The following is a 575,160-nucleotide window of genomic DNA, read 5'->3' as shown; positions in this document are numbered from 1 at the left end:
CTCTTCAATTGTGCTTTGTGGAGTATCGTTTTCATTTTTGGTAGGGTAAATATTGATGTAGCCCATACCAGTGATGGCGAACCTTTTAGAGACAGAGTACCCAAACTGCAACCCAAAACCCACTTATGCATTGTCGGGTGCTGGGTGTGGCCCATTGAGTGCGTGTAGCCCATTGGGTGGGCATGGCTGTGGTGGCAACAGCAGACTGGATGGGACTAAAGAGTTCAATCAATCAATTCCAACTTTGCAAGATCTTTTTTTTTTCCCCGCAAGAAGTTGAATTTGACCGATTGAACCTTTTTTTTTTTTTTTTTTGTACACGGCGGCAGAGGCCTAAAGCAAAAAGGTTTTATAAAACCCAGCTGAAGGCCTAGGACTGGGGCAATGGTGTGTGTGCCCACAGAGAGGGCTCTGAGTGCCGCCTCTGGCACCCGTGCCATAGGTTCGCCGCCACTGGCCCATACAAACAATAGCTCTTTGGAGTTCCTCCATTGTCTAAAAATGCCAAAGAGCTTAACAAAAAGTTTCAGAAACCCAGTATGCCTTTCACGATGATCGGCTCTTTTGCAGCAGTGTCAAAAACTTGCAAGTCTTCTTGATGCTCCCTGCTCTTCATGAATTTGGAATGCAGACAGACAAATAAGCGAAGAATTTTAAGTAAATAGAAGAGTAAATAGTAAACTCCTGAGCAAGGAGCTTGTTGTTTGCTCCTACAATGCTTTTTTCTTACCCTGAGACTTCAAATGTAATGGTGGGAATATTAGAAAATGTGGCCCAGTCCCCTTTCATCTTACAAATGCACTTAGCTGAAGAATGTAAACCTTAACTATTTGTGGCTTAATGGATGAAGCTTTCTTTTTTAAAGGTCCGTTTAGAATGTCGGCCGTTTTGAGGGCAGTTGTGAGTTTTATGCTTGCAAAAGAAACCGAGCCAAACGCGTTACGTTTGCGTTGCTCAGTACAAACAACATTAACGCTCAGAACAAAACGGGCCCTTTATTGTATGTTGCATTGCTACAATACAGAAATCCGACAGAGCTCAGAGCTTGTTAGGAGAAGATTAAAAAAAAAAGGTTAATTTCAAAGTTGGACTTGGCGACTTCCTTTATAAAAAAATAACCATTAATAAAGAGGGGGGGGAAAGCTTTGCAACAATTTTTTCTGCGCATTTCTGAAGTCTCCCCTCCCGCCTCCGCGGATGGTCTTGGCATGAGACGACACCCGCAGAATCGCCCGCTTCTTTTTGTTTCTCGTGCGTCGCCCTCCCGCTCCTTTTCCTCCCGCCGCGATGGCTTTTGTTCGCCCGCTCTCCTTTCTGCCCCCCGCCCCTCCCTTCGACTCAGGGAAAGATGAGGGCGCCGCCGAGCTTCACTCGCCTCCGCGCGCATGCTCCCTCAAAGGAAACGGAGGGGGGGAAAGAAAGCGTCTGGGTGACGTGTGTCGGCGGCGGCTGTTCGCGAGGACGGCGCAGGGGGGGACAGGGAGGGGGGGGAAGAGGGAGCGCGCGCGGACGAGGGAGAAGGCCGCGCGCGCTCCCGCCCGCCTGCCGTTTCCTAGCCCGAGCCTGTGATTGGTGCAGGCCTCGGACCTGGCGGACCTCGAATGCCAGGCCCGGAAAACTGGCAGCCGAGGCGGCCGAGTGTCCTCCGGCCTCCACCCCCGCTCGGGCCCGAGCCCGCCCAGCGAAGGTGAGGAGGTGGGGGGAATGGGGGCACCCAGCCGCCGGTCGCAACCGGGCGAGGCAGCGAAGGAAGCGCCTCAGAGAAACGGAGAGGCGCGGCGGCAGCGGGAGGGACGGGCGCCAGGCCGCTTAGGCCCCGGCGCAGGCCGCAACCTGAGGCCTACTCCGGGCCTCATTCGCGGCCGGCTCCTTTCTCTTCTTCCAAAGCCGGATTCCTTTTTACCTCAGCCCGGGCGTCGCTCGGGCCCCCGGCAGCCCCCGGAGGGGTTAGGGGCGCCTCCGCCGCCGCCTTGGCCGGCCGCGGCTTCAGAGCGGGCCAGAAAATGGCGGCGCCTAAAATGGCGGCCGACCCCGACCGCAGCCATTCCCTCCCCCAAGCATCGCCGGCACCTTCCCCACTGCCGCCGCCGCCGCCCCGCCTCTCCCGGCTCCAGAAAAGCCCCTCACCCCCCCTTTTGCGCCGCCCCCCAACTATCTCCCCCCCCCTTTGCGCCCCCATCCCTCTCCCCCAGACAGGCGGGGGGGGGAACCCGCCCGAGCCTCCCCGCAGCGCCGCCGCCGCCTGGGAGCGGGAGGGGAGTCGAGCCGGCGCCGCCGCCGCCGCCGCGGCTTCCCGGGGAGCGCCCGTCTGGCTCCGGGCCCCGCGCGCCGCTTCCTTTCCTTCCTGGCTCCCTTGCCCTCCTCCCTCGGCCGCGCCACCACCGCCCCGGGGAAGGATGGGTACAACCCCACCCCTTTTGCCCGACTCGGGCTGCAAAGCGCCGCTTTTTTGTTTGCTCATGACGGGCGCTGATTGGAAGCGAGGGGAAGAGGAGGAGGAGGGGGGCGGCGGCGGCGGCTGCGCGGGGCGCGCGCCCAACGGCTCTCGCGCGCTTCTTCCTCTCCCGCCCTCCGTCCCTCCCTCCCTCTCCGCCTTGCGCGCGCTCGCTCGCCGGCTGCGTGAGAGAGAGAGAGAGCGCGCTTTGAGCGCGCAAGGGGGGAGGGAGGGGGGCCGCATGACGCACGCGCGGTCCCGAATGCTCTTTGTATCGCCAGCCCAGCCCGTTTCCTCCCTCCTGTCCCCCCTCCCGCACAGATCGCAGCCAGACGGATCGGAGCTTCTGCGGAGCAGCGGCACGTCTGGTCTCTCCCACTGCGGGCTTGCAATGCGCCTTTTCCCCTGGGGAGGGGGGGCTTCTTCTCCCCCCCGCAGTTGGCTGGCTGTTTCAGTCTCTTCCTAGATGGGGACATAGCCCTGCGTGGCTTAAGGCTTCGTCTGCATCCCTCGTCTGGTCTGTCTTCAAGCAGTCGATCAAATAAGAGTGGAAGGGACCTTTGGAGGTCTTCTAGCCCAGGTGTCCCCAACCCCCGTGGACCAGTACTGGACCAGCAACTGGTCCACACAAACAAGCAAAGCCCCACCCGCAAGATGCAGACAACGCACAAAACCACACACTCTCCGGTTCTCTCCATGGAATCGGTCCCTGGTGCCCAAAAGGTTGGGGGGCTCTGTTCTAGCCCCCACTCCCTGCTCAAGCGGGAGGTTATACAATTTGAGACAAGTGGCTGTCCGGTCTCTTTTCAAAATAAGTCATGAGCATCCACAACTGGAGAGCAGGTTGTTCCACTGGTTGATTGTTCTAACTGTTGGGAAAGTTTCTTAGTTCGAGGTTGCTTCTCTCCTGGATTAGTTGCCATCCGTTGCTTCTTGTTGCTTCCTTCAGTTGCTTTGGTAAATAACTCGACCCTCAACCTCTCAAATGCTGGAATACTGCTATTGTGTCCCCACCTAGTCCTTCTTTTCTCTAGGAAGGCAGCTGCTTGAAGTGGCAAAGCATTGAGTCAGGATGGTAGTTGCAAGGAAGGCTGGTTCCTTGGCTCCAGTTTCCCTGGGGGGGGGGGGGGATGACTGTGGTGATTCTCCATCATCCAGGTCATGGTTATCCCAAAAGTGCTTTTTCCAAAAGCAACTGGACTTTCTTGGGATTTTTCTCTTTCTCCCTTGAAAACTTTCGCTTCTCATCCAAGAAGCTTCTTTGGTTTTAATTCCAGTTCTTCAGTTAGAACTGAAGAAGCTTCTTGGATGAGAAGCGGAACATTTTTTCAAAGGAAAAAAAAAAAAGAAACCAAGAAACTCTGCTTGCCTTTTGGAAAAAGCACCTTTGGGATCCTCCAAGCCAGGGGAATAAATCCTAATTGACAGGTAGGGGTATCTTGGGCTAAATTGTTCCACTTATTTTTCAGGATGTGTTTTGGAGTATTTACACTATTTCTTTGTTAAAAAAATTTGGAGCAGTGGTTTAGGGTGTTTATCAAGAGTGGGCAAAGAGGACCTCTATGGCAATTCCATGATGATCAGACCCGACTTAGTGGCCCATTGGGAGGAACCTTATCTAGTTACCCCCATTTTTAAAGATTCTACAATGAGAAGAGTCAGAAAATAGTCACAGATGCAATAGTCCTTTTGAAAATCCAGAGCTCTAACTGTGGGGATGCTGTCTTACCCAGTTATGCAGTCCATATACTTTATAGATACTTGTCCCGCCTTTCAGTAAATTATGTCCATTATAAAATTTTAATACCTTGTACGGAGAAATTTTGCCTATTTTGACTCTGAATATTATTTGCAAATGTATATTCCTGATTGAATTTGTATGCATGTTCAGTCAAGATCTAGACTAAAATAAATCCACGTGCATTTTTTGTTCCAAAGAAAACATTTCAAGAATTCTTGCTTTGAACTGATAAACAATCCAGTCCTCCAAAATCTCATTCCTTTTGGTGCAGTGCTGTGCTGTGCTATCCTAGAATAACTTAACTAACAGTCCACAGTTTTGCAGTTAACCATAAACATGCATTGGAAGATTTGGGAAGAAATTAGTATGTACTGCAAGATAGAATATAAACAGATGTATTTATGTTACAGCTTAAAACTGTTTATGTAAAACCATGTATATATACCAAAGTTTTACATCTCGGATAAGATTTGGTCTAATGCAGGGGTCTTCAAACTTGGCCCTTTTATGATTTGTGGACTTTCAACTTGCTGGCTGAGGAATTCTGAGAGTTGAAGTCCACAAGTCTTAAAAAGTTCCCAAGGTTGAGGACCCCTGATTTACCCCCATAGTTTCAGAGCTTTCTCAGAAAAAAAGGATGGCTGAGGAATTCTGGGAGTTGAAGTCCACAAGTCATAAAAGGGCCAAGTTTGAAGACCTCTGGACTAATATTTAAGGCACCAGAAACTGGGAGATTGTGCATTCTAGTCCTGCCTTAGCCGTGAAAGCTGGCTGGGTGACCTTGGGCCAGAAACTCTTGCAGCCCAAATCAACTCACAGAGTTGTTGTGGGAAAATAGGAAGAGGAAGGTGTGTTGGATATGGTCACTGCCTTGATTATTTGTAAAAATAATAAAGGTGAATAGAAATTAATGAAGAAAAGCTTGAAGTGATTGTAGTGAGATGTGTGTTGTACTTTTTCTTCAAGACTGTTTCTTAGAAATTTATTGAAGCATGCTAGTATATTTTACCAGGTTTTTGATGATCACAGCTATAAAAGAATATTGTGAACTTATCTTAAGGATTTTAATTATATAACAACTTGTCTTTATATATCTATAAACTGTGAAAACTCATGTTTGATATTTTGTAATCGTAAATTGGGCAAAATGGTATATCATAGGGCAACAATTTTTTGAGTCAACATGCCTCAAATGGGCTAATTTACAGAATCTGTTCAAATTCAGGAACTATGACTCCTGTGGGATTAAACTTGGCAAAGTTGTGGCTGCTTCAGGGCTACCATGCCACTATGCTGTTGTGATTAGCTATGGTCATGTGATCATCACTTCCAACATTTCCTGTTAGCTTCCTAGAACGGAAGTCAATGGGGAAGCCAGTAGGAAGTTGGAAATAGCTCCTGCTCCCACAGCTTTTTTACCCACCAGTAACCCTCCTTTAGGTAAGGAAGTTTCTCTGAAATGATGACCCAGTGAATCATGGGTTATCTAGTACCACCCTGTTTACCTAGACATATAGAGCAAGTTTGGCACTGACAAATAGTCATGAGACCCAGGAAGTAAATTCCTACATATGCCAGTATGCCTCAGTAATCAAAAAGAGATCGTTGGCTGTTCTGGGAAAAAAAAAACAGAATTTGGGGTTAAATTTTCAGTTTGGATAACAGTTATTATCTAAGAATCTTTTAACATGTACAGAAATGTCAATTGCTCTAGGCTTCAATCTCATGTTCGCTTAACTGGAAATAAGCCCCTTTATTTTTAGGATTTAATTATAAATCATTTCACGACATATTAGTACATATCTTGAATAAATTGCCTAATTTCAAATAATTTAATTTAAATAGCAGCTGGATCTACTGTGATATCCTTTCATTGTTCTGCTAATTTTCACTTCTGATTTAGACTTTTTGGTAACTATGGAGAACATACCATTCCTTCAATGTGTTTACATTACATTTGCACAGAACAAGACAATTTAATAAGACATTTCATGTGGTGGTAATACAAAGAGTAATTTCTATATAATTATTCCCTTTTCAGTTTGTGAATGAGCCTCAATGATTATGGATCCAGGTGGTGGAAGTCTTGGTTTGCAGACACAGGAATCCAAAATGCCTCACACTATGATTATGCAGGATTTTGGTAAAAACCATACTATACTCAAACGCAAAATTATTACTAGCTAAAGTATTTGCTTATCAGAAGCATTGTATTTGTAAATGAATAATCTGCAGCATGGGTGCCAAAATTGGTATGGGGATATGAATTTGGTTTATTTTTGGACAGGCTCATGGGGCTGACTTCTTGTTGTCTCTCCATTGCCTCACTCTGGTTAGCTGCATGCTTCAGTCAGTTACAAAGAAAACCACTTTTGGGTGTGGAGAGCGTATAGTGCCCACTAAAGAAATCCTTCCTCTGAATTTGATAATAAGGTGACCAAATACTTATTTTAAATAATACCATTGTATTTAATTTCTGAAATCAGGTGAATTGGAATACACTTGGCACTAGAAGACAGCTAACACAAATATTTAAAATTTTCAGTCTATCCTGCAGACCTGGTATTTCCTAGTAGACTCATTGAGTCCCAACAGTTATGTAATATTTCCATCCCAGCTGTAGAATTCTGTTATTACGTTGATGATAAATATCTGGAAGGCTGGGGACCATTTCTGATAGGTGTACAGGTAGTCCTCAACTTATGACCACAATTGAGCCCAAAATTTATGTTGCCAAGTGAGAAATTTGTTAAATGAGTCTTGCCCCATTGTACAACTTTTCTCGCCGCGTTTGTTAATCACTGCAGTTGTTAAATTAATAACAAGGTTGTCAAGTGAATCTGACTTCCCCATTGACTTCATTCGTCATGATCACATGACTCTGGGATACTGCAAGTGTCATAAATATGAATCATTTGTCAAGCACCCAAATGTAAATCATTTGACCATGGTGATGCTGCAAACCATCATAAATCCCTTTTTTCAGTGCTGCTTTAGCTTCAAACAGTCATTATTGTAAGTTGAGGATTACCTGTATGGTATTTCATTACCTCCTTAGGAATATATTATTTTTCAACCTGAAAACAAGTGTTAATATGCTTCCTCATTCGTTGTTTCATAGTGGCTGGAATGGCTGGTACCGCTCATATTGATGGAGATCACATTGTGGTGTCAGTCCCTGAAGCTGTGCTGGTTTCAGATGTTGTCACAGATGATGGGATCACCCTTGATCATGGCTTGGCAGCTGAAGTTGTCCAAGGACCTGATATCATAACCGAAACGGACGTTGTGACCGAAGGAGTGATTGTTCCTGAATCTGTATTGGAAGCTGACGTTGCTATTGAAGAAGCATTAGATACCAGTGATCACGTTTTAACTTCCGATTTAATCACCGAAACTGTTAGAGTGCCTGATCAAGTTTTTGTGGCTGATCTTGTTACTGGTCCTGATGGACACTTGGAACACGTGGTACAAGATTCGGTATCGGGACCTGATTCCCCCACAATGGTATCCGAAGAAGTTCTTGTGACAAATTCAGATACCGAAACTGTGATTCAAGCTGCCGGCACTGTTCCTGGATCCACCGTTACCATCAAGACTGAGGATGACGACGATAGCAAGAGCACATCTGAAGACTATTTAATGATATCTTGTAAGTGAAGTAAAGGTATATATAACATTATCTACTCAGACTAGAAGTGACTTAGCAGTGAGAGATATAATTGTGGAGAAGTACTGTGTCTGGCTATTTCATAATTAAGGGCGACATTGTAAATAAGTTAACAGAAACTACCTAGTGAAGGAAATTGAAAACATTTAGGCTTTAAAACTTGTAAGCTTGCAGACATTGCCTCAGCTGAGAAAAATGGGTGTAGCTTGTCCGACTGAGAGTTTGTATCAGCTTTGACTTGAATTTCTCTTTTTCAGTCCTTAACTCTGGTTTACAAGTAGGTTAAGCTTGTAGTATTACAACAACAGAAAGTATGGTTGAAAGTTGGCAATAAAAGTAACTGCGGTTGACATTAAAATAGCTAAATATGTTTCATGCTAAAATGGGAAGAAGAGGGTTATAGAGGCCAAAAGGGAAGAAAGATGAGAAAAGGTCCATCAAATCTCTTTACCATGGTTAAAATCAACATGGAATTTATTTCTGTATGATTGCTTAACCATTTTAAGGTTAAACATGATCTACAAACGGAAGTATTTCTGTATTAAAGAATGAAAATTGTGACAAATTCGAGGGACATTCCACAAAATATTTCTGCTTAAGTGCAGTCTATCAACAATACATATTTAATTGTTTAGTATTTTATAGAAATAGCTATTTTGCATTTTTCATAGAAATTACTTTTCTCCCCAAAAGTGAAGTGTTGTAAATAGTTAATTTGTCACACTGATGAAGATGTCTTTGTAACTTCAGTCAAAAGAGTTCATGGTAAGGACATAACATTCTTCACACCCATGAAACAGTGAAAGTTCTGTACAATCGCATCCTGACCCAATCTGGTTGGTTTTGAAGGAAACAAAATAGTTTTCCAAATAAAACCAACCTATTTGAAAAGGAAGGTCCGTGTTTAAAAGACTACATTTTCCAAACTCATCCTTCCCAGCGCTGCCATTTCACAGTTTTATGAGCTAGCATTTATAGTGACCCATGGCAAGAATTCATGAAAAATAGAGATTTAGTGTTTGGGGGGGGGTGGGAAAGTCACACAAAACATAAAACGACCTCCTTTGTTTTTTTGTTTTTCAGGTTTGTGATGTTCAGACACCCACAATGGATTGCTAGCTTTTGAGCCATAGGATGATACTGCATGCACATGCTGGTGATCCTATACCCAGAGCCACCCTGGAGCTGTCCTTTAGGGATAAGGTAATATTCCACTGCCCCCTCCTTTTAAGAATCTGTTATAGTACAGTATAGCAGGGGTGGGCAACGTTTCCTTGGCAATCAGCCATTTCCCCTCTTGCATGCACCCAATTGGATCCCACTGCCTTCAATCATGTTAGTCGGGCAAGGTGGTGGAGTATTTTGCTACCAGTCCAGGGCACAGAGCCACAATGCGGCTTATGGCCACATACACTCAGCTCAGAAATGGGCCATAAAATGAACGGTTGGACTACATTTGACACGTTGGCCAAAAGTTATTCACCCCTGCAATACAGCATTGCACAGTCTGCTACAACTATAAGTAAAATCCTATTCTCTTCCCTTCTGAGAAAACAGTTAGGAAAGTCAGATTTTTTTAAAAAAAAAATTGCACAGCTGTAAATTTTGGCATGTATCTCATGGTTTTATGGTGGGTGTGATAGCACCAGCATTGTGCATGCTGAGACATCACATGAATTGGGAGCTGGCAATCCACAGTGAATCTGAACATCTCATACCTGGAAACAGCTAAGAAAGGTAAGTTAGAGGTGGTTAAGACTTCCTTATAATTATTCTTTGTCAATGGATATCCCTTCCTATCTCTGCAGAAAATTATTCCTTTCAATTGCCTTGGTAACCATAATAATAGAACATTAATAATCTAAGGAAATAATTGGGTATTTTTTCCCTTTTTGTTCAGGTTTATGTGTGATCAGAAAATAATATTCTGGAATTATAATTTGAAATCTTTGGTAAGAATGAATGTGGAGTTAAATAATTTTTTTGACTTGTCCTATAGGTTCACAATTATTATGTTGAAGTCTAAATTGCCTTTTGTTTTTTCTTTAATAGAAAGTTTTGTTAAATCAAGGTGGGAAAATGCATTGATGTATGAGTTGTGGGTGCAGCAGTCTAGCTTGCATGCATTTAAATTCTGGAGTCCCTTGAATAAATGGTGCATAAATGTTAATAAGGAATAAATAAAAATAGAATATGTAGTTAACATTTAATAGATACCGAGCTAGAGCTTAAAGATAGAGTGCATTACAGTATTCATTTGCTAAAACAATATTGACACATGCAATATGTTTCTAATGATTTGTAATCATTTTTATTTGCAGCTTTTCCCCCAGTACTATACCATATATTCCAATATATTTTTCCAACATTCCAGCGTTACGTTCCTGTTGTATTGAGACCTTTCAATGTTAAAAAAAATTATGTAGCAAGTATTGTTCAGTGCAAGGCGCACCTGAAAATTTGAAATGTTAATATTACCCATTGCAATATTTTTTCTGCTGCCGTTTGGGCATGACATTAATGATATTTAACCAATAAGTTTTGGAAAAATGTATTTTAGGAGGTAAGATTTTATTCATGTATTACGTACTGCAGTTTATACTAATGTATGTTATAGCTGCAGTTTTTATTTTGGTTGGAAATTGTTAGGGTCTTTATTAACCTAAGGATTATTCATTCTAATAAGCCAGCATTTGAAACTAAGGTTTATAATTAGTGTATGGATCTTAACTTGTCAAAATAATTGCAAGTGAGAATTCAGATAGAGTTGCAATGTTAATTTTTCCGATTCTTTTCAGTTTAATTAATATGGTAAATAAAAGACTCCGAGGACTTTATTTTAGTGTTTTTACAGTCATTGGTATATCTTACAAATCTTAAAAAAAACCTTGTTCTCTGTTATTTTTATGAATGGAATTAAACAGTGATTATGAATGAATTTGTACAATTCATTTTTTATTATTCAAATATTAAAAAACCAGCTTGAAACCTTGGAAGAAGGAAACTACCACAATACAATAGACAAATCACTTCCATTACCTTCATAGGTTTATGTATATTATTTCTCTTTCGTATTTTTTTTTTTACTACATCTTCATGAATCTAGTAAATGCTTCACTGTTTGGTCTGGAATCCTTTTTATTAGGCCAGCAGCATTTGCACATTTCTATTTAATGTTGCATAGAATTGTTGCAAATTTCTAAGTGTTTCTCTGCACTCTAATCTTTAAAGGAAAATAAATAAAAATGTAACATTTCAAAGGCAAGAAGTTACTCCATAAAAAAGAGTGTTTTGTAGCAATCCATTCTTAAATATGTTTAAATGGGCAGTTCAGAAAGAACTGCTTAAAACTTTGTGATGTCTATCTCCCACTCTTATATATATAATCTGCTCTGTGCTAGCAATATAAACCCTTACATCTGTCTGCATATACCGACACATCCCAAAAGCGATCACTGCTCCTACTTGTCAATTAGCTCTTCTATTAAAATAACAGGTTTGTTATCTATATATAAATCTACCAGTCCAGCATCTCCCTACAATCTCAGCATGCAACCTATTTGTGTTCTTAATGTTGTCTATCTGCAAACCGATGGGAAGAAAGGAAGGAAGGAAGATTTGTTGGCCTCTGTGAGATAACCTTTTATAAATTCAAATACATAGGTTGCATGGGCTTGAATTTTATTTGCTTTTTTCCCCTAAAATTCATTAATAAACACCAGCAACACTGAGTTCAGTCATATAAGCTTAGTTTTGTAATGGTTAACAATAGCGATACTGATAAAAAAATCTTTTTAAAAAGTTAAGTGATTAGCTTTTTTATTTCTATTTAGTTCTGTTTTCAGTAGCTCCAGCCTTGTTCTGACCAGTTCACAGCCTTCTGAAACACAAGTTCATCAGTGACACCCAAAACTGCAGCAGTTTTAGCAGGTATCATTAAATGACATCTAGCACAGGCAATATGGGCACACATAAAGCAAAGATGCACTGTTAACATTTGTGTAAAATTTGTATAAAAGCAAGAAATTGTATTTGATTTTTGCTTGCTTCCATGAAAGAACTAACATCTGAGAAGCAGCTGAGCATCTAGCTGACTATCGCCAGGAAGTGCAACCTTAAACAATTCCTTTCCAGCTTCCAGCAAAGTAAATTATACTAAATTTGCTTAAGATAACTCGGGGGGGGGGTGTCTTGTGATACGGTTAATAGTGCTAAAAAGAAACTCTGCTGTTGACTGTGATCATGGAACAGTCTAATATAGTCCACCAGTGAAGAGCAGGCCCAGTGCATGCTTCTATTCTCCAATATCAACCTATTCTCCCCCCCCCCAACAGTTTACTTCGGTACCTTCAGTTTTATTTCTGGATCATTTTGAAACAAGAGACCCTATTGGGAATTGATTAGCAAGCTTTGATGGAGAAAGAACTCCAAAAATCTCTGTCCATAAATTAAAATTAGTGTGGTACAAACCAAACTCTGATTAAGGAAAGGATTTTCATGCAAGCAAGAAATGTTGAAGAGATTGGGTAAATAATTGCTTTCTGATTCCCCCCCCCCCTTGCCCACCCCACCCCCATAAAAATATACCTGTCATTCACTCACAGTTTCACTATTCTACATCAGTCATAATTTCATCTTGTAGAGAGTACCTTCTACAAAAGGAAGGAATGAATGTCTGTCTGAATAAATGCTAACACTTTGTTGGAAATTTTGAAAGTCTTTCAAAGATCAAACCAAGATGAATTTCCTTTTTTTAAAAAAAAAACACAAAAATGATAATATGGGTATTCCTCACCTTGTATGTGTTCTAAAATGTAAAAAAGGCCAATTAAATGCAAAATACCTTTGCCTTATTTAATTGCTCAATCAGACATGATATTAATGATATATTTCTATAGCATACTTGCTGATTCTTTCTGATAGTGAAATTAATTATTTTGATTTACTAAAGTAATATATTACCAAATTACAGTGGATATATTTATACCATACACAATCTTCAGAAATTAAACAAGTACAGAGAGATTGGTGTGCATGCCAGCATCTAATGCAGCCAAGATGGTATTTGCATAAGTGAGCTAAGATTCTCAGAACATATTGTTTTGCTTCATATTCTACTTCAAACTTAACTGCAGTTCTCATTTGTTTTTTAATTTTTTAGTGGATGATGTTGGGGAAAAATTAGACCACATTGGAAACACCCCCTTAAAAATCAGCACTGAGGTTGCACATGGTGACGTGTCTAAAGATGATGGATTTGGTTCTGAAGTTATTAAAGTTTACATATTTAAAGCTGAAGCTGAGGATGATGTTGAAATAGGTATGTATCTTAAACTTAGGTTTATGAATCAGTCCATAAATATTAAATAAAATCTGTCTGCCAATTTTCATAAACTAAATCTTTCTTTGTAATGATTCCAGTTTAATTAAAGTTTCCATCAAACCAGTTTAAAGTAGGCAGACACTAAATCAGGGGTCTTCAAACTTGGCCCTTTTATGACTTGTGGACTTCAACTCCCAGAATTCCTTAACCAGGCATGCTGGGAGCTGTAGTCCACAAGTCATAAAAGGGCCAAATTGGAAGACCCCTATTCTAGAGTCTTACAGTCTTCCCAAGCCTTGAATGGCTATCTTTATTTATTCTTCCTGTCGTGTGTTTAAATTTGTCGTACTGCTTACAGATTAAGGCCATCCTGTTGTATTATCTGTTGTCCCTAAAACTGGGTTGACTTCTGTTATACCCCAAGCACAGAAGAAAAATAGCAAACGTTTACTCTTCCTGTTAAATTCTACCATGTGGATATTATTTTTTCTGTTCAAGGGGGAACAGAGATTGTAACAGAGAGTGACTTTCATAATGGACACTCTGTAGCTGGAGTTCTAGAGCAAGGCAGTGTTGGCAGAGTTCAGCGAGAGAAGATGGTTTATATGGCTGTTAAGGATTCTTCCCAAGAGGATGAAGATATTAGTAAGGACAACTTTTTTTTTTGTATCGTTAAGTTTGTAATTTCTAGAAGAATCTCTTACTAAATGATTGTTCTAAGTTACAGAAGATTAACAAGTATGCAAGTCCCATCTCTGTAATTACCCAGGTCACAAATTTTGCATTGTAGAAAGAGTTATGTACACAAGCTTTAATCCAAGCAATTGCAAAAGCCATTTTGGCAAAATTGTGGTCTAACATTATGTCGCCTCATTGCTGACTTTGATCTGCTTTGCATATGTGAATGGCAAAACATAATATATTTCTTGATATTTACACAAAACTGTGACAATGCCAGATACATTTTGCAAAATGTCTAAAGATAAGTATGTAGTTCCACATGTACCCAGTGATAATACTTTTATGAATGCTTCCCCAGTTGTCTATATTCACTGTTTTCATTTTGCTTTTCTAATTTATATAAAGCTATGTTAATGTCTAAATATCAATAATTAGTGACAAGAGTTTGCATATAATAATAATAATAATAACTTTCATTTCCTTTAAAAATTACCACCCATTTTTAAAATTAAATATCTAAACCTTATTATTGTTTCCATTACAGATTTTATTTTAGCCATGTACTTACTAAATAGATAAGCTAGCCAATAGCCGAATTATTGGCTTACATTACAGTATTGAAGATGTAGATTAGATAATAACGGGTGGAAACTAATCAAGGAGAGAAGCAACCTAGAACTAAGGAGAAACTTCCTGACAGTGAGAACAATTAATCAGTGGAACAACCTGCCTCCAGAAGCAGTAAATGCTCCAACACTGGAAGTTTTTAAGAAGAGACTGGACAGCCATTTGTCCGAAATGGTGTAGGGTTTCCTGCCCGAGCAGGGGGTTGGACTAGATGACCTCCAAGGTCCCTTCCAACTTTACTACTATTATTATTATTATTATAATGAACTGCTTTGAATATATTAAGTGCTATAAAAATAATATTTTTGAAATGCATAATTTAACTAATTATATGATTGTGAGTGAATGAAAAATCGCTTTATTAAGGTGCTTTTCTACTTAGGAATTATGCTTAACTTCTCTGCAATATAAAAGCACAGTGTAATTTTAAGCAGATTTGTTTAAAAGTATTTTTGGTGGGGGTTTCCCCCCCCCTCTTAAAGTTCATATGCGTACAGCAGAAGCCTTAATAATAGAGAAGAAGTTGATTCAGAACAATTTTGTATTCTGATCTATTCCATACAAATCCAGATAGTGGGTTTAGTGGATGTTAATTGAGCAAGGATAAATTAGTTACATAAATAGAATAATTAATTTAGCTTCCTTTCACATCAATTCTAGGCTGTGCTGAAATAGCAGATGAAGTTTACATGGAGGTAATTGTTGGAGAAGAGGAAGCCTCCTCACTTCCCGATGCACAGCTTGAAGACTCTGGTGTGAATAAAACTTTTGTTCCAGTTGCCTGGGCTGCTGCTTATGGTAAGAAGCTACTTCTTTTTTAACTCAGTCCCTTCTCCTCACTGCAGTTACTACTTCTATAGACTTGCTCGTGTCATGGAAAGTTTCCCCCCCCCCATCTCTTTCTACCTGAAGTCAAGTCTCCTTCAAGTCAAACTTGATCTTTGGTGACTGAGAAGATTTCTGAAATGACATCTTCCGGTTTACTACTTAGTGTTAAAAAATAAGACCCTCTGATTTTGTTCAAACTACACATTTTGTTATGCATATTTACATTTTCTAAATATAACTTCAGAAAGCGATTAATTCCCCTATTTCTCTTGAATAGTGGGATTTCCTTTTTTTCTCTTTTCAGGTCAGATAATAAAAGCAATTGACCTTATCTGCTACAATTACAGGGTTATATAAGTAGTAGTAGTAGTAGTAGTAGTAGTAGTAGTAGTAGTAGTAGTAGTAGTAGTAGTAGTAGTAGTAAAGTTGGGAGAAACCTTGGAGGTCATCTAGTCCAACCCCCTGCTCAGGCAGGAAACCTTATACCATTTCAGACAAATGGCTGTCCAGTCTCTTCTTAAAAACTTCCAGTATTGGAGTATTCACTGCTTCTGGAGGCAGGTTGTTCCATTGGTTAATTGTTCTAACTGTCAGGAAGTTTCTCCTTAGTTCTAGGTTGCTTCTCTCCTTGATTAGTAAGTAAAGTAAAGAGGTTTGGAATGCAGAATGTTGCCTATTAAACAATCAAACAGTATTGTCAGCTATCCTGGGAGCCCTGTCAGAGTCCATGATACTGGTTGTGTGTTTGTGTGTGTGTACCTGTGTATACACTCTTTACGAAAGAGAGGCTGGTGGTTGCTAGGCAGGTTTGTTTAGTTCATGCACTGACTTCTATTTACATAACAAGTATTTTTCATGATAGTATAAATAGAATATCTGAAGGCCGATTGTTGCTGTTTCGTCTGCCCAATATAATTATATTCATAGCATAAAAATGGGCTCTTGGACACCAAAGTGTATTTGTAATTTTTTTCTTGGAAGCAACAGACAGCAACCTTGTTATTATCTATAAGATATATGATTACGTTTTGATTTTGCTCGGCACTCTTTGGAATCCTTACAAAGAAAGTTTTGGCAATTAAGTACTCATCCTTTTCTCTTATTTTACAGTAGCAGTGCACAAACTAATTGTTGGCTGTGTGCAAAACCTATTATTTTTCTTCTGGATCAAAGAGATCCAATCAACCATTGCAAGGACAGTCTTCTGAACTGGAGGGGCTGATGGTGTTCTCATTAAAGCAGGCCCAATTTGGGGGGTTGGCCTCCATCCAGAGCACCAGGAATGGCTTCTGGTTCCCCCTCCCCAAACATTAGCTGGGGGAACATGCTCCAGAAGAGAAACATAATATAATGAAGTTCTTTCTAATGTTCTGTTCCCAAAACGATAGATGTTGCACATATCTTCTGTTTCTGAATTAAATCACTAAACTGCTTATTTCTCTAGGGGATGATAGAAGACTTCCTAGGAAATATGAAGACTGTCAAGCACCAGGTGAGAAGATGAAAAAATTGTTCCATGCTTACTGTAAATATTGCTCCCTCTGCGATATAGCAAAGAGCAGTCTGTGTTTTTTAGAATAATTCATAATTAAATTCGAAAAGGGGAAAAAGAATATTAATACATAGAGATGTTACTTGAATGTAGCAACCAATGAGTTGCAACCATGGGTGCCACTATATCGGGTAATAAAATATGAGAACAAGGAATAACTACTTATTTTCCTTCATCGGAGAAAACTCTGAAACACAATGCAAATATAAACAGTAATAAACTATTGCTTTCTATGTGATGCACTAAAGAGAAGTTTGAAGTGATTCTGGGGTTCTAGCATCATAAAATAGAACCCTTTCACACATCAGAGGCTCTATAAATGCATTCAGCTTTAGTTTTGTAAATCAGGTATTCTAAAGCTCTCGTTTGCAATATACTGATGTTATCAATTTCATTGCAGGAACAAACTTAGATGCAAGATTAGAAAACAAGAATGGTAACACAACTCAGTATCTCCAAATCTGTGATAGCATCAATACGAACAGATTGCTTAAGCAGAAGACCAAGAAAAGGAGAAGAGGCGAAGCACGCCAATGGCAAACAGGTGAAACAAACTTTCTATAAAGTTGTTATCCAATTAAATGTAGCTTTTAAGATAGCTAACTTCTATCTGTTTTTTTTTTAAAAAAAATGAGTACTTTTTGTACAGTCTCTTTATTGCTTCCTATTATCTTCTTCCCAGCAAGTTTTGAAATTATTTGGTGTAACCTACCACAAATTGCTTTGGGTAAAAGCAAGTTTTCACACTGTGAGACTCTCCTATCCATCTCTTTGAGGATATAACCTATTAATTAACATGTGTGCTTTGATTACAGGCCAGGTTTTTCTCTTTCATGTTTTTCCCCTCGACTTGAAAGGATACAATCTTTATCAATTTTATTGGCCAGACAAAAGCGTTGTTTCAAAATGGTCTTTGAATTTAAGTCAGAGGTGATTTCCATATAATACTTTTTCACTTGGCAAGCCTGTAACAGCTGCTAGAAGCCTGATAAGTTAAAATAGGAGAAAGTTTTTGGAAGTGACAAAGAGGCAATTCATTTGTCTTTTCCTGTTTTATACATGCAAAGTCTCCTTTGTGGAGATCCCCAATTGAGTTAACAATTTTGTATGTCAGATTTGTGTATGTGTGTGTGTTTGTGTTTGTGTGTGTGTATGTGTATGTAAATACAATGTGTCCATTGTAGAATTGGAAACGAGTGTAAAATAACCATTTGGTTGTAGAAAATGAACTTGATTAAAGAAGATAGATAAATTAATATGTTTTGGGAAAACTTGAAAATTAATTACTGATTTGAAATATTAATAGATCTTGATTCTTTAAATTTTGCTTTTTAAAAGTTTGTTCTGTAATATAAACTATGGATTGCTTTAGACCAGGGGTAGGCAACCTCGGCTCTTTTAGGACTCATGAACTTCAACTCCCAGAATTCCTGAGTCAGCTATGTTGACTCAGGAATTCTGGGAGTTGAAGTCCATGAATCCTAAAAGAGCCGAGGTTGCCTACCCCTGCCTTAGACAGAGGTTTAGAACTGGGAATATGCTGAATTGTTTAGTGGAATGGGTTCCTAGGTACATTCGCAATATGTATAGCTATATAGAACTATAATTTAAAAAGTGACTTTACTCTTAAGAGTATCGTCAGTTTTAATAAGGATTTTGATCATCACTTTTTGCAGTCTAATACATATTTTTCCTGGAAGTAAAGTCTCATTTAACTCTACAGCATATTTACCTCTGAGTAGTTTAGAGTAGTGTGTTGGTTTGCATTGTTAGCTGTTGAAAGATTTGCTTTCTTTCATGTTGATATTGCATTCTGTATAGCTTCAGAATAACTGTTGCGTAATTCATGCCATAATTCTTTCTGTTTATTTGACCCAGCTGTTATAATAGGTCCTGACGGACAGCCCTTAACCGTCTACCCGTGTCACATATGTGGGAAGAAATTTAAGTCCAGGGGATTCTTGAAAAGGCATATGAAGAACCACCCAGATCACATGATTAAGAAGAAGTACCAGTGCACTGACTGTGACTTCACAACGAACAAAAAAGTCAGCTTTCACAATCACCTGGAAAGCCATAAGCTGATCAACAAAGGTGACAAGGTGCACGAATTCACCGAGTACACCAGGCGCTACCGAGAAGCCAGCCCGTTGAGTTCCAACAAACTCATCTTACGGGATAAAGAACCGAAAGTGCACAAGTGCAAATATTGTGACTACGAAAGCGCGGAGCAAGGCCTGCTGAACAGGCACCTGCTCGCCGTTCACAGCAAGAACTTCCCCCACGTTTGTGTCGAGTGCGGGAAAGGCTTCCGCCACCCTTCGGAGCTGAAAAAACACATGAGGACCCACACGGGGGAGAAGCCTTACCAATGCCAGCATTGCGTCTTCCGCTGCGCGGATCAGTCCAACCTGAAGACGCACATCAAAACCAAGCACGGGACTGACCTGCCCTTCAAATGCGAACACTGCCCGCAGGCCTTCCCCGACGAGAAGGAGCTGCAGCAGCACACCGAACTCTTTCAGGGCCACAAGACTCACCAGTGCCCGCACTGCGACCACAAGAGCACCAACTCCAGTGACCTCAAGCGGCACATCATCTCCGTTCACACGAAAGATTTCCCTCACAAGTGCGAGGTCTGCGAGAAAGGCTTCCACCGTCCCTCGGAGCTCAAGAAGCACAGCGAGACCCACAAAGGGAAGAAGATCCACCAGTGTCGGCACTGCGACTTTAAGACTTCCGATCCGTTTGTACTCAGCGGGCACATCCTCTCCGTTCACACCAAGGACCTGCCTTTTAAGTGCAAACGGTGCAAGAGGGGATTCCGGCAGCAGCTGGAACTGAAGAAGCACATGAAGACCCACAGCGGGAGGAAAGTCTACCAGTGTCAGTATTGCGAATACAGCACGACAGACGCCTCGGGCTTCAAGAGGCACGTCATATCCATCCACACGAAAGACTACCCTCACAGGTGCGAGTATTGTAAAAAGGGCTTCCGAAGGCCTTCGGAGAAGAACCAACATATCATGAGGCATCACAAAGAGGCCCTCATGTAGTTCTGGGCGCCGCGGAAGACCCCGTGTTAGGGGAAGGAAACTCTCATGAACTGTTTCTCCTGGTTTCAAAGCTTGATCTTAAATCATAACTTTGCATTCTTTGTATTAAAGCAGGGGGTCTTCGAACCTGGCCCTTTTAGGACTTGGAGACTTCCAACTCCCAGAATTCCTCAGCCAGCATGGCTGGCTGAGGAATTCTGGGAGTTGGAAGTCCCCAAGTCCTAAAAGGGCCAGGTTTGAAGACCCCTATATTAAAGAGTCTTAAAGTGAAGTGTTAGGATTGACTGGGTATCTCATAGCCCTACGATTGTTGCTTATAGGAACCTAACGAGCACTCTAAACGCGGAGAGGTGAATGTTTGAGAAGCTGCAGAAAGAGACCTTGAATGTCTTCTGTTATAATAAAGCGTTACACGTTATTAAGCTAAATATTAAGTCCATTCCCATAGCTCTTTATGTCAATAACGCCACTGGTCACCTTACGGAAAACCAGAACAGAAGTTCTTTCAATGTGTTTTGGCTAGAATGAATATACCACATGCAGTTTTCGAATAGTGAAGCTAGGTAGAAGTCACATAGTCCTTACATTTTTTTTTTTTTAAAGAAAATTGTGCTGGGACATAGTATTCAAGAAACGGATCGAATTTTAAGATCTGTCCTTCCCCCCCGCCCCATTTTAAAGCAAACATGACATTTCATCCGTAAACCTCGTTTTTTTCTCCCTGTGTTGAATGAGCAATTTCCAAAGTTTCCTTTCAGAGCTGCTAACCTATTTTTTACTACAGGATACCGTGTTGAAAATACAGCATTATGTTTTCCGAGATCAAAAGTTTGGTGCTAGGGGACCGAGACATGTATGTACATAATTTCCCTTTTTATCTGAAACTACAAGTTGAATGTTTAATACGGCACATATTCACGATGACAAGTAACTTTTGATCGATATTTTTTAAAAAAAAAAGAAGAAGAAAAAAAATGATAGATGCAGTTATGGGGCACTGTTTTGTTTTTTTTCCCCTTGTAACTTCACAACTGTCCTTACGAGAGAGAATATCAAGGTATAGAAAGACGCCAGCCGTTGGAAAATCCTAGAGAATCTTTCAAAAGCAGTGTTTCTGGCAAGTCAGGATCCATGGCCCTGACTTGCCATTAATCTTTTATTTTTTTTAAAAAAAAAATCCGTATAGAAAGAAAAATTGCACCTTTTAAAGAATTCATACAAAACATATACCATACTATAAACTTGCATTCTCAATCTGTATGGAAATTATGTATGCAGTATTTAACCCGAACAGTAAACTGCCACAAGGGGGCAGACATGGATTTTCAGTTTACAGTGTATACATTTGAAATACGCATCCCTTTAAACAATGCTTTGTGTTAGCATGCTGCAAAAAACGCCGCTTAATATAACAAGCTGGTCTAGGGCTATTTAATAATTTTAAAAAAAACCTTCATAAATGTTATACATGTGTCATTTTTCTTAAAAAAAAAACAACCTTACATTTTAAGTTGCTTCATGTTTGCACACAGCTGTTCACATGATAACTTGTAACTTTAATTCATTCATGCTACTATATTGTGGTTTTGTGTTTCAGATAATGTTCATACTTAGTTTTTGCACCAGATGAGAATCAGTTCCTTGAGAATAATTTTTATATATATATATATATATTTCCAACCTTCGGAAAGTTAACTTTGGGAAACCATAGGAAACTACTTGTGTTTTATGTGGCTGTAAAAATGATGTACACGCTGTAAAATAAGATTGTCACTGTTATGTGGGATTATTATTTTAAAATGTGTTACTCATTGTAATGAGCATACAATAAAATGCATCTCTTGCACTCCAAACTCAAGAACCTTTATATTCCTTTCTGCTGCCAATCAAGTGACATACCTTCCTAATTTATGTACTTAAATTTATTGCTGTGATTATTACACTGTCTTCGATTTTCTTCCCAATGCAAAAAGTTCATTTAATTTCAGTATCGTGAAACAATTATTTCTTACATCTGCTGTAATTTAGAAAAGTTGCAACAGTGATATTTATTTTAAAATGACTAAAAAACACCAGTACAAAGGTCTAGTCGAAAAAAATCCAAGCATTTGACGTGTATTTTAAAGTTCAGTGTGTTGCTATACAGGAAGTCCTTGACTTCGTACCACAATTGAGCCCAAACATTACAATGCTAAATGAAACATTTGTTAAGTGGTTTTTGCTCCTTTTTACGACTTTTCTTGCCACTGTTGTTAAGTGAATTATTGCAACTGTTAAGTTAGTAACACAAATGTTAAGTGAGTCTGGCTTCCCCACTGACTTTGTCAGAAGGTTGCAAAAAATCACATAACCCCAGGACACTGCAACCGTCATAAATATGAATCCGTTGCCAAACATCTGAATTTCAGTCATAAGTGTGAAAAACAGTTAAGTCACTTTTTTCAGTGCCGTTGTAACTTTAAAGGTCACTAACTGTAAGTCAAGAACTGTCCCTGTTCTGACCTAACAATAAAGGCGATTTTTCAACATCTCTCTTATAGGACTTGTTTGATAAGAGAAGCCCATTTCAAGGTTGCATTTTAACAGATTTGATTCATGTGAGATGGTAGCATTAAATCTTGCATGGCTTCTTCTAGCGCTGGAGTGGAGGGTGGGATGCAGAATGCCAAATATTCTAATCATGAGGCCCATTTGGCAGATCACGTGCAAAATTGGGAAACATTGATTTTGTCACAAAACTTAAAAGGACATTTGATTTAAACTGATTTGGCAGTTCAAGTTTACATTGTCACTTAAGCATGATAGATAACCTAAAATATGCTTTGGGATTTGTAAAATTTATGGTTTTTTCAGCACTCTTCGCAGTCTGGAAATTCCCGAATGACTTGATTTCCCCTCCCATGTTTATTATGCACACACACAAGCACCCACTCCACACACAAACCACACACACACACTGAGGAAAGAGACTGTCTTGAAAGTAAATCTGGTTTATTAAATTGCTGTTAGTTCACAGGATGCATTACCAAGAATTGTGCGGCTTGTCACATACATTTGACCAAAACATTAACACTTAGGCTCTTATAAATGATTTGTATAGCTCAGCTACGAAATGTGGACTGTAGATCTTCAAAAAGGGCCATCAAAATTTATATGTGCGAGGTTGTGTAGCTCTAATTACAACATTTAAAAACAGCTAAAAAGTTAAAGAGTCAATGAGAAATTGAAATCACACCTCTAAAAGCATGTCATGTTTTAAATGGAAAATGATGCTCCCCAGGTTTGTGCTTTTTTTTAAAAAAACAGGCTATTCTACTAGCTTATATACTTACTTTGGAAATTTACAAGGCCACGAATTCTACAAGGACACCTGTGTGCATAAGATGAACAGTTAATGTCCAGTTTTATTTACGTAGCAGCAGTCTAAAGAAACATGAGATCTAAACCATCAAGCTTAGAAATGTATTTTTTTATTTAACCAAGAGAGTCAGTGGTATTCTGGTACATTATCACAGATTTATTCAAGACTGTCCATGTCAATTCCAAAAATATCTTCACCCGGTGGAAGAAACGGGGATAAGCATCACCATAGCCACAAAACAGAGCTTGACAAGAAAACTCGCTGGCATTTTATAATTTGCAAAACGGCTCTTAAAATTTAAAACATTTTAAACCTTAACATTTTCCTCCTGTGGGCTATTGAGAAATGGTTGAAGATTATGTTGAGAACGGCCAAATAGGCTCAACTAATTTTCATCCATTTCAAAATCAAATTTGCCCTTTTGTGTGTACAGCTAGTCCTCAACAATTCATTTAGCAACCCGTTCAAAGTTACGGTCACCCTGAAAACAATGACCTACGACTTTTTTTTTTCACATGTGTGACCATTGCAGCCTACCCCATGGTCACGTAATCAAAATTTGAAGGCTTGGCAACTGGTTCATACTTATGACGGTCACAGTGTCCCAGGGTCACGTGATCCCCTCTTGCAACTTTCTGACAAGCAAAGTCAGTGAGGGAAGCCAGATTCACTTAACAACTGGGTTACCAATTTGACTACAGTGATTCACTTATCAACTGTGGCAAGAAAGATTGTAAAATGGGGACAAGACTCACTTAACTATCTCGCTTAGCCACAGAAAGTTTGGGCTCAGTTGTCGTAAGTTGAGGACTACTTGTATTTGGTTGACTCTTCAACTTTCAGCAATACTATAGATCAGGGGTAGGCAACCTTGGCTCTTTTATGACTCGTGGACTTCAACTCCCAGAATTCCTGAGCCAACTTAGCTCAGCTTGGAAACCTCTCCCTTTCCCCTCAGCGTGGCTGGCTCAGGAATTCTGGGAGTTGAAGTCCACAAGTCATAAAAGAGCCAAGTTTGAAGACCCATGCTCTTAATCTTCGTCCTAGGATAGGGGTAGGCAACCTTGGCTCTTTTATGACTCGTGGACTTCAACTCCCAGAATTTCTGAGCCAGCTATGCTGAGGGAAAGGGAGAGGCTTCCATGCTGAGCCATGCCGGCTCAGGAATTCTGGGAGTTGAAGTCCACAAGTCATAAAAGAGCCAAGGTTGCCTATCCCTGATATAGATCAAGGAATCCAGAGAGAGATGTGATTCTCAACACATTTACTCCGACAAATCAGAAAATATGATAAAATTCCAAGTCCTATCAAATAAAGAGTTTTCTGTTACACTGAGGTTTGTCTATACATTTCTCTTTAAATGGGCCCTGCAACAGTTATGGCTACTCAAGACATATATATATACAGTACATAGATTTGATTGCTTACGAATAAACAGTCCATATGAGAGCTGATTTGAGTTGTTTTATTTATTAAATTTATACGCCACCCATCTTGTTATCCAGAGCAACTCTGGGCGGTTATAATTGTGAGTAATAACTGAACCACATTCTCCATATTCCTTTGAAATCACAACATTAACAGAGGCCCAGAGTTTATTTTCCATTTCCTCAAAGCTGTCTCTAAAAATGCATCTTGTATCTAGGAGCTTGACCCGACTTGAAATTTAAATCTTAATCGGGATTATTTCTAGGGAAGTTGGCACAGAACTGTGACCTTCAAACAGTGGGCTGAAGTTTTAGATTATCTGTTTATTGTTATTGTTTATAATTATTTTGTATTTTAAATCTGGGTGTGTGTGTGCGTACGTTTAAAGAACATTACTGAACAAAAGGCAAATGTTTTTCAAGTCAAAAGATGACACATGAAATAAATCTCTTGTCAAAACAGGAAATGGAGTGACATCAGAAGCTGACTCATGCATCTAAAAGCCATCATTGGTAAAGACATTCAATAATTGTTTAGAATAAGCTTATTCCTGAGAAATCTTTTGTCTTGAGAGACTATAGTATAAAGAATACAGCCTCGTAGCTATTCAGCAATTCCTCTGCCTAAAAGTCTAACATAGCTAATACAAGCCAGAAGTAGGAATTTATTTCCATATTTAGGGGGTTAATCAGGCTTTGTAGATCTGTGCAACAAAAATGGAAGTAAAGAATAGTTTTCATATTTTTTCTCTGCCACCTACTATTCTACAGAGGTTCTGCATTCTGTAGCCCCATGCCTGTCAATCTTGAACAAGGTTAAACAGTTACGTCAATAGGTTAATTGCACCATCAATGTGGCAGCACAAAATAGAATGCTCCCTTGTGTTGACTAGTAACTGCACGCTCTTCAACTTCAAATCTAAGGCCAATTTTGAGATTGTGTCACATCTTTCTATGACCCCCTATGTTATTTTCATTTATAAAGTTAGTTGACTCAGAGTTCTTTGGTGCTCTCTGAGCTTGCAGACGTCCTTGCAGACATTTACAAACTAGGTAACATCATCAGGGCTAGAAGGGAGTGAGGCTTGCTCTCTGCTTACGTACAAGATGCAGTTACACACCCCACTCCTTCCAGCCCCGATGGTGATGCCTAGTTTGGTAATGAAACATCTGCAACAAAAGAACCAAGTTCAGAGAACATCAAGGCACCCTCATTTCAACCCTGACCTGCAAATAGTTTCCTTTATCAGTTAGTTGACTCTATAAGCCACCAAGAATAAGCAAGCACGCCGCATTTATGCATGGCAGAATCTAAGACAGTGTTTCTCAACCTTGACAATTTTAAGGCATGTGGACTTCAACTCCCAGAATTCCACAGCCAGCAATGCTGGCTGTGGAATTCTGGGAGTTGAAGTCCACATGCCTTAAAATTGTCAAGGTTGAGAAATACTGATCTAAGACTCTCTCCTGCAAAGACGTTATCTACTCTCCATCTCTCCTTGTCTTTCTGAGTGGGAGGTGCTGTCTTCCCCAGCACTAGATGGAAGGCAGTGCAGTACAAGTTCAACTAACTTTGCTTGTGATGATATGAATCCACCATCATATCCATCTCTGCACTCATACAAGCACAATTTTCCAATCTCAAAATCAATTTTCAGCTTCATGGTGAAGCAGTCCATAAACATTATCTAATTTTCTCTGTTTTCTCTGAACAACACACAAATCTTAACCAACTGCACTAGCAAAATTGCTTTCTAATCAATTCTCTTTCCATTCCTCCTTCTCTACATCTTGGATTTTAGCTTCATGACACAAATCAAAGGATAGAACAACAAATTACCATTTTTAAGTCCAAACATGTCTGTTCAAGATTTGACCCACCACATCACAGAGTAACTACAACAATATCAAAAAACTAACCCTACACCCAAGTACTACCAATTAAGTACTTTAACTAAGGTTACTAACTCCGTCTTGTTCCAAAAGAACAGAAAACTGCTGATGAGAAAATACATATTAAAGAAAAGTATACTTGTCAAATAACTCTCGACTGCTTTTATTAACAGGCTGTGTTGGAAGCAGCATTCCTAGATATAATATTGGTACTAGACTGAATGTTCCCAATAAAGAAAAAACATTTATTCAGCAATTATTGATCTCTGCATCTCTAAACTGAAGCATCAGGTAGGTATTGGATATAGTTTCTCAGATCTTTGGAGTAAAAAAGGGAGAAGACAGAAGCTTGGCCAGCACACATGTGTTTTCTGAATTCCCCAGCCCAGATCCCTTGCTGACCCACATATCCATACATTTCTTCAGTTGACCAGTTAAGCTTGAAAGTAAAAACCAACTGGTGCGAAGAACGTCTTCAAATGCTGCATTTGGTAGTGTGTGCTTTTAACAATTCCTTCCAACCCTGATTGATCCAGTTATCTCAAGACTTCCAGCATTACATGAAGGTGCAAGCAAAACGATAACGCAACAATATTTATTTGGACGCAGACTCATCTGATCAGCCACAACTTGTTCAGCAGACCTGCCTGAAAGACGCCAGCAGGTCTTTAATCAGAAGTAAACGATTCCTGTTGGAAAAGAAACAGGACATGTTATTCATCTCCACCTCTTCGCTAGGATATGTGTCAAGAGATAAATCACTATTTATCCCAAACTCTTTGGGTTTTGTTTGGCTAATGCAAAGAGTTGGCCTTCAAGACCAAACAGCAATTACTCAAAAATTTTAAGGTTTCCTGGCTAACCTGTAATATGCTATTCCGCCATTGCCTTAGGCCAGGGGTAGGCAGCCTTGGCTCTTTTATGACTCGTGGACTTCAACTCCCAGAATTCCTGAGCCAGCCATGCTGAGGGGAAAGGGAGAAGTTTCCAAGCTGAGCCATGCTGGCTCAGGAATTCTGGGAATTGAAGTCCACGAGTCATAAAAGAGCCAAGGTGGCCTACCCCTGCCTTAGGCTGTATGAGTTTGCGAACCAAATGTTCCATAGCATTTTCTGCACAAATACAGGTAGTCCTTATGACCACAACCGAGTTCAACATTTCCATAACTAAGCAAGACAGCTATTAACAGAGTTTAGCCCCATTTCACAGCTTTTCTCGAATCACTGCCCTGATAAAGTTAGTAGCACGACTGTTGAGTGAATCCAACTTCCCCATTGAATTTGCTCATCAAACGGTCACAAAAGATAGACTATATGTCATAAATATGAGCCACTGGCCAAGAAGCCAAATTTAGATCAGGCGACCCTGCGGATGCTGCAAAAGTTGTGTGAAAAAAGGTCACTTTTTTCCAGTGTCGTTGTAACTCTGAACAGTCACAAAGTGTCACAAAAAGTCAAGGACTTTTCTCAGTTGGGAAATACACCACGGGAGGTTGAAGACGATAAATTCTTCCAACAGATACCTTGAAATGTTCAACGCACGTTAGCTTTCTGAGCTCTGTGATGGAGCTACAGAGGTAGCAAACACCTCACCTTGCTATGGATTTCAAATAGCGTGATGTTCCGTTTTCCAGGCTGTCACCATCACAAATGGGCGTTAAGTCAAAAACTACCTGTAGTTTTAATTGGGTTACTCTCCCACTACCTCCCATCTTTTAAAATCCTAAGGCTCAGATCCTAAAGCTCCCGCACATCTAATTGAATGTGGAAGACATTTCTGTCGGGGAGTTACCTTCCACGTTTCTCCAGTTTTTTCAATCACGATGGTCTGCGTTTCCCCACCAGGTGATGTGGCTTTGTAGTCATCGGATAAGAGGCCAAGAATGGGGTAATGGTTCCTGTATCTGGTGGTGAAAAGTGGCGAAAAGCAAAACATCAGCCCTGATGCTCAATTCGATCTCAGATGCCATTGTTCCGTTCTTCCAAGCAGGGCAGGATTATAATCTGTCTCTTGCAACAATTGCCACAACTAGGTTGAAAGCCAGTTAGGGTTAGTAGTTTGGGCATCAGGCTTGAAACTGGGAGACTGTGAATTCTAGTCCCACCTTAGGCATGAAAACCAGCTGGATGACTTTGGGCCAGTCACTCTCTCTCAGCCCTAGGAAGCAGGCAATAGTAAACCATTTCCCAAATCTTTGCCAAGAATGCTGTGACTTGTCATAGACCGAGTCAAACACACACACAAAAGATTCTAGGCCATCCTATTTTAAAAACTTCCAACTGTTCCAGTTGAGTTATGCCTGATGAAATATAATTTTATCATCTACATTTAGAAGAAATGGGAGGATACACATGGCACAAAAATTCCTGCACTGTATCTGTTAATTTTTTCCTTTTGGTTTTTTTCCCCGTCTTTTCTTTTATAATTTGGATTTTCACCAGTTGTCTGGGAGACCAAATTTAATGTTAACTGTGATAAAAGCAATGAAATGTTTTCTATTTCAATCTCTCCTATGGAATAGTTTTGTGAATCTTAGCTAAATTAAACCCTGCCAGGGAAGATTACTGTGGTTTTCAACTACATTCCAAAAGAAGACATTCTGTATATTTTATTCTAAGTCTATTTTTTTTCAATAAGATTTAGTTTCTGCTGTTGTGTTATGGCCTAGTGTCAGTTTGTATTTGTTTTTAAGTTTGCTGGCAAAAAGAGCAATATACCCCCCCAAAAAAACCCAAATACACTAGTACATTTCATAAACAGAAACCATCAGTTGCTCGCAATAGCATTACTTTTTTGTGATGATGGTCTTTGTGATTCCTTGAGATGGATTGATGGCTAATTTTTCTTGCCTCAATCTGAAGATTTCCTAAAAGATAAAAAAAAGAAAAGAAACCATTTCAGGCAAAAAGACACCATCCCATATAGACTATTCAACATTTCATATCCTGCTGTTTCTTTGGCCGTTCAGAATCTTCCCAATACTGATTAAGTTTGCTGAAAATAGGTCCCTAGGAAAGGAGACGTGAATTAAAGAGTGACTAGGATGAAATTCTACTCATGGACACCATCCCAGGACCCAGACGGACAGCTAGGAGCAATCTGAGATTGACGGTTGAGTTCTTGGTACTTTCCTGATCTTGTTTTCCTGTAGACGTTTCCTTACCAAGCTAGGCAACATCATCAGTGCAAGGGGGAGTGACATTTTGCTGACTTTTATATACAGGAGCTCGCCTTGCTAGTCTTAATTGGGGTGTGGCTTCTTCCTTGAGGGCTCCTTGATTAGGGACTGAGCCAAGAATCTGCTCAACTCTCCGTGCGCCACTACGTACCTCCTCCTGCCGTTTGATGCAGGCCTCTCTCTCCTCCAGCTTGAGAATCAAGTCTTGCAGTCTTATCTGCAGGTCAGTGTCAGTCCCTTGCTTTCTTGAGAAATCCTTCTGGAATTCGGACAACGTGCACTACACGGCAACAACAACAACAACAACAACAAAGCTCATATTGATAAGTGCTCAAGAGGCAGCTTTTCCATACCTATATACGGGCAGTCCTGGACTTAACGACCACAACCAAATTTCTGTTGCTTGAGCGAGACGTTTGTTGAGTTTCGTCCCGTTCTACAAGCTTTCTCACCACCGTTAAGTTGGAAGCAGGGCTGTTAAGGGAATCTGATTTCCCCATTGGCTTTGCTCGTCAAAAGGTCGCAAAAAGTGGTCACATGACCACGGGCTGCTGCGACCGTCCTAAATATAATCCAGTTGCTAAGCATCTGAATTTTGAGCACCTGACTATGGGGATGCTGCAACGGTTGTAAAGGTGAAAAATGGTCATTAGTCACTTATTCCAGTGCCATAACTTTGAATGATCACTACACAAATGGCAGTCAAAGACCATCTGGGTGCCTCTGAGTGAAGTTGAATCCGATGGATGTCACTATGCAATTGTCAGGGTAACAGGGTAGAAACCGTTTGTCGCTACCTTCTTCTGGAATGGATGCTAACCTCCCAGGCTAGTCTGTACTCTTTGGGATGTCCATGTGGCCCTCTGTTTAACAATCTCCACCCAACCCAGGTTCCAGGTCAGACAAAGCCAGCCAGGTATTAAGTCCTGTCGAAGCCCCACCTTTGCAAAATGGGAATGGCTTAAAAGAGAGCCCAGCAATATGGCATCTTTGATAAGGAAGTCAACTTACCCGCAGAGTGCGGATCTCCCGGTCTTTATCATCTCTGAGTTGGTTGATCATCTCTACGTAGCGGCTGGACAGTTCATCTGTGGTGGTCTGGCCCAGAGGATTGGTGGAAGTCTGAGCAAAGGAAAAATTTTAGTTTCTGCAGTTAAAAGAAACCACTAACAGTTCTTTAAAGCACATAATGAGAGATTTATCCTATGGAACAATCTTTCTTTCTCTTTCTTTCTTTCTTTCTTTTCTTCCTTCCTTCCTTCCTTCCTTCCTGTCTTTCTCTTTTCCTTTCTTTTCTTTCCACCTTCTTCCTTTTCTTTCTCTTTCTTTTTCTTTCCTTCTTTCTTTCATTCCTTCCTCTTTCTTTCTTTTTCCTTCCTTTCCACCTTCTTCCTTCTCTTTCTTTCTCTTTTTTCTCTCTTCCTTCCCCACTGCAGTTTCCATTAACTAATAGCCATTGTCCAAAATCTTTGCTAATCTATATTTTGAAAAAATCCAATGTATTGAATCACGATTCAAATTAAATGTACTTAAACAGATGTTTGTGTGTTTTCCATCCCCATCTTGCTTTCTCACAGCCCAGCCTCCAAAGCGCAACTTCCTGCAAACGAGTGGCCACCGTATCTAATTTCCCATGACAATTCTGCTTCTGGATCCAAGAGAGATGTAGAAAGAAAAGAAAGTGTTGACCTCAAGGGGCAGAGGCTGCTGTCCGCTCACCGGACCTCCCCTCCCCCCCTTTTTTTTTTACTGTGGTCCTCCTTCTCTTTTCAAGGCTAGTCCTTGGAATTCCAAGCATCAGCTGACCACTGACCAACGGAAAGACAGGAAGATGGTTTACCTGGAGTCTCAAGTTCTGAATTTCCTGCTCCAAGGCCCGTTTGCTGTATTCCAGGTCTTTCAGCCGGAATTCCCGCTCGCTGTCGTTGTGACGGAGAGACAGCAGCTGTTCTTCCAGGGAACGACACTTCAGGGTGTATTCACGGAGAGCTTGCTGCAAAACCCACCCCAGCCGAAAAGAAACAGTCTTAAGTGACTTTGCCAGCTGGGAGAACCTAATTCCTTAAGGCTTAGCTTAATGTAGTTGCATCTGTATACTTTCACAATTCTCTGCTACCATGTTGGGCCACTGTTCCTACGTGCTGGTCAACCTTGCAATATTTCTGATTGACCATCCTATCAAACATGGACTTTGAATAAGCAAGATAGAAAGAATAATGAAGCTTTGGAACTCTTGAGAATTCCAAGAACCACCTAGAAATCCAATGGATCATTGAACCAATCAACCCAGAGCTGAGGGTGCCTAGGTGCTCTCTGAGCTTGACAGTTTTCTTGCAGCTGTTTCATTGCCAAACTGGGTTGCTCTCAATCCCATTCCTTACTAGCACTGATGATGTTATCCAGTTTGGGTAATGAAACATCTGCAAGAAAACAGCCAAGCTCAGAGAGCACCAAGGACCCCTCATTTCAACGTTGAGCTACAAATATTATCCTTTATTGGCAACCCATAGTTCTCGCTTGAAGTACCAATGTTCTGATTCAGGCTATCCTACACTGCACACAAAGTAGGAGAATGCTAGGAAAGAGAAGAAGTGGACAACTAATAACAAGGAAAATGGGACTCTATTACAGTGATGATGGGAGCACCATTGGAAGATCTGAGGGCCTAAGTCAGGGCCAGATCCTCTTGGAGAAAATCTATGTAGTTGCTAAGAGTCAATGCCATCCTGATGGCATATAACCAGCATTGTACATGTTGTTCGTACATCACTCTTAGTCATCTTTCACTGTGGTTATTGCCTAAGAATCTAGACATACACTGAAGCTACAAAGCAAGACATGATGGTTTACCTCTGTACAACATCGCAATATTCAAGATATGAGATTTTTTTTCCCTCTCCTCTTGTAACAGGAATAGGAAATGTTTATCTAGCCTAAACTAATCTGCTGATTGTGTTTTTCTATCCTTCTCCCCGCCAACCTTTTCTGTTTTCACAGGATTTGGTGTTCTCCCCCTGCCAAGGTTCTTTTGGTAACAGAACTTTTTGGGATTAGATCAACTGATAGGTCAACACAAAAACCAACTGCTGGACAAGAACAGTTTAAATCAGGAGCCAACATTTGGTACCACAAGGTGTGCCCCTCACCTGCTGTTGACGATTATTCTCACGCACAGATGCCAAAAGCATCTCATATTCTTTTACTTGAGCTTCTTTGAAAGACAGATCTTTCTCAAGCAGCATCTTGTCCATTTCCAGTTTCTGTAAAAGTCAAAGACAGGCTGTTCAAAACATTCTATTTGTGTTACAAACAGATCTGGCTGGCTGTTTGCCTCACAATTTACAAAAAATCATATATTAAAAAAGTCCTATATGCTATATCCCTTCCTTCCTTCCTTCCTTCCTTCCTTCCTTCCTTCCTTCCTTCCTTCCTTCCTTCCTTCCTTCTCTCCCTCCCTCCTCCCTTCCTCTTTCTTTCTTTCTTTCTTTCTTTCTTTCTTTCTTTCTTTCTTTCTTTCTTTCTTTCTTTCTTTCTTTCTTGTTTTGTGACACACTAAGACTCACAGCTGCACTTATACTTCTGAAGAGGGGCAGAAATTAATGGATTAAAAGCCAGTAACCTGCTGAACAATAAGCGTGAGGGAAACGAACAAAGGGATCAGTCAGAGTTTCCAATGAATCTGCAAACAATGCAAAATATCTCTAATTAAAAACGTCCCAAGTTCATAATGGTTCGTAACTACTAAGTCACCTATTATCCATGGTTCGGTCCCAAAAGATTGTTGCAATTGTTCCAAGAGAAAAGTAACTGCATTGCAATCTTTGTGACTGACACAGCTTTGATTTCCACCATCCAAGAAAGAATCAGAAATATCTACCCAGAATTTGTATGCATGTCACTCAAAATCAGGGGGACTCTCAAAAGCAAGAAGAGGATCTTGAAAATCTGAAACTGCTTTATGAATCCTGGCTCTAGATCACAAGTGCCATCTGGGTGCTGCTTTCCCTATCCTGGCCTCCCCCAGATGTGTCAGAAATGTAAATTCCAACCAGCAGGTCCTAACACATCTGGAAAACAGCAGTTCAGGGAGGGCTATTCAACGCACTTCAACACATTCCAAGCAACACAACTACGCACCCCTAAGTCATCCTGCAGATGGACGAGCTCTTCCCGAAGATTGCTGAAGGTGGTAAGGACAAGCCTCATGGACTTATCAGCTGTTGCTCTCATCTAGGAAAGGTGGACAGCAAAACATTGTTTAGGATGGTTTTGGAGCCGACAGATTTCAATACAAAATCAAACATTAGTTTCAAGCATGTAACGAGCTGGAGACTGGCAAGACAATTCAAATCTTCAATCATTCCAATGTCCTGTTGGTAAGAACTGGCTAGGTGAAAATCTGGGGAAAATAGCATTCCTTGGTTTCCCATCATATGATTATCCTTAATAGTGTCCATGCTACCATAAGGAATAGGAAACAAGATAGATCATGTCTGAGCTCAGAATACATTTATACCAAACCTAACACTACTATTCCAATATTTTAGGCCGAACACTGAGTCGTGTTATTTGCTCCAACACAGATTCTAGAAAGAGTACAGGGAAGAGCAACAAAGATGATTAGGGGACTGGAGGCTAAAACATATAAGGAACAGTTGCTAGAATTGGGTATGTCTAGTTTAACGAAGAAAAGGACAAAGGGGGACACGATAGCAGTATTCCAATATCTCAGGGGCTGCCATAAAGAAGAGGGAACCAAGCTATTTTCCAAAGCCCCTGAAGGCAGGACAAGAAGCAACAGGTGGAAACTAATCAAGGAGAGAAGTAACCTAGAACTAAGGAGAAACCTCCTGACAGTGAGAACAATTAATCAGTGGAACAGCCTGCCTCCAGAAGCAGTAAATGCTCCAACACTGGAAGTTTTTAAGAAGAGACTGGACAGCCATTTGTCCGAAATGCAGTGTAGGGTTTCCTGCCTGAGCAGGGAGGTTGGACTAGATGTACCTCCAAGGTCCCTTCCAAATATTATTATTATTATTATTATTATTATTATTATTATTATTATTATTATTATTATTATTATTTTGAGATTTTATTTCATTTATCTTTGTTGCTTTTAATGCCTCCGATCATGAATATGACTTACTGCATATTTCCTAATTATGTTGCATGAGGGGTGGTGAAATGGTACTTTCCCAAGAAGAAGGGAGCATTGTCTAAGGAGGTGGGTCAGACAAGAGGCAGCCCAGCCCAGAACTGGATTGGAGGTCAAGAAAGACAGCAAAGGCAGCAATTCCATGGACTCTCCCAGGGAATATCCAATTGCTGTAACAGTAATAATGGTTTACTCTCACAAGTGTCTGTCCGTTGTGTGTAAGCAAATAAAGAACTGAACTCCGGCTGGATTGTTCCGTGTCACTCTTGGGCTGACATATAGTGGTTATTCGTCAACACAGGATCCATCATAGGAAGGACAGTAAGTAAGTATGCAAAATGCATCAGTACTGTGTGTTAGGGTTTGGGCAAAAATGGCTTCACAACATGAAATTAAACACAATTTCCACAGATTTCCACAAATTTCTCCATAACCCCTTACCTCCAGAAGATAACGTATCTGCTGTTTTGTCGACTCCGAAAGCCCTTTAGGAATCAAACTCTCAATATCCTCTGCCTATTGGAAACAAAACAAGAAATAAAATACATATTATCCAGGAGTGCCGTTACAAATTAATCAAACATTGGGTTCAACTTCACATCTAAATCCTATTGCATTGGACATTAAAGACAGCTAGTCACTGTTTGCTTATTAATGCATAAAACTCGGATATTTCTATAAATTCTTGGCACTTACATCATTCAGGGATTCCAGATCGCATCTTCTGTAAGAGAAACACGAGAAAATATTAGCATTGTCATTTCTCTATCCACCGAGTACATTATAATTGTCACCACCGTTGTTATGGTAAGTCTTTCATTCTGACTTAATTGAGAAAAGCATATCCTAAATTACCTTTAATAAAACTATGCTTTGCTTCCGGAACATCACGTGTAAATATTTAGATATAACACACCTATCCACAAATAAGCACATCCCTGTAATGGAGTCCAACTGGTGGCACTCAGGATCGGAAGAGCGATGACTCTTCTTTTTTAATGGCTAGGTCAATTGCACAAACCCGGGCAACTGTGATTTATTGTGCAAACTATGACCACGTTATGGTTTAGCATGACTTGGGAGATCAGTATGTAGCAATTATATACAGGTGGACTTTGTTTCCCAGTTTCCTGCCAGTTTCCCACAAAATCAATGGGGAAGCCAGTAGGAAGTCGGAAGGTCCTCTTTTAACAATGGTAACTGGAGACTGCTGCAATTGCCATTGCTAAGATTTCATTTTACAACCACATTACTTAATGACAGTATTTCCCGTATTAACTGAGGACCATCTGTAACTTAAAAACTAAGAATGTTGTGACAACACTCATACATAATACGAGGGTTGGAGTTACTGTATGTGTTCTATTTCGACCCCTCCCCCCCCCCCCCCCCCCTGTTTCTCAGGATTGCTGCAAACAAACAGAACTGCAGCCTGCTGTTCAGGCAAGCAGTTCTGCTTCCTTTCCAAGAAGGGCTGCCAAACATTCTCCAAATTCCAAGCATGCTACTGCTGGGGATGGGACCTCTACCTTCCGCCCAGCTTCTCAACATGCTGGAGCAAACAGCTGTGCAGGTCGTTGCTCTTGCGGTGCAGCTCTGCTAGGAGCTCCCCAAAGTATCGGCAGTCCAGCTGGTCAGTTGTCTCCTGGATGCACTTCACCTGAAAGGAGATCATAAAGGACACCTGTTAGAAAGCCCCATTCCTTGAGCAGAAAGCAACCTTCAACCCTTAGCAGGCAAGTGGCTGATTTAAAGCTCTCCTCCATTCTTGATTGCACACTGCATTGGCCTCCTTTCTGCACTCATTCTCCCCTTGGGGTGCCTTTCAAATATTTCTAGCTTGATTCATTATGTCTTCAATGTCCGTATTTCCTACACAAGGCATCAATAAAATGCAGAATGTCCTGCAGTGGTGACATTCTTCTTGCCACCAGCAATCCAAGATGGAACTTGGTTTGCAGGATCCAATCTGGGTCAGTCACCAGGACCAGAGGTTTAGTCCTCCAAGCTTTTGGATTTGTGCTGGAGCCCATCCTCAAGGAACTTCTCTCTCACCAGATTGTGTCGAAAGAAAGAAGTTCCCCAAGGATGGGCTCCACCATGAATGCAAAAGCTCGGAAGAATAAAACTTGGATCCCAGTGACTGACCCAGACTGGATCCTGCGACATTATCCTGGGACACATACATTTTCTTTCATTCGTAACTTGGTTTGCCGGCTTTTGAGTTAATGTGTTCTACCAAGCCAGTCGATGGGGTGGATAAACCGTGATTAATGGTGTATGGTACAAAACCAAACCTAATTTTTCAATGAAGCATTTAAACTTTGGGGGGGAAATAAGTGTAAAAAGAAAAGGCAAACGCTTTAAAAACTCAAATGCTTTGGAAAAAAAGGTTTGGTACTTTGCAGCATAATATACAGTTTAAAACTTCATTGCTGCAGTTAAAACAGCACAAAGCAATTTATGTTATTTCTGCTTTCTACTTTTTTTTATTAATATTATTTGTTCTTCACAAAGGAGGAAGGTTTGGGGGAAAAAACACAGCTTTTTCCTGGTTTCCCACGATGCCTTTTCAGCCTCTCAAGGCACCACAAGGCAGACGTGGCTGCTATTTGCCTAATTAGAATTCAACCTTCTCCTTTTTCCCAAGCACTCCACCTACATTTATTTTGTTTCATAACTTGTGGCGAACCTGGAATGAATTGTCTTGTGGAGGCTTCTGCAGAATTACCTGCCTAGTTGCTAGAGGCAAACACCGCACACTTTTGATTTAACTCCCTGATAATTTCAGTGCAGAAACTGAGATCAACAGCATCCTTTCCCGCCAGGCTGGGTGTGGGCCATTTTTGCAACATGAGCAAAATGGTTCAGAAATTAGATTTGATCTGATTGTGTCGTAAACTGACAGCCACTTTATCTGCAAAGAGTGGCTCTTTGTGCATCTAAGAGCACTCTTCCATGCATGAGACTTCAGAGCTAGACATCTGAGTCCTTTTTGGACCAGAAAACATCCACTTAAAATGTTGTTTCTCAATGTAGACAACTTTAAGACGTGTGGATTTCAATTTCTAAAATTCCCCAGCTAGCTTGTCTGGCTAAGGCAGTGGTTCTCAACCTTTTTAATGCCGTGACCCTCAACCGGTCGTAAGTCGAGGACTACTCAACTGGTGCAGCACCGTTTGCAGGATGGGACTTTTTGCGGGCTCAGCAGGGCAGAGACAGCCTGGACAAGGTTGAGAACCACTGGGCTAAGGAATTCTGGGAGTTGATGTCCACACGTCTTAGTGACCAAATGTTGGAAATGTAAAGAATCACTAGGGCCCTACTATCTATGTGGTGGGAATGTTCAAATGTACAAAAATTTTGGCATTTGATAAAACAGTGGCTAGAAGAGATACTAATGCAGAACATTGAACTAAAACCAGAGCTCTTTCTGTTGGGTATCACTAAGGATAGATACAATAAAGGATCTCTATACCTATTACTACACATGCTAACAGCAGCAAGATTAGCCTTTGCACAGAGATGGAAGGATAATGAGACACCCTCAGAAGAAGAGGTAATAAATAAGATTTTATTCTGTGCGGAAATGGATAGGTTGACATTAGAACTTAAGGATAAGAGTGAAACAGATTATTATGAAATCTGGAATAAATTGTACAATTGGTTGGGGGAAAATAGATGGAAAAACTCTCTGATTCATATTGAAAATATTAAATGAAAATTTAGAATATAGATGACGGGGCCCACCAGAGAGAATATTTAAGAGAAAAAGAGACATTTGTTTGAATATGTGGATTACGAATTATAGAAATCAATTGTTAACCATCTTTCATTACAAATGTAAACTAAGCAAACACACTGTTAACCGACTATTATGTGATTTATGTTTTAAAAACCAATACAATTTATTAAAAAAAAGTGACCAAAGTTGAGAAACACGTATTGATTGGTTAAAGGCTTACCGGTTCACATGTCTGTATGATAACTTTATTAATGCTGCTCTTTCCAGCATCGTTGACATAGACAGGAGTAGAGTTACAGGCATTGGTTGTGCGTTGGCCTTGCTGAATCACCTGGACTCGTTCCACTGGCTGACTGACTTGGCATTGGTCAGTCTGGCTTTGCTGCAGGTACTGGTACTGCTTCTCCTAAGACAAAAAGAGAATCCCTTGAAAGCTCACGTCTCTTGCGCAAACCCTTCGTCTTAAGAACTCAGTTCGTGTTAGGCAACAGGACACTTAAATACAGATGCGGGAGATGGGGGTTAAAAAGAAGAGAAGCTGGAAGACCTTCCCCTTTTCATGGATGTCATGATACAGGTAAAAGCAGGTGGGGTTCCAGAGTGGCATGGCCATCCTGAACTTTTTTGACCACCTAGTGAACACCCTGGGGTTTAAATAATAACATTCAAGTCAAAATGATACAAATAACAATCTAGAATCGTTTGAATTCAAATTCAAATAACTTTATGGTGGTCGTTAACCAACAGGACCAGCTGAAGTGTAGACTTACCTCTTAATCCTCAACTCCTAAAGCAGGGGTTCTCAACTTTGGCAACTTTAAGACTTGTGGACTTCAATTCCCAGAATTCCTCAGCCAGCAAAGCTGGCTGAGGAATTCTGGAAGTTGAAGTCCACAAGTCTTAAAGTTGCCAAGGTTGAGAACCCCTGTTCTAAAGGTTGGCACAAGTTTCAATAAGTTTGGCCCTGAAAATCCTTTAGAACAATATTTCTCAACCTTGAAGAGGTGTGGATTTCCAATTCCTAGAATCCCCCGGCTGGGGAACCATTTGAGCTGAAGTCCACCCATCTTCTAGGTGTCAAGCTTGAGATACACCACAGAATAGAATGAAGACAGATAGAAGCCTTCCTCCAGAATTCCCTATCAAGCAATGTTTCTTCAAACATAAAGTCTACCTCTAGGTTTTACGGGGGATGCTCTGGGAGATTATGGTCTCAAGGACGCCCAGTTTAGGGTAGTCCAACAGCTTGTGGACATAGATTTGCAATATTTAAGATCCAGAGCCAACAAAACCTGCTCCCCTTTGATCTTCAGCCATTCTAATAATTATGGATTGAGGATGGCTTCATATTTCTATACTCTAACCATCCCCAAGTATAGAAGAGTCTTCTCCCTAGCCCGTTTCAATGTCTTGCCCTCAGCACTACTCGACGGGCGATTCAAGAGGTTCCCGTTTAGTGAGCGACTATGCCCGTGATAGGGCTGAAGCTGAAACTGTGGAGCATGTCTTATCATACTGCCCTATGTATAACACAGCCAGAATTAAATTACTGTCTCTCCTTGGAATTGATCCCTCTGGTTCTAAAGTTAGTAATTTGGTCTTATGTTGTCTAGGGGATGGCTCCCCCTATATTACTTCTCAAGATTTTTAAATTTCTTTTAAGAGCTGTAACTATTAGAGGAGAACGTTGTAATTCCCCCTAGCCAAGGCTTCTGGTGTTAACTGTTTGTGATTGTATTTTTCTTGTGTTTTCTTTTGTTGCACTCGCATTTTGGTCTGTGACTGTAAAATAAAAATTATTATTATAAAGTCTACTGTGTGTGATGAACCAGCTCTGAATTTGACTTTGACCTTATTGCTATGTTTTGTTTACACACTGAGCTTGCTTGTCTACTGTGATTTGTGAGCCAGCTTAGGGACACACAGCTAATGGCGGACTGTGCCATACGTGAATCCAGCCAACAATGGCTTATTGTGCAGTGGACTCCATGTGTGAACTCATGGCAGACTATGCCAGACACAACTTCATAGAAAAGAAGTTTTTTTCATAAGGAACCTATTTCCAAACTGAGCTCCATAGTCAAATCTCCATTTGGCTTTATTTCCAGGAATTCTGATTCCTTCCTGTTTCTTTTTACACCTGGTTGGGGAAAAAAAAAAAGACCTTCTGCTTTGCAGGTTATTGTAATACAGGCCATTGGTTTGCAAACCTCTGAGATTTGTCTTGCAAAGGAGCACGTGTGAACTGGAAAATGTCCACCAAGGGCCATTTTAGTAGGCTGTGCAGTGATCCACATTCAGAAGGGAAGTCCAGATTTAGAGCACAAGGAGGTAGACGCATAGTCCCTGCAGAGAACTCTAAAAACCAAACCCATCTTGACCAGGATCACACTGTAGCTGTGAAACACAACTATACAAATTCCAGGAAATTACCCAGTTGCTCTCAGCTATTCCGGAGAGGAGCTGCAGTGTACCCACACAAGTCCAATCACATTTTGCATTTTGAATATTTAGATTTGTCCATTATAAAATTGCTCATTGTCTTCCCTTTGGGGTTTTCGCATGGATTCCCCTGAAATTGCATCCATGAAGCTAAGCTTTGATGCCAAAGAATAACAGAACAATGGAGCTAGAACAGATCGCCAGGGTCAACCCTCTGCAATACGCAATAAATCATTTTTGAGAGGTGAGTGTTCCAGCCTCTTTTTCAAAGCTCCAGAAGGTTTGTAATCAACCCAGATGCAACTTTTTTTCCCCAGCTCTGTAGTGACAGGAACAACCTGGTGGTCAAAGAATCCGTGGCTGAACACCAGTCCCTACAGCTCAGTGTTTCTCAACCTTGACAATTTTAAGGCATGTGGACTTCAACTCCCAGAATTCCACAGCCAGCAATGCTGGCTGTGGAATTCTGGGAGTTGAAGTCCACATGCCTTAAAATTGTCAAGGTTGAGAAACACTGCTCCAGCTGAACGTTGTTGGTCCTGTTTATTTTAATGGCCAACTGTGTCCTGCTTCAGAAAGTGCCCCTAAGAAATTCCACCGGGCTTCGTACCAGATATTGAACTCCACAAATTGCTCATTGAGGTGTCTACCTGTGCTTCAAAAAAATTGTCTAGCTTTCCATCTGGATCAGCTTCCTCAAAAGAACCTTGGGCAGTCTCTTTGTCTCAACTGAGATTTTCTTGGTAGGCAGTCACTAGGATGTTTCCAACTCAACTGTGGAGTCCTTGGTGCTCTCTGAGCTTTCTTGCAGATGTTTCAATACCCACCTAGCTAACATCATCAGTGCTAGAAGGAAGTGGGGTTTACTCTCTGTATACAAAGGGTAAGTATAGAAACAGAGAGCACTTCCCTTCTAGCACTGATGATATTACACAGTTGGGTAATGAAAACGTCTGCATAAAACAGCCATTCTCAGAAAGCACCAAAGGCTTCACACGGATGTTTGGTTTTCACACAAGCTGATGCTTCGGGCATCCTAGTTCACCTGTTCTCCCCTCCTCCTTGCAATTCCTCAACACACCGATTTCTAAACCGGTCTTAAAATAACTTTCTAGTTCACCTGAGACTCTGAAAAGGGAACACCTTGGAACTTTATACCCATGGAGAAGAAAGGGCAAGGTGAAACAACGCACTATTCATTTGTTTCAAAAGGGAAGGGTGCCTATTGAATAGGCGCTTTGCCAGGACAGCCTCCAGCTTTTTGTGCATTGGGCAAAGTTGTTTTCATTTGCCCCAGAGATCGAATAACGACAGGTGTTTGGGTCCAAAGGTGCAAGCCTCCACAGAGATATAAAACCCACTAAGAGCTCAGACAACTGAAAGATGATTCTGTCCACTTTAGGTCTTGAACTCCACCACAGAGCAGTCAAATTAAAAAGTCAGAAGGCCGGTTTCTCTAGGAAGGAAGGAAGGAAGGAAGGAAGGAAGGAAGGAAGGAAGGAAGGAAGGGAGGGAGGGAGGGAGGGAGGGAGGGAGGGAGGGAGGAGGGAGGAAGGGAGGGAGGGAGAAAGGAAGAAAGGAAGGGAAGGAAGGGGGAGGGAGGGAGGGAGGGAGGGAGGGAGGGAGGAGAGGATGAGTGGATGGGAGGGAGGGAGGAAGGAAGGAAGGAAGGAAAGAAAGAAGGGAGGGAGGGAGGGAGGGAGGGAGGGAGGGAGGGATGGGGCGGGAGAATCTCTTACCTCCTCTGGATTTAGCAGCTCATATTTCCTTATTGTCTTTTCATAGATCACATTATTTCCTCCTCTGAGAAGTGGAGACAGAGGCTCCTGTAAGTAACAAAACAATCCCCTATTTATACACAGACTCTCACAGACTGCAAAGCATCCGACTTTACAAAATGAGGTTGGCTGAAGCCCAGAATGGCAAGAGAAGAAGGGGCTAAATTTCAGATGGCTGAAAAAAAATGGCAAGCACGGACTGTCTGTTCCTACTGGACCCACAAACACTTCAACCCTCCCAGGGGTTCTGGTGGATAAACAGCCGGAAGGAGATAAAGAGCAAAGGGTATCACTTTCTTCAACCTAAAAGCCACATTCCCCCAAAAAAACCCCAGCCAGGATCAGGTCAAGAATGTAGTTAAGTAAATATTAGGATTAAATCCCCCCCCCCCAACCATCCATCTTCAAACTCTCCTCTCCCCAGTGTTTAAATTGTTTGTTTCCTGTTTACTCTCCAGGCTTCTTTGGAAAGAAGAATCCAAAGGCCACACGGAAGACAAGGAGATCGAAATGTCCCATTTGCTATGGACTTTTGATGCTGTCTTTTATATTCTTCCTGGCTAAATCTCAGCCTATGAAATAAAGATTCAATAGACTAGGATCCAGGATCCGCCCACAACAAAATAACAGAATAAAAGAGTTGGAAGGGGGCCTTGCAGGTCTTCTAGTCCAACCCCCTGCTCAGGTTCCAGGCAAGCATCGCTTAGATCTCACTGCTTTTGGGTTGAAGAAACCAACGAGCCTGCAACGTAGTCCCAACACATGAGGACCAGCCAGAATTAAGTCTAGTGGCATAGGGGATCTTCCAAAAGTCTTCTGCTTGTAACAGTTTTGGGAGAAATGTTCTGATTCAGGATTTTCTAGAAAACCCACAATGCTTTCAGCTGCCATGGCTCAAGAAGAATGAATGGGAAGATCAAGTCTTGCACAAGTTTGAAATAATCCTGCTGTTCTTCCAGATGTGTGGATGTGTGTGTGCAATTGTACACTTCTATGTGCAAGTTACTCAAATAACTTTATTACAATAGAGGAAAACACCTGTAGCTCAGGGTTGAGCTGTGGAGTCCTTGTTGCTCTCTGAAGATGGTTGCTCGCGTGCAGATGTTTTATTACCCAACTATGTAACAACATCAGCGCAACAATAATGTTACTAGCTGGATAATAAAACATCTGCAAGCAACACATGAAGCTCAGACAGCACAAAGAACTCCACAGTTTTATTTAGAGCCCAAAGGCCAGGTGGGGGAAAAGTATACAGGTAGTTCTTGACTTACAACCAGAAGTGAGTCTAACATTTCTGTGGCTAAATGAGACCGTTCTTAAGTGAGTTTTGCCCCTTTTACAACCATCCTTGCCAGAGTTGTTAAGTGAATCACTGCAGGCTGACTTAGTCACATGGTTGTTAAGTGAATCGGGCTTCTCCCCCATTGACTTTGCTCATTAAAATGTCGCAAAAGGGGATCACGTGACCATGGGACATTACAACCGTCACAAATATGAAGCATCTGAATTTTGACTGCATGACAATAGGGACGCTGTAATGGTCGCAGTCACTAAACGAATGGCCGTAAGTCGAGAACTACTTGTATACGCATAGAGATCCATTGATACTTTAACATGCAGGCACAAGTACTTAAATCTACTTCCAACATCCGATGCCCCGATGCCATTGTGACCACACAGTTATTGTAGAAGTTCTTCCAGAATGTAAGTTGTAATCTGGACCCATCTCATAGGTAAAAGGATAATGGATTTCCCCATTCTACGTAAATCTTACATGCTGTTACGGAGCTCCTAGCCTCATGGCTAGGATTCATGGTGAGAGATCATAAAAATCTGGCACGTAACAGGATATCTGGTAATAAACCACAAGACCCTCCCAGTGGCCAATTAGAACACGGATATAACCATGTAACAACTAAACTACATTTCCCAGAAGGCTAACCTCAAGGGGGTAGCACTTTAACCCTTAAAATGCTACTTGCTCTACACATAATTTACTAAGCTAGCTATACACTCTGACCAGATGGCTACCTACTGGTCCAGCACAACCACAGTAAAACTTTGCTACCTTCTCAGGATTCTCCAAGATAATCCTTCGCACGCTGCCCTGGGAATAAGGAGACAATTTCAAGGCTGGAGACGGCACTTCCTGCAAGAAAGTAAATGTATAATTGGCATTGTTTAAGGAGGAAATCTCTAAATTAAACAGAATGATGGGATAATCTGAAAATAGTTAAGAATTTGGAAGTCTCATTTTGCCAGATGGACTAGGCAGAAATTGTAGTATGTAGTACATCTACCTTTTAGAGTAGCTATTGTTTTATTAGAGAAGAAAATAAAAACAGAAGCAAAGAAAATAAACCACTAGGAAATTACAAACTACACTCAGCAGAAATGGTTAGCCAGACTTCGTGGCTATCTAGCTATTGCTGAACTACATCTCCCAAACCCTTCTCTAGTGATCACGGATGGCTGGGGCTCTTGGGAATTATGGTTCAGTCTTTGTAGACAGAGGTGTCCTGTCAACATTGGACTTCTGATTAGACCCTGGACAACTAAGTATGCAGAAGACTACCTTATTCAATCTGATGTACTGGATTCAATTCCCTAGATCCCCTAAGGTCCATGCTGGCTGGGAGATTGTGGGAGATGAAGTCCTACACAACTGGAGAGGAATACATAAGTAGGTAACAGGCTATGTAAATAGTCTAACTCTAACAAGTCTGATATTGAATTGCTGGTACAAAGATTTGCCCTTTAGCAAATGAATGCATTAAGCAGACTCTTTAAAACATTACCATATTGAATTACCATAATTCGATTGGAGCCAGACCAAAATCATCGGCCACGCTACCACCCACTATGCTTGGGAGTTCATCAAAGGCTGGCATTCCACAAGCAATTCTATCAACAGACACCATTGACCTACAACCAGCCTATGAATCCCTCAGAATCCAAATCAACCACACAGCCAACCAGAGACAGCGGCGACCCTCAATCGACCCATAGAAGCCCCCCCCCCACCAGCACACCTTCCTATGATCCTCACCTGATGTAACCTCCCCATCACAAGACCTATCACAAGACTTTCACTTGACACACCCATTACAAAACCCTCACTTGACACACCCACACTTGATCCATCACAAGATCTTCACTTGACACACCCACTTGACCCATGACAAGACCCTCACTTGACACACCCACACTTGATCCATGACAAGACCCTCACTTGACACACCCACCCTTGACCCATGACAAGACCCTCACTTGACCCATGACAAGACCCTCACTTGACACACCCACCCTTGACCCATCACAAGACCCTCACTTGATCCATCACAAGATCCTCATTTGACACACCGACCCTTGACCCATCACAAGACCCTCACTTGACCCATCACAAGATCCTCATTTGACACACCCACACCTGACCCATCACAAGACCCTCACTTGACACACCCACTTGATCCATCAAAGACCCTCACTTGACACACCCACACCTGACCCATCACAAGACCCACCGACCACACGAAGCCCTTATAAGCAGAACACTGATGTCCCCTAAGCTCCACTGATGATGTTACCTAGCCTGATAATGAAATGTTTGCAAACCAACCCCAGAAGCTCGGAGAACGAACCTTCACCCTCATCTTTCATATCTCCCTGGTGTATGCAGCCTTTTCTGGCCTAGCAGGGGAAAGCGATGAAAATCTGTTGACATAACCAGAAAATGGGAACTGCATTCCCAAAGCAAATTATAAGACTTGTTAAGACAAAGTTGCAGATCATGTGGTTTTTAAGTGGCGTTGACTTCATGACTGAAAATGTTTGGAGCTTAGCTGGCTGATGAGATTGATAACACAACTGGACCACAGGGGACTTTCTGACAGACAACCAGTCTCAAGGCTACTGTTTCTGGGGAAGTATTACATCCATTCCACGTGGGGAATCTTTCACTGGAAAGAAGTCTATTATTAACCATTCCATGGAAAAACTGGAACTGTGTTAATGTACTAGAGCAGTGATGGCAAACCTTTTAGAGACCGAGTGCCCAAACTGCAACCCAAAGCCCACTTATGCATCGTCGGGTGCTGGGTGGGTGTGGCCCATTGGGTGGGTGTGGCCTGTTGGGTGGGCGTGGTTGTGGTGGTAACGGCAGACTGGGTGGGACTAAAAAGTTTAATCAATCAATTCCAACTTTGCAAGATCTTTTTTTTTTCCCCGTGAGAAGTTGAAATTGACTCTGATTGAATTTTTTTTTTTTTTTTTGCACACGGCGGCGGAGGCCTAAAGCGAAAAGGTTTTATAAACCCAGCTGAAGGCCTAGGACTGGGGCGACGGCGTGCGTGCCCATAGAGAGGGCTCTGAGTGCCGCCTCTGGCACCCGTGCCATAGGTTCGCCACCACTGCCCTAGAGTAAAATCAGGGATCAGTGTTAAGCATTTGCTTGTTCTGAAGATGCTTTCTCCAAAAGGCAGCTGGACTTTCCTAGTTTTTTCCTTTGAAAACATTTTGCTTCTCATTCAAGAACTTCTTCATTTCAGAACTGAAGAAGAAGCTGGATGGGAAGCAAGATGTTTTCAAAGAAAAAAAAAAGTCCAGTTGCCTTTTGGAAAATGCACTTTTGGGACAATCGAAGGACGTGAATGACTGAGAATCTCGGTAGACATAAGTATTTGCTTATTTTGCAGAGATGCAAAGAATGTTAATGCCTTGGAGATTATTCCCAGGGATGACAAAGAATCAACTAAAAGGAAGGCACCCTCAACAGAAGACCGAGTGTGCAGGAATTTATTTCTTTAAAAAATGCATATGGCCGCCCATCTTTTTTTTTTTATTGAAAATTTTATGAACTTTTTACAATAAAATACTTCCCCCCCTCCCACCCCCCCATGACCCTCCCCCCTCCTTCCCAGAGCTGAATACAGGGTTAAAAAAACAAAAAAAAAACATACAGGTTAAATGAACATCAATCAACTATACATACATCCCAAAAATTTAAAGTACTTTAACTCCAATACATAGAAACAACAAGTCCAACCATAACATAACAATAAAAAGAAAAAAGAAAAATACCCACTTTAAACTATAAATTATTCAAAAGCTAAATAATACTTTCTAATCCCATATTTATTCTGTACAAAATTTACCCATCTTTTCCACACCGAGATATATCTCTCTTGTGAATGGTCTTTCAGATAAGCTGAAATTTTTGCCATTTCTGATAAATAAGAAACTTTAAAAAACCATTCTTCTATAGTAGGCAAGGAATCTTTCTTCCAATATTGCCCAATCAATAACCTTGCCGCCGTGATAAAATTCAACATTAAAATATGGCCGCCCATCTTAACCACCCCAACAAAACCAATATATAAAGCAATCCTAGAAGGTAAAAAAAATAATAAAACAAAAACCTTGCACCTGAACCTTCCCTTGAGATGCCCTATGGCAAGCTCCGGCTGTGATAAACTCCAACACACGTTGCCTTTAATAACACTTTGGGATAAATAATATTTCATTGTCGCTATTCATTTTGCCCTTCAAAGCGTTTTTTTTAAACAAGCCAACCGTTGTTGATTTATTGCTTATATATTATGGGTGGAAGAAAGGAGCCCTCTGTTAGGTAAAAAAGGAATTCAAATGAGGTCAATGGATTTCACATAAGCAAAATGCCTGGAGGAGCTTCTCATGCTACTTGCAAAAACTAGATGAGCCAGGGGGAAAAGACTAGCTATAGAACAGACACCCTCTGTCAACGTCAATTATTATACGTTAGAAAACCTCAGCGTTGCAAGTGGCGCTGCTGAATTGACACATAGCAATGCAGATATCTTCCTTTTACCTCCCACAGTGTGTTCAATTGTGATAATAAAAGCTATTATTAATCTAAGGGGGGGCGGAAACAGGAAGAGGACGCCAGAGGAGACGTCTACAGAAGACAAGGTTGTTCAGGCTTTCTAACTTTGCTGTTTTCACTTCAAAGGATGAGGTTTCAAAGGATGGAAAAGATCTGGAGAATATGGATAACACAGAACACAGATCATAGAATCAGGTCTGAGAGGGATCTCGGAGGTCTAATCCAATCCCCTGCTCAGTGCAGGAGACCTTATTCCAACCCAATCAAATGGCTGACCAGTCTATTTTTTTGAAAACATCCAGTGATGGAGCAGCCCAACTGTGGAAGGCAAGCTGTCCCACTGGTTCATTCTTCTCACCGTCAGAAAATCTTTCTTTACTTCTAAGCTGGATTTCTTTTTAACAAACTTCCACTCATTGCTTTTGTATGGTATATGACATAGATGATGTTCTATGAGAAGCCACGGAAGAGTAGATGATCTAAGCTGCCGTGAATAAATCAGTTTTCTGAATTACTTATTTGAAAGCACCCTTCACTCTGAACTGACTCTTTAGCATGCAAAATAAGTAATTTGATGTCCTCAGATATTTTAGACTCAACACCCATTAGCCACATCAAGCATAGTTTATGACAGTGGTTCTCAACCTTTCTAATGCCGCAACCCCATAATACAGTTCCCCATGTTGTGGTGACCCCCAACCACTTATACATCACCGGGTGCCAGGGGTGTGGCCAAAGAAAAGGGGAAAAAATGGCGGACAGCCTTGTTTGGCGACCCCCGTGAAATGGTCGTTCGACCCCAAATGGGGTCCCGACCCACAGGTTGAGAACCACTGGTTTATGACAAGGTGCTAAGCTCCAAGTTTCTGGTGGACATCAAATTGTTTACTCCTGACCTAAGGAATCCATCCCAATTCCTGCTTTAGAAGTAGATAATCGTGCCCAGCTAAAAATCATTAGCCTGATTGTCCATTTATGTACCGTGGTTTTTCTTTAATTGAAAGATGGCAGCATTTGTGTTAGCAGAATAAACTGTGTCTCTACATCAATTTCTCTGAATTTACTGCCAAAGTTAACAACACAAACTAATGAATGAGATGGGTCAATGAATGGACAAAATGGTTGGATGCTAGCAGCCAGAATCCTAGCTAAACTTAAACTTATTTGACCATTGCTTATCCCATTATTCCTTCTACTCACTGGCATGTAAAATTAGATATAGCAATAGCAATTAAGCTCATATACCGTCCCATAGCACTTTTACCCCCCTCTCTGAGAGGTTTACAGAGTCAGCCTGTTGCCCCCAACAATCTGGCTCTCATTTTACCGACCTCAGAAGGATGGAAGGCTGAGTCAACCTTGAGCCAGTCAAGATCGAACTCCCGACTGTGGGCAGAGTTTGCCTGCAATACTGCCCTTTAACTACTGTGCCACCAGGGCTCCTAGTGGATATAATTTAAGTTCACAAGAATAGCATTCCATAGAAAAACGATTCAATTCAGCCCCTGGTTTAAAGTACAGGTAGTTTTCAACTTATGACAACAACTGAGTCCAACATTTCCATTGCTATGCAAGGCAGCTGTGAAGTGAGTTGTGCCATCCACTTCTTTGCGTTGGTGATGAACAAATGAATGGAGCTCATCTGCAGAAGGTCACCCTTTATTCTCTGATTCCTCATCCATGCAGACAGCTGCAGCTGACAAGGAACTTCAGTCGGTGGACAATATTGGGAAGGAAACAATGGGCCTTCAAATGAAAGAAGGCACAGAAGGGTTTTTACTACAAACATCTCCTCAAATCTGGTAGCATCACTCATTGGCTGTTTAGCCGGTAGAGGGATAACAGAAGAACAGTTGGTCTTCTAGTCCAACCCCTGCTCAAGCAGGAGACCCTACACCATTTCAGACAAGTGGCTGTCCAGTCTCTTTTTAAAAGCCTCCAGTGATGGAGCACCCACCACCTCTGAAGGCAAGCCATTCCACTGGTTGATTGTTCTCACTGTCAGGAAATTTCTCCTTCTTTCTAGGTTGGTTTTCTCCTTGATTCGTTTCCATCCATTGCTTTTTGTTTTGCCTTCTGACGCTTTGGATCAGTGGTTCTTAACCTGGGCGATATTGCCCCCCAGGGGGCGATTTCATTTTTCAGGGGGGCAATGGAACAAAAAGGGGCGATATGGGGGCGATGGAGCGAGAAGTTTGGGGGACACTTTTGAGACTTTTTCATACAATGAATTGCTGTATATCTGTCGTACAAAAACATCAGATTGCTCGCTATTAGTCGATTGAATTGTGTTTTCAAATGTTCCTCCAGCTAGCTTCAGTACAGAACGCCGTACATATGTGCATACGCATCGCTTATCTTTGTGCGCGTTGCGCAGCAGCCTCTACCCATACAGTGGCACACCATTGGCCAGAATATGGGAGATATGGGGAAAAGACTGGAAATAAATTATTTGCATCGATATGTCCTGAGGACAATTTTAAAGAAAACAAAAAAAAGGGGTTGCATAAATTGAAGAATTATTTCCTATGTTGTGATTGAGAGGTTATGTTGGGGGAGGGGGGCGATGACAACTTCCTCATTGGCTCAAGGGGGCGATTCGTTCAAAAAGGTTAAGAACCACTGCTTTGGATAATAGGTTGACCCCCTCTTCTTTGTGGCAGCCCCTCAATATTAGAAGACTGGATCTCAAACTGGGGAGATATTTCTTCGGGTTTAGGACAATCGATTAGTCAAGGGGGGGGGAAGCAATATCAATCTTTCCTATTCTGTTCCAAGCTGACTACATTTCCAACAGCCATCTGAGAATCTGGTAGGATCAGAAAAGAAGAATCTTCCTTTATCTTCTCAAGGCGAATAGTCTCCAGCAGTTCCTCATAAACTTGTCTAAACCACACCCTGCAGCCTCAGGGGCCTGGAACACACATAACTCATCTGTGTATTTCCCAGTTTAAGCACAGTAAGCTAAAAATAAATAAATAAATAAATTGGCCTGCTGTTCCTGGCCTACGAACTCATATTATTGCTGACAGTGAAAAAGAAAGGATGAAGCAAAATCAAAGACCGATCTTTCGAGACTTATTAGGGATGGTTTTCCTAATCCTGCAGAGAATAAGATGCTGAAAAAAACCCCACGGGTATTATTTTTAACTAGGATGGTTATTGGTTGGTGCAAGTAAGGCGGCACAGATTCTGCCAAATTGGCTAAGCCTGCGGTCCCAGGTGGGGCAGAGATCCAGGTTTCTTTTACCATAATTGGCACGTGTCACAACACATCAACGCAACCCGTCACGTTAATGAAATCAGAAGCAATAGTGCAGCCACACACATCTAAAAAATTTTTTCCTGAAAATTAGCATGTGCTATTTCTTTGATATTTTTGATGTGATTGGGAGCTGATTAGAGAGTAAGGAATGTAATTCATATTTCTGTTGGAAAATACAAGACTCCAATCTCACATTTTTAGACACAGAAAGGGCAAAATCACAAAATAAGTATGACCTCTGCTGCCCAGACATATATCAATAAGGCCACAAAAAACAGCTGGCTAAGAACCACGCCAACATACAACACATGAACATCCATGAACTGTGGACATTCCAATGGAAAGCCAAGTCTTTCTTGAGTAAAGCTCAGCTCCTGATGACTACATGGACACACCCATGCATTTCCTTGGAAATACTCTAGAAGAGGCTTGCTATTGCCTTCTTTGTGTGCTTTTTATTCGTACTTTCCAGGGCAGCTTTCAGCATTAAGACTTCTTCTTTCCACGTATTAACCAAGTTAACCTGCTCCATCTCTGGAGGTGTTCAAGCAGAGATTGGACAACCATTTGTCTGAAATACGTAGGGTCTTCTGCTTGAAGTTGGACTAGAAGACCTCCAAGGTCCCTTCCAACTTTATTGTTGTGTTAATTAAAAAACCAAGGAAAGTTTGTTTCCTCAACATTAGACAAGGTCAGCTAAGCTGTCATCTATGACTGGTCTGCTATTGCTCCTTTCACAAGGTCGATTCTGATCATGATTTTACTTCCTAGCCTAGATTGTAGTTCCAGAATTTGTTTTTTGGACTCCTCTCCAAGCACACAAGCCAAGATCAGCTCAATCTCACCACCCACATAAGATTCCAAGCCTAGGTTATTTTTTGGGTCTTGCAGAAATATCACCAAATCATCAGCAAAGGCCTTCAATTTATAAACTTCCTTCTTAACATTTATACCTTTTATTTTCTCGCCTTGCCTGATATCTCTCTTCAGGACTTCTTCCAGCACCAAGATAAACCACAGTGGAGACAGTGGACATCCTTGTCTTTTTTTTTTTTTTCAAAGATAATTTTTATTAAATTTTTGACATTTTACAAAAAACAAAACAATCTTCCCCCCAACCTCCCCAACCCTCCCATTCCCTCCCCCGACCTTCCCAGAGCTGGATATAGGCTTAATTAAAATTTCATCAAAAAATCTTAAAAAAAGATATAAACCATAAATAAATCTAACATTAGTTAAAAATCTAAATACATTAATTAGAAAAATTATAAAATAATTAACAATAGTATATATATAAAGAAAACATGAATACAAAAAATAAATGTTTAGAAAAGAAAAGAATGAAAAAAGGGAAAAAAGAAGAACAAAAAAAAGAAAAAAAAACAAAATATTCCATTTTAAATATAAATTGTTAAAAAACTAAATAATATTTTTTTATATCTAACTTATGTTGTATAAAATCTATCCATTTTTTCCATACCGCAACATACTTCTCTTGCGATTGATCCTTCAAAAAAGCTGAAATCTTTGCCATTTCCGCCAAATAAGAAACTTTAAGAAACCACTCTTGCAAAGTAGGCAAAGATTCCTTCTTCCAATATTGCCCTACTAACAACCTTGCGGCTGTAATTAAATTTAACATCAGTGTAGTCTCCTTAGTATCACAATCAATAACGATACCTAACAAAACTGGACATCCTTGTCTTGTACCCTTCCGAATTTCACATGAGTTAATTAGATCGCCATTAATAACAATTTTTGCTGGCTATGATGAATAAACAGCTTTGACCCCCTTGAATAAAACTCCCCCCAAAGTCCATTTCTAAAATAGAAAAAAAAATAGAAAAAAATTAAAACAAATAAACAAATAAAGATGCCAACCCTAGGAGACAAATGATGGAGACTGTAAGAAGCAATGCAATATAATGCTACACAACTTTAACTGAAATGTTTTATTATGAAAACATTGTGAAAACATCTGGGGGGGGGGAACATTATTCTCTTGGGAACGAATTATTTCAAATGCAGAAGCAATTCAAAAAAGGCTGACTGGAGAGATCTAACCTCTTTCTTTTTTAGTATTTTAAAAAAAGCTTCCTTTTTTTAAAAAAAAAACCCCACCTTTATCTTTCATAGCTATTAATAATGTTGCTTTTCAACGTAGGTTTTACATAGAGACCTGGCTGCACAGCAGTTTAAGATGTTCAAATGCATAAGTGGAAAATGTAAAATCCGGGCAAACCAAATGTAAATTTGGAATAAACTTCCCAAGCTACGAAAACATTCGTAAGGCACTTCGAGATGTTTCTAGGTTGGACTTCCTGGAATGCAAAGATTTTTGAGAAAGGATGGACGCATTATGGCTCTGTTCAATTCCAATACAAAGTTCAAACTTCATAGAGAATTTATCAACCTGCCAAAAGCCTGTTTAGCAAGAAAATACACACTCCCTTGAGTCAAACCTGACCCATGGTTATTTTTTGGCAACAATTCAGGTGCAGTTTAGCTTTGGGAATATCCTTCACCTTCTCAATTAACAACTTTGATACTCCTTGGTGAATTTCCATTGAAATATTAACCCTATCCAACACTGCTTAGGGCTTCTGAGTCAGCCAGGTGTTCCCACCTGGTGGAGGGAGCGATATCAAAGAAAAGTGCCTCGTCTGTGGTCTTCAGCTTCACCTACTATCTCAACTTCAGTCCTATTCAGGTTAATTCGAAACAGCAAATATTCTTTTCCAGTTCCACTGTAAAATGTCTCGGTGTAAAATAATCCAAAAGTAGAAAAAGTAGATCAAAATATCTAACTTTGCCCTGTTTTTCTAAGTTGCAGAAACTATAAAGCAGTGACATGTGATTGTTCCACCTTTTAATGCCAACTTACTTACTTGGAACAGTGGATCAATCACAAATTGCAAAAACGCCCCCTCAGCCAGCCTCAAAACAGGTTGATCTTTGCAAGCCAAAACCTGTAACCTTCCCAGAATCCAGAAGGATGTTACTTCAGCAAGAAGATGGGGAATTAGTTTATTCCACACAATATTTCTTTTTTAAGCCACCCCTAAAAGCTCCGCTAAAACAACAATAATAATAAACACCATCCATAAGTCCTTCTTTCTTTCTTTCTTTCTTTCTTTCTTTCTTTCTTTCTTTCTTTCTTTCTTTCTTTCTTTCTTTCTTTCTTTCTTTTTTTCTTGACAGGTCTACTATCTGCTTGGGAAAAGTTGAACCCAGGAAATATGGAGCTTTCTTTTTCTTTTTTTAATAAAAATTTTTATTATTTTTTTTCATCAACATATGTTAATTTTTCCAATCAACAAGTTGTCTGGAATTGCTATGCTAATACATGTTCAATTCCTAATCCTTCATTCTCTTCTCTAACCAAGAATAAAATAAATTCCAAATTTGATAGTGGTCGGTATCTTCTTTATCTTTCAACCTCATAGTTAATCTGTCCATCTCTGCACATTCCAATATCTTCCTGATTATTTCTTCCTCTCATGGCAATCCTTCATTCTTAAATATGGAGCTTTCTGCTCACTTTCCTAACAGAATACTATTCAAACCTTGCTGTAAGATAACTCCAAATCCATAAAAACTCTAAACAGTTAACACAGGCATTCCCTGGATGAAGAACGTTCAATTTAGAACTTGTACCTGTGGAATGGCTTGCCTATTACTAAAAATGTTCTCCTTTCTCAAGCCAACAAATTGCCAATCTAACAAGGCGAATAGGTGGACTCAATTGTGATCGTAAGTCAAGGACTACTTGTATACCATTTACATTTAAAACCCAACTCCCAAATTCTAAAATTGCTCCACAGGTTTTTTTTTTTTTAATGTACTACTTGCAGCCAAAACATTCATGATTCTATTGTTTTCATTTTCAGTGCATTTATTTACTTTCCTTTAATTTCCACTGTGAAAACAATCTTGCCCTTTCATTGCTTTTGGCATTTTTCTCCCAATTTGGCTTTTTTTACAGTGCCAAACTGATCAGTAGCCTTGGGGCTGCTGTAGCAAAACTTTTGGATTTAACCCCTTAATAAATCAATCATTAATTAATTAATATGAACATTCTCTGGCAGTCTACCTGGTAAAGAAGGGCTGATTCAAAGGAAATAATTCCTTTGGGGTTTGTTTTAAGCAAAAGTCTGCACTGAACATTTAAAAAAAAAAAACCTCTGAAAAAAAAACTTAAAAGGATGAAAGGAGGGGAAAAAAGATAACAAATGAAAAGAAAAGAAGATCTTAACTTGGAGATTCATTATAAAGTTTGCCATTTTGTTAAAGCTCATTGTCTGGCATTAATTCTAACAACCACTAGATTAACATGCAATTATATAACTTCCAAAAATAATTTCAATGACTCAGAACAATGGGTGTAGTGGCTACTGAATTTAGTAGTAGGCTTGCTAAGAAGCCACAACAGCGGTTAAGGAGAACATTGTGCTCTCATTCGATGAAATAACAGAACTGACAACTCATTCTCTGTACCTTTTGTGTGTGCCCAACCTCACAACAATTCTATGTATCAGACTCTTTTATTTATTTGGTCTAGGCACACTCTACTTGTCTTCGAATTTCATTTCCACCTGGCCCGACCAGGTGAGTCAAGTACTAACAAAGCCACACGCCCCAAATCACTCGGTGAAATCTAATGCTGACCAAAAGATTTGAATCAAGACCTCCTTCATTTTATCCAATTCTCGTTTCTATGGCTGAAATTCTGCACAAAGTTGTGCAGAGTGGTAGAATTTGTTTCTGAGTTGGCACCTATAGGATTACGGCTTGTGACCTTCTCAACACCATAAAGCCACATTCCTTTGACCAGAGAGCACTTTAAGGGAACAGGAATGTGGAGCAATCAATAATCAGAAAGAGATGGGCCGGTTTGGAATTTCAAGCATGTAGAAAACAAATTAACATTTACTGCTACCCAAGGGAGAGGGTCTGACTCCTAAAATCTTTATGTTGTCAGGAACGGGTTCATCTTTAAGGTACTACAAAATGTTCTGGCTGGATCTAAATTGAAACAGAATTCTGTCTTGCTTTTTTTCAAAGTGGGAACCAAATCAGGAAACCTTTCTAACAGTCAGAGTTTATCTGAAACAGTTAGCAATTGGTCACCACAATGTAAAAAAGATGTTGAGACTCTAGAAAGAGTGCAGAGAAGAGCAACAAAGATGATCAGGGGACTGGAGGCTAAAACATATAAGGAACGGTTGCTGGAATTGGGGATGTCCAGTTTAACAAAGAGAAGGATGAGGGGGGATAGTATAGCAGAGTTCCAATGTCTCAGGGGTTGCCCCAAAGAAGAGGGAGTCAAGCTATTCTCCAAAGCACCTGAAGGCAGGACAAGAAGCAACGGGTGGAAACTCATCAAGGAGAGAAGCAACTTAGAACTAAGGAGAAACTTCCTGACAGTGAGAACAATTAATCAGTGGAACAGCCTGCCTCCAGAAGCAGTAAATGCTCCAACACGGGAAGTTTTTAAGAAGAGACTGGACAGCCATTTGTCCGAAATGGTGTAGGGTTTCCTGCCTGAGCAGGGGGTTGGACTAGATGACCTCCAAGGTCCCTTCCAACTTTACTACTATTACTATTTATCTATTACTACACCTGGAGCAAGATAACATATAAAAGTCACTTCCTGAACTTCAACTCCCAGAATTCTCCAGCCAACATGGCTGCTTGAGGAATTCTGAAAGGTGAATCCAGAAGTCTTTTAATTGCCAAATTTGGAGATGCCTGGCTTAGTCCGGTTCCTACCGGGTGTGAAAAAGAAACAGACATAAAACAGTTTGTTCACTTGCCTTATTTTTACAGCTTTTAGTTTGATAAGTTCACGTAATAGAAACAGAAAACAATGCCGCAATGGTAGTCTAATAAAAAACGAGCAATGATAAACTGAAATAAGAGGAAGGAATGAGAAGGTCCCTGTAGAAATAATTAATATTTAAGGCTTTAGTGATAGATTAAAATTTGTGATCTAGACTGAATAGCAGGTTAAAAGCTGAGCTGGCTCCTGTACACATGGGGTGGGGGAGGGTGACAAAACCCGATGTGGCAACATCATAACACAACCATGAGAGAGGTGGAATTTGCAACCTTTAGCGTTTTGACAAAAGCCTTTGATCTCGCAGACGCCTCTGTAGACTAATATGTTTTAATTGGGCCACAGTTAAGTTTCTTCACAGTTACAGTTTCTTCACTGAGGCTGCGAAACTCTAACTCAGTTTATTAAGGAGCTAAAAACTGGATTATTTTTTGCTCTGACTACTAAAAATTTAGAAAACCTAAGGAATGTAACAGGGGCGATAACAAGAATTAAGGCAATGCCTGTTTCGATGACAAACCCCAGCTGCAACTCTCAAAAAACAGACTATAAGGGAGCCCCTCCTCTTTTCAGTGCAACCTACAATTGAATCCACCCACAAAAACTCCCCATGGGTCAAAAATGTATTGTAGAGCACCACCGGCAAAGGACACCTTACCCAGGTTCATATCACCTGTGATGCCTAAAACAAACCACATCACGGCTTAAGGCAGCCCATCAACCTAGTGTAACATTGCAAAATAGGAAAGCGGTGAAATTTTTAAAATGCGCCCAGAATCATGAATTTGAGGCTGGAGGGAAGACAAATGCAAAGAAACAAATAAATAAAGTGTTGCTTATTGTCAGGCTTCTTTTTTTTCTGGCTCGCCAATAACTGCTACAAAAAGCTTCTGGAATATTAAGATTGTTGAATAAGTTAAGATTGCTGCTGACAATTCCACTCCCAACTGCAGAAGATGGTAATTAGTCCAACCTTCCATAATTAAACTCTCAGTCCTTTAACGGGATAGAAAATATGCAACTCTAGCGATTTAAGGGCCAGGGATAAAAAAAAAACTAGAGTCAGCAATTTGATTTTCTGTTAAGTTCTGCTCTTTGATGGGTGGAGTGATGGGTGGAGTTTGGGAAGGGGAGAGAAACAGAAGCATTTCAAGTTCATAAATATTGTTTGGAAATCATGAGGAATGTCCTAAGAGCATACTTGAAATATGTAAAATCAAGCCTACAGGCAGAATTTCATATCATGGTTGCACCGGAACACAGAACTGTATAGGATGGATGGGATGGATGGAGGGACAGATGAATGATGGATGGACGGACGGATTGGTAGATAGAGATAAATATATCCTTTCTAGAACTAAGTGTCAAAGGTTTGTCCAGTGCCTCTGGCAAGTAACTTGTAGGTTACAAACCCATTTCTCACCATTAATATATAGGTAGTATATAGGTAAGTCCTTGACTTACGACAAGAACTGGGTCCAGAATTTCCATTACTAGCAAGGTGGCTGTTAATTGAATCAGCTGCCTCAAATGATCCCAGAATTACATAAGAATGTCAACAATAATAATCCACCCTCTAAAAAACAAAGGAAAATGGAAATTCTTCTTTTACTAACTGTTTGAAATTTCTTCAACAACTATTTGAGATCTTTTTTCATTGCTTATAAGAATCGGGTGCTTCTGCCAGTTGTTTGTTACTATTCTGTGCTCATACTATCGCTGCCACGGTTTCTCCTCCCATCTTAGGAAAACATAGTTTTGCTTTCATTTTATTCCACTCAACAGTTGAACTCCTGTATTTATTCAGTCTGCAATTCTGTACAATAGGGTAGTCATAGAAGCAGAGCCAGAAAGATGAAACATTGTATTTGCAAACCCACATTCGCCCTACTTGGGCTATGGTCAATCACAGTAGCCACAACCATGCCATCAATTTTTTTACATGCTTCAGTTGGATAGCTGGGATTGCCATGCCATGTTTGGTTTTTTTTTACTCCCAGCTCTATCAGTGGCACTTCAGCATGTCTGGTTCCATATTCATCTATACTGTAATAGCCCAGCTTTCCCATTGATCATGTATTTCTTTCAACCAGCCTACCTCACAGGGTTATTCTGGGGGAAAACAGGAGAGAATACTCTGTATATCTCCTGAGCCTCTGAAACGAAATGCAGGATATAAACCTAATAACCCAATGCTCCAAAAGGTATAATTTCCCATATCATTGAAAAGCAGAACTGTAGCAAGCAAGAAGAAGACAAGTCCCAACATCTACTCTCTATCTCAAACTTGGCAACTTTAAGATTTACAGACTTCAACTCCCAGAATTTCCCAGCCAGCTATGGGAATTCTGGGAGTTGAAGTCCACAAGTCTTAAAAGTTGCCAAGTTTGGAGATACCAGCTCTATCAGTTCAGCCATAGTTTTTGAAATTAGCTATATGCCCACGGCTAAGAAGACTCTTTTCAACCCAAGCATGCATTTAAGCTAATATAAAAGCAGTTCTCTACAATTTGCTATTTCCATTATTCCAATTCTTGATGTACTTCGTTTTGACTAGCTGGTTTTTAAATTGGCATAAAACCAGTTCATGATTTTCTTCTGTTAATTTGGAACTGCAAACTGATGTTGGAGGAGAAAATTCTATGAAAAGATGACTAAGAATTGTAAAACAATTACAATCTCTTTCACTCACACACACACACTGCTTCCTTTCACAACATTGTATCTCCTCTTCAAAAACAACACAAATCCATCATCAACAAAATCAGACCACATTCTGTGAAAAAAACCCAAAACATTTAGAAAGGTGTATTTTTCAGTATACAGTATTTGTTTGTTTTGTAAACTTCTAGCCCTAATAACATTGTATCTTTCTGTTTCATCTAATTAATGTTAGTCAGAATGAAGGCAACTTGGTGCATGATTTCTATACCCAATTTGTGTTGTGTGTGCAATGAGTCAATTGAGATTAGAATATAAGAGTCAGTATCTCAGGGGTGGCCACAAAGAAGAGGGAGTTAAACTATTCTCCAAGGCAGAACAAGAAGCAACGGATGGAAACTAATCAAGGAGAGAAGAAACCTAGAACTAGGCAGCTATTTCCTGACAGTTGGATCAACTCATCAGTGGAACAATCTGCCTCCAGAAGTTGTGAATGCTCCAACACTGAAAGTTTTTAAGAAGATACTGGACAGCCATGGTATAGGGTTTCCTGCCTGAGCAGGTGGTTGGACTAGAAGACCTCCAAAGTCCATTCCAATTCTATTCTATTCTATTCTATTCTACTCTAGTGTAGTCTAGTCTAGTCTAGTCTATTCCATTCCATTCCATTCCATATTTTCTATTCCTATTCTATTGTATTGTATTCTATTCTATTCTATTCTATTCGGCTAGACTAGACTAGACTAGACTAGACTAGACTCAGTTGAGATTATAATATCAGGGCAATAAATAAAAAGAAAATAAAGAAAATTAAATCAATATTCAGGACAAGGGAGCATACGTTACAGATGTATACACAGAGAAATGCCATCAAATACGGGAAGAATGTGGACTTTGGAAAGGAAGAGACGACAACTTTTAAGGAACTAAGGACACAGTGTTAGCCAAACAGGGCTGTTAAGAGAGCTTGCAAAAGAGTTACGTGGATAAAGGCCATTTCTCATTGTTCCTGGCCCCAAATGATTCTGTAATCGGAATGCTTTCTCAGCACACCCAGTTAGTTGTGTTTGCTAAAGGTGATATGGAAACAAAACCATAACTGAATTGAATACTGCTTGGGAATATTTGCAAGCTGGATCCAGTCCCAAAATTCGGCGGGAAGGTGGCAAGGGCCTTTCTGCTTTGAAAGAAGATGCTCAGCGCTCCCCACCCTTACGACCCTTACCACCCCTGAACTTTGAGAGAGAAAGAGATTAATGCTCACTCCAGCGCCCTCCACATCCCTGCCCAATCGAGGCGCCCTAGATAGAGAGCTAGGACCCACCCCTTCTTCCCGGGGGGGGGAGAGGGCTATCTACCCTTGACACGGGTCGGTCTCTCCGCGTAACGTGTGAAAAGGGCGCTCTCCTTCAGGTCAGCGCAAGGAGGAACCGAATCGGCGGGATGGGGATGATGCGGAGTGTGGGGGGAGAGAGATGCCGTTACCTGCAAGGGGGGGTCGCTGCTCCAGATCACGTGCTGGTACCCCGGACTGGCCTCGAAGGGCGAGAGCGCCCGGGGGGAGCAACCGTTGGGCGCGTCCAGCAGTTGCACCCGCGTCCCGCCGGGGCTGCTGTAGGTGCGGACGCGCTCGTAGACCACGCTGCCGCCCCCGTTGCAGCTCTCCTGCGGCGGGAAGGGCTCCGGGCACGGCTGGACCTGCAGGGGCAGCGGGGCGGGCCGGCTCTGGCGGGCGCGGGGCAGCGTGGCGGGCAGCGAGGGCGGCGGCGCCGGGCAGGACTCGAACCAGGGCCGCGAGGGCGCCGGCGGCGGGGGCACCGGGCAGTAGCCGCGGGGCGGAGAGGGGGCGGCCGGCTGCGAGCGGGAGCTCCAGGGCGGCGGCGGAGGCAGCGACGTCGGCTGGACCTGCTGCTGGACGCCGAACATGCTGCGGGCGCTGCGCTGGGGACTCGCGCGGGGCTGGCAACCGGACTCGCGCGGGGCTGGCACTGGCCGGGCGGCTGCGCCGGGCGGGAGGTTAGGCAGCCGGGATGCCCGCCCTCCCCGCCGGGGCCACGCCCGCCGGGGCCCAGCGCTCACCTGCCGCCGCCGCCGCCGGAGACTCGGGAAAGCCGCGGCCGGGCGGGGCTGCGACGCTGCGGGCGACCTCCAAGCAGAGGGGCGGTAGCTCAACCTCTCTCTTATGGGGGGGGGAGAGGTGGGGGGGGATGTCCAACCTTGCAAACTTTTCAGACTTCTGGACTGGGGCGTGGCTGGCTGTGGGAATTCTGGAGTTGAAGTCCACAGGGCTTCAAGATGCCCAAGTTGGACACCCCTGTCTATTCTATTCTATTCTATTCTATTCTATTCTATTCTATTCTATTCTATTCTATTCTATTCTATTCTATTCTTTCTCCTATTCCATTCTATTCTATTCTTCATTCCATTATTCTATTCTATTCTTTCTCCTATTCCATTCTATTCTATTCTATTCTATTCTATTCTATTCTTCATTCCATTATTCTATTCTATTCTATTCTATTTTTCATTCCATTATTCTATTCTTCATTCCATTATTCTATTCTATTCTATTCTATTCTATTCTATTCTATTCTATTCTATTCTATTCTATTCTATTCTATTCCATTCCATTATATTCTATTCTTCATTCCATTATTCTATTCTATTCTATTCTTTCTCCTATTCTATTCTATTCTATTCTATTCTATTCTATATTCCATTATTCTATTCTATTCTATTCTATTCTATTCTATTTTTCATTCCATTATTCTATTCTTCATTCCATTATTCTATTCTATTCTATTCTATTCTATTCCATTCCATTATATTCTATTCTTCATTCCATTATTCTATTCTATTCTATTCTATTCTATTCTATTCTATTCTATTCTATTCTTTCTCCTATTCTATTCTATTCTATTCTATTCTATTCTATTCTATTCTATTCTATTCTATTCTATTCTTCATTCCATTATTCTATTCTATTCTATTCTATTCTATTCTATTCTATTCTATTCTATTTTTCATTCCATTATTCTATTCTTCATTCCATTATTCTATTCTATTCTATTCTATTCTATTCTATTCTATTCTATTCTATTCTATTCTATTCTATTCTTCATTCCATTATTCTATTCTATTCTTATTCTGTTCTATTCTATTATTCTATATTCTATTCTATTCTATTCTATTCTATTCTATTCTATTCTATTCTATTCTATTCTATTCTATTCTATTCCATTCCATCAAATCATAGGATTAGAAGGGACCTTGGAGGTCCTCTGGCCCAACTCCTCTACTCAAGCAGGAGATCCTATACCACATGGGGCAAATGGCTGTCCAGTTTCTTCTTGAAAACCTGCAGTGATGGATACAACCCTGATACAACCCAAAGGTTCTTCGCAACACGCCTGGACTGGAGGCTCTCCTCACTTGGGCTAGACAGATCTCGGTCGGACTCCAGGAAAAAAAAAAAGTCCATGCATGCAACTCCCCGGCAGAAGCGAAACACGGTTTATTCGAGCGCAGGGACAGCGCTTGCAGCACCAGAGAGAATTTCGTTGGCCCAACCCTGGTTGATGAAGCCAAGCTGGCTTCAGAGGGTGAGCAGAGAAGCTGAAGTCCAGCCGCCCCAAGCTCGCTTCTTCATCCCAACATTTTCAGCCAGATTTTTGTTGCCATTTTAAGAAGAGCCCCTTCACTCACCTTTTCCTACAAGGACCAATAATTATCACTACCTTATTCTACCAGTCGGATTTACCTTGAGGGTATCCCTGTTTTAAATAAACTGTCCTTCCGCTGTTTAGGATGCCTTGATGCCTTCCAGGGATTGAAATCTCTCTTTAAACATTTTTATAGTGTGTGTATGTGTGTGTGAAAGTCAAAATCAAACAGTGCGAGGGCATCCCACACCAGAGAATGGGGATTTTCCATTGTTTCCCTATGTTTTGGTATAGGGTTTTGAAGAAGTCTCTGCAAACTTCATCAAACCTGTTTAGTACTCTACTAGAGTTTGGCCAACGTCTGATATATGATGTTGTGTTAAATGGGCCTTTGAGCCAAAGATGAAATATTATAGTGGTATTGTGGTATTCCATCATCCTGTTGCATCTACTCACCCTGTCATCTTCAGGCTAAAATGTAATCTTCAGAGGTCTGAAAGTTTCACTTCCTTCATCTGCTTCCTTGCTGGGTTAGGTATTAGCCCAGTGTTTCTCAATTTTGGCAATTTTTAAGATGTGTAGGCGTCATCTTCCAGAATTCCCCAGCCAGCATACTGACTGGGGGATTCTGGGAATTGAAGTCCACACATCTTACCGTTGCCCAGGTTGAAAAACACTGCGCCATAAGCCTAATGAAGAATTTAGGAGACCCTGGAATCTTGCAGTCTCTTGTGGCATTTTATTTTTTAGAAGTTGTGAGTTTTTTCTTCTCTTTTTCCCGCCTCTCTCTTAAGGGCCAGGACTAACTAGTCTGTATGTGGAAGCCTCTCATCTTTTCTTTAAAGACAGAACTGCACAAGCTGAGGCAGGTGCCAACACAGCTGCTGTAAGGATTGTCACCAGGGGAGGAAAACTATTACTTCAATGAGTAATTCAGTCTTAAGGCTGTTTGGAATTGAAGTTAAACATAACTAAGTTATTTGATTTTTTTTTTTAAAGCCCAACTTCACCCACTTCCTTTTCCTAATCACACTGCCATTCCAACTCAAGGTCTGCGGGGGGGGGAGGCTCTTTTACCACCCTAAAATAGGGCATTCCTAGTTGTGCATTCTGCACGTTCTTTGAAGTCCTTCCCCCCCTCAAAAAAAATGGCTGCATTTTTGGAGTACTTCCAGTTGCAGAAGTTAATGAGTCTGTACAATGGTAAATCTAATTACTAACTCCACTGTGAAGTGGGTGAGGCTGAGAGAGCGATTGGCCCAAGCTTAGCCAGCTGGCTTTCATGCCTAAGATTGGACTAGAACTCACCGTCTCCTGGGGATTGGCCCAAAGTCACCCAGTCAACTTTCATCGCTAAGGCAGGACTAGAACTCATGGTCACTTAGTGATTGGCCCAAAGTCACCCAGTCAACTTTCATTGCTAAGGCAGGACTAGAACTCACGGTCACCTGGTGATTGGCCCAAAGTCACTCAGCCAGCTTTCATGGCTACAGCTGGATTAGAACTCACATTCTCCGACTTTCTAGCCTACTGCCTTAACCTCTTGAGCAGTGGTTCTCAACCTGTGGGTCGGGACCCCATTTGGGGTCGAATGACCATTTCACGGGGGTCACCAAACAACGCAGTCCGCCATTTTTTCCCCCCTTTTCCTCTTGAATAGAGTCTAATTCTATTGGCTTTCAAAAGCCAATAGGAATTGTCCAGGCTGTCTCTGCCCTGCTGAGCCCGCCAAAAGTCCCATTCTGCAAACGGTGCTGCACCAGTTGAGCAGTCCTTGACTTACGACTGGTTGAGTAGTCCTCAACTTATGACCGGTTGGGGGTCGCAGCATTAAAAAGATTGAGAACCACTGCTCTAGACCAAACTGGTTCTCTATAGTATAAGAGGTATCATATTGTATAACTGTATAAAACGAAGATGGTTCTAAATTCCCCAACAGCTTATCAACATCTCAGTTTTCTAATCCTTATATACTTCCTGGGACTTTGCAAATTCTTTATTTTTACAGCTAGGGGTAATATATGAACTTATAATAACAGTCCAGACATCCTACACTGATGTTACAAATGAAGCTACAGGGATGGTTATTCAGGAACTTAACTAGCAACTTTAAACTCTGCCACGAGATGCGAACTGACTGGTCTTCAAGAAGGTGAGCGAAGAGGTTAGAATAGAAAGAGATTAGAATTAGACTGATCCAGAGTCACCCAGCTGGCTTGCATGCCTAAGGCAGGACTAGAACTACAGGCTCCTGTTTTCTAGCTAGATGCCTTAGATCAAAGTGGCGCCGGTGTAGGCATGTTTCTAAAATCGGGTGAACAACTCGACATCCTAAGGATGGACAGACTTCCAGGAGTGTCCCCAAGTCAAAACAGCAGCCAAGAGGGTGTGATCAAAGCTCCGTTTGGTTTTTGCGTGAACTGATATTCCTTGACTTGCTTAAGGACTATTTATGTTTACATCTGTGAAACACCCCCTTCCCTAGCCATCACAAATGGTCACACTGCCCCCCCCCCATGGTCATGTGATCTTTACAACAGGTTGCAGCAATCCATAGTCGTGGGTCGTCACTTTCTGGCAAAAAATCCACCCACTCAAATTAATAGATTCACACATACAACTGCCACATTTTGTTTAAGAACCGCCACACAAGAAGCTGTCAAATCATTTCTGTTCCTGTGCGCGCCTCGACATATGACGGTGATGACTTAGCGACCAGATTTCCCATCCAAATACCCATCATAAGTCAAGGACTGCCTGTATTGCATACATGGAGACCCTTGCAAGCATTCCTGGAGCCTTCCAGAGCCCGCTTACAAATAACCACAAATGGGCAATTTAACTGTGACCAAAGAAGTCAGCTCTTTAATCCATAGGGATTAATGTTAGAGTATTCAGTTAACTACCTAATTTGGTTAATTTAAGACCAGAAGGATTTCTTTGTTGTTCTGAGGTTGAGAATTAATTTAAATTAAATGCTCCGAAGGCCAAAGACTGCAAGGAGATTTCCAGAGCCCTGTTAAAAGTTGCCACCGATTCATAATTTAAGATGAGGCAGAAGAGAAACACGATGAAACATATTATAGGGAGTAGCCCTATTGTGTTTAATTAATTGCTGAAATACAGTTTGAATAAGAGAAACTCAACTTTTGTTTGTTTGTCCTGGCCCCAGGAATTTCTTTGCCCTGGCTTCTTGGTTGGAAATTCCATCTATACATACATATAATGTACACATAGTGCTCGATTTACAACAGTTCCTTTAGTGACCATTCAAAGTCACAATGGAAAAAAGTGACTTAGGACCATTTTTCACACTTACGACCATTGCAACACCTCTATGGTCACATGATCAAAAGTCAGACGCTTGGCAACTGACTCATACCTACGACGGTCGCCGTGTCCCGGGGTCATGTGACCCCCTTTTGCGACCTTCTGACAAGCAAAGTCAGTGGGGAACCCAAGATTCGCTTAACGACGGTGTTACTCATTTAACAACTGCAGTGATTCACTTAACAACCATCACGGGAAAGATTATAAAACGAGGCAAAACTGACTTAACAAATGTCTCACTTAGCCATAGAAATGTTGGGCTCCACTGTGGTCGTAAGTCAAGGACTTCTAGGCAACGTTAGGCAATGCTTCTTAATAGTAACATTTCAACAATGGAATGAAACGCTGAAGGGAGTTGTAAACTCTTTTTGTTGTGCTCTGGCAAATGCGGATATCTATCTATTATGGATGTTCTCGTTTGGATTCAGGTGCTGAACAAGGGTTGGCCTTCCTGACAAAGGGTGTATATCAAGCTAGTGATCAGTTAAAGTGATCATTACCCAAATGTACATGCCTGAATGCTAAAGTCATACTCTCGGACTTAAAAGTGTTGGTTATTGCTCCATCTGGCCTACTTGTTGTTGGTATCAATAGCTTCGCCAGGTGCCAGGCAAGCAGGTGAGGATTTGGCACCTTCTTCCTGTGAAGCAAAGTCTTTAACCCTTGTGCTGTGTATCTCTCCTTCATCTTGAGAACATCAGCAGTTCTAATCAAATTTAATCTAGTCTAGTCTAACAAAGACAAGGACGAGGGGGGACGTGATAGCAGTGTTCCAATATTTGAGGGGTTGCCCCAAACAAGAGGGAGTCAAGCTATTCTCCAAAGCATCTGAGGGCAGGACAAGAAGCAACGGATGGAGACTAATTGAGGAGAGAAGCAACCTAGAACTAAGGAGAAATTTCCTGACAGTGAAGACAATCAGTGGAACAGCTTGCCTTCAAAGTTGCGGGTGCTCCAACACTGGAGTTTTTAAAAAAGAGATTGGACAACCATTTGTTTGAAATGGTATAGGGCAGTGGTTCTCAACCTTGCTAATGCCGCGACCCCATAATACAGTTCCCCATGTTGTGGTGACCCCCAACCACTTATACATCACCGGGTGCCAGGGGCGTGGCCAAAGAAAAGGGAGAAAAAATGGCGGACAGCCTTGTTTGGCGACCCCTGTGAAATGGTCGTTCGACCCCAAATGGGGTCCCGACCCACAGGTTGAGAACCACTGGTATAGGGTCTCCTGCTTGAGCAGGGGGTTGGACTAGAAGACCTCCAAGGTCCCTTCCAACTCTGTTATTCTGTTATTCTGAATTAATAATAATAAGATATCTTCTTTGATCTGCATTAAGCCTATGACATACTCAAAGTGCTGAAGATTTTAAGTTGCTTCATTTGGTTCTTCTTTTGCGAATTTATTTGTAATCAGCAAAGTTAACAGTTAAATTATACACATCCAATCAATGCAATAAAATAAAACTTTTTACCACTAGGAGAAAACTTTAATTGAAATGGAAGCCACACACTTTCTTTTGAGGAGCCCTTTGTGATTGTACAGCAGGATTGTGTAGCAGGAGGTGAAGGAGCCAACATTTCGTGGCCTTTCCTGATTAACATACCCATGGTCTTATATTTACTTCAATAAGAAAAAAGATGATTTCGAATAAATGGAAGATTTTAGTTAAAGTCTTTGAAAGCAGAATGTAACAGAAAGGGATGTAACTTATATTTAATATACGAATCAAACCAAACCAAAATTTGGTGTGCACAAATGTGTATTTATGAAATTACTAAGTACAGATTTTTGGTCTAACAAGCTGTGCAAACAGGGCCAGTTGTGAAGTTGTTTAAATGGAATCACTCATTGCTCTCAGCCGTAAATTTCTTAACAATGACTTACTGGCGATGCCACCATTTGCTATCTTCACATAGCATGCTAAATCCATAAACAAATGAACCATGTTATGATTCCCAGTGACGTGGGAGTTTATTAAGCCTTTCACTGAATCATAGAATATAGAATCATAGGACTGGAAGTGACCTCAGAGCCCAACCCTCTTCTCAAGACAGGAGCCTTACACCACCAAATGGTTGTCTAGTCTATTTTGGAAAATCTCCAGGGATAAAGCACCACAACTCTGGAAGGCAAGATATTCCATTCATTAATTGTTTTCACTGTCAGAACAGTTCTCCTTCTAAGTTGGATTTCCCTTTAAGAAGCTTCTACCCATTTCTTCTTGTCGTGTCCTCTGGTGCTTTGGAGAACAGGGTCAACCCCCTCTTCCTTGTGACACTCTCTCAAGTATTGAAAGACAGTTATCATGTCCCCCTTAATCCTTCTCGTCAACAGACTAGATAGACCTAGCTCCCTCCTTTATATCTATGTACACGTGAAGCCATCACTCAACATTCTTTAAGAGTCCAGAAACAGAAGACCAAACCCAAGTAAACTATGGCAGTCCATAAGTAGCCCACGGCGTGGAATTTGTATATAACTTTATGATTTCTTCTTTGAGAACGTGTCCTTCATGTTAGCTGACAAAATACTTGATGGTGGGCTTAGTCAAAGCATAACAGAACAATATTGTATTCTTGCTGGACTTCCCGAAAGATGTTGAATGAAATAGATGTTGAATTAGCAGTGTGATCTGATCTATCAGAGGCGTTCCTTCAAAATACCGTAGTTGTTTTGTGACAGTGAGGAGATACCTGGCTTGGGTGGTTGACATGTATCATTGTAGGTTTCAAATGTATCAGAAGAACTGTCTGGCTGTTGAAGAATGAAATTCCTTTCAAAACCAAGTTTGACAACTCTCTTCTCCCTACCCACCAGTGCAAGAGAAAGGCGTTTTTAAAAATGCGATGGAGCAAGAGAGAAAAGATGAGGATAAACTGGTCAGGGTGACAAGCTCAAGAGATTAATTCTTCAAAGTTACTGTTTGGTGACCTCACCACCTGTGGATTGTGATTTACAAGTCAGCCATGCCAAAAGCTGGAACAAATAGTTTCTCTTTAAACATGCAAAAAAATTTAAAAAAAAAATTAAAAGGGGGGGAGCATAAAGAAATAGGATGGATTTATCGAATGCATATAATCCCCACTGCTTCAGTTGATAGTTTATTCAATTGCAGCTCTCAGGAAGTCAGTCTTGTAGAACATCGTTTGTCAAAGATCTCCGCTATTGTCCCATTTGAGGACGGGGATAAACACACGTATTTCCCAGAAGGGAAAAACGGCACAAGGAAAAAGATTAAGCAATCTGGACTTTGAGCTACAACTCTCTTCTTGGTTCGCACAGCCCACTAAACCCAGATTGGTTTGTGTGATTGTTGCCTGGTTGTAAAACCAGCTTTATAGCACAGCTATAAAGGTGGTGGTTGTCACCTTCAAAGCCCTACATGACCTGGGGCTACATTATTTGAAGGGTTGTCTTTTCCCAGCTATATCTACCCGACTCACCAGAGTTATGCCATAGGTTCTCTCACTTAAGGAAGTCCATCTGATGGGACAAAGAATGGCCTTCTCCATTGTGGCTCCCTCTCTGTGGAACATCATCCCTGTGGAGATAAGATTGGCCTCCACCTTGATACTCTTTCAAAAGGCCCTGAAGACATGATTTTGCCAGTGGGCCTGGGGACCACAGGGTGATATGGAGCTCATCAAGTGGATGGTTTGATTGTTGTCAACATAGGGGTGTGGATTTAGGGCATTTTGTATTGGGATTTTAGTTCTGTAAGCCACCCAGAGTCACCATGACTGGTTTGGGCGGCCATATAAATTTCCTTAATCAATAAATAAAATAAATATCATCTGATCACAGCTAATTGCAATTTCAAAAAATCGTGGTTAAACAAGCCGTAGCTTAACATAATCACCGGTATAAGGCAACTGAGTATATGCTTAAGCTAAAAGAGAGGTAATAGCATCACAGCTGAGGAACCAAAGGCTAGCTTCACACCCCATGCGATATTAACCATCATTGTTTAATGCCCCAAACTTGACAAGGGATCCAAAGAGTTCGTTCTAGAATTTGCATATCCCACAATTTTAGGCAGCTACTGTACCTTATTTGATTCTCAGCAAGAGAGCAAGAGCTGCAGGACACCTAAAGAAATAATTGTATAATTGGGAGTCAAACTGGTTCCACAGAAAATCCACCCACCTGGGATCAAAGAAAACCATGCACCCGCATAGACAGGCCTACACCTATTGTATAAAGAACGCGTGTTGATTTCGACCTTGTAAAATAAATTGCCTTAAATCCCCCGATGATAGGGTACTTAAGCAGCATCCAGAGGCAGCCTAATTTGTTTTGCTGCCACCATAATGGGTAGTCATTGCTTTGACAAAGCTACTGCTACCGCTTCTGCACTGGGTTACCCATCAAAAGCAATTTCATCATCTCATCCAGGACGTTTTCAAAGGATGGGCAGGTTTTTGTTGGCTTTGCACAGGTGCCTCTACCTGTTTGCTAGGCAGAGAGGTGTGTGCAGTCTGGGAGAGGAAGCAGTGTGCTCCTCAGGCGCAGAGGACAACCATCTGCTGATGGGAGTGGGAGGATGGGAAAAGCCTAAGACCGGTATTCATAAATCACACTGACAACTATAGTTGGTCTGGGTTGGGCTCAGCGTCACATGCAGTTTAAGGCTTATCGTTGTGTGAACCAGGCTGTCTTTCAAAACTAGCACTCGGTGTGATGTGTTAAACCAAAGATAATTTGGAGATGTATCCTTTTTTAAAGAGCAGAACCGGTTTGTTCTGTATGGTAAGTCGGTGTGTTGGAGAAGACTCTTGAGAATATTATGAATAGCCAAGAAAAGGCACCCAAGGATTCATTGAATAAATCAATCCAAAGTCTTCATGCAAGGCACACAGACCACACTCATCATCCTTCAGATACATCATGCAAAGACCCAGTTCCCTGGGGAAACCTTTAAAGCTGGGACAAGTGGAAGGAAAGAGAAGAAGAGGGCAACCAGCAGCAGGGCGTCTGGACTCGATTATTGTAGCAAGGAATGCACTGTTGGAAGATCTAAAGGGACACGTCATTCTGGAGAAGATCTATCTGCAGTTGCTAAGTGTCAACGCCTCATAGCACATAATCAGTCAACCAATCAGTCAATCAAACATTCAAGTACAGGTAGTCCTCAATTTACAAGCATTTATTTAGTGACCATTCTAAGTTATAATGGCACCGAAAAAAGTGACTTCTGAGCAGTTTTGCAGTCCTTGCAGCAACTCTATAGCTTGTTGTTGTTGTTGTTGTTAATTGTGAAGTCGTGTCTGACCCATCGCGAACCCATGGACAATATTCCTCCAGGCCTTCCTGTCCTCTACCATCTTCTGGAGTCCATTTAAGCTCACGCCTCGTGCTTCAGGGACTCCATCCAGCCACCTCTGCTATAGCTAACAGGATCCAAATTCAGGGATTTGGCAACTGGCCGGTATTTATGACAGTTGCACTGCTCTGGGATCACGTGATCACTATTTGTAACCTCCCCAGCTGGCTTCTGACACGCAAAGTCAATGGGGAAGCTGGATTCACTTAACGACTGCACGGTTCACTAAACAACTGCAGGGATTTAGCAACAGCAATAGCACTTGGATATATATATACCACCCTAAAGTGCTTTACAACAGTCTCTGAGCTGCTTAGAGTTGGCATCCTGCTCCCCCAACAATCTGAGTCCTCATTTTACCGACCTCGGAAGGATGGAAGGCCGAATCAAGCTTGAGCTGGTTAGGATTGAACTGCTGGCAGTGGGAATGCAGAGTAAGCCTGCAATACAGCATTCTAACCACTGTGCCACCAGGGCTCTTAAGAAAATAGTTGCTTAACAAATAGGGGGGAGAAAGGTCAAAATCAGACACAATTCACTCAATAACTGCCTTGCTTAGCAACGGAAACTTTGGACTCAGATGTGATTGTAAGTCAAGGATTACCTGTACTGGAAAAGGGCTACACGATCATCTTTATCCCAACTTTCTCACAATTGCCTTTTATTTCTGCATGTTCTGAATTATCTCCATTGCTCTCCTGCGAACTGTCCCGCTCTGCTTGAAAGTTTATGGAACTATGATAATATTAATACTCCTGTCTCCCGTATTCCTCTTTCATGAAAACAAAGTCTTCTCAAATTACTTAAAATAATGTGATGTAAGACTTGCAATCACAGGCTTATGCGATTCTGTTTATTTTATTAGTATTAGATTTTTTTTTTCCAAGTGTAAAATGTTGCCAAGCTCAACATCTTTTTTGTGCACACACAAACACGCGCACACACAAAGAGCCATTACAAATTGCATTTCAGGAATGATCTTCTGGGGACTTTAGTTCTCAGTGAGATCAATTTTTGGTCACCCTCCCCGGCATCATCTTGCTTTAGTGTCGAAAAGACAACATTTGAGACAATAGTAATTATATTATTGCTGCACAAATTATATTATCCTCCACTTAAAACCAACCTAGCATTTCAATTACAGGCGTAGTTATTGCTGCCTTCTCTTTTAGTTTGCACTGTAATAATTGAATTTTAAAAATTACATGATGTCGAAAAAGTAAACGAACCAAAAATAATAACCATTTGATATAAAAGCAACATAGCAGAAAATGTGCAAAAAGGAGGAAAAAAATAACCACTTAATCCAAATAAAATATGGCGCGGGATAATATAATTGGGAAATTTCAATTTAATTTTGCACTTGAAATCTTTTAGCACCAAATTAAATGGCTTTTCCCTGCTTCTGATTTTCAGCAAAAATAAAAAGGTATAGATTAGCACTTAATTAGTGAAGGCCCTGTAAAAGACACTCAGATGCCATCATGTGTCCACCTCTGTAAAGGTCAGAGTAATACAGACACAGAGGTTTTCCCTGTGAACCTCTGTGGAAACAAAGATCAGATCGGAGTGCTGTGCAAATCCAGAAAATTGGTTTGAAATAATCACAGAGAATGGACCTTGAAGAAGCAGGATAGAAAGAATATTGCCACTCTTGAAGTTGGATTTTGGAAAAGACTCATAAGAAGCAGGGGTCTCCAACCTTGGCAACTGTAAAACCTGAGGACTTCAACTTCCAGAATTTCTCAGCCTGTCAACTGTAAGACTTGTGGACTTCAGCTCCCATAATTCCTCAGCCAGCCATGCTTCAATTCCACAAGTCTTCAAGTTTTCAAGTCCACAAGTCTTCAATTCCACAAATCTTCAATTCCACAAGTCTTCAATTCCATGCTGGCTGAGAAATTCTGGGAGCTGAAGTCCACAAGTCTTCAATTCCACAAATCTTCAAGTTTTCAAGTCCACAAGTCTTCAATTCCATGCTGGCTGAGAAATTCTGGGAGCTGAAGTCCACAAGTCTTCAATTCCACAAGTCTTCAATTCCACAAGTCTTCAATTCCATGCTGGCTGAGAAATTCTGGGAGCTGAAGTCCACAAGTCTTCAATTCCACAAGTCTTCAATTCCACAAGTCTTCAATTCCATGCTGGCTGAGAAATTCTGGGAGCTGAAGTCCACAAGTCTTCAATTCCACAAATCTTCAAGTTTTCAAGTCCACAAGTCTTCAATTCTATGCTGGCTGAGAAATTCTGGGAGCTGAAGTCCACAAGTTTTCAATTCCACAAGTCTTCAATTCCATGCTGGCTGAGAAATTCTGGGAGCTGAAGTTCACAAGTCTTCAATTCCATGCTGGCTGAGAAATTCTGGGAGCTGAAGTCCACAAGTCTTCAATTCCACAAGTTTTCAATTCCACAAGTCTTCAATTCCATGCTGGCTGAGGAATTCTGGGAGCTGAAGTCCACAAGTCTTAAGGTTGCCAAGGTTGGAGAGCCCTTGCTATAGAGAAGAAAGAAAACAAACAAAGGGATCATTGACATTCTGGTGTCTCACTTGAGGCACACACGACCAGGTTCAGATTAATAGAACTTTGGACACCTGATGTGAAGACCTAGCTTCACTGAGAAATTCACCATGCTGAGAAAAATGGAAGGAAAGAGCATCAAAAATAGCCGGACCGGATTATAACAGGGACGGGTGCAAAGTTGGAAGCTCTCAAGGACAAGGTTAAGGACAGATCATGCTAAATATCTTTGTGGTTGATCGTCATAGATATCCCATCTATGTAGATGCTAAAAGTTGACACAACCTTGATGGCACATCAACAGCCACCAATCAATATTTTTTAAAAAAAAAAAATTGGTAATGCGATATTGGCCATGCAGCATTCCTCTCTGATGAAACCAAGTTTAAGGCAGACCTGAACTTAACATACAAAGTAAATTACCTTCTTCTCCCTTGAATCACTCTTGGATTTACCCATCACCTTTTTCACTTCCTGCTCCTGCCTGTCGATCAGGAATGGAGAAAACATCCAATGACCTAACCGTGCAATACTTTTACAACATGGGACAATCCGTCCTGTTGCCACAATTAGAAGAGACTTTGATACTGTTTGGGACAGTCAAGAACAAAGAGGCTACCTTGTTCATTGATTAAAATCCTACTTAACAAATTCTCCTAACTCATGGTCTCAGAATGTCTGTTACCTTCTCGTACTCTTTTAGCTTTAAGGGACCATTGTTATTATTATTCATTGGTATTCTCCAGTCTCGAGAGACTATAGTATTGTGCTCTGGAAAGAGGTCCTAAGGCAGCATCTGGTGTGGCTAAAAAGGCCAATTTGAGAGTGACAGTCCCTTCCACACTGAGGGCAGATACAATCTGTCCCCTGTCCAGCCCCCAGATTTCGCTGGTTCCGGGACTGCCTCTTTGTCTCAGCCTGCCGCACAAGTGTTTCTTCGAATTGGAGAAGGCCATGCTGCGTCTTTAGCTTCCAGGCTGAATGATCAGAGGTCAAGGATTCCCAGGTGTTAATGTCCATTCCCAAGGCCTTTAGGTCCCTCTTGCAGATATCCTTATATCGCAGCTCAGGTCTCCCTCCGGGGCGCTTTCCCTGCATTAGTTCTCCATACAGGAGATCTTTCAGAATCCGACCGTCAGCCATTCTCACGACATGCCCAAGCCAGCATAGACGTCGCTGTTTCAATAGTGTATACATGCTAGAGATTCTGGCACATTCCAGGACTGCGCTATTTGGGACTTTGTCATGCCAGGTGATGCCGAGAATACGTCGGAGGCAGCGCATATGAAAGGTATTCAGCTTTCTCTCCTGCCGTACGTAAAGGGTCCAAGACTCACTGCAATACAAGAGTGTGCTCAAGACGCAGGCTCTATAGACCTGGATCTTTGTATGGTCTGTCAACTTCTTATTAAGCCATACTCTCTTTGTAAGTCTGGAAAATGTGGTGGCTGCTTTACCAATACGTTTATTCAGGTCAGTATCTAAAGACAGAGTGTCAGAGATAGTTGAGCCGAGATACACAAAGTCACGGACAACCTCCAGTTCCTGGGCAGAGATTGTAATACAGGGAGGTGAATCCACATCCTGACCCATGACGTGTTTTTTTCAGGCTAATTGTTAGACCTATTATTATTATTATCATCATCATCATCATTATCATCATCATCATCATCATATAGCATTGTTACATTAGCCAGGAGACTACAATGCAATTACAGAGTAGTAGTTTGGCTGCTTGTTTACCAGCTCTGTCAGGTACACCCTTGTGTGTTTCCCAAGATGCACCACAGGAGAGGGCCTGGCTTTGCGAGAAAGACAAGTGGCTCTTCCTGCAGACCACCCAAGCCCCCCCTTCCCAGAGCTGCCTCACAAGCGGGTACAACTGGAAAGGTTCAGAGCCAGCAAGAATCTGACTGCCTGCACAGAGCGCCAGCTCGTCTCCTCACCACTGAAGTGGTACCTATTTATCTACTTGCATAAAAACGTTTTCAAATTGTTAGGGGAACAGAAGCTGACGGGAGCTCACCCTGACACACAATGCTAGGATTTTTAACTGCTGGAGCAGGAACCATTTCCAGTGTCATTAAGCCATTGAGCCACTGTGTCTCTCTAAGTGGCCATTTAGGCATTACGAAGGAACTGGAAATGCACCACTGTAAGAAAGAGGCAAGGTATGATACAAATTAGTGCATTAATTTATATGTATAAGTGTTAATTTATAAAAACAATACTTCACACCATAACATAATACATGACCTTGAGTCAGGCTATTTACAGCTCTTCCTACTTCCTACATTTTTTCCCTACATTGTTTGCTCATCGGTGGGGCAATTTTTCCATGTCTTGCAAAAGTTCACATCAGCAACTAATTTGACTTGCTTTGCGATAAAGACTATCTTATGAAACAAAATTGCCACTGATGTTTGAAGCCACCCACCTCCATATGAGAGTTTAGGAGAATATGCAAAACAAATTTGTTTGATGCTCCTGTTTTGGCTCTGGGGTTTTATCTGTTTTTTAATAGACATTCATTTTCTTACTGCACCTATTTTACTCAGCAGAACGTGAGTAAATATATTAATGTATACACCCAACGATTTATGTTGTATGTGCTAACGTGAAGTAAATCCTATTCGGTTTGATGGAACATGCTCAGTTGTAAATACAAACAGAATTCCTGCCTGTTTTTTAAGTTTAAAAAGAGTAAAAAAAAACCTGAAGAAAAAATAATTCCTTGAGTTATATAGAAAAAATATATATTCAAAAACAGGCACAAAACATACAGAGTGCATATTCATGGACACACACACACACACACACACACACATGCCACTAATGTTTCATTATAATTGTCCCTGATAATTCTCCATTGATGAATAATGTATATATCACTAATAACATCAACTCTCTAGACCACTTATTGCTATCATGTTATTCTCCCCATGCTCAAAACTCTTTTAGCTCCAAAATTAAGCACAGAGAATCCATTTTCTTTGTCCAGATGTTAATTTCCATGTTAACAGAATATAGTTCAAAGAAGAACATGAAAATGTGAGAATACTAAATCTTATCTCATAGTGGAGTAAATACATCTGATCATTTCCCCAGTTATAGGACACTGAACCAACAACCATATGCTTACATGAACCATTCATTTCATTCCTCTCCAACAAAATGAGAATTTATTCAAGTCATTCCTGTATAAGTGTAATGACGTCCAATAGAGCTGAGATATATTTTTTCATTGAATAGACATAATTCAAACTTTAAAGAAAAAAGTTGGTATTGATACTAGCATCTCTTCTTAGTGCATAGCATTGCAAGCTTTAATCAACTGAGATGTTTTAACCTAAAGCTAGATAAGATCATTGCCTTGGGACAATATACATTTAAGCCAACTATTCATTACCTTAACCATAGTTTATTGCCAGTGGTTCTGGCAACATACAAGCACCATAACTCGGTCAAGAACCACTATTTCGACCAGTCCTCTTGAGTAACCCACTAAATCCCTACTCTATGAGAATTCTTTATGTCAGTGGTCCTTTGCCATTGGTTATGTAATCAGCAGTGAGCATGATTTGAGCACTGCAGCTAATTGTGGGAAGTATATTCTACAGGGGACCAATCTTGAGATCATCATGGTGTGCTTTCTATTTTTCTCTTTTGCTTCCTTGAAGGACCACTTGTCACAGTTCACTAAAAGTTGGAATTCACACCGGACAGCTGATTGGCAAAGGGTGTGGTGGACCCACCTGTTGAAGGAGAGGAGGCCTGATTGCTGGTGGTGGTTGAAAGTCATTCTAGCTTAGAATCCATTCAGAGGAGAAAACGCTTGAGGTCACACCCTTAGGTCTGTATCTGCTGTTTCCCAAGAGAAGGCAGACAGTTTAGTGGGATTCTTACAAATGGGTCATCAACAACAAAGAAACCTATTTGACCCATCCGCGGAGCTGTTGCTTACTGTTGATAGAGGGCTATCCAATTGATTACAGCTCTGGTCAAGCTATGACTTCAAATTGGCCCTCCCCTGTTATGGTTCTATCACAGTGGTTCTCAACCGGTCGTAAGTCGAGGACTACTCAACCAGTCGTAAGTCGAGGACTACTCAACTGGTGCAGCACCGTTTGCAGAATGGGACTTTTGGCGGGCTCAGCAGGGCAGAGCAGCCTGGACAATTCCTATTGGCTTTGGAAAGCCAATAGAATTAGACTCTATTCAAGAATAAAAGAGAGTAGCACAGCTAAGGAAAAGGGGAAAAAACGGCGGACTGCGTTGTTTGGCGACCCCCGTGAAATGGTCGTTCGACCCCAGATGGGGTCCCGACCCACAGGTTGAGAACCACTGTTCTACCAGATTGAGTCTCTTCATATAGTGTGCCACAAACACGTTGTTGACACAGGTATATTGTGTGAATGCTGTAAATATTTAGATCTATACTGGAATGGACAAGTTGACATGAAGTGGAAAGACCTTTGAATCTCAGGTGGATTGAGTATCACCCAAGGGTGCCCAACCAATTTTCAGTCCCCCTTAATTGGTGGATTCAGGCTTTCTGTTTCCTCCCACGCCTATTAAGCAGCGTATGCTGTGCTCTGAGAAAAGGACCAGAATTATTTCTGCCTGATACTGTGTACTGTTTCTCACACTTCGCCAGCGCTAGGTAGTTGACAAATCTGGGTTGTTCTTGGAACGGTGCCTATAGAAACTCAAGAGCAATGTGTTTGCAAGATATGTATATAATTAGGCGCATGTTGCAACTGATCCTCGGCTTTTGAAGAGCATCTTGCCCTATCAAAACTTCACATATGCATAAATTAGACCTGGTCTTAGTCACTTCATCCGAGCTTTACCCCCAAATCTTTGAGAATCACCCTGAAATACAAGATTAGAAAAAAGATAGAATAGAGGAGGGAGAAGAGAGAAGTTGCTCATGACGTCGCTAAACCATCCTCTTCCCAGCCTTTTCCAGCTTCTCCAATCCCCAAGTGTCGCATAGAGGGGATCCATACTGCTTAATAAGTGAGAATACAGGTAGTCCTTGACTTACAAAAATGTGTTTAATAGTAGTAGTAGTAGTAATAACAATAACAACAACAACAACAACAACAACAATAATAATAATAATAATAAAGTTGGAAGGGACCTTGGAGGTCATCTAGTCATCAGGAAGGAAACTCTATACCATTTCAAATGGCTGTCCAGTCTCTTCTTAAAAACTTCCAGTGTTGGAGCATTCATTGCTTCAGGAGGCAGGTTGTTCCACTGGTTAATTGTTCTCACTGTCAGGAAATTTCTCCTTAGTACTAGGTTGCTTCTCTCCTTGATTAGTTTCCACCCGTTGCTTCTTGTCCTGCCTTCAGGTGTTTGGAGAATAGCTTGACTCCCTCTTCTTTGGGGCAGCCCCTGAGATACTGGAACACTGCTATCATGTCCCCCCTCATCCGTCTCTTCATTAAACTAGACATACCCAATTCCAGCAGCCGTTCCTTATATGCTTTAGCCTCCAGTCCCCTAATCAACTTTGTTGCTCTTCTCTGCACTCTTTCTAGAGTCTCAACATCTTTTTTACATCATGGCGACCAAAACTGGATGCAGTATTCCAAGTGTGGCCTTAACCAAGGCCTTGTAAAGTGGTATTAACACTTCACGTGATCTTGATTTTATGCCTCTGTTAATGCAGCCGTTTGTTAGTGACCGTTTGAAGCTACAATGGCACTAAGAAAAAGTGACTTAAGATGATTTTTAACCCTTATGACCACTGTAGTATCCCCATGGTCATGTGATCAAAATTATCACATCAAAAGTATGACGGCTGCAGCGTCCCAGGGTCAAGTGATCGCCTTTGGCGACCTTCTGATGAGCAAAGTCAATGGGGAAGCCCGGTTCACTCAACAAGTGTTGCTAACTTAACTGCAGTGATTCTCTTAACAATTGTGGCAAAAAATTGACTAAGAGTGGAATAGATCACTAGAAGAGTTGCATTTATATGAATCCTCTAACACTGTAAGTTTTTAAGAAGACATTAGACAACCATTTGTCTGAAATGATATAGGCTTTCCTGCCTGAGCAGCAGGTTGGACTAGAAGACCTCCAAGGTCCGTTCCAACTCATTCTATTCTATTCTATTCTATTCTATTCTATTCTATTCTATTCTATTCCATTCCATTCTTCATTCCATTATTCTATTCTATTCTATTCTGTTCTGTTCTATTCTTCTATTCTATTCTATTCTTCATTCCATTATTCTATTCTATTCTATTCTATTCTATTCTATTCTATTCTATTCTATTCTATTCTATTCTATTCTATTCTTCATTCCATTATTCTATTCTATTCTGTTCTGATCTGTTCTGTTCTGTTCTATTCTTCTATTCTTATTCTTATTCTGTTCTATTCTATTATTCTATTCTATTCTAGTATCCTATCCTATCCTATCCTATCCTATCCTATTCTATATATTATGCTTAGCCAAGTTTCATTTAACAAACCATAATTTTCTAGGCTCATACAAATTCCTGAGTAGTAAAACCAAACTAAACTAAAAATGAAGAAACTACATGAAATCTTAGCACAAGAAATTGCCCCAGATACTACTTTTTTCAATTATCCTTTTCCATTCTCAGGAAAAATCCATCCATAAAAGAATGGTTAGAGACAACAATCTTGACAAAGTTTGTTAACCTCAAGCAACCGTCCTATTTATTAGAAGGAGTGGACCACAGTTCCCATAAATTACAACTCCATTAACCAATGTTGCTGCCATTTTGAAATTTAAATTGAATTTGAATGGAGAGCCACCTAGGACTCATCAAACAAACCCCACAGACATAAATATAATAAAGATGGATAATTGGACAAGGTTTCGGTGCTTGCAACTCACCACTGGCCATTTTATGGCTCATGGCATGTTATAATTCAGAATTCATGTGAATGTCTACAAAATTTATTTCTGCTTTTTTCCCACCCATGTTCCCTGGGATGATGAGCAATATCCAAATAATTATAATTAAGCCTTTTAAAAAAAATCCTAAAGGGGAGAGAATTCAAAACCAACTTACAATTAATTGAAACTAATTCGCAGGTGGATTGTAAAAGGGTTGAAAACCATACAAAATGTACAGTGAACTAAATCTGGTTTGCAAATCCTGCAGACTATAAATATCTTTTGCAGATCCTTTATACTTCTAAAATATTGACCAAAAAAAAAAAAAAAGACAGAATAAGGTTAATGTCTCACCAGCGGATACTGTTCAGATTTGAAACTTTAGTTGGTTCTTTGTGTGCAAACTGTGGAAATATTTTTTTAAGAAAACCTGGAAGCAACATGGACATGTTTAAATTAAATAAAAATAGAGGCTCATTAGTCGTACTTGGATGCAAAAACCTCAACTGACACTACCCAGAGTGGAGGAATGGTTGATGAAGATGATGGAGCTTGCTGAGACTGTTAAATTTACCTCTTCGATCAAAGAAAAAAAAATGAATCAAAATGTATATTTATGGGTGACTGGAAACCCCTGACAGACTTTTTGCATGAAATGACGAAAAATGCATATCTGCAACCATCCTTCACATGCATTAGTCTCCAGGCCTTTAATCATCTTTGTTGCTCTTCATCTTCAACTCCATCAGGACTCAAGGAGAACCGGTGCCAAGTGGCATGGGCAAAGAGACATGTATGTTCAGCAGGTTCTAAGGCCCAGGGTGAGGCTGGATCATGCTGATACTTCATCTAAGGCATCCACGTTTCTGGAGCAAGGATTGCTGGGAATCTCACTTGCTCAGGTGCCATACTCTCTGTGTAAATGTGTGACTCAGAGCCCTCACTTGGCTTCCTCTAAGAACACAAATCAAAGGATGAAGTTAAGATACATTCTTAGGCAAGTTTCAGCTTATTATACCCTTTGATCTTTAAAGGCTGGTGCTGAGAATAATATATACAAATGTTTTTCCTTTTTAAAAGATAGTCTGTGGAGACATTTCTCAGCCTTTTTTTCCAGGAGATCTCTCATTCCTGGGAATCGTTCCTTCTGCAACAAATCAACATGTATGTATGTGTTGGGCACAGAACATCTTAATTGTTTAAATTAATTTCAACTTATTATTGTTTTTATAACTCATCCTCAGGGAGATGTAAAAGAAAACAGGAAAACAACAACAACATAAAGCAGTGATGGCAAACCTTTTAGAGACCGAGTGCCCAAACTGCAACCCAAAACCCACTTATGCATCGTCGGGTGCCGGGTGGGTGTGGCCCATTGGCTGGGTGTGGCCAATTGGGTAGGTATGGCCCATTGGGTGGGCGTGGCTGCGGTGGTAACGGCAGACTGGGTGGGATTAAAAAGTTCAATCAATCAATTCAACTTTGCAAGATCTTTTTTTTTCCCCTGGCAAGAAGTTGAAATTGACTGATTGAACCTTTTTTTTTTTCTTTTTTTTTGCACATGGCGGCGGAGGCCTAAAATGAAAAGGTTTTATAAACCCAGCTGAAGGCCTAGGACTGGGGCGATGGCGCGCGTGCCCACAGAGAGGGCTCTGAGTGCTGCCTCTGGCACCCGTGCCATAGGTTCGTCACCACTGTCCTAACGGATCTTTCTTTCATCAGTCTGGAATATAAAACTGATTTCCTTCTCTGGCATGTTCACAGGAATAAGCCACTAATATTTGTTAATCTATCTGACAGGGAAGAACTTCCACGCAGTAAGTATTGTAGAGAAACAGCCAGCACACAATTAATAATAATAATAATAATAAAGTTGGAAGGGACCTTGGAGGTCATCTAGTCCAACCCCTTGCTCAGGCAGGAACCCTACACTCTTTCAGACAAATGGCTGTCCAGTCTCTTCTTAAAAACTTCCAGTGTTGGAGCTTTTGAAGCTTCTTGAAACTAACGGAGTCATCAAAATGAGGCTTGGGAGAATTCAGCCTCTTTCCGACTTGCTCAAGACACAAAGTGCTGATTGGGTCCTTCAGGCTAATATTTGCCCATCCCTGTATTACATCAGAAATTGCCCATTTGTTTTAGTTGATAAGGTCTACATTTCATGTAGGAAACAGTTGAGGGATAGAATGGACCAAAACTTGAATAGGTAGTCATGTTACATACCTGAGTGTTCAATATTTATTTCCTTCCTTCCTTCCTTCCTTCCTTCCTTCCTTCCTTCCTTCCTTCCTTCCTTCCTTTCCCTTTCTCCTCCCTCCCTCCCTCCCTCCCTCCCTCCCTCCCTTCCTTCCTTCCTTCCTTCTTCTCCCTCCCTCCCTTTCCATTCAAGGGAGGGAAGGACAATTGATTTATGGCAGATATGTCAGTTGTGTTTTCAGAAAAACATGCTGCAAATCTTTAACAAGAATGGAGAAGGAATGTTCTAGGGGGTAGAAAGGCAGAGTGTTTCATATTGCTGAACCCTGCCCTGAAAGTTATATTAGTTAAGTTTTAATCTAGGTGCTAATTTTTGCTTCTTCCCGACAATATTCTGCTTTAATTAGCTTTCCCAGATCTCATGTCGTCTGGCTGGGGGTCTGATACTGTAGTTAAGCAAGATGCTCTGCATTTGCCAAGAGCCAGTCCCCCCCCCCTTTTTTTTGGCAGCTCAGCATGCATGGAAAGGGCTACAGGGTGTGTTTCATGAAAATGAGGGCTAGCTGGGAGAACAACAAGCTAAACATCTGTGTGAATCAAACAACTATGGGATCAGAAGAAAAGGCAGACCCAAATAGGAGAAAACATCCCAGTAGTTGGTATGGTAGCTGAGCTAGAGGTCACGGAAATTTGTTATTCCCTTTTAAAAAAAAAAATTAAAAAAATTACTTTAATTTTTTTTGTAACATATCAGCTTCCTTTGTGGGTTGGGTTTTAACTTCAGTTCTTTTGTAAAGTTTTATAAAACTTGTATAAAGTGAGAGCCAGCCTGGTGTAGTGCAGGGGTTCCCAACCAGGGGGGCTTGCACCAAGACAATATTCCACGGGGGGGGGGCGAAAACTTGGATTTTCAAAATTGTAGTGCATATGCATAATTCACTGCCGTTATTTCAAACTTTTGTAAGGGGTGCAAGAACATAGAAAAGCGTTCTAGGGGTGCAAAGTATAGAAAAGGTTAGGAACTCCTGGTCTAGTGGTTAAAGCTCCCAGCTAGAAACCAACAGAACATGAGTCCTGTTTCCTGCCATAGCTATGAAGCCAGCTGTGATCTTGGGCCAGTCATTCTCTCTCAGCCTTAGGAAGAAGGGAACGGCAAATGTCGTTTGAAATTGTGTCAATAAAACTGCAGGAACTTGCCCAGACAGCTGCCAGGAGTCACCCCCCCACACACACTTTTATAGACCAGTTATCTTTTCAAAACTGCATTTAAAAGTGTGTGAGTGTGCCACATATATGTTCCAGTTGACTGTGCATCTCTTAAAAGTAGAACAAGATCCCTTAATTTTAACTCTCGGAATTACAACTCAGATTTCCTCAGTCGCAAAAACATCTGTCTGGGTTTAAGTTGGGTTCCCCAATCTGATGCCCTCCTGCGTATAACAACTTTCAAATTAGCACTTGCTTAATCTTCTAAAATGAAGAATATACAAGTCGCAATCACTTGGGGAGGGCTAAAAAGCACTATTCATAATGGAAAGTTATGCTTTGAATATAACACCGATGGTGTTCCTAAGAGTAAATTAAAAATGGGAAGGATGCACAATCCTCCCGTTTAATACAACCTAGTTTTTACAGTTGGAAACAATAATTTGTGTAAACAGGATTAAAAGTGTCTGAAAAGTAGGAGAACAGCGCCCTCTCCTGGAGAATTTCTTTGCTTTTAAAAGATCCTTTCTAGATTATCATTATTATTTTTTTAATGGGACTTAAGATCCATTGAGAAGGAAGGATTCACTGGAGAAGAGCCTAATGCTGGGAAAGATTGAGGGCAATAGAAGAAGGGGAAGACAGAGAATGAGATGGCTGGATGGAGTCGCTGAAGCAGTAGGTGTGAATTTAAATGGACTCCAGAAGATGGTAGACAGGAAGACCTGGAGGAACGTTGTCCATGGGGTCGCGATGGGTCGGACACGACTTCGCAATTAACAACAACAAAGATCCATGTCTTTGTTTTCCAACCATTTCTTACCAATAACTCCATATCTCATCCAGTAAAATCTTTCCCAACTGGTCATCTTTCTGGGTTACAGTTAGTGTGACTTCTGGTGACCACGTGGACAAATATCTACCTTACAGCTAGGTAACTTTAAGACTCGTGGACTTCAACTCCCAGAATTCCTAAACATCCTATTCTGGATCCTTATCTTCATTCCTCTATTTTCCATCTTATCAACAAGGGGGACTCAATCAGGAGCTCCTGCTAGGACTACACTCAGAATCGCTGAAGCTCCTGAACCCTTCCTTCATGCTAAAAGAATTATTAGGTTTTTATCCCACCTTTTTTTTTTTAAATCAAGATGGCAAAAATACCTTTTGCTTCCTATTTTCTCCTGTGAGATGGTTGGGCTGAGAGACAAGGGCAGGTCCAAAGAGCATCTACCAAAAAGTTGTCTCCAGAAGAATTTGTATGTTCTGTATTAAGTATCCATTTAATTTATTTAATGCCTTTGTTTAGCTGAGATCATTTTAATTGAACTGGAATGGAACTCTCAACACCACCTCTCAATCAGTAGCTCTCAGTTGAAAGTTCTCTTCTTTTCTTTTGTTTAATTGAGATGCACACAATTAAGACAATCTTCAATCTTAAAAAGAAAATTAAAAAATGAAATATAAACTAAAAAACACAAGCTAAGAAAGAAAAAGCTAAAAAAAATCTGCTTTATATGTTATCAACAGTCACTGGCATTTGGTTCACTCCCATATAATATGAACAGTACAAAATATTATTGCAAGATATCACGAAATCTCAGCCAGAGTAACACACATTGCTGTGTCTGTTGGCTAGCAAAACACATTGCTTTTTCCTAAAATAGAGCAATCACACATTTCCAACAACCCTTCCTTGACAGTACTGTGTTTATACTACCGGTAGTAGCAAAAGTAATATTTATGTAAATGTGTCGTTCAAAGTAAAAACCCGGGAAGATTCTATTCTATTTACCAAAGCTCATCAGATTTTTCCGGTTGATTCAGACACTAAATTCTATCAGAAGACCCGATTAAAGTTTAGAATGGAAGTTTTGGTACAGCCTGAATTCACGGGATTAAAAAATTTTTAAAAAAGGAAGACCTCTTTTAAAATTTTCCCAGCAGGGGTCACTATAAAGCAATAGTGGTTTGATTTCAAACAGACACCCACATTCAAAGCTTGGAATGGGAAAGAGGAAATAAATTTGAAGAGAGTTGAGAGAAAGTGCAATGTAAGGGATTGCTACCAAGGATATTTTGATTTCTTTTTTTTTTTTCAAAGAGGCTTTGTTTGAAAAAAAGTTTGGAAAATGAGATTATCTGATGCTAAACCAAGATAATCAGGTGCTTCTCTCCCCAGCTTTAGGAAGTCACCTTTACTTCCATTTGGTTACAGAGCCAACATGTGTGGGGGGCTGCCAGAGTGCATGATGGGAATCTCCCTCTCCCAGCTGTCATAGCCCTGCCTGTCAGGACTAAGGATGGATGGTCTTCAGTGAATGAGGCAGCTATTCAATAGTTCTTTTCATCTTCATCTGTTGGCGTGCAGTCTCCACGCCTTATCATCCACTCCTGGCCCTGGCTGCAGAACCATTCATTTCCTTGCTGCTTTTTGAAGGAGACATCTCCCTTGCATTAATGAGTTTCCCCCTTGTGCGGATGAATGCTGATTGAAGCCACGGTTGGCCGATGCAGAGGCTGAGAGTCTGGAAACAATATTTGAAATCTGGGGGATTTCAACGTGGGCAAAAAGTGAGTTGGGTCCAGGAGCAAGGTCCTCTTTTGAAAATGTGTCCCATAGTTCCATTCTTGGCTGCTTGTCTAGATTGAGGATCTCTAAACTTGGCATCTTTAAGACTTGTGGACGTGAGTTCCCAGAATTCCCCAGCTGAAGTCCACAAGTCTTAAACCTGCCAAGTTTGTAGACCCTTTGGTCTAGAAGCGTGGATGAAAACAACCAAGAAGCTGATTTTAGGTGAACGATCCTCTAATAGAAGAGCTGTTTTGGAGTGCTATAGATCAGTGGTTCTCAACCTGTGGGTCGGGACCTCATCTGGGGTCGAACGACCATTTCACGGGGGTCACCAAACAATGCAGTCCACCATTTTTCCCCCCTTTTCCTTAGCTGTGCTACTCCCTTTTATTCTATTGGCTTTCGAAAGCCAATAGAATAGACTCTCTTGAATAGAGTCTAATTCTATTGGCTTTCAAAAGCCAATAGGAATTGTCCAGGCTGTCTCTGCCCTGCTGAGCCCGCCAAAAGTCCCATTCTGCAAACGGTGCTGCACCAGTTGAGTAGTCCTCGACTTACGACCGGTTGAGTAGTCCTCGACTTACGACCGGTTGGGGGTCGCGGCATTAAAAAGGTTGAGAACCACTGCTATAGATGATATTTGAAGACAACAGGGTCCTTCCCATTGGAGATCTCCAATTAGAAGTTGAAGGTTCATGATAATTTTACTTTTCCACATTTATTCATTTCATCTTTTATACCTTTCTTTAACTTCTCATAATTTATCTTTAATTCTTGAATATTTGGGGGGGGGATGTCAATACCTAAATATTTGATACCATCTACTATTTTTAATTTATATTTTTCTTTAATACATCTTTAATTATTTACTATAATTATATAACATCATTTCTGATTTTTCCCAATTTATTTGCAATCCACTATATTTCCCAAATTCATTCAAATGTGAATATACCTTCTATTCTATTCTATTCTATTCTATTCTATTCTATTCTATTCTATTCTATTCTATTCTATTCTATTCTGTTCTACTCTATTCATTCTATAAAAATCCGACTCTATTCTCAATATTCTATTCTATTCTATTCTATTCTATAAAAATCTGACTCTATTCTCAATATTCTATTCTATTCTATTCTATTCTATTGTTCTGTTCTGTTCTATTCTGTTCTATTCTATTCTGTTCTGTTCTATTCTATTCTAAAAATCTGACTCTATTCTCAATAAAGATTCTATTCTATTCTATTCTATTCTATTCTATTCTATTCTTTCTCCTATTCCATTCTATTCTATTCTACTCTTCATTCCATTATTCTATTCTATTCTATTCTATTCTATTCTATTCTATTCTATTCTATTCTATTCTTTCTCCTATTCCATTCTATTCTATTCTATTCTTCATTCCATTATTCTATTCTATTCTATTCTATTCTATTCTATTCTATTCTATTCTATTCTATGAGGCAGCAGTGAAGGTTAGGAGACTATAGAAAAATCACTGAAGCTTATTTTTAGTTGGTGATCTTCAACCTTTTAAGCCCACATGTAGTTCACCAAGCCTCGGCAATCACTGAATTCTAATTTTTAATAAGACCTGATGAGAGATGTTTAAATATCGTGGAACTAATCATATGAATCTACAGTTAATGTTTTTCATGCATTTCAATTAACGGAATCAATTTCTTTTTCTTTTGTCCTGATCTCAACCCATTTTGATAATGGAAGTGTATCATCAAAGCTCTCAGCCTGGGGAAAGTTTTAGCCTCTGTATCTTCTCCCCTTCTCAACAAGGGAACGTTCACAGTTAATTGTAAAACAGGAATGGCAACTGTTTCGTTTCTTCCATCATGATAAAAAGAAAAAAAGTCTTGATGTTCTGAGCATGTGCTTGCACAGTTCTCTCCGTACATTGCACATTAACCATCTCCTGCCAATGGATTTTCTCTTGCAAAGGTCATTTTCCATTGGGGGGGAAAAGTGTCCATCCCTGAAAGAGAAGAAGATCCTCCAGAATAGGCAACCTTACAACCACCATCTTGAAGAACACAACATCTTGGTTTCTCTTGAGTTCAAAATAGTTTAAAAAATCAGATCAACCCAACTGAGGCCACATTCCATCCAGAGCTCCCATCGTTGGGTGAAAAAGCTGGTGGTGACTTTCTCAATTTGATTGAGAAGCTTTGCAAACCATCCGTGGGGATGGGAGATCTACATGAGTAAAAATCTTGATGAATGAAGGCCTCAGAAGCCGAGACAAAAATGAAGAAAGCCACAAACTCGTAAATCATCTTGATATTTACGTTAATGCTGAAAGGACATTTCTGCATCTCTGGGGTGGCTTTCCCCCTTTCTATTCTTCCTTCATTCTGCTGACTGCAGGACAGGTGACAGAGAATCCTTCCATTTTTGCTGCTGACACAAGAGGATGACTGCAAATGCGTTGGAGTTTTGATGCTGAGAAAGCAAGCTTTGGTAGAGAGAAGGAACGCAGCTGTCAGGATCCATCCTTTATTTTGGTTTCTAAATTATGACTTTGAAGGGCTGCAGCCTTCAGCGAAAATCTGGGTTTGGGTTGAAGGAAGCTCCACAGAGTTCAGTTTTAAACAGGCATCTACTCAACTGCATGGAAAGCCTGACTAATCTTGACCAGACAGCTGTTTAAAAGGAGACTGTAGGAACATTTGTTCTTGGATTTCCCAAAAGTTTTTGCAAAGAGATTTTTCCTCCGTTTCATTTTCAACTTAATTCAAATTCCTTCCTTCCTTCCTTCCTTCCTTCCTTCCTTCCTTCCTTCCTTCCTTCCTCCCTCCCTCCCTCCCTCCCCCCTCCCTTTCCTTTCTCTCTTTTCCTTTCCATGTGCACATGTGTATGTATATGTATGCATATGTGTGTGCATGCATATGTGTAGATGTGTGTATATATAATATATATGCATACATATGTGTGAGAAATTTCTTTTAGAATAAGAGCAGAGTGGTAAAAGAAAGCAGACAACGCTTTTTCATATGATAGAACTAGGAAATTGATATAATCCCTTAAAAGAAAGCCTAGCTTTGAGTTGTATGCTCTTTTTTTTATTGCTGCCTCCCTTTGTAGTTATTATTGCCTCATTATACAGTCATTTGTACAATGTTTTGGCAGAGCCTCACTATTGCATAAATTAAAGTCACTGCACCTAATTTGTGCCTACAGGTTGCTGATGAAAATGCCAGGAACATTTTTATTTGAATGTCAAAGTTTGTCAACCATTAAACTGATTGATTTTTCATTATATAATTCAATAGGAGAGGCACTCTTCAGCTTGTAAGCCACATTACACGGACAGATATCCTCGTCTCTGGAACAGGAGAAAGGGTAAAAGGAAAAATATCTATCTTGCTTTTGCCTTAAAAAAGTGATCTTCGCCAGTATGCAAAGTTCATTTTTTTTTAAGGCAGAAGCAGGAAAGATGTGTACTGGCATATGGTCTGGGAATAGGCAATAGAAATGACTAGGCAAAACATTCAATACAAATCGGAAATATTACTGTTAGGAATACTAGAGAAAAATGTAAATAAAAAGGACACATTTAATTATCCCAGCAAGGATACTATTTGCTCAAAAGTGGAAAGCAATGGAAGTACCGAGTGGGGAAGCACTAATAAAGAAAATCATGTATTGTGCAGAACTAGATAGGATAACTAAAAGATTAAAAAATCAGGAAGAAACAGAATGTTATCGAATATGGAATAAATTTTATAGATGGAGGGGAAAAAATGGGTCACAGTAAAGAGATAAACTGAGATAGAGACTAGAAATGTATAGTTGTATATAGGTATATTATATGTAATTAATGTACCGTAAATGCCGGCGTACAAGGCGACCCGGCGTATAAGACGACCCCCGTCTTTATAGCCGGGCCGCATTCCTAGAACGTCGTCTTATACGCCGGAAACTACCAGTATTTCTGGAGTATAAGACAACTCGGCGTATAAGACGACCCCCGTCTTTGGCGCCGATTTCAGCGCTCGCGGAAGTCGTCTTATACGCCGGCATTTACGGTACAATATGGACTGAGATGTCAGTCAAAGACGATTTACCATGTTCAATGTTTTTAATCCTTTCTTTTCTTTGTACTTAATAAAAAAAAAATTTTAAAAGTGATCTTCCTAGCCCAGAGAAGTCACATGTTCCTAAGTCATTGTGTACACGAACTATTTTGTTAATATGCCTGTGACAGGTATACTGCCACGGTTCCATTTGCAGGCAAACAGAGGGAAAGACATAAAGTGGATTTTTGCAGACCCTTTTAACAACTTTTTGATGGGCTTCGGAAATCACTGAGGGTTGCTGGAAACGACAAGGGAAGCAATGAGCGTGTGTGCGCGCTTGGAATTGCACGTGCGTGCATTAAGAGCGGCGTGCGTGCAAATGGAGAAGCTGCTGCTTCCTCCAATTTCCTGTGAAATGCAGTGTAAAATTTAGATTATCGATACGTGATTATTTATTACATTGGCAGGCCGCCGTGTCATCCTGATTCCCTGAGGCTTGCGACAAAATAAAGGACGGAGGATATTCACGCTTACGAATTTATGGCTGTCAGGAGCTGCTTCAAAAAAAAAGCACAGTTCCTCTTCGGAAATGCATCAATTCAGGAAATGCATAAATCATTTCATCTGCGAGTTATGCAGATGGACAGACACTCCTCGACTTACATCCATGATGGAGACTCTGTCATAAAGTTAAGCAGTCATTAAAATGAACCTGTAGTTTGCTAGGGGCGCAGTTTTGCTGCAAACCTGAAGGAGATGCCGGGTTTTGGCAAAACCATCATTAAAAACGAGGTCACGTGGCTGTGGGGATGCTGCAAATCGCCGTGTGTCCCAGTTGCACAAAGCCCCAAGTTGGGTCACGTGACTGCAGGGGAGGGGAATTTGGAATCCAGGTTATAAACAGGTAGTTGCTGTTGAACAGTTGCTAGGTGACTGGCTGTAAGTCAAGGACTATTTGGATGAAGTTATTTGACTATTGCATTGACTTATATTCACCCACTGAGGTTCCATACCTTTACTTTCCAAGCAAGGAGATGTGTACATTTCTGAATAGGCTTCTGGAATGGAAGACGGTCAATTGAGGGAAGGTGAGACCAAGACCCCTTTCCACCAATCCTTCTTTAATAGTGTCTCCCATCTCTTTTTTTCTCACCCCCTTTGTATTTCTCCTCACTGTTGACTTCTCTTTTCTTCCTATCCCTTTCTCTATCTACAGCCCATCTCGGGGGGGGGGGGATGCTAAGCTAAATGCAGATCATGTTGCAAAAGACGAGTGGTTTACCTGCAGACCTGGAAAACTAGGGAAAGGCAGCTTTGGGACAATCAGAGCAAATGAAGGTTGCATCTCAAAAGTGCTTTTTCCAAAGGCAACTGGATTGTTTAAGAAGTTGTTTCGTGTCTCATCCAAGAAGCTTTCATCGGTTCTGGCAGGACGGTGAGGGCGATGCAAGGATTAGCTTTGGCTGGATGGGAGAGGGCGGGGCGTTGGAAGGATCCTATTTCTTTGCAGTCATCTGGACCTTAGTACTCTGCCTGAGATCTCTCGAAGCCACTTGGGGGGTTTAATTTGTGTCCTCAGGGTCACCCGTATCAAAATGCCAACAGGAGGTGGCCAATCTTTTGGGAACTGCTGAAAGGACTGTGCTGTAGACCGGGGATAGCTGGTATCTTATCCCTTCCCGTGCTCAATGTTGACATAAATAGCTTCTTTTACCCTTCTTTCAAACCAATGGTCCTCTCCAGCCAGAATGTGGACTTTGAAAGAGTGACCTCTTTCTTTCAAATGCAGATGGGACTGCTGAACCTTGTCCGGATGGATTTGCTCTTCTATGTTGCGCCCTGCATTTGTAGAAGTGGTTGTTTTGTTTCACCAACGTACAAGAAAGGTTGCATCTCTTTTGCCTTCTTCTGCCTCGGCCCCAAAGATGGCGGTAACCACAGGTGGTGTCACCGCCTCCCTCAGCCGAGGTGTGTGCAGGCCCTCCTCAAGACGTTTGCTCATAAATACGGCTTTTATTTTAGAAATATTGCTCAAGAGGATTCACTGTCGACCGGATCACTTCAGCAGCGGGGGAATAAAAAGGTGTGAATATTGAATGAACTTCAACGGGCTTCAAGGATAACACCGCCACTCGTTAAAAAATGCAATTAACCTTATCTTTCTTAAACATGATTAATTATCCTACCGATAAATGACTCCTTTGGAGGGAAAAAAAAGTATCATCTTTTGAGCCATACCTGTCTAATGTGCTTTGCTTGTCCTCCTTTCTTTTGCCATACCATGTTGTCCTTTTAAAGCACATTTGTATGTATGCAATTCAGAAAGGGGGGGGGGAATCCACAATGAGTTTCTAGAACGTTCTTTTTTTGGAACAGTTCAAAAATTGGCCCATGGCAAATTCAATACACAGGTGTTTAAATGTTTAAAAACGCGATCAGCTCACCCTTTCCAAGAAAGCTTTATTATGCAATTTTACTGAGTTTAAGACAGTGAGTTTTAAAGCCACTTCAGATATTATTCTGTACAGCAAGCCAAACGGAACCGTGTAATATTTGAAAGGTGTTCCTTTCAAGAAGAATTGGTGCCGTAACTGAAGACATATGTTCCCAACGAGAGGGGATTGGGAATCAGTTTGCCCGTCTTTTGAAAACAAGCCAAATGACATATGGAGCTACTGTTGACTTTGGCCAACTGGCCTAATCGGTTGAAAGCCTTATTTACAAGATATTAACATGGATTTTGAGGAGAAATGAGTTGAGCATGTAATACTTTTTAACCCATGAACTGGAAGGCCCTTCATATTCCCCGTTCAATTCAGTCTGTTCACCAGCTCCGCAAAGGTCCCACCCAAAATTCCTGGAGTTACACATGACGCATGACAAGTGTTGGAACTTTGCTCAGGGTCTGAAGACACGAGGCTGCGGTTCTGGCCTTGTCGCTGCCTCATTCCTCAGGTGGTTCTTCTTTAAGGCTCTTCTCTGGCACCTTCTCTGCCTGGCCTTCGGGTGGGTTGCTGAATCCAGGATCTTCTGGCTGGGTCCCATCTCCATCGTAGATGATGTCTTCTGGATTCGGAGGTGGGGGGCAGAATTCTTCACTGGGGAACATTTCTTGAAAGATGATTTCAGCCTGTCAGAAAACCAATATATTGTTTTGGAAGCCTTTTTGGCAATCTGTGTAATATGGTTATTTTATCAAATCACAAATAGTTTGTTAAACCTATTTATCAAACAGATGGTGGCCAATGCAATTTAGCAGCTAGATGCTTTGACCCAGTTCTTTCTCTTTCCCTTCCTTCCTTCCTTCCTTCCTTCCTTCCTTCCTTCCTTCCCTCCCTCACTCACTCACTCACTCACTCACTCACTCACTCACTCACTCACTCACTCACTCTTCCCTCCTAGCCTGCCAAGCTCCCAGGATAGTTTTTAACTGAACACACTGTCAGCAGAAGACTTTGAAGGGAGTTACTTATAGACCCTGAGCTATAAGAAACTCCCCTCTGTGTTAAAAAGACAGGGAACAACGTAAAGAAGTATGAACACAGTGCCATGGGCTTTAAATTCAATTGATATCAAAAGAAAGAGAGTCCAAAGGAACCCATACCATACCATGGGTAGTTTTTAATCTAGAAATTGGCTCAGAACATATAAATATGCTTGACGCTTCGTTAATAAGTGGCTCTGTATGAGCAAACAAGTCAAGTTTTCAAGGACTGAAACCACGAAGAATCTAGTCGCCATTCATTCTTAAATGACGTAGGCAAGAAGGGAAAATACACGCAAGACGTTTTAAATTAGTATTCAGTTCCCCCCCCCCAAAGAAAATACCTGATATATATTTGGCCTGAGAGAAGTTGCTTGCTTTACTCACCTGTATTTCTACGTTACCCAGAAAAGTGAACGATTTACCTGTTTCACGGCACAATCATTCCCCAGTGCACCGTCTGGCCCAGAACAAACATACACGTTGGAGGGCAAATTTTCATACGAAGACCTGTCAACACTGGAGGAATCCCTCATGTTGAAATACACGGACCAGAGAACTTGAGGTTTGATTCCTTCCCCTTCATCTTCCCCATCTGAAACCACAAGATGACTGTCTTAGCGTTCAGCTTTCAGGGGAACTGAAACTTTTAAGGATTCAGCAAAACCCGAAAGACGAAGCACTGGGGCTTAGGGCAGTGGTCCTCAACCTTTCAACCTCTGCAGAATGGCGATGGGGGGGGGAGAGATGTTTTTCCCACACATGCCCGCCATTTGGGCAAATGTAGCTTTGCACGTTCACACGCTTGCCTGCTGCTTATGCGTCCTGGTTCCCAACAGGCCACCATCCGGATTGGAGACTGGGGTCCTCTGCTTTATGGGACAGATGAAGATTTAAAGAGCCCTCACATAAAAACTGGCAGCCCTGAAGGGTCTCCTAGCAGTGGGCAGAGACAGTTTGAGAAGACAAGCTAACTATTGTAGTCCACTAACGTTTTCTAACATCTCAGGAGGAACTTTGCCTACTGGAGACAGTTTCTTTGTTTCACAACAACTCAGATTCCTAACTTTTTTTATTATTATTATTGATCATCGCACAGTCAGCCAGATGTTCAGACTGGATTTGGCATTTTGTCTACCTACCGAGTCCTTACCCAGGACCTGGGATAGGCAGATGTGGATGTTTGATGGTATTACAGGTATCATCGCAGGATGGAAGCAGTTCCTAATAAGGCCGCCTTTTGCAATTGACTAATAGCGAATTTGTCAATGCCAATGGTGTTCAAGTGGTGCTCCAGTTGTTTTGGGATTGCACCCAAGGCGCCTATGACTATTGGTACTACCCTTGCTTGCTTTTGCCACAGTCTTTCTAGTTCTATTTGTAGGTCTTTGTATTTTGTGACCTTCTCCAGTTCTTTCTCGTCTATTCTGCTGTCTCCAGGCACTGCCACATCCACTATCCAGACTTTTTTGTCTTTCTTATCGATAATTGTTAAGTCTGGGGTGTTATGTTGCAAGTGCTTGTCTGTTTGAATTCTGAAGTCCCAGAGCAGTTTAATTTAATCATTTTCTATGACTTTCTCTATTTTATGATCCCACCAGTTGTTGTTGTTGTTATTATTATTATTATTATGGTTTGTCGCACTGTCAGCCAGGTGTTCAGACTGGATTTACATACCTATCGAGTCCTTCCTGAGGACCAGGAAGAGGCAGATATTGTTGTTTGATGGTGTTAAAAAGTATTGTTGCAGGATGCAAACTGTTCAGAGCAGAACTGCCTTTTGCAACTGACTGATGGTGATTTTGTCACTAGCAATCGCAATAGCACTTAGACTTATATACCACTTCACAGTGCTTTGCAGCCCTCCTAAGCGGTTTTACAGAGTCAGCCTCTTGCCCCCAACAATCTGGGTCCTCATTTTATCCACCTCGGAAGGATGGAAGCCCGAGTCAACCTTGAGCCAGTGAGACTTAAACACCTGGCAGCCAAGAGTCAGCAGAATTAGCTGGCAGTGCTGCATTCTAACCACTGCGCCACCACTGCCACCACAACAATGCCGATGGGGTTCAAATGGTGCTCCAGTTTTTTGGGGACTGCACCAAAAGCACCTATTACAATGACGATGATGATGGTTGATGATGGCGATGGTTGGCCCCACTGTCATTCAGATCTTTAGACCAGATTTGGCGCTGTTATCCACCTATCCACCCTTCACGTTCTTCTCAAGGACAATTAACCAGTGGAACCACCTGCCTCCAGAAGCGGTGAATGCTCCAACACTGGAAGTTTTTAAGAAGAGACTGGACAGCCATTTGTCTGAAATGGTATAGGGTTTCCTGCCTGAGCAGGGGGCTGGACTAGATGACCTCCAAGGTCCCTTCCAACATCATCATCATTATTATTATGAGACTGGTTGTCTGATGATATTACAAGTCTTTATTATTTAGTAATAATAAAATGTATTATTATTATTATTAGTTTTAGTTTTTCTTTTTTTTAAAAAAAGAGGCAGATGGGGGTAGAGCATCTATAGCAGGCAACAAGGAAAATTATCCACACACTTATTTGTGCCTGTGAACAAAATGTTGCCCAGCAATGATGATGTTACCCAGGGCTTTTTTTTGTCATAGAATGCCCAGAACGGAGTTCCGGCACCTTTTTTGGATGGTACCTTGTAGGGTAGGCAAGGTGGGTTTTATGATATGTGTGAGAGTTCCGGCACCTTTTTTATTTTTTTACAAAAAAAGCACTGATGTTACCTAGTGAGGGTAACGAAACGTGTGCAAGAAAACGAGCACGCTCAATGAGCAGCACCAAGGAGCCCTCAAAATGCTGCCTGCACTCTTCAAATGACTGTTCCCCAAAATAATAGTTCATTTCTTCTCGCACTGTTTAGGAGGGACCATCTGCCAGGGGTGAATGGAGCCTTTTCTGGAATATTATTAAAAGTTCCTACTACTCCTGTTTTTTTTAAAAAAAGTTACTTCTTCCTAATTTAGACAGGAAAATGAATAAAGTCCTCTTCCTTTAGGTGACTTTGCTTCCCTGACCTGCCATGGCCCAGTGCTCGCTTTATCTGGTGATTCATTTTCAATAACTCCGACAGTATTTGTTCTGACATTTTAATTAAAATACGACCACTACCTCATCTTGATGATAAAAAGGCCTATGTGTCAGTGAAAACTACCTTCTCAGTGCCTCAGTGCATCTGAGGACTCTTCTGATCCGAGGCTTCCTCTGAACGAACTCCGGGTAGCTTTTAAACAATACATCACTTCAAAACTAGACCATTCCAAACATTAAGATTAATGCTAAGGAAGAAATGGGAGGGGGAGCCGGGAGGAGAGGGGAGGGGAGGCAATGTGCAAAGGCCTTTTTATTCTGTTTGGGCTCTGCCGGTTCTTGATCGCAGCACAGGACAGAAAATTAAGTTGCAGAAGCTCCAGTTTGAAGCGAAGGATCCACCCGTATTTATTTCGACTCTCTCTGCTAGTGAGAACAGAGTAGAGCAGCGGTGGCGAACCACGTGTGCCAGAGGCGGCACTCAGAGCCCTCTCTGTTGGCACGCATGCCACCGCCACCACCAGCAGGTCCATCAGGCCACCACCGCTACCTGGAGCAGGAGCCCCGCCCAGCACAAAGGAGGCGAAGCGGCCGACTAACAAGCTCGAGTAGAAGTGGTAGAGCAGAGGTCACCAACCATTGTCAATTGACAATGGAAGAAAAGTGAGGGGGAAGCATTTTACATGCGTGCATGCGCGCATGGGGCCGCAAGCAAGCACCTGCTGCAAATGGGGCGGGGCTAGTGCCTGCGTGATACTCACTAGCCCTGCCCTGTTCTTACGTGGTGCAGCGCCTTGTATCTGCACCCTGCGGCGGCGGCCATTTTTGCGCCTTGCAGCACGGTGGCCCATTTTTGTGCCCCCAGTTTTTGCGTGCCAGATGTGGTCGTACATCAAGGACTTACCCAGGGGTAGGCAACCGTGGCTCTTTTATGACTAGTGGACTTCAATTCCCAGAATTCCTGAGCCAGCATGGCTCAGCTTGGACACCTCTCCCTTTCCCCTCAGCATGGCTGGCTCAGGAATTCTGGGAGTTGAAGTCCACGAGTCATAAAAGCGCCAAGGTTGCCTACCCGAGCCAGATGGGTATCAGGCACCTTGAATGGGAAGAAAAATAGCAAATCTTCATTTTTGTTTAACCTTAAACTACCCCCCTACCCCGCCCCCCACTTCACCTGTTTCTGCAACACTGAACAACTGCTCCACCACATGCGTCAAGTCTTCTTTAGCACTTTGAACGGAAGGACAGGTCAAATGAACCAGATCTGTCGAAAGAATGGCAGAGCAAAGTGGTTATTCAATGCGTTGATTCATGCACTCAATTTATATCCTGTCTTGCTATTGGTAATGAAAACTCAAGGTGACTAGCAACGATACAAAAGGACCCAAAACCACACTAAAAAAAAAAACCAAAAATTGACAAGAAGGTTTGAACAGCAACCGTTGAGGATTAAAGGCCCGGTGAAAGAAATGGATCTTGGTTGAGGCAGAGCAAAGAATGTATTGATCCGTGAATTGATTGATTTCAATTATTTGTGTGTTGATGACTCAGAATGATTCAAGTGGAAGCATGGCGTGCTTGGAAGCAATACAAGTGAAAATGACAGGTGGCATATAAAACTAGGTGATCTTCCATAAGGCAGGTTCCTTGTGATTGAGGCAGAGTCAGTATACTTTGTGTCTTGAAGGTTTCCCAGCAATATTTTAACTTCTGCTCTCCAAAGCAATGGCAACCTGGATGATGATTCATAATCCAGCATTCAAAACTGAACATTTTTTCTTAAAGAGTTTGAAGAAGGAGAGAATGTCTATTGAGATTCTTAGTCATCCAGGTCATAGTTATGCCAAAGATGCTTTTTCATGAGGCAACTGGCTTTCTTGTTGTTCTCTGAAGACATTTCCCCACCATCCAGTCAGAGCTGAAGAAGCTTCTTGAAGGAGAAGTGAAACGTCTTCAAAGAAAAACAAGAAAGTCCAGTTGCCTTGTGAAAAAGCATCTTTGGGATAGGAAGGGGAGGAGGAAGAGGAGGAAGGAAGGAAGGAAGGAAGGAAGGAAGGAAGGAAGGAAGGAAGGAAGGAAGGAAGGAAGGAAGGAAGGAAGGAAGGAAGGGGAGGATGGAGGCAGAGAGGGGGGAAGGAAGGAAGGAGGGAGAGAAGGAAGGAAAGGAAGGAAGGAGGAAAGAAAGGGAAGGATGAAGGACCTTTCTTGAAAGTTATTTCATCCTATCTGACTGAAATTCAAAAGTAGTCTATTGATTGGAGATCTAATTACCTGGCCACTGACTCGCATTTACGACGGTTGCCAGGTCCCGGAGGGGTGGTGGTCCCGTGATCCTCTTTTGCGACCTTCTAACAAGCCAAGTCAACAGGGGAATCCGGATTCACTTAACAACCGTGTCATTAACTTTAACAGTTGCAGGGATGCACTTAATAACTGTGGCAAGTTTGTGGGGCAAAGCTCATTTAACGGCTCACTTAGCAACCAAAATTTTGGGCTCAATTGTGGTCATAAATCAAGGACTACCGGTAAATTATTTTTTTTTTTCATCCTGGGCTGGAGCACCTTCAGCCTACGCTGAGCTTAGAGTCCAACCAGCCATGCTGAGTCAAGCACCTGAGAATTTCTGCCTGCGCCCTTCGTTTGGCAGCGGAGATATTAAGCCAGAAAACCAGACCTGAGTGTGAAATGCTTTCAGACTGGCATCTTTTTATCTAGTTGAAAAAATTAAGATAACCATCTGTCATTTTAATGAATGAGCATTAACAGTCCCGTTGACCTGAAGTGTAAATACATAATTAGAGCCTTTTCTCCAAAGCTTATTATAATGATTTTAATAATAGGGGGGGGGGGGAGAAATAGGTAGAGATGCAAGCCCAGGTAAGTAATGAGGTGAACTACGTCTTCCGCTAAAGCAGAATTTCCCATTATGATGTCGGTGGCAAAAGGAGGTGTGTGTGTGTGTGTGTGTGTGTGTGTGTGTTCTACCAAGTTTCTAATCCAAAAACTGGCAGCATTTTGGGGGTGGGTGGGAGGGGGAAGGGCCTCCCCTGTGGGACCTCACTGAAAACTGACGGCAACAAATTTTTATCTGCAGCATGTAAGTAAACTACTATCCCCACAAGTATGAAAGCAGGGGAAAACCGGGAAAGTATTTCTATTTCTTTTCGAAACAGTTTCCAGTCCTTACGACAATGCAGTTTTAAGTGTGGTGTTTCTGATCCTTACGGGTTTTTGATTGTGACTGAACTGAGCGCAGTCCAATGGATAAAAACAAGAAAAGAGTGAAGGTTTAACAAAGAATACTGGGAACCCAAGGTTGTTTTTTTTTTTTTTTACAGAGGAGTTAAAAGTGAACTAGCCATTTTACGCACTAAACTCCTTTCTTTAAATCCAAGGGTGTCCAATCTTGATAGTTTTTAAGACTTGTGGGCTTTAACGCCCAGATTTCCCCAGCCAGCATGGCTTAAAGTTGCTAAAGTTGAACACTCCTGATTTAATCCAAAGGATCCATTTTATAGAAGAGGCGTGACTTCATCCTATCCGTCCCTTATATTAAATTTCAATACACGTATGAATTAATCTAATCAGCAAGGTTAACCTAATCAACTGCCTTGATTGGTATAGTCTATTGTATAACTAACGAGAATCTGTGACTGAAATGTAACCTATCAAATAAAAGGATGATTTTGCATCCATCTGTAAAAGCGGCTTCTAATCCTATCTCTTTTTTAAGCTCCTTCTCTTCCATCTCTGGTACCGATCCTATCAATAAACCAATTTGTGCTGCCCTGTAATTGTGTCTGATCTACAGTTCAGATGTACCCCTGGGAAAACTGGGTCTACTCACATGTATTTTTCATACAGGTCATGGCTGAAGAACACAATTCCACAAGGCAAACAGCTGGCTGGCCTGCCTCCTGAGGTGGGACAGTCAAGATGGAAATCTGGAATGGAAACAAAAGACCTCAACCAAAGGACACGCCTCACTTAAAAATAAAATAAATGAGCTCTGCTAACTTTTGCACACAAAAACCCTTATATTTCCCAATTTTAAACCAATACTGTATCTGTGACAAACTAAAGTTCTAAGCCAGACTGAGATGAGGGTGTGGGTGTCCTTAATTATTCATGGGAGGTAATATATAATAGAATGACGGAATAACAGTCTTGGAAGGGACCTCATTTTCTAGACCAACCCCTTGCTCAAGCAGGAGACCATGTACCATTTTGGCCAAATAACTATCCAATCTCTTCTTGAGAACCTCCAGTGATGGAGCACCCACAACCTCTGGAGGCAAGCCATTCCATTGATTCCAACCATCAGGAAATTTCTCCTTAGTTCTAGGTTAGTTCTCTCCTTGATTACTTTCCTTCATTATTACGTGTCCTGCCTCTCTCTGTATACACACACACACACACACACACACAGAGAGAGAGAGAGAGAGAGAGAGAGAGAGAGATACAAACATACATGTATACACACATATTATATTTACCTTGAGTGTTTTTTGATGCACCCTGTTGCCCCAAATATGGGAGAAAGAAATTTTCTTTCTTTTTTTTTTTCTTTCTCTTTTGCCTGTATCAGCTCAATCTAGAGCCATCCACAGGCAGCAGTCGCCAACTGCGACATCATTTACATACACATTTTAGATTGCCAACAAAGAATAAAGGGAGAATGGGAATAGCCATTTCGAGCTTCTTAACTCTCTTCAGCCAGACATACCCTTCTGAGATTCAAACCTGGGCTGTTGCACACAGGTTTGAATCTCAGAAGGGTATGTCTGGCTGAAGAGAGTTAAGAAGCTCGAAACATACCTCCATGCATGAAACTCAAGTGAATGGGAGAGATTAGAAAGATTCAATTTCAGCAAAGCTCCACCACAACTGAGATTTCCCCAGTTTTGGAGCCATCATTTGTCCAGTTAGCATGGTGCAAAAGCCAGGAAGAAATTCTTTCTTTAACTTACATCAACTTCAGGTCCCACTCAACTTCAGTTCTACATGCATTTTTTTCTAATCGACTTTGAGATCTACGAGTAACTTTTTAAAAATTTCAATAGGATCAAAGCAGTGGTGGGATTCAGCCAGTTCGGACCACTTCGGCAGAACCGGTAGCTAATTTTGTGTTGCCCGGGCCCAGAATGGATTTCCGGAAGCGGCATCCACACAGAGAACCGGTTGTTCACATATTTGAATCCCACCGCTGGATCAAAGGTATGGCTACCTTAATTTGAATCCATGTTTTTTTTTACTTTTAATGAACATTTCACCAAACATTTACTAATATTTCCAAAATTTGAATTCTAGGACATGAGGCCTTCTTATTAACTAGGAACCCAGAGGTGGCAGAGCCAAGTCTGTTTTTACAAAACATTTTAAATAACTAGACAAAATTAATCCAGGATGTGAGATGGTCAGAAGGCAAGGGGAAAAGAGCGAGAACTGGTGGGCTGACCTGCTGATCAGAGCTCTCGTTATTCTGTATGGGTTGATCCGTTAAGAGAACAGCTCTGGAGATCTGCCTGCCAGAGAATAAACAAAACTCCGTCATCAAGCATAATAATCATTAAAAAAAAAACAACACACAGAGCCATATGGACCCACATTTCATTTTCATTAAAAACAACACGCAACACAAGTAACGTTCTACACTCGGTAGTCTGAACATGGTTAATGACATTTTCACATATGGCCTGCTTAAGTTAAGAAATTAATAATGACTCCAGTCAGGCTTATATAAAGGTTACAGTTCTTGCTTAATCACCATCAAAATGGAATGAAGGCATTGAGGACTCCGTACGGAATGGAATGTTCAGCCATCTTGAAGTTATTTCAAACGGCAAACCGTTGAGCAGAGAGCTAAGGTGCCAACCGTGGCCAACCGTTACTGTAACGCAGAGTCGTGCCAATGCTGAAATTCCAAGGCCAATCAGAAGTCATCATAACGTGCCTATGATTAGAGCTCCCTCAAAGATCCCAGCTGCCTCCTCCTGGCTTTGTGCAAGCCGCTTTTGAGAACTAAAGAGATCATCAAGAATGCTGTGGCAGCAGGAAACATTTAGAAGACGCCCCCGTGTGAGCAGGTGGATGCCTTCCAGATGGTTAGACTATCCACTTCAATGACCAGCGAGAGCAGTAGGATTATCTCCTTCTGCCCCAGGTCTAATTGACGACCTGAGCTCGCCAGAAAGAGCTATCTGGATTTCAACCGCCATCAGTCTGAAAACAGTCTTCTCTTTTTATTAATAGAACATGCAATAATAGAGCTGAAGGGATCTTGGAGGTCTTCTAGTCCAGCCCCCTGCTCAAGCAGAAGACCCTATACCAGAGGCCCCCAACCTTTTGGGCACCAGGAATCAGTTCTGTGGAGAGAGTTTTTTTCCGTGGACCGGAGGGACCGTGGTTTTGTGTTCTGCCTGCATCTCAGGGATGGGCTTTGCTTGTTTGTGTGGACCGGTTGCTGGCATGCTGTGGCCAGCTACTGGTCCAAGGACCAGGGGTTGGGAGCACCTGCCCTGTACCATTCTGGACAAATGGGCTGTCCAGTTTCTTCTTGAAAACCTCAAGTGATGGAGCACCCACAACTCCAGCAGGAAAGCTATTCCTTTGGGTTGCAATGTACCTCTTCATGGTACACCCCACACTACGTGACTTTGTCATGGCCAAACAGTCTATGCATTCTGGCTGCTGGATCTCACAAGGATCTTCCCAGCAAGAAGCAGCAGCATGTGAACCAAAAATACAAACAATGGTTAATGCTGTGTTCTGTTATGCCAGGGGTGTCATCCAGAAGCCGCGCCCACCCCATTGCTGGCAATGGCAAAACCGTCCCGATACGTTGCGCAACATCACGAGTTTGACATGTCTGTGTTATGCCATACGAAATAAATAGGTACAAAAGCTCTTCCGTTCGTTAATTTTTCTCAGTGTCAGAAAAATTCTCTCTACTTCTAGATTGGATCCCTCATTAACAAACTTATATTCATTATTTCTCGTTCTACCCTCTAGTTGCTTTGGAGAATAAGTCAGTCCCCTCTTCTCTATGTCAACCTCTCAAGTATTAGAAGGCAGGTATCATGATTAAGATCAACTTAGTCTTAGTCAAACCCCTGCTCACTGCAGGATCCATTTGAATAGCAGTTCTCAAAGTTGGCAAGATTAGGACAGCTGGACCTCCGCTCCAAAAATACTCCAGCCAGTTTTACGGATTTGCTTATAGATATGGGATGAAATATGAGGAGAAGAAACATTTATTCAACCTTACAGGGGGTGAAGATTTGTCAAGTAGGAAAATACAATATGAGAATTTAAGGCAGCCTATCATTGTCTCATCTATGTCATATTTATCTGAACTCCAGCCTTTAATCTCTGACCAGGATTGTGCCTATATCTGCATGCATCCATGACCCTAAAGAAATAGGTAGGTCATCCATATGCAAGGAGGGGGAAATAATAATTAATATTTTATCAGACTTTTTTCAGATTGATTTTCAAAATAAAGGCTAATTTTGAACCCAGGGTGTCCCCCCAGGGCATAAAACTGAATGATTTCTACAAGGGTTGATATACTAAATATGTGCAAGTCACACACGAGTAACAAGGTGGAGGATGCAAGAGGAAATTGGTCTACATAGACTTTTTTCTGCATTAATTTCACAGTAATCCAGGGAACCAGATAAAATTCATTGTTGAGATTGACATGGATGTCCACAAATGGTATGGCTAAATGTGATGAGTTTTACTTCTGAGTCAGCATGCCCTTTTAGTTATTCTCATGTTAATATTTACCTGTAAGATACATTTTTGCATATTTTTTCTGAAAGGTAACTATCCTCCACAACAAAATAACTTGCATTTATTCTTTGACCGAAATGATCGATAACCGCTTTACACCTGTTGGAAAACAAGGGGGAAAAGTTTTAAAAAGCAAAACAGTTTGTGCCATTGTTAGTTAGATTGAGGAACATAAAACATTTATAGACTATAATAATAAAAAAAAAGTCCCAACCAACTTGTTTTCTTTCATTTGAGCTTTTAGCATAGTTAAAGAGTTTTGTCTGCCTATTTTTAGGTCTGCATTGTTTTATCCGCTCTTGGTTTTATTACGTGAAACTCAATGACGATTATTTTCAACATGGTTTACACAAATTTGTCTGGATTTTTTTTTTAAAAAAAAAATTAATTTGACCAAAAAGAAAAGAAAGTTAGCAACATTTTTGTAATGATTTAGGAGGCTTTTGACATTTAACCATCTCTAGAACCTTTCCCAGAACATTAACTTCTTTTGCCTGTTATTCTTTCTGTACCAGCGGAGATGTTTCCCCAGATTACAGATCTGAAGAATCTGAAACAATCCATCTATAGCCCTATGTCAGTGGCGGCGAACCTATGGCACGGGTGCCAGAGGCGGCACTCAGAGCCCTCTCTGTGGGCACGCACGCCATCGCCCCAGTCCTAGGTCTTCAGCCGGTTTTATAAAACCTTTTTGCTTTAGGCCTCCTCCACCGTGTGCAAAAAAAAAAAAAAAAGATGCAATCAATGAGTCAATTTCAACTTCTCGCGGGAAAAAAAAGATCTTGCAAAGTTGGAATTGATTGATTGAACTTTTTAGTCCCACCCAGTCTGCCGTTACCACCGCAGCCACGCCCACCCATTGGGCCACACCCACTCAATGGGCCACACCCACCCGGCACCCAACGATGCATAAGTGGGTTTTGGGTTGCAGTTTGAGCACTCGGTCTCTAAAAGGTTCGCCATCACTGCCTTATGTCTATATATCGCTCTGCTCTTCCCTCCCTCCTTTCTTTTAAGATTATTTTTGAGTGTTAAATGGGTTTAGTAGACTTTGGAAACAGCTTTTAGACTTTGTGCACAAGACAGAAGAAAATGAAATACTAACCATGGGATTTGCCGATTAAATTAGTCTACCTTATAGAAATGGCTCGTATTTACTAAGTATGTAAAAGTAAAATGTTGAGGTTGTAATTTTACTTCATGTTCTACTGTGTTGAAAAAAGCTGTAAGTCAATGCTTTTTTTCTTTCCCTTTTTTACTCTATCCTTTCTTTCCCTTTCCCATTTCCCTATTATTTTTACTCTAATTTGTACTTCATATCATGATAATCTTAATAATTTTTTTTAAAATGTCTTTACTAGACGTCATCATACAAGGCAGTAAGCTCTGGTCTTTTTAATTATAGTTAATTAAATGAATCACATCTGGCTAGACTTGCAGAACATCCCAATGTCTGAATCATGGCTTATAAACCAGGGTTAGAATCTTTAATTAAAACCATGCAAAACATATTTTAGATAAATTTAGCTGCAGAAAAATAAATGAAATATTGATTTGCTGAAAGTCACAGCATTTCTTTCATTGCCCCCCCCCCCCCACCTCCACTGTCTTCTCTTCTTCTCACCCAACAGAACAGCTTCCCAAGGCCAGGAAGATCCCAACTTAAGAGATTCCCCCCCCCCAAAAAAAAAGTACTGAAAAAATTGTTTGCAATCTTTCCTATACTTCTAAGCCTACTAACATCTCCCTTTTATGAGATGATGACTAGTCAAAAAGAGGCAATGATAAATGAATCACATGAACTGAATTAGAGAAACACAGAGGAATTTATTCTGCTCGTGACAGTTAAGGGTTTTTTTTTTAAAAAAAAAAAAATAGGGCCCAAATTTGTTTTGCTATCTATTTACTGAATACTGCCAGGAATGCAAGCCAGAATGCTGGAATCAAACCATTTAAATCAAAGTGAATTCTTTGCTACTGTCTGTGAAGCTGTTTTGTACATTCTTGTGTGGGCGAAGATAGGAGGGGCAGGGTGAATTAAATGTCACATTACAGGACCCCACAGAAAGAAAGAAAAAAGATATAAATAATTCTTTCTTCTCTTCCTGCTTCATCATTCAACAGCGGCTAATGCCAGAGATTTGTTCACGAGCAGAGAAAAAGAATGCAACGTCCCTCTTAAAACTGATCTTCAGGTTTTTTTTTTTTTTAAAAAAAGGAAGATCAGCAGAAGAATTTTTTTCAAGTGCCAGGCTCAAATAAGGAAGCCACTTAGACAATGACATTATCAGGTCTCTCTGTCATCTGATATCTGTTCAGACAATGAATCATACAGAACCTCCATTGACCTTCTTCAATGTGTCTAGATAAAAGGGAGAAAATTAGAATCCATCTCCTTGCCAAGTGCCACCAGTTATAAATGTACTTTATAGGGCTCATTATCCAAACTAATGGACTAAGGGCGACACCCTTGAAATGGACTTACCAGCACTGACAAAGCCAGCAAGCAATAATTCAGGAAAGATATGTAAATGACCATGTTTGCTATTATTATTATTTTTAATTATTAGTATGAAAAGATAAATTTACATTTGTCAGTTCTCTTAGAGGCCAGCGGCTTCTTCGGAAAACGCGCTGCAAACTGTGCTTGAAGCAAAACAGGGATGGTGTTTTTAAATTGTAGATCACAAAACCCACAAATACAAATGAAAACATTTTTAAACCTTGTGGAAATGAAACTCCATAAACAATATCTATGTACCATGAAAAAAACCACCCTGAAAGGTTAAATTAAAAAGGGGGGGGAAGGAAATGCAGTGTTCAGCCCCCTAAAGCAGGGGTCCTCAACCTTGGCAATTTTAAGACTTTAAGAATTCTAGGAGTTGAAGACCACAAGTCTTAAAGTTGGCAAGGTTGAGGACCCCTGCCATAAAGGCAAAAAAAAAAAAAAAACCAACAACAACTCCAAACTCAATCATTTCCAAACAGGCAACAAATCTGATTGGCCTTTGGTTACATTAGCAAAAATACAATTCTTGGTTTAATTAGGACTGACTGTAGATGTAAATACTTTATTCCTCCACTCCTTCTCTTTTGCATTACTTTAAGATATAAATGCAGACACCCACACTTCTGGGGACACAGGCCTTATCTGCAGTAATTGAGACTGTAGTCTTGGAAGGACAAATGTTAAGTTTGGGGATAGCCAAGTTTATTCATCCAATTCTGTGGGGAAAAATGCACGCGCAGCAAACTGCCATGCTTTCCCCCCCACAAACCTCATAACCTTTTGATACCCTTTGTCCCAATGAAGCAGCCAGAAGGTCATCCCCTTTTGACTTAATGCCTCACCTACTTAAATAGATAATATGCTTAAGTTACTTCCTATCTCTTCCTGCCTTTGTCAGTTCTTTCTCCTTTTGATCTATTGTATTTGTTTTTACCTGGTCTTTGAACAGGTAATATGTTACTAGAAAATAGTTGCTTACATGAAGACATTTTCCAATGAAGAAACCTTTGTCAACATTTAATGGTAAAGCCTATGTATGTAACAATATATAAGAAGCAATAAACTCAGAGTTTGTCAAGCTGTGCCCTGCAGCTTCAAACCTCTGCTCAAGACATGCCTGTGTCTTTTTCTTAGCGTCTTACACAATTCCATCACTTGGTTCAACCGTTCCTTTGGACCAAGAGACCTGCCAAACAGAAAGCTGAAGGATACAAAGATGGAACATTTGTATCACCCAGAACACGAAGCTCTGTGGGCAACTTTCCAGATCTTCTTAGGCAAATTAGTGCCAAATGGGAAAAATCAGAACCAGACCTTAAGTTCTAGTTAAGCTGATGTATTGCCTATACAGAACTAACAGTCAGCACTATATTGGCACTAGATAAAAGTCAATGGAATTCAGGAGGGGATGGACGTAAACCGCTTGTGAGAACATAATGATTCTAGGCTGATTACTCTATTGACTCCGCCACCAGGCTCTACCTGTCCTTCTCCTAGTTTGAAGACCCCTGGGGTAGAGGATGGCTACATTCCCTATTCTTTGGGTCCCAGTTCTGTTCTGCATAGGAGGTAATGAAAACATTGATGGGAGTATTAGTCCACTAAAGGAGCCCTTTCTGAAGCTACTCCATTCTCCTAATTCAGGGATCTCCAATCTTAGCAACTTTAAGACTTGTGGACTTCAGCTCCCAGAATTCCTCAGTCAATTCTGAGAGTTCGAGTCCACAAGACTTAAAGTTGCCAAGTTTGGAAACCCCTGCCCTGGTTCTATACCTAGAAACCAAAAATGAAAATTAGGCCTAGATCCATTCCCTGTCTTGTTTATCATATGATACTTAAGTAACCCAACTTCTGGTTAAGGCATTCTAAAACATAACATTTAGTTTATAAAATTAAGTGCAGATGTCATGCTAAACCTAACCACCCAATGCTTTAGCACAGAGGTGCCCAAAAGGTTGGGGACCAGTTCTATGAAGAGAGGTTTTTCCACGACCCAGAGAGGGCATGGTTTTGTGTGCTGCCTCCATCCTGTGGATGGGGCTTTCCTTGTTTGTGCGGACCCGTTGCTGGCATGATGTGGTCCGGTACTACTCCACGGACCGGGGGATGGGACCCCTGCTTTAGCACACTGAACAAGCTGCTCATCTTTTGGTGCTTTGCACCATCCTATTGGTATAAATCTTGCAGCCCCCCAAACATCAGTTGATTTGGTTCCAACTTTAAAAAAAAAAAAAGTTGCTCCAAAGCCCAATACTGGTGGAAAAATAATTCATTCTAGGCTAAGAGGGCAGCCTAGTTTATGACAACAATCTACCTCAAAACTCATTAAAGCCTTTTCTCTTAGAGTGACATGCATTATCAGCAAAGATTAATCTGATGAATCTTTAGGAGAGCTTCATTTTTAAAAATGCAATAACAGAGGGCTCTGTTGTCATCTGATGAAAATCAATTAGAGTAGGTAAGGCCACAAGGAAAACTAACATCACTCATCACCAGACCCCCGGCAACTGAAATAATCTGTCTTCCAAGCTTGGGTGATCAGGAGGCTGCAGTAATATCAGAGGGAAATTAATTTAGTTTCTTTATTCTAAACCCACTTTCCTAGATCTGGAGGACCTATACACAAATTATTTTTAATCAAGGTTGATGTGTCATTAATACCAAGGAAGATCTTTGAAGAATCGTTTTTTTAAAAAACGAAGACCCTGGCATTTTTCATCTCGGGGTTGCGTTTATATAAAAAAAGAGAGACGGTTACCTCTTTGAAGACTTACCTTCTAAGTTCTTTGTCTACCACAAGACACTTTATGGAATGCCGGAGGCAATAGATCCCACCAAATACTGCACACATCCTAAAGGAACGTCAGAAATTAAGAAAACAAGGCATCAGGTTTAGAGTGTTTTTAGGTCTATATTTTTTTTTCTAAAAACAAGAATGTTCACCTTGATTTATTTAAAACACTTAGTGAAATAGGAAGCATTGAAACAAGATGCTAATTCTATACAAATGTTTTAGGAATAATCTCCTGGGCATATTTGCATATTACGTGAAGGGAAAACAGGGTAGAGTCTGAGCAAATAATCTTGGTTTAGAGCTGGTTTGCCATCTTGACTTATTTGGGTCCATTTAACAATAATTGTGGACTTGTACATAACAAGAAGTTATCCTTGATGGTTTGGTTGGCTGCTCTCAAGGAAAGAGGAATGCTTTGCAAGCAAACCTTGTTTGTTCACATCATGATTTACTAAGCTAGGATTCCTAGAATACAGTGTGATGCAAAAAAAAAAAAAAAAACCCAAACCAAATATGGCGAGGTTTATTTAAGGAAAACTTGTATAGGATGTCGAAAAACTTAAATATATGCCATCTGAATTCTTGGGAGGTTAAAAAGCAGCAAAAAAAAATAAAGGCTAAGTAACCATTAAAACTTTGTATAATCACAAATAATATTTCATTCAAAACTTGGCTTGGGGAATACTGAAATTTAGTTTCTTTCCTGAAGATCATGGTGAATATAACTGAGAGTCAACTTTGAATTATTTCAGTTCTAAGTGAACAAGTGAAAGAAACAATGACAAGATGGGCGAAAAACTTTGGCTATAATATAGAATTAGAAAAATGGCAAATGTTATGGGAGAGAAACTACAAATTAACAATGTCAACTTCATATAAAGAAAATCTGTATAAAATGTTTTATAGATGGCACCTGCCAGCAGCAAGATGCATATGTGGTTAGAAAAAATATTGGGTGAACAAGTTGATTTTAAATCTGAACTTTTTTTTACTAGGTGTTATGCCTGAAAAGACTAATAAGCAGCAATTATATTTAATCTTACACATCACCACAGCAGCGAGAATAATTTTTGCACAATACTGGAAGAATGAAGGATTGCCACCAGAAGAAGAAATAACCAGGAAAATATTGGAATGTGCAGAGATGGAAGATTAACTATGAGGTTGAAAGATAAAGAAGATACAGACTATTATCAAACTTGGGACCTATTTTATTGTTGGCTAGAGGAAAGAATGAAGGATTAGGAATTGAACATGTATTAGCATAGCAAACTCCAGATAACTCGTTGATTGGAAAAATTAATATGTTTATGAAAAAAAAACTAATAAAATCTTTATTTTAAAAAAAGAATTATTTCATTTCTCCTCCCTAGGGCAAATTCTATATTTTTACCTTAATCAGTTTAAAAATTTGCCAGCAGAGCTGTTAACGATAGTCAGCATTAACTAGAGCAGGGATCTTCAAGGCATGCTGACTGAGGAGTTCTGAGAGTTGAAATCCACAAGTCATAAAAGGGCCAAGTTTGAAGACCCTGATCAATGATCAGAACCCACTTGAAATGACTCTTTCAGGTGGAGGTAGCAGCAACGCAATGAACATGGGCTACCAAGTATCTCTAGAAAGCTTTTAATAAAAATGTAGGAAGAGCAAACCGGATCAAACCTATCATACTTGCAGTCTATCATACTTGACTGTATGAATTAATGCATTCAACTAGAACAGGGATAGGCAACCTTGGCTCTTTTATGACTCGTGGACTTCAACTCCCAGAATTCCTGAGCCAGCCATTTTTCATCTGTTCTGAAGTCTCTCAACTTGATTGACCATGGTTCGTTCAGACATAGCTTACTGGATAAATCTGATTTCACACAATGCGGCTATAAACCACACATGAAGCCAAATCCAAAGCTATCAGATTACCCCTAATGTGAAATGTCTATGTGCTTACATGGGTGCAAATGGGGTAGATGATGAAATGTTGTGTCATGACCGCGTGGTGCAAATGCTTTGACTTACAGACTTGTGCCCAAAATCGTTAACAGTTATGGCATTATTTACATGTTGATGTATTAACACGTTTTGACTTCCTTGAAGTTTGTTACATTAACAGACACAGCTGATTAGGCATTGCAAATGTCTGTGTCTCAGTAATGGCTACTAGTGGCTTTAGATCAGGGGTGTCAAACTGCTGGCCCACGGGCCGGACGCATTACGACAAAACCACCCCCCGCCCCATTGTTGGCAATGGGGAAAAAGCTCCAATACGTCGTGCGACGTCACGTGACGTCGCGAGTTTGACATGTCTGCTTTAGATTAAAAAAAGCACCAACCTGCTCTCAGTTAATAAAGCCTGGTGGTTCCACCTCCCACTGCAAAACTCTACTGATTCACCAGCCTGCTCTTAAAATAGCCTCTTGGACTATATAGATTGTCACCCCAGATCCCTGGCTGGAGAACAATAATCAAGATCAAGTGACAAATGATATGGCAGATGCTGGAACAATGCCTTGACTTCAATAAAGGTCCCTCTCTCAATTAAAAGAAAGGTCACCAAATGCAAAAAAAAAAAAAAAAAAAAAAAGAGTGACTTAGCAGCTGAACACAAAGAGAGGCAAATACTACAGATGGCAACACCACATAAAGAAGTTGGACCTTTTTTTCCCTATAAAATATAAAAATAAGTATTTACAAAAGTGAAATAATCAGGTTTGTTTCTCACATAATAGGAGGCAGGGACTTTGGCAATTCGACACAGCAAACTAAACCTATGTGTTTGTTAAGAGAAACATCTGCTGAAAGTAATAAAACGAGCAACTTATAGCAAGTTACAATAACAGCAAAAGCACTTAGTAATTTTCCCCCCAGTTAAATCGCTGCTTCTTTTTTTCTGCCACATCCAGCTGAATCAACAAGTTGAAAAGCTGAACCCCCAGGATTATTTTCATATTTTGAAGATAAAGTAATAAAAGAGCCTTAAAAGCCTATGGTTTCTGTTCCTGATTGGCCTGCCGCTGAAAATAAGCCCAAAATGTTCTTCTCTTGCCTACTTAGCCAGGACAGAAGACTGAACTTGTGTTCATCAGTTACTCATGTTTTACAAACCAGATTTCCTCTACTCCATGAAGCTTAAATGGGATGGACCTCAACTCCCAGAATCCCCAAACCAGTAAGACTGTTGGGAGAAGAGCCTAGCTGGGGGGGAAAAAACCTATAAAATTGACAATCTCTACTCTGAAACTTCCCCCCATTCCTTGTTCTGAGCGTAGGATGGAATGGATGAATGAACGCCACCAGTGGCGAACGCCATCCATGGATGAACATTATGCACACACCAAAAGCATACACTATAATCCCAAAGGTGCTTTATCAAAAGACAACTGGACTTTTTTTCCTTGAAGAATGTTTCATTTCTCAACAAGTTCTGACTGAAAGGTGGAGGATGGAAGGATTTATTATTCCTTGCAGTCACCTGGTCATTAGTATTTATTTATTTATTTATTTATTTATGAGACTTATATACCGCTTTAAGTGCAAGCACTCTCTAAGCGGTGTACACCAGTAAGCAATGTATATATATATTTACATTGCCCCCAACAATCTGGGTCCTCATTTTACCTACCCGGAAGGATGGAAGGCTGAGTCAACCTTGAGCCGGTGAGATTTGAACCGCTGACCTGCTGAACACAGTTAGCTAAAGTGGCCTGCAGTACTGCACTCTAACTGCTGCGCCACCTCGGCTCTTCCTGAGAGTCGTTGAGGCCACTTGGAGGTTTATCTGTGCCCTCAGGGACACCTGAATAGTGCAAATGGGTGTGGAACCGTCTTGAAACTGCTAAAAGGACTGTGTTGTAAACAGGAGATAGGTGGTGAGAGAGGGCTATGTGTGACTGCGAATCTCCAGAGACATACACTAAACGTCCCATGATGTAGACACAAAGTGACTTTAGCCAATTGCATCCTTGGATGATCTTCCTCTAGGAAGGATTAACCAGCAACACATGAAGAATTTTCCCAATTATTCTCCATGAATTGGGCTAGGACGAGAACGAATCGATGAGCGTCATGTTTGCTGACTAGAACCTCATTAAGTAACAAGATGATTCAGTTCACACATTTCACAGTCCGTACTTTGTTAAAGAAGCCTCAATAGATTGAGTTGACATAGGTTAAGGCAGAAATCTTGATTTCCAAAGTCCAATGTTGGGTTCACGCATCCTGAAAAAAAAAACATATCCCCATTCTGGCTTGGGGTACAATGAACTAAGATTACATGTACCCTAACCAACCCCCTTTTCTTTGCTTTTTGTATCGGACTTCTTTTGATGAAATGTCGACAGCTTAAAAATAGCTAGTGTTCGAGTTATAACAGTTAGTGACCGTTCAGAGTTACAACGGCACTGAAAAAAAGCAACTTATGAGCATTTTTCACATTTACGTCCTTTGCAGCATCCTTGTGATTGGAATGCTTGACAATTGGTTCATACTTACGACGGCTGCAGTGTCCTGGGGGGGATCACGTGATCCCCTTTTGTGACCTTCGGACAAGCAACGTGAATAGGGAAACCAGTTTCACTTAACAACCGTGTTACTAACTTAACAACTGTGAGGATTTGGTCGTAAAACAGGGCAAAACTCAACAAATGTCTCACTTAGCAACAGAAATCTGGGGCTTTTGTATATCATCTCGAGGGCTTCTGTCAGGAAACACAGAAAGGGGGTAGGAGTTGGGATTTGTCATTAATATGCTCTTCTTCAAAAAAATTGGAAAAATTGAAATCTACTGTGACAACTAAACTCATTATCGTATCAATGGTTCCCCCCCCCCTTCCTTTATTTAAAGTAGACTTAACTCACAGGCTGATTTGGCTGGATCCCAAGTACAAAGGACTTCTGATTACTATTAACCCTAAATAGACATTTAAACTGATATTCTTCTAATTAACTGGCTACTGTCTCTGCCAATAATTCCACCTCTGTTGAAAGATCACGCCTGCTGTGCACTCCACTTCAACTCTGCCCTGTTGACATCAAACCACATTACAGCTAAATTAACAGTTGTGAAAATTTTTTGCCCTGCTAGTCGCTTCTCTGCTCCCCTGGCCCTCTCCCCCCCCCCAGCCTTCAAATGCCATTTCAATTTCTATCGCGGCAAAAAAAAAAGAAAAAAGAAAAAAATGAAATAAAACCAGCCACTGCAATTTCTAATACAACAGCACAACAATGGGGCCCATTAATAGCTGAACCTCTGACAGCACATTGCCATGATTTATGAGTTTGTGTATAATTTGATTATTCTATTAATTCTGCTGATTACTGCCAGAGCTAATCCAGTGAAGGTCACTCCCTAAAATAAATCTTCATTACTCTTCTGCAGAAAATAACTGCCTCTAACGGGTTGTTTTCTTTAATTAAAACATGAATGTTACAAGAAGCTTCAGGCTTGGCGTGTCTGGTGCTGGGCGGGAGGTTGTCACCGCAGCCTGGAGAGTCTCTTTGGATCAGAACATTTGGAAGAAGGCAATAAAGACAATTAAAATACTTCCTTATCAGATACCTTCAAGTTCAGCACAGGTAATCCTCGGCTTACAACGGTTTGCTTAGGGACCGTTCAAAGACACAACGGCACGGGAAAAAAAAGGGACTTGGGACCGTTTTCCACGCTTGCGACCACTTTCATAAGTGTGAAAAATGGTCATAGGTCACTTTTTTCAGTGCCGTTATAACTTCAAACCATCACTAAATGAACTGTTGTAATTTGAGGACTACCTGTATCCAACAAGAAACTATTTAACCAAAACAAAAACAAAAACACCTCAAAGTATTCTGAATGGCATTTTCTAAGTAACATTTCCCTCACAACAGATTGTGAAGTGGCACTCTCACAAAGGCCTCTGTGTGCTCAGGAGGCATGTTTCAACACAAAGGTTGTTTTCAAATTAAAAGGCCTGTTCTGTCAAAACTTGAGAAATAATATGGGCAAGGACAACAAAAGCATTCCATAGCTTTATTAACGACAGCGCTCACTGATCTGTGAATAACCAAGAGAAAAAAAGTGAAGATTATTGAGTTACTTTACCAATCTATCCATCCATCACTGGAGAGCAGGTCTCAGACGTGATGGATTGTCTCACTTCACTGATATTTGTCCCAAACTAAGATTTGCTCCAAGAAAGGAAGGAAGGAAGGAAGGAAGGAAGGAAGGAAGGAAGGAAGGAAGGAAGGAAGGAAGGAAGGAAGGAAGGAAGGAAAGTTTTAGCTTCCTGGGGACTGCAGCCAAGAAATTAAAAGACGCTTGCTCCTGGGGAGGAAAGCTATGGCAAATCTAGACAGCATACTAAAAAGCAGAGACATCACCCTGCCAACAAAAGTACGTTGAGTCAAGGCCATGGTTTTTCCAGTTGCAATGTATGGCTGTGAAAGTTGGACCACAAGAAAGGCTGAGCGCCAAAGAATTGAAGCCTGTGAACTATGGTGCTGGAGAAGACTCCTGTGAGTCCCCTGGACTGCAAGGCGATCAAACCGGTCAGTCCCAGAGGAGATCAACCCCGACTGCTCTTTAGAAGGCCAGATCCTGAAGTTGAAACTCAAGTGCTTTGGCCACCTAATGAGAAGGACTCACTGGAGAAGAGCCTAATGCTGGGAAAGATGGAGGGCAATAGAAGAAGGGACGACAGAGAATGAGGTGGCTGGATGGAGTCACTGAAGCAGGAGGCGTGAGTTTAAATGGGCTCCAGAAGATGGTAGCGGACAGGAAGGCCTGGAGGAATGTTGTCCATGGGGTGGTGATGGGTCGGACACGACTTCGCAACTAACAACAGTTTAGATACCATTCAAAGTTACAGTGGCACTGAAAAAAAGTGAGTCGCAACCAGTCCTTGCACTGACTGTGCATCTGTCACAACATTCCCATGGTCATGGGATCAAAATGAGGTGCTTGGCAACAAAGACGTTCCTGTCCCACCCACTAAGTTTCTTCTTTCTGCAGCTCCATGTGAGGCTACCACTCTGCTCTCCCCTCTACCTTCCGCCGTGAGATGCACACAGAATGCAAATTGGCTCTTTAAAACTGGTGATGAAGATTTTCATCATGCTTGAAATTGGGTGCCATTTATTATTAAATTGCCAATTAACACCTCTGCATATCTGTAAAGTCAAGAATACACCAGACGGGGAGGTCTTATGTTTGTAGACGGATAGAACTAACACATTAAAACATGCGGGCTCGTGATTAAATCAGCCTTAATGAACTTTGGATCTTCAAATAGGTGGTGGCAGGGCCAGGATTGTCTGGGGTAATGGGAAGAAGTCTAGCATGGCTGGAGAAGACTGGATTAAAAGATTTATTTGGACTAAGAAACCAAGTTAGCTAAGATTCTCTACTTTTCGCTAGCTATCTTTGGGGCCTGAGTTATGTACAGTGGTCAAACAATAAAAAAAAAAACAGAGAGGTGAGCATCACTCTGACATACCTTTGCTGGGACTTATTTTTCAGCTGTGAAGAACGCAGTGCATTGGGGGTGCTTGGTGTTCTCTGAGCTTGGTTCTTTTGCGGCAGACATTTCATTACCTATTATCAGCTAGCACCAATGATGTTTCCTAGTTGGATCATGAAATGTCTGCAACAAAACAACCAAGCTCAGAGAGCACCAAGGACCCCAAGTCGTCGTCGTCGTCCTCCTCCTCCTCTTCCTCCCTCCAACCTCCCTGCCTTCTAGCATTGATGATGTTCCCTAGTTGGGTAATGAAACAACTTCATGAAACAACCAAGCTCAGAGAGCACCAAGGACCTCAAGTCGTCGTCGTCGTCCTCCTCCTCCTCCTCTTCCTCCTCCCTGCAACCTCCCTGCCTTCTAGCATTGATGATGTTCCCTAGTTGGGTAATGAAACAACTTCATGAAACAACCAAGCTCAGAGAGCACCAAGGAAGCCACAGTTCAACCCCGAGTTTCTAATCACAACCATCTGATCTTAACTGTGCTCGGGCTAAACCTTGCGAATCAGCATTGTGTTATTATTCTTTAGAATACTTCCGTGACAGATAAGTGATTCAGAGACTTTTCTCTAAGCATCAAGTCCTTTCTTTTGTACTCTAGAAACATGCAAATATCCTTTTGTGTGGTTTTGGGGACAAATAGGGCAGGAGACAAGAAAAACAGCCTCCAGGAAGAAAAATAGTTGATTGTCCCTCTTTTGGAACAATGGAATGCTTTCATTTTTATTGCCAAATGTATCTTGAACCCCACCATAAAGTTGTCAGAAGTCCCCACCTTCCACTGAAGGGAGACTCGTTCCATCAAAGGAAAGGAATCCAAGGATCCAATTCACTCAGACATGAAAAAGAAACCCATTCATCAGGAAGAAACTACGTATTGGTTAGATCTGCAACCAGGAATGAACGGCAGAGGTGAAGAAACAGTGACTGTCAGGGCATAAATTCCATTCTGATGAGCTCTACATCTAAAAATGGGCACCTTTGTTTGTGGAAGTTACAGAGCAATATGTCTATGGAGATTCATCCAGGTCCTGGTTGTCCCAAAGGTGCCTTTTTAAGAAGCAACTGGACTTCCTCGTTTGACTTTGAAAACGTTTTGCTTCTCATTCATAAAGCTTCTTCTGACTGGTTGGTGGGGAATGGAAGGATTTACAGTAGTGGCCAAAATTGTGGAAACCTTTTGGGAAAAGTGTATTTTTGAGGTTTGATGGCTAATAGCGCCACTTTTATTTTAGAGTAGTACCATAAAATTATACATCAATGAAAAGATAATTTAATCAAGAAGATAATGCAACATAGCTTGTTCAATTATCTGTACTGTATTCTATGAAAAGTGATAGCCAAATAACCAGAAAAAGGAAACACAACTTGCTTAGGTTGATATCAGGTAGCTTTCCTTCATCTGATTGTAGCCAATGAGCATGAGCATTTAGAGAGCCAATCAGGTGCCATCTTGTTTTGGCAATGAGCCAATCAGATCACAGTAGGATTCAGTTATCGATGTCCTGTATTGAAGCTGAGAGGAGGACATGTGTCAGTGTGTTATGCGATCGCTCTCAAGTTGGTTGGGATTTTTTTTTTGCATTCTTTCATTTAGTCAGCTTGTAAAATGTAATAAAATTAAAGTAATGATGCAAAGAGTTGACTGGTCGCCCAGAAAGCGATGTAAAATATTATTATTAAGTGAACAAGGCTACAGTTATAAAAAAAAAACTAGAAGAAAAATGGGTCGAAACTTAGCCAAAGGTGGCATTTCTACTGTACACTTTTCCCAAAAGGTTTCCACAGTCTTGGTCATTACTGTATATTCAAATGCAAATGGCCAGCATTTGGAATATAAATCCTTCCATTCCCCGCCCTCCAGTCAGAGCTGAAGAAGCTTCTTGGATGAGAAGCGAAATGTCTTCAAAGAAAATTTAAAAAAAGTCCAGTTGCCTCGTGAAAAAAAGCACCTTTGGGGATTACAGAGCAATAAAAAAGGAGACGTCGTTTGGCTCACAACTGCTTCAGAATAACTGCTGATTTTACATGACCCTTCAGGGACCAACACAGTTCTCCAGAACATGGCAGAGTTGATACCCAGCTCATTCGGAATGCAAGGATGTGACTTACAGATGTCTTTGAACCGTTCACATAAATATGCATGTGTGCCATTTATAACGGTAGCCTTGATGAGAACACCCAGGATAACTTGAGTGCAAGGAACGGGGAAGAGGGTTACATTAAAACAGAATATGAAGAGGCGGTTAGAAATCACAGGGCAAGTGACACCTTATTCCAATAACTTGGCGATAAAAAAAGGGGAGGCTGTGATGTATTAATACCACTTTACAAGGCCTTGGTAAGGCCACACTTGGAATACTGCATCCAGTTTTGGTCACCACAATGTAAAAAAGATGTTGAGACTCTAGAAAGAGTACAGAGAAGAGCAACAAAGAAGATTAGGGGACTGGAGGCTAAAACATATGAGGAACAGTTGCTGGAATTGGGTATGTCTAGTTTAACAAAGAGAAGGACGAGGGGGGACATGATAACAGTCTTCCAGTATCTCAGGGGCTGCCCCAAAGAAGAGGGAGTCAAGCTATTCTCCAAAGCGCCTGAGGGCAAGACAAGAAGCAACGGATGGAAACTAATCAAGGAGAGAAGCAACCTAGTACTAAGGAGAAACTTCCTGACAGTTAGAACAATTAACCAGTGGAACGACCTGCCTCCAGAAGTGGTAAATGCTCCAACACTGGAAGTTTTTAAGAAGAGACTGGAGAGTCATTTGTCTGAAATGGTATAGGATTTCCTGCCTGAGCAGGGGGTTGGACTAGATGACCTCCAAGGTCCCTTCCAACTTTATTATTATTATTATTATTATTATTAGTAGTAGTAGTAGTAGTAGTAGTAGTAGTAGTAGTAATAGTAGTAGTAGTAGTAGTAGTAGTAGTAGTATATTATTATATAATGTACAGGCAAAAAAACGTTGCCCCTTGGTAGACTGGTTGAACGGCCATGCCTGGGAATCTTACGGACCGTGCTGAGCTGGGAAACACCCACCAGGGTGCAGGCTGTCCTCGATTTAACAACCACAACCGAGCCCCAAAATTTCCGTCGCTAAGCGAGACATTTGTTAAATGAATTCGGCTCAACTTGGCAACCTTCCTTGCCACGCTGTTAAGTGAATCCCTGCAGTTGTTCAGTTTGTCACATGGTTGTTAAGTGAATCTGGCTTCCCCCGTTGACTTCGCTTGAGGTCGTAAAAGGAGATCATGGCCAGGTTGCGATATTTCGTAATTTTTTTCCAGTTCTTTTTCTTCGACTCTGGCATCTCCTGGTACAGCGATATCCATCAGCTATACACTTCGGTTCTCTACAACTGTGATATCTGGCGTGTTGTGTTCCAAAGGGCGATCTGTCTGTATTCCAAAGTCCCACAAGACCTTCACCTTCTCATTCTCAACAACTTTTTCCACCCTATGATCCCACGACTTTTCGGACACAGATTAATTTAGCAACTCGGTCATGTCTAGCTTTGTATTCAATTTGCACGATTTTGCTGCACTCACAGATTAGACGTGAAACAGTTTCAACTTTGTCATTGCAAAGTCGGCAATTTGGATTGTCAGTGGATTTTTGTATCTTCGCTTTCATGGCATTAGTTTCCAGTGCTTCTTCTTGAGCAGCCAGTATTAAGCCTTCCGTTTCTTTCTTGATTATTATTATTATTATTTGTCGGTCTGCTGCCAATGGCCCATGGTACCAATGCTGTTCTCTACTTGTTCTACCGAAGTTTACTAGGTGACACTATAACATGTGAAGATGTATGCTAAGCCATGGTTTGCTTTAATCACAATGTGCTAAATAAGCCACAACAACCAGGTTTACATGGCTGAGGAATTCTGGGAGTTGAAGTCCAGACAGCTTGAAGTTGCCAAGGTTTGGGAACCATGCTCTAAAGTATCAAAGGTTGGCCAACTAAGAGCCACTTTCTCAACTTCTACCCAAAGCAACAAAAGGCCAACCAGCAGATGCATATTTTCCATTCAAACCCTTAAAGATGTGTCAAAAGGAAAATGATAAAGACCTTTTTTTAAAAAAAAATGTACTAGAGTGGCTCAAAAGAGAGAGAGAGAGAGAGAGAGGAGATACACTTACCGACAAAAACACTGAGGGATTTCTCCTTGACCATACAAAGGAAACAAGAAGGGGGTGTTGCCGTAGCGCCCGAGGCATTGCAGAAATTTTTGAGTGGCCTTCAGACCGTCTATGGTGCAACAATCAGCCTCCGAGACCATTGCAATGGAATGCAGAATGAAATGCTGCAGGTTGGGAGTTAACTTCTGGGTTTTTAAATAATCAGCAAACTTGCCATCCTTCTGAGCTGTCTCAGGGGAAGGGAAGGGAACAGAACAGAACAGAAGAAGGTAGGGGAGGGAGGGAAAGAGAACAGAAGAGGAGTAATTTCAGTATGACCATCTTTATGTATGTCAAGAAAACACAAGGTGCTCAGTTACAGGTAGTCCTTTACTTCCAACTGATTGCTTAGCAACCATTCTGTGTTAACTTATTCCAAGGTACCAAGATCATCACTTCAGATCTAGGGTTGGCCAACAGGAATGCCAATGTCCAGACTGAGCTCAAGAGTTGTCAATAGGTCTCCACCATCATCATGAATGGTCAGAACACCTCCACAAAAGCCACCCAACAATGTAAAACTCTTGGGAACTCCAGCCACCTGGGGCTTCCTTACCTGCTCCCGTGATACAAAGGGTCAAGAGGTTTTCGGAGAGGTTCCATTCACTGAAAAAAATAAGGAGACAAAAGGATTTCACCGTTCAACGAAAGACACTAACCTTGGTATTCATCAGGGCGCTGTTCAAAATCCAGGCAGAAGGTCAGAAATTTCATCAGCATTCTTTTTTCCACCATCGTCAGCTGTTTGTTATTGAAAATGTCAGCTCTGGAACACGGAACCTGAAACAAGAGTTTGGGTCATCTTCCCTTTTCCACTTGGCTCAAGCAAAGCGATAGCAACGACAGAATTCCTGCACGGAGGGACCACAGAACCACGAGGGTGGCTTGTGCCTTGATAGCCACGCCTGTAATAATCCAACATTAAATGGCCATTTTAAGATTTTTTTCCCCTTTTGATTTTTAATTGTCATGGTTCTATTTTTTTTTTAAATCCTAATTTAATTTTAAATTTTAATCTTTATACGTTGCTTTATTTATCGGTTGCATTATATTGCATTCCGCCCAAGGAAGATGGGCGGAAGATGGGCGGTTAAGAAATAATAAATAAACAAATAAATAAATACTGAAGGAGATGGAAGAGGAGGGAATAATCAGAATCAGATTCGTGGAAATAGCAGTAGCTTATAGACTTATATACTGCTTTATGGTGCTTTCGCAGCCCCTCTCTAAGCGGTTTACACAGTCAGCGTATTGTCCCCAACAATCTGGGTCCTCATTTTATCGAACTCGGAAGGATGGAAGGCTGAGTCAATCGTGAGCCGGTCAGGATCAAAGTCTTGGCAGTGGGCAGAGTCAGCCTGCAACATTGAGTTCTAACCATTGTGCCGCCAGGGCTCAGAAACGCTGACATAATTAAGAAAATACCGGCATGGCCCATTGGCTGGGTGTGGGTGTGGTGGTAATGGCAGACTGGGTGAGACTAAAAAGTTCAATCAATCAATTCCAACTTTGCAAGATCTTTTTTTTCCCGCGAGAAGTTGAAATTGACTGATTGAACCTTTTTTTTTTTTGCACATGGCTGCGGAGGCCTAAAGCGAAAAGGTTTTATAAAACCCAGCTGAAGGCCTAGGACTGGGGCGACGGCGTGCGTGCCCACAGAGAGGGCTCTGAGTGCTACATCTGAAACCCGTGCCATAGGTTCTCCACCACTGTCTTACACTGTTATGGAAAGATATGTTGTGTATTTTATGACTAGCTCTCACTGCTATATGTTATCCAGCTAAGACCCAGACAACACATTGTTTATTAAGCACTTATTAACTCTAAACATACATACATACATACATACATACATACATACATACATACATACATAAAAAAAGCTTTCCAATCAGTCAATTTTGAAATTTGACTGATTAGCGTTACCTCTTCCACTCTGCCATCTTTCAACATAAGAATACGAGTCACATTTTTGAACTCGGCATATCGGCTGACATTTGACTTAATGAGGAGGTCAATCAGCAATCCCCGGGAATAGAGGAGCTGTGGGGGGAAAAAAAGAAACAACAACCAAAAAAGAACATTTACAAATTCTTCCCAAGAAAATGCGACCGCTCTTTAAATAAAACTTTTCTTCCTCGCCAAGGAAAAACGCTAGGCCAAGAACGCAAGGCATTTTTGTAAATCAAAAGTGGAATCTTCTGGCTGAGGAACTGGATGGAAAAGAAAAGAGAAGGCAAACAGTCTTCAAAGATAAATAATGACCTTTTGAAAAGTAGCAGTAAATATTCTCCCCCTATCCCACCGCCCCACACAGCTGGGGGAAATAACCTCGAAGGCTGAAAGGACAGTACCGAAGTCATATTTTTCTGCCAAGCAATATTATTCCACTAGGAAAAGAACTGGAAAGACACTCTTAGAATTCAGAGAAACTACAGGTAAGTCCAGGGTAGGCAACCTTGGCTCTTTTATGACTCGTGGACTTCAACTCCCAGAATTCCTGAGCCAGCCATGCTGAGGGGAAAGGGAGAGGTTTCCAAGCTGAGCCAGGCTGGCTCAGGAACTCTAGGAGTTGAAGTTCACGAGTCATAAAAGAGCCAAGGTTGCCTACCCCTGACCTAGATGATAGATAGATAGATAGATAGATAGATAGATAGATAGATAGATAGATAGACAGACAGACAGACAGACAGACAGACCTAGACCAGGTGTAGGCAACCTTGGCTCTTTTATGACTCGTGGACTTCAACTCCCAGAATTCCTGAGCCAGCCATGCTGAGGGGAAAGGGAGAGGTTTCCAAGCTGAGCCAGGCTGGCTCAGGAACTCTAGGAGTTGAAGTTCACGAGTCATAAAAGAGCCAAGGTTGCCTACCCCTGACCTAGATGATAGATAGATAGATAGATAGATAGATAGATAGATAGATAGATAGATAGATAGATAGATAGATAGATGGATGGATGGATGGATGGATGGATGGATGGATGGATGGATGGATGGATGGATGGATGGATGGATGGATAGACAGACAGACAGACAGACAGACCTAGACCAGGTGTAGGCAACCTTGGCTCTTTGATAACTCGTGGACTTCAACTCCCAGAATTCCTGAGCCAGCCATGTTGAGGGGAAAGGGAGAGGTTTCCAAGCTGAGCCAGGCTGGCTCAGGAACTCTAGAAGTTGAAGTTCACGAGTCATAAAAGAGCCAAGGTTGCCTACCCCTGACCTAGATGATAGACAGATAGATAGATAGATAGATAGATAGATAGATAGATAGATAGATAGATAGATAGATAGATAGATAGATAGATGGATAGACAGACAGACAGACCTAGACCAGGTGTAGGCAACCTTGGCTCTTTGATGACTCGTGGACTTCAACTCCCAGAATTCCTGAGCCAGCCATGCTGAGGGGAAAGAGAGAGGTTTCCAAGCTGAGCCAGGCTGGCTCAGGAACTCTAGGAGTTGAAGTTCACGAGTCATAAAAGAGCCAAGGTTGCCTACCCCTGAGTAAGTCCTTGATATACGACCATAATTTCCAAAATTTCTGTTGCTAAGCGAGACAGTTAAGTACGTTTCGCCCCATTTTACGACTTTTCTTGCCACAGGGGTTAAGTGAATCACTGCAGTTAAGTGAGTAATCCAGTCGTTAAGTGAATCTGGCTTCCCCATTGACTTTGCTTATCAGAAGGTCGCAAAAGGGGATCACGTGACCCCGGGACACCGCGACCGTCATAACTATGAGTCAGTTGCCAAGCGTCTGACTTTTGATCATGTGAGCGTAAGGATGCTGCAACACTCCTAAGTGTGAAAAACGGTCATAAGTTGCTTTTTTCAGCGACGTTCGAACGGTCAACAAATGAACTCTTTGTTGTAAGTCAAGGATTATTTGCACTTGGAACTAATCAAATCAAAAAATATCTGGAAATAAATTAAAAAGATTCTTCCTGGAGATATTTGAGACACTCATACACCTCTTCAAATCATAAAAAAAAAAATCTAGATATGTATTCTGGAAGAATATATTTGATCAGACTTTCAGGGGTTTTAATCCTCTTTCTAATATTCCACATCTCCTTTCTACCCCATCTCTCCTGATTTTTGCATTTGGGTTCCAAACTTAACAGCTGCCTTTATTTCTTCAACAACCAAGCAAGCCTGCAAGGGGTTACAAGTTGAAACCATAAAACTTAATCTTCTAATATCTTTGCTCGCTTTGTATAAGCTGCAAATTTATTATACATTCTTGGAAGGACAATGAATGTAAAAAACCTGCGCACAAGATGGATGACCTAACTTTGAAAAGGCAATGCTCCACTGGAGAATGTTAGTTACCACAGGCCATCATTCTCAAAGTAGTCAGAATCACAAGGAGACAACTTTGAAAGGCCAGAGAGATAGAGCGGAATTCACTTCCCAAACCCACCCTGTGCCTTGTCCGGATCTTGGGCAGAAGATCATGGATGGCAACAGGCCAACACAGGACCATGGAGGGAGCTCTGAGTAAATTGTGGCTTGATGGGGTTAGTTAAATCGAGATTAGATTCCATACTCATCCAGTTAAACATTATATGCTTTAGCCTCCAGTCCCCTAATCATCTTTGTTGCTCTTCTCTGTACTCTTTCTAGAGTCTCAACATCTTTTTTACATCGTGGTGACCAAAACTGGATGCAGTATTCCAAGTGTGGCCTTACCAAGGCATTGTAAAGCGGTACTAACGGTTCACATGATCTTGATTCTATCCCTCTGTTAATGCAGCCCAGCACTGAGTTGGCTTTTTTGGCAGCTGCAGCACACTGCTGGCTCCTATTTAAGTGACTGTCCACTAGGACTCTGAGGTCCCTCTCACAGTTACTACTATTGAGCAATGTACCCCCTATACTATACCTGTACATTTGGTTTTTCTTGCCTAAATGTAGAACCTTCCTTTTTTCACCATTGAATTTCATTTTGTTATTCTGTTACAAACCCAGAAATCCTACCTAGGAAGTAAGACCTATTGTGAGATTAATTTAGGATTAGGACCTGAAGACCTGGCTCTGCCAGTTGACTTGGGACCCCAAGGAGGATGTGTCGCTCTGGAGATGCCTATCGGATTAAGAGAAGATAATGTCTCTCTCCCTGCTCCCTTCCTCCCCATCTTTTAATTGTAAATTTTTTGTTCATCACAGTTAACCGGGTGTTCAGACTGGATCTGGCGTTTTTACCCACCTAGAGAGGAGTCTTTCCCGAGGATGTGGGATAGGCAGATGGGAATGTTTGAGAGTGCTCAATTATTATTATTTATTGCGTAATGTTTTACTGGCTTTTAATGTTTGTAAGCCTCCCACAGTTGCCTCTAGGCAAAATGAGAGGCACACAAGTCAAACAAAGAAACAAACAAACAAAGGAAGGTAGGATTGAAATAATGTTGCATGGGATTGCGCTATTTATGAGTACAGTTTGTATGCCTGATAAAGAATTGTTACCACTTTCTTGAGTGGGAGGTTATTTTATAGTACATACACACACACACCACTAATTTTGGAAAGTCCCATGAAGTTTGAAGTCTCCTTAGGCTCAGCGTTATGAGAAGTGTGGGATAGAGCAGCTGCTGTTTGGAAACTAGTCTTTGTTTCCTGGAAGCCACAATCAAAATACGATGTTGGCTTTTCTTCCTGTGAGAACCTTTGTGTGTGGGTGAGATTGAGCCCTTCTTTAAAATTGCCAAACGTTCTTTTATAAAGTTACTTACGCTCCTTAATAATGGGATCCTAATATTACTGTTACACTCTTAGCCCTTCAAAGTTCTCAGTGAACACACGGAGTCCTTGGCTTAAGAACAGCTTGTTTAGTGACCGTTCAAAGTTACAATGGCATTGAAAAGAGCGACTTAGGACCGTTTTTCACACTTACAGCATCCCCCTTTGCAGCATCCCCGTGGTCAAGTGATCAAAATTCAGACGCTTGGCAACTGACCCACATTGATGACGGTTCCAGTGTCCTGTGGTCCGGTGATCCCCTTCTGCGACCTTCGGACCAGCAAAGCCGATGAGGAAGCCAGATTCACTTAACAACCGTGTGACTAGCTCAACAACTGCAGCAATTCTCTGGACAACTGTAGTAAGAAAGGTCGTAAAGCGGGACACATTCCCTGAACAAATGTCTCGGGCAGTAACAGAAATTTTGGGCTCAGTTGCAGTTCGTAAGTCGAGAACTATGTAGCAGGAGCGACTTCTTCTTCTTCTTTTTTTTTAAAGAATAGAAAAATATAGTAAAGTCCCTTACCTTAGAAATTAAATCGATATTAAACCGCCTCCCTTCTTTTACAATTTGGGGATAGGTGATTTTCCTTGGTTCAGCTGGAGCTTCAGGAATTGGCTCAGATTTATTGTCTACGATGCTGTCAGAGGAGTTTACTTCCAGAGAAGTCGCTTCTGCATCCCCCGTTTTGTCACTGGTACCTTGTGGGTCACTTCCTGCATCACTTTGAGGGCAGCTTTCTTCACTCTTGGCCCCACCATCTGAAGACACGCATCCCTTCTCAATCTCAGTGGCCGCAGAGGTTTCCTCTGAATCCTCACTCAAGGCAGAAGTGCTTGAGGCAGAGGGTCTTGGTAGAGCACCAGCTTCTTCAACATCTTCGGCTGAGCCCTGGCTGGAGTGTTGTTGTTTTTTTTCCCCCAAAGACAGAAAGAAAAATCAGTTCCCCAATAGCCCTGATTGGCAACTGTCCAGTGCAAGTAGATGTTTCACTAACTTAGTCAATGCAACAAGAGCTATGCAACGATCATCCAAGCCTTGCTGGTCCCAAAGGTGCTTTTCAAAAGGCAAGCAGACTTTTTTTGTTTTTCTGTTTTTTTCCCTTGGAAACATTTTGCTTCTCATCCTAAAAGCAAACTTCTTCAGAACTGGAGAAGCTTCTTGGATGAGAAGCAAAATGTTTTCAAGGAGAAAACAACAACACCCAAGTCCAGTTGCCTTTTGAAAAGCACCTGTGGGACCACGAGAGCTACGCCTTTTTGTTTTGATCAATTTTCACTGGAGTTATAATAATCTGAAATTGAAACCTGGATGCTACTATAGAAAACCACATCCTGAACTGTGGCAAAAGATACAGTAGATCGGGGTAGTCAACCTTGGCTCTTTTATGACTCGTGGACTTCAACTCCCAGAATTCCTGAGCCAGCACAGCTCAGAAACCTCTGAGCTTTGCTGGCTCAGGAATTCTGGGAGTTGAAGTCCACGAGTCATAAAAGAGCCAAGGTTGACCACGAGTCATAAAAGAGCCAAGGTTGACTATCCCTGCAGTAGATGAACGGTGATAAAAAATGGGCAGAGGCATTTTATACCTGAATTGGGACAGGATTGTAATTCTCCTCCCACCTCCCAAGTTTGTATGTGTGTGTAGGCACAGCACAGGTAGTCCTCGACTTACAACAGTTCATTTAGTGGCCGTTCAGTTACAACATTTCTATTTATTTTAAATGGATTAAAAATTCTTTCTTTTAAACATCTGCCCCTGTGGACTCTGCTATCAAATGTACCGGAGTAAGACAAATACAACACTGGCCGTTTTTAAGAAGAGACTGGACAGCCATTTGTCCAAAATGGTATAGTGCTTCCTGCCTGACCAGGACTAGATGACCTCCAAGATCCCTTCCAACTTTATTATAATAATAATAATAATAATTATTATTTTTGATCACCACACAGTCAGCCAGAGGTTCAGACTGGATTTGGCATTTTTGTCTACCTATCGAGTTCTTACCAAGGACCTGGGACAGGCAGATGTAGATGTTTGATGGTATTACAGATATTGTTGCAGGATGGAAGCAATTCCTAGTAAGGCCGCCTTTTGCAATTGACTAATGGCGAATTTGTCAGTGCCGATGATGGTGTTGAAATGGTGCTCCAGTTGTTTTGGGATTGCACCCAAGGCCCCTATCACTACTGGTACTACCCTTGTTTGCTTCTGCCACAGTCTTTCTATTTCTATGTCTTTGTATTTTGTGATCTTCTCCAGGCACTGCCACGTCTGCTATCCAAACTTTTTTGTCTTTCTTATCGACAATTGTTAAGTCTGGGGTGTTATGTTGCAGGTGCTTGTGACTTATGACCGTTTTTCACACAAATGACAACTGCAGCATCCCCATGATCATGTGATCAAAATTCAGACACTTGGCAACCGATTCATATTTTATGACCCTTGCAGTGTCCTGGGATCATGTGATCCACCTTTATGACCTTCCAACGTGCAAAGTCAAGGGGGAGGTCAGATTCACTGAACAACCATGCGACTATTTTAACAACTGCCGTGATTCACTCAACAACTGTGGCAAGAAAGGTTGTAAAAATGGGGCAAAACTCACTGGACGTCTCACTTAGCGACATAAATTTTCGGGCTCCGTTGCGGTCGCAAGCCGAGGACTAACTTGCCGGTGGGTTCCAAATGGAGTCAATCCAATCAACTTTGTCTGCAGAGAGCTGAAAAAAATCGCTCCCTGCCAGCCTCCAACTAAACAGAAACCTCCATCTCATAGTCCCGCAACAACAACAATGAATTAAAAAGCAACTGCTCCCTTGAAATCTAGAGCGCAAATCTGAAATTTATAATCACCGTCCCGGATATTTTTCACCTAAGAACATCATTTTCAAACAGAATAGATGCGGCAATAAAAACTGAAGCAGGGGAAAAAAATGTTCACATTTAAATCTTTGTACAGGTCTGGGGGGGGTGGGGGGGGGAATATCCCACCGCTCGCTCCTTTTTCGGTAACACTATCTCCCAAAAAGGGATACATCTGCAGCACCAATTGTGGTGTAAATTCTGAACATTATCTAGCCTCATTCATTAATTAATGGTACCAACAAAGGAATCTCTCAAAGCCAATGTGTCTTATTAATGCTTCGCCATAGTCACCCTTCCGATAGGTCAAAAGAAAAACTGCTAACCAGCTGGTTAATTTATGCAGCACAGGTGTTCACTATTTATTTTTCAGTCGCTTCCCTTTTTATATATATATATATATATAATTCCTTTTCTCTCTCCCACTAGTTGCAGAAATGGTATTCTCTTCCTTTGATGGATGCACTTTATTTGGCGGCCCGCTCCAGTTCAGCTTTGTATGTTCTATTGCCGCTGCTACCCAGCTGTTTTATTCTTTCAAAATTAATGTTTAATGGCAACTTCATAGGAGTTCAGGCAAGTTAAAGAAGGGGGTTAAAAAGGGTTTAAAAAAGGACCCTGAAGCACAGGTGTCGATCAACTGTTCCTGGAGCATTAAATCACATGCAAGGATTTGGGTTTGGGTTTAAACAGCTTTTCTTTTTTAAATGGGCTCACTTTAAAAAAAAATATCCAAAGCAAAGAGCTGGTGCAGATGCAATAACCGATCAAGAGCTGCAAGCAAAAGAAAAGATGTAAACCACTACCACCCCAAAATAGTCAAGGGTTGGGAGCAACTCACTCCCTTATAGGAAAGAGTTGCAAATGTTTGGAGCTGTTTAATACGGAGAAAAAGGAGACCGGAAACGATAGAAGTTAATAAATGTTATAGACTGAGAAGAAAGCAACAAGCAATTCTTCTTCTTCTTTATTCATAATACTTCATAAATCATTAAGATATGATATATCTATCGTTCATCATAATTCCGGTCACCTGATGAAACCAATTAATAGACAAAAGGAAATATTTATTCTGCAATGTATGGTTGTGAAAGTTGGACCATAAGAAAGGCTGAGCGCCAAAGAATTGAGGCTTTTGAACTATGGTGCTGGAGAAGACTCCTGCGAGTCCCCTGGACTGCAAGGCGATCAAACCGGTCAGTCCTAGAGGAGATCAACCCTGACTGCTCTTTAGAAGGCCAGATCTTGAAGTTGAAACTCAAATACTTTGGCCACCTAATGAGAAGGAAGGACTCCCTGGAGAAGGGCCTAATGCTGGGAAAGATGGAGGGCAAGAGAAGAAGGGGACGACAGAGAGTGAGATGGCTGGATGGAGTCACTGAAGCAGTAGGCGTGAGCTTAAATGGACTCCAGAAGATGGTAGAGGACAGGAAGGCCTGGAGGAATGTTGTCCTTGGGATCGCGATGGGTCGGACACGACTTCACAACTAACAACAACAAATAAATTGTTTATACTGAAAAACAAAAAGTAGGATATACACTGAATAAGCTATAAATAAATAAGATACCCAAGGGGGTTGGCTATCAAAAGCTTTGGCTATCAAAAGCTACAGACGTGAGTGGGTTAGAAACAGATAAAATGTTCGTTGAGAATATGGCTACTATTCTCCATGTTTAAGGACAATTTGTTTTTCCCAATTATGCTCAAATCAAGGAAGCTTGGTCAAGCTTTTTGTAACAGGGGTCTTCAAACTTGGCCCTTTTATGATTTGTGGACTTCAACTCCCAAAATTCCTCAGGCAGACATGTTGAGGTCCACAAGTCACAAAAGGGCCAAGTTTGAAGACCCCTGTTTTATAATACATGAAAGCACAGCTATTTCCCATTGCCCAAAATATATCTGTGTATTTCCACAAGCCACACAGGAAGACTCATGACATCTTATAATGAGAGTGAAACTGCTGCATTAATAGGGTAGGATGGTTTCAGTAAGTAGACAATTTTTTTTTCATCACAAGTTTTCAAGTTTAGTACAGAGAAGGATGGGTTAGATTTCTGAAGACTTAGACTTTCATAATCCTTGAAGTGGGAAGCAGCTCCAAACATCTCCTCTACAAGGTTGAGGATTTTACTTTTCGTTATCCCCTTCCAAATTACCACCAGGATTGAAGTTACACACTGGATTATATCAATCTGGGACCCTCCACCCACTAAATTGTGGCTAATTGAATAATTCATAGTTTAAAAACAGGACTTAGTAGAATATGCAAACACATCTATTAAATTGTATCCATACCACCTTGTACTCACCTAACGTAGCAGAAATAATCTACATTCTGGATAGTTTGATCTTCCTTGTTAAGAGGAATTGCTTCCTCATTTTCAAGAATTAGTTCTTGCCAAGTTGTACTTTCTTCACATGGATCAGCCTGCTCCTTGTAATGATAGGAACAAAGAAAATAAAGTTTATATTAGAAAAGACAGGAGGGGGGGGAACCAAATAGCACGGTAATATTTTGTAATCATTTCAAATTAGGAGGTGGGAACAGAACGTGTCGCCTTATCTCCCCCACCTATGTAAGAATTCTCAACTCCGGCTCCCAAAAAGGGAAGACAGGCCTGGAAGACTTATATTTAAATTAAAACTAATCCTTCAACAAAAAAATTAGTTGTTTGAGATAAAACAATAACGCTGCTCCTTACTTGGTTTTCTTTTATCCAGGACAATAATCCCGAGAAGCTAAAACTGGCCCAGTTTCCTCCATAGTAATTTCTCCTGTAGCAACAGAGGGGAGAAGGAAAGGAAGAGGAGAAGAAGAGAAAAAATCAGCCATTTCCTTATTGCAAGGATTCTGCTATTATCGACAGAGAAAAGTGCCCCAGAAAGGAGACTTTCACGGGCCTCTATGAATAAAGAGAATAACAAGTATACAAACCGATTCCAATAAGCAAAAAATCCCTCTTCCCTTTTGCATTTAAAAGTAGAACATAATTTTTTGTAGGCGTGCCCTGCATCCACCGACCAAAGTTTTGATTGCTCAGGATCGTAGATCATACGTATTTGTTTGTCGGGCTTCTGGTTATCATCCTGACCACATTCCAAAACTCATCAAGGTTGAGGAGGCTCCTGCTTATCGCCTTCAGCAATAGATCTCCACCAAGCTTCGGGTTTCAGAGCCAAAGGAGATCTTCATAAATGTCAGGCTTTTTACAAAGTGTCGCTGACACAAATGCAAGAGCAGAATTTGCAGAGGGAAATTTTTGCCGGGTATTTTTTGCCCTGAATGTCAGTTAGGGAAGCCGTCTCCTTCAATACGGCGGCCGCCCTGGGAGGCAAAATGAATCAAAGGCTGAGAAAAAGCTGATGCCTGGTGATTTCTCCAGAGACCTGCTTGCATGTGTCTTCCTCTATTTGATCTCTTCCTGGAGGGAGAAGGAAGGGGAAGAGGAGGAGGGTCCGGCTGTCATCCGAATTGAGTTCTCTCTTAACTAGCCAACGTCCTCCTGCCTCCGCGTTAAAAGCAATCTGTATCAAATCCTAGAAGTTCCAACTAATTGTCTTGATGAAGCTGCTAGTACAGGGTTAGTTTTGCTCATCACCAACCCTCTAACTCAGACAGGTCAAACGCAAGGCCTGGGGACCGGATGCGGCCCGCGAAGTGGTTTCATGTGGCCCGCGAAGCCATCCTGGAAACAGTGAGGGAACGGCCCCCGCTGCCTTGGCCCAGGCCCAGGCCAGCTGGGAGCCAATGTACAATTTTGTGGTGGCCATCTATGCTGAAACGCATTCAGTCTTAGCTTCATAAGGCCCCCCCGCCCTGCATGGCCTGAGAGGAACAGGGAGGCTCCTCCAGTGGACCATGCCTTGGTGCGTGCCCTGGTCCCACCCCCTTCTGCCAGAGACCCTCAGATCTGTCCCACTCCTGGCCAGGCCCCCACAGGCACCGTTGACGCGAACGATGTAGAGCTGGCCACGCCCACCCAATAGGCCGCACCCGCCCTGTCCACACCCATCCGGCCCCCTGAGGTCAACCTCAATGTTGATGCGGCCCTCAATGAAATTGAGATTGACACCCCTGCTGTAACCTCATCCCAAAGGTATGAGAATCAGGCATTTTGCTTCTCCCCTCCCACCCCACCCCACCCTGATTCCTTTCTGGCTTTCAGAAATGCAAGATTGGCCAATTGGATCAGGTTTTAATTTGAAAATTACGAGTGCTTCATTATCACGGGGTGACTGGATCCACTAAGGACAAGACTGTCGCATTTGGTGACAGCGAAATGCGTTGGTCAACGAAGGAGAAGGTTCGTTCTCGGAGCTTGTGGGTTGGTTTTCGAGTATTTCCTGTACAGTTCTAAAACCGTACAGCAACAGTTTACACCAAGGCTACTATTATCAAACGCAGTATGGGGAGTTCAAACATTTTCACGTGCAGGCAGAATAGAAGTGTGGAGAAATATCAAGTAAGGGGACACGTTCCCTTCCAGTTAGTTTCTGATCCTGACAACAAATTCCTCCAGAATGTGCCCCGAGATGATCAGGGCTTTGGTAGGGAGGAGACAGGGATGAGAAGAAAAAAAAAAAATAATTTCAATGCCCTTACTGTAATGGCATGGCTTTATTGACCATTTGGATCCCAATCCAAATTCATTGGGTGGAGGCAGAGATAATTCCAAGATATAAAAGATTTCTGCTTTTAACAAGCCATGTCAGGCAAATCCATCCACATTTATTTCGTAAACAATGATTAAATGGCTTAGCATAATACAGGAAATGAGCCATTCATTCCCAATCGCTAACTGCAATGCCTTACTTCAATAGGAACAAGATAGATTAAAAACCAAACCAAATTTCTCCTTCCATAATAACCAGCTAAGTTCTGCTTAAGCCTTACCAATAATACTTCCATTATAGCTCTACCAAGTTCTCTGAAGTGCCTGAGCTTTGATCAATTAACTGAAAATCGATTGAAAAATGATGCCTGGTTGACAAACTATTGAAGAACAAACCTAATTTTATTGCTAAAATAGAAGTTGGGGAAGCTAAAGAAATTAATTGCTCTCCCGTTTTCTTTTTTCCTGCCCTCAACGCAAGCTAACCTACAGATAAGCCAGGGCAGTGTCCCATCAAAAAAAAAAGAATTTCTGCAAAGACAGGAGAGAGGTGACGGGGGAAGAAAACCTTCATGCATACACAATTTGCTTCCACCAACGAAATTTCCATTCAAACTTTTGCAACTTCAAGTTTAAACTCAATGCCAAGCGGCGTATTCTGAATTGCAAATGACTTTTCTAAATCACTTAGCATCCATCCTTGAAATTTCACATGTCAACAGCTCATTAATACCTACAGCACATGTAGCTCTCTGAAAAAGAACCAACGGGATATATATATATATATATATATATATATATATATATATATATATATATATATATATATATATATATTTTCAACGTTTTATTGAGACAGATAGCTAAAGAAAGCCTCCTTCAATTACGATTTGGCAGAAGCTAACTTTGGTTTTAAAACACGATTATAGGAATTTATGATCGGGCTGCAATGGAAGTGACTATTTTGAATATGATTAGCGGTCCGGAGAAGGAGACGCTCGGACAGTGTTTATAAATCAACAGTGGTTTATAATGGTTCACTTCAGACCATCCACCATCATCACCTAAGTGGCAGATTATGATAAACACAAAACAGGGGGGGGGGAGATTAAAAGTGATAAGGCACACTCAGGGTAATGAATCCAAGCAGCATTGGCAGCCAAAAGTAGATCAAAACTTTCCTCCGACTTTCCGTTTCTTCCCCCCAGCCACATAGGTTTTCCTTCAAGAAGTACAGGTAGGCCTCAGCTTACAACCGTTCATTTAGTGACCGTTCAAAGTTACAAGGGTACTGAAAAAAGCCACCTATGACCGTTTTTCACCCTTGTGACCGTTATCCCTATGGTCACGTGATCAAAATGTCAAGGCTTGGCAACTGGTCTGCACTTATGACAGTTGCAGTGTTCAAGAGTCACGTGATCCTCTTTTTGCGACCTTCTGACGAGTAAAGTCAATGGGGAAGCCAGAGTCACTTAACAACCGTGTTACTAGCTGAACAGCTGCAGTGATTCGCTTAACAACTGTGGCAGGATAGGTCGTAAAATGGGGCAAAAGTCACTTAATAAATGTCTCACTGAGCAGCAGAAATTTTGGACCCAATTGTGATCTTAAGTCAAGGACTACCTAAAGTTTACCCAGCATGAATAAACAGCAGATTTTTTTGTCGTTGTTAGTTGCTAAGTCGTGTCCGACCAATCGCGAGCCCAAGGACAACGTTCCTCCAGGTCTTCCTGTCCTCTACCATCTTCTGGAGCCCATTTAAGCTCACGCCTCCTGCTTCCGTGATTCCATCCAGCCACATTCTCTGTTGTCCTCTTCTTCTCTTGCCCTCCATCTTTCCCAGCATCAGGCTCTTCTCCAGTGAGTCCTTCCTTCTCATTAGGTGGCCAAAGAACTTGAGTTTCAACTTCAAGATCTGGCCTTCTAAAGAGCAATCAGGGTTGATCTCCTCCAGGACTGACCGGTTTGATCGCCTTGCAGTCCAGGGGACTCACAGGAGTCTTCTCCAGCACCATAGTTCAAAGGCCCCAATTCTTTGGCGCTCAGCCTTTGTTACGGTCCAACTTTCACAGCCATACATTGCAACTGAGAAAACCAGATTTTTAAGGTTGGCCAATATTCCGATTTTCCATCTCATATGATACTTGCCTAAGAAAACCATGCAAAATTGATGGACTTGTAATTTTGAGAAGTAAATCGGATAGCAGTTGCTACCTTTTTAACTAACTTTTAGCTGCATTCACTTCTCTTGGAGTTGTGTTTCTGAAAGGGGAGAGGGATTAATTCTGACTCTGGAAATGCTTGGAGAAGGAACAACCGCGGCCTTGTGGGTTAAATGAAAACAAGAACTTTTTTTTTCTCATTGAGCTTATATGTATAACTGTTATAACAGGGGAATAAGGGAGTGAGCAACCTTTATATAAATATTGCAGATAAATCTGTTAACACAGAAAAGTGAACTGTTAAGATGTTGCTTAACGCCATTTAATGCTTAACACTTTTTCTTTCTAAGCCTGGAAAAAAAAGTGTTAGGAATTATACTTCCCCCCCCCCTCAAGTTTAGAAACATATGTACAGAGCTGTCAAATCAACAAATTATTAGTTTTGCAATAATGGAGAGTGTTAACATCCAATTGTTATCTCCTTTCCTGCTACTGGACCCCATCAAAATCCACCCTGGTTAATATAAGAAGAGATTTGGAATAGTTTTCAGAGAGTTATATTCTCCAGACATCTCAACCCCCAGAAGATACAAATGAAGCAAGAAAGCTGTATTTTTGTTGAAGAATCGACAAACCCATTCATATACGGGTTTTACATGAAAAGCCTATGGACTCAGGGTGGAAGTCAATGGGTAAGGGCAGCATCATAATTTAAAAGCACACATTGGCTGGATTGATCGCATAAAAACATCATGGAGTTTGCTCACTTTGGGTGTGCCACGCTGTACGAACCTAGCCATCATGGTTTCTAGATGTTTGTTGGTTTGGCCTGTTCCCAATATTATGGTTGGCATTGCCTTAGCATCAGCCCTGAGCACAGTTATGCAATATCTCATATGCTATTTCATGTGATAAAATAATTTACATTTATTGGATAGATTTTTTTTTATCCCCCTTTTCATTCAGGAATCCATGACACTGTCCATCCCCCTCCCTCCATTTTTGCTCCCTAGAAATAATCCTATCAAGTAGGTTGGGATGAGAGATGGTTCCGACAGAAGAGAATATCTGTAGCTCACCGTTGAACTGTGGGGTCCTTGGTGCTCTCTGAGCTGAGTGGTTTTCTTGTAGACGTTTCTTTACCCTACTAGATGGCATCATCAGTGCTAGCTGATGACAGAGTGTTACTGGTCATCTAGGAAGCTGCTGTGATGGAGGCAGGGACTGGAACTAGAACTTCCCTGCTTGTAGTTCAACCACTAAATCAGATGGACTTTCAGCGGTAACAGGACCACAAACAGATAGTGAACATGTTGTGGTGGTTTGTTAGTACATCTAGCATGTACTGTATTACATTTGCCTAAGTTACAACGCAAAATTTAGGTTGGTTCGATGATCCCTGAAAACGACTGCATTTGTGAAACTCCTGCCTATGTGATGATTTGCTGCGAATGAGAAGGTTGCTGGCAGACACCCTTCAGTTGTTCCGGCCTGCTTCTTAGGCCAGCAGAAAAGATGGAACAAACCACAAAACGCTCTTTCTGTGGATCATTTAATCTACCACGCCAAAGGGTCATTCTAGCTTGTTCTGACCCGATAAGATGAAGTTGTGATCTGTAACTTGGCTTTCAATGTTTCAATGTTCTTTCTTTCTTTTTCTTTCTTTCTTTCTTTCTTTCTTTCTTTCTTTCTTTCTTTCTTTCTTTCTTTCTTTCTTTCTTTCTTTCTTTCCTTCCTTCTTTCCTTCCTTCCTTCCTTCCTCCCTCCCTCCCTCTCCTTCCTTCCTTCCTTCCTTCCTTCCTTCCTTCCTTCTTTCTTTCTTTCTTTCTTTCTTTTCTTTTCTTTTCTTTTCTTCGAGGAATCAAGTCAGGACCTCCTCCATTAAGCCAGCCTTTTGTCTGGTGTCATTGGCTGTTAGGACCTATAAAAGCATTTCCCAAGCTTGAGAAACTTTAAGAAGTTTCGACTTAAAACTTCAACTTCCGGGAGTTAAAATCCACGCATCGTAAAGTTCCCAAGCTTGGGAAACACTGACCGAGAGCTACAATGTACACTGATGGAAGGACTTACGAATCCACGTGAAGAACCCGCTGGCCGCTCCTTGCGCAGGCTGCTGCAATGATAGACTCAGGTAAGCCTATAAAAGAGACAAGGTTTCAATTAAATCGGTTATGATGAAACATTGTAAAGATCCATGCATTTTGAAGAAAGACCGTTTTCCAAAAAAAAAAAGTGAGCATTATTTTATGCTTTGATGTCAAGCACCAGGAAAATTAGGAGAGTCAGGCCGTTCAAATGAGTATAAAGTTTTATTGCAAGCTTAAGTTCTCTACAAGAATCTGACCAACTGGCCGTTAAGGGAACAGAGCGGGAGATAAGAGAAGCATTCAAAGAGGGCTGGTCTTAGATCTCTTGTGGGCACTCAGGGATTCGTGACTTATGACATGTTTGATCCCTCCCTCCAGCTCAGCCTGCTCACATCCTGCATTCTCTGACACTAACAGAGGTAGATTTCTGTCCAGATTAGTTACGTCTATTCTCCCTTCTGTTACTTTCTATGACAGATTCCTTTCCAAAATCCTATCAAATAGGATATCAAATCCCTAAAAGGAATCTGTGCAGTTCTTACTTCCTTGATCTTGCTCAGACATGTAGGATTTCTCTCTCATCAGACTGCTAGAATTCCTGATTTGAGTTTCTCATGTCTGAGTATTCATTTTTATATCTCAAAATGGAGGTGTAACAGATAAGTGAATCGTAATTTGGGTATTGATTCCTGTCCTTTCTCAGTATCATTATTAGGAGCTTTGATCTAAATCAGTGTTTCTCAATATTAGCCATTTTAAGATGTGTGGACTTGAAGTCCCAGAATTCCACAGCCAGCATTCCCGGGCTGGCTGGGGAATTGTGGGAGTTAAATTCCACCTGTCTTAAAATAACCAAGGCTGAGAAATACTGCTTTAGAAGATGGGCTTAGGGTATATTAGTGTTATACATTTTGAAGGGCAAATATATATATGCCAAAATTTAAAAAAAAAATCAATCGATAGATCCATCAATAGCAAATAAATAAAAAAGCAGATCTGCAAGCCTAAAACCTTGCCAGCTTTGTTTTAACAAACTGGGATTCTGATCAACTAAATGGCAGTAAGCTGTCCTTAATCCTTTTACCTGGGAGAGGCTACAACTTCAAATGACTCATACATTAGAATTCAACATCTAAAATATCACCTGAAGCAATAAAAAGCAGCATAAGGGATACTGCTGGAGGCAATAAAAGGAAAGTGCTTCACAGTAAAAAAAAAAAAAAAAAGACATTGATCAGAGGCAGATAGACATCAAGTTGTAGAAGGTAGTTTGTAACTAGAATTTCAAAGATTACCAGCCTTAGTATAAATAAATTACTGGGAGAAAGAGAGAGGCAGAAGAGAGAGAGTGATAGAACCTAAATAGTAAGAGAGAGGAACCAGTTATCTAGTTCAATATGTGTGAGCTCCAAAACTGAGCGATCTATATTTACAAAACTGCATAAAAATCTATTCAAAAGTATATCTTGGCTACTGAAGAACCTGCTTTTGCTAACCTAGCCTTCCTCAATATAGCTGGAAGGCAGCAGATTGCAGAAAAATGAAACCACTAGGAATCACACTATTTTCAGTCGATTATAAAGGATTTCCTTGGATTACTTCCAAATGATTCTTTTCTTTTTTTTTAATTTTTTTATATACATTTTTATTAATACAAAATTAAAAACACATTGGACATAGATATGACGTCACTGGATCCATACATCTTCTGACATTTTACAGTAGTATTAGTACTTCCAAATGATTCAAGGAAGGAAGTTTGGTACACAACCATTGTGGTTTGTATGCTCTGAATTCTGGTTTAGGACAGTGGTTCTCAACTGGTGGTCCGTGGACCCCTGAGGGGGCACATTGTCATTACAGGAGGTCTGTGAAGGCTAGAAAAAAAATGGTATGATTTAAATCTTAAGTCTTGGGGTCTGCGGTCATGGTCCGTGACCACAAAAGCTATATAAAGGGGGTCCATGGTGAAGAAAAGGTTGAGAACCACTGGTTTAGGATGCTGTGCAAACTCAGCCAAAGGTAGCTACATCAACAAATCACAAGCAAACGACCTATGAGTAAGACCAATGTGCAAACATAGGCACCAAGTCCCCTTCATTCAACTTGAATGAAGACTGAATCTGCTATAAAGTGAAATGAATGTACATGCGTGGTTGCAGCTAACAACTTGCGTGTTTGAGTGTCTACTTAACTCACCTGTCAAAAATGACCAAGAGAAATTGGGAGGGTGCTAGAAAGCACCCTTGCAGACTACAAAGGAATCAAGGACCAGTTTATTTTTATTTTTTTAGTATCTTCTTTGCAGATGGATACATCTTCTTGTGAGGATACCAACGAAAACCCTCCAAACTCCAAATGTGTTTACATTGTCAAAAATAGCATTTATCCTCACATTAAAAAAAGTCTACACAGAAAAGCTTCTGGACAACTTATACCCATTGCTTAATGTTTGGGGAGTCGCAGACATTGTGGTTATTCAATTGCCTATAGTTAAATCAAATTTGTTATCCAGTGTGATGTGCAAACGGAAAGAAGGGATGGGCGACATGCTATATTCTCCCCTACTATAACCGGCTTATCACAAAAGCCTGAAAGTGGTTTATAAAGTGGCTGTTGTGTGTTATATTTATTGCAAAAATAAAGATTGCTGATTAAAATGCCAAAGGAAATCTACTGGACGCTTGGAGATGTTGTAGGAAAGTTTTAATTCCCAACCAAGCCTGAATAGCAGCAGGAAGTTGCATGCATGGAACTATCCAAGGTGCTGGAATTCCACCTCCACTAAATGCATTTTAGTCCTATAGTACAACAGAGGTCTCCAACTTTCGGAACTTTAAGACTTGTGGACTTCAACTCCCAGAATTCCTCAGCCAGCATATTTTGTGGGGAATTCTGGGAGTTGAAGTCCACAAGTCTTAAAGCAGTCGAAGTTGGAGACCCCTGTTCTACAGTATCTTATGGGCACGTTGTCAGGACAGGACTGGTGTCCACCTTGTGCTAGAAATCTTCTTTTGCTGAAAAAGATTACATGCAACGCCCCAGACTCGAGTCCATGTCATACTGCTGCCCCAGGGAATCCTAAATATTGTTATTTTACACTACAAGAAGAAACTGCAATGGGCTTTCTGTTGTGAATGTTAACACCAAGAAAAGGTGTGAATGTTACATCCTGGGGCAATGCTATCAAAACAATGCAGAGAGAGTACTGTAACAGCTGCTGGGCACAGGGCTTTTGTCCAGATTTAGTCACTGGCTAGAAAACTCCTGAAAATGATCAGCGTTTAATTCATAATTCAATAAAGGCCCAATTTAGTATTAAACACTGGAACATAAAATATCAAAGAACTGGCAAAAGATTACACCTCAAAACATTCAAAGCAATTAAACTAGGCAGAGGGTTAAAAACCAGCTTTCCTGATGCTCCAGGGCCTCTAATATTTGGCTAGTGTGCCATGATACATTTTAAAAATTGTATTAGTATTTGGAATTGATTTTTCTTAACATTATACTTACATAAGATAAACATAAAGTACCACCACCACCATTCCTGGCATATCGACCAATAAATAACAGCTTCCTCTGACAGGACTCTGATGACTGGGCGAAGCCCAAACGCTTTCAGCCAAAATCACAGGGAGCTATAAATCACGCTTTATTTTATAGAATATTTCAAAATGGATTCCTGCCTTCTACCTTGAAAGTCATTTCATGTGTTATTTATAACTAGCGAGGATCAGAAAGAGAAAGAAGGGAAAAATTGCATGGAACCAGAAAATTTACAGTGGCTGAGCTTTGGGTTTTTTTTTTTTAATATATAAAACTACTTTTTAGAGGGGGAAAACAGAGAGAAGAGACTGTGCCTGACATACAGTCAGAAACCACAAACACCTTTCAGGTGGGAACAAAGTACAGGTTATAAGTTAAACAACAGCTAAGTAGCACAATGATATCCCAGTTAGGATGAAGAAAGTGAGGTATACTGTGATGAAAATACAGAATCAAATTTGGTCCCAATCCCAAGTCCATGGTATTTCAAAACAACATTGTCTGGCTCTGAGATTTATAATGGTACCTCAGTACTCCTTGTTAATCGGTTCTGGGCGGGGCAATGAGTACCAATGCCTGGCTGAGGAATTCTGGGAGTTGAAGTCCACAAGTCATAAAAGGGCCAAGTTTGAAGACCCCTGGTCTAGAAGACTGTGTGAACCAGCTCTCCATTACAGCCTCAAAAACATAATCATAAACTGGCCTTCATTAAAAAAAGACCATCACCATAAATTGGCACAATTTAAATATATTTGGCATACTTTGGCCATTGTTTAAGACATACTGAATATACATACAAACAATCATATAGGCTGGGTATATATATATATATATATATATATATATATATATATATATACACACACACACACACACACACACACACACACCAATATACATATATATTGGGTTAAACCACAGTATGTATTTCTTATTGCATCTTACTTAAAGCATTAGTTATCATGGTTTATACACATAAACCCAGCCAATTGAGACTAAAGAAACAATAGTTAAAGAAAACAATGTATGAACCCCATGACAGTCGTTCATGGTACTTTTACGATGGCAATATAATAATAACAACTTTATTGTCACTTTGAATGTACACCAATCAGCATACATCAAAATGAAATTTTGTTGCATACAGCTCTCAAAGGGTCACCACCTCCGATATATATACTCCTTGTTTGTGGCCAGCTCAAGTTTCAGATCATTCATTTTAGTCTCTAGGGAACGAACAATGGCAAACAGGACAGATGGAAATGGAGCTCTATGTGGATTAGCCCTCAAATTAGCTTGTATTCCTGCACAACAATCTCGCCTCCTTTCCTTTTTCTGATCCTGACTGAATAATGTTCATGTATGACAGATCCTACAGATTTCTCATTTTTATTAGTCATGCAGTGAAAATAGATATGTAAATCAGCACTAGCACTTCAGAAATAACCAAGTACATAAAGAAAAGGGGGGGAAAGGGAAGAATAAATTCCTAGGAATGGATGGATAGACAGACAGACAGACAGAGGGAACAGTGAACAAAACATCCCAGTTTAACTCATGATTTACTAAAGTTTGAATGAACTGTAATTATCTGTATTCACAAAGCATGTAAACCCAAAATGTTTTTTAGTTGGTTTTAGTGAAGCATACTGCATAACCTCAGGCAAGCGTGGTTTACTCAATAACATTTGGTTAAACAAACCATAGGTTAATGTGTTAGACAGTCTTTGTCAGGCACTCTTTACCCAGAGCTTTTCTATAGGTAGCTACTGATAATAGCATTATTCATCTGGATGATATGCCTGGGTTCTGTTAATGTCTGCAAAGAACTATGTGCTCAGTACTCTACAAAGTAGAGATCCAATTTTTTTTTAAAAAAATGTGAGGACAGATAAATAATTGGAATTGCAAATAATTTATTTTATTTTTAAAACAGCTTTATTTCACTTTACTGCATGAATGTTACGGATTCATTGTAACCTGGCTTGAAATCCTGAAAACATTTGTCATCCATATTAACTATGTTAAAACAAAAGTCAAAGGAATTTTTATCTGTAGTACTTTCAGACCCAACATGAAAAGTAATTAGAGCAAATGAACTAAATGCAGTTACAGAAAGAAAAGGCATATTTTCCAGAAACTGACAAGACAACTGAGGACTCTGAATTGTGTGAGGTTTTGTATGATCCATCCAATACACCCATCCGATTTTTCATTAGGACCCAGTAAATACCCAAAAGATTAACTCTATTACTCCCCTCAGCAAACACAAACCCAGTCACCTATCCCGAGGTTTCTTTTGCCTAAGATAGCCAGTTTGATATGGTAGTTATGGTCCCAGGCTAGAAACCAGAAGACCTTGAGTTCTAGTCTTGCCTTGGGCGCAAATCCAGTTGGGTGACTTTGAGCCGGTCACCTCTAGAAGACGATAGCAAAACACTTCCAAAAAAGTTATCAAGAAAACTGCGGAGACTACTCCAGCCAGTCACCAGAGGTCAAGACTGACTTGAAAGCAAGGAGAGCCAGTTTGGTACAACAGTTAAAGCAGGGCTCTTCAAACTTGGCCCTTTTGTGACTCATGGACTTCAACTCCCAGAATCTCTCAGCCAGGCATGCCTGGCTGAGGAATTCTGGGAGTTGAAGTCCATGAGTCATAAAAGGGCCAAGTTTGAAGACCTCTGAGTTAAAGAGACCATAAGTTCTAGTCCTGCCATAGACATGACGCCTATTGACGAACTTTGGACCAGTCTCTCCATCTCAGCTCCAGGAAAGCAATGGAAATGGATGAAGGCTATGGCAAACCACTTCTCTTGGAGGGCCTGTTTGGTGTAGTGGTAAATTAACAAACTAATAATCCAGAGACCATGAATTCTAATCCTGCCTTAGACACAAGCCAGTTGGGTCTGTCTGTCTGTCTCTGTCTCTCTCTCTCTCTTTCCCAGCACAGCCAACAGCAATGAAAAAAGGCAAGCCATTTCCACTGGAAAGGCAACTTGGTGCTGTGGTTAAAAGACACCATTATGAGTTCTTAGACACATGCCTCAGACATGAAACCAGCTGGGTGACCTTGGACCAGTCCCTCTCTCTCAGCCCTAGGAAGGAGGCAATGGCAAACCACTTCTTGTCCAGAAACCTGCAGGCCCTTGCCAGGAGTTGACACAGAGATAGACAGAGAAATTTCATTGAAGCTGCTTCTATTCTGATACAGTTAGAACTGTCCTAATAAGAATAACATTAGGAAGACAGCTACTAAGGGATTCTCAAATGTGCCTGCCATTTGTCAGAAACAGAAATCAGTGTGGTTCATTGACAGCGAAAGACTAGAACTGAAGTCACCCTTTTTCAGCCTGGACTGCTGTAAAAAAAAAAAATAGAAGAAAAGGGTGCAATGTAGAACAGTACAAGCACCTAGATCATAAACGTTTAACAATATTATATAATTTATAGTGCAGCAACTTGCCTCCAGAAGTTGTGGGCGCTCCATCACTGGAGGTTTTTAAGAAGAGACTGGACAACCGTTAGTCTGGAATGCTATAGGGTCTCCTGCTTGAGCAGGGGGTTGGACTAGATGACCTCCAAGGTCCCTTCCTACTCTGTTGTTTCGTATTATACACACACACAATATAGGGCTCAAGACAATTCCTCCTCAACGTGACCCAGGCAAGCCAAAAGATTGAACACGCCTGGACCTAGAGTAAAGGCAGCACATAAATCTACAAAAAAATAATAATTGTGTTGTTCGTCCCAGGCAAGCCAAAAGATTGAACACGCCTGAACCGAGTAAAGGCAGCACATAAATCTACAAAAAAACAATAATAATGAACCCAAGATCCACCAGCACCCGCCGCCCCCTTTTCTCTCAACGATGCAGCGACCACTCTTAGCCTGGCATCGTCTCCCCTTCCGGCCTGGACTGGCTGGGGACGATGGTAATTGTAGTCCACCCTCTACAAGGGGTTGCACCTGATCCAGGAAAGGACGCGGGTTCATTTCCAAAGCTGCTTCCTCTCTCTCTCTCTCCCCTTGACGTCCAAAATCCTGGCCAATCGCGCCCTGATCCAACCTCGGCAGCATCGCCTTCTCGGCTCAGACACGCTTCCCTACCCCGCCAGCCATTCGCACGTTACATTCACGCGAGGTCCCTCACCCGTGCCTATGACCACCACGTCAAACTCGGAAGGCAGGCGGTCCGCCATCTTGGGAGGGGAAATTCGCCCGCGGTCACGTGACGCCTCGGCCGACGGCTGGCGGAAGCGAGTCGAAGCGGAGAGGCGGCCGGAAGCTTCTTCGCGGGGCATTGTGGGGAGTGTAGTTCGTTTTTCGAACTTGCCGCCCGCGGTGTTATTCTGCCTTTTATTATTTTTTTACAAATAACACGGCAAACGTATCCAACGCATCTTCCTCCTGTTTTCCTCACCACAACAACCCTGGGAGGTGGGTTGGACTGAGAGAGGGACTGGCCCAAAATCATCCCAGCCAGCTTTTTATGGCTAAGGAAGGATTTGAAGCCACCATCTCTCCTTTTCTAGCCCAGTGCCTTAAGCACTAGACTAGACCAAACCAACTCTTGTTTTGTTTGCCATGTTTGTGAAATGCCTTTTCTGTCAACCCCAAATGGTGGCAGCTAGTCCAGATTTGACAACCTAACAAGACTTGAGTAAGCCTCTAAATCTGATTATGGAGCCACAATTCCTAGGAGTGTAACTACTACATAGAGATGTGCCCATCAACCTGTCCCCTTATCCATCATGCAAACAGCTTCAGAGTCTAACCCAGGGGTCTTCAAACTTGGCCCTTTTATGACTTGTGGATTTCAATTCCCAGAATTCCTCAGCCAGGCATGGGGATTTGAAGTCCTCAGCCAGGCATGGGGATTTCAAATTCTGGGATTTGAAGTCCACAAGTCATAAAAGGGCCAAGTTTGAAGACCCCTGGTCTAACCTGAAGCTCATACATTGTACAAAGCTATCAAATGCTCAGGGTTCTGCCTTAATGTGTGTTTTATAAGTTATAATGTAAATTTATATTTAAAGCAAGCCAATTATACGATGGCCAAAGAGCCCATATTACTACGATGGTGCAAAGCAAGCTAGATTGGATAGTATAGGATCTCCTGCTTGAGCAGGGGGCTGGACTAGAAGACCTCCAAGAAGACTATTCTGTTCACTTTAATGACCACCGCAAAAGAGACTAAAAACGGGTGGTGATAGTGATTCCCATTTGATTACCTTGAGCAACTGCCATCTTCCTAAAAAAATAAAAAAAAGGTTATGAGTTTTTGTTGAACAACCAATATGCAACCAACAAGAAAGGTTATTTCACTAGTCTGCAAGTCCCAGCTTACAGAGGACCCAGGTGGGCAGAGAGAGAGGAAGAAGAGGTGCTGAGCTTGATTGTTTTCTTGCAGACATTTCATTACCCAACTAGGTAACATCATCAGTGCTAGTGATGATAATGTTACCTAGTTTGGGTCATGAAACATCTGCAAGAAAACAACCAGGCACAGAGAGCACCAACAATCCGTCATTTCAAGTCTGACCTACAAATATTCTCCTTTACTAGAGTAGAAGACTTCCAAATCTTCCAACTCTTTGAGTATTTCTCTAGATAGAACAACCAACTTTCCTTAGGTCCCGTTATATTTATCCATAAAACTACCATCAAGGCAATTTCATTTCATCCTGAAAGTCATTCTTCAATGAGCTGGAAAAAAGCTGTTTTCAGGAGCAGCCGGGTTGGCTAAAGGGACACTCAAGTTTCTTTTCTGCAGGATTTGGTGTTTTTCCTCCTGTGGGAAGTCAGCTCCCCAGAGAAGGAAATATTGGAAAGAGAGGAAAATATATTTCCTCAAAGGATCTTGAAGAGACAGAGGGGCATGCCCAGTTTTCCTTGGTGGCCTCGGGTCTCCTTCCCCCGGGCGGGGGCCAGCTCTGTGTAGATGCAGATGTGGACTGTCAGGAAGGTTGAAGCTAGGAGATTGGGAAGACGAAGACGCCTGGAATCTGCATGCCTTGGGACGGGGTTTGTGCCGCAGGAACAGGAAACGGCTCGAGGCGGAGGGCTCTGGAGGGTATGGAAACCCACTCCCTACATGTGCTCAGCCCTTTTCTTTTTTTTCTGCCACAGCCATCTTCCTGTCTGGCTCTCTTCTTCAATAAACTACAACCTTCTTTCTAAAGCAGTTGCCATGTTGTTTATCCCCGCCTTGGACTGAACCATGATGAAGACTTTTCTTCTCACACTGCTTTGCCAGAATATTTGCTTCCCACACTCCCATCCCTGGATAAAAATCTCAAGGAGGAGAAGAATGAGGGAGGGTGGGTGGAAAAACACAGATATGAGTAACTTTTATAGCTATGGCATGGCCCATTAGAAAAATGTCTTACAGTCTCCCCACCACCACCACCCCTTTAGCTATTTAATTGCAGTGTCATAGTAACAGAAAAGGAGCATACTCAATTCTGCATGGACGAATAAGCACATTCAATAAAAAAGATTTAACAGAGTCAGTCAAACACTGGATTAAACATTTTCTGCATAACCGACCGCAAAATGACATTCGTTTTACCAATAGATCCTATGCATTGGAAACAAACATAAAGGCCGAGCGTTGTAATTAGACGGCATATTCAAAAACACGAGTGAAAATTTTCCTTATACTACACTGAACAAGCTCCTGTGTGGATTACAATAGCCTAAACCTATACAAGAAGGAGCAAGATTACAATGGGGGGGGGGAGTAGCCCTTTGCATTCATTCAATTACCTTACAGTTGCTTTCTTTCCTATCTTTATCTTTTATCAATACACCTTTGGATGCATTTGTAATCTAGGGATATCCTTCGAATAAACAAGTGCAGTTAATTAGTATGTGCGGAGTGATCAACAACGTGCAACAATAAGACGTGCAAAATTGGATTTAGGGTTCTGTTTTTTTAAAAAAAAAAAAACTCTTCTCCCTGTAACTTTCAGATGCTTCTCTCTTTAAAAGTAATTTTCCATTATTATATGGCAATTGTTTTACATAAAATACAGTTTTGTGGAGGGAGCGAGGAAATCAGGAAGGGTGTTTTTGTTGTGTGTTTAAGTTGAACCACTGATAAATGTTTAGTATCGTTGCTATCGAAATAGTAACGTTCAGCCTTAGGAAGTTTCATCACTCTAATAAGTATTTTGGTCTCCATCTCATTCAGAAAGGGGCAAAGTTATGCCAGTAATTCCACAACTAGTGGCATTATTGTCCTCTCGGAAAAGAAGGAGTCAAATTTGTCGTTACACCCTAATCATGGCAAACATAGATTTGCCTATTTTGCCTATTTGGCTGTTAAACCTGGATTTTACCATATCGACTATGATTTATTCGGAAGTAAGATTTGGATTTGGTGAAGCTTAACATTGCCACCTCAGTCACACTACAAGGTGTAAACCCAGCTATCAAAAACAACAAATACGCTGCACATATTATGGCAGGTTCAATCATGTTGGTGAGTTGAGGATCACACCGTGTACAGAGAGTCCTTGACGTACGATGGTTGATTTAGTGACCGTTCAAGGTTACAACGGCACTGGAAAATGTGCCTTATGACCGTTTTTCACATTTACGACCGTTACAGCATCCCCAGGGTCACGTGATCAAAATTAGGACACTTGGCACGTATTTACGATGGTCGCAGTATCCGGGGTCATGTGATCCCTTCTTGTGACTTCCGGACAAGTAAAGTCAATGGGGATGTCGGACTCACTTAACAATTAAATGTTATTAATTTAACGACTGCAGTGATTCACATCACAACGGTGGCAAAAAAAAGCTCGTAAAATGGGTAGTGAAACATTTGCAAGAAAACAACCTAGTTTCAGAGAGAGCATCCAGGACTCCACAGTTCAACGCAGAGTGACAGATATTCTCCTCTATTGGAAACACAAACGCCTCTCAGCCTGAACCATGATTTACCACGATTAAATGCAGGTAGTCCTCAACTTATAACCAAAACTGAGCCCAAAATTTGCATTGTTAAGTGAGACATTGGTTAAGTGAATTTTGCCCCATTTTATGACTTTTCTTGCTGCTGTTAAGTGAATCACTGCACTTGGTAAGTTAGTAACCCAGTTGTTAAGTGAATCTGGTTTCCCCATTGGCTTGTCAAAAAGTTGCAAAAGGGGATCACATGACCTTGGGACATAGCAAATGGTCACCACGATGTAAAAAAGATGTGGAGACTCTAGAAAGAGTGCAGAGAAGAGCAACAAAGATGATTAGGGAACTGGAGGCTAAAACATATAAGGAACAGTTGATGGAATTGGGGATGTCTAGTTTAATGAAGAGAAGGACGAGGGGGGACAGGATAGCAGTCTTCCAGTATCTCAGGGGCTGCCCCAAAGAAGAGGCAGTCAAGCTATTCTCCAAAGCACCTGAAGGCAGGAGAAGACACAATGGATAGAAATTAACCAAAGAGAGAAGCAACCTAGAACTAAGGAGAAACTTCCTGTCAGTTAGAACAATAACCAGTGGAACAACCTGCCTCCAGAAGTGGTGAATGCTCCAACACTGGAAGTTTTTAAGAAGAGACTGGACAGCCATTTGTCCGAAATGGTATAGGGTTTCCTGCCTGAGCAGGGGGTTGGACTAGATGATCTCCAAGGCCCCTTCCAATTTTATTATTATTATTATTTAATGTCATAAATATGAAGCAGTTGCCAAGCATCTCAACTTTGCTCGTGTGATTCTGGGGATGCTGCAAAGGTCGTAAGTATGAAAAATGGCCGCAAATCAAATTTTTCAATGCCGTTGTAACTTTGAACAGTCCCTCAACAAACTGTTGTTAACTCGCGGACTCCTTGTACAGTGTGTGAGTCGGGACTAGATTCGCAAACAAACAAGCCAGAATTAAATAAACAACATTACGACTTAGCATGGACTGGGAGTTAGCTGTGGTGTGATCTGAAAGGTACCCAGAAAATTGTGAAAGCTGTTTCCTCCTTCTTAATAAACTGATAACAAACTGGGCTGTACTGTGTCCTCCCGGTCACCTTATACACATATTACTATTCTGTGCCATCTTTTCAGCACCAAGTCGGTGTGTTTTTTAATGACATTTCTTTCAGAAATGGCAAGCAAGGAAGCCACGGATAGCAAATGGAATTGCCTAAGAAATGCGACGTTCTTTAGTGAGGATGGAAAAGCCGAGCTGTAAATCACGGTTTGTGAACGGGGATAATTCACCAACCTTGATTTATAAGTGCAAGTGTTATTGCTCTATTAATAAGTATCACTCTGCTATGTTATTGCCTCTGCACCAACAGATTGAAATATTTAGAAGGGTCCAAATTGGCTGTACTGCACAGACAGGAACTGCAACATTTCTCCTGATTTGGGTGGGGTTTTTTTTTCCTTTTTCTTTGAACCAAGAGAATTTGCTTTGCAGTTTCTTTCAGAAGAGAAGAGAATTTTGGCAAACTACTTAAAACTAAAGCATAGTGTTTTAATTTACGATGGCGTAAGGAGGCTGAAGATTCCCCCCCCCCAATCTATTACACATATATGACCATTGCATTACACATAAAAAACAGCACTATCATCCCAACTTTTTTTTTATATCATTTTCTCTAGATAGTTAAGCAAAGTCAGCGTGGGAAGCTGAATTCGCTTAATGGCTGTTTGTTTACTTAACCACCTTTGGAAAAAAGTTAATAAAATTGGGTGAAGCTCGCTTAACCATTGCCTGACTTAGCCACAGAGATCCTGGTCCCAGCTGTGCTTGTGAATCAAGGACTATCTGTATTTTAGCCAAGAATCTGCATCCAGTGAGAAATTTTTCCAAGTGCATATTTTAAACTGTCAGACGATAGAGACTCTTCTTGGGACATCACAAACTGCATCCATTTACTGTTCGTAAATTGTCAGGGAGGCAATAAAACATTAATTATATTTCACTTAGAAAATCGTCATCTCGAGATCTCCTCATCTTTTTTTTTTTTTTTTACTTATGAAATAGTTTAAAAGCTCCATCGGAACATACATACCACTAAGAAGATTTGAAGGAGATCCATAGAGGCAAGTGAAAATGAGGTTTCACTATTTTTAACTGCACAAGAGAAACCATAAACATAAAGCTGTAAAGACAGGCAAAGAAGTGCAAAGAAATCTCTCTTGAACCACAGCTAATGGTTTTGTACAGATACAGCCAGCTGAAAATGCTGATCTATCACACAGGCAGAATCTGAATAGCACATCTGACCTGCTTCTCTGCAAAAGGTGGGTTGCCTACCCCCAGCTTGCTTAACCGTAGTTTGCTTACTTGGCATCTACGGAGATTCTCGGTCTTTCTGTTCAAGGTTGTCCCAAAGGGGCTTTTTCAAAAGGCAGCTGGCCTTTGTTTTTCCTTGAAGACGTTTTGCTTCTCCACCAAGAAGCTTCTTCGGTTCTTCTTCAGAATTGAAGAAGCTTCTTAGATGAGAAGCGAAACGTCTTCAAGGAAAAATGAAGTTCAGTTGCCTTTTGGAAAAAAAGCACTTTGGAGGCTTGCTCGCTTGCTCGTTCATTCATTCATTCATTCATTCATTCCTCACCTGTATCTAGCCACCTATCTCACAAGCATGACTCTGGGCAGTGTACAATACAGGTAGTCCTCTACTTATGAACACCACGAAGCCCAAAATTTCTGTTGCTAAGTGAGACAGTTGTTAAGTGAGTTTTGCCCCATTTTGCAAACTTTCCTGCTACAGTCCTTAAGTGAATCACTGCACTTGTTAGTAGTTAGTAGCTGGTTGTTAAGTGAATCTGGCTTCCCCATTGACTTTGCTTGTCAGAAAGTCACAAATGGTTGATTACATGACCCTGGGACACTGCAATTCTCATAGGTGCTAAGCACCTGGATTTTGATCACGTAACCATGGAGATGCTGTGATGGTCATCAGCGCGAGCCTAAGTCGTAAGTGCCGTTGTAACTTTTAACAATCTCTAAAGAAATGCTTGTAAGCCGAGGACTACTTACATTTCATGTTTTTCAACCATTTCTATGGCATGATGACTCCTAAGAAAACCTCACTATTCAACAGGATTTAAAATTCTATATTCACTTGCCTGGGAGTAAAATCCACTGAAATGAATATGATTTGCTTTGAAAAAAACACACCCCCAAGCTTGTAGCCTGAACAAATGTGATTATCACAGGAGCCACTTTGAGATCTCGGTGTGCATTCAAAACCAGGTCTAAACCACACATAGAAATCAAGTCAGAAAATGTTATTTTTTTACAAAAGAAAAAAAAAACCCAAACCCTGTCCCTTCCCTTCTTTCTTTCCAAAACAGGTTTAAAGATGACAGCTGCATGTTGAAAAGTTTAGGCACTTAAGAATGCAGGTAAACGCTTTGAGCACGATGGCACGAGAGAAAGATTAAAATGACATTGGGAGTCTTTTCTTTTTTTAAGGCTTACAAAATAATAATAATAATTATGATGATTAACTTGATGACATTGTCAATTATAATCATCTCCAAATAATACACTCCCTTTGCTTTGGCACAAATTAAGATTTTCCTTTTTGAAGAGGGGGTTTGCATTAAGCATTTACCCTCCAGTTTTTTTTTTCTTTTCTTTTTAGGAAAAGGCGCTGTCTTTGCAGTGCTGTAAAGTTTAATCTATTCCCTTCGCTCTACAAGCACCCACAAGCATGTTTATCCAGAAAAACAGATTTACCAAATTTAAAGGAGTTTGCTGCTGAGCGAATAGCCATATATTGGTATTCCCCTTATATTAAAGGTGTTTAATTAAAAGTGTTTGGCCATTAGCCTGTATATATGCTGGCTGCAGCCTGAGACCCTATTTGTAACTTTCCCAAGCCGGTTTCCAACAAAGTCAATGGGAGGGGGTAGATTCGCTTAATGATTTGTGATTCGCTTAATAACTGCAGTGATTTCTTTAACAATCTGGGTCCTCATTTTACCAACCTCGGACGGATGGAAGGAAGACTGAGTCAACCTTGAGCCATGAGAATCGAACTGGTGACAGCCAGCAGAGTTAGCCAGCAGTACCTCATTCTTATCACTGCATCACCACAACTCTTCTGTTGTATGTTGAGGGCTATCTGAATTTGACAGTAGAAGTGGCATTGTCTGGGTACATTGTCTGAACAGGCAAATATGGTTTGAGTTTAGCTTGAGAATACAACTGTGGTTTATTTAACAAAATCAAGGTTAAATAAATCATGGATTAACCTGATGAGCATATTTAACCAACAGGCTGCTTCTTTTATCAGAAGCATAACTAGAGAACTGGCTGAGTTTGAACTAAAAATCAGTTGCCAATATGTGTAATTTCATTCATTTCATGTCTTGTGAACTTTACGCAAGAAATCATGGTTTAGTGCAACAGGGGGATCAAACTGGAAGATTATACGATGAAACTTCCTACTTCGTACTCTTCACAGATTTTTGTTTTATAGTTCCAGGGGTTCTCATTCGTTTGCAACAATGAATGCTGCCTAAATGAACACAGGGAGTAAATGAATGCAGACAGCACGTGCTACACCCTGTTTGTTTTGCTCGGTGTTGTCTGCCGTGGCAGAATGCTGACCAAACAATTCCTCCTTGCACAAATGTCAGGGAACTGCATACAGCTCCAGGCGGTGAGTTTTGTCGAGCTACTGAAGTGGAAAGCCGCAATTGCTTTCTCACATCACTAGGTGGCAGGACTTTTGGATCAGGGTTTGACACTAACCACCAGGGAGGAATGGTTGATGAAGATGGTGGAACTTGCGGACATGGTTAAATTGACTTTCTCGATTTCAGAAAACATAAGAGCTACTTTTCTGGCTGACTGGGAATGCCTTATAGATATTTTGCATGGAATGGATAAAAAAATGCACTTATAATTTGTGATGGGGGGGGGTTAGAAAAAAATTGATAAAAGAAAAAAAGTGGTGTTTTCTTTTTGTAATCGTAGAGTAAGGGATAATTTTGGAACGGAGCTTATGTTTGCTGCAAAGGAAATCAGATGCTTCTGTTTTTTATTCTTTCTTTCCGCAGCTTTGCTTTCTTCTTCTTCTTCTTTTTTGCTCTTTGTAATTTTTATTAGTTTCGGCTTGTTTTCATGTTTTTTAAAAACCTATTTTACTTTTTATGGATTTATTTATAAAAAATTATATGCCACTCATTTTACTATCCAAAGCGAAACTTTTAATAATATGTGTTTGTGTGTGTGTATGAAAGTGTCTGTTGTCTAGAACACAGCTCTGTCCATTCAAAGTTATGTGTTCAGGTTTCCCCCAACTACAGTTAATCAACCTTACACATTGTTATGGACTTACATAGCTTCCCTCATTGCTATTTAGCTTTGCCACTGTTTTAACCTACACATGATTAGGCTATTAACTGGTTGTGTTTTGTGAACCTAGCTTTTGGGTTTTCCCATGTAGAGATATTATTTATCAGAAACGTAGATAGTTTGCAAGGAGTCCATACCCTCAAATTTTAAATTAACTAAACAATAACAACAATCCAGAAAAAAAAACTGTTCAAGATTGAGGTCACTAATCACATCAAGATACATTGTTTGGAGTTAGTGCATCTCTGAACTGTGTCAGACTCGAAGGATCGGGACCACACATTAAGTTCCAGTTAAGCTAATTTATTGTTTATGCCTATTCTTAAGAATCTAGTCAACTAAAGATCAGTACCAAATTGGCACTTGATAAGAGTCAATGGAATTCAAGAGGGGTTTGACTTAAACCACTTGTGGGAACGTAGCGACTCCAGGCTGATTCCTCTCTTGAAATCCACCCCAGACTCTGCCTATCCTTCTCCTACGCATTGCCATTTATGGGATGGGAAATATGGCCGCGATCAACCTTTTTGGTTCGGTTAAATCTCCTGTGATTGGGTGCACTGTGAACCATCAGTGGATTTATGTATTAAATTAATATGCCGCCTGCCTCACTGTTTCGAGTGACTCAGCTTTAAAAATGAAGTTTAACAATTAAATAAATGTATAAATGAAGTAAACAGATTCCAGTCCCAGATCAAATTGCCACTTGTTGCACGCAGAGGCCTTGTCTTTTAACAAAGTTGTGGCTTGTTTAACTGTCATTTTTCTAACAAAACACAATGAATCAAGTACGACCAGCAAACTGAGCCAAACCAGAAAAGGGATAGCCCTCTACTTAAACCGATTTCCCACTGCTAAGAGAGACAGTTAAGTGAATTTGGCCCCATTTTACAATCTTTCTTGCCACAATTGTAAAAAGAATCACTGCCGTTGATAAGTTAGTAACCCAGTTGTGAGGTTGTGATCACAAAAGGGGATGACGTGACCCCGGGGCAAGGCAACCATCATAAAGACATGCCAGTTGCCAAGTTTTGATCACATGACCACGGGGATGCTGCAGTAGTCACAAGTGTGAAAAATGGTCATAAATATGTCACATTTTTCAGGGTTGTTCTAATCCAGTGGTTCTCAACCTTTTTAATGCCGTGACCCCCTACCGGTCGTAAGTCGAGGACTACTCAACCGGTCGTAAGTCGAGGACTACTCAACTGGTGCAGCACCGTTTGCAGAATGGGACTTTTGGCGGGCTCAGCAGGGCAGAGACAGCCTGGACAATTCCTATTGGCTTTTGAAAGCCAATAGAATTAGACTCTATTCAAGAGAGTCTATTCTATTGGCTTTCAAAAACCAATAGAATAAAAGGGAGTAGCACAGCTAAGGGAAAAAAATGGCAGACTGCATTGTTTGGCGACCCCCGTGAAATGGTCGTTCGACCCCAAATGGGGTCCCGACCCACAGGTTGAGAACCACTGTTCTAATCTGAAATGGTTACTAAACAAATGGTTCTAAATCGAGGACTACCTGTACATTATTGTTTCTGGGGTGCGTAAAATTAGTCACTGTTTTAGGGGGATGTGTGAATCCTTCGCTCGTTCAAGTTGATATTGGGAATAAGACGTGGGCTTCGATCCTATCAGTTGATCAGAGTCTTTTGCAAGATTGCAAGCGATGTTGGCCTTCAGAAGGTGGAACGTCAATCAGCGTTTGTTACCTGTTTTGCATGCAAATCCTATTTTCTCTGGCTTCCCCCCACCTCCAACTTGTGCCTGTTCAGCAGAGCTGCCAATCACAGGAACAAAGAAGCCATACCTAATACTTAATAAGGAATATCACATCTTCAAGACATTAGAAACCAGATGTCACTTTGTTTCTTCACTGCTGATGTATGTAGCAGAAATGACACTCTAATTAATTTAATGCAGTATAAAAGTACTGATTATTTATCATGGCTGACAATAAAATTAAGAAAACATTCAATTACAATCAGGAGTAATTCATTATTTATTGATTTTGCCTTATGCACATATTAATACAATGCATTTAATTACAGGAAAGGATATCGTTGCTCTGTTGAAAGTCAAGCCTCTGAAATCCATTTAATTAGGCTTGTGTGCTTTCATGCCGTGTTTCTGCAGTGTGCTTTTATATATTAGCAATGCTATTAGGGGATCCACCTTATGTGCAAACTGTCAAATCCAATGAGCGTGTGTCCATGATACAAGGCTTCGGTGTGATTCATGCGACATTTTAAACTGAAGTCTGGGGTTTCTTTAAGGCAGTGGTTCTCAACCTTTTTAATGCCGCGACCCCCAACTGGTCGTAAGTCGAGGACTAAACCGATTGTAAGTCGAGGACTACCCAACCGGTTGTAAGTCGAGGACTTTCCCTGCCCAGGAGCGCCACGCATGCGTGGTGCCGCCCCCTGCGCCGGCCGAGGCGTAGCTGGCAAGCGGCAGAGATGGAGCAGGCCAACCACCGGCTGGGCCACCAGCTGGCCCAGCCCAAGGGAGGTAAGGCACCCGCTGGAAAAGGGGGAAAAAATGGTGGACAGCCTTGCTTGGTGACCCCCGTGAAATGGTCGATCGACCCCAAATGGGGTCGCGACCCATAGGTTGAGAACCACTGCTTTATGTTAGATCCATAGTGTGACCCTTACCACCACCGCTGAGCCCAAAAATTCTGTTGCTAAGCGAAAACATTGGCTAAATGAATCACCACAATTGTTAAGTTAGTTGCACGATTGTTAAGTGAATCTTGCTTCCCCATTGCCTTTGCTTGTCCAAAGGTCACAAAAGAGGATCACATGACCCCGGGACACTGCAACCGTCATAAATATGAGTCAGTTGCCAAGCATCTGAATTTTGATCACAGGGCCATGGGGAGGCTGCAACGTTATTAAGGATGAAAAACGATTGTAAGTCACATTTTTCAGTGCCATTGTACCTTTCAGTGCTCACTAAATGAACTGTTGTAAGTTGAGGACAACCAGTAACTAATTCCATTGTCCGACTCCAGTTCATGCTCTGGGCATGACAGCTGGAGATTCTGAACATCTTGAAAGCTGAGATTCAAAAGGGTGAGGTCTGCAGGTGACCTGCTCACCTGCTGATTTGGCAAACTGCCACTTGTGGACACCTCTTGAACAAAGAAACCTTCATTTTCTATTCCTCCAAATATTTATTATTGGAAACTGGAATGAGTTCTGTAGCTTTGGAATTCTCGTTCTCTCTCTGCACAGACCCAGTTCTCATGGTGCACTGAACCGTAGGTCATATGATTGTCTTGGTTGTGTTATAAGCCATGATTCAGAGTCTGACTCTGACTAGGAATCTGACCATGTTGCTCCAGCTGGACCTGGGCTTCAGGGTAGTCAACCTCAGGAATGAGGAAGTCAACATTCAATGGTGGCTGATCAGCCACAAGTATCTTCTGTTCAACTGGAGCAGTGAGAAGATGAGGCTCAGTTCCCAAGTCTGAGGTTTAGACCAGGGGTCTTCAAACTTGGCTCTTTTGTGACTTGTGGACTTCAACTCCCAGAATTCGTCAGCCAGACCCCTGGTTTAGACAAATGCAGAGGCGAGCAGAGCAACGTTTTCCAATGAGGCTCCCCGCCAAGCATGGCCTCTTGACTACCTGATTTAACATTCTGTGACTTTTGGAACCATATTGGGATTATGCTACTGTTTCTTGGGCTGTATTTGGTTCTCTTCAGGCAAGCTCTCTTGCTAGGCATTTGACTTTCATTGCTGGCCTCTGTCTAAAATTGTAGCAAATCTGTTAGATCTGAATACTTTCTTTGGGTGTTTATCAACAACCTTGAAAAGAACAAGTTGGGTTTAGAGAAAATAACAAGTTGTGTGAACCCAGCTGTTCCCGTTTGTAATGGTAAACTACTATATCGTATGGTAACAACACGTGTGTTCAGCTAATAGTGACTTTGTGAATCAACATTTTGCACCGTATTATTTTTACTGAATTTGCTCAGATATGCGATACGTGGAACCAAAATACAGGTAGTCCTTGACTTATGACCATAATTCCAGTGGCCTTATCATTTGAACGGTCACTAAGTGAACTGCATAAGTTGAGGACTACATGTAGGGAACCCCACCGTCCTAACCTGGGAGAAATAATTTACTAAGGCTTGTCCTTGTGAAATAGATGCCAATAGACTTTCCCAAATTTTGAAAGAACCCACGCACTTTGCAAAGTCACAAATTAAGTTTTTCCTCTCCCTCTTTTGTCCCGCACTTCTCCAACTGCTCTGTTCTCCAACCCCCCCCCCCTTGTTTATTTTCTCCCATTTTATCTTTGCCTCGGATCTGTCCATCAGCTTTGATATGTAATGAGAATGCCCTGATATTTTTCCCTGGTTGCCAAGACCAAACAACAGGGTTAAGAAGTTAGTTTTCTAAAGCTGAAACTGATAAATATTTTAGTGTTAGAATATCTTGCCGAAACCAAAAGGGAATTGCGTGATGGATATACATATATGTGTAATTTCTGAATTCAGGCTTGCTTGCTGTTTCCAAAGAAGCTTAATGAAGTAACAGGAAAACCAGTTGGCAAGGGACCTTGGAGGTCTTCTAGTCCAACCCCCTGCTCAAGCACTAATAGTTTTCACTGTCAGGAAATTTCTTCTTGATTCTAGCTTTGATCTCTCTTTAATGATCTTCCACATGTTATTTCTTATCCTGCCCCTCTCCTGCAATGTGCAGGATGAACCTGGACACTCGTATCTTGTTTTTCCCTTTCCTTTAAAGAACTGGATTATTATTATGAATTGTGAGTAAGCAAAACATAGATTAAAGCAGTGAGGCTCAGCAACTTTAAGAGGTGTGGTCTTCAACTCCCAGAATTCTGAAACACCTTAAAGTTCCAGAAAGATTGGAAAGATGAGATGGAGGAAGTAACCCCTTCCAAAAATAATAATTTCCAGCAAGTTGGTCAAATCTTTAATGTTAGTTATGGCTCATAGATACCATGTGATGCCTCCTTTACACTAATACTTTCTCATTTTCTTATACCAAGTTATTGTTGCTTTATATTTGATATCTGATCAACAGTTGTACACTTATTTTTCCCCCCTGAAAATGGTGTTGGGCCGTAAACGATCATTTTTAAAAGAGGAAGCCTTGTGGATTCATATAGTAGGTGATCCCTGCAGTTGACACTGACTATCCTATACTTAGCTTCATGTTCAAACTCAATTTCTTCTGAATTCTTTAGTTACTGGTTAGGAGGAAGTTTTTTGGAGAATATGGGTGTTGGAAGGGAACACCACTGTAAAACTAGGGTTAGCCTGTGCAACTAAATGGTGGGTTAATTAAGGGAAAAAAACAGGTAAAAGCTTGGCTTACAAATCATTTGTTTAGTGACCGTTTGAAGCGACAATGTCACTGAAAAAAGAGACTTATCACTGTCTTTCACTTATGACCGTTGCAGCATCCCCAGGGTCACGTGATCAAAATTCAGACTGGTAGTTATGACGGTCACAGTGACTGACTGGTAGTTATGACGGTCGCAGTGTCCTGGGGTCACGTGATTAGCCCCTTTTGCGAACTTCTGACAAGCAAAGTCACTGGGGGAAGGCGGATTCACTTAACAACCCTGTTCCTAACATAAGAGCTACAGTGATTCACTTAACAACTGTGGCAAGACAGGTCATAAAACGGGGCAAAACTCACTTAACACGTGTCTCGCTTAGCAATAGAAATTTTGGGCTCAGTTGTGATTGTAAGAAGAGAACTACCTGTAACAAACCTTTAGGGACCATTTTAATTGATGCTTAATTGAACTGCTTCGGGTGCCTTGTTTTTATTAGTTGCTGCTTTAAGTTGTAACCTTCTTTCAATGTTGATTTCTCTCTGATGTCTTATTGTGATTGACGCTGTCAGATTCACCTCTCTAAGCCAGTTCTTTCAGAAAAGGAATATTCTATCTAGATTTGTAAAGCAGGCATACTCCTGAATTAGTCCATGAATTCACTTTTTGGGTTCGTAGGGGTGCGCTGAGTCATCGTAAAGGCTAAATTCATTTAATATGTTTACATTAAAGTGTAACTGGCTAGTTCAGTGTATTTATGCAAACCCAGTCAACTTTTTATATAGTCTATAAAAAAAATCGACATACATTCAAGCCATTTATTTTTTCAGCAGCCAGGAGGATTCAGTTTCCAGATTCCTGAGAGGAAAGCAAGGCCTGGACCACCCAAAATTATAATTGAGAGAATTAGCCCCAATTTTTTTTTTAACATCCTGTCCACTTTTAAGGTCAGAATCTTTAACTCTAAACAACTAGACCCCTGCAAAATCTTCAGAAAGGAAATATAAAATCTAATTTATAGGTTTTGCACTGTTGTTTTCCTTCATTCCCTTTCAAGGAATTTTGTCCCCCCCCTCCCCGCCCAGACTATCAAATTTCTTGCTTTGGAATGTCCCCCCCCCCAATTTTAATGTCTTCCATAAGCTAAATAGATTTCTAAATAAGGATGAGTTTTTGCAAGGCCATCGGAAGCCTTGAACATCAATTCCTCTTCGTGTCAAGAGTGGCATGAAGCAATATAAAATCATAAAGGCTGTAGCAAAAACAGTACCCTTGAGAAGCAACTATCCGTGGAAAGAGAACTGCACTTCTCCTGCTTAGGAAATGCTCATGGTTTGTAAATTAATTCCAGGTGATGGCCCAGCTCACCTGTTCGTACAGCAGCGCTCTCCAACCTTTTGGGCATCAGGGACCGGTTCCATGGAGTTTTTTTCGTGGACCGGAGGGGGTATGTTTTCACGTGCCGCCTGCATCCCATGGATGGAGTTTTTCTTATTTGCGTGGCCCAATTTCTGGCATGCCGTTGTCTCGGTGCTGGTCCATGGACCGAGGTCTGGGACCCGTTGTAGAGGACCTGACACCTTACCTTGTGGCATCAGTTTGCAATTCTGCAGAGAAAAAGGCGTCGGAGACAGGTTACAAAATAATGCAGGCTTGAAATCGTAAAGGTGCTTTCCACTTTTCAGGTAAAACCATGTTTAGAAACAGCTTATCTCTGACTCTAATTGCAATCACTGGGAGAGGCTGCTATCTTCATCTTGGGATGTCTGATACAAGCATCTAGTTCAGGGGTCCCCAATCCCCGATCCGTGGACCAGTACCTGGCTGTGGCATGCTAGCAGCCGGTTCACACAAACAAGCAAAGCCCCATCTGTGGGATGCAGGCAGCACACAAAACCACGCCCCCTCCCGTCTGCGGAAAAACCTCTCTCCATGGAACTGGTCCCTGGTGCCCCAAAGGTTGGGGACCTCTGATCTAGTTGATCCACCGGAAAGTAGATTCAATCTGCCTGTCGCTGGACCTGCAAGGCGATGGTTGTAGTGCTACCTCGGTCTGTTTCACAACAAATTAGCCAACTGTAATTGGGCTTCGCTTTTGCAAACCACTTAGGGAGAACATTTTTTTAAAAAAACCTGATTTAAGTTGGTGCAAGTAAGGTACCGTGTAACCATATTATTGAAACTCCCTCTGTGGTTTAATTCTTCATCTGGGCTACACAAATTCACAGCAGGCAGTTGCACTGGCTCAAAGCGTGGGAAGCGTTGTGATCTACAGACTGAAATTTGATTGGATAGGATAGGATAGGATAGGATAGCTTTATTGACAAAGTGTGATTAGACACACAAAAATTTGTCTCTGGTGCCTATGCTTTCAGTGTACATGCAAAACAACAAAGTGATAATAAATCAACACAGGATAATAATTATAATAATATTTAAGAATTAATTATTTAAAGGTGGGCCTTGACTTATAAGCATTTTTGAAGTTACAACCATGCTGAAAAAAAGGGACTCGTGGCCCGTTCTTGCAGTTATGACTGTTGCAGCATCCTAGTGGTTGTGTGATCAAAAGCTGGGTGCTTTTGGCCAACTGATTGTGTGCAGTTAACTTTTTGAGCCTTGTCTGCTTTCAAACTACGTTTTACACCTTAACAATCTGAGTGAATCAAACTAACAATGGTTGCTTCCATGTAAGTTATCAGATCTAGATTGCAAAACAGTGTATCTTCTGCATTATTTCTGCTGCCATCCGACAGTTATCCAGAGTTTTGCAACCCCACTCCTGACAGCCCCAAAGCAGCTGAACAATCCTGCTTGGTGTCTGGACTACAGCGCTAGTAGGCATTTGAGCAACCTTCTTCAGTCTTCTGAAACTAAAGTCTTGCTTGCTTGATGCTGCTGTATGGCTGAAAAATAGTTATTGCCTATATTTGCAACAGCAAACCATAGCACGGTAAGCTTAGTTTTAGCTTCGTTGTGTGAATGCAGCCACTCTGGTTAGGAGTTTTTCAGCTATGCAGGCACAGTGAAGCCAAGATGAGAGTTTCCACTTTCAACTGGCCAAGAAGCAAAAAGGACCAAATGTAGTAGTAGCAGTAGTAACAATAACTATAATAATAATGATGTCCAAAAACTTTGCAAAATATATCAAGAAACTGCAGCTTCCTGCAATAACTCCAGCAATGTTATATTTTAAGGAGGTACCTGGTTGACATCTAGGATACTGGTAGCAACCCGTGTCAAGCATCAGCACCAGCCAATTTGAATGTTCAGTTGACTGAGGTTCATGTTTAATGAATAAAAGATAATAAAAATATAACAACAACAACAACAACAACAACAACGTCGATAAGAAAGACAAAAAAGTCTGGACAGTGGATGTGGCAGTGCCTGGAGACAGAAGAATAGAAGAGAAAGAGCTGGAGAAGATAACAAAATACAAAGACCTACAAATAGAAATAGAAAGACTGTGGCAAAAGCAAGCAAGGGTAGTACCAATAGTAATAGGCGCCTTGGGTGCAATCCCAAAACAACTGGAGCACCACTTGAACACCATTGGCATTGACAAATTCGCTATTAGTCAATTGCAAAAGGCGGCCTTACTAGGAACTGCTTCCATCCTGCGACGATATCTGTAATACCATCAAACATCCACATCTGCCTATCCCAGGTCCTGGGTAAGGACTGATAGGTAGACAAAATGCCAAATCCAGTCTGAACATCTGGCTGACTGTGCGATGATCAATAATAATAATAATAATACAAAAATGCCAAACCCAGTTTGAACATCTGGCTGACTGTGCGATGATCAATAATAATAATAAAAGTAGTAGTAGTAGTAGTAGTAGTAGTAGTAGTAGTAGTAGTATTGATATGGTGCGACAAGAGAACGATGCCGGTCTTGGCTCATTCAAGACTAGCAATCTCGGTCTGCCTCTACCCCAATCTCTCTTTACAGACACCCAAGTCCCAACACCTTTCCACAAGTTTGCAAGCAAGCGTCCCCCGCCGGCTTCTCTCCAGCTCTTCCTCTCCCCGCGGCCCCCGCAGGCGACCCTCCAAGCTTTTTGCAAGCGGGCTGCCCCTACACCCCCCCCCACCCACACAAAGGGCTCCCACGCCAGGCGGTCCGACCCCAGAGACACGTGCACGCCCAGCCCTGGGAAGGCAGAGCGAGGGCGGGGGAGGGCATCAGCGGCTCCTGGCGCCCTTCCCCAGCAGCCCCACCCACTTGCCTAAGCTACTTGGCCGGCGGCTCGACCGCCAACCGGGCGCCCGCAGCACGGAGAGCGCGACTCCCTCCGACCCCCCCCCCCGCTCCACCTCGGGCTGGGACCGGCGCCCCCCGGGTGGGCGGGGCCAAGGCGGACCCCTCCCACAAGCCCTCGACAGCTTGGTCCCGGGGCGGGGGGGGGGCGGGGCGAGAGAGGCGGCGCCTGGACTGACCAGCGGGCGGGCGGGCGCTGCTGCAGCCGCCGCCGCTTCCCGGGCCAGGGGGCGTGGCCCGGCCCGGGGAGGAGGCGTGTCCGTGGCGGGGTCCCTCCCCCGCCTGGCCGCGCTCGCCGGCTGCCTTCGCCTCCTTTCCTCGAGGAGCGCGAACAGTTTGGAGGAAAAAGTGGAGCCGGCCGGGTTGGATGCGGCTGCCGACGGCGACGCCGAGCCAGGCGGCCGGGGCGGAGTAGAGAGCATGGCCGTCTCTTCCCCCCCGAGCATTCCCGCAACTTCCAGCGGCGGCGGCGGCGGCGGCGGAGGCAGCAGCAGCAGCAGCAGCAGCGCCGGGGGCGGCGGCGGCGGGAGCAACAACAGCAGCGGCGGCGGCGGGAGCAGCGCGGGGGGCTCGGCCGGCTTGTTCCGGGCGGTGGACCCGCTTTATTCCTCCAGCCCCTCCGAGTCCCCGCGGCTGGCCGGCGGCGGCGGCGGCGGCGGCGGCAGCCTCATCCACGGCTTCCTCTCCTGCAGCGCGGCGCCCGCGGGCATCGTCGTCGGCGGGGCGGCGGGGGCAGCCGGCGGGGCCTCGTCCTCGCTGCCGGTGGCGGGGGGCAACGAGTGCAAGATGGTCGACCTGCACGGGGTGAAGGTGGCCTCCTTCGTGGTGGACGGGCAGGAGCTGATCTGCCTGCCGCAGGTCTTCGACCTCTTCCTCAAGCACCTGGTCGGCGGGCTGCACACCGTCTACACCAAGCTGAAGCGGCTGGACATCGCGCCCGTGGTCTGCACCGTGGAGCAAGTGCGCATCCTGCGCGGGCTGGGCGCCATCCAGCCGGGCGTCAACCGCTGCAAGCTCATCACCCGCCGGGACTTCGAAACTTTGTACGGCGACTGCACCAACGCCAGGTGAGCGCGGGTCCCGGTGTGTGTCTGTGTGTGTGCGCGCGTGTGTTTGGGGGGGGGGAGTTGGGTGAGGGCAAAGGAGACAAGACCGGTCATTTGGGGCGGGGGGGAAGGAAGAAGTAGAGAAGGGAGGGAGGAAGCATCCCTTTCGGACGCCTGGAGTAGAGGGGGGGGGGAGAAACCCCGCCTTGGCGAGCGAATTCGCTTCGGAACGTGTGAACGGGGTTACGGGCGCGCGGGGTGCGAGAGAGGTCGCGCTTAGTGGCCTGGGTCTCTTAACGGGGGCTTTTGTGGTTCCCCCACCGCCCGCTCCGGCTTGTGGTTAAAAAGGAGTCCAGCTTAGCGGCTCTTTTGCGTTCAGAAAGTGAGATGCACACAATATAATAGTAAACAAATGAAGGAAGGAAGGGAGGGAAGAAAGAGAGAGAGGGAAGGCCAGGATCTCTACCTCCTCTGGCATCTGGGACCTTTTTTTTTTTTTTTTTTAAGAAACCGGAGCGAGTCCGAGAAGAAACCTTTTTTTTGGGGGGGGGGAGTTTGCTGTCTGGGATAGTGGGGACAACTTGCAAACGGGGATTGGGGAACTTAAGGAGTGGGGGACAGCTTTTGACCCCTCTTGCCTGCCTGCCTGCCTCAATTGGGGGGGGGGTGTTCATTCAGATAAAAATATATATATATTGGGAGGAATTCCGGGTCTTTCCAAATGACTTTGTCTGGGACTGTTGAGATTTGAACCCAAAACTTTGGGGCTGAAAATGAGGGGCCTTTGGAAGGCAAAGGGGAGGGAGTCGAGAGAGGGGAGGAGAGAGGGGGTGCCATGGTCCAACTTTTAAGCAAGGTTCTGGGGAATTGGCTCCATCCTGCCGTAAAAGAAGTAGGCTCTTTGAGATGGGGAGCTAAGTTGCAAAAACAACTTTACTGTTGTCAAGGAACAAGGAACACACCATGAGATTTGACCACAGTGATGCCAGCCTCTTATTAAGTCCCCATGCGGACAATGTGGAGTTAAGCTCATGCTTTAAAATAGGAGGCATTTGATTTCAGGGGTGTTGCAGGACAGAAGGCTTTTGCACCCTTGCCCCCAAGCAAGTGGGAGTGGGCACAGACTTTGGGATTTAAGGCCAGGTTGCACATTATGCTTTAAAATAAGTTCCACTTTTTTTTAAAAAAGGTGCTTCTGGGTGCTCTTAATTTTGGCTTGGGGAAAAACAAGGGTCTCCTTTGGAACAGGAAGAATTTTTTTTTTCATTAGGACGCTGTTGAATTCCACTTCAGTTTCCATATCCAGTTCAGAGTTATATGAAGTTTAATCTTCTTTAAAAGATGCACCCTTTGGAGGGAATGTTGACTATTGAATAGAGAAACGATTTGGAAGAAAGAGCTTCCGAGGTTGCATTTAACAGGAACGTCTTAAAACAGTTTAACCTAGAGACAACTTCTTCTGACTCGACAAGGATAAGTTGAAGAAGTAAAAGAGGACCATTTCAATTTCCTTTAACCCTTTTCTCTGAATTTTGCATATTGTATCTGCTCTAATAGAAAAAATCTCTTTGGGATAGAAGCTGCTTAGAAGCTGGTTTTTCCTTGAGTTTTAAGTTTCAGGATGCTGGGATAAAGGGGTGCTGGACATCTTAAATAGTCACATCTTAGTAGTGGTAGATCCAAAGATCCTCAGATCTTTGCTGGGTTCACATGTGGCAAGACAGACTGGGTTGCAATTTGAAGATCCTTCCATAAGGAAAAGATCCAAGCAAGGTTTATGCAGACCACCATCTGCTCTCTGCAGTCCTTGCCTGTAAACCCCAGAAATGGGACAAACCTTTATTGCATGCTGGTTCCCCAGAGGGGAGTTGTGGTTGAATGAGATTATGTAAACAAAGCAGGGAAAAAAGCCTGGAGCAAATTTTCTTAAAAGAAAGATGATCATATAATAATATTGGAAATAATTTGGTTTAATGTCCTTATTGCAAAAATCTTTGCAATATTCATATGAGAGATACGTGAGTCTGTCTGCTCAGTCAAAATACAACCAAGGAAACATGTTTTTATATATACATAGATAATCAGATTAATTCAAGGTTTTGACAATTGTTTTTTGTGTTTGTTAATACAAATGAAAATCTGCACTTCTTTCATTAAGATACCAAAACTATGCTTGGTCTTCGAATTTTACGTATGTGAGACTATCCCCAGTCCCTTTGTTATGAAACTTTAAAACTTCGTATTTCCTTAAATTCTTGGAATTATACTTTGCAATACACAAAGAGGATGTCACCTTGCAGATTACTTGAAGACATTAGGAGTCGTGTAAGCGCAGAACTGAATGTCCACTTAGGAACTGTTCCTTAGTAAAGCAACATAAAGGAATATTCTCAAAAGTAGTATTTGCCCTACAGTCTCCCGAGTTATTGAAATACTTAAGAGTCAGAAAGTGGCTCTCAGTTTCTCCAAATAGTATAGTTCTTTTATCTCAGACTGTAAAACAATATGTAGAAAAGTTTTCTCCATATTGTAAGCATACAAGAACGTTCAGAGCAGAGGAAGATTTCCGTGGGAATAAGATTAGGGAGGGAAAAAAAAATCCCAATTCTGATCAAAATGACCAAACTTTCTTAATTTTTAAGAAACTAAGCTTCCTCAAAGCTGATTGTCTTGTTAATGTGCCTGCTGAGATCCTAGAATGAATACAAAGCTTGCAGACTTTCGCTTCTACTCATTGTTTATTATTAGATCATTGTTTATTATTGAAAACATTTTATACTCTGTTATCTTTTCTTATTTTTGTTTAGTTTAAAAGGAACACACCAAGCAGTTGGATTGAGCTGAAGGGCAACTACTTGGCAAATCTGATAGAAGTTTTTCTCTCAAGTTGAAGGTTATTTTTTTGGGGGGGGGTTGTACATGTTCCCCCTTAGAACTTGCTGCCTGTATAAAAACCTGCTTTATTTTATTTACACTCTCTGCATTATCACTTCCAGTGGCTATGCCCCAATTCTAGAGGGCTAGAAACCCCAAATAATTCCATTCTACAAATTTCTAAAATTCTAAAAAAAAATTCTTCCTACAAATTTCTTTCCCTCTACTCCACATGTGTCAATCAAAGTCTTGAGTAGCGTATAAGTAGCGTTTTAGCCTGACTGTCCCAAAGGTGCTTTTTCCAAAAGGCAACTGGACTTCGTTTTTTCTTTTGTTTGAAAACATTTCGCTTCCCATCTATGAAGCTTCTTCAGAACTGAACTTCAGAACTAAAGAAGCTTCTTTTCAAAGGGGAAAAAAAACAACAACAACCAAGAAAGTCCAGTTGCCTTTGGAAAAGCACCTTTGGGATAACCACGATCTCTGGAGAATCTCCACAGACTTACTCTCACTTTTTGGTGTCTTGTGTGCAGTGTTGATTTCTCCCTTTTAAAAACACTAGCTTTTCTGGTGCATTTAGGCTTCTTGCAGGATAAAATAATTTCTACTTTAAGGTCTCTCGCCGCTTGGTATTCAAATAAGATGGGGAACAGATGGCTAAGGCGGTTCCTTCATTTCAAAGAGGACGATCATGTCTTTAGCTTGTGCTCGCTCTGTGAAGTTGCTGTCTTTAAACCATGTCAAGTTAAAATGATGTGGGCGGGTTGGAGAAAATGTATAATAAGCCCCTTCCGTCCCCTAATTATTTAAACCAAATTGAAACAGAGATGGCTACTTCCTAAAGCCACTTGTATCTGGAGAGACATGAGTTATATTAGTTCAAGGGCAATGACATCAAATAAAAATCAAATCTTGGTGCCCGAGCTTTGGGGCATCTCTTAAAAGGAGTTTTGCTAGATCCACTTGGCAGTCTGGGAAAATAGGCAGAATCAATGAAACTTTGCAGAAGTCTTAAGTAAAGTCTTGACTGGTATTTTGTGCAGACTAATTTAGTAAAATATTACGGCATTGTGTGCAGAGAGACTTACTGCTTCTTGAAGCTTTATAAAATCCAGCCAGGAGATGGTATGAAATTTTAATTGGGGAGCAACTGCATGGTAATCTCCAGATCGACAGAAATCATGAAACAGAGCAGATTTTTTAACAAGGAGATGTCTAATTAAAAAACAGGAAGCTTTAAAAGAAGCAAGTAAGGGAAGACGTGGTTTGGCTGTTCCTTGTTTTGTCATCCTGTATAATCTCCTTGGAAATTAATCCCATTAATATAGTGAGACTTCCTTCTAAATATGCTGTTAATAATTGTAGCACATCCATCCAATCCTACAATTCTGGATCCCTTTTTTCTCTTTGACTTCATGCTTTGGTGATGAAGGACGTGAAATAACTTTCTCTTTGGGAAATGACAAACAGCTGTCCTTTTGATTACAATAAAAAAAAAGGCCCGTGCGATATTTATCTTGGGTGTTCCCGTAATTGACAGCTGTAACTGTTCCTATACATTGCAGCATGGAACAGGACAGAACATATAGAAACTGGGTTGCAGACCTATGAAAGGAGAATGAATATAAGAGGTCTGGGTCCTCTCTTTTTCTTATGTCAACATTTCTTAATTAATCTTAAGTATATGACTTTGAATTCAACAGTGCATTCTGACATGGTAACCCGTAAGTCAGCTTCTGCACCTGGCATGTGAAATTGTCAAGAGACTTTGGATGTCTTTGTGCAGCTGGGATGTGACTTTGCGTTGGTCCCCTGAATGTTATTTGACCATTACAATCTACATTCTTCTTCCTTTTTTGCCTCCTGCCCCCCCTTCCTCTCCTCTTCCTCCATCACCATCCCTTCTACTTCTGGAAGCACATAAGTTTTTTTTTAAAAATGCCATGCTTCTGAAAGTTTTTTTTATAGTACACAACATCTTTAAACAATAGTAGTTTCTGTTAAGTTGAGAACACCGCTTGCGTCCTGAAGTTTTCATCTGAACCGTTGTCTGAAGTTTTGTGGAACGAGGGAATGTGTTTCTGTTGTTGAATTCTTTCCCATCATAGCCTTTTTTTAAATTGTATTTTAGTTTTGGGTAGAGGGACCGGTTTAGTAAATCTCCTTATTCAGTATTATATATGTGAGTTCATTGATGACTCACGTGGGAATGTCAATAATAGCTTTATACACCTATTTTATAGATTGCTGTGGAAATTCAGGCAAGGAATTAATTCTGGCCTTTTTATCACTTAGGATTCTGTGGATAATGTTAGGCATATACCTAAAAATCATTTATGTACCCATATTTGCTTAGCTGGAGGGTAAGGCCATTAATTTGACTTCTGAATATAAATGCTTAGGACAAAGCCATTAAGAAAATCTTACTTTAAATCCTGAGGTTGGAACCAAAACATTTGCGGAACGATGTCAAGCATGCATAGTTATGGAAATCAGGAATCTCAAGCAAGTTTTAAGAGGTCTTCGGAAAAAGAGGGAATTAATAAATGAGCTAGTAAAACTTTTATTTTATTTTTAAAAAAATGATTTATTTAAAACGTGATCTATCCTCCCTAAAAACGGTGCATGTTTTAAAACAAGAACACCAACCCAATGCTGAATTTGGGCCTTGCTTTTGTGACATAATTCTTTCTGCTTGTAGCATCTGTTTGGAAGAGAATCCCATCAATCTTGCAGTTGCTGCATTCAAAGCAGACAATCCAAAAGTTACAGTCTTTGTCACATCACAGTTTTGAATGCCCACAATAATCTTCGCATAAACAACACCATTTTGGGAATGTGTCAAGTGGTTCGCATGAATTCAGACATGTCCAGAGTGGTTAGTCAATGAGTTGACAGATGCGCTTGATATTTTTAAAAAGAGAAATATTTATTAACTTGCCAGCTTGTAGACGGGTGTGAATTTTGAAGTGCTCTGCTTACTGATGTGTAGTTTGGTGGCAAGACGTGTGAGCTGGAAAATCTTGGGTTTAACTTTAGACTTAATCCAGCTGCTTCTTTTGTAGGTTTTGAACAACCCCTTTCTTTCACTTTTCATCCCTTGTCTGCAGAATGAGTAGAGTAACAGTTAAGCATTGTATAATTGTGTTTTCCTTTAATTGTGAGCAAAAAGCATGTAAGAGCTAGTCATAAAATACACAACATATCTTTCCATAACAGTGTAAGAGGTAATCCAGCTGAAGAAGGACAAACTCTAGTATACTCTCTTGTTTAAAAGGCATTGACTTATTCATATATTGAGTAAGCCATATTGGTTTACAATTAGTCCTTGATTTACGACCACAATTGACCCCAACGTTTATGTTGCTAAGTGAAACATCTGTTAAGTGAGTTTGTCCCATTTTATGACTTTTCTTGCCAGAGTTGTTAAATAAATCATTGCATTTGTTAAGTTACTAACCCAGTTGTGAAGTGAATCTGGCTTCCCCATTGATTTTGCTTGTCAGAAAGTTGCAAAAGGGGATCACGTGATCCCGGGACACTGCGACCGTCATAAGTATGAATCAGTTGCCAAGCTTCCGAAATTTGATCATGTGACCCTGTGGGAATGCTGCAGCGGTCGTAAGTGTGAAAAATGGTGATAAGTCACTTTTTTGGGGTGCCGTTGTAACTTTGAACAGTCATTAACTGGACTGTTGTAAGTCGAGGATTCCCTGTATTTGTAGTTTTTAAAGAAAGTACGAATTGACTGGTTTTGAACAACATAACAGACCTGGGAAAAGTCAACCAGAAAGACTATTCCCCAAGATATGTGAAAGCAAACAAACTGGTGCCAATGCACGACTTCCAGAATTTCTGGAGATGTTGTGTAAACTTCTTTCAGAATTGGGCGGTACGTATGGCTTAGCAATATCTTTGCGGGCAGCGAAATACTTTCTAGAACTTTAGAGAACTTGGGTGTGGGTGCATAAGAATAGTTAATTCTCTTGTGAGTTCCGTTATAGCAAGACCTATTGTGAAGGAGTCGGTGATTTTTATCTCCCTGTTCCTGATTACCCAGGAATTTTAGTTTTTCCCAAAACATTTGTGCATTTGTGTAACACATTTGAACATGGTAGACCGATACTTTGCTTACTCCTCGATACTTTGCTTACTCCTCGTCTCCCCTACCTGTTGTCCTGAATCTACTCCAGCTCTACCCCTTGAGCTGAAGCCAAATCATTTGGACGATGATATTCTTGATGGGTATTCACAAAGATGTTTGGGAACTGTTTTGCTCTCCTTTAACACTGCCTGGGTGTGTGGAAGGAGCCTTCAACGCCACTTGATCAGAGTGTGCGCACTTTTAAACTCATTGGGTTCCAGCTAGGCGAAATAAAACAATGAGCCTGTTTGTGCAACTGCATGTAAATTATGTGTCAATTTATCTGTTTTCTTTCTTTCTTTTTCTTTTTTCTTTCATTTGAATTGATCTCGCATTAATTGTGCCAATGCGGGGCCTCTGCGAGGCTCTGCATTTAATAAATCAATGAGACAGATCCGAGTGAATCACCTCAGATGGATTCTTTGCTGGGTTTGATGTCTAGATGTTATTCTTAGCTTGTTATCGTGACAGATGCATTAATGTTCTCGTACCTGGCAGTGTCAGAGAGATTGAAGTTTTTAAAGTAGCCTATCCTTTCTGACTTTTTCTCTTCCAGTTTCTCTCTTCACGTTTTCTGAGTGGGGAGAAAAATATTTTTATTTCTCCAAAATCAACATTATATTTTTAGGAAGAGTGAGGAATTCAGAAAAATATAGTAAGACTTTTCAAATTTAGGGGACGTTAAGGTTCATTGGGACAGATGCATTAATGTTCTCACATGGCAATGTCAGAAAGATTGAAGCTTTTAAAATAGCCATATCCTCCCTTCCTCCCTGTGTGTGTGTGTGTGTGTGTGTTTCTCTCTCTGTCTCTCTCTCTCTCTCTCTCTCTCCAGGTTTTCTGGGGGGCGGAAGAAGAAAAGCAATTATTTCTCTAAAATCAAAATTAGGCTTTTTTTGAAAAGCGAAAATTAAAGTCCTAAAACCTTTCAGAGTTAGTGGATATAACTTCAACATGGAATTTTATTCTGAATGATTAATTATCCCACCACAATGGAACATATCGATATATTTGTATCAGTATATAAAAAAACCTAAATATAACCCAAGACCCTTTTAATAACGTAACTATTTCCTCAACGTTAATACAAGTAGTTGCTTCCAACCACAGTTGAGCCCAGATTTATGTTGCTAAGTGAGACATTTATTAATTGAGTTTTACCCGTTTTACAATCTTTCTTGTCACAGTTAAGTGTACCACTGCAGTTGCTAAGTTAGTAACCTGGTTGTTAAGTGAATCCGGCTCCCCCCCACTGATGTCGCAAAAAGGGATCGCGTGACCCCCGGGACAATGCAGCCGTCATAAATGTGAACCAGTTGCCAAGCATTTGAATTTTGATCACCTGACCCTGGGGACGCTGCAACGGTCGTGTGAAAAACAGTCCTAAGTCGCTTTTTTCATTGCTGTTGTAACTTTGAACAGTCACTAAACAAGCTGTTGTAAGTCAAGGACTACCTGTATTTCATTTCCCTTTTCCACCAGAAATAAACCAACATCCAAAGACGGTAGAGTGAGCGTTATGGGTTATATGTGTCATTTCAGACAATGCAAAATTAATTGTGGGAATAGAAGCATATCTTGTTTGGGAAGACATCAGTTTAACTGGACTCAGTGTTTCTATTTTGCTTTGTGTTTTGAATCTATCAAATACACATATTTGCTAAAATAAGAAGACACCGTAATAACACTTGGGGACACGGACCCAAAATGGTTGACTGGCACCTCCAGATAAACTTTTCTACTCCTGGAGTGGATCATTTTAAGTTAACCTTTTTGCCTTTTAAATTGTTTTAAGTTAGAGGCACATTGAACTAGGAACAAAATGCCTTGTCCCCTTTAGCATATAACCTTCCATTTATTAATATTAGCAATATTTTAATGGCCTCCCTGCATATTTCTCCCCACGTGGCCCTGATGAAGATACTTACTGTGGCATCCATTTCTGTCAATAGCAAGAGATGGGAAGTGAGCCAAATAAAGTGAAAAAAACCTTGAGATTTCAAGGGCTTAAATGGAAGATAATTGAATATTCAAGGAGAGAATAGCAATATTTTATGTTTGGCTGGTTATCTCCTAAATTTTCATTGGTACACCTAGCAGAACAATCTTCCTGGAAGTAAGTAACTGATGACTTCAGTAGGTTTTATTATCAAGTAGGTCTTCAAAGAATTGGGGATCTTGCTCATTTATTTGTTTGTTTGTTCATTTATCAATTTTATCGGCCACCCATCTTACCTTTGGGCGACTGTACAGTCAGAAAAGACAAAAACCATATAAGCTAAAAGCCATAAATAAGTTAATACAAAAAGACAATGCCTACATATACTGTAGGTGGATAATTAAAAGATGGGTAGGGTGGGAGTAGGAGGGGGGCCATCTGTTGTTTAATCTATCAACTATTTATATATACAATAGTTGGTAGTATTTATTAGAAAAAAGGTTAAACATGACAAGCCCCAAAATTTCAACAATCCTCTACTTTCAATGGGACATCAGTATAGGTGGAGAATTAAGGCAATAAACTGTCTGGACTGGTGAATTCTTTGAAGAAGAGGTGGTCTGCAGCTAATTGCTGTTTTGTTAATGATCAGCTCGGTCAGTGTGAGAATAATTCCTAATTGTTCTTCATATTGACCAGTTATTTGCTTATGAAGAGCAAGCACGTGGCTGTGGGTCTCCTTTTTCTGCTTCTTGACATAATTTGCCAATGAAGGAAAAACTCACGGTTGAAATGAGGGGTCCTTGGTGGTCTCTGAGCTTGGTGCTTTTCTTGCAGACATTTCATTACCCAACTAGGTAACATCATCAGTGCTAGAAGGGAGTAGAGTTTGTGTGGTGATGGTGGTGGTGGTGGTGGTGGTGGTGGAGGAGGAGGAGGAGGAGGAGGAGGAGGAAGAGGAGGAGGATTGTGCGGTCCTTGATCCTCTCTGAGCTTGTGCTTTCTTGCAGACGTTTCGTTACACAACTAGGTAACATCATCAATGTTAGAAGGGAGTAGAGAGTTTGTGTGGTGATGATGGTGGTGGTGGTGGTGGAGGAGGAGGAGGAGGATGACAACGACTGTGTGGTCATTGATGCTCTCTGAGCTTGATGCTTTCTTGCAGACGTTTCATTACTCAAACTATGCAACTTCTTCAGTGCTAGAAGGGAGTAGAGTTTGTGTGGTGGTGGTGGTGGTGGTGGTGGAGGAGGAGGAGGAGGAGGAGGAGGAGGAAGAGGGAGGAGGACGACGACTGTGTGGATCCTCTCTGAGCTTGGTCCTTTCTTGCAGACGTTTCATTACCCAACTAGGTAACATCCTCAGTGCTAGAAGGGAGTAGAGAGTTTGTGTGGTGGTGGCGGCGGCGGCGGCGGTGGTGGTGGTGGTGGAGGAGGAGGAGGAGGAGGAGGAGGAGGATGACAACGACTGTGTGGTCATTGATGCTCTCTGAGCTTGATGCTTTCTTGCAGACATTTCATTACTCAAACTATGCAACTTCTTCAGTGCTAGAAGGGAGTAGAGTTGTGTGGTGGTGGTGGTGGTGGTGGTGGTGGAGGAGGAGGAGGAGGAGGAGGAGGAGGAGAAAGAGGGAGGATGACGACTGTGTGGATCCTCTCTGAGCTTGGTCCTTTCTTGCAGACGTTTCATTACCCAACTAGGTAACATCATCAGTGCTTTGTCTAGTGCTAGTCTTAGCACTGACGATGTTACCTAGTTTGGGTAACGAAACGTCCACAAGAAATCCACCAAGCTCAGAGAGCAGCAAGGACGCCCCCCCCCCAGCACAATTTATTATTGCCAATATCTTAAGGCAAGATATTTATTTTGCATACTGCCATCCCAAGTTTGAATCAATCAGGCATTGATTCTCTTTAGGATATGGCTTTTCTTCTTTCCCCCAGCTTTTCCTGTTGTCTCCCCCAGCAGATAGTTAGAATTCTAGATCTGTTCTAGATGTAGTCAGTAATATCGACAGAAATATCAAGGACTATTAGGTAAGCAAAAAAGGGCTGAAACATTTTTTAAGTCCTTCGAAATGAGATAATTTTGAAGCAGCACCGGTAGACACCTTCTAAAGTCACTTAATTCAGGGGGACGTGGCGTAAAGCACAAATAACTTGCAAGTTTCTCTTACTATAGCCTGTCTCAATAAAGATAATTTTTAGCTTTTCTAAAGCTGAAAAGCTAGAAATTGATTTTCTGGTCTGATCAGCCTGGTGGGGTTGACAAGCAAGCATGTTTATTCCTTGTTGAACTGTTTCTTGGTGTCTCTACCTTTGGATTCTGAAGCATTCTGCAATCCTTGGAAGTTTTCTAAGAGGGCTGATCCTTACAGTATTTCCTGTGGGTTGATCTGGGCGTTTGCAATGGGAATGAAGGGCAGATAATGAGAACTGCGTGAAGATGTTGTCATACAAATGTTGCAACTGACATATGTGCATGATATATCAAGATACAAATACATAATGGTTGCATTTAGAAAATGAAACCACTGCATTCATCATTTTGACATCGTCATGATTTAGTGAAATATGCGAAACAGATTTTTTTTTTTTGTTCTGCATACGTGACGTTCTGTGGTTAAAAATGCATTTGCAATCATTCTCAGCGTGTATGCAGATAAAGCACAGGTGGGCTGTATTTGTTTTTCTTATTTCATGATTTTAATTTCTTTGGTTTACTATTTTTGTACTTTTGGGGGCCCTTCGCATAACCTTGCTCACCCTGAAAACGGATAGCATGATGAATGTATGCCTGTGTAATTTAACATGGAGGCTTCTGTTAGTTGTCCTGGTTAACAACTACGTGTGTGTGTGCGCGCGCGTGTGTATCTTAAAAACATTTCAGTTGCTTTCCTGATCCACGAAATTGATCCAAAGTGCTTACTCTGCAAAATTCCAGTATGTGTAGTTCATGATACAGCTACAAGTAGCTTCATGTCCTTTTTCCACATGGACTTCTCGGTTGATTGTCCACTATGAATGTTAGATGATTGCATTTATTTATTTATTTATGAGACTTATATACCGCTTTAAGTGCAAGCACTCTCTAAGCGGTGTACACCAGTAAGCAATGTATATATATATTTACATTGCCCCCAACAATCTGGGTCCTCATTTTACCTACCCCGGAAGGATGGAAGGCTGAGTCAACCCTGAGCCGGTGAGATTTGAACCGCTGACCTGTTGAACACAGTCAGCTAAAGTGGCCTGTAGTACTGCACTCTAACTGTTCTGTTCTGCTTCTTTTGATGCTTTGTGCATCTCTAGTTTTATCTTTAAAAGCTCTTCTTGAGAAACTCAAATTATACTAGTCTATAATGGACTTTCTCTCCTCTCCTCCCCTCTCCTCCCCTCTCCCCCTTCTCCCTCTCCCCTCCCCCTTCTCTCTCCCCTCCCTCTCCCCTCCCCTTCTCTCCATCCTCCCCTCTCCCCTCTCCCCTCTCCCCCTTCTCCCTCTCCCCTCCCCCTTCTCTCTCCCCTCCCTCTTCCCTCCCCTTCTCTCCATCCTCCCCTCTCCCCTCTCCCCCTTCTCCCTCTCCCCTCCCCCTTCTCTCTCCCCTCCCCCTCCCCTTCTCTCCATCCTCCCCTCTCCCCTCTCCCCCTTCTCCCTCTCCCCTCCCCCTTCTCTCTCCCCTCCCTCTTCCCTCCCCTTCTCTCCATCCTCCCCTCTCCCCCTTCTCCCTCTCCACTCCTCCTTCTCCTTCTCCCTCTCCCTCTCCCCTCCCCTTTCTTTCCCTTCTGTCCACTCTCCCCCTCCCCTCTCCCCCTTCTCCCTCTCTCCTCCCCTTCCCTTCCGTTCCCTTCCCTTCTCTCCATCCTCCCCCCCTCCCCTCTCCTCTCCCCCTTCTCCCCTCCCCTTCCCTTCTCTCCATCCTCCCCTCCTCTCCCGCCCATCAGGATTTTCACACGGCTTGCAAAACATTTCAAAAAGTTTTTCCGGAAAGATTTCAATGGCTCCTTTTGGGTGCAGCAGTTGCATCGGTTGTTTGAGAGGAGGCTCTCAGCAAGAGCATTAAACTGCATTTAGAGACGATGTGCTATTTATGTGCTGGGTTAAAAAGGAAAAGAGTAATATTGATCGGTCCCGTGGATTAAAGTTTTTCCCCTCCCTCCCTCCTTCCCCTTGTTTTAATCGGCAACAGCTTGAACACAAAAGGTTTTTCTGTCTCTCCCTCCCTCCCTCCCCTCCAATCCCCTTTTATGATTTCTCAAGCTTGCCATTGATCTACTGGTTTTATTGCATTCATTATTTATTAAAAGAATTTGCAAGCTAAACATAATGCTAAGCTAGTTTGCACAGAGGGACCGCACTTAGGAAATTGAATGGAGATTGCATTAGAAATGAACATCTGTGCTACATATATATATATATATATATATATATATATATATATATATATATGTATATATATATATATATATATATATATATATATATATATATATATATATTTCTCCTATTGGTCTGTTTATTGGTTTGTGTAAAAGGTGTGTTGGATTAACAGTTACACCTGTGATGGAGTGAGGCTTCCCTCTCTAACTCTTGGCTGTTCTTTGGAAGATTATTTACGTTGGGTTCTTTTAATATTAGTGTGATCTCGAATTATCCTTATTCCTTAAAAAGATATCTGTCCCTGTTGAGGGATGAAATACAAGTTGGGATTTTATACAATGCAAGTGATAAATTTCTTACTTAACTCACCTGGCACGCAGTCAAAGTTGGCAAGATTCTCTTAGGGTAGCCCGTCTCGATAAAAACAGCTTTGGTCTTCCTGGGAAGTTAATTTCCTAATCTGGTCTTCCTGGTGGGCTGATCTACACTGAGCTTCTTCATCTGAGGTTGGATGTAAATCTGGAGCTCCTCAGCTCTAACTCAGCACCTATGTCAGGCATTAGGCCACACAGAATTGTCATTGTGGTGTGCAGGCCAGTGTAGTATTTTCCAAGAGAGCTCATTCTGGTTTTCTCCCAAACTAAGTTTGCAGTTGGGTAGAACGGGCAGTCTTCTCTGGTTCTCAGTAGTGGTCAGTTCTTTTTGGATAACCGCAGAGACTTTCTTTCCCATTTTTCTCCCAGCTTCTTGTAAAGATCTGTGAATTCTGAAGTTCCACCAATATTTTGTCCCTCCAGTCAGGGGTAGGGGAACCTTGGCTCTTTTATGATTTGTGGACGTCAACTCCTAGAATTCTTGGGCCAGCGTGGCTCTATCTATCTATCTATCTATCTATCTATCTATCTATCTATCTATCTATCTATCTATCTATCATCTATCTATCTATCTATCTATGTATCTATCTATCTATCTATCTATGTATCTATCTATCTATCTATCTATCATCTATTTGGCTATCTAGCTATCTAGCTATCAATCTCTATTTAGCTATCTAGCTAGCTCGTTATATCTATCTATCTATCTATCTATCTATCTATCTATCTATCTATCTATCTATCTATCTATCTATCAATCTATATCTCTATCTATCTCTATCTACCTACGTACCTACCTACCAACCACCATCTATGTATCTATCTATATCTGTGTGTCTGTGTGATGTATATTCATCTACATGTATCCATCTACATCTGTCTGTCTGTCTGTCTGTCTAATATATTTTTAACACAATTCCTGGTTTGATCCCCTCAGACCTCTCCAGATTTCTAGCTGAGAGTGGCCGTGATAATTCCTCATTTTCTTTGGCTGGAATTTTTGCCCTCCTGTGTCACTTAGACTTAGTGACACATGTCCCCAACCCGCCGCCTAATGGCCTGTCTGCAGATGAGCTGTTATTTATTACAGTCGTGTAGAATAAAATTGATTGTCTTCTGAAATTAATCTTTCGTTTGCCTCCAGCTCTGTTAATATGGGGCATGCAGTTGCTTGCTTTTCAGAAATACTGTTTAATCACATTAGAATCTCGCCTTCTCTTTCCTCTCTTCTCTTCACCAAACTATCCTTCTCTTCCCCCCCCCCCCTTGCCCAAACAACCCTGTCTCTTTGCTGGAAAAGATTATTGTCCAAACGAACAGAGAAGGCAGTGTCTTTCACTTCTCTTTATGATTAAATTATGCAAATGATTTATCTCTTGCCCTTCCACACACTAATCATCTAATTAGGAATGTTGTGTCAAAGGATAGTTTGAATAGGGAGAAGGAGGAGGAAGTGGACCAGAAGGATAATGGGTAGGGGGAGATGAAGGATTTAAAAGTTGCTATGTTTTATATATATACATATATATATACATATATATACATATACATACATACATATATATATAGAACACAGCCAAGCTCCTACCCAATCATACGTACGTACGTACATACATACATACATACATACATACATACATACATATATATATATATGTTTTCTGAGGTTTTCGTGAGTGTTTGTATGTAGGTCTTTGGTTGTTCGGGTTTTCTCCCGCGTAAAATTTATTTATTTATTTATGAGACTTATATACCGCTGTAAGTGCAAGCACTCTCTAAGCGGTGTACACCAGTAAGCAATGTATATATATATTTACATTGCCCCCAACAATCTGGGTCCTCATTTTACCTACCTCGGAAGGATGGAAGGCTGAGTCCACCTTGAGCCGGTGAGATTTGAACCGCTGACCTGCTGAACACAGTCAGCTAAAGTGGCCTGCAGTACTGCACTCTAACTGCTGTGCCACCTCGGCTCCTCGAAGCACGAAGCTGAGAACACCAACCTGAAGATAACGAATGGGACTTCGTCGAAATGTCGCCAAGACACTTCCAATTTTACGCGGGAGAAAACCCGAACAACCAAAGACCTATATATATTTTCTGAGGTTTTTGTGGATGTTTGTATGTAGGTCTTTGGTTATTCGGGTTTTCTCCCGCGTAAAATTGGAAGTGCCTTGGTGACGTTTCAACGAAGTCCCATTCGTCATCTTCAGGCTGGTGCTTTCAGCTTCGTGCTTCGAGGAGCAATGTGTGGACTTAGCTGTTTCTTCCTTTTAACTGCCAGTGGGGGTATGAACTGATTGGGTGGGAGCTTGGCTGTGTTCTATGTATGTATGTATGTATGTATGTATGTATGTATGTATGTATGTATGCAGTTTTTACTCAAAGACGGAGTGGGATGCTCGTAAGACAGGTGTTTCCTGATGGGGAAAGCATCAGAGGAGGAGGAGGAGGATAATAAGGTTGGTGAAGGGTTCGGAAACCAAGACTTTTGAGGTGGAAGGGAAAAAGCTGGAGAGGCTCAGCGTGAAGAAGACACAGAGAAGGAAAGATCCCAAGGTGGTTTACAGCTCTTGCAAAGATTGATGGCCCCAGAATGGGTGCATTTTCTAGAATAGCCTGATGTTCTCAGGCTTAACTTCATTATTTATTTCCTACCATTCCTCCAGGAAGGCAGGGCATGGCACTCTACTTGCTTTTTCCCTCACCAGCCAGATAGGGTACATAAACAGAGAGCAACTCCATTGATGATGTTCCTTAATTGGGTAATAAAACATTTGCAAGAAAACAAGTTCAGAGAGCACCAAGGACCTTACAATCTTCCTCCTCCTCCTCCTCCTCCTCCTCCTCCTCCTCCTCCTCCTCCTCCTCCTCATTCTATTTCTCCTCCACTCCTCATACCCCATTCCCTTCTAACACTGATGATGTTACTTAGTTGGATAATGAAACATCTGCAAAGAAACAACCCCGCTTAGAGATCACCAAGGACCTTACAAAAATCCTCCTCCTCCTCCTCCTCCTCCTCCTCCTCCTCCTCCTCCTCCTCCTCCTCCTCCTCCTCTTCTTCTTCTTCTTCTTCTTCTTCCTCCTCCTCTTCCTCCCTCTTCCTCTTCCTCCTCCTCCTTCTCCTCCTTCTTCTCCTTTTCCTCCTCCTTTTCCTCCTCCTCCTCCTCCTCCTCCTCCTCCTCCTCCTCTTCTTCTTCTTCTTCTTCTTCTTCTTCTTCTTCTTCTTCTTCTTCTTCTTCTTCCTCTTCCTCTTCTTCCTCTTCCTCCTCCTCCTCCTCTTCTTCTTCTCCTCCTCCTCCTCCTCCTCCTCCTCCTCATTCTATTTCTCCTCCACTCCTCATACCCCATTCCCTTCTAACACTGATGATGTTACTTAGTTGGATAATGAAACATCTGCAAAGAAACAACCCCGCTTAGAGATCACCAAGGACCTTACAAAAATCCTCCTCCTCCTCCTCCTCCTCCTCCTCCTCCTCCTCCTCCTCCTCCTCCTCCTCCTCCTCTTCTTCTTCTTCTTCTTCTTCTTCCTCCTCCTCTTCCTCCCTCTTCCTCTTCCTCCTCCTCCTTCTCCTCCTTCTTCTCCTTTTCCTCCTCCTTTTCCTCCTCCTCCTCCTCCTCCTCCTCCTCCTCCTCCTCTTCTTCTTCTTCTTCTTCTTCTTCTTCTTCTTCTTCTTCTTCTTCTTCTTCCTCTTCCTCTTCTTCCTCTTCCTCCTCCTCCTCCTCTTCTTCTTCTCCTCCTCCTCCTCCTCCTCCTCCTCCTCCTCCTCCTCCTCCTCCTCGCAATGGGAGGATTTGCAACCTTAAATTTGACAAGTAAAGGCAGTGGGGAAGCTGGCAGGGAAATTGGCAAGACCTGGTCTCACTTAGTAGCCATATCTCTTAATGGTAATTTTTTCTATTGCTTATTGTCGTAAGTTGAGAATTACCTGTAAATTGCCAAGTCAGCTACAAATTGCTAATTCCCCCCCACCCCTTCTCTCTGGATGAGATCTGGAATAAGGTACTGAATCCCCGTTGCTTAGACCATTAAACACATATACACATGCACACACACTCTTCTAACTTGATAATCTTCGCTTGTGTACCTTTGTCCTGAAATCTTCCCCTTCACGCTGTGACAATGGGGCCTGGGGGGGGGGGTGAACGTTAATGAAAGGATGGGTAGGTTAGCCCCCAGAGCAGTAATTTTCTGATAATTGCTTAGGTAAGAAGAAGCAGGAGTTCCTGTAAAGCTGTCCCACCGAACACCTCCTCCGCCTTTGATTATTTGCTACTTGATCGTGTAGAGCAAAATTGCCCTGTAACTCTGTAGAAAATGACTCGGATCATAATCTTAATGAACCCGCTGGCTTTTGAATGGTCCCCAAACCGTCCAGTGGCCTATGCACCGGCTGACGCCAGAGCAGCTGGTCTCCGTGAATAGGGAGCTGCTACGGAGAGGCCCTTTCCGCTTCTCCAAATCAGCAGAGCTGCCTTGCTCTCTTACTCCCTCTCTGCTCTTAGTTTTTGCTTAGGAGTAGAAGTGAGAAGGAAGGACTCACTGGAGAAGAGCCTAATGCTGGGAAAGATTGAGGTCAATAGAAGAAGGGGACGACAGAGAATGAGGTGGCTGGATGGAGTCAGTGAAGCAGTAGGTGTGAGCTTAAATGGACTCCAGAAGATGCTAGAGGACAGGAAGGCCTGGAGGAACGTTGCCCATGGGGTCGCGATGGGTCAGACAGGACTCTGCAACTAACAAGTACAGAATAACAGAATTGGAAGGGACCTTAGAGGCCTTCCAGTCCAGCCCCCTGCTGAAGCAGGAGACCCTAGAACAGTGGTCTCCAACCTTTCAGGCATCCGTGGAGGAAGGTTTTTCTGTGGATGGGAGGGGGCGTGGTTTTGCGTGCTGCCTGCATCCCGCGGATGGGGCTTCACTTGTTTGCATAGCCCGGTGTCTGACATGTCGTGGACCTGTGCTGGTCCACAGACCAGGACTTGTGGACCCCTGCCCAGGCCTAGGCCATTCCAGACAAGTGGCTGTCTGAAGGAAGCTGGTGTGACTGAGTCATCAAAACCAAGTTGCCAGCTTGGTGGGTTAGGAAAGACTTAAACCCAGAAGTCATCACGAACAAGGTCTTTTTGTCGGTGCTGCTACAATCACCTGAGTTGGCTGGGTTACAGTTCCGGAGCTGTGTTGAGGCCAAACCAAAATCCCAGGTAGTCCTCAATGGGGGAAACTGGATTCGCTTTAATGACTGCATGGTTCCCTTAACCGTGATTTGCTTAATCATGGCCAAACATGTGGCAAACTCAGGCATGACTCACTTAAGAGCCACCTTGCTTAGCAGCAGAGATCCTGGTTCCAGTTGTGGTTGTAACTCAAGGACTACCTCCCTCTACTGCATCTTTGTGGTGTTTTTAACGAGAGGCTATCACAACTGTTCCACCCTACCCTGTTTTTTTTTTGCAGCGGAAACGTTGAGCCACAGATTGGTGAAACTCCAAAGCCCACATCAGTTAGCTCAGTGCTTGTTAAAAATGTTCTGAAGATAAAAGGATGAAATAAATTTTAACTTGCAAATAATGACATTTCCTTCCCGGAGAAGGGCTTGCTGACATACCAATTGTTCCTATTTATTAGCTGTGATTTATTTGCCGAATTCCAGCAGGGAACCCTTACAAAGGTCTCGAAGTTGCAGGCTGAGATAAATTGTGTATTTTGAAATGTTATTTAGCTAATTAAAATGGAAACCACATTAAAAATATATTAAAAAGGAAGCAGGGTAATTCTTCAGTGGTTTGAAAGTTATTTACTTTCATTGACTGCGACTGTTTACCCCCAGTGCTTTGGTGAGGAATAACTTCGACCTCTGCACCTGTGCTCAGGAGCCAGGTACTGTGTGCTGTGTTCAAGGAAATCAGCGTGTTTTAGGTCTTAATTCTCATGCACACGATCAGAAGCACCAGATATATGTTGATTGATTATTTAGTATCCTATGGCTCTCGCTTATGATTATGATGAATGTATTTTATGATGATTATGATCTTAATTTATCACTTGTGGCTTGTATGTACACTGAGACTTTATGTACCGGAGACAAAATTGCTTGTGTGTCCAGTCACACTTGGCCAATAAAGAATTCTATTCTGTTCTGTTCTGTTCTGTTCTGTTCTACCCTACCCTACCCTACTCTGTTCCTTATTCTATTCTATTCTATTCTATTCTATTCTATTCTACTCTACTCTACTCTACTCTACTCTACTCTACTCTACTCTACTCTACTCTACTCTACTCTACTCTACTCCATTCCATTCCATATTTCCTATCCTATCCTATCCTATCCTATCCCTATTCCTGTCCTATCCTATCCTATCTTATTCCTATTCCTATTCCTTATTCCTATTCCTATTCCTATTCCTGTCCTCTCCTGTCCTATCCTATCCTATCCTATCCTATCCTATCCATTCCTATCCTATTCTATTCTATTGGGTTTTATTTCCTTTTAAAAACTATTTGCTACTTGCGAGGAACTTATGGCTGCTGTGATCCTCCAATACTGCTGAAAAACAACTCTGCAATTCTCAATGTTAACAATAGCTCGTCCTATTGAGGTTTGCAGTCCAGCAATACTGGTAGACATCCTTGACTTATAACCATTCGTTATTTCAGAGCCGATTCTTTAGTTAGTTAATATCGGTTGCTTTTATTCCCCACCCGTAAAAACCCACTTGCATTGGTTGCAGAAAACACTTGGCACTTCCTATTCCTGCACGCATCCTGTAGACGCTTAATTGAAATAGCTAATTAAATCACCTTGTGCCTGAAGTCAGCAGCTAATCGAAAGCCAAACAAGGCTGAAAGGTTGCTTGCCGACACATGTACATGTTTTGGTTCTCGACTTTTTCTAGAAAAATAAAGGCGTAAACTCCCATGGGGAATGAGTGTCTGTAAAGGATATTTCTTGGTGTGATGATCTGGAGAACTTAAGGGCATGGAATTTTGGCTTTTACGAGGAAGGGTTCACATTGGCACGTCTGGATTTTGATCACGTGACCATGAGGCTGTTGCAATGGATGTTAAGTGTGAAAATCGGTCATAGGTCACCTTTTTTCAGTGCCGTTGTGACTTCCAGTGGTCACTAAAGCAATGTTTGTAAATTGAAAACTACCTGTATGCTTCTTCTGGAAAATATTCAAGGATTGTTATAAACAATGGACTGCGTTCATTATACTTCAGCATATTGGTTTTGAGCATTTAATTGAAAACGAGATTGGATTTACTGTACTATTTTAATTACATTGATTTTTCTATAGTGTTTTCTGTGTCAATTGTGTAAGTCACCTAGATTCTGGTTGACTTCAGACAAATCTCATATACAAACATACGAATCTGTGTACTGCATGATTCACCTTATTAGCAAGCTATTATCCAGAAAAGAGAAAAGAATTTGGAATTTTCTGACTGTGAGACTGGCCTTATTACCAAATTCACAAGCAAAAGAAAAGAAGACACACATAAAAAAAATGTGGATCCTTATGCATGTAAGATTTGGTATTAACCCCCCAGGTTTAATTGCATTTTAAGATGCAAACAGTGCGTTATAAAATGCAGATGTTAGCAAGTTGACCTACAAAGAAACCAGTGACTAGCAGAAGTGACTAACTTCTATTGAAGAATGCTGTTGCTTTATTTCAGAATTCACTCTCTGAATAATTTCTTAGACATCTGCATAAGAAGAGGGCTTGAATTTTACTATTCTATTCTTTCACATGCTACTACACTTGGCTGCAATTCCTTTACAGTTTCATAAATTACAGTAAACCCTACATTACCAGATAAATGGGGGGAAAGGGACATTCATTACTTAAATCTCAAGGTCTGTTCACCCCTGTTTAACATGCTCTACTATGTAATGGCAGCATGTGTGCAAAGTGCATCATTTGTGTAATGATGATGTTACACAGTTGATATAAATTGACACAGGTGACATAGATGTAATTAAATACATCTAAGTGTTGCAGTCTGGATGATCTTAGACTTGGGAAGATAATTTTTGTTGCTTGCATCCAAAATCTGTTAATGGGGACCGTGTGAAATTCAATTTTTATTGCTTTTGGGGGCCAGGTGTTAGACCAGTGGTTCTCAACCTGTGGGTCGGGACCCCATTTGGGGTCGAACGACCATTTCACGGGGGTCGCCAAACAACGCAGTCCGCCATTTTTTCCCCCTTTTCCTTAGCTGTGCTACTTCCATTTATTCTATTGGCTTTTGAAAGCCAATAGAATAGACTCTCTTGAATAGAATTGTCCAGGCTGTCTCTGCCCTGCTGAGCCCGCCAAAAGTCCCATTCTGCAAACAGTGCTGCACCAGTTGAGTAGTCCTCGACTTACGACCAGTTGAGTAGTCCTCGACTCATGACCGGTTGGGGGTCGCGGCATTAAAAAGGTTGAGAACCACTGTGTTAGACATTGTTCCCAAGAACGAACAAAAATCAGAACATCTCATGTGAAGTGGGCATCTTTGCATCCAAATCACCAGCCACCTTTTTACGTTGGGGGGGGGGGGAAGGATTTTATCCTTGTTCTGGTTGCTTTCTGTTATAGCAGCCCAGTTTCGCCATTTTAACATCTAAAACGCAAGTATTTTGTCAGACCATCCTGAAGAAGAGGTCTCTGCTTGAAATCACCCATAAATAAACTTTCTTTTTCCTTGCTGCAAAGAGTAAAAGGGGTAAGGGGATCTGTTGCTCTGATGTTTTGCGCCTTAAAACCCCATGTTTATTGCAGCCATCCGTCTTCAAAGACCTGCCCCACAATGGGACTTGGTGAAGCCATTACAAAGTGCTGTCCCGGTTCCATTTGCCTACAGTAAATAGAATGTCAAAAGTGTCAGAGGGAAATAAATATCGGGCTGGTTAAAAGGGAGCCGAGATGGCTCAAAGCATCATTGAAAAGGATTGATTTATCTGGCATGCTGTAATGACTGCAGATGTGGATCTGTTATTCTAGATGAGCAATGAATTTGATGAGCTGATAACAGGAGGCCGGCAAGGCCTGGTTTTAATTACTGATGAGGCATTTATTTGTGTAGGGCTGTGATTTACAAAGGGTGGGTTCAGTTATTGACAGGTGACCTTGGGGTAGTTCTTTTTTCTTTTCTTTTTTTTTAAGATGAAGACTAGCAATAGCAAATATATATAGACCCATACACACAAACACACACAAACACACATATCTGTTTATATCTATCTCTGTATCTATCTATCTCTGTATCTATCTATCTATCTATCTATCTATCTATCTATCTATCTATCTATCTATCTTTAGTATTTATCATCTATCATTTATCACCTATCTATCTAATTTATCATTTATCACCTATCTTTCTTTCTGTCTATCTATCTATCTATCTATCTATCTATCTATCTATCTATCTATCTATAGTATTTATCATCTATCATTTATCGTCTGTCTATCTATCTATCTATCTATCTATCTATCTATCTATCTATCTATCTATCTATAGTATTTATCACCTATCATTTATCACCTGTCTATCTATCTACCTACCTACCTACCTACCTATCTATCATATATTTATATATCTATATATATCTTTATATCTCTATCTTTCTCTTTCTTCCTGTCTGTCTGTCTGTCTGTCTGTCTACCTATCTACCTACCTACCTACCTACCTACCTACCTACCTACCTACCTACCTATCTTTCTATCATCTATCTATCCTTCTCTGCTTTGCTCCCAAAGGATTTGCAGCATGGATTATACGTACCGAAATGGATGGGCTGCTGTCGACTTCTAAAAGTTGCATCCATCTAGATTTACAGTATTTATTTTTTTGTTCCATTTTATTTCCAAGTCGTTTGCCTGGAGATGCCTTCTCTCCTCTTTGGGGGTCGCCACGGCCAACTCATTGCAGGACAACTCGCTCTGGGACAAGGGTTAACGCTAATTTCAAAGAAATGGTGGAATAGAATCATTAATGGGGCTTTTGCCCCATTTTATGACCTTTCCTGCCACAGTTCTCAAGTGAATGACTGCCGTTGTTAAGTGAATTTGGCTTCCCCATTGACCTGGCTTCTCCATTGAGGTGAAAAAAGGGGATCAGATGACTTTGGGACACTGCATCGGTCATAAATGTGAGTCAGTTGCCAAGCGTCTGAATGTTGACCACAGGACCAGGGCTATGCTGCTACGGTCGTAAGTGTGAAGAACAGTAATTGGTCACTTTTTTCAGTGCTGTTGTAACTTCGAACAGTCACTAAACAAACTGTTGTAACTCAAGTACTACCTGTGGTTCAGTCTTTATATTAGGCCTTCCTGTTGCTTTGCCTTTCTTTTTTAAAGTAGCCTGTGATTGTTACTTGTGCAGTTATTATTGCTTTACTGTCTTTGAATGAAACCTTCTCCACTAGTCTTTGGATTTTTAAAAAAAGGCACATAATCCACCAAAGAAGCTTAGAAACGCCATGTTCAACATGCCACCTTTGGACAGGAAATCCTGCCCTACTCTGTTGCGGTATTGACTCACCCCTAGATTTGGATTAATCATAGTTATTTCTCACCGTACTGCTCCAGAGGTAGCTGCAGATATTATAGACCGACGTTTTGGTTTTCTAGTTAAAACCGACTGCTGTGAAAGAGCTCTTCAGAGTCACTTAATGGGAAGTCATCTGGAAGAATTTCTTCCTACCTACCTACCCAGAGACGGGCTTCGGTTCTTACGTTCTCTCAGGTGGAGTGAACTGGAAGAAAGATTTGAATCTCTGGGGTTGTACGCTCCATTGCTTGTCCTTGTTTGGGAAGGCAGGGCCATGTCATTTATCCCATCACCAATTTTTCACAGCGCTTCGGGTATCAAAGCATCTTAAGCACCAGCCTTCTCCAGATGTGGCAGACTCCAGATGTGTTGGGATTGCAATTCCCATTCCTTTCCAGCCAGCATGTGACAAAACACCTTGGGGAATTTTTTTTATTATTGGCAATGCATCTGGCTTCGTGCATATTTCATTCCAGGCAGAGCAGTTCCAGATAACGGCATTTTTTTTTTGGTACCGTTAGCCATTTTTAAGGGTCTCTCCCCTTCTCAAACCCCCCCCCCAATCTGCAAATAAAATTGGGGAATGCAATGCTGTTTTTAGATAGCATCTTCGCGGATAAATTACAGTCTCTGGAATTAAGGAGAAACTTTAAGGAGAACAATGAGCTTAGTGGAAGTTGTGGGCGCTTCCACTAAGCCTTCGGAAGTTGTGAGCGCTTCATCAACTGGAGGTTTTTAAGAGACTGGACAGCCATTTATCTGAAACGGTTTAGGATCTCCTCCTTGAGCAAAGGAGTTGGACTAGAAGACCTCCAAGGTCCCTTCCAGCTCTGTCTGATTGATTGATTGATTGAAAGTCTGTGTTCTTGGAAAGAAGGAGAAAGGAGAAACGGAAGAAAAAATAATGTAAATAGAGGCAGCTAATAGAAGAACCCAGTAAGCTAGGCTCTTCAGACCAGTGGTTCTCAACCTTTTTAATGCCGCGACCCCCAACCGGTCGTAAGTCGAGGACTACTCAACCGGTCGTAAGTCGAGGACTACTCAACTGGTGCAGCACCGTTTGCAGAATGGGACTTTTGGCGGGCTCAGCAGGGCAGAGACAGCCTGGACAATTCCTATTGGCTTTTGAAAGCCAATAGAATTAGACTCTATTCAAGAGAGTCTATTCTATTGGCTTTCAAAAGCCAATAGAATAAAAGGGAGTAGCACAGCTAAGGAAAAGGGGGGAAAAATGGCGGACTGCGTTGTTTGGCGACCCCCGTGAAATGGTCGTTTGACTCCAAATGGGGTCCCGACCCACAGGTTGAGAACCACTGCTTTAGACTGTTAAGCTAGCAGATGATGTGTTCCTTGAGGTTTGAAAGCTGGGATACCATCCCAGCTCCATTTTATATATTTTGTAGTCTGAGGAAATGTGTGCAAACAGAATTAATTGCCAAGTCAGAGAAGTTCATTTAGTGAAGTGATGTCATTATTGTCTCAGATCTGGTGAGCTTTCTCCTTTGCAAGGCAGAGATGCTACCCCTCCGTAAAGAGTGCTGACTTTATTATCAAAATACACAATGTTTGGCTTCAGGGACCATGTTGTAATTAAGCATCTCTTGGATAGTTTTAGACTCTATTTGTGGCTGAACTCTTGCCTTTAAGCAAATGTAATTTAAAAGGCTATTAGATAATATGCCTTCGGAGGGCGAAGCCTGTCAGAACCTTGACAGAGCATTCAGCAAAAAGTAGCAGATCTGAAAAGTGGAGAAAAACCGGTGCGAGCAGTGGAGTTTTGTACACTGGACCAGAAAGTTTTGTTACTCGCTTGAAGATGATACCTCAAGCTTTTTATAAACGATGCCTACCTGAGAATATTTGTGGTGATGGGGCAATTAATTTTTTTTTTTTTTTTTGCTTAAGTACATTTGAATAGTAGCGTGGTGTTTTGCGGAAATGCAGAAGGTAGCATACTGTCCGCGTTTATTCAGCTTGCAGTTAGCAAGTTCCCATTTGCACCACAGCATTAGAGTGCTTATGTCTTTTATGGGCTTCTGCCAATTTCTACTGGACTCTTGGGAGTTCGAAGCCCCTGAACAAAGTCATTACTGCCTGTCTATTTTTTTCCTAGCAGTGTTGATTTTGAACATCCTAGTGGGAGAATATATATATTTTAAAAAAAGTCCCTGGAAAGGAAAACGGTGGTGTATCTTTCAACTTAGAGGCTGAGGTCTTCTAAGGAAGATCAATAGCTAAGGAACAGAGGAAGCAATAAGATTGCTGTCGAGAAAGCTGGGTGGTTCGTAAGCTGGTTTCATTGAGAGCCAATAGCAGCAACAATTCTTTGAAAGCCTCTGTAGAAAGGGACTAACTTTAATGGTTCCCAGTTGGAAGCGAACAGTACAATTGCCAAATTTGGAGCCATTAGACTTGGTAGGAAGTTGTGCTTTCCTAATTCTAATGTTCGACTCCTAGCTCCTGTTTTCAGCCAATAGCTGAGGTGAAGAAGGACATGAAACTTTGGAAAGAGTGCAGAGAAGAGCAACAAAGATGATTAGCAGGCTGGAAGCTAAAACACATGAAGAACAATTGCAGGAGTTGGGTCTGTTTAATTTAAGGAAAAGAAGGACTAGGGCAGTGGTTCTCAACCTGTGGGTCGGGACCCCATTTGGGGTCAAACGACCATTTCACGGGGGTCGCCAAACAAGGCTGTCCGCCATTTTTTCCCCCTTTTCTTTGGCCATGCCCCGGCACCCAGTGATGTATAAGTGGTTGGCGGTCACCACAACATGGGGAACTGTATTATGGGGTCGCGGCATTAGAAAGGTTGAGAACCACTGGACTAGGGTGTGTGTGTGTGACATGATAGCAGTGTTCTGAAACTTGAGGGGATGCCCCAAAGAAGAGAAAGGTCAACCTATTTTCTAAAGCACCAGAGAGCAGGACAAGAAGAAATGGATAGAAACTAATCAAGGAGAGGAGCAACCTAGAACTAAGGAGAAATTTCCTGACAACCAATCAGTGGAACAACTCATCTTCAGAAGCTGTGGCTGCTCCATCACTGGAGGCTTTTAAGAAGAACCTGGACAGCCATTTGTCTAAAATGGTATAGGCTCTCCAGCTTGAGCAGGGGTGGGCTAGAAAACCTCCAAGATCCCTTCCAATCTGTTATTCTGTTCTGTGCTGTTCAATGCAGCCAAGACATCTGCACTATATCTCTGAAACTCCATTGCAGGGATCAGTACTAGAGAAAGTGCTGTTGCATTGACACCCAACATTTTGGATCTCCCCCCCTCCCATATGATGGTTCACTGCAATAAGTGCAATGTTGGACTTGACCTTTGGTAGATTCAGGTGCTCTGCTGTGTAAAGAGCAGAATTATTTTTTTGTACGGTCCTCCTTCCATGGAAATAAAGAGAACCATCTCTACCAGGAAGGCAGCAATTCAGTGTGGAGTCGTTCTCAATCTTTTTTTCACTACAGAGCTCCTTTAAATACCTTTCATGGCCACAGACCCCAAGACTTAAGATTTAAATCATAGCATTTCTTCAAGTCTTCACGGACCCCCCCTCCCCCATGACGACATTGCTGTTTGCTCAAGGGTCCACGGACCACAGGTTGAGAACCACAGCAATACGGAATAATATCCTATACCGTGGATGCTTGGTGGAGAACTTTGAATTGGAATCCACGGGAATTAAGCTGCGATGTTGGTCTGAAGGTGATTGGGGGGGGGGGAATATCCTAGAATTCTCTCTGTCCTAGCCAATGTACGGAAGGTTTACGTGAGTGGAAAGCGGACAAAAATAATGCCTTGCCTTATAATAGTCTAGGAATTTTTTTCTTATTTGTTTTGAAACGGATAATGTCAAATTAGAACGCTGGTAAATGTTTAAACAATTTAGAGCGGCCTGCTGTAACGTTGATAATGTCAAACTTTCCATCACCTTTTGTTTTCTGGTAACAATGGCTTGATGAGAAAATGTAGCTTCTAATTCTGTCACAGACCGAATTGCAACTACAGATGTTAGACGTTCCCCTGTTTGGATCCGTAATTGCTGCCCCTTGTAAATTACTTGTCGCCTGTGGATTGTAAAGCGCTACAACACCACATTTTCTTCAGGCACCCCCATCCCACCAATCCTTAAGTACGATTAGTCCTTGATTTACGACTACAACTGAGCCCAAAATTTCTATAAGACATTTCGTTAAGTGAATTTTGCTCCATTTTATGCCCTTTCTTGCCTCAGTTTATTAAGTGAATCGCTGCAGGTGATAAGTTAGTAAGCCGGTGTTTAATCGAATCTGGCTTTCCCATTGCTTTTGCTCGTTGGAAGGTCATAAAAGGGGATCACACGATTTTGAGACAAAGCAACCGTCGTAAATACGAGTCAGTTGCCAAGCGTCTGAATTTTGATCATGTGACCAGGGGGATGCTGCAGCGGCCGTATGTGTGAAAAAAACCCATCATAAGTCACTTTTTTTTTCCAGTGCTGTTGTAACTCTAGAACAGTCACTAAATGAACTGTTGTAAGTTAAGGACTTGCCTGCATTTATAGCATTTGGGTCATAAGGGGCTCCATGCTACATCTTCTTCGGATGCCTGTATTCCACCAATCCTTAAGAAACAAAGTAGGCAGCAGATTTCTCTCGAATGCAAATAAATTCTTCCGTCTTTTTTAAGAGGAAGAAAAATCCGTCCTTATCAAAGAACGAGCAACTTTTAGTGATCAGCCAGATGTTTATTTGTACAACGGCTTCGATTGTTTCAGGTCACCTCAGGGAGATTCATCACAACCTTGTTTCTTCTTACTAGTCCTTCTGTTGTTGGAGTTACGCTGTTAACATGAGGATGATTATACTTGGGAGTCGGTTTTTCCACTGGGTGGGGCAGAGAAACAGTTTCTAGCAGTAACTGATGATGTTACCTAGTTTGGGTAAAAGAAATGTCTGCAAGAAGACAACCAAGCTCAGAGGACATCAAGGACAACCTCCTCCTCCTCCTCCTCCTTTACATAAACACCACCCTCTTCAAGCACTGATGATGTTACATAGTTTGGGTAATGAAACGTCTGCAAGAAAACAACCAAGCTCAAAGAGCACCAAGGATCCTCCAGCCCTGCTTCTCCTTCTCCTTCTCCTCTCCCTCCTCCTCTCCACAACCACTCTCTTCTAGCACTGATGATGTTACCTAGTTTGGGTAAAGAAACGTCTGCACGAAAACAGCCAAGCTCAAAGAGCACCAAGGATCCTACAGCCCTCCTTCTCCTTCTCCTTCTCCTTCTCCTTCTCCTTCTCCTCCTCTCCATAAACACCACTCTCTTCTAGCATTGATGATGTTACCTAGTTGGGTAAAGAAATGTCTGCACGAAAACAACCAAGCTCAAAGAGCACCGAGGATCCCTCCTTTCAAACTTGAGCTACAAATATTCTCCTTTGTTGGAGTCCAGTGGTGAAGACACCAAACCTGGGACAGGTGATCAGGTAAAGAAAGGAAGGTAATTAAAGATGCAATTAAGGCCTCCCTCTTCAGTAGGGTGGTTTTCAAGTCATGATAGCACTTAGCAATAGCACGGAGACTTGTATACCGCTTCGCAGGGCTTTACAGCCCTTTCTAAGTGGTTTACAGAGTCAGCATATTGCCCCCAACAGTCTGGGTCCTCATACGATATCAAAATAACTTTGTAATTTTATCGGACTCGCCCTCTTAAGGATTAACAGTTGGGATTGTCTTCTTTCCAATGAGTTTTAGGCTTTCTGAAATACCTGCCTGGTTCTTAAGAGAATTTGCGAAGAGAAGACGAGAGAAGAAGACCCCCCATCTAAACATTCAAGCTTTGAAAGATTTCATCCCGCTCTAATGGCAGGAGTAGAAATTGTTCTGGGTAGTTAAAAATGGAAGGAGATAAAATAAGAAAAAAAACATAAAAGGGAGCAAAACGGATGGTTTATTGCCCTTCTTTGAAATGGCAAGCACCACTTTATGTGCGCACTGGCATCTCTGCTGCAGATTTTCCAGTCCAGATATTGAGAAAACGTGAGGTTAGCAGAATGGTGATAAATCCAAAACAGAGGTGCCCCATTCCAGGGTTAGCAAGGACCGAAAAACTCACAACCAAGCATACTATTACAGCAGGGGTCCCCAACCCCTGGTCTGTGGACCAATACCGGGCTACAGCATGCTAGCAACCGGTCTGCACAAACAAGCATAGCTCCATCCGCGGGATGCAGGCAGCACACAAAACCACGCACCCTCCAGAAAAAACTCTCTCCATGGAACCAGTCTCTGGTGCCGAAAAGGATGGGGACCTCTGCTATACAGGTAGTCCTTGACGTACAACAGTAAGGTTGTAAAATCACGTTGGTGATGTGACCGTGTTGTAACTGTTACGACCTGTGACCCTAAATGGGAAGGCTCCATTACGGTCGTATGCCGAGGACTACCTGAGTTTCTCTTCCCAGCCTTGGGCTTAAAATCCTTGGGAAAAGCGGCTTCTTTTCTCCTCTCTCCTATTTCAAATGAAAGCAGAATGAATCCCTTCACCTCCCCACTTAACTGGGCCAGGGGATCAGGCCGCTTAAAAGGCACTTGGCCCGCTCAGGATCTTTTTTTTCTTTTTTCTTCTCTGCAGCTGCAAAAATAAAAGTGCCAAATCAGTTTGGCATTGCATTTGTCTAAGAAAAACTAACCGAGGGATTTCTTTTGTCAACAGAGAAGATGAGCAGGCGGAAGTGAGGCGTCTCTGATCTGCCCCCTCTTAGGAAAGGGGCTGGAGATTAAAGCCTCATTCTGGAGTCTCAATACGTCTATGCATTTTTCATGGAAAGGCCATGTTTCTAAAAATTGCTGGGGGGGGGGGAAAGGCCCTCCATGTATCATAAGGCTGTTTTCCTTCTGGCTTTGCTCTGGGCCAGTGTGCAAGGCATCGTTGTTTCAAACAAAAATGCAACCCAGTGTCGTCGTTTTTTTGTTTTGGCCAACCGTTAGTTGTGTGAATATGGCTGTTAACGGTTTTGTAAGCCATTCCTTCTAGCTCGTTCATTAAAATGCATTTAAACAAATAAGGGATTTGCACCCGGTGTGAAATTGATCACTCTTTGTCTCTCCCGCCTTCGCCCTGGTTTATTTGTTCGTTGCGTACAAAAAAAAAAAAGATGTCCTCAAAAAGCAATATTGATCAGAAAGATATTAAGCACCTCAGGTTGCTGTCCGCAGCCTCCAAGCGGGAAGCTATCTATGAATGTCCTTCTCTAATCAGCCACATGGTCAGTTCAGTCCCTGTTTTAATTATCTTTTCTTCTGCTTTGCAGTATGATGAGGTGAGCCTAGAGGTTTTCCAAAATTAAAGAGGGGTTCGTGCATGGAAACTTTGCTGTTTTAAGTTGATCTCATTGAGGCAATGAAGCAAACTTTTAAGAAGTTTTATTTTAATAATAATAATAATAATAATAATATCCTTTTTATTCTTTATTTACATTATAAATACTATCAAACATCCACATCTGCCTATCCCAGGCCCTTGGTAAGGACTCGATTGGTGGACAAAAATGTCAAATCCAGTCTGACTGTATAATGACTAATAACAACAACAACAATAACAACAACTTGATAGGTAGTCAAAAATGTCAAATCCACTCTGAACATCTGGCTGACTGTATAATGGCTAACAACAACAATAATAATATGGATTTATCACTCCTTGTGAAATTAACCACCCTCTATATTAGAACATAGTTTGTTTTTATACTGTATTCTAAGACGGTTATTTGATTTCAAGTTCCTGTATATTTGATTTCTCTTTTGCAGGTGGATTCTTTATTTAATTCCACCATTGTTGCAATGGTCATATTCCATAAGCAGTCCCTTTCTTTCTAACTAGCTTGCAGTTTTTCTTCATTTTTCACTTGTGAAACATTCAAGAGAGGTTGCAGAAGTAAGTTTGCTGTAAATTAATGTTGTACTACTTCCTTCCTCCCTCCCTCCCTCCCTCCCCTTTTTATTTAAAAGGTTGTGAAGATGCACCAAAGGAAAAACGAGTGGAACACCCTGAATGTCACTCTTTCTTCTATTCTACTATGTATTAGTGCGGTGGATTTGCATCAATTTTGCACTGTATAAAAGGTGTGCGGTATTGATCTTCCTGGATGATTACATTTGCTTTTCAAGGCAAATGAAACATTAACATTTGGGATGGCAAGATTGATCACAAGGTTAGCAGGGTAAAAGCTTCCCTGCTGTTCATTTGCTTCTAAGTTCTTAAAGAATCTTAACAAACGTTTTTAAAATTGGATGGGCAGAAGGGTCCTGCATCCCACGTGCACCTTCAAAGGAAAGGAGCCTTTGGCCCCCTTAACTGGCCCAAGAAAAACCGCAAGAGCAGCTTAAGTTTTCCTAAACCATCTGGAACCTTTTTCTCCGTTCGTGCCTACCCCCTGAAGACTAACGCACAGGGTGGCTAAATTTTAACCTGGGCGTATTCAGTACAAAGTAAAGTACAAACTTCCAGTGCAAAAATGTTAAGGTTTCACACTAACAGAATGAAAAGGTCCCTTGTTAACTAAGAAAATCTTAAATCAAATTCAAAAGTCACAGAAGGCTTGATTTTCCAGGGATAGGAAATTTTAGACTTTATTTACACCTCTGTGCAGTGTCTATAGGGGCATTTATCTATCGACCCCTCTAAGCAGCCCCATAGTTTAGTTAGTTGGTTGGTTGGTTGGTTGATTGATTGCACAATGTTTGCTATAAAGAATTCAAAATTAAACCTCCTATCTTCATTTTTTCCTCGCCTGTAGAGGAGTACAGAGCTACTTTTGAACAAAATATGCAGCAGCTATTACAAAAAATATTAGCTTTAACCTGGAAGGACAAGAAGGGGGGCATAGGAGAAATTCAAAACTGGTATTCATTGACTGTTGGGCTTAAGAGGGAGAGAAAAAGAAACTCTGGTTAGGCTTCCAAGATTCTTTTTTTTGTAGCCTGTGTCCGGATAGTCCTTAACTTACAGCCACAACGGAGCCCCTAATTTCTCCCGTTAAGTGAGACATTTGTTAAGTGAGATCTGCCCCCCATGTTACGGCCTTTCTTGCCGTAGTTGTTAAGTGAATCGCAAGCACTTGTGAAGTTAGTCACCCGGTTGTTAAGCGAATCTGGCCTCCCCATGGACTTTGCTTGTCAGAAAGTCGCAAAAGGAGATCACGTAACTGCAGAACCACCTGCCTCCCGAAGCGGTGAATGCTCCAACACTGGAAGTTCTTAAGAAGAGACTGGACAGCCATTTGTCTGAAATGGTGTAGGGTTTCCTGCCTGAGCAGGGGGTTGGACTAGATGACCTCCAAGGTCCCTTCCAACTTTATTATTATTATTATTATTATTATTATTATTACTATTACTACTACTACTACTACTACTACTACTACTATTACTATTAAGAGGGAGTCAAGCTATTCTCCAAAGCACCTGAAGACAGGACAAGAAGCAACGAATGGACACTGACCAAAGAGAGAAGCAACCTAGAACTAAGGAGAAACTTCCTGAGAGTTAGAACAATTAACCAGTGGAACTACCTGCCTCCCGAAGCGGTGAATGCTCCAACACTGGAAGTTCTTAAGAAGAGACTGGACAGCCATTTGTCGGAAATGGTGTAGGTTTTTCCTGCCTGAGCAGGGGGTTGGACTAGATGACCTCCAAGGTCCCTTCCAACTTTATTATTATTATTATTATTATTATTATTATTATTATTATTATTATTATTATTATTATTATTATTAGGGAGTCAAGCTATTCTCCAAACCAACTGAAGGCAGGACAAGAAGCAACGGATGGAAACTAATCAAGGAGAGAAGCAACCTGGAACTAAGGAGAAACTTCCTGACAGTCAGAACAATTAATCAGTGGAACAATCTGCCTCCAGAAGCAGTGAATGCTCCAACACTGGAAGTTTTTAAGAAGAGACTGGACAGCCATTTGTCTGAAATGGTATAGGGTTTCCTGCCTGAGCAGGGGGCTGGACAAGATGACCTCCAAGGTCCCTTCCAACTTCTTCATCATCATTATCATCATCATTATTATTATTTACATACCAGTTGCCAAGTGTCCCTGTGGCCATGTGATCAAAATCGGGATACTTGGCAACTGGCCAGGACTTATGACGATTGCCGTGTCCCAGGGTCACGTGATCCCCTTTTGTGCGACCTTCTGACAAGCAAAATCAGTGGGGAGAGCCAGATTCACTGAACAGCCGGGTTGCTAACAACCACAGCGATTCCCTTAACAACCATGGCAAGGAAGGTCCTAAACTGGGGCAACTGTCTCGCTTAGCAACAGAAATTTGGGGCTGAATTGTGGTCATAAACTTGAGGACCACGTGTAGACAGCTTTGCTGTGGCTAGTCTACGTTATACATTATACTGTGTAAAAGTAAAAGGCGTTGTATGTCATTGCCTTATTCTATAATAATAATATAATAAAGTTGGAAGGGACCTTGGAGGTCATCTAGTCCAACCCCCTGCTCAGGCAGGTAACCCTATACCATTTTGGACAAATGGCTGTCCAGTCTCTTCTTAAGAACTTCCAGTGTTGGAGCATTCACAGCTTCTGGAGGCAGGTTGTTCCACCGGTTAATTGTTCTAACTGTCAGGAAGTTTCTCCTTCGTTCTAGGTTGCTTCTCTCCTTGATTAGTTTCTTCCTCACTAAAGAGAGTCGGAAGTCACTGCTCTTATCTCTCCCTTTTTATCCTACACGTTTTCCTCTTTCCTTATTTCTTCCCCGACTTTCCCTTTATTTTCATTTTTCTTTGTATTTTATATTTCAGTAAACCAATACAATTTGTAATGCCCCAAGGGAAGAATGGAGGCGCTTGCCCTGATTGAAAATGAAGGCTCAGAAGAGCTGAGGGGGTGGGGGTGGGGGGGGGCTACAGGGTAATGCTGCTGTTAGCACGCAGGATGATGGGTCTGACACATCAGGCCAAAAGCCTCAGCAGGTCAGAACATCATCAGCCCCCCCCCCCAGTGGGGGATGTCTGGCGGAAAAATTGCCTTTCACCCTGATGCATTCCTAGCATGTTATAAATCTCGGATCTTTCAGAGATGAGAGCAGAGTGTCTTCTTCTAGGACTGAAATGTCGGATGGAGACTGCATGAAAATACTGCACGAATACTGAAACAGAGAGAAAGAGAGAGAGAGAGAGAGAGAGATAAAAAGTTAGCTTTTTATCATAAATCTCTAGTGGGGAAGTGATCAAGACCCACTGGGGATTTGAACCCAAGGAAAGCAAAACCTTCCCCCCCCCCCGTTAGGTTACGGCCCCTTTGTGGGTGGGGGGACAAGTTTTAAGAGCTAGCTGGTCTTATAATCTTTTACTTTCCCCGCTCTAAAAAAAGAAAATCGTATTTTGAGATGGTGCAAAAGCGACTTTTCACAACTTAGGGAAGCTAGGCTTTTGAGTTGAATCGACAATTGTTTGTTTTTAGAAGATAATGTTTTTTTTTTTTTAATTTAGCTCGTTGTATACCCCGGCTATCCTCAACGACCATAATTGGCCCCCACATTTTGGGCGCTAAGTGAGACGTTTGTTAAATGAGCTTTGCCCCATTTTATGAACTTTCCTGCCACAGTTGTTAAGTGAATCAGTGCAGCTGTTAAGCTAGTAACACCGTTGTTAAGTGAATCTGGCTTCCTCATTGACTTTGTCAGAAGATCGCAAAAGGGGATCACATGAGCCCGGGACACTCTGACCGTCATAAATATGAGTCAGTTACCAAGCGTCTGAATTTTGATCATGTGACCATGGGGGGGATACTGGAAAGATCGTAAGTGTAAAAAATGATTTTTTTTAGTGCTGTTGTACCTTCAAACGGTCACTAAATGAACTGCTGTCAAGTCGAGGACTGCCTGTACTCCTCTGATATGTGAAATAAACAAATCAATGCCTGGAATTATTTATTCCATCTTTCCTCCACGTGTTTAACATTTTTAAACATTGGGAGTACATGTCGATTGAATTGTGACACCTGTGCATCATTGTGATGCTTTAATTCTTCCACCATAATTCAGTTAGTTTTTTTTCTATGTTTCTGCAGAAAATGCATCTCTTAGAATACATTATTTTTTTTCCTCTCATCCATTCTATTGTGGTTTGTGCACTGGGACAGAAATTTTCAGCTACAATTACAAATTATTACAAATAACTTTATTACGGTCGTAGACCAGCAATAGCCATCACTTTTTACAATATAATAATATAATAATAATAAAAAATAGTACTAACATTAATAAAGTAAATAAGCTAGAATTCCAAGCAAGGAAATCCATTGAGGTCAGGATTCAGCTGAAATTAAGCACATTTAAGTCTGCCTGATTATGTTAGGGAAGCGTTCGGCCTATGTTTACATCCTCAACTAGCTGTTCTTGGCAGATGTTGTGAAGAAAACCGGAATTGGACCTAGATAATACATGGATGTGGGGCTACCAAGAACTCTGGAGCTGTTGAAATTTCTGGGAAGACAAAGTAATATCTAGAACAGCGTTTCCCTCTTTCATCAACTAACAGATCGTTATGGCTGGGTGAGGAATTCTGAGAGCTGAAGTCCACATGTTTTAAAGTTGCCAAGTTTGGGAAACAGTGTCATAGAAGAAAGCCGACATACTGTCTTAAAGCTTTTGAGTTTTGCAAAATGTTTGGGAGCCAGGAGGTATATTCTCTCCATACACCATGTCAACGATGGCTCTTGGTTTGCAATGCATCAAGAGTTTAGACATCTGGAATGCATTAAGGCTAATGCCCCCTTTGACTGGAGATACCAGGGTTCTACAAATACATAAATGCATCTCAGGTCCTCTTGTGTTGGCCTTAAAAGATGAGGATTCAGTCACAATTTAGGAAAAGGACTTAGGTACAATAAAAAAAAATAGTATCCAAGCACTGATTCCTAGCAGGATTTGTCAGAGAGGTGACACTTGCAGTTGCCAATGAAGACAAAGTAAGAAATTTCCCAGTCCAAGGTCAGATAGAAAATGAGTGACAGTCTGCAAAGGAAAGCTATGAATCTTTCACCCTGTGTTTTAACTACTGGTCAAGACGTTTTCTTCAGCATGTACTGCCTGAACAGAGCTTTTTTTGTGTGTGTGTGCCTCTTAAAAAGCAGCATTCTTTGAGTGAAAAATATCCTTCTGTGTTTCAGACTCTAGAAAAAGTACAGAGGAGAGCAACAAAGATGATTAGGGGACTGGAGGTTAAAACTTACAAGGAACGGTTGCTGGAATTGGGTATGTCTAGTTTAATGAAGAGAAGGATGAGGGGGGACATGATAGCAGTGTTCCAATATCTCAGGGGCTGCCCCAAAGAAGAGGGAGTCAAGCTATTCTCCAAAGCGCCTGAAGGCAGGACAAGAAACAACGGATGGAAACTAACCAAGGAGAGAAGCAACCTAGAACTAAGGAGAAACTTCCTGACCATTGGAACAATTAACCAGTGGAACAACCTGCCTCCAGAAGCGGTGAATGCTCCAACACTGGAAGTTTTTAAGAAGAGACTGGTGTAGGGTTTCCTGCCTGAGCAGGGGATTGCACTAGATGACCTCCAAGGTCCCTTCCAACTTTATTCTATTATTATTATTAAATGACGTGGGAATTGCTCACTTGGGCCATGAATCCAGGGAAATCTCACCTCTGCAATTCAAACTGATTAATGCCGGCTGATCCTTGCTTAATTTGAGGCTACGAGTTCTTTCAAAAAGGTGCTGGTTGCTGAGATGGGTGTACAGCAGGGTGCCAGTCCTAGCAGGGGGAATCAAGCAGGCTAAGTCCATATTTGGGGTCAATAAAAGACAGTAAATTTTGAGATCGTGGTGGCCCCCCTCATAAAATCACATCGGGGATGGTCAGTCCTAGGATGTTGGTCCATTAGACCAAAGATTAGCCCCTCAAGAATGTCTACGAAGCCTGTGAGTCTTTTATTGTTGCAGATGAATCCATACAAGTAGTCCTCGAATTATGGGCACAATAGAGCCCCAAATTTCCATCGCTATGCAAGACCGTTGTTAATTGAGTCTTTCCCCAGTTTACGATCTTTCTCGCCGCAGGGGTGAAGGGAATCGTTGCGCTTGTTCAGTTAGTAACCCTGTTGTTAAGTGAATCTGGGTCCCCCATTGACTTTGCTTGTCAGAAAAGGTGATCAGGTGACCCCGGGACACAGCAACCGTCGTAAATATGAGCCAGTTGCCAAGCGTCTGAATTTTGATCCCATGACCATGGGCAGGGGTAGGCAATCTTGGCTCTTTTATGACTCGTGGACTTCAACTCCCAGAATTCCTGAGCCACCAGAATTCTGGGAGTTGAAGTCCACGAGTCATAAAAGAGCCAAGGTTGCCTACCCCTGACCCTGGGGATGCTGCAACGGTTGTAAGTGTGAAAAATGGTCATAAACCAATTTTCCCCCCGTGCTGTTGTAACTTTGAACGGTCACTAAACGAACTGTCGAAAATTGAGGACTACTTGTATTATATTCCGCACGGAATTTCTTCTTTGGTGCCATGAGTAAAAAGGCCAGGTTGCCATTTAAGAAGCAAGCAAATTAGGGAATATTCCTTGATTGAGGGCCTGTTTCCCATAGCCCCATAGATGTCAGCAGTCATTTGCTGCTTCTTCTCCTGTCTCTGCCTTTGTTCCCTCCCCCCCACCCCCAAAAGAACTAATGCAGGGCTCTTTGATGGACAGGACACTCTGATTTTAAATAATGGAGGGTTTAATGGAATCATGAATAAATAGCAACAGATTTGTCTGTCAAGAATTAAATAGTGGGATTTCTGTGATTAATATCAGAATCTCATCCGAAATAGTTTTAGCCATTTCCTACAGGTGACATCTGTGCTTAAATATAATTTTCCTTTCCCTGTTCTGGCACAACTGTTAATTACTTACTCAATGTAGTTCAACATTTAGTTAATAAATATGTCAGGCTTTTACCCTGGTATTCTTTTCGCAGAGTTGTGAATTTGCAATTAGTTTTAGATTTACTACATGGTGACAGACAGTGCTATATAAATAGAGGTTAAACACACAATTTACATATTAATTTCATGATTCATTTATTCAATGATTTATGTGGATATAGATTGTATTTAATCTCGGTGCTGTAGTTGTTTGAAGCATGACGGACAGAACAGAAGCGCTACGCCGGGGTGGGCCGGTATAGTAGCATGAGTTGTATTGAGTAGTGAACACCAAGGAGACGAAGCCACTTCTTGAAAGTCTGGAATTGTGCGGGTGTGTTAAATTTAATGCTTGTACAGGAGGAGTTTACAATGGGAGGAAGGGGTAACACTTGGAACACCATGTACATTTTTTTCTTCAAGGTTGCTTTTAAGATTGGTATTAAAAGTGCTATCTATACACACACATTGAAAATTCAGGCTCCAATGTAGGAGAATATTTGTAGCTCACAGTTGAAATTAAGGGTCTTTGGTGCTCTCCAGACGTTTCTTACAGACGTTTCATTACCCAACTAGGGAACATCATCAGTGCTAGAAAGCAGCGGGGGGGGGGAACTTGCTAGGGGGAGGAGGAGGAGGAGGTCTGGTGTCCTTGGTGCTTTCTGAGCTTTGTTGTTTTCTTGCTGACATTTCATTACCTAACTAGGTAACTTCATCAGTGCTAGAAGGCATGTGTGTGGATGGAGGGGAGAAGGAGGTAGGTAATGAATTCTAGGACTGATGATGTTACCTAGTTGGGTTATGAAATGTCTACAGGAAAATGACCAAGTTCAGACAGTACCAAGGACCTCTCAAAATTCAAGTTGTACACCCCGGAGGATGTGTGTGTGTGTGTGTGTGTGTGTGTGTGTGTGTTTTGTGTGTGTGTGTGTGAGAGAGAGAGAGAGAGTATGCCTATTCTACCCCATTGATTAGATTTTTGGAATTTGTAGTAGTTCGACATCTTGGTGACCAGGGCTCAGACCCATTGGAGCCCTTTAATTCCCTCATTTGGTGTTCCCCAACAGCATTTCCCATCCTCTTGTAGGAAGCTGTGTGTCATGGTTCCGACTAATCAAACATTCCAAAGAACTTCCAGGCATTTATTTTCCTAAAAGTCTTTTATTGTTAACAAAATGTCGGCACAGGCACAACGGAGGCTTTTTTGCCAGAATCGGAATTCCTCTTGCTGGCATCTAACTTTTCTTGCTAAACCCCTCCCTTATCTTGCAGTCACAAGTCACATCTTCTAATTAGCCCAGAGGGCAGAGATTCACTTCCGTTCCTTTTTTTTTGGCTTCTGAATTAACTCTAAAAATACCAAACAGTTCTGCATATTGTCAAAAGCAAGACTATACAATATTTGCAGCGTTGACACTGTGCAGATGATCTTGGAGAAGATATCCAGAACAAGACAGGTGCTGAAGTGTGCATTAAGCCCAGGGAGGTGGTAAAGTACTGTGAAGACTTTCAGACGGAATCTGTCTTATTTCTCTGGGGTGGAAGGATGGAAGGATTGGCAAACATAGGCACACTTGTAAGTTTCCATTGCTATAGCCAATCTCAATACATCTTAGTTCTAGTCTTCCTGTAGAGCAGTGCTTCTCAACGTTTGTGTGACGGCGACCCCCGTCACACAAACGTTCTGTGCATGCGCGGCACGGCGCGCATGGGGGCGGGCCCCCAATGCGCGGCGCACATGGGGGCGCCCCCATGTGCGACGCACATGCACGACGCCCCCACGTGCGACGCGCATGCACGGCGCCGCCCCATGCGCGACGCGCATGCACGGCGCCGCCCCATGTGCGTCGCGCATGCGCGGCAGCACCCCCATGCGCGGCGCGCGTGCGCGGCAGCGCCCCCCGTGCGCGGTGCGCGTGCACGGCGCCGCGAAAAATGGCGGATCGCCACCTTTGGCGACCCCCAAAAAATGGTCGATCGACCCCAAATGAGGTCGCGACCCATAGGTTGAGAACCGCTGCTGTAGAGTTAGCTTCCTGATCGGTTCTACCTCATAAGGACTGACGCATTTCCAGTAAGCCCAAATCTGTAGTGGAGGAGAGTCTGGCTTTAAATTGAGAGCTATATTCCAGTGGCCTTCCTACAAAATAGCTTCTAATGGGGTTAATAGGCTTGATAGCTACTCCCTTCAAGCACTGATGATGTTACCCAGTGTGGTAAAGAAATGTCTGCAAGAAAATCACCAACCTCAGAAAACACCACGGACCCAGCAATTCAACCCTGAGGTTGGGTAGATGCGAAATGAGGTAGATGTGAAATGAGTGACAGATTTTATTTTTCTGAGCTCCAAGATCACCTCAGATGGGGACTGCAGCCAAGAAATTAAAAGACGCTTGCTCCTGGGGAGGAAGGCTATGGCAAATCTAGACAGCATACTTAAAAGTAGAGACATCACCTGCCAACAAAAGTATGTATAGTCCAGGCCATGGTTTTCCCAGTTGCAATGTATGGCTGTGAAAGTTGGACCATAAGAAAGGCTGAGTGCCAAAGAATTGAGGCCTTTGAACTATGGTGCTGGAGAAGACTCCTGCAAGTCCCCTGGACTGCAAGGCGTTCAAACCGGTCAGTCCTAGAAGAGATCAACCCCAACTGCTCTTTAGATGGCCAGATCCTGAAGTTGAAACTCAAGTACTTTGGCCACCTAATGAGAAAGAAGGACTCATTGGAGAAGGGCCTAATGCTGGGAAAGATTGAGTGCAATAGAAGAATGGGATGACAGAGAATGAGATGACTGGATGGAGTCACTGAAGCAGTAGGTGTGAACTTAAATGGACTCCAGAAGATGGTAGAGGACAGGAAGACCTGGAGGAATGTTGTCCATGGGATCGCGATGGGTCGGACACGACTTCGCAATTAACAACAACAACAAATGAGTGCCACCCATTGAAATGACCCATACCTCAACAACAAAGTTGTGTGTGATATGAAATAGCCATTGCTAAAACAGTAGGCTGTGAGAGTGTTGCCAAGCTGCAGTTAATCCAGACATTTCCTGTTAGGTCAGAGTGCATCTTCTGCTTTAAGGGACCGTGGTTAATTTGGTGAATGGTTGGGTTGATTTGATCACTTTGGATTTGTAGGAATCGTCTGCCACTATTGAATGCCCTTGGACAAGTTGCAGATTGATGCCTGCTTCCTCTTGCTGGCACTTTAGGTTTTCCCATATTTTGAAAAAGGGGTTTGGACGCACGCTAACCACCCCTGGACTTTCCGAAGAGAAAAAGGCAGAATTCATAACTCATAAGATTGAATTTTCAAACCTTATTTCTCCGCCACTTCTTCTTCTTCAAAAATCAATTTCTAGTATCGATTTTTTTTTTTTAAAAGAGCTAATTGTGAAGCTGAATCTGGCTTTCTGAGCCCCTGAAATTGGAGGCTACAAAGGAATGGATGGACGCAGTAGGAAACAACGCCAAGCAATATTTAAATGACACAATCCTGGCAAAAATAGATATTGAGCCTGTCCGTTATTTCTGCCCAAGAATAAAAGTACTTAAGGAAAGTAATTGTAAATGGCTTCTGACATTTGTTTTTCAGAAATTATTTGCATCTGGTTTCCTGCATGGGAGAGATTTTTTTTTTTTTTTTTAAAGACAATATCTTGCAGTTGTTAAACTGAAAGAAGACAGGCTGGTGAAGGAGAAAAAGGAATAGCAAGTGAGGATTGAGTCAAACATCCCAACTATATAGATTTTACGAGTTGTAAATTATTAAGACCGTTGTTGGTAGGTCTGAATAAATGGGAGAGGTTTTTTAATCAATGGTTCTCAACCTTGTTCACCATGGACCCCCTTTAAATACCCTTTGTGGCCCCAGATCTTGGCCACGGACCCCCCAAGACTTAACAAAAGATTTAAATAACATTTCTTCAAGTCTTTGCAGGCCCCCTCTGAAGATACCATGTCCCCCCAGAGTTCCTCTGAACACAGGTGAAGAACCCACTGATTTATATTCTCCAAAGCACTGATATATTTCAGCATCAGAGATGAAATTAAGGCCCGACCACAGTGCCTTGAGTGTAAGCTGGAGACTTCCGAGTAGATACCGTAGAGATTTGTAGTATAAACCGTCTTGCTCTCCTCTAATAAGTGTTACATGCCAGTTATCATCAACCAGCTAAGGAAGATAAATACATGCGCCTGTTGGTATTTGGGATCAGAAAATGGTTCACGGATGGGGAAGCAGAATGGGTCGGAAGAGGAGAGGATTAAAAACAAGTAAAGAGAAGAAAGCAGAGCTGCTGTTAAGATATGATGAGAATAAATGGGGAGCCATGTCAAAGGAAGCAGCTCTGAATGCGTACTTCAGGGCTCTTGATTTTTGCAAACAAAAAATGTAATTTGGGGCCATTTAGAAAATGGCTTTAGCAATTTAATTTTTGAAGTGCCTGTGCTGTGAAAATAAGTGTTTTTACACTCTCCTATATTCAGTGGACTATGCCATTCACCCTTCCAATCTCCTGTGGTTCAGCGGGATGCACAAATAGTTACAAGGATATTGCCTTTGTTGTGTGTGTGTGTGTGTGTGTGTGTGTGTGTGTGTAACAGGATGGCTAGGGTTATGCCAGGATGAGTTGGCTGATGAATTAGAGATAGATCCAGGATAAGATCTGAACTGGGTTTTTCAGGCTGCCTTACTGGATTCCTAATTATTTAAGTTCTAATTCTGTTTCATGAGATGAATGTAAAATCCACTCACTCGTCTTGGTGTGGTGGAAGAATAGGCATCTTTCTCTCCATATTTTGTGCCTTCTATTGAAGATGCAGAACCGGAATCAAAGTCTGAAAAGCTTTCTTTTAGATAGATAGATAGATAGATAGATAGATAGATAGATAGATAGATAGATAAAGTCAGAATTTCCTACGTAATGGGGGACATGATGTTAACAACCTGCATCCCTTGAACATACTGTTGTTGTTCATTGTAGTGTAGAGTATTGTGTCCCAAAGGTGTTTTTCAAAAGGCAACTGGACTTCCTTAGTTTTGCTCCTTGAAAAACATTTTGTTTCTCATCCAAGAAGCTTCTTCAGTTCTGAAGAAACTGAAACCGAAGCTTCTTCAAAAACGTCTTCAAGAAACAAACTAAGAAAGTCCAGTTGCCTCTTGAAAAGCACATTTGGGACAACCTGGATGATTGAGAATCTCCATCCAGATGTAGAGTATTGTGGTTGACATACAGTAGTCATGAGCTCATGTCAAATAAGGAGGACCATCAAAACAATGTCTTGTTGGACAGTTTCCTGTTCTATAAAAATTACAGAACTGACTCCTTTGTCTTCATTTTATAAAAGATTTATTTATAAGGGTATTTGTTTACCACTTCCCTGCTAAGAATAATCAGGGTAGCTCCAGCCCTTAACTTTATGGAGCCTTTTTCTCCACAAGTCGTGGGTGCTGTTGTAAGAATCACCCAGTTTCTCGTATAAAGATTCTCGGCCCCAACTCTTTGCCATCTTTTATGAGAATTGTCCTAACTATAGCTTTTTAATTAGCACAAGTCATTAGTTTCTGATTAGTTTACAGAAGAATAAGGAACGAAGAGGATTATTTCTCCTTAGTAAGACTTCTTGATTTGAATCTTAAACATTTGGACTTGGTGGGGTGGGGTGAAGATGGTGTAAAGGGAGCTTCATTAGTTCTATGGAAGTGTCATATATTCATCTTCAGCATTTTTGTTATGGTATGGTCCTCTTCAAGAATGAAGTAGCAGAGAGGATAGGACCTATCTAGGGTAAGAACAGTTTTACAGACTCTGAAATGAGAGCTTCTTCAAGAAACTGGTAGCATATACGTTTATTTTCCTTGGCTAAAGATTCGTACTTCTTTTTTTTTTTTCATCTCAGCATTTGTGAGTAAGGAGCAAAGCAAGTCCTGTGGAGTACTGGGACTGCACCATCAGTCGCTTTGAAAGGGGAGTCAAAAATCCCAGCTCAAAGAGAGACCTGAAGCACACCAGACCATGGAGAAACCAAAACAGTTGAAAAACAGAACATAGAATCATAGGCTGGAAGGGACCTTCTAGTCCACCCACTTGCTGAAGGCAGGAACGTTATATAATCCTGATCAAATGGTTGCCCAGTCTGTTCTTGAAAACCTGCAGCAATGGAGCACCCATAATCCCAAGAGATAAGCTATTCCATTGATTAATTGATTGCACTGTCAGAAAATTTCTCCTCACTTCTTCTAGATTAGATCTCTCTTTAAGGAGCTTCCATCCATTACTTCTTGACCTGCCCTCAGGTGTTTTGGAGAATAAGTCTCTTTTTTGTGACACAGACAAATCCGGCTCAAATAAGGAACGAAGTATGTTTAACCTTAAAAAAAATCAATTCTGGAAACACATAATAGTATCCTTCAAACACCTAAAAAGATGTCGCAGAAAAGGCCATCTATTCTCCACCATTCCAGACAAGGTGGGTTCTTCTTCAGTCAAAGTGAAATCCATTGTAGCTCTGGGGGCACAAGTTGTCCATCTCTCCTCTCGTCATCCTTACAGGTGTTTACGTGTACGAGGAGTACAAATGCTCCTGGCTTGTTTAGCGAAAATTGGGGGAGGGAGAATTGAAAATTGTGCCCTCTGCTGCACTCCCCATCCTTGATTGGAGTTAAATGGACTTACACACTTTCCCAACTTTTACATACCTCCACCTGCTGTAAAGGGGAAAAAACCAGTCTCATTTTTGGTTTGCATGAACATATTTGGGGATACTTGTTCTTGATACTTACGTGCCTTTTGAATTTAGACATCCAGTTGCTACATTTCTTACACTTTCCTTCAGGGATCACTATTCTACTGCATCCAGCACCGGAAGTTTCAAGGTCAGCATTACTTGAACAGTTGTAATAGTCCCAACAGAAAGATAAATATATATTGACTGTAGCTGAAGCTACGGATCTTGCGGTAGCTGAAGGTCAACGACCCTCAGAGGTGCTTCTCAACCTTCAGATGTCTATAGGTTAAATCGCTGATGAATTGCTCTTACAGGGGGAAGGAAATGCGTTGGATGCAACATTGAGCATCAGAAGGCATGTCTGTCCATGAAAATCAGAGGGAAAAGCTGAATAGGGAAAAACAGAAACAGCCTTTCCCCATTTATACTTGCAGGATGTTCAGAATCAGTTTATTTGATGCGCATTCACACCATTCTTCTGGCCCAGGAATAAATAATTACCAGAGCAAATTTCAAACATGAATACAGGTAGTCCTTGAGTTACATTTAGTGGCCATTCAAAGTTACAACGGCATTGAAAAAAAGGTTTTTCACACTCAACGGCCATTGCAACACCCCCTGGTCATGGCATCAACATTCGGGCGCTTGGCAACTGACTCATATTTATGACAGTTGAATGTCCCGGGGTCACGTGATCCGCTTTTGTGACCTTCTGACAAGCAAAGCCAATGGGGAAGCCGGATTCACTTAACAACTGGGACAAGAAATGTCATAAAATGGGGGAAAGTTCATTTATCAAGTGTCTCACTTAGCAACAGAAATTTTGGGCTGTGGTTGTAATTCAATTCAGTTCAATTCTAATCATTCTAAGTTAGTTGCTTTTAAAAGCTGTCCAGTCTGGTGGCCACTGTCTTGATTGACCAAACCTCTACAGTTGTAACAAAATGCCACTTGAAGAAGTTCTTCCATTTTTTTCTCCAGAGTTTCCCTACATTCAGTCATCTGTCTGACTTCTTCTGCAAGGGTCTTGAAGTCAAAGTGTGTCATTCTTTGAGGGATTTTCACACACACACAAAAGTCCTCAAATCCATCAGAGTTGTCATTGCAACACAATAGCACGAGCAAATGAAAAGTGACATTGGTCAGAGTTTACATCTTATCAGAACAGAGATTTTTTATATATATATGAAATATATTTAGACCCAAGCTTTTTTAAGAATTTATTTTTTTAATGCTCTTTTTCTTTTTAGAACTCTGGGAGAAAAATACCCTTGAAAAACAAAGGGGATGCGGTATGGTCAAAGATAGTCTTAACTAGCTGTCAGTCAAAAAGAGAAATTTGTTGAGACACTTAATTACAAGATAATGTAGTCATCAAAATGTTGTTGTGGTAACTGACAGCTCATTTTGGGCTGAAAGCTTAGAGCACCCTCCCTTGGGGGTCAAAGATGCAGTAAGGTTAACTCAGTAATGACAAGTCTTTTATTATCGCATTATAACATTGAAAAAAAATTGCAATTATACTAATAAATTAATAACAGTAATAAAATGACAGTTATAATTGCATAATATACATGTTGTCAACTGCCTTTTCGTGACACGGCTTGAATTCTTATTTTAGAGGAATCCTGCATTAATTCACTCTAGGCAGCACAAAGATTTTCCTCTTTGTCAATCTTCGGGATGTGTCCAATGAAACAATTACTACCATTGAGTGGAGGATAATTCAATAAGTACTGAATCCAATTCAGACAGTAGCAGCCCCGGCTTAGCAGGTTTGGGGCAATTTCAGAAATGTGGTTTAGTTGTTGGTGGGAGACCAGAAGGTCTTAGGGCAAAAGGCTAGTTTGGGAAGGTGTGGGAGAAAGAGTGGGGTGGAGCTAAAAAAGGGAATCAGCTTAGAATCCCTACGTAGCCACAAGTGAACTAAGCTCAACTTTCCTTGAATTCCATTGACCCTTACCTAACTCCTAGCAGGTGCTAACTGTTGGTTGAGAAGATTCCTATGCATTGGCTGTTTAGCAATAAATCAGTTTGTTTGAACCTTCACCGGGTGGACCTGGTCTTTCTGAGAGACGTTGAAGAAACACCTCAGAGAAGGGCAGCAGCGTTTCCACGGACTATATATCTGTGAAGTCACCAAGAGCCAAACTTTGGGGAAGAAATATTTATCTTTACTAACTGAGGTTAATATTTTCCATATTTGCTTATTCCCAGCCCTGTGTCTGTATGTAGGCTTGATCTACCATTCCACCTATTCTCCTTGCTGTGTTGCCTGATTTTCGTTAGCGTCAAGGAACAATATATTAGGAGTCATTGTCACATTGTCCTTGGGATGTTGAAAGGTTTGTCCTTCTGCTTAAGCTGGCCTCAAATTACCCATCCCAAAAGGTATACTTAGATTTTTCTTTTTAAAGATGGAAATTGTGGTTGTTGTTGCGAAGTCGTGTCCGACCCATCACGACCCCAAGGACAACGTTCCTCCAGGCCTTCCTGTCCTCTACCATCTTCTGGAGTCCATTTAAGCTCACGCCTACTGCTTCAGTGACTCCATTCAGCCACCTCATTCTCTGTCATCCCCTTCTTCTCTTGCCCTCCATCTTTCCCAGCATGAGGCTCTTCTCCAGTGAGTCCTTCCTTCTCATTAGGTGGCCAAAGTACTTGAGTTTCAACTTCAGGATCTGGCTTTCTAAAGAGCAGTCAGGAAGATGGAAATACAAAGTTTTAATCATGTGTGATTTAGTAAATCAGTGGTTGACTTCATATACTATTCTGGAGCCCAGATGTGGGTTACAAAGAAATCAAAATGGTGTAATCTTCTTTAGGTTTTTGGTCCAGGTGTCATCTTCCTAGGATAAGTTGAAGAGGTAACACTTGGTTGGCCTTGTGGAAACCTTCCATAGCACTGAGTTCCGCAAAGAAAAAGGGAGCTTGATTGGATGTCTTCTTCTATAAGATTGAAGTCAGGAAGTTCTTGCAGCTGTGATGATCCGGTTGTGTCCCTGTACTGGAAGTTATGAAATAGTGCTGGATAAATCAAGACAGTTGTCTCGGCAGCAACTATTCTCCTCTCTGCTTCCACCTAGGAGAAAATTCAGCTGCCATCCTTGTAAAATATGAGCCTTCGTTGTAATTCGGGAATTAAGTTTGCAAAGATACATGTACCTCAGTGGTACCTGCCAACTGTTTGCAGAAGATAACCCATTACATGGAGAATTGGCAGTGTTTTTAAAATTATTTTTAGCTTTTGCTTACTCAGAGAGAAAATATAAATGAATTTTAGTCAACAAGAGGATCGTTTTTTGCCTAACCTTGAAGTCCATGGCAAAAATCCAGCGTATTTCATAGAGTCAGACCTTGGTTCATCTCTGTTCTAGCTGAATGAAAGCAAGTCCATGGAGATAAGTTTGGTTTAAGCAGCATTTAAAAATAGGGGGAAAAAAGTAGCATAGACAAAAGGCACTTTGCAAGGATGTAGCAAGTTATGATTTCAGCATACTCGTAGTAATTAGTAGTAGTAACTTTCTGTGTCCCAAATATGGAGGACTTGGGCTGATTCAAAAAGCAGACCACTAGTCCTAAACTTTGATTTGCTTGTACCTTTGGAAGCTTAAATTATGGTTTGCATTTGAGTCATGGTTCATGAAACCTTCCATTAAGCCTGGCTTATGAAACACACTCTCATGATGTATGAAGATGGAAGTTATTCTTGGTGTAGAGTGTGACCTCAACCACTGGAAATTATAAACAATGATTTCAACCTCAGTGCGCTGTGTAAACCCCACAATTTGTAGCTAATTTGAAAAAAAAATGTGATGATGCTACTCTACTTTACAATGTTGGGTGAACCACGCAAGGTGTGGAAATCAAGTCACTGGCTGGAATCCCAAGCCTACGAATCTGTAGGACTTTGTTGTTGTATACCAGGGGTAGGCAATCTTGGCTCTTTTATGACTCGTGGACTTCAACTCCCAGAATTCCTGAGCCAGCATGGAGTTGAAGTCCACGAGTCATAAAAGAGCCAAGGTTGCCTACTCCTGTTGTATACATTGTTGTAACCTTTCAACTTATATAAAAGAATTGGGTTTCAGGAAGAGTTGCAAAACTTTTTTTTTTTTTTAAATTCTCATTTTTTCAGCTGTGACGGTTGGACCAACTTTTTCTTCCTGGTGGCATCTGTACTATTCTCTCTTCTTTCATGGCTTCCATTATGCTCGATCTCAAGAGAGTGCTTGGGAAAGGTCACCATCTGCATGCATGGGGAGGAGGAGAGGTGTGACTTTCCCCATCATGAGCTGAGGATTTTGTAATATTGAGGAAAAATGCAGAAATAAATGGCAACATCCGAGGGTTTAATGAATAGCAAGAAATCCCTTTAATGTATTTGAAAACAGTTTGCAAATCGGGGTCTTAAGTGTCACCCAGATTTTCCCTTTGGTCTCTCTCCTCTTAGTTTGGAAGGAAGACCCTCTTCCCCTGACCCCGGGAGAGCTGAAAAATATAATTCAGGGACAATTGGATGATGGAAAAATCCTCTTTCTAACTCTCATGGAATATGGGGAAAGACCGGCAGGAGAAGTCAAAAGTCTTTTTGTTGTTTTAACCAGTCATAAATCTGATTCACTTGCAGTCTGTTTCTGTTGTTCCCCTCTGGAGGAGATTTCGAAGGACCTCTAGTAGAACTACAGAGATTCTGTAACAGCTTTGTTTCCTATGCCATCCATCTGGTAAACTCACAAGATTTGGTTTTTTTCGCCATGTATATGTATAGATCTGAACTAGACTGTGTTGTTTCTCTGGGATGTGTGTGTCTATGTAGGCATATGCATAATTTTTTTTATACAGTGTATATTGGAGCTGGTTAACCCTTTGAGAGCCGTATGCAATGAAATTTCATTTTAATTTCTGATGATTAGTGAACATTTAAAGTGACAATAAAGTTATTCTGTTCTATTCTGTTCCGTTCCGATTCCATTGCATTGCATTCCAATTCCATTCCAATTCCATTCCAATTCCATTCCATTCCAATTCCATTCCAATTCCATTCCAATTCCCATTCCATTCTAATGTGTTCTTCTTTTGCAACATGATACGGATCCATTTTCCTCCCTGTCTCTCAGAAAAAAAAGCTGGAAGTGTTTTAACTGGTTTCTTGGAGAAATAATACACGATAACTGCAGCATTCCAACTTTCTCTTTGTGCATCCGCTATAGTAGGGGTCCCCAATCCCTGGTCCATGGACTGGTACCAGGCAGCAGCATGCCAGCAATTGGGCCGCACAAACAAGCAAAGCCCCATCCGCGGGATGCAGGCAGCACACGAAACCACGCCCCCTCCGGTCCACGGAAAACCTCTCCACGTAACCGGTCCCTGGTGTGCAAAAGGTTGGGGACCTCTGCTCTATAGATAATCCTTGACTTACAGCTATTCGTTTAGTGATCGTTCGAAGTTACAACGACACCGAAAAAAAGTGACTTAACTATCTAAGTGGTTCTCACACTTCTCCTTGCTGTGTTGCCTGATTTTCGTTAGCGTCAAGGAACAACGTATTAGGAGTCATTGTCATGTTGTCCTTGGGATGTTGAAAGGTTTGTCCTTCTGCTTAAGCTGGCCTCAATTACCCATCCCAAAAGGTATAGTCAGATTTTTCTTTTTAAAGATGGAAATTGTTGTTGTTAGTTGCGAAGTCGTGTCTGACCCATCGCAACCTCATGGACAACGTTCCTCCAGGCCTTCCTGTCCTCTACCATTTTCTGGAATCCATTTAAGCTCACGCCTACTGCTTCAGTGACTCCATCCAGCCACCTCCTTCTCTGTCGTCCCCTTCTTCTCTTGCCCTCCATCTTTCCCAGCATTAGGTTCTTCTCCTGGTTCTCACACTTAACAACCGTTGCAGCATTCCCATGGTCCTGGGATCAAAATTTGAACACTTTCAACTGGCATGCATTTATGAGAGTTGCAATGTCCCAGGGTCATTTGTGACCTTCCCTTCTGGCTTCTGATAAACAGAGTCAGTGGGGGAAGCCAGATTTGCTTAATGTCCGTGCGATTTGCTTAACAACTACCCTGCGTAGCAACAGAAATGTCGGACTCAGTTGTGGCCCTAAATCAAGGACCACCTGTATGTGTGTAATCATCCTGCTTGGAAGATGGATAGAGTGAATAAAAGGCATGGATCTTGCTAATGACTTTGCTCCATTTGAGGGGACTCTAGCTTGGTCACCTCCATTCCATGCAGAAGGTTACCAGTTCAGTTCTACCGTTCCCAGTTTGCAAAGTTGAAGTAGCAGACATTGGAAGATGTTTTTGACCTGAGAAATGCTGCCAGCTAAAGCAAACATTTTGAGGCTGACTTTGGATGATGTCAGGAAGAAAGGAAGATGCTCCATTAATAATCCACGTTGGGATGAAGCAATTAGGACTGTGTTGAGAGTTTGTTCAGGAAAAAAAATTGAGATTCTCCTGTCTTGACAAGGTTTTTTTTTGTCTTTCTAATTGTCTCCCTTTCTGGAGTCTGCTTGAGTTAGAAGATGGGAACTTTATATTTTTGGGCTGGTTCTTTTTTTAAACTGTCCGTCTTTAATTTCTGAAACGCAATTAGATACAGCATCTGCCTTTCCCTTTCCCTTGCCCCACCTTTTCTCTCTGCTTTTCAGGCTAGCAATTAGAAGGGGTTGGGTGAATAAGGTTACTATTGCTCCATCTCTATTACTCTGATGGATGGAGCTATTAGATAAAGACAAACTGTAATTCCTCATTACTTGCCTGCCTCATTTCTGCTCTTTGCCCCGGAGACGATCAGCATAAAAGATCAGTTTGTTATTGAGAAACTCCTGGACAAATATTGAGTATATGCAGCAAAAAGGACAACCAAGAATCAACCAAAGGATAGCTGCCCATCACGAGAATTGGAGTTTGGGGTATGATGGAGTCAAGCTATTCTCCAAAGCATCTGAAGGCTGGAAAAGAAGCAACGGGTGGAAACTAATCAAAGAGAGAAGCAACCTAGAACTAAGGAGAAACTTCCTGACAGTTAGAACAATTAACCAGTGGAACAACCTGTCTCCAGAAGACATCCAGCAGGTACTTCTCTTGGGTATTCATTCATTCATTCATTCATTCATTCATTCATTCATTCATTCATTCATTCATTTTGCTTGTGCTCTGCAAAATAAGTGATGTTGCCCGGGGGAACTGCAGCATTTCAAGATCATTAACAACATCCACAGTAACAGCATCTTAAGAATGATGGAAACCATAAAAAAGCCGTTAATCAATAGTGCTGGAAAGATAAAATATAGAATCCATTTTTTCCCAAAGTGAAATGGGCACTTAAACTGACTTATAAATTATAGAAATTCCAAGGAGAACAAGAATTGTCTTACCTACCATTATGTGGGCTACAGTGGGCACCCAAATGCTTCTTTGGGGAAGATGTTTCCTAAACAGACTCCTGTAACCCTCTAAAGTTGTGAGATGCTTGTGAAAAGCTGGACAGGTCCATATCTTATATTTTGAAGTGAATCTTCTGAACAGTTGATATCCCATGACACGTCTCTTGCCAGAATTGCATCACTAAGATACCAAGCTTTGCTCTTCACAACATCTCACTCTGATGATCAAGATCTGTTTTGAACACTGGAGAAGACTCCTGCAAGTCCCTTGGACTGCAAGGCGTTCAAACCGGTCAGTCTTAGAAGAGATCAACCCCAACTGCTCTTCAGAAGGCCAGATCATGAAGTTGAAACTCCAGTACTTTGGCCACTGAATGAGGACTCAATGGAGAAGAGCCTAAATGCTGGGAAAGATTGAGGGCAATAGGAGAAGGGGACGACAGAGAAGAGGTGGCTGGATGGAGTCACTGAAGCAGTAGGCGTGAGCTTAAATGGACTCCAGAAGATGGAAGAGGACAGGAAGGTCTGGAGGAACATTGTCCATGAGGTTGTGATGGGTTGGACACGACTTCGCAACTAACAACAACAACAAGAAGAAATGGGACCCTCCATGCATCCGATGGAAGAGAGCTGCAGTTCATGTGCCTTTTGAGAAGGTTTGTTAATCACAAAAGGAGCTTATCAGGCCCCTGATTTTTCAGACCAGAAATAATCAACATGACGAGAGACCTAATGTACAGAAATGCAACATTTTTTTTTCTGTTCCTTTGTAAGGAGTGACGAGTAAACATAGCGTTAAAGGACACAAAGGATTTCATGTAAGTTTTTGGGATGTCTTTGGGATCACTCCTAAGATAAGACTGCATGACTTCGTTGGGGAAGAAGGAGAAGAATGAAGCGCTTTGCTGGAGGCCACGATGGGTTCTTCATGAAGCCGACTTGTTTGATTGTAACTGCACCATGACAAAAATGGATCAGTGATTTGCTGTCATTTGGGGGGTAGATTGGGGATATTCACAAAAGATGACTGTACTTCTTCCACTTAACAGATGAGTTGAAGCTTTATTCTCTTCCTGTTCTTGTATCCCTTGAACGCTCCAGCTCAGCTCATCAGCTCAAAGTATTGGAGGGCCATCAAGATAAAATTAGTCTTTCCGGGCTGTTTTGGAAAGAGCGTTGACAAGCTTATTTGGGTTTCAGTTAAAGTAGAAATGGGAGAGGCACAGTTTGAGGATGACCCCCTGCAAAATGAGCAGGAGATCAACTCATTTGGCCATCTCCTCTGGACAACTCTCCAGTGAGTAGCTGGGAGGGAGATGGGTGGATGGAAGGGAACTATACTCTTGTTCCTATTGGTTAGCATCTCATTGTTAAGAGAAATACCCTAATAATTAGTACAATTATTGGGATGGGTCTTGCCTACTTCGGTACAAGTTGTCCTCCACTTACAACAGTTCATTTAGTGACTGTTTGAAGGTACAACAGCCCTCCCCCCCCAAAGTGACTTATTATGACCATTTCTCAGAATTACGATCATTGCAACATCCCTACAATCACGTGATTTATATTTGGACACTTGGCAACCGACTCACATTTATGATGGTCGCAGCGTCCCTGGGGGGTCATGTGATCCCCTTTGGCGACCATATGACAAGCGAAATCAGTGGGGGAAGCCAGCTTCACTTCATAACCATATTGCTAATTTACTCAAGTATGTTTTATTAATTTTTTTAACATAATCACCTTAATATTTGGTAGACTGTGCGTTGCCTGGGGTTTACATTGATCAAACATTCACCAACAATTAAATTCTATAATCTACAATCCACATAATAACTTTATTTGATTTCCTCTTTTCCACATGGTGTTCTCTTTCACCGACCTTAAGCAAATGCTGTTCTTATTGTTTTAATAAACGATAATCAAATATAAAAGTTTTTCTGATATTTCTACAAATCATAATCACACCACATTTGCTAATTTAACCACTGCGGGGATTCAGTTCACAACAAATACGGCAAGAAAAACGTCGTGAAATGGGACAAAAGTCACGCAAGGCGTTTCCTCACTTAAGCAGCGTACATTTTGGGCTCCATTGCGGGTCGTATGTCAAGGACTCCCTGCCTTGGTAGAAAAGTCTTGAAGCTAAGCAGTGAGATTTCTCCCTTGCAGGGAGGAACAGAATGAATTAGACTCCGCTATATAAGTTCTTTAGGATCACCAAGGCAGCGGTGACTTCTCTGTTGATGGCCAGTGGGGGCTGGAAAGAGTGTAATAATGACTTAACAGTAGGTAAACATTGTGAGATGGGAAGTATGCTTCTTCCTTCCCCCCCCTCCCCTTTATTTTTCGCCCCTGATTCTCCCTTTTCTTTGTTGAGAGAGCTTCTCTTACCAATGGCTCCACTGGGATAAGCAGCAGAGAAATTTGATTAAATGGATGCCTGGGGGTCACGACCCTGTCTAAACATGCTCCAGCTCTCAGCATTAATCAAAGAACACTAAAAAAAAAAATTGACCTTGGTGCACGTGAACATTTGGTGAAGATTGTGTACAGTGGCACAGGGGAAGCGTGCATGGGAGAGAGGCAAGCCCTTGGGCAGCTTGGATTTTACGTGTGTGTCCAGTGTCCCAGTGATAAAGAAGGCATCACAATTAATATGTATGTACGAATGCCCAGCGATGATCATTAATCATCAGTAATATCAACATTTACATAGCACTTTAGGGCGTTGGATTGTCTTGTTGCAATCCTCTGCCTTTGGGGCGGGGGCAGCAGGCAAAAGGACAGATGGAAACTCAAAAGGTGCCCAGAAATCCAGATTTTAATAAGTGAGGAAGGGGTAGCTGGCAGCTGGACCCCTTGGAGGCAGATGGCAAGGGTCAGGTGCATACACCTGGATAGGGATCCATTGACAGTACCATGCTGAGGAGGCATTAAAAGTTTAATATCAGCCCTGGAGGGGCTGAGCACTATAAGAATAAGAGACCTACTTAATAAGCTTAAATCTCCAGCCTAATGCATGCCTGTTGGGAGTCATATTTGTTGAATGTAACAGTTGGGCTTGCTTCTGAGTAAATGAGGATTGCCCTCTAAGTGCATTTATCTGTTAATGGAAACATTTGCTCTGTATTTTACCCCGTCCTCATTCAAGCATACATTATGCTGGGTCTCAGCGCGTCAGATTAGGTCTTGAATAAAATGTGTGGTATGTGGTTCAATGAGCCTTTCGCCGCAACCACAGCGAGGTCCAAATGGCGAGCATGCGATCGTATCGTCACCCGGAGGATGCAGCGAGACACGTGTGTCATGTCGTGAGGCAGGCACATAAGTCGTGTCATTGGTGTGATATCGTGAGACGTGTGTTATTCCCCCGTTGCTTCCCAGGGAGGCATGCATTGACTGCTTGGTTCACCCATTGCATTGTCGTTAGCCATTCAGTCGTGTTCGACCCCCGGCCAGTCTATGGATTAGTATCTCCATGCCACTCTGTCTCATACCACCTCCTTCAGATCTGCCATGGTCATCACATGCCATCCATAATAATAATAATAAAGTTGGAAGAGACCTTGGAGATCATTTAGTCCACAACCCCCTGCCATTTTGGACAAATGGCTGTCCAGTTTCTTCTTAAAAACTTCCAGTGTTGGAGCATGCACAACTTTTGGAGGCAAGTTGTTCCACTGGTTAATTGTTCTAATTGTCAGGAAGTTTCTCTTTAGTTCTAGGTTGCTTCTCTCTTTGGTCAGTTTCCATCTGTTGCTTCTTGTCCTGCCTTCAGGTGCTTTGGAGAATAGCTTGACTCCATCATATGTTTTAGCTTCCAGGTCCCTGGAGGAGAACTGATTCCAGTTTTGTAAAATTGTGGATTTGGAAGAGACCAGAACGGTCATTAACCCCAACCTTCTGAAGTGTGCTAGAAAACCTATTAAAACTATCAATGAGAGAGACATATCCAGCTTTCTACTAAAAGCTTCCTGAGATGGAGAACCTTCAATCTCTCTTGGTAGACTCTTCCACCTAGCTGCAAACAGTTTTTAAAAAGTTTTTCATGGTGTCTTTGATAGGATGTTGTTGCAAAAAGACACCGGCCCTGTCTGCAGTGCTTGATGAATTCACCCTGCAGAACTGTGCCGTCTCCTAGCACAGTTATAAAATCCTACAGCACTTCAGGGACTTTTTCCTGTTTCTCTTACCATGTTTGACTGCTTCGCAATCCAGGGAGGAAAGAGTTAATTTCTTCCTTGCACCGTCAGTGAAACAATGCTACAGTAAACATTTTAATTAAGTTTTCTTGGAGAACACAAAGGTTCATGCACATTGACAGTGCTAAACAGCTCGGTACAATTTATGAGCTCAACTTGTTTACTCAGGAATGTAAAAATTTCCCTTTCTAAATGGGGCAGCCTTATCTTTATTATTCCAGGGCCCTTTTGAGTTTACAGTTGTCTTATAAGCAACCTTTCTGGAGCTTATTTTGGGATCCCTAAGTAAATGAACAGGCAAAATTAATGCTCGGTGCCAACAGCCTTAACATTTTTATATATTTGGTGATTGAGAATTAAGGCTTAGGCAGTCAGGGCACAGGGAAGGAAGGAAGAGAGAGAGAAAACTGGGAAAGTTGTACTTTATTTATCCAGAATTTATGTGATAACAGAAGGCAAATTGAGTTTCTGGAAAGAGACCTTGTTTACAAACCTCCTTTTTTTTCTTTCTTTTAATTGGAGCCAAACTACAAGGATATGTGCATTTCAAGACTTAGAACATCAAAGTGAGCATTTCTCCTATTTAACAACGGTCAGGACCAATGTCTAAGTGCATCTTTTATTTTATTTCAACCCTTGCAGAATGAGGCCTTTGCTTGCTTACTCTGAAAGCAAGGTTTTTCTGAATTATGTCCCCTTGTCAAAATGGAGTGGCGTTGCCTTCCGTGTCCAGCACAGAGAAACGGGTCCAATTGGAATGGTATTGTCCACCTTGGTGTCCACAGGAAATGTCAACTTCCACACCTTGGTACAAATTCTGGGCCTCTTTGTCTTCAGCGGACAAACTTTCCAACAGGCTTCATTGATCCTAATTGAGAAAAGAGTTAACCTTGAAGTTTAAGGGGGAGATAAAACATGAGTTGCTTCCTTAGAGAAATGGCTGTTTCCAGAAGGCAGAACAGCTGAGAGGAGGTCGGAAAACTGTTTTTTGGGTGAGTGGGGAGGGAGAAACAGATAAAAATCATCGGATTCGTCAAAGAACATTTGGAGTGGAACAAAGTGTACTCTTGGCATGCTAAAAATATAGGAGGAATGTTCTTGACCGTAGCATCAGTATTTGTCTTCAATAAAAATCTCTCTCTGTGTCTCTGTCTCTTTTTTTTCTCTCTCTCTCTCCTTTCTTTCCTTCCTTCCTTCCCTCTGCCCCTTCTTCTCTCCTTCTTTCCTTCCTCCGTCCCTCCATTTTTTCTTCCTTCCTTCCTTCCTTCCTTCCTTCCTTCCTTCCTTCCTTCCTTCCTTCCTTCCTTCCTTCCTTCCTTCCTTCCTTCCCTCCCTCCCCAGTTTTTCTGCCCACATCTGTAAACAGTTGGACTCAATAGGGTATAAGCCCTGGAAGGGCTAGAAACGCCAAGATGATTGAGGCATTAGATCTAACATGTTACCTTGATCACATCAAGGATGCTGACATCGGCCCCTTTGTGATGGAAGTGCCATCTCTTGACACAACGTGCACTACACATCACAGCTTAATTCTCAGGCACCTAAGTAAAGAGCTAATTTTTGTGCACCTGCAAAAAATCAGTGCGCTTGGGTTTTGACAGGTCTTTTTAATGTAAGTTTTTTTTTTCCTGAAGATGGCTCATGACTGCCTATAACTCGGGCGTACAACTGGACTGGTGGAGATCCTGGAAATCTTTTTTTAGCCTGACCTCAGAGATCTCCAGAACTTGCTATTAAGCTGGAATTTTTAGCAAGCCTGAAAGGAAAAATTATTACATGCATCATTAGAAAATAATCACATTAACTCGGTTCTGTTTTAATTTGGTGTAAACAAGGTGAAATCAGATTTTAGTTTTTGTTTTAGCCGCCCCATATTACTCTGGGGGAAATGTGGTATGATTGAACGGTTGATGGAGCTAGATATGTCTATGTAGCCCAGTGGTGGCGAACCTATGGCACGGGTGCCAGAGGCGGCACTCAGAGCCCTCTCTGTGAGCACGCGCGGCGTCACCCCAGTCCTAGGCCTTCAGCTGGGTTTTATAAAACCTTTTCGCTTTAGGCCTCCACCGCCATGTGCAAAAAAAAAGGTTCAATGAGTCAATTTCAACTTCTCGCGGGAAAAAAAGATCTTGCAAAGTTGGAATTGATTGATTGAACTTTTTAGTCCCATCCAGTCTGCCATTACCACCGCAGCCATGCCAACCCAATTGGCCATGCCCACCCAATGGGCAACACCCACCTGGCACTCGAGGATGCATAAGTGGGTTTTGGGTTGCAGTTTGGGCACTCAGTCTCTAAAAGGTTCGCCACCACTGCGGTAGGACATGAAGTAACTGGTGGAAACCTGTTAAAGAGAGATCCCACTTAGAAGTAAATTTTCTGACAGGGAGAACAATTAACCAGTGGAACAGCTTGCCTCCTGGAATTGTGGGTGCTCCATCACTGGAGGTTTTCAAGAATAGACTGGACATCCCAACGATGCTTTTTCAAAAGGCAACTGGACTTTGTTTTTCCTTGAAGACATTTTGCTTCTCATCCAAGAAGCTTCTTCAGTCCAGAAGCAAAACATCTTTTAAGGAAAAACAAAGTCCAGTTGCCTTTTGAAAAAGCAGCTTTGGGAGAAACCATGACTTGGAGGACTGAGAATCTCCATAGAAAGTAGACTGGACAACTATTTGCCAACTTGAGGCAAGGAAACATGTAGATGACATTCATGGCTGACCTTGTTTGGGCCTAGAAGCTAAACGGGCTTGATTATGGGCCTAGGTGAGATACCACCAGAAAGCAGAATGATTGTAAAGTGGATTGGGAAGTCGTAAGTTGAAAAAAAGAAAGCAATTGTAGAATGTTGTTGCCAAGAGGGAAAAAAAAACCACGAAATTTGCCTCATCTTTTATTTAGGGGTCCTTTAGGTGCAAGACTCTAAATGTTTATCTCTGAGAAAGGAGCAGCTTAAGAGATTGTGGGTCACTTGGTGCATCGGTGGATATCAGAGAAATAGCTTACAGTGACTGATAAGGTGTAACTAGGATCCTGTTAACTAAGGAAAGAGGAGCTGGGAAGATTAATCAGCCAGGACTTAACGGCAGAGTATTCATCAGATTAAAATTTTGTCTGGCAGCATTCCTGGGAGACATCACTATGTTGCTGGGAGTTTGCATGTTCTAAACAGTAAGCATGCCCTCTGCCCTCTGGAATTAGGTAGCTTTTCCCCCCTTGCAGTATTATCCAAACCAGGGCTTTTGAACCGAGTGTGAATATTGGGGTTTAATTTCTCTCCTCAGGGGAAGAATGGTCCTGTGCTAGATGTCTTTTCTCCCTCTCCCCTTGTCTTTTTTCACTCCTTCATAACCCCCCCCCACTTTCTTTTCTCTGGCTTGCTTGCTTGCTTCCTTCCTTCCTTCCTTCCTTCCTTCCTTCCTTCCTTCCTTCCTTCCTTCCTTCCTTCCTTCCTTCCTTCCTAACTTTCACCCTTCCTCCCTTGTCTGTCTCCCTCCCTCCCTCCTCCCTCCCCTCCCTCGTCTTGTCTTCTTTCCTCCCTTTCATCCTCCCTCCCTTGTCTCCTTCCTTCCTTCCTTCCTTCCTTCCTCCCTCTCCCTCACCCTCCTCCCCTCCCTCCTCCCCTCCCTCCCTCCCTCCCTTCCTTCCTTCCTTCCTTCCTTCCTTCCTTCCTTCCTTCCTTCCTTCCTTCCTTCCTTCCTTCCTTCCTTGTCTCTCCATTCTTCCTAACTTTCACCCTTCCTCCCTCCCCTCCCTCACCTTCTTTCCTCCCTTTCACTCTCCCTCCCTTGTCTCCTTCGTTCCTTCCTTCTTCCTTCCTTCCTTCCTTTCCCTCCCCCTCCTGTCCTCCCTCCCTTCATCCCCTTCCTTCCTTCCTTCCTTCCTTCCTTCCTTCCTTCCTTCCTTCCTTCCTTCCTTCCTCTCCCTCCCCCTCCTGCCCTCCCTCCCTCCTCTCCAATTGGCTCCATGGAATTCATTCAATTGATCTGCAATACCCCCCGCCCTCCCATTTTTCTTTCTTTCTTGCAGGCTCACTATCTCTGTCCAGACAATGAAAACAAAAGTACAGTTGGGTTCGTTTTCTCATTATTGATTTCACGCACCAGCTGCCAGCTGTTTTAGCTTGTTCGTTTATATAACCCTCTGGGCAACTTTTTTTTTTATTTTAAAAAGAGTACTTTTCTCTGACCATCTGCTAAATGCAGTTGGTTTAATAATTAAAGACTTGCCATCCTTTTCTCTAACAAACACAACTGCTGCCATATTTTTTAGCAGAGAAATCAACACTCTGGTGGATTGCATATGTTTATTTAGTGGCCAAGCAAAATAGTTCTCCTTTTTGAGATAAAGTCATGATAATTTGGGAAGCTTGGAACTATATATTTGTTTTCCTGCTTCCAACATGTCTTTTTTTCCGTGTGTATTTCTAATTGCTGGGGCATTTGTGCGGGAGTGAATGCTTCTAGGGAAACAAACAGAAATATCTACTGATACTGACTTTTATGGCATGTTTCAAGCTGGAACAAATAATTCCACCTCTGGAATGGACCAGTGATGGAGAAAAATGAATCTCTTGACAAATTTTCTGGGACTGATTTTATATGGAGCACTGCCTATCTGTAAATCAGGTTAAATAGAGGACTTTTCTGATACTTGGGACTAGCATGGCTGTTTGTCAAGGGTTATGGAAGCAGTAATCCAAAGCAGGATAAGTTTATTCATGGTGTTAGGAGAAGTAGGGTAGGGTAGGAGAGGATAGGATAGGATAACAGAATTGGAAGGGACCTTGGAGTTGATCTAGTCCAACCCCCCACTCAGGCAGGAAACCCTATACCAGTGGTGGAGAACCTATGGCATGGGTGCCAGAGGCGGCACACAGAGCCCTCTCTGTGGGCACATGCGCCGTCGCCCCAGTCCTAGGCCTTCAGCTGGGTTTTATAAAACCTTTTTGCTTTAGGCCTCCGCCGCCATGTGCAAAAAAAAAAAAAAAGGTTCAATCAGTCAATTTCAACTTCTCGATGGAAAAAAAAGATCTTGCAAAGTTGGATTTGATTGATTGAACTTTTTAGTCCCATCCAGTCTGCCACTACCACTGCAGCCACGCCCACCCAATGGGCCACGCCCACCCAATGGGCAACACCCAGCCAATGGGCAACACCCACCCAGCACTCGACGATGCATAAGTGGGTTTTGGGTTGCAGTTTGGGCACTCAGTCTCTAAAAGATTCGCCACCACTGCCCTATACCATTTCAAACAAATGGTTGTCCAATCTCTTCTTAAAATCTTCCAGTGTTGGAGCATTCACAACTTCTGGAGGCAGGTTGTTCCACTGGTTAATTGTTCTAACTGTCAGGAAGTTTCTTGACAGTGAGAATAATTAACCAGTGGAACAACCTGTCTCCAGACGTTGTGAATGCTCCAACACTGGAAGTTTTTAAGAAGAGATTGGACAACCATTTGTCTGAAATGGTGTAGGGAAGGAATCAGTGGGGAGCTGAGCCGAGGAACTGTGCCTACTTTCCATATTTGTTACAACACTGAAAAAAGTGACCTATGAGCATTTCGTCACCCTAGCATCATCCCTAAAGTCACCTGATCAGAGTTCGCTTTCTTGACAACTGACTCGTATTTATGACGGTTGCAGTGTTCTGGTGCGATCTCCTTTTCTGATCTTTGACAAGCAAAGAGAATGGGAAAGACAGGTTCGTTTAACAACTGCATTACTAACTTAACAACTGCAGTGATTCACTTCACAACTGCGGTCGTGGAAAAGGGCAAACTCGGTGAGCAACTGTTTTGCTTAGCAACAGAAGTTTTGGGCTCAGTTGGGTTGTAAGTCAAGGACTGCTTGTACTTTTTACATCCTTCTGTAGAAATGGATTTGTATGTGTTGGTTGTGTGTGTGTGTGTGTGTGTCTATTTCTGTGTCTGTATGTCTCTCTGTGTGTATGTATATATGTAGGTGTATATATGTATGTATATATGTGTATGTATACGTATGTATGTGTGTGCATACATATATGTACATATGCATATTTCCAAAATTAGTTCAAATTGTTCCTGCTTTTCTTGGCAATCCAGGTAATTTCTGAGTTAACGGAGCCCAACTTGGGACAGTTCTGTTCTTTTTCATGAACGCATGGAAATAACAGCCTGGACTGGACTGTATAAAATGTGTGCCTTTTTTAAAAAAATCATATCTGTTTTCTGCAAAGGGAATGAAGATATCATATCTTACTTGGAGGGTGGAAAATACTTGCTTTTATGATGTCTTGACAGCGATGTTCAGAACCCCACGATTCGCCATCTGTTTTGCTCCTGACTAGAGACGGGTTTGGGCAGCCAGGCGTTTTAAGTGGAACGAGACAGCTAATCCTTTCACCTCTGAACTATTTTAATAAATTAATCCGTAACTGGAACCCCTCTGTTAGCAGCACACACCCATCGCTAGATTTGAACGGCCAGATTTGATCCCACCAAAGATGCTTAGGGCTGGAATTCTCTCTAGATAGAGTCCCAATCTTTTCCTTATATCTTTTCAATTTCTGTTCTCTTGTCCCAACACCTCTGTGTGTGTGTGTGTGTGTGTGTGTGTGTGTGTGTTTCCTGGGTTCTGCGGATTAATTTACAGTAGAATGGGAAATCTGATTTTTGCAATGTTAGTATTTGCTTTCAGTTGCATCCTGAACACGAGTGATGTGCACTAATATTACAACAACAACAACAACAACAACAACAATAATAATAATAATAATAATAGTCAGATGACAAAAAGGACGTAACATCGGCAATGGAAATTCTCAATTGCGGTCATAAATCAAGTAAGTGAAGTTTCCCAAAACTTTTGCCTGCCATGATATTCAAGGCAAGCCATCGTAATCTGAGGGGCGATTTATGTGAATCTCTGGAGAGCTACATTTGTTGAACTTGTAAAGGAGTGAGGTTGGTGAGAAATACCTGTGCATCTTTTCTAGGCTCTCCTTGTTCTGTTATGATTCTTGCATGCTGGTGAAAGCCTGCTGCCCTGGGAAGACAAGCCAACATTTGAACATTTTGGATCCTTGCATGTTTTTTTTTTCTTCTTTTTTGCACGTAGCAAAAAGTGTTGAGTTTCTTTCACACTCGGAATTCGTTCCATCACATGCTCTGAGCATTTGTTTGAATGGAAATGAGGAAAAGGAAAAAAACAAGTATGTAACACTCAAGTTACTTTTTTTTTCTTATTAAGAAACTCAAGACCAGCTTGTCAATCCTTGTATCCATCTGGCTGTTTCTCAAATCTTGAAAAATTGGATCTGTAAAACTACCTGCCAATGTGATTTCCCATCTACTCATTCCAGTGTATAGGATATTTAAGCAAAACCCTTCCTTCCTTCCTTCCTTCCTTCCTTCCTTCCTTCCTTCCTTCCTTCCTTCCTTCCTTCCTTCCTTCCTTCCTTCCTTCCTTCCTTCCTTCTCCTTCCCTTCCCCTTCCTTCCTTCCTTCCTTCCTTCCTTCCTTCCTTCCTTCCTTCCTTCCTTCCTTCCTTCCTATGAGCTACTATCTGGATAGGTCAACTCCAGTCAAATTGAGGAGACTGTTGATGTTCTGTTAGGTAGAGCCTGCTACCTATTTAGGTTTTCAGTGAGGACCTAAATGTCCGAAATTCTTTTAAAACATGTGCCATCCTTGAAAGAGTGAAATGGAAGAGTTTTCGTTATTTTACAGTCAACTTACTTAATACCATATGGATTGTAGAATTCAGTAGGCAGGGTTTTAATAGAAAATGAAGAAAAGCAAACAGACAACTGGGCAGATGTAGCTTAAACGTTTCTTTTTGGAGAAGATGCAGAAAAGGCCTTGCTATAGAGATGCGGTGATCAGTGATTGGCCATCTGGGATCTCCATTCTCTCTAACTCTCTGCTGATTCTTGGTGATGAGAAACCCTTACACAAAGTGTCCTTCGTAAGATGTCTCTTCAGGATGGTGTTCTTCCTTCAATATTTAATTTTTTATGCTGGGATAATCAAACTGTTTTTGGCTTATTATCGATTTGCCCACGGTTAGGCACGAAGAGCCAGAATTCAGTTAGCTACTTTATTCCTCATGCCTGTTTCACAGGAATCTTCCCAGACCGGCGGTTTGCACCTGGACCAGACTAGCTAAGGTTGAACGGCACTCAAGGTATATGTATGTGTGTTGGACTTTGCCGTCTTGTGCTAATACCCTGCTTGACTCCTTCTCCAGGTTCAGCTAATCTCTCTCTGACGCCTACATATCTACAGTCAAATATGAGGTCCAGTGTGATTGCTGAAACATACACTACTTTAGGGTTCTTCCTAGGATTTTGGGATTTTTGTGTGTGTGTGTGTGAGTGAAATAATTGATAGAAGAAAAACAAAACCACCGGACGGAAGGTGGAATATAGAAAACGATATCCTGGAAGGTGTTACAGATAACTGGGTGACTGGAATCAAAAGAGAACAATTTAGGTTTGAGCATCTTTCTTCACACAACCTTTATGTCATGACGCTGCTTTCGCCTTAAAACCGAGTTCAGTGCAACTCCCCCTCCTTAGCAATTCTTGGCTCCAAAATTCAAGCTTTTTTTAAATTGGTGCTTAACCATTTTAATCAGCTCCCTATTAATTTCTGGCTACACTTCAAAGGCCTTCTTCGGCCTTTGAATGCTCTGAATGGACCTGGGCCACCGTAGGGATCCATTTGTTGCCGTGACCAAACCTATCGATCTACGCTTTACCCCATCCATGACATATGCAATGGAGACACAGTGGACACCCTCAGTCCTGCCATTGGGGGAGGTCACAAAGGGCTCCTTCTACTTCTAGTTTTAGACCCTCAAGACAAGAGAGGGGTTTCTAAAGCAGCCTAGTGACCTATTGCAGAAGACAAGTTGAGAATGACGATGAGGCTCCAGATTGTTTGTTGGCTTGGAAAATGCTGGCCTCTTTCCATCTTTTTGCAGCCGTAGTTCTGTTTTGCTTTTGTTTCCCCCCCCCTAATTTGCACTTCCTATCCAGATGGAAAACCAGCATATCAACATGATAAATAATAAAAATGCTGGCAGGTGGCCAGTAGCTAACCAAAGAGAAAAGCCCGCAAAGTCAGTGGATCGCAACTTTTTGACATACAAGTCCTGCCATTGGTTAATTTCATTTACTACTGTCTGTACTGGTGGACAGGGGCAGTACCGTAGCCCTCCGGAGAAGCCCCCCGCACATAAGGCTTGTTTTGTACCGATGAAGTGTGCTCCTTCTCCACAATGCTAACTGCTAAGAGCAGTGTTGAGAAAGTGTCCTCCAAGTATTCAGTTGATTATTTTTTTTTTAAAGACAGAGCATTCTGAGGAGGTGAATCCAACCACCTTGAGATCAGAATTGTTTTTGGCCTCAGATGCATATGTAAGCAGTTACACATAAGATTTTGTCTATTCCTCTCCTTTCCCCTTCCTTCCTTCCTTCCTTCCTTCCTTCCTTCCTTCCTTCCTTCCTTCCTTCCTTCCTTCCTTCCTTCCTTCCTTCCTTCCTTCCTATGAGCTACTATCTGGATAGGTCAACTCCAATCAAATTGAGGAAGCTGTTGATGTTTTGTTAGATCGAGCCTGCTACCTATTTAGTTTTTCAGGGAGGACTTAAATGTCCGAAATGCTTTTAAAACATGTGTGCCATCCTTGAAAGTGTGAAGTGGAAGGGTTTTTGTTATTTTACAGTCAACTTATTTAATACCATATGGATTGTAGAATTCAGTAGGCAGGTTTTAATAGAAAATGAAGAAAAGCAAGCAATCAACTTTGGCTAAAGCATAAGAAAAGTTAAATAGTTTTGCTCTAATGACAACAGGAAATGTATTTTCTAAATATTTGTGGGATCAAAGCTTTCAGTTTTAAAGATAATACTAGGAAGAGGGTTTTTCCTTCTTTTTCTTCTGTAAAGGTAACAGTCCAAGGCTTAACTCATACTCCCCGTTTCTCCCACCCCCCCAAGATGGAATAGCTGTGATAAACAAATCTTTATTGTACATTTCCTGCCTGTTGCAGGAAATCAAGGGACGACCACTCCACCAAAGTTAATTGTAATTTATTTGATCTGTCCTTGCTGTTTGTTGCCATCGTGTGAGCTGAAGTTCACCCAGAAATATCTTCCAAAGAAACAGGAAGTTCTGTTCTGGGTGACCACCCTGTAGTTTCTGCAGAAAGCCAAGTTTGTAAATGAAACAATGTGTGCGCAGAGCTGCAAATATGGCAGTAAGCAAAGTGGCTGTTTCAATGAGTTGCCTTTGCAAAGTTCTCTTCTAGAGTTGATAGTGAATGTCTGGCAGGTTTGGGATTTTGCTAAGGAATTCTTCACTTTGGAGGCCAACTTTATTATTAAGGCTTTGAATTTTGAAATAATATCCAGAGTTATCTTATTCTTCTGCAAAGTCTGCTGTTAGAGGAATGGTGAATGTCTTCTCTTCCCTGGGGGACCTGGGTGGTTTCAACTGAACTCCTTGCTGGGAGATCTTGTGGTATAATGGGTAGAGCAGGATCAAGATCTCTCTCTCTCTCTCTCTCTCCCCTCCCTCCCTCCCTGTCTTCTTTCTATCCCTCTCCCTCCCTCCCTCCCCTCCCTCCCTCCCTCCCTCCCTCCCCCCCCCTTCCTTCCTTCCTTCCTTCCTTCCTTCCTTCCTTCCTTCCTTCCTTCCTTCCTGTCTTCTTTCTATCTGTCTCTTTTCCTTCCTTCTTTCCTTCCTTCCTCCCTTCCTTCCTCCTCCTTCCTCCCTTCTTTCCTTCCTCCCTTCTTTCCTCCCTCCCTCCCTCCTTCCCTCTCTCCCTTCCTGTCTTCTTTCTGTCTCTTTTCCTTCCTTCTTTCCTCCCTCCCTCCCTTCGTGTTTTCTATCTGTCTATCTATCTATCTATCTATCTATCTATCTATCTATGTATCTATCTATCTATCTATCTATCTATCTCTTTCTTTTCCTTCCTTCCTTCCTCCCTCCCTCCCTCCCTCCCTCCCTCCCTCCCTTCCTTCCTCCTCCCCTCCCCTCCCCTCCCCTCCCCTCCTTTTCCTCCCCTTGCTATGCAGTAGCTTCAGCTGCCCAACTTTGCCCACCTCGGCCAATGGATAGTACTGTTGCTGCTTTCCCATTCGTTGTTGTGGTTTTTTTTTTTTTTTCCAAAATCTCTTTTGCTGAGCGAAACTCTTGAATGTTTCCATGGCGGCAGGTAACGTTGTCTTCTTAATGATGGTGCCTTTTGGGTTGCGTTCCAGATGTGAGTGGATAAGAGCCTGTCAATGTTTCTCAGGAACCCTTCTGATGAAGAAAATAACCCCAGACGTTGGAATAACAGAACCGGTGTTTGCTAGGAGCCGGTTTTGGATAGAACAAAGGCTTGTCATCTGAGATGTATTTGATAAGGACATTTTCTGCCTCCTGGCAATTGGAGGTGCCCACTTGTTTACCTGCCTTGCCCTGGACCTTGGTATATAATCCACCGTCCCCGTTGTCTTCCTGACATCCAATTGTCCTTTCCACCAGCCTCAATCCGATAGTATGTTTGTCTAGAAAGGAAACAATTAAATTCCAATATGTCTTGAAATATCCCAGCTTCGCAAAGAAAACATACTTCCGCCGTCCTAGGCTAGGAGAGATGCAGTGAGAATCAACCATTCAGTTTAATAGCCTTAAAGGGGGCATGACTTCTGCAATTCTACTAATCCACTATGCCCTTTTTCTGAACCGGCAAATTTACTTTAAATCATTGGGATTTCTTTCCTAGCAGACTAAAACTTGAAGCAAGTTTGTTGTCCTTTCTGATTCTGGTGTACCCGAATGATAGTTCAGACAAGTAGAGAAGGTAAAGTGGAAAGAGAAATGCTCGATAATGTATGTATATATGTATATGTGTATGTGTATATATATATGTATGTATGTATGTATGTATGTAAGATAAAATGAGCACCAGGGTAGTTAAAACTATAAAAAGTTTAATTAAAAAACGCCAAGCTTTCGCCGTCACCTGCCGGCATCATCAGGGCTTAAAACGCTAGGAAGTGAGGATATATGTTTGTGTGTGTGTGTGTGTGTGTGTGTGTGTATGTATATATGCTCCCACGTCAAATTGGAAGTGCCTTGGCGTCTCCTAGAAGCACAAAGCCAAAAACACCAGTCTGAAGATGACGAATGAGACTACGTCAAAACGTCGCCAAGACACTTCCAATTTGACGCGGGAGAAAACCCGAATAACTTGGTTGTTCGGGTTTTCTCCCACGTGAAATTGGAAGTGTCTTGGCGACGTTTCGACGAAGTCCCATTCGTCATCTTCAGGCTGGTGCTTTCAGCTTCGTGCTTTGAGCAGCTATATATATATATATATATATATATTTATATATTTAAATACATACATACGTACATACATACATACATACATATATAAAAAGGGAAGCAAAAAAGGAAAACATGGTAGCTTTGAAACATTTAACAAATATAATCAGAATGGTAGATTAATAAAGGTGATGCCTAATTGCATTCTGCGCTGTTGATCTTGCAGAAGGTGATCTTCACTGACCCTTTTAATGTTGCTATTCTGATTGTAATTTTTGCCACGTCAATGCAAAGGGAAGAGTTGAACGACTTAACGCTTGAACCGTTTCCACTTGAAGAATTACATCAGATAAAGTTGTCCTCAACTTACAACATTTCATTTTAGTGACCGTTCAAAGATGCACTGAAAAAAGTGACTGATGACTGACCTTTTTCACAGTTACAACCTTTGCAGCACACGATCAAAATTCAGAGGCTTGGCGATTGGTTCATATTTATGACCATTGCTTTGTCCCGGGATCATGTGATCCACTTTTGTGACCTTCTGACTAGCAAAGCCGATGGGGAAGCCAGGTTCACTTTACAGCTGAATGTAACTGCAGTGATTCAGTTCACAACTGTGGCAAGAAAGGGCATAAAATGGGGCAAAATGTCTCACTTAACAACAGACATTTTGGGCTCCATTGTGGTCATACGTTGAGGACTACCTGTATTAGATAGTGTAATGTGCAGTCTAGTTTTTTTTTTTTGCTTTCAACAAGACAGCAATTGGCAAGGCTACTTTAATGCAAGACACTGGACAACAAAGAGGAGGTGGGTTATTCTTGTATGTCTGAATGCTGATAGACGGTTTCCGGTTAGTGATATTCCCAATTCCATGGCTCCATAGTAGTTACAATTAAATACTATAATTATGTTTGATTTAAGGTACATCCTTTGGATATTTTTAATCTAATGAAGAGAAGGACTAGGGGAGACATGATAGCAGTCTTCCACTATTTGAGGGGCTGCCATGAAGAAGAGGGGATCAACCTATTCTCCAAAGCAGCTGAGGGCAGGACAAGAAGCAATGAATGGAAACTAATCAAGGAGAGAAACAACTTAGAACTTAGGAGAAATTTCCTAACAATGAGAACAAATAATCAGTGGGACAGCTTACCTCCAGAAATTATTTTTTAAGAAGAGATTGAACAGCCATTTGTCTGGAATGGTATAGGGCAGTGGTGGCGAAATTATGGCACGGGTGCCAGGGGCGGCACTCAGAGCCCTCTCTGTGGGCATGCACGCCGTCGCCCCAGTCCTAGGCCTTCGGCTGGATTTTATAAAACCTTTTCACTTTAGGCCTCCGCTGCCATGTGCAAAAAAAAAAAAAAGGTTCAATGAGTCAATTTCAACTTCTCGCGGGAAAAAAAATCTTGCAAAGTTGGAATTGATTGATTGAACTTTTAAATCCCACCCAGTCTGCCGCTACCACTGCAGCCACACCCACCCAATGGGCCACACCCAGCCAATGGCCCACACCCACCTGGCACCCGACAATTCATAAGTGGGTTTGGGGTTACAGTTTGGGCACTCAGTCTCTAAAAGGTTTGCCATCACTGGTCTAGGGTCTCCTGCTTGAGCAGGGGGTTGGACTAGAAGACCTCCAAGGTCCCTTCTAACTCTTGTTATTCTTTTATTCTTTGACTTGATCAGAAGCGAAGGACTTTTCTCAGAAATCTACCAGATCCCTGTGGCTTAACTTGAACCAGGCTTGATCAGGTCCGTTGTTCTCGCTGGAATGCCTCACGGCATCATATTTTCGATCAGTTATATTGCGTTTTCTTTTTATGAGAAGAATTTAACATCCCTCAAAATGTGATATTTGTATTTCTTCTTCCTCCCGCCCTCCCTTCCCCATTTATTTTGTTTTCCCTTTAATTTGTTTTTCACTTCACCTTCTGCCTTTTGCTAAACTCTGGTGTATACGAGATTAATGCTGTGATGAAAATGTTTGCCAGTATACTACTGAATTTTCTCTAGCTGTAGATCAGATTTCTTCTCATTGTCTACATCGGATGAAATGATATACGCCGAAGATAAATAGCCTTATTAGAATTCCTATCTACAGAGTTGCTATACAGAATGTTCTGCCGTGAAAAGTGTCAGAGAGAGAATGGCCGAGCTTAGGAAAGGAGTCAAGCGGGAAACTAGTCTGGAATCCTTATGTGGGCACAAAAGGGCAAGGTCTGATCCTCCTTGAATGCTGTTAAATCTGATCCAGTCTGACCCAAGTGCAAACTGTCAGTCTGGGAAGATTCTTGTAAAATAGGCATGAGCAATAAAGTAACTTGTTGAACTCTTCAGGTGTGGATGTGGTTGTTGGCGCCTGACAAAATGGCTGGATTAAATCCCTCCCCCCCCCTTCCTCTAGTGACTCCTACTTAGGTGAAGTTCACACATATAAAAATACCTTTTTTTCAAGAAGCTCTTTACTGTTGAGAAGTGGCAAATAAGTGTGTGATATCGAAAGGAGAATATGTGGGTGGGCATAGTGATTGTCAGCAACGATGAAGCACCTTCTCCTCCCACAGCTTTGCTGGTCCACACTTCCTGCTTCCCAAAGCTACATTTCTACAGAAAAAAAGCATCCTCTAGCTTTGCAGCCAGCTTGCCTGTGTGTTCACAGGGGAGAGTAAGATTCAGTTGTGGTTGGTTTGTGAAAGAGCCGTCAACTTCCCGGTTGGTCCTCTCCTGGCAGGTAGAGCTAGCAGATTTTAGCAACCCTATATATATGCATTGATTTACGGCATCGGTGAGCAAAGTCATGTTAGTGCTTGGCTTTTGATTCTGGCTTGAATTCCTCCTAGCCTGTACAATGTCATCGGCTTCAGTCAAAGTCATCTGGATTTGTTAGTTGCGTCCATTTGGGACAGGAGCCAACAGAGATAGCTGGAATTTGCTTTTTCCGCTAGCAAGCAAGTTTTCTGGAAGCATAGCTGTCATTTCTAAGGGATTTGTAGTTTATTCCTAAATTGGAAGATTATATTGCCTAAGGGTTGCTGTTTTTGTAGCCCATTGTAAGCACAGGATCTGACACACAGTCAAGGAACGTGTCTAGCAGATGGAAATGGCTCCACCAATCTCTCCATCAAAATGATTCAATAAATACATCCAGATATGTAGCTTTCCCCTCTTTTCCCATTAGGACCTGAATGTGTTGAGGATGGACAGCATCAAACTTCTGAGTTTCAAGTGCGGTATCTTTGTATTGAAATTCTCACTTCAGAAAACTGGGTCCAGAGGATGTGACAGAGCAGAATAAGACCTTCAGTCATTTTCTAGCTTAAAATAAAATTATTGAGGTTCATCATCTGGCAATTCAAGGCTTTGCTGCTAAATTCTCCATGATGTATTGTTGAGGGACTCTGGAATTGCAAATAAGACTGTTATAGATGACCTGGGAGACCAGAGTTGTACAGTAATTAAACACACACATTTGCACACATGGCTGCAGGCTCAGGTGACTTCCGTATTCTGTAGCTTTTTCTTCTTCTTTTGGACAGACTTCCCAGCTCTGTTCAGCTCAGTTACTGGTTCTCTCCCCCCAGCATCATTAACCATGATAGATCTGTCTTCCTACTCCAGGTTCCTTGCTGTGACCCGCTCTTCATTGCCCTGGCTTGCCTTCCATGCCTTTTGCCACGATGCGCTTAGCCGCTGATAGCCCTGCAATACCCTCTCTCTGATGACTTTTGGAGCCCTGTGTGACAACAGAACAGAGTAACGGAATTGGAACGGACCTTGGAGGTCATCTAGTCCAACCCCCCACTCAGGCAGGAAACCCTACACCATTTCAGACAAATGGCTGCCCAGTCTCTTCTTAAAAACTTCCAGTGTTGGAGCATTCACCACTTCTGGAGGCAGGTTATTCCTGGTGAGCCAGGAAAGAATAGATTATTTAGCATGAATGTGTTAGTGAGGACTCAAATCATCCAGGCCAAAAGTGTCTAAAGGCTGAATTATGGCAACTGGACCAAACTTTGTTAATCTGAGACATTTCGTTGCTCCTCCAGGTAACTTCATCAGTCTGAGCAAAACTCGTTAGGCAGAGTCCGAGAGTCGTGGGAATGTACCAACCCTTGCCAAACTTATTTAGCAGAACCCTCTTTTTCATAATATGGACATTAATGGGTATCTTAATGTTATTGGAGCAGCACTACAGGCAGTCCTCGACTTTACAACAGTTTGTTTAGTGTTCGACATTATAACGGCATTGAAAAAAATGGACTGACGGCCGTTTTTCACAATTACCACCGTTGCGACCTGACCCCCATCCTCAGTCCCGTGATCCAGATTCAGACATTTGGCAACTGACTCATATCGATGGCAATTGCAGGTTCCCGTGTGTGTGTGTGTGTTTGTGTGTGTGTGTGTGTGTGTGTGTCATGTGATTCCCCTTTTGCAACCTTCCGACAAGCAAAGCCAAGCCGGATTCACTTAACAACCACGTGGTTAACTTACCAACTGCAGTGGTTCAGTTAACATCTGTGGCAAGACAGGTCGTAAAAGGGGGCAAAGTTCACCCAACAAGCGTCTCGCTTAGCAACAGAAGTTTCGGGCTCAGTTGCGGTCGTAAGGCAAGGACTTCCTGTGGAGGCTCACTCTCGTAGTGAATGTTTTAACAGGTGAGCTTATTTTCTTGAAAGATTGTGTGTGTGTGTGTGTGTGTGTGTGTGTGTGTGACTTCAAATCCTCTCCGATTCCTTTGTTCTGGCCTGGTCTCTTAAGAATCCGTCACCGCGCGGAGTTTTGATCCTTTCAAAGGCTTTACACCTGGACGTTGTTCTTGCACCTAAGCCATTTACCCCTCTTAAGAACTCTGCTTGAACCTTCCGGAGCTCGTCATTTACACAATGTTTTCTTGGGATTACCTATACTCCTGTCCACTCTGACCTTGTAGTTTTGTCATGGTTGGGAACCTAATGCAGAGTGACTAGGATAATGTTGTTTACACAGCCTTTAAGTGGAGTGACATTATACTCAAGCAAGTGTCACATCACCCAAAGAGAAAGAAGGCTTAATTACCATAATCCCGTGAATACTAAAATTCCTTAGCCATGTGTAGCATAATAATGTCAGGTTCTCCAAGTTTTGGTTTCTTAACCTGAAGAAGGGAGATCGTAGCTCCGGTCTCCTTCTCCCCCTCCTCTTTTCTCTCCCTACTTCAGTGTGAGAATACAAGTGGCCACAACTGACCCCAAAGTTTCACTTGTTAAGTAAACTTTGCTCCATTTTGCAACCTTTCTCGCCTTGGTTGTTAAGTGAATCCCTACAGTTGTTAAGCTGGTCACACGATTGTTAAGTGAATCTCACTTCCCCTTTGACTTTGCTGGTAGGAAAGTCGCAAAAGGGGATCACGTGACCGCAGGACACTGGAACCGTCATAAATGCAAGTCAGTTGCCAAGCGTCTGAATTTTGATCACCTGACCCTGGGGATGCTGCAGCGGTCGTAAATGGGAAAAACGGTCCTAAGTCACCTTTTTTTCAATGCCGTTGTAACTTCGAATGACCACCCAATGAAAGTTGAGGACTTACCTGTAGTTGCAAGTTGAGGACTTACCTGTAGTCAGCTTTCAGGGCTAGGAAAAGTAAAACTTAGTTATTTTTTGATGGCGATTTAAAAATAGAATTTCAGATTCCAAGTCGTAAAATGGGGCAATCTCGCTTAACAAATGTTTCACTGAGCAACATAAAGTTTGGGCACCATTGTGGTCGTAATGCAAGGACTACCTGTATACAACTAGACCCAGGTGAGTTAGTTTCCACACAGATTAGAAAGAAGTGGATTTTAAAGCAACTGCCGACAAGTTACCTTAACAGGTGCATATCTGGCACAAACCGGGCAGATATTAAGAGTTGAGTATGATTTACGGTGAGCTATTTGCTCTTCAGGAGATGGTTTCCGAGCAGTTGATTTCACCCAGAGGAAGTGTTCGCACAACGCACTAAACTGCAGGAAAGGTTAAACAAGGTTGTGTACATTGCTGTTTTATTCTCCATCGCTCTCAATTTGTTCTTCTGAAGTAAAAGTTCACCTTGGGTTTTGCATATCAGAACAGCTACTCTTTGGGATTATTGGAAAGTAGGACTCTGGCCGATTGTTGTTAACCATCTTTTGCGATTTAGTAGCTCGTCAAAAGACAGCTATGTGTGGTGGCAGATGTGAACAACCTCCTTTCGTAGTCATGGTAGAAACAAATTTAGCTAGGTTGCTTATTGTGTATTTCTCTTGTCAAGATCTAGCTTGGGAGGGAGGGAAGGAAGGAATGAATTATAATGATTGAACTGAAAACCAACATTATATTGGTCAATGGAGAAAGGAAGGAAGGAAGGAATTATAATGATTGAACTGAAAACCAACATTATATTGGTTAATGGAGGAAGGAAGGAAGGAAGGAAGGAAGGAAGGAAGGAAGGAAGGAAGGAAGGAAGGAATTATAATGATTGAACTGAAAACCAACATTATATTGGTCAATGGAGAAAGGAAGAAAGGAAGGAAGGAAGGAATTATAATGATTGAACTGAAAACCAACATTATATTAGTTAATGGAGAGAGAGATAAAAAGAAAGAAAGAAAGAAAGAAAGAAAGAAAGAAAGAAAGAAATTATAATGATTGAACTGAAAACAACATTATATTGGTTAATGGAGAAAGGAAGGAAGGAAGGAATTATAATGATTGAACTGAAAACCAACATTATATTGGTTGAGAGAGAGAGAGAGAGAGAGAGAGAGAGAGAGAGATTATAATGATTGAACTGAAAATCAACATTATATTGGATAATGAAGAGATAAAGAAAGGAAGGAAGGAAGGAATCGCCTTTTAATATCTCATATAGAGAAAGCAAAATCAACCCCGTGTCTTCTGCTGTCGATGAACGCACACATCCACACGGGCGTGAGTTTCCCCTCCACTTGGCAGCTCGCTGTTCTCCGATTAGCTTTCATTGCTGCACGCTGGCCACATTTCCCTTTGAAAGAAGGGCGCCCGAGCTGTAACCTTGACTCGGCGGTGGTAGCAGCGGCCTCCTTGCCATAAAGTCACTGAGCTGGTGCTTGAAAAAAAGCAGGGAGCACCTGCACGCACAGGCTGTTGGACTGAATTCCCGGCCCCTGGAGTGTTGAGGCTGCAGCTGTTGGGCCGCCAAGCAGTTGGGGAAGGCTTCGCCCTCCCTCTCTTTGGCTCCCATGAGATCCACTAAAGGGGTTTTAACTTTCTTTGGATGTATAATTTTTGTTGATTAACAGGCGTTTGGGGGAAGGGAGGCCTTTTGTAAAAACCGAATGGCAGGGAGGCGCTGCCTAGGGCAGGAGCTGTCGAGAAGATCCTGCCGCCTTTTGTGGGGGGCTAATGCTACGGCCTCCCCGAGCATCATGTTCTTTCTCTTCCTTCCCACAGTGCCTTGCGGCAGTGGCCTTCAGAAAGAAAGGCAGAACAGCTGATATCCCCCCCCCAGAAGGAAACTCAAGTTCTGTTTAATATGTGCTTTTTTCTAATTATGTTAGCATGCAATCAGAGCATCGTCACATTACAACAGGGTAGCTACTGAATTTCCTTCCTCCTGTTTCAACCCCTCCCTTTCACAAAGAGGAAGCTGGACCGTAGAGTTGGCTTGATATATGCATTATATATATATATATATATATATATATATATATATATATATAATATATATATATATATATATATATATATATATATATATATTTATTTATTTTGAGGTGTTTTCAAATATATATATATATATATTTTTGAGGTGTTTCAGGCTGGTGTTTTCAGCTTCGTGCTTCGAGGAGCAAAAATACATATTTTTGACGAATGGGACTTCGTCGAAACATTGCCAAGACACTTCCAATTTTACGCAGGAGAAAACCCGAATAACCAAAGACATACATACATACATACATACATACATATATATCGATAGATAAAAAGGACGATCACCAGGAAATAAAACAACAAAGTTTTAATAACTGATGATGATGGCAGATTCTGAGCCATCGAAAGCTTGGTTATATTTATTAAAACTTTGTTGTTTTATTTCCTGGTGATCATTCTTTTTATCTATCGAAATGTATGTAACCAGGAATCATTCTTCGATTTTTAGCGTTATATATATATATATATATAGTGTACAATTTTCAAAAATAAGAATTTGCTGCTTTAATGTTGCTCCGTGGGATATTTAACCTTGTGTTCCCCTCCAAGTTGTCCCTTTTTATCTCTTTCTCTGTCTCTCTTTCCATCCATCTGCCTATATCTTTGTCATTTATTTAGATCTTTTGAACTCGGTTCAATGTTGTTGTTTTTCTTTCAGTGACAGGAAAGAACATAATCCAATTATATGCTCTTCGATGGTTTTTACCTAAAAATATCAGTCAGTACAGGCAAACAAGAAATTTACACAGTAATAACAGGTGAAAAACCATTCACAGCTCTAAAATATTATGAACGTTTCCATGTCAGCATCTTTTAAAACAACCCAGCAAGAAATCTTGAGAATTAAATCCGTTCTTCAGTTACTTCCATAAGAGTTTGTACACACACACACCATACACAAACATTCATGTTAGAATGATTTTCACTTATAAGGCTATGGATCCTTTGAAAGAACAGAGGTCCAACTACACAGTGATTTCAACTCCTCAGAGGTGTGTGTATGTGTGTGTGTGTAAAGTAAAGTATCTTCTTCTTATTGTTGTGCCATATCCATTATCGGACGTTGGCAATCATGTTGACGATCCTATTTTTATCAGCAGCCGCACGAAAAAGTAAAGTATGGCATAAACTTTTGCAAGTTTGCAAAACTCATGGACTTAAAAATGAAATGCTGAGCTTATGGGGAAAAGAACTTCAGAAGACCTAAATATCTGTGGAGATTCTCCATCATCCAGGTCACGGTTGTCCCAAAGTTGCTTTCCAAAAGGCGACTGGACTTTCTTAGTTTTGTTTTGTTTTTTCCTTGAAGATGTTTCATTTCTCATTCAAGAAGCTTCTTCAGCCCTGAAGCTTCTTGGATGAGAATCGAAAACATCTTCAAGTCCAGTTGCCTTTTGAAAAGCACCTTTAGGACTTCAGAAGCCCTGTTTTGGGGTGGGGAAGGGGGTAGAAAGGGGAAAAAAAAGTCTACACATTTTGATTGCCAAGATTTGAAGCAAGGGTTGAGTTGACCGTCGCCTAGAAGCTTCTATCAAAAACTCTTTCCCTCTTCCCAGCCCTTTTATGTGGAGCCCAGTTTTCATCTGAAATTCCTGCGACTCCAAACCTAATTAGTGAAATTAAGTTGAAAATGCTGTAAACAAGCGAAGTTATTATTCATTCTGCTCCATGGCTACAAATGTGGGAGGACACGTTAAATGATAAATTAGGCATGAACCGCTTTAATCGGTGAGCTGAACATGTGAGAAAATGGACTGCATTAGTAATTAGTGTTTACGGCCACCCGAGAGGGGAGGGGGGTCTTTGAGAACAGTGACAGGAAATTGATCAGTTTAGGTTGTCATAGCAACCCCAAAGGGCCCTCCATTTCTTTGGCTGCCTTTTGTCCATGGCGAGCTTGCTCTGTTTTCAAAATATATTTATGAACTCTAAAGATAATCTACTCAATACAGCAAAGTGGCCTGGAATGGTAAAATGCCAAACTGACAAGGTGCTAGTGAATGTCTGAACGCTCCGATAACAAGCTTAAGTGTCCTACGGTTGTCATGACACTACTTTTACAAAGCAAATGATGTCTAGGAGAGGCAGACTAAAGAAGAAGAAGAAGTAGGGGGAAAAAAAACCCTCCTCAAAATTAGCCGAAAATGCAAATCGCTTTATGAGACTGTCTCCACCATAATAACAGACAATAATTGATGATTTATGAGATGCCACCATAGCAACTGGGCCTCTTGCCCCCCCCTGCCCCGTTTGGGTGCTACACAATAGACGTTCACCACAACACGGAGGGGGGGGGGGAGAGAGGAGGAGAAACACAAAACAAGACAAAAAGTTTTTGCAGCAACTGCAAAGCCGGTTTCCATCTAGCGTTTGGATACCGCTGGATGACACAGTGCTTAAAAAAAAAAAAAAAAGCTTAAAGAGATGCATTATTTTTTGCATTAGGTTTGGAATGGTTCTCTTGTGAAGAACGAAAGATGTAAGGGCAAGAAAAATAGTAGATCCAGGACTTGAGAGCAACTTTCTTGCTTCTCTTAAAAAATGCATTTCACGGAATATTTCTGTTCAGGAATAAGCCCTCAAAAATTAATTGTCCAGGCTAATCCATTCTGGTCAGCAAAAGCTAGTCCTTTAATATCATTATTAACATAAACATTTACTTGGATTAACAGCCATTGTTCCATTATTAATTGGATTTTTGTTTAGTAATGGCTGCGGTGTCCCAAAAAGTTGTCACGGGATTCTTATGTTTGTGTTTTTCATATTAAAATTGAATGTAAGTAACAAAATCTGGTCAACGGTAACGGGGGAAAAAAAGCACAATTCGCAAGTTCTGCTAGGGAGGGTTTTAAAAATAAATCCTGAACATTTCTGCCTGTGTTTGTATGCTGTTGGATATAAGATGTCTTTCTATGTTTTGACTCTTAGAATTACAATCTACCATTATTAAGACTTAGATGGGTTACTTCTAGTAGTGTTACTGAAACAATATCTTTGATAGAAATGCCTATAACTTTCCTTAGTCTCTCCTGCAGTATATATTGACTGAATTTTCTTATAATGTGTTAATTTTCTCATAATGTGTGGTAGCCAGTGAGAAATTTCTTGAGATTTCTGAGTGAAATTTTGAATTCTTTTGAGATTTGGGATGAGAATGTTAACATCTAAAGAGATTTTAGAATGATAAAGCTTGATCGCCTGAAATTTTAGCCGTTGAAAAGATATGTTTATTTTAGCACGACTCTACCAGAGACCACCTGTGATATCTTATGGACCACTAGAAGACCCTCAACTATTAGTTGTTAAATCAGAATTAATTGCTTTTATGGTCATTTTAAGATACAATAGGGCAAGAAACAGAAAAAAAAGAAAGTATTTTGAATTCTTACTTTTCTGAAATCTGCTTTTCCTGGTCTGTTCCAATGATGTCTAGGACAATTTGCTTCCACCAACTGGCCACCAGTTAATCAGAGGAACTGGAATTTAAAACCTTTTGAAGGCTGTAAATATTGACTTCCTAATTCAGTTTTATGAATCCTTGGAATTGGAATCGGCCAGCTTGCCTTGGTCAACTTGCCATGGCTAAGTCACCACGGGACAACTCAACACAAGATAACTGTGTTCCTCTCTTAATATTATTAGTAATATTATTAGTAACATTATTATTAATAAAATCCCCATGATTTTTATAAAACTAAGAAGGAAGGAAGAGGCAGACCGTTGCTCTTACAATATTAAGAGAGGAATGGGTCTAGAATACAGTTACCTTGCATTGAGTTGTCTCGTGGAAAATTAGCCACGACAAATTGTCCATGGTGAGTTGTCCCATTCCAGTTCCAAGGATGCATAAAACTGAATTAGGAAGGTGTCAGTATCTATAGCCTTCAAGAGGTTTTAAATTCCAGCCCCTCTGATTTCACCTGATCAGTAGTCAAAGAGAAGATGAAATACTGGAACTTTTAGTTTTCCAACTCCTCCCCAGCGCAATAGAAAGCCATCTTTTGCAAGGATAACTCGTACAAAAGGACAGAAACTGATTGACGCAATGGCTACATGTGCATGTCAAACCTCCTAAGTTAATAGGAATGAAGTGAACCACCAGGCACAAGATGAACCTTCATCTAGAAGAATCCATCCATCTATTCAGGGGGCAAAATTAAAAAAATACAATAAAATTCTTTCCCATGTTTTTGAAAGAAGAGTGGCAGAGCTACAGAGCCTCCAATTACACAAGTTTTCCTTTGTCCTCTTTGATAACTCAGATACCTGCAATGCATCTGAGTAACTAATTAGGTGACTTCATGGTTGAGCAGAGATTTCAACCGGGCTGCCCTCAGGTCATAAAAAACAGCCTACATAGCATATGGATCCCACTTCTTGGATTTAGCATGAACTTCAATGGAACCAGAAGGTGAAAATCATTGATACGTTCTATTTCTAGAGAAGAGGGCAGATTCAGTTGAGGTTTTACTAGGTTTAAAGAAATAAGGTTAAAAAAAGGGTAAAGGAGTCCCTGCAGATTTTACTCCGCTATTCGTTGGCGACTTTAGGGGAAGTCCTCATCTCCATTTCAAGACCATTGAAGCAGCGCTGTCCGAAGATATTTCTGTGGTCGTGTGCCCAGCATGACATCCCAGAGGGCTGTTACTTTCCCACCGAAGTGGTACCTATTTATCTACTCGCATTTGGATGCTTTCAAACTGTTAGCTTGGTAGGAGCCGGGGTGAGGATGGAAGCTCACCTTGTTGCGCGGAGCTCCGATCTTGAATCTGGGCTGGTAGCTTTCTAGCCGAAAAGCTCAGCGTCTTAACCACTAGTTACTGCGCCACCTCTGCAGAAACAAAAGCAGGTCTAAAAGAAAATGAGTGGGATACTGAGTGGGTTTTCTCTTCTTGATGGAGAAGTAGAAGTGCTGGGAAATTAAGTTTTTTCTTTTATTTGTAAAGTGCAGAGGATTTAGAAGGGGACGAATTAAGAGGGGGCAGAGTCCGTAGCCAGTAGATGGAAAATAACAGTGGGACATAAGGGAGGTTATTGCCTAGAAGCCATTTAAGTTGTAAAAGAGGATGTGCAGGGACGAGATTGTGAAGAATATCAGAAGCCACCTCTTTATATCTTTTCCCCGCCTCTTTTCTGTTTTTTTCCCCCCTAACAAAGCTTTCATACGCTTTGTATGGTTTGAAGTTGGGAAATGCATGTATAGATCGAGTTACAGCAGTTCTTTTCGTGACCGTTCAAAGTTACAACAGCACTGAAAATGTGACGTATGTCCATTTTTTTACACTTAACGACCGTTGGAGCATCCCCGTGGTCATGTGATCAAAATTCAGACGCTTGGCAACATGGTGACTCATATTTATGACAGTTACAGGGGGTCACAGGATCTTCCTTTGGCGACCCCCTCACAAGCAAAACCAATGGGGAAGACAGATTCCCTTTACAACCATGTTACTAACTCAACAACTGCAGTGATTCGCTTAACGAGCGTGGCAAGAAAGATTGTAAAATGGGGGCAAAACTCACTTAGCAGACGGTCTCACTTAGCAACAGAAATTGGGGACTCAATTGTGTTCGTAAGTCGAGCACTACCTGTGTAGAAAAAGACAAGTAAAGGAAACATTGCTCTGGAGTAAACAGGTGAACACCATTTCAGACAAAGTCCCATCCCTAAAGAGTTCTTAGAACATGCCCATGATTTAACCTCTGGCTGAAAATAAACAAGGTTGACAGACAGCACATGATTGGTTGAGAGAAGGTGCTATGATATATCAACACTTGGGCACCCTAGTTGGATAGCCCCTGTTTTGACATTTTGGCATAGACAGATATGTCATCTTGTTTTTGCTATATATTTTAAAATGGCCTCTTTTGATATCGAAAGATAATGGTATCCATTGTCTGGAGCTTGAGCTGATGAAAGGTCTGGGGAAATGTCAACAAATCTTGGGTTGGTTTCCGTCTTCTTTTTTTTTTTTCCCCTCCCTTTAAAAACGCAGAGATGGTTTCATCTTTTCCAGCAGAGTTGTGAATATGGAACAGAGTTGTTTGTATATTAAGAGCAGACAATGAGCTGTTTTGTCACATTCAATTACCGAGGCCAGAGAAATTGTGACAGCTTCTGTTATATATATTTATAAAAGCCATACAAAATGTATGAACGCTTTGTTTAGAACGTAGTTGGAAATACTCGAACCAAACATTGTTGAGTAAATTAATATTTTGGTCTTGTGATATTTTAATTAGAAAATAGCAGCTGTGCTTAGCTGGAGGTGGAGTTTCTCTCTCTCTTTCTCTCCCCTCCCCAAGTGGTTTTCAAGAGAATTGTAATAAAGGGTTTTCAAGCTTTATATATATTTATATATTTAAGAAGAAGATAAATAATAACATAAACAAATATAACGTAAGGAAGAAAAAGGAAAGGAAAGAAATGTTTAAAAAGCAAAAAGAAGAATTAAAAAAACAGAAAAGAGAAACAAAGATGTAAAAAAGTGGCTTCGGATAATCTTCGCAGGAGTTATAAGTACACATATAATTTAATCTCTCTCTCTAAAGTTACATCATATTGCTTCTCTTTTTACGATCTATCCTGTCTAATCCTTTTCCTGCATACCTCTCATTACCAAGCTAGGTAACATCATCCGTCCTTTTAGGTGTAATGGTTATGATTGGGTCACTTTCTGTAGATTGGGGTGCTGATATTTAAGGATGCTACAGGAGGGGAGGATATGTCATCTGTCACTAATGAGAAGGAGAGATTGGGATCTGACACAACGCCAAGTCAAGGCTACCCAAAGTCCTTAACTGACTGTTTCTACTGTAAAGTCTGTTTTTGCTGGCACATAGGTCAATCCCACTATTCATATTCATGTGGAAGTAAATAACCATGTGTTTACTGAGGCTCAGCCCTATTAAATCTGTTCCAGGTTGCTGCTATTTGTTTACTTCTGTACAAAACAAATACCAAAGTGGTTAAGATGTTAAATCCTTTGCTGTTTAACATTAGTTCTCAGCACTTAATATTCTGCCTCTGAAATTGCAGCATTTCTACATTCCAATCTTATCTTATTAGTCGTATTTATATTCCTTTTTTTTGCAAACCATATCTAAATTATGTTTAACTGCAACTGAATAAGCTAGATTTGAACCAGGTTTTTTTGATAACCAGCATTGGAGGTTAGCACCTGAAATTAGCTCTTGATAGAGCGAGTAGCATTTTGTTCTGGCCATTTATTTTTTGCTTATAAACTATATCATCAAGAGAGTAAAAGAATTGACATGGAAACGGGCTGGTCTCCTAGCAAGAAGAACCAATGGCAGGTGGACCAAGGCCATCATAGAATGGATCCTACTTGATAAAAAGTGTCCACGAAGGAGACCTAAAACAAGATGGATCAACGACCTCAGCAAGTATGGGGGACCCACATGGCAAAAGACAGCTCAGGACTGTATTGCTTGGAAACATGCGGAAGAGGCCTTCATCCTGCAGTGGATAGACTGTGGCTAAAATGATGATGATGATGATGATGATGATGATGATGATGATACAGTGCATTGTGACTTGTGGAGTGTATAGTGGGAATAATAGAATAGCAATAAGTTCTATTGCACCAAGTGGTTTAAAACATTCAGCCATATTGTCTCCAACAATCTGGATCCACATTTTACTGACTTTGGAAGGATAGAATGCTGAATCAACCTTGATCCGGTCAGAATCGACCTCCAAGCGGTGAGTAGACCCTACAGTAGCCTGCAATACTGCATTCTAACCACTATGTCATGGCTTGGCTCAGTAGATTGTTGTGTAGAAGCAAAGAAAAGGATCACATCAGTAGATGCATACTAGTTATTGCAATGAATCTTGTAAAAACTAAGCAATGTTGTCATTGGATCAAGTTTTTAAAAGAGGCGGGAAGTTTGATTTGCCTAGTGTGCTGTTTTGTTTTTTTATGATTCTGGTTTAAAGCTGTAGGTGTAGAGACTGCAAGAAAGTACTTTATTCTGCTTGGTTTGATTGTTTTTTTGAGGAGAGGGCAAGCCATCTTTGAACAACATATGCAGTTGCTCAAGTCAGCTGAAGCATTTCAAAACTTTTGAGCCAAAGATTCTTGAAACTGACTTTGAGCAATGCAAAAGGGGTCGTTTTATACACAAGTGCCTTTCCTACAGCACAGCTTATTTGTAGTATACATATTAAAAAAAAATCTAGCAAATGTTTACATCTTCCCATGACATTTTGCTCCAATAATAGATTCTAAAGGATTATGGAAATTATTAAGAAATTTGCGGTTTTGGCTTCCTGCTTTTTTGTGTGTCAAATGACTGTAATCCTCTTTGACAAAAGAGGGTTATTACTATCCATAGGTCCTGTACAGGAGCCCCTCAGCAGTCTCTAACAAATTTTTGATGAAGACAAAGCAAATAGGAAGTGTCAGGTTAGAACATCTAGACCACAAGGGTAAATCCACTGATTAGCCCAAGGCTACCAACCATGGATACACTCTGGTTTACAATATCAAATCTTGAAAATCTCTGTGGTTGCAAGCTTAGATTGTCTCAATGTCTTGGAAAACCAAGAACTGGAGAAGATTCCACAATATCACATAATATCTTGAACCTAGCAGATTGCAGTGTGTCATGAGTGTCTTGCATCCAGAAAATCCCAGATTTTGAGACTTGTGGACTTCCAGTTGCATAAATTCCCCTACTAGCCATTGGCTTTTTTGGCAGCTGCAGTACACTGCTGGCTCATATTCAAGTCATCGTTCACAGTCGTAAGTGTGAAAAATGTTCATAAGTCACTTTTTTCCAGTGCCATTGTAACTCTGAACAGCCACTAAATGGACTGTTGTAAGTTTGAGGACTACCTGCATTAGGTATGCTCACCACCTTGAGTTCTTTATAAAAATAATATAGGCAGGATATAAATGAAGTAACCAATGGCCACCTAATGAGAAGGAAGGACTCACTGGAGAAGGGCCTAATGCTGGGAAAGATGGAGGGCAATAGAAGAAGGGGACGACAGAGAATTGGATGGAGTCACTGAAGCAGTAGGTGTGAACTTAAATGGACTCCAGAAGATGGTAGAGGACAGGAAGACCTGGAGGAACGTTGTCCATGGGGTCGCGATGGGTCAGACACAACTTCGCAATTAACAACAACAAACCAAGAGATACAACAAAGGCAGTAGGTATAATAGTATATTAGTAGGAGCAAGCATATGATTTTATGATTGACTGAGTTCATTCAACTTGAGTTCTTATTCTAATTCTGTACACTCAAACCAAACCGTTCGTGTTTCCAAATTTGGAAGAGATTACCTAGTTCAGATTGATAGGTTGAGGTCAGGCTTCAAGTTGAATTTTGGCCTTTCTTTTTGAAAGTTCTCTAGCTTTGAAGTCACCTTACTTGATTTTTCTTTCCTGTCTACAGACAGACAAGGAAAGAATTTGTCCTACACAGTTTTAGAAAAAAGTCTTTTTGCGAAAATGTTTTATCTTAATTAGGAGAAAGTTTGGACAAAGGACTCCCTAAAAGCCCCAGAACGTTGTTCTAAATTCAAAAGTCTATTTTTATTTCATATCGCTTCAATGTTCTGACTTTCAGCCATTGAATTTTAAGTACTCCAATCCTGGAGAAACATAAGGTAATCAATAAAATAGTAAATCAGAAACCACGGTTGCTGTTGTAGGTATAGTTAATTAAGAAGAGGAAGGAGGAGCTGAGGAAAATTGGACAAAAACATGTTTGTGGGGTGAGAAAAGCAGACTGCGAGTGTTTTGTGTAAGCATAGACATTAAGCCAACTGTTGCTTCTTTGCCGGGCTCAGTTGCTATTAGTTTTAATGAAAGTACACACTGCAAAATGGCATGCTTAATTGTTGTTTCCATTGCAAGATGTTTGAAGTGTTTCAAACTCAACCTTAGCCATTTTTTTTTTCTGAAATCCACCTTCCATAAGATCCTCCAGTTTTTCTTTCCTTATTCTATTTAAAAACAAATATTAAAAAATAATGGGATTAGATCCCTCTTCATCAGTCGCTTTTTAGGATTTCACTGAAAAGTAGAAAGTGAGGGAGGCTGCAGATTTCTTGAAAGTTGTTTGTAAAAGACTGCATTCACACACCTTGGTCATCTTGTCACTAAGGAGTGCTGCGTTTTAGCCCTGAGCATTTTATCACATTTTTCTTTGCCTCCTTTTAAAAGCACTTTCAGAAGCAATTTCTCTTTCACCAATGCTGAGAAACCAGCAGGCAGAAAAGCAGATTTTGAAGTATTGCGCTATTTCAGCATTTCTCTTTCAGTGAACTTCATGCCATATCTTTCCTGTCATAAAGTGTCCCATGAAAAGTCCAGAAAGTACAGAAAAAAAAAACCATATGTATATGTGTGTGTGTGTGGGGGGGGGTCCTTGACTTACAACAGTTCATTTAGTGACCGTTCGAAGTTTACAGTGGCACTGAAAAAAGTGACTTATGACCATTTTTCATACTTCGTAACAGCACCCCCAAAGTCATGTGATCGAAACTGAGACCCTTGGCAACTGGCAACTGACTCATATTTATGACGGTTGCAGTGTTCCGGGGTCGTGTGATCCCCTTTTGTGACCTAATAAACAAAGTCGAGCCTGATTCACTTAACAACCACATTACCAACTTAACAACTGCAGTCATTGGCTTAACCATGTGGCAAAAAAAGTTGTAAAATCGGGCAAAATTCACTTACTGTTTCGCTTAACAACAGAAATGTTGGGCTTGATTGTGGTCGTAAGCCGAGGACCACCTGTGTTGGTAAATATGTGTGTTCGGTACATATGTGTATTTATTCACCAGCTCTTCCCAGAGAAGAAGTTCATCCTATTTTTCAGTGAATGTTACACCTCCCCAGAAAAGGGAGTAATGCACCTTTAAAAACCGAACTACATCTTCTTTCCTTTTATCAAATTCTCTATAAATCTTTCATGACAGTTTATTTAACAGAGTGTCATTGAAACTGTATGGGTGATTGATGTGACCCATGTAAGATCAACATGAAATGTTTGTAAATGTCAGCAAAATGTGGCTATTGAGGAGTGAGTGAGGATGGCGAAGCAGTAAAGGTGGAAAAACAAGCAGGCATCCCCTCCCCTCTATGTTTATCTTATTTTCTCCCCACAATTCCCCCCCCAAGATATAATTACCAATTTGTAAAAACAAGTGTCTTGTGTTTCTGGGAAGAACCAAAAGCACTGATTTCCAGTCTCAATTTTGCAGCTTTATGGAAGGTTTGCTGCTTTGATCTTTCTTCGCCCAAATCCAGTTGTGAATGAAAACCCAAGGAATGAGGGCATAAATGTCTAAGGAGGTTTTCAGTTATCCAGCTCCTGGTTGTCCCCAAGGTGCTTTTTCAAAAGGCAACTGGACTTCCTTGTCTTTCTTTGAAGATGTTTCGCTTCTCATCCAAGAAGCGTCTTCAGTGAAGATCTGAAGGAGCTTCTTGGATGAGAAACGAAAGGTGTTCATGGAAAAACAAAGTCCAGTTGTCTTTTGAAAAAGCACCTTTGGGATAATGAGGGCATTACCTTCTCCAGCTGGAATAGAACTGATTGTTTGGGTGCCCAGAATACGATACAGTTGCTAACATTAATAAATTATGTTCATTGCAGTGATTGGTGTTCATCAACCCAGCGTCCTAGTACGGGGTCTTCAAGCTTGGCAACTTTAAGACTTGTGGACTTCAACTGAACATGGAATCCTGGGAGTTGAAGTCTATAAGTCTTACAGTTGCCAAGTCTGGAGATCTCTGTCCGATACAATTCACTGAATCCTAAGCATTATTCTGGGTTGGAACTGAATGGGGTTGTCATCCCACCTCATATACCAGTACCACCACAATTGAGCCCAACATTTCTGTTGCTAAACGAGACAGTTGTTCTGCGAGTGTTGCCCCATTTTACAAATTCTCTTGCCACAGTTGTTAAGTGAATCGCTGTAGTTGCTAAAATGGTAATTCGGTTGTTAAGTGAATCATTGCAGTTGCTAAATTGGTAGTTCAGTTGTTAAGTGAATCACTGCAGGTGTTAAATTGGTAATTCGGCTGTTAAGTGAATCTAGCTTCCCCATTGACTTTGGTTGTCAAAAGGTCACAAAAGGGAATTGCATGAGTCCGGGACACTGCGACTGTCATAAATGAGCCAGTTGCCAAGTGTCCAAATTTTAATCACGTGACTGTATGAATGCTGCAGTGGTCCTAAGTGTGAAAAATGGTCCTAAGTCCCTTTTTTCAGTGCTGTTGAAACTTTGAATGGTCACTAAATGAACTGTTGTAAGTCGAGAACTACCTATATATACTGACTGAAGAATATCACTAAACGAACTATTGTTAAGATCTATCTGTAGCATTCTAGTGGAGAATGATACATCGAGAAATACACAGTGCACTTCACTGTGTTTGTTGTTGTTGTTAGTTGCAAAGTTGTGTCCGACCTATCGTGACTCCACGGACAATGTTCCTCCAGGCCTTCCTGTCCTCTGCCATCTTCTGGAGTCCATTTAAGCTCACGCCTCCTGCTTCAGTGACTCCATCCAGCCACCTCCTTCTCTGTCGTCCCCTTCTTCTATTGCCCTCCATCTTTCCCAGCATCAGGCTCTTCTCCAGTGAGTCCTTCCTTCTCATTCGGTGGCCAAAGTACTTGAGTTTCAACTTCAGGATCTGGCCTTCTAAAGAGCAGCCAGGGTTGATCTTCTCTAGGACTGACTGGTTTGAACACCTTGCAGTCCAGGGGACTCGTAGGAGTCTTCTCCAGCACCAAAGTTCAAAGGCCTCAATTCTTCGGCGCTGAAACATTGCGTTTTTACTCACAGGTAAATCATACCACCGCATTGAAGAGGATAGCCTCTGAGCTTGAAAAGCAAGAACAACGTACAGTAGCTGTGATCAATTTGTGAGTGTTTCTCTTGTAAATAGAGACGCCTCAGTAGCCGTGTGAAAGACACCATTTGTCCAAACCCCGTATCCCAAGTTCCCAAGTGACAAAGTCAAATGCAAAGCAAACACCGTGGAAATGTAGAGTTGCGAAAATTATTCACAACACCCTGCACCCTTCCTCCATCCTGCATTCTTGGCAGAAAGGAAAACAGCAAATGGATTGAATTGGCTGCCGGCCAATTCAGATTCTCAGTGGAAGTCAGCCGTTATGTTTGAATTTATTTAATTGAAAATTAAACCTTAAAATGTCGTTTGTTTTGAACACTTGAGTAAATTGGTGCACGCACACAACTGTGGCTTTGCCACAGGCTGCTTCCCGTCAAGGAAAGGGAACTGTGGATAGGTAGTTTGTTTTAGGTGAGCCCACCAAGAGAAAAACTTCTTGTTTTTATTTCAGTTACAAAAAAATCTGACAGGGTGGGAGATTGACTTTGATTCCTTGCTAAAAATTGAACTATCACACTCGTCCTTGATTTATGATCAAAATTGGCACCAGAATTTCTGTTGCTAAGCAAGATAGTTGTTAAGTGGCACCTGATTATATGACCATTTTTGCTGTGGTTGTTAATGTAATGTAAATGGGAGCCTCCTTATGTGGTCGTACTTACTGCAGCTCTGAATCCATTTTTATTCCCTCAATTCATGGTTTTAAGGCTCCAAGAATTTGATGCCTTGTTCTCCTCTGGTCTGAATCTTTAAAGTACAGGTAGTCCTCAAATTATGACCACAATTGAGCTTTGGCATTTTAGGTTTTTTTTTCCATCTTCAGGGAGCTGAAATTTACTAAGAGGGGTGTGCTTGGAAGGGACCTTGGGAGGTCTTCTAGTCCAACCCCCTGATACCATTTCAGACAAGTGGCTGTCCAATCTCTTCTTGAAAATCTCTAGTGATGGAGCATTCACAACTTCTGGAGTCAGAAGATCGCAAAAGGGGATCACGTGACCCTGGGACACAGTAACGCTCATAAAGATGAACCAGTTGCCAAGCATCTGAATTTTGATCACATGATCATGGGGGTGGCTGCAAAGGTCGTAACTGTGAAAAATAGTCATAAGTCCCTTTTTTCAGTGTCGCTCTAACTTCAAACGGTCACCAAATGAACTGTTGTAAGTCGAGCATTGTCTGTATACGCGTGCCAGGATAACGTGGCAGGATCCAATCCTGGTTTGTCACCTAGGACCAGAGGTTTAGCCTGCTGAGTCCATCCTTGGGGAACTTCTCTCTCACCAGAATGTGGTGAAATGCCATGAGCCCAGAAGCTCGGAAATCTAGTGACCGATCCAGATTGGATCCTGTAAAAGTACTATTATTATAATACGTGCTCTCATTTCTCTCCCGTTCCATCCCTTGTCTTTAAAAGCTAAGTTTTTCAAGATGGAGCTTATTTTTTTTGTCTCAAGCCCCTCTGCCCCCTCTGCACTTTTTATTGTTAGTTTTAACAAGTTTTTTTGACCTGCTTTTTTACCTAGAGAAGGCTCGCCTTCTGATAAACAGTACATTTGCTGGTCATTTAGGATTGTGATGCTGCAGAGATAATAATTAAATCCCATGTGTGGGACGAGACCTACTTTGAATGCATAGGGGAAGGATTGCGTCGGGAGGTGTGAGTGACTGCACCGTTCCTTGTTGTGACAAGTCGTCATGCAATAAGCAGTGACAAATGCCCCACCTATCACGAAGTGGTATCATTATGCATTCAAATTGTTAAGTATGTTTAATAATTGGGGGGAGGGGGAGAGATTTGCCAGTCAAAACAGCGAGGACATGATATTTTGAATTAAATCACTCTTTGCTTCGAATATCACTTGATTTTTATTTATTTTTTTTAAACAGACCAAACTTCTAGTTAGAAATCTTAAAAAGGGACTTGGGCACGCCTGAGTGTCTAGACTGAGCAACATTGTCGCGAGAATTGAGAAAGGAATTTTTGAAAATCTTTAATCCTTTCTCCTGCTTAGTAGGCAATAACCAGATCATCACCATTTTCCCAAACTGAAATAGAGGTGAAACAAGACACCCATCATTTTAAGTATGCAAATATACAAAAAAACCAGAGACATCATCCTGCCAACAAAAGTACGTATAGTCAGGGCCATGGTTTTCCCAGTTGTAATGTACGGCTGTGAAAGTTGGACCATAAGAAAGGCTGAGCGCCAAAGAATTGAGGCCTTGAACTATGGTGCTGGAGAAGACTCATGTGAGTCCTTTGGACTACAAGGCGATCAAACCAGTCAGTCCTAGAGGAGATCAACCCCGACTGCTCTTTAGAAGGCCAGATCCTGACATTGAAACTGAAGTACTTTGGCCACCGAATGAGAAGGAAGGACTCACTGGAGAAGAGCCTAATGCTGGGAAAGATGGAGGGCAATAGAAGAAGGGGAGGACAGAGAATGAGGTGGCTGGATGGAGTCACTGAAGCAGTAGACGTGAGCTTAAATGGACTCCAGAAGATGGTAGAGGACAGGAAGGCCTGGAGGAACATTGTCCATGGGGTCGTGATGGGTCGGACACGACTTCGCAACTAACAACAACAAAATATACAAAATTATTCACCAAATAGAAAAACTCTGATTTTCTAAGATCGGTACTGGGCATCTGCCTTTGTTGTTACACTTCACAAGTAGCCCTTGACTTATAACTGTTCGTTATAAGTCAAGGGGTGACTTATGATCGGTTTTCACTCTTAGCAACCGTTGTTAACATCCTCATGACCATATAATCAAAATTCAGGCGCTTGGCAACTGGGATGTCTTTGTGACAGTTGCACTGTCCTGGGGTCATACGATCGTCATTCGGACAAGCAAAGTCAACGGGGGAAGATGGATTTGCTTAATAACCATAGGGTTCACTTAACACCTGTAGTGATTCATCTAAAAACTAAGATGGGGCTAGACTCGGGGAGCAACTGTCTTGCTCAGCAATGGAAAATTTGAGCTCAGTTGTGATCTTAAGTTGAGGACCACCTATACCAGGGGTAGGCAACCTTGGCTCTTTTATGACTCGTGGATTTCAACTCCCAGAATTCCTAAGCCAGCATGGCTCAGCTTGGAAACCTCTCCCTTTCCCCTCAGCACAGCTGCCTCAGGAATTCTGGGAGTTGGTCCACAAGTCATAAAAGAGCCAAGGTTACCTACCCCTGACCTATACCAAATGTTTGATGTTACTCAGACCTCTTTCCTTTTGCAGTTTTGACTCTTCCAAAACTGCAGATACATTGGTAAATAATAGTTAAATAATAGAAGTAAGCATGGTTTGACTATTAATTGACGATAAATAGCCTAGGTAGAGTGTGTTTTGCTTTGACCTATGAGATATACGGCTGTGGCATTAGGCCTGCAATGTACTTTAAACCCAGAGCATTGAAACGCAGGAATCTGGTTGCCGAAAGCAAAGCTAAAATGGCTCCACTTTAACTGACAAATGGAAGTTGAAAACAATGCGTCAAGTTAAAAGTGGGATTATAGCAACCACGCTCCAGGCTTTTGGAAGGAAGAAGCAGACATATGGAAGCTTGGTTTCTCTAAGGTATCGGTGGGTAGAGTTGGTGCGTCTCGGCGTGCCCGTGGCATGGTTGGCAGCTCCGCTCCTCAAGGCAGGCATTGCTTTCAAACATGAGTAATTGATGAATTGTATGCAATATGCAAATGTGAATGCATAAATCTCCTGAATGACAGCTTAATTTATGTGAGCTTTTAAGAATGTTGGATTAGATTTTAATTAAATATCTTCAAAGGCACCCTGACTTACTCGGAGTTGGGGTTGGGGCGTGGGGAGTGGGTAACGGTGGTGTAGAAAGAGGGATTGGGGCAGAGGAGTAAGTCCCACCATTTTGCATTTCAGAGCTTGCCCGTACCCGTGCAGGCGTGCATGGATATACACCCATCCACCCACAAACACCCACAGAAACACACAAACATATACACAAGGCCATTCCTTCTTCTAAAACTAGTAGTGTTAATGAGCTTATTATCACTTGGTGTGCTTGCCTGAAGAAAGATCCTGTTGAGTTTGATGAAGTTTGTAGGATGGTAGCCCGTGTTGAAAGGGTGAGGTGGTGGTGGTGGGAATGCCAATATTGATCAGTTATGTATTTTGCACATGCTTAATCTCCCTCTCGTTGCTGAAAGGTATATAGATGCTTTGTTTTCAGCAGAAAATATAAGCTGTTCAAAGTTCTAAAAATTATAACAACCCTCAGGAATGCACCAAAGGAAGACAAAGATAAAAACGTTCCATATTGGGATGTTTGGGGATTTCTGTAGTTTTTAATGTTTTGTGCAATGCCTGTGGGTTGTTTTTATAATGATGTTGTTGTGAAGTCGTGTCCGACCCATTGCGATCCCATGGATAACATTCCTCCAGATCTTCCTGTCCTCTACCATCTTCTGGAGTCCATTTAAGCTCACACCTACTGCTTCAGTGACTCCATCCAGCCCCTTCATTCTCTGTCATCCCCTTCTTCTATTGCCCCCAAGCTTTGCCAGCATTAGACTCTTCTCCAGTGAGTCCTTCCTTCTCATTAGGTGGCCAAAGTACTTGAGTTTCAACTTGAGGATCTGGCATTCTGAAGAGCAGTCTCCCACCACGTGATCAATATCAAACTATAAATGTCAAATATTCAAATACAGGGACCAGCCCTCAAAATTTTCAGCAGGTTCCCTGCCGACCAAATTAATGTACCTGGAGAGCTTCTGAGTTGGAAAAGGCTCCTAAGAGGTTACTAAAATCCTTTTATTTATGTGCATGTGCATTTGCGCAATACATAGGACATAAACAATGCAGGAAACTTCTCTCCCCCCCCCAATTATATTATCCTAACGCCATGCTGGAAATATTTAATAAGGGCGACCCTCCTCCATCTTCCCAATCTATTTAATTGAGAGAAAATGAGCACCGCTAAAAGGCGTTGATCTTGTGTAGAAGTTGAAGCGGGAAGCCGGGTTTCATTTAGCAATAGGCTGAAAATACGTTTCAGTGTGGGGAGACATTAAACTTGTCCTGTTTATAGAGAGCATAAACTTACGCCTGACTGTTTAGAAGCGAGAGCATGAAGTAAACTGGCTATTTAAGCGTGAAGCTCTAAAATAGCTGGTTCAGATAATGAGGGGATGTCTTCTGTCATTGGTGTTGACTTAAGGGAGAAGTACAGCTTCAAAAGCCAGGAAATAGGAATGTCTATTAATGGGAAAGAAATCTAAGAATATATATCGCCAGGCCCCCCTCCTCGCTGCCCACATCAATCCTTTTAATAGAACTGCAGGTTATATGTTAACTGTTTGATATACTTGCAAATGAGGGCTGAAATAACCATCAGGCATGCATAATTCACAGATCAGATGAACACACACAGGGGTTTAAGTATGTGTGTGTGTGTGTTTGTATATGTGTGTGTGTGTTGGAACACTGATTTCCTCCTAGCTCAGCAGGACGAAGGATGTGATTTTTTTTTTTTTTTTCTGGGCATTTTCCAGGCAGTCGGATCTGCATGTTCACAAACGACAAAGCCCATCATCCCCTTCCATGTCAACAGAAGATCAGGATACAAAGAGTGTGATTTACAGGCAGTCCTTGACTTAACGGTCGCAACGGAACCCGAAATTTATGTGGCTAAGCAAGACATTTGTTAAGTGAGTTTGGCCCCATTTAAAAAAAATTTTTTTTTCCCCACCTTTGTTAAAGTGAATCACTGAGGTTGTGAATCTGGCTTTCTCAGAAGGTTGCAAAAGGGGATCACATGATCCCGGGACGCGGCAACCATCATAAATATGAGTCAGTCGCCAAACATCTGACTCTTGATCACACGATCATGGAGATGCTGCAATGGTCGTAAGTGAAAAACGGTCATTTTTCAGTGCCGTCGTAACTTTGAACCGGTCACTAAATGAACAGTTGTAAGTTTGCAGTCTACCTGCCTACTCCAGAGCTATCTATTTCAAGATCTTCTATTCTAGCCTTCTTTCTCAATATTATCAGGACGACACGTTTGGCCAATCCTAGCTTGTCGGGGCACTGTAGTCCTCCCCTTACGATCTGTTGTGTAGTGACTGTTCTAAGGGACAGTGGCCCTGAGAAAAAGTGACTTACAAGCAGTCCTCACACTTACAACCATCGGGCATATCCACGGTCACGGGACCAAAATCCAGCTGTTGGCAGCTGTCATGTGTTTATGAGGGTTGCAATGTCCCCGGGCTATGTGATTGCCATGTGCGAATGTCCCACGGGGCTTCCGACAAGCATCCTCCATGGGAGGGAGTTGGGTTTGCTTAACGACCACCTGATTCACTTAAGATCTGCGGCAAAAAAAGGTCATAATATGGATCAAAACTCACTTAACCACTATCCTGCTTAGTAGTGGAAATTTTGGACTCCATTGCGGTCGTAAGTTGAGGACTGCTCATATTTGCAGGCATTTTTAAAGAGCTTTGTGGAAATGCAGTAATCTCTCTCTCTCTCTCTCTCTCTCTCTCCCCCTCTCTCCCCCTTTTCCCTCCTGGAAAGAATAACTGCAAGGAAAACAATCCTTTGATTACTCCTGAAAAAAAAACCCCAAAACTCCTGAATCCACCACATGGTGATTTCATTTTATCAACAATTCCATAAGAGTCCTGTTCAGTTAGCCAAAGGGAAGCACCTGCATTTGTTGGAGAAGATGCTTGTAGATTATATCAGAGCTGCCTTGAGCGGCAACAGACATTAAGGTAGAAGAGAATATTTGTAGCTCAGTTGAATTGTGGGGTCCTTGGTGTTCTCCGAGCTTGGTTGTTTTCTTGCAGAAGTTTCATTACCCAACTAGGTAACATCAGTGGGTATAGTTGGGTAATGAAACATCCGCAAGAAAACCAAACTCAAAGAGCACCAAGGGATTCCACATACATTAAGCCAAATACTTGGCTTGGTTTGGACTTATCCTCTTGCATGAACCACCCATTGGGTGCATAAATCACATTTTATGATTTACCTGTGTGAAAACAGCCCACGGTGACTAGACAAGCCGTGGCTTAATGTCATATGTGACCCAAGCCATTATTGATTGCCTGCCGGGAGTGAACCAACCTAATCAAAGGTACTAGATTGCACCTGGGAAGTCTAGATCAAAGATCCTACCAAGCCAATAAGATCACTGGATAGTTTGGTGCCAGCCACTTTGTCTTAACCCAAACCATTTGAAAGATTGTTGTTTGGGTATAAAATAAGAAGAGGACCCGTCGTTCTTTATATGACTTCCTCTGCTCCCATAAGGGAGAGAATGTATAAATAGTCAATAAACGTGACCATTTTCTTCTGCATTAATATCTTCAAAACAAGTCCTTAATTAATGCCTAATACTCCCTCCTCCCTTTTTTTTATTTTCTGCTCTTTCTTCCACATTTACAATTATCCCTTTACCAAAGGGGAGAAATTTTTGAGGAGAGGAAAAAAATGGTTATTTTTGGCTAGGGGCCCTAAAGTGAAAACCTGCTGTGTTTAATGTGTAAATTATAATGTGTGCCAGTCATGAGGAGTAATTTTTGTGAAGCGCTGGTATAACCATGAGATTCCTGAGAAAGTTGTCAAAGAGTTTGTCGTTTTCAAGAGCAAAGATTAATTGAAAAGCAGCTTGTAATACATTGCTTATCTGAAGGGAAAATGAATAGCTTAAATTTAAATAAAAGCCAATAATCACTGAGAAGAATAATTTAGAGTAACAAACATTTGCAGTCAGAAGTTGACAAAGTGAGGGGTTTTTTTTAAAAAAAAATATCTTTATTTTGGAGTCCTGCACACGGCTTTATCTGCTTGTAAATGAATACAGAGAAAGCCCAAAGGCAAAACAATCTTCTCCGCCTCTTGCATGAGTGTTTAAGCTGCGTTTGTGTTGTGACCTTTGTGATGTCACGACAATCATATTTTTAACATGGGAGGGAATAGATTTGCAGACAAAAAATAGGATATATCTGATCTAGTGCTTAAACTCGTTTTTTTAAAAAAACATATAAGGTGTACATATCACATATCTGGTTTTCTAATTCTGAGAATTTACCAGCCAATTCTGGTAGTTGCTCAGAAATATGAGGGATGGAATTCACACCTAAATGGATTGTTTCGTGGATTTGGTGTCCACCTAGAAAGTTCTCCTTTTTAGATAAAGTGAAACAGCCACCTGACATCTTCACTGCTCACAGAAGTGAAAAGGCAAAATAATAACAGAATAATAAGAGATTAACAGAGTTGGATGGCGCCTTGGAGGTCTTCTAGTCCAACCCCCTGCCTCCCCTATACCATTTCAGACAAATGGCTGTCCAGTCTCTTCTTAAAAGCCTCCAGTGATGGAGCACCCACCGCAAGCCATTCTACTGGTTAATTGTCCTAGCTGTCAGGAAATTCTTCCTTAGTTCTAGGTTGCTTCTCTCCTTGATTAGTTTCCATCCATTGCTTCTTGTCCTGCCTTCAGGCGCTTTGGAGAATAGCTTGACCCCCCTCTTTGTGGCAGCCCCTCAAATATTGGAACGCTGCTATCATGTCACCCCTAGTCCTTTTTTTTCCCCATTAAATTAGACATGCCCAATTCCTGCAAACGTTCTTCATAGGCTTTAATCTTCCAGCCGTCTAATCATCTTTGTTGCTTTTTTCTGCACTCTCTTCAGAATCTCAGCTCCAGAATCTCAAAAGTCGCAACAAAGACATTTTGAAGTTTTCTATCTCTACTGCCAAAATTTTGTCTGGAACCACTGACCCTATTTTTCTGGAGTGTCATGAGCTGGTTTGATCACTTCCACACTCTCTATTCCAGAAACAACAGATGTCTCTTCCCTCTTTCTTCCTTTCTCTGAGCTTCATCTGATGGACTTCATTCACTGTTGATGCAGATGATAGCAGTGCAAAGGCTACTATCAGGTGATCAAACGGGAACTTCATCGCTTTATTTCCATGTGTAAATGACTGCAGGAAATCGCCTCTCCATTCCCTGTCAACTCAACTCAACAGCTGGCCAACAGAGAGGAAGTGGAGCTTTCCAAATCTGCATGACACTATGGAATTGCACATTGCTTGTCTCTGGCTTATGACACATATATGTCTAAATATGTGTGTGCATAATATCATTTTTAAAAAAAGAACTAAGTTCTTTCTTGGATCAAGTCAACAGCCCTTCTAATCCTAAATCATAAATTCTAATTCTAAAGAAGGACTGGGGTGACATGATAGCAGTGTTCCAATATTTGAGTGTCTGCCACAAAGAAGTGGGGGTCAATCTATTCTTCAAAGCACTTGAAGGCAGGACAAGAAGCAATGGATGGCAACTAATCAAGGAGAGAACCAACCTAGAACCAAGGAGAAATTTCCTAACAGAACAGTTAACCCATGGAACAGCTTGACTCCAAAAGTTTTGGGTGCTCCATCTCTAGAGATTTTTTAAGAAGAGATTGGACAGCCATTTGTCTGAAATGGTATAGGGTCTCCTGCTTGAACAGAGGGATGGACTAGAAGATCTCCAAGGTCCTTCTAATTCTGTTATTCTGTATTCCAACATCGTTTGGGAGACAATTGGTTTGAAAAGCTCACAAATTGATGTACACAAGCACTCTTCATTATGGTTCCCTAGCAGTTGGTGTCCATGGTATGCTGTGATTCAGGAGCCCAGAGTCTTAATAGCTGTGGACAGTCATCCCCCATGGATATACCTAAACTATCCAAATTAATAGCCACCCCTATATCTGGGGTCCGTGGCTAATAAGCCTAACTAAGAAGCTGGCAGCCAGCAGAGCATCAGCTGTGCATTACCAGAAAGAGTTGCCAAGCCTTGTGTGTAACAGCAAATGCTGGCATTAGCTGACAACCCAAAGTCCCACAGTTCAGGCCTTTTCTGTTTTCCACGTTGCAAGGGAGTCATTTAGTTTTCCTGGGTCTTCCAGAAGAAAAGTGCTTTTTCCCCGTTTTTTTTTTTTTTTTTTTTGCAGAATTAAAAATGAATTCCAATGCAATGATGGTTGATGGACTTCTTAAATCTCACGACATTTTTGAAAGTAACTCCTTCTATCTCTCCTTTCCAATTTTGAGAATAGCTTTGGACAGATGTGCCTCCAGATCAGCAGCTACTGATTTGAGAAGAAGTTGGAATTCTCAGTTTGAAAATAGGTGTTTTGTACAAGTTTACATCCACAACTGGGACCGAAACGTCCATTGCCAAGCAGTAAGGCTGTTAAGTGAGTCGCACTCCATTTAAGATCTTTTTTTGTGTGGTTTTTAGTGAATCCCATGGCCCTTAAGCAAATCTGACCTTTCATTGACTCGGCTGGTTAGAAGCACCCTGGGAAGATTGTAAATGTGCGGACTGACCGTAAGTCACCTTTTTCAGTGCTGTGTAACTTTGAAGGATTGTTAAATGAATGACTATAGGGCAGTGATGCCCTATGGCAGTGTTTCTCAACCTTGACAATTTTAAGGCATGTGGACTTCAACTCCTAGAATTCCACAGCCAGCATTGCTGGCTGTGGAATTCTGGGAGTTGAAGTCCACATGCCTTAAAATTGTCAAGGTTGAGGAACACTGCCCTATAGTCATTAGAGACCAAGTGCCCAAACTGCAACCTCAAACCCACTTATGTATTGTTGGGTGCTGGGTGAGCGTGGCCCAATGGGTAGGTGTGGCTGGGTGTGGCCCACTGGCTGGGCATGGTCCATTGGGTAGGCGTGGCTTTGGTGGTAACAGCAGACTGAGTGGGGCTAAAAAGTTCAATCAATCAATTCCAACTTTGCGAGATCTTCTTTTTTCCCCGCGAGAAGTTGAAATTGATTGATTGAACTTTTTTTTTTTTTTGCACACGGAGGCCTAAAGCGAAAAGGTTTTATAAAACCCAGCTGAAGGCCTAGGACTGGGGCGACGCCACGCGTGCCCACAGAGAGGGCTCTGCGTGCCACAGGTTCGCCACCACGGCTATAGGTCGAAGATCACCTGCGATTGGATAAAAATGCTTCCAAGGAGAACAGTGGAATACAGGTGGGTCCTCAACTGAACAACCGTTCGTTTAGTGACCGTTCAAAGTCACAACAGCTTTGGAAAAAAAGTGACATGACTATTTTTCACACTTAACGACTTGCAGCATTCCCACAGTCCTGTGAACAAAATTCAGACGGTGGGCAACTGACTCATCTTTATGAGGGTCGCAGTGTCCTGGGATCATGTGATCCCCACTTACGACCGTCTGACAAGCAAAATCAGTGGAGGAGCCAGGTTCTCTCCCTAAGTTAACAACTGCAGGGATTCACTTAGCAGCTGTGATGAGAAAGATCGTAAAAATGGGGCAAAACTCACTGGACCAATGTCTCATTTAGCAACAGAAATTTCGGGGCTCAGTTGTGGCTATAAGTCAAGGACTACCCTGTATGACCTGACGCTTCCTTATCCATTTTACAGTTGAGTAACCAGACTGTGCCACAAGTTTGTTTGTGTTTGTTTGATTGTGTGTAACCGTAATACCGGTGCACCCACTGCCACATCTGTGCGCTGTTAGTTTTTAACAACCTTTATTTTAATGGCTGGCCCACTGAGTGGAGAAACACAAGTCCTGGCAGGGGCAGGAAATCAATAAGCCCCGAAAAAGTCTAAAGAAAATGAATGCATCCAGTGTGAGCAAGTGACACAGAAATTATTATTATTTTTTTCCCTCTAAGAAGGGCAATAATAGAAGGCAGATAGAAGCCTAATAGAAACATAAAAAATACAGGAGGAGAAACCGTGCACACCTATTTCCCATTTATAAATCAGGCTCCCAGCCTCCTTTCTATATTTTAAAATGGGATTCAAGGATGGTTTTCATTATTTTCTTGTCCTGCAAAGCACAGTAAATATTTGTGCTTGTAAAGCTTAACCAGCTGACTCTAATGGAAACGGGTATTTTATGCCTCTTCGGTTGAAGAAAAGAAAGAGCAGCTTTCTGCTAATCCCATTTACTTAGGGCTGCCTTTTGTTTTTGTTTGGGTAAAGTATCTAAAATTTGCTAAGTATTGTATACAGATTTTTTTTTAAAAGGGTTTTAATAGGCTTGCAATCTAAAAGAAAAGGGAAGGGTGTTAAAAGAAACCAAACAAAAATGCACACATACAGTAAATATTACTACTACTACTACTATGTATCTGTGTATGAAAGTCCTTCCTTCCTTCCTTCCTCTCCCCATCCTTCCCTCCCCCTTCCTTCCTTCCTTCCTTCCTTCCTTCCTTCCTTCCTTCCTTCCTTCCTTCCTTCCTTCCTTCCTTCCTTCCGGATAGCCTCATAAATAATTAACTTTCTTGTGTGTGTGTGAAAGCTCATTGCATTATAAAATGTGTGTTTTTTGTCTCTTAAGAGGTTTATGATTATATGTTAAGTTAGATTAGAATATGTTTGAATATTGAACTTGGATTTTATGTTCCATGTGTGCTTTTGTTAGTTTGAAGTTGGTTTTAAATGGAACTGTTGTGCCATTGAGATGCACACTTTGTCTCTTTCTTATGTGTGTCTCACGATGGACTTTACAACGCAGTTCTGCCTTTGTCATTCTGAAGATGCCTCTGTTTCTGTCTCTGAGAAGGACTAGCCAAATATACAATTCCTTCCTGAGAAGTTGAAATTATGTTGTCTCAAAGCTCAGATGCTTCTAATCAGTCCTGCCTCTTTTCTTAGGAAATAATCACATCTTTAGTTCTAGGCCAGTGATGGCGAACCTTTTAGAGACCGAGTGCCCAAACTGCAACCCAAAACCCACTTATATATCATCGGGTGCCAGGTGGGCATGGCCTATTGGGTGGGTATGGCCCATTGGGTGGGCGTGGCTGCAGTGGTAATGGCAGACTGGGGGGGACTAAAAAGTTCAATCAATCAATTCCAACTTTGCAAGTTCTTTTCTTTTCCTGCAAGAAGTTGAAATTGATTGATTGATTGAATCTTTTTTTTTTTTTTGCACACAGCGGCGGAGGCCTAAAGCGAAAAGGTTTTATAAAAACCCAGCTGAAGGCCTAGGACTGGGGCGATGGCGCACGTGCCCACAGAGAGGGCTCTGAGTGCCGCCTGTGGCACCCGTGCCATAGGTTCGCCATCATGGTTCTAGGCAAGGCTGAAGTTTGACACTTGGCAGTTATGCTGCAAGTTACACAAATTATTCCCTTCTCTGACCCAAAGGTGTTTTCCCAAGAGGCAACTGGACTTCCCTTGTTTTTTTCTTGAAGATAATTCACTTCTCATCCAAAAAGCTTCTTAAATTCTGATTGAATGGTGGGGGATGGGAGGGTTTATATCCTTGCAGTCATCTGGTCGTTAGTACTCTTTCCTTCTTGGAGGAGAAGTGAAACATCTTCGAGGGGAAAAAAAACACAAGTCTAGTTGCCTCTTGGAAAAGCATCTTTGGGACATGACCTGGATGATTGAGAATCTCCACAGACATTTCTCTGTAGACTCTAAAACTCTCTATATTCCCCCGGCTCCATGTTCTTCCTTGCAAGCCCCTTTCTCTCATGAATACAGAGACTGTTCCAACTTTATTTAACCAACCTAGTCTTGGGGTTTCAACTTTTCAGCCTGATCAAAAACCAAGTGAGACTTCTGGGTCTTGAAAGTCTCAACACTTCAGAGGCTATCACTTTGGGAAGGCTGATAATTGAACCCAAGAGATTTCATTCCAGAACGCTTTGATTATGCTCCTCTGTAATAAAGAAGTATAAATAAATGGGCAGTGCAAATAAAGAACAAGAGAAAGACACGTTATTTAAATAGGCAAATAGGTCAAGTAAATGAGGTATAAAATAGTTTCACAGCCAGGGCTTCCGTCAGTTGAGTAGCCAACCTTTAAATTGCTTATTCTATCAGCTGCCTCTGCAAAAAAATAAAATCTTTCTTGCAAGTAGGCTTTTTTCCACCAACAATATAAGAGGTGTAATATATTCCAATCAGTCCGCTGTATCATGATCTTTGTTAGATTACCAGTTACCTCTCTTGCTTAAATTGAATGGCTCAAGTTCTTAGATTGTTCGCCGGGTTCATTCATTTTTACTTGACACATTTTAGATGTTGCCGACATGTGCTAGATCAGAGGTCCCCAACCCCCGGTCCGTGGCGTGCCAGCAACCGGTCCACACAAACAAACAAAGCCTCATCCATGGGATGTAGGCAGTATATGAAACCACACCCTCTCAAGTCTGCAGAAAAACCTCTCTTCACGAAACCAGGTTGGGGACCTCTGTGCTAGACTCTTTCATATTCTCATGATCAAATCAGCTTCTTGATTTGAGCAGTGCCTTTTTGAGCAACCCCAAGGATTAGGTTGGACTAGACCCCATTCCCACAGCCAATATTCAGCAGTTCATAGAAAGTGTTATGTATTATGGTTCAGTATTTTATAGGAAGTTCAGATTTCCCATCTTCCTTGTAGACTAGGACCAGGCAGTTGGATACCATTGCATTTATCTCTTCTTTCTTCTCATCTCTCCTGCAGGCTTCCCTCAAATTATGCTAAAGGCATGTGATGGAGGGGTTGCCCATGTATCCATTATTAAAAAAAAAAACTTTTTTCCTTTGCCAACCAAATGTATTTATTTCTTTTGGACAGAACAGGAGTTGACATATCTCATGTTTCCCTTACAATATATTAATCCAGTGAGCTTTTCATGCCCAAAGGAAGGTTGAGCCCAGAGGGGTCCTACATAGACATCTCCCACCCTCAAGAACCCAGATCCAATGATGCAACAAATGTAAGCAAAACATCTTCAAATAAAATTTCTATTTGTTATTTGGCTAAATATCAATATCTTGTCTATGGAGAGTCTCAGTCATCCAGGTCATGGTTGTCCCAAAGGTGCTTTTCCAACAGACAACTGGACTTTCTTATTTTTCTTTGAAGATGTTTCGCTTCTCATCCAAGAAGCTTCTTCAGCTCTGACTGGACAGTCATCCAGTCAGAGCTGAAGAAGCTTCTTGGATCAAAAGCGAAACATCTTCAAAGAAAAACAAGGAAGTCCGCTTGCCTCTTGAAAGAGCACCTTTGGGACTATCAATATCTTGATAGTCAGTCTATCAGAGAAGATTCCAGCCTGCTCTCCCAAAATGAGAGACATCGTTACTGAGATTCATAAGTTTTTTTCCCCTCACCCTTCCATCTTTATTATTCTGCTACCAGGAATAAGATTCTCAGCAACCCTTGATTGGTTGTCTGTGGTTGTCCTTTCACCAGCTGGATTTGCCTGGTGTTAAAATGGAAACAAAAACGTGGTCTGCCCTTGTCCTAATGGATTTTAAGTAGCTGCTAAAGAAGACAGTAAAAAGGCTGCTGATGTCACTCAGAGAGTAGTAGAAGGAAAGGTGAGTTGAGGACAAATGATCCCCATTAAGAAATACATGCTGCAGTTTCTATTCTTCCCTCAGGAAACACGTCTGTGCTTCACGAAACGTTTGCACCCATGTGGAGCTGCAATCTTCCGGAAATGTTCTTTCCCTGGGAAAGAGATGTCTATTTTGGCCAATTTGTTTTCAGAGTCCTTGATGATAATCCCTCATCCATGGGATCTGTAGGGGCCACCACTGAGAAGGTCCCTTTTCATGGTCCCCCTAGATAACGATTCCTAATCAATGGGCCCTGCAAAATGTCCTGCCCTTCCCATCCTGGTGGGCACCTGAACGTAATAGTGACAAATAAAATTATTGTGACAAATAAGATTGGGAGGCTCCAATCCTGAATCAGTTCTAAAAATCAGAATCAGAAAACAGTGTTGGAAGGGTCCTTGGAGGTCTTCTAGTCAAGCCCTCTGCTCAAGCAGGAGATCCTATAGCATTTCAGACAAGTAACTATCCAGTCTCTTAAAAACCTCCAATGATGAAGCACCCACAACTTCTGGAGGCAAGCTGTTCCACTGGTTAATTGTCCTCTCTGTTAGGAAGTTACTCCTTAATTCCAGTTTGCTTCTCTCCTTGATTAGTTTTCATCCATTGTTTCTTGTCCTGCCCTCTGGTGCTTTGGAAAATAAACTGACCCCCTCCTCTTTGGGACAGCTTCTCAAATACTGGCATACTCCTATCATGTCTTCCCTAGTCCTTCTTTTCTCTAGACTAGCCAAACCCAGATCCTGCAACCGTTCTTTACATGTTTTAGTCTTCAGGCCTTTAATCATCTTAGTTGCCCTTTTTTGCCCTTTTTCCAAAGTTACAACATTCTTTTTTGTAAAGTGGTGACGAAAACTGGATGCAGAATTCCAGGTGTGGCCTTACTAAGGCTTTATAAAGCAGTACTAATACTTCACGTGATTTTTGCTTCTACGCCTCTGTTTATAGAGTAGAGCCTGACTTTAATACATAGAGTAAAGCTTGTCTTGCATTCAGTTCAGTGTCAGGCAATTACATCAAGGGTGTTTCTTCCATCCCAACCATCTATCTACCATTTGATCTAGAAGAACGCAAATGGCTTGGAGTTCCCATGCAGTGTTACATGGAAAGAATTGGTGCATTGGTGCAAAATGAGTTGTTTTTATGAGAGTTGCCATGGTGATCAGGTTCTAGTTAACTGCTTAAACAATTTCACCTATGATTAATGTTAATTGTCCATTTTGCATGGCTGCCTCTCCCCCCCTCCCCCCCGAATTAGCCTGTTGTTTCCTTTGATCTGGGAAGGAATACAATGTCTTTCAATAGTTAGACAAGTGATCAGTTTGCCAACATGAAGAGGGAGACAGCATTAAGTTGCAAGCAGGTCAAAATTTCTTTGTCTTCCTCAACACCCAGAAGGTCACTCAGAGTTTAACAGTTAGGAAATATGTGGTCCAAAGCCCACATTTTTTTTTGGGGGGGGGGAGAAGGAGAGTCATTGTTTTGATGCCACAAAGCAATGGAAGACTTTCCAAAAAGAGCATTCATATTTTTCCCTGTGTTGAATTTTTAAAAATAATTTTAAAAATGATCTGTTTTGCTGAAGAAGAAAAAAATCCCACTGTACTTTCAGCTTCCAACAGGAATCTCTTCTTCATCCAATTTGCGGAGTTTAGCAAACTTTTAGGGTGCTTGCACTAAACTCAAGGCAGATATTCTCCAATGTTGAGATACTTGTTGTTGTTGTTAATTGCAAAGTCGTGTCCGACCCATCGCGACCCCATGGACAACATTCCTCCAGATCTTCCTGTCCTCTACCATCTTCTGGAGTCCATTTAAGTTCACACCTACTGCTTCAGTGACTCCATCCAGCCACCTCATTCTCTGTCGTCCCCTTCTTCTCTTGCCCTCAATCTTTCCCAGCATTAGGCCCTTCTCCAGTTGAGATACTACCGCTATCTAAAATGTTACTGTAAGTAAAAGGTGTGTAACCCGCAGCACGCCATGAGTAAAACAAATGATTTCAGTGGGATGATGGTTTTGGACAAGAAATAAATATATCACTTATTTGTAATAATTGTTGGACTTTGTGGTGCTACAGTAGTACATTTGCACAGGAAGTGGGGAACAAAGTCTGCAGTGTAGTTGAATTGTGATCCCATCTAGAGGTTCTCAACCCGTGGATTGATTCCCCTGGTGTAATTTTTGTTTGGCTTTTGTTTAATACAGGTACTCCTCGACTTAACAACAGTTTATTTAGTGACCATTCAGAGTTGCAACAGCACTGGGGAAAAAAATGACTTATGACCATTTTACACACTTAACAAGCGTTGCAGCATCTGCGTGGTCACCTGATCAAAATTCAGACCCTTGGCAACTGACTCATATTTACGACGGTTGCAGTGTCCCCGGGGTCATGTGATCACCTTTTGTGACCTTCTGACAAACAATGTCAGTGGAGAAGCCATATTCACTTAGCAACTGTGTGACTCACTTAACAGCTGCAGTGACTCACTTAACAGCTGTGGCAAGAAAAGTCGTAAAATGGGGCAAAATTCACTTAACCAATGTCTCATTTTGCAACAGAAATTTTGGGCGCAATTGTGGTCATGAGTCAAGGACTACCTGTACAGGGGTATCCAAACATGGCATCTTTAAGACCTGTGGATATCAATTCCCAGAATTCCCCAGTCAACCATGGAATTGTGGGAGTTGAAGTCCACAGGTCTTACAGTTGCTAAGTTTGAATACCCCTGATTTAGTGCAAGGTCTGACTCAAACCAGTTGTGAACCACACAAGACATGAACTCCCAGTTGCTGTTCATCTTGGGATGCAGAGTTTAGATCAGGGGTTCTCAACCTTGGCAACTTTAAGATGTGTGGACTTCAAGTTAAAGTCCACAAGTCTTAAAGTTGCCAAGGTTGAGAACCCCTGGTTTAGATCCTTCTTCTTTGGGCTGTAGTTCCTAAAATTGGGCTCCTGCTGTTCAAAAATCCCTGAGGATTTCCGGCATTACAAATGTATGTGAGAGGCGGAATAATTCCCCCCTGTTACTCAGATGAAAGAAACGGGACCAGTGAGTAGCACTGATTTGTACAACAGGAGCTCAGAACCAGTGGATATTCCTCCAAAACGTGATTAATGATCATGGAATTAGGTGAGTGTAAAAAGAGATTTAAAAAGTCCATAGAGTGATAGTGTCAAGTTCTGTTAGCCGAAGAATATTAATCCCTGAAAAGTAACAGCAGCTAAATATTCTCCTTGAGTTTTCCTAAAATATTTAGTGGAGCCTTAGTCCAGAATAAGCAGTCTATACTCTGTGGCCCCTTGTCACCTAGAGAAGCACCAGCTCACACCAATAAAATTTAGTAAATAAAGGTTGAATTTCCATGTTGCCCTTGGAGGGAATAAAGGCAGGCTTCAAGAGGCTCTTATTCTTATCTTAAAGTTCTCAGTTAAAAAAGGAAAAAGCTGGGGGAAAAAATCCGCTTCATAGCATCACTAGAAGGCTATTGATACATCGAATTGTAGTTCCTAAGTTTTCACCGAACTAATTGAAGAAGCTTCTTGGATGAGAAGCGAAAGGTTTTCAAAGAAAAAAAAACCCACACAAGTAAGTCCAGTTGCCTTTTGGAAAAAGCATCTTTGGGACATCATGAGCTGGATGATTGAGAATCTCCCTAGACATTAAAACTTCAAATATTTCTATACCCCATTCAGTCTGATCAAATAGGGTGCTTCATGATCTGGAATGTGTGCACAATAGTGATATATTTAACCATAAATATGTTGCAATAGGTTGGATTTCTAAGGGCAGTCAGGTCAGGTGTTGTTCTGTTCTGGAAATTGTAATAATTCTTCAAGTCTCATGAAGCCATCGGACAACTGTAATGGGTAAACTTGTATAGTCTTTCTTTCACAATTAGTGCTATCATTGGTTTATCCACAGGCAGAAAGATGGGTGGGTCTCTTGCTCTGATTCAGAAGTTCCTAAGGTAGATTGTGGTTGGCTTGATGAATCCTACTAAGCTTCCTTTGATGTAATCATTTCTATTTTTCTTTTAAACTAAGCCTCGGTTGGCTGGGTTTAGACATTGTAATTATTAGTTGACAAGCCATGATAGCTTTATTCAAAGCATGCAAAGCTAGCCTACCCAAAATGATATCTTATCATGAGGTATGAACCAAGAAACAGTGTTTACAAGCCTGTAATGATTCTTGAAATGTAAGTCCATTGATGGAGCTGTGGCGTGAACAACATTTGATGCATCAGAAATTTTACACAGGTCCCCAGTAGGACAAAGCCTGCCAGCTAGTGCCTGAAACCTGATACTCAGTATAAACGATGCACATATATATTTTGCGTAATAGCATCATGACACGTGGGTTGATATTTTGCTCCTTTAGTCTCATGCCTTGACTTGGAAGTTTAGCACATCCTGATATGTTAAGCTAATGTTTTTGTGGTGTCCATACCTAAAAATTAGCCAGACAAACCTGCAGATATTGGATCAGCTAGTCTAATAGCATCACAGGAAGATATGGATTGTGAACAAAGAAACACAAAACAACACTGGTCTTTTGTGTTGCTGGAAAATGATCTATATGTTTGCTTTGCTTTGGAGGTGAGTTTATTATCTCCCTATTTCCAATAAAAATAATATTGGCTGAGCATAAGTAATCGAGTAATTAAGCAAAAAAAAACCCTCTTAATAATTTGCTCATGAGCAATCACCATTCAATTAAAAAGCAATTAAATGGTTATTTGTGCCCAGCAAAATAAGGCGGTCCTCAAATCAGTAACACAATCAATATTTTCACTGCAACAGGATGCGGTTGAGATGGACCTTGTAACCTGTACCGATTAAATTGTCATCAGACTGTTTCCTAGTTAAATCACCACATGTTTATTTGTCTTGATTAGTATGCAAATTCACATCTGATTCTAGTAAATTTGGGAGTGCACCCATAGCGAGGGAGGTTGGGGTCCGGATACAAGTTGCATCTAAATGTTGCCATGGTCAAAACGCCGTTCATTTTTGCCTTGTGTATGGAAGATCTTTGTGTCATTGCTCAATTTTTTTTACATGCCAAATCTCAGTTTGTGCAGTTATAGTACTGAACTGTATTTTGAGCTTCTTTATTCAGGTAGTTTTGGGTTTATTTATTCCACAGCTGTTCCAAGTTAGGATGGGGCAGTACAAATGGTACATACTTATAGGGGTTCTTTTAGTTCTTAGTCTTTTTTAGTTTAGGTATCACAGCATCCCATAGTCACGTGATTGTGCTTGGGGCACTGGGCAACTGGCACATGACTATGACTTTTCAGCAAGCCACGGTGACATTCCACAAGCAGAATCAATGGGGAAGCTGGCAGAAATCAGAAGTCTCAATCACCGGAGCTCCTTATTTAATGATGGCATAGTTCTTGCTTTAAAGAAGGCAACCTGGAGCCTGCTGGAATTACCATAGCTAAGTGATATGATCACATGATGTCATGCATTACTACCATGTCACTTTAGTGGCAGAAATTCTGATCCCAATTTCTGTCACAAGCTGAGGACTATTTGTATAAAGGCAGCCTAGCCGGGGTTTCAGATCTTGTGCTTGCTGATGGCTGCATCAAGTCAACAGACTATGATTTAGAGTTGTTGGACTAAGTCAATGGTTCTCAACCTGTGGGTCGGGACCCCATTTGGGGTTGAACGACCATTTCACGGGGGTCGCCAAACAAGGCTGTCTGCCATTTTTCCCCCTTTTCTTTGGCCACGCCCCTGGTACCCGGTGATGTATAAGTGGTTAGGGGTCACCACAACATGGGGCACTGTATTATGAGGTCGCAGCATTAGAAAGGTTGAGAACCACTGGACTAAGTGGTACTTTCTCCATCTGCCACAGAGGTAGAAGTAGTTGCTATCTCTGCAGGGTTAGCTGTAGTTGCTAGTTTAGGCAAATCAGGATTTTCAGTCTCCCTTCAGTTGTCACTTCTTCTGACTGTTTGTTGATTTCCAATCATAAATAAAACTGCAGCGGAAAATGCACCAAGAGTATCCAGTTTCACGTCTAAGTGTTAGAAATTGACTGACACCGACCACAATAGACACATCTCAAAATAAATTTGTCAGCGAGCGCTGTTGTGTAGCAGGAAGAGCAAATATTGTGGCAAAGTTGTTGACGCAAAAAAGAGAAAGGATATAACGTTTCCTCAGAAGAACTGATGGGTTTTCCAGTAAGTTTTCCTGGAGTGTTTTTCAGAGAATGCAGAGGTTTATATTGTGTTTTCAACCTGACAGTGCTGAAAATGTTCTTCCAGTCAACACAACCTCACTTAGTGCAGCCGTGAGCCAAAACCTCATTAGCTCATGAGGCCTTGAGCTGAAACTTCCGCCTAGGAAAACGAATAATAAAAATTCATCCTCCACAGAATTATGGATTTTAGGTAGGTGGGTGGGTGGATGGATGGATGGATGGATAAATGGACAGAGATAGATAGATAGATAGATAGATAGATAGATAGATAGATAGATAGATAGATAGATTTTTTTTACTATGGGCACAATGACACACGTTAAAAATGAAATTTAGTTGCTTGCTTGTCTCTCCAACTGGAAGCAGGCCTACTTCCTTTGACAATTGTGGGTCATTGCAGCCACATATATAGAGACCTGTGTTTTTTGTAGTAGATGTTCTGATAATTAGCTAATATATTAAATATAAAATGGTAAAAATACCCTTTACAGGTGGTCCTTAACTTGTAACCACAATCGAACCCAGAATTGTTAAGTAAGACAGTGGTTAAATGAATTTTGCTCCATTTTACAACCTTTTTTGCCACCGTTGTTAGGTGGATCACTCAGTTGTTAGGATAGTAGTGTGGTTGTTAAGTGAATCTGGCTTCCCCGCTGACTTTGCTTGCAAAGTGCAAAATGACCCCAGGGCACTGCAACTGTCATAAATACATGCCGGTTGCCAAGTGTCTGAATTTTGACCAGGGGGCTATGAGGAGGCTGCAGTGGTCACGCATCACTCTTTTCAGTGCTGTTGTAACTCTGAACAGTCACTAAACGAATGGTTCTAAATCGAGGACTACTTGAAGTAAAGTTTAGCTCCTGGTGATGATGTAGAAACAACTCTGAAGTCTAAGTGCTATTGGTACTGCTATCTTGAGAAGAATACAAAAGTTCTTTCCCATTGCCTTCTTCAAGGAAGGAAGGAAGGAAGGAGAGGGAAGAAGGAAGGAAGGAAGGAAGAAGGGAGGAGAGGAAGGAAGGAAGGAGAGGGAGGAAGGAAGGAAGGAAGGAGAGGGTAGAAGGAAGGAGAGGAGGGAGGAAGGAAGGAAGGAAGGAAGGAAGGAGGGAAGGAGAGGGGAGGAGAGGAAAGAAGGAAGGAGGGAGGAGAGGAAGGAAGGAAGGAGGAAAGAAGGAGAGGGAGGGAGGGAGGAAGGAAGGAAGGAAAGAAGGAAGGAGGGGGTAGAAGGAAAGAGAAGAGGGAGGGAGGGAAGAAGGAAGGAAGGAAGGACACAGGGTCTGTTCCTTCGTATCCAAGATTACTGAACATGGCATAATGGATTTAAGTTGCAGGAAGCAAATTTTAATTAAAAGCTTTAAAAAAAATCTAACATTATGAATGGCTTGGGTGTTTGTAAAGTAACCTTGTAGAAGGTGAGCATCAAAATAATATTCATTTTGGGGAGGCACAATTCTCCAGAGTTGGGATGACCACTGCAAATTCTATCCAGTGAGGCTCTTATTCATTGGGGAACATGTTTGAATGTGGACTTGCGTAAAAGTGAAAAACAATTGATTTGAGGCCTTGCATAAGATCAGGTCTCTTCTGGCTGGAAACCAAGGTGAGGTGAAAGGTATTGATCTGTGCAACAAATTTTATATCACACTATGCTGTTTTGTATTGCGTAGGACTCTCCAGAGTAAAGAGGGGTTGACTGCCCCCCTCACAGGTTGTCAGAAGACTCAAAATAATCCTGCCTTTGGTTTTCTAGTTCTGTATCTAATGTTGTTAATATTTTTTTATACTTGTGATTTTACTTGTAAGCTTCCCAGAGATACTTTCCAGAGTGAGATGGGCAGCATATAAATGTAAAAAACAAATAAATAAAAAGTAAGCTACCCCATCAGGAACCCCTGAGCAGAAAAGTAGCCTCAAACCATCAGGAGCAGGGAAATAATTGATTCTTCTATTTGCTCAGCGGGAATGTCCTGTACATTTTTCTTCACGCCCTTTAACTGTCAGGCCCCAGAACTCGGGGTTGTTCAAATGAGTACAAGTTTATTCCGTGCTATCCCGAAAGAAGAATCTGAACTACCAATGGTCAGGACAAATTGGTGGTAGATAAGAGTCAATGGAATTCAAGATAGATGGGATTTAGATCTCTCGTGGGTGCAAAGGGTTGCCAAACTAATGACGCTCTTGCCTCCTCCCTCGGGCTCAGCCTGGTTCTCTCCTACATTAACAAAACCTTAAGAATGCCACGGTAACTTGCAGATTGCTGCTTCTGATACTAAGCAAGGTAAATCAATAGTAGATGTCTATATAGAAGTCTCCTGGACTGCAAGGCAATCGAACCGGTCAGTCCTAGAGGAGATCAACCCTGATTGCTCTTTAGAAGGCCAGATCCTGAAGTTGAAACTCAAATACTTTGGCCACCGAATGAGAAGGAAGGACTCACTGGAGAAGAGCCTAATGCTGCGAAAGATGGAAGGCAATAGAAGAAGGGGACGACAGAGAATAAGATGGCTGGATGGAGTCACTGAAGCAGTAGGTGTGAACTTAAATGGACTCCAGAAGATGGTAGAGGACAGGAAGGCCTGGAGGAACGTTGTCCATGGGGTTGCGATGGGTCGGACATGACGTCGCAACTAACAACAACAACAACTTGTAATGGAGGATGGGCTGGTCACTTTGGTGTTCAGAAAGAGTTAAAATTCAGTCACCAAGGACCCGGCTGGTCAGGGCATCAAAAAAAAAAAAAAAAAAATCGATGTAAAGTACATTTCTGATGCAAATCCTTTTGACAAAAGAGCACTTAAAGTTTATTTTCACTTTTGTTTCAACAGTTCACGACCAGGGAGACCCCCCAAGCGCTCTCTGGGGGTTGCGATACAAGAGAACACGCGCCTGCTTCCCCACGGAGTGCCGGGCCTCTTATCGCCAGGGCTTATCTCTCCAACAGGTAATAAAATCCTTTGGATGCTTCGCTCCCTGCTTCGTACTGTGCAGCAGTTGAAATAAACTAATATTGATCTAACTGCCTTGTCCTTCAGGGCTTTTTCAAGCTTTACCAGAGGTTACATTATTGGATTTCTTAAGCATTCATGAAACCTCTCTCCAACCCGCCCCCCCCACCCCTCACCCCACGTGGCGTTGCTGAGCTGACTAAAACCTAATGGATTTGCAATTTAGTTCTTCATTAATCGTAATTTCCTTAAAGGGAAAGTGCCATTAGATGCTTGGTCATATGATATGGGGAAAGGTTGATCTCAGAGCTGTGGAAGGACGGCTAAGGGTCCTCTTTCAAGAACCTGGTATCCAGGGGGAAGGGGGACAAAAATATCTCTCCTTTGTTTTCTTCCGAACTCAGAAGGGATCATGAGGAGAAGAAGAAGAAGGGTGGCTTCCTACTCACGGGGAACGTTAATGGTGTTTGGCTTCAGGAGTGCAATGTGATAAAGAGCATAAGAAGCTGGGCAGTATAGATTGCAAAGGGTTGTCTATCTTGGTAGTCCAGTGTTTCTCAACCTTGACCATTTTAAGGCATGTGGACTTCAACTCCCAGAATTCCACAGTCAGCATTGCTGGCTGTGGAATTCTGGGAGTTGAAGCCCACATGCCTTAAAATGGTCAAGGTTGAGAAACACGGTGGTAGACCTTTTCTGTGATTTGGAGTTTGAGGTGGTGTTTGAGGTGGTGGAGGAGGGCAGCAACGCAGTCAGCAGGACCAATTCACCGAACATTGCTACTTGCACAGGGAAGAAAATCGTGATGCTTCCCATTTCATGTATCAAAGCTGGCTTAGCTAACTTCGATATATGAAGTGGAAAGCAGCACAATCTTCTTACTTGCTTGCTTGTTTAGCAGTGGGGCGGGGTCCTCTGCTGTGCATTAATGATCCCTTTGGAAGTATAGGGTCGGCCATCAGATGCTCTGTGCTTTCTACTCATGCCTGGTTATCATCTTTCAGTTAGAACATAAAACATAGAATAATCAAGTTGGAAGGGAATTGAGAAGTCTTCTAGTTCAATCCCCTGCTCTAGCAGGAGACCCTGTATCATTTCAGACAAATGGTTGTCCAGGCTCTTTTTGAAAGCCTCCAGTGATGGAGCACCCACCGCTTCTGAAGGCAAGCTGTTCCATTGGTTGATTGCTCTCACTGTTAGGAAATTTCTCCTTAGGTCTAGGTTGCTTCTCTCCTTGGTTAGTTTCCAACCATGGTTTCTTGTCTTGCCTTTTGGTGCTTTTGGTCTAATGGTAGACCAAGAACGGTTGCAGGAATTGGGTATGGCTAGTCTGGAGAAAAGAAGGACTATAGGGTGACATGATAGCAGTATTGCAATATTTGAAGGGCTGCCACAAAGAAGAGGAGGTCATCTTATTTTCCAAAGCATCAGACGGCAAGACAAAGAACAATGGATGGAAACCAATCAAGGAGAGAAGCAACCTGGAATTAAAGAGAAACTTTCTAACGGTGAGGACAATTAACTAGTGGAACAGCTGGCCTTCGGACATTGTGGGTGCTTCATCACTGGAGGTTTTTAAGAAAAAACTGATCACTGAATGCCTGGATTTTGTTCATGAGACTGTAGGAAAGTTGTGGCACTTGTAAGTATGAGGACCGGATATAGGTAACTTTTTTCAGTGCTGTTGTAACTTTGAATGGTCACTAAAGAAATGGTTGTAAGCTGAGGAAGAGGAGGAATGGAAGGGAGGGAGGGAGGGAGGGAGGGAGGAAGGAAAGGATGGCAGGAAGAAAGGAGAAAGGAAACGAAAAGGAAGGAAGGAAGGAAGGAAGGAAGGAAGGAAGGAAGGAAGGAAGGAAGAGACAGACAGACAGACAGACAGACAGACAGATAGAGAAATACATGCTGTTTTGAATTATTCCATGCCTGGCTGTCCGCTGTCAAAAGCAGATGAGGAAGGCCAAGGGAAATAATGATAACTTATGATGGCTGGTTATGAATCCTGCTCCACAACTCTAATCACATATTGAGACGTCCACACATACAGTATTTCAAGATGCAGATAATACGCATTTTGTCCCTCTCGCTGCAACCCTTGCAATACTAAAACAAACAACAGCGGAGACCGCACAACTCTAGACTGAGCCATCAACCATAGCCTGACATTCAGCAGTTCTGCCAAGGCAAGTTTTTTTTCCCTTGGCATGCAGATGAAATAGGAAGCGGAATAAAGCATGTTTCTTTGCCATGCTGTCTTCACCTTCAAAGCTTCGACACTTCACTGTGGGAGACATCATAGTTAACATTAAGGTTTCCCCCAAACAAATGAAAAAAACAAAACAAACAAAACCACGGCCAGTGTTTGCATGTCAACGATTAATCTTTAAACACCCTTGTAAACACATCTAGAAAAGAGCAGCGTTGATTTTTGTAAAGCACCTTCACAGGGCTGTTAGAAGATGTCACTCATCCCATCTCTTGTTCCCTTTCTCCCTCCGCTTCTCTCACAGAGGCAGAGATACAGAACACTCCTATAACAGGTCCTCAGCTTATGACTCTAAAGGAGACTGCCCATTACAGTCACTAAGCCGTGACGGTCATACGATTGTTGTATGACTGACCCAATTGTATGACCTTCTTTGTAGCGGTCGTTAAGCCAATCACTACAGTTGTTAAGTGAATGCTGAAGTCATTAAATGAACTGGTGGTTTACTATGGGTATGTTTGTTTGGTTGGTTTTTTTTGCTAAAAACTGGAAGTCAATTGTTTTTGGCTAAAAAATCCTCATGAATGCGGGTCACTGCAAACAGTCATAGGTGTGACTGTATTTCCCAGTGCTGGCTGTTCAGTCACATGACTGGGGGAGGAGGTGATTGTCAGAACTTTGAATCTGGGTTGTAAGTAGCCCCAAGATTAGGTCCGTCACAACTTTGGAGTGGTTGCTAAGCAACTGGTCATAAGTCAAGGATTACCTGAGCCCAATTATAGCTGTGCAGAAAGTTCTTGTTTTGCTTCCCTCCTGCTTAAAGCACGTGAAGGTTATTTTCGAAGACAAATCTGCAGCAAAGTATTTTAATGTCCAAAGGCGAATAATGTCGTTAATTTACAAAGAGCATCGAGGTTGCCCAATTACACAAAATCTAGATTTTTTTTTTTTTGATTCCTTCCTTCTTCTTGGCTTTTGCCACCCTGACTTTTCCCCTGTGGCGAAAGGATTGATGCTAGCCACATTCTGTCAGGGTGATAAATAGCATCTCTTCTCAGCAGCTTCTCTTCCATCTGCCATGCCCTCAGACGCAGCCGGAACGAGAAGGAGCTTGCCCTGTGCAGCCAGTAGCACCTTGCGGGTTTCTTGTAGGAAAATCTCAGATAATGAAAACATCGGGCGGGTAATACCTGCGTCTGGAAACTGACTGCCCTCATTATATTGATCAGCGAAAGCTCAATTGGGGAGGGCAGGTTTCAGTCGAGGGCACGGCAAATCAGGAATGCAAGGCAATTACTCTTCCACGGGCATTTTGTTGGGGTGTGTTATTCAAAAACAACTCCTTTCTCCCAAAGCCTTCCTCTCTGGCATTGAGATATTCGTTGTGCTGTGACAGGATTCTCTGGGCCTGAGAGAGAAGAAATGGGTGTTTCCAGAGGATAGGCAGCCCTCACAACTTCTGATCACAACTGAGCCACGCTTTCTATTGCTAAGCAAAGTTGTAAGTGGTGCCTCGTTTTACAACCTTTTTTGCCACCGTTGTTAAGCGAATCACTGTATTTTTTAAGTGAGTCAGGCTTCCCCCATTGACTTCGCTTGTCAGAAGACAGCTGGGGAGGTTACAAATGGTGATCAAATGATCCCAGGACTGTCCTAAATACATCCCAGTTGCCAAGCGTCCATGGTTGTAAGTGTGAAAACCGGTCCTAAGTCACTTCCTTCAGTGCTGTTGTAATGTCAGACAGTCACTAAATGAATGGTTGTAAGTCAAGGACTACTTTGTAACGCCGAATAAGAACAGGTAAAAGCTCTTGCCCATTAAACCGTGGCTTAGCTAGAAAGGAAGAGAGAAAACAAACATGAGCTCAACAAGGACCAACTTAGATTGGTGATCACATGATCTCCGTTCTGTTTTAGAGGTCCTGCTAGATTCACTATTTTTCCAAACATTGGAATCAGAGCCGATAAAATCCAATAATGGTTCTTTAACTCAATGAAGCAAATAGCTTACACCAAGGGCCCCAACCCCTGGTCCGGGGACAAGTACCAGGCGGTGGCACACCAGCAGCCGGTCCGCACAAACAAGCAAAGCCCCATCCACGAGATGCAGGCAGCACCCTAAACCATGCACCCTCCTGTCCGTGGAAAACCTCTCTCCATGGAACTGGTCCCTGGTGCCCACAAGATTGGGGACCTCTGGCTTACCCCATTACATTGTATATATTGGCTAACTCAGTGGTTCTCAGCCTGTGGGCCGGGACCCCATTTGGGGTCGAACGACCATTTCACGGGAGTTGCCAAACAACGTAGTCTGCCATTTTTTTCCCCCTTTTCCTTAGCTGTGCTACTCCCTTTTATTCTATTGGCTTTTGAAAGCCAATAGAATAGACTCTCTTGAATAGACTCTAATTCTATTGGCTTTCATAAGCCAATAGGAATTGTCCAGGCTGTCTCTGCCCTGCTGAGCCCACCAAAAGGCCCATTCTGCAAATGGTGCTGCACCAGTTGAATAGTCCTCGACTTACGACCGATTGAGTAGTCTTCGACTTACGACCGGTTGGGGATTGCGGCATTAAAAAGGTTGAGAACCACTGAGCTAACTGGTGTAGGTCTTTTTACAGTTTTCCCTAATGGAGGAACATTTGAACCATTGTGGCACGGGGAGCTCTCCATGGTCCTGTTTCCTGCCATCTTTTTTGACATACGCTTGTATTTTGGTTTAGAATACCCATTGTTTGCCTTCAACGACAACAATGTTGGAAGGGACCTTGGAGGTCATTTAAGAGCTGCGCCGTTATCTTGCCTGCTATAACCAAGTTTCCTGGCAAGGATCTTGATTCCAGGGGAAAAGATTATATCAATCATTGTTGATTGACAGCAGTTAGCCAGTCAAGTGTCCACAATTGAAGATCTCTCTAGTTTTCTACAACTCTGAAGCTGAGCTGTCATTAGCTGGGTTTGTAAAGCAGGCTTAGTTTGTGGTTTGTTGGTTTTGTAGTCCCAGTCATTTGTGGTCTCCTGGTGATTGGCCCAAAGTCACTCAGCCAGTTTTCATGCCTAAGGTGGGACTAGAACTTAGTCTCTGTAATTAACTCAAAGTCACCCAGCTGCTTTCATCCCAAAGGTGGAACTAGAACTCACCATCTCCTGGTGTTTGGTCCGAAGTCACCCAACCAACTTTCATGCCTATGGCGGGACTAGAACTCACAGTCTCCTGGTTCCTAGCCTGGTGCCTGAACCACTGGACCAGGGGTAGGCAACCTTGGCTCTTTTATGACTCGTAGACTTCAACTCCCAGAATTCCTGAGCCAGCATGGCTCAGCTTGGAAAACCTCTCCCTTTCCCCTCAGTATGGCTGGCTCAGGAATTCTGGGAGTTGAAGTCCAGGAGTCATAAAAGAGCCAAGGTCTATCCCTGCACTAGACCAAACTGGCTCCTACAGAAATCCATAACATGCAGTTTTCTTAATATATAGAAGTGATTTGACCCACAAGTCCTGGCCTTTCCCACATGTCTCCTGTTGAAGTTTTATCGAGCCCATCCTTCTTAGCTTTCTAAATCAGCCAAGGTTGTGTGCTCTGTTTTGAAGGCACCATTGTGATTTAAACCCTTTGTTTATTGCATGATGTTACCTCAGACATAGGGCTTTTCTTGAGGTATTATCTTGTTCCCTCTACTAGAATGTGGACTGTGTGTCATAATAACAAATCTTTAGTGATAATGGCACCTTTTAGAATGCCTTGATTGATAGTGATGCCCCCTTTAGTCTGTACAACTGAGGGGAATAATGTAGGCACTTAAACTTGCTTCGGATGGGAGAAAAGCAAGCCATCATGCTCTTTAAGATGTACAGAATCCCAAATTAGATAAATATTTGCTTTATGGCTCCGGCATTTAATGTTACGCTTGCCATAATTTGCTGCCTTTTCGACAGGCTGCAAATAAGAAGTTGGTCTACCACTCTATAAAAATGCAGTAAATTAGATTACAGAGACTTCCCCAGAAAGTAATTATTCCATGTATTTATGAATTGTAAGGGGGCCCTTTAGTTGCTATAACAGGCATTTATTTCCTCAGGACAGACTTAAGTAACCAAAATATGGCAGGGACTGATGAGAGAGGCTGTTTGCATCGCACAGAATTTTTTGGAAGTCAGAAATCGGCCTGGATCGTAATTCCAATGGCTAAGATTTTAGAAACCAGTGCAGAAACATATTCCTGGGTGCGATGTAGCCCAGGGCTTCCTTCCACTAAAACAAAGAGGCGATAACCTTCATGAAATTCTTTCACTGTGTTGAAAGAACATTTCTGCGGCGACGTATTACACCGGGTAAGGTCACCTTTCTGTTTTATTAACAAAGGAGAGTTTTTTTAGATGGCGGACTTTGATTTTTGGAAAACGCGGCTGAAGTTAGGCAGGCACGGATGTAGAAAAAAATGAGTTGAAATCCAAGCCCTGTGCAGGTGTTACGAGGTCATTCTCTGTGTAAAAAGTATTCAGCTTTCCAGTTTCATTCCTACAACAGCTTCCTTGTGAGGTAGATTGTACTGAGAGAGGCTGGCTTAAAATCTTCAGTGAACTTTTATTTAAATAATTTACGCGGATGCCCATCTCACAGCAGTAAGTCTTGAGGGGTGTACCAAGTTTAAAACCCAGCCACCAGAACAATGACATCTTCCAATTTAATAAAATGCACAATAGCAATAGCTTTTAATCTTACCACCCCATAATGTTTTACAGCAGAGGTCCCCAACCTGTTGGGCACCAGGGACCGGTTATGTGGAGAGAGGTTTTTCCATGGACTGGAAGGGGTGTGGTTTTGTGTGCTGCCTGCATCCCGCGGATGGGGCTTTGCTTGTTTGTGCAGACCGGTTGCTGACTTGCTGGTCCACTGTCTGGGGGTCGGGGACCCCTGTTTTACAGCACGCTCTGGCCAGTTTACAATATAAGCATGACAAGTAGTCCTCAACATACCATCTCAATTCAGCCCAAAATTTCTGTTGCTAAGTGAGACAGTTGTTGATTTTTGCTCCGTTTTACGACCTTTCTTGCTAGAGTTGTTAAGTGAATCACTGCAGCTGTTAAGTGCATCTGGTTTCCCTATTAACTTTGCTTGTCAAAAGAGGAATCACATGACCTTGGGACACAGCAACAGTCATAAATAGGAACCGGTTGCCAAGCATCCAAATTTTGATCACATGACCACAGGGATGTGCAGTGGTATGAAATGTGTAAACAAACAGTCATAGGTCACTTTTTTCAGTACCATTATAATGTCAAACAGTCACTAAATGAACTGTTGCTGTCAAGGTTCCAACTGAGGAACCCAATCTAGTAAACACCTTCGAAGCTTTTCAAACTCTTAACGTAAACCTTTATTGAGTACATCATTTCGACATGCATGCAAACAAAACCAGCTCTGGCAAAACCCCGCCCAACCCCATATAGTAAAAGTATAGAATTCCCCCTCCTCCTTCTTGGTTAGGTCACGTTGTCCAATTAGGAGGGAAATTATTATTATGAGAAAGTGTCTCTTAAGTCTGGCTCCTTGGTTCTCACGGTCCGCTTTCTTGATCTTTTGAAGTCTGCATTTTGATCCCTTCCCCTCTCCCCAAATTCGTTGGCAAACTGAGAAGCAATAAGTGTCAGACCAGCAAAAACGTGCTTGGAACTTGACAATTGCAAGTTGAGGACTAACTGTATTTGCGTATATTATTTGCATTATTACTATCCATACCCCGTAGAAGTTTTGTATCAAATTATGTGGGTTGCGCGTGTATGTTTACTTCTCTTCTGTCATGTTCTCATCATATGTTAAATAAATAAATAAGAATATGCATAATTTGCATGTAACCATCATCAACAACAGAGGTTGACTAACCTGTTGGACCAAACTCCTGGAGAAACAGCTAGTTGAGTTGGGATGTCTCCATACCCAGTCAACCCCTACTTGAGAGATTCATAGGCATTTTATTTCAAATATTTAACATCTGACGGTTAGCACATGGTGAACCAGCAGATCCTGTTCACCAGATCTGCTGCCCCCCCAATGGATTGAATGGATTATTTTGTAATTATACTAAGGGGCAACTGATCAATTGAACATTCTGGAAAGAAGTTGAACGGAAAAACTTCCCTCAGTTCTGAAGCTCTCATGCAACGTTTCATTTTGTCAAATGAGTACGTGGGCTTTGAACTATAAATATCTGAAGAACTTTTCCCAATCACCCAGAACCAATCAAATTGAAATATTTGACTGGAAACAGAAAATTCAATAAAGTGCATTTAGCAGGATTCCAACAAAGCTTAAAGTTTTACTTGGGCTATTTTTATTGAAATATTTGTACTGTACAATATTTTAAAGCACGAAAACTCAATAGCAGAGTTTTTCTTCAGGTAGATTTTAGAAGTGGAAAGAGGGAACTAAAGACATTAAGAAAGAGACGCTGAGCAGCCAAAGACACATTCTTTCTAAGATAGTCCTGTGGATCGCTCCTGTTTTAAATAGGATGTGCAGCTATAATCCCTGCCATTGTCCTAGGCTTTTTATGGCCCATGGGCCACATCCAGCCTTTTGGCTATGCAGCCACTGGCAGCAGAGGCGAGGAGCAGGGTGATGGCCCTCCACAATAGTTCCAGTTTCTCCTATGACCCCTTTAGAAAAATTAATTGCCCACCCCTATATTAGATGAAGATAATGACCCAAAGGTGCATTTCCAACTGGACTTTCTTGTTGTTGTTTTTTTTTTGCTTGAAAACGTTTCGCTTCTCATCCAAGAAGCTTCTTCGGTTCCGAGCTATAAGAACTGAAGGAAGCTTCTTGATGAGAAATGAAATATATTAAGGGAAAAAAAAACCCCAATAAAGTCCAGTTGTCTGTTGGAAAAGCACCTTTGGGACAACCATGACCTGGATGATTGAGAATCTCCCAAGACATTGAGATATTGAGAATTTTGATCTAGGCATATTGGTTGCTCCGTAGCTGGGAAAACAAACTGTGAGAAAAGCAGACACCTTCATATTTTCCTCCAATTGCTCATATTTAGGGTGGATAGGATAAGATAAGTAAGCTAAACCGGGGTTCCCCAACCCCAAGACTGTGGACCAGCATCCATCTGTGATCCTCCAGAAACTGGGTTGCGCAAACAAGCATAGCACCATCCGTGCGCCCATGGGATCCAGGTAACGTGTGAAACCACGTTCCTCCCCTCCTCCCCCCCGGTCTGTGGAAAAAACACCCTCCACAGAACCGATCCCTGGGGTCCAATGGGCTAGGCAATACCTGTTAAGACACGCACCTCTCCTCAAACTGGCTGATTTGTACCTGCCAGTTGGACCTGTGTAACTTGGTTGACTGCACAAAATGGAGCATCTGCTCTCTGTGGGAGTCTGCCATTCCTGAGTTCTGGAGAAAGCCTGGTTGGCATGCTTCTCCTTGTGAAGTGAAGGAAATAAGCTCTTTTCAGCTCTAGTGTTCTAGCTTATGGCCACCTCAACCAGCTTTTAAGAGAGCAAATGGAACCGTTGACTTCTAAACCAAGAATATAGGTAAAAAAACAAAACCCAAAACCTGGGCTGTCATTAATATCTCAATAGTTTCAGCTCCCATATGCACCCCCCCCCCTAAAAAAACAACCCACCTCTGCCCTATGATTTCCTACACACCTTCGGTGTTTAGCCAAGTGGCTGTTGACTTGGCTGTGGTTATCCCGGAGCAGGTGACTAAATTACCCTGAAATCAGGCAGAAAATTTCTTCTTCTGGTCACTGAAGTGAATCTGTCCATTGGTCAAGTGGCAAAGCCAAGTGCCGTCTAAGAGCCCTGAGAACTGCCACTTCCGATAAGTCAAGTCTTCAACTAGCGTGAAAGGGCGTTCTTTCATTACGATTGCATTTATTATGTTTATTTCAGTTGATCTATTTAGCCAATGTGAATTGGTCAGCACCCCGGCCTTTGGATGCGTTCCATCTGTGGGAAACCATGCTAAAATATCAAAGGACCTGTCACTGCGGATTTATTCACCATCCCAGTGTAGAGTTGACCTACATAAGCAAGAACATACTCTTCAGAAGGGGGGGGGGGAGAAGAGAGCTGGTGTGGTTTGGAACACCGAAAATAAAGAGAAGAAAAGCTGATTCGATTGAAAAGGGGGAATATCTCAGCTAGAGTAGTACACTGTGGTTAATGCTTTATTTCTTGCCTTGCATTTATTCTTCTTTTCTGCTGTTCCTAGAAGAACAGCCGAGAAGAACAGGAGTAGGGAAATGGGTGTTGAAGGGAAGAAAACCAAGGCTTGCAAAAATCCAGATGCTGGCTATTAGCAATAAATAAGTATGTAAATACAGATAAAGAAAAAAAGAAATAAAAAGTGTTCCACATTTCAGGTGGTTCCAATTCTTGCAAGCCTTCAATGATCTCGTGCCAGGAAAATCCTGAAATATTACTCAGTTTGACAGGCAGAATTTTATTTCGGCCATTGGCCGATAAAAGTATAGTCGATAAAACAGGCAACACAAAACTATCCACTAACCAGAAGCTCTTAGCCGCCATTTGTAAGCGAAGTTTACACCTAATAGAAGTAATAGAAATAAGTTTATCTTGAACGTCTATATCAAAATAGTACATATAAAAGCAGTGAGAGTGTTTCCAGAAGTGCAATGGGGCTATTGATTTTGCGGTTCTGTGAGAGCGGATCAGCAATCATGAGGACTAATTTTCATAGGAAATTTCTCTTTTGTAATTCTGTCCAAATGGAAAGATAACAAATGAGATGCTTGTGGAAGAAGAAGAAGAAGACCAAATGCAAGTTGGTTTCAGCCAGGCTGGAGAAGAATAACTCTGATAGAAGAGAACATTTGTAGCTCAGGGTTGACTAGGCAGTGCTCTCTTGAGCTGGGTGGTTTTCATGCAGACGTTTCATTACCCAACTAGGTAACATCATCAGTGCTGAAAGGGAGTGGTATTTGCGGGGTAAAGGAGGAGGAGGACTGTGGGGTGGTGGGGGTGGTGATGGTGGTGATGATGATGATGATAATAATATAATAATAATAATAATAATAATAATAGTAATAGAGTTCGAAGGGACCTTGGAGGTCTTCTGGTCCAACCCCCTGCTCAGGCAGGAAACCCTATACCATTTCAGACAAATGGTTGTCCAGTCTCTTCTTAAAAACTTCCAGTGTTGGAGCACCCACAACTTCTGGAGGCAATTTGTTCCACTAATTAATTGTTCTAACTGTCAGAAGATTCCTCCTTAGTTCTAGGTTGCTTCTTTCTTTGGTTAGTTTCCATCCTTTGCTTCTTGTCCTGCCTTCAGGTGCTTTGGAGAATAGCTTGACTCCCTCTTCTTTGTGGCAGCCCCTGAGATATTGGAACACTGTTATCACGTCCCCCCTCGTCCTTCTCTTCATTAAACTAGACTAGGGTTTAAAACTAGGGTCCTTGGTGCTCTCTGAGCTTGGTGGTTTTCTTGCAGATGTTTCATTACCCAACTAGGTAACATCATCTAGTGCAGTGGTTCTCAACCTGTGGGTCGGGACCCCATTTGGGGTCGAACGACCATTTCACGGGGGTCTCCAAACAAGGCTGTCCGCCATTTTTTCCCCCTTTTCTTTGGCCAGGCCCCTGGCACCCATTGATGTATAAGTGGTTGGGGGTCACCACAACATGGGGAACTGTATTATGGGCTCGCGGCATTAGAAAGGTTGAGAACCACTGATCTAGTGCTACCATTGTGCTAACATCTAATACTGATGATGTTACCTAGTTTAGTAGTGAAATGTCTGTAAGAAAACAACCAAGCTCAGAGAGCATCAAGGACCCCACAAGAATCTCTCTTGGGTACAACCAGTTGGAGCAATTGTTGATGCTGACCAGTATGGGAACCTGATGCTAAAGAATAGGGAATCATAATTAAGATGACAGAAGAAGCCACCTTAGTTCTTGTCTCTGAACCTTGTAAACCCATGGAATAACTGCTGTTTGGGCTAGAACATATGAAGTAGACTTTTGATCCATCTGGGACAAATAGTTGCTGAGAGAGGCAGTTCTTGTTTTGTCAGAAATTGTTTGCTGTTCAGGCTGGATCAATGAACATTTATTCATATGAAAAAATTCTATCCTGATTTTTTTTTTTTTTTTTTGGAGCCCAGTGCATTGCTCAGGGCTGTTTATAGACCTTCTGAGATCAATGCACAGCTTAAAGAGTTTAAAAGTTTGGGGGGGGGAGTACAAGTCTAAAATCACTTAGAAGAAACAATTACCCACATACACACAGAAATACACAATTCCTAATAAAAGTGTTAAAGCTGGAAGATGCTGCAGTTAGCATCCAAGCTTTGTGTTGCTTATGGAAACTACTGTATGTTTTTTTCTAAAAACAAAGACTTTGACGAAGAACATTAGCAGAAAGAATCATAGTGTAGGAATGAAGCATAGAACCATAGGGCTGGAAGGGACTATGGAGGTCTTCTAGTCCAACCCCCTGCCCAGGGCAGGTATGAATGGATCTATCAATCCAATCTCCTGCACATTGCAGAAGTCAGATTAGACCATCTTCCCATAAGGAAGAACTTCCTAATTTTCTCTAAAGAAATGAAACTTACAGAATTCTGTACTGGTTTCTGAAAAAAAAAAAAAAAAAACCAGCACAGGATGGTGTACAAAGTCCCAGGGAACTTTGTAAAATTTAATTTAATTTAAAATTAGTAAAATTGCAAACCTGGAGTTGCAGGGTTCTGGGGTGGCCAGAGAAAAGATCCTAAACTTTGTCCTAATCAAATACACTTCTTTCACATGTGAGATACTGAGAAGATCCTCTCCATCAATAAAAGGGATGGATAGCCTCCATCTAAGGCATTGAGAGCTTTAATGATCTGTTAAAGATTTCTCTGTATAAAGTAACCATAACATAATCTAGTCTGGATATAAAACAGGTGTCACCATATTAGGTTTGCTTTCATAATGATTGTTGCATTAAGAAGAAAATTCTAGACCTGCCCTTTAAGGCCTTCCTTCCTTCCTTCCTTCCTTCCTTCCTTCCTTCCTTCCTTCCTTCCTTCCCTCCCTCCCTCCCTCCCTCCCTCCCTCCCTCCCTCCCTCCAATTCATCTTCCCTATAAGTATGCCAACAATCTTCTTAACTATTCCTAAGTTTCATACTGCCCTTATCAGAACAGATATTTTCAGCTCTGACCAGTGTTCCATAGACTTTCCGAATAGCTGGAACAATAGTGGATGAAATTGGAACAGGTATTTCAAGCTAAAAGCATGTTTTGAGATTGAAATACGGGGTTAGGTTTGCAAGAAGAATCACCAGTTATTATTTCATTCTGTATCGATCAAGAGATAAAGAGCACTGTAAATGTTTGAGTTTATTTCCCCCCCCTCCCCAGTTCTGCTTGAACTGAATTAAATATCTTTCCATTGACAAACAGAGGGGTCAATCAATGTGAATGTAGCACTGGTGACGTTCCTGTGGATAATTGTTTTAAGGGTCCTTGGTCATTTTAATTATTTCACTTTGTACAACCTATTGCGAGCATTGTTAGAAATGTTATTACTATGCCATTTTGTTTTGAAGGTCCATTTGTTCTCCTGACCAAAACAGTTGTGCCTTGCAATATTTGGGATACAGTATTTTAGATAACTTATATATTTATTTATAAAGTTGGCGGAGACAACTTTGGGTGGTGGGAATTGGACCTAAAAAGGCATGAAAATGGATACTGGGTACCCATATGGATGGCAGAAGATAAATGAAGATATTAGGGCATTATTTAGTAATTCAGTATAGGGTCCAGCTCAGCCATTATTCCTTAAGTAGCATATTCCCATTTCATACTATATCAACGCTTTTAACAATGTTTTTCTTTACAGACATAAGAACTTTATTTTTCCCTGATGAAACCCACGTAAAGGTTGCAGAGCTCAGGACTCTTCAAATACAAGGTGTTTACTTCTATTTGTGTCTTTTGTGACTTAACACATTTCTTTTCTCTGCAACAGGCACTTGCTATATTTAACATGTGGTTTTGGTATTGGCTATTCTTTCGTCCACAAGCTCCCTCTATCTTGTCTATCTCCTTGAGTGTGATTTTCTGAGAAATTGATTTGTTACTTTCGGTTGGCGTTGACTTAGAGGAAGAATTTCTATGGTCGGCCATAGGAAACCACATTGGGACAATTCTGAAAGCCAACTTGGGAGTGTGGCTTTCATTTGTTAAAGCCCAAAGGGGCAATTCTTTATTTTGGAAGAATATTAAACAGCATTATGGGACCCATTTTCAGTTTTTTTTTTTTTAAATTGAAAAGCAAGGATGCCCGATTTTTTCCAGGTCCCAGTTCATTTTTACATGGGATAAAGCCATAAGCTCAGAAGAAATGGAGCCAGGACAATTGAATTGACAGTGTATTAAAATCAGAGAAAAGGTTGTTTTGATTTTTTTTAAAATTGTTTTTCCAGCCAAGAAGTAGAGCTAGTACTGAACCCAGAGCGGATGGAGCCCATTAAATGGTTAATTTGAATGTGGGTTGGGGGGTTATTATTTTATGTTTCTTCTGGTTATTTTCTTCTTCTTTTTATATGGTGTTTTGATATTTATGTAAGCCGCATGCGAGTAGGCAGGAATATACATTTTCTAAATAGATGAAAGTAAATAAATAAAAACATACAACTCCAAGGGAGCCCAAAATTTCTGTTGCTAAGCAGCACAGTTGTTCAGTCAGTAGTGCTCCATTTTACGACATTTTTGCCCCAGTTACTGAGCGAATCGCTGCAGTTCTTAAGTGCATCATGTGGTTATTAAGTGAATCTCACTTCCCCCCATTGACTTGGCTTGTTGGAATTCGGCTGGGAAGGCTATAAAGAGTGATCACATGATCTCGGGACAGTGCAACGGTCATCACTACATGCTGGCTGTCAAACAGGTCTAGGGCAACTCGCCATTGGAGAAGGGCGATCAGCGTGGGATTAAAACAAAATAGACAAGTTGTGAACTTGGCAAAAAAAAAAAAGTTGAACATATCCTGTGTACTCCGTTCAAGGGTAAAAAAATGAAAGTAGATATTTGGCTAGTTTCTTTTTAGTTTTTCTTGATGGTGCTTCTGTAATCTTTTCATTTTCTCCCGAGAAAAATAAAAAGCCATCTGAATCTTTGAGAAAGAGTAGAACCTGCTAATTGAAATTATAATAAAAGAATAATTTGAAAGTGGGGGGAGGGAGAAGAGCAGTCATTTGGGATTTGGGGAGACGTAGTTTAAGCCTATTATTTTTGAAAATAATATAAAGCTAATTCGGTTACGAGAGAGGCTGCTGTTTTTTCTCATCTTTGGATCCTGCTATTTTTCTGCTATTTTTAGCTTTGCATGAATAGTTAAATCTTTATAAACGGAAGCTAAAAGTAATTGAAACATCAGTGGAATGTTGTATTTTAATCGGTTTCGTCATAAACGTTCTCCCACTTTTCAGAGGAGGATCAGACAATCGTACGCAGCTTTATGCCTTTCCTTGTAAAATCATCTCAACCAGAAATGTTGCAGCTTCTCTACTTTTTCACACTTTTATGCCATCTCAGAGGAGGACCTCAGGAGTGTGAAGACCATCAATCTATTCTCTATGTCAGGGGTTTTCAAAGTTGGCCCTTTTATGACTTGTGGACTTCAACTCAGCGTGCCTGGCTGAGGAATTCTGGAAGTTGAAGTCCACAAGTCATAAAAGGGCCAACTTTGAAGACCCCTGCTCTATGTCCAAAAGACCTGGGATTAAAAGCCAATGACACAAAACAGAGGAAAAAAAACATCTTGATATACACACGGTCGAAATTAAGATGCATTCTGCAGGACAACCTATAAACAAGGATCATTTCATTCACCCTGCTTCTCATTGTCACCTTGTACAAACAGGGAACATATAACTTGTTAGCCATTGCGACAAATCTGGCAACTTTGTGAGTCGCCAAGAAGTTTTGACCTGCTGGAACATTGACAATCAAGCTTCCTTCCTAAATTAATGTTCCCGTTGTTGGAAAAAATGCGACAACAATTTCTTCCTGGGCTCGGCTTGATATAAATCTCAGAGAACAGCAGATAATGGGAAGAAACACCTTCAATCACTCCAAAAAATAAATTACATTCTCAACAACATTTCAAGAAATCCCTCTTCTAGAGCTATTTAGAAGAAACCACCTCCAAACCAGCACCATCTTCTGAAAATAGGAAGAAAAATAGGAATCTTTTACAGAAGAATGCTTTTTTTTAAAAAAAAAGGGCAAGCAGGTCTTGGCAACTGTTTAAATTAAAAACAATCAAGATATTTGATTTGCAGATTCCTAGGTTTAGAGAGGTGTGAGGCCTGAGTGAAAGGGTATGTATGATCTCTCCATCTTCAACATAAAAATTTCATCAAGGTAGCTTTTCTATTTGCAAACAACTTTAAACGGGGGGGGGGGGAATTACCTGTTTGTTTTCTCTGAAATCTGTTAATATAATCTCAGGTTTAATATATTGATATCCGTGGGCTAATTAAAAACTGAGAGTGTGCACACATTTATTTGTTCAGACAAAATGACTGCATAAACATTATTATAAACTGTTTACTCTTCCCACCAAAAGGAAAGGGAGGGGGATGGTCGAGACAATTTATGTTCATTGCTGCCAGGTAGATTTAAAAAAAAAAAAACCCTCTTGAAATAGTAAGTAAGTGGGAAATTAATTCAACAGTTTAATCTAGAGCTAATAACAGTTGCAAGCTCTGAAAGAGATTGCTTCAGTAGGGAGTTAATTAACAGTTTATTCCCTATTTGATAAAAGTAATCCACACTAATTCTAGTGTAATTTACCTCAATGTAATATAAAAACCACAAGCTGCTTCTAATGCTGGTGGTAATTAGGCTTACATTATGGTCATGCTGACAATGGAAGAGGCATTATTATTAGTAATAGTAGTAGCAGTATTAGTGTTGTTATTTACTACTCTTGCAATGTAGGTACCCTTGAAAATATTATTTGACATTTTCTGAATGGACGTTCCACCAGTACTGGTTTTCATTTAACAGAAGGGGAGGCTGCAAATTCTTGAAAGATGGTGGCGGTGTTGGGGCTTGTTTATTTACTTATTTGTTTATTTATTAGACTTCTTTGCCACCCATCTAGCCTGAAGGTGGCACTGGGTGGCTTACAAACATTAAAAGCCTATAAAAATTTAAAACAATTTTAAAAACTCCCTTTTTACAACCCTGTAGTCCCTTAATTTGGGGTAGAGTTGAGGCAACTGGATGGAGCTGAGCATTTACTGGCTGGATGCCCTTCCTGATGCCTACGTGGAGTTCACAGCAGATATTTTTTCTTTGCGCCCTGAGAGAGAATTAAAACTCATAATAATAGAAATAAGACTAGCACTGATGTTACCTAACTGAAACATCTGGAAGAAAACCACCAGGTTCGGAGAGCACCAAGAGCCCCTCATTTCAACCCTGAGCTAAAAATATTCTCCTTTTATTGGTTCAGTAATTATCGGCATTGACAAATTCACCTTCAGTCAATTGCAAAAGGCAGCTTTACTGAGAACAGGTTACATCCTGCAATGATACCTCTAACAGCATCAAACATCCACATCTGCCTGTTCTATTTAAATATTCCCTCTCTTGATTTAAAAAAAAAAGGAGAAAGCTTTTTATGGTCCAGATTCTAGATATTTCACCTTCATACCAATGAAAGGACATTTGACAGTCAGCATTCTAACACAAGAACTAAATGTGTTATTTAATTACCTGATACTGTTTATCATTTGAGTTTATTGTAATCCAAGAAGAGTTTAGCGTGACCCAGAATATATGAGCAGGTAAACCATGACAAATAAAATTGTCCATATATCCTCCTCCTCCTCCTCCAACAACAACAACAACAACAACAACTACTACTACTACTACTACTACTACTACTACTACTACTACTACTACTGAATGTCTTGATTAGTCAAGGTTTTTCACTACAAATAATCTTGTCTCCCACCTTTAAAAGTTTCTGACATCAGGTCTGCAAAGCAATCATCCTCATCATAAAATAAACAAATTTCAAAATACAAGCATGGAACCTGGGAACAATTTTTGTTCCCTCTCACATAGATTTTCAAATGAATAATTGGCTTTCTAACTTTTTAAAAAATTGCATAGATTAAAAGGAACTGCTAATTGCTTTCAAATGCACTGGCTGAGATGATGTCTTATAAATTAAACAATGGCTTTGATTGAAACAGGGTTTGGCAAAGTCATTAGGGCTCCGGTTTGATGTTGAATTGCTTTTAACATTATGGAAAATAAAGGAAATGAAATCTTGTAGTCTGTTTCCAATAGAGATTCTGTAGGATGAATTTACTTCGTTGTATCTCTAAACCTCTTTATTTCTACGGGTAGTTGTCAACTTACAACCATTTGTTTGGCAACCATTTGCAGTTATTGAAAAAGACTTATAGTCGGTCCTCATACTTATGACCATTGCCCCATCCTGCAGCCTTGTGATTGGGTGCTCGGCAACTTGCATGTATTTATGACAAGTTCACTGTCTCAATGGAGAATGTTTGTAGCTCAGGGTTGAAATGTGGGGTTTTTGGTGCTTTCTGAACTTGCTTGTTTTCTTGCAGATGTGTCATTATCCTAACTAGGTAACATCATCAGTGCTAGAAGGCAGGGAGGCTGTAAGGAGGAGGAGGAGAAGGAGGAGGAGGAGGAGGAGGGGGGGGGAGATCTGTGGGGTCCTTGGTGCTTTCTGAGCTTCTTTACTTTCTTGCAAATGTTTCATTACCTAACTAGGTAACATCAATGCTAGAAGGAGGGGGGGTATGTGTGTTTGTGGACTGGAGGGGGGAGGAGGTAGGTAATGAATTCTAGGACTACCACTGATGATGTTACCTAGTTGGGTAATGAAACGTCTGCAAAAAAAACAATCAAACAAGGGAGCTCAGAGGGCACGAAGGACCCCACATTTCACTGTCACAGGATCACGCAATCACCATTTGCAAACTTCCCAGCCAGTTTCCAACAAATAAAGTCAATGGTGGAACCCAGACGCCCTTAAATACTACGCAATTCAGTTTACAATTGCAGTGATTTGCTTAACAACCATGGAAAAAGTCATAAAATCAGGTACAGCTGAATTAGCAACCACCTTACTTAGCAATAGAAATTATGACCATAAGTCAAGGACTACCTGTATTTGTTTCATTGGGTGGAGAGGACGTAGAGTGTATTTTTTTCAGGAAGTTTCCATAACTTTATCTCTTGGACAATATGTCCCTTTTGCAATGACATCATATACTGTATCTAACAAAGGTAGGTGGAATTATATTTTTTTGGCAACTGCAGTGTGCTGCAGCTGCCAAAAAAGCCAACACAGTTCTAGGCTGCATTAACAGAGGGATAGAATCAAGATCACGTGAAGTGTTAATACCACTTTACAATGCCTTGGTAAGGCCACACTTGGAATACTGCATCCACTTTTGGTCACCACGATGTAAAAAAGATGCTGGGACTCTAGAAAGAGTACAGAGAAGAGCAACAAAGATGATTAGGGGACTGGAGGCTAAAACATATAAAGGACAGTTGCTGGAATTGGGTATGTCTAGTTTAATGAAGAGAAGGACGAGGGGGACATGATAGCAGTGTTCCAATATCTCAGGGGCTGCCCCAAAGAAGAGGGAGCCAAGCTATTCTCCAAGGCGCCTGAAGGCAGGACAAGAAGCAATGGATGGAAACTAATCAAGGAGAGAAGCAAACTAGAACTAAGAAGAAAATTCCTGACAGTTAGTACAATTAAACAGTGGAACAAAAATTGCCTCCAAAAATTGTGAATGCTCCAACACTGGAAGTTTTCAAGAAGAGACTGGACAGCCATTTGTCTGAAATGGTACAGGGCAGGCATGTCAAACTGCCGGCCCACAGGCTGGATGCGTCCCATCAAAACTGCGCCCACCCCATTGCCGGCAATGAGGAAAAAGTCGTGATATGTCGCATAACGTCATGTGACATCGCAAGTTTGACATGCCTGGTATAGGGTTTCCTGCCTGAGCAGGGAGTTGGACTAGAAGACCTCCAAAGTCCCTTCCAACTCTATTATTCTATTCTATATGTAAAGATGACCTTGTGGTCATTCTTGGAAAAAGGGTTTTTCCAGACGACATTCATTGTGCTTTTGTTACTAATAGGAATAGAAAAGGGGTTCCCTAAAATAATTAGTTTTCATTACATCTAGATCTGTAGCTGAGATTCAAGGGCCACAATTCACTCCGGAAAGCTCTGATTGAAATGTGATTTGGCCCTAAAGTTCATCAAAGGATGTTAATATTTTGTAGCGTTTAACTTTGATGGCAGGGAGAAATAATTAAATACATGACTGGAGGCAAACCATACGAACTATATTTAATTTTAATTAAACGTAAATCAAATTTAATGTTTCGCCTTGGTCTTTCCCGTTCTTTTTGAGATGTAGCCCTTAGTGCACCATTTAAAGATAGTGTACCCAATCCAGGCTAATGTTTATTAAATAAAAGGTGGCCATTTGCAAAAGGATACAATTAAAATTTAAAACGGCCCCATATGGGTTTTGCTCAAATACAGCCAGTCATATGTAGGCATAACATATTTCAAAATTATATATATTAAGAGCCATGATCAGAGTTTGATTAGCAACCTCTCTCAAGGTAACGAAAAAAGAAAGTCAAGCTGCATTTCCTGCTTATCATCCAGTTTAACTTGGCAATCAATATTTGCAGAGATTGTTCAGTAGACTAAATACAGCATACATGTCCAAGGAGTATTTGAATTAATTCCATTTAAAGTCTGCCCCTTCCCTTCCGAGGTCTCAGAATTGCTTATATGACCTTTGCAAATAATCTCACATCTGCACATTTTATTAATCAATGGTGAAGTTGACTTCTCCATCATCTGTCTGCTGAGTGATGAGAGAGAGAGAGAGAGAGAGAGAGAAAGAGATTAGATATATAGATATAGATATATAGATATAGATTAAAGATAGAGATGGATAGATAGATAGATAGATAGATAGATAGATAGATAGATAGATAGATAGATAGATAGATAGATAGATAGATATAGATTAGATATAAGATAGAGGGAGATACAAATTAGATAGACAGACAGAGAGAGAGACAGACAGATAGATATAGATACATAGATGTATAGCTATAGATATGGATTAGATATATAGATATAGATATAGATGTAAATATAGATATAGAGAGATCTCACTCAGCAGATGGATGTGTGTGTGTATGTATATAAAGAGAGAGAGTGAGAGTGATGAGTTAAGAGCTCTGTAGCATCAAGATGGTGCATTCCTTAAAATTTGCACACCCAGGTGCAAGGCAGATGTGCAAAGGGAAGCCAGATAGTGTGTTTATACTGCAAATGATTGCATTTTATTCTCTCCAGGGTTTTTTTTATGCATGATGAGCATAAGAATAATGCATGCTTTCAAGTAATGAGCTAAAGGAATGAATCAATGTGTTCTCCTTTCAGAGTTCCTCTAAGATTTTACTTTGTCTTCTCTTACTAAATAGACACTTTTTTCCCCCTTGTCCCTTGTTCAAAGGGAATCTTTTGGATAACTTTTGACATACAGATTTTGATTTTTTTTTTTCACCCTGATTCTGGGCTTTAAACAACCATGCAAAATTCTGAAAGTCCTGAAAAGAGTGAGTTGCAACTGGTCCTTGCACTTACAAGCATTGCAGTGTCACTATATTAACACAATCAGAATTCAGGAGCTTGGCAACTGGCATGGATTTATGACAGGTGCAGCATCCCGGGGTCATGCGTTTCACTATTTGTGACTTTCCTCGGGGGAGCTTCCAACAAACAAAGTGGATGGGGAAAGCTAGCTTCACTTAATGATTATGACAAAAATGTCATCAGAACAGGCACAATTGCATCACTTAGGAATAGAATAGAATAGAATAGAATAGAATAGAATAGAATAGAATAGAATAGAATAGAATAGAATAGAATAGTTGAATAGAATAGAATAGAATAGAATAGAATAGAATAGAATAGAATAGAATAGAATAGATACTGGAATGAAGAATAGAATAGAATAGAATAGAATAGAATAGAATAGAATAGAATAGAATAGAATAGAATAGAATAGAATAGTTGAATAGAATAGAATAGGAATGTTGAATAGAATAAAATAGAATGATAGGATAGAATAGAGAAAATGAATGGAATAGAATGGAATAGAATAGAATAGAATAGAAATGTTGAATAGAATAGAATAGGAATGTTGAATAGAATAAAATAGAATGATAGGATAGAATAGAGAAAATGAATGGAATAGAATGGAATGGAATGGAATGGAATGGAATAGAATAGAATAGAAAAGAATAGAATAGAATAGAATAGAATAGAATAGAATAGAATAGAATAGAATAGAATAGAATAGAATATGGAGGTCTTCTAGTCCAGCCCTCTGCTCAAGCAAGAGGACCTATACCATCTCAGACCAGGGACTGTCTAGTCTCTTCTTAAAAACCTCCAAGGATGGAGCGCCCACGATTTCTGGTGGCAAGCTGTTCCACTGGTTAATTGTCCTCACTGTCAGGAATTTTCTCCTTAATTCCAGGTTGCTTCTCTCTTTGATCAGTTTCCAAACATTATTTCTTGTCCTGCCCTCTGGAGCTCTGGTGAACAACCCGGCCCCCTCTGCCTTGTGGCAGCCCCTCAGATACTGGAACACTGCTATCATGTCACCCCTGTTTCTTCTTTTCTTTAGACTAGCCAAACCCAAGTCCTGCAGCCGTTCTTCGTACGTTTTAGTCTCCAGGCCTTGGATCTTTTCTGATTTTTTTCCAAATTCTCAACATCTTTTTTGTGATATGGTGACCAAAATTGGCTACAGTATTTGAGGTGTGGTCTTACTAGGGCTTTATAAAGTGGTACTAATACCTCTCGTGATCTTGATTCTATGCCTCTGTTTATACAACCCACTTGTCATAAGTCAAGAATTTTGTGTAAAGTGACAGCGGTCTCTAAGATTGCTTTGAACCTATTACCCGTGTTTTCCCCAAAATAAAACCGGGTCTTATATTAATTTTTGCTCCAAAAGATGTATTAGGGCTTATTTTTCCAGTTAGGTCTTATTTTCAGGGAAATACGGTACTAAATATATCCGTCTGGCTGACAATCTTAACTGGGGCTTATTTTGGGGGTGGGGTTTACATTACAAGCATCCTGAAAAATCATGCTAGGGCTTTTTTTCCGGTTGGATCTTATTTTCGGGGAAACACGGTAGACAGACAGACAGTATACGATCTTTCAACTTCCTTGGGAATAAACTGTATGGCTTTTTTTTTTCCCCAGTCGTCCAGTTTATTCCAAAGTAAGTTGCAAGATGGTAGCTATATTTGATTTTATTTTTTCATTTTTGTTTTGTTTTGTTTTGTGAATAAAATTCAAACTCTCATTGAGCCAATAAAAAGATAATTGCATTATACTGATTCAGGTCTTTTAACGTCTATACTTAGACAAACTTGCTTAGAACAGCAGCCCTGAATGTCAAAAGAGATTTTGTTTAAAGAAAGATGCCTCTTTTGCCTTCTCCCAAGCCAGTTGCTGAAAATAAATGCATAAAATATGAGCAGAAAAGCAAAACAAAACCCATAAGGAGAAAAAGTAATTGCTTTTTTTAAAAAAAGATTAAAATGGAGAGAGAGAGAGAGAGAGAGAGAGAGAGAGAGAGAGAGAGAGAGATGGATAAGATAGAAGGGATTAGAGAGAGAGATAGGATGGATAAGATAGAGAGATATAGAAGAGATGAGAGAGAGAGGATGGATAAGATAGAGATAGAATGGATGAGAGAGAGATATGAATAAGATAGAAGGGATTAGAGAGAGAGATAGGATGGATAAGATAGAGAGATATAGAAGAGATGAGAGAGAGAGAGGATGGATAAGATAGAGATAGAATGGATGAGAGAGAGATATGGATAAGATAGAAGGGATTAGAGAGAGATAGGATGGATAAGATAGAGATAGAACGGATGAGAGAGAGAGAGAAAGAGAGAGATGGATAAGATAGAAGGGATTAGAGAGAGAGATAGGATGGATAAGATAGAGATAGAAGGGATGAGAGAGAGAGATAGGATGGATAAGATAGAGAGAGATAGAACGGATGAGAGAGAGAGAGAGAGAGAGAGAGATAACCTGTGTCTCTTTCTGGAGGAAACACCAATAGAAGGATACTGATGGAACAAAATGTTGATAGTGCAAGAAAAATGTTATTTCAGAGGCTTAGTGATGGTTTGTAGGGTTCTGATAGGACAGAAACTGTCAGGCCTAAACCCAAAGCCGTCACTTTGTTGTTGATGTTCAGTTGCTAAACTGTGTCCCGTTCTTCCCAACCTCGTGGACCATAGCATGCCAGCCCCTCCCCAATCCTCCCGTCTCCCGGAGTTTGCTCAAATTCATGTTCATTATGATGACACCATCTAATCATTTCATCCTTTGCCACCCCCTTCTCCTTTTGCCTCGACAACAGTTCATTTAGTGACTGTTCGAAGTTGCATTTAAAAAAGGGACTTAAGACCATTTTCCATACCCGCAAAACCATTGCAGCTGACTCATATTTATGACAGTTGCAGTGTCCCGGGGTCACGTGGTCATCTTTTGCGACCTTCTGAGAAGCAAAACCCATGGGGAAGCCAGATGTATTGAACAACTGGGTTACTAACGTAACAACTGCAGTGATTCACTTAACAGTTGTGGCAAGAAAAGTCGTAAAATGGGGCAAAATTCACTCGAGAAACCATCTCACTTAGCAATAGAAATTTTGGGTTCAGCTGTGGTCGTAAGACAAGAACTACCTGTAAAGACGACACAGTGAATCCAACTGAGTCCAGTATTTTATTTGTTCATACCTAACAGACAGAATCTTGCCGGACTAAAGTTATAAGCTTGTAACTTAATAGATATATATCCTCGGAGATTCTAGGGCGTGGTTACCCAGAATCTTTTCCTCTTTCCCCATCCAGTTCAGGACTGCATAGTCTCTTGTCTTGCCCCCCCTCTCTGGAATGGGCTGCCTTGGGAAGTTGTGGTACTACTGCCATCCTTCTCCAGGTTAATAGAAACCCTGGCTTGCAATGGCTTGCAGCTTCCAACTTTGCAGGCATGGTTGGGTGGCCCACCACTTCCTTCAGCTTCAGCGATGAACCCTTTGATCCCTCAAGAACAGCAGCCGAGAACATAACCTTTCCTGACAACGTCTGATACGTAATTAAACATAAAGGTTTCCCTGTCCAGTTGTGTCTGACTCTAGGCCCCAGTGCTCATCTCCCATTTCTTGGCTGAGAGAGGTAGCGTTGTCCAAAGCATGTGGCCAGCATGGCTATACACCAAAGGCTCACGGAATGCTGTCACCTTCCCACTGAAGTGGTACCTATTAATCTACTCGCATTTGCATGCTTTCGAACTGCTAGGGGGTTAGTTAAGTGCTAGCCTGTTTAAGACAGGCTAGCATTTAACTCGCCTATCTTAAGCAAGTGCCTTCCTTTGTCAGCTTTTGTATCTGAATGGGTGTGTCGGCGTGCCCCTGCTTTTAGAAAACTTCAGCAAGCAACCACAGTTAAGCAAGCCCACCTCGGTGCAATTTGCCATGCTATCTGGTTGCTGTGTTTATTCAGTCCAAGGTGTGTACATATTGATGCCTCCGTGCCAGATGGTGCTATCCCATGATACCCCGTATAAAATATAATATATAAGCATTTGTATCAATAATTCAGCCTCCACAGCATAAATCAGTCACATGGCCTGTTCCAGCAGATGGGGAATGCCCTTTGATTTTCATACTAATAACCTAATTCATAAAACATCGTTTTGCATATTTCCCTATCGCGTTATCCTGTACGTTAGGAGCAAGAAAATGCTAAGCTTGCAACTTTCCTTGCCTGCCTTCATGGCTGCATTAGAGCAGGCTGTCAAAGAGGCAAAATAATGTAAGATTTCTGTGATGAGAGGTTTTTCACAGCCTAAAGAGAGCTCCTTCCCCAATCTTGGTTCTGGGGCTGAAGGCCAGATAAAAAACAATAGGTAGAAATGTAGGATTAGAGGAATGGGAAAGATCATGGAACATAAATTGCAAATCAACGTTGTCAACTGCATACAAGGAAAATCAATACAAAATGTTCTACAGATGGCATTTAGCACCGGCGAGATTGGCTAAAATATACAAAAATATGAATCCGGATTGTTGGAAATGTAAAAACAAAGAAGGGACATTTTATCATATGTGGTGGCAATGCCCCAAAACAAAGACCTATTGGAAGCAGATAAGCAAATAACAAAACAACAAATTGAACTCAAACCCGAAATATTTTTATTAGGCATAATTAACCCAAAAACCAAGAAACAACTCCAATACATCATTATACATATTATAACTGCAGCACGCATTGCATATGCACAATGTTGGAAAAGGGAGAACATGCCAACAAATGCAATGATTGTAGGTAAGATATTGGGCTGTGCTGAGATGAACAAACTTTCCTTAGAAATAAAAGACAAAGAAACTACAGAATTTTACGAGGTATGGGACATGTATTACAACTGGCTAGAATTGCGGAATAAAAACGTATGAGAAGTAATGTAAATAAATGTAAATAAACTTAAGAGATATAGGACATAGTAGTGTTAAGGGAAAAGGAAAAATGTATTGTATATTATGTTTGTTTGTAAAGAAAAAAAAAGGAAAAATAAAAATTAAAAAAAAGGAACAATGGATGGAAACTGCTCAAGGAGAGATTCAACCTAGAACTAAGGAGAAATTTTCTGACAGTGAGAACAACGAACTAATGGAACAACTTGACTCCACAAGTTGTGGATGCTCCATCCCTGGAGGTTTTTAAGAAGAGACTGGACAGCCACTTGCCTAGAATGGTAGAGGGTCTCCTTGAGCAGAGGTTGGACTAGATGACCTCCACGTTCCCTTCCAACTCTGTTATTCATCTTAAGAGCAGCAAGATGCTTTGTAGAAGGGAGCATGTTTTCTTCACATAGGGAATCATTTTGCAGTGAAAAATGTTGATTCACAAGCTCCTGCTGATTGTCAGAAGAAATATAGTACACAACAGTGTTGTACTAAGCTCCAGAACATTTATTAAAGTATAGAAAGCATGACTTAATTTAGTCCTACAGCAGTCAGATTACTTTATCTTCTTTGCCTATTGTGCTGTTTTCAAATTGCTTTAAACTGCTAATATATATATATATAAGCGTTAATATATAAGCGTTCTTAGAAGGCTTATTTTGTTCGCTCGTTTTATTTCCTAAACTCCCCCCCCCCCAGGTAGATGTTAAAGTTTTACGAAAGCTATTAATTTGAAACAAAAACAAAGCGAAACACCCCCAAACCATCAAACTTGAAGGCAGTTCATTTTGGCCATGATATCACTCACAAATTGAAGCATTATAGAAAAGCTAAACAATGCCAAATGGATTTTGCTGAGATCAAAAAGCCAAACAGAGTTGGTTGCTTTCATCTCCACCGTTCCATTTACTGGGGAGCCTGACCTTAGTCAAACATCTATTAAAGTTAGCTTTTTGATCTCTCTCCCTCTCCTTCCCCCCCCTTGCCTTTTCTCCCTCCGTTTTGAAAAAAAAGAAAGGTGGGGGGGGGGAGAGAAGTCAACCTGAAGAAATTTCCTTCCAAAGACAATCCTACTACTGTCTTTGGAAGGAGGCATCTCAGTTATTTAGGATTCTCTAACATACCTGATAGAGCTCTGGTTAAACAGGACAATGATTTTTTGTGATTAAGACAAGATTAAAAAGGCAGCCTTCTTCAGAGGCTGTTAAATGGAACAAGAAATTTTTCCCTCAAGTTATTAGAAACCTGTTAGCTGGTCAATCCACTCCCTGTTTGGTCCTTTGATTAGGAAAAAAACCCCCAAGTCCTCTGCTTTGTAATTTGATAACAGGTAACTGCTCAATTGTGATACCATTCTTCCTTCATTGTTCAAAGCTTGCTAATTTTTAATTAGGAAAAAGGATGGCTGGCTACTCAATGATGAGATCTGTGGTCAGGTTTCTCCGTGCTTCTAAAAAAAGATATTCTCAGTTTGGTGGCCATCAAATAGTTGAGCCAAGATTGCTATCAGTCCTAACTTCAGAGAAACGGACATGAAAAGAATAGAATGGAAGTAGCAGAGTTCAATGGAACTATCAACTGAGGTGTGCAAAGAATGAGAACTATATTTCTTTTGGATTATTTCAAACCAATGTTAATTGATGGGACGAAACTCAGAAAACTTTTGAGGATTTTCAGAATAGCAGAGATCTTGGAAGAGATCCAAGATCTTGGAAGAGATCTTGGAGGTCTTCTAGTCTAGTCCAACCTCCTGCTCAGGCAGGAAACCCTACACCATTTCAGACAAATGGTTGTCCAATCTCTTCTTAAAAACTTCCAGTGTTGGAGCATTCACAACTTCTGGAGGCAGGTTGTTCCACTGATTAATTGTTCCAACTGTCAGGAAATTTCTGCTTAGTTCTAGGTTGCTTTTCTCCTTGATTAGTTTTCATCCATTGCTTCTTGTCTTGCCTTCAGGCGCTTTGGAGAATAGCTTGACTCCCTCTTCTTTGTGGCAGCCCCTGAGATATTGGAACACTGCTATCATGTCTCCCCTCATTCTTTTCATTAAACTCGACATACCCAATTCCAGCAACTGTTGTTTACATGTTTTAGCCTCCAGTCCCCTAATCATCTTTGTTGCTCTTCTCTGTACTCTTTCTAGAGTCTCTTTTTTCACTTTGTGGCGACCAAAACTGGATGCAGTATTCCAAGTATGGTCTTACCCAGGCATTATAAAGTGAAGAGCATAAGGACTCAAAATAAATTTCTTTCTCTCTTTTTCTATAAAAAAACAACTCTCTGGACAGCAAGTGATAATGGTAATCTTGCTGATTGCTGTCAACCTTACCAGGATAAAGAGGAAAGATGTAGACTTATCACCAAATAAATATAACCATTAATAGAATGAAACACAGCTCCATTTTGAAAATGGAGGAAGGAAAGAGCAGGAAGAGTGGACCCGTGCTTGTTTTTTTTTTGCATTTATGAATTAAAATAGCTGCCCCCCCTTTTTTACATGCTCCTGACAATTTAATCTCAACTTTCCAAAGCTTCCACAGGCGTTGCGTAGTTTAAGCTCAAAGTTGTTGTTCACCTGTGCTCTAAAGAATCCCTTGCCCAGTAAAATCATGAATTTGAAGTCTGGAATGATCTGGTGGATCCCCTTTCACTTCCCTATTAAGAGGTAGTCAGTGGTAGGGAAAGCTTTGGTTATTCAAGCTTTGCTCTGCTCTGCTTTGCTTTGCTTTTGATTTGTTCCACCCAAAGTTGATTCTTAGTTATTTTGAGCATTTCCTAGAAAGAGGAAGATGACGTACAATCTGCCTTATGCTTCACTGAACTGAGAATATAACAACAGAAGTCAGATCTCTCTGTGTGTTTCTTTGGAGCGATCTTTCTCTGTCTCTTTGTAGACTAGATGGTTTACCCATGGAGAAACGCAAGACAAGAGCAAGATGTCAATTTGGGGTGGGGGAGATGAAAAATCGCAACCCACAATTTAAGGAGAATGGTTGCTGATTCTTCTGGATGGGCTTTGACCTTGAGGGGCAACTTTAAGCAGAATCCTAGTACCTGTACTTCATAGGGACCCTCTACACCAGGGGTTCTCAACCTTGGCAACTTTAAGACTTGTGGACTTCAACTCCCAGAATTTATTTATCTTTCTTTCTTTCTTTCTTTCTTTCTTTCTTTCTTTCTTTCTTTCTTTCTTTCTTTCTTTCTTTCTTTCCTTCCTTCCTTCCTTCCTTCCTTCCTTCCTTCCTTCCTTCCTTCCTTCCTTCCTTCCTTCCTTCCCTTCTTCCCTTCCCTTCCCTCCTTCCCTCCCTCCCAGATTCATTGGTGTTTCATTCAGAGTTTTTGGGATTTCCTTGATATGCAAAACATTGCAGACATGGCTTTGCTTCAATACAGTTATATAAAATATTCTAGAACACCAAGTGATTTCAGAGATTTTCTGTTTAGCTGGTTTCCCTCCAATCTCTCTCCTCCACCACCTCCTCCTCCTCCTCCTCCTCCTCCTCCTCCTCCTCTTCCTCCTCTATTTTCCCCTTGTTTTTTTTTCTTTCCTTCTGAAGTCTTACATTCTTCCTAGTGATCCTAAACCTCCAATGGGTCAGGCGGTCAACTCTGCAGAATAAGAGAAAGGTTGCTGGAGTGGAGCTCACAAAAAGTATTAAGTTTACGATCCTGACAAATCATTTCCATAGCTGGGCCTCTGTAAGAAATGAAAGATGTCATGAAATCAGCCAACCATTAGACACAGGCCTCTGAAAGGAAAGGAGGAATATGTGTGTATGTGTGTGTAGTTGTGTGGATACAGTCATAGCATCCTCTCTTTTTTGGCTCTTGATTTTGTGGCTTCTAAATATGTTTTATTTTGCAATGTGGCGTTGGTCTTTCGGCCTTTCATGCATTACTCTTCTCTGCATGGTTAATATAATTCTGCTAACTTAATTTTTGATAAGGCAGCCACGGATTAACTGCCAAAATATGCAGTTAGGAGCACATGGGCAGTTTTTGTAAGTTCAAAGCAGGGGTCTTCAAACTTGGCCCTTTTATGACTTGTGGATTTCAATTCCAAGAATTCCTCAGCCAGCGTATCTGGCTGAGGAATTCTGGGAGTTGAAGCCCACAAGTCATAAAAGGGCCAAGTTTGAAGACCCCTGGTTCAAAGGATTTGTCTGTCTACCTGAAGATTGTAGATTATAACACCTGAGACAGTGCTATAATAACCCTGACATCTCAATACACTTGTTGCATTGTATTGTGTATCTTTCCTTTTGCTCACTGTTCTGTCCAAGGTCCTGAAATTTGAGCTGCCATTTTAGGCCTCCAGAATGAATTGGTAGAAACCTGAGGTGGTAATAAGTGAAAAAGCATTCTATTTTTAAACCATCATTGGTTTTAAAAGTCCACTTTTCTGGAAATAAAAATACCCTAGTACATCAGCCTGGACCTGCAGCAAAATGCATCTATATATGTATGGATGCATGTATGTAAAGCAGAGAAAGGCAATTACTTTTCCCAAGGGGGCAGATGAGAAATTGGGACTGTTGTGGAAGGCTGAACCAATAGGACTGTGAAGATGCATAGGCACGCCTGCACGTATGTAATTTGAAGAAAGAAAATAGCAGCCACCTTCAAAATGAAAGCAACACTGTTGGATTGTGTACATGGTGTATACCTGTTTACATTTGATGTCTAATTTCTGATTGACCTCATGTGGGCAGGACAGAGATAGCCAAAGGGCTGTATGTGACCAGGGGGCATAAAATACCCAGGTCTGACTTATAGGAAACCTTAAATAACAGGTGGATTTGCTTGCAGACTGAATTGATATAGAAAACTCACTGCTTCATTCTCTCACTCTCTATTTTTAGTATTTTACTAACGTTTAGTATAAGATAAAAAAATAAACAGAAACAAAAATTGAGAAAGGGATAAAGAATAAAAGTGCAAAAAAAAGCAAAAAAGGAAGCAAAAATAATTTCACCCTACAAGCAGTGGTGGGATTTCAAATACAGTATGTGAGCTGCTGGTTCTCTGTGTGGATGCTGCTTCTGGAAGTCCATTCTGGGCCTGGGCAACAAAAAATTAGCTATCGGTTCTGCCTTAAGTGGTGCGAACCAGCTGAATCCCACCACTGCCTACAAGAAGCAATAGATGGAAATTAATCAAGGAGAGAACCAACCTAGAACTAAGGAGAAAATTCCTGACAAAAGAATTAACCAGCGTCCTGCCTTCGGAAGATGTGGGTACTCTGGAATAGTATAAGACAGTGGTGGCGAACCTGTGGCACGCATGCCAGAGGCAGCACTCGGAGCCCTCTCTGTGGGCACACGTGCCGTTGCCCCAACTTCACCTCCTCACCAGCAGCCCCCCTGGAGGAGAGTCGCCCCCAAGCGTGGCCCACACGGAGCAACGCAGCCAAGGACATGGTAGTCAGGCAGCGTAGACAAGACTCTGCCCTCATGCCCCATCCCGCACAGTTGATGCTGCGGGGCACGGGCAGAGGGCGTGGCTGCCATGGCGCTGCTGGGTTGCCTGGGTGATCTGTGGTGGGCCCTGGAGGCAGTGAGTGGCCCTGCGGGCAGGTGGGGTGGGGGCGGGACGGGGTGGAGTAGGGGCGGGGCCAGTTTTGGGGCACTCGGTCTCTAAAAGGTTCGCCATCACTGGTATAAGATCTCCTGCTTGAGTAGCGGGTTGAAGTAGAAGACCTCTTAAGGTCCCTTCCACCTCTAATTCTGTTACTCTGTTTATGATTCACAAGGTGGGCAACGAACCTTTGAACTAGCAGCTTCACTGAAATTCTCTTGCAAACCCTCAGCAAAGCTTGTGGTCAAACTCTGTCAAAATAGGGGATGTTTTAGTACTATCTTTCCCCATTCCTGTTTTCAATATGGTGTCACACATTAGCATTTTATGTTGCCAGATGTTTCATTGTACTTCCATTTGAAGCAGCAAATGGATGAAACATTTGATTAAACATCAGATGGATTTGAGCCTGCCTCCAGCGTGTTCCGACGCCATCACTGCTCACAACTGAGGCTCACAAAGCAGTGTACACACTTAGACTTGAAACCATAACAGAGCCAAACTGGTTGTACTATTGTGTTGCAAGCTCTCCCATTCCTTCTTGGCTTTGAAAGCTGCTCGCTGCAAATTGTCGCCTGTTAATTTAATATAATGTTTTGTTTTAATATGAGGAACCGTACGACAATGCTGTGTTTTGGCGTTCGATTTTAATTAAATGCATACTTCCAGATTTGATTACTCATAGCCCCTCTTTCGTTAATTTACTCATTTGCAGTTTGGACAGAAATGCTTCCAATTTAATGCAGAGTGATGGGGGACTGTATCTAACCAATTACAGACCGGGGGAAGGAAATAACTTTATTGCAAGAATGTTGTTTGGTTCGGATGTTCTCCTGGAGTGCAGAAGATGCGCTGGTCATGTCAAAGCCTCCTCTAGAGTAGTTTTCTGATGTCATTGTTTTTGGGTGCTGTCTTTGCATACTGACCAAACTATCCTTATAAGGGTGGTGCAGCTCTGTTGAACACTTGTAAAAAAGATGTTGAGACTCTAGAAAGAGTACAGAGAAGAGCAACAAAGATGATCAGGGGACTGGAGGCTAAAACACACGAAGAACGGTTGTTGGAATTGGGTATGTCCAGTTTAATGAAGAGAAGGACGAGGAGGGACATGATAGCAGTGTTCCAATATCTCAGGGGCTGCCACAGTGAAGAAGGAGTCAAGCTATTCTGCAAAGCGCCTGAAGGCAGGACAAGAAGCAACGGATGGAAACTAACCAAGGAGAGCAGCAACCTAGAACTAAGGAGAAACTTCCTGACAGTTAGAACAATTAACCAGTGGAACAACCTGCCTCCAGAAGCGGTGAATAATAATAATGATAATGATGATGATGATAAAGTTGGAAGGGACCTTGGAGGTCATCTAGTCCAACCCCCTGCTCCAACACTGGAAGTTTTTAAAGAAGAAACTGGACAGCCATTTGTCCGAAATGGTGTAAGGTTACCTGCCTGAGCAGGGGGTTGGACTTGATGACCTCCAAGGTCCCTTCCATTATTATTATTATTATTATTATTATTATTATTATTATTATTATTATTACTACTACTACTACTACTACTACTACTACTACTACTACTACTACTACTACTACTTTGTGACCAATTGGGGCAATACTTACGAGCATATCTCTTATCAGGCTATAACATTGAATTATTATGAGACGGTCAAACTACACATTACTTTTAAAAATAGACAGCATCCAACTTTTTTTTTTGTTTTACTGTGTTCTGCTATGGACGAGAGGTTATTTTTGTTTTGTTGCATTTGGGCACAAGTTTATAATCCTTTACTCCTCGTGTGTGCATTCACGAATAAACACACTGGGTTCTCTGTGCAGTTGCGTAGATTGGGGAGGGGGACCCATTGGCATCAAATCCTCCCCTACCCTTAGGGAGAGCGCAAGGGAGAAGGTACAAGAGAAAGATGTGTCCAAAATATATAGTTCTGCTGTGTTTTTTCCCCCCTATCTGTTCTCACTCCGTTTTAATGATACTTTTCATTCATTACAATTCAAAGCAAACCTTTTCACAGATGGAAAACGGCACTTGTTGAGTCATTTAACTTAGCGGCCAAAAGATCAATGTGAACGTTCTATTTTTCTTTGTCCTCTCGTCTCTCCTGTATCTGCAGCTTTTGTAGCTTCCAGTTAATTCCATAAAGAAGGAAAGGTTTCCATGGGTTGGCTAGGGTTGTTCGTGAATAATTCAGAATGAGGTAAAAAGAGGCCACAGGAAGCAGTAGTGCCCATCACCTTACTGGGAGAAATTAAAAAGAAGTGTATATTTTGCCTGAGACAGGTAGAAAAAAAAATACCTGAAGTCTCTTCCACAGGTTAAAAAAAAAAAAGACCTCTAGAGAAATAACAAAGTAGGTTTCAGTATAGAATGGTAGTTAAATCTTGAATTCAAACTGGCCCTGGGGTGCAGCCGGAACAATCTGGAACGTGTATCTTATGATTGTCGCAGGATCCAATCTAGGTCGGTCACCGGAACCAGAGGTTTTGGAATTGAGCTTTTGGACTCGTGCTGGAGCCCATCTGCAGGGAACTTCTCTCTAGCAGAGTGTGTGCTGTTCTGTGTGTGGTATTTAGAGTGTGTGTTGTAAGTGGCTTTTTAGATGTTGATTGGGGTGTGCTGATGGCTGGCTTTTAAATTGTTGACTGTCGTTACTTGTGCTGCCCAGTTCTAACCTTCTGAGTACTTGATAGGCTGGTGATAAATCAGCACTCCTGTTGAGGGGCCTGTTTACCAGGCTTCAATCACTTCCCTGGCTGTTTTTGTGCCTGCTCATCCAACAATCTTAGTAGCTGCAAAATTGAACTTGTGTCCTTGTTCTTTGCAGTGTGAGGCTACCAGTGAGTTCGGGTCTCCTCATCTGACCACTCGCTTGTCTTCTTATGATTGTGTTTTACGATTTATGATAATATCTCTTTGCTGTTTGTATGTATACCAAGATTTTATGCATCAGAGATTACACTTGGCCAATAAAGAATATTCTGAGGCTCACATCCTCAACTGTGATTCATGGACACCAACACAGTCGCAAAAACAGCCTTTAGTATTCATCTGGCTCCCTAACTTTTTTTTTTAAAGCAGGAGTCGGCACACCGTGGCAGTCTCTGGAGCCATTTTTATTTGCCAAAATGGTTTGTGGCCTTGAGTAAACTCTAAGGACACTAGTAGGAACTGGTACTGATAGAACAGAGTATATGTAGCTCAAGATTGAACTGTGGGGGTCCTCGGTGTTCTATGAGCTTGGTTGCTTTCTTGCGGACGTTTCACTACCCAACTAGGTAACATCATCAGTGTTAGATTGGTAGGTACATGCAAGTCATTTGAGAGTCAGTTTGGGTGGTAGTGGTACAAGGGACCAGGCTAGAAACTGGGAGACCAGGAGTTTTAGTTCTGCCTTAGGTTTGAAACCAGATGGGTGACTTTAGCCCAATCCCCTTCTCTTAGCCCTAGGAATGGACAGCAAGGGGAAACCACTGCATGGATTTGTCTACTCAGAGGCAGAGATAATTTATACCACTCTTCCATGTGGCCAGTGGCCTACAAACAACAGAGTTAAATGGTAAATGATAGAGGGAATGTTTCAAAGCAGCTAAGGCAGTGGTTCTCAACCTGTGGTTCGGGACCCCATTTGGGGTTGAACATTTCACGGGGGTCACCAAACAAGGCTGTCCGCCATTTTTTCCCCCTTTTCCTTAGCTGTGCTACTCCCTTTTATTCTACTGGCTTTTGAAAGCCAATAGAATAGACTCTCTTGAATAGAGTCTAATTCTATTGGCTTTCAAAAGCCAATAGGAATTGTCCAGGCTGTCTCTGCCCTGCTGAGCCCGCCAAAGTCCCATTCTGCAAACGGTGCTGCACCAGTTGAGTAGTCCTCGACTTACGACCGGTTGAGTAGTCCTCGACTTACGACCGGTTGGGGGTCGCGGCATTAAAAAGGTTGAGAACCACTGAGCTAAGGGGAGGTTAGAAAGGATGCTCAGCGTGAAAAACCATGCTTTCTCTATGTGTTGTCTTTTTTGAAGCCTGTCTCTGTGTAATTAGACTGAACAAATATGTCATCTAGGACCATCTCTGCCTGTAGGGTAGACAGACAGTTGAAAAATCACTCTGGCCAAAGTTAATAGTAAACCATTTTTGTACAGCTGCCTCCCAAAACCTGCACAGTTGTGTCCTAACTAGGAAACCAAAAGGATCTTCACTTTTCTGTTCTTCTTCCATTCTACTGATGCTGGAACAGCCTTGGCATCTAATGGAGATAGAGACCATTAAGACAAGGTCTTCATAGTAGCTATTTAAAAATAGCCATCTATGGGAAAACATTAATCTGGCTTACCTTCCAATGGGAGAATATATAATTTACCGGTTGTTCAAAGACTGTTTTAAACAAATTCCATCCGTTCTAGGTAGCATCTGCCATGTCTTTAATATCCATCTGTTCAACCCTTAATATCATTAATAATCCATCCATTAAGTTATTTGCTCCATATATTGGTTTGGAGTAATCTTATTAATGCACAATTATCTAACTGATATTAGTTTTAATTTCCACTAATTGTTTTGAGCAATTAATAACGGATAGCCTCTATTAATCTGCAGATTCTCTTTTCTTTACTGTTTTTTGTAGACTCTTGGGAATAGTTATTCGGGAAAAATGCAGGTTTTCACTATGTATATGCCTCCAATACATAAGCTTAAAAGGTGTAACTTGGTCTTACAAAAAGGAGAAAAGAAGCAAAGTTTTCTGAGATTGTGGGATTGTCTCCCTGTTAGGAGCAGAGGAGAAATGGTTCATGCTTTATTCACATTTTAAGAAAAAAGAGCCAAACTAGCAGTTCCCAAAAGTATAAAGAAGCAAGGTCACAATCATGCCAACATTTACCCAATTGTGTATTAGAAGTACACATACTAGAGAAAAAGACACACACCATCCCCTTAAATTAGGTTAAAATGTTTGGGGGAGAAAAAACTCTAGGAAAAATATACACAGATACCTATATCTGTGAAGGGATCCTTTCTAGTTTCCTGGAGAATTTTTTATAACCATCCCAGTCAGTTTCTGACAACCAGTGGGGGAATTTGGATTTGCTAAACGACAGCATGAAGCACTTAACAATGATTTGCTTGTAAAATTGGGCGCAATTCCCTTAAACAACTGCCTTGCTCAGCAATGGAAATTTTGATCCCAATTGTGGTCGTAAGTTGAGGATTATCTAGAGCAGTGGTTCTCAACCTTTCTAATGCCGCGACCCCATAATACAGTTCTCCATGTTGTGGTGACCCCCAACCACTTATACATCACTGGGTGCCAGGGGCGTGGCCAAAGAAAAGGGGGAAAAATGGTGGACAGCCTTGTTTGGCGACCCCCATGAAATGGTCGTTCGACCCCAAATGGGGTCCCGACCCATAGGTTGAGAACCACTGATCTAGAGTTTTATGGATGCTGAAATCTGGTCAAAACTGGTAGATTAGTAATGTTTGGAATCTAGTCTGATTTGTTAACGTAAGCTTAATTCTCTCTCTTTTTCTCTTTCTCTTCCTTTCTCTTTTTCTCTCTTTCTTTCTCTTTCTCTTTCCCTTTCTCCCTCTGCAAACAGGCCTTACAGCCATGGCTGAAGCAATGAAGTTGCAGAAGATTAAGCTTATGGCCATGAATAGCCTCCATGGAAGCGGAAGTCAGAATGGAACCGAGTCGGAGAACGAAGAACTGAATTCAAATGCAGGTAAAGCAAGTCTTCAACTGTGAATTGTTGCATGTCTGTGGATACTCTCCATCATCCAGGCCATGGTTTCTCCTAAAGGTGCTTTTCTCCAAAAAGACGACTGGACTTTATGAAGGGTTGCATTAGATCCTAAAAGAGGTTTTATTTTCACTTCGCTACTATTTTGCATAAGGTGCTTCCTTTAGAACAGTCATTTTATTGGAAAACAAGAGAGCACATCACACCTAACGCATCTGCAGGAATGCAGGGGAAAGCCGACTTTCCATTATTTCTTAATGCAACATGAATTATGTTATTTTTTACCCCTCCTTTAAGAAACCATCTGTAATTGGCAGGAAAAGCCTGGATGCAAAGGCTATTCATGGCCCTAATACTAAATATTCTGAAATTGAGCCAGTTTGATGTTGGGGTTAAGGCTAGAAACAAGAAGATTGTGAGTTTTATTTCCACCTGAGGAGGAAGGCTAGCTGGGTGACCTTGGGCCAGTCTCTCTCCCTCAGCCCTAGGAAGCAGGCAATGGCAAGGTACCTCTGATGCAGGTAAGTTCTCAACTGATAACCATTTGTGTAGTGACCTTTCAAGATTACAACGGCACTGAAAAAGTGACTTATGTCCATTTTTCACACTGAGGACCATGTGCAGTATCCCCCTGGTCCTGTGATCAAAATTCAGATGCTTGGCAACTGACCCATATTTATGACGGTTGCTGTATCCCAGGATCATCCATTGTTTCTTGTCCTGCCTTCAGGTGCTTTGGAGAATAGCTTGCCTCCCTCTTCTTTGTGGCAGCCCCTGAGATATTGGAAGGCTGCTATCATGTCCCCCCTCGTCCTTCTCTTCATTAAACTAGACATAGCCAATTCCAGCAACCGTTCCTTGTATGTTTTAGCCTCCAGTCCCCTGATCATCTTTGTTGCTCTTCTCTGTACTCTTTCTAGAGTCTCAACATCTTTTTTACATCGTGGTGACCAAAACTGGATGCAGTATTCCAAGTGTGGCCTTACCAAGGCATTGTAAAGTGGTATTAACACTTCATGTGATTTTGATTCTGTCCCTCTGTTAATGCAGCCTATGACCCAAGATTTGTGAAGTGGTGTGTAACATAAAAGTATTTGACCCTACGTCTCCATCAGGGCTGAAAAATGAATAAAATGGCGAGATTAAGCCAAAAATAAAAGATTGGGTTTTCAAAGTCACTTCTTCTGGAATCAGCAGGCGCAGCGTGCGCGCGCTCGCACACACACACACACACAAACACACACAAAAGCAGTCACACACACAAACACACACAAAAGCAGTAAGCCACGTTCACCGAGGCAAACATTTTATTTTAAGGAGACAGACCTCAGTTTCTTTGATTCGGGGTTGCGTTTAATAGCTTCTCTAATGGTTGCAACATGACCGTGCATCTTGATTTCAGCATGAATAACAACCTGTTCGTGTTTCATTTAGTTCCAAATGAGAAATTTCTGTCTTTTTATTGTTTTAGGAAATTAGTCTATGTACTATTGCTCCTGAAACTTTATAATTAATCACGAAAGGTTACGGCTTTTGAAGAGTTCTGGAAGGAAATAGAGCGCTTGAATGGTTATAACTGTAGCTGTCAAATCAGAAATATGGGCTTTACAGTTTGTTTTGAACAGTATATCTTCCGTCCTTTTGAAGACACACTGCCACACACACACTTCGGTGCAGAATTACAAAGCGTTTGAACTTGCCGGTTGACTTCTAAAACATGAGGAAGAATGCTTATTCCTCTTCCTGGGTTTTGCCATAGTGCCATTTTCACTAGACCAAGGGTAGGCAACCTTGGCTCTTTTATGACTTGTGGACTTCAACTCCCAGAATTCCTGAGCCAGCCACGCTGAGGGGAAAGGGAGAGGTTTCCAAGCTGAGCCATGCTGGTTCAGGAATTCTGGGAGTTGAAGTCCACGAGTCATAAAGAGCCAAGTCCCCGAGTCATAAAAGAGTCAAGGACCTGGGATAGGCAGATAAGGATGTTTGATGTTATTACAGATTATTATTATTATTATTATTATTATTATTATTATTATTATTATTATTATTATTGATCATCGCACAGTCAGCCAGATGTTCAGACTGGATTTGGCATTTTGTCTACCTATCGAGTCCTTACCCAGGACCTGGGATAGGCAGATGTGGATGTTTGATGGTATTACAGATATCATCTCAGGATGGAAGCAGTTCCTATTATTATTATTATTATTATTGATCGTTGCACAGTCAGCCAGATGTTCAGACTGGATTTGGCATTTTGTCTACCTATCGAGTCCTTACCCAGGACCTGGGATAGGCAGATGTGGATGTTTGATGGTATTACAGATTATTATTATTATTATTATTATTATTATTATTATTATTATTATTACCCCCTCGTAATGCAAACATCTTCACAATCTGGTTGTTTTTTGTTTTTTTAAAGGAAAAAAAAAGCCCACAAATACATCACTCAGAGGAATATTTAAAGGAGCATCAGGAGGGGAGGAACTCATTGGTTTAATGGAATGCTGTCAAGGAAAATCATCATCACAAATGACACGAGGGCAAAATTGATACTTCTGCACTGAAACGTTAAAAGAAAACCCTATGCATTATTTAGAAAAACCTCGAAATCTGTCAGCGGCGCAATTGCCGAGTTAGCAGAAGTGGCGTTGAAGCAGGAGGAGGTTTGGAGTTGAAGAGGCGTGGGCTGCACCACGGCTGTAACCTTCCACGTTCAGCACCGTCCACGAATACCTGGAGATTATATCAGGGGTTTTCAAACTTGGCAACTTTAAGACTTGTGGACTTCAGCTCCCAGAATTCCTCAGCCAGCCAGGGCTGGTTGAGGAATTCTGGGAGTTGAAGTCCACAAGTTGTAAAGTTGCCAAGTTTGAAGACCCCTGGATTATATGGTCAGCAATTCTCTTCCAAGCTCTTTTGGTATCTTCAGTCAAAAGAAGTTGGCTTTCTTCTCTTGTCCCAAAGGTGCTTTTTCAGCAGGCAACTGGACTTCCTGATTTTTCTTTGAAGACGGTTTGCTTCTCATCCAAGAAGCTTCTTCAGCTCTTGATTGAATCCTTCCATTCCCACAATCCAGTCAGAGCTGAAGAAGCTTCTTGGATGAGAAGCGAAACGTCTTCAAAGAAAAACAAAGTCCAGTTGCCTCTTGAAAAAAGCATCTTCGGGACAGCCATGACCTGGACAACTAAGACTCTCCATAGATATTGGTCTTCTCGTCTAAAACGTAGGCTGCTCAAAACGATTGGCTTGCGAGTGGATCAAGAAGAAGAAGAGGCCTGCATTGGCCGATAGGTATTTCTGCGAATGCCTTCCAAGATCTTCTGCCTGTTCCTGATTTATTTTTCCTGACAGCAAAGGATGCAAACACATGTGTACAAACAAACCTCCATCTTTGTTTTCCTTCTTTAATCACATCGCTAATATGGGGGGGAGAAGATTTATTTCAATATGGATCAGCAGGGAATTGAGGCCCAGTAATACAAATTCTGGGAGGTACGCCAAACATGAAAAGCTAGGTGTGTGTTTTAAAAACGGCATTTCCCACCTCTCTGGAAATTGGTGTCTCTTTTTTCCTTTGGGGGGAAATGTTTCACGACCATCTTGCATTCCAGATTGCCCATATTTAAATTTGGATAAATAGAATAGAATAGAATAGAATAGAATAGAATAGAATAGAATAGAATAGAATAGAATAGAATAGAATAGAATAGAATAGAATAATGGAATGAAGAATAGAATAGAATAGAATAGAATAGAATAGAATAGAATAGAATAGAATAGAATAGAATAGAATAATGGACTGAAGAATAGAGTAGGGTAGGGTAGGGTAGTGTAAGGTAGGACAGGACAGGAGAGGACAGGACAGGACAGAATTGTGCCCCATTTTACAACCTTTCTTGCCACAGTTGTTAAGTGAATCTGGTTTCCCCAGAGACACGGCAACCGTCATAAATATGAGCCGGTTGCCAGGCGTCTGAATTTTGATCACGCGACCCTGGGAACGCTTCAGAAGTCATAAGTGTGAAAAGAGGTCATATGTTAACTTTCTTCAGTGCCGTTGTAATTTCGAAAGGGTGTAATTGTTGCTCCAGCACAGCCCATTTTATTTTAGTTCTTCCCATTTCATGGATTACATAATACAAATTGCCCTGCAATTTGCAAAAAAAAAAAGACCCTCTAAGTTGCCTCTTATAGAGAACCAGGAATGGTTCCTAGGCTGAGGCGAGAGCCCTCAGCCAAACGGATTATAGAATTCACCAACTGGACTGAAATTCTAATTTGCTTCCTTTGAAATTCTTCCTTCCAAACAAAAGATTATCCTCAGGGTTTCCCTCACAGCTGAAATTTGGAGAAAAGTTAGCGTTACATTAATCTTAATGTCTTTTGCTGTTGGTTTTTATTCGGATATGTATTATCCAGAGTTGCAGCCACCAGTGAGGTGGGCAGGTATATAAATTGACCACATCAAGATATATTCTGCACCCAGTGTAGTCTCATCTTTGTCGCTTATGTGGATCCATGCATTTGTACGCTTTCTGCATCTTCAGAATTGTAGAGTTTTGTTTTTAATGACACATAAAAATGTGCATATACACCTGAAATGTTCTGCAACTGTAGATTTAACTTAAAAACATCCCATGGAGGTCAAAAGCTTTTGGCTAACACTGATCTGCGTGTTGATCTATAAAATACAGATCCGATCAAATTGTTTGGGAATCTTGAATTCTTCAAACACTTATAGGAGAAACCCCACTAGAGGGGAAAAAAATCTCCTTAGTCTTGGTGCTTTCTGTTTTTTTCCTCCACTGTTTTGTTAGGGCAAAAATACACCACTGTTGATGATAGGTGATGATATTTAACCCAATGAAAATCTGGCTGCGTATCTGTTCAGATTTTTGTTTCATTTTCAATTCCAAATTCCCCTTAAAAATGAATGCATGGTAAAAGGGCTAATGAAGAAGTGTTCGAACGTAGTTTTGTTTTTTGTTTTTCTTTAATCCTGTTTTGCACGGAGAAACTGCCTACATTCATAAACCTTTTTTCCTTTTCTTTCACAAATTTATAGTATCTGAGTGCAGAGGTCTTACCTCTTCAAAGCTTGGGGGGGGGACATTCAGCATGCACTAATCTTCATTTTTTCCCCCTATCTTCTTACAGCAGCACTAATGGAAATGTATTTTGTTTAATGACTCCGAAATCCTGTTTGTAATTAGATGTGGGAATTGGTCTTACTTTGTAACAGATGATACTGGAATAATAATATGAGAGAAGCTACACAGAGACAGCTCCCCTCCCAAATCTATATCATTTTTCACATTATTGACAGGAAGCATGCTGGAGAAAAACAGAGAAAACATAGAGATTGATTTTATTTTAAATAAAGAAGCAGGATTGTGTCTGATCCAGTCCCATTCACCATCCCGTTATTTATGGCTTTGCAGTGCAGGCCTATTTGTTTTCTTTTCCATGTCAAAAGGGTGGTGTAGGAAATTTGGTAAGGAAGCATTTTCAGAAAGTGCGAGGTTTATTCTAACTCCCTCTTACAACTCATCCCAGGACTGTTCTTTGCATGTTTTTAAAATCCCTTCTTTTTGGAAAAACCAAAACCATTCTCTAAGATCCATGCCATATTTGTAAACTTATCTTTATGGAAATCTAATGAGACCTATTAATTGAAATAAAGTATTCTCATTTTTCCCCCTTCCTTCCTTACTTCCTTCCTTCCTTCCTTCCCCTCTTCCCTTCCTTTCTTCCTCTCTCCCCATCCATCCATCCATCCCTCTCCTTCCTATCTCTCCTTCCTTTTCTTCCTATCTCTTTCCTCTCTTCTTTCTTTCCTTCCTTCCTTCCTTCCCTCCTTCCTCCCTCCCTTCCTCCTTCCCTTCCCTTCCCTTCCCCTGTCCCTTCCTCCTTTCCTCCCTCCCTCCCTCCCTCCCTTCCTTCCTTCCTTCCTTCCTTCCTTCCTTCCTTCCTTCCTTCCTTCCTTCCTTCCTCAGAAGGACAGCCTTCTCCCCATATGGTGACTTATACAAATATTGGATTTCCCATCGTCTTCAACCAACGTAACAATGGTAGTCCAGATTTTGGGGGAAGGGGATGATGGGAGTTGTAATTTTAGCATCAGGTGGGTAAGAGTGTCCTGAGATGTCACTCTTACACTTCCTGGATCAGGTAAAAACCTAAAAAGCTAAAATGTTGCTGTGCTTTCCAGTGCAGTGTTGCCTAAGTTGCATTGAAAGCATGATGGGCCAAAGCAGAAGGAATAAGCATACCAACCAAGGAGAATATTTGTAGCTCAGGGCTGATATGAGGGCTTCTTGATGCTCTCTGAGCTCGCTTGTTTTCTTGCAGACGTTTCATGACCCAAACTAGGTAACATCATCAGTGCTAGTGTAATAAGCATAATTTTGCTTTCATTGTTTATTTTGGAAGGGACGCCACAAAGACATGGACTAAAAACTCCGTGGTTGCTGGCTTGACAGCCAAAGTTTGTGCTGCTTTGATAGATTAGCGTGCTTCATTGTTTGCTTATCCTCTAAATAAGCGGCTCAGGGTTTCGTAGGCATCTTTTGTGACTTCCAGATGTGCTAAACTATCATTTTCATGATTTACCGTTAGAAGAATCCTTAATCTGTAACAAGAAGAATTGTATCGGGGCAGATAGTGTAATAAATGCTTCTGGCCATTTTTTTTCAGCATTGCACTAGGAAGCCATTCCTTGCAGCGTTTTTTGGATTCAAAAACCCATTTGTTAAACTCCAATAACGACTCATTTCCACCCCGTCTTAAGAAGGGTTGTGTGTCCACGCACAACCGATAGGAGTCATTTTGATGTTATTTTCAGAACCAGAGAAAGTTAACGGCTAGCCGGTAAGGTGGGAGGGGGCTAACTAAGCTGGTAAAGAACTTGGAAAATTGTTCCTCAAAATCAAATGTTTTCGAGTTTTTATTGTCCCGATCAACCCAAGACCAGGAGAAACATTATTTTTCCTCTGGTTTTGCACCTCCCATGCTGAGCAAAAGACATTTTCTTCCAGCTATACAGCTGACAACAGCAGGAGCCCCATAAATGCCAATTTTAATCAGAGTTGATTTTATCAAACCCATGTGCAGCCATGTAAAAAAAAAAACCTGATTTATGTGGAAGGCAAGATGTTTCCTGACAATCTGAGCATTAATTGTTTCATTGATTGCTTCTTTATGTATATGTAGATGGACTCAGCTGGTGCTGGGATCTTGAAAAGCTCTGGGTACGAAACCCGTCCAGGGATCCTGGCAAAACTGGGAAGCTGTAGTCAATACCTCAAGGTTTTCGGAGTATGCTTTCCATTTGCATCAAACGAACGCCCGTTTAGACAATATATCGTCTTTTCATGTAAGCATTCAATCCTTTCTTTCTTTGGAAGCTTTATTGCAAGCCAGTGAGCTACAAAATACTCTGCATTATCAGGGAGAAAGCAGCTTAAGAACTAGTGTCTTTTTTTGACTTAAGCACACTTGTGTTATATCAAAATAGAATACAGTGTAAGAGAATTGGAAGGGAGTTTTGGGGGTCTTATAGTGCAACACCCTCCCCACTGCTCAAGCAGATATGCCATTCTGGACAAATGGTACCCAATCTTAAGATCTTCTCAATCTTCCCTTTCCATCCTGTTCCTCCCTTCCCTCCCATCCCATTCCATCCCATCCCACATCTCAAACATTTCTCATATTCTGTCCCAACATATGCTAAAGATACTTCCTGGTTGCACACCTGTTGGACTTCCTGCCTCCTGAGCAGATCAGGGCACCCAGATAACAATGATAGAGCATCTCTTGTGTTCCAGAATAGTCCAGTTTGATGCAATTGGATGCAATTACCTTCAGATACCACCAGCTTTTCTAAGCTTAATTGTATGTGTGTGGTACTTTCTAATTCCATTAAGACTAACTACTCCACATTAAGCTTTCTGTTAAAATCCATGCAGTGTACTATAAAAAAGTCATTAATTTGCTAATATCAATTTAACTAGTTTTACCTCATTAACCTTGACACGGATGGTGCAAGGGATAAGCACCTTTTCAAGTTTGCTTGTTCTCCACACAATCACCCGGAACTCTAAAGACCCCTTGAAAATCCGAGTTCATTATTTTAAGCCACCGGCTACAAAATTATATCTGAGGGTTAGAATATGTACTTTTCAGTCTCCTTCAGAGGTTCATTGTTCTGATTTCAATGAATTTATTTTCTAATTCAGTTCCTGCAGACTTACTTTACGTTTTGATACCTAGAGTACTCCTAATCTGTTATTAGATATTCTTTGCCGCTGGTTTCTACTTAGTGTACGGATAGTCCTCAGCTTACGACTACAGTTGAGCCACAAATTTCCGTTGCTAAGTAAAACAGTTGTTAAGTGAGTTTTAGCCCATTTTATGACCTTTCTTGACACAGTTGTTAAGTGAATCGTTGTAGTTGTTAAGTTAGCAACACGGTTGTTAAGTGAACTGGGCTTCCCCGTTGACTTTGCGTGTCAGAAGGTTGTAAAAGGGGACCACGTGACCCCGGGACACTGCGACCGTCACAAATATGAACCAGTTGCCAAGCATCTGAGTTTTGATCATGTGACTATGGAGATGCTGCAACGGCTGTAGGTAGGAAAAGCAGTCATACGTCACTCTTTTCTGTGCTTCTTTCAATTTCAAACAATCCCTAAATCAGGGGTGTCAAACTCAATTTCACTGAGGGCCACATCAGCATTGCGGTTGCCCTTGGGGAGCCGGGTGGGTGTGGCCAGAGTGGGTGCGTCCTACTGGGTGGGCGTGGATGGAGTGGGTGTGGCCTACTGGGTGGGCGTGGCCAGTTCTACGTCATTCGTGTCAAGGGTGCCTATGGGGGCTTGGGCAGGAATGGGACAGATCTGAAGGTCTCTGGCAAAAGGAGGTGGGACCGGGGCAAGTGCCAAGGCATGGTCCACTGGGGCAAGTGCCAAGATGGCCACCACAAAATTGTACATTGGCTCCCGGCCGGCCTGGGCCAGGGCCAAGGTAGCGGGGGCCATTCCCTCACTGTTTCCAGGATGGCTTCGCGGGCCACGTGAAACCACTTCGCGGGCCGCATCCGGCCCCTGGGCCTTGTGTTTGACATGTCTGCCCTAAATGAATGCTTGTAAGTCGAGGGCTACCTGTGTAGTATTATGACTTTTATTTTCTCTTTTGTGCATTTTTTTTAATTGTAGGAAACATTTAAAATTAATATTTATCCTTCTGGTTTGAACTTCTGCTCTTGAATGAATTTCTAGGACACCTTGCTATCCAAACAGTAAATCCACTGTAAAACACATTAAAATAAGCAGCTGTGTAAAAGCAATTTCTACCTAAAATCAATCAACTACTGAGGAAGAACATTTCAAAACCTGGGTGTTGCCATCAAGAGGTCTTCTCCTGGTCAACCAATCATCAATGTAACTGAATGATGGAAGATCTACAAGATGACAGACAAATACATTTGGGGAGAGATTATGAATCCTGAAGGTCCTTAGGCCCCAGACTATGAAGAAGCTTAAATATTAAGACATTTAATATAGAACATTTTGACCCTTGAAATAAGCCAAGAACCAGTGTGGTTGACAAAAACCCAGCATAAAATGCTAAGGAAATCTCCTAAGAACTATTCTTTATAAGTTTTTCAGAAGAGAGTCAAGTGAATTTTAAAGCAAGTTCCCCATAATCCTGGTTTGTCTTGTTGCGTTCACAAAATATGGTTTAGAAAGGACAAAATGAAGGGGGGGGAACAAACCTGATGATTCAGAGGTTGCTGTGAATTCATAGCTAAGAATAAATGAAATAAAGGTCACATTAGCCCTCATGATACTCGTTAGGGTAATCACACACAGAAGTAGACATTTTTGAAATGTGGTGATGGGACACTGGGAAATGTGCAGGAATAAGAAGGCAATGACTCACCAATGATTGAGCAAAGCTCACATTTTACTACGCACCAAATTTACATAAGGACAAAAAGCCCTACTGAGTGAGCACCAAGGTTTATCCTGCCTCAGATTTTCTGGATATCGCAACAGACTTATATACCACTTCATAGTGCTTTACAGCCCTCTCTAAGCAGTTTACAGAGTCAGCATATTGCCCCCAACAATCTGAGTCCTCATTTTACCGACCTCGGAAGGATGGAAGGCCGAGTCAATGTTAAGTCCTATCAGGATTGATGACGATGGGGGTACTGCTTACAACTGATAGGACTAGTTGTAAGTCACTTTTTACAGTGCCGTTGTAACTTTGAATGGCATAAATATAAATAAATAGTTGTAAATTGAGGACTTCCTGGGCTAGACATGATGAACATGCATCCAAAATAGTCACGATTGAGATTTGGGATATACTACTTCGTGAGAAAAACAAACAACTATTGACCAGACAATTATTTTTTTTTAAAAAAAAAGATTTTGTTTAGAAAGCATACACACACAGAAGACTGAGGTCCAACCACAATCCAAATTAAGAAGTAAAACCTTACGAATTTATAGAAGAACAATAAAGTCAGTAAGCACCATGATATATTTAACAGTGATAGTAAAAATAAAGCATTAAAGAACTTATCCCAAAATCCGGTGCTTTTACTATCTAACTTTGCTGTAGGTTTAACAAAGCAACTACCATCTAATTTTGCCAACTGCCATTTTTAACCACTGCTCAAAGGGTTTCAACCAATCACTCCTCTTGATTAAATAAATAAGGTTTCAAATATATCTCAGCAAATCCAAATATGTCTGCAGCTGAAATAAGGGGAGAACAGAATTACTTAGTGGGAAACTCAAGTCCAGCTCGTAATCCTGATATTTGACAATTATAATAAGGCAGGCCTTTTAATGAATACACGTTATCTTTCTTGACAGAGCCCCCTTTGATCCAGAAATACTTATTTGTCTCCAGAGCAATTCATCGTGTAAGTTCCCCATGCTAGCTAGGAGGCAAGTCATGGTTTGCACGAACCTTGGCAATTACAACTTAGTACACTTTGCTCATGCCAGGAAAGGTGATAAGAAACAGAAGACAGTGGAGTGAATATGAAAACATGCAGCATTCTGATGGAGAGTTTGGAAGCCAACTGTGATAAGAAGTTAAGAAAGAAGTCAATGAAATAATGTACCCTCCGCACAGGGGATTGTGATGTATTGCTCTTTAAGAAAGTAGTAATTTTATTACAGGGGGTTGTCAAGAACAAACATCAACTTTCTTCCCAAAATGAAGAGCTCGGGGAAGTGAGCGTTTGTCATTATGTTTAATTTGTGCGTACATCGTCATTGGAAAGGCCAAGGGAGCCAGGCCGAGAACACAGCTGTACGGGCGCCTCGACTAATTGCCTCTCCATCCTCAACCTCATTTATCTTCATTTCTTCCCAATTATGCCACATTATCAATAGTCTCTGTTGCATCGGAGTCTTAATCCCCTTTATTCAGGCAGCATTAGACAGTGGCAGATGACTTCTTGGAGGTAGACAGAGTAAACAGCTAGGAAATGCCACCCCTAGCAGATGGCGATGCTTTGCAAGAGATGGGCACAACGTTTTGCAAACACGTTGCTGGGCAGTGGTAGAAGGAGGCAAGCTGTCAATATTTTTATAAATGATCATCAAAAGTGCGGCTTGCTTAATATCAATGGAGCAACCAGCCAAAATTGGTGAAGTTTGAAAACTGTTTCCAAGGCCGCATTGCTGTAGCTTGGAAGACCTTTATCAGAAGAGCATTGGGTTGAAGGACACCTCTCTTGATTTGAAGCATGTCCTTCACCCATATCGGAGACCTTGATTGCTTTCCATCTTCTGTAGCTCGGGAGGCCTTTATCAGAAGAGCATTGGGTTGAAGGACACCTCTCTTGATTTGAAGCATGTCCTTCACCCATATCGGAGACCTTGATTGCTTTCCATCTTCTGTAGCTTGGGAGGCCTTTATCAGAAGAGCATTGGGTTGAAGGACACCTCTCTTGATTTGAAGCATGTTCTTCACCCATATCAGAGACATTGATTGCTTTCCATCTTCTACCTCCATTTTTGCTTGTGGGAAAGACACCTTTGGAAGCCACGCAGAGTCAATGATATTTTTCAGGCTCTCGTTCTCTACGTGAAGGTTGAGCAGCTTTCTGTTGAGAGCTACATCTATGTGCAAGCAAGATCCTAGCCTAGGTTCAGTGGATATTTGGATATAAAAATGGATATTTGGTTTCTTCTTGATATCCTTCTTTCCCCACCTTTCTTATTCTGAATTGTTCTTTCCTTTCTCCCTTATACCCCTCCTTCCTCCATCCCCCTTTTCTCCTTGCAGCAGACAAGAACAGATTGAGCCTTCAATGAGATGGGTGGTTATATAAATACGATAAATAAATAAAATTAGGCTGAAGGCTGCATATGTATTATTTAGCCCATCTCTTTTTTGTGCAGGAAGGAATAGTCTCTCTCGTACATGTATGCAATATATGCTGGCCCAACTACCATCAGACATTCTTCACACTAACCAAATTCACACTGAATAGTAAATTAAGTTTCTGGTGAATCCTAACTTACTGTGAATTGGCAGAGTGCTAATGCATTTAGCCTGTTTCCTCCTAGTTTGCTCTTCACACTAGAATTAAGAACTACATAAAACAAAGTTGGCTTTCTTAGTTTACAATAATGTCCCCAAACCCTCTTTTCTTTTTCCAAACAAGATCAAGTTTATGAGCTAACAATTCTTGGCCCAAAGTCTTGGTCTGTTATCTTGGCTTATAAAGAGAGCAACAAGCTGAGATCCTGAATTTGCAGCAATTAGTGTAATATGAAAATTTTCAAGTTTGTTTTGCCACATGGGCTGAGGAGAAGAATCAGGCACGAGCAAGTTGCTTCCTGTGTAATCATGTTTCACCTTTCACGAGCGGCTTACAAACGCTTAAGAAGTACGTTATCCATAATGTGCACACTTTGGGAATGCATGCATTTTTAGTATATGAATAGGTGTGCAAAGCTGAACGGACCAGTTTTGCCCATCTCTGGCAAAAAGTGCCAAAATAGGTCTGTAAAAATTGATTCTTCGACACAGATTTTGGCATTGCAGTCTTAGAGGTCTGCAAGAATTTAAAAAAAGAAATTGAGTGGCCTTGATAGCCACCTGAAACCCACAGCTTGCAGATTCCTGCTTCTGATAGTAAGCAAGGTAAATCAATAGTAGATGTCTATATAGGAGTCCCCTGGATTGCAAGGCGTTCAAACTGGTCAGTCCTAGAGATCAACCCCGACTGCTCTTTAGAAGACCAGATCCTGAAGTTGAAACTCAAGTGCTTTGGCCATCGAATGAGAAGGAAGGACTCACTGGAGAAGAGCCTAATGCTGGGAAAGATGGAGGGCAAGAGAAGAAGGGGACGACAGAGAATGAGGTGGCTGGATGGAGTCACTGAAGCAGGAGGCGGGAGCTTCAATGGACTCCAGAAGATGGTAGAGGACAGGAAGGCCTGGAGGAACGTTGTCCATGGGGTTGCGATGGGTTGGACACGACTTCGCAACTAACAACAACATATAGATAGTCCTCAGCTTACAATAGTTCATTTAGTGACCATTCGAAGTTACAACGGCACTGAAAAAAGTGACTTACAACTTTTTTCATACATAATGACCGTTGCAGCATTCCCCAGGGTCACGTGATCAAAATTCAGATGTTTGGCAACTCACATTTATGATCGTTGCAGCGTCCCGGGGTCAAGCGATCCCCTTTTGCGACCTTCTGAAAGCAAAGTCCACAGGGAAGCCGTATTCACTTAACAACCGTGATGCTAACTTAACAACTGCAGCGATTCACTTAACAACTGTGGCGTGACAGGTCGTACAATGGGACAACACTCACTTAACAAATGTCTCACTTTTAGCAACGTAAATTTTGGGCTCAGCTGTGGTCGTAATTCAAGGATCACCTGGATTAAGCATTTTGTTTTTCGCAGTGTTATAGTTCATTTAAGTTAATCAACCAACCGACCAACCCAGCCCTAGTTTTTCTCACTTAAAGTTAGGATTAGTTTTCACAAAGTTGGAGGCGCTTCCTCCCCCTCATCTATTTATTATACAATTATCAACAGATTACCCCACCTAAGTTGTGATAGACATATTTTTTAAGTATGACTGACTGATGGACAGACTGGGAATTGCTGAATTAATGGGCACACTTCAAAGGCTTGGCAGAGCTGAGCAGTAATTACATCTGCTGAGCCACTTGGTAACTTGTTGGAAATAGACCAGCAGAAGGCCATCACCAGAGTTCTCTGTTTTTAATACGTTATTTTTGTGGCTTACTCTGAACGTACAATATTGTGCCCGATTAATGCGAATATAAAAAAAACAAATCATCCAATGTGAAGGGTTTTTTTCATAGCACATTCCCCCCCCCCCTTTTTTTTTCATTTTAAATGTTGTTGGAGAAATTTCTTCATGGACTTTTTAGTCAACTTTGCCCCCTCTTTTTTCAAATGGGATTCATTATCTTGTCCTTCAAATGTTCTGGTGCATTTTAGGAAAACCACTGTGAGTTGCGGTTAGTTTTCATCATTATTATCATTCACTGAAAGGTCAGAATACAAAATTGGAAGGGACCTTGGAGATCTTTTAATCCAACCCCCTTTTCAAGCAGGAGATCTTGTATCATGTCAGACAAATGGTTGTCTAATCTCTTCTTAAAAACCTACAGTGTTGGAGCACCCACAACTTCTAGAGGCCAGTCTTTCCATCAGGAAATTTCTCCTTAGTTCTAGGTTGCTTCTTTCCTTGATTAGTTTCCATCCATTGCTTCTTGTCCTCCTTCAGGTGCTTTGGAGAATAGATTGACCCCATCTTCTTTGTGGTAGCCCCTTAGATATTAGATATCTTCTTTTCACAAAAGATAGACATATCCAATTCCCGCAACCATTCTTTATATGTTTTAGTTTTCAGTCCCCTAACCGTCTTTGTTGCTCTTCTCTGCATTCTTTCTAGAATTTCAACATCTTTTTTATATCGTGGTGACCAAAACTGGACGCAATATTCCAAGTGTGGTCTTACCAAGGCATTATAAAGTGATACGAAGTTAGTCCCATTCTTTTGTAGTAAACACTTAAAAGTGCAACCTTTTCATTTTCTGTATTTTTACTTAGGATTATAAAAAACAACAACAAGGCACCGATACATCGAACTGCTTCTACCATTTATATTTGCATTCTGATTTATTTTATTATTCCAATCACTGAACTTTCAGTCTGTGGGGGAAAAAAAACTATTTCCTACTTCTACATTTCCACTATGTGTGTGTGTGTGTGTGTGTGTGTTCTGAAAGCGTTCCCAATCCTTTATTTTTATTTTCTAGACATTGGTTGAAAAGTTTGATCGTTGTCGTTCTTTTGCCCATAGTTTCCTTTACTGAATTAGGTTTTGTTTTATGGGTAACCATTCAAATGTATCCTTCACCGCTAGGAGACTTAAAATAGCCATCAAGCTGGACATCTTTCAAAGAAGATTAGACAACTTTACGAAGGACAAGGCTATTAATAGCTGTGGATGAGTGACGGTATGCTTGAGAGGAGAGGAAGGAGATGCTGCTGTTCTCAGTGTCCAAATTCAGGGATTCCTGTAGAGAAGAGTACAAGTAGTCCTCGACTTACAACAGTTCATTTAGTGACCATTGGACGTTTACAACACTACTCAAAGAAGTACTTATGACCGTTTTTCACACGACCATTGCAGCGTCCCCATGGGAAGCAGAGTTCATAATTGTCAGGAATCAATGTTCCTAAATAGGAGAAAGCCATCTTAGTACCCTGCAGACGTTACAGGCATTAATTCCCGTTTTCCCAAGCCAACATGGCGATTGACATGGGTGTGTGAGAGTTGTAGGCCAAAACAACCGAAGGGCATCAATTATGTTCTCTTCTCCCTGTACGTGAAGGTTCCTACCATAATGTTCTCCACAAGTCTCTCCTGATGTAACTCCAGAAAATTTGTGGAAAGTGAATCTGATGATGTGACTAGGTCTTGGGGGCCCCCTCACAAATATACTGGAGTTGTTTGCCTTTGAACAACCTCGAGGCCGCTAATAAGTTAAAACAAATGTAATAAAATGAGAATTACAGCGTCTCTAAAAGCAAAGCAGCTGTTAAAACAGTTGGGCATCTTCCAGCAGTAAAAACATGTCAGTACAGCAACTTAAAAACAAATCAGTCTTGGTATTTTAAAAGTATTCTTGGTCTCAAAGCTATCAGGCAGAGGGCTGTTAACAAGGGGACCCCCAGGATTACAGCTAGACCTCCTAGAGAGCAGAAGTCATGATACTTCTGAAATACAGCCCTCTGTTTTTGCATTCACGGTTCAGAAATGAGAGTTTTCCTTTGATTAGTAGTATATTTAATCTCAGATTTGCAGGCTGTATGAAATATAAAAATAAAGCAATGTTATGTACGCTTGCGTTCTATAGAATTTAAAAAAGGAGGGACGGGAAGGGAAAAAAGGGAAGGAAGGAAGGAAGGAAGGAAGGAAGGAAGGAAGGAAGGAAGGAAGGAAGGAAGGAAGGCATTGTATATTTCTAAAAGGTAACACACATATGCTTGCATGCACCAGCTTTTGAGAATTTTCCATGCATGGACACCGAAGGCATTATTCTGTTCAGCAAGAGAATTCAATTCTTTTCTCCCCTAGAAATGTATAGCCACAAATCAAATGTCAGATGCAGATAGATGTAGTGGACAGTGTGAATTTCATTTAGAGACATCTCACCTTTTTAAAAAAAATAGATAGAAATGAAGCTGAAACCAAAGGAGAAAACAATTATCATCTGATTGAACTTAAATTACCGTAGTTTTTGAATTTTTTCATACCCACCAAACTCTGGAACAAACCTGCATGTTGCAGACGCTCCTTCCTTAGAAAGAGTCAGTGTTAAAAAAAATAAAATGCTACAACTAAAATCTAGGTGGGGAGCCCCTAATACTTTAGCGAGAAATCCTTTTCTGAGAGATACCCTTCCAGTGCCTTTAAAAGGTTGCCAAGTTTACTGTCCCACCAACTATTTCCTACTATAGCTGCCAGATTAAACATTTTCCAACAAAAGGGGTGCTTTTGTTTCTCAACCTAATAGCAAATGGCATCCCTTGAGGACATCATCAAAAATGACCAAAGTTCTTGTACAAGCCAATGGCAAATCAGTATTTCTTTGCTATCAGAAGATAGTAAAATGTATGGGAACACAATTGCCTTATCCTCGTTCTTTTCTACTTCTCCACTTGCTGTAGAGCAGTGGTTCTCAACCTTTTTAATGCCGCGACCCCCAACCGGTCGTAAGTCGAGGACTACTCAACCAGTCATAAGTCGGGGACTACTCAACTGGTGCAGCACCGTTTGCAGAATGGGACTTTTGCCGGGCTCAGCAGGGCAGAGACAGCCTGGACAATTCCTATTGGCTTTTGAAAGCCAATAGAATTAGACTCTATTCAAGAGAGTCTATTCTATTGGCTTTCAAAAGCCAATAGAATAAAAGGGAGTAGCACAGCTAAGGAAAAGGGGGGAAAATGGCGGACTGCGTTGTTTGGCGACCCCCGTGAAATGGTCGTTCGACCCCAAATGGGGTCCCAACCCACAGGTTGAGAACCACTGCTGTAGAGGGAGCAGTTCACATTCAGTGAATTGACCCAAAATTAACTCTGATGTGCTGCCCTTGGTTTTCTGGACTATTGAGGGATGGAAGACCAAAAAGGATGGGGTTTATTCTGTACCTATGGCTTAAATCTGTTGGTCCAAGGAGCCAATAGCAGCTCCGTGTGTAGGGCTTCATTGCCCCATAAGAGGTCCCTAGGAGACCTTTGAGCGGTGATCTCAAGCCGTCTGGCAATCACAAACATCCTTGTGAGATTTAGTATCAATAACTGCCTGATCAAGAACTTTTCATTATATCACCCTTCCCCCTTGCAGGCTGTCTTACTTGAGTAATACCCATCGGGGTAAATTGGAAAGCTACCTCGCCAAACTCACTGGGGAACGGCCTAAAAGCGCTCATAAGCACGGCAAGCAATGTGAATGGCGTTGGCGCAATAATTTGTCAATGCACATGATCACTGACATGAATTCTGACATCGCCATGACTTCTTGCACACATCTCTGCTATGTTGATCATCTTATTGGATTTAACTTGCAGAATTCAACCAGTTGTTTTTTCTTCAGAAAACGAAATACCAATAATCTATGCAAGATTTGGCCCAGTGTTTAAATTTAGCAATCCTCTTTGTGCACATGTTGAAAGCAGATCATGAGTTCTTCCACAACATGGTGCCAGTTGAGCATGCCCAACCACGAGGCACCCCTTTACCAAAAAGCAAATGGGTGCAATTGCTACAAATACTTTTCGAATACTCCTAGATACTTTATATAGCTTTGTCTGACAAATGGGCACATTCTGAAATAAAGCCTTGAAATTTTGGTAGGCCTGGAGCAGGCTGACCTTTTGCTGTGGTTTTATAGCAGACACTTAAAAAAATGAAAAGAACCTCAACATGTATAAAATGAGTTTGAAGCAGACGGTTCCCATAACAAAGTGAACTTGTTGATATGGATTACGTAAGACGTTGGCGGTTTGGCTGGGAAAACTATTGTTTAAGTCTATGAATTGGTGTGGAAACCTGAGAGTTAGTTTTGCTTCAACGTAACCATGCAGTATATTCAATAAACAGTAAGATTTTCAAAAACAGAATGAACCTGGAGTTTTATTTGGATTCTCAAGCTGGATGTTGACACCTTGGTTCAATTCCACTAGTTAATCCAGTAGGATGGCCATTACATTTGTAAGCACAAATGTCTGTGAGAAGTCGTGATGAGATCAGAATTTATGTCAATGTTCATATCTGTTGGCCTGTCGTTGCACAAATGACAGTCGTCTACAGTATTTGCACCATGATCTCTAAGACAGCTACGTAAGTCACCTCATTTCTGCAAAACAACATGGCACATTTGTTGTCATTTGCCCTCCCTGTGGAGGCCTGTGATTGTAACAATACTTGCAGCTTCTGAGAACATTGTGCATTAGATGCTATTTTCTTCTGCATGTAGACCACTTTGCATCCCCATTAACTCTGAGGATTCAGTAAACAGAATGGAAACCCTGCGTCATAAATTGTTATAAAGGGAATTCTTTCCTCATCTTAATTAAGAAGCTAATGTCCAGGGACTGGCTGGTTTAAACTGGGTCTTGGCTTGATAGAGGATTCAGGATTTGTAGATTAAGTTATGTTCAAAAATGTCAGAGAGTGGCATTGAGGAACAAAAAATATAAAGTAAATAAAACCATCTACTGACTTGTAAATGCAATAATAAATAAATAAATAAATAAAGTTGGGAGGGACCTTGGAGGTCATTTAGTCCAACCCCCTGCTCAGGCAGGAAACCCTATACCATTTCAGACAAATGGCTGTCCAGTCTCTTAAAAACTTCCAGTGTTGGAGCATTCACAACTTCTGGAGGCAGGTTGTTCCATTGGTTAATTGTTCTCACTGTCAGGAAGTTTCTCCTTAGTTCTAGGTTGCTTCTCTCCTTGGTTAGTTTCCATCCATTGCTTCTTGTCCTGCCTTCAGGCGCTTTGGAGAATAGCTTGACTCCTTCTTCTTTGGGGTAGCCCCTGAGATATTGGAACACTGCTATCATGTCCCCCCTCATCCTTCTCTCCATTAGACTAGATATCCCCAATTCCAGCAGCCTTTCCTTATATGCTTTAGCCTCCAGGAAAAGGTTGGGGACCTCTGTTCTAGTACGCCAAGCCCAACATATGTGAGTTGGTCATCACTTGTGTGGAATGATCAGCTTTTATTTGATCGAAGACTGATTAGTTATCCTTGCAGACCATGATGCTCTTAGCATTTCCAAAAATTGAAATTTGAGGACATCTATTTTCTTTCACTTATTCCCAGTGTTTGTATTTCAGCAGTTGTACAATATTAATGAAAAGACCACCGTCTTGATTTTCTGTTCTTGTTTGATTGGCATGTCCTTGGCCTTTGTGTCTTCGTTATGGTTTTCCTTGATGGGATCGGTTTTCCAATATTCTCTTGATATTGGATCTGGGGGGGGGACACCATTTAACACTGGTTAAAACTATCTTTGTCTTCTTAATATTTAGCACTCCTATTTAATATGAGTTTACTCTCTATTTTTAATTTCATTCCAAACTCTTCTAAGACTTTTTTATTTTCAGCTACCCAAGGGATATCATCGACATATCTGAAATGGTTAATGTTTCAGCCCCCTCTTGATTCCAACTGTCATCTTCTGCAATCCTGCCATTTGTATAAAATATTTGCTGCATAAGATAAAAGATGCAAAGAAAATATCCGAGTGTAAATAATTTGTTTGGACATTATGCTTGAATATAGGCTTTTTTCTTCCCATAATACCGCTGAAGGATCTCTTGCCCAAAGGCCTTGTAATATGTGAGCAGGGAGGAATATTTATGCTCTTTGCCCATCCAAGAAAAGTTTTAATAACCGAGAAAAAAAATAATATTAATAAAATGCAATGGGGATGCATCTTTTGAGCCCTCCCAGTTGCTTCTGACACTTCCAACTTCAGTGGAAAAGATTGAAAGAAAAAATTGTCACAGGGCAGAAGGCATTTTTTTCCATTTATCTACTTATGTAGGAAAGTGATAAGGAACCTTATTTAGGGTTGACTGTGTGTGTAGCATCTAGCTAACATTTTTAGGTAGAGGGAAAAAAACATTCAGGAAACAGGATATAATTACAAAACAAAATATTCATGTCAAATAACCTGGATATCATTTTTTTTAAAAGACCTTTTGGAAACCAGAATTAATGACTAAGTGGAAAGTGTTTTACTCGCTGAAGCTCCTTGCCATCTCTCTGGTGAAACCATTAAATATGTAACACCAAGCGGTTTATTGCAGTGGCCCCCAACCTTTTGGAGACCAGGGACCAGTTCCGTGGAGAGAGGTTTTTCCACGGACCTCATATCCCAGAATTCCACAAGCAGCCTGGCCATTGATGACAATTTTGGGAACTCTCTTAGATGATACTGCTATTGGCAAACATTGATCTAGATACTGTACTAGATGAAGCAATAATTTCTTAGGACAGAGGTCCCCAACCTTTTGGGCACCAGGGACCAGTTCCATGGAGAGAGGTTTTTCCACGGACCGTAGAGTGTGTGGTTTTGTGTGTTGCCTGCATCCCTTTTGTTTGTTTGTGTGGACTGGTTGCTGGCATGCTGTGGCCCGGTACTGGTCCACGAACCGGGATTTGGAAACCCCTCTTAGGATGTCTTTCTTATTTGAGGATTATTTTTATTGAAATGAAAAAAAGTTAGCCCTCCTCACACACAAATGTGGGAACATAGGTGGGAATTACTGTTAAAGAACATGAGTTTCCAAGCAAATTAACTTCCAGTTTTTCAAAACTGCTTTGGTATGTCATGACCTGTTACAGCTGCTCTACTTTCTGGAACGCTGTCATTTCTAGAAGATATATCTAGAGACAGGATATGAATTGTACCCCCTTTCAGTCAATATAGATTTGAAGTCATCCTTGTAAAGTGTGTGGAATTTACGATGGCCCAGCTGACACACATACAGCTATACCGCTGAACTCCACTGTAATTACGCCACATTATATTAGAACATATGATATAATTTAACTTGGCATAAACGCATCTTTCTTTGCCTATGCAAAGCTCATCGTTTTTGCAAATTACACATTTGCACTAGTAAAGATAATTCATAGCTTGGCTGTAAGCATAAAAATGATGGAGCATTTCCTTTTTTTTTGGCTCTATCATTGATCTTTTGGATTTTACTGTTTGATAACATGAATCACGTTTATTAGCCAAGTGCTCATCATAAAGAATGTTGAATGCTTCTCTGCTGTTATCTTCAATTAAGATACATTTTTTCCCCTGTCATTGTCTCTTACGTGTCAATGAAATATTATGGATTCTAATTGGAAATCAAGTTAATGAATTCTTGGCGTTTTCAATAATCCAGACAGACTCTCTCAACCATACTTCCCCTTTCACGAGTTTGCAAAATAATGTAAGGAGGAGGAATTAGAGAGAAAGACATTCCTTACAGTAGAAATCTCCTAACAGTGATCTGAGGTATATGTAAAAAGAAATCTTTATAATGGTCATAGGTCAACATAAGGATGTCAATAGGATTATATATTTTGCCTGTATATAGATATTGGCAGAGTTCACTTATTGCATCAAACGTTAATAAGATTGATTTTTCTTTGGCTTAATGTACACTGCAGAACCAGTCATTGGTGATATATAAACCATGATTCAGGGTTTAGTCTGTTCTGGGAGCCCAGCCAGGGGTAGCTCTTAGTTCAATAAAATACAATTCAACTATGACTGATTGCAACTTGTGATGCAACAGATGCCTTGCAATAGAAAATGTATCCAACCAACTGCATTAGATGCTAGAAGATTATTGAGATCTGTTAGTTTCTGCATTTTATCTGCAGCTCACCCACACACACTACACACAAAAAAATCTAGATGCTCTGCCTGGATTAGTGAAAATTTGCTAAGAAAGTGTAATGTATAGAAAATGTTTTATGTCAACAGCACTCACACACTTAACTTATTTTCATACTTTTCTGTTGAAAAATAAATGTGTCCCAGTTGGTGGATATCCTTCCCGCCTTCCTGTTTAGAGATTTGCAGATTTTGTTAAATTCTCATGCTGTAAATAACACAGCAGGCTCTTTTCACTCAATTAGGAGGTTTGCAAATTAATTACAGTTGAAAGGAATTACAAACCAGAGCTCCTGATTGGACATCATGTATGTACTGGGGCTAGCTGTTTAGATCCAGATTGTTGCTTTGGCTGGACACATGGTGACCAGGCTTTGATACACAGCTGAGTGTCATCAGCATATTGATCAGTAGCTTTAAATGTACATTATTCTCATATAGGTTATGTCTAATGATTTTTCCTTTGTGTTTTATTCTGGTTAATTGCCTTATTTTATTAATAATTTCCATGTCTCGGTGGTCAGTGTTCCAATCTAGGTGGACTGCATATCCAAAGTGGTTGACCCCCCAAAGGTTGATGGGTGTTCCATTGTGGTGGTGGTTGTTATTGTTTTTATTTTTATTCCTATTATTAATCTGTTCACAACAACGTGAAGTAACAGCTGCCAGTTCTTCAGCTGATGTTGGCCTTCATAGGCATAGTGATGTCGTAATGTAGCAATGCAGTAAATATGCTGATCTAAGCAATGTGGCCTTTTGTAATGGACTGGTGAAAATGCACAGATTTTTTAATTGTTCTCCATGATTTCTTAATAACCACTGGGACCAATTTACATCATAATCTTTCAGCTTCCTTTTTCAGATCGAAGTAGTATTAGTTAAGTATGTAGTATTTATTAAATTATTTTCATTGAATAAATGTTTGGGGTCGATGAACAATCTTCAGGAAGGGGTGGAAGACTTGAAGAGTTTGGGGATCCCTGAGATCCTATTTGGAGTGGGTCATCTGTACTTCAGTAAAAACAAAATAAAGAAATAGGAGAAATCATGAGTCTAGTAGGTAGGTGAGAGGGGAAAAATTGTTGGGAAACCCCAGATATGTCAGCTGCCATCATATGCTTGCTTGTGATTTGCTGCTATGTGGTGACAGACCGCCATGAACTGTGGGGAGGGAGAATGAAGGGTGGAATGCTTGGGGAAATGAAAGTAAGTGCTGTATCTCCTTGAGATGCTGCCTCAAGGTTACCCAGCTGGAAGGAGGGAGCCACATACCCAACTATGCTTGGACTGACCGTTATGAAAACATCTTATCTGAACCTGATTGGTTAAATGGGGGTGGGCAATGAGAGGCAGTTAAGGGAGGGAAAAGTTGAACTTAGGGATTTTGATGCAAGATTCTCAGTTCTGGCTTTGCAACACTGCCATACACTTAATCGCTAATAAACTATACCTTTCTCAACAAATGGAGCCAGGGATTGTTTCTGTTTAGAGGTGTATGTTGTGGCAGGTTCAGCTAGCTTTCTTTAAAAGAGGGGAACAATCAATGTTCTGTATGCTGTTTTTTTTTTTAAGGTGGAAGTGAATCCTCGTGGGATAAAGAGAAGCTTCAGTCACCGATCCCGACAGGATCTCATCACGGGATTAGCCACGCGGCACTGTCAGGGCAGGCCAATTTGGCGAGTGCCCACCCACTTAGTCCTTTGCAGCAGAACCATCTGCTCACAAACAGTACGTATGCAAACACAAACATCCCAGCATCTTGGCATGTTCAGAAATGTCCTGGGGCCAGTCCTGCCGTTAAGCAGAGGGAGATACTCTCTTTAGCTGCCATTTCTAATTTCATTTCACCTCCAAGAAAAGGATGAGGGACATGGAATAGTCTGCCAGGTGCCCAAGTAACCTGAGTACTATATTTTTTTCACCTCTTGGGGGAAGCAGAACCATTGATTGCCCCACCTTAAACAGAATATGTGAAGAAAGCTGCAAATGGAACAGTATGGTCTAGTGATTAAGGCGCAAGGCTAGAAACCAGGAGACAATGAGTTCTAGTCCTGCCTTAGGTATGAAAGCTGGTTGGGCAACTTCGGGCCAGTCAACCAGGAGATGGTGAGTTCTAGTCAAGCCTAAGACATGAAAGCCGAGTGAGTGACTTTGGGCCTATCACCAAGAGATTGTGAGTTCTAGTCCTACTTTAGGCATGCAAACCAACTAGGTGACTTTAGGCTAGTCACAATCTCTCAGCCCAATTCAGAGGGTTGTTGATGTAGGGATAATAGAAAGAGGAAATAGGAGTTATGTTTGCCAGCTTGAGCTATTTATAACAGTAAGAAAAGTAAAATATAAATAAATAAAACTATTAATCCGTTAATTTACCACCAATAAATTCAGAAGTAATATCACTAGAAAAAGTTGAAAGGATCACACACCTCAATTCTAATTTACATGAAAGCTGGGACATGACCATTGAAGTTAAGGCAAGGATAGAAAAAGCTCGAACAACATTCTTCAAAATGAAAAAGGTCTTCTGCAGTCACGATAAGCCTAAGACTAAAAATCAGGCTTGCCAGATGCTATATTTTTTCTATCCTGCTCTATGGAGTAGATTGTTGGTCTCTGACAGAAGGCCACCTGAAGAGACTAGAAGCATTTGAAATGTGGATTGACAGGTGGCTGTTACGTATAAGTTAGGTCGACAAGATCAGAAATGAGGAGATGATAAGCCGCCTGGGAAAGCCCAGGGAAATCATCAAAACAATTAAAAAACGAAAATTAGAATATTTTGGACATGTGATGCGACACCCAAGAAAATACGGCATACTCCATTTAATCCTCCAGGGAAAGATGGAAGGCAAACAAGGTCCAGGCAGAAGACGAACATCATGGCTTCAAAATTTAAGGGACTGGTTTGGACAAAACTCAGCAGCACTTTTTCTTGCAGGTGCTGATAAAAACAGGATTGCCAACGTCCGATAACGGATATGGCACAAGAAGAAGAAGAAAACTATTAATGACTTGCATGTATTTTCTTTCCTCACTTTTCTTGTGAAAGTGTGGATTGGTAAATTGTTGGCTTCTAGAGGGCCTGATGAGATGGTATATTTGGAAATATGAGATGGCCAAGCTCCTTCTTTCTATACATAACCCCCTTTTTTTTCAATTATCCTCTTTTTTTTGGAACACCTCAGGTAGTACAAGTTTTGCTTAGCACCTGGTTTGGAGAGTGCAAATCACCTCCGTGTATCTCAGGATTTACTAAGGTTGTCTGAAGCATCTTCTGAGTAACTTCTTAGTAGCTGTCTTTACCCTGGTTAACAGTGACTCATATTTTGGGGAAGTGGGTTGCTTCTCATACTTTGTTAATGCAACCCATTTGGTTATTTCAGAACAATTTGGTAGTTAATGTATTGTGCTAATCCAACAAATTGGTTAATTTGGGAACCAGCTAAGCATATTGTGTTAATGGAGCCACTGAGATGTTGGCATTCAACAGGCAGTTCTCCAGTGATGTCGTAATCTCTGTGGGGCAATGAGGTCATTAAAAGCCAGTCATTTCAATCCCATTTTAAAAAATGTATTCTAGTATTCAATGTTCTTCCTCCATCTTCTCTCTTCTTCCCCTGCATTTATATTTGGAATTTAGGTATTTTTTGTGTGCAGTTTATGCTAATGGGAACTTATCAAAGAGAGATCCAATCTAGAATTAAGGAGAAATTTCCTGTCGGTGAGAACAATTAATTAGGGGATCAACCTATTGTCCAAAGCACTTGAGAGCAGGGCAAGAAGCAATGGATGGAAACTAACCAAGGAGAAATCCAACCTAGAAATAAGGAAAGATTTCCTGATAGTAAGAGCAATTAATTAGTGGAATGGCTTTCCCTCAGAAGTTGTGGGCGCTCCATCTCTGAAGGTTTTCAAGAAGAGACTGGACAGCCATTTGTTTGGAATGAAACAGGATCTCCTGCTTCAGCAGGGGGTTGGACTAGATGACCTCCAAGGTCCCTTCCAACTCTGTTATTCCGTTATTTTAGTGACACCTACATTGGGCTGTGATGTTCCTTAATGGAAAATCAGTGCAAACATTTGCCACTGAACCTAGCTGGTTTTGAATAGTCCCTTTCTTTCCTTCTTGTATCTGTGTTTACCAAAAACAATGGAAGATCACAATAATGTCTGATGGAATTTCCAATAGTTTATAAGTTGGAAGCAATGAACTTAGAAGCAATGAACTTAGAAGGGATCCTTTATTCATTCTTCCCAGCCTTGTTGAATGGATCATCATCACTGAAAAAAACAGACTTTCCTCTTTCCCCTCCCCCCTCCCCATTCCCCAACATCAAAAATAATATATTTTACAGACAAGAAAAATGTACCCAAGAATGCCAGGGGAGACAGGAAAAAATGTTGTGAAATAATGGCGGCCAATGAAATGTGTGAGGAATAAGATATGCATTCTGCCATCTTAATTTGAAACCGCCTTACCTGTGAAGACAGGTGGTTACAGCTTATTCTCAATGCATATATTTTTGAGACCATCGTTGTGATGCTTATCATGGAAGGAACGTTCCAGATTTCTAGGGAGCTTTTGAGCATTTCACAGTGGCTCACATTAACACTTTGTCCCGTTGTCCATACGTGGTGAGGGATAACCGGTTCTTTTCTTTTAGTCGCCTTGTATTATAAAAGCTAACTTTATGGTTACTGTGATTGTTAATGGATTTTCTTTTTAAATTGTTTTAATGTTTTACATGGCATTTTTATTGAATGAGCGTGCGCTGCTTAGAGTCGCCATGGGTGAGGTGGGCAACATGTAAGTTTAATAAATAAATAGCAATAGCACTTAGAACTTATATACCGCTTCACAGTGCTTTACAGCCCTTCTCTAAGCGGTTTACAGTGTCAGTTTATCACCCCCAACAATCTGGGTCCTCATTTTACCAACCTCGGATGGATGGAAAGCTGAGTCAACCTTGAACCAGTTAGTATCGAACTCCTGGCAGTGGGCAGAGTTTGCCTGCAATACTGCATTCTAACCACTGCACCATGCATACATACGTACATACGTACATATTTGCTTGTATCTGTTTGGTGCACTCATCATTATTGTCTCGCGCAGCAGAAACCACTTGGTGTCCCAAGTCCACAAAAATATTTTATTTTACTGCCCAGTCTGCTGTATACCATTTTATTGCTGTTGTTGCTGTTGCTGTTGATGCCTTTTCAGTTGTCTTCCACATTGTGACTGGTGTGTTTATCGAGTAAGAAATAATAATTCCTGATCTGCAGAAGGCAGACACATTTTCTTCTGTGTCCTCCTCCCCACCTCCCTTTTGTAAACCCTTTTGATATATTGTCCCTTAAAACAAGGAAGGGTTGTTACATTCTGTTTGTCATTTGCATGTTGTTTGCATGTCAATCGGATTGTAAAGAGATGAGCAACCTCAGTTTAGACAGATGGTGTCTGGAAGCACTAAAACACAACAGGGTAGAAGGGAAGATTATGAGACTGCAGGGGAAGAGTTAATAGGTGGACAAAGACTGCCATTAGCAGTTGATGTGGGCTAGATGAAGTGAGTGAAACGAGAGATTCTACACACATTCTTTCCGAACCCATCATAGCTCTTGGTGTATTGTGTAAATATAAATATAAATGTAGATGTAGATACAAGGATTTTTTCCAGCATCTCTTCTTGCATCGTATTGTCTTCCAAAAATAAGCAGTCCTCGACTGATGAACACGCTTGAGAGCAGATCATCCGCTGTTTGGCAAGGCAGTTGTTAAATGAGTCTCTTTGCCCTGGTTGTTAAGCAAACCACTGCAGTTATTAAGTGAATCATGCGGTCTTTAAGTGAATCTGGCTTTCCCGATTGACTTTGCTTGTCAGAAGTCAAGTCATCAAGTCATCTATCTTCAGATTGAATCTTTTGAGTCTTATAATCAAGTCAAGTCACAAGAGTCTTTGGAAAGATGCCAATCACAATATTTCTATGATGCGTTTGAAACACCAGAAAATTCGAGCAAAAAACGAAAAACCAAGACTAATTCTCCCTTGTTGTAGATTGCTTGGATAGAGAAGTGTCGTCGTTGTTAACGCGATCTTCAATTACATATATCTAATTTCAATCCAGGGGGTAACACCACCACCCCGGTTTATTTCTACGTATTAAAAAAAACCTACCTTATTTTTCTTCTATGTATTAATACAAATTTAGTATTCTTATTTTTGAAGCTAAATTTTAACTGGAAAACATAGAAAACATTTCATGCTCATTGTGGTCCTAATTGACTCATTCCATTAAACTTTCACCCTCTTTCATGGGTGAAAAACCCTGGAAAATCACTGCTTTTAAATTATTTATGGCCTGCTGTTTTCACGTTTCAGGGATAGATCTGCCATTTATGATGATGCCCCATCCTCTTCTTCCGGTTGGCCTACCTCCTGCTTCTGTAGCGATGGCCATGAATCAAATGAACCATCTCAATACTATCGCCAACATGGCTGCAGCAGCGCAGATGCATAGCCCACTGTCAAGAGCTGGAGCATCAGTAATAAAGGTAAGACTCTGAACGTAGTCAGTATTGGGTTAGATCAGGGCAGGCAACCTTGGCTCTTTTATGATTTGTGGACTTCAATTCCCAGAGTTCCTGAGCCAACCATGCTGAGGGGAAACGGAGAGGCTTCCATGCTGAGCCATGCTGGCTCAGGAATTCTGGGAGTTGAAGTCCACGAGTCATAAAAGAGCCAAGATTGCCTACCCCTGGGTTAGATGCAGAAGTGACATTTCACTTAAGCACGTTTCTTCCTGCACTTAAAAAGCCAGCTGGAGAAATATATATTGTATATTGTAGGAGAAGAGGCAAAGCCTGAAGGGTGGAGTCAAAAGAGGAATAGAGTCATTATGTTCCCAAAGCAGTACAAGTCTGCCTGCCATTGATTTAATTCTTTTTTTTAAAAAAAATGTTTTATTGATTTTTAACCTAATCACCTTAATATTTGGTAAACAGCATGTGGTCTGGGTTAGTATTTAAAAAAAAACAATCAATTACAATTAATTTCTATAATTCTATAGTCCATATAATGGCTTTGCTTGATTATTTTCTCTTCTTCCAATAATATTCTCTTTTACCAACCTTAAATTAATACAGTTATTATTTGAATAAGTGATAATTAAATATGGACATTTTTTTCTCACGTTTCTGCAAATAATAACCACATCAAAATAAAGCTTCTTTTCCAATTGCCTGATCGTAGATCCTGTTTACAGATGAATTCTTTTAACTCTTATCTAGCACCAATTTAGTGAGATTACTCTCAGAAGTGAAGAAACAGGACCACACATGTTCCACAACATTAAGGTCCAGTTAGGAAGATTTATTGCTCAAATGTATACACAAGAAACTGCTCAACTAGCATTGAATTGGCATTAAATAAGAATCAATGGAATTCAAGAGGGGTTGGACTTAAATTGTTTGTGGGAATGTAATACTCCAGGCTGATTCCTTTCTTGACGCCACCACCACCCCAGGCTCCTTTATGTATTTTATGTCTTCCTGGTGTTAGAAGTTCCTTTCTCTCTCATGTTAGGAGGGATTGGAGCGTGTTTGGTTCCATCATATAGAAATGAATAGTCTATGTTATGAACAAGAACATAAATGGACACATCAAGGAGAAAACCACAACAATCAACAACAGAGAACTTAACGAAGTAGTGAGCTTGCATACAACACTCCCTGTGAGAAGACCCAGCTGTTTTAACCCCTCTGGAAGGACAACAAATTCGGGGTTGTATGGATCTCAGGGAGAGTGTTGTTCTGGAGGGCAGCTGCCTTCCGGACTTCATGAGACCTGTTGGGTCTCATGACCTAGTGGTTCTCTCATGCCCTTAGTCCTCTTTCCTAGCTTTCCTGGCATGGATGCCTCCAGGTATGAGACCTTCAAATCCCAGCATTCCTCACTGTTGAGAACTCCAGATGCTCACATTGGGAAAGGTTGATCCAGCCAGTTTTGGAAGTGAAAACGATGATCCCTGAGACCAGCAATAAAGGAATGCAAACCAAGCATTCCCACAGGCTCCACCAGAGCATCAAGAACTTTGTCTGATGGCACCCGGGCAGAACGTTTCCATGAATATCTTCATTCGGCCATTTACCTTTCAAAGCCCTTTCTGTAAAGCTTTCACAGTCCTGCTTCTCTGCCACCAGAAGATCTCGGCTCCTTGAAACTCTTTGAATGAAATGATCTTGTCCTCCACCCCATCCATCACATTCGCCATCCAGAACAGAGTTGTCTATCTCCATCTCCTCTCCGCAGCATCCCATCACCTGTCTCTCAAAAGGTGCCTGCTCAGCAAAGTTAACATTCAGTACTCTGGAAAGAAATGTCATAACTATGAAATTTGATTTCCTCCGGACAAGAACACTATAAATTAAGCAAAGCTGCAGTAGCCATGTTTCAAAAGTCTTCCTTGCCATCTATAATCTAGCTTAATGTGATTAGCAGCTCCTACTACCACTTCCATAGTTAAGGAGGCTGTCAAAAATTCTGTTATAAATCTCTGCCTTCGGGGATTTACAGTCCCGCCGAGAAAACTTTCTCACTGTTTGAATCTGGTTGACTGGGATTTATCCGCAAGACCAGAATTTTAAACAAAACGTCAGGTGGGTTTATTTTACAAAAAATCTAAAGTGGATGGAAGAGTTAAAAAGAATGGCCTGCTTTGGGGAAAAGCTGATTTTTTAAAAAAACCAGATGAAATTAATGGTCTTGATCAAGGTTGACCCTTCCTCTCTTCCACACCTCTAGAAAAGACATGGGTTTTTTTTTGCTAAACAATAAACTAAACTGCTAGTCTCTTTTTAGTATTTTATGTGAAATAGTAATAATAATAATAGTAATAATAGTAATATAAAAAGTTGGAAGGGACCTTAGAGGTCATCTAGTCCAACCCCCTGTTCAGGCAGGAAACCCTATATTTGGGGAGAGGGATTAAGTCTTATTTTTGGAAGGTTTAAGATGACAAGCTTAACACACACCCCCTTTTTAAAAAAAAGGCCCAGGGGTTCTTTCTGGGACATACAAAAGCACTGTTTTCATAAGTAATAGTTTCATATTTTTTTTTCAATTTCTATTTGTTTGCCACTCTTCATTCATTTTCTGTGAAAATAACCTGGTCATATTACTAGCTCAATTGTCTGTTAGCCTTTTGTTATTGGCTCAGCCATTAGCACTTGTACTTAATAGCAAATATAGTTCTAACAGAGACTTGAAATAGCATGTCTGCCTTTTAGCCCTGGGAGTGTCATTGAATCAGTCAGACATGGCATCAAAAAAAAAAAAAAAAAGAGGACTGTTTTTATCGCGGAAAGGAGATTGTGGTGAGCTAGATGGAGAGAAAAGGCGCTGTTGGTTGAGAGGAAACAAATGTGGAGTGTTTTTGTCCTGTTCTAGAGGAGTTACCCAACTAGGTGGTGGTGGTGGTGGTGGTGGTGATGATGATGATGATGATGATAATTATTATTATTATTATTGTTATTATTAATAATAATAATAATAATAATAATAAGTTGGAAGGGACCTTGGAGGTCATCTAGTCCAACCCCCTGCTCAGGCAGGAAAGCCTATATCATTTCAGACAAATGACTGTCCAGTATCTTCTTAAAAACTTCTGGTGTTGGAGCATTCACCGCTTCTGGAGGCAGGTTGTTCCACTGGTTAATTGTTCTAACTGTCAGGAAGTTTCTCCTTAGTTCTAGGTTGCTTCTCTCCTTGATTAGTTTCCACCCATTGCTTCTTGTTCTGCCCTTCAGGTGCTTTGGAGAATAGCCTGACTCCCTCTTCTTTGGGGCAGCAGTATCCAAGAGACCACATATATATAACGGGTGTCCAGTCTTGGCAATTTTAAGACTGTGGACTTCAACTCCCAGAATTCCACAGCCAGCATGGCCAACTGGGGAATTCTGGGAATTGAAATCCGCAAACCTTAATGTTGTCAAGGTTGGACACTCCTGATATATAGCCTATTCCAGTCCTTCTGCATTTTTTTTTTTTTTTTTGTATATTCATGGATTGACGGAAGTGTTCCCCATTTCCCTAGTAACACAGTAAGAGTCTGAATATTGTAAAGTAATGATCAGGAACCACCTTTCCAAATTATTTGTATTTTGTTTGTGATTGACTGTTTACCAGGATCATCTGATGTTCTGTTAACTTGTTTTGTTGCTGTTGTTGTTTATTTGAGCAGGTGGCAGTTAACAACTTGGTGAGAAATGGTCACAATGCAGGGAAATTAATAAGTGAGCAGCTGGTATTAAAGACTAATTGATGCTGAAAGTAGAGTAATTTTTCAAAACACATAAAATACCGTATAGGAGTCAGTTTCTATAAAAGACTCTCTGGATGGGCCATAGTTCAGCATATTGTACATGTAAGTGATCCTGTGTTTAGTCTCCTCCCCAGTTCAATATGTAGCAAATAATGGAAACCTTTTTGCTGATTGGATTAAATAATACTTGGAAAAAATGAACCAATAATTTGTCCCTCTGCCTACATGGCTGTTTGTCAATTTAGAATAAGAAATGATCCCTGCACATATTAGCTTTATACATCCTACTAAATATAAAGTCGTAGGCTAAGCCTGTGAATACTGTGCCAACAATACTGAGCAATATTAAGCCTGTGAATATTGAGCACACATACAATATTTATGGCTCGATTTGATTTGATTTGATTTCTCTTCATCTCAGCTTTGGGTGGCTTATCTTCATATCTTTTCAATTCCCTTCAAGAAGTCCATCTTGAGATGGTCAAAAGAACTGAAGAGTCATGATGCCATCTCGTCCACGAGATAAATAAAAAATGTGCTAGAACAGTTTCCGTGCTCACTCTTTTCCCCCATAAAATCAGAAGTTTTGTGGTCTGCTTTTGACCCTCAGACCAAATCCTGGACTGGCACATTTCTTCTGTAGTTTTCTGCTTCCTTCTTTTCATTAGGAATTTAATGCCCTGCCCTGCAGCCTATCCATCTGATTGCAAAGAAGAAGAAGCATGGAAACAAACTGGGTGGATAAAATTTCCAGTATTCCAAAAAGGACGGAAAAACATTCCCGTTGGCAGAGAAATGCCATTAAGTCCTTTAGGAACTCATTAATAGATTAACATTTGGGCAAGTAATTATAGCTGCAGTGCAAATAAAAATAAACAAGGCAAGCCGGTAGGTCACAATTGCTCTGAATGCTTGGAGATCGATACTGTGAAATGTCACATCTGAAGGACAAAGGTCAAATGGAGTGTGCCAACACTAGGTAAGCTGTGCATAGACACACAAAGAGAAGAGAGAAAAAAAAATCTGCTGTGAGGTTGGCTGGGTTGATTACTGTGAATGGGAGGTGGACCAATTCTGAACTATGGTGAATAAAAAAGGTATGCTTCCAATATTTTGGATGCAATGGGTAGCTGAAGCTGTTGAGAACTTCAATCCAAAATATCTGGAGCATAGTGAGTTTGTTTATTGAATTTAGTAAAGGTAAAGTTTTAAGGTTTTCCCTGTCCAGTTGTATCTGCCTCTAGGGCAGGAGTAGGCAACCTTGGCTCTTTTATGACTCGTGGACTTCAACTCCCAGAATTCCTGAGCCAGCCATGCTGAGGGGAAAGGGAGAGGTTTCCAAGCTGAGCCATGCTGGCTCAGGAATTCTGGGAGTTGACGTCCACAAGTCATAAAAGAGCCAAGGTTGTCTACCCCTGTTCTAGGGCATGGTGCTCCTCCGTTTCTTGGCCAAGGATGCCAGTGTTGTTCGAAGACATTTTTCGTGGTCATGTGGCCAGTATGGCTATACGCCAAAGACATCTGGAATATGGAAAGCAGCAAATTATAATTATCCTATATGTAAATTTACTGCACAGAACTATGGAAATAAGTTAATGATTTATTGTTTGCAAGCTACTCTAAAACCCAATAATTGTACAGTCCTGTTGTTGCCACTTGGCCTTTTCAGATAAGAAAATTATGTACTTCAAGGTAACATTTCTGACTCCATGAGTTTTGATTTTTCAGCTTGACTAATAAGTCACTGGAAAGAAGGGTATAAAATTGCGCAAATGCAATTTGGCTGCTTATCACTTTTTCATTTCCAAAACTTTGTTCCCAAAATTAAAGATTTTTAATTGGGAAAAAAAAGGCACACAGAATCTTGTTACCTTCCCACTGAAAGGGTACCTATTTATCTACTCGCATTTGCATGCTTTTGAATTGCTGGATGGGCAGGAGCTGGGGCAAGGAACGGGAGCTCACCCCTTTGTGTGGCTCTGGGGTCTCAAACCCAAGCTGTCAGCTTTCTAGCTGACAAGCTCAGCATGATTAACCACTGAGCCATTGCACTGCATTCAGTAGACTCTCAGTGGCTTAAAGTGAATACAACAAAATGACAACTTAAACCATGAGCCCTGGTGGCGCGGTGATTAGACTGCAGTATTGCAGGCTAACTTTGTCCACAGCCTTGTGTTCGATCTTGACGGGACTTAAGGTTGACTCAGCCTTTCATCCTTCCAAGGTCAGTAAAATGAGGACCCAGATTGTTGGGGGCAGGAGGCTGACTCTGTAAACCACTTAGAGAGGGCTGTAAAGTGGTATATAAGTCTAAGTTCTATTGCTATTGCTATATCAACGTAAACACCTAGCCTTCCATTCAGTATAGATAACAGTGAGGGATTAAAAAATGTGTAGTCCAAAAACATCTAATAAGAGCTATGCATTATTAAGCAACTTTATGGAACAGTTTAATGCACATTTTAAAAGTAGCACCTTGGATAGCGCCCCAGACTATTCTAGTCAGTAAGATTGTTAACTTAAGCAGTTGACAATTTCCACTCATCTCTACAGATTCAACTATACCTTGATGGTCATAGTAAGACGGGGCTTCAAACTTGGCCCTTTTATGTCTTGTGGACTTCAACCCCAGAATTCTTCAGCCAAGCACACTGGCTGGGAAATTCTGGGAATTGAAGTCCACAAGTCATAAAAGGGCCAGGTTTGAAGACCCCTTGCAGTAAGAGAACCTGTTTATGTTTCAGGGGTGCATCCTATTCTATAACCACTTCTTCTCAGAGAACCAAGGTACCGCTTGTTCAACTGTGTCTTCTTAACTCGTGTCCTCGTAGTCAAATGATGGCGACCTATTCTGCTCATACCGAAGGAACATCAGCACAGGGAGCTTTTTTTTTCCCTTAAAGAATGGATTCTTTTGCGGGCATTCCTTCCAGTTTGATTTATATACTATTAAAACTCTTGTGTCTGTTAGATTGTTTGTAACCCCCAGTTAGAGAAAATGATGCATCATAAGACAACCATTTTTGAATCAATATACCTCAAATGGGCTAACTTACAAAATGAGTCCAAAACGATATAGATATCTATGTTAATGGTCAGGTCTACATCCACATACAGACCATTGAAGCTCTGGATGTCCAGACTATACTGGACCAATATTGGCATTTTAAGCACTCTTCAGTCCTTCAAGAGCAATGAAAATCTATATTGTGGTTTTTTTTGTTCAGATCATCTAAATATTTTGCCCCTGCCCCAGTAACAATACAACCTTTTCAAAGCTGGCTTAACCTGAATTGAAACCTTCCTTTAATGTTTTTGGTGTTAATGTCTCTGGGCACACAGGTCTATGACAATCAGTTGCCCAGAAGGCGGGTTTACACATCTGGAGCTAGCTGAACAACCACTAATTTTAGAAGAGAACTGAAATATACACAAGAGAATGACAGGGAGCTGTAAAGTCCACAAATGACAAAAATGAAGTCATCAGCGGATAAAGATGCTTAGCCTATCAGGTCTGCCATTTTCCAACCGCAATGGCCTCATTGATTTGTTACAAATACTGTTAACCCTGTGCTTGGAAAATGCCAGGAACATGATTGCATGTGTTCTCATTTGTAATAAAATAGATTAACTCGCTGTGAAATTTTAACTAGACGGAGACACAACAGTAGCTACCTAATGAACCACAACTCATTGCTGTTAAGTAGCTTAATAGAAGCATACTGATTACACCGCTGAAAAATGGATCTGTTTATGTGCAAGAGGCCACTAGCATACATTATAGCAAAAGATAGCCACAACTGTCTTCCATGCTGAAGAGGAGGTTATTTTGTACGCTGGATTATCTTGCTATAGTGGGCAAACATCTAAATGACAGTACCCACATTGGGCTGAGCCATGATTACAACATTTGTTGAATAAACCACTGTTGGCAGGTATATATAAACCACTTATATATCGTCAGGTGGGCGTGGTCCATTGGGTGGGCGTGGCTGCGGTGGTAACGGCAGACTGGGTGGGACTAAAAAGTTCAATCAATCAATTCCAACTTTGTGAGATCTTTTTTCTTCCCACGAGAAGTTGAAATTGATTGATCGATTCTTTTTTTTTTGGCACACGGCAGTGGACGCCTAAAGCGAACAGGTTTTATAAAACCCAGTTGAAGGCCTAGGACTGGGGCGATGGCGTGCATGCGAACAGAGAGGGCTCTGCGTGCCACCTGTGGCACACGTGCCATAGGTTCGCCATCACGGGCTTAGCATGATAATACGCACTCAGTAAAAAAAAAAAAACCAAGGTGCTTATTATACAGGTATCTACCTACATGACTTCACTATCAAATCCTTTAGCTCAGAAGTCCCCAACCTTTTGGGCACCGGGGACCGATTCCATGGAGAAAAGTTTTTCCGTGGACCGGAGAGTGTGTGGGTTTGTGTGCTGCCTGCATACCATGGATGGGGCTTTGCTTGTTTGTGCGGACCGGTTGCTGGCATGCCGCAGCCTGGTACCAGTCTACGGACCAGGGGTTGGCGACCCCTGCTGTAGCTTATGTTTAATTTAAAGTGCATCATTAGAGGACATAGTAATGATTGAAATGTAATAGTGGTACAGCTTTACCTTGTACCTGAAAAGAAAGGTGTGGAACAAAGGAATTATGTCTTTCAGGAGAATTATTAGTCAGCAACTATTAGTTAGACAACTATTCCTAAAAAGATTAACTCCCTTTTACAACCCTGAAATCCCTTAATTCGGGGTAGAGTCAGGACATTTGGATGGAGCCAAGCGTTTACTGTCCGGATGCCCTTCCTGGCACCACATAGAGTTCACAGCAGAATTATTATTAATTTTTTTGCACTCTAGGAGAGAAACATCTGCCACTACCTAGGATTGAACACTCAACCTTCTGAATGGGAGGTGAGCAACTTCACCACTAGGCTACTACATTGCGCTTTTCCTAATAAGACTAATGTACATTATATAAGTTGACTGGATCCCTTCCTGGGAAACTTATTGCTGTTTTATGCGTGCATAGTTAGCTCTCTTTCTGTACATAAAAAAGACTACCTTGCCATCTTCAGACCTAAGACAGAACCATGGGGTACTTCTGGGCTAGCAAATGTTAACGCCATACCCACGTTAGATGGAAAGGTGTGATGTCATTCCTTTTAGCCATGTTTAGATCTGAAGATACATAAGGAGCCATGGAGATGAACTTGGAGAAGGCATCCCAAAGGTGTTAGGAAACCAACAGTAAGAAGCATGCATTAAGCCCAGAGAAGCAGAAAGGTACTAGAAAAAGACTCACACTGACTTCCTGCGATATAAGAAGGAAGAATGCAGCCAGATTTGCAAAATTCTCTTACCCTAGCCTTATCTATATGTGGAGTCATCTCACTAGGCTGACAAGGTATAACTCCTATTTGTGTCCTTATATACATTTTTTTTAAATCTTCCCTTTCACCAAAATGTGATCCTACCGATCTTCTTCTTGTGCCATATCCATTGGCGATCATGTTGGTGATCCTGTTTTTATCAGCAGCCGCATGAAAAAGTGCTGCTGAGTTTTGTCCAAACCAGTCCCTTAGATTTTGAAGCCACGATGTTCTTCTTCTGCGTGGACCTCGTTTGCCTTCCATCTTTCCCTGGAGAATTAAACGGAGTATGCCGTATTTTTCTGGGTGTCGCATCACATGTCCAAAATATTCTAATTTTCATTTTTTAATTGTTTTGATGATTTCCCTGGGCTTTCCCAGGCGGCTGATCACCTCCTCATTTCTGATCTTCTCAACCCAGCTTATACGTAACAGCTGCCTGTAAAATCCACATTTCAAATGCTTCTAGTCTCTTCAGGTGGCCTACCGATCCTACCAATACACAGTCTTAATAAAACTGCAAGCTGTGATCATTGTTACTAGTAGTTTGCACCATCCCCAGGTTTTTGCTGGTGATAACCCTGCATCAAACAGATCCCTGAGCTTTCAAATGTTAGAGGCGAAGAGGCAAAGAATCAGCAATCCTTTGCGATTTTCTCTTCAGGTCTACTAATCCGGGGATCAATTTCCTAACAGTAATACCTTTTATTTTTTTTCTTTCCCCAACACAATTCTCAGGCCTCCAGTTATACCTTCCCCATGTCCTGAAAAATGACAGAGGTTTGTTTTCAGTTGCCTTAAATCAAAAACTCCCTCAAGATATACTAAAGCTGAAAGGCCAAGAATAGATTTCTATCTGTTTAAGCTTAACAAATATTTTTAATTAGTAGGCTAACAGTAGAGCAATTAAAGGCTTCCCTTTTTAAGTTTTATTAGTTATTGTATGTTCATTAACTAAGAGATAATTAGTTAAGAAAGCAGGTCCATTGAGGATTATCCACTGCATAATAGATACGCTTCTGTGATTTTGAGGTTCACTTGCTATTGAATGTCCAATAACTATCCTATTAAAAACATATTTGAGGCAGTTTTTTCTGCACAATTCATTTAGAACAGGCCACACAACATACTCTGATAAAGGCCCTTTGTCATAAAACTCTCTGCACAACCTTCAAAAGGTTTTTAAAATAGGAGTCCTAGAAAAACCTTGCTCTGGACTGCAAAAGTCCAGGGTAGGCCTAAAAGCAGAACCTGGAAATGGCTTTGGATGAAATTAGAAGTCAAAGCCAAGTCTTCTTTCATGCACTAAAAGGTGAACCATAGCAGATCTGGAACAAATCCTTGGCAAAGTTGCGGAAAGATAAATTCAAATTACTTTCTCTAGCTTAGGTATCCTCCAGATGAATTTCCGTCTCTTAGCAAAGAGGAACATTCCCCGGGAAAAATAACTTTGCATGAAGGAGAGTCAAGGTTAGAAAGGACTAGAAGTAGTCCTCACACTTCATTGTCTTCTCCTTGCCTCTTGCCTCATTTCTTTTTTGGATTTTCTGCCAAAGCCATTCCGATGGGTTATTATTCTGGCATCACAAGATATCATAGCATGTTCTGAAAGTGGTCTGATCATTCACGTTGATTGGCAGTGATGACTGTTGGATGCTGGAGATGTGCAGTTCCTCTCAATCTTATTGAAAGTATCGATCCAATTTAATTTCCCCCCCTTCAGAAAATCTGATCATTTCTCTTTGGACATCCAAACTGCGTTGATTCCATTCAAAATTCTGGATTGGTTTGGGGAGAAACGCATGGAACAGTCCAACTTGCTCAGACTAATCAAGGAGAGAAGCAATCTAGAACTAAGGAGAAAATTTCCTGACAGAACAGTTAATCAGTGGGACAATTTGCCTCCAATGTTCCATCACTGGAGGTTTTCAAATAGAGACTGGATAGCCATTTGTCTGAAATGGTCTAGGGCAGTGATGGTGAACCTTTTAAAGACCGAGTGCCCAACTGCAACCCCAAACCCACTTATTTATTACAAAGTGCCAGGGCTACATCAGCATTGTGGTGCCCTCGGGGGGGGGCACTGGGTGGGCGTGGCTGCAGTGGTCATGGCAGACTGGGAGAGTGTGGCCAGGGCCAGGGTGGCGGGGGGTCAGTCCCTCACCATCTTCCCTGGGGGGCCAACGCTGCTTGCTCGCTCACTTCCTGCCCTGTCGCTTCCAAATACCACGTGCTCGCTACTCCGGCGAACTCTGCTGGGGCAACGGTGTGCGTGCCCACAGAGAGGGCTCTGAGTGCCGCCTCTGGCACACGTGCCATAGGTTCGCCACCACTGGTATACGGTCTCCTGCTTGAGCAGGGGGTTGGACTAGACGACCTCCAAAGTCCCTTCCGACTCTCTTATTCTATTGTTGTTGTTATATAAAGTGGTAGGAAGGCTTCTGATTCTATTCCGTTTTTCCGTTTCATTTGGAAAGTCAATAGAGAGATTCATTTGGATCCCCTTTGAGTGGAATCGCTAAAGAAACGCCATTCATTGCTTGAACCCAACCTTTTCCTTTCTTTAAAGGAGAGGATTCAAGACAGCCCTTCGCCTGCTCCATCCATAGAAGAGGGCCAGCGACCCAGTAGTCATGCCTCTTCGCACCACAGCAGCAGTGTTTCAAGTTCTCCATCCCAAGTCGACAACACATCGGATAGAATTGGTTTGTACCGTTTCACTGTTGACCGTTTTGAATTTAGGAAACAGCCCTGTAGAAAACGGGAGAAAGGAATTACCAAAGGCAGTGAACGTATATCTGAAAATTGTTAGAGACAGAGAGGGGGGAAAGGAAGAGAAATGAAACAAATCTATGTATGCTGGAGGACCACGTTGTGCAAATCAATTGCGAGTCAAGGTGAACCCATCCATTACGACTTAGCAAAGGGATGAAAATGTTTATTTTCCTGACATTTTTAAGGCTGATGTTTTAGCTTAGTTCTTAGGTTTGAGATCTTTTTCAGTTTTAGAGTCTAATGGACCTTTTTTTTTTCCTTGTGCTTTGTAAGACTATTTGTATTTGCTTTTGGAGAACGAAATTTCACACAGTGTCTCACCGAGTGCTAGATGGTCTCTTTCAAAAAATTTGCAAGCATCTTCAGCTTGACACGGAGCTGTTCTGCTTCTAAAATATTCCGATCAACCCGTATCACCCTCAAGATCGCAGTTCCATCCTAAATAAGGGATATTTCATAAATGTTAATGAAATTAGCTACTTTCTCTCCCCAAATTATAGAATTATGAAAATGGCGGTGAAGGACGGAATGGAGACCATTTGGCCATTGATAGAGATATTTTAAAATATTTAAATGCCACCAAAATCAGTGTCCGTAATTGATTGCTTAGCTTTGTAGTCAGAATTGGGTTTAAATAACTTAGAATATGTTAAGGATAAACGATGCATCGTTCTAATCAATAAAGACATCAATCTCTCCCAAAGTCATGATGGTATTATATATTTGTACGATTTTCCAGGTGGTGTTGGGTTGTTGTTGTTGTTTTCAAAATGTTCTTTCAACAGGACAGATGATGGTTTTCAAGCTAACATCCATCAGCTCCGATAGTTAACCATCTCGCTGGCTGTATTAAGCAAGAAGAATTGCAGGAAATCACCTGTTCTTCTTTTAAACTCTCTACTCTATTAAAGGCATTTTTCATCCTAAATAATGTTGACAAATCAGTCTGGTTAATTAGTTTATTTTAACCTTTTAAGTGGGGGAGGGGAAGCATGCAACTTGTCTTTGGGCTTTTCTTTGTATTGTTCTCTCAAGCCTGGTTACACCTCAGAGAACTCTTTTCGAGAACTTAGTTGTAACTTTGAAGTGCTGTTAAGGGAACAGTCATGAGCTGAGGAATACCTACAATTTCTGCCACCCAGAGTCACAGTAACAAGATTGGAAGCCATATAAATAGTTAATAACTAACTAAATAAATATCCTAATGTATCTTGCGTGGTCAACATCATGGAATGAAGAGGGAAAAGTGAGATACACCATTGTCTTGAGCTTAAAATGCTGTAATCATCACTATGGTGTATATGTTTAATTAGACTCTTTTTAAAAAAAAAAAATGTAACTAATCTAATCCTTACTTCTTTCCCTTCCCTGCCACCTTCAATTTTCTTTTAGGTCTGTTATCAAATATTAGAGAAGGAGAAGCAATAGATCAAGAATCTGGACCCAACCCCAAAAAACTCCCAAAGGAGAAAGGTAACTCCATTTTTTTTATTTTGCTCATGTCAGTATGATTTTTAGATTGGGGTCTTTTTTGTTGTTATTGTTTTTTTGGCTGCTCTATATCCATATGTTGAAATCAGAAGGTCTGTTTTCTGATTACCGCATGGTGTAATTTGGAAAATGGATCGGGTGATATTTGCATCCACCTTTTGCCATATAACTGGGGGGGCAGCAAGATCCCCCCCTCTTCTACAAAAGAATACTCTTACTTTCTCAAAGTTCCCACTGCACGGTCTGGTAGAATTTTATTGGATGGGCAAAGTCTGGTTTGTTACTCACTTTGTGCTCAGAAACTTGGTTCTTTGGCTCGTTTTTCTTCTGCATTTATTTATTTATAACTCTTAGAGGCCACCTGACTCCCAAATAACTGTGGGCAGTAACTTACTGACTATTTGGATCTCAGTATCAGAATTTACTCCTGGTTTTGCTAAAGCCCCTTCTATAGATTCAGTGAGGAAGCCCCATTCAACCTGATTTTTAAAAATTCGTTAGTAAATTGTTTTGTAGTCTATAATATGAATGGGTGAAAAAAAAAACAACCCCACCGTTATTATACATCCTAAGGATGGCCTTAAATCATGCATACTTGATTATAACTCCGGGAGTTGGCAGACAGTTGCATTCTTGAATATATCTCAGACTTTCTGTAACATCCAGTTTTGCTGATGTTATTCTGTAAGTCTACAGAATAACACTAATCATTCTGGCAAAAATAAATTCACACGCCATCTATCACATTATCTGTCTGTTCAGAAATACTTAAGAGAGAGCGATCACGTCGGTGTTGTGGTTTCAGTACGTTGCTCAGCTTCTTTGTGTTTGCCTTGATTGTATTTTTACATTTGCAATGGATTGTGTTTCACATGAATAGAATGAACTAACTGTATTAATGCATTTGCCTAAATTAGAGCTCGCCTCTTGCATTTTTGAATTTCAATATAATTTGCTTGCACTTATTGGTTGATTACATGGCTTTTAGCCCCTCTCTTGCTTTGCTTCAAAGGTGGCTTGGAATCATAAAAGGAAGAAAACAGGCTTTACCATTTTGTCTCTATTAAGGCCAATATTGATGCTGATGATGAAGAAGAAGATGATGATGATAATATTATCATCAAAGGATTTAGGAATTCATTATTGAGGGGATATGTAGTTAACACAAAAGTATCGACGTTTATTAAGTGTGGCAAATCAGCAATTTACACCAGCATGATAAACATATGTTTTCACATCTGGTTTCAGTAATATCGTCATGATTTTAAAAATGATTTATAGCTCTCCGAGCCATAAACTGCCAGCTTTGCTGTAACTTGGAGTTTTTGTGAGATTGATTTAATTATTGAAAGCATGTTCCAGTGTCAAGCTGAGGGGTGGGGTGGGGTGGGGGTGAAAGCCCTACCTGTCCAAATAATTCACAGAACTTGCCCTGCAAGAGGATCACAACAGATCATCCGTGGAAAGTACCCTTGGGTAGCTAAGCATCGGTAGACCTTCTCTGCAAGACGTTGTACATGTGGAGGTGCTGGTTTTGTCCCTAGATATGTAAAAGGACTCTCTTCCCACAGAGTTCCACCGTGCTCTCCTTTTCAGGGCAAGACTGAAAAAGTTGAGAATTTTGCTATTTTACATGAACTACAATTCCTCCGGGCTGTGCAAATCCTTGGAAAAGTTGCTTTCCTTGCATAGGACTATGTCCAAAGCTTCTCCACGTCTGGTATGTAGGAGTGATCTTTGTAAGACAGGGGAAGAGATGCTGCTTAGGGAATGGTCAGATAATGGGTGGAGGAGCCTGCAACTAGATAACAGATAGAGAAAGAAGCTCAGAAACGAACAGTAGGAGAAGAGGCAGAAGCTGGGGGTGGAGTCAAGAGAGGACTTAACCTAGAGTTGTTATGTGATCACAAATGGTCTAAGCCAACCCCTCTTGAATTCCATTAACTCTTACCTAGAGCCAATTTAATGCTCACCCTTAGTTGACTAGATTCTTGCGAATAGGCAGGAGCAATAAATCTTCTGAATTTGAGCTTACATGTCTGACATTAACCTCCCTAACTTAACTCCCACTTAATGGCTACAACAGCGTCTGCATTTTGATGACGTGACTATCACCATCACGCTGCAACGGTTGTACGTGTGAAAAATGGTCATAAGTCACTTTTTTCAGCGCCATTGTAACTTTGAACAGTCACTAAATGAACTGTTGTAAGATGAGGACTACCCATACATTGATTTTGGATGAAAAGCTGAAATACCAGAGGGCTTTTGTGTGTGGGGGGGGGGGGTGAGAAATCGGTAATTGTGTGAAACAGAGGCAGGGTTGACTGGTTTTTTTTAGAGAAGAGGACTGTGGCTGATTCCCCCCCCCCCAGTTAACTTATTTGATGAATGAAAGAGAAGAATACGTTTGTGCAAACACAGTTTTAAATTAAAGCCCAGATTGAATTTAGACCAGTGGTTCTCAACCTGTGGGTCGGGACCCCATTTGGGGTCGAACGACCATTTTACGGGGGTCGCCAAACAACGCAGTCCGCCATTTGTCCCCCCTTTTCCTTAGCTGTGCTACTCCCTTTTATTCTATTGGCTTTTGAAAGCCAATAGAATAGACTCTCTTGAACAGAGTCTAATTCTATTGGCTTTCAAAAGCCAATAGGAATTGCCCAGGCTGTCTCTGCCCTGCTGAGCCCGCCAGAAGTCCCATTCTGCAAACGGTGCTGCACCAGTTGAGTAGTCCTCGACTTACGACCGGTTGAGTACTCCTCGACTTACGACTGGTTGGGGGTCGCGGCATTAAAAAGGTTGAGAACCACTGATTTAGACATAAGATATCATTAGTTTAAAGACGAAAAGGACCCTCCCGAACAGTAATGCTAAATTTTTGAAAACCTGTCTTCATCCCGTTCAAAATAGTTGGCTTGCACCAACTTCCTTCCCTCGACCTGTGTTTTTGTTTTAAAGATTCATTTTGCGCAACGTTGCCCGCGTGCTTACATTTTTTTTTTACTTTCAACTGTCCCTAGCATCTGTTATCACCGCTTTCAAAAAAAACCAACAACACAACTTTGGAAATCATTTTGGGGAAGGTGGGACGAGGGGGAGGGAATTAATAACACTCTTTCAGACCATCCAGTTTCGTGTGTGTGTGTGTGTGTGTGTGTGTGTGTGTGTGTGTGTGTGTTGAGTGGGGAATGAAAATTAATGAGTCAAAATGAGAAGAGATCAGTGTTTTGGCTTGGAAATGTAATTGCTTTTTTTTAAAAAACAAAAACAAAAACTTTCCTATTGATGCTGGACGCCATGTGCTATTTCATGTGCTACCGCGCAGCAGATTATCCAAGAGGAATCAGCCATCATAGACAAATATATCAGCATATGTCTTTTGTTTATCACCAGGCAGGCGAAGAGGAGCAACAAAATACCTATGCAACAGGCTAAAACCCTAGGGACTAGCAGATGGAAAAGGGAAACAGATATTCTAAGGATTTGTTCCAAGCAGAATGTGGTATATGTTGATAAAAGTGCAGTTAGGCTTTAAGGTTATGAAGCTTTACAGTAAGCTTCATTTTGATTCTTCCGTGTGTGTGTGTGTGTGTGTGTGATTAAAATATTTATCCCCCGTCATACAACCGCAGGATGTTGGGCATAAGGCCATCCGTAAGGATGAATCATATCAGTGAAGTGAAAAAGCACTTCATTTTCTTAAAAAAAGACATAAATGAACAAAATAGAGACTAGATTGCCCTTCCTAAGAATTTAATAATGAATAAGCAGTTTTCCTCTTTTACTTTCTCAGTGATGACAGCCCAGTTCTATCCAGGTCTTCTCTTTGTTGGTTGTCCAGCAAATGTTGGTATTTTTGACTTTTTCCAGAGTTTTTCTATAAAGGTCTGTTATCCTGCTGGCTATATCTCTAGCTGTCGAAAGTGTTTAGAAATAAACAAGCTTTTCTGGCAGACGTTTCAGTACCATACTAGATAGCATCATCAGTGCTGATGATGTTACCTAGTTGGGTAATGAGACATCTGCAAGAAAACAACCAAGCTCAGAGAGCACCAAGGACCCCACAGTCATCGCCGTCCTCCTCCTCCCAAACGTTCCTTCTAGCACTGATGATGTTACTTAGTTGGGTAATGAGACGTCTGCAAGAAAACAGCCAAGCTCAGAGAGCACCAAGGACCCCACAGACTTTGTCAGGAGTTTCTTCTTTTAATGGGGACCCCGGTTCTAACAGACAAAGTCAATGGAGGAAGACAGATTTGCCTGATGACCACCTGACCACTACTTAACTGCAGTGATTCGCTTAACAGCCAAGGCAGAAAAGGTCATAAACTCAGGCACAACTCGCTTAACAACTGCCCTGCTTAGCAATGGAATTTCTGGTCGTTAAGTCGAAGACTGCCTGTACTTTTTTTTCAAGATCAGCCAAGGCCTGGATAGCCTAACCCAGAGGTCCCCAACCTTTTGGGCGCCAGGGATCAGCTCCCTGGATAGAGGTTTTTCTGCGGACCGGAGGGTGCCTGGTTTTGTGTATTGCCTGCATCCCGTGGATGGGGCTTTGTTTGTTTGTGCGGACCGGTTGCTGGCATGCCGCGGCTCGGTACCGGTCCACAGACCGGGGGTTGGGGACCCCTGGCCTAACCAATACACTTGCTGCAGATCAAGAAATAAAGAGCAAACTGTCACAGCATTCAGAAAGAAGCATTCGTATCAAACCTTGAATTCATGAAATCCCAACCTTATCATCAAGAGAATGTGAACATGTCAATTTGCAAAGGCATAATTTGGGGCAGATTTTGCGAGCCCCTTCTGCAACACCGTATCCCCGTCTCTATTAAGAGCATTCCAAAAATCTTGGTAGGGCTTGTAAAGATCTAAAAATTTCTTATGTGCCCTTGAAGGAAAACCTGCCTCTCCACCATCCTTCCTTAGAGGAATGACGGATAGCAATCGGCATGATTGTTTCCTGTAGGTGAAACATTTTTATTTTTACCATGATATTAGTTGGACATCCATTTCCAGAAAGAAGATATAAATGTGTGTGGTCCCCGAATATCGGCTGTGTAGAAATGTTATATTACCCACTTGGACGTAAAAGTGTAGGTGACATAGAGCAGAGAGCCAGCTTTGCTTACAAATCAGCGGGGTGATGAGGTTGCAAAAGTTTATATTTTCCCCGCTTTCATTGGTAGAATTTATTAGCTTCTTGGAATTGATTCTGGATGCCTTTCATTTGCCATTGGGCTAAAGTCACGAACAAAATGATGATATACCGCGTTTTTGCTCACTCATCTTTTTATTGCCTAACTATTGTTATTGAGTAAAAGACATTCAATATATTTCGCGAAAGAGGCACAGAGGGAAGGGGAGAGGGTGAGCAAGAAGGGGAAATGTCTCATTATCTCTTCCCCCCCCCTTCTTCATTTTAATTGACATTGGTTTCTTTGACTGCTAGGCTGGCTGTCCACAGTGCAAAGAGAGCTTTTGGGAGTAGCATAGAAACAGATCCCATGATACAAGGGAAGAGAATACTTGTAGCGTAAGGTTGAATTGTGGGGTCCTTGGTTGCTCTCTGAGCTTGGTTGTTTTCTTGCAGACATTTCATTACCCAACTAGGTAACATCATCAGTGCTAGAAGGAAATAGAAAATGTGGAGTAGAGGAGAAATGAAGGGGGAGGAGGAGGAGGACAGTGGAGTCCTTAGTACTCCCTAAACGTGGTTGTTTTCTTGTAGACATTTCATTTCCCAACTAGATAACATCATCAGTGCTGGAAGGAAATAGGATATGTGGAGTAGAGGAGAAATGAAGAGGGGGGAGGAGGAGGAGGAGGAGCAGGTGGAGGAGGAGCAGGAGGAGGAGGAGGACAACTGTGGAGTCCTCAGTGCTCCCTAAACATGGTTGTTTTCTTGCAGATATTTCATTTCCCAACTAGATAACATCACAAGTGCTGGAAGGGAGTAAGTTTTACTCTCTGTTTATATACAACAATTCACCCTGTCAGAGTTGATAGGAGCGTGTTTTCTTCTTGGTAGTTCCTTGGTTAGGCAATTGTTTGCTGTTTGATTGTTCGTCTGAGTTGGCAGTTCCTTGGGTGGAGTGTCCTTCTCTGCTTGATTGTGGTCTGATCATTAATCCATGATGCGACGACAGGACCTAGAAACTCTGTTAAACAACACAGGGTTGGGTTATTTGCCCAAGCAGAATCACCTCGAGCAAAGTTTATATTCCTGCACTGTAGGAAACGCTCAGGGTCCTTATCTCTGGGAAGATAATGTTAACTCAGCAATATCATTGCTTTGATCTTTGGTTACACTCTGAACAAAACTAGATTGTCATTTGACTGACAGCCTTATCAGGGAATGAATGAAGAGTGACAGTCCAATATTGAAAATGCAGCGTTTACAGAACTTTTCGGAGTCCTGAATTTTCTCATGACACGGCTTCTTTTGTGCAAGATTGAATTTTACATTTTGGTGGGTTTTTTAAAAGAAATAAAATAAAATAAAAATAAAAATGTGTTTATTGCTAGCTGCGGTGAAACCTTACGGTTTTTCAGATTCCTGGATGGCAACAACGGCTGTCTCCCTTGACAGAGTTGTTGTTGATGTGTTCGCGCTAGTAATACAACCAACCAATTTTAACTTGGCAATGCTGGGATTTATCGCTCGGAACAGGCACTGCTCTGGCAGTTTTCAGGAGTCAAACCAAATTATGAATTCTGCTACTCAAGCGACTGTGTTTTCCCCATTGTGAGACGGTTTTTATCATTTGTTATTGTTTTATTTCAGGTTTTCTTTTTTCTTTTTATTTCTAAACCTGTTGAATCTCCAGAGCTGAGAAAGAGATAGCGACAATCGGAGTGGGGAGACCACTTAATAATTGACTAAGATGTCTCATTCAGGTGGTCCTTGACTTAGGATGACAATTGGGATCAAAATTTCAATCACTGTTGCGCCCAATTTCATGACCTATTTTTTTTTTTTTTTTTGCCATGGTGGTTAAGCAAAACACTGCAGTCATTCAGTAAATTGTGCAGTCATTAAGCGAATCTGGCTTTGCCCATTGACTTGGCTTGTTGGAAGCCAGCTGGGAAGGCCGCAGATAAGTTGTAGCATAGAAGATTTATTCAAGCACATTCACAAGAATCTGGGCAACTAAAGTTCAACACTAAATTGGTGCCAGATAAGGTTCAATGGAATTCAGTAGGGGTTGGACTTGGAGCACAATGATTCTAAGCTGATGACCTGCTTAACTCCACCTCACCCCGTCTTTGCCTGCACTTCTCCTACACCTACCCCCTCAATGTGTGCTCTACAGGTAGTCCTCAGCGTACGACCACAATTGACCCCGAAATTTCAAGTGCTAAGTGAGACAGTTGCTCGGTGAGTTTTGCCTCGTGGTACGAGCTTCCTTGTCACAGTTTTCAAGTGACTCACTGCCGTCATCCAGTTAGTAACAGGGTGGTTAAGTGAATCTGACTTCCCCATCGACTTTGCTCGAAAGAAGTTCCTGAAAGGGGATCCCCTAACTATGGGACACTGCAATCTTCATCAATGCAGGCCAGTTGCCAAACATCTGAGCTTTGATCCCGTGGCCCTGGGGATGTTGAAGGGGTTGTAAGTGTGAAAAACGCCTGTGGCATTTTTTTTTTTTTTTTTGCAGCGGCGTTGTAACTTTGAACGGCCATTCAAACAAACTGCTGTAAGCCGTGCGCTATCTGCTGGCCTCAGGCTGCTTTTTTTCTCCTGGAAACGCTGACCCAGCTGCCTCTCCTACACCTTCAAGACAGAGAGATGTGCTGGAATCCAAAGTTGTCATAGCAAGACGATCCTCAGCTCTGTTCCCTGACTCAGCTTTGTTCTTTCTCATCGCTTTTATATAAATACACTCAAAGGACATGCAAATATTTCGCTGCTGGGAAAGGCATTATATTTACTTGTAACTGCCATTCTCTGTGGCTGTGATTGGTTTTTTTCTCTCTCTCTCTTTTTTCTAAACCCTTTGGAGCATGTTTAGATTCTTATTTATCATGGAAACAAAGCAGTAGAACAGGGATTATTTGAAAGCCATTAGAGGACTATTATCCCAGCAAAGCTTTTCGGAGATCTATCAGTAGTTGACTGTTCTAAATTTGTGTGTACCTATGCAGGTGTGAGAAGGAGTTTGATGAAGGACTCTAGGGAGAGGCAGGTTCGAGTCCCCCGTTAGGCACAGAAGCCTCCTGGGGCCAGTCCATCGCTCTCAAGGACCAGTGTGGTGCAGTGATGAAGACGCTGGACTATGAGTGGGAAGGGTTAGGGTGCCTCTGAGCATGGCTGTTTTCTTGAAGACATTTTGTGTCTATTGAGAAACTCAATCCTCCAGGTCATGGTTATCCCAAAGATATAGGCGACATAGAGCAATTGGACTTTTCCAAAAGGCAACTGGACTTTCTTGGTTGAAGAATGGATGAGAAGCGAAATGTTTTCAAGGGGGAAACCCCCCCCCCAAGGAAGTCCAGTTGCCTTTTGGAAAAAGCACCTTTGGGACTTGCAGACGTTTCATTACCAAACTAGGTAACATCATCAGTGCGGCAGGCAAGAAAAGCACCAAGCTCAGAGAACAACAGGGACCCCGCAGTTCAACTCTGAACTACACATTTTCTATTTGGTTCTAGTCTTTTAGTCAGGAAAGCCAGCTGGGTGACCTGACACCGGCCATTCCTTCTCGGCCCTACTCACTGTCAGGCTGTGCAACAAACCAGCTGAAAAATAAAACTCAGTTATCCTGACAGGTATTGATAGCTTCGCTACAAGAACCATGGGTGAGCAGCGTGCAGAATTAGCACAACTGAAGACTGGGACATGTACTGTACATATTACAGATAACACACATTTTTTTATAGATACAAAGACATGCTGGGTGTACCAGAGCAGCAATTGCATCTGTTGTTATTATATTTGAGGTTATTTATATGACTTCAGCAATTCATGTAGTCCTCGGATTATGGCCCCATTTGGGCCCAGAATTTCCATCACCAAGGGAGGCGTTTGTTAAGTGAGTCATCATGTGACCATGCCAGTTTTGCAACTCTTGCCTTGGTCATTAAGCAGATCCAGCTTCCTGGTTGACTCTGCTTGTTGGAAGCTGGTTGGGAATGTCACAGATGGCGGTCATGTGACCCAGGGATGCTGCAACGGTTATAAATATACATATTGGCTTCCTTTTTTTTCAACAATCTTTTTTATTATTTTTTTTCCCATCAACATATGTTAATTTTTCCAATCAAACAAGTTGTCTGGTGTTTTCTAAGCTAATACATGTTCACTTCCTAATCCTTCATTCTTTTCTCTAATCAAGAATAGAATAAATTCCAAATTTTATAATAGTCCGTATCTTCTTTGTCTTTCAGCCTCCTAGTTAGTCTGTCCATCTCTGCACATTCCAATATTTTCGTGATTATTTCTTCTTCTGATGGCAATCCTTCATTCTTCCAGTACTGTGCAAAAATTATTCTTGCTGCTGTGGTAATATGTAGAATTAAATATAGTTTCTGCTCATTAATCTTTTCAGACATAATGCCTAGTAAAAAAAAGTTCAGGTTTAAAATCCACTTGTTCACCCAATATTTTTTCTAATCACATAATATATATATATTGGCTTCCCAAGGCCTTGAATCGGGATCACATGACCACAGGGATACTATTTTAGTCATATGTGCAAGGACTGGTCACTAGGCAGGTTTTTTCAGCCTAGCTTCAGTAACTTCAGACAGTTGCAAAATGACCGTTGTAAAGTCGAAGACTACCTGTGTAAGTAGGGCTTCAAAGAATGTGGGCAGAAAAATCCTGGGTGGTCACTAACAACCACAGGGAGGCAGGAGACACCAAAACTTTCAACCATGAGATAAGTTTGTTTTAAAGTGGGCTTTTTTAAAATTTTATTCTGGATACGCTTTGCATAAAAATGAAGTCAAACCTCCTTTGAATTGAGCTTGTGGACACCTTGAGTAGAGGTAGCCTTGAAGAAAACAGTTCGGGAGCCGTTTTGCAAGCAAAAAGGGACAAGGACGGTCTTTATGTCCTGAGAACAAAGCTAGCATTAAGAAGGAACTCAGGTTGGTTTCCCCATCCCCAAATTCACTGAGATTTAAGAGGGAATGGAAGGAGATCACCATCAGTCTTGCAAAATTGTCTTGTAGCCCACAATAGATTAGCTTTGCTGTGGAATTGATTTTGGAGTCTGGTCTTCCTTGTGGAGCTGACACCTTTCTCATTTTCAAAGTTCACCTGGGGTTGACAGAACTGCCCTATGACATAATTATTCCTCCTCCTCCTCCTCCTCCACCACCACCACCACCACCACCACCACCACCACATCCGTCTCCTTCTCTTCTTCCTCTCCCCCTTCCCTCTCTAAGCTACTTCTGTTCTCCTCCCCAGTTCCTGACCCACAAAAGGAACTCCTACATTGGTTTTACCCTGATGAGTGTTTTCTTTTTGTTGGTTTTTACATATTTATTTCCGGCACAAGCAAGAAGACTCCCGCCTGCCTTTTCTGAGATTTCAGAGCAAAGCACCTGATAAATATACTGACCGAATTGTGATACCGTAATCAATAATTGACTCCTTGTACTAGGCAGGGTCCATTTGCCAGAAAGAAAAACAGAAAGGAAAAACTGTCGTTGCTTTAAAATATTAAGGCTTTGAAGAAGATTTAAAAAGTAGACCCTGCCCCCCCCCCAAAAAATGTGGGCTGAAAACAAGGAGACTCAAGAAAGAAATTTGCTGTTTGGAGGGCGAAGGGTGTTGTCCTGAACTCTGAAAAGGAACTAACAGCCTGGCACTAATGAACTCTGACAATCATTGTGACACCTTGCAGAAAAAGCAAAGTTTTAATTATGGGGAAGAAGCCCTGATGGCCATTTACTTTATGAAATGAAAAGAAGCTTTGATCGGTTAAAGAAAAAAGTGGCAGGGGAGCTTAGCCCTCTTTACCCACATACTTTCTGTTTCAAGCCCCACAGCACGGAATCTGCAGAGAGAAAAATAACGATTGGGAATGTCTGGATTGCAGAAAGGTAGCTATTGGAAGCCTGAAGTGCCTTATTTTTGATTTCAACGGGTTGATGGACATCTTAAGTTCCTTTGCGAGGCACCCCGGGGACAACTGTTGTTTTAAGGGAGGATAGGTCTGCTTCAGAATAAATAATTCCCATCAGAGCAATTCTCTTGATGACCCAATTTTTCTATGGTCTTCAGAAACGTGGAAATGACAGCGGGAGGAGCCTCAGTTTCCAATCGTGTTCAAGTGGTGGCCAAGGTGGACATATTTTTCAGGTCATGATGAGAGCTTGTTTGTCTGAATAAGTGAGACATTGGTTTTGTCTCATCCCTGCAAATCTGTTTAGTACTCAGCTGATAAATGGAAATAGCACTTAGATTTAGATACCACTTTGCAGGGTTTTACAGCTCTGTCTAAGCCATTTACAGAGTCAGCGTATTGCCCCCAACAATCTGGCTCCTCCTTTTACCGATCTTGGAAGGATGGATGGTTGAGTCAACCTTGAGTTTGTGAGACACAAGCTGCTGACGGTAGGCAGAGTTTACCTACAATACTTCATTCTAACCACTTAGCCACCAGGGCTCCTAATAGCAATAGCACTTAGACTTATATACGCTTCACACTCCTTTACAGCCCTCTCTAAGTGGTTTATAGAGTCAGCCTCTTTGCCCCCAACAATGTGGGTCCTCATTTTTACCGACCTTGGAAGGATGGAAGGCTGAGTCAACCTTGAGTCAGTCAGGATTGAACTCCTGGCAGTGGGCAAAGTTAGCCTGCAATACTGCGTTCTAGCCACTGCGCCACCACGGCAGTATAAATGCTTTATACCAAGTTCCCCCAGTTTCTCATCACGAACCAAGTGATTCATCCTTATCACACTAACTTGACAATTGCTCCTTATGGTTTAATAAAAAAAACACTGTACCCTAGTCTACCCATAGAAGCTGGAAGTCAAACTACAACTTTCATATATGAAGGCAATGTTCCATCACTGGTCTACCACAGTTCTGCCCTAGCTAGAGTTGAGTGGAATTCAAGATTTGGTCCTTCAAAATGTTGTTGTGTTTCCTCTGGAGGGTGAGTGGGAAAATCATTGAAGGTCTGATCCTCTTCCTTCAAGGGCATGTTTTGATCCAGCCTTCTGTTTTATCGCAATGCAATCTTCCAACTGACCAACTAAACTTCAACACGGAGGTTCAAGATTGAGGGACATTCGGCACCAAATCCTCCTGTTCTTTGGCTTTTGTGACCATGGCAAGCTGGTTCCCAATTTTCCTCTGGAGCTATACAAAACGATCTGTGGAACGGCGACCATTAGGCTCTTTCCCTCCCAAACAGAAAGGGGAGACAGGATTCCTAGAAACAAGCTCTATTGGTCAAATGCCCTTTATTTCTCCCAGTAGGTTCTGTAGACCACATTATTATGAAGGTCCAGCCTTGAGGGCACGAAGGAAATTCATAGATCACGTCCTCAGTGGGTCTCCGAGGAGTGAGGAGGGAGAGGCTTCCATTTCTCCTTAAAATTATTTAAGCAGGCGCTGCAGGAAAGCTATTGCTTTTATATGACTCTTCAAATGTTTACAACTAAACATTTTTTCCCTGTGATTGAATTTTTCACAGTGCTAAAATACCACTGAGAAATATGCTGCCTATCAGTTTTATGGCTCCCCAGATGGTTCCTCAACAAACCTTCTATCTGCTCGGACACAAATTCTCTATTGCGAAAAGAAATTTTGCTGTTTTTAACAAGCTGGGCCACTTGGAAAGGCAGCGCCTGGCACACCAGTGGGAACGTTAGCGCCTTAAGTGTAATACCATTTGAAGAGTACTATTTTATTAAGGCAGACGTGAGTAATTTGTTCCTGGCTCTTCTCCACCGCAAAGTTTTATTAAGAGTATTTTACATCGGCGAAAAAGAGGACTCCTTTATTTATTTCCTCCGCAGAAAAACCAAAGGCTTTCGTAGAGGTCGGTGGGATATCATTTATTAAGACAAGGGGGGGAGGAATGATCTAACAGGGAGACTCACCTTGTAATGTAAGATAATATAGATACTCCTCGATTTACAACCATTGGTTTAGCGGCAGTTCAAAGTTACAGTGGCCCCTGAAAAAAGTGACCTGTGACTGTTTGCCACACTTACATCCCTTGCAGCATCCCCGTGGTCACACATGATTGAAATTTGGATGCTTGGCAACTGACTCACATTTACGACGGTCGAAGTGACCCAGAGTCACCTGATCCCGTTTTGTGACTATCTGTCAAGCAGTGGGGAAGTCGGAATCACTTAACAACCCTGTTACGAACTTAACAATTAACAGTGTTTTCACTTAACAGCTTTGGCAAAGCGTACTTAACAATGTGCTGAAGAGCAGAAAAGAAAGGAGGTTTCTTCCCCCCGTTTTCTAAAGTTCATTTTATACAGATAGTCCTCAATACAGATAGTCCGCAACAAAGATGATCAGGGGACTGGAGGCTAAAACATATAAGGAACAGTTGCTGGAATTGGGTATGTCTAGTTTAACAAAGAGAAGGATAAGGGGGGACAGGATAGCAGTGCTCCAATATCTCAGGGGCTGCCCCAAAGAAGAGGTAGTCTTTAGAACAGTGGTTCTCAACCTGTGGGTCGGGACCCCATTTGGGGTCGAACGACCATTTCACCGGGGTCGCCAAACAAGGCTGTCCGCCATTTTTCCCCCCTTTTCTTTGGCCACGCCCCTGGCACCCAGTGATGCATAAGTGGTTGGGGGTCACCACAACATGGGGAACTGTATTATGGGGTCGCGGCATTAGAAAGGTTGAGAACCACTGCTTTAGAAAATGGAGGGGGGGGGGAAATGGCCTGTAACCACAAATTGCCAGCCCTTTCTTAAGACCTTCTAGTGACTCTAGCCATCTCCTTAAATCATGGTGTTCCACTGTCAAACAGCTCACTGCTCTCTTCTCATCTCTAGTCAAAAATCTTGTTTCCGGTATCCTTTCTACCAGCTTCTTTGACTTCTGACAGTTTTGATCTTTTCCAGATGAAGCGTATCAATATAAATAAAATATGGACAGCTTCTAGAAGCCGCGCATATGTTATGGCATAATTAATAATGGTCTAAAATGTAAACTTTAATTGGGATAATTTTATATGCTGGAATCCCTCCTCATGCAAAGATGTGGCTGGAATGCAGAAAAAGGACTTGGAAGTAGCTAGAAAGATGCAACAAGGTCAAATTTGTTTACTGCAGTCTTAATTCCCAAATGAATGCATACTTTTTTTTCAGGCACTTAAAAAAAGAGAAAAAAACCTTATTTCATGGGTGGTGAGAATTAAAGAGCAGATAATTTATTTAATCAGTAAAATATGAAGATAAACTTCATTTTTTCCCCCCATCTCAAGCACAAAATCTAAAAGCAGTTTCCAAGTAGAAATAAAGTTGGAAGTATTCTTTTCTTTGATTAGAGCAGTTAATTTAGCCATCTCTGCTAGTTGCATCAGTTTTTTCAGCCGTTCATCCATTGTGGGAAATTAGAGTATCTTTTTACTTTTGTGCATGAAGCATTCTTGCTGCTGTCAACGTATACAACAACAAGGTTTCAGATTATTTTTCAAGTTCTTTGTCTATCACCTAAAAGAAAAGCCTCTGGTTTAATTTTATTATATTCACCTTCACTCTTCTGTATTAAAATATGAATCTTGCCCCAGTATTCCTTTGCTTTATCACAAGTCCACCAAAGATAGTAAAAAAAGTTCCTTCCTTGCATTTACATTTCCAATGAAGAAAAGGACAAGGGGGGGACATGATAGCAGTATTCCAATATCTCAGGGGCTGCCATAAAGAAGAGGGAATCAAGCTATTTTCCAAAGCACCTGAAGGCAGGACAAGAAGCAACGGGTGGAAACTAGTCAAGGAGAGAAGCAACCTGGAACTACGGAGAAACTTCCTGACAGTGAGAACAATTAATCAGTGGAACAACCTGCCTCCAGAAGCAGTAAATGCTCCAACATTGGAAGTTTTTAAGAAGAGACTGGACAGCCATTTGTCCGAAATGGTGTAGGGTTTCCTGCCTGAGCAGGGGGTTGGACTAGATGACCTCCAAGGTCTCTTCCAACTTTACTACTACTACTACTACTACTACTACTACTACTACTACTACTACTACTATTATTATTATTATTATTATTATTATTATTATTATATATTTGAAACACCCTTGTGTATCTTTGACAATGGATCGGATGTTAAAATACCAATGGTACATCATTCTATTAAAAAAATTCTTTTAGATTATAGTAGAAGGTAAATTGGAAACCCTTCCTCCACATGTTTTCCCATTGTCCGAACACTGTGTGATAGCCCAAACCCTTTGCCCATTGAATCATGCACTGTTTCACATGTTCATAGCATGTCTTTCTAATGAAGCGCAGTTAAGAAAGGAGAAGAAAGAGGGTGTTATGATCTCGACATATTGTAGGATGTGAGAAGGGTTGGTTAGTTTTAAAGAAATGCACTGAAAAACCACCTACAGTGTGACAACAAGGAGTAGGATAATTACTGAAAATGAAGCCTTCTCTGCCATGCTTGTCCTTGAACATCTGCTGTTCCATATGGAGTCATAAATATTTGCTGCAAAATAGCTTTAAAAAAAAAACCCAAAGAAATCATCATGGCATTAATATGGAAAGGCTGAATCTGCCAAGGAAACTCAAGATCTTTAAAATATTTTTTTTTCCCCTCTAGGAAAGTTTCACCTGTCCTTATGAGACTTTAAAAAGAGAAAAAAAACACCAGTAAACAAATAAAAACCTTAGGGGGGGGAGGGGAAACCCACCAAGTATCTTATTTGGTCTGAGAAGAAAAAATGAGTTGATGAGAAAATTTGTACCTGGAAACAAGGGGGAAATAATTGTATGAATTGGACTGCAAAATTTTGAGACGCTTTTCCATAATCCGGAGCCTTCTATCTTGTTGGACTATATTCCCCATTGTTCCTAAACCAATATCATTGCTCATGTTAGCCCGTTTGATGATACTTGTGGTTCAGTACACCTTGGAGGATTACAAAAAAGATTGGTATATAGGTACATAATAAAGTATGAGCCATGAATGAGGTTCACATTTTTCACTAAACCTGGAGAAAAAAGAGAGTCAGAGCTGAGGGCAGAGTCAAGAGAGGAATCAGGCTGGAATCATTACGTTTCCATAAGAGGTATAAGTTCAACTCTTCTTGAATTCTGTTGATCCTTATCTAGTGCCAATTTAGTGCTGATTTAGTTGACTAGATGACTGTATATATATGCAAGAGCAATACATCAGCTTAACTGGAATTTAATGTGTGGTCCTGGTTCTTGACACTTGAGAAAACCTTCATGTTTGGCTTTGGCTTAGCAAGTTGTGTAAACCCAGCCCCTGAAGACCAGTTCACACAACATAACCTGTGGTTAACTAAATGATGGTTTTATTCAACAAGCTATGGCTTTGTACATATCAAATCAGCCAATTTCCACTAATGCTGACCATCAGTAATTTCCCAAGGTGTCAAATAGAAAGATGTTTTCCATCACATGCCCTCTGTGATACAAAGGAATACACCATGAAGCTTTTGAATGCAAAATGTTTGTTATTATTGTAAGTGCCTTGGATTTGATGTTGGACATTCAATATTTTTTTTATTAAACATGTATCAATAAATATTGCAAACCCAGATTTTTATCGTAATTTATTCAGTGAATATCAGATGAACTGCAAAAATTCAGACAACTTTTGGAAGTCAGCATAGAGATAAAGAAATTTCCAACCCTTGACCCACATTTAATGACAATCTGGATTTTTGCAGTTCAGAACTGATAGATCTAGCATATTGCAACCCATTGATACTATTAAATGTGAAGACACAGCACGCATGTTACAAAAGGGGGCGTCATCCACCAAGCATTCACGTTAGAAGGTACACTTATTCGGGTTTGACTAAAACAAAAAAATATTTTTGTGAAGGTTGGAATCTAAAAAGAATAAAGGATCCTCTGCCATTTTGAGTCATATTGGCTTCCCCTGTCAGTTGTTTCTATTCTGTTGTATTTACACCACTAACTCTACTCTTAGCAGCACCTTCTAGAGAGCAGACTGGCCAAATTATGCATTCATGAAAATGTGTGGCTTCTCTGATTTTATCTTAGTGCAGTCTGGACTAAGATATTATACGATCCCAACTAATTGTGATTTTTGAACAAATTACTTAAGCAAACCATGGGTTAGGACAACACATGAAGTTCTTCCCAGGGGGCATTCCTCAGAAAGTGACTTTCTAGAATTGCTTCCTTGAGTAATCTGGAAATTGGTTTCTACAAATGCACAGATGCTGCTGCATCTATTATTTATTTAAGTTTCACTTATGAAATTTGATCAGAAAGGGGTGAGTCATGTGGCAAGGATTCACAGCAGGACAGTAATCTTCCTTTGCAGCTGCTGGAATGACAACAGCCCCCAGCCCTTCGTTAATTGCATTTCCAGTAGATTAAAAGTGTCCAGTTGATGAGGAGTAGTTTGAGGTTGACTCCAAAGCATATTCACCCAGGTGATGTTGAAGGTTTTGCTATATGAACTGAATATTGATTTACCAAATGATTTTTTTAAAAAAATCCTTAACCTCTAAAACTGAACTTTTTCAATTTGTTTTTGTTAATCTTTTTTTGCTGCTATTATTTGATATAACAACAACAACAACAACAATAATAATAATAAAGTTGGAAGGGACCTTGGAGGTCATCGAGTCCAACCCTCTGCTTAGGCAGGAAACCCTACACCATTTCGGACAAATGGCTGTCCAGTCTTTTCTTAAAAACTTCCAGTGTTGGAGCATTCACCGCTTCTGGAGGCAGGTTGTTCCATTGGTTAATTGTTCTCACTGTCAGGAAGTTTCTCCTTAGTTCTAAGTTGCTTCTCTCCATGATTAGTTTCCATCCGTTGCTTCTTGTCCTGCCTTCAGGCGCTTTGGAGAAGAGCTTGATTCCCTCTTCTTTGTGGCAGCTCCTGAGATATTGAAAGACTGCTATCATGTCCCCCCTCGTCCTTCTCTTCGTTAAACTAGACATACCCAATTCCTGCAGCCGTTCCTTATATATTTTAGCCTCCAGTCCACTGATCATCTTTGTTGCTCTTCTCTGCACTTTCTAGAGTCTCAGCATCTTTTTTACATCGTGGTGACCAAAACTGGATGCAGTATTCCAAGTGTGGCCTTACCATACGTATTAGTTTAATCAGCAGGGGATAAGTAGTTGGTCATCTTCATCTGAGGTCAGAACGTAAGGGTTGGTTGGATCCGGCTAGCATTTGGATGCAACATCATCACGGAATATTACGGGCTAGATTGGGAATTTGAAAAACAACCCTGAAGAAAACAATGGCAAATGACTTCCATACTTGAGATCCTTGGTGCTCTCTGAGCTAGGTTGTTTTCTTGCAGATCTTTCACTGCTAGTACTGATGATGTTTGGGTAATGAAATGTCTGCAAGAAAACAAGCAAGCTCAGAAAGCACAAGGACCCCTCATTGCAATTCTGATCTACAAATATTCTCCTTTATTGACTTCCATGTTGTTGTCAAGAAGGTTGTATCCATGAAGCAATCAGGAATCATTAGCTTCAGGGCATCTATCTTTCAAACAGTACAATAAAATAAGTTGCATTTACAAATATTTAGGCCAGATTGAATCTGAGAAGCGATAAGAAGTTATGAGTTGACAACCTCAATTAATTTGATTCTCTGTCCAGACTGCTATTAGTTATTCACCATCCCAAATCCCTTCTCCTTCTCCAAGATACCTCAATTCCCACCCCTTAGAATGTGGGTCTTCACCCACACCAAACTATACTTAAACTAAAAGAAATCTATTGACAGCGCGCTACGGCATCAGCTTTTATTGTGCCCAGTTATAAATAGATATAATTTTCAGTGATATTAATCCACATGGAGGTAAATGTCATGACTGTATAAATTATCTAGTCATCGTTAACAAGGGTTGGAGCATATTCGGAGTGTAAATTGTCATTCTACGTTCTGCATGAATAATTCTCCTTTGGCATAATTTTGTAGCATGGCCTTGCCATTTTCTAAAGAATTGACATGAGTCACTCTGTGTGGTACCACGTTTCCCAACCTCATACCTAGCAGATACATTGGACACCAACACCCAGAGTTCTCGTTCTTTGGCCATGTGGATTAGGTGTTTTGGAAGTTTTAGTCCCAACACCTAGAGATGGACCTGGTTTTAGCAAAGCTTGTCAGAATAACTTGTGAGACAACCAGGCTGAGACTGAGGGAGGGGTCAAATGTATCATCAGTCTGGATCCTTGGCATGTTCTCTCTCTCTCTCTCTCTCTCTCTCTCTCTCTCTCTCTCTCCCTCCCTCCCTCCCTCCCTCTCTCTCCCTCCCTCCCTCCCTCCCATGCACCTGGCCAGTATCTTTTATGCTGATATTTTTTTATCAACATTTTATTTTTTTATCAAAATATAAGATACAAAGGAAAATGAAAAGTAATGGAAAACTAGGGAGAGGGAGAAAGAGAAAATGTGGGGTAAGAAGGAAAAAAGAATAAAAAAGGCGTTGACTTCCAGCTCTCTTCAGCAAAGTAGAAGATAATAACATTACAACCACAACTTTTTACTTTTATACAATAGTATATACTAGCCATTTCTATAACAACAAACCTATCTAATCAACAAAAACAAAATCAAAATTTCATTTTTTCCCCATCAGAAACACACAGTCCGGAAGCAATTTCCAAATAGAAACAAAATTCATTTTTTTCTTTTCTTTGGATAAAAGAATCAATTTAACAATCCCTGCTTTTCCTTGCTGTGGGAAATAATATATATTTCAGTTTACTCATTAATATTTATCAACTTATCATAATTCATATTAATAAAACTCAGTATATTCTTTCAATTTTTTTTAACCCTAAAGGAAAAGAAATGCTTTTTCCTAAATTTTAAAAGATTAAACTTTTCTTTAAAAACATTTCTAAAATCAATAAGTTCTAAACGCAACTTTTTTTAAGTTTACTCCTTTTTAACTTCCTCTTAACAGATACACATAAAAAAAAATCATTTTCAGTGATATGTTATGCTGATACTTAAGTACACCCATCAACACTATTGATCTCTATCTAGACAGACAAAAATATTTGCATTGCAATCTGAAATCCCCTTTCGTGGGAGTTAGCATCATTGAACTGGATGGGACTTACGGGACTTAGATGGGATTTTGAAGGCCTTGAGCAGATAACCGACACCCACACCTTCGTCTCTGTACACTTCTGCAGATAGTAGCCCCAAAGGGAGTCACCATTCAGATGTGAAGACCTATTACAAGATTGAAATAGATTCCTGATGCTCGGATTGTTCATCTTCTCAGGATGTGATTTCAATCAGAGGGGCAAGGGATGAATTGTTTGACAAGACTTCTGTTTTTTTTCTTCTTCTTCTTTCCCCTCCCTTCTCACTCACCAAATGCTAAAATGTAATACGCTTTACCCCCAGTCCTTCTTTGGCTATTACGGACTTTTAAGATGCAATGTGACCTTGGCCAGCTGAAGTGTGTTTGGTTAGCACAAAATGTTAATCATAAGAAGTCATAAGTAGGAGCCTTCTACTTTACTGTCCCCCCCCCATTCTTTTTCCCAGGGACTTGGAAATTTATGGTTGGGGGGACAGGTAGGATATGAGCAGCAGGCCAAATGGAGTGCAGGGTTATCTCATCTCTGTGAAAACGACTCTGGGAAATCGATGTGACCTCTGCTAGGCTGTCACCATATTCCCACCCTTGGCATCCTATTTGTCTTTTTGATCAGGAGCTGAGATCTGGAGGCTGTCTCCCTGGCTCTCTCTTGGGCCAGATTATCAAAATGAATCATGGCCTGCGTAGCTGTTATATTTCTATTTATTTTCCTGCTGTTGACTAGCTGGGGTGAAATATGATTTCTGTTTGCATTTGATCCTCACTGCAGCCAGTGGCACCTAATTTAGCCGTGTCTATCTCTTTAAAGAAGACGAATGCTACTTTGGAATTTCAATCTGCCCTACTTTAACATTACCAGCCATTGACTCTGCGCCTACCGTCAGCCGATACGAATTTTTGTATGGCCCATTTTCCTGGCGTTACTTTCTCCTTGCTTCTTGCTCAAGATTGCTAGGGTCTTTTAACACAGCATACTGCTCCAAATCCATTTCTTACAAGCTCTCTCTCTCTCTCTCTCTCTCTCTCTCTCTCTCTCTCTCTCTCTCTCTCTCTCTCTTTCTTTCTCTCTCTCTCTCTCTCTCTTTCTTTCTCTCTCTCTCTTTCTCTTTCTCTCTCTCTCTCTTCCTCTCCTCTCCCCTTTCTCTCTTGTTTTGCTGTTTTAGGGCTAAAGCACTTAAGACACTATCCATTTTTTTAATTATTTGTATGAAATATCTAAGTACATAATTATAGCCCAATAAGGGGAGACTGTTGTAGGATTGAATTTTTAAAAAGGAGTGAAGTAAGATTGATTTTTTTGAAAAGATAATAATAATTGGGAGGTCATGTAAAACAGAGTGGTTAAACCTTTATCTGAAATTACAAGAAGCAGAATTTTAACAACCCAAAATAATCTATTGTATTGTAGGCTGGCCACAGCTGCACATCTTTAATAATGATGCTCAGAACATGGACTAGCTTATATTCTTAATAAATCTTAAAGAGTAACATGGAACTACAAGTCCCAGCAACCCCTGCTAGCATGGCCAGTAATGCTGAGAGCTGAATCCAACAACATCTGGAGAGCTATAGGTTCTCCATCTCTTATCTGCCATGTGGCTGCAAACCATTGAGGAATGTCTTAAGAGCTTCATCGTTCACGAGGAGCATTATCACTTGCTCAATGTATATTTTATAGCCTAGTCATTTAAAGGCAAAACCCAACTCACATAATTTCACGGTTTCCTCTTAAATCAGGTTAGGACAGACCACCGAAGGATATAAAGAGTGAAGTTTCAAGCATTGAATTAAATGTTTTTGGAAGGTTTCCAAAAATGGGTGTTAGCGCCTGGCCTGCTTGAGCAATTGCTTTGGTTCCAATGATCTAGGAGAGGACTTCACAAAACATCTATCTTGAATCCTTATTTCATTTAATTTTACTTGCTGTCCAAGACTCCAAAATATGCTGAAGGGTCACTCTAGCCTGTATTTTTATTTCCCACATTGTCAAATAATACCCTGGAGGTCATTTATAGTGTCTAACGTCCTTTTCATTTCTCACACTACTTTTTTTAAAAAAAACCTTTTCACTATTATTAATCATTTAAAAATTGTTGGAATTCCTTGATGCTTAGCTGTGTTGCTCAAAAGGCATGCACCAACGGACTTCTAGTGAATTTAGGATTTGAGCTGGGTGTTATATAAATCAAATAAGTAAATAAAGAAAATATATGGCTCTGTTGGAGATAATGTAGGAGGCACGGTGGCTCAGTGGCTTAAAAGACAGCAGAGAAGGTCTGTGCTCCAGCAGTTCAAGTCCTGCTGCCACATGATGGGGCGAGCTCCCGTTCCTTGCCCCAGCTCCTGCCCAGCTAGCAGTTCAAAAGCATGCAAATGTAAGTAGATAAATACCATAATTTCTGGCATATAGGACGACTCGGCGTATAAGACGACCCCCGACTTCGGCGCCGATTTGAATGCTTTAAAAAGTCATCTTATACGCCGGAAAATACGGTAGGTACCATTTCAATGGGAAGGTAACAGCGTTACCATGCTTTGCCATACGCTCTGCACTGCGGTGTGATGTCAGGCTGGCCACATGATCACGGAAGTGTCTTCAGATAGTGCTAGCTCAGTGGCCTTGAAACAGAGATTAGCACTGACCTTTAAAGTCAGCTACGACTAGCGGAGTAAAACCTGGAGGGACTCCTTTATGTTTATTGGAGATAATGTTACTTGTATGTATAGATAGTCCTCGTTTAATGACCCACTCGAACAGCAACTTTTCGACACTATACAGTGGCACAGAAAAAGAGGTACTTTTGACCGATCCTTGAACTTCTCGCTATCCCAGCTCCCTTGCAGTCATATGATTGGGATGTGGCTGCTTGGCAGTTGGCAAATAGGCTCTTTACCTTGTAATAAAACTTTCTGGTTATTCCTGGGACATTTGAGAATTTGTTTCTAATTCCTCTTGTTGGCTCTTGTTTTTTTAAACTCAGTTTACTGTAGGAGCGGCACAGACAATTACAGTTACCGTTGTTTTCTTTGTCACACTTTTCCATTACTCTGCACTTCTCTGCAATCTACCCTTCTCAGTTGGAAAAAAAACCTCTGCGGAGGAGGTTGCTTCCTCAGGTTTTGGAATTTAATTAAACAATTGAAGCCCACGGAGCTACCCACCACCAATGTTACGATTATATATAATGAAAAGATTGGCCATTTGCACAGATTATTGACTACTTCATCGCAGGATAGGTGCACGGACTCTTTTGCATTCCACCCCAAAATCTCACTTCCTTTGAAAGAAATTTGGGCAGACAAATTCTCTTCTGTCTTAATTGGATGAGAACAGGTTGGGGAAAACAATGTAGGAGAAACTTGACATACGATGTGTGATAAATAGAGTCTTTGGATTTCTGTACAATCATTATTGGACAGGAAAATAGTTGTGACGTTTTGGTTTCTATGTAGGCATCAGTGAAGCCTCCGATTAGCCACTGTGAAGACAGAATACTGGAATAGATGGGTTTGGAGCAAAAGTCTTCTTACTTTTTCTGGTCTTAAATAGTTTTTTATTATTATTATTAAATCAGAAACTTTCCTTCTGAGTCTAATGCAAAAAGACTTGGGGGGAAAAATTTGGAACTCTGATTTTATATATGGTGATGGCAGCAAAACCGCTCTATGCACAAAAATGGAAAGACGCTTCGGTTCCCACACCCTGGACAAATGGCTACAAAAACTGATGGAATTAAGCAGAGATGGCAAAACTGACTGTTTTGATTAAAGAAAAGAATATAAGTACTTTTGTTTCTACTTGGAAACCGCTTCTGGACTTTGTGCTTGAGGTGGGGAAAAAAAAATGATACTATGATTTTGGGTTTTACTGATTAGACTGATTGGTTGATATAAAAATGGCTGGTTCATAATGAGCCGAGGTGGCGCAGCAGTTAGAGTGCAGTACTGCAGGCCACTTTAGCTGACTGTGTTCAGCAGGTCAGCGGTTCAAATCTCACCAGCTCAGGGTTGATTCAGCCTTCCATCCTTCCGGGGTAGGTAAAATGAGGACCCAGATTGTTGGGGGCAATGTAAATATATATATACATTGCTTACTGGTGTATACCGCTTAGAGAGTGCTTGCACTTAAAGCGGTATATAAGTCTCATAAATAAATAAATAAATACTACTATAGAAATGTAAAAAGTTGTGATTCGATCTTGATGCCTCATTTTACCGCAACAGGGGGAGTCGGAAGTCAACGCTTTTTGTTTCTTCTCCTGCCCGTCTCCATACTTTTTCATTTTCCCTTTCCCTCTTGTCGTTCTTTAATATTTGTATTTTCATATTTTATGTTATAAACGAATAAATTATATAAAAATAAATAAATAGCGATTTGAACTCATCGTTAATTCGTTCAGTTTATCTCCCCAACTTTCACTCAGAAACTTAAGGTGGGGTATACAGCACTCTCTTCTCCTATTTTTCTCCCAGCAAACAACACACTTGTAGGTTGGGCTGAGAGAGAGAGAGAGAGAGAGAGTGGCATTAAAGAAGTAAGATAAGACCCTGTGTCTTTCTGATGCCAGTCCCACTATCTTAATCACACTCTCCATCATCGTTTAGTGCTCCTCAAGGGATTCAATCAGGGCTCCTCCATCTTGGCCACTTTAAGCCTTGTGGACTTCAATCCCCATGTTGGCTGAGGAATTCTGGGAGTTGGACTCCACAAGTCTTAAAGTTGCTGAGGGTGGAGACCCCTGGATTAGATTGTTTATAACCTCTGTTTTGCTTCTTGTCTTACAGAAGAAGTCCAGATCGCCATCCCAATAATCAAACCAACCCTAGAAAAGGTCCAACTGGCTGGACAGACTTTGCCCCCTGGATTTCCAGCTCCATTCCTCTTTGCTGATGGTTTGTCTTCAGTGGAAACTCTGCTAACCAATATCCAGGTGAGGAAGTCCTGTGATTATTCTCTAACGCTATCTGGAAATGCACAAAGGAGAGAGAGAGTGAGCTGTGTTTAGGCTGATCTTCAGATCCTCCAAAAACATGGGATTTCAGAAACAGTCCGTGGTGGAATTCCTATAAATACCTCCAGTATGTCATCATATATATGGAAGCTCGGTGCCCAGTGTAAGTGTTTAGCATTGGCATAGATTGAGACAGATACTTTTGTAAACCTTTTAGGAAAATATAGAGATGAGCTTAGAATGGAAGAAGCATTAAAAGAGGTGAACTAGTAAATAATAAGCTATGGAAAAGTAGAAAATATGGGAGGAAAGTTTCAAACAACCTCACCTTGATTCTGTGTTTAGGAAGGAGCAGAAAGACACTCTGGTAGGTTTTCAGAATTCTGTGGTTATACTCAATAAAAATGAAATAGCGTTCCTGAAGTCTAGTTCTGTTTTCTGACCAGGTCTACCTCAAAGGGCTGACAGAATTCAACCTTGGTATAGATGACAAAGCTAGCTACTCCTGACAGTCCACAGGAGAAAAAGGCATATATTATGCACTGTGTGCATTTTCTGGAATGGTATAAAACTAATGGCTATGCTGGGCTGTGTTTGATGGGGGCACTAAATAGGAAAAGCCCCGCTTTATCTGATTACCTGTCATTCTAGCAGGTGATCCTTTGCTTTTTCAGCTATAAAATCAACCAAGGGATGGGCCGGAATGAAAAACAGGGCAAACAAAAAATAACTTTCTTTGCTAGGATATATATTTTCTCATCACCATCCTCCTCCTCCTCCTCCTCCTCCTCTAATTAAATGTTCTCATTGAGGGAGATTTCACCTTTGCCTGTTTTTTACAGGGGCTGCTGAAGGTCGCCGTAGATAACGCCCGAGTGCAGGAAAAGCAAATCCAGCAGGAGAAGAAGGAATTAAAGATGGAACTGTGCAGGGAAAGAGAATTGAGAGAGAACCTGGAACGGCAGCTGACAGCTGAGCTGCAAAGCAGAGGTAATCTGAGAGAGAGAAACATTGATGGGAGGAAATGTCTTACAGCATCTTCCTTGTCCTGTCTTTAGGGAAGTCTATCCCAACACCGATTCTCTGGAGAAGCAGGAGTCTTCAAACTTGGCGACTTTAAGACTCCCCAGAATTCTGGGAATTGACGTCCACAAGTCTTACAGTTAGTTGCCCATGTCAAGACTGATTTGCACTTATGCCTATGTTCTTCTTCTCTCGCAGCTTGACAGAGAAAAGGGAAGAGGTGGGATGGAATGCAAGGGGTGGGGGGAGCTGCATTTGACCATTGCCGGTTCCCGTCAGACAATGCTGTAAGCCAAGGATGCATCGAGCAGGTATCCTAGCGTGGCTCGCTGGTTTCCCATAACAAAATGAACAGAAGTGATTGGTGGACGTAATGGATTGTAGGTGGCCCATAGGGAAACGGGCGGAATTGACTATGCTAGCTTTTGCATGGGGGAACCCAGAGCTGATTGGAAACCCCTGTTCTTGAGGAACACAGGGCTGTAACTATGATGCTGGCTGAGAATTTAGAGAATTGAACTGGATTCCATCAGCAGCAATGAAGCCTCTGTGTAGCTTTGTTATCAATTCTGGGTGAAGTTTGGTTACCAACTTGGAGCGTTAGGAGAGGAGAAAGGCATCTGATGGAGCCAGTCTTGAAACTGAGAATGGTCTGTTGCTTTCCATGGGGCCTTTCGTTGTATTCAAGAACATTCTCCCATTCCCATTAGAACTATCGAAATAATCTTCAAATCCTATTCTGCTTGGTTCCAAAGTAAGGAATGGATGAGTAAATGTGGTTCTTCTGCTCATCCTTGGCAACAGAATGGCTCAAGTCCCTTCAGAGTACAGAAAGTCCTTGTCTTAAAACCATATTCATTCAGTGAAGTTACATCGCCACTGAAAAAAAGGGACTTATGGCCATTTTTCACATGACCGTGGAAGCATCCCTGTGGTCACCTGATTAAAAATTCAGAGGCTTGGCAATTAGCATGTACCTACGACGGTTGCAGTGTCCTGGGGTCATGTGATCCCCTTTTGAGACCTTCTGACAAACAAAGTCAATGGGGAAGCCAGATTTACTTAACAAACCATGTTACTAACTTAGCAACTGCAGTCATTCACTTAACAGCTGTGACAAGAAAGGTTTGCAAAACGAGGCAAAAGTCACTTAGCGACTGTCTCTCTTAGCAACATACATTTTGGACCGAGCTGCGGTCCTAAGTCGACGCCAACTTGCCTATAGCAGCACAGTCAGTGATGCTTGCAAAAGTCCACCAGAGGCCAAACTAAATTGTCCTTGAAGGTGTCCTTCAGATTTGGGGAGGGGGGGGGCTTCCTTTCCATAATGGCTCCGTTGGTCTTTCAGCCACAATTCAGAAGCGCTTGAAAAAGGAGAAGAAAGCGAAGAGGAAATTGCAAGAAGCTCTGGAGTTCGAATCAAAGAGGAGAGAGCAAGTGGAACAAGCACTGAAGCAGGCCACGACAGGGGATGGGCTCAGAATGCTGAACGGTAAAGGCTCTTCACGATCTCATTTAAGCAGCTGGGCGGGGGGCGGAGAGGCAGCTGAGTTAGAGTCAAAGCTGCCTCTCCGTGGGGGAATGGGGACACAAATCTTCCCATATGATTTCCTTCTGTGCCTGTCGTGGTTGAAATGTGACACTAGAACAGACAATGATAAGAATCTTACACTTGGCAGATGCTGGGATTCCAGAGATGGAAGTTGACCACAATGGGACCCAACACGAGAATGCAGCAATGCAAGGTATGGGGTCTTGCAAACTATATCATACACCAGTGGTGGCGAACCTATGGCACGGGTGCCAGAGGCGGCACTCGGAGCCCTCTCTGTGGACACACGTGCCGTTGCCCCAGCCTTGCCTCCCCCCAGAACCCCCTCCTCACCAGCAGCCCCCCTGGAGGAGAGTCGCCCCCGAGCGTGGCCCACACGGAGCAACGCAGCCAAGGACATGGCAGCCAGGCAGCCATGCCCTCATGCCCCATCACGCACAGTTGATGCTGTGGGGCGCGGGCAGAGGGCATGGCCGCCATGGCGCTGCTGGGCTATCTGGGCAATCTGCGGTGGGCCCTCGAGGTGGCGAGTGGCCCTGCGGGCAGGTGGGGTGGGGGTGAGGTAGGTGGGGCAGGGGGGTGGAGCGGGGGCAGGGCCAGTTTTTGGGCACTCGGTCTCTAAAAGGTTCGCCATCACTGTCATACACTATATTAGAGATTTGTCCATGTCACGTTGTGCAGGGACTCCAAATACAGTATGATAAATCCTCTTCTTTTGAATGTTTTCCGGTGAGACCGATCTATCGGGGCAGCCTGGTCTACCCCAAATACCCAAATATGGGACGGAACGTACTGCTTTTGCTTTTGAGCCCCAATCTAGGAGCCTTCACGGTATATAAGTCTAAGTGCTATTGCTATTGCTAGTCTGGTCACAGACCAAAAGAATTGAATTGAATTGAGCATGATCTTGCATTATTTCTCGTACAGGTAGTCTTGACTTACGACTGATCATTTAACACCCATTCGAAGTCATGACGCACTTCGGAAAAGAGCAACTTATGACCTAACCTCCAGGTTACAACAATGACTTAGCCATCCTTTGGATATCCAATGGCCAGTCAGATGCTAATCCAAAGGAAAGGTTTCTATGTAAACACTTGGGCTACTCCAGTGTCCATAATTCACTTGTAGCCATACTTGGGGACAGCAGCATCAGTTTGTTTTCCTCGACCAATCTCCGTCTCCCATAAAATAAACACACTGGGTGTCATTAAGTGTACCTGCAGATCAATGATTTTTGCAAATGACATTCAAGGACCGTTGTGAGCGCCGCATTTTTTTGCTGATAAAAGCAAATTAAATTAGCGCAACTCTTGAGCCGCTCTTGATAAAAACAGGGAAGCCAAAACAGCCGCGCCATTAGCTAACAAAGTAATATTTTCTCTTTACTGCTTTCTGCCATTTAGTTATTATCCTATTGGAAATCTAATTATAATCCTTTTACTCCCCAGTCAAACTTCACAGTTTTTGCAAGCTTAGCACTGACATGTGATTTCATTAGATTTGATTGCTTGTGCCCAGATTGACTTAACTTCAGTTGGAGACCTGAAAGGCTTCTTGCTTTCTCAGATTCCCTGTTTGCACATTAAGGCAACAGCTCCTTTAATTAATTAGCCTGAACTGCAGTAACATGAACTGCTGAACAGAAAATAACATCGTTTTATGATCGTGGGGAGATTTCTTCTGCTCCATGTGGATACCTTGGTTAACGCTGGTATCCATCGAGGAAGCAAATGATAGGTGCAAAGGAAGAGAAAGATAACTCCTGCATATTTTTCATCTTTTTTTTTTTAAAAAAAAAAAACCAAACAAGCTGATGTCGTTTTATAAGGCAAGTGCATGAGATATGTGAGAATGTGAAGGCGGGGTTGACCAGAGAGAAGCAACCTCGAACTTCAAGGAGAGTATCAACCTTGAACTAAAGAGAAACTTTCTGACAGTTCGAACAATCAATCAATGGAACAAAGCCGTGGGTGATCCAACACGGGAACTTTTTAAGAAGAGATTGGACAACCATCTGTCTGAAATGGTATAGGGCAGCGGTGGCGAACCTATAGCATGCGTGCCAGAGGTGGCACTCAGAGCCCTCTCTCTGGGCATGCATGCCATCACCCCACCCCAGCCCCGCCTCTCCCTGTGGCCCCCTCACCAGCAGCCCCCCTGGAGGAAAGTCGCCCCGGGTGTGGCCCATGTGGAACAGCGCAGCCAAGGACATGACAGCTGGGCAGCGGGGACAAGACTCCGCCCTCGCGCCCCGTCACATGCAAATGACGCTGCAGGGCATGGGCAGAGGGCGTGGCCACCATGGTGCTGCTGGGCCCCCTGGGCGATCTGCGGCAGGCCATGGAGACAGTGGGTGGCCCGCGAGGCGGGGACGGTGTGGGGACGGGGGGGGGAGGCACTCGGTCTCTAAAAGGTTCGCCATCACTGGTATAGGGTCTCTTGCTTGATCTGGGGGTTGGAACAGAAGACCTCAAGGTCTCTTCCAACTTGGTTAGTCTGTACAACTGAACTAATGGTAATTCCATTGTCCCAGGTAATTTTGAATGGCTGTTAAGTAGTTGGTCATAAGTCAAGGATTACCTGTATAACACACTGTCTTGCAAGTCCAGAATTGGGGATGCTTTCCTTATGCAGTGTTGGTTGAGGTGCTAAGCGAGACATGATCCTGAGGATTAAAAGTTCCCGTTTCCCACTCTGGTTCCAGTTTCCCTCTGGGACTCCAAATATGGAACGAAGAACCAACATCCCTATTCTGTGTTAATGACCACATCTGGGGGAGGGGGGGAGATACAATCCAAAATCCAAATATTATTAACGTAGGAGACTCGCCTCTGGGCAAGATGGACGGCGGAGAAGTCTAATACATAAATAAATAACAATAAAATAAATAAATTTGGCTTAAAGGCAAACAGGTGAGATCTTTCTTCAAGTTATGCAGCATAGTTATCTTTTTCCCTAAATGTCTTGCTTATTAAGGCAGTCATGCATTTCATGACAGGTTATAAAAGTCTATCATGCACTGGGGCCTCGTATGCATATTTTAGTGTTAGGGAATATCATTTACACCTTTTTATACTGTCAATATGATCTCTAGAGAATTGCACTCAGACTGCTGTAACCCCCCATTTTGCTCACCTTTGCCTAATTCCATTTTTAAAGGAGCAAGTGAATATTTGATTATGGCATAGACCTAAAACAGAACTGCATTTATGGCCCCAAAATTTATTTATAATCTTGCCTGTCTACAGGTTGACTTAAGACCATCTGTGTAATAACAATCCAGAATTACAAAGGTTCTTCCCCACTCTCCTGAATCATCCCATACTCCTTACCCATGGAAACATGGGGAAAAACATGATTTTTTCCATTTTTTCCCCAAACCATACCACTGGTTGAAAAGCCCTGGCTTAGAAGACCTCCAAGGTCCTTTTCCAACTCTGTTATATTATTAATTTTTGATCCATCTTATATTTTTTCCTTTTAACCAACTAGCACAGAAAAAGTTAGAGAAAAGATGTTGAGCAGATTTGGGGAAAAAGTTAAGATGATAATCATGTTCATGATCATGATGACGATCAATATTATTACTTAAACTTGTATGCTTCCCGATTTCCAAACAAAATACCGTTACATCACAGTATATGTTACATCAGCATGTCGTGCTCAAATGCAAATATAGATTATCTAGTTGGAGACAACGCCCTACTACTGATGCTGGCTAAGGGAGAACCTGGAGACCACCAAGTTATTTGACCCTATCCATTAACTGCCATTGCATCATTTTGCAGCTTCCTTGATCTCTCCTCTCCACATTTCTGATCTGGTGTAAAAAAAAAAAAAAAAAACTGGAAGAGTTCCATCATAACCTCTTGATATCAAAGCAAAGTCAGAGAAGCTGTAAACTACTAAGAAAAGTGATTATTCAGTGAAAACCAGAATGCTCTCCCATCCTTCTCAACCATTTCATATTTAAGGTAAATGCTGAAAAGCTCATCAAACCGTCCTTCTCCTTTGAAAGAAATATTGAAAAGAGTTTTTTGGCCCATCACATTGAATGATAGCGTTTAGGGGAAAAAAAATACAGCACAATGCTGAATGTTGTCACTTGAGAAGGAGAGAGAGAGAGAGAGAAAGACAAAGAGGTTGATCTTTGAACGCCAGCTTCTCCACAATTTGAGATGGGCACTGCTGTGTTGCAGATTCAGTTCTACTCAAGGAATTCTAAACTGCCAGGTTTTCTATCAACATGACATCCACGCAGCAGAAATGGATCTTCCCAAACATGGGACGTGAATAGCAAATCAAAGGAGTGGATAGAGAATATCTAAACTTTTTTTTTTTAATTACTAAGTGCCGTCAAAGCCCAGTTCTGTTCCCTTCTGCCATCCTTAGTTCCCAGGCTCCTGGACATTCCTGAGGCATTAATTTTGTCTGTGATATTTATTCATGTTTATGTTCAGGCTCCATATTTGATCATTGCTGTTCCGAGAGGGCAGGCCTTCTTTCAAACATGAAACATTCAATTCCTAATTAGCTGTTTCCTGTTTGTAATGGAGCGACGTGCTGGATGCGGGATTGAAATTCAGCTCCTGCCCTCATCTGTTTATCGTTCCAGATGTTTTTGTTTTAGCTAGGAGTTTACTTTGACAGCTCCCGTTAAATGATAAATCACTCATATTATAGCTGAAGTGCATTTCAAAATTGAAACATAACAAAAGTTGGCAATCGCTCCAAGGATATGTGTCGTTTAGCTGGTCCATATAGGTTGCGTCCTAGGGTAGATTTAGTATTGGCACATGCAAATCAAAAAGGCGAGATCAGCCAATCCTTGGCACGGGCTCGCTTAGCATGGTCATTTTTTACTGTGGTTTCAAAACTCAGTCATTAGTGGCTGGGGCTTTCAGTCTATTCTCATGCAAAAACAAGTGTAGAGTCTTTTGATTCTTTTATTGATTTTATTTTATTTTCCTTTGACCTTCAAAGCAATAGCTCTTAGACTTCTATACCGCTTCGTAGTGCTTTACAGCCCTCTCTAAGCGGTTTACAGAGTCAGTATATTGCCCCCACCAACCCGGGTCCTCAGTTTACTAACCCCAGAAGGACGGAAGGCTGAGTCAACCTTGAGCCTTGTCAGAATCGAACTACAGGCTGTGGGCAAAGTTAGCCTGCAATACTGCCTTCTAGTCACCAGGGCTCCTAATAGTACTAGCAATAGCACTTAGACTTATATACTGCTTTGTAGTGCTTTACATCCCTCTCTAAGCAGTTTACAGAGTCAGCCTATTGCCCCCAACAATCTAGGTCCTCATTTTACCGACCTTGGAAGGATGAAAGGCTGAGTCAACCGTGAGCCACTCAAGATCGAAGGAATTGAACTCCTGACAATATGAACCAGAGTTAGTCCACAATACTGCACTCTAACCGCTGCGCTACCACAGCTCTGTATTAACATTATATGCCCTATTCACGCATTACCACTTCAACAGTATCCAGTACTCCAGATTCTGGTTCCCATTTTGTTCAGCAGGAAATAAGTTAATAAACAAAACTTGCTTTGGCATTTGAGTGATTTAAGACTGTAGATGTAGACACTCAAGATCCCGTTCATCTTCCCTGGGGAGTTAGCAGAGAAGCTTACAGGCATGTTGAGATAGTATTGTGCCTCTCAGGGGTAAATCTGGAGTCATTGCTGCTTTTCCGTTCGCTTAATTAAAACACGAGCACAAGGAGGGACTGGCTTTTATGGGTCAACTAGCGCCATTGGAATGAAGAAGAAATACTTGCTCTTCTAATCAGTGGCTGGCCATAAGGGATGAACGTAAGATCAGGTTGAGTTCCTTGCAACAGATAAACACCTACGTGCACCTTCAGTCAGAGGGAATTCAGTCTGGTGGACTTCAACTCCTGTGTTGAAAAATGGCTGAACCATCACTGAGAAATGTGGAGACCCGCAAGCTTTGCCATCCCAACCCTTTGCAATGAGGTTATGACACGTGTGTTGTCATTTTGATGGCATCGTGGTTTGTTGTGGTACAGCATATTATAAATAAATAAATAAATAAATATTTATTTATTTATTTACTTACTTAGGGTATGATGAATAAGAAGAGAAGCAAACATATACACCCAATCCACGTGATCATATACAAAACTTCTATGGGGCTGTGGCAGTGGCCTCATAACTGGATGTCCAGTTCATCTCTCCAGGGGATCACCTCTGCAGATCTTCTGAGGAGCCAGAGAACACACATCCTGGGGAAATCTTACACAATATGTTTTCATAGTTTGCATATCAGCACCACAATCACAACAAAGGGAATCTTTCCACCTCCACTGATACAGGGCAGAAACACTTCTTCCAGTATCACACCTAATTCTGTTCAATTTCCTCCAAAACCAGGTGGTTTGGTAGAGGGATCACTAATGGTCAGGCTGCAAGAAGATACCTTAGATCATTCCTGTCTCCAGGCATTCTTGCATTTAAACTAGGTAGATATTAAACTAGGTAGAACAACTGTTTTTCCAAGCTAGCCTATGGAATTTCAATCGTGTGACGGCCGGCGCATGGTCCTGGTGAATAGGGAGGGCCTTGTTGTTCAGCATCCCTGACCAAATGAGAGCTTGTTGTCTTCTAATGTGGGATTGCCATGGTGTATTTACCACATTGTGCTCTAAATCAGGCTTCAAAGAGGCACACCAGACTGTACAGGTACTCCTCAACTTACAACAGTTCATTTCGTGACCGTTCAAAGTTACAACGGCACTGGAAGAAGTGACTTGTGACCGTTTTTCACACTTACAACCTTTGCAGCATCCCCCATGATCAAAATTCAGATCTTCGCAACTGATTCATATTTATGACGGTTGCAGCGTCCTGTGGGTCACGTGATCCACCTTTTGCGACCTTCTCTCAAGCAGAGTCAATGGAGAAGCTGGATTCACTTAACAACCGTGTTCCTAACTTAACAACTGCAGGGATTCACTTGACAACTGTGGCAGGAAAGGACGTAAAACGGGGCAAAACTCACGTAGCAAGAGAAATTTTAGGCTCAGGGGTTATTAGCCTCGATACTGTCTCTTGTGCATGTGGTCTTCCTAAAAACAAACTTCCGTTCCAGCTTTCCAGAACCTCAGATAAAGACCGTGGAATGGCAATATCCTTTTCTCTTTTCTTTTCCAGAAAACAGAGCCTACATCAAACCAACCATTATGTATTGAAGATGCCTGACATGGCATGTTTGTGTGTGGGGAGGGGTGGGGGACATGTAACAGTCGCTTCTGAAGATGATAAAAAAAAAACCTCCTGCAAAGAAGTCTCTTTCAAAACCTTGATCAACCTTCCGTGCAGTGTGAAGACACAGTCTGGTAACGTTGCAATACGGGCCCTTTAATCCGGGACTCTGCAGCTCCTGTGTGGAAAAATGGCTGACCCGTCACGGAGAAGTGTGGAGACTCGCAAGCTTTGCCATCCCAAACTTTTTGCAGCAGAACATTTTTAAGTCGTAGAAAAAAAACAGAACGGGGAAGAATCAGTTTTAGCATATTTTAAGCACATATAGGTATGATTCCCTGGAAGATGGCCTCTGTAGGAGGAGCTAGAGGGGGGACAATGGTGACACCTCTGTTATGATGTCATCATGCAAATGGCCTGCGTCCTCACGATGTCATTACGTAGTCACACCGGTTTTGCAATGAGGCTATGACACGTGTGTTGTCATTTTGATGGCATCATGGTTTGTTACGGTGCTGCAGCCCCTCCCTCCGCCCCCCACAAGCATTACCACAACCTTCCCCGACTTGGCACCTTCCAAATGCGTCGGGACTACATATCCCAAAAACTCAATGGAGTATATGTGAAATGAACCAGGTTGAGGATGGGTGTACAACTGTTTAACAATGGCACAATTAATTTAATAAGCTGCAGTGGTTCTTTCTGGCTGTATAATCTACATGTCCAGTTTTATCACTAAAACAGTTCACCTCAGAACTGTTTCAGTTGTGTTTATAAATTTAAGCTTTGTTTACTGAAGCTGAAAACTCAAATATATATTACGTTTTGAAGAGAAAAGTATGTACATTTTTTTAATATGATAATGTAAAAAATTGTCCTTCCTTGGATGACCAACTGAAAAGTGTGAACTAAACTCCAATATTCAATGTAACAAGGGGATTATAAAACTGATGCTTTTTTAAGAAAAAAAAAATAACTCGGTTCTTGGTCTTTTCACACCAGGGGACAAGGGAAGGATGAACATATGGTAGGATGTTAGATAATGGAAACTTTAAAATATAGTTTCTCTGTTGTATCATATTAAGTTAAAAGTACACATTCTTTGTTAAAATGTTCTTGCTAAAAAAAACTACAGTATTAAAACATTTTTGTTTGACTTTGGAAATGGCTTCATTTTTTTTAATCATGCTTTTTAATGCTGGGTTATTGGTTACTAGATATTCATTTTACATTTTCGAGCAAATCAACTGAATCTACTTTTCAACACACCCAGTGAAACATAGTAATTTTTTGATCTGCTCAGAAAATCAAAGTTTTAAATGCCTTGCATAATTTTTCGAAGTATTTTTATAAAAAATACTTCGAAAAATTATGCAAGGCATTTAAAACTTTGATTTAACAGACTCTTCAGGGGGAGGATGTCCATTAAATCTAAAAGTCTGTTCTATCCAAATCTACATCATCCATAATATACATCAGTCCGTTTGCATAATTACATCATATAGAATTTAGTTAACAATATTAGATTTATACCCCACATGTTAGATCTCAAACACCTGTCGGAGATGACCAAGCTGAGCTGGAAGGAGGGGTCAAATATGGCCTCAGTCATGAGTCCCTGAGCCCCCTCAAGAGATCTAAACCCAGCCCACCTTGAATGCCTTTCCTATCTCCCGCTCATTTCCCTTGACTGTTAGTTGGCCAGATTCTTATAGAGAGCCTAAGCTTGCCGTCGATCTTTATACACATTTGAACTGCCTGAATCTCCTGATATATCTGGTGCTTGACATTGCCTTCCTTAATGGTGGAGCCAATACCCCACTTAAAAATAGGATGTGACTTTTGTCTCTCCTCTGAAAAGCATGAAGTCCAATGCACATCATAGCTTTAATTTTTGAAAACTCCCAAGAAGAGTTAATAAAACCAATATTTTTTAAATTGAACAACTCATTTCAAAATCCAACCCATACTGCAGAGCAAATGTGATTGTTTTGAAAGATAAGTCATCTTAGCATTTTTCTCCTCCTCAAAGCCCAAGCTACTACATTTGTATTAGCTGGGTGAACACTTTATTGATTTCCTCATTTGCCCTTGCAAGAATAGTTTTAAATGTCAAAGCACTGGTAAATGAGATTTAAGGAATCAAGAAACTCCAGAGAAGGAATCTGTTGTAAAGTTATTAGCTAGTGCCAGATAAATATTGACTAAGCAAATCAGACTTTCATATCTCAAGCCGGTGTGATGTGTATGTTGGTAAATGTCAAATTTGAAGAATTTGTAGAAATTTGTTGAAGAAATGTCTAATTTAAGAATCCTGGCTAGCTGATATGGGTCTAAATAATATCCAACCAAGTTACAACATTCAAATATCTAGAAGTGGGCTTCCAGGCATCTGGCAGCTTCACCACTTATAGAAACCATACTGTATTATGCAGAACCTTCACAGTCAATTCCATAACCATGAACGTTCTGCACAGTACAGTATGGTTCCATCAAACATCTGGTGCTTTTTTTTCATCCCAGAAGGTAGAAAAAAACCTACTCAGCCAGAGTAATTCCTCAATTATCATATGGTGCCCAGGTAGAACTATGCCATAATGGTGTCCCTTTAGAGACAGTTCAGTCTAAATTCTTATGGAAAATATTCCAGCTCCTTAGAAGCTCCCAGATAACTCAGAAGTTGAGAAGAAAAGCTGCACTGCTAAAAAATAAAGACAATTATGAGCCCAGCCTTTCTGCTTTTTGGTTTTAAAAATATGTTTTACCAGGTTGGCTGATTCAACATGCACTAAGGCAATAATTCCATCACACATTGGAGAGTAATAATGGAAAGCAAACTCCATTAATTAGGATTGTCTTGGGAAACACTACACATGCTAACCTATAATCAGGCAGACAGAAAGATAAACTCACATATATTACATGCAGAATGACAAAATAGCTCAGCCTCCTTACCTAAGCATCTTCTCTTAAGCAGCTCTCTGCCCGTTTGTGGAAACCAGAAAGTTACCTTAATTATAAAACAATGCCTAAATGTCAATGGTTCCTCACCCTGGCCAGCTGTGACGCTCTGTCTACTGAAAGAGAAATACAGAAGAGTTCATTATAGTTACAAATTATGTCCCTGTAGTTCAAACCTAGTGGGATCTATAAGCCATGTTTTATTAGACTGCTTCTTCTACAGAGATCTTAGGAGCAGCTACATAGCTCGCCTTTTAATGGACTTCCTAACTTGTATGGACCTTTAAAATATATATATATATATATATATATATATATATATATATATATATATATATATTTTCAACTATTGCTGGCTGATCAGTAGAATCTTAACATCTCTGGCAGTGGCCAGATCTGTTTTTCTGCCTTTAAAATTAGAAGCCAAGTTCTGATCTGGAAAGAGAAATACTCTGCCCCTGAATTTTTTTTTTAAAAAAAAATAACTGCTTTCTTTTATTGTATGTTTCTTTTAGTCAACCTTTAAACGACAAGAACATAGCTTTTCTATTATTTTTCTGGGTAGGATAAATTGATTTTTTTAAAAAAGATGTGCAATACATAGAATCAGGCTGATCTGAGTTAAAACCCGATCCTGTATCTCCAGAAACCTAGGAAAAGTTAAGGGCCCACCTGTTGCACTGTTGGCATTGTTAACATGTGAATGAACATCATAGGCTCCTATAGCGTAACTTTATCACGATCACACTTCTCCAGGTTCTAGATCAGGGGTCCCCAACCATGGACTGGTACCAGGGCACGGCATGCCAGCAACCGGTCCATACAAACAAGGAAAGCCCCATCCGTGGGATGCAGGCAGCATACAAAACTACACACCCTCCAGTCCGCGGAAAAACCTCTCTCCACAGAACCAGTCCCTGTTGCCCAAAAGATTGGGGAACTCTGTTCTAGACCAGTCCTCCAAATATTACCAGCTATATTACCAGCTGTCTATTTGCTCCTTCAGCTTTCAATCATAGCTGATTACTTAGATGTAGCAAGGGCAAGTTCCTTGCACGTTCAATAATGCCTTTTGGTGATCTCATAATGCAGGGGTCTATAACCCCCAGTCTGTGGCCCAGTACCAGGCCCCAGCCCATTTGGAACAGGACCACGCAGCAACGGGCGAGTGCTTGAAGTTCCGTTTGTGCAAGAGGTGGGTGCACATGCAAAAACATCCTCTCTCCCTCCCCCCCCCCTCGCTGCTGCCATTGCCGGTCTGCGGAGCCAAAAAAGTTGGGGACTACTGCCTTAATGTCCATCTCTTAACTAGTTTTGGCTCTGGAATCATTACTACAGGAATTGCACTTGATTGATTCTTTAATGACAAGTTTCAATGGAGATGGTATTAAACGAATTAAAATATGCCAAAAGCAGCAACATCAACACATTGTCAACCCTGATTCAGCAACATGTACTTCAATTATTATTATTTTTTTGCTAGATGGATAGTGAAATGATTCGGTGCCATCAAGTCATCGTCAATGCTTAGCAACCACATAGATCTTCTCGGTGACATCTGTCCATAATCTGTTATTTCAAGTCTCTCCCAACAGGGTTCTTCTGCTGCCCCGAAACGGAGTCCATCCTCCTTGCTGTGGGTCATCCTCTTCTTCCTTCTCCTTCCATCTTTCCCAGCTTTCTACAGAGAGCTAGGCCTTGACATAATCTGTCTGACGTAGGATGATCTGAGCTTGGTCATTTGTGCTGGAATCAAAGGGGACATGGCACAGAGGCTTAATGACATCGTTCCCATCACTCAATCTCTAGCTCAGTGATGGCGAACCTTTCAGAGACCGAGTGCTCAAAAACTATCCCGTCCCACCTCCGCTCTGCCCCCCCATCCCCCGCCCTGCCTGCCCACAGGACCACTCACTGCCTCCAGGGCCCGCCGCAGATCGCCCAGGCAGCCCAGCAGCGCTGTGGTGGCCACACCCTCTGCCCGTGTCCTGCAGCATCAACTGCATGATGGGTTGTGAGGGCAGAGTCTTGTCTATGCTGTCTGGCTGCGCTGCTCTGTGTGGGCCATGCTCGAGGGCAACGCTCCTTCAGGGGGGCTGCTGGAGAGGAGGGGGTCGCGGGGGAGGCAAGGCTGGGGCAACGGCACATGTGCCCACAGAGAGGGCTCCGGGTGCCACCTCTGGCACCCGTGCCATAGGTTCGCCACCACTGTCCTAGCTCCTGCCCACCCAGCATTTCGAAAGCAGGCAATATTGCAAGTAGATAAATGGGTATCACTTTGGTGGGGAAAAACCTAGCTACATTTGTGTGTGCGGAGAGCAGAAGCCAGCGCTGGATCTAGCCAGACACAAGGCATCGCACCACAATGCGAGGGAAGCTCATCAGAGGAGCTTGGAAGACCCAGCAATCAGAGTGCCACTAGCTAATTGGTGTAAAGTTATAGTTTTCCCTCTGCAGTGCACCAAGGAGAGGCATGCCAGCACTGAACAGAATGAACTAGCATTCTAGGCTGGTCAGACCTGCATCGTGTTGAGCCTGTGTAGATTCCTCTGACATGGCATGCCATATGCTAAATAATAATGTGCTGGAATGACACTCAAAATGCTGAGAAAAATGCCATCTTGAAGAAGAAACTAAACTGTATGTTCTTGCATTCTTATTAGCTTCTGCTTGCACTAATTTAATAACAAAACTACAAATCATAGTAACGTTTAATCAAGAACTGCACTACTTCTAGCTGTCAAGTTACCTTTTGTCCCAAACCATTTAAACAAAGCTCACGTCCTGTTTATTAATGCGCTGAGGGTTAGGCTAAATACACTTGAAAGTCATAAGGAGCTATAAAGGTCAGGAACTGGCACAGAAGAAAGATCAATTTGCTAGTATCCAAATTACCAGCAAGCCAAATGACCCATAACTGGTCTCCTATTACTATTATTACAAATGGTAACACGATGCAACGGAACATCACCTGATACAATCTTGAAAGTAGGAGATCCACTGAGCAGCAGATTACAAAAGAAGAAAAATAAGGTTGATGTTCAGGCTGTTGACCTTTCTCCACATCCTTGCCAGGTCCATCATACCCACGTTGGTTATTTGCCCCATTTGTTTATGCACAAATCTACATTTTGCTTTCCACTTGAACCAACTGGAGGAGTTGAGTTTTTAAAAAGAAAGCCCTATGTGCCTTTTGCAATCATAAATCATTTCTTAGCAAGGAGAAATTTCCTGACAGGTAGAACAATTAATCAGGGGAATGGCTTGCTTTTAGAAGTTGTGGGTGTTCCATCGCTGGATGTTCTCAAGAAGAGAATTGGGTAGCTATTTGTCTTGGACGGTAAAAGGTTGAGGAATAAGACAATTTCCCATTTGGGGCAGTAGAGTATCTTATCTGAATTGGGAGTATGAAAAAGCAACAAGTCAAACCAAAGAGAGAAGCAACCTAGAACTAAGGAGAAATTTCCTGAGAGTTAGAACAATTAACCAGTGGAACAACCTGCCTCCAGAAGTGGTGAATGCTCCAACACTGGAAATCTTTAAGAAGAGACTGGACAGCCATTTATCTGAAATGGTATAGGGTTTCCTGCCTTCCTCCAAGGTCCCATCCAACTTTATCATCATCATCATCATCATCATCATCATCATCATCATTATTACATGTTCTAGGCTTCTCCTAAGCCATATTTGACTTCTAGCGCTTCCCAACCATTTTCTGCACAATAAATTAGAAATGGTTGTGACTTTCTGATTTGGATCTTGTTCTCCTAGCCCACCCTGCAGGTAAGAGATTTTAATCTCCTATGAAGATACTAACTAGGTTGGAATCCTCTAGCTTTTTCAAGAACAGCCTCACTCATTAGATACTACCATTTACAGCCAAAATCTCCTTTCTTCTGCAACCTCTGAGAGCTATACGCACTTGCTTCTTTATGTAGCTGCAAATCCTTTTCCCTTTTAAAACAAAATCGCAATGGAAATGCCCTCTTTCTAAATTGTTGACCCTGTTTTTAATTAGATCTAGCAAATAGCAAAACTGGGAGCAACTTTAAAAAAAAAATAGAAATTGCAGGACCGTTAACGAGGATGAAAACAATAATTCAGTAAAGAATAACACAGTTGAAACCATAAACAGTTTTAAAGCTGTTTACTTAGGTTTGTGTGGGAAGACGCTGTGGCTCAGACATCCCATAATCTGGGCAGCAAAGGAAGAAGGCTGGCCTGGTCTTTCTGCTTTGTGAACATAAGAACCAAGACGCAACCGTGTGGCATGTTATGTGCAAACTGCAAACCATCCCTGTGCACTTTTATCCACCGACATAAAAAGCCGTTGCTGTCTATTTACAGGACCTCACCGAATAAATATGTGATGAATCACCCGTTGGCATTTTATTCCTGAACCATTAAACAATTTAAACCCCCACATACACACACATACAGAAGCTATCGGTTATTATTTCAAATGGAAAAATTAATTGTAAATAACTGGAAGTCAATTAAGGAAGGGGTTCTGTCGGGTAATGCAAATCTTTTATAGTTTTGCTTCAGTTAACTGCCTCATTAATGATTTATAGATGCGTACGCAGCTGTGGGATCATGTGCATTATCTAATGCACTTTGAGGATAATTACATATGAAAAGAGATGCACAGTGTGGTGGAGGCCTGTCTGAAATAACTTCCCGCTGCTGGTTCAACTGTATTAAAACGAGCAATCATTAGAAGAAGATTAGGATGTTATTGTGGTTGAGGGTCCTATCTTGGTTAGTCTCTATAGACCAGGAAGTGAAAAATAGCTATCTTTCAACCAGCACTGGATCAGCGTTGTAGATGATGGTCCATCTAAGTGGGATTGGCCTGTCCCACTCGCTCCAGCAGAAGGTGCTTACTGTGGACCCCATTGGACAAGGGATTTTGGCTGGTGGGATCTAGGAGAAGAGCCTTTTCTGTCTTGATCCCTGCCCTCTGGAACATCTTGCCACTGGAGATAAGACCAACCCCCATTCTTTTAGCCTTCTAGAAGGCCCTCTGCCGGTTGGCTTGGGGTCCCCATGGGGGCGCTCTAAGCTGGAGGCAGTTGGTGAAGTTCTAAAGAAGATTCCATCCTCATGCCATTGTTCTTCTTAGTTTTTAGTCTTTTATCTAGTTCTTGTTCATTTTAATGCTTTTATATTTGTGATTTTATGATATTGTAGGAGTTGCTTTGGACAGTAAGATGGGCAGCGTATAAATTTAATAAAGAAATAATCTTGAATGAAGGGGTCTGCATCCTGCACTGAATTGATTTTGGCTGAATGTGTGCATGTATGCACAATGTAGGACATATGATGTATATGAGAAAAAATGTCCCTTTCTCTTTCATAATATTAGATAGGGGAATTAAACAGAGATTTGGGTTAAAGATCTTTCACATTCGGCTTTCGCTGAGCAAATTATTTGCATTCACTGCGTACATCTTGGGAGGTCAAAAAAAGCAAAAAATAAAATTGAGGAACTCACTAGATTCATGGACACAAAGTTTAAAAGGATGTCAGTAGCAAAATGTTCCTCCAGGTTGCCTTTTGCTGCCTCCTTGACAGTTATGCGATATGAATATTTAAGTTTGGAATCATATATATTTTGCAGACCTTGGAATCTTAAACCATGTTGCGTGTAGCAATGCAGATTAAACCATTTTTGACAGATGGCTATCCAAGCCCTCCGCCCTCTAGCAAAGGACAGCCCATCATGCTGTTAGGTCATTAGTCCTGTCAAATTGTTCTTACTATCTAAGAACATTTTTTCCTAGCATTTCACTGTTACTTGCCTTCCAAATGTGTCTGCTTGAACCTTCCTCCTGGTAGCAGCTTTGGGTGGTTGATGGAGGCAGCTTGCAAACTGAAAGCGGAGGTAAATAAATTAGGGGAAGCTAAACTAAACAGTAAAGAAAAGCTTTGAAAAAAGGAAATCAGAAATCCCAAGTAGCTGTTTTGGGTTTGTAAACGTTTAAAAAAACAACAATTTGTGCCTGTTGCATGATACATATATAAGCACACAATCTTTACACAAAGTCAGTAAAGCGATGCTAAAAAGAATGTGAGTTTCATTTAACATTTAGCTGAGAATCAGGTAAGGGAGCCCTTTTAAATCTTGGGATTTAAATCCTTATTTTTAAATCCTTATTAAATTTTGGGGGTAAACATCAATTTAAGACCTATTGGGGTGTTCAACTCTGTTGACTAACCTTACAATGATTATTTTCTATGTCCTTTTAATCAATGTTCTTAATGGTTGGTCCATTGGTAGGAATTCAGAAAAACAACAAGCCCCCAGGCACTTTAAACAAGGAGAGGACCAAAAAGAAACATCTCTTGAACCCCCAAAAGACAGAGGTAAATCTAACTGTGCTTCTCTCTTTTTTTGCAGAGATTGAGCCAGTTTCAAGTTTGAGAGTACCCTAGGCAGATTTCCTGACAGATTACTTTTTCTAGTAGTGATCCCTGGGAGATTAAGATAATTGTAAGATGGAACTCCAAACAGTGCTAAGGTGTTTGGCCTGCCCTCCATTTTTATTTCCTGCAATGGCCCAAAATGGCACTAATTTAATCATTGTGAGAAAAGAAATGAAGCTACATTCAACTGGCCAGTATTGTGCCAGCAAAACATGGAAAGACTAAGGCAGAATTCAGCAGTGTGGCCCACTAAAGACTTTGCAATTGTTCCCATAGGGCAGACTGTGATGACTCTCCTGGACGATTCCCCAGATACCTCTCTAGATGTCAGCTCGGGGGAGGACGAACCGGTTCTTGGCATGTCAGGAGTTGAATTAATTGAAGGGATTTGGCTGAGGCTTCAGCTGTAGAAGCATGCAGTTGCATGTAGTCAGTGAGGAGGAGAGGGAACTGCTTTCTGCACCTGATCCAAGAACATGTAGGGCAGAGAAAAGGCAGGAGCAGAGAATGTCAGTCAGACTGCTCAAGAGAAGAAAACCTCGCCCTTCTTGATGGGCTGCACCAGAAGCTGACTATTTAGCACAGCAGCCAGGGGAAGGTGTTGCTTGGAACAACATGTTTGTTTCCTAGCTGCGTGGTTTTTGGTCATTGTGATTCCTACCTCATTTTGAATTGAACTGTGCCTTGACTTGAATTATGGCTTGGAAACTCTGAACTTTTCTTGACTCATGAGCTCTCTTCTGTTGTGAGTTTAAGTTTGCCTGGTGGATTTATTTTGTTTGAGAAACTTTCAAGTTCTTTATAAACTCTTTGGACATTGTTTTGTGGACTAACCTTGGTCTGCTCATGGCTGGACTTGTTTAGGACACTCCTGGGTTTTTGGGTGAAAGGAATTGCTGGGGAATATGAATAAACTCACTAAACCACAGTTGTGTGTGTGTGTGTGTGAGTGCAGCACATGGATGCTGGTGCTTATCTCAGCCATATCATGATATCAAATAATAATGGTTTAGTCATGCATGCCTGTTTTTATCTTCTTGGCATCACTGGGGTCCCTTGAACATGGTGTGATGTGAATTCCCTGCCCTTATAAGCGACAATGTTCATTTCTTTTATTTGTTTTGCCATTCCTCAGCCCCGACAACAGCTTATAAATAACCCCACAAGACCTGGGAGCATATTTACTATATATGTCAGTGACACATATTTTAAGAAGTTGGGAAGGTTTAGTGTTTCGCTCTCTTTGCTATATTAAAAGGGTAGGGCCCTTGGGGTGGGGGAAAAAGAGAGAGAGAGAGAGAGAGAGAGAAAAGGAACACAAGCTAAGAACCGCAGTTCTATAAATTATTAGAACATTTTGCTGGAAGGTTGAATAGCTTCACAGGAATATCATTTAGATCCCTTATCCATTCTCCTAAAAATGTTTGCAGGGCAATGGGTCCCAACAAATCTATTGCACTTTTCAAGCTGCTGTATTTCAGTTGAACATAATTCCACTAAATTTAGAGCCATCAAGACTGCAGGCCATTAATATGTTCAGATAATTTTCTGCTTAAAACTTCAGACGTCAGGTTTTGGGATAAGCTGCCTTTAGTAGCAGTGGCAAACTCATGGAAAGTCCCAAATTTGGGAGGACCTTATCTTTAGCTCTTCCCCATAGCTGTCCTGGAAGCAAAATATAGGAAAACCCCATATGAAATTGGATACTGCCTTTTTGATATGGGTACCATGAACCCACAGGTTTTGCTTTTCTATATTGTTGATTCTATAGGGAGATTTGTGACCAGTTGATTATCCCTATTTTATACAACTTTCCAAGGCATTCCGATAACTTTTAGTTGCATTGTTAAACAAGATAAATTTATGTCTCTAAAAATAGCAAACTTTGCAATATTAATGTGTAAGCTTTGCCCACAAATGTTTACCAATGGTTCTTGTTGTTAGGGACTAGTTTTGTGTTGTTTGTTTTATTGAATGTACTTTTATTGATCATTGATCGGAATAAAATATCCACCTGTCAGCTTTTGGATATTCCAACTTTGTGTGGAGAAAATATATTAATATTTTCTAGTGAATTTGACCAATGGATTTGTAATTACAGTCCGGAAGACATATTTTAATTCACATGACTTCTATACAGGACATAACTACATCTGTGGTACATACACACAGACTATATTTTGCTTTAAACGGCATTAAAAAAAATAAACTACCCACAGATTTTGGTAGAAAGACTAATAAATAAAAATCAACATTTCCTGGAGAGAGAGGGTATAAATTCAGCAACAACTAAATATTTACTTGATTATTGGTACATAACCATTTTGGATGTTGTATAACCGTAAGACAGAACTGCATTATATCTCTGTCAGACTATTGATGCTATCCATGTGATTAGCAAACACCAAGGTGCCTTGTTTTTTTTTTCTTTTTGTTTTTTCAATTAAATATCAACACAGCAGGGTTGTTTTTTTTTTAACAAGCAGAGTTGCAGTGTGTCCACAAATACTGTCCCCTTAGATAGGTAGATATTTAATATCAGGATTAGAAGTCTTTTTCTAAAATCTTCCATGGGGTTAATGGTTTTCTACTTTTATTCACTAGCTTGAGAATGTCTTTTCAGATTTTTCTTGAGACTGGTTTTGAGCTTAATCTTTGGAGATGGCACTGAATTAGGGTGTTGATGGAGAAAGTTCTGTTCCAGTTTTGATTATCCCTGGATTATTGTGGAGAGAAAGAAGAAGGTCAAGATGCAACTTGCCTCCTGAAATTGTGGGTGCTCCATCACTGGAGGCTTTAAGACAAAACCGTGCAGCCACTTGCATGAAACAATAGGGATTTCCTGCCTGAGCAGGGGGTTGGACTAGAAGACCTCCAAGGTCCCTTCCAACTCTGTTATTCTGTTACTCTGAATTTGTCCCCTTATTATTTGCATCACAAGGGCCCATATTTCCCTATCTAAAAGCCAGACAACAGCTTAAAAAAAAAAAAAACCAAAGAGAGGGGACAAGAAATAGGAGGAGACACTGTCTTCTTAGAAGCAGACAGATTTGTGTGCATTCATTATACATTTCCCAGTTTTGTTATTCCGGCAGTGTCAAGGTTATAAAAGATAGGTGACTTCAAACCAGGTGGAACCTTTAGCTTCATCCCACTTTGTTTACCCACAGTGGCATATGTAGGATAATTTATTGGAGAAGCTAGAGTGGTTATAGATTTTACCTGTCACCTGCCTCCACGCTGCAGTCCTACAGATCCAGGTAGGGAGGGGAAACCCGAACAGCAATCAGGCCATAAATGTATTCCCAAACTTCACTTTTCGTCCAGCAAAATGTACACTTGGGGGAACAGCGCAGAAATAGAAGCTCGCCACTGTAACACAATTCTGCCGTGACCCAATATTTTCAGCTGAATCCTATTAAAATAGCACAGTTTTCTTATTTATCCACAATAGTCATACATGCTTTATTCAATCGCTAAATGCTGATTTTCTTTCATTCCTTTTTTAATTATTGGTTTGTTTTCTCTTACTATATTTTGCATCCCTGCAAGAACTCAAGTTGAGTTTCTAAGAGGTTGCCATGTTTTTCTTCCAGAATGAGTTGGACAAGTGGGATTTTTCTGAAGCGTTTTTGTTGTTGTTGTTGTTATTATTATTATTATGGATCATCGCACAGTCAGCCAGATGTTCAAACTGGATCTGGCATTTTGTCTACCTATCGAGTCCTTACCAAGGACATGGGATAGGCAGATGTGGATGTTTGATGTTATTACAGATATCGTCGCAGGATGGAAGCAGTTCCTAGTAAGGCCACCTTTTACAATTGACTAATAGCAAATTTGTCAATGCCAATGGTGTTCAAGTGGTGTTCCAGTTGTTTTGGGATTGCACCCAAGGCGCCTATTACTATTGGTACTACCCTTGCTTGCCTTTGCCACAGTCTTTCTATTTCTATTTGTAGGTCTTTGTATTTTGTTATCTTCTCCAGTTCTTTCTCGTCTATTTTGCTGTCTCCAGGCACTGCCACATCCACTATCCAGACTTTTTTGTCTTTTTTATTGGCAATTGTTAAGTCTGGGGTGTTACGTTGTTGTTGTTATTGTTTTTGTTGTTGTTGTTATTATTATTATTATTATTATAAAAGATCTTGTAAGACCAATCCTTTCTACAAGCAACCCTTGCTATGTTTCCCTAATCCTAAGAAAAACCTATAAGTCCAATTATCGAGAGAAGAATTAAACTGAACCAGGCAGACGCCATGTTACCCACCTGACGATCTGCAGGAAAGTTAACTTTCCTTTGGAATAATTTTGGAAGCTAATGCATTGGAACCGAGCAAAATGAAAATGTATTAATTTCTAGAGAGGGAGAGCTATGTGAAGTTCAGACCAGGAGACCAGTAATTTATTTTACATTTAAAAAACAAGAGGGAGTGATTTACCAGACTGTACCCATCAGCCTTCTGGAGCTTATCGTCAGGGAGAGAAAAATTGATAGAGATGTTTTAGAAGAGTTGGCGTCCCTGGAGACTACCTCTTGCATTTAATAAGGGGGGGGGAAGCACCTTTTGCACATCCAATAAAAGTTGAGCCTCTCATGAAGATTTATACCATATTACACTGAGAAATTCAATGTACAACGATCCCCTGATGTGCACACGGCTCAGAGTAATTCTCCTTGACTATGTGATCAACTTAGATTCGATGTCAGGTCTGCTGTATTCAATATTGTATGCTTATAGAGGAAAAGAATATCTCCAGTACATAAGGAGGTTTGCCCGTTATCTTAAGTAAGCTGAAATTGCCATCCTAAGCTGTTTGCTGCTAATTGAATCCCATAAACATAATTAATGCAAGGCGACCAATATCTCAAGAAGCAATGGTGGCTGCAGATTTAATACAGCTTTACATTCTCAACATTTGATTTAATTTATATTAAAAAGGGTTGAGGAAAGGAATGGCTGGTTGTCAATAGCCAGAGAGAGAACTAAGTCAGTTGAGTATAACTAAACTAAGTGGAGAAATTATTTGCCAATCGTTTTTGTTTTGTTTTTTTGACCGACTCTCCTTGAATTGGATGATGGCAATTTGCTTTTGAAATTTCTATTGAAAAGGTAGATAATCTTGTAGAGGGAAGGTAGTGCTTTGCAGCTACTTAATGATGAGATAGCCAAGGGCTGTATCATGTCTTAATGTCTTATCCTTAATTCGATAGTCAACTTTCTAAGAGCCAAAAGAATTTTCTGGCTTCTTACACATCAGTTCTCAGTTCTCCCAAAGGTGTTTTTTTCAAGAGGCAATTGGACTTTGTTTTTTCTTGAAGAGGTTTCGCTTCTCATCCAAGAAGCTTCTTCAATTCTGCTTCTTGGATGAGAAGCAAAGCGTCTTCAGGGAGAAACAGAGAGAGTCCAGTTGCCTCTTGAAAAAACACCTTTGGGACAACCATGACCTGGATGACTGAAAATTTCCACAGATATCCCCTCAGTTCCCATGGAAAATGACAGGAAGAATTTATCTCCTGGGACTTTTGAGTTAAGAGACATCTAAGGAGCCTTCAGAGCGACGGAAAGCCATGGTCCCAGAAGGCACCCATGTCAACAGTAGCACCTTTCAAACATGAAACGCTCAAACATTCCACTGAGAGAAACGTGTAAGAAATTCTCAAGCTTCCTGAGAATAAAGAATAAAAACCAAAGCTGCTTTCATAGTAGAAATAACGCTGTGAGAAACTGCAAGATAGATTACAACACGGCATTAAATAAAAGATTTGAGCAGGTGGCTTTCAATGAAAATCCGGGAATGTTCTTTGTTGCATCTTGTCATTGTCAAAAATTCAGCAGATATCCATGTGATAGATGTTTACCTTAGTGGTAATTCCTAAAGCATGAAAAGCCTTTTATGAGACAATCAACAAGGGATTTTGGCTTTGTACTTAAGATTTCTTTGTTGGTGTTTATGACGTCTCTTCTTATTCCTGAACTGATGGACATCACTTGGAGGTCTTCTACTCCAACCCCCTGCTCAAAGCCGGAGACCTTATACCATCCCGGTCAAATGGTTGTTCAATCTTTTCTTGCTCCAGGGATGGAGCACCAACAACTTCTGAAGGCAAGCTGTTCCACTGATTAATTGTTCTCACTGACAGGAAACTTCTCCTTAAGTTCTAGCTTGGGTCTCTCTTTGATAATCTTCCATCCATTACATCTTGTCCTGCCCTCTGGTGCTTTGGAGAATACTGTAAGTCAATCCCCTTTTCTTGGATTCCTCTTCAGTAGCCTTTGGGCAAGAGGTCCTACATTTTAGTAGCCATACTTACTTCTCTGGTACTTCTGCATCTGAGGGGGAAAAATAGATCCAGTGATGATTTATGTTTTGGAAGGCTGTGTGATAGGATTTGACATTTTCCAGCTGAGGCGTGGCTCTCTTCCAACTTATGCTTCATTACGTTTCTCTCCCTTGGAGAGGATGAAAGGAGTAAAAATAGCCAGGTTGTTTAAAATGTAGGAAGGCATAAATTAATTCTTACAGATGGCCCATTCAATTGTCATCTTCATAAAAATTAGGGCTGACAAACTTTGGTCTACCACAAAACCAAAATGAAAGCTAGATCATCGCATACGAGAAGGCATTACGTGTTAAGCTATATTATGCCTCTGTCCAGTTTCTCTTAGAAAATTTATGTTAACTTAAATAAATCAACCAACCAATAAAGAAAAATGGCCTGAAGTTGATGTTCATACTTGCGTATAGGAGGATCTCATCTAGGTCGTCTCATATAGCTTGAGTGCATAAGGTATGAATTAAGAAATTTGGCAGCTAAGTTGTAAGTAATACCGCTTTATAAAACCCTAATAAGACCACACCTGGAATACTGCAGCCAATTTGGGTCATCATACCTCAAAAAAGATGTTAAGAATTTGGAAAAAATTCAGAGAAGAGCAACTAAGATGATGAAAGACCTGGAGACTAAAACATACAAAGAATGGTGACGGGACTTGGATTTGGCTAATCTAAAGAAAAGAAGAAACGGGAGACATGATAGCAGTGTTCCGATATTTGAGGGGCTGCCACAAAGAAGAGGGGGTCACATTATTCACCAAAGCACCAGAGGACAGGACAAGAAACAATAGTTGGAAACTGAACAAAGAGAGAAGCAACCTGGAATTAAGAAGAAACTTCCTAACAGTGAGGACAATTAACCAGTGAAACAGCTTGCCACCAGAAATCATGGGTGCTTCATCACTGGAGATTTTTAAGAAGCAGCTGGACAGTCACTTGTCTAAGAAGGTATAGGTTCTCCTGCTTAAGCAGGGGGGCTGGACTAGAAGACCTCCAAGGTCCCTTCCAGCTCTATTCTGTTCTAGTCTTTTTGGACTTGGTCATAAGTTGGTTATAGTTAGTTCCATTTTTGCAATGTCATATCTTGGGATTTTCAAAATCAATTTCTGATTATATGCATTGAGTGAAAATAGCTGATATTTCTGATACGTTATTCAAAAATCAGATAGTGTTTAATTGAGCATGAATATATTTTAGCCACGTGCATTCAGTTGTTCTTAGCAGACGTTGTGTGAGTGCCGTAGTGCAGACTTTCCCCACCACCCTTCTCTCTAGTCTAGCTCTGTGTGTTTGCATGTGTCACTTTCCCTGTTATGAGACATGATTAATGAGGCAAAATTCCCCCTTGGTGTTTCCTACCAATCAATACATGGATGGGCGGAAGTAGATGTTGAACAAAAAGAAATTGAGAAATGCTTAAACCGTTACTATTTGGGGGTGACCAAAAAGGGGAGACAATTGCTAGGTGTAACGGAGTTAGTGCTAGCTTTCCCAGGTCTTCTGTCACCTCTATTTTAATGTCTCAACCATTCTGCTTTGCAGAAGTTCACGTTATTTCCTTGAGAATCATTAGATCTCCTTCCCCAACTGGGGTGTCCTCCTAATGAATGGAGTCAAACTCCCACAATTCTCTGCAGTGTTGAGATGGTCTGGGGAATTCTGGATGTTGAAATAGATAGATAGATAGATAGATAGATAGATAGATAGATAGATAGATAGATAGATAGATAGATAGATAGATGATTGATGCACAATAGCTAGTACATGATAGCTAGCTAACTAACTAGATAATAGGTAGATGATTGATAGAGATGCATGATAGATAGATAGATAGATAGATAGATAGATAGATAGATAGATAGATAGATAGATAGATAGGCAGGCAGGCAGGCAGGCAGGCAGGCAGGCAGGCAGGCAGGCAGGCAGGCAGGCAGGCAGGCAGGCAGGCAGGCAGGCAGGCAGACAGATTCAGCTGAATGTTTGTCCCAAAGGTGTTTTTTTTTTTCAAAAGGCAGCTTTTGTTTTTTCTTGAAGATGTTTCGCTTCTCACCCAAGAGTCCTTTGGTTCTCTAGTTTTACTCATCGGAAAGTTCGATGCCAATATCAGCAGCAAAAAGTAGTTAAAAGAACTACTTTGTGGATGAATTTCCATTGAACCACCGTTGTCCAGGGCCAAATCCTAAAATGTGTGTACATGACATGGCTTTGCCACATTGGGTCTCTGTTGCCCCCACTGCAAACCTTCACAGAATATTTGAAATTACGTCTGCCCGTCGAAAACGTGGTTGACCTAGTTGTGGAGTGTCAATTTTACACATAAGTTGCTATAAATCCATTTGGATGAGTTTGTTATTCAAATTGGCATTGTAGAACTGGTAGTTACCCCATTTTGCCTATTTCCCAACGGGCATCTTGACTTATTTCCTTTTCTGAGGATCACAGATACATTGCAGATACATTTTTGGATGGTCAAGGTGGTTAGAATTGATGGGAGCCGTAGTACGGATAGTCCTCAACTTACAAGTGTTTGTTTGGTAACTGTCTGAAGTTAAAATGACCGTTTTTCATACTTACGACCATTGCGGTATCCCCCTGGTCACATGATCAAAATTTAGATGCTTGGCAACTGACTCCTATTTATGACAGTTGCCGTGTCCCGGGGTCATGTGATCGATTACTTTTTGCGACCTTCTGACAAACAAAGTCAATGTGGGAAGCCAGATTCACTTAATAACCGGATTACTAACTTATCACTGCAGTGATTCACTTAACAGCTGTGGCAAGAAAGTTCGAAAAATGGGGGCAAAACTCACTTAACAAACGTCTCACTTAGCAAATGGAACTTTGGGTTCAGTTGCGGTCAAGGACTACCTTTATAGCAATGTCTGGAGAGCTACATGTTCCGCATCCTGGCCAAGATCAACTTTAAGCAGCCTCTTCCTCCAGGTACCTCATTGTTTTTTGCACTTCCTCTGCTAAAACCAAGCAAGCAGAGAAAATCAGAAGAGCTGGTGATGGGTCTAATAAAGCGAGCTATCTCAAGAGCAAGCTGCAATGTGAAGGAATCTCGGTCTAAGCAAGTCCCACTAGATCAGTGGTTCTCAACCTTTTTAATGCCGCGATCCCCAACCGGTCGTAAGTCGAGGACTACTCAACCGGTCGTAAGTCGAGGACTACTCAACTGGTGCAGCACCGTTTGCAGAATGGGACTTTTGGCGGGCTCAGCAGGGCAGAGACAGCCTGGACAATTCCTATTGGCTTTTGAAAGCCAATAGAATTAGACTCTATTCAAGAGAGTCTATTCTATTGGCTTTCAAAAGCCAATAGAATAAAAGTGAGTAGCACAGCTAAGGAAAAGGGGGGAAAAATGGCAGACTGCGTTGTTTGGCGACCCCCGTGAAGTGGTCGTTCGACCCCAAATGGGGTCCTGACCCACAGGTTGAGAACCACTGCACTAGATATTCTTTTATTGGTGTTTTTCTTTCTCTGTACCTTAAGCAAGGTTCAGAAGCAATTGTGAAGAAGTGTCAGCTATAACATAGCAGATGTTTAGCTCAAAGGGAAAGGATTTCTGTAATCTTCCAACAGATGCTTTCTTGATCAAAGAAGCTAAATTAGCCAGCAGGTCCTTCTGCTAAAGGTTTGAAATGGCCCTTGCAAAACACATCTGTTTTGGCCAACGTGTGTGGTTTTCACCCGTCTTAGTTTTTAAGTGAGCTCTTCAAGTCGAGTTCAAAAACCACAAGTGGTATATTAACACTATTGCCTGAAGTAGCAATGAAAAGTTTCCTTGTGAGCCAATCCTTTTGAGTTTCTTTCTCCATTTACAGCTGATAATAAAGCCATAAAATTTTAAAAAGCAATGAATGTCAAGTTATTGAATGTGTCTGGGCATCCAAAAATAAGGTGGTTGATTTACCACCTCTGCTATCAAAACCGCAAATGAATTTGCAAGCTTTTATGCTTTCCATATCAAATGGAGTTGCCATTGAATAACTCTGAATCTACGCCAAAAACCAGTCTCTGCCCGGCAGACCTTCTATAATCCCAGCCTCACTTTCTTATTTGATTGTACTAAATGGCTTACTAACATTATTTTACTATTAGAAAGTGAAAAATCAGGAGGGTTGCATCCATCCGGTCCTCCCTTCAAAGAATTCCTCATTGCTGTCAACATTAAAATTATTGCGGATCTTAAAATCCTCTGAGTTTACGAGATAACGGGATTGCAGTGTGTTGTCCTGAGGACTCATGAAACTTGGAATGGAGATCTGGATAGATGTGGATTAAGATGTGGATGTGGATATGGATAGGATATGGATGGACAGATAGATATTTGCACTCAAAAACCTAGCAGAAAATCACATCAGGTGCTCAAAATATTGCTGTTTCTTAAAGGTGTGCTTTATGCAATGAAAACTTACAGAGATGATAGATAGATAGATAGATAGATAGATAGATAGATAGATAGATAGATAGATAGATAGAGACAGACAGACAGACAGACAGACAGACAGACAGACAGATAGATAGGAAGAGAGAAAGAGAAAGATAGAGATACAGAGATATAGATAAAGATATATATAGATATATAAATATATGATAGGTAGGTAGGTAGGTAGGTAGGTAGACAGACAGACAGACAGGTGATAAATGATAGGTGATAAATATGATAGATAGATAGACAGACACAGACAGACAGACAGACAGATAGATAGATAGATAGGAAAAGAGAAAGATAGAGATACAGATATAGATAAAGATATATATAGATATATAAATATATGATAGGTAGATAGGTAAGTAGGTAGGTAGATAGATAGATAGATAGATAGATAGATAGATAGATAGATAGATAGATAGATAGATAGATAGATTCAGCTGAATGTACATGGCCTTCCCTAAAAGATAGATAGATAGATAGATAGATAGATAGATAGATAGATAGATAGATAGATAGATAGATAGATAGATAGATAGATAGATTGATTGATTGATTGATTGATTCAGCTGAATGTACATGGCCTTCCCTAAAAGAAAGCCATGGCATTTATATTATCAGGCACATGACTGTCTTTCTCCAAAGTAACTTCTCTCATCTTCAGGAGCTACTACATATGTAGACAAGAATCGTGCTGCCATCTATAGGACAGAGCTGGGTGACAGATGGATGGAATGTACAGATCGCATTAGCTGCAATTTGGCTGCCGCTTCTTTCTCCCAGAACCGAAAACCAAGGCAATAAAAACGGTCATGGACACCCCAAAGCTCCATGCTCGCAGCCCGCTACTGTCTCTGCTGAGAATTTTGTGCGGCTTATTCAAGTCCTTCAAAGCTGCCACACGCGTTGGGCCAGAAACGACACCAGTGCAGACTTCAATATTCAGAATTATCATGTTACGCCTGACAGAGGAGATTTCCAGTCATTCTTAATACAGGTAGTCCTTGCAATTGGGACCAGAATGTCCACGGTTAAACAAGACGCCTGTTAAGTGAGCTGCACCTGATTTTTACAACTTTTTTTGCCCTGCTTGTTAAGGGGATCACTGCAGTTAAGGGACTCGCGTGGCCGTTAAGCAATCTGAGTTTTTCCCTTTGATTCTGCTTGGGAAGGTTGCAAGTGGCAATCACGTGGCCCTGCGTTGCTGAACCCGGTTGCCCAGCCCGCAATTTTGATCCCGTGGCCATGGGGATGCTACGACAGGCATAAGCGTGAGGACTAGTCATATGTCCCTTTTTTCAATGTTGCTGTGCTTTGGAACAGTCGCTAAACAATTTTTTGTAAGTTGAGGACTAGCTGTATTAAAATACTTAACACCCACCCATATCCTACATTTGAGTGGCAGAAGCCGTAGCCCCATAGTACCCATTACACTGATCATTTCCATAAAAGAGGATAAAAGCAGAACACCAATTGGAACCCACCGAACTGCATGGAGGGATGTATTTAAAAGACTGGCCGTGCCATGATGAGATGTGGACTCAAAGCATTATGCTCTACTCAGCATAATGGCCTGCTGTGATATTTAATTTTTCTTCTTGAAGAAGGCCATTGATCAGTGTCATGCCCCATGCAGCTGGGCAAGACCAAGGAAGCGAGAACTACACAGACGCCTGGAAGGCATGCTGAATGCTAATCTGGAGGAAATACCTTGGAAAGTGTAAGAGATATTTCTCAGCCTCGTGTATAGGACTGAAGAAGCTTCTTGGATGAGAAGCAAAACATTTTCAAAAGGAAAAAAAAAACCCATGGAAAGCCCAACTGCCTTTTGGAAAAAGCATCTTTGGGATAAACATGATCCTGATGATTGAGAATCTCCGTAGTCGTGTACAGCAAGTTAATTAGAACATAGGACATGGAATAACAAAGTTGGAAGGGACCTTGGAGGTCATCTAGTCCAACCCCCTCCTCAGGCAAGAAACCTTATACCATTTCAGACAAATGGCTGTCCAGTCTCTTCTTAAAAGCCTCCAGGGATGGAGCATCCACAACCTCTGAAGGCAAGCCATTCCACTGGTTAAATTGTTCTCACTATCAGGAAATTTCTCGTTAGTCCTAGGTTACTTCTCTCCATCCATTATTTCCTGTCTTGCCTTTTGGTACTTTAGAAAATAGGTTGACACACACACACACACACACACACACACATGCCCATCTTTGTGATAGCACCTCAAATAATGGAACACTGCTATCGTGTCACTCCTAGTTCTTATTTTCACTAGACTAGACATACCCAATTCCTGCAACCGTTCTTGATATGTTTTAGCCTCCAATCCCCTAATCATGCTTGTTGCTCTTTTTTGCACTCTTTCCAGAGTCTCAAGATATTTTTTATATTGTGATGACCAAAACTGGAAGCAGTATTCCAAGTGTGGTCTAACTAATGCTTTGTAAAGTGGTATTAATACTTCACATGATCTCGATTCTATCCCTCTATTAATGCAGCCTAAGATTGCATTGATTTTTGGGGGGGGGGGCTGCTGCCGAATCTGCTTAATTAAAGCAGAGGGGGGGGGGTTGACTACTTCGAAAGACTTATTTTCCAAGTTTCTCCTCACTTGGATTATGTTCTCACTGAAGAAATCAGCTGCCAAGGGACTCACCCTGTATCTCTGATTGTCCATGTCTGTGTTTTCATTCATTCCTTTCTCAACCTTCTCAAATCCTTAACAATATTCACAAAAAGCAAACGGAGGAGATCCCAGAAGGCTATGGATCAACTCTTGTGCTGTGCACAGGACCCCTTAAGTGAGTGAAAATATATGGCCACAGGTTGCATCTGATATTTCCCTTGTAATTGAACTCAAAAGTTGAGAAGCCACCAATATGACTGACGTTGGAGTTATGACTGTACAGTGAAACACACACATCCATCCATGTTCAACCATGTAATTCAACATAAATTTAAAAATAAAAGCTATATTCCACTCTTGATAATATCCCTGAAAGTGTCATAGTCTTTGGAGAAATGATTGAAAGCAACTTCTTTTCCAATTCTTGAATCAAAATGATGTCATTCCATGGAAGCTTGAATGGGAAGTGGTGCCACAGCCCTTGTTTTGATTGACTGTTATGAAAGCCATTGGTTTATGAATCTACCCTACATTTAAAATGATAAATACCGGACCCTTTTAATTTTGTCCATATCCATCACTGTAAATGAAACAGACGTATTTGGTATTTTATTTTGAACTGACATCTGCTTAGTAACACTCTTCCCTTCTGGCTTTGTAAAATCCTTTTTGACATTGCTGGCTGACAGTCGGAGGCAAAATTCCATTTGATTTTGGATAAAGCTCAAATGGGAAAGGGAAGAAATCTCAGGGTTTTTATTAGAGATTGTACCGCATCTCTTCTTCAACCTGTCACTCTCCAAATTTTCTCATTGGAGACAGCCACTTTAGGGACAGTTATCTGATGTACCTTTGCAGAGAGCAAATGCTACATTTTAGTGATTGTTTCTCCTTTGGTGGTAGCATAAAAGCAGGAAACGGGTTGGGGTCAGTAGGAAAGAGCTAGACAATAACTGCATAATAGCTACATAATTTAAAATCCCTAATGTGCTAGACAATGATATCAGGTTGAACACTGAATATGAGGAAATTAAAAGAATTACATTCTCATCTTTTCCAAAGTAAACAGAATGATAGAGTTGGAAGAGATCTTGGAGAACTTCTAGTCTAACCCCCTATACCATTTCTGACAAGTAGCTGTCCAGTCTCTCCTTAAAAGCCTCCATTGATGGAACACCCACAACTCCTGAAGGCCAGCTGTTCCACTGGTTAATTGTTCTCACTGTCAGGAAGTTTCTCCTTAGTTCTAGGTTGCTTCTCTGCTTGATTAGTTCCCATCCATTGGTTCGTTGGTTCTTGTCCTGCCTTCAGGTGCTTTGGAGAATAGTTTGACCCCCTCTTCTTTGGGGCAGTCCCTGAGATATTGGAACACTGCTATCATGTCACCCCCCTGGACCTTCTCTTCTCCTGCAATCATTCTTCATATGGTTCGTAGAGCTAAGACAAGATTGATAAATGGAACGGAGGCATTTGGGTAGGAGAAGGGGGGTAGACCTTGGTGCAGAAGCTGGCTTAGGGTAGAGCTGGCCCTTGATCAATACTCATCTTAGTCGATCTTTGTAATCACCAACAGAGACTAGTCCAAGAATCTCATAACATCTTATGTTAATTTTTTTTTTTTTTAGCCTCACAATATCAAGCCAGCTGGATAGCCTAGCAGCTAAGAAACTGAACGGAGAACTTCCTGGCTCAAATCTTGCTTCTCAGCAGGTAGCCATAGGCAGACTGGTCTCTTTCAGCCTCGGCTCCTCCTATGTGCAAAATAAGGAATAATAACATTGTCCTACAGAGTTAAGGTTGCTGATAGATAATGCAAGTGAAGTGGCTTCTCTCTTAGAAGGAGATGACGGATTCTTTTTATACAAGTGGTTGCTGAATTGGACGGTACGGTCATTGTCTGCTAACACAAAAAATAGATTTCTAATCTCTGCTCTTGATTATTGCAGACTTGCTCGTTTCAAATAATGGAATGGCTGGTCTGTGCCAGTAGCGTATAACTGGTGGAGAAAAGACAGAAGGTGTAGTTAAAACAAAATAAAGGAGAATGTTTATATATATATAATTTTTATAGGATTAGGGATAGGGTTAGGGTTAGGGTTCGGGATAGGGTTAGGATTTTTTAAAGTAACATTTTTAATATTTAGCAAACAGTATGTTGTCTGGGTTCATGTATTTAAAAAACAATGAATAATAATCATTTTCTGTATTTGATCTGCACACCACCAACATTGGCACCATTGCAAAACGATATTTAGAGATTAAAACTTGTTAAAGAGTTTAACAAAACCCACCAACCACGATAAGAACCCCACGTTGTCATTACAGCTTTTTTTTTTGCCAAACAAAAATCCAGACTTATACAAATACATTTGACATTTCTTGCCATTCTGAAGAAAAGAATGTAAAATGAGTCCATGTTTTAAAACAACAGGGAAGCCTCCAGTGCTGCAATTAACTGCTAGCATATGCCACTGCTTCTGAGTGGATTTTTTAATCCCTTTAAACATTAATGTAGTATTTTTTGTTTTTGTCGCAATACGGCAGCCATCTGTATGGGGATCTGGTAGGAACCAGGAATATGGAGCAAAGAGGGAGGGAGGCTGAAACAAGGAAAGTTAACAGAATAACAGAATAGTAGAGTTGGAAGGGGCGTTGGAGGTCCTCTAGTCCAACCCCGTTTAGGCAGGAGACCCTATACCATTTCAGACAAATGGTTGTCCAGTCTCTTTTTAAAAACCTCCAGTGTTGGAGCACCCACAACTTCTGGAAGCAGGTTGTTCCCCTGGTTAATTGTTCTTACTGTCAGGAAATTCCAACATTGAGCATGGAGGTTGGACTAGAAGACCTCTCCAAGGCCCCTTCCAACTCTGCTTTTTTTTTTTAACCCACTCAAACCTTTAAGCATCCAGGTTAGAACTGGAAACCATTGAAATGTTGCTTCCTCCAGCTCTCTGTGCTAGGGGGAAAAAAAATGTCCAGCCTGTTTTGACATTAAATCAAATCTCGGTCTATAAAGGAATTCCTTCTGCAAACCAATTTTTGTTGTCAAATAAAAGCAGACACAATGACTGGCAAGGCACCAAACTTTATATATCTTTCATTTCTGCATCTTCAGCCTTGACCTTCCTTTGGCTGCAAAGATCAACAGAAACATTTAAGGGATCAGCATCTCTGCTTTATTCATTGAAAGGGAACATGCAACACAACAGTGTTGAGGAAAAAGGATTTTGCTTAGACTACAGCGATTAATCGCCTTTTAAAAAACAGCTGCTTGATAAACTAATCTGAAAACAAGGGACCTATCCTTTACAGCATATATAGAATTACTTGTTTCTTCCCAATATTTCTATGTTTAATGTGGATGCCCCATCACTGGACAGTGACTTGTCCAGAATGGTGTAGGGCAGGGTGAGTGGAGGGCGCCAGTGCTTGCGTGCGAAGCTCCATTTGTGCGAACGGAGCTTCACGAACGAGTGTCCTCCGCTCGTGCGAGTGCAGCTTCACACATGAATACAAGCTCCCTCCAGTCAACCGCCCTCCACTCATGTGAGTGGAGATTGGCAGGGGAGCACAAATGCCTGCTGCTCGCACGAGTGGAGCTTTGTGCACAAGCGCAAGCATTTGGCTTGCCCATGAAGCTCCAATCAGGCGAATGGAGGGTGTGCGTGCCCACCGCTCACACAAGTGGAGCTCTGAGTGTGTATGTGTATGTGCGTGCCTCCAGCTCATACACACACCCTGTGCCGGGCTGAGCCGCCAAGCTGGAAAGATTCTGGACCATTGGAATAGGGTCTCCTGTGTGAGAAAAGGGTTGGACGAGAAGACCTGCACAGTCCCTTTCAACTTTTCAATTGTGGTTTAATATACAAAGCAAGTCCATCAGTCCCTTCCAAACCTCTTACCTCCCCACATTTTTGACCCACCCTCATTCATAATATCACCTCCATCGATGGCTTCTGGTCGCTTGTTTTCTCTCTCAAAATAGCCTTAGGGTGGAAAATTCAGGATATACTTGCTAGATTCTCACCAGAGATAACAAAAGCATCCATTGAAAGCCGGGGCACTGGGATTGAAACATTGTGCAAGTTTCCTCTCTGGAGAGAGATTAAATAATTTCAGGTGCAACTGCTCCGAAGATATTGTGGAACGTCTGTAAATAGAAAGGTGCTAAATAAAGGATTCAAGCAATATATTGTACAGGCTGGAATTCTCCCAAGGAAACAGAAGAAATAGAGAATTTCTGTTAAAGTCATTAACCAGCACCAATAATTCCAATCTCCTCCGTCCAAATGAATCACTTCCTTCTCTGGCTCATGCTCAGCATTCAACCTTGTTTTCTCACAGAAGGGGAAAAAAAAGTAAAATAAAATAAGCCTTATCAGACTAGAAAACAGAACATCGTATTATTTCTGATTTCAGAAAAGAACTTTGGTTACTGACACATTCTAATTTTGGACTCTCCTTCCGTCAGAACTCGCCTGGGGTAAAAAGGTTTGCAGGAATGAAAAGACAAATTCACTTTTTTGGCAGTGAAGACTAATCCCGTTTGGGATTTTTCTGTTCAGGTGAAGCAGCAGAGGCTAACACGTTGTTGTAGTAAGGATTTCAGAAAGATGCTCGTCCTTTTGGTGGGTTGCAAGGATGTTTTAAACTTGCAGCCAACATAATAAGACCAAAAAGGAGCATGGTTCTAGCTATCTCCTCAAACTCTTTTGAGCTTTGCATCCCTGGCTGGGAGGATACCGTACCACACAAAGCATATACAAAAAGAGTTCGAAGAATATGAGGCAGACCCAGAAGAAGATGGAGAGACAGCCAGAACTTTGTATCTGGGTCCTCATTTTACCTACCCCGGAAGGATGGAACGCTGAGTCAACCTTGAGCCGGTGAGATTTGAACCGCTGACCTGCTGAACACAGTCAGCTAAAGGGGCCTGCAGTACTGCACCCTAACTGCTGCGCCACCTCGGCTCTTTTTTTAATTCAGCTCAATAAATCAAGAGGTATTTTGAAATGAGATCCAGTGCTATCAGAGAGAAAGAAAAGGGAAACTTAGTATGAATGTGACACAATGGGTTTTGGCTTTCAGACATACAAAGAAGGGAATAAAAGAAGGGGGATAAAGAAAAAAATTTTTTTAGTACCAATGAAAGAGAAATTTGTGCAGCTCACGATCTAAAACTTAACTTTGGTAATAAGAAATCTGCTATTAATGAAACCTTGGGAAAGAATTACTTTAGTAGCCAAAGAAACGTTGCTGTCTTCTTTTTAATTTGATGTCCGCATCCTTCCTGTTAATGTTTCACAACAACGCAACCTAAAGGCCTAATTTGTTTTTGTTAATATAAAAATATTAAAAAAAAATCTCTGGGGACAAGAAGGAATTTTATAAAACCACAGAACCAAAGCAAAGAAAATATTTGGAGGGAAACACAAATCTGGAGTAAAAAATACCTAGAGACTTACGCTGAACTTTTCAAAAAATAAACCTCTGCCTCGGATTTATTTATCTTTAGAAATATTTCTGAAGGCTGTGGGAAAGTTCAAGGATTTGGTAGGAGAAATGGTGGATTCTTCTCTGAATGAATCAGCTAGTTCCATGCTGCAATGCCTTTTCACTGGAAAATTTGCAAATATCCTAAAAGCTGTCTCTTGTTCCAGATCACCCAGAACCATTTTGAAACAGAGATAAAGATTAAGGCTTCCCCTGTCCAGTTGTGTCCAACTGTAGGGCTGGCACTCATTTCAGCATTGTCTGAAATCATTTCCATGGTTATGTGGCCAGCAGGACTATACACCGAGGTGCATAGAATGCTGGTACCTTCCCACCGAAGGGATACCTATTTATCTGCTTGCGTTTGCATGCTTTCAAATCGGTAGGCGGGCAGGAGCAGGGCCAGCAGGAGGAGCTCATCCCATCGCATGGCACACGGAACCTGGGCTGTCAGCTTTCCAGCTGACAAGCTCAGTGTCTTTAACTGTTGAGCCATTTCTCCCCTCCCCCATTTAGAAACAGGCTATCCTTAACCAATTTCTTCCCTCCTTGGAATCCAGACTACATTCCACCTCAATCCTTTCTAACTGTCCATGTCACCCTTTGCCTATGCAGCTATCTGGTAACTCTATTCTACTCCTCTTATCCTAAAGATAACTATCCAGGGACATCATGGCAATTTCTCCTTCAACCCCCCTGATTTTCCAATTCAATGCATTGTCTTCAATTCTGTGTGCATTCGCCCTCTCAAATTCTTGCTCCTTCTCCTCCCTCATGTGTTCTCACCTTCTGATTCTCCTAGTCCATGCAGAGTGGTTCTGCAAGTCAACGGATGCTTCCCTATTCTCTTTTTAAAAGCTAACCCTTTTTCCTTTTGGCCCTCCAGTTCTGAATAGGGGCTCAAAGATTTTCTGTGAAATCACAGCATTCAGCCGATTGGCTTATTTATGTCCCGCCTTTATTATTTTTTGCAAATAACTCAAGGCAGCCAACGTACTCAACGCGCTTTCCTCCTTCTATTTTCCCCAGATCAACTACCCTGTGAAGTGAGTTGGGCTGAGAAACAGGGTGTTCTGGTTCCGGCTAATGAAACATTCCAAAGAACTTCCAGGCATTGATTTTCCTAAAAGTCTTTTATGGTTACAAAATGTCGGCACAGGCACAACGGAGGGATGCTAGGATTTAAGTTCTCTTCCTCTGAGCAGTTAAATTATCAGCATGTTCCCTCCCTATATCTCACATTATCCAATTAGTGTGAAGGTCAAAAGTTTTCTTCCTCTTTCTTTCCCGGGCTTTACCCCCAACCCCCCTTCTGCTCTGTATTAACCCCATAATTACCAGACAATTCTACCTATTGTCAAAAGCAAGAATATACAATATTTGCAGCGTTGACACAGGGACTGGCCCAAAGTCAGCAAGCTGCTCTTCATCCCTAAAGAAAGGCAAGACTAGAATTCACAGGCTTCTGGTGATTGGCCCAAAATCAACAACTGGTTTTCAAGCTTAGGGCAGGATTGGAACTGACAGGCTCCTGGTGATTGGCCCCAGGTCACCCAGCTGACTTTCCTGCCTAAGACAGGACAAGAAATTGTCTTAAGGCAGGACTAGAACTCACAGTTTCTGCCTTTCTAGCCAGGTGCCTTAACACTAGACTAAACTGACTCTCCAGTTTGTGATTAATATTGGCAAGGCTTTCAGGGGCAAACATATTGAATCCCAAATGCCAGCTTGACCATTATAACACTATTTATGGGCAGTGTGTTGTATCATAAGTAATATCAGGTCTTCAAGCTTAAGTTAATTGATGGGTTTGATGCCTTTCTCTGAAAGATTAACCTGATAGATAAGTATATTTAAGAGATTCTAATGTGCACATTGAAGTGGAGTTACAATGATGCAGCACACAATTCTTATTGAATCAGCAGTTTCTCGGGATATAAATATAATTTTCAGAATGGAATCTGGCCAGGATGCTCAAGGACGAAAAAGAAATAAAAATGGCTTTTTAAAATCAGTGCTGCCTGAAGCAATTCAGGAATAATTATATATAATATCAGATTATTCAATTATGCAGTAAAGATGGCTTTCTTCCGCAATTATGCTTTTAAACATAAAAATGCTAACACCTCATCATTTCATAATGGAATGCAAGCTACAAAATTGATGTAATATGGGCACATTGTATATGTACACTACAAGTTTAAAATCAAATTCTGAGTCCAAAGAAACCTAGTAAAAAGGGAAGGGAAGGGAAAGGAGAAAACTCTTTACTTTTGGGCACTAAATAGGAGTTTCGTTTTTAAAAACTTTTTAAAATTTTTTTACTCCCACCAAGTACTTCCATATCAAAGGAACAATTATTAACAACTGATCGAACTGCAGGACTGCTAGCTCCCCAAAGTAAGGATCTCACCCACCAGAAATAAATCTATTTAATAAAAATAGATTTTTTATTAAATCTGTCCATCAACTTTGGAATACTCAAGTGGTCTCCCATCCATCCATGACTATAAAGTCTAACCATCCTCAGCTTCTGAGATAGCAGTGCCATCAGTTGAGATTCAAAGTCGTAAGCTAAGGTCCAAAGATGTTCTGATGAAGTTCTAAAACTTTCCCAAGCTTTCTTTTGTTGAGATTATTTGAAGTTTTAAAGGGTTAATAAATTGGAAGCTGTCATGCCATAAGGCCAAGAGCCAGCTGAGTCCAGCATCATCTGGAAACCAAGATCTATGCAGGTGGCTATAATTCAGGGCTTTGGACGTATTATCACCTGCTTAGAAAGAAGACAAAAAAGGGTTGGTAGATACTGGAGAACATCCTATCGCTCTAGAAAGTGAGGCAAGGAGCAACTTCACAGCTTCACCTTCTTGGAAGTAGATGTACTATCTATTAGAAAGAAGGTAGTAGGTAATGGAGATCATCCTGTCATCCTAGAAGAACTCTGGAAGTGGATGTAGGGAATGTAATCCCTCCCTCAACTTCTGTTGCCAGTTTGTGAGAACACCCGAAGGTGTCCCTTGAACCACCACTAGAACCGAAAAGATTGCCTTCCCAACTAGATGACCTACAAGCTATACCTTGTGTTGTAACTCTTTACTGCCCTTCACACTAAGGATCTGAGGAACAGGGATATTGCTTTCAACTAGCTCTCCATTAATGAATTGTAGAAACATCAATATGTATGTTTCCTGCTCAATACAGTAGACTTACCCTGAATATTTTGTTTCCCATGACTTCTGTGGCAGTCAGTCAAGAGAGAGATTTGGGATGTATATTTGTTTCTGCTTCTGATCGCTGGATGACCTGCCCAAGGAATTCAGACTTCTACCATTTCTCTGGAGAAAAGGGAATCTAATACCACAATTGGATTATTTGCAAGTTCAGTGTGTTCAGTCCATTCCATGTTGGATAGACGTACAATGCACACAGCTGACCACTGTGATCTCCCAGCACCCATGGCCTGCTATGGTGAGCATCAGAGGACCCCACTGTAGGGCCAGGTTGGGTCTTCTCTAGAGAAGGTGAATTAAAAAGAAATCAGGGCAGGACAAAGCATGTCTTTGTTCAGGATCTTCAAAAGTGTCTCTAAGAGAAAGTGATTTAGCATCTCTTTTGGGGAAGCAACTTGAGGTTGACAATATCCTGTCTCCAAACTTTTGGGGAGGCAGTTCTAGGTTACCAAATCTGGGCTGCATGAATCTGGGTTATCACTAGATAGCATCAAAGGAGTAGTTTTCTGTCACCTAGTGATCATTTTTGCAGCGCAAATCTAGTAGACCCCTTTCTGAAGTAACACCTCTTTGCTTTTCTAAGTCATTGGTCTCCTTGATGCGCTGTTATTCTTCCTCCATTGAATTGAAATCTACCCTGCTGTTATCTGGCCCTTCAACAGAAAGAAGAACCCATTGAAAAACCCATAACTGTTATCCATGACTTAAGAGAGAGGAGTCCACATGGATGTAACGTATTTGCCTTTCGTTCTCTCTATGGCCCTTTGAATCAAAGTGCCACCCAGTGCCTGTTCCTTTCATTCTTCTCCAGAAGCCATTTTGCATTCCGTTTCAAACCATCCATTGATTCAGCTCTGTTCCTGTTAGTTTTTTTTATAAACAGATTGCATCAAGAAAGCCAACTCAAATCAACACATCTTGAGCAGCCCTGGACACATATCTCAAAGGGTGTTTTTTCTTCTTCTTCTTAACAGTATGTTTATATAAAGAATGATTTTTCTGACAACACATTTGGAGAGTGATTTCTTAACTAAGAACCTGAAGGGAAAGGGGGAAAGGGGGCTGGATTCGAATTATAACTGGCAATCATCCAATGTGGCCACCTGATACATAAGAAATGCTTGCGATGGACGGGAGCAACTGTCTCTATAATTTGGTCTCTTCTTTGGAGTTGACTGCAGTGCAGGTTCCTGTTTGGTTCAGGGATTCCCTCTTTGATCTGATCTCCTTTCTCTCCAAATTATTACCTTCCGGGAAATGACCAGTATTACCTCCCAAAAGTGGTGAGTCTCAGGCACTTTGACAACCCAGCTCTGAAGAATCAGAAGTAGTTTGAAGATGGTCTGTGAGCATTGTCTCTTCTGCTGACTCAAAACATATAAACATATAAAACAGGCTAAAACATATAAGGAATTGGGTATGTCTAGTTTAATGAATAGAAGGACAAGGGGGGACAGGATAGCAGTGTTCCAATATCTCAGAGGCTGCCACAAAGAAGAGGGAGTCAAGCTATTCTCCAAAGCACCTGAAGGCAAGACAAGAAGCAATGGGTGGAAACTAATCAAAGAGAGAAGCAACCTAGAACTAAGGAGAAACTTCCTGACAGTGAGAACAATTAATCAGTGGAACAGCCTGCCTCCAGAAGCGGTGAATGCTCCAACACTGGAAGTTTTTAAGAAGAGACTGGACAGCCATTTGTCCTAAATGGTGTAGGGTTTCCTGCCTGAGCAGGGGGTTGGACTAGATGACCTCCAAGGTCCCTTCCAACTTTACTACTATTACTATTACTAAAAACACCAAAGACAAAAAGCAAAAAAAAAAAAATCACAGTCCCTCTCACAGTCCCTGTAGGTGTGGCAGCAAAAAGGGAAAATCACAGTCCCTCTCACAGTCCCTGTAGGTGTGGCAGCAAAAAGGGAAAATCAAAAAGAAGATCCTCAGGAGTGTATTTGCGAAAACGGAAATCCGGTTGACTGGCTTGTTAGTGTCCAGCTAATCCCCCACTCTGCTAAAAAAGATGGAAACGGACAAAATCCTTGTTCCTTACGTTCTGTGGAGGTCTTGGTGGTTTCTGAGCCTGGTGGTTCCCTTCCAGATATTTCATTACCCAACTAGGTAATACCATCCATGTGAGTGAGTGAAGTTATACCTTTGTATAGCAATAGCGCTTAGACTTATATACCGCTTCACAGTGCTTTACATCCCTCTCTAAGCAGTTTACAGAGTCAGCATTTTGCCCCCAACAATCTAGGTCCTCATTTTACTGGCCTCAGAAGGATGGAAGGCTGAGTCAACCTTGAGCTGGTGAGAATTGAACTGTCGAACTGGTGGCAGCCAGCAGTCAGCAGAAGTAGCCTGCAATACATTTATATACATTTATATATGTGATGGTGTGAGGATGCTTCTCCAATAAGGCTCAGCTATTAGAAGGAAAGTGATTGGCCACTACTTTCCTGGAACTGAAAAAGTGAGGAACCATCCAGGAAGAATGGGATAGCCTGCAGTCTGGACTTGCAAATGGTTGCTGAACTCTAGATAGGATTTTTTAAAAGCTGTTTTAGAATCAAGCCAGCATCAACACAAGACCGGAACAGGCTAAGGATACAGTGCGGATAAGCCCTGACTCTATAAATTGGCTCCATTGCAAACAGACCTTGGGATCCCAGAGTGTGATGGAGCCCATCAAATGACTCATTTGATTGATGTTGCTGGGAAACTGGGGGGGGGGAGGTGAGGGTTATTGCTTTTCTATTGTTTTTCTATTGGGTTTGTATTCTTGTAAGTCACTCTGAGTCACTGAGAGCGAGTTGCGTGACCATATAAATTTCCTCAAATGAATAAATAAGCAAATGTTTATTTCATGGGGATGCTACTCACAAGGTTTCTATGCACAGTGGAAGGGGTATAAATAAACGACATGTACAAGCACAGAGGGACGAAATTACACAAGGGAGAGGACAATCCCAGGACAATTGGTGCTGGGACTCTTTCTTAGGCTAGTCTGAATGCAGAGTCACTTTTAGCTGTAACGATATGTGGGGTCCTGTGTGTGGGGAGTTACAATATGCCAAATCGGCAAATGACAAGGTTAAAAAAAAACCCCGAACATTTGGTGGGTGGGTGGTTACGCTGACAATCTTAAATCTTGCTATTTTATGTGGGTGTCTCTCCATCTCACTGGGCAGGACTTTGAAAACCAAACCAGTCTAGGCATTTTGCTTTGAATGTTCTCTGTGCTTACCCATTAGCCAGACCGATTCCCCCAATTGACTAAACTGTGACTGACCTATTCAAGATTTTACCATAGCATCCAGTTCAGATTTTGATTCGTAAGTAACTTTTTTTTTTTTTTTAAAGAGAGGAAGTAACGGACTGGAAGTAAAACACATGGCGCTTAATTAGAACAAGTATAACAAATAGCAAATTATCCTCTCTTGTTCAAAGTCCAGGAATGAATGGAGATTATTTTGTGGCTAGAAAAGCACAACAACCATCACACACACACACACACACACACACACACACACACACACACAAAACCCCACTTTGAGTTCTGTGGGGTAGTCCATATTCTGAAAAAATAGGGCAAAAATATCACCCACCGAGAACAAAAACACTTAACGCTATAAAATAATCCAGCGATGGCCAAGTCATCTTAGTGATCGGAGAACTTCTCTGTTGTTGGATGAGGTTAATAACAGGAAGTGGAATGTTGGCTAGAGTCTGCTCAATAAAAGACACATGTCTGTTGAAAATCCCATCCTACGGTAAAAAAGAAAAATATATCAGCTCTAGCCTAAACACAAACATGAATCCGATCTCTTTTGGTAGCCCATCCTGATGAGAACTGGAATAAGTTAGGGTTGGAGCACCTAAAAAGAATTGGTCAAGCGATGTTTAACCTCTGGACTGAAGCTATTAAATAAGGATTGGTTAGCTGATTTCCTTCGATCCTATTTGAAACCAGCTTTTCACTTTGTAAGGCCATGTTCTTTTTCTGTGAAGGGCTCTGCTTTGTGAATCGAGGGGTTGATTATTGCTTACTTACCCTCTTTAAATCCTGCAAAGATGATGGAAAATCTAAACACAATGAGCAGGTTCTGCTTTTGGGGGGGTAAAGAAGAGAAGTTATTAAACACTTTGGGTATGGATTAACTAATTTCCATTGCTTCCAAGACATAGCAAGCCATTGCCTGCTCATGATAAAGGTGATGCTTTTTATATACATTGCAATAAAAGATACACACACATACCTCATGAAGTTAGATACATGAACAAGGGAGTAAATAAAGAAAGTAGTGTTAATTTCAAGCTCCATTAAGAGTAGGATAACAAATCAATTTGAGTTAAATGGGGAAATGGGCAAAATGGTGCAGGCATATTTTTAACACTTCTAAAAAGGAATTAGAGAGAAAGAGCGTGGGAGAAACCATTAGCTATTATTTTACTTCTTGGATTTCTTTTAGTAGAAACCAAGGCCAAGGCAGCACCTTCCCTCCCTCTCTTCTTTCTCTTTTGATGCTTCCTCTGTCCGTCTTCCTTCCCAATCAGGATCACACAAGAAAGTCAAGAGGGCTCCCTTTTATTTCAACAGAGAGGACGCAGGTCAACCTATTCTCCAGAGCACCAAAGCGCAGGACAAGAAGTAACAGATGGAAACTAATCAAGGAGAGAAGCAACCTAGAACTAAATTTCTAACAATGAGTACAGCCAACCAGTGGAAGGGCTTGCCTTCAGAAGTTGTGGGTGCTCCATCCCTGGAGGTTTTTAAGAAGAAACTGGACAGCTGTTTGTCTGGAATGATATTTGGGTCTCTTGCTTAAGAAACGGGTTGGACTAGAAGACTTCCCATATCCCTTCTAACTCTGTTATTCTGTTAATTTGTTGACTGTGACAGAGTTGTGGGAGGCCAGCTGCTAAGATTACTCTAAGTCCTCGCCAGTGGTCTTCCTAGCTTTTGGCAATGATGGAAAGACATTCTAACTGCCACCACTCCCAAGTGACAGCAGAGGCTCTCTGCAATGTCTATGGTTGTTTTCGTCTTTCTATGCACCTCTGCTCCTTCCTCATTAGCCAGTGAAATGAACCGGAAAGAATGCTTATCAAACAGTAAAAGGGGATGGGATAGAATAAAAAAAAAAACCATAATGACAAACTAATCCATAAAACTCCCTCTGAAGTTTATCTTCTCTGCTAAAAATTGTTCTCCCAGCTGATATCTGAAGAGAAGAATACTCTGGAGAAGGATACTTGAGGAATCATGTGGGATGTTACTTATTTTATTTATTTGTCAAACAAAAGTTCCAAATTGGATGCATTTTGAAGGAGAAAAATGGGATGGCCTCACTCATCACTATTATGAAGTTCTGGCAGGAAAGCAACCATCAACTTTTTAAAAAGCATCCCTACTTTTTCCTGATAGAGTCTAGATCAGAGGTCCCCAACCTTTTGGGCACCAGGGACCGGTTCCGTGGAGAAAGGTTTTTCCACGGACAGGAGAGTGCATGGTTTTATGTGCTGCCTGCATCCTGCAGATGGGGCTTTGCTTGTTTGTGCGGTCTGATTGCTGGCATGCCATGGCCCAGTACCGGTCCATGGACCAGGGGTTGGGGACCCCTGCTCTAGAGAACTCATTATCAGTGTGTAGTTGAAAGTACATTATGAAAAAAAAATCAGAACCTGAAGTTAGACCATTCTCACCATACATATATTTAGCAATTGGGGTAAGACAAGCAACTATTACTACTTCTTCTTCTTCTTCTTCTTCTTCTTCTTCTTCTTCTTCTTCTTCTTCTTCTTCTTCTTCTTCTTCTTCTTCTTCTTCTTCTTCTTCTTCTTCTTCTTCTTCTTCTTCTTCTCCTCCTCCTCCTCCTTCTCCTCCTCCTCCTCCTCCTCTTCTTCTTCTTCTTCTTCTTCTTCTTCTTCTTCTCCTCCTCCTCCTTCTCCTCCTCCTTCTCTTCTTCTTCTCCTCCTCCTCCCCTCCTCCTCCTCCTCCTCCTCCTCCTCCTCCTTGAAAACTAAACTATCATATTCTCCTAACAGGGAAATAATGCTGTTTTCTGTCTACAGGAGAGCAATCTCGGCTTTATCAATGTGTCTTTTCTACAGCAAAGTGTTTAAGAAACATAAATTGACTTAAGAAATGACTTAGTCTCCCACAAGAAGGAGAAAGAAAGAAAATCAGATAAAGAAAAAAAAAACCCCAATGTTTTAATCTAAGTCATTTCAGAACCTGTCACTGTCAAAAGAATAAAAGGGAAGCTTATTTGCATGGCAGTCGGCTTCTTTGCTTACATAATAACAGCACAAATAATCTCTGAAAAGGCCTGGGATTTGTCCATGCCGTTTGATTTAATCAAATGGAAGACCCATTTAGTCTAACAGGCAGCATGATTAAATCATTTATTCGCAGATCAAAGGAGATTTTTAATTATGTAAACCGGTTGTTCAGACACATAAAATGTTCCATTAAGCTTCACAATTAATATGTCAAGTATTTAGGAGCAGCTTTGACTGTGGATGCTTTCCCCCCCCCCATTTTCTTTGACAACAACAACAACAAAAATAACCATTTGAAAATGTCCCCTGGAATCTATCTATTGGGAAGGAAGTTGTTTTGAACCTGTAAAGTAGAAAGCAGCCAAGATACTTTATTATTTTCAGCCACCCCTGTAATTACTTTTATTTTTTGTTTTTCTTCTGCAACTGGCACTAAAAAGCATTTTGTCAGCAGATGTTCATTATTGGGAGGAGATGGGAGAGAGATGCGACATTTTGTACCATGATATCTTCACAGCGTGGTTGGCTTTCACCAAGGGCAAAATTCCAGGATTGGGTCTATAATAGCTAACTATAAAGTTTCCCGTAGAGGAAACAGAGGACGGGAGAAAGTCTGAATTGCATAAAATGGTGAGGACAAATTGCATCGAAGCATTATGCCATCTCCTGCACCCAGAAATCCTACAATTTAACTTAGGCTGGCGTGGATATATCTAATTACTATATCCACATAATTTCATCATTTCTGTGGGCAGATTAAAAAAAACAATGAAAAAGCCTGTTTAAAAGTCCCTTCATAGCACACGAAAAAGACAGAACACAAAAGCCACCATTTTAATAGGAGGACATCTAATATTTCAAATCCCTAAAAGATGATCAGGGGACTGGAGGCTAAAACATAGGAAGAACGGTTGCAGAAATTGGGTGTGTCTAGTTTAATGAAGAGAAGGACGAGGGGTGACAGGATAGCAGAGTTCCGATATCTCGGGGGCTGCCCCAAAGAAGAGGGGGTCCACCTGTTCTCCAAAGCAGCTGAAGGCAGGACAAGAAGCAACGGATGGAAACTAACCAAAGAGAGAACCAACCTAGAACTAAGGAGAAATTTCTTGACAGTTAGAACAATTAACCAGTGGAACAACCTGCCTCCAGAAGCTGTGAATGCTCCAACACTGGATGTTTTTAAGAAGAGACTGGACAGCCATTTGTCTGAAATGGTATAGGGTTTCCTGCCTGAGGGTTGGACTAGATGACCTCCAAGGTCCCTTCCAACTACTACTACTACTACTACTACTACTACTACTACTTCTTCTTCTTCTTCTTCTTCTTCTTCTTCTTCTTCTTCTTCTTCTTCTTCTTCTTCTTCTTCTTCTTCTTCTTCTTCTTCTTCTTCTTCTTCTTCTTCTTCTTCTTCTTCTTCTTCTTCTTCTGCCAAGCTCAAACAGAGTCTGATGTTTCTCCCTGTCCTTCACATCCAGATGGATCCAGTTACTAGTTTCAGTCAGAAGATAGAAAATTATTTGGGGAGAATGTGGTCCCTGCCATCCCACATCCCAGCTTTTCCCCATTCTAGGTGTCCTCCACCCAGCATTGTTGAGAAACCTAGCAGTTGAGATTCACACATCTGGAGCATGTCCAGGTTGAGGAAGCTTGCTGGTCCTCCAAAAGGCCAACCCATTTTGACCTTGAGTACCAAGAACCTTCCTTTCCCTCTCTTACCCAGCATAGCTCCATGGCTGCCCAGGGTCCTCTTAAATATCATCCTTGGCCATCACAAATGGGCTTTGATGATTTCAATATGGCTCTTTCATAAGGAGTGATGTGGCATGACCTTCCTTTACAAAAGAGCAGTCTTGTCCATGAGGTGTCCAGAAGATCGGTGGGCAGCCTTCTCCATAAACAGATTGTTAACCGGCCATGCTCTGTGGGTCCTGTTAACGAGGAAAAATTACACTTCAAAGCAAACAAACAGCCAGGGCAGTTCTGCTAAAATATTCAAGCTGTATTGGTTATTGAGTAATTTATTTCTTGCCAAAGTTTTACTAAGGGAAGCAAATCATGGGAATGGAAGGCTGCTGACACTAAATAATCTTGGAAATCGGAGGGAACAGTTGTAAGAAAACTGATTACTACTTAAGAATGATGAACATAAATCCTTCCAAACTCTCAAGGCCAGCTGTAGGCATCAGCGGTTTCTGCCCACTCTACCCCCCCCACCACCACCAGAGGCTGTGCCTCCTCTCATCAAATCCACTCAAACAACACTAGTGTGCACACATGGGGGGGAAATAGTGTGCAATGCTGGGGCGCCATTTGATCTCGCTGATCATTGGGTGCAGAAATTGATTGGGCTGAAGGCTGGATGGTAAAAGGAGAGCCTCACGTTCCACAAATCATAGCCAGGGTCAAGACAAGGGCTAAATTTGACTTGATTCCATATCGTTTATCCCTCAGTTCAGTGAAGGTGAACTCTAACGCAGGAAGTCCTCGACTTACAGCAGTTCATTTAGTGACCGTTCAAAGTTACAACGGCACAGAAAAAGTGACATACGAACGTTTTTCACATTACGCCCGTTGCAGCATCCCCGTGGCCAAAATTTGGACGCTTGGCAACTGACTCATATTTATGACGGTTGCAATGTCTTGGGGAGGGGTCACGTGATCCCCTTTTGTGAACTTCTAACAAGCCAAGTCAACGAGGAAGCCACATTTGCTGAACAACCAAGTTACTAAATTAACAACTGCAGCGATCCCTTAACTGTGGCGAGAAAGTTCGTAAAATGGGGCAAAACTCACTTAACAGATGTCTTAACTGAGCAACAGAGATATTGGGCTCAGTTGCGGTCCTAATTCGAGGACTATCTGTAATTCGATATCTAAGGAAGCTAACCCTCTAACCGCTTCTTTTGGTGAGGAAAAGCTTCTTTTAAGGACCTTTGCTGTCCCCTGCTGGATATTGGTGAGCAAGATGGATTTTTTACCCTTCTCATTTTGAACGTTCGGAAGCATGGATTTAAAAAAAAACAACAACCCAAACCCTAGAAATTCAGGGTTATCGATCTGTTTTGAGGATGCCTACAAGGAACCCGATTGGTCCCGTGAACATGGCGAAGAGCTTAATGGCAAAGAGGAACACAACAGATGTGTGCTGCGGAAAATAGCTCACCTTTATCAATCTGATGCTCTCCAGATACAAGGGAAGCCCAGCTAGTCCTCAATGACGGCTGCAATTGAGCTCAACATTTCCGTTGCTAAGCGAGACCTAAGGAATTTTGCCTCATTTTACGACCGTTCTCACCACAGCGGTTAAACGGATCACCGCAGTTGTTAAGTTAGTAACACGGCTGTTCAGTGAATCGGACTTCCCCGTTGACTTTACTGGTCTGAAGGTTGCAAAAGGGGATCACATGAGCCCGGGTCACTGCAACCGTCATAAAGACATGTCAGTTGCCAAACGTCTGACTTTTGATCATGTGATCATGAGGGTGCTGCAATGGTTGTAAGAGTGAAAAACGGTCCTGAGCCCCTTTTTACAGTACTGTTGTAACTTTGAACGATCACTAAAGAAATGGTTGTAAGTTCAGGATTACCTGTACAACTTTCAGAATTCCAAGCCAGGAATTCCCTGAAGGATGGATAACTTAGGGCTTAGAGCAGAGGTCCCCAACGTTTTGGGCACCAGGGACTGTTTGAGTGGAGAGAGGTTTTTCCATGGACCGGAGTGGGCGTGGTTTTGTGTGCTGCCTGCATCCCGTGGACGGGGCTTGCCTTGTTTGGGCGGACCGGTTGCTGGCATACTGTGGCCCAGTACTGGTCCATGGACCGGGGGTTGGGGACCCGGTGTAGAGTGTTTTTCTCAAAGTTGGTACCCTTCATAAGTGAAGGAATATATAGTGCAACAACCAAATGGTAGTTGACTTAGAGCAGGGGTCTTCAAACTTGGCCCTTTTAGGACTTGTAGACGTCAACTCCCAGAATTCCTCAGCCAGCTGAGGAATTCTGGAAGTTGACGTCTACAAGTCCTAAAAGGGCCAAGTTTGAAGACCCCTGATGTAGAGTATCAGGCTAAGATTGAAGAAAACCTCCACCGGAACAAAATTTAAACGCTGTTTGAGTGGAAATAAGGTGAAATAGAGGACTGTTGTTTTGAGGGTAAACACTTTGTCTGAATTGTCTATTTGAGGCTGATTAGAGGTCTCCGTGTCCTTTTGGAGCTTCTGGAGAAACCCATAAACTTTGATTAAGTTTTTTTTTTTTTTAGGTTCCGCCTCAATTCTCGTCTCATATGAATTTTTAAGGGGAGAACACGTACGTCTCAACAAAATGCATCAAGCTCAGGATGTAGAGATACATTTCTAAATATGATAAAGAAAAACAGACCCCGGGCAGTCCTCGGCTTACAAAAGTTCATTTAGTGACTGTTCAAAGTTACAACAGCACTGAAAAAAGTGACTAGTGACCATTTTTCACACTTGCGACCGTTGCAATGGGGCGTGTGACCAAAATTCAGTCACTTGCCAACTGACTCATATTTACAACGGTCACAGTGTCCTGGGGTTATGTGATCCCCTTCTACGACCTTCTGACAAACAAATAATAATAGTAAAGTTGGAAGGGACCTTGGAGGTCATCTAGTCTAACCCTCTTCTCAGGCAGGAAACCCTATACCATGTCAGACAAATGGCTGTCCAGTCTCTTCTTAAAAACTTCCAGTGTTGGAGCATTCACCGCTTCTGGAGGCAGGTTGTTCCACTGGTTAATTGTTTTAACTGTTAGGAAGTTTCTCCTTAGTTCCAGGTTGCTTCTCTCCTTGATTAGTTTCCATTCATTGTTTGTTGTCCTGCCTTCCGGAGCTTTGGAGAATAGCTTGACTCCCTCTTTTTTATGGTAGCCCCTGAGATATTGGAAGATTGCTGTCATGTCCCCCCTCGTCCTTCTCTTCATTAAACTAGACATACCCAATTCCAGCAACTGTCCTTTATATGTTTTAGCCTCCAGTCCCCTGATCATCTTTGTTGCTCTTCTCTGCACTCTTTCTAGAGTCTCAACATCTTTTTTACATCGTGGCAACCAAAACTGGATGCAGTATTCCAAGTGTGGCCTTACCAAGGCGTTGTAAACTGGTATTAATACTTCATGTGTTACTAACTTAACAACTGCAGTGATTCGCGTTAGCAACTGTGACGAGAAAGGTCGTTAAATGGGGTAAAACCCATTGAACAAATGTCTCGCTTAGCAACATGCACTTTGGGCCCACTTCTGGTCCTAAGTCGAGGATTAGCTGTATGTGTATGCAAATCAGACAGCAAGAAGATGGGGTAGGAAAATTATTCAGCTAACAGCGAGGATATTTGCCAGGAGCGTCCGCCGGGGATGGTCAAAAGGCTCCAGATGGTGGCTACAATGGTGCTATTTAAGCTCCACCTGTTTTCATTGGGGAAAAAATGATAAAATAAAATGCCTCTGTCCCAAAAGAGTCAGCATAATCATTTCCATTCTTTGCAGCAAGAAAAAGACTTTATACTCAGTATGCCACGCCGAGGATTCATGTACTGTAGAAGAAGATGAGGAATTTTAGGGGTTTGTTTGTTTTTTTAGATGCTGAGACTCTAGAAAGAGTACAGAGAAGAGCAACAAAGATGATTAGGGGACTGGAGGCCAAAATATATAAGGAACGGCTGCTAGAATTGGGTATGCTTAGTTTAATGAAGGACGAGGGGGGACATGATAGCAGTGTTCCAATATCTCAGGGGCTGCCCCAAAGAAGAGGGAGTCAAGCTATTCTCCAAAGCACCTGAAGGCAGGACAAGAAACAACAGATGGAAATTAATCAAGGAGAGAAGCAACCTGGAGCTAAACTTCCTGAGAGTTAGAGCAATTAACCAGTGGAACAACCTGCCTCCAGAAGCAGTGAATGCTCCAACACTGGAAGTTTTTAAGAAGAGACTGGACAGCCATTTGTCTGAAATGGTATAAGGTTTCCTGCCTGAGCAGGGGGTTGGACTAGATGGCCTCCAAGGTCCCTTCCAACATCATCATCATCATCATTATTATTATTACTTATTTCTCTCCTGGCTTTCCATCCGCCAAACATTAAAAAGTTTAAAAGCACCGAAATACAAACAGAACAAAAGAACAGAATGGTTAAGATCCCAGGAAAGGATCCACGAGTGATGAAAATACCTTTGTAGTAGGTTAACAGAATAACAGAGTTGGAAGGGACCTTGGAGATCTTCTAGTCCAACCCCTGCTCAAGCGGGAGACCCTATACCATTATGGCAGAGGGTGTGTGCGTCGGAACTGGCAAGATGGTGGACGCATTGGGGGCTGACACAGATTCATATATTTTTAAAAAATTAGTCCCCGGATGTCTTTCACATGAACCTTATATTTTGTTGCCTAAAAAAGTAAACAAATAATTGCTGAATGGATTAACAGGACATTTTGAATGTTTGCAGAGAATTCCTCCACAACCAATCTTAGTTTTTGGCAGAGGATAAGCTCCACTCACACAAAACAAAGAAGGAGAGAAGCAACCTGGAATTAAGGAGAAACTTCCTGACAGTGAGGACAATCAACCAGTGGAACAGCTTGCCTCCAGAAATCGTGAGCATTCCATCACGGGAGGTTTTTAAGAAGAGACTGGACAGTCACTTGTCTGAGATGGTATAAATTCTCCTGCTTGAGCAGGGGGCTGGACTAGAAGATCTCCAAGGTCCCTTCCAGCTTCTATTCTATTCTATTCTATTCTATTCTATTCTATTCTATTCTATTCTATTCTATTCTATTCTATTCTATTCTATTCTATTCTATTCTACATCTACATTCTATTCTGTTCTGTTCTGTTCTGTTCTACATTCTATTCTATTCTATTCATATTCCCCCCCCCCCAAAGCATCCGGATGACCATGTCTGAATACCCTCACTACTGTAAGCTCTGAAACTTGAGCAAACATGGGTGAAGGATGATTAAACCCCACTGCTGCCCACATCCTCCCCTCCATCCGCTGTTGAACCTGGGCAGATTAACAAGGAAGGTTGCTTGTGTTTATTGTCTGGTCAAGGACAATTTACAGTGCTGTTATGCTGGAGGAACAACTTGTTGGTCCAAGCACGCCATAGCTATAGCTCCAGGTAAGGGTGATAGATCTCGCCTTCGTGGTGATGAAGTGCAGCTCATGGGTTGGCAGCACAGAAGATAAATAAAACACCTGTACATCTATTCAGCTCAGTGGCTTGACAGCTTGGACCTAGGAGAGAGCCCTGAGTCTTGAAAAACGGCTGGAAACGATGGAAGAAGAAGCATATTTTAGACCCTTACAGATGTAATCTTGAGCCAACTTATGAAATATTCAGTCCTTCCAACAACAGTCATTTTTCAGCCAAAAGCTTGAGTGGTAGAACTGGTGACTGCAAGGTGGCATCTGAAGACTTTACTGGGCTTGCTGCTATTTTCTGAAGTGAGCATCACATTCCACAGCCAAGTGGCCTGTTGCTCATTGCACTTTTGTCAGTGTGCTGTTGCTTCCAAGCAAAGCCTCAGTCTCAACCCCAGTCTCCGTTTCCAAGAAGTCATTAGGAGCCTCATTTATCCCAGAGGCATTTTTTTTTTTAAGAAATATGATAGGCGTTAGAGGTTGTGCCCATTGGAGACATACAGCTCAGAACCTGGGCGAGCAAAGATCCTGCAACTGAGTGGGGAATGTGTAGAGGAGGATAGAGTATGAGGTCCTTGGTGCTCTCTGAGCTGGGTGGTTTTCTTGCAGAGGTTTCATTATCCAACTAGTAACATCACCTTTGCTAGAAGGGAATGGGGTTTGCTTTCTGTTTGTACACACGTCGCTTGCCCTGTCAGTGTTGTTGGAGGATTCCTTGATTAGGCTGTTATTTACTGTTGGATTGTTTGTCTGAGTTGGTCATTCCTTGATTGAGGTATTTAGAATAGAATAGAATAGAATAGAATAGAATAGAATAGAATAGAATAGAATAGAATAGAATAGAATAGAATAGAATAAAGAGTTAAGAGTTTAGAATAGAATAGAATAGAATAGAATAGAATAGAATAGAATAGAATAGAATAGAATAGAATAGAATAGAATAGAATAGAATAGAATAGAATAGTTGGAAGGGATCTTGGAGGTCTTCTAGTCCAACCCCCTGCTCAAGCAGCAGACCCTATTTAGACAAATGGTTGTCCAATTTCTTCTTAAAAAGTTCCAGTGTTGGAGCATTCACCGCTTCTGGAGGCAAGTAGTTCCACTGATTAATTATTCTAACTGTCAGGAAATTAGTTCTAGGTTGCTTCTCTCCTTGATTAGTTTCCAAGACAAGAAACCAAGTGTCTATAAGAAAACAACCAAGCTTAGAGAGCGCCAAGGACTGCGCACTTCAACTCTAATCTGCAAATATTCCCTTCTATTGGTAGAAGATAAATATAAATGTTAAGGTGGAACCCATGCTTGAGCTGTTGCCTCAGGACAATCTTTGCTGATAGTCTTTTGAACTGAGCCCTGTTTTTTTCTGAACTGACATATGGTAGATACTGTACTTTTATTTTTTTTTAAAAAAAAGAAAAGACATTCTACTTCATTTATAAGCCAAGATGGTGCTGCTTCGTGCCATCACAATCAACTCTAGACTCTGTGCCAAGAATTTTGCAGCGTGATTCTGTTGTGCTAGCATGACATTAGTTTTCAAAATAACAAGGGTCCTTAGAGGAAAAAAGTTGACGGGACTGAGGAGAAGGTTGCATTATTCAAAAGCTAAATCTGAAGGATTTCTGCACAAAATAAATAAATAAAACTAGACCCAGCTTATATACCTCATGCCCCCTGTTTCTTTCCAAGGGACTAAGGCTTGGTTCCTTACTTATCCTGGTTCATTTTTTTTTTCATAAAGCTACCTTAAAAACAGTTTATCCCAGTAAAACGGCTAACCATGTCTGTGGAAATAAACATCTGCCTGAGCTATTTTGATTCGAACAGATTATTGAACATACTTGTCATCTAGCTGGGAAGTATCTGCTACTTTTAATTTTTATGAAATGTCCATAGAAGGTTTGATGGTTCTGTAGGAAGAGGTAATTTCCCAGCCAAATATCTATGCATTATTAACTCCTATGAATGTGTGATGCTATTGAAGACCGAAAATCTATATGGGACATCAAGTGAGTGCACCAACGTGGAACTGCTAATTCAGCATTCAAGATGCTGCATACAAAATGATTATAGCAAACAATATCTATTTGTGTTGTTAATTAGTTACACTTGATAAGGCAGCACTAAATGGCTTTGTTGTGTTAAGATAAGGGAAAATCAAAACCTTAACAAAGCTCTTTAGTGAGATAAATTGGAGGAAGATTTGTGTCGGTTTCTAAAGCACCATCCCATTACCAAAATATATAGCTGGACTTTTTTTTTTATAAAGAACTTCAAGGAAAAAAAATCAGAATGGCACATCCTTGGGTTATAACTCCACCTTGCTTTCTTTGAGTAAATGTGGGGAAGGAAATATTGAATTTACAGTCCTAATAAGCGTAGCAGGAACATTCTTAGCTCAATCCTTAATATCTCCAGATGTTAACTGGAGCCAGCCAAGAGGGTCCCATGGCTGAGATGTGGGTAAACCCAGGAGCATAGTCAACCTTCTCCCAAAATCTAATGCAGTGTTTCTCCACTTTGGCAACTTTAAAATGTGTGGATTTCAACTCCCAGAATTCCTCAGCCAGGATAGGAGTTGTAAGTCCACGCATCTTAAGGATGCCAAGGTTGAGAAACATTGAACTAATGTCACAAGGATACTGCGAAGTTAAAAGTGAAGGAACGCCATGTGATTTATCATGCTAAACATGTACATGGTAGGTGCAGACCATCCCTCGATTAATTATGTTTAATTGTCCACCCAGTTCTGGATTTTCTCTCCTGACAGGCTAGAAAACACTGGGCAGATATGGGCTTTCCTGCCATCGATTAATTGATCCTTTTATTTTTGTTGGTTTAACTGCAGGTGGATAAGAATTGAAGTTGGAACTTTCTAACAAGGTGTATTCTCCACCACAAAACACTCTGAACTCAGGGTCTTTTACGATCATGGCTGAAGTTTAGTAAGCTCCATCAGGCTAAATGTATTTGGTAATAATTATTGCTATGACAAATGTTTTCATTCTTGTGGAGGAGTGACTAATCTGTAGAAAATGTTCTACACTGCCCAAAGATTATTGCATATTAAAAATATGCTTCATTTAAAATATTATTTAGGGACCAGTTTTTTTTTTTAAAAAATACAGTATTTAATGGTGACTATGAATATTTCCTGAACATTAATTTCTGGTAATACATTTTTCACCTTATACTCAACCGGTAACTCCAACTTCCTTCTTTATGGATTACTCATAGGGGTGATCTCACACGCAGCACAGAGTGTGAATGGGAGAACATTCAAGTGCAAGGAAGCCAAAGGAATCTAGAATAGAATGGAGCTGGAAGGGACCTTGGGGGTTTCTAGTCCAGCCCCCTGCTCAAGCAGGAGAACCTATACGGTCTCAGACAGGTGAATGTCTAGTCTCTTCTTAGTTCCAGCTCAGTTCTAACCTGGGACTGAAGCTGGGCAACACAATTTAGTGAAAGAAGGGCAATATAAATCAGTTGATCACCATTCCCTCAACTGAAAACAATAGGAAATAACTGAGTGAACGAAAGTGAGGCTAGCAAAAACAAACACGCCCCCACTTACACAAAGAAATGCCAGATGCTGGAAATGCAGGTAAAATTGGGGCCAGAAGAAAGAAAGGGGTTTAAGTGTGTTATACGCTCAACTTTACAACCTGACTTTGGCACACTTGTCAACAGCAGCCGTTAAGTGAACCACACATGGTGGTTAACTGTTCTGGCTTCTTCTGTTGAGTGGCTTGTTGGAAGCTGGCTGGGAAGCTCACAAATGGCAGTCAGGTGAGCCTGGGAGGCAGCAACCATTATAAATACATGTTGATTGCCAAGTGCCCAAACTTTGATCATAAATGTGAGGACCGGTCTTCCCCCCCCCCACCAAATGCCATTTTAACTTCAAACAGTGGCTAAACGAATGGTTGTAAGTCAAGGACCACCTGTAATAATTTTTTCAGAGTCCCTTTTTTAAAACAACGCACGAACCGGCTTATGAAAAAGTGAAGTGAAGTTTCAGCTCAGCCCTCCCTAATGATGTTTGTATTTTCCAACCTGCACAAAGAATGCTTGATAGAAATTTTTCATTTTTCAATTTGACAAAGAAAATAGGATCGTATTCTGATTTAGACTCTTATGATCCGTTGGCCCCCAACTTCATTGCTATGTAAGATGATGGGAGCGATGATTTATTATTGGCTGTCACTCCTTCTGGAGAGGAACAATCTTCTTCTTCCATATTAAAGTGACTTTCAGGCAAATCGATCAACCATAGATCACCCCATAAGACTGTCTGGTGATGTTAATAAAGCATTCTGTAATAAGAACTTTTTATGAGTTGTATTTATAGACGGTGAAAAACTCTATAATCTATTTCAGTTTTAACTGATGGGTGAAAATAAAGCTTGAAGTCATTATGCCATGGAATTTTACAATGTCAGGTGTAGAACACTTCCCCCCACCTTTGTTTTTTAGAAATAAGAATTCATACACAACCTTGGGGTCTTCTAGGAATTAAGAGTGACTTCAAAAGTCAGGTTGGGTTTACAATACACCAAACTTAAACCCTAACCAAAAGCAACACACTATAGTTTAATGGGTCGTATGAATCCAGCCTCAGTATATTTGGAAACCAAAAGGTAGTTTTCAGTTTGGAATCTGGTAACAGCAAAGCAGGAGAAATATCTGCTTTGCTAAATATAGCAAATCCTTGCTAGATCAGTAGGGTGTGATTGTATAAATGGAAGATCTTCAGTCTTAGGGATTTAAATTGGATTCCTGGCTTCTGATTACGTTGAGTGATCCAGCCCATTGGGTAGGTTTATGATTTAACGTAATATCCCGGTGAATTAATTAATTAATTAGCAATCAGGTTAAACGTGTTGTGTAAACATAGTCAATCTGGGAACCCACCCAACTAAAACATTCACACTGTGACTGAGTTATCATCCTAACTCAGTGGCTGGATTTTGAAAGAGTGAATGATATGATCCCAATTGAAGGTGGTTTGCCCATAAACTGTGGATAAATAATGTTCTGCTTAGCAAGATGTTGGAATATGGTTTTTGTAATCTGAAATTAATACTGTACACCTAGGTAACAAGGTCTTGATGTCCAGCTTTGATGAAATTGTGGTTTATTTCTGAGCATAAATTCAATTGAACAGTTCCGACTATTCATTTGTAAACTAGTCTGTGATATGTATACAAGTTTTTCCCGGATTCGGAAAGTTTCTTAGCCATATGTGTAAATTTCCATTAGGGCAGGCTAGTGCACTAGCTCAATTGCTTATATCAAGCCAGAAGAGCTGAGTTATTTGATGTTCTGATGGTACTGAATTAAATTGCTAAAGTGTAATCTCTACTATCTGTCACTTCTCCAGATCTTTTAAGTGCCACTGATACCTTCCCGAAAATTTCAATCATTGGAGAGGGGCTGGCTTTGGAAATTATTGATGTCCTTAATATGGTAATACGTCATGGCAACAATGACATTTTTGTATAGATCTCGGCTTGTGTGGGTATTAAAGAAAATGAAATGGGAGATAAAGCAGTCAACAAGTCTTCCTCAAATCATTCAAAAAGCCTAAATACTTTGAAGATTAGAACACACACGGTTCACAGTTCAGTCAAACAGCAACAGACAACACAGCAACAGACAACACGGCTGTGGGAAGTGAAATGTGAAGGTTAAACGGCTAATGAGATTTGCAAGATAATTTCAGGATGATTCTTGCCTATTCAGGAGTTAAACCCAGTGGAGTTTGATGGTTCTCTGAGGAAAGTTGGAATAGAAGTGCAGCTTTAACTTTGATTTCAACCTACTGATTAGTAACAGAAAAATCTTAAGGATGCATTTATCACCATTGCTCTGTAAACAAAATACTCTTTTATCTTCCAGGTTAACTTCTGAATTACAATAACAGCTTAAGATTGATTAGCAAGGGACACATTCCGGTTTAACACAGGTTGTTCTCAACTTATAACCGTTTGAAGTTACAACGGCTCTGAAAAACGTGACCTAAGACTGGTCCTCGCATTTAATGACCGTTGCAGCATTCCCCACGGAGATGTGATCAACATTCAGATGCTTGGCAACCAGCGTGCATTTTCGACAGTTGCCACGTTGTGGGACTTTTGCAAACCTTCTAAGTTGGCTTCCAACAAGCCAAGTTGATGGGGGAAGCTGAATTCGTGAAGCCTTTTGCTTTACAGCTGTAGCAAAAAAGAAGTTCATGTATGTGACAGGCTGAACCACAAACTAAGCAGAGGATTGGATTTGGACACGGTACATTAAAATGAGGCTGGTGCTGTCTGAAGACAGCCATTTTGTGACCCAGCCTTCATATTCTTCAGCATCTGTTGTCGAAGCAGCAGCTTCATTTTAGTAGAAGGAACATGTGCTCCCCCCCAAGGTTCCGATACCCCAAATCCCAGTGTCGAGAGATGCTGGTTATTGGAGCAAGGCTGTTAATATAGACTAATTACCTCTCCCTTAATAGTAAGGGCTCCTCTATTTGGAAAGAATGCAGTTTTTTTTCCCCAGGAACATCGGCCTTCAGAAATTCTTCCAAGAGTGAAAATCTATGCTTATGCTTTAACTCTGTGGTTTAGGCCGAGATCCATTGTCGAGTTAATAGTCATATATACCAGGGGATAAAAATCTGTGGTCTTTTATATATGGCTGAATTAAATCCCTCAGTAGTAAGCCATTCTGAGCAAATCCTATCAGGGCACTTTATTCATTTGTGTAAAAACATTTCTTATCACATCTTGAGGTTAAAGAACAGCTGTTCTGCAATAAAATGGAATTTCACCATTAAAAACCGCAGTAAGGAGCTGCCGATTTTAACAAATTCCCCTTTTCTGGCATTTATTTATTTAAGATATTTATTTTATTTATCCTATTTAAGATCTTCCCATCTGCCTTTGCTTTTGACTTTGATTCCTGTCATGTTTGCAAGGGCTTACCAATTTTCTATACAGGAAGGTTTTCTATACAGCAAGATACATGGTGGAGCCGCTGATTTAAAATCTTCTGCTTTCAATGGAAATCTGCACCCATCCTAAATTTGCGCAAATGCATAAATTCTTCACACACACACCCCTACACACTTAGAAGCTGCATACTTACTGATGTGGTTTTAAGGTAGACAAGAGGAAGGAAAAGCAATTGTGAGATCCTGTGCTTGTTTATTCAAAAATAAGCTTGTGTGCAGCTGAATGAAACTTGTTAACAGGTATCTAAAATCATTGCCTAAACGTTTGTTTTTTTTCTTTTCTTTCCAGGAAAAGTGTTTCCAACAGTGCTCTCTAGTGGCACATCTTCAGATTACAAGGCAGAAAATAAAAAGAATTGAGCGATGATTTACGGGAACGCTCGTCCCTATTCAATTTAAAAATGATTTGGAAAAGACACAGACCTGGAGACACGTTCCTCAGAAATGGGTGGCCTTTCATCTCTCTTGCCTGTTCAATTGAACTGTGGGCTGAGTGGCATTTCAGTGGCCTGCTCTTAATTTTTACAAAATGAAACAGCCGCACTTCAAAGCAGAGAAGGGATAGGGGTACTTCAGCGTAATTTGTGATGTGCTTAAGATTACAATCATAGGGTAAGGATTAAAAATTATACTGAGGCAAAAAAAAATATCATTTGCTTTTGGATTGCGCTGTCTTAGATTGCACTTTAATACTGCAGTCAACCATTTTCACACAGCACCTCCCAACAATTGCAGTCCAGTTTAGTTGAAAGCCATTACACCGATTGTCTTTGACTTGCGAGTTTAGTGATCAAAGTCACAACAGAACTGGAAAAACTGACTAACAACCGTTTTTTCACACTTAGGGCCGTTTGCAGCATCCTCGTGTGATCAAAATTCAGAGGCTTGGCAAAACTAACTCCTATTTATGACGGTTGCACAGTGTCCTGGGATCTTGTGATCCCCTTTTGCGATCTTCTGACAAGCAAACGCAAATGGGGAAGCCAGATTCACTTTAACAACCTGCGCCACTAACTTAATAACTGCAGTGATTCACTTAACAAATGGGGTAAGAAAGGTCGTAAAATGGGTCAAAAGTCACTGAACTGTAATGGAAATTTGGGGTTTCAATTGCAGTCGTGAAGTCGAAGACTACCAACACTTCTACATAATGATGAAATTCCATCATAAAGTGTTGTGCTTTCTCTTTTTTGGGGGGGGGGTTCCTGATTTGAATAGCAGCGGATCGGGGTGATAATGTAGGAGAAGGCATATAACAGAACCTAGGGATGGAATTAAAAGAGGGACGAGCCTAGAATTCCTACGTAGCTACAAGGAGCTGAGTCTAACTCCCCTTGAATTTTGTTGCCCCTGATCTAACTTCAGGCTGTTGCTGCTAATTGTGAAGATTCCCGTGCACAAGCTGCTTAGCAATAAAACTGTTTATCTGAATCTTCACACGTGGACCTGGCCCTTCATGCCTGACAGATAATATTTACAGACTTGATTTCCCTCTCCTATTTTTTGTTTCTGCCCGGCAAAAATCTCTTTAGCATTTTTATGCAGGAAAACTAAATTAAAAATTAAAAATAGTCCTCTGCACAATAAAAAAAAAAACAAACCAGAAAACTTGATCTCAGCTTTACTTTTCACAACCAACAACACAAGCCATGTTTAGAAGAAAAAAAAAGAACTATTACAAGTTCCTTCCAATCAGTTCTGGTCTCAAAGTTATATCCATTTACATTCAGTGCTTTTTTCTGGTGGGGAAATAAAAGCTAGTTAAGTGCACAGTATCTTTACATCAACATTTAGATAAGGCAGGCACTGTGTCTGAATATTTACAATCAGAATCAGGCCCCCTTCGTAAATGACAAGAACAGAGTGTGAAGAATCAAATGCAGGAGCTGCAGGAGAACCATTTACTTCCTGGAACTGTTTTCTTCTTGACTAAACACCCAAATAGTACGAGTTTCTGCTTCTTTCCAACAATGTTTTAAAAGAGAAAGGGTTATTTCTCAGTATGGAAATTCAAAACCCCATTCTCACATGCATCCTATGTAGAAATAACACCCCTTTCTTCAAACTGTCATTTCACCCACCAGGCCTCACATTTTCTGCTGTGTACAACACTGAAGGATGGGCTGGGAGTCAGCAGGTGTTGCTGGGATCTACAAAGAGAAAAAGAACTGTAAGTAGCTCACAACGTTTATGAAATTCGGGCTGCTTTCCAAGAGAACCTGTTGAGACTGAACTCAGCCAACAGGAGGTAACAAATGAAGTCACGGTGTGGACCAATCATCTCAGTACAAGCTGGTTTTCTTCATGATCCGCAGAAACTCCTGTTCATTGACTTCCCCATCTCCATCTCGATCGGCTTCATCAATCATCTCCTGCAGCAGAAGCAAAAATCGAGTGGACTAAGAGCGGGTCTATGGAAACAAAGACGACTTCAAAAGCTTGGTTCAAAGAGCTGCTTACTCGTTCCAATCTGATCTTAACGTAATCAGCTTTGTTCACTGGTTGAAGTTGATTGATCTTTTCCCACTCATGCATTCCCACTTGTTCATTTACCAGACTTCAGCTTATTTAAAATGAGTTAAACATCACTGTTTATACAATCACTTCGTAAACAAGTCAACATAATTTCCAACCTGAAGCTCCTCATCCGTAAGGTTCTCCCCCAGTTCTTTGGCCACGCGTTTAAGGTTTTTGAAAGAGATTTTGCCTGTTTCGTCGTCGTCAAAGAGCTTGAAAGCTTTCAGAATTTCTTCTTTTGAATCTTTTTCAGCCTTAAAAAAAAAAAGAGCAAGCCTTCAGACATGTTAAACAATGTGAAACAAAAACAAATGGGGTAATGCCGTAGAGAGCTATGACCCATAAAGACGCAGTGGTTACAATGCAGCAGTATTGCAGGCTGACTCTTGCCCACCGCCAGGAATTTGATCCTGACTGGCTCAAGGTTGACTCAGCCTTCCATCCTTCCGAGGTCGGTAAAATGAGGACCCAGACTGTTGGGGGCAAGAGGCTGACTCTGTAAGCTGCTTAGAGAGGGCTGTAGAACACTGTGGAGCGATATATAAGTCTAAGTGCTATTGCTATTAGGAGCCCTGGTGGCGCAGTGGCTAGAATGCAGTATCGCAGGCTAACTTTGCCCACAGTCTAGGGTTCGATCCTGATGGGGCTGAAGGTTGACTCAGCCTTCATTGCTTTTGAGGACCCAGATTGTTGGGGGGCAATATGCTGACTCTGTAAACTGCTTAGAGAGGGCTGAAAAGCACTATATCAGTCTAAGTGCTATTGCTATTTCAAAGCAGGTTCTGCCCTCAAAGAGGCTTCTGCCGGAGATGGCTTTTACTGCTTACATACAATCAAACACATCCTCATCATCCAATCAGAACAAGATTGTTGAAGAGCTGTTGACAGAAAAGACTTTAAACTTTCACTCTTTTCCAGACTGCCTCACAAGTTGCATCGTTCTACCAGTCCCAGTTTGGTATCTGGAGTTACGATGGAACGCTACCAGGAGAAGCCCCAGACGGCTTTCAGCCTTTCTGAGAATTGCAGCATAAAAACAGCGTCTGTCTCTATAGCCAGCAGAACATACCATCTTCTGGGTCATCACTCCTAGGAAGTCACTGAAGGTAATCTTTCCTGTCCCTTCCTTATCAATCTCAAGGATCATTTTCTTGATCTCGTCTTTCTTGGGCTCAAACCCAAGGGCCCTCATAGCGACCTGAAAACAATGAAAAGAGGCCGAGATAAGATTGGACTGGAAGGTCCCTTCCAGTCCTACGATGCTATGACTAAAACTACAGATCGCTCTGAGAGGCCCACTAATGGAGCCAGCTCTCAGGTAATGAGAGCACCTCAGTGGTATTCGGTAGCTTGCCTTCAACTCTTTTACGTCAATGTTGCCAGTCCCATCGGTGTCAAAGAGATCAAAGGCCTCCCGAATCTCTTGCTTCTGCTCTTCGGTGAGTTCGCTTTTGGGGGCTGTTTTCTTCCTCTGAGCTGCTGCTCCCAGGGACGCTTTCTTATAGCTGGAGGCCTGAGAGCACGGATGAAAGGCAGAAGAGAATATTAAAAGATATAACCCAGTTTTAGCTCTCTAGAGGGTTTCACTTCTGACTATTCCAGAGAGCCTGGCCTGACTTTGAAGAAGAGTTTCAAACACTTCTGCCTCTGAGGTCCCAATAGCTAAATTACTGTCTTTAAAAAAAAAAAAAAGGAAAAAAAAAGTCCAATTTTCAGAATGTGAAGAGATGCTGCAGATGTGATGCAAGTCTTGAATTATTATTTTTCGAACACATCCTAAATCAAATAGGTTTATTTATGTAATTGGTCTAGGAACACCCTGGTTTCCTTCACCCAATTCATACATATCTGATTATAGTTGTGTAGGAAATATTCTTCCTAAAGATATTCCTTTAAAAAAACCCGTAATCTTATGATTAAAATGACACTGTAGTCATACTGTATTTCCCAAGTTTTGAAAATATTACCAATTTTATTGTTTATTCTCAGGAAAAAAAGCATTATGGCTGCAACTTAAAATGGAAAATGTTGATGCACTGATCTTATTGTAGGGAACATTTTGTTTTTAAGTCAACATATATCAGCACGGATATATTGAGGCTGCACTCAAGGAGATCCTCAAGTTGGTCAAAATAATCAAGATGAGAACGATGGTGCATAAAAGAAAGGGAGCTTTGATTGCAAAAGCATGTGGCCATCATCTTGACTTTTTTGACCACATCCCACAGACAATTGTTATTATTTGACATCATACAGGTAGTCCTCAACTTATAACAGTTCATTTAGTGACCGTTCGAAGTTACAACAGTACTGGAAAAAAGTGACTTGACCATTTTTCCCACTTACAACCGTTGCAGCATCCCCACGGCCACGTGATCAAAATTCAGACGCTTGGCAATTGGTTCATACTTATGACGGTTGCAGGGTCCCAGAGTCCTTTTGTGACCTTCCGACAGGCAAAGTCAACGAGGGAAGCCAGATTCACTTAACAACCGTGTGACTAAGTTAACAACTCCAGCGATTCACTTAACAAATGTGGCAGAGGAGCTGCAAAACGGAGCAAAATTCGTTTAACAAGTGTCTCACTTAGCAACAGAACTTCTGGGCTGAATCGTGGTCGTAAGTTGAGGACAACCTGTACTCACATTGTTCAACAGGGCTGAACAAAATCAGAAAAGGGGTAAATCAAGGAAAGCAAATGGTCCAGCTCCCCCCCCCCTCCCCAAGTGCTACTTTTCTATAGGTAAGATGCTCCTTTTTTGATCAAAAACAGCCTCTCCAGAGCAGGCGGTGCTGTGGTCGTCTCCTGGCAACAGCGATGGGAATGGCTGGCCAATGTTTATTGGATTTTCCGGGAATGCCTGGCCAATGTTTATTGGCTTTTCCAGTCTAGCCTACCTGTCCCCCTTGGGATCACTGGGTGGTCTCCTTTCCAGCGTCCATTTACCCCGTCTTGGGCTTACAAGACGTTTCCCCCACCCCATCCTCGCCGAAACTCCGAACTGGAGTTTCAAGGCACGACTCCACCCACCAACGCGTGTCCTTCGGAGAGTTCACACGTGCGCGGGAAGCCCGGGCTGGGGCCGCCAAGTGGTGCAAGCCGCCTGGGAAAGGCTCCCGCCTCCCGATCCTTCAAAGGCGGCGCCAGATCCGCTTCGGATGCTCAAGGCGGCCCCAGGCGGCTCATTTGCATACATTAGCATAGGGATCGGATGCGAATTCAGCCCGTTAACCGTGGTTTTGGCTCAATCGCGCCTCGCCTGGCTTCGCCGGCCCTGCCGCAGCCTTCTCCCCACCTGCCTAACTGCCTTCCCCGGCCGCGAACCCCACTGACCATCCCCCGAAACGGCGCCGATCCCCGTTGGGAAAAAGAGCCAGAACTCAACCGTCGCCCAGCAGCCGGACGCTCACGGTCGCGCCTTCCGATTGGCTCCTCTCGCTACGCGCCGACGCGTCGGGACAGCCGCCCTCGCTATTGGCCGAACGGCGGGGCGCGCGAGAGACGCACTGGGAGGTGATTGGTGGCGACGTCGGAGGGCGGGGGTGGAGCCGTCTTCGGCGGGGAGAGGACCCGATTGGCCACAAAGGCGGAAGAGCCAATGGGGCGAGCCTCCCCACTCTCGGCAGATGTTCACCTTAGGGGTGGGGTCGAAGGAGAGGGAGGAGCCGAGCGCTGCCGCGGGATTTGATTGGAGAAGCTCGGGGGTGGGCGCGGTCTGCCTGCCAAGGGCTATAAAAGCAAAGGGGCGTGGCTGTTAGGAGGAGTGGGACCCGCTGAGCGTGGTGAGTGAGCGTTCTTTGGATCTCTTCTTTGGATTCCTGGGCCAGGAGATCCACGGGCGGCGTCAGAGACTTTCCCCTTGTCCTGGTCCTCGATGTTGGCTAGGCTGCTTTGCCTCACCGTTAAACCTGGGATATCCTTTTGTTAAACGAGAGGGAGGAACACCTTGGCAGCTTTGAGAAAAGCAGGTGAGGGATGACAGGGGATGGAGATAAATAAAGTAATAATAATAATAATAATAATAATAATAATAATAATAATAATAATAATAATAATAATAATGCATTTGTCCTTAAGGCTTGGTCTTGTGCAGCCAGAATTAATCCCTCGGTCTCTTTCTTCAATTTTCCTGCTCTTAGCCATTGCCAGGTTTTATTATTATCTGCTTTCCCAGCTATTTTTTTAATGTATTGGCCATGTAGTGCTTTGTCTTCCCATGCCTCTATTCTGTTCTTCATTTGGTCTTTCTTGTAGGCCAGTTTGGTCTCTCCAGTAGTTAGTAAGCCTTCCTGATATACTAATTTCAGTGCATCTTCATCATTGTTCTTCAGATATTCTTCCAAAGCCATTTTTTCTTCTTCAACCATCTGATGTACTTGTAGCATTCCACGCCCACCTATTTGCCTTGGTAGATAAAGTCTATCAATGTCACTGCGTGGATGAAGGGCGTGATTCATTGTCATTATTTTTCTGGTCTGCCTATCCATTGCTTTTAGTTCTGCTTGAGTCCAGTCCACTATTCCAGCTGTGTATCTAATGACTGGGATTGCCCAGGTGTTGATTGCCTTTATGGTATTTCCTCCATTGAGTTTGGATTTTAAGATCTTCTTCACTCTCTTGATGTATTCACCTCTAATCTTTTTCTTGACTTCAGTGTGCTTGATGTTGTCAGCTTGAAGGATACCCAAGTATTTGTAGTACTCTTCCTCATCCAGACTCTTAATGTTATTTTCGTGGGGCATCTTGATTCCTTCAGTTTTCACTATTTTTCCTTGTTTGATAGTAAGTGTGGCACATTTGTCCAAGCCAAACTCCATTACAATATCTTGGCTATATATACGGACAGTGTTGAGCAGCGATTCTATTTCAGATGATGTTTTTCCATACAGCTTCAGATCATCCATGTAAAGGAGGTGGGATAGTCTAGCAGATGTTTTTGATGTTTGATAGCCATGTCCTGAGTTATTCAGTATTGTTGACAGAGGAAACAGTGCAATAACAAATAGTAATGGTGATAATGAATCTCCTTGAAATATTCCTCTCTTGATATTAACCTCTCCCAGCTTTCACCATTGATCTGCAACTGTGTCTTCCATTGTGCCATCGATCTTTGCACAAATTTTCTGATGTTTCTACTTACTCCTGTTATTTCTAGGCACTTTGATTATCCAATCATGTGGCAGAGAGTCAAATGCCTTTTTGTAGTCAATCCATGCCACATTCAGGTTGGTCTTCCTTCTCTTGCAGTTTTCCAAGATCATTTTGTCTATTAGGAGTTGATCTTTTGTTCCTCTGCTATTGGGGCGGTTTCCTTTCTGCTCAGGTGGAAAGAGATTGTTTTCAACTAGATGCTGTTGTACTGCATCAGCTACCACACCAGTTAGTAATTTGAAAGTTGTTGGTAAGCAGGTAATTGGCCTGTAGTTACCTGGTGTTGCCCCTCTTGCTGGATTTTTCATTATTAGGTAGGTTTTCCCAGTTGTTAGCCACTTTTCAATTTCTCCTCCTTGTAGTATATTGTTGAATTGTTGTGCTTGGCAATGAGTGGGTGTATAACAGTTAGATGTTTCAACCAAAACCCATGCAGTTCATCTTCACCTGGTGCTGACCAATTTTTGATTTTCTTTGCTCTTTTTTCTACCATTTTTGTTGTTATTACTAGTTCTTTCATTTCAACTTCTGTTTTATTTGCATCCACCTCTTTTAACCAAGCTGCATCCTTGTTGTATTTCTTTGGGTTATCCCATATCTGCTTCCAGAATTGCACTGTTTCTTCCTTGTCAGGTACTGACTGATTCCTTGCAGTTTCTCCATTGATGGATTGGTAGAAACGTTTCTGATTGGATTGAAATTGGAGGTTCTGCCTATAGTTTGCAATTCGAGCTTCATATCTACTGATTTTCCTGGCTATAGCTGTTATTTGTTGCTTTATTATTTCCAGTGCTTCCTTGATCTTCCTTGTTTCTAAGTGGTATTTCTTGATTAGGTATTCTTTGGTCTTCTTGTTCTTCAGCTTCTTTTCTTTCATCTGTTCTAGCTTGCTTGCATGTGATCTTAACTTGCTGATCTTATTTTCTAGTCTAACCTTCCATTTTTCTGGTGCACTGTTTGTTTGTTTTTCTTTTTTGTTGATTTTGCATCCCAGGTATTCTGTTATAACTGCAGCTGTGCTGTACATTAGTTGGTTTGTTTCTTGCAGTGAATTGGTGCTTATACTTGATATTGCAGTATTTGCATCTTTTAATGCTTGTGCTAGCTGTTTCTTTGGAACAAGCTTCAATGCAGGCAGCCTTATTCTGTTGTTTTTGTGCTGTTCTAGATGCTCAGTTATTCTTTGTTTCAATTCTTTTATTTCTTTAGTTAGAGGGTTTTGTTCTTCCTGAGGAAGAGGTGCCTGGTTTCCAAATGAGAACAGTTGTATATCTCTACTGGATTCTTTCACTGCCAACTCCCCCTGGTTTGCCTCTACATTCTGAATTACTTCTTGTAAGGCTTTGATTTCTTTGCCCTGGGTAAACCTTTGCAGTTCGTCAATTCTGTTTCTGTAAATACTTTATTTCGTGTTATAAATCGGCGTTGATCTGCTAGTCTCTGTTCTGTTATTTCTGATTCTGGATGTTGTTCTTTCCAGAACTGGTGCATTCGTTTTAGATATCCTCTTCTTGTTGGACTTGATCTGTAGTAACAGATCATTATTTCTTTGTTTTCCATCACTGTGTATCTGCGACGGGTAAACACCTTTTCTTCCAGTAGTTCTGCAGCTGCTGGCCCTGGTTGCTCAGCCAACAGTCCTGAGTCCTGTAACCCATTTTTCACCAGATATCCAGGAACTCCAATATCTAGTGCGGACCTTGTTAACCCGGGCGACGTCCGAGCCGGTATGGCATTCTGAAATTTACGTCTCACCATATTTTTTATGGGAGAGACACTCTTTGTCTGACTCCTCTGATGAGACCTGTCCAGTATGGTTGAACCTCTGGCATAGCTCTCATCTTCCTCAGAGTACACAAGCCCCACAACCACGTCAAGGTAGTGCCTGGCTGCACAAGACCAAGCCTTAAGGACAAATGCATACAAAGTCAAAATTGAGAAGACAGCAACAGACAGTAAGTGCCGCCTATGCAAAGAAGCTGAAGAAACAGTGGACCACTTGGTAAGCTGTTGCAAGAAGATTGCACAGACTGATTACAAGCAGCGGCATGACAAAGTAGCAACAATGGTGCATTGGAAGATCTGCAAAAAATATCATTTGCCTGTAAGCAAAAACTGGTGGGATCATAAAATAGAGAAAGTCATAGAAAATGATAAAATTAAACTGCTCTGGGACTTCAGAATTCAAACAGACAAGCACCTGCAACATAACACCCCAGACTTAACAATTGTCGATAAGAAAGACAAAAAAGTCTGGATAGTGGACGTGGCAGTGCCTGGAGACAGCAGAATAGAAGAGAAAGAACTGGAGAAGATAACAAAATACAAAGACCTACAAATAGAAATAGAAAGACTGTGGCAAAAGCAAGCAAGGGTAGTACCAATAGTCATAGGCTCCTTGGGTGCAATCCCAAAACAACTGGAGCACCACTTGAACACCATTGGCATTGACAAATTTGCTATTAGTCAATTGCAAAAGGCGGCCTTATTAGGAACTGCTTCCATCCTGCGACGATATCTGTAATACCATCAAACATCCACATCTGCCTATCCCAGGTCCTGGGTAAGGACTCGATAGGTAGACAAAATGCCAAATCCAGTCTGAACATCTGGCTGACTGTGCGATGATCGATAATAATAATAATAATAATAATAATAAAAGTTGGGAGGGACCTTGGAGGTCATCTAGTCCAACCCCCTGCTCAGTCAATCCTCGGCTTACAAAAGTTCATTTAGTGACCAAAGTTACAACAGCACTGAAAAAAGTGACTGGTGACCATTTTTCACACTTGCGACCGTTGCAATGGGGCATGTGACCAAAATTCAGCCACTTGCCAACTGACTCATATTTACGACAGTCGCAGTGTCCCTGGGTTACATGATCCCCTTCTACAACCTTCTGACAAACAAAGCCAATGGGGAAGCCAGATAATAATAATAATAATAATAATAATAATAATAATAATAATAATAATAATAATAATAATAATTAAAAAAAAAGTTGGAAGGGATCCCCTGCTCAGGCAGGAAACTCTATACCATTTTGGACAAATGGCTGTCCAGTCTCTTCTTAAAAACCTCCAGTGTTGGAGCATTCACCGCTTCTGGAGGTAGGTGGTTGCACTGGTTAATTGTTCTCACTGTCAGGAAGTTTCTCCTTAGTTCTAGGTTGTATATGCTACCCACCTCTCTACTGTAGCGACTCTCAGATGATTGAACTGATAAATATTCCATTGTCTTTAAAAAGAAGCCAGTTATGGAGATGGCTTATTAGACTAGCAAATTGATAACACAGAGCATTGTTATATGTCTTTAATATTTACTAACATGTCATGCCTGGCTGTTTGTAAACTGTCCAGAGCTGCTGGCAGATGGGTGACATACATTTTATTATAATAAAGTTGGGAGGGAGCTTGAAGGTCATTTATTCCAATCCCCTGCTCAGGCAGGAAACCATATCATTTCACACAAATGGCTGTCCAGTCAATTGTTGTTGTTGTTATTGTTGGTTGTCTATGGAGATTCTTGGTTATCCAGGTCATGGTTGTGTCAAAGGTGCTTTTTCAAAAGGCAAATTTTGAAATTAAAGGGAAAAAAACCGTAGCACAGGTACCTTTTTAAAAAAGCACCTTTGAGACAGTTATGATTGGTTGCACACTGAGCCATATGCTTAAACTGAATTTGGCCTGATCATCTACTTATGGAGTCCTTTCCAAGGACCTGGGATAGGCAGCTATTGTTTGATGTATTCAAGGTATTATTTGCAGGATATAAACCGTTCTAACTAAACCTACTTTTGCAATTGTCTATTGGGGACCTTGCCAGTGCCAATGGTGTTCAAGTGGTGCTACAGTTAGTAGTAGTGGCTAAATCTTCCATATATTTCTATATGTAGGCAAGCAGGTGGCCTGTTTCCTTAATCTTTTTTAGAATGGCTGGTTTTTTTCCTTTACAAAGGATGTTGAATAGTTTAATTCAAAGGTAGAGTGTCCCCCCCCCAGGCAGTAATTTTATCTGCAGGACCTATGCTGAGATCAGGGTAAGGGAAACTTCAGTTGCTCATCTTAATTGATTATAAAGAGAGATAAACATTTGGCTGTTAAAAAGTGAGGTTGCAATCTAATTTTAGGGGTGATGGAAATGGAAGGATTCTGATTAACCTTTTCTGTCATTTTACAGCAAGAAAAGAACTGGAGAATTACCCTCCCTTCCTGAGAAATATTTGGACAAGATGGCCATGCATTTGAGGCCGGTAAGTTAGTTTATTTCTGCAAAATACCTTTTTGTGTGGGGATCTGCTTTTTTTCCATGCAGGAAGTACTACTCTGAGGACTTGAATGGAGATACTTGTGTTTTTGTCAGTGAAATGTCAGATTTTCTCTCACCTGGCTTCCAGGTGGGGTGTCAGTCTCCTGGAATCTGCTTTGTTTGGACTAGGACCTTGAAATCCACCCCTTTATTTTGAAATAAGAGTACAGAACAGTCATCCTGGTTCAAAACATTGCTGTGGAGACAACTACATATTGTCTTCTACTTAGATAGCCTAAAATTGTGAATTTGCAAATTAGGTATTTTTGCAGCCCAGGTAGCTTGACTTCTTAAACAGGTAGCTTTTGTTTTCACTAGCTAACTGTGGAAAGATCCTGCTGAGCACTAAGTGCTCCTGATCTAAATCCTTGGTTATGATTTCTGGGATTTTATTTGGAAGCCTATAATCTATGAGTTAGCCCTGCAAGCACAACTCTTTGCTTCTCAGCTTTGCTCTCTGAGAAGGAAAATTGCATTTCTCCCAAACTTATGCATATATAGATATTTTCTGAGGTTTTTGCGGGTGTTTGTATGTAGGTCTTTGGTTATTTGGGTTTTCTCCCAGGTAAAATTGGAAGTACCTTGGTGACGTTTCAACGAAGTCTCATTTGTCATCTTCAGGCTAGAAGCACGAAGCCGAAAACACTAGCCTGAAGATGACGAATGGGACTTCGTCGAAACGTCACCAAGACACTTCCAATTTTACACAGAAAACCCGAATAACCAAAGACCCACACACACACACACACACACACACACACACACACACAAACACACACACACTGATATTGCACTAAAGGGTGTATTTTTTTTGTCCTGCACTGGCTGTTATTGGCCTGAGTTCTTGCTTGTTTCTTTCTCTGCTCACAACAGCCAATCACAATGTGTTTGCAAAAACACTGATTGTGATCTTTTTGCATCTGCTTCTTGCAGGCTAGTAAAAAATGCACTGTGATTGGTGGCTCAGGATTTCTTGGTCGACATCTGGTAGAGCAGTTGGTGGAAAAAGGCTATTCGGTCAACGTGTTTGACATTTGCAAAGGCTTTGATAATAGCAAGGTGCAGTTTTACCTGGGCAATCTCTGCAAGAAAGAGGTAAGCAACAAACTAAGGTAGATTGACATGGCTCAGGTGTATGGCCAATATGAAGTCTGTTGGTCTTAAGCCCTATTACTGGAGTTGATGAAGGCTGTTTAGGAGTACCAATGGGAATTCTGGGAATTTCCACCCTGTATGTTGGAGAATGTTGCAAAGTTAGGAGAGTCTGCTGTAATTGTGCATGCTAGTTTGATGAATGTTTCCTACATCTCATGTGCTAATTGCTTCCAACATTTCTCATTTCTGCTGTAAGATACTTTAAGATCTAAGAGTCTCTGAATAATTTAAATTTCCTCTTTAGCTCCAGTCTTAGAGCTTCCTCTAAACTGGAATCTTTCAGCTGGATAGCCCTTAGACTCAATTCCAGATTCTCCAACATTCTTGCTTCCAACTCTCTGGAGGTCTTCAAGTAGAAATTGCAGAGGCATCAAATGGAGATGGCCTCACTCAGAGGACTGATGCAACTCGCCAGTTCTATGATTGTATCTCTTCTCCACTGCAGGATCTACTCCCAGCTCTACAGGGTGTGACCATGGTGTTCCATTGTGCCTCACCTGCCCCTTCTAGCAACAATCGAGAGCTTTTTTACAGAGTCAATTATTTGGGGACCAAGACAGTCATTGAGGCTTGTAAAGAAGCTGGTGTCCAGGTAAGATTTGAACAAGAATTTTAAAATGCTAACACAAACAAGAAGTATCTGCCTGCTGATTCTATGTTGGAAGCTTGAGCGGTCTAGAATGGGCCTTTTCAAAGTGAGTGCTCAGGGATTCCTTGGGGACTCGGACAGGTCTCACAGGCCTAAGACAGAGAAGAAATTCACTGCAATTGTAGGTGTTATTCAGTTTTTTTGTTAATCCCACCACCATTTTTACCGATATGTATAATTCAGTGGTTCTCAACCTGTGGGTCGGGACCCCATTTGGGGTCGAACGACCATTTCACAGGGGTCGCCAAACAACGCAGTCCGCCATTTCCCCCCCCCCCCTTTTCCTTAGCTGTGCTACTCCCTTTTATTCTATTGTCTTTTGAAAGCCAATAGAATAGACTCTCTTGAATAGAGTCTAATTCTATTGGCTTTCCAAAGCCAATAGGAATTGTCCAGGCTGTCTCTGCCCTGCTGAGCCCACCAAAAGTCCCATTCTGCAAACGGTGCTGCACCAGTTGAGTAGTCCTCGACTTATGACCGGTTGAGTCGTCCTTGACTTATGACCGGTTGGGGGGTCACGGCATTAAAAAGGTTGAGAACCACTGATATAATTCAAGGTGCTGAACATACCCAATACTTCTGCCTTTTATTTTCCTCACAACAACCCCATGAGATCAGTTGGGCTAAAGAAGAGTCACCCAACTGGCATTTGTGCCTAATGGAGGCCTAAAATTCACTGGCTCCCAGTTGCTAGGCCAGCACCTTAGAACTAAGCTCCCTTTTTTCCTAGTCTTTATGGAGAGTTTCTTCTAATCCCTTGAGTTGTTTTTTCCCTTAGTCACTTTGATATAATGAAAAGGGTGATCATCCTCTGCTATTTAGAAGGAATCTGTCTTCAATTACTATATTAAATAGATTAGAATAGAGCTGGAAGGGACCTTGGAGGTCTTCTAGTCCAGCCCCCTGCTTAAGCAGGAGAACCTATACCATTCCAGACAAGTGACTGTCTAGCCTCTTCTTAAAAACCTCCAGTGATGGAGCGCCCACGATTTTTGGGGCAAGCTGTTCCACTGGTTAATTGTCCTCACTGTCAGGAAATTTCTCCTTAATTCCAGGTTGCTTTTCTCTTTGATCAGTTTCCAACCATTGTTTCTTGTCTTGCCCTCTGGTGCTTTGGAGAATAACGTGGCCCCCTCATCTTGTTGGCAGCCCCTCAGATACTGGAATACTGCTATCATGTCTCCCCTATTTCTTCTTCTTTTTGGGACTAGCACAGGGGTAGGCAACCTTGGCTCTTTTATGACTCGTGGACTTAAAAGAGCCAAGGTTGCCTACACCTGGACTAGCCAAACCCAAGTCCTGCAGCCGTTCTTCGTATGTTTTAGTCTCCAGGCCTTTGATTATCTTAGTTGCTCTTCTCTGAATTTTTTCCAAACTCTCAACATCTTTTTTGTGATATGCTGACCAAAATTGGCTGCAGTATTCTAGGTGTGATGTCACTAGGGTTTTATAAAGCGGTACTAATATCTCGCGTGATCTTGATTCTATGCCTCTGTTAATACTACCCAGGATTCTGTTAGCTTTTGGCAAAATGTAGTATTAGAAGACAGCTTCAACCTTCATCAAAGCCCTCCTGGTAGGATTTTCAGAAGTCACTGTTTATATTCAAGAACTACTTGTACAGATAGAGAAGAACACCAGCTATAGACTTGGATCCAGCAAGGATCTTGTATTGCTCTTACTTGATCTGGCAGTCAGTGTGTTTCAATAACTCCCCGGATGTTTTTGCTTTGGCAGAAACTGGTGTTGACCAGCAGTGCCAGCGTTGTCTTTGAAGGCACGGACATCAAGAATGGTACAGAAGATCTCCCTTATGCCAAGAAACCCATTGATTACTATACAGAAACAAAGATTCTACAGGAGAAGGTCTGAATCTTTTGTGGCTAATGTGCTTCCTTTTGCTCTTGGTGGATCTACATAGGCTTCTTCTTTTCTTATTTTTAGGAGGTGCTAAAAGCCAGCGACCCAGAGAAGAATTTCTTCACCACTGCTATCCGTCCACATGGCATATTTGGACCTCGGGACCCTCAGCTGGTTCCAGTTCTCATCCAGGCAGCCAAGAGTGGCAAGATGAAAGTCATCATTGGGTAAATCAAGTTCCATCTACAATGTTCCTTGTGTTCTTTCAGCTTGCTTTTCTTCTTGAGATATTTCCTGACCAGGCTAGGTAACCTTATCAGTGCATAAGGAGGAGAACAGCCTTAAACACATCCTTCCTCTTCAACACATACTTATTAAACAACACCCAAGATAGGCAGGAACCCATGTCTGATCAAAAGAAATCAAGGCTGGTAGGACAAGCTACCACCTATAAAAACCCAGCAAATTGCATAAGTCAGGAGTCTCCAAACTTGGGAACTTCAAGATTTGTGGATTTCAACTCCTAGAATTCCCCTGCCAGGCATGGCTAGCTGGGAATGATAGAAATTGAAGTCCATAAGTCCTAAACTTGCCATGCTTGGAGACCTCTGGCGTAATTCTGCACCCGTGATGCCCTCTGGCTGTTAATGGAGCATCTGTTTGGAAGAAAAGCAAGCACCCCAAAATTCAACCCTGAGCTGCTTGTGTTTTTCACTAGTGCAAGTTGATTCTATTTGTGGTTCTTGCAACATTTTCTCCTCTGGAAAGCGCACCTGAATCCAGAAATAATTGCCTTTGCTTTGAAATAGTTTGCCTTATGTATTGCACAAGGAATGTTTTGGCTACAGCTTGCGTCTCCGAAATCTTTCCCAATACATGAAACAATACATGGCCAATGACTCATTTATTCTTAGTTACTTTCTATTTCACTGTGATGGCTTTTAACAAGTTTTTTAATTATCCTTAATTTTCTCCCGCTCTGTTGAAGCATAAGATTATTGCCAATAGGTTTCATTATTTTATGGTGTAACGTTTGGTGATTTGCTATGACTCAATCATCACAATGCTGTTACTGTTATTCACTTAATTGTGTTCTTTATCCCATACTCGGAAATTGCTCTCTAAAAAAATATCCTTTTTTAAAAAAAATAAATAATATTGTCTGAGTTGGAAAAGGCAAAGGGAAAAGGAATAAAAGAAAATGTAAACAAAAAAATCAGAAGTGTGAAACAAAGAAAGACAATTCTCCTAGAGTTAAAAGACTCTCACCTCCCATTTAAAGCAGGAAAATTAAGAAGTCCCTTTTCTCTAAAACCATGTAGAGCAAAAAAAAAAAGCTTGCTTTTCTCATTAAACTCACTAATGATCTCACTTCTGTTCCCTCACAATCCCTGTAGATCTTGTAGATCGTTAAATAGATGGTTTAATACTGCCTGAAGCCTCAACGAGTTATTTGTTAATGGCACTTATGCAAGTAATGTTGCATCCAGATGGAACCCCCTGTGTTTTACAGTTTGGCTCACACATTTTATTGTTGGCTGGACTCTTTTCTCTTCTGCACAGCAACGGGAAGAATTTGGTAGATTTTACCTTTGTGGAAAACGTGGTCCATGGACACATCCTGGCTGCAGAACAGCTTCAAAAGGATTCTCCGCTGTGTGGAAAGGTAAGGCCACTCCATCGTTGCCTTGAAGCTTAGACTTTGAGTAAGCAGCCTTTTTTCTTTTTTTTAACTCAGGGATCCCTTTTTCAAAAATGAAACCAGGAAAAGGGAAAAAGAACAAAGGAAAATATAAAACAAAGAAACGGAAGTGTGAACAGACAAAGAAAATTTTTCTTAGCGCTAAAAGAATCTCATGTCCTATAAAACCCTGTAAGGCTTTAAAACTTCTTAAAAATGCAAAAAAAGGGGGGGAAGGCAGGAGTGAGACCTTGGCCACGTTCACTCTGGGAACTTTAAAAGAGATGCGGTTGGGCTGCGCAGATAATCCTAAGGTTATGACCACAAATTGAGACCACAAATTTGGTTTCTAAGCAAGACTCTCCAGTGATGGTGCCCAATTTTATCACCTTTTCTTTGCCATGGTAAACAAACAAACAAAAATGGTCTAAATTCCCTCGTGCAGTCGTTAAATAAATCCGGTTTCCTTCATTGACTGCTTGTCAAAAGATTGCTGGGAAAGTCAGAAATAGTGATCACATGACCCCTAGATGCTGTAACCTAGGGGTAGGCAACCTTGGCTCTTTTATGACTCGTGGACTTCAACTCCCAGAATTCCAGAGCCAGCATGGCTCAGCATGGAAACCTCTCCCTTCCCCCTCAGCATGGCTGGCTCAGGAATTCTGGGAGTTGAAGTCCACGAGTCATAAAAGAGCCAAGATTGCTTACCCCTGCTGTGACCGACATAAATATATTTTCCTTGCCGAGTGCCTGAAGGTTGATCATGTGACTCTAAGGATGCTACAACCATTGTGAAGTGGAAGGACTGGTTGTAGGCCACTTTTATTTCTGTGCTGTTATAACTTCGAAATGTCATTAAAGAATGACCTGTATGTGATTCTGAAATTCTACTTTTTTTTTTCAACTTCTGAACAATAATTTGTTGATCGCTTCATTGGCTTTGGTCCTTTTCTTGAAAATCACCAGAAAATTTCAGGGAAATAAACTACGCTACGAAGCCAGAAAAGCTTCTTGTAAGAAAGCAGCAGGAGCAAAAAAATCAAAATGGATTTAGCCCTGTGGTGATCCAGCGTTGGTCTTGCAAGAAAGTTTTCCCAGTCTTAAAAAAGTATAGTTAGAAATACTGCCTGAAGCATCATGAAAGATTGAACTTCATGTGCTCCTTCACTTCTCCTGAGATGTTTCAGACTTCCCTCTAAGATAAGACAAAGGCTAAAGACCTTTATGAAGTTTTCTAGCCAGATGTACCCAGTGGTGGGATTCAAATAGGTGATGGATGCTGCTTCTGGTAGTCCATTCTGGGCCTGGGCAGCAAAAAAATAGCTACCGGTTCTGCCGAACTGGTGCAAACTGGCTGAACCCCACCACTGGATATACCTCTGAGAGGAGATACTGTACCAATGCAGCTTTGACCTTGCCAAACAGAAAAGGCTAAAATAATTGGGCTGAACATTTGTAATTGTGAAGGATGATGCTGCCCTTAACATTCTTAGCTTAACAAGGACCAACAGCAGGAATCCTTCCAGGTTATCTTTAATGTCTCTCACAAGAGCATCAAGTGAGTCTTAGTGCAGCTCAATCCAACAGGATAAAGTTGAATTGCTTAGATTTTGTGTCATTGATTGAAGAAAGTTTGCCTGTCCCTGGTTTAAGGGAGAGGGCCCAACGGGACATAGTCCTTAAGTGCTAAGCTTAAAAGAGGTCCATAGTTGGCCCCACCTACCTCAGGGGAACGCTGGGTGAGAAAGTTGGAGGAGAGACTTCTATGGACGCCTCCTTTAGCTCCTAAAGGAAAGATGAGGTGTAAGTCAAAGATGTAATTATCTTGTACGGATTATCTGATCTTCTCCCTGATGTTGCTGGGCGTGTTTCTGGTATGATTAGTTTATTAACTCCCATCCCTGCCTTCTCCTTGTTTGTCTTGCAGGCTTTTCACATCACAAATGATGAGCCCATTCCCTTTTGGGAATTTTTGTCTCGCATCCTCACCGGCCTGCACTATGACCCCCCCAAATACCATATCCCTTACTGGCTAGCTTATTATTTAGCCCTTCTCTTCTCCCTGGTTTTGCTGGTGTTGAGTCCCCTGGTTACCATTCATCCTACCTTCACTCCCATGAGGGTTGCTCTCGCTGGGACTTTCCATTATTACAGCTGTGAGCAGGCCAAACGGCACATGGGCTACAAGCCGGTGGTTCGCCTGGATGAAGCCATCGCAAGGACCATCAAGAGTTATTCCCATCTCCAAAGGACCACATGATGGTCTGAATTCCAACCAGACATCTCCTGAACCTCTTCCATGGATGCTATGTAGGTTCCCTGATTGGTCTTTCCCTCCAGTCCATTTGCCATGGGGAAAAGTCCCACTTTGGAACAACTTCTGAGGTTGAAATACTTTCAATTGTCTCCAGAGTAGCTGCTGGCCCAGGATGACCCAGTTTTGTACAGGGGCATCTTTTGATAAAAGCCTTTCAGAAAGGTGCATTGGTTTTGTGGAATTGCTGCTTGATCTACTATCTTCCTTTTCAACCTGTCCCTTTTGGGACATAGATGTTCGGGTTTAAGGGCGAGAGGTGGGAACTATCTTGTTTTGAGCTTTGCCATTGCAAAAGGAGGAAACAGGTGCTTGAATTGAGGAGAAACTGAAACATCTGGTCCAGGGATGTCCAGTCTTGGCAACCTCAAGACTTGTGGACTTCAACTTCCAGAATTCCCCAGCCAACATGACGTGCTGGAGAATTCCAGGAGTTAGTCCACAAGTCTTTAAAATTGCCAAAGTGGGACACCCATGTTCTAGACCAGTGATTCTCAACCTTTCTAATGCCGTGACCCCATAATACAGTTCCCCATGTTGTGGTGACCCCCAAGTGGGTGTGGCCACCAATAAGAGGGAGTAGGACAGCTAGGGAAAAGGGAAAAAAATGGCGGACAGCATGGTTTGGTGACCCCCGTGAAATGGTCATTCGACCCCAAATGGGGTCCCGACCCACAGGTTGAGAACCACTGTTCTAGACTTTGCCCAGAGCCTATTATTTTTGAAGCTTGATGGATTCTTGGTATTCTTTGGGCTTGCTTCTCTTCTTACAGATGTTTCATTCTTCTCTATCTGGTGCGGGTTGGCTATGAGCCACCTGACCTAAACACATCCTTTCTTATCTCATACCTATTAATCAACACCCAGATAAATAGGAGACATCAAAGAACTTAAAAAACCCCACCCAAAAATCAATCAAGGAAGAAGAAAAATAGCCCAATCAAAAGCTGGTAGGATCATCCATCATAAATAAACAGCCAGCAAACACTGCCACTATCTCTGTGCACTGATGATGCTGTCTAGTTTGATAATGAAACATCTGCAGAACAGAAGGTCAGAAAACACCCAGAAGCCCACAATTCAATATTTCTTAAGCGAGGCCAGGTGGCGTTTCATCAGTGGAATCAGGAGCACATCCATTCTGCTGGATCTAGTAGGATGAGCAGAAACAAGCAGAGATTAACCTGGTGGAAGCCATGAAGGGCTGCGGAGATGATAACCAGCACCCTGTGTTGCTGGTGCTGGTTGCCACGGATGAGAGTGGTATTAAGGCCAGGTCAACCAAGGAATGTATGAAAACCTCCCATCTTTGCGCAACCATCTCTCTGTAGCCCGCAGCTTCTCTGACTTTTTGTGCTTCCCATAACCTTCGCAACATCAAGAGGACCGCTTCTTCTAAGGAAACAAATTTTTGAGTAGCCAAGCTGCAGGCATCATCAAGGGGCACTCTTGCCCTTGAGGAAATCACTGGAAATTACTCTTTCCCCTAGAGAAATGCAGAGAAGTCCTTCACCTAGTTTTTTTCCACCCAGAAATGGGATGGAGAATCGTGAGCAATTCTGCTGTGGCCAATGCATTCCTCGCATAATGTATGCATATTATTCTTTGAATGTCTAATGCATTCCATGTGTGTAGTCTTATAATTCTCAAGGCGAACGAACAAGATAGGTCAGGGCTACCTGTACTGTATATGATTGGCAAAAGATGGCCCCAGGCAAGCCAACTTGGCACCGTAATGCTTCCTTGAGTTCACAATGGAGTCAAAGAGAACTTTCTTATTTCGTCATATCTCCATTTCTTCCCTCATTCTTTTAAAACGTATTCGCAATCTTTTTCGGCCGTTTTTTTTGGTGTATGTGTGTGTGTGTGCAAAGGGACACATTGACAAGACTTGCAAACCAGTGGGTTGCAAATTTTCCCTTGGCCCCCGTCTTTTAAATTCAAATAGTACAACTGATGTGCTTTTGTTTTTGCCCTTTGGCCTTAATGACATTAGGAAGACACTAACAATTTGCAATTTTTAAAAAAACGCCTGTAGCCTTCCAAGTGACTAACGCTGGGTTTAACCGTGATCCTGGGGGAGGTGTCACAATGCTGAGCAGACTTAAGGGATGCATTAAAGTTGGTGAAAGATAGTTGCAGAGTTCTCCTGGTGAAATCTTCGTGGTGTTGAGAAATTCCGAATAGCAGAATAGATTGATGTCATTTTGAAAGCACTGACATTTGCTGGCATCGTTTGGGGCCAGAGACTGTTCTTTGTTCCAAGAAGCAGATAACTCAAAATGTCAATCATCACTTGCCTTCCTTAGCCAAGAAAAAAAGTCTAAATAAACTCTCTCATTCTGTCTCATTTTGTGATTAAACATTAAAAAAGTTCCGACTGAGATAACTATTGATCGCTTTTTTTGCGGGGCACTCGGTCTCTAAAAGGTTCGCCATCACTGCCCTGGGAGAAAAACTCAACATTATTAATTTTTGCTCTGGATTCCAGAGAAGCTAGGGCCGAACACTGACGAGATAGCTAGAAGAAAACTCTAGGACATTATTCCCACGTTGCTCTGGGATGTTTGTAATCTACTAGAATAACAGGTGGAAGGGGACCTTGGAGGTCTTCTAGCTTAACCCCCTCCTCAAGCAGGAGGCCCTAGACCATTTTAGACAAATCCAGTAAAGGCAAGATGGTCACAATGTCCAAGGGATCTTCTACCCCTCCTCCTCCTTTGCAACACACCTCAAAAGCCAATCCCAAAGGTGTTTTTCAGGAGGCACCGTCTCTTTGAAGACCTCATCCAAGAAGCTTCTTCCAAGAGAAGAAGGAAAGCCCAGTTGCCTGGTGAAAAAAAGCACCTTTGAGACAACCTTGTCCTGGATGGCTGAGAATCTCCATAGACCAGTGGTTCTCAACCTGTGGGTCGGGACCCCATTTGGGGTCGAACGACCATTTCACGGGGGTCGCCAAACAAGGCTGTCCGCCATTTCCCCCCCCCCCTTTTCCTTAGCTGTGCTACTCCCTTTTATTCTATTGGCTTTTGAAAGCCAATAGAATAGACTCTCTTGAATAGAGTCTAATTCTATTGGCTTTCAAAAGCCAATAGGAATTGTCCAGGCAGTCTCTGCCCTGCTGAGCCCGCCAAAAGTCCCATTCTGCAAACGGTGCTGCACCAGTTGAGTAGTCCTTGACTTACAACTGGTTGAGTAGTCCTTGACTTACGACCGGTTGGGGGTCGCAGCATTAACAAGGTTGAGAACCACTGGCATAGACACTCAAAAGCCAATCTGTTTTCGAAGAAACCAAACGAGGACTGGCAGGCTGACAATGCAGAGGAATTTTTGGCACGCTCATCGTCTCACTCATTGGGCGATGGTGCTACAATAGGCAAAAAGGTGAGAGTTGATTTTTCCTGGGCAAGTTAGATGCTGGGGCAGGGCGATTGGCTTCTGGCATCCCTAATGGCTGACCTGTCAGCCTCGCCCACAGCCAAGACCTCAGCTACCACTTGCTTTCTTTTCTCCTCTGGCCCAGGACGTCTGCAGTGACACAGGGCAGAGAATGCAAAGAATGTGGAAGGGAGAGGCTGAAGCAGAGCGGGAGGGGGACTCTCTCTCATTCTCTCCCTCTCCTGTGCCTGGGATGTAGGAACCTGTTTGATGCCCTGCAGGGTAGAAGCACCCTCCCATTTTGTCAGCCTTCCCTCCCATAACAAGGCTGGGCCCCAACCTGAGATCCTGGGAGCTTTGCCCACACACTGCCCTCCCTGCAGATTGCTCACGCCACAACCGAGGGCGCAGGCTGTTGTAGGCTTTAAGTAAGATATCCTCACAGAAGGAAATCCCCGGTGCTGCTACTCCTGTGCAAGGGTCCCAAGTAAGTCTCCTTTGGTTCTGCTGGGCAAGGCACAATCCTTCGGGGAGTCTGCTTTTTTTTCTTCTGTAAGCTTATCCAGGACTAAAGGTTGCGCTCTGCCCTAAACTGTTCAGGCTTTTGGGCCAGGTGTGGGTAGCCTAAGTTGGGATGACCAAGAAAGATCGCTTTGCAGTCCCCACCTCCTTTTCCCCCTCTCCTCTTACAATCCTCTCAACTGTTTCCCATTTTCTCACGCCCTATCGCTGAAGTAATGAGCAGTTACACTGGTCTGGTTTGACATAAGGGAAATGAAAGGATTGATTTGTGATAAGACTATATATATATGAATTGCTTTTTCCCTGACCTGTGCTGCACAGTATTTTTCTTCCTGGGTGCTCCATGCATCCAGAATAGTGTTCACAGTGGTCTTTTAAGGTAGAAGAGTTCTGGAAAAGAGTTTTCCAAGGAGTCTCCCCCACGGCTCTTACACACTCATTATACTCTGATGTGGGCAGAGTTTAAAACAAGGTCAATTGCTGGTGATTTGGGGGGAAAAAATCATCAATCTTTGCCCCCCTTTTGCTGTTTTAAGGGGAGCAAAGACGTCCGGCCAGAGTTCGGAAGCCTTAAATGCCAAGGCTGGTATGCCTTCCCCCAAATCCCCGTTTGTCTTTGTGCATTTGAACATTTTGTGCTAGCAACTCCCATCTGTCTCCAAAGTGCTTTTCAAAAGGCAACTGGACTTTTTAAAAAAAAAAAATTTTATTTATAATGCAGTTAAAAACAAACAAACATTGGATTTAACGTGACCTTCCAGTATATACATTCTTATCAGATTATTCCACTTTTTACAATCAATTCTTCATCTCTACATATACACCTAAGTTTTATATACAATACTTGATTCTAAAATAATATATATTTCTATTTTAACATTCATCTTTAATCCTGACCGTCCTCTTCAAATTCCTCCTGCGGTAAAATTTATCCCAGGTTTCGTAATAAACTGATCCACATTTATCTTTTAATATCATTGTAAGCCTGTCCATTTCCGCACGTGCTAATATTTTATGTATTAACTCTTCCTCTGTGGGAATTTCCTTGCTCTTCCATTTTTGCGCAAAGGCAAGCCTAGCTGCAGTCAGGATGTGTAGCAGCAGGTAGATTGTTCCAAAAGGCAACTGGACTTTTGTTCTTGTTTTTTTCCTTGAAAAGATTTAGCTTCTCATCCAAAAATATTCTACAGTTCGATCTGTGTTTATTTCATTCTGTGTTTACATGCGCCGGTGCAAGATAGCTTATTTGGTTCAGACCTTCAGATGGAGAGTCTTTTTTTTTTTTTTTTTACTTCTTGAATCCATCAATATTTTTTTTTCTCCCACCAACGGGCGTGAGATGGGTGAAATCCGTGTCTCAGGACTTTTCTAAAAGCTATGGTAATAGATTCTCCAGAACTAAAGTTTGGATAGCCCCACCCTGGCTTCCGCTTTGCCCTTTTGGATTTCTGTCTGTTGGGCAGCTCTTGGTAAAATTGAAAAATGTAGCCCTGTAGGGTAGGCAGAGCTTGGCGCATTCTCCTCAGCGGGGCGTCCTCCGTTTTCTGTTTGGCAGGCTTTGTACTCTGCCCATGCTTGGAGAACATCTGTCAGAGAGCTGAGGAATGCAAGCCATTCTCAGAAACCACATGAAGAGAACGCTGGTTTTAAAAGTAACCGGTATAACAGAGATTTGTGCCAAATCTTTTCTCCTTTTATGAAACTCCTCCTTATAAAGGCATTCGCCAATATTTTTTTTTTCCTGAATCCAACTCCTGGGCCTTTAATAACTGCACCACAAGCAGAAATCACACCAAACAAAACCTCCCCATATGCTCAGAAGGCTTGGCTCACATCCTATTTGATTGTTGTTGGTATAAGAGGGTGAGAGGCTGGTTCTTTGGCTCCTGTATTAAATGAATGATTCATTGGGAATCCCATGTTAAAACAACACACCTTATGTGCGACCAGAATCTGAAAATAACATTTAACATGGCACAGTATTGAGTAAAATGGTTCGGCTACGATCGGCATATGTGGGACTGATCGGGTTAGATTGTAGGGGTGATACTGAAATATAATTTTATCTTATTTTACTTATCGATATATTAAATTATTGTATTTTACTCCAATTTCATTTTAAATTGTTTTCAATGGGATTTTATTAATAATTTGTGTTTGGAATTCTGCATTTCTTAAAAACTCCCAGTGTTGGAGCACCCACAACTCCTGAAGGGCAGCTGTTCCACTGATTAATTGTTCTAACTGTCAGGAAGTTTCTCCTTAGTTCTAGGTTGCTTCTCTCCTTGATTAGTTTCTATCCAGTTGCTTCTTGTCCTGCCTTCAGGTGCCTTGGAGAATAGCTTGACTCCCTCTTCTGTGTGGCAGCCCCTGAGATATTGGAATACTGCTATCATGTCCCCCCTCACCCTTCCCTTCGTTAAATTAGACATACCCAATTCCAGCAACCTTTCCTTATATGTTTTAGCCTCCAGTCCCCTAATCATCTTTGTTGCTCTTCTCTGTACTCTTTCTAGCGTCTCAACACCTTTTTTTACATCGTGATGACCAAAATTGGATGCAATATTCCAAGTGGGGCCTTACCAACATGATGATGCTGTTCCTTCATCTTCTACTCTCCCCTGTCTTGGTGTCCCCCAAATGTGTTTCAGGCTACCAGCTTCTGTAATTGGCAGAGTGAAAGAAGGTTCATGATATCTCCTTTGCTACATCTTTTTTCCATAGACGAAGGCCATAGTGATGAGTGTCACATGGCTTGTGCTTCTGCCATTCACCCGTGATTTAGTTGCATGACAATTTAGGGCTTGGGACATCAGTAGAACAAGTTCCACTTCCCTTCATGTGTTTGGGAGGGAGTTGTGGACTTGTGCCCCACCCAATGGCTCTTGCCCATCAGGTTTACTTTGCTCCTGTTTTGGATTGGAGTGAAGGTTTGCAGAAACGAGAGTCTGCTTTTGGGATGGTCTTCTCACTGACCCCAGTTTTCAGCTGACCATAAATCCAATTTGATGTTGCCTTGATTGTCATCTTGGTGACCTGTGAAGGTCTGGTGGTGTTATGCAGCTAAGACGTTGGTCTAACTTTATGGTGTCTTCAACATCTCCCTAATCCTAAGAGAGTCTATATTGTCCTTCTCCCTATTCATTAACAAAGCCCATGACGCTGTCATTCAGACTTAATAAAAATATGTGCCGAGTTAGATGTCCAATCGCTCTTCTTGTTCATAAACTAAGTAGAGCTGGATCAAGAATAGAATGGAAGAATATCAGGAAATACCAGGGCTGTTGTAGATTAGAATAGAATAGAGCTGGAAGGGACCTTGGACCTAGTCCAGCCCCCAGCTGAAGCAGGAGAACCTATACCATCTCAGACAAACAGATGGTTGAAACAGACGATTGTAAAAACATATTGGAAAAAGAGAATGATGAACTGCTTCCATATTGTTGCCCAGAAGTCTTCATGGATGCATTCATGAAATCACTAGAAGTTAAGCCTGATTTAAAAGAGGTTTTACCTTCACCTAAATATAGCTAACCAAGCTAAGGCTGTATGTGTTGTGTGAGAGCTCCATTGGTGGAAGAAAAATAAGCACTATTCAGTACTTCATTTTATTTCAGAGAAAGTTTGGGGGGGAAGTATTATTGCTCAATTAGAGCATCCTTATATCTGGAAGGTCCCAGATAGAATTTCTGGTCCAAACTGATCTGGGAAAGGCTACTGTCTTGGCAACTAGAAAAGCCATGGAAGTTTCTGTTTATCTGTGACAACCGCAGTGAGATTATTACTATATGCTCAAAGGTGGAAAGGTTTGACACGCTAACCAGAATGGAGGAGTGATTGGTAAAAGTGATGGAACTTGCAGAGATAGCTAAATTGACTTCCTTGATTAAAGATATTAACTCCAAATATGGCTGGCTGGAAACCCTTTATAGATTTTTTTTTTGCATGAAACAGAAAAAATGCACATGATCTGTGGTTTTGATTATTAGAAAAAATGAATAATAGGAAAAAAGTGAGTTTTTCTGTGATGATACTGTAAGAGATAAGTTTGCGATTATACTTGAATTTGCTGCAAAAGAAATTGGAAGCTTCTCTTCTCTTTTCTTCTCTTCTCTTCTCTTCTCTTCTCTTCTCTTCTCTTCTCTTCTCTTCTCTTCTCTTCCCTTCCCTTCCCTTCCCTTCCCTTCCCTTCCCTTCCCTTCCCTTCCCTTCCTTCTCCTATTTCTTAGTAATGTTCTCTTCTTTATATAAGGAAGACTGCTGTCTCAAAATCTTCATTAAAGTGTCATGTGCAATGTGTTAGCCCTATTTCTCTTCTGGAACCGGAAAGACAATGAGGAAGTGAATGTATTTTAAAATCATTTGCAAGTAGATTCATTGCTCTATGTTATTTCAGTCAGTCTCCTCCATCAGACTAATGTATACAGGAGAAAGATTATGGAAATAGCACGTGCAGGTCAAAGGAATGCATTACATCAACAAGGAGAAAAAGAGAGAGAGAGAGAGAGAACAAAACAACCTGTTACAGTACCTCAGGTAGTTTATTTATTTATTTAGAAAATTGATATGGCCGCACAACTGACTGATGTTGATTTGGGGGCACCTTACAGCAATAAAACCCCAAACCCAACAAGCCCCCTCACCCAATGCAAGATTTGGGCATGAGAAGGGTACAAAGTTTCAGATGGTCACAATGCCAATTTTCCCTAACATCTGGCTTGAAACGATTCCTCAAATTTATGTTGCAAACTGATGTGAGCAGTCAAACTAAACAGGGTTTTGAATTATGAGCCAAAGTACACCTGATGCTATGCTAGATTGGTCCAGTGAAATCCAAGAAAATCTATAATGAGTGAGTAGCTGTTTGAAGGTCCGGGTGGAGAGAAAACCTTCCAGTTCTCCTATTGTGGTCAGGAATCAGTGACCTCAAATGTTGCTCAGCTCCAAGTAACTTGAGCCAAGAGGACTAATGGTAAGGTGACCAACCGTCCTCCTTTAGGGAGGACAGTCCTCCTTTTGTAAGTTCTGTCCTCCCTCAAAAAGTGTCCTCCTACATGTCCTCCTTTTTGATATTTGAAGACTAATCTGCAGGGCTTTTTTTTCTCATAGAACGCTCAGAACGGCGTTCCGGCACCTTTTTTTTGATGTTTTTTTTTTTCAACTTTTGCATGAGCCGTGCTACTCCCACTATTGGCTTTCAAAAACCAATAGGAATTGCTGCTGAACGCGCCAAAACACTCGGCTGGCAAACTTTGCACATGCAAGTTGTCTGTATTATTGTTGCAATGAATAAAATGTTTCTTTTATTTATGATATTTTTTTCTTCAATTTATTTGTGTCCTCCTTTTTATTGTAAAAAAGTTGGTCACCTTACTAATGGTTGAAGTTCAGCAATATTTGGAGGTCCATATATTCCCATACTCTCCAGTAGAACATGATTTCTGAATGTTCTGATCACCCATAACGTCTCCTCTTGTATGTGCCCAGGGTGTTTATATTGCAGTAAGGCATAATTTGCTTTGACTTCATGTAATACGCTAAGCCTTAAGCCACGTTTTCCCACCCACTATGGCTGGATTCAGACAAGTCTGCTAAAAATCAAGCAAGGCATGGCTTACCATAATATATGAACTCGAGTCATGCATGATTCAGACCAATGCTTTCTTTGGTTCAGCACTGCCAAGTGCAATTAATAATGGAGTTGCAAGTCTTGAGTAAGGCACTTTCTTGACTGTGCTATCCAATTCCCTTCCCTGGAATCGAATTGAGTTCTTTTTTGAATACACGTACTGTGCAAGTTTTGCTATACATTTATGGATCTTCTGTTGGTTTGAATGGAAATGAGGGTGGAGGGATTCCTTCCTAATAAGCAATGCAATCAGGATTATCTTATAGACTTAATGCTCCTTCTTGTAATCCCCATCTTTCCCAACTGAAGTATTTCCTTCTCTTTCTATAAACAGGATGGATTGCCAATTCTAGAGGGGAATTGCTGTGCTCCTAATTACTACCTCTCTGTGTTGTTTACGTTGAGCTGATTTAATTGGCCAAATTTGCATTTATCATATCTCATTCACGTATACTGTTCCTAGATATATGCCAGGTTGCAATATTGTTAAGAGTTTGGAAAAGAGCTTTCAAAAGCAACTAGAAGGGTGGGGTTTGTTTTTCAATTCAAGTCCAATAAGTACAGTAAATAAGTAATTCTGGAAGGACCTCTGGTTAAAGAAAACTGTCCTAGATATTATGAGTTACTGTGTTGCATTATTACGAAGCCTAACCATGAAAATCAAGGGCAACTTGGGAATGTACACAAAACATGAAGAATTTTACAGACCATATATTAAGTCAAAAAAATATAAACTGTCTTATTATCAAACATGAATTTAGTATTTGTAATAGAGCTGTTTTCCCTATCGTGTAAGACAGATTAGGAGAATGTATCTAGTTTCAAAGATGGGGTATCTGAAATGTCGGACTGTTTTCCTCTAAGCTGATGAAAGCCTATACTAAATCCTGACCCCAAAATAATACTTACTATTTAATTGGGTTGTGCAATATTTTGAAACCAATTGAACAGAGTGTGATAGAGCAGGGCTTTTCAACCAGTAGTACGGGTACCACCTGTGGTACATTGACACCTGGCAGGTGGTACGCGAGCATCCCAGAAAAGTGGTAGCAGGAGAGGGGAATGAGCTGAACCGGTGGCAGCACTGCACAAGCTTGAGTGAGAGATGGCTGGAGCTGCAGGGCTGTCAGGGCTCAGAGGAAGCATCAGGATCAGCGCTTCTTCGGGACTGTCAGGGCTCAGTGGAAGCGCCAGGATCAGCGCCAGGCTCCAGCTGGAGCTCATGCTGATCCTGGCACTTCTGCTGAGCCCAGAAGAAGTGCCGATCAGCTGGAATGTTGCAGCATCCCCAGGGTCTTGTGATTTACATTCAGATGCTTGGCAACTGATTCATATTTATGACGGTCACAGTGTCCCAGGGTCATGTGAAGTGACCAAAACCTGCCGCAGCCAGGTTTGACACCTTGCTAGGTGACTGGTGGTACTCGGATATTTCCATATCCTAAAAGTGGTACAGTGGGTGAAAAGGTTGAAAAGCCCTGCTATAAAGCAGCTGCATCTTTTCCAAACACTGTGCTATGTTTATGTCTGCCTATCTTCAAAGGACCCTCCTGGATGATTGTAAGTCGAGGATTATTCCTTTGAGAAATGTTTGTTATACAAATGCTGCAACAATCAGGTGCAATGCCTGTTTTTTTCCTCCCCGTTAGCTCTGTTCTCATACTACCGGGAGAAATGTGATGTTTTTCCTTACGGTTCATTCACCAATAAAACTAATTCTGAATAGCTTTCAAGTACAGGTAATGGATTAAAAAAATCAGTAGCAACCAGGGGAAAAAAAAGGACCTTCCCGGAATGTAATATGAAGCAATGAACATGCATACATTAGGGAAGTTATCCCTGTTATTAATCACGCGCAATTATTTCTCACAGATCCAGGGTTTCAAAGCAATTTTTGGTGTGCTTGTACGGGGTACAGTATTTGTGGTTTATTGAGTTGTAGAAACCAGGCCTCACATTAGACCTTAGTTACCTTATTTCTTGGCCCAAAATACAGTATGTTACCTAACACAACTGCTATGCCTTGTTAACTTGGGTTTCCCCACCCTCCTTACGCTAATCTATGACCGTAATAAAGATTTGATTGGATTATTTTCTTGTCAATCAGCTCCTAAGGTAAATCAGCCGTTAAGAGCACCGGAGTTTATTTCTAATAAACCGGATACCGGAACTATAAGTGTGATGTAATCTGAAAATCACCCCACCGATATAGGAAATGAAATGGAGTGAAAAAACAACAACAAGGTATCATTTCTCTTCATAGATTTATGAATAAAGTTAAAGACATTCTGATGATCCAACAGTAGACAAACTTCCTCAACCTGCTGTGCAGGTTGAAGCAGCCACAGGCCCTCCTTCCTTATTCAGTAGAAGAATCTGTTGAAATAACAATTTAGAATTAATTGTAAGTAACAACAATAATTGCTCTTAGCAGTAGTGGGGTGCGGCACATCAGGAGGTGTTAGTACAGGCAGGAAATTTACCAGTTGTAAAACAGCTACAATAATCTTAGGAGGGAACTTTGTGTTTCTTCTGTGTCTTTGGAATTATTGTTTCCATCATACTCCTCAAGACTTGTTCATGAAGACCATTGTTTCTCAACTGAAGTGTGCTGGCTGGGGAATTCTGGGAGTTGAAGTCCCTAGGTCTTCAAGTGGCCAAGGTTGGACACCCCTGGCTTAAACTTGGATGACTGCCTCTGATGAAACAAGCCATAGTTCATAAAAGCTTCTGCCTTTTAATAAAACGTTTTAGGCTGAAAATGGGTGCCAAACAGCCCACCCATCTCTTCCTTCCAAGACTAGTCAGAATTATTTCAAGCAAAGGGATCAAATTGTCAGCCAACCAATGCAATCATCTTTTCGTAAGTCAGAAGAATTGCATCTTCAAAGGCCACCTTCCACTAGTGACTGAAAGTCTCTTCATAGCATGGTCCCACCATCATTGGCCACATGACTTTTATTTTGGCACAGTGAGGGTTGGCTGAATTGGATAAGAAGAAGGTCGCTACTCTGGAAACATATCTGGATTTCTAAGACTGGAATGCTGCACCTGAAGATAAGCATCTTAATTAGAAGAAAAAAAATTGAATCTTTATTAATTGGGCTTGCAGGACTTTCTTACACCCACTAAAAAGGAGCACCCTGTATAGGCAGATATGTGTGTCTGCGTAATCAACACATGTTCTCATTGAGATGCCTACTTTTTTCCGCATAGCGCGCGGCAAGTGATATTTCGGTCTTGGGTTTATCCTCAGTATTTCCAGTGTGGTGTTGTGGAATAGCAGCATAAGCATTCAGGGATAGCCAAGAAAATCAGTGGATTTTCTCGTTCAAAAGCTGCAGTGACTTGAGGGTTTACCAAGGGTTGCAGTTCTACTTGTAATATTGAGAAGTAAGGTGAGCTTTAAAGAAGTGAAAAGGAGGACTAGGGGTGACATGATAGCAATATTCCAATATTTGAGGGGCTGCTATAAAGAAGATGGGGGGATCAACCTATGGGTCTACCTATTTTCCAAAGCACCAGAAGGCAAGCTATGATGCAATGGATGGAAACTAATCAAGGAGAGAAGCAACCTAGAACTAAGGAGAAATTTCCAACAGTAAAAACAATTAACCAGTGGAACAACCTGCCTCCAGAAGTTGTGGATGCTCCATCACTGGAAGTTTTTAAGAAGAGACTGGACAACCATCTATGTGAAATGATATAAGGTTTCCTGCCTGAGCAGGGGGTTGGACTAGAAGTCCTCCAAGGTCCCTTCCAACTCTGTTATTCTGTTCTGTTCTGTTCTGTAGGAACTTGATGATAAAATGTTCAAGTATGAGTAGATAGAGATGGCAGTCTTGAAAGTAAGAGTAAGAGTAATATCTCTTGATATTAACAAGCAAGCTGGCCTACATTTAATTGGAGCTGCAAAACCGAGCTTGAATGTTGGCATTCGAGGTCGCAGGTGTGCGGCTAAAAGTTAAAAGTCAGCGACTTGTTCTCAAATCACAACGGCCGAAATCTAGTTTGAAACCGTGTTCTTGTTCAAAGAGGAAAGATGGAAGAAAATACATTCAACATCCTGTCACTTCAACCCTCGCTTACAAAGAAGAGGCAGAAAATTAGGGCTGCTTCTCCAGGAGGTTTTACTGCTGTTTTGAATATTTGGCGTAGGGTTTGTGTTTTGGTGGAAAGTTGCTGAGTAGGCGTTTCCTTCTGCAGTTCAGGAATTTGGGAATAGTCTCGGGTTTCTGTACATTTTGCAATCTAGTTTTTCACACCGGCAGCTGGATTTCCAACCTGCTGGTTCTTTTTACCCACGGAAATTTGCAATTAACATTGAATAATAGGATGTTCGGAGATGGAGGCGGGTGGGACGTTCCTGATGTGTCTAGAAATTCTGGGAGCTGAAGACTTGCATGGTGTGTGCCGGAATAGCACCTTGGAGATCTTCTAGTCCAGCCCCCTGCTCAGGCAGGAAACCTTATTTCACATAGATGGTTGTCCAGTCTCTTCTTAAAAACTTCCAGTGATGGAGCACCCACAGCTTCTGGAGGCAGGTTGTTCCACTGATTAGTTGTTCTCACTGTGAGGAAGTTTCTCCTTAATTCCAGGTTGCTTCTCTCCTTGATTAGTTTCCATCCATTGTTTCTTGCCTTGCCTTCTGGTGCTTTGGAAAATAAGTTGACCCCCCATCTTTTTTGTGGCAGCCCTTCAAATACTGGAATATTGTTCTCCTGTCACCTCTAATCCTTCTTTTCTCTAGACTGGCCATACTCAGTTCCTGCAACCGTTCTTCATATGTTTTAGTCTCCAGACCTTTGATTATCTTAGTTGCTCTTCTCCCATAAGAAATTCAATATTTCGCTGCCTGTTGACCCAAGTGCATGCTTCAAAAGCTCTCATTGGCACTTCCATCCAAACTTATCCCCAGGTCCTCTTGAGTTCAAGACCTGATGACCACAAGAAAAAATTCACGTAGGATTTTTAAAACAAAAACAAAAAAAACCCACCTCAACACAGACTGTCTTGCTGCAGGGGTTTGTTTTTTACCCTCCCAATTTAGCCTTCATTTGCTGGGATTTCCAAATAAGTTCCTCTCCAAGCATCAACCAAATGCTACCTCAGCACGAATAAAATTGAAGCCTTTCTCCGGGAAAAAAATAATAATAAAACTTTTCTTGCTATGCTGGTTTGTGAATATTAGTAATTGTTAAATTTACTCAGTTCCAGTTCTGAGTGGGCGTTGAAGATAAGCAGGTGAATTCCCTGCAGTCAACAAGTCCCCAAGCCCTGATTGGAGGGGGTAGGAACTTTCTGCTCCTGATTCAGCAGCTTGGGAGAGGAGGAAAAAAATGTCCTTTGTTGACATTTCTCAGCTCAAAAACAGGAATGGAAGCCAAGAGAAGAAATGAGTGGGCAGATCCAGTTTTAATTAGATTTCTGACAGGGTTTGAAGTATTTCACTACCAGAGATATGGGCTGTAAATGAGTTGGAACATGGTTTCATGCCAACTTGGTGAAGACAATTCTGGATTTGAAAGTGGAGGGTTTAAGTACACTAATGCAGGGCTCCTCAATCCCCGGTCTATGGACAGCATCGGACCGCAGCATGCCAGGAATCGGGCCACACAAACAAATGAAACCCCATTCGTCGCCCTCCAGTCCACAGAAAAAAACCCACTCAGCAGAACCAATCCCTGATGCCCAAAAGGCTGGGGGGGGGGCACTATCCTAATGCATGTTAAAATACAGGTTAATATGAGTCCTATCCTATTCCATTTCTGGAGTCGTTGATAGCAACCTCCTGCAGTTTAAAAGAATTACATTTTTTATGAAGTGGCTGAGGGCTTCCACTCTCCTGCTTGAACAGGGTGTTGGACTCAAAGGCCTCCGAGATCCGTTCCAACTCTTTGTGTCAGCCTGCTTCCTTACCACAACGGCATCTCCTTGACTTCATGTGACAGCCTAGTTACCCAAAAGCGGTGTGGACAAACACAACCGCAGGAAAAAAAGAAGTTCCTTTTCAGCTTGCGAGCACACCCCTGGATTCTGAGCGGGTTCTTTCACCGTTCTGCGTGGTTTCTGTCCCCACCCAGTTCTCCGAAATGTGTGTGTTCCCACAACATTGAAGTACGCAATGGCAAAAACGGAGCTTGTCTGGCACGCCCTTCAAAGGGTTCTCCACAAAGAGTGGTGTTTGTGATGTCCCTAAGCCTGTGGCCAAGGCTGCTTGTCTTCCATGGGGCTTCCAGCTGTTTCTTAAGCCAATTTCAGAAAGTCCACTCCGGATTGCAGGGAGATTTGGGTGATGCTCTCTCTGGATTACAGCCACTGTGAGATTTGATTTGTTGTTCCTCTGCAACTTGTACTTCCCATCTGTGGTCCAGCGTGGACCGGTCTACAGCAGCTGCCTTTTACTCTTAGGGATGGTTCTCCGCTCATTAGTCCTCATGTTTTCTTTCCCAGAAGTCTGCAGACAAGGATGTCTTTACTCCCCTCCTCTTTCCCATCTGATGTCATTTGGGTTTAAACCAGCTCCTTTCTTTATTTCTCTGCTGAGACCATCATACAGTAGCTTGGATGCTACAGTAATCCATGCAAGATGGGAACAGGTTGTCCTTCCTTCCTCTGTAGGGATGTGGTAGCTTTGTAGCAAAACAGAACTGATTGTTCAGTGTAGGAAAAATTAAGTAGACATGTTGCTTTCCAGTACGATCATTTCCATTCCTTTTTTCCTGTAGTCCAACCAACAATAGTGAGAGCTTGTCCATGTCTATTTTATTCTTCAAAAACACTTCACAGGATTCTCCAGTTCCAGGTTCCTTCCTTCCTTCCTTCCTTCCTTCCTTCCTTCCTTCCTTCCTTCCTTCCTTCCTTCCTTCCTTCCTTCCTTCCTTCCTTCCTTCCTTCCTCCTCTCCTCTCCTCTCCTCTCCCCTTCCCTTCCCTTCCCTTCCCTTCCCTTCCCTTCCCTTCCCTTCTCTTCTCTTCTCTTCTCTTCTCTTCTCTTCCCTTCCCTTCCCTTCCCTTCCCTTCCCTTCCCTTCCCTTTCTCATACTATTCTGGGCTATTCTCCACAACATGATGCATCCACAAGACCTCCCCTTTATCCAACTGCAGATCTAGTCTCTTGATGGGAGACTGAAGAGTCAAGTTTTTCCTCCGCGGCTCTAAACCATCTCCACCCATCTCTCATTTGAACATGGAAAAGCTCATCTCAAATATTCAGGCTACACTTGAATTTCTGGCTTGGCAGATTTATGCAAAGCCGGGCATGCTGGCAGTTTGCTTCAGTGATGGCTTTGGGCAACAACAAGCCATTCTTGCCAATGCTCAGTTTTTTCCGAGCATGAATCATACTGCTAATCTCAAGCCAATTCTTTAGTAACAGTTTCCTCCTACCATATTTTGCTAGTAGCAATAGCAATAGCACTTACTTGCTGCATATACCACCCCATAGTGCAGGAGTCTTTAAACGTGGCCCTTTTGTGACTTGTGGACTTCAACTTCCAGAATTCCTCAGCCAGCGTGCCTGGCTGAGGAAATCTAGGAGTTGAAGTCCACAAGTCATCAAAGGGCCAAGTTTGAAGACCCCTGCCATAATGCTTTACAGCCCTCTCTGAGCAGTTGACAAGATCAGTATATTGACCCCAACAATCTGAGTCCTCATTTTACTGAGTTTGGAAGGATGGAAAACTGAGTCATCCTTGAGCTGGTCAGGATCGAACTCCAGGGTGTGGACAGAGCTAGCCTGCAATACTGCATTCTAACCACTGTGCCACCAGGACAACTAGTAAGTGAGACTGGAGGATAAGCCTGCAAGATTAGCCCTCACAGCACTGAAGAATGATCCATGGGCCACTCTTCTTTTGGACCCTACAACTCCTGAAATCATACTTACTGGAATTCAGGAGCACCCCACCTCTACAGACCAGTCGGTGGTGGTAAATATGCAAGAATGCACACAAATAAGAAATGCAGAGGTTCAGTAGATTGACCCTAGGTGGGGATGGAGGGTAGAGAAGACAACAAGGTTTGTTATGGACTTAGCACACTTCAAAACACCCAAAAGAACCGAAAGTTGAAATCCACAAACCATCCAAAAAACACCAATCCCTCTTGGAAATCTGAGCTCCTTCCTAAAAGAGCATTGTGCAATCATTCTGCTCCACTGCTAATCTTGTTCCCCCGTTCCCATCATTTGTCCCCCAAATGTTTGGCCTTCTATTAAGAAAATGTTGCTCATCCTGACTATGAATGGCGGGCCAAAGATTGCAAAGAGTTGGATTCCAAGCCCAACTCCATTTAGCTCTGAAGTTGTGAGTTCTGAGTAGCTCCATGTTTTCTCACTCTAAGTAAGATCAAATATAGCTCCTTATGGAGTTTTTATAAGTAAAAATAGAAAAAAATAAGCATGACGTATTGTTTTGATTATTTAGATAGGATAGATTATAGAAAGAAAAGAGGTCTAATTTTTGAGAAAACTTGAGATAAGTTTATAATTGTACTAATAAGGGCTGTAAGGAAAGACAGAAGCCAGTTCTTTCTATCTTTTTTCTTTCCTTTTGACTTTTACTTTTTCTTTCTTGCATTTTTAGCTTTCTCTCTCTCTCTCTCTCTCTCTCTCTCTCTGTCTCTCTCTTCCTTTTTCTTTTTTTCTTCCTTATTCTATATCAATTTGTATTAGTGTTTTACCTTTGGTTTTAAAACTTTCAACAAAGTTATATTAAAAATTAAGTAACATTAACTATGTGATATTAATCCCATAGAGACATATCTGCAGGGTATTGTTTAAAAAAAAATCAGGATGGCTGCCACAGTGGAACAATCAAACCCCTATCCATTTTTGATGTCTGTTATATGTAAAAATGCTTCAAGCACAACACTGAGGGACTGTCTTGATTTATCCCCCCCTAATCTACAAGAGATCCTAGTTTCCATAACAGGTGTCTGTTGTGAGTATGGCTTTTTTGGAGCATCAAGAGAAGGCTGAGGACCATCTGCTTGCCTTCTGCTTTGTTTTACAGGAATAATCTGGTTTTCATTCTTCCCTCCTAGTTGTATCTTTGTGCCAAACTCTGGAAACTACGCGGTGTGAGAGAGCCCGTGTGAATCATGCTGTCTCTTGGCGCCATGAAAGGTATATTATGGGATGCTTCATCCCTAATTGTATAATGTGCTTCCTTTAAACCTGATGCCTTGGAGTTATGCTATGGGGTTAACTACAAATGACAACACAACTTTATTACTGTTAAAAGTCCAGAAATCAGACAAAACAAATAGAGATGAGTCAGGAGGAGTCTGATAGCTCTTTTTAAGACTAACACATTTTATTAAAAGTTATAAGCTTTTATGAGCTACAGCTGATGGCATCAGATACACAGAATAATTAAGGGTTTCAATTATGCTGGATTTAAATAATTGCGCAGATACAAATTATGCCTGAGACAAATTAAGAGTCTTTTCTCAGTTAACAATTATAATGCATTCAAACTGTATTTATTTGTTGAGACCTTCTGAGATAGCCTGAAAGTTGCTGATGAATGCGAGTTCCGTACTTATGCCAGTGAAATTTCTCTTTTTCCAAAAACAACCTTGAGATCTTTAAAAACCCCTTTCCTCTTGAATAATCTGGTCAAAACCAGACAGTGTAGAATGAAAAGGTCCCAAAGACAAGTCTGTAGTCCAGGCTCTCTAAGTTCATCTAATACTCATTGGATTCTCTGTTTTTGGGGGGTTCCAACTTCTTCTTGATCCATTTTTTTTTAAGATGGCACCATCCTACCGAGTGAGGAAGACCGGAAACGGATTATTACCCAAATGAAAGTAAGGACAACTCTGAAAGGAGACAAGAGTTGGATCCATCACAGGTCTGATTCTGAGGAGAAGCAGAACCACAGTCCTTTGTGAGTATGAAGCAACTCTGCCTTAAAATTTGCTCCAGTTTCCTGAATGTTTTCTTCCCTTGAAAAAAAATGGGCTTCTTTTTACTTAGCTCAGGGTTAGGCAACCTTGGCTCTTTTATGACTCGTGGACTTCGATTCCCAGAATTCCTGAGCCAGCATGGCTCAGCTTGGAAACCTCTCCCTTTCCCCTCAGCATGGCTGAGGCCTTGGTGCACAAATCATCTCTTTCAGAGCACAGTGCCAGATCCATTGCTAATCTGAGGTGCTTCGTTCTGCCTTGTCCAACTAGAACGCTAATGCCCTTATTTTGACAATCTCTGTCTTCTTCAGGACACCTTGTACAGCTCCATCTTCCCACAGAGAACCACAGTCTCCTTCAGCGCACAAAAATCTTTCCTCAAAGTGAGTATGTTGCTATTTCATTATATTTTAATGGTGATATTATACCCATTATTTATTTATTTTTTAAAAAAGACACTTCCGCAAAGATTGATCCCTTGAGTTTTAAGCGCAAGATAAAATGCTCAGAGCACCAAGGATGCTTGTGTAACCGGGGAAGATTTGGGTTCCTTTCAGTCGTCAAGAAAGTCATGGGGATGCTCATCTCTGATTAAACAGCTCAAAGATTTTATCTTTCTCTTCCATCTAGTTCTTCTACTGCTACATCATCTGGATATCTCATTAGGTGAGTCAAAAGAAATTGCAGAGGGGCAAATGCATCCACAGAGGAATAGTTTCAAGTTCGTGTGAAATTATAGTACCGCTTTATACTGTACTCTGTTGAAACCACACTTGGAATGCTGCGTCCGGTTCTGGTCTCACCAAGATACAAAAAAGATGTTAGACCCTAAAAAGAGTGCAGAGAAGAGCAACAAGGATGATTAGAGGTCTGGAAGGTAAACCATGCAATGAACAATTGAGAGAACTAGATGTGTCTAGTCCAGTGGTTCTCAACCTTTCTAATGCCGCGACCCCATAATACAGTTCCCCATGTTGTGGTGACCTCCAACCACTTATACATCACCGGGTGCCAGGGGCCTGGCCAAAGAAAAGGGGGAAAAAATGGCGGACAGCCTTGTTTGGCAACCCCCGTGAAATGATCGTTCGACCCCAAATGGGGTCCCGACCCACAGGTTGAGAACCACTGGTCTAGTCTAACAAAGAGAAGAACTAGAGGTGATATGATAGCAGTCTTGCAGTGTTTGAGTGACTGACACAGAGAAGAGGGGTCAACATAATCTCCACCTGGGGGCAGGGTGGAAGATCATTAAAGAGAGACCCAGCCAAGAACTAAGGAGGAATTTCGTGAGAGTGAGAACAATTAATCAGTGGAATGGTTTAGAACAGGGGCCCCAACCCCCGGTCCGTGGTCTGGTACAGGGCTGTGGCATGTCAGCAATCAGGCCACTGTCAATGATCCTTACCGGAACCATGAGTTACGAAGAACACGAAGACAAACCAAAAAAGCCCCATCCATGGGATGCAGGCAGCACACAAAACCATGTACTCTCTGGTCTGTGGAAAAATCTCTCTCTACATAACTGGTCCCTGGTGCCCAAAAGATTGGGGACCTCTGATTTAGAACATAGAACATAGAATAACAGAGTTGAGAGGAATCTTGGAGGTCTTCTAACTCAACCCCCTGCTCGAACAGGAGACCCTAGCTGTCCAATCTCTTCTTAAAGGCCTCCAGCGATGGGGCACCCACAACCTTTGAAGGCAAGCTTACCTCTGGAAGTTGTGGATGCTCCATCACTGAAGGTTTTCAAGAAGAGATTGGACAGCCATTTGTTCAGGGTCTCCTGCTTGAGCAGGGGGTTTGGACTAGAAGACCTCCAAGGCACCTTCCAAGCCTATTCTATGTTCTATGTTCTAAACTGAAATAGGAAAGAGGGAATGGTTCGTTTCTTTCAGTATCTGGAATTCCTGCTGTGCATGCTGATCGTTTTGTGGCTTCAATAACACAGAACAGAGGGCGGAATTGATACAAAAGCAGTCAACTGAATTGTTTTAGAATCCCAGCAGAATGTCAGAACTACTCATATAAACCTAAGTAGGACGAGGGAATGCAATGGAGTGTTCTGTAAGAGGGCACTGACCATCCCAGTTCCAGGTTGCAAAGGTCGCAGTCTATTCACCTGATGAAATTTGCCCCAGGAATTTTCTAGGTCTCTCTTTTTCTTCTAGGGGAGTTTTCACCAAGACCATTGATAAGTCATCTCCTTCCAAGCCAGCATCCAATGGGACACAGAAAAGGTTGGTCTAAGAGTCAACTTTGTTAGCCTGGTACTAAGAAGAAGTAGTAAGTTACTCACCTGCAACAATTTTTGCTGCATTTCTACGATACCCATGACTGGATGTAACAGAGGGCTCCAATTCTGTCTTGCTAGAGCCGTGCCTTCAACCCACAAAGAACTGCATGCATTTTCCTGCATGCGATATCTTGTCGTTCCTATTCTGGTCCTTTAGTCCAGCTGTGCCTTTAATTAATTAACATTCAATTAAACAGTGCCATGTGTTGAGACCTCAAAAATAGTTGTGACATCGGCTGTCTAGAATAGTATTTTTCCAGCAATCACCAGGGATGGAGATCTGTATAACTCCCTCCTCCCAATGCTTTTAAAATGAAAAAAAATACTTATTTACAACAATGACATTAAAGCACCCCATTAGTTTTTGGGTCTATGATTCTCTTCTCAACCAGCAGCCCCTCCCTTTGTTGAATCTCCCTTCTTTTCAGTATCAAGAGCCCAAGCCAGACCTCCCCCTCCACCCAAGGGCCCAAGATGTCCACTGAGGATTACAAAAAACTGTGAGTATCTTAAAGTAAAGACGTAGGAGCAGCTGCAGTGCCACCTGGAAGCACAGATAAGAGTCTATCTGAGGATTAGTGTTTATTTGCGGGTAATTAACTGGGGGGAAAAAAAATCTCACCTCCCACTTTCTCTTTTATCTGTGCTTCAGAGCTCCCTATAATATTAAGCGTGAACTCTCATACCCAGGAGATGGACAACCCTTTGTTTCTCCAGAGGAGCAGAAAAAGAGGTACCTTGATAAAGTCTGGGATTATGGAGTCCCTGGTCTTTGGTGGTTTTCTTGCAGACATTTCTTTACCCAAGTAGCTATCATCATCAGTGTTAGGAGGGAACCGGGGTTTGCAGAGAGGAAGAAGGAGAAAGAAGGAGGAGAAAAAAGAAAAGGGAGGAGGGAAAGGGGATGGGAAGAAGGACTGTGAGCTTGGTTGTTTCTTTGCAGACATTTCATTACCCAGCTAGGAACCATCATCAGTGCTAGAAGGCTGGGGAGTTGTAAGGGAGAGGACAAGGACGAGGAGGGCTAGGAGAACTGTGGGATCCTTGGATTAGTTTGGTGGTTTTCTTGCAGATGTTTCATTACCAAGCTAGTTAACATCATCAGTGTCTCTATCAAAGGGATGTAGTGCTTCTGAGTGAAGTCTAGAGCCTTCTCTTTTTATCTAGCAATAAATGCATTCAGAAGTTCCACAGTTGGGAACAGAGTAGTTATCAATTATAGAAAACCCCATTTCTGCCTTCTCTGGATTTTTTCATACAAGGAAGGGAAGGGGGTGAACAAAGGGGCTTTATGGCCCTTACTTCCTTCGGTACAACTTCAAAGGGATTGAATGTGGATAGCACCAAAAAGGCCTAATCATAACAAAGGGGGCTATTACCTTTCATGTAGTTCTCTCTGAAGTCTCCATCCAGCCGGCAGTAAGGAAAAGGGGGTGGGAGTGTAATGCCTGAGACTGTCGCTGGAAGTAGGGGGGGATTGGGTGGGGCTACTGGGAAACCCCTTAAAACCTTGAATGGGAGAGCTTGGACCCCAAGTCCTGTCTAGAACGCCTGCAACCATTTTCTCTTAATAAAGGATTCCTGTTGGAAGAATTATTCCAAGAGTTCTGTCTTCTTAAGATGCAAAGTGGGGTGGGTCCTTACAGTCCAGCTAATTTAGTTCTGTCAACATGCAAGTTTTCCACTCCCATCTGGAGATTCCATTTTTGGTGTCTTTTTTTTTATATATAAAGTTTTTATTGGTTTTTTTCATGCAATTCAGTTGTACTTATTCAACAAACGTGTTGTCTGAGTTTATCATTCACCAATACAAATTTAATTCCTAATCCTTTATTCTTTTCTCCAGCCATGGAAAAGAGGAAGAACCTCTTGCCCAGATCTGCATTTCCCGAGGGATGGGGCCAGAATAGAACTTGGTTTTATTTTTATTTTTTTGTGAGCCAGAGTGTCATCTCCTTTTCCATCCCTTGTCTTGTAGGACAGAAGCTGCTAGCAGCGTGCTTAGGCGTACAGCCGGCAGGGAGCGCTCCTACGTCCTTTCAGCTGCAAAGAAAACTGGAGGGTAAGTCTGAGAAGGAACACCATGTTGACTGGAGATAATGGGAAATACGGAAGAGGTCATTCCTTTCATTGTCACAAATACAAAGACAAAACTCAGAAAATCAGTACCGTTACAGAAGCTGAATACAATAGTGAAGCATTGATATAAATCAGTGGTGGCGAATCTATGGCACGTGTGCCAGAGGGGGCACTCAGAGCTCTCTCTGTGGGCATGCATGCCGTCGCCCCAGCTCCACCTCCCCCTCCTCATCAGCAGTCCCCCTGGAGGAGAGTCGCCCCGGGCGCGACCTGCGCGGAGCAGCACAGCCAAAGACATGGCAGCCAGGCAGCAGAGACAAGATTCTGCCCTTGTGCCCACTGCACACAGATGATGCTGTTGGGTGTGAGCGGAAGGCATGGCCGCCATGGCGCTGCTGCGCCACCTGGGCAATCTGCGGTGGGCCGTGAAAGCGGTGGGTGGCCCCACAGGTAGGCGGGGTGGGGACAGAGTGGGAGGCAGATTGGGGGTGGGTGGGGGCGGGCAGGACAGGGCAGGGGGCAGGGTAGGGGCAGGGTTGGAGTGGGTTGGGACAAGGTGGGGGCGTGTGAGGGGGTGGGGCAGTTTTTGGGCACTCAGTCTCTAAAAGGTTCACCATCACTGATATAGATAGTCGTCAGAGTAACTACCATTCATTCAACCACCATTCAGACTTAGGACAGCACTGAACAAGTGGACATAGACCAGTCTTTAAGGTTCCGGCCATCGCAGCATCTTCATAGTCATGTGATTATGATCTGGGCACTTGGGGACCAGCTTGCAATTATGAGAAGCAGTAGGTGTGAACTTAAATGGACTCCAGAAGATGGTAGAGACAGGAAGACCTGGAGGAACGTTGTCCATGGGGTCGCGATGGGTCGGAAACGACTTCGCAATTAACAACAACAACAAAGCATCCTGCAGTCACATGATTGCCATATGTGACCTTCACTGCAGCATCCGACAAGCAAAATCAATGGAGAAACCAGCAGGAAATCGCAAATGGCGACCACATGACATTGCGCTTAACAATGGCGCAGGATTCACTTAATGATAGCAGCTGGAAGTGCTGGAACTACGGTTGCTAAGTAATGCAGTAGTATCATGTCATTTTTTATGACCACCTCACTTAGTGACAGAAATTCCAGACTGAATTGCTGCTGTTTGCCAAGGATTACCTGTATAGGATAATTAACTCTTCATTCCAGAAGGCAATCTGGCACAATTGAGAGACATTTAGAGCAGCTAAATTATTCTGATGGGACTGCAGATAATGAAGACAGAGGAAGTCTCCCTGCTGTAAAAATTATATACAATTATATACAATACAATTACACGCAGTAATGAGTGCAGATGTCCTTATGGCAAAAACAGTGGAAAAAAAAACACGAGCTAGGATGCTGATAAGGCCTACTCTTCATGGACAGCACTGGAGTTCATAGTAGATTCGGAAATAGCCCATTGGGGAAAGAAGAGCAAAGATTTTGTGAAATGGAGACGAGCCACAGAAAACTGGACAAGGAACTTAGAATAGAAAAGCTGCAGTTTCATAGCTACTGTAGATCCGTGCATTTGTTAAATGCCTCTATTTTGTTCAACAGCCTTAATTCACAAAACAATGACACTTAGAAAAGCTGCCGTTTTTATAGCAACATGCATGCATTTGTGAAGTGATTCTATTCTATTAAATAACTTTAATTTGCAAGACCGTGGATGTACTCGTAAAGGCATAACCTAATCTTTTGAACCCAAAGGATTTTTCATTTTTTTTATACGTAACCACAATCTTGTCTGTTTGCAGAAGTCCAACACAAGAGGTACCGGCCTTTGTGGCTAAGAAGTAAGTAAGATTATATTGCTTACCAATGTGAACAGAAATGTCTTCTATTATAACAACTGAGAGGGCAAAGGAACTCTATATTTTATTTGAAGGGCGTTTTCTTTTCTTGAAAGGATTGACGTGCCAGATGATTTCGGTCCACGATCCAGGAGTCATACTGTACCTGCCTCAGCATGGTTTAACGGTCGTGGGAAGAGGTAAATAACCGATTACTATTCTTCTTCTCATTGGTATTATTATTTACCATCATCATCCTTATTTTCCTCTTTTAGTATGAAGAAGACCATTTCTAGCTGAAATGGTCGACTTCCTTTTGAAAACCATGCAGATAATTAAAGAAAGAGCATTAGAAGAGTTTATGTTGTTGTTGTTGTTAGTTGTGAAGTCATGTCCGACCCATCGCGACCCCATGGACAACGTTCTTCCAGACCTTCCTGTCCTCTACCATCTTCTGGAGTCCATTTAAGCTCACGCCTCCTGCTTCAGTGACTCCATCCAGCCACCTCATTTCAGAATTTATAGCAGGCGCTAATATAAAGTTTTATTCTTCGGAACTAACAAAGCCACCCTCGAAAAAATAAAAGGCTAAATCTCCTTTTCCAACTTGTTTTCGATATCCGTATTTTATCACCCCATTCCCTAAAACAATATACATCCAACCATCTTGCACTAGGACATGCAATAGATTTAAACTTCTGTTTTGCTCGACTAAGATTAATCTTTCTGAGTCGGATTAGTTATGCCATGGTTTGTAGAGGAATCACAATATGCAAATTAACTGGACTGTTTTGGGTTTGTCAACAGCACTAATGGTGAAAGAAGGACTTCGGAGTCTCCCCAGAGTGCTTCTGTAAGAAGCAGGTTAGTATAATCTATAATTTTTTCCCCATTCAATAATATGGCAATCAACTTGGCTGCAAAACATTAATTTGCTTTGAAATTTCTTTTAAATGAGAAAAGAATTTTGGAAAGATATTTTTTTTTATTAATAATTTTTTATTTTTCCAAACTCTCCCCCATACATATACCGTGATATTTATCAGATGTTAACATACATTCTTTTTACATTCATATGTAAGATACTTTTAATAAAATGAAATAAATACATACACATGACTTTTGGTGTTGCTCACCCATTTCCCCTTTCACTGTATCCACACTCCTTCTCTCCCTTCTTTTTCCCTTTCTTCTCTTCCCTACTTCCCTCTTCTTCCTCTCCTCTTCTTTTTCCTTCACCACTCTCCTCCCCTTTCTCCCCACTTCTCTTCTTCTCCTCCAACCTTCCTAAATTTCTTCTCCCCTCCTTTACTCTTTTCTCTCTAATTTTGGAAAGATATTTATCAACAGGTAGTCAGACAGTGTGATGGCATACTGACACTGCTATTAGGAACTTAAGTGTGTCAAATTCTTTAAAATAGTACATTACCATTCAGCAAGTAAAATAATGTGTTGTAGTAGCCGTTAAGCTTGCAGGTGTAAACTTCAATTGCAAGTTGCTATCATGATCAGGTTATAGCCACTGTACATTACAAAAAGGCCCATCTCTTGTGTTCAGAGTCATATTATATTAAGGAAACAACCCATCATAAGGTCTCCATAGAGACAAGAAACTCTCTATGAAATTTAAACAATATCTGTGGAAGATTTCCGGATTTTCATTTAGCAAATGTCCAACATGGCTGAATCAAAAAGTCAGTCTCAGAGAAAAATAGGTTCAATGGAAGACATATAGCCATTATAGATCAGAACTCTGAATTGACTTTTGAAGGCTATTGGCACTCAATATGGTGATAAAAAAAAATAGATGTAATACTTACATATCATAGCAACTTTCGCCTACAAATATCTTGGACTCCACATTAAAGAATGTTTTTTTTTCTCTTCGCTTTTATAGTGTTGATACAAGCAGCAGAAGAAATGTGGCCTCAAAACCCAACCATGAAACTTTATTCAATTGCTCTACATCTGTGGAGAGAAGGTAATGTCCATGACAAACCCCAGATAAGGTATCTTGGATTTGTTGGTTTATTTGGGGATTTTCAAACTGCTTGTGTGTTTTAAGGAGCAAGATATTTTTAAACTTTCTTTTGGTTAAACTGGAGGCATGTTCAAGTGCAAAGTCTGCTTTTTTTGGATCTATCGAGTAGTGACCCATTGGTTGCAACAGGAATTGACTGACTGACTTCTCGCCCAAAACTGACATGTGGGTTGAAAGAGAGGAACTGGCCTAAAGTCATCCAGCCAGCTTTCATGGCTAAGGCAGAACTAGAACTCCCAGGCTCCTAGTTTCTAGCTTGGTGTCTTAACTATTAGACTAACCTGTCTCTCGTTCCATAATATCACATCTTCAATTTCTCAGTATGATTCTTTTAGCCACTCCCCCCATGCTTTATTCAACCATAGTTTGTTTTCCTTTTCCAGTAACAAGTCAGATGAGAAGTATGAAATGAGTTCTGGACATGATTCTGTCCCCAGTATCCCTACTTCTCCAAAAAGAAGGTAAAGTCCACACGAGTCCAAACTATTCTCTCTAAACTACCTGCAGGACAAGAAGCAAAGGGTGGAAGCATTAAAGAGAGACCTGGAACTAAGGACATTCCTGACCAATTAATCAACTAATCAATGGAACAGCTTGCCTCCCAGAGTTGTGGGTCCAACATCGCTGGAGGGTTTCATGAATAGACTGGACAACCATTTAACTAGGATGGTATAAGATGTCCTGCCTTGGGCATGGAGTTGGACTAGAACAGGAGTCTCTAACCCCCGGTCTGTGAACCAGTACCGGGCCACGGCATGCCAACCACCGGTCCGCACAAACAAGCAAAACCCCATCCGTGGGATGCAGGCAGCACACAAAACCATGCACTCTCCGGTCTGTGGAAAAACCTTTCTCCACGGAACCAGTCCCTGGTGCCCAAAAGGTTGGGAACATCTGGACTAGAAGATCTAGAACAGTGGTTCTCAACCTTTTTAATGCCGCGACCCCCAACCGGTCGTAAGTCAAGGACTACTCAACCGGTCGTAAGTCAAGGACTACTCAACTGGTGCAGCACCGTTTGCAGAATGGGACTTTTGGCGGGCTCAGCAGGGCAGAGACAGCCTGGACAATTCCTACTTTTGAAAGCCAATAGAATTAGACTCTATTCAAGAGAGTCTCTTCTATTGGTTTTCAAAAGCCAATAGAATAAAAGGGAGTAGCACAGCTAAGGAAAATGGCGGACTGCGTTGTTTGGCAACCCCCGTGAAATGGTCGTTCGACCCCAAATGGGGGGTCTACAAGGTCCCTTCCAACCCTATAATTCCAAATTGCCCAAGTAAACTATTTCTATCATTTCTCTTTTGATAAACTATGCAGAAAAAGAATAACCTGGGCTGCTTTTGAAGCCCTCCGTTATGAATACTGAGGTGTTTTGAATGCCCCTTGAAAAAGACTGCAGATGGCAGGGTGGAAGACAGGACCCTGGTGGGACTTCATTTTTTTGCGGTCTTCTACTGCTCACTGAAGAATGTGCAATGGCTCCAATTGGTGTTTCTTGAGTTTCAAGGCTGGCAACAGGGGTGTTTGCATGCCAGGCACATAAAAATGAGTGGGACTTCCGTTGCGCAGTGACAGGCAAATATCTTAACTCTTTTGACCCCCCCCCCTTCCCTGTGAATGTCCCCAACCAACAATGGAGAAGCTAGTTATCGGTCAGTTGTGGGTTTAGCAAGGAAGTACAAAGGACGAAGAAATGTTTTCTAATGTCACTTGTTTTCTAACCACAGTGAGAAGAACGAATTGCAGAGTCACACATTTTTTGACAAGTAAGCCCTTTTCAAAACAACGTTTTTGATTGATTTCTATCTTAGCCTTCAAGCAGATGTCTACAGAATAGTATCCTAGTCCCTTTTGGTCCTTCAACCCCATAATTCTGGAAGATAGATTGGGTGGAGGGAGAATGCTCTTAAAGACCCCCAATCAGCTTCTGAAGCTGAGAGAAATGAATTGCTACTGATTAGCGATATACAACATGTTTTGTGCTATAGCCCTTTTGAAAACGAAGGTTCATTAAATGCAGTTTCAAGCCATTTGTTTTGCAGGGATTTTGAATGCCAGATGGGAAAATGAGAAACAGGATCTTTATGGAAGACAATCATTTTCTCAACAGATCAGCTCTGGAGCTCAAACATGAAGACTCCAATGGAGAAAGAAATCCGAAGGATCCAGACTCAAAAGCTGCAGAATTGTGCCATTATCAGCCAACGACAGAAAAGTAAGAACTCCGGGAGAATTCTCAGCACTCAGTAAACCAAGATCATTCCACAAGAAAAATTCCAAATAACACGCCTGGATAATACTTGCCTTAATCCCAACAAGCACGTCAGTTAAATATTTATTTTGAGTTTTCCAGAGTTCTTGGATGCAGAACAAACACAGGTGTGCTAGACTTGATGGCCTTGCTAGGAAAAGTTAATGGGAACGGTTGGCCAGCGCCAGCTTGGAAGAACGATGCTCTAAGTAATTCCTCAGAAATTAATAACCCCCTTGCTTTACGGGGACAACAGAGCATAAGACAAATACCTTTCTATCATAGGGCTTATGACTCCATGGAAGCTCATGAGATTTGCTAGGTGATTTTCTCCAAGAAAAGGTGATTTAATTGTTTGCACATTTTAATTAATCTTCCTATTCAGTTTTCAAAATTATGGTTTCTCTCTCCATAAGCATACAAGCTAACACACACCCACACACACATACCTGCACATATGTAGAAAGAGAGCAAAAAAAAAAAACAGAAACAGAGAAAGACAGAAAAGGAGAGAGAAAAAGAAAGGAAAGAAAGCAAAGAGAAAGGGAGAGAAACAGAAACAGAAAAAGAGAAAAGGAGAGAGAGAGAGAGAGAGAGAGAGAGAGAGAGAGAGAGAGAGAGAGAAGGGATGAGGAGGGAAGAGAAAAACAACCAAACTCAGGTTTTCTTCAGTGACATGTCCAATTCTTCATCTATAGTGAATGATCTCTTTCTGTCTTCCTTTTTCATCAGGGAAAACACTGAAGTATCCCCAGGAATGGGCTACAGAACATCCACTCACTTGGACAACAGTGAGGCTGCTGACTCAAAGAGGTATGGAAGAAAAATGGGACAAATATCTCAGGACCCTGTCATTAGCCTGCTCCCTAAAAGATTTCTATTGCAAATCCTTGACTTACGATCACAAATGAGCCCAAACTTTCCACGGCTGAGCAAGGCAGTTGTTAAGAGTTTTGCCCCATTTTACGACTTTTTTGCCACAGCTGTTAAGCAAATCACTGGAAAAAATGCCCATCATTCCAGTTTGAATGAACCCACAGAAATCTAGAACAGTGGTTCTCAACCTTTTTAATGCCGCGACCCCCAACCGGTCGTAAGTCGAGGACTATTCAACTGGTCGTAAGTCGAGGACTACTCAACTGGTGCAGCACCGTTTGCAGAATGGGACTTTTGGCGGGCTCAGCAGGGCAGAGACAGCCTGGACAATTCCTATTGGCTTTTGAAAGCCAATAGAATTAGACTCTATTCAAGAGAGTCTATTCTATTAGCTTTCAAAAGCCAGTAGAATAAAAGGGAGTAGCACAGCTAAGGAAAAGGGGGGGGGGGGAAATGGCGGACTGCGTTGTTTGGCGACCCCGATGAAAAGGTCGTTCGACCCCAAATGGGGTCCTGACCCAGAGGTTGAGAACCACTGCTCTAGAAGGTAAAATAATAATAATAATGTATGACTTTCCTGGCAGCTTAATGTTTTGCATTTAAAAGCACTTCTAAAGCACAATTGAAAAAGAATAAAAATCTCCAGTAAAATTGGAGGTGGCAGGAAAAGGCCTGGGAACACTAGGCAGCAAGGTTTAAGAAGAACAGATCTGCCAATGTTCTTCTTTTTGTGGAGTCCTTGGTGCTCTCTCAGTTTGGTTGCTTCTTGCAGACGTTTCATTACCAAACTAGGTAACACCATCAGTGCTAGTCTGATTAACTCAGTGAGCACCAAGGGCTCCACAGTTCAACCGTGAGCTACAAATATTCACCTCTATGGGTTCTTTTTTTTTTTTCCAGGTCTGAGCTACAGCTTGAGGGAAACAACCTGAGTACCACTGGGGTCCAGTGTGAACTTTTAAGTACTCCCAAGAAGGAGGAATCAGATGTGGAGGTTTCCAGGTGAATTTTAGTTTTAGTAAAAAAACAAACAAAAAAAAACTGGTTTGGGAATAGCAAAATGTTGTGTACAACATATAAAGTTTGGGCAAAGGATTCTGGCTGGTTGAAATGAGGTACAATGTGATCTTTTGCTGCAAACTAAGAGACTACAGGTAGTCCTTGCTTAACGATGGTCCTTGGGGCCAGAATTTCTATTGCCAAGCAATATGGTCGTGGTGTCACATGACCACCTTGCTCAGCAACAGCAATGCTGGCAATCCCAGTTGCAATCATTAAGCGAGGACCATACTGGGCTGCTAAGCGAGGATCTCATGGGATCTTTTTGACTTCCTGCTGGCTTCCCCACTGATTTTGCTTGTAGGAAGCCAGCCGAGACGGACACAAATCACAAAGCGTGTGACTGTGGGACTCTGTGGGACTCTGGTTGCCAAATGCCCCAATTACAATCACATGACTGCAAGTGCGATGCAGTAGCCTCAACTTCAAGGACTAGTCATAAGCAGTGGTGGGATTCAGCCGGTTCGCACCACTTCGGCAGAACCGGTAGCTAATTTTTTGTTGCCCAGGCCCAGAATGGACTTCCAGAAGTGGCATCCACACAGAGAACCCGTTGTTCACATATTTGAATCCCACCACCGGTCATAAATACCACTTATTCAGTGTCCCCATAAATCCGAACAGCCTCTGGATGGAAGTCATTAAGCAAGGACCACTTGTAGAAATCCCTGTCCTTGCTTTGGGAGGACCAGAAGCTCAGCAGACCTTTTGATGCATCTGCCATACCTGTTTCTGCTCAAATGAGAATCCCTGGAGGGCAGAAGTATATAGATATTCCCTTTTCTTCCTTGGCAGGGGTAGTTCCTTTGCTACAGAGAGTAGAATTACTTCCCCACAGAACCAGTACAGAGACCAGAGATCAGATAAAGATTCAGACAGGTAAGGACACCTGTCTGCTCCCAACACCTTGGTGAAACCCTGTGGTGCGCAGAGCCATTTGTCTGGCTTTATTTTATATTTCCTGCCCCTTCTCCTTCAACTCAAGGAAAGCTGATTTAGCTTTGAAATATCTTTCAAAGAAGAAGAGAATGTAGGAAAGACCCTGATGAACAAAATGTGAAGTTTGCAGCCTTGTTCAGTAATGAAGTGGCCAGCTCTCCTATATTTTTAATTGTACAATCCTTTTGTTTCTTGGTTCCCAGCTTTCCATGGTTCCTTTCAAAGGCTCATTTAAAAAAAAAAAATCCCTCTTGATTCAACATGGCAGGTGGTAAGGGTGCATTCTCCTCACCTCAATCTGTTTGTTATACCTTTGAAATTAGCAAGTTGATTCTGGGCCTCAGTTAGAAACAAGGAAAGGAAAGGAAAGGAAAGGAAAGGAAAGGAAAGGAAAGGAAAGAAGGAAAGGAAAGGCAGCATAATTTTGGAATCTTCTAAGTTCCTTTGAGAAATAAGATTTGAGCTTCTGAATTCTTGGGTTAGATTCATATTTCTAGCTTTAACGTATTCAGCCAGGGGCTTCAAGTCTGATATGTAATAAAATCAGGACAAGCATGTGGCATTTGATGGACAAAAAACCCCATACTTTTCTTCTACGTATTTGCCTTTGAGTTCAAGAAGGACACCACAACTACTGGTAGATATTAATATCGGAGTACGGATGGACCACTATCTGCTATTAATGATTGTTCCTCACTTTCATTTCTGTCTCTCAGACTGTATTTTGGGACACAAAATACTGAACAGAGAGAGAAACAATCTAATACATTTGAAAGCAGATGAAGAACAGTTGCAGGATTTGGGTTTAACTAATCTAGAGAAAAGAAGGACTAGGGGTGATCATAATAGCAGTATTCCAGTATTTGAGTGGCTGCCACAAAGAAGAGATGGTCAACTTATTTTCCAAAGCACCTGAAGGCAGGACAAGAAACAATAGATGGAAACTAATCAAGGAGAGAAACAACCTGGAATTAAGGAGAAAATTCCTAACAGTGAGAACAATTAACCAGTGGAACAGCTTGCCTTCAGAAGTTGTGGGTGCTTCATCACTGGAGGTTTTTAAGAAAAGACTGGACAACCACTTGTCTGAAATGGTATAGGGTCTCCTGCTTGAGCAGGGAGTTGGATTACACCATCTCCAAGGTCCCTTCCAGCTGATTGATTGATTGACTGATTGATTGATTGCTACTGTACATGATTTTAAAAACCCAACATATTTCATCTTACTGGTGAGGGTAGATTTTTCTTTTTTTTAATCCCCAGTGATTCTTAGTTCATTGCTACAAGCAGCTGGAGATACAGTTCTGGGCCACATTTAGCTAAACCTTCACTTTAGGTGGGCTAAGTTGTTAGCTTGATAAAAGATTGTGGCTTTTGCGAATGGTGGATTATTCTGTGTGGGCTCTCACACTAAATTGAGTGTTAGATAGGTCTCTGGCATAGATACCCCCACTGAGGTGGGGGTGGCAAGAGACAAAACACACGTTGGGATGTCACAAGGCATGTTGTATCATTTGGTGTCATTGCTGTTAGGAATGGACACCTATGATTTTAAGTAGAAGAAATGGAGAGATACCTTCCTTAGTGTCAGCTATGTGCATGGTGGTTTAAGGCTCTGTTCCTTGATGGTCCAGCTTAAAAGGGGTCAAGAAGCACAGGATAGATCAGCACACTTTTTCTATCCTTCATTTTTAGTTTGGGAGGGTTCCCTGTTCATAGTTCTCATCTTCCTCCTCTGTTTTCTTTTGTTCTCCTTCTAGTTTAGATTTTAGTTATGCAAGGAGAGATTTCTAGATCCTACTTGTGTAACTTTGCAACTGTAGGATTCTTCAACTTAATAACATCTCTGTATTAAAAGTTCTTGGCGTCTCCATATATTCAAGTTTTAGCATTTCAGATTAAGTCATCTCCTTCTTTTCTGAAAGGGAATGCACAGCTTATACCAAAATCTGAATGTATTCATGGCTAGATGGTGCCAAATGCTAGAATTAAAAACGTCCATGGCATTCTGAGAGTGACGCACAAAACCAGGTTTACTATTAGAAGAGTATTCACATACCTTGTAAAGTTTCACGAACAGATAATAGGAAATTATTCTACAAATGCTTTTTGTCAATTCATGCATTCTTTTCCCATCATATAAACTTTATGTTTCTCGTGATCAGTGAATTTGTTCTAAGCGGTTTGGCTGTTACACAGCATATAGAGTGTTTTCCTTCTCTTGAATTGTGTTACATTTTTGTTTCATGGTGTTCAATCCCTTTAAGAACCTGAAATTAATTTTACTTTAGAGACCCTTTTTGATAATCTTGAAGATTATAGCTCATAGCTTATCCTGAACAGGAGATGTCCAAAAAGCATACTCTTTGCCAGGTGGTCATAAACATCTCATTAGAATAATTTTAATGATGTCCTCCTTTCTTTTTGATAAAAAACCTAATCTGCATTTTCACAGTCAATTGAGCTATGTTACAAAGAAGTATGATAAGGCATGTTTTAAAGACTGGATATATGATTTTTATTATGCGTTGTTTATCCATCTCTCCTCCTCATTTCCTATCTTCTGTCCCCCCCCCTCCAAGTTCTTCCCAGTGGATTTTGGGGTTCTAGTTTCTTCAGCCATCATGCTTCTTCATCTTGAGTTCTTTTCAAATAGCCAAATATTTCTGAGTGCTATTTGAAGAATTATTTTATACTGGACACATTTCATGAGAAGTAACTCATGAAATGGGCTACTTACATTCCTATCAATGTTTTTCTTTCTTAAGCTTGGAGTCATTTCTAGAGTTTGTTTTTCTTCTTTAGGATATTTTCATTTTCTCTTTCCTTTAATATCTTCTCCTTCATCATAATTTTCAGCATATTACTTGGATGCTAAAGCCTCTGAGTTCTAATAACTAACTTCCAAGTACATATGGTTAGGGTTGAAATCTCGGTTGTCTTTTCCATCTCTTGTTAGCATTACAATAGTTTGTCATTTTGCAAACTATTTGACATTTGCTTCTTCAACCCCAGGCAGATGTGGCTGGTTTTCCTTTCCATTCAACCTCTTTACAACTGGAGGATGCTACTTATTCCCAGATGCTTATTCCCAGAAATCTTCCCTGTTTATGGATTACCTAAACTGGTAGTTTCTGGAAAGTAACCTTCTAACCAACTATCCTCTGAGAGAGAGAGACAGGATTTCTTTTATTCTCTTTAGAGGGACTAACTACTTTTAGCATGTTAAACCAGTCACAGAAAACCCAATTTACAACCCTCTCTGTGTTGGACATTGGTCTCAGGATTTTTTCACATCCGGATCACCAAGCTGGCCATTTTATCAGATCTTCAGAGTCTAGGAATGGAACAAACAGGACCAATCAACTTTACAACCGCAGAATGTTGAAATTCAACCACGGAATAGCATCCTACTTGTACAATCAGCCATTCAACAACAGAAGGTAATGAGGCAATAATTCGAGATGAAAAGAAGTGGGTCATTTGTAGGGATGAGGAGATGGCCCAAATGTCCTACTTTAGAGAGGATGTATGTCTTCGTAAGTCTTGGAGGGGGCATTTGTCTATTGAAAAGCCTCATCAATCTGAAGAGCTGTCCAATTAAATAATTTGGAAAAGCGAAAGCAGGAACCCTAAGGAAGCTAATCAACATTTAGCATAGGGTAGCAAGCTATGGAGACACATACATTCTCCTGTCATTGTCTTCCTCCTCAACCTGAGATCTATTGCTGTTTGAGAGCCATAATTTCTAAATTTGCATCTTTACATATCAATTAGCACCCGTAGACTTGTAATGAACTTTTGGTCTCTTATGGTATAGCAATCCTTCGGGGGCGAGGTTCCTGGGCATTACTGGCATATTCTTAAGCCTTTATTTATCTGAACTATTTCTCCATCTTTAAGATTTCTAAGTCAATGTTTAAGAGCAAAGATTTTAAGGAAGAGAGCCCACTAGAATGTAGGAATCTTAAAGGAAGCGCCTTTAGGAACGACAGGAGAAATACGGTGTGCAAATCAAATCTGAGAAACTAACCCAGAAGCAGGTGGCATTTCTACGGTCATTCTGTTTTAATAAATGACAAATCACAAACGTGTCAACTATCGTATAAAGTAAAATAAATTTTTCTTAAAGCGCTGAAATGATCTGGCCAAGAAGAGGCTGTGTTCAACTGCTTTTTTTTTTTTTAAAGCGTTTTCTTGAAGATTCCCCTAACAATTACAAGGTTGATCTTTGGTAACCTCACACCTTCAGTGAAGAGTAGGGGGATGGCTTGCATTGTTTCCCCCCATGATACAATCTAGCCCCCCCCCCCCGGGGTAGGATAGGAGGCTGGTTTTACAAAGAGAGAATTCAGAAGGGGGGGGGGACAAACCAGGATGAGCATTGTGAAAAAGCAAAGTTTTAGTAAGCTTAGGACATTAAGTTCAGGACATTACTTGGTCTGAAATGGTATAGGGCAGTGATGGTGAACCTTTTAGGGACCGAGTGCCCAAAAACCACCCTGACCCTGCCCTGCTGACCATCCTACACACTGCCTGCCCTCAGGGACGCCCACTGCCTCTACGGCCTGCCACAGCAGATCACCCAGGCAGCCCCATGGTGGCCACACCCTCCACCCGCACCTGTAGCATCATCTGCGCATGACGGAGCGCGAGGGTAGAGTCTTGTCCCCGCTACCTGGCTGCCATGTCCTTGGATGCCCTGTTCTGCATGGGCCACGCCCCGGGGCAACTCTCCAGGGGGGGCTGCTGGTGAGGAGGGGGCCATGGAGGGAGGCAGGGCTGGGGCAACGGCACGCATGCCCACAGAGAGAGCTCTGAGTGCCACCTCTGGCACGCATGCCATAGGTTTGCCACCACTGGTATAGGGTTTCCTACCTGATCAGGGGGCTGGACTAGAAAACCTCCAAGGTTTCTACCCAACTCTATTATTCTGTTATTCTGTAATTCGACTAAACTGAGTAATATTCAGAATAAAGGTCTGGATCTTATCATTCAGAATTCCCTTTCTTGTATGTTCATTACATCATTTCATTTGTTGTTATGGGTATTTTTTTGGTGTGTGTGTGTGTGTTAAGACTTGAATTAATACCTATCTACATTTCTTCCTAGTGTGACTTACTATCCCTTCAGAGATGCTGGGACTAACGTTCCAAAAAGCCATAGAGTGCCTTTTTATAAGGACATCTGTGACACAGAGACCGGAAGGTAAAGTTAAAGAAGTGAATATACCCTAATGTTAACTCATATATGAATTATTAGAATATTTTTTAAAAAGAAAATAGGGCACAAAGCCCAGCTGAGTGACCTTGGGCCAGTCATTGTCTCTCAGCCCTAGGGAAAAAAAACAATGGTAAGCTGCTTCTGAAATGTTGCCAAGAAAAGTGCAGGGACTTGCGAGGAATCAAGACTAATTTGAAGGCACCCCCCCCCCCCAAAAATAAAGTAAATTTCCCCTTAAACTTAGGGTATCCGTTTATCTATGTAACCAACTATCCTACATCTTTTTGTCCTGTTTTTACAATATCTCAAATCATCCTGCAGATGGCATTACAATCACACATTTCTTGGATTCTTTGTATAGACTGCCTTTCCTAACGATTTTGTTGGGAGCCATTCATTTTTACAGCAGCTTATCTCAGAACCTGCAGGATATACCTGGATGGATAGATGCATTGTTATCCGTGTGTGTGTGTCGCTTGCACATTACTGACTTCTGTTTCGCAAAGAGAGGATGAAGGGAGAGGATCTTGTCTAGAAAGCAGGGCAACCATGTTTGAGTATCTGATCCGCAAACGTGATACTACAGTGTTCAGATTTCTTTCTCTTGCAGGACTCTGACTGATTCCGAGGCAAAGGATCTCCCTGCTTCCTTTGAACAGAAGAATTTTTCTAATTATGAGTCAGATCCCTCTGCCCCAGGGTAGCGTATACTGAAGAAAAAGGGGTTTTTTTGGGGGGGGAACTCTTTCTTCTAGCTTTTCAACATAGCAGATATTACATTCCTTATCAATCAGTGCCCCCTCTGAAATGTATATCTCTTTCGCCCCCTGTAGCAAAGGCCTTCTCTTTGTGAAAGAATCCATCAAAAGCATGGAACTGTCCTCCTCCCCACGTCACAACAGGTGAGGAAACCAAAGGGAAGACAAGCCAGCAGTTCTGTTTGCAATGCAGAAAAATCTCATGCCAACATTGCAATGTTTTATGGGACTCACATTTAGTTTTGGATCCTCTTATTATTTTCTCCTATTATCTTCACGTTCGTACTTTTTTCACTTACCGTTCTTGGTTCATTCGTGTTTTCTCCTTCTCCAGTCGCAGTTTGGTTGACTTGTCTGAACTTGAGAATCCAAGCTACAGCAGTTCCAGCTATCTAAATAGCACACCTTCAAAAAGGTAAAGCCAACCTTTGGCATCTTGTTCCTGTTGTGGATTGATACGGGATCCCTTCCAAAGCAGGCAACTGCCAAGTTTTCTTGAACCAGGCAGAAATGGGATTGTATTGCGGTCCAACGTATTGTGTGAACCTGGCTATTGTTTTTTGTTGGGGGAATTACCCTTGGTAAGGTTTGTTGGGAAGTGTTCTATGATTACAGGGATCACTGTTGATTTAGATTTTTGTGTGTTGTGTGAATTCAGCTAATTAATTGAGCAGAGCTTGTGAGTCTGAAATCCAGCACATAATTTTATCAAGAATTCAGTGTCAGATGCGAAAAGTCCACAGATGAAGGTCCAATTAAACTTATTTATTGATGCTCATGCCTATGCACAGGAGTCTTCCCAACTAACAGAACCTGCTTGGATTTAGATAAGGATAAACAGAATTCAAGGAGAGGGGTGGACTTAGTTCACTTGTGGCTATGCAGGGATTCTAGGCTGATCCCTCTTTTAACTCTGACCTCAGGTTTTGCCACTCCTTTTCCTAAGTCTGTGTTTTTAAGGGGGAGGCAAAAGACAAGTGTCGTCCTTGCAATTTCACAGATAGCAGGAGAGTACGCTGACATTAAGACAGTGTGCTTGACATACCTCTGTCTTCCGACATTTCACCACCAATTTTGCCCCCTACTGATAGGATTTGGCCATAAGAGCTCTCTGAGTTGCATATAGTGTAGAAAACATGAAGTTAGAAGAATGTTTACCACTGTCTTGGACTGTCATCATTTTCCTTTCTTCTCCTAGGTCTTTGGAAGATATTTGTACTTGCTGTGGCCGAGTAATCCGCAACTGTGCCAAGATATCAATTGAGAATCTCAACATCAGCTGCCACGAATACTGCTTCAAAGTAAGGGTGCTCCTTATAACTGTGGTATTCATGGAGCTGTGAGGAAGCCCCAGTTTGGTCTAGTGGTTAAGACACCAGGCTAAAAAGCAAGAGACCGTGAGTTTTAGTCCCATCTTAACCATGAGAGCCGGCTGGGTGACCTTGGGCTAGAGCAGTGGTTCTCAACCTGTGGGTCGGGACCCCATTTGGGGTTGAACAACCATTTCACGGGGGTCGCCAAACAACGTAGTCCGCCATTTTTTCCCCCCTTTTCCTTAGCTGTGCTACTCCCTTTTATTCTATTGGCTTTTGAAAGCCAATAGAATAGACTCTCTTGAATAGAGTCTAATTCTATTGGCTTTCAAAAGCCAATAGGAATTGTCCAGGCTGTCTCTGCCCTGCTGAGCCCGCCAAAAGTCCCATTCTGCAAATGGTGCTGCACCAGTTGAGTAGTCCTCAACTTACGACCGGTTGAGTAGTCCTCGACTTACGACCGGTTGGGGGTCGCGGCATTAAAAAGGTTGAGAACCACTGGGCTAGACTCTCTCTTTCTCTTAGCCCAACTTTCCTCACAGGATTGTTGCTGTGGCGAAAGTAAGAGTACGAAAGTGTGTTAGAGTTGAGTTCTTGTTAAAAATAATGAAGACAGGATACAAATAAATAAGTCAGGAGAAGAAAGTAGATGGGAACTTTCACTTCCTAGCTGCATCATTAAGTTTCACAGTTTCTGTCTGACACCCCTAAGCTTTAGCCTGTGAATTCGTGCGTGGTCTGATTTCAGTCACAGGGCAAATACATTCAAGATGGAGCCACTGGTTATTTGTTTAGTTGTCTAGCTGCAGAGCAACTGGTGCACCAGTCTACATTTTGTGTCCACAGCTAAGTAGAGAGCAACTGTTTTGCTTTTTCTCTCGCAGTGTGGAATCTGCCACAAGCCAATGGGAGACTTCTTGGATCAAATCTTCATTCATCGGGATATTGTCCACTGTGATAAGTGCTATGAGAAGCTCTTTTAGGTGAGCATGTTTCCAAGGGTTAGAGATCTGGAGATGTTGGTGGAGATCCTGCCTAGAGCATAGAACATGAAATCATGGGGATGGAAGGGACTTTGGAGGTCTTCTCATCCAACCCCCTGCTCAAGGCAGAAGACTTATGCCATTCCCGGTCCAATGGTTGTCTAGTTTATTTTTGAAATCTCCAGTTGTGGAGCATTGACAATTCCAGGAGGCAAGCGATTCCATTGATTAAATGTTCTTGCTGTCAGAAAATTTCTCCTTACTTCTAGATTGGATCTCTCTTTAGCAAGATTCTACCTGTGGCTTGTCAGCCTAGATGACATGTTCCCTATCCGATTTTCTCCTTAGATTCCAGGGATTGGACCAGCCTGTGCAAAGAGACGCCTGCCTTCATCCACGTGCCTGGGGTCTCCTAAGGACTCTTTGATTCAGCAAGCACCCTCTTCCTCATGTTCTCAAGTCATTCCTCCTTCCTCGTCTTCAGGCAGGCTAAGTGACTCACAATTAGCAATGGTGGAGTTAGAGTCACCGAGGATGCTACATCAGGAATAGGAGGGATTGCTGCCTTGGTTTCAAATAGCTGCATTTGGGGGCTCCTCCTGCACCTCCTGCAGTCTTGGTTGCTTGTCCAAACGTCCTTCTGTCCTTCCTTCCACGGTGGCATCTTGGATATCCATTCCTTCCACTGGGCCAGCAACTGATAAAAACAGGCGTTATACCAGGAATGAGAAGAAGCAGGACCATCTGTTTAAAAAAAAAAAAGAGGGAGGGAGGGAGATTGAATCATCAGGAGCACTTCTTATTCCAGTTATCCCTAGGAAGTCTTTAGCCACAGCTAGGAATGCTCAATTCCAAAACATGTGCCTTGAATGCCAAGGATTTTAAATGGGTGTGCAAAGTGTTTTGATTCCAAACTCTCAAGGCACCAGGCACAAAACACCTCCCCCACAAAAAAAATCTATTTCGGAAGCTTTTTGAGCTCGAAACACTCCAGAATTGCTTGACGTAAGAATCTTAAATGTTTTGCACACCTCTAAGTTTGCCTTCTGGCATCCCTGGGATGGATTTGATTTTGAAAGCATCAGGCACCCAGGTGATGTCTTCTACAGTCTTTTACCATGGGTTGAGACTAATGGGAGTTGGAATCCAAAGCGCCAGGAGAATCACTCCTTTGTTTATTCTTTTTTACCCAGAGAAGAAAATATTGAGTTAACTCAATGTTTTTCAAACTTGGCAACTGAACGATGTGTGGATTTTTGACTCCCACAATTCTCCATCCAGCATGGAATTCTGGAAGTTGAAGTCCACATATTATAAAGTTCCCAAGTTCGAAAAACACTGAGTTAAATGGTCCGATTGTCCTATTCAGTATCAGGCAGATTCTTCTGTCTATTGTCTACTTCTGTCTACTGTCTACTCCTATCATAATTGTCTCTCTGGGGGATAACTATTTTAGAAATATCTTTGATTTTGTTGTGAGATTATACATTCTTCATTGTTGGGAAATCAGTTACGGTTAATTTCTTACACATTTGTATCCCATATCTCTAAAAGGATAAGTGTATATGCAAGATAACATATTTTTTGCAGTATTCTTCAGTTCTAATTCCTTTACACCTATTCTTTCCAGACTCAACTGAAGAGAGTTATACTGAAGCTTTAAACTGGATATTTAGCTAGTAGCTTAATATATTTTTGTATATTAACCAAAAATCTGGAATATAAATATGGGGGAGTAGATGTAATCATTTTTTCTATGATTAGTTTATTGGAACTTCTAACAAACAGTAAGAAGGGGAAAAGAAACATAGCCTCATTTTTAGTCTCTGTTTTCTGCACACTATATCAATTTTAACTTGGGCCATTGCCTATTTCCAATTGCCAGTGCAAAGCAGTGAGAAGTAGGCTTCTCTCGAGTTAAATTCCTTAAATTACATGGGAAAAGACCGTGGACATTATTCAGTGTGGGAGCAGAGGCTCCATCTACAGCAGAATTAGCTTTGCATATTTTGAAATAAATAAAGCAATATACATGATAATCTCAAGAAGGAGAATGCTATAACATCTCCAATAACCCAACACTGCTGTTTTATGATATGAATGTAGGTGTTGCGCAAAAGATTCCCTATATTTTGTTTATGGAATATTGGAAAAGAGAGATGTTGAATATCTCCAAAAGCATTTTCTCTGAATGCTGCTAAGGGAAGGCCTTCTACATTTGATAGGAGCAATCGGGGTTGGGGAGGTGTTTAATTCTTTCCTTGAAGGTCAAGGTCAAAAAAGGGGTATCAGAATTCACCTTCCCAACTGCTTGATTCCAGAACATCAACAAAGCCAGCAGATCTTGGCAGCTTGCTAATTGCAGCTGTCACAATTTTCTCTTCCTGGAGGGTTAGAAGCAGGATGGTCAGCCAAACTGGGCATGCGTTTTCCTCTTTCCCTCCTTACGAGTTTTCCTTTGCTAAGAAGGATGGTAGAAAAAGTAGCTAGATGTAAAAGATGACGTAATCTGGACTTCATCCCATAATGCTGAGACAGGCAGATTACACTTGCTTCATCTAAAAGGGCACATTGAAATTTTTGTTGTTGGAAAAAATCAACCAAATCCTTGACCTCCCAGAAGGTCATATTTAGCTGCATTAAATCTAACTTAATGAACAATTCCTATCTTCACAAGTATTAGTCCTCGGTATAAAACTACTGCCATGCCCAACCCATCATTCTCCAGATATGTTGGACTCCTATTTCCATAATCCTGCACAGGGCTTAGCTGGTGCAGAATTACAGGAACCTTAGTCTAGCATTTTGGGAAGGCCTCTCAGTTGGGCAAATCCCAAGTCAGATAAGGTCTGTTTTTTTTTAAAGTAAATATTTATCTTCTCTGCTGATTTCCTTTTAATGTAAACTTTTGCTTCCCATTCATCGTCCAAAGGTGGAGTTTTGCAAACAAGCACAATTGACCTAAGCAGCATGTGATATTTTAGACAGAATTGAACTGCTGTTCTATTTCCTTGAGGACTTGTATCATGGAAAGATTGCTTTAGACAGGCACCGCCAGGTTATTACAAAATGTTATTTTTGTTGCTGTGTTGTTCTTCTCTGCCCTTCTGGTTTCGCTGAAGCAAATTCTAAATTGCCACATTCGGTTCTAATAAATATTCTGTGCAGGCAGTTGATCCGAGTTCTTCATTGAATGGTGGGATGTATTTCCCAATGCAATATTGGTTGGTATCTTACCATAGGAGCCAAAGAGACATGCATGGGTGTCATCTGGGCACTGCTGAGATGCTATAAACCACTCTTCAATCAGCACAATGCTTGGATGTCGTTAAAAAAAAAAACACTCTGGGTAACAAGAGACAGTCTGGCCAAAGACTTAGGATTAGGTTTTAGCGTTGTTGCATGTAACAAACGTGCAATTCCCAGTGGCACTCTCCAGACATGCTAGAACTGGTAATGGCCACGTTGCCTGGGAATCCACGAAGCTGCAGTTCCCAGAATATTTATAAATCCCGCCAGTTGGGTAAGGCTAAAATAGACCAGAAAGATTTGGATGTTGAGAGACTGAATACATCTGCTGAAGAGGCTTTAATTAGAATTAGAAAATATCATGGAGCCTGGAGGAAGTCGATTAGAATTATATTCTCTTAGCATTCCAAATATTTAAAGTGAAGTTGCTTTTGAAACTTCTGCACAGTTGTTGAATGACAAACTGTGGGTGGGGAAAGTTACCTTCCAATACTATTTCTCTCTCAAATATTTGCTGGTGGTATACATGATGGGTCAAAACAACAGCCACCATTCATTCATTCATTCATTCATTCATTTCTATAGTCTTCCATCTAAAAATAAGTGATTTAGTGCATAGCTTTACGCAGGATTGGGAGTTTGCTGGGGCTGCTAAAAGTATGCAGAAGGCCCCAGATTCAAGTGTCTCCTTGCCAGCCCCTGCAGAGACATTTTGATTTTTTTTTTAAAAAAAATAATCTTTTACTGTTCGCAAAGCATTTTTTTTTAAAAAAAAGCACTTTCCTTCTTCCCCTGATTCAAGCCACAAAGAAAGATCTGATGCTCTTCCATCTGTGCAAACAAACGGACAGGCTTGGATACAAACGGGGTGCAATCCGAGGGGCCTTCCCACCCAGGGAGGGAGGGAGGGAGCCCCGCAATAAACTGCACGCACTTCTTGCAAAGCACTTCTTCTTCCACCTTGGGCAGGGCTCCTTCAAACTTGGCCACTTTTAAGACTTGGGGACTTCAACTCCCAGAATTCCCCAGCATGCTGGCTGGGGAATTCTGGGAGTTGAAGTCCCCAAGTCTTAAAAGTGGCCAAGTTTGAAGATCCCTAGCCTAGGGAGGAAAAAAAAAAAAAAAAACCAGCCACACGCGCAGGCGCACTAAAACCCGTTTTGAGCGCCTCGTCGGGTCTGCGCTGGAGCGCCGGCTCCCGTCCCTCGCCCTTCCCTCTCCGCCTCCCTTCTTTCAGCCAATCCCTTTTGCTTCCCCGGTCCCGCCTTATGCAAATGACGGCCCGAAGTTAGCGCCGCGGCCAATCGGGACGAAGAGGGAGCCGGCCAGGGAGCAGCCGCGGCAACAACAGAGGTGGCTGGGACTGCGCGTGCGCACGGCGGCGGCGGCGGCGGCAGGTGGGTAGCGGGGAGCGCGGGCTCCGAAGGTCGCCTGTTCCCCCCCCCCATCCCAGGCTCCCCTCAGGCTGGGCGTCGGGCCTGGTTTCCCCCCCCCCTCAAATTTCAGGCCCGGGTCTTCCCCACCCTATCCCCCCGGCCTCCATCCTTCTCGATAGGCCGACCTCCAGCCCTCCTCGCTTCCCTGAAAGGGTCCTGGCCTGGCCGGGCAGGTGAAGAAGCCCCTCGCCTGACTGGACTGGCTCTTCAGGCCCTGGGGCAGCTGTTCCCCCCTCCCCTTATTTTGGTGAATTCATGTTCTCTCTATGTTGGGTGGGTGGGGGGATCTTTATAGGGGGGGGATTGAGGGGTCCTGGGGGGGGGTCTCTGAGCTGGGTGGTTTTCTGGCAGACGTTTCATGACCAGACGAGGTAACATTATCAGTGCTAGAAGAGAGAGGGGGGTTTGTAGAGAGGAGGAGGGAGAGGGGGATTGTGGGGTCCTTGGTGCTCTCTGAGCTTAGTTCAGGGGGTCTTCAAACTTGGCCCTTTGATGACTTGTGGACTTCAACTCCCAGAATTCCTCAGCCAGCATATGCTGGCTGAGGAATTCTGGGAGTTGAAGTCCACAAGTCATCGAAGGGCCAAGTTTGAAGACCCCCGTTTTATAGTGTTGTTTTTCCCTTGTGGTCAGCCACCCCTTCCTCTTTACCCCCCCTCCCCAGTTGGGGAGCATCTCAATTTAATCGAGAGACTCAAACTGGTCTTCAAATTTGGCCCTTTGATGACTTGTGGACTTCAAGCTGGCTTGAAGAATTCTGGGAGTTGAAGTCCACAAGTCATCAAAGGGCCAAGTTTGAAGACCCCTGGCTTAGTCTTGCAGATGTTTCATTCCCCAAACTATAGGTAACATTATCAGTGTTCCAATAGAGGGGTTTGTGGAAGAGGGAGGGAGGGGAATGTAGGGTCCTTGGTGCTCTCTGAGCTTGGTAGTTTTCTTGTAGGCGTTTCCTTACCAGATTAGGTAACATCATCAGTGCTAGAAGGAAGTGGGGTTTGCTCTCTGTTTATGTACTAATGGCTGGCCCTGCCAGTGAGCAACCCGCCCCTTCTCTTCTAGCACAGATGAGGTTAACCAGTTGGGTAAAGAAATGTCTGCAAGAAAATCACCAAGCTCAGAGAGCAGCAAGGATCCTATAATCCTCCTCATTCTCATCCTCCTTATCCTCTTTATCCTTCTCAAGCCTCCTCTCCTGCAGCACGGATGAGGTTACCTAGTTGGGTGATGAAACGTCTGCAAGAAAACCACCAAGCTCAGAGAGCACCAGGGACCCCCCAGTTCAACCCTGAGCTACAAAAATTCTCCTCTATCAGAGAGGAGGTTTGCTAAAACTAACCTGTCTGGGTAGTACGTGGTTTGTAGCTCTTTTCTGTCCCACCCCCCAAATGTTCCCCTCTTTTTCTTTAATTTGGGGCAATCTCATTCCTGGATTTGCTTTGTGGGAACTCTTCTCCTGCCCTCCTCTTTCCCTGCAAAAGCCATCCTCAGATAGGGGTGGAGTTCAGAAATAAAGGAGGCTCCACCTGTTTGGTTAGGACTGCGTGGCCCTCCCTCCTTAAGACTCCCCAAAGGACAGCATTCCTTCTCCATTCACCTATTTCTCTTGAGAAGGACTTTTGTCCTACTTGGGGGTGTTTCAGGGGTGTGTGTCTCTCCGGGCAGGTTGTTCCGGTGTTCTCCTTTTTTTCTTTGCAACATCAAATCCTTCCCTTGGAGAACACAGATTGGGACACCTTCTTCCCTAATTGCAGGGGGGGAAGCAGTTTCTGATGGTAAGGTAGTCTCTTATGTATTTTTTTTTTCCTCCCTGTTCCGGTGACACTGCACACATCTTTTTCCTCCTCAGCTCCATGCAATTCCTGATGCCTTGGGCCGTGAGATCATCCAGTGAGACCAGGGAGGCTCTGTTGCTGTGGTTGTGTTTGACAGATGTGCGGGTAAGAATTTACTCTTTGGAATGGGTGAAGGTAACGGAAGCTAGAATACTGCCCTTTTCAGTTGCGGTTGTACTTGTGCACGAGTTTGTTGAATCGCGTCAGTCTGCTTGAAATAGAAATAGAAATTGTGAAATGCAATCTTACGTTTTCATTGTATTTTTTTAGTTGGCCTTCTCTTGTAAATTGATTTAACAAAAGGAGACTGTTTTATAATTTGGGCAGGGCAGTGTAATTTGTGTTGTGTAGCATTAGACCCGTTTATAGTTTTGTCCTGATGCAAAAATGAGATCTATGAGTTGTCTTTAAAAACACGTGGCAATAAGACAGCTGGTGTCTGGTGAGAATTGCTACAGTTTTGTTCTCAGAAATTTTCTTTCTTTCTTTCTTTCTTTCTTTCTTTCTTTCTTTCTTTCTTTCTTCCTTCCTTCCTTCCTTCCTTCCTTCCTTCCTTCCTTCCTTCCTTCCTTCCTTCCTTCCTCCCTCCCTCCTTCCTTCCTTCCTTCCTTCCTTCCTTCCTTCCTTCCTTCCTTCCTTCCTTCCTTCCTTTCTTTTGAAAAACCCATTCCTTTTAGAACATTGTTATTTTCTTGTGGATGGATGCATATAATCTGACTCAGATTATAGGGTTACTATACTTTTTTTCCAGCTCAGATAAATCTCTCAGGATAGTCATTTAGTGATTAAAAATTAGATTTGAAAGATTATTGAAAGGATACTTCCTCCTCCTTTGCTCTTTGAACCAAAATTATTCAGCATTATTTCTTGTATTGCTGCTTAACTTTATGCATGTTATGAGGGGAGAGACTTTTTTTTTCTATTTTGCCTTTTAGATGGGACATGCATTGAAATTATATTTTGAGATTTAATGCAGGAGATGCTTAGGAAATAAAATATTGGTTTTGTTTTGCAAGACAAAAATTTGAACATAGAAACAGTTTTAAATAACCAACAATATTATTTATATTAAGTCCTATTTAGTACAGAAATGATAGAAATACCTGCTTTGTTAGTTTTGTTTTTCTTCATTTTGGTGCACAGCATATAAAGTGGGGTAATAAAATATTGGTAGTGCCCTTGTTTATATCATTCTATGTATTTGCTTTACAATTAATCCAGGGAAAAAAGACTATATATGCTCTTTCCAGTGTCACTATTCTCTAAATTAGTATTGAGCTGTAATAAAGTCTAAAATATTCAGTGTTAAAGATACTTTCCCAAAGTATGATATATGTATGTCATATTTTATTATAATAATGTATAGGTTACCTTATTCCCCAGACTATGCAAAATATTTGGTTTCTGGACTTAAGCAGTAAGATGCTGTCGCTCCTGGATTTCATTTCATTTCTTAACAAAACTTGAAGAAATTCATGATTGAGTAAATGGGTGTGAGCCACAATTTTTACAGTCTGTGCTTAATGAGTGAAATGCTCAGTTTTTCTTCCTTCAATATTTAATCTTTCAAAATAGTAGTGTTGCTAACTGCCACCATATGGAACTGCAGTAATATGCCTATCTTTCAGCTCTTTAATTTCTGAATCTTTTCGCATAGACTTGCTTTTGATTTTTTTTTTTTTTAAGATCAGTAATATTTCAGAAGGCAGTGTTTGGTATAAATGACCTTGGCAAACAAAAGCTTCTGTTTAAAGTGCTTCTACCTGGGCAGCCCCAGTTGGATTTGGGCATTATTTACTTTACAAGTGCTCCTTATAAATGTCAACTTACACTGTAGGTGCAGATTAGTCATGTATCTTATAGCAGTCATTGCAGTTACTGCTTACACTGAAGAAGCATGGCCGTGTCAAGATACCCAGGATAAATACAATATACTTTTCCTGCCGATAAATTGCTTTCAGATTCACTAAGGCATTCTTGCTGAGTCATCACACAATACATCTAATTAATAGGAAAGCCAATAGTTAACGTGTGTTCACTGTTTCTTTCATATCCATCTTCTATGGTATCTTTTTTTTAGCAAAATTCCTCAGGGGTTCCGTGAAGATGGTCGTTCCTGGGAGCACCACTGTGATTCAGCCAGACCACAGTCTTGGAACTGAATTGGGCCGAAGCTCAGCAGAGAATTCAGTGATGGGTCCTGATGCAGAATCCATGGCTGATCAGGTGGGCCCTGAGCTGGAAGAAGTGAGGAAATTGCAAGCGCTTGTGAGGAGGCTTGAGCTCCAGAATCAGCAGCTGAGAACTAGAAGCCTGCGAAGTGTGCCAGAGGCAAAATTGCTGAGCCAAGCTGATGCTGGAGTGGATAATTGCAATTCCAGGCTCAATGGCATGGAAATGAATAATAGCATCAATGCACTAATGGATAAGCAGGAGTTGCAAATAGTGGCAGACCTGCACTCGGCCCTGAGTAAAATAAGGTCAGAAGCAGAGGAAAACGTTGAGTTCTTTAAAAAGGATGTGGAGACCCCAGTACAGCACAGTTGTGAAAAAAGATCTGACAAAGAGCCTTCCGGTGCAAAGTTTGTGAGCGGTACCCAGATGCAGAACAGCGAGGCCAACACAAACGATGTCTCTCATTGGGATTGCAACCACACAGTGTTGCTAGAAGATTTCATCAAAGGTGTTGAGCCAGCGTTGCAAATGAAGGAAGCAAACACAAATGCGGAAGACCTCTTGAACGAAACAACTCTGGATGAAGTAGAATTGCTAGAGTTAGAGAACGGCAGCGACGAAGAGGACAGCTGGTATGTACTATGAGATTACATATTGTAGCTCTAAAGCAGTGTTTCCCAAACTTGACAATTTTAAGGCATGTGGACTTCAACTCCTAGAATTCCAGAGCCAGCAATGCTGGCTGTGGAATTATGGGAGTTGAAGTCCACATGCCTTAAAATTGTCAAGTTTGGGAAACACTGCTCTAAAGGATTCATGCTGAGAGGGAATAAGGCTGTAATCATATTTTCTAGAGCAGATTATTATTCTGTTTCTCTTCCCTCCACTGGCCCTCAAAAATATCAGTGAACACAGCAGTGTGACAGGAAAATGGACAGTGTGAAAGAAAGGGGATTAATCTGTAAACAAAAACCAACTTTGGTCTAAAATGTTTAAGAGAAACAGAAAGGAAAAAAAGTGTGGGAGACCAGGAAGCCTATATTTCTATTTAGAGTGCCACTTTTCTCATAAGAGATTGCCAAATGGAGTGGAGACTATTGCCAAATAAGTTCCTTAAGGTGTTTCTATTAGTATTACAGATATTTGCATAATAGTTTATCTGTACACATAGCAAAATGTAAGATGTAAGGTCACTTTAAGCAACAATTCCTTAACCATTCCTTAAGCTTATTATTCAAGAAATAATTGGATTAGATGAAAGAGAGGACTGGGTTATTGGATTTTTTTTTCTGCCAGTGGAAGATGCTTGCTGTAATTAGGAAGGGGGCTATATTTGAAAAAAAGGAGTTCGGGCTGAAGGTTTTTTAAAAATGATTCACAGCTATAATTAACTGATATGAGATAATTCACAGCTATAATTAACTGATATGAGATAATTTGGAGGATAAATTGCTTGGACTATTTTTGCGAAAATTGCCAAGTATTATATTTACCTAAGTAGTGTACTCTGGATCCTGAAAAAAAATTGAAGAGATGTTGCATTGTTACTACCCAACCATTGTTTGCTTTATACAAATGTTACGTTGTGTAATTCGTTATTTCCTTAGCAAAACAATTATGTACAGATACTCCTTGACTTACAACAGTTCATTTAGTGACCATTCAAAGTTACAAACGACTAATGACCGTTTTTTATACTTGTGACTGTTGCAGCATCCCCACGGTCACGTGATCAAAATTCACATGCTTGGCAACTGACTCATACTTATGACAGTCACAGTGTCCTGGGATCCATTACCTTTTGTAACCTTCGGACAAGGAAAGTCGATACCGTGTTACTAACTTAACCGCAATGATTCACTTAACAACTGTGGCAAGCAAGGTCATAAAATAGAGCAAAACTCACTTAACAAATGTTTCATTTAACAACAGAAATGTTGGGCTCAATTGTGGTCATAAGTTGAGGACTATCTGTATGTGAGAAAATGAAACAGATTTATGAGAAAGTACAGTATGATAGATGATTTCATTATTCGGATGAATAATGACATTTGGATCCATCTTAAAAATGGAAGTAATTTTGTCTGACCCCCCCCCCTCCAAATAGTTAAGAAAGGGAAAAATATTTGTTACATTACTTTCTTTGCTGTGACTTTAGACTTTTGTTGATAAAATACTAATGGAAGCATAGAGATACTGAAATAGTTGCTTCGATCAAGCTGTCAGATTAAGCTTTTTACCTTTCCACTTCAGGCTGTATATTTCTCCAAGAAACCCACCAACAGATAAGAAGGAATCGCCCCTGAAATGGTGTAGACAGGTATTGGATCATCCTAGTCCTGAGACCGAGGCAGCTTGCCGTACCCTCATCAGCAGACTTGACCAAGGTAGGCCTATGAATGGTCTTGAGAGAGCCCTTAACTGACCACTGAGGGAGCTGGTAGATTGATTGGTTGGTGTTGCACTTTTAAAGAGCTTGGCATAATGGAGGAGACTTGAGAAAAATGAATTGGATCATAAGATCAGTAATAACACCTTGAAATTGGGGCCTTTTTGGTTTTGCATTTTTGCATTTGCTTGATGCAGTTCAAACCCAGTTACATTGAGCCCGGTGTTTATCTGGGATATCCCTGAGCTAATCACGATTATGATTATTAGATTTATATCCTATCTTTATTTTGTACAACTCAAGATAGCTTATATTATGCTCCTACCTCCTGTTTCCCCCTTGACAACATCTCTGTGAGATGGATTCTGTTGCGACTAGCCCCAAATCACAGAACCAGCTTTTATGCCTGCTTCTAAATTTGCCCTAAGTTAGAAAACGTATGTGATCCTTTGGACTAAAAGACCTACATAGTTGGAGAATGTCCTCTGCTCTCAAAGGATATTAAGACATCTTGGGACAATCTTTTAAGATATATATTTTGCAAACCTTAAAGGAAATACTTTTCTTTCAAATGTTTTTATGTTGTACCGTTTGGTTTCAAATAGTCCTTTTTTTTTCAAAATGTATCTTATTATGTTTTGGTGACATACAGACATATAAACATTCACTGGTTGGCACATGGCATTTTAAAATATAAAAGTTTATTTTAATTCAGACACCTAAAACACATTCAGTATTGTAAGTTGCTGCCCTCTGAGTTTCTTGCTACTGTGGAAAATGTTAATAATACAGTAAACCGAAGAATGGTTTTGGAGCGATTTTGCTTGAAAACTTGATTTTGTCATCTGGAATCACATTAGATTCCCAGGAAAACAGAAACATTCTGCTAGCTAAATACTGTTATTTTTTTTCCAAAGTGTGTGAAGTTGAACATTGTAACAACTTAAACACATTAGCAGGTTTGTCAACAAATTAAACTTGTCAACTCCTCCTAGAATATGAGGACAATGTAGCTCAGAATAAAATGATTGTTTTTCATAAATAATGCCACTCCTTTTTGAATTTTCAGCCCTAGATAATGATGGGAAATCTTTATTTGGTTTTAATAGTTCTGTGCCAAGTTTTTTGTTCTTGATGCTACAGTTTCGCAGTAGATAATATTTTCATTAGATCACACTACCTGTATGTGTCCTTGATAACTCTAGAAACCTGATTCATGTTGAAATTTTTTGACACATAGTATTAGTATCTCTAAGATTGTCCAACTGGGAAACTTACATCTTATGCATATCCACATTCTAGGATGAGAGATGGCAAACTATGCATTTCTTCATTGAGAGAGAAATGCCATAATATTGGATATCTTCTCATCCAGCCTGTCTGTTATTTGGGAAACTCTGGAGAAGAACCACGGCTCATCTTTCAGAGTTCACTTTAGCACTTCAAACCGACTCAAGTATGTCCAAGGTGAACATTGTAAATTCACACAACAGCATATAGATATATATTAGTCTGATACCTGCAAGTCCCAGATGTTAAGACAGGAAGAGACTAGCCCATGGAGAACTAAGGATTGTCTTCATTTGCTTTAATTCCAGAGATTAATCTGTCAGCCATAATTGGAAATTGAATTTATTGGTTTGTATCATGACTGGGGTGAGTGTGTCTGGCATGTAATGCATGCAGATGTGGTTTGACGTTCTCTCTCTCTCTCTCTCTCTCCTCATCTGAGTATCTGTGTTTAATGTAACAATTCATGGCTTTTTTGTATTTTCCTTTAGCCAGTAGGTGGAAATCCCTGTATTGCAGTCCATTGGCGTCTCCAAGTGTGCATAACTTGAATACAGACTCAGGGTCCTGTAGCAATGCACTAAACTCTCCTGGGCACTACAAATCAACTAACAAACCACTACTAACTTGCGGTAGCTCAGGTATGGCATGGCTTCTGGGGTACTTTCAGAGAAACGGATATGAGAAATGCATGCAGAGGGGAGGACAAGGTTGCTTTGGACAGTTTAATGTGATGATTCTAAGACAGTGATGGCGAACCTTTTAGAGACCGAGGGCCCAAACTGCAACCCAAAACCCACTTATGCATCGTCGAGTGCTGGGTGGGCATGGCCCATTGGGTGGGCGTGGCTGCGGTGGTAATGGAAGACTGGGTGGGACTAAAAAGTTCAATCAAACAATTCCAACTTTGCAAGATCTTTTTTTTTTTCCTGCGAGAAGTTGAAATTGACTGAACTTCTTTTTTTTTTTTTTTGCACATGGCAGTGGAGGCCTAAAGCGAAAAGGTTTTATAAAACCCAGCTGAAGGCCTAGGACTGGGGCGACAGTGTGCATGCCCACAGAGAGGGCTCTGAATGCCGCCTCTGGCACCCGTGCCCTAGGTTCGCCACCACTGTTCTAAGGGCTTCTTCCCCTAATGTTTCCAGAAAGCTTCTTATTTAAATCGTCTTGCTTCTTTGTGCTAATTTGGGTTTTTTCCCCCCAAAAGGTTTGTTATTTTTGTGATAAAGGACCATTATCTGGCCCATCACCTCCAGGATGAGGGCATTTGATTATCCCTTAGGAAAATGGAGAGTCCTCTTTAGCATGGCATTCTTACGTTGCTTTATGTGTGTGAAAATGTTTTAACTTGCATTTATATATCTTCTCCCATGGTTGGTGAGAATTAGCTTATAGTCCTAAGTCTACAATAAATAGACCTACACATTTTTTTTGTCTGCTTTGTCTGAAGTTTCCCAAAAGGTGGAATGACCAGCATGCCTTGGAGACAGAAGCTGAAACCGCTTGCAAAGCTCAGCTAGTTCACGTTGCTGTGCAGAAAGTTGATTTGCATTTAGAACCAGCATTTAAAAGCCAATCACTTATTGCATGCTTAATTTTTTTTAAATAAGGACAAATGAAATACCATTTCCTAAATATTTCTTTGACATTTGGGGTGGAGAAGAGATAACCTATTAAGACTAAATTACTGACATCTTAAATTCTAATGAAAGACAATACTGAATTGCCTTTTTCAGGTGGAGGCTATAACACTAACGTCTGGATTATTTTTGTCTTTTATTGCTGGAATACCTAATAATCCTCTCCTCTTTCAGTCACAGAATCTATACCCAGTTTATCTGGTTTGCAGCCAATGCAATGTTTTAACTTCCCTAAAGACAGATCAAATAGCAATACAGAAATTACATTCTAAATGTTCTTTTTATTTAGACCGATTATTTGAGAATTATGTAATAATCCTTCCAGAGCAATGAGTGAACGTAAAAATATCATTTTTCATATTTAGTACACTAGTGAATTATATAGTATTCTCAAACTGCAGCTAATGAAAACGCTACAGGTAGCGACTGCCAACATACCAGGCAGCTTTTAATTTGATACTCTTGCTTTGCAAGCCTAAAATTTGAGGTCTCTTTCCTTTGCAGACCTTTATCATGATTTTGATCTCAGTCATGTGAAAATTATTTTTTTGCTGAACTGGAAAGTCTCCTTCCGCTTGATGGAGCCACCAATGAAATTAATCAATTAGAGAACGGGGGGGGGGGAATCCTTAGCCGACTTTGCTTTCAGATCTTATATTTTGCTGCCAACTAAATAAGTGCATTTTCAGTATTGTACAGCAAACCTGGCTGGGGGATTCTGGGAGCTGAAGTCCACAAGTCTTAACGTTGTCAAGGTTGAGAAACATTTCTATACAGAGTTTTATCCAGAGAGGTTGCTGTTGCAGTTTGCTTCTCTTATTTATAGAATTAGCAGTTGTTTGTATGATAAATCAATAAATCAATTGCAGCGAATGGACAGGATTAACTGTAAGAGATTGGGGCTGCAGTGTGGCAGTTTTAACTTTTTGCTCTTGGTTAGCTTCTGGATTATTAGCTTTCCACATGGTTATTTGTTTTGGAAGGGAAGCTCCCATTGAAAGGAACAAAAGTTTTATTTCTCCAATGAATATTAAGTGCAGAGTCCTCACTCCAGATTGGAATGGCAGCAAGGTCAACGTTTAAAGTCTTTTTTCTTTCCCGTACCTAAGTTTTGACCTGCTCCCCTTGTTCTCTGTGAATTTACTTTTGAAAACCGTCCGTACTCTGAGAATGGTTTCCTCCCTTGTTTGATCCTACACTGTTTTAGTCATTTTAATTGCTTTCTGAGTAACAAGCATGACAATGCTGCTTAGAAGGGAATTAAGATTGCTGTGGTTAGTCACGAGTGCTTATCCTGCTTAAACACACATGAGTCTTGCCATATAATTAGCTTAGATTCTTAATTAATGACTAAACGACTGCTTTTTTGAACGTGTCCAGGACTTTGTAAATAAGTAGCCTGCTTGTCTGATAATAAGAATCTGCTCTGGACAGTCAAGCAAACAATGTTTTTTTCCCCTCTTCTTTATGTCAAAATGACCTATAAATATATTGAGGGGAAGGCTAGAAACAATCAGTTGTGAAATAGTAACATGTTTACAGTACAACTTGGTGTCCAAAATGTCTGGTTCTCTTGTCTTGCCTGTTCTGTTTTAAATGACCTGGCTTTTCTCTGAAGTATTCCAATCAAAAACAATATGTTTTGTGGCAGGCTCGGGCATTATCTTAAATTCACACTATGAATTTGAAAAGATTAATTTTCGAAAATCCTAATCCAGCCGCAGCAGAAAGTGGAGGGTCATATTGACTGATATACTCTAAGAAGGTCTGAAACGTGAAGAACTGATGATCCAGTAAAGCCGACACGTGTTAATATAGGCATGTGTGCTCTTCTTTAGTAGAGGATGATGACTCATATCTTCAGCCACATGCTGTTAGGGAACCCCTTCACTGGTACTTTAAAAACTAGAATTGCTTTGTAGCTGATAAAGTAAGTTGACTTTGCATTCAAAAACACTTCGCTCATAGTTTTGTATTTCTGGTGCAACAGGGAATGAGATTGTTACGTTTGACCTAGTTTTGGTGGCTTTCTGTGGCTTCATCCAAACTATTTTACATGCCATAATCCTTTTCTTTCCCTGCACGTCACAGGAACAGAGTTGCCAGAGGTTTATAAGAGGTAGCTCAGAGTAATGCCCATTCATCTGGGACATTTGGATAGGGAAGATTAACTGAAATGATGATTTTAATAACAGAATTCTATCGTTACCATACATGACAGGATAAACCTTCCTCCGTATTGAATATTGAAAGGACTCTTTCACTTGGAAACCATTGCTGGTTATCCTTATGATCAATTTGCTTACCTTATAAGGGTGTTTAAGTACAAAACTGGAAAAAAAAAAGCGTACTACGACAGTGCTTGTGCAATTGTGTGTTTTAAAATGATATCTGTAGCTTCCTCACCCTCACCTGCTTTTTCCTTCTCTCCCACCCCTTTCTAAGGTTACTTGAACATGCATTCAGCTTTGAGCTCTCAGTCTTCTGTCGATAGCGAACTTAGTACCTCAGACGACTCGATTTCAATGGGCTACAAACTGCAAGACTTGACTGACGTGCAAGTTATGGCCCGCCTACAGGAAGAAAGTATGTGAAAGCAATTTGCAGTATTTCTGTCTCTACATTAAGGCTACATCACCTACCGCGGGAGAATTTTTTTTTTTAAGAAACAATAATGCAAAATATTATTTTTCCACTTAACTGAATTTTCTCTCATTCCGCCAGCACAAGAGTACACACAGATAGTTTCTTAGGTGGGTAATTGGGTGTCCCTGCTAGTAAATTAGATGTCCCTATTTAATGATAGGAAGAAACACGTCTGTTGCTGCTTTGGCTATGTCTGTCTAGAACAGTGGTTGTCAACCTGTGGGTCAGGACCCCATTTGGGGTTGAACGACCATTTCACGGGGGTCGCCAAATAACGCAGTCCGCCATTTTTTCCCCCTTTTCCTTAGCTGTGCTACTCCCTTTTATTCTATTGGCTTTTGAAAGCCAATAGAATAGACTCTCTTGAATAGAGTCTAATTCTATTGGCTTTCAAAAGCCAATAGGAATTGTCCAGGCTGTCTCTGCCCTGCTGAGCCCGCCAAAAGTCCCGTTCTGCAAACGGTGCTGCACCAGTTGAGTAGTCCTCGACTTACGACCGGTTGAGTAGTCCTCGACTTACGACCGGTTGGGGGTCGCGGCATTAAAAAGGTTGAGAACCACTGGTCTAGAAGCATCCGCTCTTGACCTCATTGCAGCTGCTTCTGAAGTACATGTGTATTCCAGCATAGCTTAATGGTCTGGGGAAAAGAAAAGAAAAAGTCTTGCTTTTGGAGCAGATTAGGCTAAGAGTATCTCATTAAGGATCATTTAGCCTTGAAATTGCATCTTTGTGAAAGAACTACAACACACGTCCCCAACCTTTTGGGCACCACGGACCGGTTCTGTGGAGAGAGGTTTTTCCACAGACCGGAGAGTGCGTGGTTTTGTGTGCTGCCTGCATCCCACAGATGGGGCTTTACTTGTTTGGGCGGACTGGTTGCTGGCATGCCGTGGCCTGGTACCGGTCCACAGACCTGGGGTTGGGGACCCCTGAAGTACAATATCCCACTATGTTTCTGGCAAACAGATCATTTATAGCTCGGTATATTGTATCAAACATAACTGTGTAAAATGAAAAAGTTGTCAAATGAAAAAGTTGAGATGCTGATGTTTGCCTAAACATCTGAGGGAGGCCCTATGGATTTACAATATGCTGTCACTAGCAAAACTCTCCGGGTTGTTACTCTGCCCCAAAATGCAGATACTGGTTATGAGTGCTGAAATAGACGTAAACTACTTGTCTGCAGAGATGTGAAAGCTAGATTGCAACCCTCATTTTGGTGCCTTTAAAATTAGTTGAGGCTACAAGCCGAAAATGCTGCCGTTGCCTCATGTGGGTGTCATTTATCTCGGGTACAAGTCTGATGTGGTTGTTTCCTTGTTTGCTTTGCTAGCTCTTTGGTGGGAAATATCACAGGTATGCTAAACCATACGATCTCGAGAAGTAACTGTGTCTTCTGTGGCTGTGGCCGTCCTTCAGGTCTTCGTCAGGATTGTGCCTCCAGCTCAGCCTCCGTCTCCCGCCGCAGTTCCAGCGCCTCCTTACATTCCTTGCGCAGAGGCACCTACAGCGACCAGGATTTTGACACGTACAGCCTGGAAGATGAGGATGACGACTGCTCTTTCCCCTATCACAGCAGTCACAGATACTCCCCATCCCCACTCAGCTCACCGCGGTGCCAGTCTCCCTCCACAAACACAGATTACGGGAGGGCCACAAATACCCGAATTCGGCCCCCCCGGAGGACAGTGCAGAGCCCGATGCAAGATAAACTGAAGTATTCTTCGAACGAAGGTGCGTGCTATTATTTCTGAATCTTGCAGGGTTTTTTTGAATGATCCTGTCGATAACAGCAACAGTTGGGTTTTTCATTCTTTGTTACGTTATCCTTTACAGAGGAACTGCGTCACAGTATGCCTAATCTGGCTAGGACCGGCCTGCGATCTTTGGAGTCAGTGAGAAATAGCCGTAGCCTGGACTCAGATCTACAGATTCCCAGTAGTCGGCTCTCTAGAATCCATCAGGAATCCGCCAGTAAGTCGGCTTCTCCTGAAATTGTCACATGACATTTCAGTTGGTGTGATTATCAAAACAGAAACAATAGCATCAGAGATCTCCGCTTGCCACAGGTTTTAATGGAGCTGCCCATTCCCTGAAATAATGGTTTTAAGTTTGGAAGTTCTATGGGATCCCTCTTTGTTTTTAGTTCTTAAAGGGACTTAATCATCTGAGAAACCAGCTGGGCCTTCTCTGAAAAAGTTGCCAGACCACAGTCATTCTTCATGTAGAAGTCTCAATTGGGTTATTCTAATGCAGGGGGTCTTCACACTTGGCAAGCTGGCTGGCTGAGGAATTCTGGGACTTGAAGTCCACAAGTCTTAAAGTTGCCAAGTTTGAAGACCCCTGTTCTAATGGGTTCTACACAGAGCTGCCCTTGAAGATTATTCATATATTTCAGCTGTCCAAAATATGGCAGTTTCATTTGTCATCATAGGAGTCTAAGCACTAGGCATTTTGCCAAATGCATTGGCTACTGATTTAATTTGTGGTGCCCATCTAGCAGTTTGAAAGCATGCAAATGTTGTACTCAGTAGATAAATGGGTACAACTTCAGTGTGAGAAAATAATAGTGCTCCGTGCGCCTCAGCATCTAGTCACGCTGACCACATGACCATGGAAAGAGTCTTCGGACAACACTGGCTCCCTCGGTTAAGAAACGCCCCCTTAAAGTTATCTTTTAATTTGTGGGTTCAATTGACAATTTGACTTCTCTTTTTCTTCTGTGGCCTGGATTGGCTTCAGCCATGTGAATCTGCCCAAGAACTTTGTCTCCTCCTGATCCCTTTTGGATATGCTCTCCAAATAGACCCGCTGTCATGGTTCCGACAGATGAAACACTTCAAAGAACTTTGAGGCATTGTTTACCTTAAAGAATCTTTATTGGAGTAACAAAGCTTCAGCACTAAGATAGTTGAAGCCAAAATCTGAATCCCCCTCCCCTGAGGACATGGTATCAAAGCACAATTCCCTCCTCCAATTAACAGTCATAAATCACGTTCTCCAATTAGTTTGAAATGCCGGCTTTCCCTCCAGTTCTTCAACCGGGCCATTTCTTATCTCTTGTTTCAAAATCACTGATTCACACAGTATTGCAATATTGTTATGTCTAACTTAACTCCCATCACTTTCCTCCCCCAGTATCATCTAATTCTAAGAGTAAAGCATAAGAAAGGATAAGGCTGCCTCTCCCTATGTTGTCAAAGCCAGAACATCCAATGTTAGCAGCATTTGACACCCACATTTGATAATCGTTAACATGGTCTCTATTTTCCCTCCCTTCCGCTTTAAGGTCTGACTCCGAATAAGCTCCGCTATTCCTCCAGTGTTGGGCAGTCCCCCCTGACAGCTCGACAGCCCGTGAAAGCGGGCCCCTGTGCAAATGCTCTCCTAACCCCACGGCAGCCTGTTAGAGCTGCTGGATATGCTAGTCCAGCTGGCCGAGTCAGAAAACTACAGTCTTCCACGCTGACTCCAGGTGTTTCCAGTAGTGGCAGTTCAGTGTATCGAAGCAATAGTATGGCCGGCGGAGCAAAAAGCTCTCTTCCCAAAAGCAAAGCATCAGTTGCAGGAGCACCCACTCTGAAGAGCAGGTTGACCCAGCCAGCCAAGCGGTGAGTCCTAAAAGCTCATGCAGGTGATGTATAGGTAGTCCTTGACTTACAACAGTTTGTTTAGTGATGATTTAAAGTTAACAGCGGCATGAAAAAAGTGACTTATGGCCAATTTTTCACACTTAACGACCATTGCAGCATCCCCACGGTCACGTGATCAAAAATTAGGTGCCTGGCAACTGATTCATATTTAGGGGATCCATCCTTTGCGACTTTGTTGACAGGCAAAATCAGTGGGGGAGCCGGATTGACTTAACAACCGTTGTTACTAACTTGACAACTGCAGCGATTTACTTAGCATCCGTGGCAAGACAGGTTGTGAAACAGGGTAAAAACCACGTCTCACTTAGCAACAGAAGCGTTGGGACTCCATTTGGTGGCAGATCGAGGACTATCTGTATTTGGATTGCAATCTGAAACCTGACCGCTCCTTTGCCTGCCTGGGACTTTGCCAACAGCCTTGATCTCCAGGGCCTTTTCCAGCCCCCAGATTGTTTTAGAAGAAACAACCCAGTCGAGCAAGTCAAAGAAAGAGGCCAGCTCAAAGCAGGAAAGATTTTTCCTTAATTGTAAAGAATCCCCCATCCTCTTTCCCAGTTTCAGACCGGTTCTAGGAAGGAGAGCAGAGGATTGCTCTGTATGGCATTTGAGGGGTACAGTTGAAGTAATTATCAACTTGAGGTTCATGTATAAAACTGTAGGATTGTTCCTTTAAAAACTTTATACCCTACCTCAGGGGTCTTCAAACTTGGTCACTTTAAGGCTTGTGGACTTCAACTCCCAGAATTCCTCAGCCAGCCCTCAGGAATTCTGGGAGTTGAAGTCCACAAGTCTTAAAGTGGCCAAGTTTGAAGACCCCTGCCCTACCTGGTTTTATTCCCCAGCCATCTAGCAGACTATGAGCCAAAACAAATGGCGGCAGGTACTTGCTTTTTAAATAAATATATATGTTTTAAGGCGTGAGCTTAAATGGACTGCAGAAGATGGTACAGGACAGGAAGGCCTGGAGGAACGTTGTCCATGGGATCACGATGGATCGGACACGACTTCGCAACTAACAACAACAACATTTTTAAGACTAGCGACAGATAATGCTGCATTAAGTCTCCTTTCTTCTGATGACTGTTTATTAAAGCATTGTCTACCTGTGTGTCCCAACAGATATCCAAAGGCCAACATATCTGCGGATGATTCTTGGAAAGATGGATGTTATTGAACAAACCAAAAAAAAAAAAAAGGCAGATAACGAACAATGACTTGTTTGTTGGGTTATAGAACTGGAAAACAGCCCAGCTGGCTGGGCAGGACAGGCTTAGGCCTCCATTTTGCCACCATGCTTGACAAACTGGAATGGTGTCTTTCGGAACTTGGACATTTGCCTTTGCTTTGTCTGGACGATGGACATGGATGGCTTTTTTTGTTGTTGTTGTTCCTGCTGTTCTACTCTGACTGCTGAGCCTTGATGACAGCAGTCCTTGTACCTGAAGGTACAGGTGTGACCTGAGGCGCACACCTGGAGACCCGTTCATGGTACATGCATGGAAGAAGAAGAGCGTGGGACAGACTCCTGTGGCAACGAGACATTTTTGAGTCTGCGGGTTTTTTTCATTCTTTGCAAAAGGCAGCTAGATAAGGTAAACATAATTAATTAGCAATGACTGTTTTTTATGTCACTTGGTGTAACTTAACTTTTCTAGGAAATTCAGAGAACGTTTTTTTTTTTTTTACTTGTCCCGAACAGGTAATCTTCACTACTTTTATTATTATAAAAGTTAAAGGGTTTTTTAAAAAAATAATAATAGCTAGTGCATCATCTGTCACAGGAGAATGTCTTGAAGCTTGATTCCCCCATTTTCTCCAAGACTGTTTTATGTGCTGTTGCCTGCAGGCTGATGTGCACCCCTGCAGTGAGGTCTTACTTACCCATTTGCTCTCTTATCTTTTTGTTAGGCAAGTTTTAGTGTGGATAGTAGCATCACCTTTGCCGGCTAAAAATGCACTTGAAGTATTTCGTTCCCTCATGGTTGTTACTGCACCCCTGATACTAAAACTGACCTTTCTGCTTTTGTACAACTCTTTTCTACTGTCCATTTTTTGGGGGGTGGGTGGGTTGTTTTTCGATGAAGGAACTTGTTTAAATTAAATCTGTGGCTCATGGAGTTTGCCAAATGCAAGAATACAATCATACCTGGGAATGCAAACTGGCCTGTTCGCCAGCCCTACTTCTTGCCACCAATGTGACTTGATATTGTAGTTAATAAATGTGAAGGGGGCTAGTGCTACCTTGTCTTCAGTAGCAAAATTGCGTCCTGCTGCTTTCTTTACCCAGATAGATACACAGATAGTCCTTGACTTAACCACAGTTCATTTAGTGATGGTTCCAAGTTAATAGCGGCACTGAAAAAGTGATTTATGACCATTTTCACACTTAAAACTTGCAGGTTCCCCATGATCACGTGATCAAAATTCAGACACTTGGCAACTGACTCATATTTATGATGGCTGCAGTGACCAGGGATTACATGATCACCTTTTGTGACTTCCTGACAGGCAATGGGGAAGCCAGATTCACTTAACAACCATATTATTAACAACTGCAGTGATTCGCTTAACAAATGCGAATCACTTTGTGTAACAAGTCACTTTGTGTAACAAGCAAATGTCATAAAAGCTCACTTAGCAAATGTCTCACTTAGTAACAGAAATTTTGGGCTCAATTATGTTCATAGAGGACTAGCTACAGTAGACACTATCTTGAAATGACAAAATTAAGTGTCTTCTTTCAAATGAGATTCATTATGAAAATGTTGGAAGAAAAATAACACACTGACACGTAGCAAATGCATCAATCATGCTTTGATGCTGTTAAAGCCGAGGCAGTGACCCATAAAAACACACAATGAGAATTCATGAAGTAATTTTAAGCTTTCCTGTTAGTTAATTTGCCAAATGAATGAAAACAAATTTTGTATTTGTTTCCTGGCCTGTTGGGCTGAATGGTTTCCTTTTGATCCAGAAATGTTAATAACACTTAATTGTAGCCACACTGACTTAATCAGTAGGTAGAAGTATTTCTTGCTTAAAATACTTTGTGGATGAACTCACTGGTCATCTCCTGCAATAGGATGGAGACTTTAAACAATTAAGAATGGTTGTTATATAACTCTCTTTGCTTCCATTTATCCTGCCATGCTTCCTGAAATAACAGCTGAAACCTAAAGAGATGGACCAGAGCATTTCAAAGGGTCATCAGATAGTAGACCAGTGTTTCTCAACCTTGACAATTTTAAGGCATGTGGACTTCAACTCCCAGAATTCCACAGCCAGCAGTTGAAGTCCACATGCCTTAAAATTGTCAAGGTTGAGAAACACTGCAGTAGACGTTAAGTAAGACAATGTATAATCAGATGTTGAACAGGCACACCATAAAATGTTTTTGAAAAAAACCCTGAAAAAATGGCTATTAAATTATAAGTACTACTGAATGTTTACTTGTAAAGTAAGGGCTGGTCGGTATTTGATTTCAGATTTTCAAACCATTCTGTAAATCCTCAACACAATTTTGTTTAAACAAAAAATAAGGTTATGGGCAAAATACCACTTTGGACCACTTTTATAATTCACACTGGTGATAACCTATCTCTCCAGTACTGTACAACCTGCCACAATCACAACCAGTCTAAGATCAGGGAGCTACTGTCACCACATGAAGATCATAGCAATGCGAAAGTTTTTAGATAAGGGCTCAGTGTAAGCTCTGAAAAAAGCTCACCGATTTTCTACTTTTGGATCACTGTTTATCCAGAACTTAAAATAAGCAGCTCAGCTATCAGGAAGGTCTTTGACGAGAAAAACTGATTATCAACTGTCTGCAGTTAAGTACATTTATTTAAACAGATTTAACTTTATTTTACAATAATGCATCAGTGCATTTTATTAAAACAGGAGGAAGCAGCTTACATAAAGGCATTCAAAATGATAGAAAATTAACCACTGCTATTAACATTTTTTTTTAAAAAAAATGCACAATTAATTCAATGTTGGCTTGGTTCCTGCAAAGACATTTTGATGGAGAAGACCATGACTTTAGGAAACAAGGATAGGCGCACCGGGCTTGCTCTCTGCAGTATGCTGAGGAGAGCAAGCAGAGACTACCTAGAAAACTAGAATAAGATCCTAAAATACCAACACTTGGGGGAAGATTAAGAATCTTCCCAGTTATAAGATTCATCCTCATTTACATTATGCACGAATGAGAAGGGGTACAGTTTTTCACAAGTAATTTACACAGTTTTCGATTAAAAGTCGGTTTTCAATCCTTCATACTTCTCTATAACTTTTTCCTTGGAAATCAGTAGCGTGGGATCCCGTTCAGAATAGCTCCACTGTGCTCAAAGAGAAGAGGGCAGTCACTAATCCTGCACAGAGCGTGATCCTCTGGACATGCTAAAGCAGCTTTTAAGACACACCTCAGGAGATGAAGCCAGCGTGAACTACCGTATAGTTTGAAAGGACATTCCAAACGAGGCGAGAAGACAAACCCCAAGACACAAAAATTACAGATAGCAGCAGCAATGTTACAGCAATATTAATACTATACATTTACCAGTCACCCGAGTTGAAAAGTGGAACCCCCTTGAACAAAAGAGCCACAAAGGAAGCTTCGACGGAAAAGCTACAGCCTGTCATGAGTTTTAAGAAAGGCACTGCAGGAAAGAAGCCGTTTTAGTTAAGAGCTGATCACATCTCTGGGCTAGGTTTGTGAATAAGAACTCGGTCGACTTCGGTGGTCCCCCCACTCACATCTCAACCTAAGGTTTATGGGGCCTTCAGCATCCTCCAACCTGCTCCAGCAGCACTCAAAGGACAGTAAAGTGCAAAGCATGATAATGCAGATACTTAGAGCCTCCCGTCTGTCCACGCCCTCCTCTTCTTCCTTCAGGAAGTCATGTGCTGTTTCAGAGAAAAACAACCTTTGGGTTTTGAAGGAGTAGACCCATCTCCTTACAAGGTGATAAGGCAAAAAAAGACTCAAGTGTCCTGGAAGGATGAAGAGTGTGAAAGTCCACATTTGATGACCTACATTCCTGTGTGTGTGCTTTCATGTGATGGATCGGCTCAGACAGCTATTTCTTCACACAGTTGGGCCAGGAGAGGCCCCCGCAGGCAGCCGACACAATGATGTAAATGATGACCTGTGGGGGAGAAAGCATTTAGCACAGTGGTTCTCAACCTTTCTAATGCCGCGACCCCATAATACAGTTCCCCATGTTGTGGTGACCCCCAACCACTTATACATCACCGGGTGCCAGGGGCGTGGCCAAAGAAAAGGGGGAAAAAATGGCGGACAACCTTGTTTGGCGACCCCCGTGAAATGGTCGTTCGACCCCAAATGGGGTCCCGACCCACAGGTTGAGAACCACTGGTTTAGCAACTTCCGTCCCTCCACGTATCACTGCAACTAGCACTGCACTGCAACGATAGACTAGCTGCTTGAGCGGGCAACTGCACTGCAGCAAAAGCCACCTCAGTATTTTTCTCGTTCAAACGGGATGTCCTTCCATAAGGGAATACATCCCCTCGCGGCCCATTAATTCTTGCAGACCAGCACAAGGATAAAGGGACATACAGTAATTTCCTTTTATAGCCAGGGGAGTTTCCTCCCTTTTGTATCGGAGAACAACTTACAATTGATACGATGACAACTATGATGGTGAGCTTGAGGTTCTTCATGCACATTGCTCGGGCCAGGTTCCTGCTCGTCGTTTTGAAAGTGACAGACTGGAGGAGAAAAGCACAGAAGAGGATTGAACACAGACTGTACTCAACGTTTCATCCAAAAACGGGATTATATGCAACTGTTGTTTTAATTCATACTTTCAACGTATGTTCTGGAATGCCTTTTCATCTTTTTTATAAGTCTCCTATCCAAATACTGTTTGACTTTCGCTGCAAGATCATAGCAGAAGTAAGCACATTGCCCTCTGCTGGAAGTTCTTGACTAGGCTTTGGTGACATCCAGAACACAAGTAGTCCTCACTTAATGAATCTAATGGGGACAGACAACTGTCACTAACCCACATGGTCGTTAAGCAAAACATCACGGGACTGCTTAACAACAGCAGTTCTGGCAATCCCGTTTACTGTCATTGAGGAAGTCCTACACAGTTCCTAGGTCGCAACCTGGATCCAAGATAAAGGACTGGCCCCACTTCAAGCCCTCTGCCCCATCTCTCTCCTTTTGGCTACCCTGCCTGCCACCAGACCGGGTACCATGGGGTATGAGGGGCAGTTTTAAATGCAGACAGACCCACATTTTGCTCATGTGACTGCAGGGAACTGCAACAGCTAGGACTTCAGGGACTGATCCCAAGTACATTCAGCAGTCATAACTTCAAACAGTTGCTGAATGAATGGATGCTAAGTGAGGAACACCCCTATTCCCAACTGCTGATTTTTAGGCAATGTTATTCCCAAGAACAGCTGCCTTTGCCTACGTTAGACTGCTTGATTTCTCTCTGCATGGTCAAAAGATTCTGCCGACTACCACATGTTAATTTTGCTCTATAAAGGGAAATATTTGGCTAGGTAAATAGAACTCCAGTGAAGAAACATCTGACTTTCCCGTCCCAAATACCAAGATTAGAAGATAACTTTCTGAAAACATCCGATCTATGTTCTAGTTCAGTGGTTCTCAACCTGTGGGTCGGGACCCCATTTGAGGTCGAACGACCATTCCACGGGGGTCGCCAAACAACGCAGTCTGCCATTCCCCCCCCCCTTTTCCTTAGCTGTGCTACTCCCTTTTATTCTATTGGCTTTTGAAAGCCAGTAGAATAGACTCTCTTGAATAGAGTCTAATTCTATTGGCTTTCAAAAGCCAATAGGAATTGTCCAGGCTGTCTCTGCCCTGCTGAGCCCGCCAAAAATCCCATTCTGCAAACGGTGCTGCACCAGTTGAGTAGTCCTTGACTTACGACCGGTTGAGTAGTCCTCGACTTGCGACCAGTTGGGGGTCGCGGCATTAAAAAGGTTGAGAACCACTGTTCTGGAACGTAGCTAGTTCAAGAAAAAAACGTGTCCTATATACATTTTCATTCCCTTCCTCAAACAACCCTGCAGGCCTTCCTCTTAGCCCAGAACCGATCCAAAAGAATTCACCCCACCAGCTCCAGAACTTACTGAATCCACAAGATTTTCCGTTTTGTCTATCAGCAGTTCCAGCTTTTCTCCTCTTTGAGCTACGAGATCTTGGATGAAAGAGAGAGCAATTATAAGAACTCCAAGGGAAAAGCAATTTTCCAACGCTCCCATTTTCTTAAACCACCAAAACTGAATTAACAGGACTGCACTGTATTCGGTTTCTGGCCCAGGTACTTGATTTAATTACACCTGGAGCAAGTTCCTTAAATCAAGAGCTTGGAGTCTGAGGCACCCCTATTAGAAGCTAATGGGAGATCCAGCTAATTGGGAAGCTAACATAACTGTGCAGCTCAAGCAAGAACAGAAGTAAGGCAAATTACTTGTTTTGTTCCACCCACTCTTTTTGCTAAATAAGTTGAAATGCAGGCCACACACTTCCTTTCCCATGAAGCATCAGTCCTTGCCAAATACATCTTTAATGGTATACAGAGGTCTAAATACACCTTGGTCACCCATACCTATATTGCGGACCATGATCCCTTTCAGCTCATCCACCTGAGCCTGTGTCTCTACCATCTGATCAGGACCTTTGTTCTCAGAGTGATATTTCTAAATGAAAGAAGAACAGTGGAAATTGGAGCCACGTTTTAAGAAAGCCAAATTAAAGAATATGCCAAGACCTGCACTGGGACAGTGGCTAGATGAGCTAAGTTAAGTTTAATCGCCTGGAAAGATAGCAGGATAGAAGTCCTCAGCAGCTACAAAGCTATCTTGTAGAATATTGAGCAGAGTTGGAGAGGACTGAATTACGGTTAAACATTAAATTACCTAAACGGCAACACCCGTTCTGCAGTGGGACAGCCATACCCCAGGAAACGGTGAGCTCGCCTTCACTTAAAAAGTATTTAAGCAAACTAAAAGGATTCCTTTCGTTTACAGTTTGTGACATAATCAGCCTCGCACTTTTCAAGGAAAGATACAAGGATCCCATTTAAATGAGCATACCCGTTTTTCTGGCCACCTAATGAGAAGGAAGGACTCACTGGAGAAGGGCCTAATGCTGGGAAAGATTGAGAGCAATAGAAGAAGAGGACGACAGAGAATGAGGTGGCTGGATGGAGTCACTGAAGAGGTAGGTGTGAGCTTAAATGGACTCCAGAAGATGGTAGAGGACAGGAAGACCTGGAGGAACGTCGTCCATGGGGTCGCGATGGGTCGGACACGACTTCGCAATTAACAACAACAAAACCTGTTTTTCTACGAGCAATTTTTTTAAAAAGGGGCAATGGTAATCCAACCTCAAAAACAACCCTTCGGGGTTTAAAGAAAACGGAGCCCCCGGTTTTCATTCATTCAACCTAGTCATCGTTAGATGGGTCTACATTCAATTCCAGAAGAGGCATGTATAGTTCCCGCTTCCCGAAAAGGAAGGATCTTTGGAATGAGGGTGCAGAATCTCACCAGCTGGGCTGCCAAAACACTGGAAAACTCGCTGTTCATGGCGTACGGCAGGGCGGTCTGTGCTCGGGAACCGTAGGTGGTCTGAAACCGCTTCTTGATTTCATTCAGGAATGTGAAAGCTCGGGAGCGCTCAAAGTTCTGAAGGCAGAACAAAACAGACGAGTGCGAATGAAACGCGACCGCCTGGGATGCTGTTTCTGGCGGAAAGCTAGAGCGGGTAGAGAATGACTAGAAAAGGCATAAATGGATCTAAGGCAGTGTTTCTCAACCTTGACAATTTTAAGGCATGTGGACTTCAACTCCCAGAATTCCACAGCCAGCATTGCTGGCTGTGGAATTCTGGGAGTTGAAGTCCACATGCCTTAAAATTGTCAAGGTTGAGAAACACTGATCTAAGCAATGTATCAGGGACAGATAATGAAGTCATTACCGTCAGAACAGCCATATTTCACCTGTCCTTCGCACTTACTAGCTGCCAGTCTGCCATGAACTATGGGAGAAAGGAGCCAGATGGGAGGGGGGGGGGAGACTAAATGACTCATCGGACCTTCTAGAGACACAACTTCAAGGTCACCCAGCTGGGAATGGCATGCAGGTCCCCACAGCCCAGTCTACGGTTGAAGAGACCGTTCCCAAAACAATTTATTTGAATATGATTCAACAATTGGGGGGGGGGACCAGTAATGGGAAGGGAGAAAGGGGGAAAAAGTTAAACCGGAAAAGTTTTGGCGTGTGAACCTCAATTCTGGCTTTGCTGTATTGTAATCCAAAGGTCCCCAACCTTTTGGGCACCACGGACCAGTTCCGTGGAGTGAGGTTTTCCCACAGACCGGAGGGGTGTGGTTTTGTGTGCTGCCTGCATCTTGCAGATGGGGCTTTGTTTGTTTGTGTGGACTGGTTGCTGGCATGCTGCGGCCCGCTACCGGTCCACAGACCGGGGGTTGGAGACCCCTGCTGTATTCCACTTCGTCTTTAGTAAAGTAAACCTTTCACACCCAATGGAGTTAAGGGTCGTTCTTGCTTAAGGGACCAAGACTGACAATTATTTTGGTAATAGCCAAGCCACCTTCAGTCCACCATTGCTTCTTGGCAGGATATATGTTTATCACAGTGAAAGGATGCAAGAGCCAATCTTTTCAGCACAGCCATCTCCCAGGGGTACACCAGTGCATACGCCCCTCTCCAGCGACCACCTTTAGAGAATGCAAATTTCACCAAGGGCCCCATCACAGCTTTTTCCCATATACTTACATCATCTGTGATGCAGAGGTATATAATCCGATCCTGACAGATATAGTGGAACAGATAACTGAAGGGAAAACAAGACACCAAGTATGTTTTCTGAGTAGTTGGTACAAACACACTCCAAGATTACTTGCACGTCAGCTGAAATGGGCACACTGAACCCTTTTTTTCCCTGCTCTCTTCCCCAGCCCAGCAGCAAAATGGCTCTTTTCATTTCGTCCCATTATTGGCTTTCAACATTTCCCCCCCCCCTTCCTCCCCAGAAAACACTCACTTTCCGTGGGAGTAGGTGAGCTTGTTGTTTTCGGAAGGTATCTTGGCCAGGATCTGCTCTGTAACCTCCAGGAAATTTCCTCCACACCATGCGTGCTTGGCCAGGATGGTGGAGCCCCTGGCTACAACAGCAAACAGGATCGCCATAGCTGGAGGCTGGCTGCAGGGACAAGAGACACAGAATGAAGAAGCTTTTCCACGGATCAAAGCACAGCTGCCGCCCCAGTATCACACAGTATGGGCCCCTATCATGTATACAGCTGGAAAAGACCAAAAACAATCCTAGGCAGAAATTCTACGAGAAGACCGTTCCCCCTTTTCAAATTCCATGGAAAAGCGCAGCCCTGTTCAACCAGAATCAACAGGCTCATTTTAAATATGCTTGTGTCTTATCAGTGACTTGCAAACCCCCTGTCATCTAAAACGTGCACGCCCAAATATGCAGGTAGTCCTTGACTTACAACCATTTGTTTAGTGACCGTCAAAGTTACAACAGCATGGGAAAAAGTGACTTATGACCGTTTTTTACACTTACAATCGTTGTCTCCACGATTAGACCCTCAAAATTAGGATGCTTGGAAATCGTTTCATATTTATGACGGTTGCCATGTCCCGGGGTCAGGTGATCACCTTTGGCAACCTTCTGGCAAGCAAAGACCATGGGGAGGCCAGGTTTAATTAACAACTGCACAGATTCACTTAACTGTGGCAAGAAATGTCATAAAACGGGGCAAAACCCATTTAACAACTGTTTCACTTAGCAACAGAAATTTTGAGCTCCGTTGTGGAGGTAAACTGAGGACTACCTATGCACACAGCCGAATTAACAGGTCTTACAGGATACACTCCATTGCTGGAATGAGTAGAGAGGAGAGGAAAGGAAGCAGATAATTAAACTGCCAGCTCTTTCCACTGAAGTGCAGGGATCAAAGTATTGGTCAATGTCCTAGCAGGTGCATTCCACTCTGCCTGCTTTGGTTATGTGCCAGGTCAGTGGTGGCGAGAGGACTCTGAACGTCCATAATTCCTTCAAGTAATCTAAGAGCAGTAGTCACATTGCTTTAAAAGACAATTTTAGCCATGGGCCATTGCATGAGATTTACACAGAGCAAGATGCAAGATGATCTAGTCAGCGTTCACTGAGTTAATACAGAATATTGTTCATGTTAATGGGAGGAAGTCCCCTTTAAAACTGACTGCCATGTTCCTCAAGTATTGGCTCTTCAACTTTATGGCTGTGATGACTACAGAAGCTATGCACACACATCGTGAGATTTGGATAACATAATCTAGTGACCACAGCTATCTTTATCCTTATAGGGCCAGCAGAATGTTAGGGCCTTGGGCCCGTTTTCCTGGACAGATGAATATAAGAAATAATCAACAAAGCCATAAGGCAGACACTCAGTCTGGGAATAGTAATATGTACAGATTATCTCCCATCATTGTTTAAACTCTTAGGACTAGAAGTACGAAGTTATATTACCCTGGAAAATGGCTCTCCCACGGTCTGTTTGCAACCTATCACACCATGAAATGAATGCAGAGTTTCTAAGGGCTTATCAGATCTAAAATCATTCAAAAACGTTTTTTAAAATCTCTCAATTCCACAGAGTAATTCAATACAGGTATATCCATGCATGGGGGAGCCTATTACTGCAGTAAGTCACAAAATGTAGATTTCCAGATCTTTGAAACTTTGGTTAACCAGAGATTTTTTACCATCACTCAAATGTAATTAATGAATATGCTGTAATTAATTTGAACTCATGAATAGGCAAATCTTATTCTGGTACAGAGTTAGACATTACAACAGATGATTTTGGGGGTGGGGGGGCAGTGAAGGAGTACACTGCACTACTAATCTTTACTTGGCTTCCGCCATCTCTGCTGCTATAGAAATGCTGCTATCAGCTTCCATTTCACTTTCCAGTTCCTTCCTAAAAGATAACAATATTACCGCACATTCAGGAACCACAAGATCAGTTCTTGCCCATATTGTCCAAACGCCTTGCCTGTTCAAGCTTTCCAGTGCAATAGACCAGAATCCCATTTGCTCAGCAATATTTCACATATTTGAAATGGTTGCCCTCACCCTGTGAATATTTAGCAAAGCTGTGTTCCATGTAAGTTCTACTTTTTTTTTGTATAATTTTCTGGAAATTAGAAGGCCATCAGTGTTAGTCCTAGATCCCTGTTGTGCAAAGTGACTAAGCAAAAAATGTTTTTCCTGATTTACTTCCACCAAACTTTTTTTATGCCTTCCTGATACTGCTAGTTTTATTCACTTTCACTTTATATCCAACTTAAAGCACTGACTTCTTTCCAGATTGTATTCTTATTTAGACACTATTCACTCTGTGAATGCAGCCCTGACATTTTGTATCAAGGAAGCAAAGTTATTTGTTCCTGGAATGTTGCAAACTCTCCCCCCACCAAACAAAAAACAAACAAACAAAAAAAACCTTTCCCTGCAATCACTATGCCCCCCAAAATACAGGGAGGACCATGACCTCACTATTTGCAATCCATATCCCTCCCTCTTATCTCAGCTAAAAAAGCTGCAAGAAATAGTAAACACTGTTCTTCTTCGCTTAAGAGTATGTTTTAGATGCTAAAAAAACCCAACCTTGGCACCTTTTCTATAAAGCTTTCAGTATCACCACTTAAAACCACATAAATAGATCCAGGCAGCCTGAAGAAATAACTTTCCTTCCCTCCCCCAGGTCAGATCTGACTACAAGACCTTCTGCACAGAGACCAGCTTTCTCAGATTCTGCAAAATGCTATAACTGACCTTCTCCCAAAAACAAACAAACAAACAAACCTGTAAGTCATTGTGAACACTGTTAAGTAACCGTTTACGTCAACTTTCTTTGATCTGCCACACTTCAGTTATAGTTACTTTTTGATTAAAAGATGAAGACTTGATGCATAGATTTATTAATTTAAACTTGTATGCCACAACTTTAGAAGAAAGTGAAAAGGGCAAATTAAATACGGTAAAAGAATTAAAGATGGTAATGACGATGGACCGGATGAAAAGAGCCTGAGTGAAGAGCCAGGATTGCCCATTGCTGCCTTCTGGGACCCTATTTATTATTATTGCAATCATTTTATTCAATTTGCCAGTTAAGTAAATCCACCATGATTTACCAATCTGGCTTACAGTGGTGGGATAGCTTAGTGGCCTCTCATCCTTTCCTAACCAGAAGGGATGTTGAACAATAAGGATCAGAACACATTTGGGAGACACAGCTGGGCCTGGGAAGTGAAGAGAGCCAGACTTTAACACAGCCCTGAGAGCTAGTATGGTGGAGTGAGATACTGGCTGAGAAACCAGGAGAAACTCTTAGGAATGAAAGCCAGCTGGGGTGATTAGATGCCCCTTACTCTGCCTTAGCCCACCACACAAGGTTGTTGTTGGGAGAAAATGGGAGGCAGGAGTTGTAGGCATGCTGGATGCCTTGAGTGATGAGAGAGATATGATAAATGATATAAGATGATAAATGATAGGGATAATAAATGATATGATAGGTAGGTAGATAGCTAGATAGATGATGATGGTGGATGGATGATAGATGGAGGATGATAGATAGATAGATAGATAGATAGATAGATAGATAGATAGATAGATAGATAGATGGAATAGATAGACAGATGGAATAGATAGATGGAGGCAGGATATAGACGATAAATGACAGCTAGCTAGCTAGCTATCAAAAGATGATAAAATGACAGACAGATGACATGAATATCCAGAGATGGATATACATTTATGGATACAGATATATCTAGATATGGCTATATCTACATTTTTATCCCGCTTTACCTCCATATCCACAGAGATACAGTGGGACAGAAACGCAACCAGAGCAGCCTAGCCCACTCCCCACGACTGTCGCCGGAAGAGAAAGTGGCCTCGTGCCTTTCACCGCCTGGAGCCCCCGCTTTCAACAGCAAAGACCGGGATTGAAGTCAAATAAATCAAGAAACGATCAAAAAAAAAAAAAAACACACCAGCTCAGCCATCCATCAGCGCCTCGGGCGAACCCCGCCTGCGCGCCACGCAAGGCCGGAGCCCGGGCCGAAAGGACGAAGCCCCGGCGAGGAAAGGAGGGGGGGGTCCGGGTTCCAGCCCCTCCTCGGCCACAAAAGCCACGGCGGGGGAGGGAACGTCCTACACCGCAGGAAGGTTGTTAGGGATCCCCCGACGGGTTTTGGAAGGGGGCGAAGGATGCTCAGGGGAGGGCTGGGGGTGACATGGCGACAGCGTTGCCATGGCGACAAGGCGTTGACCTGCCCCCTCCCCTCCGCTCCCCTCCCCGCACGTCCCGAGCGTTGCTGCCTCGTCCAGGAGCGGCAAGCGAGGCTGAAATCGGCCGAGCGGAACGGACCCGCCGCCGGCTCGGCTCTCGGCGGGCGCAGACGCGGAAGGAAGCCCCCGCTCGCCCGCTCCCCCCCCCCGCCCCTACCTTGATGGGCGCCCGCCGGGAGCCCCGTTTCGCCCCCCCCCGTTCTCCGCCGCGTCTTTCGCCGAAGACACCAAGGCCACGTGAGCTTCCGCCGCAGGCCGCCGAGGCTTCTGGGAAACCGAGTCCGGCCGCCAGAGGCCGGCGCAAAGCCAGAAGCCGCGCCACGGCCGCGTTTTGCTGCTGGGAAGCGTAGTTCTTTCGCGCGGGGAGAGGCGGAAGTAGCCTCCGATTGGACAATTGGGAGGAAGTCAGGAGACTGCGCCTGGGAGGGGCGTTTGACCCCTTCAGCGGCTCCCTGGCTTGGAGATTGCGGCTCCCGGCATCCCCTGCGCCCCTGCGCATGCGGGAGAGATGGGGGACGAAGAGGAGAAGCAGCAGCCGCGCGTGCTGCAGATGGTGAGCCCGGGCGCGGGGAGGCGGGTAGCGTCTTCATAGATACACACACACACGGGTGTGTGTGTGTGTGTGTATGGGTATATATGTGTGTGTGTGTGTATATGTATGTATGTGTGTGTGTGTATGTATATATGTGTGTGTGTATATATTTGTATATATATATATATATGTGTGTCTGTGTATGTATATAAATATGTGTGTGTGCGTATATATATATATGTGTATGTGTACATATGTATACATATAATATACATATATATATATACACACACACATGGGGGTGTGTGTGTATGGGTGTATATGTGTGTGTGTATATGTATATATATGTGTGTATATATATATATGTGTCTGTGTATGTATATAAGTATGTGTTTGTGTGTGCGTATATATATATATATATGTGTATGTGTACATATGTATACATATACATACACATACATATGTGTGTGTATATGTATATGTGTGTGTGTGTGTGCGTATATATATGTGTATGTATATATGTTCTACTTTTTATAATCTCTTTTGAGATTATATTTTTTATCAGACAATGCTCCTGGGTCTTTTGAGGGCTATTGTAGCAGGCGGAAATCCATCAGGTGAAGCCTTTACCTAGGCTTTTTAGTTATTCAAAAGCCATCCTCATCCCAATTAGCAATTGCCAGTGCTAAGCAAGGTGGTTGTTAAGGGGGTGCCCCAGTTTACGACTGTTTTGCCACTGTTGTTAAGCGAATCACTGCAGTTGTTAATGAATCTGGCTTCTCCCATTGACTTGGCTGGTCAGGAGCTGGATGGGAAGGTGGCAAAAAGTGATCAGATGACCCCAGGACAGTGCAACTGTCATAAATACATCCCAGTTGCCGAATACCCAAAGTCTGATCACACGACCCTGGGGGTGTTCCAACAGTTGCCACTGAAAAACGGCCAGGAGTCCCTTTTTTCAGTGCCGTTGTAACTTCAAACAGTCACTGAACAAATTATTGTAAGTTGAGGACTACCTGTGTAATAGCTGGGGAATAGATGGATAGATAGAGAGAATAAGTAGAAGAACGGAATGATGTTCCACCATTTAACATAGGTATACTGCTCTTAAGACATTTTTGCCCAAAGAAACCCCTCCATTTCCTTTCAGCCTCTGATTTTATTTCTCTTCCTCTGTCTGTAGGTACGAGCTGAGGGGTCGGATAAGACCTGTGTCACATTTGTGCTCAACAATGAGGACCACACCCTCGGCAATTCTTTGAGATACATGATTATGAAAAAGTAAGTAAAGGGTTCCGTTGCAGGGGGGATTCCCACTTTTCTTAGTAGGACAAAAAACTTCAAAGCATGCAGGGCCACTCCTATAACACCTCTTTACAACTCCTTAAAATAGCTGGGTCTTTTCCTGGAATTCTGCAAAGCTAAGTGAAATCACATTTTGTTGAAGCACCCCTGGGCAAACTTTTAAAGCACCTTTTAGCCTCAGATTCAAAGCATTGCTACCACCCTATCTCATAATCTCCTTATTGCCATTTGGAGACACCCGATACAGTTGATGCTTAGCAGGAAACTGTTGTTTGCTTAACTGTGATTTGCTAAAAAGATAGGTGGGTTTCTACTGTGCATCAAATCACACAATAGCTTTGTATAGCTGTGCTTTTATATGAATCCAAACCTCTTAAAATAGTATTTGGACAAAGTAGAGGATTGTTGACTGGCTCCAATAACTTAGCGTCAACATTGATATGAGGTTGGAGATGGTTATTTGTCATCTCCACTTCTGAAGAAGTAACTGACATTGGCCAAAACAGCTTTAGTCAATTTTACCACCCCAGCTTAAGTGTTGGTTTTGTGAATACAATTTTGCAATGGATTGATATTTTCTTTGGTCCCCCCCAGGCGTCACACAAAAATCACTGTCCCAAAAAAATGGGTTAGGCCCTCTGAATGGGAGTATGTTCCCTTGTCCATTAGACAGCATACATCTGTTTGAGTACTAAATATAGAGTTTAACCTTCCCTGATGTATGATTTTTCAGAGCATCAGATACATAAGAGAACATTATTTGATTTTCCTCTCTGCCTCTGTTATAATCTTTGTTCCCTTGCAGCCCTGAAATTGAGTTTTGTGGTTATAGCATCACTCATCCCTCAGAAAGCAAAATCAACTTCCGCATCCAGACCAGAGGTGAGAGCACCGCGTCCTGGAGATCTGACAGAATTGGCCGGCCAGCTTTTTACTTTCATGAGAAACCTCGTGCCAGCTTCCTCTGCTCATGGGTTCCATTGCTCTAGGGAAGCTTGTCTTTCCAGAATGATAAACCGCAGCACGAGGATTGTGTCTATAAAAGCCCCGTGCAGAAAGTGTAGCTTGTGTTAAAGCAAATTTTTCTTTGGCCTCCTGATGGCCTTATGTCAAGCATTTCAGCTTTCATTCTTTCTTTTTCATTTCTACAGAGAGGAGGTTTAAAGGCCAAGCAATTCTCTTAAGTCTTGCAGAAATTTAAGACATTCTTCCCTCCTTAAAATGAAATATACTTTGAATGCCCCCATTACAAATTGGATTCTTTCCTCACCCAGTGTAGCCTTTGACATCTCATTTGGACTCTGGTATGACTCCCGAACCAAGATAATTTTTGCATGTTGTCTTAGAATGTAAGATATTGGCTAAGAGACTGAGGAACTGAAAGTTCTCAGATAAATCCTGCTTCTGGTATGAATTTGAACAATCCTCCCCAACTCTTGAGATCCTTTCCCTCCGGTTTAAGGGAGGCTAGCGCTAAGCACAGAGTTTGCTCTGGATGGTAGTAAAATAGTATATGTGAAATGGATCGACCTACAGATGCTACACAGACCTTTGGATAAGTTGGCTGTTTGCCTTCCATTACCAAGAATTGCATGCAAGGATATATGCAGAATATATAGGCAGCAGAAACTGCGGGGGAGGTCGAAAAAGTCAAAGTCCCACCCATTGCATGACGTAAGTCCGAAGGGGCGGGCCTTTGTTTGCGCTGGTATTGGCTGCCATCTTGACTTAAACAGGCAAGGAAGTCAATTGGTGGGAGATGCAGGAGGCTTAGCTCCTTTTCTGGTCTTCCATGCTCATGGCAGAAGGGGAGTTTAAAAAAATGCAGCCTAATAATTATTGTTCACATTACTAATTTACAAGGGAAATACATGAATTGGTGGAGAAGTTATTTTTATCCTACTGGGGCCCTGGGAGATTTGTATGGATTCTAGCGTTTCATGTTGCTATTTCATGATTTTGACAATCTCACTGATGTGACCTAGAGACTGGTGGTGGGAGCAGCGTAAAAATAATGTGGCAGAAATAAAATTGATCTCTTCTCTGATCCCCCAGGGGGTCTACCTGCTATAGATGCCTTCCAGAAAGGACTAGAAGACCTCACGGGCGTCTGTCAGCATGTGCTTAGCACATTCGAGGTGAGTCTGAGCGATTTGCCCAACAGAGAAGTATATATTACATGTTAGAGGAAAGAAATGTAGAAGGCTGCAGGGGACACTTAGATCAACGGTTCTGAGATTTCTGAATGGAGCAGGGAGTAAGAAATTTGATACAGAACATCTTGAAAACCCCAAACTTTCATTGGACAGTGATAATTGGGGGTTGCCAAAGTGAGCAAGAGGGTGCACTGTGTGATATAAGAAAGCCTGGGCAGAAATAGCACTAAGACTTGTATACCATCTCATAGTGCTTTACACCACTCTCTGAGTGGTTTACAATGTAAAAGCATTATCTGCATATTGCCCCCAACAATCTGGGTCCTCATTTTACCGGCCTTGGAAGGATAGAAGGCTGAATCAGTCTTCTTGAGCCAGTTGGACTCGAACTCCAGGCTTTGGGCAGAGTTAACCTGCAATCCTGCACTTTAGCCCCTGCGCCACCATGTTCACCATGTGCCATGCGCCGTCTTGCCAACTTTGTCCCCCTCCCTACAGAGGCTACTCCCATTATATATAATGAAATGTATATATCGTTTTGGTCTAAAATAGAATGTTCAAGGGGTGGCTGTCATATCTACACCTGTAGCATAGCTGGGGCCGTGTTTCGAGCAGTTGGTCTTCCCATCTCATTAATCCCAGGAACATAGAATAGAAATGGAATGGAATGGAATGGAATGGAATGGAATAGAATAGAATAGAATAGAATAGAATAGAATAGAATAGAATAAGGAATAGAATAGAATAGAACAAGGAATAGAATAAAACAAGGAATAGAATAGGATAGAACGGAATAGAATAGAATAGAATAGAATAGAATAGAATAGAATAGAATAGAATAGAATAGAATAGAGCTGGAAGGGACCTTGGAGGTCTTCTAGCCCAGCCCCCCGCTTAGACAAGTGACTGTCTAGCCTCTTCTTAAAAACCTCCAGTGATGGAGCGCCCACGATTTCTGGTAGCAAGCTGTTCCACTGGTTAATTGTCCTCAGTCAGGAAGTTTCTGCTTAATTCCAGGTTGCTTCTCTCCTTGATCAGTTTCCAACCATTGTTTCTCGTCCTGCCCTCTGGTGCTCTGGTGAACAAAGTGACCCCCTCTTCTTTGTGGCAGCCCCTCAAATACTGGAACACTGCTATCATGTCCCCCACCCCCGAGTCTTTTTTTCTCTAGGCTGGCCATACCCAGTTCCATTCTCCTGCCAGATGCTCCTGTGAAGAGCCTACGTTCCATTCGAAGGAGACTGGAATCGGGGTCACCTGAAGCGTGAGAAGGGCAGGAAATAATTTTTATAAATAAGTAAAAAAATACATAAATGAGGAGATCCTAACAAAGCCGTTATTAGTGGCCATTTTCAGGCTAGGATGGTGTAGCAACAGATGTCTGCTAATCAAGGGACTGGACTGACTTTTGCTGAAGTGCTTATCTCTGATTCTGTCGCCTAAAAAGTTCAGAAACTTTGTTTTCTATTACAGGCAAGTGTAGAAGAATACAAGAATGATGTGAGAATGCAATAGTACGTCGACACCTGCATAAAGGATAAACCTCTGCGTAGAGCAACGGGTTTGGGCACTATGTCTTATTAAAAGACATTTGGTTGTGTTTTTTTTTAAAAAAAAAAATCTCTTTTTTTCTAAGGCCTGCGTGACAGAATCTTCATTCTCCCTTTAGTGGTTTAATGCCTCTTTTCGTCAGGAAGTGCTGAGAATTCTACGTTAATACTGCAGGATTTGTATCAACGGTGGTAACTCTTCAAGATGTCAGGTTTGTGATTGGCCCAAAGTGTATCTTTTCACCTGACCAGCTGAATCTGAAATCTCTTTTTAAAGCTATCACAATAGCTGCGTATGATGTTCTCCTCAGAACCACTGGGGGCCTGAGGTGCCCATATAAATAAAAAAAAGGTATCTGAAGGACATCCAGCTGGGGAAGACTTCTTGTGGACTAGCTTCTGACAGTGGGGACATCTAAGATCATGGGGATGGTCGTTCCACTCTCTTCTGCACTGAAATATGTTTCCTGTTTTGGTTGCCATAATACAAGAAGAATGTTGAGAGTGTTTAGAGAAGAACAAAAAAGGTAACGAGGGACAATCCTACAAAGAACGGTTCAGAGAAATAAGTACAGGTAGTCCACGACTTAACGGCCGCAATTGAACCCAAAATTTCTTGTTCCTAAGTGAGACATTTGTTAAATGATTTTTTCTTTGAAGACATTTTGCTTTTCATCCAAGAAGCTTCTTCAGCTTCTTCAACTCTGAAATCTGGGCACTCCAGCACTGGAGGTTTTTAAGAAGATACTAGATAGTCACTTATCTGGAATGTATAGGTTCTCCTGCTTGAGCAGGGAGCTAGAGTAGAAGACTTCAAAGGCCCCTTCCTATTCTACTCTACTCTACTCTAAAAACAAGAAAGTCCAGTTGCCTTTTGAAAAAGCACTTTTGAGACAACCATGATTTGGATGACTGAGACTCGCTATAAATATTTGCGTAAATCTTTACCTTAATTCCTTGCCTCAGTCTTTCATTTGTAAGCGGTTTTGGTTTGCATTGAATAAATAATACAAGGTTTTTCCATGCCAAAGTGTACAACTGAACAAAAAGCAAGGGAGTTTTCTCTCAAAGGTTCAGATGCTGTTGCTAATTGTGTTCTTTCCAGGCTGTTGATAGCTATGCTGCTTCTAATCTATTGATTGAATCATTTCAGCTACAATTGTAGACCTGAGATCAGTTAGAACAAATGTTGCCATCACTAATACCTGCAACCTTTTAAAGCAGTATTTTATTCAGAAAAAAGAAATGACCGTTATTTTAGTCCACATTAAACACACATTATGGTTTACATAGACTGTCAAAAAATCCTAAATCATAATATTATATTGAGATTATTACAAATTCTTTAGAGGCTACTTGAGTTCGAAGAAGAGAGCACGGTTGCTATTGTTTGGATCAGCTGGAATTTAGGAATATTTTGATTCAAAATTAAATCTCTCTTGGCTTGCCAAACAGATGGCCTCTGTGCTAGGTGGGAATTTCAGATGTTGAAATCTGGAAGGTTGTGGAAAGCTACTCTAGTAGAGGCCTAAAGCTAATTTAACACTACAGGTAGTGCTCAATGTATGACAACTTGTTTAAGAACTGTTTAAAGTTTTGATAGTGTCAGAAAAAGCAACTTGCAACCCTCCTCAAAGTTACGAATGTCGCGGTCACCTGATCACAATTTAGGCACTTGGCCACTGGCTCACATTCATAATGGCTGCAGCGTTTTGCAGTCCCGCGATCACAAATTCTGCCCTTCCAAGCTGGCTTCTGACAAAATCATTTGGGGAACCTGGATTTGCTTAATTGTGATTCCCTTAATGATGATATGATTCACTTTAACAACCATAGTAAATTGGTGGTTGTATTGGTCCAGCCACGTCACTGACTTCTCCAACCACATTGCTTAGTGCAAAAGTCTGGTCCCAACCGTTGTAAGTTGTAAGGACTTATGTCTATGAAGTTTAGCCTGAAGGAAAGAAAATAAACTTGATGGGAACTATTCCCACTAAATGGATCTGGGATTATCATTTCAGTTTTTTATCAGTAAAATATTTAATTCACTTCCTGACATGAGGAACATAATGAGAGCAAAGCTGCCTGTATAAAGAGGGTAGGGGTGAGGGATAAAGATAGAAATATTAGCAAGATCCAAAACAGAAGCAACCTTTCAGGATTTGCTTTTGTATCCTAAGCAAAGAAATCTTTCTAAATAGGAGAATATAACACATACAATGAGCTAATAGGTTGGCAACATACTAGAACAGGGGTCCCCAATCTGTGGGTCATGAAGGGTTTATAACGGCCCTGGAAACGGCCAGCAAGCATGCACACGCATCCTTGCGTGAGCAGTAGGCCAGCGCATGTACGTACTCCATTTGCGTGAGTTGCAGGTGTGCATGCATGCCGATTGCAGAAGCTACATGCATGTGTGTTTGTCGGCCACTTGCTGGTCCACAAAGCTGGAAATGTTGGGGAACTCTGTACTAGAATGTCTGCACAAAGGGATTGGGACATATATATATACATATATACATACATGTTTCTGGCGTGGTAAAAAGTGGTAAAATCTTGCAATGTTGCTTTCAAGATTTATGACATTTGGGGGCAGAGACGCTCTTTGTCAAACAGAACTTTTATTTCGATTTGGTGTCATCTTGTTCTTGAGAGAGTTGACTAGGTTCATGAACTATGTTGAAAGCTTGTGGCTCACTCTGATGGATAACTCCACCCATGTTGTTGATGGTTTTGTTAACTTGGATTCTAGCAAAACAAGATTCCACCAACTATTAGTGAGTCGGACATGCATTTGGATTTATATGAGACTTGCTCCAGATCTTCAGCTTCATGGGTAATGTGTTTTTCTAGGTCATCTCAAGTTTATTATCCTCTAGAACAGTAAAATAAAGTCCCAGTATTTCTTGTAGGGTCTATTTCCTGACATGACCTAAACTGGACAGGTTATTATCAACCTTGAAAGCCAGAAAGAGTTTCTCTCCCTCTTATGACATAGCCAATCAAGGCAGGTCAATCTTGAATTGCATTATCACAGCCTCTTGTTTTTCTGGGTCAAGCTGATGTTTTCGTAACAGTTGTTGCACGCCTTCTCCAAGGTTATTGTCCACACAAACCTCTGCACCTAATGATCATGCTACTCTGCAATTTTAGGTGTTAACAATAACTTTCTCCAAGGTTATTGTCCACCTGTTATGGATCTTCCTACATTTTGTCCCCACTACAAGAACTGTGTAAAGTAGGTTAAGCTGATATAGAATAGAATAGAAGAGAATAGAAGAGAAGAGAATAGAATAGAATAGAATTGGAAGGGACCTTGGAAGTCTTCTAGTCCAGCCACCTGCTCAAGCAGGAGAACCTGTACCATCTAAGACAGTGGTTCTCAACCTTTCTAATGCCGTGACCCCATAATACAGTTCCCCATGTTGTGGTGACCCCCAAGTGGATGTGGCCACCAATAAGAGGGAGTAGGACAGCTAGGGAAAAGGAAAAAAAATGGCGGACAGCATGGTTTGGCGACCCCCGTGAAATGGTCATTCGACCCCAAATGGGGTCCCGACCCACAGGTTGAGAACCACTGATCTAAGACAAGTGACTGTCTAGCCTCTTCTTAAAAATCTCTAGTGATGGAGCGCCCACGATTTCTGGGAGCAAGCTGTTCCACTGGTTGATTGTCTTCACTGTCAGGAAGTTTCTCCTTAATTCCAGGTTGTGTCTCTCTTTGATCAATTTCCAACCATTGTTTCTTGTCCTGCCCTCTGTGCTTTGGAGAATAACATGACCCCCTCTTCTTTGTGGCAGCCCCTCAAATACTGGAATACTGCTATCATGTCTCCCCTATTTCTTCTTTTTCTTTAGACTAGCCAAACCCAAGTCCTGCAGCCGCTCTTTGTATGTTTTAGTCTCCAGGCCTTTGATCATCTTAGTTGCTCTTCTCTGAATTTTTTGCAAACTCTCAACATCTTTTTTGTGACATAAGGTTTTATAAAGCGGTACTAATACCTCGCGTGATATTGATTCTGTGCCTCTGTTTATACAACCCAGGATTGTATTAGCTTTTTTTGCTGCTGCTGCTGCTGCTGCTGCACACTGCTGGCTCATGGTTAAGTGATCGTCCACTAGGACTCCAAGGTCCCTCTCATAGTTACTGTTTTTAAGCCAGGTCTTGCTTGGCTTCAGAGTTGACTGGAAAAGTCAAGCTGAATCTTGCCAGTCTTATACCAACAACTTCATCACAAGACTAAGTAAATGACGTCCACCTACATCACGGGCAGTCATTGGTGGGAAAAGGAACGGATGATACAATTAAAAGTTGCAGCATAGAACCAAAAAGTTCACTTACATATTTACGTCAGACTTCAGGACGCATTGCTTGTATTAGGATGTCCCTGTGCATGCCACCATTTTGATGTAACCTCAGTTGCAGATGAACTACAAGTCCCACTGCATTTTCTTGGAAAGGAACATGAGTAGTGTAAGAGATTCCATCTTCCTACCTACTCCTGTCCCATTTGAGTTGGAGGCACCGTCTAAGGTGCTTCCAGGTTGAAAGGATTAGCCAGAGACACCAAGTTTGCTTGGGGGACACCCGTGTGTGGGGTTCCTTTTTATGTCCCTGTCAAGGAGCTGGAGTGAATGACGGGAGCTCACCCTGCCACACAGCGGCACCCGGGTCTCGAACGCGGGCTTGCTAACCCAACATCCTAACCATATGAGCCACCACATTCCTTCCTACCTACTTAGCTTAAAAAGAAAAAAAATATATGATCCTGAAGCTTGGATGAAGAGACAGTGACAACCCACGTTTGTTCACTGAGAAATAGCTTAATTTCTCTGTTCTGTGTCAACCCTTAACCCTTTTCTGTTTTCTTCTTGCTGAGTATCGCCCCTTGGCTTCTGCTCGGTGTGGCCCCTTTTATACAGAGCAGATAACCTGGGATCATGCCTATTCTTATGGTCCTCAACATTATTTTATTCTGTAAGGAAGAATGAGTAAAGAAAAGAAGTGATCATGAAAAGATAAAAAAAGAGAGAGAGAGAGAAAAGAAGAGAAGAGAAAAACAAGATCGCTAGCAGGGATTTTTTTTTGAAAGGGCTGTGACTGAAGTCGGATGATTTGAAAGCAAGGCTCATCCCTGTGGAAGAAAAGTGAATTCAAGAGGAATACCCCAAACCAAGGTCCCGTATCTGAGAAGTCCATCTCAGAAGTCCAATGAAATGTTCTCATCTTGTTTCCTCCTGGGTCTAAGTCGAACTGCACTTATTGCTCAGGTGAGAACTGCTCCGGTCGAGCTCCTGCCCGTTGGCTTTCCATTTTCCCACGGATCCCTTATCGTCTGTTGGGAGGATGCCAAGTGCTGGCCGTTGGCACCAGCAACAAAGGCAGGACTAGGAGAAATAAAACAGAGATAAGAGTCATTTAAGGCAGGAATGGATAGACATCAGGCTTCTGAGCAGCGCTGGTTCCTCTGTCCTTACCCAATATTGGAGGAGAATAAGTTGAGGGTCAAGAGTGAAAATCTGGCAGCTACATGCCTCTTTGCTTTCATCTTGCCAATAGAATAAAGGGGGGGGGGAGATGATGCTTTTGAATGGGTTAGTCAAAGAAACGAAATCTCTCCAGTTCTGCCGAGAGACTGTCTGGAAACTTTTCAAGGTCATTCTAGCTGGTGTGAAGAAGATAGCAGATGGTTCTCATAACAAAAAGAAATTGCTTACCTGAGCTGCGTATATATTTTGGGGGAGGGAGGGCTGTTGGCTGGGAATTTCATTATTATATGCTATGGTTAGATGCCTTGGGACTTTGGGGTTAGTTTCCCTTCGCCTATACCCGCGGTTCCCAACCTTTTCTATACCCTGCACCCCTAGAACACTTCTGATATATTCTCGCACCCCTTGACAAAAGTTCAAAACGAATTATGCGTATACACTATAATTTTGAAACTTCTAAACCCAAGTTTTTGCAATCCCTGGAATATTGTCTCGCACCCCCCGTTGGGAACCCCTGACCTATACCATACCGTGTATTCAATAAACTAGTAAGTTTTTCAGAAATGAAAGTGATCCTGGACTTTATTAGGCTATTCGAGCTGGAGGTTGATGTTGAGATTGACAGATCACAAACATGGTCATCAATCACCGGTGAAGTTTTGTCTCATTCTTCCTGGCTCAGGATAGGCCCAGAAGTCACTAATGGTAGCTCTGCCTTCACACACTCTGTCAAGTTTATTTGTTCTCCCGAATTAGGTAATGGCAATAGCATTTTAGACTTACATACTGCCCCATAGTATTTTACAGCACTCTGGGTGAGAGTGTATTTTACAATGTCAGCACTACTTGCATATTGCCTCCCAACAATCCTGAGTCCTCATTTCATTGACCTTGGAAGGATGGAAGGCTGAATGAACCTTGAGCCCTGTCAGGATTGTACTCCAGGCTGTGGGCAGAGTTTGCCTGCAACACTGCAATTCTAACCACCGCGCCACTAGGGATCCAGGTAAGGTGGCAGTAACCACAGCTAGCCGAAGTTTGCTTGCTGGTGGTAAAAGAGAAGGGGTGTCTGTGTTCTACACACCATAAGAGATGGTTTTCTGCTTCTTGCAAACCATCTATGTTTTCTCTTGAGCGTCTGCTGAGTGGAGTTGGAGGCAAAAAAGATTGCAGACATCATAAAGGGGGAAGTAATAATAAAGTTTTCCTCTCTATTTTTGCTGGTACTGATCTGGATGTGTCAGTTTATCATGTCCTCCCTCCTTCCCATCACAGGCCATCCTCTCGTCAACTCTTACCTGAAAGCAGTTCTTAAATTTCCGGCTAACAAAATAGAGAGCCACGGGGTTGATGCAGGAATTGAGAGAGGCCATGTTGATTCCAAAATAATCCATTACCAGAAGGAAACTGGATGGAAAGAGAAAGGAAAGAGTCGCGATATAGAACGTTAAAAGTGAAGCAAGATGATATCTTCAAGGACAAAGTCAACTCTTGATGACTCCAGGAATATATCCAGCATTTTTCTTGGATATGGAAGACATTGCCATTGCCTTCCCAACTTCTGGGATATTTTTTTCAACTTCCCAGCCTAGTCTGTAACCTTCCATATTTTATCCTAGGATTTAACCTTCTTAGCTTTATCAGCAGAACTGAGGGCAAGCTGGGAAAGCGTAACCTGTTTCTTTTCGAGAATTCTTTCAGTTCAAGCCAGATCATCCAAAGGATTGCTTAAGCCCTGGTTAGTTTATGGATTGACTGTCGCAAGGCACTCTTCATTGGTTGCCCTTGAGAACCATATGGAAGCCTCAACTTGTTCAGGATACAGTAGTGTGACCAGTTGGGGGCATGCCGCAGTTTACCCATCTAACATTTCACTGGTTCCAGGTGCAATTCGAAGTGCTGGTTGTTGCCTATAAAGCTGTACATGGCATAGGGCTTCATTACTTGAGGGAGCTCCTGTCTCCCATAGTATCTGCCCAGCTAATTTGATCTGGGACTCTTCAATTAAACCAGGGGTCTCCAAACGTGGCAACTTTAAGACCTGTGGATGTCAACTCCCAGAATTCCCCTGACCAGCTGAGGAATTCTGGAAGTTGAAGTCCACAAGTCTTAAAGTTGCCAAGTTTAGAGACCATGAATTAAATCAACCTTCTGCTTTATCTTGCAGAAGGAGCTTACTGACACATAACAATATCTTTGTGAAAGGATCTTGACAAAGGATCTATATCAGTGGTTCTCAACCTTTTTAATGCCGTGACCCCCCAACCGGTCGTAAGTTGAGAACTACTCAACCAGTCGTAAGTCGAGGACTACTCAACTGATGCAGCACCGTTTGCAGAATGGGACTTTTGGCAGGCTCAGCAGGGCAGAGACAGCCTGGACAATTCCTATTGGCTTTTGAAAGCCAATAGAATTAGACTCTATTCAAGAGAGTCTATTCTATTGGCTTTCAAAAGCCAATAGAATAAAAGGGAGTAGCACAGCTAAGGAAAAGGGGGAAAAAAATGGCGGACTGCGTTGTTTGGCGACCCCCGTGAAATGGTCATTCGACCCCAAATGGGGTCCCGACCCACAGGTTGAGAACCACTGATCTACATGGTGATAACTACTAAATCTTTTGCATTGTTTGGGACTGCCCTATCTCCTGATGATGTCAGATCTTACAAAGTTCAGCCCAGACTCTTCCATGATCAAAGCAATAGTTAGATCAGCCTGAAGACCTTGTAATTTGGGGGAAAGGCCGTTAAAATCTTGACAGTGGTTTTAGATGTTCATCACTCCTTCACAGCCCTACCTCAAGACTTTATGTTGCTTTTATCAAATGTTTACAATTTTATGGAGCTTTTTAATGGATGTTGTCATGAAGATCCCAGCTGCGGTGGAAAGGTGGGAAAGCCATAATTCAGGGGTCCCCAACCCCCGGTACTGGGCCATGGCATGCCAACAATCGGTCCACACAACAAAGCCCCATCGGTGGGATGCAGGGAACACACAAAACCACGCACTATCTGGTCTGTGGAAAAACCTTTCTCCACGGAACTGGTCCCTGGTGCCCAAAAGGATGGGGACCTCTGCCATAATTGAATCAATACACTTATAAATACATAAAGCAGAAAGATTAATTGTCGAAACTGCTGAGGTTTTTTTTTTTAAAGTCTCATATTGTTCTGCATATTGTTCTCACCTAAGCAGCTCACATCTATCAGCATCTTGTTGGTTATAGATGGTCTTCTTGAGAATCCTACTGAGATGAAGAGGAAGCCAGCAGAGGGCAAAGATCACCACTAGACAGAAGACAGTTTTGGCCACTTCCCTGCGCTGGAAAACACACATGTGATCGTTGAAATGAACAGAACGTTAGAAAAAGTTGAATTCTCTCACGCACCACTCCATCCTGTCCTCTCTGGTATTTAGGTCAGACCTTAAGGGGCTTCTGCCTTTTCCTGTTCCCCACTTATTTCTCTTGTTGCTTTATCTATTTGTGCTACGCTTGTCTTAAATTGCTGTTAACCACCCAGAATCATAAGAGATGAGATGGGCAGCCATATAAAACTTCCCAATAAAACGTAAGTAAATAAGATGGCCCTGCCAAGTCTTAAATATAAAATTAAACAAGGAGAAGAGGCAAATATTTCGTCCTACAGGGTGCAATCAACCACTGCCACAAGATAAGGTCTTGGCTGCTAATAGAAATAGCCTCCAAAGAGCTGGACAAATCCACGAAGAGCAGATCTGTCGATGGCTATTAACTCTGATGATGGCTAGTAATTTGGTGGGTACTGAATCCACTCACCTTCCTCCAGCATCCGGCATAACCAGTAATTATGATTTGATATTCCAAACTGGACTGGAATAATAGGCTAAAAGTCTAGTGCACTTTTGGGTCAAAGGGAGAGGGCAATTAGCAAATTATCAAAGAAAAAGATCCATTAATTCCTGATCAACAAATGCACATAATTCATTGACCATTATTTAAATCAGACGAGTCCAACCCATGTCTTGCAGGCCACATGCAGCCCTGGAAAGCTACTAATATGGCCCTACAAGATAATAAAAAAATAAAGGAAGTTTGTTTTTACATACATTCGCTATATTATATATTTTATCATTGGCTTATCGGCTGCTGCTTATACTTATTTATCTTGTGGATGCTTTTATTGTTTTATTGTCTTTTCAATTGTTTTAATTATAAATTGTAATTAGAATTGGAAGCCATTGAGAATGAGTTGGGTGGCTGTAGAAATTGAATAAATAAAGTAAAATAAAATAATGAAATATATGTGACTCAAGACAATTCCTCTTCATTCATTGCAGCCCAAGCAAGCCAAAAGGTTGGATTTGGATGGACAATAATGGCAGGAGACAAAATGAAAAAGCCTCTCCACCCCCTGTGTTTAGCCAAAGGTGATCTTAGCTAGAGGATCTCACCCGTTTCATGTGATCATTGAGGGCCAGCCGCATGCCGTTGCTCTTGCTTAACATCTCGCAAGACATGAGGGAGTAGAAGACCCCAGTGCAGGCCAAAGGCAGGCAGAAGTAAAATCCAAAGAGCCACCAGTCTTTCACATCCTTGTAAAACTGTGGACAAAGAAAGAAACAGCTTCAAGGAATCGGTGAGCTACGCATCCACCAAACTCGCTCGTGTGCAGAAATCGGAACCAGGCCCTCTGCTAAGCAAGGTAGTGAAATGTTTTGAGTTCTAGGGTTGTTTGAACCGGCCAGTTCTGGCTTTTTAAAGAAGCCATAGTTAAACAATCTAGAGATTGCTATGTTGTGGGAACTCCGCTTTTTTCTTTTTTTTTGACCACGATATGCAAATGTCAGACTACTGCAAGCTCTTGATTGCAGAACATTTACCCAATCTAAGCAAAGATAGGCTTGTTCTAGAGAGTGCTTTAGTCTTCTACTACTACTGTATGGTTGGTGAGTAGATTTCACAAGATTCTTTCTCCTCAGAGACCTTGCCCCTGTAGCTGTAGGCAGCAGCAGGTCTTGCCCATATCTCTCTATGGTGTCTTTTCTATTTCCAAATTGGAGGGTCATACAGGTACATTGTATATTCATTGTTTTTAAGGGATGTTAGCTCTTCATTCACATTTTGGGTTACAAAACATATTTGCCAAGCTAGCATAGGTGGAAAACTTTGGCTTAGATATGTTGTTTTATTGTTTTCTTTTTTTGTAACGGGTTTTTCTATAGCTATCTCCTTCCTTTCCTTCCTCCTTCCCTCCCTCCCTCCCTCCCTCCCTTGACCATAATAAAGACATTTCAACTTCGTTATGTCATCCCAAGAGAAATGAAACTAAGGAAGGCATCCTATCTCTTTATCTTCATATTGTGGTATGAAGTCACTTGTGCCCATCATTTCTGAGTGGGGTGGGGTCTGATTCTCAACAATTTTCTTTTTTCTTCCTCCACGTACATTTGGAAGTACCATGCGCAAGAAGTCGAGCTTACACCAATGTGAGCATACCTCCAAGCTAGGGCCTTCTGGGATTACAACTCCCAATTTTTCCAACGAGTGCCGGAGAGTAGTAAACCCAGCAGAGTTAGAGAGAGCACCAGAATGGAAAAAGACGGATAAATAAGAGCAATGTACCAAAGTGAAGTGAAGCTTCCAAGCAACCACTGTGTCTTCCACCTACTCCCAACTAGCTAGAGCAGTGGTTCTCAACCTTTTTAATGGCACGACCCCCCCAACCGGTCGTAAGTCGAGGACTACTCAACCGGTCGTAAGTCGAGGACTACTCAACTGGTGCAGCACCGTTTGCAGAATGGGACTTTTGGCGGGCTCAGCAGGGCAGAGACAGCCTGGACAATTCCTATTGGCTTTTGAAAGCCAATAGAATTAGACTCTATTCAAGAGAGTCTATTCTATTGGCTTTCAAAAGCCAATAGAATAAAAGGGAGTAGCACAGCTAAGGAAAAGGGGGGAAAAAATGGCGGACTGCGTTGTTTGGCGACCCCCGTGAAATGGTCGTTCGATCCCAAATGGGGTCCCGACCCACAGGTTGAGAACCACTGAGCTGGAGCCTGTCCATTCAAAGCAGGAAGAGATATACACTGAACGTTAACAGCCTCTCGGTTGTTCAACGTCTCTGTTTCCTATCACTGCCAAAGGAGAGAACCTACCACCATAAAGCTGGATTTCTGCTCGGGGGCCAGGAAGCAAACCCAATGAGTCTGTTGACGGTAATCCAGTTTCACCAAGTCAAAGGCAATGGCTTCCGGGATAGCCAGGATGATGGCCATGGCCCAAATGAAAGTCACTTCAACTGCCTTCCACATAGGGATCCCAACGCCCTGGATACGGCTCCAGGAAGCCACCGCTCGGTATCTACAGGAGAAACAAAGGAGACACTATTTGCAAGAAGAAAGAGCTACTCATCCCGTAAAAATGAGAAATACGCCGAAGCGTTTATTACCGGTCGATACTGAGAGCACAAAGGCTGAGGACGGTGATGCCAACAGAGGCCTTCTGTATGAATGGAACCAATTTACAGACCTGCACGCCGAAAGGCCAGTCTTCCGCAAGAAGCTAGAAAGAAAAAGAAAGGAAAGAAACTCGTGGTTATTTGTCCATAATGGAAGATTCTGGGTAATAGAGAGATTCCAGGCAAATAAGGCTTGGGGAAGCACAGCTGGTCCTAGGAGCACAACTGAGGGCAAAAATTTCTGCTGTTAAACGAGTTTTGCCCCATTTTACGGCCTGTCTTGCCACAGTTAAGTCAATTCGTGCAATAATTAGGTTAGGAGCATGATTGTTAAGTGAATCTCGCTTTCCCCATTGACTTTGCTTGTTAGACGTTCACCAAAGGTGATCCCGGGACACGGCAATTGTCATGAATATGAACCAGTTGCCAAGCGGTTAAATTTTGATCGCATGACCATGGGAATGCTCCAAGAGTTGGATGGAAAACCGATTATAAGGCACTTTTTTCGGTGCCATTGTAACTTTGAATGATCACTGAACAAACTGTTATAAGTCAAGGTCTACCTGCATAGTCTCTACCGAACTATCATCATGTATTAAAAGGCACCCCTGATTCCCAGCATCTCTGGGCAGTTAAGCTTGTTGGCTTTATATTTTTATGTAGAATCTGTCTATGTACTAGATCTGTAGGAGACAGTAAAAACCATCACTATCCTGTAATTAAAACCAGACATATTGTAGGAGATGACTAGGCAGAGGCCAAGGCTGGAGTCAAATGCATCATCAGTTTAGATTAGAATCTCTATATTACCATAAGTGATCTAAGTCACCCCTTAAAATCCGTTAACAGTCTGGCACTAATTTGCCTTGACTGTTAGTAATTCAGATTCTTGCATGAAATAAACCCCTTAGTGCTTTTGAAGTCTATCTTTTGAGCAACTAGGATGATTAAAGGCCTGGAGACTAAAACATTTGAAGACCGGTTGCAGGAACTGGGTATGGCTAGTCTAGAGAAAAGAAGGACATGACATCAGTGCTCCAATATTTGAGGGGTTGCCACAAAGAACAAGGGGGAGGGGGTCAACTTATTTTCCAAAGCACCAGAAGGCAAGACAAGAAACAATGGATGGAAACTAATCCAGGAGAGAAGCAACCTAGAACTAAGGAGAAATTTCCTAACAGTGAGAACAATTAACCAGTGGAACAACCTGCCTCCAGAAGTTGTGGGTGCTCCATCACTGGGGGCTTTAAAGAAGAGACTGGACAGTCACTTGTCTGGAATGGTATCGGGTCTCCTGCTTGAGCAGATGTTGAACTAGAAGATGTTGAACAAGGTCCTTTCCAGGTCTATTCTGATTGATTGAGGCAAACCATTTATATACTATATATACTCTTTCTTCTATCCTGGTTCCTGATTTTGCACCTGACATATCTTGAAAAATCCTAAGAGCAAGAAAAGTGCAAACTTAGCATCAAAACTGCCAGCTGTCCCCGAAAACGGGATTAAGAAGGCTCGTCTTTATTGTAATTTAGGCATGGCTGACAGTCAGTTGAGCGTCACTGGGGCAGAGAGGAGAGCTGGTCCACTTGCTCCAGGTTGAATTACTACTTTTCCTGCAGATTCTTGCGTGTGATCAGATGTGAGCCTTTCCTTTCTCATGATCACTCATGAATGGTGGTTGCATGTTTACATTCTCTGCATTTCTGGATAATCTCCTGACCCAAACAGAAGCCAGAGAAAAATATTAAAATGTTAACATGACCACGGAAACAGTCTGCAGACAACGCTGGCTCAAAGGCCTTGAAACAGAAATCAGCACCATCTAGTATAGATGGTAACAACTAGCAGTGTAAGATTGGTAACCTCCCCCCAAATTGTGAAGATTATTCTGTAAGCGTTAATGGCAATTGGGCTGTCTTGTAGATTGGAGTTTTAATGGATGTTTTGGGGGTTGTTGTTGTTTTTTTGTACATGTGAGATTGCTTTGCTTCAACTGTTTTTTTACAATAATTGTAAACTGGCCAGAATCTGAAATCATGTGGTAAATACAGATTGATGCATAAATAAATGAGTCATTGAGATTAGACTGAGAAGTATTTGTAATACGTAGACTGGTTTCAAATAAAGCTTATGATAAGGTGAATTAGGAATGGGTAAAGAACCCCAGCTGCAACAACTGTAAACAGGATTTATGAAAACTCAAGAAGTTATTGTTTCCTGCTTAAAAAAAACTCCATGTAAATTACATTAAGAAATGTTTGCTGTAGAAAATCTAATTATTAAAGACGGCTTTTAGATTTAACCAAAAGTATGGTTGGCTTTTTTTTTTAAAAAAAAAAATGGGTTACATGCATGTTTGAAAAAGAACAACTGGAATAATTCAACCTCAGGAGATAAAAAATAATGCTTACCCTTGTCTTAGTCTACTAAATAATGAAAAAGATTTTTCCTCTTTGTTTTATGTTCTGAACACTTTGTTCAGATTTCAGATCAGCTGTTTTTCCATACTCAATGCTGCAACCTTGTGACTCACTGATGTGATGAAAGATGAATTACAAGGATTATCCCAATCTTAAAATCTTGTTGACCTTCTAACTCTACTTCAACAGCCAGAATATGTAAGGTAGACCATGAGCAAGTCACCTATAGTTTTGGGATTACGTGTGCCAATTTCTTTATTTGTGATCAGAATGTAGCAATGTTTTTTGGACTATTGACCAAGTCCCAAATATTAGAAAATAATATCCAGTAATTACATTTTTTTCTTAATATTTTTCCACAAGTACAGGTTACTTTTTTCCCCTAATCAGCCAAGGGTTTGTCCATTGGTTGGGACAGGAATTGACTGACTGAGCCCGACATGGTGAGCTGAGAGACTGACTAGTCCAGAATCACCCAGTCAGTTTTCATGCCTGAAGCGGAACTAGAACTCACAGTCTCCTGGTTTCTAGCCTTGTGCTTTAACTACTAAACCAGTGGTTTTCAACCTTTTTAATGCCGCGACCCCCAACCGGTCGTAAGCCGAAGACTACTCAACCGGTCGTAAGTCGAGGACTACTCAACTGGTGCAGCACCATTGGCAGGATGGGACTTTTGGCGAGCTCAGGAGGGCAGAGACAGCCTGGACAATTCCTATTGGCTTTTGAAAGCCAATAGAATTAGACTCTATTCAAGAGAGTCTATTCTATTGGCTTTCAAAAGCCAATAGAATAAAAGGGAGTAGCACAGCTAAGGAAAAGGGGGAAAAAATGGCGGACTGCGTTGTTTGGCGACCCCCGTGAAATGGTCGTTCAACCCCAAATGGGGTCCCGACCCACAGGTTGAGAACCACTGGACTAAACCAAACTGCTTCTCATCCAGAAATTTCCTGTTAGTTAGAACAATTAATCAGTGGAAGGATATGCCTCCTGAAGCGGTGAATGCTCCAACGCTGGAAGTTTTTAAGAAGAGATTAGACAGCCATTTGTCTGAAATGGTATGCGATTTCGTGCCTGAGCAGGGGGTTGGACTAGATGACCTCTAAGCTCCCTTCCAGCTCTGTTATTCTGTTAATTACAAAATCACAGTGGAAAATAATACTGGCCCCACTTTCTCATATCTTTCGCCTCCTCTGGGCTGTTTGCACTTGCATGTTGTTCCTACGGATATTTTGGGAATAGAATACAAATTAAGATGGATTGGCAAAAGATTGCCCATCCTGGATTAGTTAATACTTTGCTGCATTGGCCAGCTGTCGAGCTGGGTGTAAGTCAATCTCTGGGTGCCTAGGTTATCCATGGCTTTTCCCCATCTCTTCTCCACATCTTTAAGTGGCAAGGGAGCTCTCATCCTAACCACACCTGGGAAGATCAGGATTATTGGACAGGAATGCATCGTTTTGAAATGAATTGCTGCAGATGATTGCAAGTATAATACGTTTGTGGGGTTCGTGAAGATGGAATAATTGGAATTGTGAATATGGAATAACCGACTCCTAACGACTTCAAGTATTGCTCCTTCACCATCTCTTGTTAATATATACTGCTCAAAAAAATAAAGGGAACACAAACGTATAGGATCCTATACGTTTGTCTTCCCTTTATTTTTTTGAGCAGTATATTTAAAACTGCTAATACTGAACTTTCTGTCCTTTTACTTTTGCAGAGCAAAGCTGTTGGAGTAATGGCCAAAGTCAGTAGAGTAAGACAGCTGCCAAGCTAATTCCAAGCAAAATGTGAGAGGGATGTCAATTTCTCTCAGAATATTTGGATCCCATACATCCTCCACAAGGACATTTCCAGATTGAACTAAATTGGGTCTCCTCCAAACTCCAACTACTATTAGGACGTATATCTGGACGGACACCAAGTAACACCACTCTTCTGAGTCCTTGCCAAGCTGACCTCTGATTACGTTCAAAGGAGATGATTGTGTTAAAAAAAAAAAAAATCCCAACCAGAAATATCTGGGAAGGAGGAGAACATGAAACAATTAGGTTTCACAGATATTTTGGCCTGGAGGCCTCCCATTTAGTCACATTTCACTGCTTTTACGACATCTGATCAACTTCTGGCTCTTGAGCTACAGAACAATCGCTCCACTGTTCCTTCTACTGCAATGCTCTACAGTGAAATGGGGAAAAGTAATCCCGTAGTAGGACGTCCGTTCCATGTTTTCATTCTGATGTTAGCAATGCACTTTCAGTTCTCCTTATCCTTCCACGTGCAAGTTTTCTGGTCTGTGAAGTTGGGTGGGGATATATTTGTTCAGGTGACAGGAACAGAATGTTTTCAATACTCCCCCAGAGGGGTATTTTCAGCCCATAGAAATCTACCCTATTTTTCATGGCCATAGTTGTCACTTTCAGAGAATCATAGGGCTGGAAGAGACCCTGGAGGTCTTCTACTCCACCCCTCCTGTCCAAGACATGAGTCCTTCTACCATCCTGGACAAATAGTTGTCCAATCTTTTCTTGAAAACCTCCCGCGACAGAGTACCCACAACTCCAGTTCCATTGATTGATTATTGCCAGGAAATGCCTCTCTAGTTCCAGGTTGGATCTTCCCTCTGATGGGTTTTTCACCCATTGCTTCTTGTCCTGCTCTCAGCTGCAATGGAGAATAAATCAGAATGACAGAATAAGAAAGTTGGAAGGGCTCTTGGAGATCTTCTAATCCAACCCTTTGCACAAGCAGGAGACCCTATACCATTTCAGACAAAAGGTTGTCCAGTCTCTTAAAAATACCTCTAGTATTGGAGCACCCACAACTTCTGGAGGTAAATCGCTTAACTGATTAATTGTTCTAACTATCAGGAAATTTCTCTTTATTTCTAGGCTGGTTCTTTCCTTGGTTAGTTTCCATCCATTGCTTCTTGTCCTGCCTTCAGGTGCTTTGGAGAATAGCTTCACTCCCTCTTCTTTGTGGCAATCCCTCAAATATCGGAACACTGCTATCATGCCATCCCTAATCAATGCCCTCTTCCCTGTGACAACCCTTTAAGTAGTGGAAGACATTTATTAGGTCTCCCCTAAGCCTTCTACTAGGCGAGACATATATCTCCTTTTTGCTGGACTGTACCATTTCAAACTATAGGTCACAGAAGCAGCAGCAACTTGCAACTTACCAGCTTAGATGGCCAGATCTCTGATAAGGACCATCGGCAGCCCTACTATTCAGATCCATTTTCAATTGCCTTTATGACATCTGATCAACTTCTGACTGTTGAGCTAGAGAACGATAACTAACAGTAACTTGACATCAGGGATCAGATCTGGAATTTTCTGTAGCTACTACATGGATGGTACCAATTTCTATGGACTCTTCCTGGTTGCATCCCAAGCAGATGCATCTTTTTACATCATGCATGTTCTACCGTTACCAACCTTATGTTTGAGCTCCTGTTGACTTCATCTCATTGATCAATCAAGTGAAGCTGGATTTGAAAGGAAGAGTGTCATAGCAAAGTGATAAACCCAGTCGAATAACAATGGTAAGTTACAAGTGGATGAGTAAAATAAATAAATACCTTATAGACATTAATGGGCAAAGCAATGAGGATGTAGAAGAGGTCTCCAAGAGCAAGACTGGCAATGAGGACGTTGGGTCCGTTTCTCATGCACTTATTCTTATAGATGATCCTTAGCAGGGTGGAATTTCCAATGATACCCACTATGAAGATCGTACAAGAGACAAATGTGTTGATGTACTTGAAGGCGTCCCGGATTTCTGTTGGCTTCGTACACATGACTGGTAGTGGAGCTTGTGGGATGGCATCCCCAGGAAAGTCCTTTGACTTGTTGGAGGGGATTCTATGATCTGGGAAGATGCCTGCTTGGATAATTTTGAAAGTTGGGTCTTCTCCCAGAATCTCCAAAGCTATGGTGCTGTCTTTGAAGCTGTTGGCTGTCTGGCTGGAGACCCTCAAGATCAGGCAGGAGGCCAACACCAGAGCAGTGAGATGTCTACCCATGGTGAAGCCAATTTCAAAAACCCACACAGTTTTGTGTGTGTTGAGCATTGCAGTGTTAACAATGTCTCCTAAGATGTCCTATTCTCATCTGCAGGTGGGAGACACTAGCAAAGAATCTGGATAACAAGAGAAAATAAAAAAAGTGATATTAATATAAGCATGACTTTCTTTTCATTTGATTGTTGTTCACAGAGGATAAGTAACCCACATAGCCTATGGGTCTTATATACTCCCTGGTTGTTTGAGTGGATCTCAAAATCTCTTCTACAATTGCCATAGACATTTGCCAGTAAAATTGATGAACTAAATCCTTGGGATGCAGATGAATAGGTATCTGCTTCTGTCGCTTTCTTTTCTACTCCATATAGTCAATGGAACTCAACTTTCCATGAACTCTCACAGTTTTTGGACCTCATGATCATCAACATCATCATCATCAAGTTGGAAGGGACTTTGGAGGTCCCCTAGTTCAACCCCATGCTCAGGCAGGAAACCCTATACCAGGGGTAGGCAACCTTGGTTCTTTGATGACTCGTGGACTTCAATTCCCAGAATTCCTGAACCAGCCATGCTGAAGGGAAAGGGAGCGTTTCCAAGCTGAGCCATGCTGGCTCAGGAATTCTGGGAGTTGAAGTCCACGAATCATAAAAGAGCCAAGGTTGCCTACCCCTGCCCTATACTATTTCAGACAAATGGCTGTCTAGTCTCTTCTTAAAAACTTCCAATGCTGGAGCATTCACAGCTTCTGGAGGCAGGTTGTTCCACTGATTGATTGTTCTAACTGTCAGAAAATTTCTCCTTAGTTCTAGGTTGCTTCTCTCCTTGATTAGTTTCCATTCATTGTTTCTTGTCTTGCCTTCTGGTGCTTTGCAGATTAGCTTGACTCCCTCTTCTTTGGGGCAGCCCCTGAGATATTGGAAGACTGTTATCATGTCCCCCCTCATCCTTCTCTTCATTAAACTAGACATACCCAATTCCTGCAACCGTTCCTTATATGTTTTAGCCTCCAGTCCCGTGACCATCTTTGTTGCTCTTCTCTGCACTCTTTCTAGAGTCTCAACATCTTTTTTACATCGTGGTGACCAAAACTGGATGCAGTATTCCAAGTGTGGCCTTATACCAAGGCATTGTAAAGTGGTATTAATGCTTCACGTGATCTTGATTCTATTCCTCTGTTAGTGCCTGTTAGTCCCTCTGTTAGCTTCTAGAAGACTAGAAGTAAACTAAAAAAATAGAACCCGTGGCATTCCAAGTTAAAAGGAAAATGTTAGAACTGACAGATGGCCAGGTGATCTTTAAGGTTCCTGGAGCAAATAGGAAGCTGAGCCTTCCACCCTTCCGAGGTTGGTGAAATGAGGACCCAGATTGTTGGGAACAATATGCTGAGTCTGTAAACTGCTTAGAGAGGGCTGAAAAGCCCTGTGAAGTATATAAATCTAAGTGCTATTGCTATAGCTATTCCAAGTCCCATCAGCCACAGTCAGCATGTGTGATGGCAAGGGCTTATGAAAATTGTACTACGTATGGGAGATTCCCAGCTCCTGATATCTAGTTGGGTTTGATTAAGGGGTGGTGTCATCAAAATACAGTATGTTGAAGTTAGTTCAGAATGTGGGAGGTGAAAACGAGGGACATGTCTCAGTTATTAGAAGGAAGAAATGTCTTTCTGCTAAAGATGAAGTCATTGGGACGTCAAACTTTATCCAAACAATAAATTAACCTAAATTACATTTCAGTTCTATCCACATACTTTCTGATTTACAGTAACAGCGAATAGCAAATTGCTGAATCTGATACGTAATGTTATTTCTTGCAGAGTAAATTTTTAAACATGTTTTAAAGATATTTACCCCACCTACAGTGGTGGGATTCAGCCAGTTCGGCAGAACCGGTAGCTAATTTTTTGTTGCCCAGGCCCAGAATGGACGTCCGGAAGTGGCATCCACACAGAGAACCTGTTGTTCCCATATTTGAATCCCACCACTGCCCACCTATACACATACATGCATACGTACGTACCTACATACACAACTCAAGGTGGCCAACATATCCAACATACCTTTCTCCTGTTTTCTCCAGAACAACCCTATGAGGTGAGTTGGGCTGAGAGAGATTAACTGGCCTAAAGTCACCCAGCTGGCTCTCATGTCTAAGGCAGGACTAGAATTCCCAGTCTCCTGTTTTAGGCCAGCACCTTAATCACTGCACCAGACTAGTTCTCATCGCTAAATAAAAAACAAAGTAGTTCTTTGGAAAGCTGTAAATTGCTTGGAAGCTGAAATTCATCATTAATGCATAATAATATAGCATTTCCTTATATAATTCCTTCTGCGAAATGATTGCTGTACAATTGCTTTCCTGTTATATTTACAAAACTTTTTAAAACAGATCCCGGATCCCAACTCATAATTTAATTGCAAGATTAGTGAACAATGAAAAGGAAAGGACTTCAAGAGGAAAGGAATAATGATTTTTTTTTCTTTGCAATGAGTGTATTAAAATAGGATCCCCTGCCTTAAAACATCAGTCAGTGACAATTTCAAATGCAAGAACACCTGTCGGGCTGTAAGTCCCAGGAATAACCTTTTTTAGATTTAAAATCTACAAACGTTTCACCACTTGACAATCACCAAATCAAATCTGAAACCATTAAAATACACATAAGCCATGCTAGTTTAAGTTCATGACACTAAAACATTAACACAATAAAATGAATCTTTTCATTGAAGTATTTCTAAATCAATAAATAGAGCTGTCAGCTGGCTTTTGCAGCTTAATATTTCTCAGATGCATTTGGTGTCCCTGATAATGATTCTCCCGATCACGAACAATTCAAGTGGTTTGGCTGTTGTTTCCGGGTTCTGCAACTGGGAAGTTTTTCAGCTACCTGGTTATAGTTTGTAAATATAGGATCCAACTTTCACCCGTTTGTGTTCCCTAATTGTTTAAACTTAGTTTCCACTGCATATACATCAAAAATGTAAGACCAAGAAAGAATTTGAGATCAATGCAATTTACAAAGAAGCATCCCTTAATTCAGGTTTTCTCCACGTTGGCAACTTGAAGATGCATAGGCTGGTGGCTGGGGAATTCTGGGTGTTGAAATTCACACGTCTTGAAGTTGCCAATGTTGAGAAACACTGCTATAGTCATTCATCTCCTCAGCTGCTTCCTTTCATCCTTTAATTCTCATCGATCCCCCCCCCACTATTTTAAGTATAGCAATTTCTAAACAATCCCTTTTGAACAGATATTCCAAAACTGATGGTCCACATATCACCATATCGCCCTAGCAAGATTCCATCTTCTGCTAGCCTGATGCATACAACTTGTTTATATTCAAATTCCCATTTTGTTACCTTGGCTGGCTGGTCAAAGGAAGGAATAATCCTTGTGTTATGATCCTAACACTCCAGATTTCCCTTTCACCAAAACTAGTTCTTTGCTGCTGCTTGCTGGTTAGAGGTGTTTAGAACCTAGAGCGTCCTAATTCTGGTGCCAGAAAAAAAACGATGCAGCCGGAGATGCTGACTACGTTAAGCTTGCTGAAAACATCTTCCAAGGATGAGCAGTTCTTATTTAGGGGCTACAGCCAATGACATGAGACCAAAGAGCAGAGGAAATTGGATGGACAGGGCAAGTTTTATCCTGTCGGAGGAGAGCACAAACAAGTGGTGTGTTTCAAGCAAGGGGGAGGTGGAGGAGGGGGGGAAGTTTTGGGCAGGGGAATCTCATGTTCAGGAAGCAGATTCCAAAATGCAAGCTCATCTGATTTTCAGCAACGGATTATTGATACATGTTTCTCAACTTTTCAATTAGCACCTTTGTTGTTATTGTTTTCTAATAAAACAGCAAGAATTGTTTTGCTTATAATCTTCCTCTGTTTTTCCTCCCCCCCTCTCTCCTTACTTTTTTCTCTTTTTTTTCTCCTGTTCTGGTGTATCGTTAACCCCAGTTTAGATTTTAGTGGGATACAAGGTTGAAAGAAACTACAGAAAAGTACAAACCACGAGGCCAATGGCCTTAAAGCCTTGTAACTACTAAACATTTCTTACAAGGAGGATTGTAAAGTAGTGCTGAATGGGAATATGGGAAGAAGAGCAGGATTTGAGCGTCTCACCCACATTTTCACCCACATGAAATGGAGAGAAAGAGGCTTGTGTGCTAGAAAAGGGCATATTGGTCCATTTCAGATTCCCATTTTGGCATGTACTTGTAAACTTTCTGCAAATATTTTTTATAAAGCTCCCTTATGTATCATTTTTTGTCAGGTGTGAAGAATTGGGACCACACAAAAACATTCCAGTTAAATTGATTTATTGCTCATGCCTATATATACAAGAATCTGGTCAACCAGCAATCAGCACTAAGTGGTGCTAGACAAGTTAGTAGAATTAAAAGGGGTTGCACAGAGGCTGCTTGTGGGAATGTAATGATTCCAAGGCTGATTCCTCTCTTGACTGTGCCCCAGGCTCTACCACACTTTCTCCTCTATCTTTGTAGGAACTTTCCCCTAATATTCTGTATATTTATCCATATATCTAGTTATATATTGTGATGGACAATTAGGAATTATAATTACTACAACCTTCCTCAAAGGCTGATACTTCCTCTGCATCATCTTCTAAGGTATGGACCACTCTCAGATTTCACAGTGC

General features: G+C 41.6%; 11 protein-coding genes across 30 annotated transcripts; 6 read left to right on the top strand and 5 right to left on the bottom strand.

Moving 5' to 3' along the window:
- The first annotated feature begins 847 nt into the window (after nucleotides 1-847).
- ZNF711 (zinc finger protein 711) lies at nucleotides 848-21,765 on the top strand. Of its 2 annotated transcripts, none has more exons than XM_039331788.1 (10): nucleotides 848-1,687; nucleotides 6,217-6,318; nucleotides 7,297-7,827; nucleotides 13,007-13,165; nucleotides 13,667-13,813; nucleotides 15,137-15,274; nucleotides 16,749-16,796; nucleotides 17,257-17,400; nucleotides 18,735-20,011; nucleotides 20,148-21,765. In XM_039331788.1, the coding sequence occupies exons 2-9, from the start codon at nucleotides 6,234-6,236 to the stop codon at nucleotides 19,910-19,912; spliced, it is 2,430 nt and encodes an 809-aa protein (XP_039187722.1). In that variant the 5' UTR covers nucleotides 848-1,687; nucleotides 6,217-6,233; the 3' UTR covers nucleotides 19,913-20,011; nucleotides 20,148-21,765. The 2 variants fall into 2 exon arrangements, with proteins under 2 accessions (XP_039187722.1, XP_039187716.1); XM_039331782.1 differs by having other exon boundaries at nucleotides 18,735-20,015; nucleotides 20,152-21,765.
- Nucleotides 21,766-24,717: 2,952 nt separating this feature from the next.
- POF1B (POF1B actin binding protein) lies at nucleotides 24,718-62,596 on the bottom strand. The gene is made up of 15 exons (XM_039331769.1): nucleotides 62,005-62,596; nucleotides 44,963-45,043; nucleotides 42,853-42,939; nucleotides 38,892-39,077; nucleotides 36,456-36,586; nucleotides 35,623-35,650; nucleotides 35,368-35,442; nucleotides 33,909-34,001; nucleotides 32,918-33,031; nucleotides 31,612-31,764; nucleotides 30,783-30,893; nucleotides 29,923-30,051; nucleotides 29,383-29,459; nucleotides 28,385-28,496; nucleotides 24,718-27,282 (listed from the first exon to the last, which is right to left on the bottom strand). The coding sequence occupies exons 1-15, from the start codon at nucleotides 62,443-62,445 to the stop codon at nucleotides 27,262-27,264; spliced, it is 1,839 nt and encodes a 612-aa protein (XP_039187703.1). The 5' UTR covers nucleotides 62,446-62,596; the 3' UTR covers nucleotides 24,718-27,261.
- Nucleotides 62,597-94,688: 32,092 nt separating this feature from the next.
- On the bottom strand, nucleotides 94,689-148,872 carry CHM (CHM Rab escort protein). 3 transcript variants are annotated; one of them, XM_039331745.1, is made up of 15 exons: nucleotides 148,734-148,859; nucleotides 141,021-141,087; nucleotides 134,878-134,950; nucleotides 134,485-134,609; nucleotides 129,834-130,203; nucleotides 125,494-125,610; nucleotides 124,227-124,347; nucleotides 123,529-123,754; nucleotides 111,876-111,953; nucleotides 106,587-106,691; nucleotides 104,254-104,320; nucleotides 102,643-102,739; nucleotides 99,970-100,059; nucleotides 96,158-96,327; nucleotides 94,689-95,378 (listed from the first exon to the last, which is right to left on the bottom strand). In XM_039331745.1, the coding sequence occupies exons 1-15, from the start codon at nucleotides 148,780-148,782 to the stop codon at nucleotides 95,193-95,195; spliced, it is 1,941 nt and encodes a 646-aa protein (XP_039187679.1). In that variant the 5' UTR covers nucleotides 148,783-148,859; the 3' UTR covers nucleotides 94,689-95,192. The 3 variants fall into 3 exon arrangements, 2 of the variants coding, with proteins under 2 accessions (XP_039187679.1, XP_039187687.1); XM_039331753.1 differs by lacking the exons at nucleotides 94,689-95,378; nucleotides 96,158-96,327; nucleotides 99,970-100,059; ... (1 more) ...; nucleotides 104,254-104,320; nucleotides 106,587-106,691 and adding an exon at nucleotides 116,025-116,111 and having other exon boundaries at nucleotides 111,912-111,953; nucleotides 148,734-148,865; XR_005555223.1 differs by lacking the exons at nucleotides 94,689-95,378; nucleotides 96,158-96,327; nucleotides 99,970-100,059; ... (4 more) ...; nucleotides 123,529-123,754; nucleotides 129,834-130,203 and having other exon boundaries at nucleotides 124,297-124,347; nucleotides 148,734-148,872.
- Nucleotides 148,873-167,676: 18,804 nt separating this feature from the next.
- On the top strand, nucleotides 167,677-451,798 carry DACH2 (dachshund family transcription factor 2). Of its 8 annotated transcripts, none has more exons than XM_039331657.1 (13): nucleotides 167,680-168,566; nucleotides 283,390-283,505; nucleotides 297,593-297,664; nucleotides 321,549-321,674; nucleotides 345,779-345,934; nucleotides 350,587-350,759; nucleotides 362,468-362,603; nucleotides 364,066-364,146; nucleotides 389,217-389,362; nucleotides 390,226-390,373; nucleotides 391,755-391,898; nucleotides 392,086-392,151; nucleotides 420,027-420,995. In XM_039331657.1, the coding sequence occupies exons 1-13, from the start codon at nucleotides 167,920-167,922 to the stop codon at nucleotides 420,164-420,166; spliced, it is 2,151 nt and encodes a 716-aa protein (XP_039187591.1). In that variant the 5' UTR covers nucleotides 167,680-167,919; the 3' UTR covers nucleotides 420,167-420,995. The 8 variants fall into 8 exon arrangements, with proteins under 8 accessions (XP_039187643.1, XP_039187591.1, XP_039187613.1 ...); XM_039331668.1 differs by lacking the exon at nucleotides 420,027-420,995 and adding an exon at nucleotides 451,441-451,798 and having other exon boundaries at nucleotides 167,681-168,566; XM_039331694.1 differs by lacking the exon at nucleotides 420,027-420,995 and adding an exon at nucleotides 423,621-423,719 and having other exon boundaries at nucleotides 167,681-168,566.
- Nucleotides 451,799-452,755: 957 nt separating this feature from the next.
- On the bottom strand, nucleotides 452,756-457,155 carry CETN2 (centrin 2). 2 transcript variants are annotated; one of them, XM_039331724.1, is made up of 5 exons: nucleotides 457,003-457,155; nucleotides 455,023-455,181; nucleotides 454,738-454,866; nucleotides 453,785-453,922; nucleotides 452,756-453,523 (listed from the first exon to the last, which is right to left on the bottom strand). In XM_039331724.1, exons 1-5 carry the CDS (start codon nucleotides 457,003-457,005, stop codon nucleotides 453,434-453,436), a joined length of 519 nt encoding a protein of 172 aa, XP_039187658.1. In that variant the 5' UTR covers nucleotides 457,006-457,155; the 3' UTR covers nucleotides 452,756-453,433. The 2 variants fall into 2 exon arrangements, with proteins under 2 accessions (XP_039187658.1, XP_039187666.1); XM_039331732.1 differs by having other exon boundaries at nucleotides 456,965-457,075.
- Nucleotides 457,156-457,429: 274 nt separating this feature from the next.
- NSDHL (NAD(P) dependent steroid dehydrogenase-like) lies at nucleotides 457,430-470,971 on the top strand. Of its 3 annotated transcripts, none has more exons than XM_039331639.1 (8): nucleotides 457,430-457,451; nucleotides 463,000-463,072; nucleotides 464,062-464,223; nucleotides 464,729-464,875; nucleotides 466,670-466,798; nucleotides 466,877-467,019; nucleotides 468,356-468,458; nucleotides 470,401-470,971. In XM_039331639.1, exons 2-8 carry the CDS (start codon nucleotides 463,052-463,054, stop codon nucleotides 470,731-470,733), a joined length of 1,038 nt encoding a protein of 345 aa, XP_039187573.1. In that variant the 5' UTR covers nucleotides 457,430-457,451; nucleotides 463,000-463,051; the 3' UTR covers nucleotides 470,734-470,971. The 3 variants fall into 3 exon arrangements, with proteins under 3 accessions (XP_039187573.1, XP_039187563.1, XP_039187583.1); XM_039331629.1 differs by lacking the exon at nucleotides 457,430-457,451 and adding an exon at nucleotides 457,458-457,637; XM_039331649.1 differs by lacking the exons at nucleotides 457,430-457,451; nucleotides 464,062-464,223 and adding an exon at nucleotides 457,458-457,637.
- A 3,309-nt stretch (nucleotides 470,972-474,280) lies between these two features.
- Nucleotides 474,281-515,047, top strand: ZNF185 (zinc finger protein 185 with LIM domain). 4 transcript variants are annotated; one of them, XM_039331598.1, is made up of 27 exons: nucleotides 474,281-474,652; nucleotides 482,424-482,560; nucleotides 489,360-489,441; nucleotides 490,072-490,207; nucleotides 490,538-490,609; nucleotides 490,857-490,892; nucleotides 492,395-492,463; nucleotides 492,948-493,019; nucleotides 493,172-493,252; nucleotides 494,498-494,581; nucleotides 496,398-496,436; nucleotides 496,550-496,633; nucleotides 497,241-497,297; nucleotides 498,331-498,414; nucleotides 498,858-498,935; nucleotides 500,202-500,240; nucleotides 500,585-500,689; nucleotides 501,458-501,538; nucleotides 502,502-502,603; nucleotides 506,884-507,042; nucleotides 508,712-508,807; nucleotides 509,433-509,522; nucleotides 509,656-509,724; nucleotides 509,915-509,995; nucleotides 510,779-510,881; nucleotides 511,778-511,876; nucleotides 512,225-515,047. In XM_039331598.1, exons 3-26 carry the CDS (start codon nucleotides 489,417-489,419, stop codon nucleotides 511,874-511,876), a joined length of 1,941 nt encoding a protein of 646 aa, XP_039187532.1. In that variant the 5' UTR covers nucleotides 474,281-474,652; nucleotides 482,424-482,560; nucleotides 489,360-489,416; the 3' UTR covers nucleotides 512,225-515,047. The 4 variants fall into 4 exon arrangements, with proteins under 4 accessions (XP_039187532.1, XP_039187523.1, XP_039187541.1 ...); XM_039331589.1 differs by lacking the exon at nucleotides 482,424-482,560 and having other exon boundaries at nucleotides 474,282-474,652; XM_039331607.1 differs by lacking the exons at nucleotides 482,424-482,560; nucleotides 506,884-507,042 and adding an exon at nucleotides 503,456-503,539 and having other exon boundaries at nucleotides 474,289-474,652.
- Nucleotides 515,048-516,390: 1,343 nt separating this feature from the next.
- Nucleotides 516,391-534,447, top strand: LOC120302714 (SLAIN motif-containing protein-like). Of its 4 annotated transcripts, none has more exons than XM_039331551.1 (10): nucleotides 516,391-516,522; nucleotides 518,408-518,498; nucleotides 520,474-521,200; nucleotides 522,822-522,955; nucleotides 524,739-524,888; nucleotides 528,333-528,473; nucleotides 529,954-530,268; nucleotides 530,371-530,508; nucleotides 531,824-532,145; nucleotides 533,307-534,447. In XM_039331551.1, the coding sequence occupies exons 3-10, from the start codon at nucleotides 520,500-520,502 to the stop codon at nucleotides 533,359-533,361; spliced, it is 1,956 nt and encodes a 651-aa protein (XP_039187485.1). In that variant the 5' UTR covers nucleotides 516,391-516,522; nucleotides 518,408-518,498; nucleotides 520,474-520,499; the 3' UTR covers nucleotides 533,362-534,447. The 4 variants fall into 4 exon arrangements, with proteins under 4 accessions (XP_039187485.1, XP_039187504.1, XP_039187514.1 ...); XM_039331570.1 differs by lacking the exon at nucleotides 516,391-516,522 and adding an exon at nucleotides 516,790-516,808; XM_039331560.1 differs by lacking the exon at nucleotides 516,391-516,522 and adding an exon at nucleotides 517,878-518,333.
- A 1,568-nt stretch (nucleotides 534,448-536,015) lies between these two features.
- Nucleotides 536,016-546,892, bottom strand: VAMP7 (vesicle associated membrane protein 7). The gene is made up of 8 exons (XM_039331527.1): nucleotides 546,743-546,892; nucleotides 542,269-542,427; nucleotides 542,001-542,058; nucleotides 540,750-540,887; nucleotides 539,807-539,897; nucleotides 539,328-539,395; nucleotides 537,834-537,926; nucleotides 536,016-537,340 (listed from the first exon to the last, which is right to left on the bottom strand). The coding sequence occupies exons 2-8, from the start codon at nucleotides 542,412-542,414 to the stop codon at nucleotides 537,272-537,274; spliced, it is 663 nt and encodes a 220-aa protein (XP_039187461.1). The 5' UTR covers nucleotides 542,415-542,427; nucleotides 546,743-546,892; the 3' UTR covers nucleotides 536,016-537,271.
- Nucleotides 546,893-546,983: 91 nt separating this feature from the next.
- LOC120302709 (DNA-directed RNA polymerases I and III subunit RPAC2-like) lies at nucleotides 546,984-555,407 on the top strand. Its single transcript, XM_039331538.1, has 6 exons — nucleotides 546,984-547,138; nucleotides 548,301-548,398; nucleotides 549,228-549,304; nucleotides 550,478-550,560; nucleotides 552,052-552,092; nucleotides 552,215-555,407. Coding segments are annotated over exons 1-6 (345 nt in total). The 5' UTR covers nucleotides 546,984-547,093; the 3' UTR covers nucleotides 552,216-555,407.
- A 789-nt stretch (nucleotides 555,408-556,196) lies between these two features.
- LOC120302693 (endothelin receptor type B-like) lies at nucleotides 556,197-574,108 on the bottom strand. Its single transcript, XM_039331517.1, has 8 exons — nucleotides 573,862-574,108; nucleotides 570,059-570,618; nucleotides 564,044-564,156; nucleotides 563,751-563,955; nucleotides 562,047-562,196; nucleotides 560,803-560,936; nucleotides 558,917-559,025; nucleotides 556,197-557,516 (listed from the first exon to the last, which is right to left on the bottom strand). Exons 2-8 carry the CDS (start codon nucleotides 570,548-570,550, stop codon nucleotides 557,373-557,375), a joined length of 1,347 nt encoding a protein of 448 aa, XP_039187451.1. The 5' UTR covers nucleotides 570,551-570,618; nucleotides 573,862-574,108; the 3' UTR covers nucleotides 556,197-557,372.
- Between the last annotated feature and the right edge of the window lie 1,052 nt (nucleotides 574,109-575,160).

The sequence above is a fragment of the Crotalus tigris genome, unplaced genomic scaffold (genome assembly GCF_016545835.1).
Source record: "Crotalus tigris isolate CLP2741 ecotype Arizona unplaced genomic scaffold, ASM1654583v1 scf7180000017622.5263843, whole genome shotgun sequence".
NCBI lineage: Eukaryota > Metazoa > Chordata > Lepidosauria > Squamata > Viperidae > Crotalus > Crotalus tigris.
The sequence above is the reverse complement of the archived record's forward strand: the minus strand, read 5'-3'. Positions and strand labels throughout refer to the sequence as shown.

Excerpts from the sequence above, each read along its gene's own strand:
- ZNF711 (XM_039331788.1), top strand. The coding sequence starts at position 6,234 with ATGATTATGGATCCAGGTGGTGGAAGTCTTGGTTTGCAGACACAGGAA. Across the intron at positions 13,166-13,666 it reads TGAGGATGATGTTGAAATAG|GGGGAACAGAGATTGTAACA; the intron begins GTATGTATCTTA and ends TTTCTGTTCAAG. Across the intron at positions 16,797-17,256 it reads TGAAGACTGTCAAGCACCAG|GAACAAACTTAGATGCAAGA; the intron begins GTGAGAAGATGA and ends ATTTCATTGCAG.
- POF1B (XM_039331769.1), bottom strand. The coding sequence starts at position 62,445 with ATGTTCGGCGTCCAGCAGCAGGTCCAGCCGACGTCGCTGCCTCCGCCG. Across the intron at positions 45,044-62,004 it reads GCAGCGACCCCCCCTTGCAG|GAAGTGCCGTCTCCAGCCTT; the intron begins GTAACGGCATCT and ends ACTTTCTTGCAG. Across the intron at positions 29,460-29,922 it reads GCATCAAACGGCAGGAGGAG|GAAATCTTCAGATTGAGGCA; the intron begins GTACGTAGTGGC and ends TTTATCTTTTAG.
- CHM (XM_039331745.1), bottom strand. The coding sequence starts at position 148,782 with ATGGCGGACCGCCTGCCTTCCGAGTTTGACGTGGTGGTCATAGGCACG. Across the intron at positions 134,610-134,877 it reads CCTGGATAAAAGAAAACCAA|GAGCAGGCTGATCCATGTGA; the intron begins GTAAGGAGCAGC and ends TATCATTACAAG. Across the intron at positions 124,348-125,493 it reads AAGATGGCAGAGTGGAAGAG|GTTCCGTGTTCCAGAGCTGA; the intron begins GTAACGCTAATC and ends CTCTTGTTTCAG.
- DACH2 (XM_039331657.1), top strand. The coding sequence starts at position 167,920 with ATGGCCGTCTCTTCCCCCCCGAGCATTCCCGCAACTTCCAGCGGCGGC. Across the intron at positions 283,506-297,592 it reads AGGGCTTATCTCTCCAACAG|ACATAAGAACTTTATTTTTC; the intron begins GTAATAAAATCC and ends TTTTCTTTACAG. Across the intron at positions 362,604-364,065 it reads CAACACATCGGATAGAATTG|GTCTGTTATCAAATATTAGA; the intron begins GTTTGTACCGTT and ends ATTTTCTTTTAG.
- CETN2 (XM_039331724.1), bottom strand. Across the intron at positions 454,867-455,022 it reads TTGACGTAAAAGAGTTGAAG|GTCGCTATGAGGGCCCTTGG; the intron begins GCAAGCTACCGA and ends CATTGTTTTCAG. Across the intron at positions 453,524-453,784 it reads TTACGGATGAGGAGCTTCAG|GAGATGATTGATGAAGCCGA; the intron begins GTTGGAAATTAT and ends CTTCTGCTGCAG.
- NSDHL (XM_039331639.1), top strand. The coding sequence starts at position 463,052 with ATGGCCATGCATTTGAGGCCG. Across the intron at positions 463,073-464,061 it reads TGGCCATGCATTTGAGGCCG|GCTAGTAAAAAATGCACTGT; the intron begins GTAAGTTAGTTT and ends TGCTTCTTGCAG. Across the intron at positions 464,876-466,669 it reads GTAAAGAAGCTGGTGTCCAG|AAACTGGTGTTGACCAGCAG; the intron begins GTAAGATTTGAA and ends TTGCTTTGGCAG.
- ZNF185 (XM_039331598.1), top strand. The coding sequence starts at position 489,417 with ATGCTGTCTCTTGGCGCCATGAAAG. Across the intron at positions 493,253-494,497 it reads CCAGAGGAGCAGAAAAAGAG|GACAGAAGCTGCTAGCAGCG; the intron begins GTACCTTGATAA and ends CTTGTCTTGTAG. Across the intron at positions 498,415-498,857 it reads TCTACATCTGTGGAGAGAAG|TAACAAGTCAGATGAGAAGT; the intron begins GTAATGTCCATG and ends TTCCTTTTCCAG.
- LOC120302714 (XM_039331551.1), top strand. The coding sequence starts at position 520,500 with ATGGTCGTTCCTGGGAGCACCACTGTGATTCAGCCAGACCACAGTCTT. Across the intron at positions 521,201-522,821 it reads AGCGACGAAGAGGACAGCTG|GCTGTATATTTCTCCAAGAA; the intron begins GTATGTACTATG and ends TTTCCACTTCAG. Across the intron at positions 532,146-533,306 it reads TTGACCCAGCCAGCCAAGCG|ATATCCAAAGGCCAACATAT; the intron begins GTGAGTCCTAAA and ends GTGTCCCAACAG.
- VAMP7 (XM_039331527.1), bottom strand. The coding sequence starts at position 542,414 with ATGGCGATCCTGTTTGCTGTTGTAGCCAGGGGCTCCACCATCCTGGCC. Across the intron at positions 539,898-540,749 it reads GTGTTTTGGCAGCCCAGCTG|AAATATCACTCTGAGAACAA; the intron begins GTGAGATTCTGC and ends TCTTTCATTTAG. Across the intron at positions 537,927-539,327 it reads CGGAAAATCTTGTGGATTCA|TCTGTCACTTTCAAAACGAC; the intron begins GTAAGTTCTGGA and ends TTTCTCCTCCAG.
- LOC120302709 (XM_039331538.1), top strand. The coding sequence starts at position 547,094 with ATGGGGGACGAAGAGGAGAAGCAGCAGCCGCGCGTGCTGCAGATG. Across the intron at positions 547,139-548,300 it reads AGCCGCGCGTGCTGCAGATG|GTACGAGCTGAGGGGTCGGA; the intron begins GTGAGCCCGGGC and ends CTCTGTCTGTAG. Across the intron at positions 550,561-552,051 it reads ATGTGCTTAGCACATTCGAG|GCAAGTGTAGAAGAATACAA; the intron begins GTGAGTCTGAGC and ends TTTCTATTACAG.
- LOC120302693 (XM_039331517.1), bottom strand. The coding sequence starts at position 570,550 with ATGCTCAACACACACAAAACTGTGTGGGTTTTTGAAATTGGCTTCACC. Across the intron at positions 562,197-563,750 it reads AGAAATCCAGCTTTATGGTG|TTTTACAAGGATGTGAAAGA; the intron begins GTAGGTTCTCTC and ends CTTTGTCCACAG. Across the intron at positions 560,937-562,046 it reads TCAATGATCACATGAAACGG|CGCAGGGAAGTGGCCAAAAC; the intron begins GTGAGATCCTCT and ends TGTGTTTTCCAG.